Source organism: Motacilla alba, chromosome 2 (assembly GCF_015832195.1).
Source record: "Motacilla alba alba isolate MOTALB_02 chromosome 2, Motacilla_alba_V1.0_pri, whole genome shotgun sequence".
NCBI classification, from domain to species: Eukaryota; Metazoa; Chordata; class Aves; order Passeriformes; family Motacillidae; genus Motacilla; species Motacilla alba.
The window spans coordinates 20,136,379-20,713,094 of record NC_052017.1 but is presented as its reverse complement, the minus strand read 5'-3'; the positions used below and the strand labels follow the sequence as shown (position 1 = coordinate 20,713,094).

At 40.2% G+C, this 576,716-nt stretch overlaps 7 protein-coding genes across 20 annotated transcripts; 2 read left to right on the top strand and 5 right to left on the bottom strand.

The window, feature by feature from the left end:
• The first annotated feature begins 131,309 nt into the window (after nucleotides 1-131,309).
• Nucleotides 131,310-152,195, top strand: PTER (phosphotriesterase related). 3 transcript variants are annotated; one of them, XM_038127710.1, is made up of 5 exons: nucleotides 131,310-131,450; nucleotides 142,126-142,599; nucleotides 144,315-144,580; nucleotides 147,949-148,089; nucleotides 151,346-152,195. In XM_038127710.1, exons 2-5 carry the CDS (start codon nucleotides 142,168-142,170, stop codon nucleotides 151,554-151,556), a joined length of 1,050 nt encoding a protein of 349 aa, XP_037983638.1. In that variant the 5' UTR covers nucleotides 131,310-131,450; nucleotides 142,126-142,167; the 3' UTR covers nucleotides 151,557-152,195. The 3 variants fall into 3 exon arrangements, with proteins under 3 accessions (XP_037983638.1, XP_037983640.1, XP_037983637.1); XM_038127712.1 differs by lacking the exon at nucleotides 131,310-131,450 and adding an exon at nucleotides 135,210-136,211; XM_038127709.1 differs by lacking the exon at nucleotides 131,310-131,450 and adding an exon at nucleotides 135,213-136,186.
• Nucleotides 152,196-153,616: 1,421 nt separating this feature from the next.
• Nucleotides 153,617-160,207, bottom strand: C1QL3 (complement C1q like 3). The gene is made up of 2 exons (XM_038127713.1): nucleotides 159,576-160,207; nucleotides 153,617-155,069 (listed from the first exon to the last, which is right to left on the bottom strand). The coding sequence occupies exons 1-2, from the start codon at nucleotides 160,161-160,163 to the stop codon at nucleotides 154,890-154,892; spliced, it is 768 nt and encodes a 255-aa protein (XP_037983641.1). The 5' UTR covers nucleotides 160,164-160,207; the 3' UTR covers nucleotides 153,617-154,889.
• A 24,276-nt stretch (nucleotides 160,208-184,483) lies between these two features.
• RSU1 (Ras suppressor protein 1) lies at nucleotides 184,484-288,289 on the bottom strand. Its single transcript, XM_038126786.1, has 9 exons — nucleotides 288,191-288,289; nucleotides 287,793-287,904; nucleotides 280,834-280,884; nucleotides 266,193-266,313; nucleotides 262,657-262,775; nucleotides 261,090-261,172; nucleotides 260,713-260,827; nucleotides 247,669-247,801; nucleotides 184,484-184,956 (listed from the first exon to the last, which is right to left on the bottom strand). Exons 2-9 carry the CDS (start codon nucleotides 287,899-287,901, stop codon nucleotides 184,854-184,856), a joined length of 834 nt encoding a protein of 277 aa, XP_037982714.1. The 5' UTR covers nucleotides 287,902-287,904; nucleotides 288,191-288,289; the 3' UTR covers nucleotides 184,484-184,853.
• A 6,371-nt stretch (nucleotides 288,290-294,660) lies between these two features.
• On the bottom strand, nucleotides 294,661-437,354 carry CUBN (cubilin). Its single transcript, XM_038127092.1, has 67 exons — nucleotides 437,112-437,354; nucleotides 436,834-436,963; nucleotides 436,415-436,507; nucleotides 435,408-435,446; nucleotides 434,556-434,657; nucleotides 433,573-433,676; nucleotides 429,864-429,990; nucleotides 428,241-428,409; nucleotides 427,370-427,501; nucleotides 426,107-426,202; nucleotides 425,435-425,556; nucleotides 423,109-423,295; nucleotides 421,227-421,345; nucleotides 419,579-419,810; nucleotides 418,189-418,370; nucleotides 417,230-417,392; nucleotides 416,848-417,038; nucleotides 412,753-412,909; nucleotides 411,810-411,988; nucleotides 411,185-411,347; nucleotides 410,719-410,935; nucleotides 409,589-409,719; nucleotides 401,455-401,641; nucleotides 397,670-397,830; nucleotides 396,972-397,153; nucleotides 396,145-396,301; nucleotides 393,468-393,655; nucleotides 380,205-380,364; nucleotides 372,131-372,312; nucleotides 365,586-365,760; nucleotides 363,793-363,974; nucleotides 358,459-358,615; nucleotides 356,667-356,783; nucleotides 354,288-354,401; nucleotides 352,602-352,730; nucleotides 352,189-352,321; nucleotides 349,192-349,397; nucleotides 348,125-348,306; nucleotides 346,314-346,503; nucleotides 345,466-345,663; nucleotides 344,987-345,133; nucleotides 343,938-344,128; nucleotides 343,467-343,650; nucleotides 341,961-342,135; nucleotides 340,747-340,925; nucleotides 338,741-338,950; nucleotides 338,299-338,439; nucleotides 337,707-337,888; nucleotides 336,041-336,212; nucleotides 334,907-335,113; nucleotides 331,698-331,847; nucleotides 330,732-330,853; nucleotides 328,684-328,909; nucleotides 326,489-326,676; nucleotides 324,090-324,246; nucleotides 322,692-322,841; nucleotides 315,440-315,640; nucleotides 313,078-313,207; nucleotides 311,965-312,182; nucleotides 301,617-301,831; nucleotides 300,375-300,537; nucleotides 299,716-299,924; nucleotides 298,931-299,078; nucleotides 298,632-298,813; nucleotides 297,392-297,557; nucleotides 295,380-295,615; nucleotides 294,661-294,986 (listed from the first exon to the last, which is right to left on the bottom strand). The coding sequence occupies exons 1-67, from the start codon at nucleotides 437,228-437,230 to the stop codon at nucleotides 294,879-294,881; spliced, it is 10,911 nt and encodes a 3,636-aa protein (XP_037983020.1). The 5' UTR covers nucleotides 437,231-437,354; the 3' UTR covers nucleotides 294,661-294,878.
• An 8,401-nt stretch (nucleotides 437,355-445,755) lies between these two features.
• TRDMT1 (tRNA aspartic acid methyltransferase 1) lies at nucleotides 445,756-474,833 on the bottom strand. 9 transcript variants are annotated; one of them, XR_005255881.1, is made up of 11 exons: nucleotides 474,523-474,833; nucleotides 466,444-466,553; nucleotides 464,746-464,822; nucleotides 463,217-463,288; nucleotides 459,787-459,852; nucleotides 458,218-458,287; nucleotides 456,835-456,918; nucleotides 455,986-456,356; nucleotides 451,940-451,997; nucleotides 447,880-450,916; nucleotides 445,756-446,384 (listed from the first exon to the last, which is right to left on the bottom strand). XR_005255881.1 is itself a non-coding variant. In XM_038128546.1 (11 exons), exons 1-11 carry the CDS (start codon nucleotides 474,665-474,667, stop codon nucleotides 448,146-448,148), a joined length of 1,203 nt encoding a protein of 400 aa, XP_037984474.1. In that variant the 5' UTR covers nucleotides 474,668-474,833; the 3' UTR covers nucleotides 445,756-448,145. The 9 variants fall into 9 exon arrangements, 7 of the variants coding, with proteins under 7 accessions (XP_037984474.1, XP_037984471.1, XP_037984470.1 ...); XM_038128546.1 differs by having other exon boundaries at nucleotides 445,756-448,165; nucleotides 450,787-450,916; XM_038128543.1 differs by having other exon boundaries at nucleotides 445,756-448,088; nucleotides 450,787-450,916.
• A 12,454-nt stretch (nucleotides 474,834-487,287) lies between these two features.
• Nucleotides 487,288-495,860, top strand: VIM (vimentin). Its single transcript, XM_038128441.1, has 9 exons — nucleotides 487,288-487,910; nucleotides 488,076-488,136; nucleotides 492,135-492,230; nucleotides 492,371-492,532; nucleotides 493,056-493,181; nucleotides 493,884-494,104; nucleotides 494,196-494,239; nucleotides 494,655-494,740; nucleotides 495,255-495,860. Exons 1-9 carry the CDS (start codon nucleotides 487,369-487,371, stop codon nucleotides 495,294-495,296), a joined length of 1,380 nt encoding a protein of 459 aa, XP_037984369.1. The 5' UTR covers nucleotides 487,288-487,368; the 3' UTR covers nucleotides 495,297-495,860.
• A 17,150-nt stretch (nucleotides 495,861-513,010) lies between these two features.
• On the bottom strand, nucleotides 513,011-558,462 carry ST8SIA6 (ST8 alpha-N-acetyl-neuraminide alpha-2,8-sialyltransferase 6). 4 transcript variants are annotated; one of them, XM_038127796.1, is made up of 9 exons: nucleotides 558,108-558,462; nucleotides 557,778-557,894; nucleotides 548,810-548,908; nucleotides 543,224-543,310; nucleotides 531,759-531,903; nucleotides 529,416-529,528; nucleotides 528,163-528,255; nucleotides 524,789-525,261; nucleotides 513,011-520,589 (listed from the first exon to the last, which is right to left on the bottom strand). In XM_038127796.1, the coding sequence occupies exons 1-8, from the start codon at nucleotides 558,200-558,202 to the stop codon at nucleotides 524,793-524,795; spliced, it is 1,218 nt and encodes a 405-aa protein (XP_037983724.1). In that variant the 5' UTR covers nucleotides 558,203-558,462; the 3' UTR covers nucleotides 513,011-520,589; nucleotides 524,789-524,792. The 4 variants fall into 4 exon arrangements, with proteins under 4 accessions (XP_037983724.1, XP_037983721.1, XP_037983722.1 ...); XM_038127793.1 differs by having other exon boundaries at nucleotides 557,799-557,894; XM_038127794.1 differs by lacking the exons at nucleotides 557,778-557,894; nucleotides 558,108-558,462 and adding an exon at nucleotides 550,221-551,532.
• Between the last annotated feature and the right edge of the window lie 18,254 nt (nucleotides 558,463-576,716).

Genomic DNA, 576,716 nt, shown 5'->3' with positions numbered 1-576,716 from the left:
ATGTGTGAAAGTACAACACTCCTATATCTTTTTTGTTGACTTGAGCGATTGGTCAATGAGATATTTCTTCTAGGAAAAGTTGTTGAAGGAGTTAGGTTTGTTGGTATCATTCTCTTTATTTTGAGCACAAAGAGTGCTCAAAATGACAGGAATTATAAGCCTCTTTCAGGTAGCACTTGGCATAACTCTTGCAGGGCTTTTTTTAGGGCTATAATCCCAGTTCTGTTCTGTGCATATTGTTGATTCATTGATTCTTTCTCCTCATGTCTTTGAATTGCACAAAATGGTGTCCTGCAAAAATCCCTGCTCCTGCATAATTGATGTGCCTTTGTTTGGCTGTCATACATGCTTGCTCCTACGTTGATTCAGCTATTGCTTCCCAATATGTTGTTCCGTGGAGGAGTTCAATGGCATATTACAACTCACTTTTTCTGCCTACTAAGGAAGCACTCAAGTGACCAAAAAGCAGTCCTTCCTAGAATGGACAATGATCCAAGTACATAGTGCACAGTGAGGTTCATGGTTGGTGTGATGGATTTGAATGTTTTAGAGTAAGTAATTTTTACTGAAATATCTGATACAAAATTGATAGAGTGCTATGGTTGGAGAAAATAGGAAAAATGGACAAATTATGTAAAATTAGTTGAATAATATAGCTTTTGTTTTTAAGTAAAAGTTAAGGAGAATAAATGAAAGGAAGAGTCCTATGCCCCTTGGAGATCACAGTGAATATTAGTCCAAGCCTACTAAATGGAGGGACTGAGACACTTGGGGTTAAGTGACCTGAAAAACTCTCATAAATGTAAGTTGTAAGCAGAGCATCAAGTTCCTTGTATCTTCATTCAGCTGAGATGGAAATAGGTGAAATATCAAGTTTATACAACTACTCAGCTAATAAATTAATTACTATATCATGCTAGTTCCAGACTTTGTAATACAAACTATTTTTTTGAGCATTTTGAAGCCACTTGCCTCTGCCATCACCTCTTTTAATTTTGCCATTGCTGTTTAGTTATGAATTGTTTTTTCGAACAATTTGCCAGGAAAGTGTCCTTAAAAGCCTGAATTTGCTGTATTGCAAAGTGGAAGGGACTGTATCTTCTTAAGATATGTTAGTGTCATACCAAAATAATTATGTCATCTGGGAAAACATAGCTCCTCAAATGTTATTTCATGGTGGAGTCTTTGTCCCTCAAGTCATTCTTAGTTGAGAGAAATATCCTGAATAGCCTGCTTGGATAGAACCTGAAGTCCCTGCATTTTATTACAGAACTTTTATTCTGAGATTTTTCTACCTACCTTTTTTTTTTTTTTTTTTTTTTTTTCATAGAGCAGTGTTATTTATGAGGTGGAGTGGAATAAGAAGAAAAGTATTAATTATTATTAGGATGTTTCCTTCATCCACTTTTAATTTCATGTTCAAAAAACCCAAGAAACAATCGGAGTTTTTAGTCAGTGGTTTTGGATCTAAAACAACAGACACTGACATAAGCACAGCTCTTTTATTCCTCTACAGGAAACAATGATAATAAACTTAGTTCTGGACTCAAGTATTGTATACAAGCTCAAGATGTGCAATAGCTTGAACAAAAAGAGTGACAGCAAAAAACAACTAGAAGAAATGGGAAAAATATGGCTATGCCTTTGCCCAAATTAACAGAAATTGACTTTTTTTTTCTCTTTACTAGGAATGTCAGGAGTATGGAATACCATGAGATTTTAAGAACAAAGAAAATTAATGTGATCATTGGGTATGTTTGGTAACAACAGTAACACAGAACTATGCTGTTTTCAATTAACAGTGGAGCAGTATTAAAATATATTTCATTAATACACAGGTAAAAGGACTACCACTAATCAGAATGAATTGCTGCATTCAACAAAGAGCTGCTACAGGTCTTTAAATTACTTTTGCCTTGCTGCATGGATACAGCCGAACATAGTTTAATACATTTTTTACATGATGTAATTTTGTCTAGCTCATACAATGTCAGGGTAATAATAATGATATTCTAATATTAATGCAAGCACAAGATATACATATTGATGAATAATGGTCGTATGTTTTTGGATCTCCTTGCCAAGTCATATTAAAATGACAAATAATTGCCATTGCTTCAGAGAAATGGTACAGGCTCTGTAGTCAAAAAGCACATTAGGGACCCACAGCGTCCATTTGTTATCCTTTGTCAGGAAAACATGGTTCTTTAATGAAAGTGAATGAAAGGACACTGATTGAGGACAGTGACACTAAACCTCTTTCTCAATAGGAGCCATGACATGAGTATTAATAAGCAGATTTAAAGGTTAAGACTCAGCTTTGAAACTCTGAAAGCACAGTAGAATCTGAAATAACTCACCTCTTATAATATGGGGAAAATCACAGTGTAAAATGCATTGTATAAGCCTTCTGGCCACAGGAGGATAGAGCGAGTGGAAATTGGTTCCCAGATAATTCAGGCAAATGCCATTGAAAATCTTAACCCAAATATATTTTTGTTAAAGTTTTGCTTTTAATTCTGTCTTGATAAATGATTCTTTTCCTTTTCATTATCCCCTCCCTCTTTGCTCCCAGTACTATAAAAATGCTAACAAAATCAACCTGGTAATTTCCTGAGCATTGGTGAGAGCAGCTGAGAAAGCAAGGGCACAGAGACACAGCCAGAGTATGAACCAGTCACCTAGAGTAATGCATTTAGTAATAATTCAACATGTATGTTACTTGGGAGAAAGAAGAAATATCCATATAAAAATAGATTTTTGAATGCATAAGACATTATGGTGATCACTTATTAATTACTGAGAACCCAGAGGAGCCAGTCAGGGTCATAGAAGTCTGAAACAGGCACTCCGTGATCTTGCTAAGCTCTGTAGGTGTGTGTGGTGTCACTCTGGAGCTGGTGGTGCATGTAAGGGAGCAATACAGATGTGTGTGTCTCTGCTGGATAATGGCTGGAGCTGCTGTATCAGTATTGATAAGATTTTTCCTCTGAAACTCTGTGTGATCTGCACAAACTCTGTATGATCACAATCTCTGACCACCTTTGTAGGTCTATGTTCTTTTCATAGTCCTACTTTTCTATGGACAGAAAATATATTCTGTATATAACCCAGGAATTAAATGGGTTTAGTGTTAGAGGAAAAATGCCCCACAGTACTAAAATACAAGGTTTTCCATGCCAGTAATGAAACTGGGCAAAAGGTGACAAGGTTAGAGGTATTTGAATGCAGAGACTGGTTCTGTTCCTCACAGAGATGAAGTGAGCTATTTACAATTAAATTTCAGAATATTCAAATTCTGAAATTTGAATATTCTGGAAGGTTAGATGCCTCTGACTGAATGTCTCACTTCTAAAGATCTGACAAAATGGCAAACCATGGCACACATTGAAGAAAAGCATTCCAATTCCAGTCAGATTTAAATGTATTTAAGAGTTTGCAGTAAAACCAGATGAGTATTTTTAGGTGAAGCTAATAATGTTGTCAGCCAAATCTACACCAGAAAATTAAGAGGGCTTGGGACTATTTTCTGATGAAGAAGCCAACAGCATGGCATAACCCATGTCCATATTATTAATTGCCTTTCATCTTCAAAGAGGTTGCCTCAATGTACGCTGCTGATTGACACTCTTTGCCAGCTTGTGGTAAATTCTGAGTAGTGCTTGGGCTGAGACAGCTAGTTGAAATAGGGGAAAATTACACCATGGACATTTCTAATAATTGCATGATGGAGGAGTTTTATTGTTCACTGCTGCTGTTTTGTTTAATGGTGTGTCTGTAGGGAACCGTCTTATTTCTTTAGTAAACAATCATTGAATCAATACAAATTAATGTTTAGTATTCAATTAGGGGAACAGCAGAGATTTTAAGGATGAAATGGCTGCAGAAAATAGTCAAAAGGAGATTGTAATTTTTTTTATTAACTATAAAGAAAACTTGAAAGTAATGTGCATTGGTCTGGTCAATGGAGAGCAGTAGGAACATTTTCTGTCGAGAGAAGGGTTACAATCTTTTGGAAATAACAGAGGAAAAAAGGAGTACACACGGCTATGTTGGTGAAATGATGGAAATTCTCAGCTCATTTCTTGTTCTTCTCCTGCTCTGTATGTATCTTGGACCTCACCATTAATTCCTTCCTGTGTGTAGCCATCCAAACCTGTTCAGGCAAACCCAGTACCTCTCATATATCACCCACATCTGAAAAGTGTCCCTGGTTTGGCATTTCTCTGGCATACTCAATTTCCATTTTATTTTGGGCACCCTAACTGGAATGCCACAAGACAATCAGTATGAAATCTTAGGGCCACAGGAGTATCATGCAGACCCCTCAGGAGACCCAGTTCACGTGCTGTGCAATTTAGACACAGATGATGTTCACTAGAAAAGGACTGCATGTCCCAGGCCGTGTGGCCCGGAGGCATTTGGCATCATTTGTGGCTGTGACCTCTGCTATTGCCTGTAGAAGGTGCTTTAAGCAATGTGGATGCAGTCTTAGCTGGCCAGAGTATGATTGAAGCTGGTTGGATGCAGGTCTGTGAAAAGTAAACAGGATATATCAGGTGAAATGTTTCTAAGAGAGAAGGAAACATGAATGCCGTTTTATAAGGTCTTAGTGAGGTCTCATCAGGAGAACTGATCAAATTCTGCTCACTTATATGCAATAAATCTGAGATCAAGTTGAAACAATCACAAAGAAAAGTTTCCTGGATGATCAAGGAGATAGAGATTCCAGCAGGGTTCTATTAGTCTTGCAAAAAGTAAGCTGGAAGAGGATGTGATTGCTTTAATCACATCAGGAAGGGAGACAAAAGGAATTGAGAATTGCTTAAACTCAAGGGCATTGTTGACTCAAATGAGCACAGATTAGTAAACATGAATAAATAAATTTAGGCTAAAATATAAAGAAATATTGCAACCTTGAAGAAAACTTGTGAAAATACTGTGTGTGTGTATTGTGGTTTAACCCTGGCCATCAACCAAGCCCCACACAGACACTGTGGCTCTTGCCCACCAGTGGGGATGGGGAGAGAATCAAAAGAGTAAAAGCAGGAAAACTCGTGGGTTGAGGTAAAGACTGTTTAACAGGGAAAGCAACAGCTTTGCATGCAAGCAAAACAGAACAAGGATTTAATTTGCTGCTTCCCATGGGCAGGAAAGTATTCAGCCATCCCCAGGAAAGCAGGGTCCCATCATGTGGGGAAGACAAACACCATCACTCCAAATTCTTCCCATTCCTCCTTCTTGCCTGCATTCTGTATACTGAGTATGGTCTGGAACACCCCTTTGGTCACTTTGGGTCAGCTGTCCCAGCTGTGTTTCCTCCCAGCCTCCCATGCACTCCCAGATCCATTGCCTTTGTGGTAATACCAAAAGCAGAAAAGGCCTTGGCTCTGTGTAAGCTCTGCTCAGCAACAACAAAAACATCTCTCTGTTATCAACCCCATGTTCAGCACAAATCCAAAACACAGCCCCATACCAGCCACTGTGGAGAAAATTAACTGTACCACAGCCAAAACCAGCACAGTGGGCTGTGGACACAAGACACCTTGATTTTCACATGGAGCCTGATGAATGTAGGAAAGCAATTATGTGACTGATGGTCCAGAGATCACTGTATGACTATTTATTTTATGGATCCCAAATACTGTAGAAATATTGTTCATAGAAAGCATTCCAGTATTATCTTTTCTTAGTTGCTCTTCTAACATGTAAGAATTGAAGTAATTTTCATTCTTGAAATTATTTATTATATTTACATTGAACAAAATACCTATGTGATTTCCATGTCTAGTTGCATCAAGTAGATGCTAAGCTACAGATATCTGTACCTTGGCTGAGAAATTAAATGCATACACTCAGAAATGTTTCACTAATATATGTATGCATTGCATGATTTCATAGAAATACTGTGTCACACGATTTGAATTTTGCAAATTATACCATTTTTTTGCCCAAATTTGAACTTTGAAAATTTAGGCCTTGATATGTGGGTTGTTTGAATGTAGTATCTGCTGCTTGAAGTTTTTAAAGGTTATTCTTTTGTTTTGCTTCATTTCTGATCTGCAGTGAGGCTTGTTCTGGCAATGACAGGAGGGACAAATTGTTCATAGATCTTGTGTGCCATTCCTGATGCAGTATATTTTCGGTACTGTAGTTCTCATGTGTGGTGTTAGAAGTAGTTGAATGAAGAGACAGAACGTCAATATCTTGGTAAATAATAGACTTATTTTTCTTGCTGATAGTCTGATCTTTCTGGAGCTCCCTCCCAGAGTCCCAGGCCCTAATCAGACTGGTCTCCACAATCCAGTAATGGACTTTTGTTGTGACTAGCTATATTTTTACATGAAGAGAGGAAATTTTGAAGAAATTTAAGAAATCAAACTGGAGGATCTGGTGCTGGTTATATTGCATTGAAATTCATGACAAAACACTTTTAATATTTTCTTATAGTATAATAGTGTATACTTTTACTATTTTCCTTTAAGAAACAAAAGTTATCTTTACAGCTGCAAGATAAACTCATTCAATAGTGAATTCAATTCAGTATTCAAATAGACTAGCAGACTCCACAGACATTCACAATACTGGTTTTATATCAGTTTTATATGTACAGAAATAATACACATGCAAAATATCTATTTAAATGTGTTCTGAAATCTAATGTTGTAGGAAAAAGTGTCAAAAAATACTGTCATTGAAAAGAATTATATAGAAATGCATCCATGATTCCCTTTTCATACTGGAGTTATAAAGAACATTCTTTTCCCTAGTTAGGCAGGTAGTGTTTAACAACACCAATAGTTCCCCTTCGTCCTTATGGCACTCCATGTAGTCAGTGCCTGCTATTATATTCATCCTAAATAGCAGCCCCACTTGTCGTAGTTTTGTTCAGACATTTATTATTCACAGCTTATCAGAGTGGGAGTTGAAGACAGATTGCCGTCTTTACATTTTTCCTGGAGGTTAAGCAAAAAATACTTCCTAGTGTAACATAGCGTCCCACTACAGGAGATGCCATCACCTTGTAAGGCGTGGGTCCTGTAACCAGACAGCCCTTGGTGCTTCATTGCAGCTTGGGAAGTTCTCTGTCAGCTGGAGAGGTAGGTAGCAGCATATGCATACCCATACTCTATCACTTTGGAGGTCATGTCCTGTGATGACTGTACAATTTTTTTGCCCCAGAAATGCAGAAATAAATAAAACTATGGGCAGGGGCTGTCCTTGACTAAACACTGTTAGCTTCCATTGCATTTTGTGGATGGGCAGTGCTTTGGCCCCAGGGAACCATCTGTATCAACTTTATAACAAATTACTAATGTGTCTTCAGCAGAACTGTGTTACTCCTGCAGCAGAGAGCTAATGAATCTTTCTGTGTGATTAGAAGTGGAAAGTTTCTGTTTGTAAATAACAAATAATCAATATTTCCAAAAACTATTTTCCCAATGTTATTTTGCTGTCCTAATTTTTGCACTAACTGGACAGTCTGGTTTAAAATTAATGTAAAGATATTTTTCGTGCAAAAAATACAAATAATCAAAATCAAGACTCAATAAGTTTAAATACAAAATATTAATATTTTTTATCAGATTAGTCATGTTTTAATGATTTTTAAATACACTTTTGTTACAGCTTTGTTTACTGGAGTGCTGCTTTTGTTACCTTTGTTTACTAAGTGCTGCTCAGCTTCTCAGAGATACTGAAGTGTCCAAATGGGCTTTGAAATGTTGGGAATATATGCCTTTGTTTAAACATGGAAAGAACTGAACAGACAATTTTGCCTATGTTTACCTCCATCTTCTTTAATCTTGTGTCTGAAATGAGACTACTTACGTGGGTAAGGTAAAGCCTGTACCTAGATTATATTTTTGCCTGCATCAGGATCAGAATTTAGAAATTTTACATGAATTCAAATGCTTTCCGTTTCCGATCTTGTTCCTACCTAAAATATGTTTTTACCTTTGATTTTGGGAGGAGTAGAATCAAATGCAAATATTTGACACTGCTTTGAAATAATTTTCAAGGCAGTGTAGAAATGTAGAAAGTGTAGAAACTTTTTACAAAAAGCATTAATTCAATTTCATAACTGCAACAAACACCGCAGGTTTTTGTGTAGATTTTGAGTGGATGGAGAAGTCAACAACTATCTCGGCTTGGCAATGAAAAGAGAATCCCTTGAAGCTGTCTATAGAACTTGTTCCCTTGCACAGCCTTTATTCCAAGTTGGAGGATGCTCTGAATGGGAAGATAATGAAGGTGCCGGCTAGGCTAGATGGAGATGAATAATTAAAGAAGCTTGTAAATTATGTTGCCATCAATTGCTGGAGGATATGATCCTGCTGCAAAAGAACTGGCTCTCATATGTCTGAGGCATTTTTCAGAAGATATTAAGAATGAATATTAGATGCATAATTACTTTTCTTGAAGGTGTATTAGTACATTAGCAGTAGAATATTCAATATTTTCTATTATCCCACATTACCTATACTTTGATTGAGCAGTTGTATCACTGCTGGCATTTCTGCATCTCTAGTAGATATTTTTCTAGAATAAATATATTTTAGAAAATGGAAGATTATTGTTCTGTACATGCATCATTCTTTTTGCTTCTTTTTTCTCCATATTTTATTCCCTTTACGTATTTTCTTTCCTCCTTTAATTTAATGGGAGCCATACACAGAAGGCAGGCAGATAAATGTACTGAAACCTTGTTAGCATTTAATCTCTTTTTAGATAAATGCAAATATTGCTGTCAATGATACTGGAGCCCTGTCCAGCAGTCATCTGAGGAACTTACTCATCCATTCTTCACAATGTGTCCAGTATTATCAGTTGCTGAAGATTGTGATCCAGAATATTCATTGCTGATGAAAACAATAGAATTAGGCCACAGGGCTTCAGAAAATTGCTTTCATATTCAAGCAGTGCTACACATATACAGACACCTTGTTGATGATTTTCCTGCCCTGAAGAAAATATATTGCTGCTGCCACAAACCTGTCTTTTGGTACTTTGTCACTTACAAGTGATGAAAAAATTGCTACAAAGAGACTTCTTTTTAATCTCGTAGGTCATCGTTTGTTCTCTGGACAGTCCTCCCTTTGTCCTCTCATTTATTCTAGATATGGTGGAAAAATCCTTTTAGTTGCCTCTAAACTTATCTTAAAAATACAAAATCCAAGAAGTCAGCCTCAATGTACCCTCAGATTTCTAATGTGGTGACTTCTTCACGTTTCTCATTTAGATCAAAAGCTCTGTGTGCATCTTAAATATATTTTTCTTGGACAGCTGAATTGCAGGCAGGCTTTTTGAGTTATAGATTCACATCAAACTATAAACCTTTAGAGAGGCATTAAATGCCTTTAATTTTTTGAAACCCCCAGAATCATGTGATAATTGTAGTACTGAAATTATATTATATCCATTTGTTACTGCTAAACACTTAAACTTTTTTTTTTTTTAAATTCAGTTATCTGGTCCAGCAATTCAAAGTTGCAAAAATGTGGTGGTGGGTAGAAAGAAAGAAAAACTGTGAATAAATCCATATATACATTGAATATTTTAAAGATAGGCTTTTACACCATTATCACTAACAATTAATCTGGCTACATTTTTCCCCTACATTTTCTATACATTCTAGGAGATTTCTTTCTTATCTTTGTCAGCTTCTTCTTCAGCTTCATGCCACAATGAAACCCCAAACCTGTCTGTGACATAAAAGGGCTATTGCCATGGGATTTTGATGCCACATATGCAGTATTTTGTCTCCTGTCTACATTCTCTTCCAGTTTGAATCTCCCCCTGTTGGAGATATGGAAAGCGTAAAAAGAAGCTTAAAATTTCCTGAGAAAAGCAGCAGAAGAAGGAGTGTGCCAAGCAGAGGTAGTAGAGGTATCACAGCTTTCCTGTGAAGGGTGAAGGAGGAGTCAGGTCCTGCACTCCCCATTGCACACAACAGCTTGAAGAATGTGTCCAAAGGAAATACAGAAATGCAAAGCTTTCTGATATGAGTACAACCTCCACAAGCCCAGGACTTTCAGAGTTCCTCGTATGAGAAAGCCAAGCATTAAGAAATACAGAAATGGCCACTTAGGTGCCTAAATAACCATTAAAGGCCAAACCCCCCGTAAGTGTCCAGGGGAAACAAGACTCATCACTCCAGATGCAGGGATTCCTTTCGAACCAATCACTACTGCAGATAAGGAACAGATTACTCATTTACATGGATTTAAGACCTACGAATAGAAATATTTTGGGCCTCTGGCCTGTGTCACTTTCCCTCATCTTCTAAAATCACTGCATGTTCACCAATATAAAGTGGCAAAAGCAGAAATAGCTACAATGGGCATTCTTGCTTTTTCATGGAATTCTTCACAGTGTGGGCTTAACTTAAAGATAATGAACCACCATTTTCTAATTAAATGATACTGCTTGACAACCTGCACAGTAAGTAAAGATACAAGGATAAATAGCCAAGGTCAGAAAGTTATTTTTCCCTGGATAAAGTGCCCTTTTGGACTTACTATTTATTATTTTTCATTCTTATATTTGCCTTCTTAATTTTATTTTTAGTAGATGTTTGAACTTCAGATACAAAATGCAATTCCTCCAAAAAAAGTGTAAATGTTATTCAAAGTATTTTTTCAGTATGATATTGTATTGCAAATAATTATACAAGAGATGGGACATTACTCTTAAGGTTTCTCTCAAACTCTTCTATTACATGTCACCTCTTACTGATCTTATCCTCATAACATAAGATTTTGCAAGGTTACCATAAAAATGTATGTGTTTCCATGTCAAGAATGAATTGCATTAAATTCATTCTTTGAAGGCAAGGAAAGCAATTTCCTCAATGCAGTGTATAATACAGAAGCAGAAAAAAACCCCCAAAACCAAGCCAAAACAAAATGATGAAAGGCATGAGCAGTTTTAAGTCTCTGATGGAATTTTCTCAAAAAATTTAGGAGGCTTTTGAAGTATCAGTGCGTTTCACAGCAACCACTGGTAGCTTTTGAAATGATATTTTAAAGCTGTGTTTATACCAGGACCTCAATTCTGTAGTCAGATACAAGCTGAGTAATTTTTTAATAACGAGGGGTTTTGTAATAAAATTAGCCAGACTCTTGCTGTGCTTATACAGGGCTGCCCATTTGCCCCTGGCACACTCAGCAGCATGGCTTCATGCCTTGCTCTGGTCTTCAGCCCTGGCTGCCCTGTCTCACACAGACCTGCTGTGCCAAAAAGGGACAATGCACAGCAGCTGTCCTGATTCAATTGCTGCCTTACAACTGAGCACTGAATTAACCTGTAGCTCAGTTAAAAAACTCCTAGGTGAGACTCATTGCAGCCAAATGCAGGAGGAGCTGTGCTGAACCAGCATAGGTGGCTGGAGCTGAGGCTTCATCTCTCCCTGCACCAGGTACAGGGCACGTCTGTCTCCTGGTGATATAGCTGGGATAAATGTGAGCATACTGTGTAGTGGTAAAGGATGTAGCAGAGACAGGAATGTTAATGTAATTGTGCAAAAAATTTCCCCAGGTTTATCAAACACTTTTAAAAATTAACATGTAGTTCAGGATTTAGCAATCATTTTGCCAGCTCTGGCAGTTGGCCTGTATATAGCTGTTAATGTTTTCTTCAGTTTTATTTATTTCTGCAGCAATCCTCTCGTATTTAATCATCTCTCTCTAATTTTTTTTGGTTTTGTTTTTTTTTCTTTTGGTTTTTTTTGTTGTTTTTTTTTGTTGTTTTTTTTGTTTGTTTGGTTTTTTTTTTGTTTTGTTGGTTTTTTTTGTTTAGTGAAGCAGAGCTTCTCTATTACAATCCTGAATCTCCACACTCAGATCCTTATCCTTATGGTAACCCTGGCAACCCCACTGGCAGGGTGGGCTACAGCTTCAGCACCTCTGACTGGGCAATGTGTTGTCCTTTCCCCCAGCCCTGCAGGCTAAGCTGGAGTGTCACCACTGCTGACATGTCACCCTCTCTTTTGGTGTTGAGGGCAATACGGTGACATGGTTTATTTCTTCATCAAGAAAGGTGGCAGGGCTGAGCCTAAATATGCTTTTCAGATGTTGTCATTACTGCTTACACTGAAAACTATAGGGCAAGTTCTTCAAAATTCTTTTTTAATTCTTTAATTGGGCAAACAGTTCTGTGTTTGCTATAGACATTTTTTTTTGTTTTAAAAGAAGGAATTTTCTCTCTTGTTCTATAGAGTCCAGAAGCACTCACTCTGTTAGCATAATCCATAACCTATTAACATAATCTATATTACATTCTCTGGTATCATCTATTAAATTATACATCCACAGGACATGTGAAATTAGTATGCATCCAAATCATCCAAATCTTAACTGTTTTTCTTTAGATATTTCCCAAGAATCCTTCTTTCCATTTCCCACATGTATAATTGAAGAATTTTAGGAAGGAAATTTTGAACGGATAGGCTTAAAATATGGGCTGTTCCTCTCTTGAGAGATGTTGAGAGTTGTTTTGGCTTCCCTTCAGAGGGAGCAGGCTACATGCTTAAAACTTGTTCAAACTCAACTATTGTGAATTTTTAAATCATAAATTCTCTCTGCAGTCCTCTGGTTCAGGCAATCCTGCTGAGTGTTCCATATGTTCTCTCCAATAGCTTTCTGTTTTAGAGGTTGCTTCAATTTTGTTGCTTTTCAGGTCCTAACTTTAGTGTGTTCATGTTTTTGTAAGGCAAATAAATCTGTCTTCTTTATTCAAATCTGGTATTTCTTGGAAAAATTTCTTTTATAAGTTTCCAAAACAACTGAGCATTCAGAAGAATAATAGTAGCTTATAGAATATCTGAAACTTTTGAAACAGATCACTTTATGTATGTTAGCGTCTTGGCTTACTCTTCATTAAAATCCCAAGGGATGAAAGTTTGCTTTTCATTTTAGTCTTCAAAATTCACAATATGAAATACATTGATTTATTGATATTAGTTTAACCAAGCCAGGTATTGGGGCTTTCTGCAACAATTGAATTGAAACTGATTTATGACAAAAGATTAATGGGTAATTTCTTCTTGATCCATTGCTCTGTGTGGGAAAAGGCTGAAGTCAGAGTCTAACTGTTCCAATTTCTTCATTGTACAAGCCTAGGACAAAACTAAAATGAGCAAGGGGCAAGAAGGATTAGACTCAAGATTATAGTTTGAATTAGGGTTGAGAGTGGGACTAAGGCTTGGGCTGATAGTTTTACACCTTAATCCTCTGAGACCTTGTCCATGTTGGTTTAAGAACTTTGTGAGTGCTGCTGGCTTAGCAGTATCTGTAGGATTGTGGATAGGCTTCTAAGTTAATTAAATTTGTTTAATGTTTGGATTCTACTTTTCTTCTATAGTGAGAATGAGGGCTGGGACACACAGGGTCCTACACTTTATATGCCTATTGAGGGTGGAGTTTTGCCATGATGCTAAAGGTAGGGTTGGTTCTGGGTTAGTTATGGAAAATCATTGGAGCTAGAGTTAGTTTGGGCATGTGGAGTATGCAAATCATAGAGTCATAGAGCCACAGAATCATAGAATGGTTTGGGATGGAAGGGACCTTAAAGATTATCTAGTTCCAACAACTCTGCCATGGGCAGGGGTGCCACCCACTAGACCAAATTGGAGCTCAGAGCCCCATCCTACCTGTCCTTGAACACTTCTAGGGATGGAGCACCCACAGCTTCTCAGGGCAACCTCTTCCAGTGTTTCACCACCCTCTGAGTAAAGGATTTCTTCCTAATATCTAATCTAAATCTATCTTAAAACTGTTCTTTTTTGTTCTATCATTACCCGCTCATGTAAGGCTGACAATCTTCCTTATTCTTGTAGATTTTTTACAATTCATCACAAATTCATTCTGTACCGAGGGTCAGCAGGCTGCAGTTCAAGCTGCCTGCACTCCAGGCCCACTAGGAGACTATGCCACCAATGTCTTTGAAGGGTCCCTTCCAGGAAGGTCTGCAAAGGAGCCTCTGACACAAATTCTTTCTCAAGTTTAGGGTTAGGCACAATGCTGAAAAGACAGTGGATGGCTCCTGGCTGTGTTTGGCCACATGAAAGCTAGTCTGACTGAGGCATGGTACGGATTCTATCCACAAAAAAGCCCTTGAGTTTAGTGTTAAGTGTTAGATAAGTGGCTTGATACTGTTGGTGATATTGATACTGCACACAGACCTAGTTGAGGACTTAAAAGAAAATTGCAAAATGCTTTTTATTCCATTCCATTCTGAGATATGTAGCAGAGGCTAAGTGGAGTTTGATCACGGGCAGGCAGAGCACCAGCACATGTTGATTTTATTGCTCAGTACTTGAAGGTCCTCATTGTAGATCATAAACACTCTTTTCCAGCTATGAAAATGACGGATGGAAAAGCTGGGACGGCTTCACTGACTAGGCCGGGGATTTGGCATGGTAGAGAAATAAACCAAGCACTTCAGCACTGCTCTCTCTAATATGTTTTTGCCAGCCCTTGTTCTATTGTTAGCAATAATCTTAATAGTGGTTTAGGCACCTTTTCCCTGGCCAAAATAAAATATAACTGATTTCCCATTTCACACCAATTGTCAGCCTGTTTTTCAGGTGTTAAATTTCATACAGTAGTAATAAGAAAGAAGTAAGTTCCTGGTGTCTATGGCACTAATCAGACTTCATCTTCAGAGCTAATAGAAGCAAAGAATAAAAAAAAAATCTTCTTACTATTGCCCATTCTCCTGTTTCTGTGTCCTCTTTCTTCCAAGATCATGTAGCAAAAGTAATAATTTATCTACATTTTGTAAATCTAATCATAACCCTTACTAGCATTAACCATTATCTAGACATAGTTAATGAGAACAGAAATTGTTCCCAAACTGCAATTGATTTGAGCATCAAGCTGTATAAATTAGCATCTTTCTGTGACCATGACCCCAAATCAGTCCTAACCCTGAACTTAAGAATGGTCTGGGACACCTCCCATACAAACTGTTTGTTTTCCTCCAAATGTCAGCATTTCTGTGAATCTTGAAGGTGCAACTCAGCTTCTTCTTTTGTAATCACACCCCCAAACTCAAGATAAATTGTAGCAATTTTACCTTTACTTAAAATACAATGCAGATCAAAGCAGTCTCTGCAACTTTAATAAACTCTGAGGCACTAACTGTCATGCTTTAGTCATAGTTCTTTTAAAATTCAGGTGGCTTTTTTTCCTGTGTTTTATTCACTTCTAGGCACTAGTTCTCAAATACTGCATAATAAGAAACTCTAATAGGGCTTTGCTTCACATTATTAAGGAGCACACACATGTGATCTTAGGTGATGTTACATTTAGTAGGGCAATAGCTTGCCTAGCAGCAATAGTAAGATTACAGATAAATGTAGCTAGGGAATGTCTAAACTGTAAAATGCCTCACAGTTAGAAACTCCTGAAAAAAAACACTGACAGGGCAAAGCATAAATAAATAAAACCAAAATATTATTAACATTCTAGCATTATGAAATTCATAATGATGGCACCCAGTAATATTTGTATTGCAGTGTCATGTTTATAATGCAGAGATCTGTCTTTGTGAACCACTGAGCTGACAATTAGTGGATATGTGACTGCAGTGGGATGTGTGTGGCTGCAGTCATCTCTGCACTCCTTAGTAGTCTAGCCAAAAAGACAAATACAGCACAAGGCAGAACAAGCAATCTTGCATTAGATGTCTTAAGAAAAAAATCACATTATTGAGAGTAATATAGAAAAAACAGGTCTAGACCATTTTGGGCTTCATTGCTCCAGTGTGTTTGATTTCCTCGCCAGGCTTTATAGCACGAGCTTTGTTCCAGGGTAAGCATTTTAAGCCTGACTCAATGTGCAGTTTTCCTACTGTTTCTTTTGCCTTGGATTTTTAGGTGTTCGGAAACATTCAACTCACACAGTTTCAGTAGGGGCATAGGAAAGTTTAGCTGACAGTACTACATCTGTAAAATTGTAGTGTTATTGATTCCTACCACAGATCCAGTTTCTCTGACAAAGATAGCAATCATTCCATCTTCAATCATTGGAATATCAGGACACTTTAGTATTAAGAGAGAAACTCCCTGCAGTATCCTATTTACAGGTAATTTGTCTTCTTAATATTCTCTTGAAAAATCGGTGACAAAATTTGATAACAGATTGTCATGCCGGGCATAATATATAATCTGTAGCTTGCAAGTTTTCACAAACATCAGAGCAGGGAGGTCCATTATACTGGTACACCACAATGTCTTTCAAAACAGCAGTGTAAAAACACACTGTACCAGATATATCTGTTCTCTGGTTGTAAAAACCCACAGCACAGTCAGCCATGGAAAAAAATGGCAGAACTCTTAGATCTTGTGCGTATCAATGCGTAGGGAGTTCGTCATGAGGTGATACTTTTAGAACACAAACTGTGATATACAGTCATTGCTTTGAAATGTTAGAGAATAAGTTGGGAAGAAAAATATAAATATCCACTGTCTTGAGGTGCCAGAAGGCATGAAAAATCACCACCCAATAAATCTTGTTGGCTTAAAAAATGAGTTCCTGGCACCTCTAGGACTGAGTACACAGGATTACCTGATTTATGGGAATTATGAAGTTACATGGTGCCACTTGAGAAGCCACAGGGAGCTGTTCAGGTGGAAGTATAAATAGTGATTATACTTGATTTTCAATACGGAGGTAGAAAGGAAGGAAAAGTTCCATCAAGCCTCAATCCCTCTTTGAGATCTTGTTCTGGAAATATCTTTCTACCAGATACAACAGCATTTGGGCAGCTTCCAGAATTACATCAGGGTGGTCCTTCACTGAAAAAGGAGAAATAGCCAAGAACCAAATGCTTAGTGGGGATGTGGATTTTCATGCAGGCCACTAGGGGAAATTTCTTCTTCTGCAAGAATGGGATGTTTAGATCCTCACATAAGAGCAAACTCTCCAAATGCACAGTTGGGCAGCTGAACAAGAGCAGAATTAGTTTTTAGGATTTTGAGAGTGGGTTCATGGGACTGTTAGAGAACTATTTCAGATTTGACCAAATCGTACTTGTATTACACCTGAAAATAGTTCTAGTATCTAATTAATGGAATAGTATAGAAAGGATAGTCAGTGCAAGAAACTTGATTATCAAAATGACAGTGTCCAAAAGGTGAGCACTTTTCTTATTTCCTTTTTTGGTTTTTTGGTACTGTTTTCCCACTTTCTTCACATTATTAAGACACCAGTAGCATGACTAGCAAGTAGATCATCTTGGAGGTGCTCATGCCTTGAGGCAGGGAATGAAGTGGAGGGTCTCTGAAAATATTGTCTTCAGTGGTTAGAAGAGCACTGGAAGTACAGCTTGGTTCTGCTGAATCTGTCAGTCTCTTTTCAAAACAGACTTGCCTGGAGTATCCCTGATCGAGAGGAAAACTATGTAAGGATTCAGGCTTATTTACCAGGAAGAAACAACATGATGGTCTGCTTGAACTTAGGAACCTGGTTGTAAGAGATGTTGTGTGCCTTAACTCCAAGGGGAATGCTAGAAACTACTCAGTAAGGGAGAACACAATCAGTTCTTTTTAGATTCCTAGCTTTAGGACACAGGACTTGTTCTTTTCCTTTTTCCATTTTCCCACCTCCCAGGACTGAAATACTTTGAGAGCCTTTGACCGGAAATGTGAATCATTTATGCAAAGATATTGATAATAGCTCTATTTTAAGTTCTTTCTCATCAGTAAGGACTTACAGTTTCAATTCCTCTAAAACTCCAGTTCTTTGGCAGACTATGGCACCTATTGCAGGTGCCGTAATTTCCCTCAAAACATTTTCTCTTTCCTTCACTTCCTTCCTTCTGTATTTTCCTTCCTCCCACCAGCAGATTTGCTTTCTTTCCTTCTTTCTTTCCTTTTCAATAAAAATATTTCTCTTACTTCAGAGAACAATAATAGAAATAAAGAAATCGTTGCCCCAGATATGAAAAGCTAGTTATGGGGCTTTTTCACTGTAATCCTTCTGTAAATACTTGAAATGGAAAAGTCTACCATGTGTTAGCATGGGCCTGTTATTTCAATCTAAGCTTCCCAGATAACAGACATTTTAACTTTGCAAGATATTTTTTTTAGGCCATCAACAGCATTTTCTATCAAATTCTGCCTTACTGGAATATGCTGAGTGGGTGTCCAAGTCCTGCATGCTGGGCAAGGAACACACACCCTCGCCACCCCCCCTCGTAGCTGGGTGACTGGCCTCACACTGTCTGGTGCTGTTGCCACTAAGGACTTTCCCAACATCAGTCCCCTCCCATGGTGGGGCATCAGCTTGCCAGCAAATGTAAGAATAAATAGCTCTTGAGAGATGAGGGCTTCCACTGCTGTTACTTGTGCTAAATGTAGATTAATGAAGTGAGCTCTGGTTTGCAAAGAGTTGGACAGGCTGAGACTGATCAGTAGCCATAGGGCAGATGCAGAAATGTTTTATTTCACTTTCCTTTCTAAACTCTGAAACTGAGTCCACATTTAGGAGAAAACCTTATTTCAACTCTCCGTTGGCAGAATAACTCGTGATTTTTTTAATCTGTTGGATGTCCACGTAAGAGATCACAATTAATACATGAGTTCAACCAGGAAAAATCTGGGCTATGAATATAAAATTCTACTTTTTGCTAAAGAGCTATTTGGGGCCAGAATGATTCTCTGGCAGAACTCCCATTCATGCAGGCTGCATTTAAAGAATGTGACTATGAAGAAGTCACAGAAAAAAGAAAATTGAAGTGAATATTGTTGTTGCAAAATGAAAACTGTTTTTTATTAGGCATTCTTTCACTGAGTTTTCACATACAATTGTGTTCTAAAAACTTCTGGCTTATCCTGTCTCTAGTATACACTTAGGTGCATTTACTGGTTAGCTGTTATGTATTTTTTAAACCAAGCTAGAGAATTAATTTTTCCTACTAAGTAGGATTAAATTTTCCTTTCAAAAGGAATTAATTTATTTCAGTTCTTGAAAACACATTGTAGGAACCAGGCCTCAGCCAAAACAGAGCTTCTTGAAAAATGAAAAACCCCTTTTATTCCTGTAATTTTATGATCAAATTTAGTACTAAACTTTATTAAGCAATGTTTTGCCTTTATAATTTAATACAGTAACAATTTAGAAGTGTGCTTTACTTCCAGAAGTGGTTAAGAAATCTACTTGTGCATCTAATAAGTAATTCTGGCAGGTAAGAGACAAAGTGTTGCTCTTTCTATGTGCATCTATGTATAATTGGGCAGTGGACCTTCACAGGAACAACACGGCATTATTGAAGGTTTGTCTTGAAAGATTTATTTTATTTGGTTAAAACAAGTCATTAGATTTATCTCTTTCAGTATCGTAGGTCTTCATTGAGTCAAATAAACCATATTTTGTTTACTGCCCTGGAAAGATATAAATGCTAAATACTCTTTAACTTTATTTTATGGGAGTGAATATTATATTCCTCTTTTCAGTGACCTTTTATTGCCTTGTGAATAAAAAAATAATTTACCAGACAGAAATAACAGCCAGAGGAAGGTGGGATTTATGAGTATGCCAACTCCACTAAAACCAAAGGATAAACATAGTAGTCTTATAATAAAAATGGTGAATTATCTAGTGCTCTGGTCTCAGAACTTTAAAATAACTTTTCTCAGAAAATTAGAGATTTACTTATGTCATCATGGCAGAAGCAAAGGAGTGCAGGCTCTGGGGTTTTTTTCTCCTTTTTTTTTTTGTTACTTTTATCCTTTTGAATCTAAGAAAAAAAATAGATATTCTATTTGTAAGGAATTAGAATATGAAAGAATTTTTCTTTCCAGTCTATAATACATCATTATATATATGAGCTGCAGAGCATTTCTAAATTCTGGACACAGCAGATTTTTAAACTATCCCAGCAGTGTTAAGTATCATGTTATTGCAAATATAAAGTCTATAAAAAGTAAAAAAGTCTAGAACTTTTCAAAATGAGGCAAAAATCAAGTTTCAATGCTGGAATCTGTTTGCTCTAATGGATCTCTGATTTTGAAACACAGTCTGCTTTAAGAACTAAAATGGAAACTTTTCCTGGAGATCCACTCTCTGAACTTAGTTTCATGCTACTCAGAAATATTATTGAGGTGGCATCATGCTAAATTCCTTGCTGAAATCCAGACAGGCTAGTTCTTCTACACTTTAAAAATCAGTTAATCTTCTCAAAATTCATAGTTAGTCTAGTTCAGTAATCTCACTTTGCATTTTAACTCCCTACCCATTTATAGTTTAAATCTGATTTTTCTTTCATTTGAAGTTCTTACTGAAGTCTTGCACACAGACAGGTGAAAGACACAGGTGTAAAGCTCATTTTGTAATGTCAAGTCTTCACTCTTTTCTTAAATGAAAGAAGCTCACAAATATTAGTTTCATTATTTTTAAAGTCATATGATGCTGCGTCTGCCTTAACAAATTAGCAAAAACACTTGGCATTAACGTCTGGGATTGGAAACAACTTGTTTTCCCAGCTTAGTTACATTTTTCACTTTGATTCTCTTTCCTGTTGGTATTTAGAAGCTTCCAATTCTCTATCCCCTGCCATCCTTTGGAGAGGAAGAAGAGAGGGAGCAGGAAGAAAGGTGGGGGGCAGCAAGGCATCCCTCTGCAAGGTGCAGCACATCCCCCTGTCCCAGGGGGCTTCAGGTTACAGATGGAATGTGAGGGGAGAGAGTGAAAGCAGGGGGAGAAAGGAGCCCATGCAAATTTGAGGAAAATAAATGGTTTCTGTGGGCTCAGGAGAATAACAGAGAGTAGACTAGGGTCTGGCTACACTAGATCAGGGCAGGTAACAGTGGTCAAGTCCTTTGCTAGGTGGGGTTCAGGATGAGCTGCTGTATGAGGACGAGATGGCTGCTTTCTCCCAGGAAGTGAATGGTTGAAAGGGAAGCACATAGCAAAGCACCCTGCACCTGGCACATTCCCTGTCGCATTTCACTCCCCAGGTTCCCGTCTGTCTCCTGTGGAAGCTTTTGGGATCGAATAAAGGGATGTTGCATGCCAATATGATGAGTCAGGTGAGGGATTTTACCCTTTTTTCTAAGGTTTTTAGTTTATATTGATTTCATTCTTATTTAAGTTTCGTTCCTTATTTTGTGTTTCAGATAGTTTTCCATATTACCATCAAAGTAACGCTTACTGATGAAATGTCACACTTGCATGTATTTCCTAAGCAACATGTTCCTCTGTAAAAGAAAATTAACTCATTCTTAGTTATCTGCAGTCTGGAGAGAGTCTTCATCCAAAACTGATTGAGGAAATCAGCGAGCAAGGTTGCTGGATTGGGTGATCCTCATTCCCTCATAATTTCAAGGGAGCTAGAAGGGACTCCCACTGCTGTCTCCTGGGTGGTTGACTGAAGTGAAAGTGCATATTGCATCTCCCCAAACCAGGCACATGCACCTCTGAGCACTACGCAGAATTTGCTAGCTTTTCAGGTGCACAAAATGACAAAAGTCAAAACCTGAAATGAATTATGATTTGTCTTTTTGTTCATAAAATGAAATGAGTATTCTACTGCCCTAAGATTTCCTAGATTTCTATGCTAAATTTAAAAAAAAAAAGTGAAGAAAATGTCCATTTTGCACCTGTAATAGAATTTTCTTGCATCAGCAGCAGCTCTGTCTGTTCCATGTAGGTGACAGGCTGACAAATGGAAAGATTATTTCTGTTCCTTCTTTCATTTGAGAGTCATAAATCTGAAAAATGCGGAATAGATTTTTTTCATGCATCTTAGAAGATTTTGTAGGGAGATCCAAGATGGCAGAGAGGGCACAGTTCCAGAATATAAATTAAGATTTGTACTGGTACCACAAGCAGTCACTCAACATGATTTGACAGTATCTTTGTCAAATCGATATACAATGCTTTGTTGAACTAGTGGAGTAAGTGGATGTGTCTGATAAAATAAACATTTTGTTGTCCATGCCAGTGACATGAATGCTTATTTAATAAGATCATTTTGATTCAAAGTCAATTTTCATATTTATACTGTTGCAAATCCTGCAGAAGCAGTTGTGTCAGTCGTGTATGATCTCATATTCCTTAGAGATGCAGATCTGCTCAGCTTTGTCTCCGCGTTTGTGCTACTGTATCGATAGCAAATACTGTGACAATTTATATTCACCCTGCATAGGCAGACATGAAGCTTTATTCTTTCTCTGTGGTGATACAAAGATCAAGCAAAGTGGATGTTGAGTTATTGGTCAGCTCAGGAGCTCTTTGTCTCAAGACATTTCACTCTGTACTGCTCTAGAGCCAGCTGATTTGGGGGCAGTAATTACACCATGGACCCACTCTTCCACAGGATTTTTGTCTTGGTTTTTGATGCTGCAGTTCCAATAGAAAATTTTCCTCAAACACAGAGCTACTGTATTTTAAGAAAAGTATAGATCCTTTGGATCTTACAGATTAACATAACTCTGGCAATTCAAATGTGATGGATTAAGTTGTATTTCTGCTTGTGAACAGCTAGAGCCAGGGAAAATGTCACCCTTGGCCACAATCATACAGTCTTCAGGGCACATTGGTGTCAGTAGAAACAGATCTCTTACATCAATGACACAATTAGATTGCAAAATCCTTATAAAAGCTAAAAAGATATACCTCATATTTAATTTTATTTATCTGTTCTGTTTACATCCTAAACCAATTTTTCATTACAAACCTTTGCATTCATTCTATTCTTTTCTACTCCTTTTCTTCTTTTTATTCCTATAGATATATACAAGCACAGGTACTCTTTTGTCAATTGATATATGCAGATTAAATAATCCGAGGGCATTTTATTATAACCTTTTAGTGCATGAAAGAACACATTACAATGAGAATTCATGGTTGTCTGATTACCCCTAGAAAGTCCTTTTATTCATGGTGTAAAAATGAAAGCCTGGTGGTGGCAGATTCTGTTCTTTAACTGTTGTGCTGACTTCTTCATCACTATAAACCCCTCTTATTTCTGGTAGCATAAGAGATACTAATTGCTGCCTGAGCATGAGTGACTCAAATATTTTTTGTATGGATTTTTTTTAAGGGGCATTTAAAAAAATTTTAGATGCAACAGGACTGATACATCTGTCTTGCAGTTACTGCTTCCACAGAGCCAGCCATGTCCCTTTCTACCTCAAATACCCTGAAACCTTTACCTTTCCTTCTTTTCATCATAACAGGCAACAAAAATTGCTTTTTTTTGAGGGATCTATATAAAGACTGACCCCTCACGTCCGAAGCTTTGAGCAGGATTCAGGGTTTGTGCTTAAGTTTTGCACACAGAGCGAGCCACAATGTGTTTGAAAATATAAAACTATGAAATAACTGTTTTAACTTGAATGTAGAATGTCTGTTTCAGTATGGCTCCCTGGTCTTCTTTAATATATGAAAGAGCAGCCTAAAGCAGAGAGGGCAAGCCTGGGTGAGTGGGCTGGTGTCTTCAAATGTGATGAGTGGGAGGTACAAAACTCCCTGTGCGCCTCCCCTCTACCTCCTACTCCCTACGTTCAACATCCATCTGCAGATGGAGTAAAACAGGGAAGCAGCAGAGAGGTCGCTCTGTTCCTCCTCCATAGTGTGGCCGCCTTCGTAGGATGATTCAGGAAATTATCCTTTTTCATGCATTCCACCCTCTGGCAGGCATCTTTCCTATGGAGGATGTCAGCAGCATTTCTACCTCCAGGAGGAAGAAGATAAAAATTGTAAATAACATTTTGGAGTTCACTATCTTTGGCTATGTTGCATAGGCTAAAAGTCCTATTTTCTCCTTCAGAAATTTGATTTGTATGATCTGACTGAAGCAAGTTAGGGAAAGAACACAAAAGACACAAAATCACAGACCAGTGATTTTGGGCCATGGCTGTTCATGGTTCTTATCTTTGCAGACTCCCAATTCTGGATACTTCATTGTTTGTGGGGTTTTTAAGTAACTGTATCTCCCCTGGCTGGTACCTCTGGTTTCAAAATAAGCTTCCCACTCACAAGTTCCAGTTGCTCCTGCATGTTCTCTCCAGTTAAGCCTAGCTTGCTGGGTAGCACTGCTGCACTGATGTCTCAGCTTTTACCAGGCCACCCTCTGTTCCTGGTAAAAAACCTAGGCACACAAACAGTAAAAACAGATTTGTTTGAGCCTTATGTGAACTGTAGATTGTACTTAATTTTGTAGTCTATTTATAGCCTCTGAATTGCTTCTTGGGCTCTCAGGGTATTAGTTGAGAAGGAAGAATATGGTAAACAATAATGGGCAATAATATCTTAGAAAGATTTCACTCATTCACAACAATTTTTATCAGAGCACTTCACTCTACTTCTGTTTACAAAACTGTAAACAGCACTAAGGAGCTCTCCTCCTCCACCAAAATGAATGTGAAGAGGGCAGCTCCTGTCACATGGTGCTTCGTCTTGAGGCTGCAGCTTTGGTAGGTAATGCTTAACAACTTAGTACAAGCACAAATGTCAGGGACAAAGACTACTACATTAAAACAAAACACACCTCCAGGAACAGAAATTCTGAAAAATTCTTGGGGTTTGAAGCACTTGATCTGATGCTCAGTGCTGAAGCACATCACTAATGAAGATAAACAGGATGATATCAAGTAAGGATGGGAAAAGAGAATGGCAAATTCAAAACGCAACAAAACAAAACAAAAGAAGGATTATTTTTTTAATGCTCTGTATATGAACTGCTGAACTCATTGGCATACAATATTATGTTTTACAGGGGTATTTAGTGGCAGGACAAGGGATAGTTACTTTAAAGAGGGTAGGTTAGGATGAGATGTTTGGAAGATATACTTTACTTGTGGGGGTGGTGAGACACTGAAATACGTTGACCAGAGAAGCAGTGGATGTGTGCAAGTGGTCAAGGCCAAGTTGCATGGGGTGTGAGTAACCTGGTCTTGTGGAAGGTGTCCCTGCCCAAGACAGGAGTGTGGGAACTAGGTGATCTTTAAGGTCCCTTCCATCCCAAATTTTCCATGATTCCATGATTATGGAGACCAAAAACTTGTAAGACAAATTCTTGTAAGTACCTTTCACGGAGCACTCTTGAGCACAGAGGTGTCTGTATTTGTGATAAAGCTGGAGGCTGGTAGAGGAGTTCAGAAAATATCACTCACTTATTTTCTTTTTTAAACTTTCCCTGAATCATCCACTGCACACCTCTGTCAAAGACAGGACATTTATCTAGATGGACCTTGGGACTGACCTAGTACAGCTAGTGTTGTTGTTCCTATTACTGGTATATTTACCATCCTGATATATGATCATATCTCTAGTTCTGATGTTCACAGTCCAAGAATGAAACTGAAAATTTGAAGATTGTAAACATTTTTTTATTATATTAACAAACAAATAAAATACTAAGGGACCCTCTTTATTCCCCTTAACAAGATCAGAGCTAAGGGACAGTTTGCTTATAGTCTGAAAGTATCTAACTGAGAAGGGCCAAACTCTTCAACAGAAAGAAGTCATGCATGATGGTAGGATTCATCTGGCTAAATATAGATGACTGTGCCCGAGCCAGTCCATCTAGAAGCTCTGTGTGTCAATACAGATCTAAGCAATACTCTCAGTAGATTGTAAAGCACAATTCATCTCAGTCTGGAGATGTCTAAAACAGGTTAGATGAATCACTCCCTTAAAGTTTCTATTTGTTCTACTGTCTGTGAAAGGCACCTAGTGTGACTGCCACAGCTGCAGACCACTACTGAAGTTGCTCAAAGTTGGTTAAGTTTTACTCCTAATGTCTGTGAATTGATTGGTGGAGATTAGGAAGAGTAGTATAGTATTGCTCAGAGTGATTAGCAATTGGAATACATTATGAAGGACTGAGATGGTTCTTCTTTCACAGACTTTTTAAGAAATAAGGCTATACTTTATTTCCTGGAAAATACACCCTAGAAACCTGGCATTTGGCCTTGTGCCAGAGAACTCCTTTGACCCCTGTTGTACAGAAGATCCGACTATCAAATCATAATGATTCCTCCCAGTCTTAAAAATCTGTGCTTTCAATCACTGCTAATAAAAAGTGGCATGTTTTCAATTCCTTTCTAAGTGGGTCTGGATCAATACAGATGTGCCATTTACCTGCAGGGTTTTCCCCACAATTGTTTGCTGCTGCTGCTGCGTTGGTGTCAAAAGATGTAATGTTACAAACCAACTGATGAATCTCAATTTTCCTATCAACACCAAGGGGCAGATTCAGCAGGGGCTCAGAGAGTGGTAGACTTTCCCCTAAGCTCCATGCTGTGCAGCCAGAAGTGAAGCTGAAGTGTAGCACAGCCTTGTCTACCAATATCATGACAACATCCAGTCCTATGTAGCTAAGTTTATTCTTGTATCATTTAGTTTGCAGTGAAAATGGCTGAATTTGAAGCTGGCAGTTCAAGGAGGGTCTTTCCCTAGCCAGTCTTGCCTGTCACTGACAGGTTTATCTGTAGTGCAGGATGCCTTTATATCCATCAATGCCAGACAGAAAGAAAAGATAATGGTGTGAACCTGGCTATGCATGAGTGTGTTCTATGCTGCCCTTGTTTTCATTAAGTACAATGGCAAGCAAACACGTGAATTAATCTTAGTCTTCACAAATACAGTTTTATTTTGCATTGCTGACATTTATGATGACTAACTAGGACTTGCACGCAGTAGCTGTGTTCTTGGGGTAGCTGGTGTGAAATCACGTTGTGAGTCAATACAACATCAAAAACACTTTTGACTGCCCTGAATACTTTACCAACTAAAAAGTTCTCTACTTATTTTTTCAAATCTATGCAATGCATTATAGTTCCTGATACCCTCTCTTCATTATTATTACTGTTATGAGAAATTCTGCAAGTGTATTGTTTAATAAAGGACTGCTCAAGGATGGCATGGGGGAAGGGGAGATTGAAGAATATTATAATATCAGAATGATCTGGTTTTCATGGGCTGAACAGTGATCAGTATCACTGGTAATAATCACTGTTGTCTCATCTGATTTGTTTTCATCTCACAAATGAGCAGATCTGGAAAAGCTATACCTGAAAGGCTTCAATTGGTGCTTCCTAAAGCTGGATCTCCAGTTGCAGGTGCTCAGACATCTCTAAGGTACTATCAGCAAGCCCAGTCATAAATCACAGAGACTTGCTGTTCACCACTATGACTGATCTCCAAAAACAGGATCAATGCAGCTCATTCCTGAAACCCGAAAACAAGTGTGTATATATAAGAGAAAGTGTTGAGAAAGACAATTTTATAAAGAAGGTCAAACTTTAATTCACCTTGGTTCCCAGAAACATTCCTTTAAGCCTCCTGATGAGAATAACTTCACAGCCTGTGTGGATTGCATTACGCCTACTCTTACATCGAGTCCTTTAAAGATAGTTACTGACTCATTTTTATTCCAAAAATCTTTACTGTGGTGACATCCCTTCTTATCCAATAAGGTAAATGCAGATTAATTGAATGTAGTTTTCAATGGCACTTTTGCTGCTAGGAGGGTCACTCCAGGTTTTGCCCCAGTTTGGGGCAATGGAAGGGAATTTTTTGCACTTTTCCAGGAGAGGCTTGAAGAAAAGGGAGCACTTTGAGGCAGTGATGCATGGAGCAGTCTATAACTGCTAGCACAGGGAGCTGCCTTGTTGTGGGGAGAAGGCAAAATCAAAGCTTCTGCCAACGTAATTCCTTTCTGCTTGCACAAAGTAAAGTCATTACTGTGCAAAGAAAGATCATTCTCCCTCTCACAATCTGGTCTGCAACTCCAGCATCCAGTACTGAGGCACAGGAGGAATTTTCACAGCCTTTGGCTTCTCTTTGCTGTGTGCCATCTGAACCACAATTTGTTCCTTCCTGAATACATCCTGCAACTGAAAAAGCAGACTGTGCAATCATCATACTCAAATAAGGTGAGTTTAAAGATCTGTCCAGCCCACTAACCTGTTTCTGAGAGTGGACTGCAACAGATGTTCTGCAAACAAGTAAGATAAAAGCAAGCTGCAGTGACACTTTCATGGTGTCTTTGCCTTGATTTCAGGGTTTTGTGCTTCCCACATTTTCTCAGCAAGAGCCAAATTCTGCCCAATATTTCCTTCAGAAAACTTTTGCAAACAATTCTCCCTGCAGTTGATCCTCAAGACAGTGATTCCACCGTAAATCCAAACAAATTGATCTGTTGCATTACATTCTCCACCAGCTGCAACAGAATAAGGCTTGCTCCTGGCAGGTTGCCTCTTTTTCCCTGGCACAACTTGAAGCAGGAATCTCAATAAATGGGGAGGCAAACCCTTCTCCCTGAGACGACTCACCAACAGCATATTTATATAACTCTGCTGGCTTTCCTGGAGCTGGACCACATTTTCAGTGGACTCTGTGTTATGTTTAAAAGCTGTGGTAGAACAAAACCTTTTGCACCTGAGACAGTTTTAGAGTAGGGCTGTGCAGGCATGGCTGGGTAGATGGGCAAAGGAAACATTCGCACCATATTCTGGTGCTAGTTTGAACATTCAGCAGTCTTCTGTAGCCAAGAGAAAGAGAAGGCATATACCTCACTGCTACAATTATCCCAGGGAAATCAGCAGCCTTGTCTAGGTGCTAAATTTGGAACACATGAAGAACCTTCCCATTACTCCAACATTTTCCAGTTACAAATTAAGTCTTAAAAAGAAAACTAATTGACTAGATCTCTGGCAATCTGTAGTGGCCCAGCATCTTGCCCTGCAGCAGTTTCAAGTCTGACAACAACAGAACTTTTAGGAATGAAAGCTGTGACTGATTTTCTAGTTAACTTAATTTATTGTAATTAGCTTTACTTAATTATACATACAACTGTTCTGCAGCCTCAACATAGCCCAGGGGACTGTTTAAAGTGCTTAAGTCTAAATGTCATGTTTTAGCACAGTATAGAGCACAGTATTGTTCTTCTCAGGATCTGGTGGGAAGGAAGGGCATTGAGCAGCCCATCTTTCTTTCCTTTCACTTCCTCCATACACTCTCAGCACATTCTCCTCCCCTGCTCCTTTTTTTTTCCTGCAAGGAAGAGATGTCTGCTCCTCTGCTGTACCTGACGTGCACTTGCTTGGTGCACCAAAGTGTTGTGGAGCTCACCACTTTTTGCCCTCTGCAGGGCACACACTTGCTGTCCTCCCTAGGTCTCACCTGATCTTGCCAGGGGAGGAATATGCCTCAATGACAATCTTAACCTTGAATTTTCTGCTGCCTTTACACCACCATAGAGAAGTTCCCTTTTCTTTATCACAGGTAAACAGTGGAAATATTTATGATACTGATTCACATGTTACAAGTCTCGTGAGAAGGCCTTCCTTAAAGTAAAGCTTCATAAGGACTTTTTCCACCCTGTTCACAAAGCATTCCTATGCCCCTAAAAGTGTTCAATAAATTCTTTTTCTAAATCACCTCAGCAAAAAAGGCCACTCAATTTCAGCAAATCAAGCACTTAGTAAACAATCAGCTGGATTCTTCCACTAGGTTTGTATTGTTTATTGAAAATAGTAATGAGAATAGTTGAGATAAATAGGAATTTTAATCTGCTTTTCTATGAGATGAGACTATGCAAGGTCACCTCCACTGTGGTTCAGATACTTGCATGTGTGCACTCGCAACACAGATAACTAGAGCTGTCCAATTTTGTTTGTATTGTCATTCCGCTTAAAATAATTTATTTTCATTCTTTCCTCCTTATTAATCAAACAGAGTTTTGCATCCTTAGCTTTATCAGCTCCTTCCTGTTTTGTTAAACTTTTGAAAGCAAGATGTAGAAGGTGCTGGAGCATCTTGGGGATAATTACTCTTCAACTAATTTGAAGCAGTAATGATGATATTCTAGATTTTTATGGAGCACATGTTTTATGTTTTATTAATTGCACTTGTTCTTTCCTTTGGTATTTTTCCTGATGTCTAAGAGCCTTCCAGGTTTACTGTCTAAACTACTTCTATGCTGTACATCTTGTACCCCAAAAGATAGGCTTTATGATGGCACTCTAAAGTCCAGATGCTGCCCTTTTGAGAAGAAAAGTATTTACGAAGAAAAGTTTAGTCAGAAGCATGTTCAGTTCTTGTGATGGGGAATGTCTGGCAGATTGTGCCCTTTCACAGACTCAATGTATAGAATCTGTTTGTCTAACACAATCATAGCTTGTACAACAATTCTGTCCAGGTACTTCAGAAAGTCTAACAGGTATAATCAACAAAAATCCCTATACCTTTTCTCCACACCCACCTGCCTCTTCCTCCAAACTTCCATTAACGTCCTCCTCACTGCCAAGAGCATGGGAATTTTGACCAAACAATTGGGCAATATTCTTTCATGTTGGAAACATCACATCAGAGGTTTGAGGCAGAGAGGGTGTGCTGATGGTGAGCTGAGTGGTGTCCTGGCAGCTGTCTTGGGGTAGTGTAAGGATGGGACTGGGGCAGAGCTGGTATCTCCCTGGGAAGGAAGCTGTCCTAAAAATCTGAAAATCCTCATAGGATTTTGCAGATAAAGACTGGGCAGTGTATAAGGGGGGAGCACCTAAATTTGATTATAAATTATTAGAGACTTTTGTAAAAGTCATTGAACGTCTGACCATGTTCTGAATGTAAAAGCACTTGAATCTGCCTTTCCAAGCTTTCAAACCAATATTCAAAGGGGAACTTGATGCTGTATCGTGTTTTTTAATATAAATCATCCCTGTTCTTCATGCATTGCAAAACTCAGAATATGTCAGCAACATCACTCTATAGCTTAGAGAAACACCATGAAGGAAATGGGAATAAAACTCAGAGCCTGTAGGTTCCATATGATCTTTCAAGAAGTTTCTGGTGGTGCACAAATCAGAGGATTTTTTGTGACTATTTTTCCTTTTCTCTACTACTGGTTGGTGAGGTTGGGAATCTCAAGCTGTAGCTTCTTAGGCAAACTAAGAAGTGAAGGTCAAATTGTGCTCTCCTAATGAAGTGCTGGTTGTTTCCTGTATACCTTGCAGAAAAAACCCATAGCTCTGCACAACAGATGGAGGGCCAGTTGCCCTGCTGTGCCCCCATGAGTCCCTGTTTTGCAAACAAACAAAACAGAGGCAGATATGTTCCTGACCTCTAATCACAACACTTTTCTACTATTTAGAGAGGTTGAGGATGCAGGTGATGCTATTGTCCATGAGTTTGGTTGGTGTTTTGTCAAAGGCAAGAGTCCTAGAGTCAAACAGGACCACCCTTAGCTTCCAGAGGGTTTCTGGCACAGAAATTTTTGATGGGACTGTGTGACAGTTGTGATGATGCATAAATATATATGGGCTTCTTACGTTAGGGATATCTTTGTGCAATTCCTTCTCTAAAAAGCTGTTGAAGATTGCTTTTATTTATGACAATTAAATGGGTTTTTTTTCCATCTCCCTTTCCTACCCATAGAAAACCAGAGGTTTGTGAAGCTTAAGGCCTGGCATGTGTCTCACAAGGTAGTGTTAAATACTGTGCTCCTCTTCTGTGGCTGTCAAAGCCCCCACTAGACCTCTCAGTGTTCTTGTAATCTTTTTTGTATGTGAAACACAGAAAAGTCTTTAATTGCAGGTATTGCCAAGAGATTAACTGGCAATCAGAAGATGGCTCCCAGAAAGGCCTTCACCAACTCCTGTAAAGGGCAAAATGAAAAATTTGAAACAAGAACAGTTAACATTTCACAGAATTTAGAATCCTTTTCCTCCAAGTGAAATAATTCAAACACTGTGAGGCAAGTCCTGTCCTTGTTGCTTTAGCCAAAGTTGTTCCGGACCCTCATCTGTACTGTTTCCTTGGTGTTTGCACCAACTCTCAGGGAAGGATCTCTTCCTTTTCAATGTTTTCAAACATCCAAGTGTCCAGGATTGTGGCAGGAGAAGCCCAGAGTCACAAAAAGAAACAAAAGTAGGAGAGAAATTTTTCCCTGAAAGTAAGAGCAGCTTGTTGGCAATGTATTAACTCACACTTGTAAATTTGCATCTGACATTTGACTGTCACCTTGTTCTCCTGAGCACCACTTCTGTATTTATTCACCATATGACATCTTCTGGTACTTAAAGAGCAAATTCAAAGGGGCTGAGGGATGGGTGCTGATACAAGAGACTGTTGTTATTGCCCAAGATATCAGGATCCAACCGTGCAATTCGCAGAGCAAACTGGAGGTTAGGATTAAAGTCATGATGCCCCACATATCCAGCTGGTTGGTAGGGAGTTATGCAGAAATGCTGAGAGAGCTGCTTTGGTATTTACCATCCAGGAGCCCTCCCTGAACTAAGTTGCCCATTGGATATGTGCAGCTTTCTCAGTATTTTCTTGGGAAAGATGATGGTAGGGGAAGAAGAGGTGTGAGAGGTGGCCCAGACTTATTACCCATAATGACTCAGTGCACCTAAGCAGGTTGGGCTACACTACAGCTAATTTTGGCTTTGTAATTTAATTTTTGGAATCGTGTTCCATATATTTACTGAGGTTAAATGCTTCCAAATTTGGGGAAAAAACCCATAAACAACACAGTTGTCAAACCCCCCCCGTAACCTCAACCCAAACAGTAAGGTATACAGTAATGTTCCTTGGTCAATTTTCAAATTGGCTGTTATTCCAGACAAAAATGTGTTACCCTGAAGTTGAAAAAAAAAAATTCATAATTTTGCTACATTCTTTCAATCTTAAATGCCTAAGTCTATGTTGGCTTCCTGCAATACTAAAAAACACAGATATGTTTTTAAATCACAAAATAGGCAGATACTGAAGGAAAACTCTAGACGCAATGCACAAGTATCTAGCGACTGTTTTCTTTTAGTGGACTTTACAAAACCTGTTGGCCAAACACAATCCTAACTAAATAATGCTGATTCTACTTCTTCCCAAGAAGAAATAATTGAAAAGAATCAAATGATAAATGAAATGAATGGTGCCCCATCAAAGCAAATGGTGATAAATAGAAACACCTTAGTGTTGCCAGCACTCACACTAATGTGAACTGGTCAGTAGAATTTATAATTATTTTTTTTACCTTTTGCAGAGGCTGGTTCTTTGTACTGAATCAGATGTTAAAGTGATAAATTAGAAAGAGGGAGGTTGTCTAATGAGCAAGTAGGCAGCAATATATCAAAAAACCCCAAACAATTCTAGGCTTCTACCAGCATCTGGGGGTTTTTTAGTATTTCTTTTGTGAGAGAAAAGCATGTTTATTCTGAAGCTGCAGCCAAAAACATACAAATATTTTATATGATTTTCCATATAGATACATGAAAGGCTCACAAATAAGCATGTCATCCTCCAATGTCTGTAAAATCTGCAAGACTGGGAGAACAATCTCCACTTATGATCAGTGGAAGAGTTTGCAGTTACTTGCCTATGAGTGTTTAAACATGCAACAATACATCTGCATTTCTGAAAGTGAAGCCCTTCATGTTGTACTAGAAATATAAGTCACTTAGGTTGATGGGGAAATGGTCATTTAATTCTATGAATATTCAATCAAAGGCATAATTTTCTTACTTTTGAGGTTGGATGTGGTTCCGCTAAGGAATATATTTAACCACATGCAAACTACGCATTTAAGTGTCTTCATTATTCCATTCAAAAAGAGTTAATGAATTAGGAGGAGAAATTATATTTTTGTGCTAAAAAGCTTCAGAAATGTTGAAAATTTAAACCATACAAATACAACAAATCAAAGTTTTGAGAATTTTCATGAAGGAATTACATGGATGAAATTGTCATTTCTATAGTTTCAAATATTTCGCTTCCAACTTCTATGTTTTAAGTAACTTAAATGTCAGTATAGAAGTAACTTCAAACTAAAAATTCAACATGTTCTTTTCCTAGAATAGTAACATTGGAAGTTTTGTGCTGTTTATGTAAATATTCTTTTATTTTAGTAGGTTAAAATATACACCTTTTCTCTTATTTTGCTTTAAACATTTTTTCATCAAGCTCTTTATCATTAAATTAACTACTTATTCTGCAGCAAATTCCCCATAGCCAGGAAAAATAGCAGCATTTTCCCCTTTTTCTTCCTATCCATGGATGAATTTACTCAAAGTGTCTCTAATGTTGAATGATGTATCACTCACAAGTCAGGGCATAATTTACTCTGCCAGTTGTCTGCCTGGTTTACCTCTGTGCTTTCAGCTCAGCATTTTGCTCACTATCAGAAAGAGATAAACCAGAGGTTTGATATTTAGGGGTTTTTTCCCCAAGGTCTATGAATATCTACATAAAAATCATTAAAAGCGGAAAAGAAATTTATTTATTAAATTCTGACTCCCTGTCTAGCAATGCTGCTCTTAGGTAAAGCCTAATTCCTCTTTCAATTTTGTGTTTGGTTTTGTTGCTTTTCTTGATGGTGTTCCAATATTTTTCTGGGTTTTTTTTTGCTCTGTTTGGCCATTGTGGGAGAACCCAGTTCTTTCTTCATTTTCAGTCTCATCCTAGAGAACATCTATGCTAAACAACCTTCCTCAAGCTAAGTGCAAGGTTTCTCTTTGCTATCCCCTCAGCATAGTGCAAGGGTACTTGGTAATATCTGAGAGCATTTCTGGCCAGTAGTATGCAGCAGACAGCTGTGGAGGTAAACTTATGATGAAAACTTCAGAGAAATGGAAGATAACCTCCTGTGGCTGCAATGTGCCTTCTTCCCATATCTCACAGACTAAAAATAGGCTTTTGTGTTTGTCTACAATTTGTGTTTTTGTTTTCTGTGGGTTTTCTATTAATAATGGACAATGAACTAATTAAAACAAAAAAAGCACCTCTCTGTGTGCTTTGGCTCCCTTCTAGCTGAGTTAGCAACTCTGGCTTCATGCTGAGATGACTGGTAGAGCTGCAGGCCCTTACTGCCAAGCTCTGCATTATATTTTTTCCATCACTAGCAGTGATCAGTTTTTCCTTCTTTTAAAGCTTCTAGGTAATAGTCTTGTTATTCCAAACTCATGGAAAGGGAAAGACATTCAAACAGACGCCAGATGATAGCTCAAAATTCTGACTTTTTCTTCTCTTCAATTAAAAAAAAATCCCTTAAAAATTCCTTTGAAACTTTAGTTACTGCATCCAAATTTCACTTTTACCTCCAACCTCACATTTTGTGCTTCTCCTCAGTTACCACGGTACTCAGAGCCTTGCAGGACCCCTGGGAGTTTGAGAAATATGGCCATTTTATCCACAAAAGCCTGAGTCTCATACATTGAAAATACCATGCTTTACCTGCATTCAAAATTGGTTTAAATGCCTCTGCTTTATTTGTGGTTATACAGGAAATCTTTGGAGAAGCAGAGACATAAACCTGCAGTATTTGGTGTAACATGGTCTTCTGAGTAGCTGAGTGCAGCTTATTGTCTGGCCAGATAACTTCAGATCCTAAAGATCAGCAACTCCTGTAAGGCTTTTTCTGGTTTTAGGAAGAGAGGGACCAAGAATATGGACTTATTCATTTCTGAAAGGGGAATATCCTACACTTTGGATAGCACGAGGGACCAGCCTACCCCAAAGCAAGGACTGGGGAACACCCTTGGAGTGCAATCAGTTAGAAAGCAGTGAGCTTTTTTATTTCTTAGGTACCATAAATTGGTTTTTGCCATTAGGATACTGCAGCATTAGATACAGAGGGTCTGAAACTAAATACTAAATGTTTTTCAGTTTCTGGGGGAGATAAAACAACCTATAAGTGGGGCAGGATTGTATATTAATCACTCTCCCCTATTTCAAATGTCTTCCTCATATTTGCAGTTTGCCCTATGTAAATCTAGCTTATTCACATGGTTCTCATTAGCATTTCATGTCTTCAAGAATCCGCACATGAAATTATTTCCTTTTCTCCAGCTTGCATTCAATTAGTGCTGGTGTATTTGCCACTTAAAACTAAAGTGCTCTGTTTTGCTGAGTTGAGTCATCACTAAAGGGTATGCAACATCCATCTTGTAACCAACTGTAGTCAGACCCTTTAATTAATGACTTGGGATTCTGCTTTGTCTTTTAAAAGGATAAAATCTAATTGCAGTTCAGATTAGGCTGTCTAATGAACATGACCACAGAGCAATTGATCAAAACTAATAGGGGGAATAGTTATGCCGACGTTAAGTAAACCTTTAAGTTTGTTTTGCATATGTAACCTGAGGAAGTATTGCAAACATTATTGATGCATTATTTGCTTCACTGGAATTTCAGCCAAATACTTTGCTGTGGTTCAAAGACAGAAGTTCTAAGTCCTATTTTTCTAGTACTAGGAATATTGCTTTTTCATCTTCCGTTTAGTATAATATAACAAAGATGCTGTTCTGAGAGCTTTTTGACATAGCAAATCTAGTTTTAATTTACCACATATCAGGAGAGATGCTGGAGCTGAGTAAGGCAGCCCAGTCTGCTCCTGTATTAGAACCAGAGCAACTCAAAAAAGGTGCAGAGTGGTAGTAGGAGGTGACCCTCTTCTGAGGGTTATGGAGCACCAATTTGGTGACCTGATGCCTGCTCCAGAGAGGTGTGATGCTTACCAGGTGTTTGTGTCAGGGATGCCACCAAGAGACTAGCAAGGCTCTTAGAGCCTGCTGACTGTTGTCTGCTACCATTACCTGTTGTTTCATGTGGGCACCAGTGGTACAGCCAGGAGCAGCCTGAAGTATCAAGGATTGCAAAGTACTGGGAGGAGTGGTAAGGGACTCTGGAGAACAGATAATTTTTCATCAGTCCTCCCGTTCAAAGGGAAGGGGACTGAAAGAGCCAGTTGAATGTGACACACCAAGAAGTGGTTACAGGACTGGTGCCACAGCCAAGGGATTGACTACTTCAGACCATGGGACTGTCCTTGAGAAACCTGGTCAGCTGGGGGCTGCTGGAGTCCGTCAGAGAAGGGGAAGAGCATCTTCAGCCATGGGCTTTAAACTAGGGAACGTCCATCCATCCCACTCCCATAAGTCTGGTGCCAGTGTCCTCAAAGGATGCCCAAAGCCTGCAGAGGGATCTCACAGCAGCAGGAGAGTACCTGAAAAACAGCACAAGGAATTCCAGCCACTCCAGTCAGCTTCATCAGAGGAAGCAGAGATGGTGGGAAAGGTGGGGGGGGTAGGGGATAATGGGCAGGGGCAACTTAAATATCTCTATGCAAACGCACACACCATAACCAAGAGGAGTTAGTGCCATGAACATGCCTGCAGGGCCATAGTCTTCCTGCCATTGTGCAGATGTGGTGTGATGGCTCCTATGACCACAGTGTTGGAATAGATGGATGCAGGCTCTTTAGGAAGGACAGGCAGGGAGAAAGAAGGGGGTGTGACCCTCAGTGTCAATGACCAGCTGGAGTTCATGGAGCTCTGCCTGGGGATGGAGGGAAGTGGGCCAGGATTAAAGGGAGGGCAGGGACTGGTGACATTATTGTGGGAGTCTCCTACAGTCTACCTGACCAGGAATACCTAGCAGATGAGACTGAGCAGATGAGAAAGACTGGAGCAGGCTTCCATTCAGAAGTCTTGGTCCTCATGGGGGTCTTCAACCACCCCATTATTAGGAATAAAGTCTATACTGTGAGGGTGGTGAGACACTGGAACAGGTTGTCTAGAAAGTGGTTATCCCATCTCTGGAAGTGTTGTAGGCCAGGCTGGATGGGGATTTGAGTAATGTGGTCTAGTGAAAGTTGTCCCTGCCCACAACAGGGTACTGGAACTGGATGGTCCCTCCCAACCCAAATCATTCTATGCTTCAATGATTTTAACTTTTGTGTGGGAGTATTCTAGAGGTTTAATTTCACATATAAAAATAAAACAAACCTCAGTTTTCTCCTATGGAATGTTTTGGTTTTATTATTGAAAACAAGTTTTTTGTCCTAATTAGGCAGAGTTGGAGATCAAAAGATAATCTTTACATTTTTTTCAGTATGTTCATGGTATAGTTGTAGGCAAGAATTAGGTCACAGGATGAAATTCATGTTCCAAATGCACAGTAAATTTTTCAAATTTGCATAATGTAGCAATATATCTTCAAAGTACTTTCCTCTTGATCTTCAGTTACAAATAATTTCTGTTACCTGAGCAAGGGTTTCAAGATAAAGCCCTGTACAAAGATCATAAAAGATTAACTTTTATATTCAGATATGAGACACTCATATTTAGATACATTTATATTTGCAAACAAAAGTCCAAGTTTCTTTTGAATATCTTTTCTTTCGTGACATGTGATAAATTTCCTAAATATTAGGCAATTTTCTCAGATTCATTATTTATGAGCATTTTTATGGGAAGGTCAGTTTAAGAATATCACAAAATCATTGAAATTTGAATTTTTTCTTGAAATGTTATGCTGGAGATGTAGCCCATTTCTTAAGATTAAGGAAAAAAATTCAAAAGAAACAAAATACAATGAAAGAAAGTTTACTAGACTAAACATAGATGGAATGAATTGGAACAATTTCCACAGAATCACAGAATTATGGGAAGCCACCTCTGGAGATGGATGAGTCCAACCTCCTGCTCAGAGTAGGGTCAATTACAGCAGGTAATCAGGGCCATGTTTAGGCAGTGTTTTTGAGTATCTCTAATGATGACGATGACATATCAATCTGAGCAGCCTGTTCCAGTGCTTGACCACTTGCGGAATAAAAATTAATTTTTTCTGATGTTTAAGCAGAATTTCTTGTATTTCTGTTTGTGCCTATTGTCTCTTGTCCTGTCACTGAGGGCTGCTGGGATGACTGCAGCTCAGTCTTAACTTCTTTACTCCTTCTCTTCAGCTATTTATACTCTTGGATAATATCCCCCCCAGACCCTTATCTTCTCCAGGCTGCATGGCCCCAGCTCTCTCAGATTCTCCTCATGTGTCAGATGCTTCAACCTCCCCAACATCTCTGTGGCCCTCCTCTGGACTCTCTGTAGTGTGTCCCTGTCTTTTTCGCCCTGAGGAGTGCAGGACTAGACGCAGCCCTGCAGAGCTGTCTCACCAGGGCTGAGTAGAGGGAGAGGAGCCTCTTCCTTCACTTGCCTGCATTGCTTTTCCTGAACCAGCCTTGGACCCTGTGAGTAAATTTTGCCTAACTTTCAATATCTGCAAAGCAAATACTAGCATCTGACCTAGCTACCCAAAGATGTCTTTGTAATCAATGGAAAGAAATAGGATCATTTATTGGAAGTAATATCCTTGAATTGTGTCTTTTTATTTCTAGTGAAAGGGATTTAAATTACTCAGATTAGAAATATAACACCAAATAAAAGACGCTCAACCAATAAATCATAGCCTAAAATTTATGACTCTTAATCCGACAAGGGGGGTTGCTCTGCTTAAGCACTTGGCACCTATTTCCATCTAATCATATTTGGGAGTTAAAATAAATTTTCTGAGGTCACAGCTTACAAAGGATTACTTTTGCTTGGAAACACAATCGGAGAAAAAGAAAGTACTTCACTTATAGAAGAACCTATCCACCAGAGCATTCACCCAGAGGGTGGAAGAAAGACAGGTTCAAAGCTCTAGTCCCTACTCACCATAAAAGTATTTGAATGACTACAGTATAACCTAGTAGAGCAGAGAATTTTGCAATATGGTAAAGTCAAATGACAGTAAAGAAAAAAGAAGGAAAATTCACAAGGTCAGTTAGAGATCCTGGCTTTCTAGCTTTTGCATAGGCATGATGAGGAAGTTTGTTGGCATACAAGACACTTGCATAGGGAATCACATCCCTCAAACATGACTGCCAGTGGCTGTTTGGTGGGGACAGGAATCTCTGCTGGAGGAATCTTTGCAGCAGCATCTTTGGCTGGGTTGAGATTCCCAGAGCTGCTTCTCTGCTCAGTTCTAACCTGGTTGGCTCATGGTCTGACATGACCACCTCCAGCATGTAACATATAAAACAACTCTTAAATATCTTAACAACATATCAAAAATGGCTTGTGTGAACATTTCTGTAGCTGCAGTAATAGTTTCAGCTATTAACAAGTGTCTTATCTGTGCACGCATTTGAGTTCTACAGCAGAAGCAGCCTGTGCATCTCTAGGACATTCCAATCAGGACACTAATCAACACATTTGAGCATACAAATCGTTGCCTGGGGAGAATCTCCATCACTGCCTGATATTCCCATCTGGAGAGCTCCTGTCACAATCAGTCAAACACTTTGCTGTGGAGGGGTAATGTTGAACACCCATTTCAAACCAGTCTCAAAGCATCTCATTATCTCACTGAGGGGTCCAGAATTTCCAGTTTCCTCCCTGGTGCATGCATTTCTGGAGCGTGGTGACTCACCCCAGTAGAAGCAACTGGGCAGTTCCCATTGTGCCTGATTCCAGCTTGCCTTTGGGGAAGTCTTCTGCAAAGTAGTGTATCTAAATTTGAGCATTACTGGAACACTACAGAATTCAAATATAAGACAAATCCATGGGAAATAACCGATATTAGTAATTTTGCTTTTAGATAATTTTTTTTTCATTCTGCAGCATTTTACAACCAGCTTTCTATCTTAGTGTCTCCTTCACCCATATATGCAGAACTGTGTTGCTCTGAAATGCAGAAATTTCCACAGAAATGCCAGAAATAGATACATGCCGTGAAAACCTCCACAAAGCTTACATCTATAGGTCCAATGATGAAAGAAATCAATATATTTCTCAAAAATATTCCTATGGGTGAAAAAGGAAGGATTTCCTCTTATTTTGTGTACAAAGCAATGTAGAAGTATTATTTTTTATAATTATGCAAAAGATGCAGTGAAATTGAAAAGAAAGTCAGCAAACTAAATGTAGAAATCAATGTTTTAGTAGGAACTTCAAGGGTATTTGCTTTCATAAATAACTATGTCAAAATATGAAGCCAAACAGATTCATTGATGAGAAGGAAAAAATAGTGTTAAAAACATAAGACTTTCTGCTGTATTGAGGAGGAGATGAGGGATGACGAGGTGTGATACAACTTCTTTTTCATACATATATATGAAATACATACTTCATTAAAATCACTGCAGAAAGCCAACCTATGCAAAGGGAGTCAGAAAATAACATCTCTTCCTTTTATGCACAAAAATGCTAGTCTCCAAAATATAAGATCCCAAAATACAAGCAATGAATCAGCATAATACAAATAGAATCACAGAATTGTTTAGGTTGAAAGAGACCTTTAAAATCATTGACTCCACCTGTTAATCCAGCACTGCCAGGACCTCCACTAAACCATGTCCCTCAGTGCCACATCTACATGTCTTTTAAATACCTCCAGGAATGATAACTCAAATGTACCTCTGGGAAGCCTGTTCCAGTGCTTGACAACCCCTTCTGTGAAAACATTTTCCATAGTATCTAATCTGAACCTCCCCTGGTGCAACTTAAGGCCATTTCCTCTGGCCCTGTCTCTTGTTACCCATGAGAAGAGGTTCATAGGGTTTCCCCTGAGACTCATATTTCCCAGACTAAAGACCCTCAACTCCTTCAGCTGCTTCTCACAAGACTTGTGCTCCAGACCCTTCACCAGCTCCATTGCCCTTCTCTGGACTCACTCCAGACCCTCAGTGTCTTTCCTGCAGTGAGGGACCCAGAACTGGACACAGCACTTGAGGAGTGGCCACACCAGTGCCCAATACAGGGGGATGATCACTTCTCTGGTCCTGCTGGCCACACTGGTTCTCATACAGGCCAGGATGCAATTGGCCTTCTTGGCCATGTGGGCAGAGCTGGCTCACGTTCAGCTGCTGTTGACCAGCACCTCCGGGTTCTTTTATGTTGGGCATCTTTCTAGGCATTTCCCTCGGCCTGTAGTGCTGCCTGGATTGGATGTGACCCAAGGGCAGGACCCAGAACTTGGTTGTGTTGAATTTCATACAACTGGCCTTGGCCCATCCATCCAGCCTGTCCAGATGCCTCTGAAGAGCCTTCGGGGCCTCCAGCAGATCAACGCTCCTGCCCAGTCAATTACATGCAGGGTTGCTTAGGCTGCCTTTCCATCAGGTACAACAATTTCACATTTTTGTGAAGACTTTCAAAAACATCAGCTGGATCCATTTTGACACAAATATACTGTGCATTCAGTTTAAAACTTTTCCACTAGAAGAACATTCCTTAATGATTTCAGATGAAAATCAGGAGTATTACCTTTAATATTTCCACATTTGAAAGTGAACTTGCTTTCAAATTCCTTTGAAGGAATGAGATCTTCTAATGTTCACAAATGGCCCAAGAGACAGGTAACATATTAAATGAATAATTTTGAACTCAGTAGGTGGTTTTACTTCAAATGTGTCACAAGCCTGAAATACTAAGCTTCCAACAATTAAAAAAATATTCCCATATTCCAATTAACATTCTAAACTTTACTTTCAGGAGAATTCTAGTTTTAAAACATTTCACTTTTCAGTATAATGCATGGCATGATAGAGTTGCAGGAGTTTTTAAGACTGGGGGACTGGAGAAGTTAAAATCAGGATAGAATGAATCGTTTAGGGGCTAGAATTTTCCAACTCAGAGGACTGTTCCAGTTGAGGTGGAGACTGCCTGACAGATAATATATAGCTTTTCCTGCCCAGTCCTAGCATCATAAGAGTCATAATAAAATAACTTTTATAACTTCGTAACAGAGATGGGTCTGGCACTCTGCTAGCTACTGAGATGTCCCCAGGACACTAGAAGAACATCAGTCTCTGCCTAATCATTTGCTGCTGTGACATTTGTGCACCTGGGAATGCATTGCTAAGTTTTTGTAATTGTGAAATTCTTGTTTTGTATATGGATCAGTGTGCACAACACAGCAACAATTCAGACTTCCAACGCTCCACGATTCACTACTGCCTGCTATTTATTCAATCACCATTTCATACTAATAATTGTTGTAGGTATTAAAAAAGTACATTGTTGTAACTTGCAGCAAATGATCAGAGTCAAACAAATCATTTTGCTGGCAAAAAGTGATATTGCTTATATGAGGCTCTCAGATACTTGAAGGTGGAGTAAGAAGAACAAGATTAGGATCTAACAGAGATTTGATCGCTGTCATCTCAACAACAAGATGTTGACAGCTAGAATAAATAACTTCTGAGGAGCAACTTGTTAAACTGGGTTAAAAGAGGATCTGTAATGATGTGGCCTTCTTTAATACCTCCTGCCAATCAGATTATATTTTATTACTCAGCTGAACTGTACAGTATGATTCAGTTTGTGTGAAACCAGAGGGTGTCACAAGATACAGACACTCATATTTCCTGAACGCAATTTGGCAGAAAATGTGGATAAAAACAACAGCATGCTGGTGTCAGAAGAAAAGACAAAAGGCTTCATGAGAGTTATTTAGGGCTAGCACAGCGCTGGTCTAAGGCAAAGTGGTCACATTTTGCCATCTAAAAAATCTCGGTGCTTCTGTGGCACACATCTGGAAAGCCTCTGAAAGCAGTACATGTACATCAGCTCGTATTACCATGGAATGTCCTTGAGAGGAAGTTATAGGGCACCATCAGCCTCTTCAGCAAGTCCTTCCTGAATTATAAGTCGAAAAACTTCAACTACCGAACTCAAACCCACCCAAATGGTAAACAAGAAATTAATAGTGTTGCTCAGAAAAGTGTTGTAGAGAAGAACAGGCATGAAAATTCACAGCAGTACTAGTACTATTGGTGGTCCTCTGAAGCTGTCCCCCTGGCTTGCAGAAAACAGAGACTGGAAGATGCAGAAGGGTGCTTGGATGAGACAGCCTGGGCAGCACGGCACGTTACAGCCTTACCAGGAACTCTCATCTTCCCATGTCTCCTTCAACAGCTGGCTTTGTTTCACACACAAGGCTCTGTGTGTTTTTTCACTAATTAAAATATCTGTATGTTCTGCTTCATTCCTATTTACCATTCCACAGGCATGTATGTCAATGCCAGTGTTTTTAGCAATGGTTTTGTGTGTAATCATGGATGAAATCATTAAGTAGTAACTAAGCAATGGTCCATGAGGAAGTTCTTGTAGAAGCACAGTGCAGTCACTGTGGCTAACAACCCATGCCCAAGCGTTTTAGAGCAATCCTAAAAACTATGTAAAATGTGCTCTTCTACTGGAATGCTGTTTTAACCTTTTATAAATGAATACTTTAGGGGTTTATTGCATTTTTGGCTTTATGGACCCATATGAAATATCTGCCTCCCGAAACAGCACAAGAAAATTTAAAATCTCAGAATAAGTCAGTAGAGCTTGATGAGGACTCTAGCAGTACTGTATGGAGCTGATGGTGACTGAGTCACTGAGGCAGATTAAAGAACACAGAACCTGACCTGATTTTTGCAACTACAGGAAAGACAAATCTTTACCAAATCTGGTGGTTAACAAGTAACATGCTTTTGTCAGGTACGGGTTCCTTTCAGTTACACTTTGTGTCTCTCTTTCCCTCATGCTAACTCAGCATTTGATTTCTTTCTTTCCCTCATCTTAACCCATTCATGTCAGAGATATCTTGTGCTCTCAGGAAAGTGTGTTGTGTTTAAAGCAAAATTACAAAATGAATGAAAAATACCTTTTTTGCACTATCCTGTTGTGTTACTGTGGGTTGAAGAAAAGGGAGGTGAAATGAGAGATAAGGAAAGAGCTGCTCTAGTGCCTTTTGTTTCAGATCATAAAATAAGAAGATGGGTTAGGGAATGGTTGAAGGATTTAAACACTGAGAGGCAAGTACAGAAAGGATTTTCTCCTATAAACCTGCATGAAATTCCTTTGAAATCTTTTGGTTTGTTTTAGCTTGGAAAAAACACTTGATTTGTAGCTGAGCTTATCCTATATTAACAGGCATGCTGACATTAACTTGGGGAAGAAAGACTGAGAATCCTTCTCTGTCTCAGGCAAGTTATTAAGATTCACAGTAAACCTTTGCAGGAAAGGAAAACAACTGTGAACAGCAGAGCTGAGTTTGCCGAAGGACTCTGGGCTGTGCCAGTGCCCTGGGGGCAGCACGTTCAGGGTGGACGTGCCTGTCTGTCACCAATGAGCATCCTGAGGGACTCCCAGGGAGCAAATTGAGGACCAGGAGATGGAAAGCAAAAAACCTGTTTATTTAGGGAGGCTATGCCAGTAAAGCAATCAGCCCTCACTCTCCAGCTCCAGGGTTCTCTACAGAGCTGCCTAAACCTATTTTCAGTGATGCCCCGCAGCTTTCCAATGCTCCCAGTCCACCAAGGCTCACACTGCAGCAGCTGCTCATAAACATGTGAAACCAACAGGAAAGGACAAGTAACTTTCAAGGACTTAACACCGAATTTCTAAAGTTTTGGAATCTGCTTTGATTTTCTCCACAAAAAGTTGGAGAGATACTGCTTTTCTGAGAACATTTTGGTCAAATGCTCCTGGCAGAACTGAAGGAGAACACGGAGTTGTTATCAGCCTGGGCAGAGTCAGAATAATTTAAACTTTAGTAGTCTTACATAGATGATCTAGTCTTCATGACTGTCTGGGTTTTGTAAAAAGTTTTCTTTACATTTAGAGTTAAATTCTGCTGTGTGGAAAAACAAATTGTCGGGGGAAACCACAGTTATTCTTCTTCTAGGATATCAGAAAAAACATTGGAATCTTATGCTGAATTTTATCTTATCTTCTTCCTACAGGACTGGAAACAGCAGTGCTTTGACTGGTGCCTTTTCACAGCTGCATGAGAGCCCTCCCACCACACTTCCAGCAACTGCACCAACTATGTAACACCAAGCAGGGCTGCAGGGAGGGGAGACACAGAACCCCTTAATTTCTCTTTCCTGGCCTGATGAATCCTCATCTATTTACCTCTGAGTCTTTGACAACACCATTTTCACACTTATTCTCAAAACCCCCAGACATCATGTTTTGGGATGACCACAAACTAAAGCATAGTTGCTGGGAATACATTTTTTCTGACCTCCCTTTAAAAATAGATACCGTATTTGCTGGCCTGCAGTCCTTTAATACAGCCTTTGATTTCATGAACTTCCAAAAAGACTTTTTTTTACAATTTTTTTTTTTTAAATGTTAGAAAGGCTTCTAGTATATCATTATAGAAAATGGAGGACTTGTATTCATCAATCTTTAGGCCATACCCAGTCCGTCTTTAATCATTTTCTCCACTCTGAATGCATAGCAGCTAATTGCTTCTAATTTTTTGTTATATGAATCCTTATTTTTTTTTGTTTTCCCCCTATTTTCTTTGGGAGGTCTGATTCAATGTGGGAGATGGTCACAACAGTACAGTGTTGCTGTAAGTAACGGAAGAATTGATGATGCTGATAGGGAAAGCACAAGCTGGGTTCCTGATTCCCTGGCTCAAGCAAGGCTTAACAACAGAGGGATGGCTGGAGTGAGGTGGAGGTCTCACACCCAAGAAGAGGCACAGAAGAGCACCCACAGACCTGTACTGCCCCTTCACCCTGAAAAACGAGCCTTGATGTAAAACTTGCCCGTTAAGGGGTAAGTCTGTGTGCAAAGACTCTCTGGCCAAGGTCAGACAGTCTTGACTGCTGTCTGTAGTACACCATTGCTCCATCCCTTTGAGAAGGGACAAAAATGTGTAGTCTAAAAGGGTGCCTTCAGAGCAGAAAGAGTTCCAGGGGGAAAACACCTCTGCCTGCTCAGGATCGGTTGGTGGACTGTGTCTCTCCTCCTCTCCTGCAAGGATGCCTTTAGGTGAGCTTTGCAGCTCCAACTTTGTTGGAGCAGACCTGGGAATATTAATTTCATATATTTGTGTATGTATACACACAAATACAGCACTGATAGATGTCAGTTGCCATGCTTCCTGTAGTGACATATATTAACACTCTAGTTGGTTCATTTGTCACCAGCAATCCTGAACCTTCTTTCCTGTTGCTTCAATGAGCTGTACTATTCATGAATCCAGGTTGTGCAAGTCCTTATTGAACACAACCAGACCTGAATTGGTAGACTGCATTTTTTGTGGACCTGTACTTGTGAAAACTCTCACTGAACTTAACTAGACATAGCACGCTGACTTAACTATGATCAGAAGTTAAACCCAGTCGCACCCAGCCGCTCTGATCTTTGAGGGCCAACTGCAACCAAAGGTGGTTTATTTTCTGCTAAATTTCTATGCCTTTAACACAGCACTCATTTTTGGGAGAGTCTTGTTCTATTTCAATATTTTGCAACACTTTAGTTTTCTGTATTGATCACTTCTTTTTTCCTTTGCCTATAGCCTTATTTCTTAGCCCTACTATATCCCTTCAGGTCTGCAGCTGATCTTTCCAAGGTTTTTCCCTCTAGGCTGGTATATATGTTTTGAACATTTCTGCCTCTGAGATACAGAGTCTGTCATCTTTAGCTAGTTCCCTCAGTTAAAATAATCCCTTTTGAAATTGCAAATCTTAAATACAGAAGTTTTCACTATCGATACTTATAAACTGGGCTGCTGAACTTGAGATACCACACCAAATGATGTTGGTTTGGGAGGTGATACTAATTAGCTGCAAAGCCCATGGAAGAGAGGGAAAGCAAGGCTAATGCAGTGCCCTGACTCAAGTCTGACACTGTCCACCTCTGAATTCCCCTTTTTACTAAAGAAGAAGAAGCACCAAAGTAGTAAAGTAACAGACATTTTGTGTTTATTAATGGATTTCTTCTTAGCTTACCATGTAGGAACAAAGGCAAATTATGTTCTGAATTTTAAGGAAATGAGGCATTTAGAGGAGAAGCAATTTTCTGCAGAGAAGGGATTTGGTTTACCATGATGTTAGACATACCTCAGGTTTTGGAGACAAAAGCCCTGACTGAACCAGGCTCACCATAATGCCTTGCACTTCAGATAAATGCATCCCTGAGAACAACAGGATCAAGCTAATGTTAGACATGGATCACAAGCTGAGTGTCAAGCATGATCAAGCTCCAGTAAAAGTGATGTATGAGGCAAGAACAAATGAACAAAGATTGTCTAAACCAGACAGTGAGAGAATTAATGATAACAGTCCTTTGCACAACTGTAGTGAAGAAGGGAGAAATCTATGCAGGAATAAACAGGAAAAGAAATAATGGACTTGAATTGCTCCAAGACAGTTTTAAAACATGTTAAAATATATATTTCATATGCATGTACTAAGAAATTGGTAAGAATTGATTGGCAAGGAAATCTGCAACACATCCACTATTGGAGTTCTCTAAAAACAGATTAAATAGATTTAAATAACTTTTCTCAGGAGAGTTGTGGTTATCATTGATTTTGCCTTGAGAATGATAAACAGACTATATGAGCCCCAGGGAACCTTCCAGACCTTTGACCCCACAGCAAAACTGGGAAATCTAGGAAGGTCTGGTCTTTCTTGTATTTGCTCATTCATCCCTTGTCTAGATACAGACTCTTTGCCATGGAAGTATGTAAGTGAAATAAATTTGACTTTAGCAAATGTAACAGTTGAGGTCTTGGTATTTTCTGTTTTGATGAGAAACCACAGCTCAGTGAAGGCCAAAATAAAGTTGCAGGAGCAACTCCTTGTTGTATATAGTGGCATAAATAGTTCTTTTTCACTACGTGTGGTACCAGCTGGAGGTCATTATGTTTCCTAAAATCTACAGGACTTATTATCTTTATCTTGGGAGGTTACTATTTTGATATTGCTCCTTGCTTCCCCTCTCTCAGTATTATTCAGAAAAAAGACAAGGCTTTTTCCCCCCCCTGATAAATTCCCCATCAATGCCTCTATTCTTCCTCTGTCAATCCATTTTCTTGGTAATTTTAGCTGGCCCTTCTAAAATGGCCTTCATTACTATTCATCTAGGTCTTCTACAATATCCAATTACATATGACTGTCATACACAGGAGTTTGTATGAAAGCCTTTTATATTTAAACTGCATAACCCAGCTCTATAATTAGAGCCATCAGATGGTTTTTAATCTATGTCTGCCATTAATTTTACCATCACCAGTTCACCAACCTGCAGCAGCCACTGTGGCTGTTCCCTTTCTGGGCTGCAGCCTACAATGGGATGAGGCTGGAGAGGTCCTGCCTGTGTCATCCTGCTCATCCCACCAAAAAGGACAAGGAAATTGCAGCTTGGCCTCCCCACAGCAAAAATAGTGGACCAGAACAGATACATTTTCTTCACAGCTCTCTCCACGCTGAGGTATATTTGTGCCCTGTTCCCGTTCAGAGACTTTACACTTAAAGGTCTTACAAAAACATTGCCTTTTCTACATTTATGCTTAAAGAGTTGATGAGATATATAGTGGTTTTGGGATAGTAAAATGTTTTAATTTAAGGCCATTTCATATAAAAGAGTGGGAAAATACTTTTTGTGGAAAAGGTTCATAATTTTTGATTTTTTTTCTTTGAAGGCAAACATTTCAGTATACTTTAAATTAGTTTTGCTTTTCAGCTGTGAACAAGATGAAAAAATCAGTCATGGATACCCTGGTCATCTGGGGAGAGCACAAACCGTCACTGAGGACAGACAGAGAAACAAGAATGGAAAGAAATATAGAAAATTTAAGCTTGTAATAAGACACCAATTTAATACACAGAAAATGATACTTATGGTAGGGAAACATTAAAAATATGACAGAATATGGATGCTAAAAGAGTACATAATCAATTGTTCAGCATGAACAATAAAGATAAGATGACATTGGCTTAATTTGCAGCAAAGGACACTTAGGTTTGACTTTAGGAGAACCTTGCTAATTCTAACAATAGAAAAGTACTGTTAGAGGCTACTCAGAGAGATGGCAGAATTCCCAATGGAAAGTTTCAAGAACATATTTCCAGAATGGCTTCGGTATGTTTGGTCCTGCCTCATTATGGAAAGATAACCTGATCCAGCCTTGTATTGCTCTGAGCTCCATTCTCTGTATTGTTTCAAGGAGACAAAAGGAAACCTGAGAAAAACTTTCTCAAACTTTATTTTCAGGTCAAATTGAAATTTCTGTCTTGGAGAGTTTTTATAAAAAGCAGATCAGACTTTTTTACCCCAAATGTTAATGGTGTATCTTTCAAAATCTCTAATCCTTTAATATATTTCCAAGAGGAAGAAAAAACCCACCTCTTTATAATTCACTGTGAGAGTCTTTTTACCTGGGCTGTAAGTGGGGGTGAACTTCTCTTTCTGGGTTTGGCTGCCATGTGTGCCTGGGAATGCACCACACATTTTGGCTGATCAAAGTGCTTTTCTCATAGGCCTAAGACTTGTACTACAGGAAGAAAGTCTTTAGTGAACTGGATGTAGATAGCAACATCTCTTCCAGCTTGGCATCACCTCAGGCAGTTCAGAAGAGACCATAAAGCCCATCACCATAAGGAAAGAGGCAATTAGCTGGCTACCTAAAATGAACAGAGAGCCACATCCTTCACAGCTGGAGGCACACTCCACCGCTGTGTTAGAGATGGTGTTGGGTATCATAGAGGGAGAGATGAGAAAAATAATACCAGATTAGATCATTTCATGATTTTTTTTTGCTCCCTGCAGAATAATTCCCAGGAACTGTAAGCGGCTGCCCCTGGGTGCAGGTTTCCAGATGCTGTGTGTGTTGCATCTTGCCACTCGGCAAGGGTACTCTTCCTGCCAGTGCCTGCTGACAGGTCTGGCCCTGCAACCATCTGGCTTGCAAAGTAATGAGACCAAATGAAACAGAGCTTGAAGAATTAACATTCTTTCCTTAATCTATTAATAACTGAACAGTGTTGATTTTGGTGACAGCTAGATACTTTATTGTGAAGCAGACTGGTTAATTAGAAGCATCCTAGTGAAGGTTATATTGGATATGTGTATCCCTTCAGAAACACACATTTTTAATAAGGAGAGATTGGTTTTGCTCACAGTCTTAAATAGTCACAGAAAATGCTAGGTGTGAAAAAGACAACAAAATTTTTTAAAAAAGGATTATTTTATCCAGCTCTTGGTTACTGCTTTTTTCCTATTCAAAAGATCTCTCTATTTTTATTGTGGCTACCAGCTGAAAGGTATCAGTATACAAAAGGAGGCATCAGACATGTGCAGATCTGTGCACCATTACTAAGCCACCTCATTTTCAGGGTCCTGAGGGCCATCTTCCTAGCCTGAATAAGCACACAGACTGGCACCTTTCTTAATAAGGAAAAGCATTCCCATTTACCTAACTTAACTCTGGTCACAAGCGTCTCGTAGGTTCTTTTATGTGCTCCTGCCGCTGGCAGACACAGAACCCGGCCGACCCACAGGCATTTCTTAATTGTATTTAAAGAAGATTCATATGGTTTCAAAACAGTTCCTATTAAGTCTATAGGACCTCTGGATAAATTGGAAGAAATAGAGGTTTTGCTTGATTTAATTAAATTTATTTTAAGCTGATCCAAAGCCACAGTAATACAATTTTGAATTTAGCCATCACCTTCTGGTAACTTGTCGTTCTGGGAGTAGCTCATTCACATGTCAAGGCTTTCAGATTGAGGAGCTGGCTGTTAAAAATACCTCTATTTTTCTAGCACCGTTATTAACTGGTACAAGTCAATGCTTGTAAAAATGTTGGTTGCTATTTTAAATATCAGCCTTTAAGTAAATGTCTTCTCATTACCACTTTCCAAGTGAGTAAGGGCACAACTGAGTATTTCCAGTGTTCCCTGTGGACTCTTGGCACTGCCACCTCTGATATTTTCATACCCTCTCCAGCCTTGAAGGCTGCACTGCAGTGTCAGCTGCCCAGGTTAACTCATTACCTGCATGAAATGGCAGGTGTTTTGTTCTTGATCCTTACACTTATGCTGTAATAACTTAAAGGCCTTGTGAATAATTGCTGTTGTTCACCATGAGAGACACACAGGCACTCAGACTGCTCCTTTCTTTTCTCCTCCATCGCTCTCTCCACTGTAATGCTTCATCCCCTCCAACTTTACAGGCTTTGCTCTGATTTCTGAGCCTGTTGATGCTCCTCATCACCTGCAATCACTGCTTTCTCTCCACCTCTCACTTCTTCCCTCTCTTCCCAGCAACTATTTTTTCACCTTTCAACTCTGGCACAGAATGGGTCCAGCAGTACTAATCAGAGGAATATATCTGCATAGTCCCCACTGGCTGCTCACATCAGGTTCAAGCATCTCTGGTGGCTCTGCCCAGTGGGCCAGTGGGTCCCAAAGAGGCAGCTGGGGCCAAGCCTGTCAAAGGCTGCCTCTTCCCAGGGGTCCCTTTGCCTTTGTAATGGCATGGGCTGCATCATGCTGGGAGGGCTGACCACCTGCCAGGCGTTGCTGCTGGCACTGGCATGCTGCAATTGTGTCCTCTTGCTCAGCAAGAACTCAGCACTGGCCCTGGTAAATGGCAGCCTGCATTTAGGAAGGGAAAGCTTAGATTTTGATTACTAAACGCCATCAGAGAAAACTTTGGGATTTTTGTGACATTTAGCAAATGAGCATCTGTTTCTTCTCTCAAATGGCCGTTTGCATCAGTAAGTTCAGTTTAATATTCCTAAACACTGTTTGGTCTAAGAAGGTAACAAAATGCTCTGCAGATTTGCAGCTGTAGATCTGCTGACTTATGCAAAAAGGTTGTAGTTTTCCTCATGCTTCTTCTTCTTCTGTTCCCACAGGGCCAGTAGCACCTGAGTGTATGCCCTCGTGGCCCCAGGGCCCCCTGCTGATATTAGGAGTTCCCTTTGCTGGTGAACAGACAACAAAATGTATTTGTGATATAGTCATGATATCAACAGGTGGGGAAAGACAATGACAGCATCACCAGAATGACAGAAAAATGTGCATTTCTCTTTCCCATCCTCTGAGTGTCCCCATTTCAGACTCCACACCTCCTTAACTTCAGGAGGAAAATGTGGCACCAGCACTACCAAATGGATGCATCTGAAGTTAGGATCCTTTTAAAGTTTTTAGATATCTAAATAAAGTTCTGGCTTGACATCCAGGAAGGATCAAACCTGCTTTATTTTACCTCTGATGTCCTGGAAATTACATATCCTATATAGGTGTCCAAAAATTAATTTAATGGTTTAATTTGTGTTTAAATACATTGTCCCAGGAGTCTCTCCCTTTAATAAAAAAAAAAAATCTATTATTGCATTGTCTAGATAGTGGCAACAGAATGAAGACCCAGAGCATTTTATTGTGGAGGAGGTGCCCAAGGATGTACCAGGGGAGTATGCTATCTGGACAAGGGAAAGCAGATTTCAAGAGAGCACATGTGGATGTGGGTATCAGAGTTGTTCAGCAGAATAAAACTGGAGAGAAAGACTTGAAGTTTTGCAAATATTTTCTTAGAGTTCAGGAGACTTTATAGCCCCATCAGCAACCTCTGAAGAAGGATATTTCTTGCCTGTAAGTTGAATTTTATTTCTATATTTGAAGACCACACTTCCGTTTTGAACCTGAGGAAATGGAACTGGAGAACCTAGCAAGTTCTGGTGCAGAGAAAAGTGGGGAAAAACAACCAGTTTACAACTCCACCCAGGATTTTTTTGTGTACTATGGTCTCCAGGAGACATAGAGTTGTCAGAAAAGGTCTGTGGGAGGAATCATCCGCTTCCAACCTTTTTTTTTTTTCTTTTTTTTTTCTTTTTTTTTTTCCTCAGAACTATAATTAAAATGCTACAAAACTGTCATTTGTTTTGGATAGTTTTGCCTGATCCTGTTTCTGGCTGTGATTTACCACTGATATCTTGGTAGATGATGTTCCTTGTGATCTGGAGTAGTGTTAAGATCAAGCAAAGCCCACCACAGGATCTCAGTGTAGTTCCACAGCACCTACTCTCAGCTTTTCCACAACTGTACTGTTTGTGTAACTTTGTGTAAGTAATGCCTAATCCTGCAAGTGATACTCAAGGGAGTAATACCACTCTCAACAAGCATCTAATTTAGCACCAGATTTGGAGGCTGGCACACAGTCAATAATAGAGTCCAAAACTCCTGCCCAGCACTTCTGCAACAGCAGTCACAGCTGAAGTCTATTGCACACCCACCAGACATTCTACAATAACATGCCTGGGAGGTGTTTCTGCAATAGTCTTGATAGTCAGTGATAAAACAGAGTGGAAAAAAACCCCCAGCATCCAGATACAAAATATTTTGAGACTCCATTCAAGCTATTATAGCTGTGCTAAAACTAGCCGCAAAAATTTTAGACATGCTTCTCATGGGCATGAAAAAACTTTGTGTCACATACTACATTGAGTATTGTTGATGCATTCACAAATGGCCCTGCAAAATTAGATAATTTAATGACAAAAGGAAAAGAAAGTTAGTGAACACTGCTGACGAATTGCATACAATGCCTTCTGTTGGCTTTTTCCTTCTTCCCTTGGATCTTTGCATGTCCATTGAAGGTTACTATTACCATCTGAGTAGCACAAACTCAGCATGAGTAAACAGAAACAATTTATTTTGTGAATTTCCAGGTTCAAAACTTGTGAACTGCAGCATTTAGCCTTGTCACTGATTAAACTGTTTTTTAAAGATTTTCATTAATCTTACTTCATTGTATAAGTTATTAATTTTAGAGGATTTTTTGCTATGTGTTTTCATAGTTCAATAAAAAATGATCAAGTTAAAGTGGAGATGGATATGGAGCAGAAGGTCTGTGCCTTTAGGGACTCACACCAGTTATTAGACACATATCTTAAAGAATCTGAAATTCCTCCTGGCAGGTGTATCATAAACAAGATGCTGTAACTTATGGTCTGATGGTGCTGAGTTACTTGGCCATTATAATTAAACTTACATTAAAAGAACCCTCCTGCTGTTTCCCTCTCCTTCTGGAAAGGCTAGCAGTTTTCTTCAAACAATTATGACAGTATTTCTAACACCTCTGCATTAGTTTTCAGGATATAAAAAGCCACATGCTCCTTTACATGGCCAGACTGCAAATCTAGCAGAGGGGAAAGGAAGCCCAGGAACAGGGAGCAGCATTCTCCAACAGAGATGGGGATTGCTGGGAAGAGAAAGGCAACAGCAAGAGCGATCTCTTCTTCCAGTTCTATTTTTAAGATAAAATGAAATAGCTACACAGCTCTCTAGCTAAAAGAAAAAAAGAAAATCCAAACAAAAAGACTATGTCAGTAAGAAGCCATTGCTTTCCTGGGTCAGCCAAAGACCCATACGCTGTATATTTAACTCATGACATGGGCAATAGCAAAAAACAAATATGAAGCTTCCCAGGTACTGTGACCACTTTGGTCTCTTCCTCCAGACAATCACAGTCTCCCATTTCAGGCTCTCTCCCAGGCTGGTTTCCGCCCTGGAGTTCAGTCTTCCACACACCTGCTGACTCTGGATCTATTCAGTGTCTGGTTCATACCTCATCAGCTCATTTTCCCATTCAATTCCATTTTTGTTCCTTTACCTCTTCCCTTCATCTCAGCTCTCTGCTACCTGAAGGCTCCCAGTATGCTCACACATGGCACAGTTTGCATATTGGGAAATTGTAAGGGCATTTAGAAACTAAATATGAATCAACCTCAACTGATCCTACGCAAAGTGAATGTTCAAATTTTAATTTGGGCACAAGTTTGACACACATGAACAGAGCTTTCTGTCTCCCTCATGCTCCCACTTGGAGCACTAGAAGTTTTCAGGCCCTCAAATGCATTAACTTGTATGAGAGTACCAGCTTTTCCTCAAACAGTTTTTGGCTGAGTTCTCCAAAAACAAATTTATTCTCCAAATAGAAATTCATAGACACAGCACTTGCAGCTTTGTAAAGCTATAAGCAATCAAAAGACAGGCTAAATGAGAATCAATACCAAATCTTATCTACAGCCCATGCTGGGATCTTGTTTCCAAGATGAGCACATGCCTGAATAGTATCTATATGGCATCCTGTCCACCTGTTGCATCAAGAGGTATTCAGACTATGTCATAAAATGCCAGCAATTCTAATTCTTCTCCAGCCAAGCCTTCCAACTGTAGATTTCCAAAGTGCACAGAAATATTTATAACTAGCATTCATATTACTAATTGAAATATTAGTAGGAGATACCAGCTGCTTCATGTATCAAAATACTGACATTCATTATTATTGGTTGGCAGAGACTTCAGGGATTTTTTAAATTTTTGTATAAATTTGAGTGTTAATGAAAGCATACTAGAGGAGTTGAGTGAGACCCAAACATGAACACTAACCCTTTGCTCTACCCCTGCCTTCATAAGAGCTTTCACTGCAGAGCCAAAGCCTGGGCAGGGTTCTCTGGAAAGCAAAGGACTAGCATCACATTCTGACTTTTTCCAATTTCTTTTTCTCAGCTGGGCAGGAAGAACACACCAGATATTTGAAAAGGTTTATGCTATCTGTATGGCTTGGTGTGCAGTTATATTATCAAGAAGAATGAGAGAAATGGAAAAAGAAAATCTTGGGCAGCCTTGAAAGATGTTGCTTTAAGAAAGCTTAACTCAGCCCCTTCAGGGAGAAGATGTGTTTTATCCCACGCACTGCCAGTTTGTAATTGCATGCCATTTTCTTAATTGCACATTCAAATGATTAAGAAGCACTGCTGCTAGCACTATGATCACAAGTAAAATTAATATAGGCTCTCGCTGATTTTGGAATGGTTTGGAAAATTATTTGGAAAATTATTACATGTGTAACATTGCATGTATAACATTACATGTATATTAAATAAGAAAATAATGACCATTTAGACATTTTACACAATCTAGGAACAGCAGGGGCAATTTCATTTTTCTCTTCATGCAGCTTGCTAACTCTTATTATCCTCCTTCTTGGAAAGACTGGTTATATAATTGTTATCAATCTTGTGGTAGCAATATTGCCTAACGAGGAGGGCACATTACAATTTGGACATCCCTGTCCTAGGCATTATAAAAACAAAAGGCAAGAGTGGATCCATGACAAAGAGAAATTACAGTCTGAGTGTAAGACTAAAGTCAGTAGGTGGCAAGGTAAAGAAAAAGTATTGGTTTTGTGATAGTGTATATTAGAAGCCAAATTGCCCATTTCCATGACTTACCATGCCACAATTTCAGGATTGATTTTACCTGAGCAGTTTGTTAACTTTTCATTGTATCAATCCAGACATTTATGCTATGCACTCATCACAGAGGTGCCCAAGAGAGTTGGAGGCTCATGACAGCTTTAGTAGCCAGCCTTTGAAAAAATACATGGAGAAGCTCTACACAATGAAAAAGCAGAGATTTCATTCTCAATATCCTATTAGTGTAACTCTTAAATGGTGATAGACTCTCCCTCAAGTGGGATATTAGAGGGACCGTAAGACACTAATGGCTCAGAATCCCTTAGAAAGAGGTGGAGGATTACTGGCTAATCCTCCTTTACTGGTTACCTAACAAAAATCCAGTAGATTATATAAAATAACCTAGTTATTCTGGGTCTTTGACTGAACTATCTATTTTGCTGTATTAGGACAAGGCACCCACTGGACACAGCGTCTGTGATCCTGACTTTCCTCCTGGTTTTCTGTGTTAGGTCTTTGTGCTTTGGTTTTGGCATTACTCTCAAAGAAATAACACAAGTGAGAAAGCAAAGAGGTCCCAAAGCTCCCGAGGCATTGGAGTGAACTCTGCTGGTGGTGGGACTCCCCTCCAGGGCTCCTTCCCAGGGATCCATGTAGGTGGGCTCTCTTGCACACCAGCTGAGTTCTGGAGCTGTCTGGAATGTTTCAGACACAAAATTTTGCCTGAAAACTTGCATTTGTCAAGAAAAAGCACTCAGAGGGAAGGCACAGTTTCACTGAAAAAGCTCTTTCAGGTTTTGTATAGAATTTTTACCAAAAAAGGAATATTTTCTCCCCAGAACTGGCCATCCAAGGCATAGAAACCATGATTCCCTCCCCTGCTCTACCTGAAGTACACGGAGTATTTCAGCCTTCATTTCCCACTCTCTTATTTAGCACCCTCAATGCTAGTAATTGATTATTTCAGGCTGGGTCATTTTACTGCTCTTCAGTGTTTGGAGTGTTTCTTGTTTTGTCCTGCAATGAAAGGGTGTCTTTTTTTTGCAGCCAGAATATCTATCTGCTGCCAAGCCTTACTGAGACTGTCAGAACTATACCATCAGATTTTATCTTCACAGAACATAGGAAGGCCTTAGGAAAAAATACTGGGTTTCAAGGTAGAGAGGGCACAGAATCTTGCTAGTTATGTCTGTCCAAAGCCATTGAGGATGTCGGTAATTGAAGTAGTATTTCCTATTTTCTGCAGCTGTGAGGCCATTGTAAGCCACAAAATTTACACAGAAATGTACAAAGATCTGCAGCAACTCTAGATCCATTTATTTCAAATGAACTTGAGAACTCAATGGCCCTGGCCCAAGCACTTGAGCTGGACAACCCACTGCTGAGTGTAAATGACTTGAAATCAAAAGCTACTTTCTCTCCACTTGCAGACTTCTGCAAGTAGTTCCTGAAATCATGAAGGCAAAATGATTATTCTTTCTGAGAACAGAGAAGCTTTGGTTGTCTTGTTACTTTATTCCCTCTCATCTTTTCTAGATGCCCTTAAGTTAATTAAAGTTAATTAAAAATCTGATTTGAAAATCAGAGGCAAAATTCAGTAATCTTTTAATTGCTGTTGAAACATCTGCATAGGCACTTTCACTTAAGCTGGTTTCATTTTTAATAAAATCTTGTCTGGAGAGTGAGGTTGGCAGACACTTTGTTAGTAAAACAGCAGCTTAACAGCTGGGGAAGGCAGACCATCAGTGCCTGTTGCTATAGAGTCAGTCTCTGGCTGTTTTGCCATTCGGCTATCATGCCTTCATATTATGCCTTTTAGGAATTTTTCTAAGACAAACTTGCATCATATTGGATTAAAGTCCTGACAGTTTTTTTCTGACTATATGTAACCCCATATTATTAATTAAATAGAAGATGTGAGAGCTCTGACAGTTTCTGAAATGGAAGAGACCTTCCTTAGGGCTAGAGGCTAAGAATTTCAATCTGCAAAGATATTCACATCAGTTTAGTGCTGTGTTTTTGTACTTTTTGATTCATTTTGCAAGGTCAAATACTGCAGCCCTGTTGTATAATCCAATTCATGTTATTGGACCAAATAACTATATAGACATAGGACACTGCTTAATTTTAAATGCAGCATATAGATGAGATGAACATACAAAATGGCAACGAAACACAGAGCACAGAAAAAGAAAATAACAGATATGGAAAAAAAAAGACTAGGAACAGTCTTGACATATGATCTGTTTGCCTCCATCACTGCAGAATCAGCTCTGCCTTTGCTGTTTGTAGCATCTGGGCTCAGAGCTCTGCATCTCCAGAGATGCTCTGGCTGCACACCCTGCATCCTGCTGTCTTATTGGGTCATTGTCATTATGGAATTTAACCTACCGTCTCACCTGGGATTCTTTTGCCACAAGTTAAACTCATTGCTCTTTTCTTCTTCAGACAGTAATTTACTGCTGTGTGATACTTCACTTGCTGCAGGAAGAAACTGTCAGAAATCAAAGATTTTACGCTCATAACTTATCAGTCCAGACACACGGTGCCTTCTCTGTTGCTCCAAAGTGGGATTACATATTCTGCCACAGGTTAGCCAAGGATGCTGCTTTTACTAGGTTTGCAATGGCTCTTGTAGCAGCATCACGGCTGGTAGACAGCACCAGTGCTGTGTTTTGGGTAGCTGTTTCCAAACACATCACTCCAACATTGATAATGTATCACCAATTAGTCTGAACAGAAGCTCACGCTCCCAGCTGCACTGATTCAGTACTGTACTGCTGTGCATTTCAGAGCCTTTGTTGTGTTCTTTTTCACCCAGACATTCTCCATAGACCAGTCGTCGCAGTTAAATTTTGCTCAGATTGTGGCAATTCCAACAACTAACAAAAAATCTTTTAAAAACAATCCACAGGGCTTGTATGTCTTGTGAAAATATGTGGGTCTTGAAAGACCAGAGTAAATCTTTACCTTAGGAAAGGATAAGATTAATTTCAAGAGCATTAACATTATAATAACTTCTAAACATGTTTTAAAATATCACACTCACTGAGCTCTTAATCACATTTTAACATGTAATGATGATGCCAATATTTTGTAAGTTATTATAAAAATAAATTTCTTCAGAGATCTGGTTACAAAGTAACCATTGACAACCAAAGTTTCATCCTGTTGTGTTCATTGCATCAGTTTGGGAAGAAAATCTTTCCAGGCAATCATGTCTCAAATGCACTTGCTAATTAATCTATTAATATTAAAGGCAAACAGTTGCAAATCCTGCAGGATAATTTCACCCTTTGTGCATTCACTCCAGAGTAGATCCATTATTCTGATGCAATTAGGATGTCTGAATTTTTGCAATGATTTATTAATAATAATTAGTCATGCAGCAATCGGTTGGTGCCCCAATGAAATGTACATATTGTAAAGATATTGCTAGGTTTCAGAATTTTTACTCCAAGACCAATGAAAGAGAGAGGTTGTGGCAGACAGAGCCAGGATACTCTAATCATGTGTTATTAGTTGCACCTTTAAACATACAGTGTGCTTAAGGTACAAATGATCTGTGGGAGGAGGAGCAGCATTGCAGTTTGTATGTGTGACACTTCACGTGCCAGAATACGGCCAGTAGTCTTTTAAACACGCTCCTGTCAAAGACAGGAACTCCCACAAGTTCCTATTGCATCCCAGGTTTAAAAGTAATTTATAAATGTTTAGACAATGTAGAACAGGCAAGAAATTCACTAAGTCATCCTTCAAGAGATTCACAGAGATAGGAGTTTCCATCTGGTACAGCCCAGAGGTTCCCACTGCAGTGAACTGATAGTGCATATGGTTTCTTTTGGCAAACAGGTCCCTTTTTAGAACTTTTCGTTTCAAGCATGGGGAAAGGGGGGGAGAAAGAGGACCAAAAAAAAAATAATTAGGAAGTTCTCCCTGCTTCACCTAGGTATTTATTATACTACTGATTCTGTTAGAGTCCTGTATATTAATTCCAAAGTAAGAAGCTATTTTTAATGTATCTTTCCTGCTGGTCTTTACTGAGTTGAATGACTGTTGCATCTGCTTCAGGTATACTCTTCTTGTAACCACATATTCACAGGCAGAATTAGAATTATGTATTTTGTGGCTGAATTTGGAAGAAGTAAATTCCATGAACAAGCTGAGATAATTTCTCACTTCCATGCTGATAGTACAGGAGACAGATAATACCTGGGTTTTTTTGTTACAGTTCCCCTCTCAGTTTGTGATGTTACTTGTTTTCATCACTGGCCTTCTTTGCCATCCCTGTACTCTGCAGGGTATATGCATGTATCAGTGCTTTATAAAGTACCAGGGCTTGAACATTATTTAAAGAATGTTGAAAACTTACTTTATTTAAAAATAAGTTAAATAATATTATTTAAAATAACTTAAAAGCCTAAAACTTAATTTGCCTAGAGTTAAAATGACATAATAAGGAGCCAGACCCAGCAACATTACTCACAAAGATTTTATTAATCTTTACTTCTTTCTTATACACTTTGCTTCATTGATAGTTGCTATGATTACCTATAAATTCCATTAATTTCATTACTATATCAAAGTACACAAACCAAATGAACATCAACAAACACCGAGCTTTTTAGATGTTTTAAATTTAGTTAGAAACCTAGATTCCTCCAGTAATTCTAAACAGTTATATGCAATGGAATTTAAGATAAGATAAGATAAGATAGATTTTTCTTGTGATGATATTCTGAACCAAAGCTTTAGAGAACACAGTGTGTTACAGGAGATATGAAAAAGATGTGATAGTTGGCAACACTGGTTTTGTTTCATTACCATCACATCTGAGTGCAGGGAAGCTGCTCCCAGCATTGCTAACATTTACTCCTCTGGAAATCTCCCAGACCACCATCCTCCAGGCTACAAAGAAGGGAAGAGGTATCTGGAAGCAGTGATGAAAGCTGGCTGTTAAAAAGCATGCTCTGAGCAGAGATTTGTTTTGAGTCAGGTGGCAAAATATCTGTCTGCGAGCGAGACGGGCTTTGAGGCGTCTGTGGGCAGAGCTCACTCAGGTGCTGGCAGGTTGCAGATTCTCCACCAGCTGGTCTGAAGGCTCTCCCGAGCCCGTGGAGGAGACAAGCTCCTCCTTTCCAACCAGCAGCTTTCAGTTTTATGGGGAATGTGTAACAAGAGTGTACCTACTGCTTTTCAGCACAGTGTAGCAGAAACCTCTTCTTCTCCTGGCTTAGACAGAGCAAGTCTCTCCAACACTCTCACGCTTCTCCGCAGAGTATGGCTCAGATCCTCCCTCTGATCTGGTTTCACAGCATTGTGGTGCAATGTTGTCTGGCAGTCTGTGGCCCTCTAAGCCACTCAGGATGCCGTTGTACAAGAAAACCATAATTCATTTCCACTTCAGACCGGAGGTCTGGCGTGAAAATGCCAAGACCTCCTTTACCACAGCCTTCAATGCTCAATGTGATCTACAGCAGACGTATTCCTTAGCAACAAAGTTCAAGGAAACATCCTCTTATTTGAGTTTAGAATAGGAAAACACAGAGAACAAAAAAGTATGCAAAGGCTGTGACACAAGTGTTCAGTATAAAATTAAATAAAATTGAACTTTTAAACTTCTGTATGTCTGTAGCCATCTCACCAGAGGAAGGCAGTTTTAGAGAGGTAGCTGGAGGCTGTACCACTGGGGATTTACTCCTGTAGTAGTGATGACTGGACCATGTATGGGTCTATTTCAGGGACTACACACTAATTTAGCAGGGCTTTAGGTTCCCTATGGAGTAATCAGTGGTGAGGGTACATATGAATGTGATTATGGGGGACCTCAACATACCATATGTTCTACAGGCTCAAAATACGGGAAAATGATTTCCTAATTGGTAACACATAACTGAAACAGCTGCTGTTTTAGAAGGAGCAAATCCATCACCTAGGATTCCCAAGAGGAGTTAAATCATCACCTGATACATCAAAGTGTTGAATTAACTTTTCCCTGTGAGGCAGAGTTTAACTGCTGCTGTATTTGATCCTGATACCTGATGGTCTTTGTAAATTGAACAAAGTCCCTGCATGCCAAAATTAAATGGTGATTGGATCTAAAGAAAACAGGGATTTTCCAACTATCTCGAAGGAGGCTTTGTGAAAGGTAGAAATCTTTCAATAGGAAATGCACTTGAAATATCTTGAAAGGTAATTTGGATATGTGGGACCTGCAAACTGGTTTTCCAGGTTAGAAGAAAGCTTACAAAAACTGTCTCTGTCAACAGAGAAAACCACTACTATTTCTAAAATATCAAAATACTCATAGAAGATTACCTATGGCTTAATTTTGCTGAAGGTATGCAAGGCACATGCTAGTCAAAACCCCAGCAACCTCTTAAAAATATTCCTCATATACTATTTCTGTCTTCTACAGCATTCAGCCTTCTGCAATGGTGTGTGGACATCTTCAGACTGTGGTCACACCCTGTGAAACCCAGGTAAGCATGTAACAAGGAACCAGTTCTCAGGACACCTTTTTTCCCATTCACTTTCTAGGAAACCTTGATCATTTTCCTAATTGAAGACCAGTCCAAAGCAATCAATATGCCTTTATAAGAAATTAAAATACCTAAAGCTGGAATTAAGAACAGCTTGTAATACATCTCAACAGCTTTATTGCTTAAGACAGCAATTAATTCAAGATTTCTTTTGCACATTCAGTCAAGAGGACCTAATTTTGGAGCTCTGGGTTCTCTAATATTCATGAAAAACTCTTCTTTGCAAAGAAGATTTCCATTCAAATGACCTTTTCACTTCCCAGCCCCATTTCAAGAAAAAGAAAACAACCCACAAATTAACAAAACCTAGGCAAAATTCTGGTTGAAGATGATCCTCATTTTATTGGGAACTTTGCTATGTATTTATATGAAATCTGTTTCTATGATAGTGATTGACAATTATTTAAAACCAACAGAAAACACTAGGTAACTTTGAAGAAGGGGACTCAATGCACCAAGAGATGAAAGATCTTAGGACAATTATCTTGTATTCTCAGTTTTGGATGGCTAGATGCCAAGCAAGCCTGCAACTGTCACACGAAGGAGAGAACTAGATGGTGATGAACTCTCTCAGCTGCCACCACTCTGGATTTAAGAAAGCTCTAGGGAGTATTAGACAGACCATAAAGGAGAGAAACTGGAAGAGGAAGGCAAATCAGAGTTGAGGGACTTTGAGATTTACTGTAATAGACAAAAAAAAAATATATAATATGCCAATAGGTCTCAAAAGCAAATTTAATGGGCCAGAATTGATGCACTGGAAGGAAAGGAAAAGGATTTGATGTTTTGTCTTACAGTGACTGAGAGGGAAACAGGGAACTGGGAGCCCATACGGCCCAGACTATTGATTGATCAAGTGCTAGGGAGATTAATTGGAAGAACAGAAAGCCACAGAGGCAAAATCTTTCTGGAATTAAAGAAGAAAGCTAATTTTTGGTCCAGAAAAAAAAAGAGGTTCAAGGGGATGCAAATAGCAGCTCTGAGAATGGTTCAGACATAGGTTTCTGGAAGCGAGAGAGGAAAAACCTACGCACGAGAATGAAGAGAGCAAAACAGAGATGAAAAGTAGATCTCAGAGCAAATTAATTTTAAGGATTTCAAGAAGCTCAGAGAAAAAATGGAAAAGGGATATGAAATGATGATTGGAAAAAGCTTGCTTTGTATTTACTTGGAGCAGTGGTGCCAAAAGCTGAACTGACAGGCAGGAGGTGAAGAACTGAACAGAAGGAAGTGATTTTATGGCTTACAGCACCAAGTAGCCAGAGGGGGAAGTAAGTCTCAATTGATGCAAGGTCTTCTTCTTTCTTTATTCAGAAAAAAAACCCCAAAATACAATATTTTTCCTGTTAATTACTAGGGGCAATTCTTGAAATGCAACAGCTTGTTTTAAAGAGCATATGGTAGGGGGTGCTAGGCAAATGCAGCAGACAATGTGTTACCAAAAGAAGAAAATCTCTTTTACATAAGGAGACATATGTAATCCAAATTTATCCACATCGTACCATCAAAAAGGGTATTTTAAATCATGCAGTCTATAACACTAATATTCAGACTGCAATTACTCACTAAGATATGTGCAATCAGTACTTTCAGCCATTACTCTAAGGGCAGCTTGACTCTTAGATGTACAGCAAAAATATTAGGGAATGGCAGCTAGGAGTTTGTATGATAAGTGATGGGCTAACCTGGCTGTGATAGGTGATGTGCTTACCCAGCCTGATCACATGCTGAGGCCAATAAATGTCCTGTTGTCTGGAAGCTTCTTGAAACTCTGCAACCACAGGATTTACCTCTTTTACATGAATATAATTTTTCTGCCTTCCTCAAGCACTCTTTGAATATGTGCTCATAAATTAAATTTATTTTTCAGCAATGTTCTCTTTATGGCATTAGGTTTTCATACCGCTGCAGCAACATGGTTCTCTTACTGTCTCATTGCCACCTTTTGTCAGCTGCATTCCAGTTTTATCTTCTCTGGCACAGTATGAAGAAGTTTCTGATCTACGTTCTTTATATCCACCCAAATACTTCTGTAGATGAGCCACAGAGGAAAAAACTGGTAGCACTCTGCACTTAATCATAAAATTACCTCTGCTTAAAATAAAACTTTGTGTTCCAACGATAAAGTGACACAGAATGGATCTTATTAAAAACAAAAACTAATTACAAAAGCCCATCTTTGCAGCATCAGTGTGCAGGATAGAGACCTGAAGGACGATATGAGGGACAGTGGCTGGCAGCAGGAATTATGTGGGAGGACAGGGTCCCACAGGGGGATCTGCTCTGGGAGCAGACATTAGAGCTGCCAGCTGTGTGGGTTGGGTAAGGTATGGTGTCCGTATGAGCCCTGGGTTAGTCAAGACAATCAAAGGGTGCTGGGGCTCTGGGGGATAGGGTGAGTGGGCTGGCACAGCCTGCAGCTCAGGGGGTGGCAACAGGGGCTGGCAGTGCCACCTCTGGGGAAAAGGGGCTTCCATGGCAGCCTCTGTGTTCAAGTGACCATCTGGATTCATGCTGTGTGTGACCTCCTCAGCCCTCTGTTCAGGTTTCCAAGGTGGAGTTGGGATGAAGAGCGCAGTCCCAACTTCACACTTTGGTTCTGCTGAGGAACCAAAAACTTGTGAGCAGCTCTCTGCAGCCAGCTGGGAAACCAGCCCACAAGTTGCATGGCAAAGACAGTGCCATGCACTTAAACCTGAAGTGGATTTTGATGAGCATTTTAGGTTCTGTAGAACGAGAATGGATGACTAGTATTTCCTGGTTTAAGATAAGATCAAAACAGAACCCAAAGTAACTTCAAAATGACAGGAAATCCTATGTAGCAGAAAGAAAATATGCCCTTCCCAGTTTTGAAAGTCTCCTTCAGTTGTAGCAGATACTGTAATGCCTCACCAAGAGAGTGAGCACTGATGTTGCCAACTTGGCCATCATGTCCTCCTGATTGCACTGTTTCTGCCAAAGGAGCTAGCAGTATGTACAGCTGCTTGCAAAGAAGAGCAGATGAAAGAAATGCAAAGCTTTCATGAAGGTGAAACACATGTACTAATTTAGCAGTTCAATATCTGTCCACTCTTGACTTAGTTGAGTGGTTCCAACAGCTCTTTATTTTATACAAAGGCTAATTTGTATAGCAATATCTACTGACAGAGTAAGACCAACTCTGGAGATGCCATAACCACAAACAAAAAATCATTCACTTCCTGACACATCTCCTTCCTGCAGGATCTTGCGGTACAAAGTGCTTTTCCTCTGTGAATGGCAGTTTCCATACCAACCTTGCTCTCTTAAGCACAGTTATAAAGAGCTGAGATGAAAAGACTGGAGTTGAACCTGACAGCTACTGCACCCTGTGCTCACTACGATTGTAGGTTTGCAGCCTTGTGGAGGTGCTCACCAGAGAGCACTACAACAGGAGCATCACGCCTCCATTAAACCCAGTGCCAGGTTATCTACATTAGTCACAGGGAAAACCAGATATGGAGGAATGGAAATCACTACTGAATGAGGGGACACCTTATAATAGTCAATAGGAAGTGCTAAAAAGGGAAGAGTGTTTCTTCCAAACTTAGACATCTGTTCCTTCTCTGGCCCCAGACTCGAAAAACATATGTGAGATTCACAGACCAACACTCTGTCACTTAAATCATTCCTTTGGGCACAGACGACCAGCTCCCTTTGTTTCTTTAAAAAACATAGTCAGTGGCAACATAATTTTATCAGTTAGTCTGGTGTTCAGAGTCTTTTCCAGCATGAGGCGGATCAAGCTCATTTCCCAGCAGACAGATCTGTGTGGCGCACTGGGATGAGCCTCCTGCCTGGTACACGTTCCCTACTGTGCAAAAACAGTGGGAACTGTTTCAGGGTCAGAAGGAGTGACAGTAGGAGAAAGCATGATGTTGTAAATCTGAAAGGATAGTATCCAGCTAAGGCAGAGCGCCTTACTTCCAGCCTTGCCCAAACGCATGAGTAAAACATGCACTAAATAGTATTAAACAGTTCCCATACATGGCATAAAAGAAACCATACAGTGATCAAGAACTAAACTCCATCTCTCTTCATGAAAAGGAAATGCTATAAACATCCAGTACCTCTGCAGCCCTGTTTCTGAACTGACCTCTCACTGAAGCTTCTTTTCTTTTGTGTGCTACTCCCTCTCTTACCTCTGATCATGTCTCACGTCAAAGCCATCTTTGCAGTTTTACCTTTGCAGCCCATTTCTAGCCCCTCCCTAGGTAGAGCTCTTGGCTTTCCCTGTCTTTCCACCTTACCTTTTGTTCATTTGTGGGTGATTATGCTCCTTTCCATATCCACACCTTGTTCTCAGTGATAGTTACTTTGAATTTTAGCTTTGGCATCATGACTCTGGAAAGATGTTGTCTAACTGTCTTGCTGCTAATTAAAGCTAGCTTACTGAAAGTTCTGATCCACAGTCCCAGGAGATTCCTGGCCCTTTCATATGGCACAAAGTTATTTTCCAAGTGATTAGTTTGAGTATTTTTAAGGGGCTTTCAAAAATTATGTTTACCAGGTACAGTGCATTAAATTCTCCCATCAAAGTAATTCTCTTTATATTTTTAAGAGGAAGTAATTATTAATCATGCTAGTTAAATTATTCATTGTCATTTTGAATTTGTCTGCCACTTTGAAAATAAACAGCTTGTTTTGCTATTACATATGTTTTAGAACTGCATTACTTAACACCCAGCTGTAAGCCTGAGTAAAAATCATAGAAACAGAAATCTGTAGGCAGATGTTGCACTTCAACATCCCTTCTCACACTCAGCTCACAAAATTGTGAGCAGATTTCACTTTCCTCGAGCTGATCCAGTTCCTAACCATTGACTTGGCATCAGCAATCTCATCAGGGCAGCAAGGCAGAGTACATGCATCCTTTGAACTGACTCCATGGATCATTGATCCCAACAGGCGCTGAAGGCAACAGGTGGTTAGACAGTACTACAGGAAAAGGTTTATTGATTCAATTCCTTAAATAAAACATTATGAAGAAAAGACTATCACAAAAGATCTGCAGATTATTCAGCAGGTTTGTGGTGTGCACCTCTCTCCTGATATAAAATATTCATGGTACAAATGCCCTGGGAGTCTGCTGCTTGTCATCAGGGTTGTGTCACATCAGCATGGCAAGCCAAGCCAAGGAAGGATCTGTGTGAATGGCATGTTTACATGGATAGGTGACTGACCACAAGTGCTGAGTTCATTCACTTTATGCCTGTTAAAAATCAAACCTTTCATCTATATTTGACATTCAGTACAGGCTAAATCTTTCTGCAGATTTACACCGATTTTGTTTTTCCAGCCATCTCAGTTCTCATTGACTATCCAGGCTCTCCCATGCCATTTCAGGGCAAAATTACACAGGCCAGTCATGATTTAAAGCTGATTGTTCTTTGGAAAGAAAACTCCCACAGTTAGGGACAGCAAATGATGACTTTAGAACCTGTCATCTCTGCAGAGCTGAGTGGGGCTCACAGGCTATGTGGTGTTGGAGCCCAGTTGTTTGGCTGAGCAGGGTCTGGAGCCATGTGGATGATGTGGTTGCCGGTCCAGCTCTTTGGATGCAGCACAGAGGGTCTGCTGAAATTGCTTCACAGCTGCAACACCTGGCTTGTTGTCTCTCTTAGCATTGCAAAGGCCAGGGTAAGTGCTGGGGCTCAGTGCTGGTGTGCTTTTCACCACAGCCTGCCTACCCTGGCCCGAGTGCAATGCCTCTGCAGGGCTGCGCTGCTCCCCAGGGTAGCCAGGAGCCCCCCGAGTAGCCAGGAGCCCCTCAAGCCACCAGTGCAGCTCATATCCCAGTTGTGTCAGGAGTCACACGTTGACACAGGTTGTGGAAATTATTCCCTCAGCTTGGTGGCCCCACTTGCAAAAATATTTTTGGGACTGGTACTGACTGATAAAAATATGCACTATAGTCTATGCCAAGGCAGTGGTAAATTTGCTATAGCAACATAGTATGTCTGATGGGTATGTTAGTCTGAAGCCTCAGCTGTGGGCCAGGACTCCTTCACACTAGATACTGTACCAGCCCAGACTGAAAGCTGTCACTGCGAATTTGCTTTTTAAAGCAAGTGATTTGATGAATGATGATAGCCTCAGTTGTCAAAAGTACTGGTTTCAGAGTACAAATCCTGCTATTTTTATCTTCTGTTGTTTGCTAAACATCCAAGTCAACTTTCAAGTTTCAGAGCAACATGCTTTCTTACAAAATATTTTGAGAAATTCCTGACTTTCCTTTTAACTCTGCCCTAGAGGTACCCTAACAAAGTCCTGGCAAAAAAAAAAAAAAGAACTTCAGGACATTGTAGAAACCCTTAGTCATTGCCGAATATTGATATTTGCAAAGATGTTTCACATGGAATAAAACACATTCACATTTACAAAATGGTTGTTATTTCCAGCCTATTCATACACTACACTGTGCTTTCTCTCCTACAGTGGAAAAACATAACTTCACATGAGATCATGTAGGCTAAGGATGACAGAAAAAGTGCAAGGAGAAACAAGGGGGGCAAAGCAACCCCACGGGGGCTGCAGCTGCCTCCTGCTGGGACAAAATGTCTCCAGAGACACCAAAGGAAACTATTTCATAAATGGGCCCTCCTGGAGCATTAAAATCTAAAAGCACCACACTGGCACAAAAAAGCAAGTCATTCTAAAGGAAAGGGTGGTTTTCATATGATATGGTTAAATCATGAGGTGCCCTCTGTTTGTTAATGCTCTAATAGTTTTCTTATTTAGGTTACTTGTTTCAGATTAAATCTTGCTTCCAGTTGGCAGTGTAAATAAACAGCTGCAAGCTGGGATGTAGGTGCTGGGTGCTGGGATGCAGGAAGGACTCCAGACTTACAGTGTGCAGCTTTTAGCTAATGCAGAGTAGATGCAGTTCCATTTTGCATAATTTTAAAATATCAAATTAATCCTGATTATGTAACTTTAACTTTTATGCTTACCTAATGAACCTGAACATGATACATGCACCTTAGACACCTACTTGCACATGGGCTGAATTTTGTCTTTAAAAGGCCGAGTAATGTAAAAAAGATTGGTACAACAAATTTTCATCTAATTCGATAAATATGCCTCTCTGTGTCAATCCTATAATGATTTTAGATAGAACATAAATGGTTATATGAATAAATGTACCAGATTCCATGGAATTTGTTCTATTACATTCACGTGTTTTGTTTAGCATTTTTATGAAACCATATGAAAAATGAATGAATGCTCAGACTAGTTTACATCACTCCTTAGTGATTAATTACAGCATAAACACCATGATTCTTCTATGCTGAAATAGAAAAAAAATACCTCAGAGACATGTTTAATCATTTGGCTCTAATAGTGCTGTGTTTATTCGTTCCTTTTTGGTCCATTAGAGAGTAAATTAGATTTGATTCACTTACTTTGATTGGCTTAATTGTACCAGATACAGATGAAGTACAATAAAACTGTAATAAATCCAGCAGATGTTTAACCTGCTAAACCAAGATCTTTAACAGTCAATTCCAATAGCAATTTACACTCAGCAGTTTAACCAGACCCTTAGGAAGTTGATCTGATTTTTCTGAAAACCAGATACTTTATTTCTGTGTTCCTGAGACAAGACTGGTATGCCATATTTTCAAGTCTGGAGTATTTTACAAATATTTTTTGTGATCTTGTTCTTTTCTGTACTGGGCATTCCCTCCCCACCCCCGCCAAGAGGATTTTAGGAGCTAGTGTTAAGTAAATCCTATGGCTTCTGCCCAAGGTAAAAACACTAAAGGTCACTAGCAGAGAAAACAACAATTTCAGAATAAAATTACAAAATTATGGTTTTTAATGTCTTTGATTTTAAAATCTGAAAATACTTACATCTAATGCATAATGCACTAAACCACAAGGTTCATCAGATCACAATTTAAATTGCTACGACCTTTAAATATGCTATTTAATATGTGCATGAGAAATTCTAATACTAAATACCATATCTTAGTCAAATTGGTCTTTCACGTGGCATTGCGAATCCATCTGAGTCCATAGAACTGAAAAGGACAATGTACACCAGCAAACCAGTCCGTGATGGAGCCCGTCATGCCCCAACAAACCCCACCAAGAAATAAAGTAGCTTATTAACATAGAAAAATGTCAGTTATTTTAATTATAACGGGAAGTGAAAGGAATCTTCTCTGAGTGTGAAATTACTGTGAAGCCATCCATTGATCCTCTATTTAATCAGTCTCTTGAGAGCTCTAGGGAGATGGAAGAGTATCTGATTAGTGTGGAAGTGGCAGCCTGGGATTAGCTTTAGGCACTCAGCTTTCATATTGAGGGCTTTCCCCTCTCCGCTCACAAACTTGCACCACTGGCTGGATTTACCACTTGCCCCACTGAGGCCGGGTTCCCCTCTCTGTACAATGCCAGTGGGAAAAAGCAGAGGATGCCCAAACCTTTCGGTTAGGTTTCTTGACCAAAGACTCTTGACCAAAGACTCAGCAAATGACGCACCAGATCACAGTGAGGAGAACAAAACCAAAGCAGCCAAATCAGTTACTCCAAAGCCATCCAATGAGGCCAAGCAGACCACTGTCCCTGGGATGAAACCCACTGAGGTGGGTCAAGGAGAGATCCCTCCCCAGCCAGCTCCAGCAAACCATGGGCTGACTGCCTGCCCAGGGGTGTGGGACTTATTTTGGACTGTACAGGGGAAGAACTGTGCAAAACTTATGGGACATTTTAAAGGGATTTAGTGTGAAATGTCCTATGGGACATTTGGGGAAAGAACCAAAGTTCGGAAAGGTGTCCAGGTGGCTCAAGTTCTGGGTAAAATAGGGAAGAGACCCACAGATACCAGGTGCTTCCATCAGTTCTCTGCAAGAAAATCACGACTTGACCATTCAGGCAGAGCCTTCTGCTCATGCAGGTGCCTATTAGTGTGAGGAAGTTAGATTTCTCCTTCCTCCGTTGTAAGATCTTTTACTTCTCCAACCAGCAGCAGAGGATGATGCTCAGCAAATCATTGAATACACACCCAAACTGAAAACAAACCATTTGCAAACAAGATATAACCTGGAACAGGATCTGAGTACTTTGAATATTGAACAAATCTGTCAAAATCAAATTCTGTTCACAGATAATTTGTGAATAGCAGAAAAAGCTAAAACAGCAAAATAAATGTTTGATCTGCATAGTTTATGCTGTTCTGTCAACATCTGAATTATCAGCCAGAACACCTACTCAGATTCTTCAATGTCAGATCCAAATTTACTGTCCCCAAGACAAGTCGGATCTGTTCAGAGGAGGCTGAGCTCAGCTGATCAGTGCTAGGCATGTACCTTCTATTAGCACTACAGTGGGCATCTCCAGGAAAAATCTCTTCCCCATAATTTAGTTTTCCGTTTTAAACCAAACTAAACTGTGCAATGTCTGATTTATCTTCTTCGTGTCTGTGTGTGCACCTGTGCATTACATTACACCTGATTATTGTGAAGTGAGGATTTTCAAAGCATTTGAATTATTCACCACCCACATTATTTTGTATTTTATTCAGTTTACCATGAAAAATGCCTGTGAATTAAACCACAATCACTAATAATGTTCGCTTTGTATTATTGATTTTTAGAAGTGTTTGCAAATAAAATCTATAGTTGGACCATAAAACTTCTCAACAGAGCTCTGAATCTGTTAATATTGAGCTAGACTTACTCTCAGACTTCATCCTTGCTGCAAACCCTATCACTTTAAAAAGAAGGAGCCCTTTATTAAAATGGTATTCCTGCACCAGCAGAGCAACACAGGAAGCTGTGATCAGATCTGACAGTTGGTTTACTCTTAACATTTGATCACAAAATTTCCGTGCCATCTGCGGGAAGCCACACAGGCAAATGTGTCATCACATCTAATAATGAAAAGAAGAAACAGACAGAACGTGCTGTAGAAACAGAGTGCTTTAATTAACCCTCAAACAATGCTTTGCAGATTTCACAGAGGAAAAGTCCTGTGTGGACAGGTTGCAAAGGAGAATGTCACAAAACAGCAAAAGAGGTTTTTACCTTGGATACACCATAGATTTATTAAGAAAACCATCTAAGTGAAGAATTAGGGGATTGCATGCCTTGCAGACCTCTGAATTTAGTGAAGGCAGGCAATGCTGGCAGCATTGGCTGCTTTGCCCTGTGACAAGGACAGTGCCAGCTGTGCTTGCAGACTGTCTGCCCAAGGCCACTGACTGCACTGACCACATGAGATGAGGGTGCAGGAGAAGTTTAATAGTTCTATTTAGGAGAGAAAAAAGCTGTGCCTGATTTTTACTCTGAATGGGGATCTCCAGCTACAAAGAATGAATGGAAATAGGTGCACAGCAGCATCTCCCAGTGCCAGCCAGGGTGAGGTATGGTGTGGGGAAAGCATTGGGGGATGAAATCCCAGGATGATTCAGGCACATAAAGCTGCTCTGAAGGACTGGCCTGTGCTGATGGGTAGATTATAAGTGCACTTCAGAGAACAGGTTGCTCCTGCACACATTATGACACTCCTGTGTGGTTTGTCTTAGCAAAGAGATGGTGGTATGCTGTTCTATCCTGACTGCATGCCCTGCTTCCTGGTCATTCTGGGCTGAGGACCAAGGTGATGGCTTGCCATGCTGCTTCAAAGAGGAGCAAATCTCTCATTATTGAGGGCAGCCTGAGCACTGGGACATGGTTGCAGTGTGCGTTGTGCTCAATGCCACCCAACAGCAAGCCAGGGGGGAAATCCCATAGTGGCAGGCTGGGTGTTCATGCAGGTACAGTAGGGCCTGCTTGGACAGTGTTTAGATGTCTGGAGAAAACAAGTCTCACAGGATCGTTCTTATCTGCCAGCCAGCACCCTGTTGCAGTGCACATGTGAGGTCCCAGACTGTCCCTGAGCCTTCCCAGGTGCTTCCTAACTTACATCCAGTCTCAAGTTCTGCTGCACCAGTGTTTGGAGGAAAGAATGTTGGGATACTATTATTACTTTCTTTATGTTTTTCAAGCACTTTAGTTTTTCTCTGCTTTTGGCAGGCTGGTCATCCTCCCCAGGTATGATCTAAAGAGGAGACACCCAGTGGTCCCTCACAGAGACTCCAGGCAGCAGGTTGTCAGGATTTGATCTCTGACAGGAAATAATGTTTGCTTGGGATTTTATTTGCAGTCCAGATCCACCTGCAACAGCATGCCCAGGGTTGGCTTTGGGCACTTTGTGGAAGCACCCATGAGTTGTTTGCTCAATGCCAGCTCAGCACAGTCCGGCCAGTGACACCCAGGTTTGTCAGCTGGAGCTGGCAGTGTGCTGGGAGCTTCCCCTCCCAGCAGCTGGATGGACACAGCTCAGGCTGCCCCTCACCAGGAGCAGGAAGACTTGGCTGGAGCTCAGCTCACGCTGCAGCCCAGGAGCCATTGCTACCCAGCCCATTTGGCAATTCAGCACCTAAAGTGAAAAAGGAGGGTCTGTAGTGTGGCACAGAGCTTTGTGTCAGAGCCATGGCAGGGCAAGCACATCTCCCATTCTGTCCAGCCTGTACCACTGAGAATGACACTGCAGCACTCACAGCTTGTGAAAAAATTAGCACATTCATAGAGTTCCTGTGTGACCAAGTGTGGCAGCACTATACCTGTGTGCAAAATTGGAGTAATTTGCTATCCTTGAATGCCACCTATAGGCTAATGTTTTCTGAAATAATCCTGATAACAACCATGGAAGACAGAGGTCAAAGTGTACTGTTGGATCAAAGTGCCAAATTTTTGTATGCTTACTTTGATTTTTGTAAGGTTGCTACTTGTCCTCAGAACAGTTGAATCCATTGCTGATCACAGTTCCTCTCTATACGATTTTACAGCTCATGGTCTTAATGGCTCATTTATGAAATTGTCATTCAAAGGCTAATCTTTTGCAGGAATACAACCCTGTGGATTTATTCCTTATTGCACAAAACCCTTTAGTTACTGCACAGTGCTGGCACACAGCATCCTTTGGAAAGATGTCACAGGGTACAAGCTGGTGTCAGATCATTAACAGGGTGGTCAGTCATTTGCAGCAGCTGGGAGTCTGACCCTGCTTTCTGGTAAGAGATTTTTCAGCAGCATGCAGTTGACCCTTCACTTTACACTGTGTCCTTTCTATTTATTTATATTTTACTCATTAGTGCAGAAACTTACAATTTCTCAACTCTGTAAAAGGAGAAGGTTCCTTTGGGAACCGGTTTATTTGGGAAGTTTTTGATAACATAAATGAAACCATCTAGAGATGCTCAATTGGTTTCAAAGAGGATTTGTCCTGCAAGTTGCTGGACATGTCCTCCACTGTGCTCAGGGCCTTCCCCCAGGTACCAATTTTGAGGAGGCACGCAGTACACTGCCAGATCTCCTTGCCCTAACCCAGCTCTGGCTCAGTGATTCAGCTTCAACAACTTAAGAACATATTTTTGTCCCACTCCTAATATATGCCAGCTCAAATTTGGTACCATATTTGGACAATGCTGCTGTTTTTGCGTTATGAGACAGCCTACTGTAACTTCTATCACAATAACCTCCCTGAAATGCTTGGGAATGGAGGAATACAGATTTGATTGGGTTTTGTTTTTTTTTTTTTAAGCTTCTAAAAGATGGGGATGGATGAGGTATTAATACAAATATTTTCTTTCTCTTCACACCTGCATATATGGAATGTATGGGAGTATAATTTATTAAAGGATGTTTCTTTAATTCACCTCTAATATCTTCAAGACACAATGAAATCAGTGAGGAAGGTGTTTGACATGAGCCATTGCATCTCTAGCTTTATATCAACATAAATCAGCAATGCAATAATGGAAGCATAATGCAAATTAAGAAATTTTGTTGATGCAGGAGGTCCTGGGATCTAAGATGTCTTCTAATAATGTTTCCAGAAGTACATGGTAATTCATTACAACACTAACCTTCACTGATATGTGTAACAGCATTAAAAATCAGTTTTCTCATATAAATGTCAATTTCTTATTTTAAAAAAATTAAAGTGCAGTGAATTATTTCAGTCCTTCTTCAAATCCTTAGATTATTTCTTAGAGAACACCTGAAAATGAATATGCAGACAGCCTGAGAGCCCTTTGTTGTACAGTGTAATGACCTGTTAAATCCGTGAGCAAAGATGCATAATTCTGTCTCCTCAACCTTTGTTGCCAAAGTAAATATTCAATGGATCACTGTGAACACATTCTTACCACATAGGCTGATATGTTCCTAAAGCTCCTGTTGTCTTCAAAATTTCCCTTAAAAGACATAAAAAAGTCTTTCATATTTGTGGGTATCAGTGATGTAATAAAGTAACAAAGGCAGATGTAATCAGCTGAAATGAGAAAGGGTAAGTTCTCTTTAGATAGACTGACATTACTTGTATTATTCCATTGCTTTTTTATTTCTCAGCTTAAGCTATTTGCCTATCTGTTCCAAATGTCTATTTACTGTGCCATTATATATACCAAATGCCTTTGTTTGAATAGATGTTTGGGCTATTAAATTGCTGCAGTATTTCATCTTTTATCACATGAGCTAAAGGTACTGTACAAGCATCTGCCCACATTATCAGGCTCAGCTGCACATTTGCTCTCATGGAGTCAAAAGAAGGCAGTATTTTCCTGATGACATTCCTAGAGCCATCTAATTGTTTTTCCTCTGTTAAGTCTCTCCCAGGAGGTGTAAACAACTTGCAGAGAGGGGAAAAAAGCACTCAAGGCACCTTCCAAGATGACAAAGCACAAAAAGTTAGGAGAGACATGACTTTTCCTTCTCTTTTACTTATTTCAGTGTTTGCAGTGTTCCTTAGTAAGTCCTCAGAAGCAATGAGTCAGGAAGTAAAATTCTTAAAATAATCTAGAAATGTTCAGAAGAAATGTATGTTTTGCAAAATCCTAGGCTGTGCCATCTCCAGCAATTTCTCTAATGATGTTTTACTGGAGAGGAGAGCAATACTTTCCAGCAGCTTCCTCCTTGAAAGTATTGCTCCCCAAAATTCCCGTCCTCAGCAACAGAGAGTTTGGGCAGGCCTTACCTCTCCTGTTCATGATGGTGTATTTCTCACTTGATGGGCTTTTTGAGGTGGCACTCCACTTATTTAGGGATGACTTGACTGAGGGGACCAGTGTAAGGCTGGTGAGCAGCAGTGGTCCCTGTTGGCTCCAGGTATCATCTCCTTCCCAGGAGGGGACAAAGAAGAGAACAAAGCAGTCTCATAAAAGGGCTTCCCTGCAAGAGCTGCCTGTTGCCTGGCCACATAACCCATTTTCAAATATATACATATAGAGAAGCTTCTCCTGAGCCAGGAACAAGCTTGGCTTTGTCACCTCTGTGAGATCATGGATGCAATTAGGACTCTGCCAGTGTGTGACCTGCTAAACTGGTTGTTGAGATAAGGTAACGCTCACTCATCCATTTCTGTCAACGAAGGCAGGTTTTGGCATGGCTAATGACAAAATTCTTCCCTTTGAACAAAACAGTGCATTTTTATGATTCTGGTGCTGGCTGTGATTCAGCTTTTCTGTATGTCAGTTGCCAGCAGCTTCCTCAGATGAATCAGTTTCTGTTCCCTAAACTGAGGCAGACAGATGTTAGCAAAATATCTGTGCAGTACTTAATTCCAAATACTATAAAGAGAACTTTCTTGGATTTATGTTCTGTCTAGAGGACCGGTTGAGGCCGTGTTAAAAAAAAAATTGCCTTGGAAACAAAAGGATCAGAAAACATCCCCTTGCTCCAGCTTGGACAGAAGTCTTTGGCACACTCACATAAACTATATTTCACATGTTCTTCAGTATCTGTGGGATTTCAAGTTTTTTTTCCTACATGATTCTGAAAATGTTAAGATTCCAAATGCTCTTTGCACAGAAAACTCTAGCATTGCCTTTTGGCCAGAAGGTGATCACAGAGCTTTTTGACTCACTTCTAGCACAAATAGTAAACAAAGCTTATTCAGCACTGAGCATCGTCTATGTTGACAGAGTTTGCAAAAATCCCAGCAAGACTGGACTCCTACCAAAATCAGACTGTGCCAAGCTAATGGAGTGCGTTGCACAGGCCAGCATCTGCAAGTCCTCTTCCTGGTGCTGTGGGATACAGAGAGCCTTGGTGCAAGCTATTACATTTGGAAAAGTATCTCGGGTTTTCCACATAAACATACTACTCTGGAAACCAACAGCTGGACCAAAGAAGGAAATATCACTGTTATTATTTTGATTAACCTTCCAGGGAATCATTCGTGGGAAAGCATAAATAATTCTACAGGAGAAACCTGAAAAAAATTGACAGCAGTATTAACTTGCACTGTGTCTCAAGGGTTGTTGTTCACTATCATTAGCCTGAAATGGAAATATCCTGGGAATGATTACCTGGTCTCCTGAATTTACTTTTAATGACAAAACAGCTTAAGCCCAAAGAAAGCAATGGCTTTTTTAGGAAAAAGAAAAACATATACAGAAATATTTGCTGTATATCAAATGCATGCCCACTTATAACAATAAGCTAGAATCCATAGATTGCACTTTATCTGTCCTTAAAAAGAGTTCAGTGACTATTAAGGAAACAATTATTCTTAAAATATCTTAAAGGACCAAAGGGCAAACAGATGGGTGATTCCAATCAGGGTAGACAAGAAGCTCCTGTGGTACAGCTGGTGTTTGCAGTGCAACCACCTCCAGCTGAACTGCTCACTCCTGCAGGGTCAGTGGAGAGGAAGGCGTGATGCCCAAAACACGCCTGTGGCATGACTCACCCAACCTCTTTTACAGTGCAAATCGGAGCATCAAAATTCACGCATTGACCAAGCTGCCGTGGGGAAGCGACTGAGACACCATCCCTGGAGGTATTTAAAAGATATGGCACTTAAGGACATGGTTTAGTGGTGAACTCGTCAGGGTTAAGTTTATGGTTGGAAAAGATGATTTTAGAAGTTTTTTCCATCTTCAATGATTCTCTGATTCTAATCTGAATTTCTCTTGCTGCAACACGGGAAGATTTCCTTTCACTGCTCACCTCTATGGGGAGTGTAACTGGCCTCTCTCTAACCCCTGGCAGATACCTGAGGAAAGCAATCACATCCCACTTCCATGTCTCTCCTCCAGCTGATTAAGCCCAGGTTTAAGCAGCTGTGGGAGGCTGGGGTGCAGCTCCCACTCCACTCCTCAGCCAGCATTGCCTGCATCTCCCTGGAGCCAGGTGAGAAGCGCAGACTCAGGTAGTGATGGGTAGCAGGTTTAACAGTGTCACTTGTCAACCATCCATCTGTAATTAAAGGCAAGCACATGCTTACCCTGTCTGATGAGCAGGGCAGCCTCTCCTCCCACACAGACTGCTCTGAGGACATGTAAGGGCACTGAGTGCTGTGCTTAGATACAGTTCACTTAGCATCCCCATCCAGACATTAGGCTGGTATCACTGATAATCACTGATAATCTCTGAAAATTAACTTGCCATTGAACTGGTATTTTGAAAATATGCAAAAGTTCATCTATCAGGAGAAGTTTCAAAGAGAAAAAGGCAAATGAGGTGTAATGGCAAAGCACTGTTTCTAGTGGGACTTGAGTCAAAGCTCAGCTGTCATTGCCAGCAGTATGACTACGTGCACAAGGTAGGTAGTTTCAAAAATAAAATGATTTCACCAGAACAGATAAGTGTTGTTTTAAAAATGGCAGATACCATTTTAGCATTCATATGAGAAATGTTATAAATAGGTAGTTTTGAATATAAAGCATGCAAGCTACAAGAGAAGACAGACCCTGCTCTATGCTTCTGCTGCTGGGTTTGTCGGTGCTGTGGCTTTGCCCAGAAGGAATCAGCCTCATGAAGGTTCTCTGACCTCAAAGAAGAACAGAAATGATGTTGAAGATGATACAAGACTTGTCCATGGGACCTGCCTTCTCGGGGTCTCTCTAAATCATGGTGGGTGATTCTGCTTTTTTTTGTGTGTCCGTTACATTATGTTTTCCATGAAGGGCTGTAGGTGATCTTTGGAGAAGACATGGAAGAGGAGAGACACACAAACAGGAACAGACTGGGATGTTGCTCTGCACCTGGGCCAGCATTGTTTCCTTGGATGGGACACACGGATCCAGGCTTTTCTCAGCAACTCAGAAGAGTATAGGTAGAGCCATTTCTATACCTTTGTGCTTTCACTCTGTCTAAAAAGTTTTCTATTTGATGTTCCGTTTTTAGCATTACAGATTCCTCCCTTCCCTGCAAAGAATTTTATCTCAAAGTCTTGGTCCATTTGGGGCATGTCACAGGAGTAGTCTCTGCTTGTTGCCATGCTAAAGAATCCCTTGATTGACCTGTACATGAAACCATTCTATATATTTAGCAAAAATATATGAAAATTTATACAGTATAAAAACAATCACGAAAGTTGGCATATGCTGGGCATCTCCTGAGGGATTTCATTTTACCAAACAACTTTAATTTTTTTTTTTTCATTTGAGTACTGCAAAAAAAAGTTGAGTGCCAGGGATAAAATTAAATGAAAGAAGGCAGTAGCTTAGCACCCTGGGACATGGAGGACAAGAGGTGTTGCACATGGGAAAACACATGATGAGAGATTCATGGTGTGCTGGAGCTTCACAAAGCTTACCTGGCACAGCCAAGAAAATTCAAACGAGAGGGAATGGACAACAAGGAGTCAGTGGCATGAATCACAAGGGTGTAATGACTCAGGAGCCAAGTTCATATTAACCAACTGGATAGACAGAATAGGAACAAAGCAAATCTCAGAGAGGCCAGATTCAATGACAGCACAATGTGAGTTCATGATTTGTAATTTTAATAATGCAAAATTCAGTAAATAAAATGTTAAAATAAGCAACTTTAATAATTCATTGCAACATTTACTATTTTAGGGCTGTTATTTTATAGCATATTTGATTCAATTGTTCAGTGTCATTGTACGTCCTTTCCCTGTAACCATGTTACAACTTAGACATTACAGTGTTTCATTATGGTCAGCTAATTGTAAGGTGTTTCTGGGTTTTTAATAGAGAAGAATCCCATCTGTCACGCTGGAACATCAGCTTTGAACTACACTCTTGCTCGCCAAGGTTTTATATCACCTTGGGTGGCATGTATTTCTAATCCTTGTCCTAAAGTAGTAAGTTTATGTAGGTTTGAATACCATTTAGGACTTCAATAGTTTGTGTCTTCAAAGCACTGTGTAAATATTAACCAACGTACGCATACTGTAAATTCACCCGACAATACTTGTGTTAACTGCAGGAGTTAGAGCCAGAGGCTGCATCAAAATTTAGAGGTTATGCTCTGATTATCATTGCTATATCTGTAAAAGCACTTGTAGGTGCTTTTGGTAGACCTGAAATTTTTGCAAACAGAATTTATATAACCTACATCAAAAGATATCTTTTTTTTTTAATAGTTGTCTGTGCTTGATGCTGCACAATGGCTGATGCAGGCATAAGAACAGGTAAAGTCTTAATGGTGGGCAAACTGCAGGGCTCACTGCAGGCTTCTTAGCTTAGCACTCATCACAAGTGAAATCATGGGAAAGGCTGAACATGACACAAATATTATTATCAAGACTGGTTTTAGTACAATGTAAAATGCAAATATAAGGAACAACACACTTTAATGAAAACAATAGCATCCAATTTAAATGTTATCATTTAACACTGAAATACTGCTAGCATTTTTGACAAGTTTAGTTAACAAAAAGGGACAGCTGACATAATACACTTAGATTTCCAAAGGTTCTATCCCTTGATACAGTATGACATCCTGATTAAAAACATTTAACTGAACCACTGAAGCACAAACTAAAGAAGATTTAAAACTGTCTATTCGGTGGACCTCAGAAAGAAATCATAGGTGGGGTCTCTTTCAGGCACAAATGTGTTCATTCTCTCTACTGAGGAGCAGAAGCCATCAGATTACACCTACAAACCAGCAAGACCAAGAATTAGGAGAAGACTAGCTAACTCAGTTTCTCATTAGCACAGAAAGCATCTCGTGAAGGCCCCTACTTTTTTTATAACATATTCACATCTGCTCTCTTGCTCTTCTTACTATGGCATTTTCCCATCTGACCTATTCAGGTTTCACAGTGTTTGGAGCAAAGTCTTCCTGTAGCCAGTACCAGGCTTTCTGTCAAGTTGACTTTGGCTTAGGTTCTCAGTGAGATATTCAAACAAACAAAATTCCACCAATTACTTCTACCTAAACAGTGGTGAATGGCAACCTCCCTGGTGCTCCTGAGGACCTCTATGAAGAAAAACACTAGTTGCAGAGATTTGGGTGAAAACAAACCTCGATGTATTACTCCTGCCTGGGGTAGCTTCCAGCCATAAAGGACAACAGTAAAAAGTACACCTTGCACTGCACAGCAAAACAGTCTGCAAACTCTGTGTGAAAACAGAAGATTTGGGTATTGCTGTCTGTATGAAATTGCAGAACCAGGCTTTGTGCACATGTGAGTAAACTGATCTCCAGAGCCCTGACAATGGGTTAATAGCCTCACAGCAAGTGCACAGACTGAGGTGACAGATGTAATGGACGCAGAGAATTAAAATGTAATTAACATTACATCCATGATATATGTTTACATTAACTGCCAAACTGGTTGTTCCACTATATAACTGATGAGAAAAGTTGAGGGAGCCTGAGCATAAGCAGAGACACTTCTACATGGACACCAGCAGGCATGAAAAGTAAATAAGACAAGCAGTGGTGATCATGCAATGCTCCCTGAGCCTGTGGCACAGAAGCAAGAAGCTTGCAATTTATCATGCGGTTAAGAAGGCAGCAGGAACCCTACAATTCCTATTGTGAAGCTGCAGAATTGTCCTGTAGTCAGCAATTTAGTCTGGACCATTTTATTAAAATAACTTTTAGTGCTTTGCAACATAACTTCTGTTTGAGACAATAAGCTTGAATTTAAAGTGAGAAGAGTCTCCAGGCTGCTGTGGAGAGCTCTGCAAGCTCAAGAGGACAGATTGCTATTAACACTCCAGAAGCTCCTTGCTGTGGGTAATCACATTATAATATGCTTTCTTCTCCTGTAGAGGCTGATGAATATATATAAATATATATATATATATAAAAAACAGGTCCAAGATGCATGTTTCTGCCATTTTTAAAGTCTGACTTCTTACTGTGGCAATAACTTGTTTTCTGTTTAACACTGGCAAGTAAAAAATTGCTAGAACATGGGCATCTTTCCCAGTCTCTTTAAACATACTGCTTTTATAGGAGGCATGAGGCTTTAGCTGCTCCCACTACAAACAGCATAAGGAGCTCACTCTGTCCTTTGTTGTATCAAGCTTGTTATGGCTTTCATTTGACAAGATTGCATATATGCAAACCTCAGAAAATGCAAATTGGTTTAGCTTGATCTGACATTCGTAACATGCCTCTGTCTTGTTGGTTTGGAATGTAGGGATGAAGGATCATACAAATGGATACTCCAGTTCAAAACTCATGTAAATGTCATGGGGTCTTTATTTGAAACAGTCCTAGGGAAACTGTGAGGTCCCTAATCAGCTGTTACCAACCATTTGGAAATATCTTAGGGTTTCAATGAAGATAAATAGAATGAATACATTGTGGTACAGATCCATAACTTCTTTTGGCATAAAATACCACTTCAGTGATATTTGTTACCAAATTAACATCAAGAGATGGGTCTCAGAAGAGGTCCTCCAACCCTTTTGTCACTCTCAGTTACAATGGGTCTTTACTGTAGTTTTGAGATCCAGTCCAATAATGCAGCACAATGTAAGAACACGGGACTGGTGTTACTAAAGCAGACCTTGGGTTTGTTAATCACTGCACCCTCTTCCTGTCTGGACAACAGTGCAGGAATAGTAATGCAAGGGAAGCACTTCTATTTCCCCCAAGTTCAGTCCCTGACTCCAAAAAAAGCATTGTAGCTCAGAGACTTTTTGAACAAGAGCTGTTGCCTTTTCATTGAATGGATACTGATGGGTTCTTTTCAATTAATTTTCTCTACTTATGTTTTTAAAGCCATTCAAATTCTTAGTATTCCCAGCATCCAGACTCAAGGGGCCACACAGACTACCTTCATAGAATGCAAAAACCATCACCTTTGTTTGTTTTGAACTTTCTGCCTGCTGTTAAAATTAGATATCCCTTAGATATTTTAACTGGATATATCAGAGTCTTCATTCATACCTCATTAACCCTTTCTGAGCTGCTCCTTATTTTATAGATCTCGCATACCCTGAAACTGTCATATCTTAAAGAGTTTAGATCTTTGAAATAAGCTTTGCTAGCAAACAGAAAACATTGTAAGATTTTGCCTTCTAACAGGCTAGGAGGAAATCATCATCTTCAGACGCCAAAACAAAATGCACATTTATGTGCAAAATGCACATAAAACACCTCAGCAGATTTTTCTTGGAGTGAGACACAAAAAACTTTTGTTCCAAAAGATCATATCCTAAGTGATGCAACACCATTCTTTGTCCAAATTGTGTTCTGCAGCCATATGCAAACAGGCCAGTCATCAGAGGGTATCATCCCATCTGACTGTCCTGTACACAAAGCCCAGAGTATAAATGATCTACACAGATCCAAATGTATTGTAATAATAAGGAATTGCACAACATGCTTTTCATGCTGAGGCAATGCTTTAGAGGTTTCTCTTAGTCTGTGCTTGCACAAATCAGTTGTGTTTGCTGGGATGGGGGAATAACTACATTTCACACAGCAGCAAGTGGCATGGGAACTTCCAAAAGCAAACAAGTCTTAAATCACACAAATCTTCTATTCATACTGACTCAGAGCTATCTTCCATTTCCATAATTTACAGGAAAAGGACAATTAGGAAGTTTCTAAGCCTGCTCATTAATTTTCAGCCTATTTCAAAATTATTGCTGTCTTTTCAAGCCTGTCTCCTTTGAGTATCACAGGACTGTGATGTACAATAACCAAGTATAACTTGAGAACAAGTCAGTACAGCAATGAGTGCCATAGCTCAGGAGTTTCTTTTCAAACTATCTGCAATGCCTTCAACCACCAATCCTTGATTCTTCCCTGACCACAGCAACACCAGAGATGGATTTTCTGTTCAGCTCCCAATAGCCAGGAGGTGGAGTCATGAGGCTTCAGCACAGCCCAGCCTAGCTCGTAGCCTGCAGTCCTCTCCAGATGATCAGTCTATTAGAGATCTCTCTTCTAAAAATAATAGAATGTAAAAACAGAAAGTTTTTAATGGATCATAAAGATGAAAAAGGCCCTGAGCCACCACATGCTTCTGAATTTGCTGCACAGATATCTTTTGTAGGATTAGCAGAAGCCAGTACTTCTTGGGGGAAAACATTGTTGGGTAAATGGTTCAGAGAAAGGAAAACAATTTGAAATTGTCTGCAGCCAGCCTTGCTCAGACAATATGGATCTGAATTTCAATTCTCTGTAAACAAGCAGCCCATCTCTGAGTGTGTCAGCAGTTTTAATGTCATGTCATCCAATCAACACAGGTTGTGTTCTGGGAATCAGAAAAAAATACTTCTGCATTGATGGGAGAGAAGACGTTATGTCCCATTTTACTAATTCCTTCTACTAAATTTTACCTCACTTAGTGTCTTGCTGATGATAAAGACCAGCATTCACTTTCTGGCACTGTAGAATTCCTCTTTCAACAACATAATGAGTTCACACGTTTCCAGACTGCTGTACAAAAAGAAGTAGCAAATCACTCTACAGAGAGTGACATTTCTTCTTCTGTGATGCAGTCTGAGTGTACCACTGCTGAACACACTTTTTAAGGTGAACTGTCTATTTGAAATCACAATTTGCTTGAAAATTCTGAGTTTTTTCTTCAGCTGCTGAAGTCTGTCAGAGATCTTTTTAATTCAATGGAGACATGCTAATTTGAGCTAAAGAGCTGACCCTCTGTGCCTACCCATATTAAATTATTATTCTATTAGACAGATCACAGATAATTATAATCCTGCATACTTCTGTTTATTGACACCGTGTCTCTGGGAACACTCTCTTAAAGGAATTTAGCTAGTCATCTGCCATTCATTTCAATTACAGAAATGCAAACACAGACTACCAAACAAAAACCAAAAAATCCCAACCCAGAAATAAAACACATAAACCCACAGCAACTTTCAGAGAAATTATGAATATAAATATTATTAAATATTTTGTCTGTTTTCAACTCGTTGTAAAAATGTTGCCTACCAAGCTGGAGAGATTTGAATGACTCCTTAACAGGCAATTCATGATCTTTGTGATACATCATCAATCTGCACACATGAGCCCCATCTCATTCAGTTCTGGACCAGGACTGATCCCGGCACTCTACAGACCATAGAGTTTACTCTTATTTTAATTTTTCAAGAACATGTCTCCTGCCTGACTGTATATCACTGCCTTGGAGCAGTGGAGAGCCACAGCCTTGTCCTCTGCCACCCACTGACCTTGCCAGAGGTGGCACAGAGGGCCCATCATGTCACAGAGATGCTGCCCCACTGCTGTGATGGTGATGCTGCCTAACTGCTGCCTTCTGCCATATTCTACTTTGTGATGGAGAATAACAGAGGTAAAGTTACCTTGTCTTCATGTTCTCACAAAAAGCAGAAAGGAAACTGTAGTCCATGTGATCCCTCCTTTCTGTTTGCCTTCCCCCCCTCCTCCCAATATGTTCATTTCACTGGTAAAAGACTGTGAATCTGATTTAACAGATGAACCTAAACCCTCTCCAAGCTGTAGTTAATTATTGTCTGTCTTGGTAAAGCAGGCTTTCATTTCATCCTAAATCACTAAACAGAAAGTTTGTAAGTGCACTGCACGTCTCATCATGTTTGGTGGGAGAGGTACTACAAACACCTGGTATGGCATTTACACAAACAAATGTAACCACACCAGATTTTACCCAAAAGGCAGATCATTCCCTCTCTGGTACCTCAGCCAGTTCACAAATCACTGTATTGCCATACATGAAATGCATGAAATAATCCTCTGCAACTGCACAGGCCAGGGCCAGCTGTGGGCGCTGGTGGAGAGGCAGCTGAACTCAAGTCTGCAGTGGGCTCTTGGGGCTGGAAAGAGCAGCCACATTCTGGGCTGCCTGTGAACAGCACACCCAGCGACTGAGGGAAGTGTTTGTTCCCCTCTTTCTGGAACTTGTGAGGCCAGATCTGGTGTGCTGTGTCTAGATTTGGGTTCCCCAGTACAGTAAAAGCATTACATATGGGAGATTGCCCAGGAGGGCTATCAAGAAGATTAAAGCATGGGAGCCCAAATCAGGAGTATAAATATGTAAAGAGAGTGAAGAATTGGATTTGTTCAGTTTGAAGATGATCAGGCTAAGGGAAGATCTTACTGGCTTCTTCAGCCAACTCATGGGAGAATATAGAGAACATGGAGCCTGACTTTCCAGTGATGAGCTGTAAAATGGATGCAACTTGCAGCAAGAGAAATTTGACATGTGGAAAGTATCTTAACTGAGAAATTAAACAAATTCTGGAACAACAACCCAGCAAGCTTCTGGAATTTTCACTGTTGAAGATGCTCAAAATGTAACTGGGCAGTCAAGCAACCAGCTCAAGGTTTGAAGTTAATCCTGCTCAAAGCCAGTAACTGGAACATGTGACCTCCAGGCTCCCCTCCAACCTAAACCATTCTGTGATGTGTTAGTGGAAGAGACAAATGTTTTGGGGGGATGTAAGGTGGTGCAAATCCTTTGGAGACCAATGGATTCATACGGTCTATATGCTACTTCTGAATCTGCCCCACACATGCCGTGTGACCAACCACCCCAAGGCAGCTTGGCATCATGTCTCCTGGTGAACCTGGAGACAACAGGAACACCAGTATTGTCTGAGCAATCACCCACTGCCAGCAGCAAGGCATTTAGCCTTGGCTAGGAACATGCCATTGTCTTTCCCAGCTGAAAACCAGGCACACACAGGGTGTGTGTACAGAAGATTAACTGTATTAGAGGGCTGCAGGTTCCATAGCCACGGAGCCCACCAAACAATAAAGGAAAACATCTCCAAATAACACAAACTAACATCCAGTACTGGGGAAACCCATCATTTGGTCTGCCAACTTATTTGGAATGGAAATCAGCTGTCAGGGATTGCAGTTAAGTGGGGAATGTGAAAACATGATTTTAAATGTTTGGTAAGTACTTTTCAAGGCAATATTAGCATTAATAATTCCTGCTGGTATTTGGACCTCCGTTGTCACCCACTCACTTTGGCATCATATCATACATAAAAACTTTTGCCGTTTGAGCTAGTTAGTAACATTCTCCAATATTGCCACTAGCATTTAACTTTCAATTTATCATCATTTAGCATCCCCAGGTCATTTGTTTGTACATTTATTTAAACTTTTTCTTCCGCATATTCAGAATCATTTACAGGCTGTGAAGGCCCAAATTTTGCTAGACAGCCCTCTCCATGAATCTGAGCTGTGGTACCATCTCTGGGTACCAGGATCTGGGAGCTCTTTCTCATTTAAAAGTAGGAGCCACCCACCACCACCCTTTGGATGTGTGGAAACTGCTGCTGAAACCAGCAGGCCTGTGTGCATGGGAGGGATCATAAATGTGAATTCTTACTGTGCTCATCCTGTGGTACAAAATCATGGCTTAGTGGATGTGTACAGGGCACCACAGTGCCACGTGAAGATATCCAAATGAGCTGATACTTCAGCTCAGGGATCCATCAGGATGTTTATCTATTTCCCACCTTAGCAATAGGCTGTACAGTACCTTCTTGCAATCACGAGAGAGGTAGCTCCAGATGCTGATTACCTCGATCTTGGCAACAAAGCTGCTGGCAGTCAGTTCAACAAGGTGAGGCTGACCTCAAATGCATTTGAGGGGCCTTGGCATGAGAGATGTCTTTAGGGGATCGCTGACCAATATAAGGAGCATGATGAAGCAGCTACATGAAATGTAAAAGTAATAATATTCCCAATGAGCACCTGGCTTTTTATTGCTACAAGATTTTGAGTTTATTTTCTTGTCAGAACTCTACTGTAACTCTAGTTGGGGAGTGACCATCTCCCTACATATCTAGCATTAAGAATTAAAATAGTCAATATCCGTAAGTTTTTAAAGAGCACCAGATTTCATATTTTGTTGATATTTTACCATTATCTTTACTACACGAAAATTGCAGAAAATAAGAAACATGACTGGTCTATCTTTATTACATGTTTAATCTTGACATGTAAATAAATGAATTTTTAATGCATTTTCAATTTTCAATGTCATTCAGTTGAGGACAACGTGCTTGACCATGGGGCACATGCTTTTTGCCGTAGCTGGGGTTCAGGAGGTGCTGCCTTGCACAGAGACATGACCCCAAGCTTGTGTCTACCTGTGGTGCTTTTCCCCAGGGCTGAGAGGTGTGAAGGAGGAGATGGCCACCAAGACCACTTTGTGCTTGCTGTCCTCCAGAGATGCCTCAGGGGTGGTGGCAGCAGCCCCCAGGGCTCAGTGCAGTGCTGGGACAGTACAGACACCAGCTGGCCTGGGCCCTGCCCTTTTAACCAGGATTGGAGAAACCTGAAGCAGAGGAAAGGAAGGGCAGAGTGCTATAGTAGTCTGATCCTGGGCAATTTATTTTCCAAACAGTTTTTCTTTGCTGGCTGCATTTTTAATGTAAATATGTGGGGTTTTATTGGAGAGGGAATTAATGTGTCATAATAGATACTCTACAAATTTATACTGGTTCTGGCTCTTGTAATTCCTTGTGAATGGTTCAAAAGTGTATAAAAGGTACAAGTTAAATACATATTTTTTTCTTGAGGGTATACATTCAGTGAGAAGCTACAATTTAAGGTGTGTTATTGAGTGGAAACTAGCACAGACTGCAAAAATTGAAGGGCTTTATCAACTGGGGAATCTCATGGTCCAGTTTATAGCAAATACAGGAGGGCCAGTCTGATTGTTAGCAACAAGACAGCCATGGGCAGAAAACAGTTATAGAAAATGCCAGTCACTAGAACAAAAGAAAATTCTCCTTTAGTCTCACCCCCACAAACACTATATTCAATGCAAAGCAGGGAAAGATTAAAAAACAAAATGTTATTATTTCAAACAAAATAAAATTCTCAGCTCTAGTCTAAAAAAAGACAGTACTGATGTGGGCATACAGAAGATGCTACTTTACAGGGAAGCATTTGCCTTGCTAACACCCTGTCTATCTGTGAGACAGAAATGACACAAACATATGAAGATGATAAAATGGGGTTATCCACAGGGGTAAGCACATTCACAAGAGGGGGAGGCTGCAAGCCTGCATTTGCCAGTTACCCAGCACACTACTACTTGGTCTCTCCAAAGGGACAGCCTCTGCTCCTCTTCTTAAGACTTTGCTGCTGCAGAGCTTGTTCTTCTCTGCCCAGCCCATGCTTGGTTGTCCCTGAAAACCCAGGTGTGCACGGATCTGGGGTGTTGCTGCTGCTCATGGGCCAGCTCTCTACTTCCTAAGTGTGTGTGCAATGGAATAACACCTCCTTCAGACAGTCCCTGAGGTAGCAGAGGAGGGGCTACAGGGGTGCTTCTGTGAGAAGCTGCCAGAAGCTTTCCCCATGCCTGGCAGAGCCAACTCCAGCTGGCTCCAGGATGGCCTTGTTGCTGGCCAGGTCTGAGTCCACCAGTGACAGTGGGAGCACCTCTGGAAAATGACACATGAGAAAGGGGGAAAAATACCCTGAAATGAATCTGCAGGCAGAGAGAGGAGTGAGAATATGTGATGAAAAACTCTGAAGACACAAACATCAGGGCTGAAGGAGGGGAGGAGGCGTTCCAGGCACTGGGACAGAGTTTCCCCTGCACCCCTGGAGGTCCACACAGAAGCCTATGGAGGATCCCACACCAGAGCAGGTGGATGCCAAAGGGCAAAAGCATATGTGACCCCAGGGAAAACCCATGCTGGGAGCAGGCTCCTGCTCCTAGCAGTATCTGTGACCCCATGGAGAGAGCAGTCCAGGCTGGAGCAGGTTTGCTGGCATGTGACCCCATGAGGGACCCATGCTGGAATAGCCCGCTCCTGAAGGGCTACACTCCATGGAAGAGTCCCTCACTGGAACAGTTCTTGAAGACTGTGAGGAGGACTCATGCTGGAGATGTTCATGGAGGACTGTCCCTGATGGAAGGGACCCCACACTGGAGCAGGAGGAGAGTTTAAGGAATCCAGCCACAGTCAACCCACCACTGCAGGAAAAAGCCCACTGAGTTTTTCATTTAAATAAGACAGGTGAAAAACACCAAGGGAAGTCTCATACCAAAATCTTTAACAGGACACAAAGGAAAAGAAAAATGATATCACTTTTTTTCATGACCAGAGAAGAAATCTACAGTAATATTCAAAAGCCATCCACTCATGAATCTTCACCAGAGATCCCTCACCTAGTGTAAGCTAAACCTGACTAGCCCTTCACCCAGCCTCAAAGAGTCTTCCTGGAAAATCCTTGTGGTCCACTTTTTGTGACAATGGAGGCAGTAGGACAGTAAGTGCTACGCTATGGAAATAGTTGCAGTTTCAGCAGCACCAACCAGGAAAAGTGAAAGGGTGCTGCCAAACACTTCACAGTCTAGATGGAAAATAAAACACTTTGGTCTATAAGGAAATGGTCTTCTTCCTCTTCTCAGGCTACGAATAAGTTCTCTTATTGGTAATTTCAGATGTGGAAGATTTTTAGAAACAGACATCAATAAGCTTATCTCCAGCTGGAGCAGGTCTCTGGTTTGTTGTTAACCACTTGTGTCCCCTAAATCTATATGTTGAATTGTTTTTCTCTCTACAGAACTCTGTTCAGAACTGTCAAAATTAATTCCTAGGATATATGCTTGGGAAATTTTGTCCCAGTAGAATCTGTTCTCATATAGCTTCTACTAGATTATTTCAGTCAACTGAACAAAGTTTTCCATCCCTTTCAATTATTCATTTTTTTCCCCAGAGATGTTATTTATACAGCAGTGTACACAGTGCTTTGCAGTAAGTAGCTATGTCAGGCAAAGAACAATGTCCTCTTGACAGCCTTTGCAGCACAAAGAAATTAATAAGGTACAGACCAAAACAGTAAGAGTAAGGAGGCAAGGTGACTGCAGTCCCAATATTTCATGGAATAAAAGCAATGGTATGAATGTTTGAAAAAGCAAAAATACTTGTCACATTGAGAAGGGTTTGTTCACTTAACTTCACACATCTATAATGCAAGGATCCGTGTCTGAGCTAGTCACAGGAGGTTCCTTTCTGGTGAGAAACAAGTGTTTTAAGGGCTGAGATTCATCTAATTTGGACACCTTTAGGAAGAAAGGAATCATGCTTTATGCTCTACTTACTGTATCAAGCATTCCTCCATTGACTGTAACTTAGCCAAGCTGATCAACTTGGATGTGGATAGCTATATTTAGTTAGATGATTCCAACCTACTGTTCCAGCTACATGACAATATCTCTTTTAAGTCCTTTGTAAATAAAATTTCTGCTTTACTAAACTTCAGGCAGTGGTTCCCCATTCTTTTCCACTGTGGGTAGCTTTTTATAAAGCCCCTGTGCAAAAACAGTTTTTTATTCCTGGAGGTAATTGCTAGATTAGCTCAATTAAATCAGCTGTCTCGTAGGCTGCACCCTAAATCAGATTTGGTTATAGAAACACGGTTTTTAAACACTGTCTGCAGCTATTTTTTTTCTTTTTTTTTGTTGTAAATAGATGCCATGTAAGTGTGGTTTAAAGCCCTGCCATGGAACAGGCTGAGTCAGAGCAAACTGGAGTTGACCTGACTTAGCCTTTTACATGACTGGCGACAAACTGGGATGGAGTAACTTGGGGGAGGCACAAACCTTTCAGTTATGTCTGTAACCTGCAGATTACTTCATGTCACCGTGTCTTCAGCCTCCACTGCTCCCACTCCTGTTCAACATGGTCACCCACTGGGCAGGGACAAAGCAGGCAGACATCCAGTGGGGCTTTGCCTGACTCTGTGACTGCTGGAAACTCTCAGAGGAACGAAGTGGAGTGCAGCACAGAGAGAACGAGTGCAGCCCACGCTGAGCACCTTCAGGTGCCTGCACCAGCGAGGAAAGCTGAGGTTGCTCAGTGCTTGGTCTCACATTTGAGGCTATAAACCTTGTCACTGGAAAAAATACTGGGAAAATTTTTTATTTCAATTTTGCAGGGTGAAGTGTATTAAGCCACTTGTGCTGTGGCACTGAGTAGCAATGAAATTGCAATGATTTGGTGGCAGTTGTTGTTGAAGCCCGTTGATTTGGAATGGAAAGTCCTGCTTCCCTTTGGCACTCCTAAACCTCAATCAGTCTCCTATATGAGACATCCTTTGTTTTTGTATTTAATAATTTCAGTAACTCTGCAATATGAAACTTTCTCAATCCAGTCCTTGTGTGTGGGAGGGTGTGAATATTTCCAGCTCACAGTAATGAACGCTTTGGCACAGGCGGTTGCAGCAGGCAGAGGCCTGCGAGCTCCGCTTTCCGAGCCCAGCTCCAATACGCTTCTTGCTGCACCCCAGTGCTAATGCAATTAGCTTTGCTCTCCATGTGCACCATGGTGAGACAACACAGGCAGAGCAACAGAAGAGTACTCAAAAGAGCCTGACATTTATCTGTGCTTTTTTTACATGCTAAAAAGGAAATCACGTTTCTTACATTCGGCTCTTCAGTCTGGTAAAGGTGTCCAAAAATCTGAGACACCCTTGAAAACAGAATGCCTCTCTGCAGTGGTTTGGTGGCACAGAAGAACACGTCCAGATCTGCTCAAAACTGATCCCACCCCGGCAGAACAGAGGGCAGAAGGAGGCAGGCATGGATGCTTCCTGCTCTCTCCCCCAGAAAACAAATTCTCTCTCAGGTGCATTCAGGATGAGTTTGAATTCAATGTCTGTTTTCAACATGCACATTGCCTTCCTTGTCAGTCCTGAAGCCAGGCTCCAGTGAAGACCTGGAGCAGCACAGACAGTACAAACAACTTCTGATTTGCCTTTTCTGTCACTACTCCATGAATGCATTAACATTTTAGCATTTTGCTGCATTATGGCAGCATAGAACTGTTGATGCCATTTAAAATTGGTCCCGAGTAACTAATGAAGTGATTAGATGCTGCCATGGTATTTTAATTAGATGTGCAGCACAAAACCTATCTACTTAGCCAATCATGCTATTTCTTTTTAAATGAAGCCATACATTTCCAACTTTAAATAAATAGAATGAAAAGTATAAATTAAGGGGAGAAAAAACCAAAATATCAGCTAATGAAAGGGGTTGATAATAGATTATTATGCATAGTTTAATAATGAAAAGCACATTGTTTTAAACAATACAGTACATACTAAAACCAAGAAGATGTAGATACTAATTGTCTTCTCTGTTACAGAGAGAGAGCTAATGCCAGGGATTTGAGACAAATGGCACTTAACCTCCTGAACCCCAGATGAAGAGGGAGATAGATGTTTGCTTTTGATCATTCTGGTCTTTTCATGATCTGAATCAATAAGTACCCCTTATAGCTTTGAGTCATGTTTCTAATTAGTCAGTCTCTTGGGCCTGGTTTACAAAATAAAATATAAATCAACGCACATTTGTAAATTCCAACAAGCATGCTGGGCCAATGCCATCTCAATAAAATAATTAAAATGCCATCAGCCCGTTAACTTGCTCTCATCTCTGCCAAAATATATATACTGTCAAATGCCAACACATATCTGGAATGCTAAGGAGAAAGGTATTTTGCAGATACAATAGATGCAATAAAAGTAAGAGATAAAATACTTATGTCTTAATATAACCAATTAAAGCTTTTCTTTTCTTTGTTAGTGCAAGGAATTGCAGAAACAGAACTAGCAATTAATGTTCTTGATGATGAAGATCATAGAACCACAGAATAGTTTGGTTTGGAAGGGACCTTTAAAGGTTTAAAGGTTCTTGGTCCAATAGTCCCTGCAATGAGCAGGGATATCTTCAACTAGATCAGATTGCTCAGAACCCTGACTACTGTAACTTTGAATGTTTCTAGGGCTGGGGTATCCACCACCTCTGGGCAGCCTGTTCCAGAGTCCCTTCACCCTCACTGTAAAAATGCCTACCTTAGATCTAATTAAAATCTACCCTCTTTTACTTTAAAACCATTTTGCCTTGTCCTGTCACAATAGGATCTGCTCAAAAGTCATCTGTCTCATAAGCTGTCTTTAGGTACATGGAGACTGCCAGAAGGTCTTCTCAAAGTGTTCTCCTCCCCAGGCTGAGCAGCCCAAATTCTCCCAGCCTTTCCTCGTAAGTGAGGTGTTCCATCCCTCTGATAATTTTTGCGGCCCTCGTCTGGGCCTGCTCCAACCCATCCATGTCCTTCCTGTGCTGAGCACCCCAGGGCTGGGCGCCGTGTTCCTGGGGCTGTGTCTCTCACCAGAGCAGAGCAGAAAACTTCTCTCACCCTGCTGCCCACGCTGCTTTTGGGGCAGCCCAGGACACGTCTGGCTCTCTGGGCTGTGAGTGCACATGGATGGGTCATGCGCAGCCTCTCATCCACCAGCACCCCCAGGTCCTTCTGGGCAGGGCTGCTCCACAGCCATTCATGCCCCAGCCTGTGCTGACAGCAGAGAGTTGCCCTGACCCAGGTAGGTCAGATATCTCTGATCCAGAAAATACTCAATGAAGCTCACAATTCACTTCTCTAAAAGGAAATGCAGCAGGTAAATTCCACATTACAGAGTGAAATAAATACACTGACACCTGGGGCTGGAGCTCTACAAAGGCAACAGCTTGTAAGGGACCCCCCTCATTAGGGAGCATCCACGAGACAAATTGTCCATTAGCAAGATGATTAATTTTCCCTTCTTTTGCTTACTGTTATGCCTCTTGTGTACTAGGACAAATGTGTAAGGACAAATTATCAAAAACAGCCTCTGAAATCCCATCTGCCCCTCTCTGAATTCCCAGCTTTGTGTACACGCTGTCGCTTGCTGCTTCCAACAAAAGGCCAGATTCAATTCTCACTGGCATCAGTGAAGGAAGGGAGATAGAAAATAGCACATTTAAAATGGAAGCCAAATCCCTACAGCTCCAAATATGCAAAAGAAGGGACTGGAATTTCCCCATGAAGAGTCTCCAGTGAGCTAGCCAAGCTAGTGATGTGCCACACATCAAACATCAATTAATTGAATATCTATAATTATGAAGCTCATCACAGTATGCAAGACTTAAGAAAGAATTCTTAAGGAAAGAAAAATGGAAGATATGGAAATATACAGGAAATAAGATAGAAATACTTTTTTTTTTTCCAGAATGCATAAAGCCAAAATGTCTTGATATTTTGGGGGTTTGTATGGTAATTGCCGATGAAATGTCCTAAATTTAATTTACCTAAATTTAAGATAATTTACATATGGTGCCATATGAAGAACAGTTAAGCTGGAAGAGATTGTCCTTAGTGTAAGAATCAAAGATTTGCTCAGAAACTGACTGCAATAGCAATGAGAAAAGGAACAGGAAAGTTACTGGTGGAAATCCCAAAAAGCAAGTCTTAGGATGTAGCATGCTTAAAATTTCTGCTAATGACACAGTCTCAAACAAGGATGAACAAAATGATCTGGGTGCTTCTGACACCCAACTGGGAAGTACCAACATCATGATAAGGAATCAAAACAGCACAAAGGAAAAAAACCAAATGACTTAGAGACACGGAGGAGAAGAAGAGAATATTAACACAATTGGCACAAAAGCTTTATCAGAATTTAGTAGAAAGGGGCAAAAATTTTTTTTTGGCTACTCCAAGATAGCTGTCTAAATTCTGTAGTAAATTTTTAGCAATCATCAACCACAGCTTATATCAGCATTATTAATTTTAAGATCAAAGTGATTGAGCATGCTCAGCAGAGATGTCTGTTGTTCTGCCTTGAGTTTCATCAGGATCAGAAGCTGGTCCCCTTTCTGGGCTGGGGCAGCTTCCCTTTTCTCAGGCCAGGCTGCAGGAGCTGTAGGAAACACTTGGAGGGGAGAAGGTGCTGGTGCTCCCATGGCAAGCCGGTCCACTTGGACTACAGAGCTGCTTCCAGCAAGAACTGGAGGCTGACACTTCTTAAACACACCCTAAATGTTCAGTGAGCTTTCTTTTTGGCAGACTTTCCTCTTTTTTTTTTTTTTTTTTGGCAAACCGTTCTGCTCTCTGCAGTAATGCTTCAGCTTTGATCTGAAAGCCCTAGGGCCCGAGAGCTGGGAGGAAGGATTCAGGCAGTGCTAACATCAAAAGCCCTTTCCCTCTCAGAGCACTTCCAGCACCAGTCCCCAGTGGGATTTACTGGGTCACCTCCCCAACATGCACTGCAGTGGGGAATGAAGGAGATGAAGAGGGATGTGGTCTTGCTGGATGTCTGCTTTGACAGTGCTCTGTAATTCTGAATGGGTGGCTTTGGACACAGAGGCTCACAAAGGGTTTTAGTCAGGTGTTGGTTTGCAATCAACTTTAAAAAATAATTGAAATAGTGCCTACCAATGAAATGACCAAGGAATCAGAGTCTGCATGGCTACATTTTGTCACGCCAGCATAAAGTTCTATGGGACATAATATAACAATTGCTGTTCAGGAGGCACATACGTGAGGATGTGCCTGAAAAGTTGCATCCCTTATGTGGACAGCCCCAACCGGAGCAACATCCCAACCCCACCCCAACATATCAACCTCTGTTAATATGTTATGTATATAAACTTAGGTTACACGCATCAATTCACATGTCCTTCCACTTTAAGAAGCTCAATAATTTCTAAGCATTTATTTCTTTGCAGAAAACATTGTTTAGTAAGCACACTAAGAGCAGCAGTACAGTAATGCATTTCTAAGTCCTTGGCTTTTCACAGACTGTTTGTAATGAACACCTCCATACTGCAGGAAGTGATGATATAATAATCTTTATAAATAATAGAAAGAATTCTGCTTTGCTTTGCTGTTCTCCTGCTCTGAACTTAAGGAAAGACACAGAGAAGCAGAGGAATGCAAATTACATCTGTTTCCAACTCTGTGGCCTTACAAGACTTCATAAACAGACAAAGCAGATTATCCCACTCATTACAGGAAAGGGGAGGCAGTGTATTGCTTAATGGCTAATAGAGTGATTCGTGTGCTTCATTGCCTTCAAAGACCATAACATTCAGGAGAGCTAGTGAAATCTAGAGCAAGAGAAAACTTTGAAGCTCCTGGAGCTTGAGGGAACTCATCCTTCTGTAGGATTAGGCACAAGAGGGTAGAGACAGCATAGAATGATTTTGCATCTCTTATTTTTACCTATCTGCCAAATTGCTGCTTTGATCTTGGTTTCATTACTTTTAAAGTACTAGGATAGGATTTTAAAGGTGTGTGGTTTACTCTGCTGCAATTTTCTGCAAGTAAGAATGATTGTATATATTCACTAATTATTATTATTCATAACAATAATTTCAAAGACATAAATGCTCACAGTATCACAAAATAAACTAGGTTGGAAAAGACTTTTGAGATCATCGAGTTCAATCTATGACCCAACACCATGTCAAACAGACCATGGCACTGAGTGCTACATCCAGTCTTTTTTAAGCACCTCTAGGGACAGTGACTCTAGGGACAGTGATTCCCTGGGGAGCCCATTTCAGTGCCCAGTCCCCCTTTCTGTGAAGTACTTCTTCCTAATGTCCAACTTAAATATCCCCTGGTGCAGCTTAAGGCTCTTTCCTCTTGTCACTGATTGCCTGGGAGAAGAGACCAACCCTCAGCTGGCTACAACCTCCTTTCAGAGGGTTGTAGAGAGTGATAAGGTCTCCTCTGAGCCTTCTCCTCTCCAGGCTACCCTTAACAATTAAAATCATTTTCAAAAGCTGGAGGTTGTGGATGTTTTAAGAACAGAATAGAAACAAAAGACACCTAGTCTGCTTTTTTACAATTTTGCTCTTGGGCAACTTAAGCATCACCAGTGAACACCCTGCTGATTCCTTGAGGATAAGAAGAAGCCTAAAGTGTCACCTGAGTCATACCTCTCCTTTGTAAGACTGGTAGAGTGGCTTAGATCATCTGTTGCAGGGCTGTGATTACTACTAGGTTGAAAATCAAAATGGGACCATGTAAAACTGGCAAGAGAATGAATGCTTTACAGAAGAGAGATGGATTACACAATATTCTATGTCAATGTTGAACTGAAGATATTCAGCCAGAAGAAATGGAGAAATTAGGCAGTGAAGCTAAATTTATATTGATTTTTACACTGGTGATAAATACAGATTTAAATAAGTATCAAATACAAGCCACATACAAACCAATTGGATTTCTTCTTAAGAGGCTGTGCTCTGGTCTTTTGCCTAATAGAGGATGCTGGGCAGAGACTGTAGGCCATTCCTGCTTGGTGTGGAAATGCCAAATTTTAAAAATCACAGGCCATCTAATGAGTTCAAAATCCTGATCCCCTGGGTGTAGTTGCACATGCAGTTTTCTTTCACGGTAGACACAATATTAGCACTACTGTTATGAGTACTGTTGTGCAAATCTCCTGTATTTTATTCCTAAAGATAGCTCAGTCTAGCCTGAAGCTAAGATTTTTTTTTAAATAGTAAAATCACTTTTCATCAAACAACTCTATTTTTAAGCTGTGATTAAACTATATAGCAACAAGCAAACAGGAATGTGATGTAAATACAAATATACTAAGTGCAAAATACAAAAAAAAAGACACACATATATACATCTTAGGATCTTAAGAACTTATTTGGTTTTGTTGTCGTGTTGTTTTGGTTTTTGGTTTGGTTTGTTTTGTGGCTTGTTTCTTAAGTATCTCAAGTGCTCAGGTCTCTGGAAAACTACCCTAGCTACTGAATTTTTTGTAATATTTAGAAGTGAAGCACAGGGAAGTGAGATGAAAGGAAGGAGTTCAGGTAGGGAGGTGGTGAGAGCACTGTAAACACTTGGAAAGATTTCTTACACATCAATAAAAGTTTTGTTAAATGGCTACCAAAGCAGTCCTGTGACACACCAGGGGGATCAGCAGCTCTGCGAGGGCACAGTGAGTGCCCAGGGACGGTGCATTAATGACAGCACTTCTGCCCACATGCACCCAGCTGGGGCTGGAACTGCTGGAGGGAGCAGAGAGCTGCTGGCCAGGACCTTTAAGCACCACAGCACATGTAGACCTTGAAGCTCAGCCTCTCCTCTGCTCCCCTTTCTCACAGATGTAAAAAGCCTGGAGCTCCTTTTGCTCATCACACAGGGAGAGCCCAAGACATCAAGGCCAATGTCAGTTGTCACTACAGGGCCTGGTCCTACAACACTTTCCCTTGAGAACAACTTTGTACATTTTCTTATAAATACTTCATTCCTAGAGGCTTAACTTCCACCATTTACCTCCAAGAGCAAACCCATAGCATAAAATACATGTTTCATTCCTCAGATATTGGCACAGATTTCTCAATCAGGCTGGAGAATTTCTTTGATGTTTCAGAATAATTAAAATGGTCTGGCACGGAAATGTCAAAATGGAAGAAATTTAGCAGAAAATGGTGGAGAAATGGCCAGATCTTCCTATTATCACTTGCTGTACATCTCACAAGACAGCTGATTCCCGGCTCTGTATGGGTTCCAGCATTCAGTGATTTATTGGGTAATTCAGCATTTGCCAGTATGTCTTGTGCTAATTAAATGCATCGCACTCTATTCAGAAATGTCACAATTGATTTGTCTTTTGCAAGCACTGACTTTATTTCAATCTTCTAAAAAAGATTTTATGAGCCCTAGATAACTTATCCTGGCACATTCATCTCCCAGGGCAGCTTGTGCATCTGAGGGCAGGATGGGAAGAAACCAACAGTGAACATCCAATACAAATGTCTTCTTTGGACAGCTTATTTATTTCATATATGCTGTATATCCAGGAATGTGTAGCCTATATGGTGAAATTACAAGCAGGTCCATTAATGTACAAAAACACTTAAAGAGGACAGAAGTTAATATACTGTATTGGCAGGTTTTATTGGCTGATAGACTGAGCCAAAGAACCATGAGATTGAAAACACTGTAATCTGTAACAAGGTGTTTATTTACAAGTGGTTTTGTGACTGAATTTGGCTATTAACTAAATTGTGTCAAGAGGAAATGAGCATAAAATAACTCACTCTAAATATAAGATGCCAAAGCATGCTTAGTATAATATTCAGAACCTGAGGACAATCCTGTCATTTTAATTCAGTGTTTTTCCCCACACGTCATGCATAACTGAGTGCTGAGGGTGAATTGCAGCAACTCAGCCATGGAGAACACATTTACAGTGTACAGTAGAAAACTGCTTTGTTCTGAGAAAGTACAATTCCTCACACAAAATTGTGGTTGCAACTTAATTGGAATTGAAAATCTGTGATGCAAGACAAGAAAGGGCACTTTTCATGTGACACAGAAGAAAATAATTACCTGTTTTAAGGCAGGGAATGATTATTCAGAGAGTCAACAACAGGGTCAGTGCAAATATTTCAAGTATTTCACTATAAACCAATAATTTTCTATTACTACTGTCCCAGATCCTTTTCTGTTTAGATTCTTCTGAGACAGAAATTGTTGCAGGGAGGCAACTTGCTGCCTTGACATGAAACTTTATGGAATAGGCTCGAATCAGTTAAGCACAGTTTGAATTTGTCATTTGTCACATTAGCAAGGGAGTGTTGCATTTGTAGCAGTTTGGTGTAAAGCAGAGGGAGGACGCTGTGTCTATTTTTTGCAGCACAGGCTTCTGCTGCTGGGCCCTAACCAATGATGCCTCCTATAAGTGGCTGTCTGAGATATTGCAGCAGTGGTGACATTTAGCTGGAAGACAGTGATTCACACAATTTACTCCCTGGTGACAGACAGTGACTCTTTACACGCTGTCTGAAGAAAAGCCACGGCCATGAACATGGTTATTTGGCTATGGCTGTTCATCTTGCCAGAGCATGGATGGGTGTGGAGCAGAGCTGAACTGTTGGTTCAAGGCTCCTGTTCATTTGCACACCTTTGTTTTCTCCTCTCCACTGATTTGTATGTGAAAGTGAGAAAACACAGTATGTGAACTGGAAGGTCTTGGGTCCTTTATTTTGCCACTTCAGGCAGCCATACTATATACTTCTCATAAACTCATCATGTTCAGGCTGCTGAAATTCTCTCTTATGTGAGGCTGTTTCACAATCTCACCAACAATCAGAATCACTTTTCCTCTGATTTAATCTTAAAATATGTATTTATTTGTTCTGGGCTTATATGATTCTTCTGCTTAAATAGCTCTTCTTATTCTGACTACATATGTCCTTTATGCATTTATAGAGCACTATCATATGCTCTCCCAGTTTCCACCCAGCCAGTCTGCTAAGCTGTACCAACCGTTTTAACATCTATTCCTCTGGTCAGCCTCACTCTCTGCACCAATTCTAATTTTATTTAATGGTTCTAGCACACAGAGAGGCAGAACTATTTTAAATAATCTATATTATACAACAACTTTTATACTTCCCTCTTTTTGTTTTGATTATGCTTCATATGCTAAGTTAGTACCAAATCTGAGTCTTTCACAATTGCATGATAATTATTGCTTACAGGGACACTGTCATTGAGTAACAGACTTTGGTTTTCTTCTCCATTTCATTTCAAACCTGTGAATTTCCAGTTTACATGAAAAGATCATATCACTCTTCCTTAAATGCAATTACATTTTACCCAATTTTCTATTCCCTAATCTATTTTAATTCTCTGGCTACCTAGTTCTTCATAATATCTGATTTGTTGCTGTTTTCTGGTGCAACAATTCCATTTTCTATCTTCAGAATATAAAAATATATAAAACCCCACAAATATACTGTTTACATGACAGACGAAGATTACACTCCAGACTTCTTTGCCGCAACGATATTTTAGCATTGCTTTATTGTAATTATGATATTTTATGAAAATCCTTTTGTCAGGATTTCCTTCTCTTGAGAAGCTGAGGGGTCTCAACTTCAAGATGTAAATAATTATTATTTGCTAGTGTGGAATGCAACAATCCTTGGCTGGTCAATGTTAAGTACTTTTACTTAATAACCAATCAAGGATGCAGCTAGTTCAGACTCTCTGGGAGTCACAACCTTTTGTTATTCATTCTTTTCTATTCCTGTCTTGACTTCTGATGCATCACTCTCTTTGTTCTTTTAATATAATTTTAGTGTAACATTTTTAATATAATATATATCATAATATAACAAACCAGCCTTCTGAAACATAGAGTCAAGATTTCTCCATCTCTCACCCTTGTCCTGGCTGCCCTGAAGACCACACTTTATTTTCTCATGTGACTGACAAAGAGGGTGCCATGGAAGTAGCTGTCCCTTCACTAGTAAAAGGAGCATCTGCTTCTGTAGTAAAGGGCAGACATTTGCCTACAGAAGTGTTTTAGGATATCATTACTGCAAAAGCCTGAGACAGCTCACAGGAAAGCATTATTTTCAAAACCGCAGTTTTTCATAACTGACGGTTGGAAAATAAGAATTAGTAGTTCAGCAAAACTGGTATTTTAGAGAACTGAGATGAAGGAACAAACCTGGTTAATGAAGAGGAATCGTATCACATATGGAAACATAGCTGATTAGTAGAGTCATGGAATATGCTTCTAATTCACCAGAAAAACTTTCTGGCAATCCAGAAAGCTCAAATCTAACACGGTATCTGTTGTTTTGATAAGTTTTGCTTTCAGATGCAATTGCCAAGCCACTCTTTCACATCACCACTGGTAGGTCACACAGGGTAACCTCCAAAGCACTCACTTGTCAACACATGAAGTCACAGACCACTTACATTGTTGTATCTTCCAACGCAAAGTTTTGCCATCAGGAATCATGTTTTCAGAAGGGGCCTCCAAATTTGAAAATTGAGTTTAACATCCCACCCGTTGTGTTTGGTAAGTCTTCATAAAACTTTTGCAAACTGGGTAGTGGCAAAGACGTGGTTGAGAGAGATGGCCAAGGATTGATACCCCTCTCCTGCTGTATGTGCAGTAGTGAAGGTTTAAATGGGGTCTCTGTGCACGTGTAGTGGACGCTGACCACAGCATCACTTCATGGTCTGCCCATGGCACTGGTCAGCACTCGCAGGGGAGGGACTGCTGGAGTCTTAGTCTCTGAAGAAAGAACACCCTCATACACTCTGCTGTGTGAGACTTCTCTCACTTCTTCTAAACTTAACTTCTATCTGGAGCTTATTGCACAGAGGGTGGGGAAGAAAGGGGTGCAGACCCATTAAATGTTCTAATTGGAAGCTAGAGTAAAAATGCACAATTAATGCCTGGAAGATAGAAGCAATGAATCTCGATTTCCTTGAGCGCTTTCTAATGGGACAGTTGCTAATGCAGCTGCTTTTTCTTCTATACATGCAAAGCTGATGCACTTTGCAAATATTTCCAATTCTCTTTCCTGCCAATTCACTCCCATTTGTATCATTGGCAAAACTCCCATTGATCATGCAGGCAGCATGATCAATGCCTTCTGTACCTGGATGTTTGTCTTCCTTTTTAGGAGATATTTGACTGCTTTTCTTCTTACTAGCTCACTTGTTCTGCCTACGTGGGCTTACCTTCATGGCACTGTCAGAAATGAAGATGGTGATTTAACAGAGGTGAGCAAAATCTTGCCTCTGAGTCTTTCTAGGTGGTAAAACCAGAAAAGGACATAGCTAGACAGGTCATAGTGTGCATTTCTACTGGTACTTAGATTAAAAACTATGGAGAAAGTTTGTGGTGGATAGGAAAGTCTAGTTGCTGACTTGAAGGGCGCATGAATCATACACAAGCCTTTTCTTAGACCCCTAGGATACAAGTGCACCACAGACAATTTCTACATTAGAGCTCTCCAGAGGTCCACAAATCCATCACTGCTAGCTCAAGCCCTGGGAGAAGCGTGTCCCTCCTTCCTGGCTGCGGCATTGCCCTCCTCTGCCTCGGAGGGGTCATAGCATGCCACTGAGGGCAGTACGGGTGTGTTTCTCTTCTCCTCATCCCCACACCATTTACCCTTCTCAGCCAGGAAAGGAACTACATTTTCTCTGTTTCTGCATCTTCTTTTTGCATTCCCTCTCTCTCTGTCACGTCCCAAAAGCTCCAGTCCCTCCAGTGCGATTCGCATGGGCAGGTTACAATGTGCCACCCGGAGCACATTTCTTTCTAAGAGTGGATGAGATTTTTCACTGGATGAGATGCAAACACTGAAGACAGAGAAGGATTTTCCCTAGGACAATGCAGAACTGTTCTACCCTTGTTTTTATTGAGACTTCTGTCGAAGAAAAGCGAGCATTCGCTGTCTGAACTGCGTCCTCTCACTATGGCAACAAACACAGGTGTTAGAGAGGGGAAGGGAAAACAGGTTATGGAGCAATCACGTACGCAGGACAACGGCCCTGAGCCCGCCTTCCCGGCCCCGTGAGCCGCCGCAGCCCGGCGGAGCTGCCGCTCGGCCGCCCCCGCAGCCGCGGAGCCGGGCAGCCTCCCGCGCCCGCCGAGTCCCTGCGCTGCCGCCCGCCCGGCCAGCAGCCGCCTGCCCGGCACCCCTGCCGGGCTCCTCACCTTCCCCAGAGCTCCGGGAGAAAGCCAAAAAAACCTTCTCCTCTCACTCGTTCTTGGAAGACGGGCATCCGTCCCGCGGAAGCAAGACGGCTATGTTTCTTTCATTTGCAATTAAAATAAGAGTTCTTAAGCACCACATTTTAACGCAGAAGCAAAATAAACAATAAATCAACAAAAGCACGGCTTGTTAGTTGAGAGAAAACTGCTACATTCTGCCTTTGCTGCTCGCTTTCTGGAATATGAAAGACTCCAGTCAGTCCCCGTGTGCCAAGGATTCAAATAAAAAACACATACATAAAAACAGAGAGTTACTTCTAGCAGAAAGCCAGGATTCGTGCATGACAGGCACTAGAATAGATATTACTCACTAGTTGCATCTGCTGAAAGTCTGGATCATTCCCTGGAATCTGTCATCTTAGCTTCAAGCCACAAACTGAACCAAGGGGCTACACGGGGACTGTGAGCTCGGATCTGCTGTGAGGGTGAAGATGGCCACAGGTGCTGAGACAGCTGTGTGCAGCTAGAACACTGCAAAATATTAGTCCTACTGTCAGAAAACTGCCAGCAATTGAGTGATTTGTCTTTCTGGTGTACAGACAACCACTGAGTTTATGTAAATTAGCTGTACATATCTAAATGAGCTGTACTTGGTCACATCTGATTTCCTGATCAGTTTGCAGCATAAGAAATTACATGCAGAAAACTTCAAGTGGGTGGCTTATTCTGGGCAAGGGCCAGAGTTGTTGGAAGTAGCCTCAAAAAGCATTGAGTAAACTTGCCATTTCCCTGAACCCTCCACATGCTTCCCCATTCAGTTCTTCCTATGTCTGTCATTCCTTTGGCAGTAGAGGTGCTCCACACAAAATTTCTGCACCCACTACTCTCCTAAAACGCCAGAAATACCTTCCTTTTGTATGGGTGTGAGAGTTCACAGTGACAGGAGTCTGCAGACCCTCAGCCCTGGTTGAGAAGACAGCCACTGTAATTGATAGATGAGGTGATTACCACCAGAAACACTTCCCCAAGGAAGGGAAAAAAGCAGCTAAGTGCTGATGAAATCCTGCTGTCAAGTGGCAACCAAGTTGCAGAATATGAGTTTCACCTGTTAATTATTGTGATTTGCTTCTGAGGCAGCTGAAGGTCAGCAGGAAAGAGATTTGTTTTGTTCAGTGGAAAATAAAAGCACTTCTGGGGTGTGACACAGTTTTTTGATTACTCACTTGGGCAAGGTCAGACTTAAACCTCATAATTTTATTTGGAAAGGAGTACTAATGAAGGAAGGATGTTTAGGCAAGTGGGAAAAATTTCCCTCTTTAGGATTCCTGTGATTTGAGCTTGAGTGAAAATTAACCCTTGAAGTCTGGACAGCAGGAAGTAGAGAAGGCACTGACAGACAAGACATTTGTTTCTCCCTGAGTTATTGTACTGACTCTGGCAGGGAGCATGGTGACAAGCAGGAAGGACAGAAAAGGTGGTCAGTTGCCTAGGAATAGAAACAAAAATCTTTTTTGCAGAAAGCACAGAGAAATGAGTCAAACAGGGAATTAAAAAGAAGGATAAGAAAACAGATCACAAAAAGAAAAAAAAAACCCACCAAAACCACTAATGATTAAGAAGGAAAAGGGGAAATACAATAAAATGGGGGAAATACCTACCTACAAATTTACTGTGGTTTAAGAGAAGAAAATAGTTGGACTTTTAGTAGAAGCTGCTCACTCTAACCATCCATGGGTAAAATAAGCAGCCAGACAGGTCTGTGTAACTTGCTACATTCTCAGCTGCCTTCAGAAAATCAGTACATGTCAACTGAAAAGATACTAATGGAGTTCCTGGCCCACAGATTTCAAATGTTCATGATTAGCTGGCTGTCGATAGCAGATGTGTAACTGAAGTAAAATCCTTCCTTAAGTGAAGCTGCAAGTGCATCATCAAACCCATATCACAAGGAAACCCAAAAAGTGGAAGACTCATCCATGCTGACTCAGTGATGTTTGAGAGATCCAACTTGGTCGTGGAGTCCTGGTTTTCAAATTGGACAGAACAATACTTACACTCTGAACTTGGGAAGCCTCACAGCTTTGAGGCTGCAATACTTGCATGAACCTGGACCAGCTGATCATCTCCACTTGAATGCTGGGATTATGGTGACAAATAGTCACATCCCCAGAGTCCTGGTTTCTGTTATTGCTATTCATGTTCAAATGTTTCTCAGCAATTAAATTGCAACTTTACATTTGAAAAGCCTTGTTAGAAAGAAATTAGAATGGCATGTGGAAGGTAAGCCAACATAGGCAGCAAAGGAATTCTCCTGCTCTTATTGGAGGGCAAATGGTGAAATATGACAATAAGCAAGAAAGTTGCAGTGAGAAAGGTGAGGGTTGGTCAAGCACACTGATTCTGGGGACCCTTAGAGACAAATCTGGCCTGACTTAAAGCTCCTGTAAAGATTCTACCAAAGCAGAGTCATTAAATGTGACTTCAGTGCCAATCAATGTTGCCCATTCAATATTCTTCACAGTGTTAACAATAATTACTTTTCCTCAATACAGACAGTCTAACAAAAGTCTGTTAATGACAATGAGGAGAGCAAAATATTTTTTTCTCTCACTTCTTGTCCACTCCTCTTGCAGCTACAGATGGACCTATATGTTGGTGAGAACATGGGTTGGCAGGCAACACTCAAGAACTTCATGTAATCAGTTCTGCATGGAGAGCTGGTCTCTCACAGGACTCTGAAAAGTCTACTAAGAATTTCACTGAACCTCAGTGCCAAAAACTTGGAAATAGTTCTTCTTTTCTATTTTTCCATCCTTTTACTTTCTATTTTATGAAGTTCTTCCTACTCTTAAACAGTCTTTCTTTAGAGTATTTGCAATAGTTGCAGACCAGATGGAGTCACTCACTGATAGGCAATACTGTATAGCAAGTGTCCAATAATTAATAATTACTTGGCATTTAATATTTGTTATAAAAGTCATCATACACTTGCTGTGTATGATGTGTATGAAAGAGCTCTAGCAAAGCTTTACAACCAAAATACACAGAAAAAAAAATCACCAGCTCTCTTCCCCACAGTGGGCTTTTTTGTGTGAGCAGAGAGTGTAGATTTTCTGATCTGAAAGATTGTACCTTTCTGATGGAAACCTTGCTACCACAACCAGAGCACTGAAAATTTTTCTGTGCAAGAGCAGTAGGCTAAAGTTTTACCGTATTTAAAGTAAAGGAGGATTTCTGGCCCACGATCTTGTAAGAAAAGCCTCCTAAGTAAGGAGTGTCACAACTCAAGTACAAAGCTTTTAGCTACATTGCATGGAACATAAAATGTGGGGATTCTTTCAACATATTGGTGAGACCTTGATGTTATAGGAAAAACTGTTTTGAAGGAGCAATAAAAAATCTGTTCACCTAACTATGATGTGACTCTCACAATGTTCATATGATACAATTTCACAGGCTATTTTGTAATCAACACATGATTATTATATTTGCGGGGTTCCCAGATGAAGGAAGGAATGATGAATCCCACTCCATGTTCTTAGAAGGGTAATTTATTACTTTATGATACTATACTATATTAAAGAATGCTATACTAAACTATACTAAAGAATACAGAAAGGATACTTACAGAAGGCTAAAAAGATGATAATGAAAACTCATGACTCTTTCCAGAGCCTTGACACAGCTTGGCCCTGGTTGGCCAATAAGTCAAAACAATTCACATGAAACCAATGAAACAATCACCTGTTGGATAAACAATCTCCAAACACATTCCAAAGCAGCAAAACACAGGAGAAGCAAATCCAATAGTTATTGTTTTCTCTTTTCTCTGAGGCTTCTCAGCTTCCCAAGAGAAGAATCCTGGGCAAAGGGATTTTTCCAGAAAATATGACTGCCACACATGATCCCTCAGGAGCCTCAAAGTAGGAGCAGAGCATAATTACAAACGTTGTCAGCACATTTCAGCAAATAAAGTGACCAAAACCTCCTTCCCATAGTTCCAGTTTATCTCAGGAGCATAATAGCTAAGTATGGCACAATGCAGCAGTACTGTGTTTAATCTCGGTGTCATCTTTTTAAAATTATTTTGCATCAAGTTAAATCAAAGCTCAGGACAAGTACTCAGAAAAGATGAACTTCTTATTCACCCAGAGATGCCAACTATTCCCAACAACCTATGGTAACTTCATTTTTTCTTATGATCTATCAGTATCTATCAGTGCAGCAAAGTATCTGAGAATCTTTAAGATATGAAGGAAAATACCGTCTCAAACTATGCTTGCAATTTTCCATGACAGATTTTTGCTTGTTTCACATATGCCAGTGCATGCTAATTGGATATAGTTAACTATACAGTTAATGAAAAAAATGCCTATATGGGCATGCAGATGCAGGGTCTAATTGCATAGATCTCCAGATGTGCTCTGACAGTACATGGCAGGTTTGATTTAGGGCATCAGAATATCGGCTTTCCCCTTTCAGAGGGATTCTGCACAAGTGTCGGTGCCATTCCCCACAACAGGAGCTATGAAGAATGAGTATCCAAGCCATATCTAATACACAATTTTGCTGTTGAAATATCACGAGCCCTTTGCAACATTCCATGGTGATTCTTAAAATTTTTTATCCTCAACTTAAATAGTTTAATCTAAAATGTTCGATGTTGGTTTGAAAACCAAAACAAACCAGCACACCTCTCCCTCCCCAATACTCTAGTCCTAAGAGGAGCTGCTGAAAAAACCCTATGAACATAATCCAAGTGTTTTCAGAGACTGGGAGGCTAAATGAGAGCTCAAGCTGCATGACTTTGTCACCCAAAAGCACCCCCTCCCCAGCAGCTGGAGGAACCTTCCCCATGACACTGGGGAGTGGGCAGCAAAGCTCCTGCAGCAGAGCAAATCCTTCACTTACCCTGTAACTCTGTCAGCAGGAGCACCCATTCCAGCAGCTTCCTGGCTGCCTCTACCTCAGCTCCCTGAGACACTAATGGTTCAGATGTTTTTTCATGTCTTGTTTAAAGCCCTGGAAGAGCCTTTTTGAATAAGCCTAGTTTCAGTAAATTGTACAAGCTCAGTCTGCTCTGCAGATTTCAGATTCTAGCTTTCTCCTAGCCTACAGGCAAATTAGAAGTACATGCACATTTTAGGAGACTAGAAATCTCAGAGGGACATCTAAAGGGAACTGGAATGGTTTTACAGTTAAGTCACACCAAGGGATCTTACCTTTATTCAAATAACCTTTACAGAAGTGATCATTTGTACTGTTTGTGAGATGTCAAAGCAATCGAGACAATCAGCAAAATGTCAATTCTCCTGCTTTCAACAGACTTTGCTACAGACCCCAGCAGAATCCTCTGGCCCTCTGGGAATAAGGTTGTCATGCTGCATGAGCCGGAAGAGAAGGTGGGGTATTTAATATCCCCAGCAAGGCACCTACATTGATCTCCAGCCTACTGCTGCTCATATTTCTCTCGCTGGGATTAGATGCAGAGCAGGCTCCCCAAAGACCACTTAGCAGGCAGTCTGTGATCTGAACCACTTCAGGGCTTCTCGATCGGCTTGTTACCAAGCACTAACAGCCAACATTTCTCAAGCTGCTCTGCCCTTTTGCTTAAGGTTGCTTTGTGCCTGCTAACCAAACTGATATCTCAATCATGGCAGATTAATGTCACTCTGCAACACCCTGAGAAAAGAAGGAGGAAAAAACCCATGTGTTTCTTTTTCATAAAGGCTGCCATGCAAGGAGGGACGACGATGAAGCTGCAATATACACTTGCCCATCTGCTCTGCACTCTCTCCATCAGATGCTGTATTTAATTCCTCTTCAGCAAGGGAGACTATACCGAACAGTGAAAGACTCTGGATAATACAGTTATAAAAACTATCAAGCCTGTAAATGAGGCAGTAAATGGTAAATAGTTTACTTTTATCAGAATTACTGAATCTTATTACAAGTTCAGCAATTCATGTCCTTCTACTCCACAATCATGCCAGAAAAGAGAAATAATTTCAATAGTCTTGTTGTTAGGTATATTGAACTGCTGTAAAAGTATTGAACTTACCACTGTTTTACTTTCGGTCATTTGAAAGTTGTCAAGGCCGCTATGATGGTGGGGCCTGCAAAATAAAAACCATTTCAATTTGATTTTTGGAGAAGATTTTGTCATAAATAAATTACAAACTCTCTCTGGAGGACATGTATATCTTCAGTTCCTTTTGAATCAAGGCTTATTATATTTTATATGATCAGAGATATATGAAACTGCTCTGATTGTCTCCTGTTTCCCTCCCCACTATTAGTCTCTGTGTACAGAAAAATATGTGTGGTCACAAAAAAATTCAGGCAAGGGAAAGTAGGGGAGCCTCCACTAGCCCTGCAGTCTGGTTTAGAAGTGACAGCTGAAACACCCACTATGACATGCTAAACAGAACAAAACTCTTTTGACACCTCAGAACTGCCAAAAGACCCAGGGAGTGATTGCACTCCAACTCCTGTTCTTGGTTTTCATAACCAAATGTGGCAACAGCAACAAAGAAACCTTTCTCATCTCTTCTCTTCTTCAGAAAACTGGAAAATAATTTTTTTACATGTTGATTTTCATCTTGGTTCCAGGAAAGAAACAGCTTGAGAAAGCACATGCCTCCCATGAAATAACCAAAATTCCAAACCGCTTCTCGCTGTCTGTTCTGTTTCTGGCCTTCTGATCTATGCTAATTGCTAAACTTTGAGTATGCACTTGAAATTTTCTGTGGGCAATGTGACTCTCTTCAAATAAAAATAGATGCCAGATTTTTTTTTTCTAGCTGAAATACATATGAGAGAATGACATTTAATGTAAGTGTTTAATCATTATTAATTGCTTTGGTATTCATTGAAATCATGATGGGTTCATTTGAATATATAGCACCATTTAAGAATAATCGGAACAAGTAAATATGCCAGATCAGTGTAAAAAAGCATAGTGAAACCTTCTAGGAATGTTACTTAATACACAGAAGCTTATGTTGGAGATAGTTAGAAATTCTAATTAATTACATGAGATCCCTTCAAGAAATAACCTCACCTATTTTACTGAAGAAAGAATTTTGTTGAAAAACTGAAGTCTAAAACATTTCAAAAGTGAAATCATTCAAATAATTAAGTTGAAAGTTTGAAATAATTTTTTTCCTAACAAGTTTTGTTATAAAACTGTGGCTTGTATTTTCTTTAAAATGTCAGCCAAAAAAAGAAAATGCCCAGGCAGGCAGAGAGAAGTCATCAGCCAAAGAACACGTGACCCATCAGGAAATATGGCTTCCCAAAGTCTTGCAAAAAAGGCCTCTAAGAGCTCTTTCTTGTGAGTCCAAAGAAAACCGTTTGCAATCCTGCCACCTTAGGGACACAGAGACTCCAGATCACAATGTTCAGTTTATACCCTTTCTCCATTAAAATACCTCTTAACCTCTTAACACACAGAGATCTGATGTAAACTTATCCAGTTTTTCCTTCTCAGAAAAACCTCAAAACCCTGTTAAGACTTTCAAGCTCTTTACACCATCAGAAATAAAGTCACAAGAACTGGCAGGTGTAGCAAGCCAAGCAGTTATGGCCACACAGGGCAATATCCAGACATCTATTAACATGTGCGTACAACTGATGATGCCATACAATTGAGTTTCAAAAGAAAACAAGTTTAAAATTTTATTATTTCTTCCTCCTATCTAGTAGCTACACTGTTTCTTCCAATCTCCTACTCATTACGCACACAATTTTCCAAGTCTCAGTCATGAATCCCTTAGCTGAACAGGGTCAAACTTTTCAATATGAGACACCAACGTTTCTCATTGAGCCAGTTGATGGCATTGCAATTTTACTCAGTTTTATTTCTGACAATGGGCACCTAACAGAAAAGAGAAATGGAGCCTAGATAAAGGGAAGGAAGACAGATTATCTACTGGAAAAATCTATCTTGATGATTGGGAAGAACAATTAGGGGTTTTTTTAAAGTTATGTTTCTGAGCAGAGTAGTGTTTTATAAACTGCATAACTGTAGCTGTAGGAATTTAGAGCAATGAATGCTACAAAATCATGAGTTAAGAGTAAATGATTTTGAAAGACATTAAATTTATTTACATGACAGTTTCTATTTCCATTTCAGAAGGTGAGTGCACGGCTGAAGATATGCAGCGGTGAACATCTTGATATCTATCCCTACATTGTACAAGTGCTACCCATCCTGTCAGCCCTGCTGCACTTCCAATACAATAGCACAGTAATCCACTTCTCTCTCATGTTAGTAATTTTATCTTAGCTCTCATGCTCTACAGCTACAGTTGGGAAATCTTAAATGGAAAGATTCATCTGGCCTTTTACTTATAAAAGTTGCCATTTAATCTTAATGCAACAAAAGAACAGTTAAAATACTTAATCATATATAAAGACTATTTTGAACCTGGCAGAAAGATTCAAATAACAAAGTTTATATATTCTTTTACAAAATATGGAGATGTTTCACTCTGCTGGCTTAGAGCAGCTAAAGGAAGAAAAATAATGACATTTCAAAGTAAGAAGAAAATATTTGAAAATGTATGCTTTAAACTCTCTATTTTTATATTTGTTGATGGAATTCCAGATAGAATTGGAGTCCTGTTGCTGCCCTCCAAAAGATCAACATTGGAGTTGGTGGGAATTTTTCTGGTAATATGGCTTTCTGTCTCAAATATAGCAACTGCTCAAAGTTTGTGCAAAATACAGATGTGCTTTCATAAAGATGAACTCCCCTCTGTTGGGGACAGGGGAAGCTGGTGGGAAACAAAAAAAAAATATATTCAGAGATAATATTTGCATCCCAACCTTTTTTTTTCTCAGATCACTGTCCAAAATACTGTATTTTCAGTCATTCTGAGGTGACCATGACCAGAAACAGAATAACAAGGGCAGAATAGGTTGGGCCCCCCTTTATTTCATATGGTGTGACTTCCACTTTTAAACCTAGGACAGGGAATAAGCTTCCCCTTTCACGACCCCATTCACATAACATTTATGCCTATCCTGAATGAGAACCAGTCTATCTGATTTTCTCATTTTTCCAGTTTGAAAGCAGGTGACTGTGCTTGGGTTAATCCCCATGTGGAAAAAGCAATCAAGAACACTTTTCCAAGGAGGCTGAAAAACGTTTCCTATTTGGACTTCATCAGTATTACTAGTGGCTGAAGAGCACTTTCAGAGTCTTTAAAAAGTGTTAAAAGAAGATGTCCTTTCATGGCTAAGCGAAATAAAAAGCTTGACAGCAAGATAGCTCTCTTTGCAATTAAAAACATCGGCAAAGCTGTAGCTAAATATGTTTCAAATTCAGTTCTAGCAAATGTTAATCTGCAAACTGTATGAAGCCAGCTCTAATAACCAACGGCTTGCTAATGAACTGCATACAAGTTCTGGCACATTGATGCACACACACATAATGAAAACAAGACATTTGAAGGTATTTCATGCAATTTTTTTCAGATCACCACTGAAATGTAGTTCTCTTTTACAACTGGAATTTTCCACTGTGGTAATAACAGCAGTCATATGATGTTCATAGACATTAACAATATGAACAATTACTACTGTGGGCACCATTGAAATTGCAATTGTAAACCAACAAACATATCTGAAGTCTTTTCTGGGAAGATGACTGAGGGCAAAAAGATAACAGTCGAAAAATTATAGGGGAAAATATTGTTGCTGCTCCCTGGATGGCACGTGGTCAGCATACCCTAATTCCCACATACAACATGGCCTAAGGAGGACTAAACAGAGGGTGGAGAGGAGCGGAGACATACAGAGTGGCCAGGCTCTATCTAAACTCTTGCAGAGGAGGGAGCTAAGTAGTACTTTCTAGTTAATAAACTGTACAGCAGCTGAAAACCAAAGGTTGCTGTTGAACCAGCAACCATGGCAAAATCACTGTCCTTGGACTGATGCATGCCTCCATCTCATGGTTATCTCAGGTACAGAAAGGTGAAACAACCAGCTCACTGTCCACATGGACTCTGAGTTTCCAGAGTCCTGACGCAGTATCTAGCACTAGATATGTTGCTGTCTTGCAGAGATATTAAGAGTTCTCAGTAGAGAATACTAGAGAAGTGTAGAGTGCTGTCACTGAAGCAGTGCAACCAAAAACAATAAATGGACTCCAAGAGTGTGGGCCTTATGGAGCAGAGAATTTTTTCTCAACATTGTAACATCACAATCAAAAGTTAGGATTGAATAACTGTGGATGAAGTATAAAGGCATCCTTTGATTTACAATTAAGATGTGGATACTTTGCTCTTTCCCTTAATAAAATATTTGAGGGATTAATTATTCTCACTTTTAAACAACAGAGTATTATTTTTAATCTGAGTTTGCATAGTCCAAGTTCACTGTTTTTACCTTTTAAGGTGAAGAGCTATGTACCACCAGTTATCACAACCTAATGTATAAGGATCTCATATTTTAGCCTTAATAAACAATATTTGAAAAACAAATGGATTAAGCATTGGTCTCTTTGTATTTTCCTTCAACCTTCCTCGTAACTCTTCTCAGAACTGTTTCTGTGGTTTTTAGTACCCTTTGTGAAGAGACCAGACAGGAAGGAATGGTCAAATAATACTTGAGTCAATGCCACTGTAGATTTGAGATAATTGCATCTGCCTATTTCTGTTTGATAATGGCAGATGTAAGGAGGCAGGAATTACATTGCTGTTTTACAAACAACATCAGATTGGCTTCTTTTGATTGTTTGCTGGGATTCCCATGTCATTTTCAGAATTACTGAATCACACCCCCACCTTATCACCTTAATATTTTCTCTAAGTCTAGATACTAGTTTAGTCTAGATCTTCATATGGGAATGAATTTTAAAAAATTTGTTCTTGAGGTAAGCATAGCATAAACAATTTATCCCACTGTGAATTTTTTACCTATCTGTAAATTTTAGCATGATGAGTCAAAAACAGTTAGCAAGACAATTGAACAGCAACAGATATCTTTCTGCCAAATAATTATTTTCACATTCTATGAGACAAAATATCCAAGTCCTAGGTAATACAGGCAACATCAGTCTTGCCCTCTCAGTTTCTTTTTCAAGTTTAAAATTGAATTTTTAAGAAACCACTGTGAAAAGTAGTTCATTGTAAATGTTGATGTTTTTATTTGTGAAGTAAAGAATTTTTCTCTTTAAAAAAAATGAAAATTTTATTAAGAAAAGCATTACTCTGGAAAACCCATTGATCTCTAAAACCTGTTGTCCATGATGAATCAATTAAATGCAGGGCACTTGTTTTGTTTGTTTGTTTGTTCCTTGGGTTTTTAAAATCTAACTATGGAATATTAATCTGGTTTTGGAAATGTTCAGCCCATTCAGGGACTACTGCTATTAAACAATATCTTAATATCAGCAAACAAATCAAATTCATAACTTTGACCATAACTTCATAAATACAGCAATTATAAAGTCTGTGTGTCTGGCCTAAATAGGTTCAGTTAATGCATACATAGGTCTATTTCAGCATGCATTTACCACTACTTATTTAACATGTTTTCAATAAAGGCTGCACTTCGAAGTATAATGAATAAGGTTTCAAAAATACAAACTAATTTTGTAGTATGCATTTTGCAAGTAAGATTATTTTCTGAAGCTTTCTTGCTTTAAACAAGATTTTTCTCCTTTCCTTTCCTTTCCTTTCCTTTCCTTTCCTTTCCTTTCCTTTCCTTTTCCTTTCCTTTCCTTTCCTTTCCTTTCCTTTCCTTTCCTTTCCTTTCCTTTCCTTTCCTTTCCTTTCCTTTCCTTTCCTTTCCTTTCCTTTCCTTTCCTTTCCTTTCCTTTCCTTTCCTTTCCTTTCCTTTCCTTTCCTTTCCTTTCCTTTCCTTTCCTTTCCCTTTCCCTTTCCCTTTCCCTTTCCCTTTCCCTTTCCCTTTCCCTTTCCCTTTCCCTTTCCCTTTCCCTTTCCCTTTCCCTTTCCCCTCCTGATTAAATTAGTAAATTCATTTGAAAAACATGAGATTTAGAAAAGGTAAATCTTGTGTTCAGTATACGGTCGGGACAAAACCTAAACTTTTGGTTTCAGGTACCCAGGAGATCCTCTTTGTCAGCATCCACTGATTTTCAGACATCTGAAATGCAGACATTTTATACAAAGAAATAGAAAATGAGAATATTCTGCAGGATGAAGAAACAGCCTTGTCTTGAAAATCCACATTAGAGTGAGCTGGATTGCACCCAAATTGCCAATTTGTTTCAGGAGAGGAAGTTTCTTGCTATATTTAATATTTTAGCGACTATTAGTAAATTGTGTCTACATTTTTACATCACAAATGAGACCATGTGGTTGTATTTTCTCCCCCAGTTACACAAACCATCCCAGTTTCATTAGTCTGCCATTAAAAGACGCTAGGGGCATAGGTTTAATTTAAATGAAGCACCTTTCTTACAGTGAGATGCCAGATTGATTTACACGCTCTTGCAACACATGCCTCATGGCAAAATACAGACAGCTCTCATCTGAAACCTGAGAGCCGTTTAACAGTGCACAGTGATACTAAACTATACTCCAAACCTTAAAGATAACCAAGATAAAGATTTGGATAACGTTTTATCCAAATCCATTGCCAAGATTTTGGACAGCATAACACACACCTGCCACATTTTCTAGCACATGGCGTACACAATCAAAGCTGTAGGACTATCAGCATCCTAGACCAAACACCTCATCTTTGAGACAGCTACACAAAAGCAAGGTCCCCTGAACATATTGAATAAATTACTCTTTGCTGCTTTAATGCAGATCTGGTATATTCTGTAGGGTTACATCATTCTGTTTTCCTAGAGAAGGAAGGCACATTCCTGGGTGCTTCCGTGCACCAGGATTCAATGCTAATATACTGATGGCCTGGGAAAAATGAATGTTCTCCCGATGCAACAGCTTACAAACTGAAGGACTAAAGAGTTGAGCTCTGACCTCTGCTTTGCCTTGCCCCCTGACCCTGGTCTTGACCCATAGTCTCCCTGGCTCACAAGCCGGCTGGTAGGGGAATTACCGCTGCTTTCACTAACACTTCAGTGCCAAAAAAATTCACTGTAAGCCTCACCTGGTTCTTACTGGGTCAGCTAAGTATGGGAGCAAATTGTATCACTAGATTGGGAATCTGAAGTCTCAAGTCTTGAGAAAAACCTGCTGTGAATCTACAGATAATGTCATGTCATAATGCCTGTCTGGATGTTTCACCAAAACTGCAATTTAAAAAATCTTCTTTTGCCCCTATTCCTGCCCTATGCATATGTAAAAAAAAATAAAAAACAAACAAAAAAAACCAAAAAAACCTGAAACAACAAAACCCCTGAAGTTTTAATTAAGGAACAAAATTTGGGTGCTTTCATCTGCACTGAGAGCCAGTTTTTCTTCTGTATCTGCAAAATCAATTGCAAGTGCATTTGGAAGTATTTGTACTGCTGACTATTTGACTGACATCTTCAAATAAATTGTTCATGGTCCAAGTACTCTGGTGTAAAGTTTACACAATTGAATTCTAAGTGGGTGAGGGAAGCAAAGCCTGACACCTGCTATATCATGGTTGCAAAAATATACCTCTATGATCCTGAAGTCCTGCCTTGCACTAGAACAACATGTTCCTATCAGTCGAGATGCTAGATCCTAAGTCACTCAAACACACACGGAAATACCCTGGGCCCTCAGATATGTGCATGTTTTGATACATAAAAAAAGAAGCCATGTCCTGGATTTACCTGGCTTTATAAAGTTTTACAGGAGGGCTTGATCATCACTCAACAATTTTCAAAATTAAGCAAAAGAGAATATTAGCAGAGAGCTTTTAGTAAAAAAAATATAATGGATATTGAGAATGTGAGCTTATAATAGAGTGCTTAAGTAAACACTTAAGATAGGTAGCCCATTCTCTTCTTCAAGATCATGTTTAACTGCTTTTTAAACTCATTCCTATATAGCTTTCAACAGCACTTTTAATCAAACTTTGCAAAACCCTTTCCTACAGCAAGTGATAGACCTGGCAAACTTGTGTGAGGAAAAGCCAATGACTTGTCATGAATGCCACAGAGCACTACAGTGCTCCTTCTGAGGCGGTGTGAGCAGGACAAGCAAACACCCTGCATGAGTCTGAACTACCTTCTCCTTCCATCAGCTGGTTGACTGCTGCTACTTGGAATGTCCACTGGAAAAAAAAAAAAATTAAAAAAAAAAAAAAAAAAAAAAGAAAAAAAAAGAAAATATCCAGGGCTGTTAATTTGGCACGAACATGAAATTCACACAAAAAAAATTAAGAAGGGAAAAGTAACTGAGCCAGTTTCAGCAAAATGACTGCAAAGTTGTACTGAGTTGTGATAAATCACTAAAAGTGAGGAGTGACAGTTTTCAAAGCAATTGAAAAGGTACTGTTCAAATGCAGCACTAAGCATAACTGATTTGTTCTGGTAATGTCTTCAGGCTGCCAAACGTATTTGAAAAAGAACCCCATTTAAAATGCATCCTTATAGCAAAACGTACCAATGTTATCTAATTGGACAGTGAAAGGAGGGGCCTGCTGCCTTTCCTTCAAGCAAGAATGGTTCAAGAAAAGAACATTTCTGTTGTACCACAATAACAAAGCTGTTGGTGACAACTGCATTTTCCTATCAGTTCCAGCCTTAATAGGTCAGTACTATCACTATCACACTGAACTTCAACTTGCTGTTTCAAAAAAATTAGAAGAGACAGGCACCACTTTGAGGCAGTTGGTACAATTTACCTTGACCTAATAGGGTCTTTCTGTGGGAGGATGGCTAGGGATATAACAGTCCTAAAGATATATTCATACCTTTCTTTGATGCTTCATAAGATCACCTGCTTTCATGATATCCATAGCAGAGATATTTATCTGGCTCAGAAGATTTGCTTAGTCCTTGTTTGAATATCTCAGTCTTCATTCTATTAAATATTAGCAGACTTGAAAAAAAAAATTTGTCAAGTTCAGATATAAGAAATGACAACACTTTTTTTTTAGGTTTTTTATGGCTCTTTGCTCTCCACTCTATTTTCTGTGCAGATACATTTTGGAGCTGACCTACCATGGACTGCTTCTGTTGCATTCCCAACAGCAAGACTGATAGAGCAGTAGACAGTTCCTGAGTTCCTTCTTCTCTAGACAAAGCAACTATTTAAAGCAATTTAAACAAATTAGCAACAAGTCCCCTGCTGTTTTACAGAACATCATTATTTTCCAGCAATTAAAGGTGTCCTTGTCAAAGGAGGCATTCACTTCTCCAGGTCCCTGGGGTAAGTGATATGACTGAAAGGAAGCTATGACCAAGATCTTCATCATCTGGATCGTGTTTTGAGGGCTACTGGCTGGAAAATCACATTGAGTCTGGCTTAGTCCAAAACTCTGGCATGTAATTATTTCTGAGTTGGAAATATTTCCCTAAATTTAATAGAGAAAGCCACAAATTGTTAGAACACAAATAGCTGGAACTGGGTCTGCATATTTCTAGCAAAATGGGTGTCTGGCACCCATGTTACAGACAATTACATTAAAAATACTGAGCTAATATTTCTGAATTGATAGATTTTCAATCACAAAACAAAAATATACCCCAAATTTATAAAATGTGCCTATTATCTCTTAGCTTGTCCCATCTGTTTTCCTCAGAAAATGATCTCTCTAAAAACATGGGCTTCCATGTATGATTGCTGTCACTGGTACGAATAAGAGGTGGGAAATCACTTGGCAGAATTTTCACATTCCTTTGCATAGGTGATTATACAATCTGCATGACAATATAAGGACTTGGACTTACAGCTTGTGCAAGGCAATCAAGTAGGCAGGTACAGTGTCTCAAGTGCACTGTCTGAGATAATTAACTTAATATTCAGAAATTGTAACTTATCCTCCAAAAATGCAAGCTCTTCTGATTTATCCATCACTGAGAGAGGAGAAAAAAGCCACTCCCGTTCATAATAGGAATATTGTGGCAGGAGACTTGGTATCTTGTCCAACAAGGTAATAAATCAAAGAACATAGCAGCCAGATTTTTAAAGAAAGAATGTTTTCAACTGAAAGAGAGCTGTCCTTGACTTTCTTCATGTGGATGTAAAACTGTGATTCAACAGCAAATATGAATAAAAAATTAAAATGTACATATAAAATAACTGTAGCTTTAACCTCAGAAATCAAAACATGGGAAAATGAGAAATCTCTCCTTGTAAGATGTTGCAACTGATAATGCTGTTTCAGGATACAAGGGGATACTGTCAGCTCATAATTTAGAGAACACAAAAATTAACCAGAAAAAACTCCTTTTAATGTCTGTTTTGTTGTTGTGCATGTGTATTTCCACGTGCATGTGGATGAGGATGCATATGCGGCTTTCAGTTCTTTGCTACCTCTTCTTTTCTTTTTTTTCTTTTTTTTTCCTGCCTGCAAGAGCAACACAAACAAGGGAAAACTGACTAACGCACCTCAAGCTCAAAGTTTCTCCCCAGGGAGACCTGCCTTTGCCCACGCAGCACACCATTAAAAATGGTGAGGCTCCACATGGGAGCACAGGGCTTCCCACATGCAGCAGCCAGCAGGATCAGGGGAATTAATGATGCAAAATGTTGTCTAAAGCAGGCACATGACTTGACTAAAGAGTAAAAAAAAAACTATATAGATGTAAAAACTCAATCAGCTCCTTGTAAATGCAAAATAAAAACAAAAAAGGGTTTTTTTGTCCCATTCTCTCTCAAACATTCAACAGGAGAAAATCCCATATACTTGCTTATTGGATCTCCAGTTAGTTATTTTTTGAAGAGCTGTCAGTTTTCCCCTTTCCCCATGGCTGCATCAATTCCTGCATGGTGTGTACAACACAGAAGGGAACTACTTTCAAGCCAGATTCTTGGCCCTGTTAGAAATTTGTTACTGAGGAATTATGCAAGAAAATGGTGAATCCAGGTCATCCTCACCCTGGCAATCCCCAGCAGCTGCTATAGCCCCTGGAAGTGGCAGTAGTCAGCCTTGAAATTTCTACAGCTATGTAACATGACTGGGAGCAATACCACTGAGTATACAGTTGGTATCATACAAATTAATACAGTGTAAATTCTGCCACTTTGCTGCTCTCCCCAGTGAGCTCTTTCTTTCCCTTTCAAGGAGTAGCTGTGCTGATCAATACCTAGAAAATCTGTTAGAAACCAGAGAAAATTGTTTGCCTTGTGAAAACTGTTTCTCTCCTGTAAACATTTGCTTTTAAACAGCATGGACTGCAGCTGCATCCTAGATTGAGCAAGCCAGCAGAAATTGCTCACCCTAGTTTGACTTGAAAGGGGCAGTCATTTCTACTTCTATCAGTTGGCCTCAAACTTGACCCTTCTCCCACCAACTTACAGTAAACACCAAGGGATTGCAGGATCAGGATCATTAAGCAGTGCTGAATGGCAAGTCCTAAAGCAAAGCAGAGGGACAGTCAATTGTAGGCAGAATGCAGCAGATTTATATCCACTAGGTGAAAGAAAAATGACTCCTAAATGGGCTGGAGCAGCTGTGAAACTAGTCTGCCACAAGCAAGGATGAAGCATGGGAGTCTCAGAGAAGAGCCTCTTCGCTATCCAGCTCTAAAAGCAATTACCATAGATAAAAGCAAGTTCTTGGCAAGGCAGGCAAACTGACAGGGCTCAATTCTTAAACAGCAATCTGATCCCAGGGGACCTTCCAGATCACTTACAGACCTACCATCACAGCACCATTACTGACTGAAAATATGACAACAGAGGAGGAGTGGGAGAGACTGTCCCTTCAAATAAACGGATGTTGTCCAGAAAGAGAGGCAGTAAAGAGAGGATTCCAGTGTAAATTACTGTCCTCAACGCATGTGGTAGGGAAAGCAATATAGTCAGTGTTGTTAAAAGTGAGCTTCAGTTCTGCAAATCAGAAAGCAAAACCCTCAGGCATCTACATTTTTAATTGAATCCCCTTTTAGTGTGCTAAATCTGATTTAGTGTGATTAGTGTTCAGTAGTTAATTTCACGGATCAGAACAATTGTTCCAGAATCTCCCAAACATGATTCTGTAAGGCCTAAAGCTGTATAACATTTATGCCCTAAGCACAAACTAATATAATTTTAAATAAAAGATGAAATAATAATACATTACATTGTATGGAGAGGCAATTATTTGTTCTATTGGTAGGCATTGATTTATTTAAAAAAAATCAGAGAGAAGCTCAAGGTTAAAGTGAGGAGTTAGAGGAAGACTGGAGAAAATACAGTATCTTTCATTCTCTTAAAGAAAGTTTTGAACTATGTGTCTCATGAGCCATGACAGAGAGCAAAAACTGAGAAGCTACAGCAGAGCAAGAAGCTGCACACTGAAGCATGGAAAGATGTATGCTTATTATTACTTAGAGAGACAGGTGAAAACAACAAGTGAACAAGCAAGAATAAAAGATCAAGAAGAGTTAAAGCTGAAGTGGTAGCAGGTGGCCATCCTGTAAGAAGGGAAAATAAAGAAACCATACTTCTGAAAAAAACCAGACAAATAACATAAGTTTACAAAAAGAAGCCCTCACAAATAAAACTTGCAGTATGTGGATAGCTGGAGTCAGAACTGTAAAAGTTTTACTCAACAAAGAAATTATTAAAAGCATTGTGTGGTAACTCCTCTGCTGATGGTGCAGTTCCTTGGATCAGGCTACCTTAGTGCAAAGTCCAGGCAAGGTAAGGCATGCATGGGTGCATCATGTTTACCAGGGATAACCCAGATAGCATTAGTAAGTACAAATACTTGAGCTTTCCTTGATCTAGCATTAACCAATTTCAGATCCATCTGTTCCACTTTGGATTGCAGCCTGAATGTCTCATGTTAACTTCATATGCTTCTAAATTGCCATCAGTTGTGTCTTCTACTAAATAATGTTCATAATTCAATAACCATCTGGACAGAACAAGGGCAGCGTTCTCACTAATTTCAAAAAGCTTACTTAGAGAGTGGGGAATAGAAGACCTGACCCCATGTCCCTAAATTCATTCCTAGGTTTAAAGAACACTACTTATGGCATCTTCCTGTGCCCAAATTAACAGTGAAACATTTAAACAAAATTAAAATGTTCTTTAAGAAAATAAACCAAAGGCTTGTAAGCCACATATTATCTTTCATTAAACATAAGCAGTCTGTGACCTTCAGAGCCCTTTTCCTAAGCAATGGAAATTTGAGGCGAATGAAGAACAAATTGTGTTTCCAATAATGAAATGGGAGGTAGGGAACTGATTTAAGGAAATAGGATTTGATGCAGTGAGTTAGCAGAAAAACAAAACCGTCTAGCCTCCTTTTATGGCTTACTTTGAGCCTGTAGAGCCATCTCCATTTGAATTCCCCTCATTAAGGAGTTTTCTCATTTTCCATTTCTCTCATTAAAGACATAAAGTTTAAAAGGTGTCAAATAACTGGAAGAAATTGTGTTTGTACAGTGAGTTGAAATCTAGCAGCCTCAAGTTTTGCCCTCAATTACATCCACATGAGCATATTTGTAACTTTGGTACTAATTGCAAGTACAGATGGTATCAAAGTCATTTATCTGCAGCTCTTGGGATTTATCAAAAAAATGAAGGTAAAGTGGCAGGCTGAAGTGACAACTCTTGGTTTACTCATGCATGTTATCACTGATCAGCAGCAGAAATAAGCTTGAATTTTGTGATACTGAATGAAGTCATCCTAGTACTGAGCTAGAAACAAAGCAGCAGTTGTTTCAAAATTTCTTCCACATAGTACTATAAAATGATGTTCAAATCAGTAACAGTGAGTGAAACAGTAAAATTTACTATTTTTTTTTCTGTTGCATTGTAAAAAAAATGTTTCTTGAGAAGAGCTGGAAATGTTTTTTTGGGAATCTTTTGCCGCTGACCAGCAGCCCTTATAAATTATGCAAATTGCCCCATCAGCCCATCTTCCACTCCATCAGTGAACCTTTTCTCTCCTGTGTTTCTTTTCACTCCTCTCCTTCTTCTGTTCCTCTACTGTGTCATCATCAACTGTAGGACACCTGCAGTTTAAGATTATATGTAACTTTAATTTTTCATTTTCTTTAAAAAGTCTGTGCAGTCACTTGTCATCTAGATCCAGTAAACTTATCTTTGAAAAAATTATTCTTTGAAAAAAATTCTCTTAACACAGAAGGTGAACATGCACTTTTTGCTGAAAATACCTCAGAAGCTTACAGACTCCCAGGAATACTTGTCTACATACTCCTCTCTGGGAAAAAAAAAATGTTTTCAGATCAAACAAAAGCTTGAAAATACTTACCTCCTAAAATATTAATCAACAAGATAACAGGAGAGGTACCACCATACAAGCTGCTTAGAGTTTCTAGCCTAGTCAAAAGAAAAACAGATGAAGGTGCTGAGAGAATTGAATTCAACAGTATTCTGAAATAACATTAAGCTGAATTCTACAAACTTTCTTAATGATCAGCCTAGCTTGGCTTTTTCTAAATACCCTCCACTAACTCAAGTAATAACTAAGAATGTAGGATTAAGTAAGTCTTTAGTCAAAGTCAACATTGCTCTGCCTTTTGCCTCCAGAGACATATTTACTTTTGCTGTTAATGAATAGCTTTGTGTTATTTCTATTTAAATATTATGTATTGCCTACTTCTTCCAATTTTTATTTGCTCCTTGGAGCATCTGCAATTTAACACTCAGACTGGTACCTACATCTTCAGTACATCAGAGTTTTTTAAAAAAAGTCACTGTCATCATTGAATAACACTTAATCAATAAAACCCCATTTCCTAAACAAAAAAGTCATACCTGAAGCCCCTTCCAAACAGTCATGGTTGATTTTAAAACCCTACTTACCATACAATTCATGTCCTGCATGCATAGCAGGAGTCCTGTCTGTTGTTCTGTCATTTAAGAGCAATAGACACACACCAGATTGACAAGCAAATTATTCTTTCTAACCCTCTAAGTTCATGGAAACCCTTTGGAAAGAGCATGATCAACAAAGTGTTTCCCTGGAGGATTAATTTTTTCTTACTTTATCCTTTTTGAATGAATTACCTCTGCAGTGTTTTTTATGCTCTGGAGTTCCTATTTATTCATCCTACCATCTTGTGGGTTATATTGTGCATGTGTGCAAATGGTACTCGCACTTCCCGTTTCTCAACAGCATGTGCAAATGCTTATGTTTGCAATGGCCCTTGCACAAATAGTGCCTGAATTACATTCTGCCTCTTTTTCCTTTCTGTGCTTACTGTCTTTCTGAAGGAGTAAGAGTAACCTGGGGCCCTCAGTCACTAACTTTTATTACAGCAAACTGGAATTTTCTGTCCTCAAGTCATACCAGAAGAAGACCTTATATACAGCATGATATTGAAGAAGTGCTTGTTTGTACCTGAAATTTTGTCTATGACTGTAATCTGACTGGTTTTGCAGTCACATTAGAATCATAGAACCATAGAATTTTTGGATTGGAGAAGACCTCTAAGGTCATTGAGTACAACCATTAACCCAACACTGCCAAGCCCACCACTAAATCATGTCCCTTAGCAGCACATCTACATGTCTTCTACATACCTGCAGGCATGGTGACTCCACAACTTCCCTGGGCAGCCCAGCTGGCCTAATGAATGCTGTAGTGTTTTACTGTTACCACAGTTTCCCCCAAAAGAGGCTTGTTTCAAAGAAGAAAAATTTTGCTTTTATAAGCTCATGTAAACCAACCTTATCAATTGTTCTCTGAATAAAACTAAAACATGACATGGCTTTTCAATCTTCTATATCACCTGAGAAATTGAGCCCCGAGCAGAAGATTTCAGTCTGGAAGAGATCACTCAGTCTCACAGGTCCCACTCCCTGGGGTCCCAGTGTAGTGGCTCAGCTGTTTCCATAGCTACCAGGTGGCAGTGGCTCTCACAACCCCTCTGCTCTGGGAAAACCCACCTGCTTTTGGGATCTATGCACCCTCTGGGTAGGGACCCTTGAGAGCACTTTCCCCTAGGTCACCCAGGGCTGATGCTGCAACTATTGGTCTGCTCTCTTCTTTTTTCACCTTTGGAAAGAGAAGAAATGCTACTGAAGCTCAAGCACTGCAAATATTTGGTCCTTATTTTGTGTCTACAGTTAAACAGTGGACAGAGTTTACAACAGTGACCAAATGGAAAAGGAACTTTGGCTTCAGTGCTCCTTCTGGTCATGCCATGATTGAGGTGGACAAAAGCACAGATGTGATTTAACCCTGACCAAACTGCAACTTCTACAAAAGCTACTGACATCAAGCTTTGCTTTAGTGCAGACCTGGCAAAATAAAGAATACCTCTACTTATTCTTTTTTTTTTTTTTTAATTGTAAACTACTTCTCCTTGTTTCTGAGCTATGCAATAAGGATATTTTAGCTTGTGATGTTACTGACAGTTGTCACTGCTGTTTGTATAGCTGAGAGGCTTTGGGAGGCAAGGGTGGTGGGTTGATTTCCCAATTTCATCAACTATTTAATCTGGCAACCAACTCAATATTTCTAGAAAGACCGCAGCCTGGTTTTCAGATTTGGAAAAGTGGATACAAATGCCAAATACATTACACAAGGTTGTATATCACCTAAACTGTGACTCGAATGTCATATATATAGATTCTGCCAGCTGTTGACTTGTTTTCACTGTTCACTATGCATTTGGTTGGAACAATGCAGTCCCATTACTTTATGTTTACAAGCCTCTGTTTTGTAGCAGGATGAAGTCAAGGATGTTAAAATTAAAAATATAGTATCTTACTTTGCTTTGGACATAGTGAAGATTGCTTTAAAGAGAAGCTCATTCTGCATGTGTAAAAATGCAGATTGAATATGGTTTTACCTTGTACCAACCCAAGTTTTAATACTGATTCTATATTTTAAAACACAAAAGATGTAGAAGTGCAGGCCTTATGTAAAATTCATCACAAATCTTCAAAATAGGTTGGATATGACCAGTGACAAATGATGTTTCATAAAGCATTGCATGACTATTTTTAACATACCTCTCATACATAATTTCTCCTGCACTGACTGCCCAAAATTATGAACATGTTGAAATACAAACAATTATAAATGACAGGCCTTCATATCTCCACTTAATCTTTGCAGGACCCCTACTCACTTGACTTCATATGACAGGCAAATAAAAACAAGTGACATGGACAACTGGAGCCATCCCAGCAGCTTAGCTCCAGCCATCTTTTTGTATTAACCACTACTGCATATTCCTGGTGAGTGGATGCTAATTCAAAAGACCCCAAGCATTTCCCTTGTGCCACTGTCTTCATCTTTACTTTCCCTTTTTAGGCAGTAATTTCCCTTTAGTTGAGAGCCCAAAGGTTGGGTCCTCCCCCTGTCAATATCAGCAGTCATGGATTCTAACCCTCAGGTCCAAATTCTCAAATGCCAGTATTCTCAAATGCCTTTTCTTTTTTTTTTTTTTTTTAAGCCAAAACTTCATTTCTCCATCACTTTCATAAAAGAACAACTTTCTTTTACCTCCTACCTCTCTAAAGTTGTTTACTTCAGCATCCTCCTCATTTTTCATCCACTACTTCCACTTTTGTCCTTCACTGTAAGATAGATGATAAACGGCCCATGCATCAGCATGCATTGGCTTTCATTCCCAGTCTTGCCCACTCACTTTCTGCATCACAGGATTATCTGGGATCTGAGGAAAAGCTAGGATCCATCTCCGCCAGGCTCTATTAAAGGCAGGCACACAAGAATCCATTTGCAGGCATCATGCTGCAGTGCTAGCCCCAGCTTGTTATGAATGGGAACAAGGAAGAGTCAAAGTAGAACACATAGCAATGAAAAGAGTAAGTACTTCTCCCAGAAAAGCTTCCTGACTTCAGGTTATGTGTCTCCCCAATGCAGTTGGTGACTTTGCTGCAGCTTTGGCTATGTGTGAGGCCTAGAGAAGTTCTGTCCCCTGTGCCTTTGCTAGTCATGTTGCCAGCATATTTACCTTTCTATAAAATGGAATAGTACCACACTGGATGCTGTGAGCCTTAGGTAAATAAGACACTTTTGAGATCCTCAAAAGGGAAGGTAAAGGGTTCTGAAGGTGAATTCTTCATCAGAAAAATTTCTTTACTGAAAGGGTTAAAAACATTGGAATGAACTGGGGAAGTGGCATAGCGAGCAGTGCCATGATTTGATTGACATGGTGGTGTTCAGTCAAAGGTTGGACTCGATGATTTTGGTACTCTTTTGCAGCCTTAATGATTCCATTATTCTAACTTGGTGTTAGCTGTGTTTTCATTTCATACTCTTGTTATGTTTGCCCAGTCCTCCAATCACAAAAAAAAACCCAAACAGAATTAAATGCAGCAGCAATTTTAATAAAGTAGTTTAGAATAGATAAAATTGAATACACTCAAAATGTTGACAGTACAATTTGGTTAAAATGAGGTATAATCAGGTCCTTATAATAGTGCATAAGCAAAAATTACTGCGGAGTACGGAGTGCAAGGGCTTTGGGACCCCTGCCACCTCACATACAAGGTCATTAAATTACAATTCCCCTTTTTATGCTGTGTGCCATCACCATCTCCTCCCATTTTCAATTCGTCACAATCCTTTCTCCACTGTCATCATCATCTTCATCACGTGTGAGCCACCGTCTCTTTTTAGGTGGTCGCACCACTCTTTGGGGGTCATCTGAGGAAGGCTTCTCCTCTTCCTCAGGTGTCCTTTATTTCACCTTTGGATTACACATGCGCACCAAGCTGGTATAATATGAGCCAAACCTAACATTATATAAGCCAATGCCATGTTCTAACATTAAAGCAATAAATCTCATAAAATTAACATGTTCCTGATTTCCACCCAAGTTTTCCCTCCTTTCCAGATAAATTTAGTAATACTTATCTCTTACTCCTTCCTGTCTTGAACATCTGCAAGAGAAAGAGGGGGGACGGATCCCTCCCCTGGCATTTAACTTTTTAACCATTTTATTATCTCCAAATATTAATTACTGTATCAATATTGATCACTGTTTCAATTTTGTCGGCACGAATCACACCTATTTATCACACTCTGGACCTGCACTTTCTTCCAGAATGTCATTGTCATCCTGTGTGTAGATACTTGGAAGTGCCTCTTCAACCATCCTACTTGCATTAAAGGGCAGATTAGAAAATCTTGCCTCTTGCAAGCCCAAGCACTCAGCACTCCCACCCCCCAAAATGACTCCGTGGATTCCAGCCTCCTCCCTGTGGAAACAGGGGCTACGCACAACGACCGGCAGGATGCTCACAGCCACCGACTCTCATTCGTACCGGGAGCCAAGGATGACTCAAAGCACAGCTGCCCCTCACTCCACGGGGGAACTCCTGGGGCCGGGGAGCGGGCAGCGAGCTGGGCGGGTGCCCGCAGGGAGGCAGAGGGGCAGCGCTCCGCTCCCCGGCCCTTCTCCCGCTCCCCGTCCAGCACCCCGGGCTCCCCCGGCCCGCCGCCCCCAGGCTGCTCCACCACTCGCTCCCGTCCCCGGGAAGTCCCGCCCCGCTCGGGGCGGTCGCGGCTCTCTGCCAGCCGGGGCCCTGCGGGGTGCGGTGCTGCCGGCGGAGGGTCCGGGCCGCGGGTTGAGCGAGCGGGGTGTGGGGAAACGCTGTGGGCCGCTCCGCCGCCTCCCGCGGCCCACAGCCGTGCTGGGCTCGCCCTTGATGCCCTCGCCCCGACAAGGCGCTCGGGCGGGAAACTTCGCCCGAGTTGAGAGGCGAGAGCGGCTTTCGTTCGCTCCGCTGCCGGCCCGCGAAGGCCCGAGGCGGGAGAGCGGGGGGCGGCTGGCGGTGCTGGCGGCTGGGGCGGGCGGGGAGCGCAGGGCTGTGCCGGGCTCGGGGCGGCGAGCGCAGGGCTGTGCCGGGCTCGGGCCGCGGGTCAGGGCCGCAGCGGGCCCGGCTCAGCCGGTGCAGCCCCGGCGGAGGGTCGGCTGCGGGGCGAGGGGCACAGGCGGCCGGGACGGCGGCGCTGGGTCAGGCAGGGCTCCTGCGGGCGGGGAGCCCCGCGGCACATGTGGAATGTGAGGGGACGAGCAGCTCCTCTCTGCAAAAGCGTTTTACAGCACCAGATTATAGTTACCAACAGAGTGAGCTCCGAGCTTAGGCGGCTTCACTGTGTGAGTGCAGCTACGCTGCTATTATTAGTGCTGGTATTTAATATTTGTACAGCCATAACAAGTTAAATATTGGAACTACGTCCTCTCTAGTACTCCTCTCCCGACAGTTCCCGAGGGTGTCTCTGTGAAGGAACAAGTGCCTCAATCCAAAACTGGGACCTTCAGAGCCTGCCTTCAGCTGCCTCTCCATCTGGAAGTACCAACAGCCCTCTGCAAGATGCTTCCAGAGTTGCTTAAGCTTGTCAAGGCTCAGCAGCAAAGCTCCAGACTTGCCTGTGTGCCCTGTTGGGACAAGACACTCCACCATGCATGTTCTCGGTGGCCTGAGCCTTGCTGCCTGTTCCAAGACGCCCTTGCAGCAGGTTCCCTGCTCCCCTGGCACCGGCTCGGGGAGCTGCGGAAGGCAGGCTGAGTCTGAGCGAGGGAGGTTCAGCTCCCCCTGCCAGGTGTGCTTCAGCAAGGTGGCAAAGCCACTGCTGGGCAGCGGCCTTGGGTTTTGGCAGCCCCTCTGCATTAGGTCTTGTGTTGTGGTTAGTTTGGTCGTAAGTTGAAGCATACAGGTCCTGTTGGTGAGGAACTCTGAGGAGCCTAGCAAGTGCTTGAATGTAGATATGTTCTCTAAGATACCTGTAAACATAATTATTTTTTTGGAGTTGTCTGTTGTAAAGGGTGGTATCTTCTGTATGCTAGAGGCTTGTGGCAGTTCTGGAACGAAGCAGATTTTTAGCTGGAGGTCACTTACGTCTTGGAATTTTTGTTTTGCTTGTCTGGAATTCCCTTCTGCTTTACACTGGATAAATTATTCAATGTCCTCTGTCATAATATGTTCTGCAATGTTTAAAGGTTGTTGCCTTCTTTCTGCTGGGGGCTGTGTTTCAGTGATGGGTGAAGCAATGCTTCTAATAAGTAGTTTTGTATCATTTTGTCAGGTACTTTGGGATTGTTTTATAATAGACTACATAAGTGTCATTTATTATTATGAATGCCTCTTATGTTTTGGAATTTAACAGATATAATATTTGCTATCCTGTCACCATCATCACATTCATTTTCATAGTTATAATCAAAAGTGGCAACAATGGCATTCAGATGCTTAATTATATTTCTTGTAGGTGACCAGTGCTAACTTACTGAATTAGTGCATGGTGCAGCAGGAACAAGTGTCACAGCTTCTCTCTGTGGTTAGGAGCCATCAGCTTGCTTCTCACACATAAAAATCAGTATACAGTGAAGCATATGGCACCAGTGAGTTCTGTGTTGATTAAAGGACTATGCCTCTGAACATTCTGTGAATTTTTTCCCTTATTTCACTTCATGTAGATCTAAAATGTTTTTCCCGTCTTTCAGGACTTGAAAGACTGAACAAATTCATTTTTTAGTCAGATGAAACCGAGACCTCTTAAGGTTCATTGAAACAGTGAGGCTTCTGCTTGTATCAGACTGGCCACCTGTCTGGTATGAAGGAGTTAGAGATCCAACTAGACTGTGTAAACCTAAGGTACAAGTCTCTAGTTTGATTCAGAGCAGTTTTGAACTCTTTTACATTTTCTGCATTTCTGGAAAATTGGATTGCCAGCTGTATTGGAGGGGAAGGGGAGTATCCCATCCCTCTAGTTCTAAGAAGAAATTACATCCTCTCAACACTGGTAGGGTAGCTTTTCAGCTTCAATGTAATTTTTCTGGTCACAAATTAAAAAGCTTCCTCAGAATTTTCAAAGCAGTGGTTATGTCTTTGGTCTGACAGTAATATGTATATTGGTAATAATCCAAGAAAAGCATTTTATCCTAACAATAGCTGTGATATGTTTCACAAGTACTTAACTACTCAGATAAAAAGGAAGCAAGAAGAAAGACCACCACCATCTCTTAGATGACAGCTTTAAGTAAATCACTTTTTTGTACTTGGATCTCAGAAATGTAGCATCACTCTTCTCAAAGATATTCTGAAACCCTACTGTTGTGTAGTCACAGCCAACGGGTTTTTCTTGAAGTAACTTCTGTGGAGGAGGTAGAATTAAAGAATGGTGTGTTACCTGGTGAGCTACTCCCTTTTTCTGCTCTTTTGGGATCTCATCTCTTTCCTCAAGATGAAAAAGGAAAATTGTTTTATCCCACAGTTGTCTTCGCCCTATTCAGAGTCACTACAGTGAGGGTTAGTGACCAAGTGACTGTACCTCTTTTTTTGCTGTAATTTGTGTACCTTTTGGCAGATGGGTCATTTTCAGATGGGTCTGGAAATCTTCAACGGATTTTAATGCTTGAACTCTGGTGTTCTGTAAGCCTTATTGCAGGACTCTGTTCTTTGTTGTTCGCTTTAGACTGGCTAGTCAGGATTTTTTGAAAAACAGATAATAGTTTCCAGGACAAAAATACTGAGCCTGTATCTTCTTTCAGAAATTCTGTGATATAAAAAGGCAAAACAGTGGCAGGGTTCTATGTCCAGTTCTGGTTAAGACTGAAGATTCAGCAATACCTGGGAAAGAAATGGAAGGATATGTAGGAGACCTGACAATTTTTTCAGCTTCTGTGTGTTGGCTGTTCCTAGCACTCCTTCCACTGTTGTACCAAGACGGGGGTAAGGACTTAAAAGCAGGAGTTGTATAAGCAAGAGGTCTTTGAGTCTGACCACTGACAAAGCATGCAGACTGTAAAGTTTCTGAGGTACAAGATACTCCTTGAGCTACACCCATCAGCTTTGAGCTTTCTTGACTCACATTAACTTTTCTTGTGTGGGCTCGTTTCTTTAGAGTGGACCTTGAGGAGGACATACTGCTTCTATTTCCTGACACACTCACAGAGAACAGTCACAGTCCAAAGGCTTTTCTCAGGCTATTTCTTCCTATTAGGTCTTCAGATTGGTTGCAAATTTTGTGATTCAGTTCTTTGCAGTAGTGGGACATTGAATTTAGTTCTTTGCATCTAAGCTTATCACTCCCTAGTAAAGAAGGTGGTTTTCTGGAAGGCCCTGCTTTTTTCAGTTGCTGCAGTCTGTGATTTTGAATGGGACTGTAAGCCAAATCTCCATGCTCTTTTCCAACATGCATGGCTTTGCAGATCTTAGTGGATCAGTGACTGCTGTGGTCTGTGGCACAGCTGACGCTGGGGTTCGTTCATCTGAATTTTCCTAGATGGCAATGTTCTGTCTTGATCAAGAGATAGTAATGCATATCACTCATCCATTGCTTAGATTTGTGTGGTGCATTTCTATATGTAAAGATCATGGAGTGGTTTGGTGTGGCTCTGTAGGGCTGCACAAGTGAGTGATAATGCTCTACCCGGCATGCTTACTGAAATGTTTAAGCTCATGTGAAAATATGTGTATGTGACCTCAAGTAGAGAGAAAACCAATGAAAGTCCATGAGAATAACAACAAAGAGTGGAGTTACGATGTATACTTATCAGATTTGATATTTAGAGGGAGTGAAGGCTGGATATGCATTCCTGAAAAGGAAACTTTTTTCCCCTACATCTTGTTGTCCTCACAAGAAAGAGAATATGTGCTTGTACCCCAGAACCCTCAAGAAGCAAATGCGAGTCTGTTTAAGTCTTAAGAATATGAATGTATGTATCAACATGCAGGACTTAGCCCAAATTTGCATATAGCATAATGTGACTTCAGTTCTGATTTTTGGCCTAAAAACACTATGTGTGCATGTAAAATATAATTAATGTAATGTTTGACCCTGGAGGAGAATTTTTATCTGACCTTTTTATCAGGAGTAATTTTGGAAGCTACCCAAAATGTAAAATCCCCTGAAGTTCTTTTAAAGAGATGTTAATGAAAAAAACACTTAGGGGTATGCTGGTCTCAGATCTCTCTGAGGAAGGAAACTTCAATGTGACTTTGCTCAGAGAAGCCTAGATTTTGAGAGTGTTATCTGCACAGAAATAAGGTAGAACGAAAGTCTGACTATTCTGGTCACAACAGCTAAACTTTAACCAAACTGGAAAAAAATTGTGCGAAGTTTTCTATACGAGGGGACTTGGACTCTGCTTCTTGGGGCAAATCACACGTGCTTGCTTTGATCCCCGGGGTTTGTCCACCCTGCTGTGCTTGTCCTGGTGTGGCAGTTCAACTGTAAGGACGCAATCTGATTTAGATATGCCTGGCTTAAAGCCTGGCTAGCGCCAGAACATGACCCTCAAACCATGCAAAGCTGGAAGGTCTGTCTGCCACAAGCTGAGCCACAGAGGGAAGATGCTGTAAGAATTTTCTCTTTCCTTTCAGGTGAACATTTAAAAGCTTTGCTTCTCACTTACCCAGCTCCTTATCTGAGTGTGCTTTTTGGACGTTCTGAGGGCAGGGCAGTAATGTATTGACATTTCCTGTATCTGTACTAGTGTTTACATTTCTCTTAAAATTTAAGTGACTGCTTTTAGATTGTAGGACATTGACAGTGCTGCTCAAGCAATGAAGCTGCTGTGGAGTGTGTGTACCTGCATATTTTGGTGGGACTTCTCTTTATCATAGTTGGATTATATAAGGCTTGTCTAAAGCTCTCCTAGTTCTTTTTCATAGCACATATTGTAATCTTATATAAAGTCTTACTTTTAGTATTCTTTCTCACTTCTGTACCGTAAAGGTTTTTTGGTTGCTCAAACCATGTATAGAAAATATAGTGAAAAGCAATATTTAGCATTTCTTTTGGTTTGACTTCTTAAGGAAATATGTTTTTGAATGGTTTGGGGACCAGAGGGAGGTCACTGAAGGCCACAACATTAACCCGCTTTTCTGAGTATTTTCAAAATAATGTGTTTCATGAAGAAATGTGGCAAGGTGGAGTAGATGATGTTTTTTAAATAATTCCCCCAAGAATTCTCTAGGCTTTGAGTCTGTTGGCAAATTTCTACCCAGTCAAGAGCTTACACATCCAAAATGGTGAGGTTTGTGTGCATGCTGCATGAAGATACAGCCAGCGAAAGGTGGGAAATGCAGGGTGGCCCACAAAGGGAGGAGCTGCAGCATATACTCCTGTGGGGTTAGGCAGGAGTTTGTGTGGGAGAGAGGCACCATGAGTGTTCCCCTCCTCTCTCATAAGAGCTTTAGTCAAGGCATGAAAAGTCTCCGGTGTGACATCGTTCCTTGGGACACAAAGCCTTGAGTTAGCTTGAAATTCAGCAAACCATGGTACTCTCACAGCTCCATTTTGGGAGAGGAAAAAGACCAATGCCATTCTGACCAATATCAATTCTGAAAATAGGGAAGAATATTTATGACTTTTAATGAAAATAATCCGTCACTTTCAGGGCAGCATACCTGCCATTTCTACAGAAGAGCCCCAAGTTTGCCCAGAAACCTCAATTTTTTCAGTACTTCCACTCATTTTCAAATTCTTTTCCTTGGGCAGAATAACCCAAAAGACGTGTTGTTATCTCATGTAGCACAAACTAGTGATGGTGTGAGAGAGCCTGTGTAGGACTACAGTGTCATAGGTCTTGGACTCCTTTGCAGTGACTGGAGCACGGGGAATTGCTGGACTAAATGACGGGTGAGTCTGCACTTGTCCTGGAGCAAATGCAAGCTCTGTCCTCGTGCTCCACTCAGTCACCCAGCTGTGGCAGGCTCAGCTCCACAGCCCCTGTAGCTGTGCTTTCCTGACAACATGCATGAGCAAAAATGCCATGCTTACTGAAATCCGTGTCCGAGGGAGTGCTGGGTGTCAGGTGTGTTTGCACTGTAATTAGCACTCGTGGATATATTTTTGAAGAAGGTGGAATAGATCTGGAGAGGTTACAAAGCTTGCTTGTCTGGTGGGGAAGAGGAAGAACTGTGTGGGCAGTATTGAATTCCTTCCTTTCTGTAAACCTCTACAGGGTTGGCAGAAACATGAGGGAAGAGAAAAATAAGTTATTTTTTAGAATTCTTCCTGACATAGTCTACACGTTCTCTTACCCTCTGCCTCTCCTCTTCCTTTGTCTGGCTAACTTTTTGCCTTGTCACAAAATGTTTACATGTAGGGAACGGTGAGACAACACAGCCTAGACTAACTAATAGAAATTTCCTACAGATGTGTCACATATTTCTAATTAGTGGCTTTTCCATGTTCTGTAGGGGTTGCTCAAACTAGAATTGAATACTCAAAACATCTCCTCCATCTGTAAATATATAGTGAGCCTGTGCTATATCACATTTCCCAGGCTGTGTGGTTATAAAGGAAAGACCCATTTAAAATGCTCTTGATGCAGCCAGGACAGCCCTTGTTTCTAAATGGCAGCTGTGTTTAACTTTTTCTAGGTACAGTTAATACCCATTGAGCCTTTTTTTTTTTTTTTCTTTTTTTTTGTAAATTTTATGTCACAGCAATCTGGATTTAATGTTGCTCTAATCTCACATTGTAATGTAATGACAATGAAATGATTCTCACACCAGTCTACAGAGAATCTGTGCTAATGCCATTAAAATGTGCTTACCGAATCAAAACAAATGCAGAATTAGCATATGGAAACTGTGTTTATGTGATTATAATGTTTCAGCAATATGAGATTACTGTAGGAAGCAACTAATCCAAACCTAGGGGGACTTCCCATTACAAGGCCATTAAAATGACACAATGACTGAAGCGCACGTTTCAGATGGGAAAAGCGGAAACATAAATCTTGTCATCAGTATTCAGGCAAAACATCTATTGAACTCAGTGGAGTTTTTACCAGAGTCAGGAATGCAGCACCATGACCTTTTTAGTAGCAAGTCCTTTTCTCTTAACAATACCTCTAGGAAAAATATTTACTTCACCAGGATTTGATAGTTGGCTAATGGTGAGAGTTGTATTTTCTGCACCATACAGTTGGTGGTTATAAAGATTTGTCCAGAGTTTATTACGAAAATGATAAGGTAATATTTCATGGCTTTTGTGAAATAATACAAGTTTTGGTTACATCTTAAAGCAATTTTCTCCTTTTTTAGTCTGAATTTGTAATTTTCAGGAAATATAATTTATCTCTCTCTTTATACAACACCCAGAGCTAAGAAGTCTTGGTCTGTGCAGGAGCTCCTAGGCAATACCACCACATAAATTAGTGATTTTCAAAACCAAAATAGCTGTTATTGCCAGATATGAACCTACCTATTTATCTTCTGTGATAGGAATCAGCACATTTTCCCATCCCCTCAGACTGGATTAAGATGATGGAAATATAATTCACATATCCTATGTAGAGCCATCTGAAATATATTTGTCTTGTCCTGGATTGTTTCTTGGCTTGCTCCTTAGTCCATGGAAGGAGGATAACATTACGGAAAGTGACTTGTCCTGTCCTGTTACAGGCATTCAAAATAAGCTGAATGAATTGCCTATAGGGATGTCCTTCCATCTCCAGATGATTGTTCCGTAGTGGACATAGATAATTTAAATGGCTAAATGAGGTATTATGAATGCAGTCCTTGGTGTATGAAAGAAGAAACATTTTCAAAAGAAAGTTCACTGTAAAACATGGCATGCAAGTCATGCATAAACCACGCAAACCGGGATTCCTGTAATAACATATAATTGCTTAAATTAAGTAGGAATCCTGATTCCATTTAAAAGCTATTTGCACCTGAAATCTGTTTTAAAAATGCATAATTCTGATTCCATCAAGTGAATCTTACTAGGAATGATGTATCATAGCATAACCAGGGCAGGCTCTTTATGTGAATGACAGTAGGGAAGATACCAGAACAGTGGTTTCAAAAATAATTCCAGTCACAGGTTATTGACTGTCTTTATTTTTTATAGTTCTTTTATTAAGAGTGGTGGGTTTCTAAAACTGTGTCAGTTAACAGGAACAGGCATTAATATTAATACATTTTTTGTGAAGATAAAAGTAGGTCTGCTTTAAATGCTGTTTGTGTCAGTTTCCATTTTTGTGATGCTTCTTATATTTATAAAAATCCTTGGCCTCAGTCAAAAGGTTCTGTAAATTCTGTATGTGAGCTGTAATCTGAAATCTAGAATTTAAAAAACAACAGGTTGGTGTCTGCTACAAGAGAAACCTGGCATGGGAACTGGTAATTGATTTGTGTCAAGCTTTATCAAAAGAAATTAAATACTTGTGTATTTAATTGTATATAGGTTTGGTTTGCTGACTTAATAAATGGATTGGAAAATTGTCAGTGAACATGGGGAAAGAGAAGTGTGAATCTAATGCAGAGGGTAGTTGTCACTCTGTGCTGTCAGGGTTTTACTGAATGCCAGAATGTAGATATTTAACGTTAGAAAAAGGTGGGGGACGGGGGTGGGGGGGGTAAAAAAATAAAACAAAGGTAATGCTTAAAATTATGTCAGTTGCCTTGCTATGCATATAAGAATGACTCAGATCATTGAACTTTCTCCAAAGTAGTGGGTTGCTCTATACAGGGCACCAGCCTTCTTCAAGGATGGAATTAATGACTGTTTAATTGAATTGCAGCTAGGAGCAGTTTCTGACTAAGACAGGTATTTTGCTTTTAATTATTTGCTCAAGAATAATATTTTCTGAAATCATGCACTTCCTAATCTGTTTGAAAGAAAAATAAATCATCCTATTAATCAGCCAGCAGTCTGTTCTGTGAGAGTAATTTATTCTTCTGTCTTCTCAAACAAGTTAACATGCTAGTCCAGGAACAAAATTCCTAAAAGAACAGTTCTTCCTAATCTGCTTTTAACACAAGACAAGTAAACATAGTCAGTCAGTCATTTCTCTTTTTTATGAGTGGCTAACTCCTCATATTACGATGAGCACCAGCACTGTAGCCTTGACTGGGCAGGCAGTAGCTGCCTTTTCCAGGGGCTGGGTCACTTTTGTGCGTTGGTGCTCTGACAGTGACTGCTTCTCATGAGATCAAAGTATCCCCAAAGAGATCTTGATGTTCCTGTGCCCTTTGATATGTAGAGTTCAGTGCCCTTCAGATTTCAGTTTTTCTGTCATCCTGGTAGATTAACTTTAGCAGTTAAAAGGATAATGTCCTCTGAGGGCTTTACCAGTAACAAACCCATGTTTATGACATTATTCACTAAAAGGGAGGCAGAAATGGGAAAGACCTCTCTCTTTAATCAATAATGCATGCTCTAGTTAGTCCTTTCCTCTGGACATGATTAAACATGTATTTTGTTTCATAACTCATGATTTTGGTTGACTAGGGATTTTAACTATATATCCTCAAGCCTTTTTGACTAGCATCTGGAAGATCTAACATGAACTGGTTAGTCAGGACTATCCCCCCTCCCAAAAGGGAAAAAACCCAAAATCCCAGTGGGGAGAGCTGCATTCTGAGTTAATTCTAACCTGCAGTGAGTCAGGCCAAATTGGCACAGGGTCTTTGACGCGAACCAACTGCAGACTGTAGCCTCAGTGTTTGTCACTGCTTGTTTGAAGTTTTGAGAAGTAACATTTTTTCATTGATATTAAAGATGAATTAAAAAGTGTCTGGGATGCTGAGCCACATATAAATTGTTAGATTAAAGTCTGTTCTTAACTGGCAAAATATTTGCCCACTGAAGCACTTTGTCTTCTCCCCCGCTGTTTGTGGGCCGTGCTGTATCTTTGGTGGCTGTTGTCAGCCTTAGAGCAGTGGTCCTGGGCTGTTCCAGACCTCCAGAACACAGCTGGTAGGAGAACCTGAGCCCTGCTGAAGCCAGAGGAGCAGATCATCACCCCCACCCCTGCATTTCACATAGGGGCAGACAAGATGCCCAAACACAGACACCTTCCTTAGCAAGTGAGCGGGATACTGAGTCTTGAAGGCCAGAGATAAATATACTGAACATACCAGTAAGGAATATTCAGCCTTGGTGCCAAGTGTGTTCATCTGGTGGCTGAAGCTGACAAAATTTGACAGATGCTGAAGAGCAAAGAATCCTAAATGAACATACAGTGGTTTTATTAAATAGGAAACATTTCTCTTAATGTGATACTGACTCCAGCACAATAAATTATGACAATTTCCATGTACTGGAATGTGGTGTGCTTATGTTGCTGGAGTACTGATACAAGCACAGTTGGGTAAAATAAATGCCTTTTTTTTTCATATTGACCGCCCTGCTACAAACAGCTTTTGGAAACGTTCCACCAGTGAACACACACAGAGTGTAGGTACCTGTGTAAGAGGGAGGAGGAATTTCAGAGATTGCCTGAGAAATCGCTGCTCTTTCTGAAATGTTTTTGTTTCCTTTCTTCTTTCCCAGACTCTTTTAGGATCTGATTTTTTTTCCCTTTGTTAAAGAAAAATGCCCTCCTTGAGCGGAAAAGTGCAGACTGTCTTGGGCCCCGTGGAGCCAGACTGTCTTGGCTACACATTGACTCATGAACACTTGACTATGAACTACAGCAGCTGCTTTTGTCCACCTTCTCCAGGCCAAGAGCCTTTGTCTAATGGGCCCATTGAGATGAAGAACTTGTTTTGGATTAAGCAAAATCCCTACAGCCATAAAGAAAACCTTCTTTTGTATCAGGAGACAGATGCTGTGAGGGAGGAGCTGCTGCATTTTAAAGCAGCAGGCGGTGGGACGATTGTGGAAAACACAACTACAGGAATTGGCCGGGATATGAATACTTTGAAGAAACTTGCTGAAGAAACTGGAGTTCATATTATTGCTGGTGCTGGTTTTTATGTGGATTCCACTCATTCTTCTCAAACGCAGGCCATGACAGTGGAGCAGGTAAGTCTTAACCATTGCTTCAGTGCCTCTGTCCTGTGAATTATTCCTGGGTAAGCCAATGTTGGAGAGAAGTTCCAGTAAAATAGGTGGAATACAGAGGTGCTCAGCATAGAAAACAGCAACAGCATTACTGCTTGTGTGTAGTATCTGGAGCAACACTACTTTCATGTGCTTGGTTTATCTGTCAGAGTTTCCAGTTCTTTAGCTCCATTTTCTTTGAAGGATTTGTTATAATGCAACAGTAAAAGGAAAATACAGTATTTCATGTGTGGACATTTGGTACACTACAAACTATCTTGCGTTTTTTACTATTTTTTAAGGAAGGAGTTTATCCTTGCTACCTCTTCTGTCACTTCTTCTGGCTAATTGCTTCCCAATGAGTTTACCCAGCATTCTTATAAAAAGCATAAATAATTGCAATATTTATAGGACAATTGTAAATCACTGCTCTGCTCAGGCTGTGTGTTATAGCTCTCTTCTCTGTCATTTGTCCAGGCTTTTCAGGGCATAGTCTACATCAGCCTGTTTGTACAGTGACTAAGACAATGTGTTAATAATAGCTGAGGTCCCCAGTTGTTCCTGTAATAATAAATATTCATCTTCTATTAAGAAAATGTGGTGATGAGGAGAAGAGGGAATGGAACACCCCAAGGTAGGAGGCTGTGAATGTGTATAAATAGACCTGACAATTTTTTTTTTTAAAATCTGTCACAGTTTACAAATGAGTCAAATTAATTTTAAAAACCAATGGTCAAAACTTGAGCAGTGCTGCCAAGAGAACTGGACCCAAGCTGGCCCAAACTGTACACAAGAGTACTGCTTTTCCTAAATGTTCTTCCATTGCTTGAAATACAAATAGATACAAATAGCATAGACACAAATAGATTTCTCAAGGCAAAAGTTTCCCTTCTGTGTTTGATGGACTGATGGAGACCCATAGATTTCCTGTACTTGGTACTTAGAAGGTAGGCCATCATCAGTGCCATTTTGTGCTCTCAGTTCTGAATGTATACTTAAGATATATGGCCTATTCTGGGAAAGAAAAAGTAAAGCTTTTATAACAAAGTAGTTTTATTAAGAGATTCTGATGGGTTTTGTCTATGCATGCTCTAAAGCAGGCTAATTATGAGCCTGTAAGTTTGTCAAATGAGCTTTGTTTTGTAGTTCCGAAGTCAGCAGATCTCCTGTTGTTTTACCTTGGCATTCCCATAAGCAGGTTTTGCCTTAAACTTGTCTCTTCAGGATGTTTGCCAGAGTTTCTGTCTTCCCTATATGTATGACAAGGTTTCCTTATTCTCTGATCTCTTTTTTTGCAAAAATTACATTGAATTGTGTCTGAAGCCAATTCAGGAGTGCGAGGCAAAGGTTTTGGAATAAACGAACCTTTTTCTTTTTTTCAAGAAACTTTAATGTCTGCCTAAATCAGAGTTCAAATCACATGTAGACAGCTTGCTTGGCAAACCTGGACAAATGTGTGACTGGATACTGTTAAATTGATTTGCTTCTGTGTTTATTTTGGTCTTAGTGAATGGCTAGCATAACATTAGTTGACAGAAACCAGATTTTAACTGCAGCGCTTTCACACACCCAGCTGTTAATTAGATAAGTTCAGAAAGACCTTGGGAGCATAACTAGACCAGTGTCCATAGGCCAATTTGATGCTATTTAACGCAACTAGTAATAATAACCAAAAATCTCATTTTCCCGTTCTCTAGCTGACAGAGATTATTGTTGATGAGGTACTCAAAGGAGCAGATGGGACTAATATCAAGTGTGGTGTGGTGGGAGAAATAGGTTGCTCCTGGCCTTTGACTCCCAGCGAACACAGAGTGCTTCAGGCAACAGCACAAGCTCAGTCACAGCTTGGGTGCCCTGTCATCATCCATCCTGGCAGGAACAGCAACTCCCCTTTCCAGATTATCCGCCTTCTGCAGGAAGCTGGGGCTGATGCTTCAAAGACTGTCATGTCTCACCTTGACAGGTAAGGAGACTATTCTGCTGTGCTTCCTGCAGTGTTGCCACACTCACTGGGGTTTTGCAGAACTACACTGGGAAAAGGTGACATAAAGTGTTACCCTCAAGTTAACTGACTCAAAAATAAGTGCTTACATAGAGCTTGATCTGTCTTCAGCACTACAGTCAGAATCAGGTTTTAGATTCACATTGATAAGAGATTTTGGTATTTTAAATGCTGTCTTTGAAAGCCTGGCAGAGGGATTAGGAATAACTGTAGCCACATTTTAAAAATGGGAATTTCATGAATTTGTATCCCTGAACAAATCCCTGTATTTACAAAGCATTGGACACTGAGCAACTCTCCCTAAATTGGTTTGGAAGTTGCTGGGCTTCAAGTGTTTTTGAAAACTGGGTCACTCTTAATGGCCTTGCCAAAATCTCACAGAAGCTAATGGAGATTTCCTTAATTTGGCTGGAGTCTGGATCAAAGCAAAAGGCAGATTTTTAATGCTTTACTACCAGACAGAGGAAATACTGCTTAAAAAGAAAATAGTTGGGTTTTGGATAGTCCACAGCATAACCAGATAGTCAACTTTTAGTTTCCTTGAGAGCAAAAGCCAGGAGCTCCACATGAGGCATGGAGAGAAATTGGGATGCTTTTCTGTCTCCAGTTTAGAAATACAGCCTCTGTTACCAAATCAGTTTTGTATGACCTTGTGTTGCTCATGGTGAGCTGGAGTATGTCCAAGCATTGATTAGTTTGGCCAGTTGCTGAATAATGGAGACTGTTTGTGGTCATATGATTCTCAGCAATTGGATTGTTTGCCCTCAGTGTGAATGTAATACAGGCAACAACACTGTGCTCCAAATTTCTCATGGTTACCGGCTCTAAGAGCTTGCAAACGGAGCTGCAGGTGTTTGTTATTCACACAGAGCTCCTTGTTTTACTTGATGAGTTTATGAGCATAAAATTCATGCCATGAAATTATATTTGAATATTTATAAATTACTTTCTTTTCGTATTTACCTGAGTTCCACTGTATCTATAGCTGTATTTTTAACCCCTTTTGGAGAAAAAACTGATTACTTAAATCTTTTTATGAAAGAGGACTGAGCAAGCTGCAGGTATCAGTACTTATGTAGCCATTTTAATACAACATAAACATACAATTATGGCTTTTTGCCTCTTATACACTGTTGTAAATTGTTGAATTAAATAATTAATTGATGGAAATTAAGCAATATAAGTAGGAAAACAGAGGTGCAGTTTCAATAACAGCTGCTGATGCACAATATGACATTTCCTTTTATCTCTTTCTATCATTACTTTCACACATTCAGGTTGGCACTTGCTCTAACATAAACTACTGTGAAGTTTGGCTTTGCAATGTGCATTTAACATTTTAAGTCTCCTCCAGTAAGAAAAATCCATGTGGGAGCATCCCAGTCGCTTAAATGTGAGATAAATTTGTACATAGCTCCATATTTCTTGTCTGCATTTCACATAGACAGAATGGTAGTTTTCCAGTGGATTTACAATTAAATGATAAAACTAAAATGCTAGCTACCATGTCTTGTAATTTAGCACCTTAAAAAAGGTAGCAGGTATCCATAGTGGAAGTACAGTGTACTAAAAGGCTGGAAGCAAAAGCTATTGAGTCTCTGCTTTAGCCATTTGTTAGGGGTTAAGGTTATAAAGGAGGTTGACATCTCGACTCAACTCACTTGAGTAACTTTCAGAAATCTCACAGCAACTGTTATGAATTTGGGGCAACATAACGGTTTGGAGTCTGTCCCCATGGTATTTATGGCTGAGGTCCTAATTACAGGGTGCTTCACCATGTCCCACCTCCTTTTCCTAAGCTCAGAGCTGTTCAGGGACAGTGTTGCCCAAACACCCAATTCCAGCTCAGATATCAGCAATTTGAACTGGGAACTACATCCTTGTGGCTCTCAGTGGGACCCAGTGGCTGAGGAAACTTAAGTTCTCTGGCTCTTCGTTGGGATAGAGCACCCAAAAGCATGACACTAACAATAGTTCTGAAAAGAAACTGTTCTGGCTGTGATTTTGAAATAGATTGTTGGGTGCTTTTGCTACCTGCGCAGGATTGAAGACTTGGCGACTGTCTCCCTGTGAACTGAGCTGGCCTGGATCTAAAATAATCTGTTCTTTTGCTCTGCACTTTGAAAACTCATTTGGTGATAAATGTTCAGTCTCTGTAAACTCTAACATTTATTTTAAAATAACATTTTTATTAATTACAGTTGGCAAGTCTTACACTCCTGCTGATGGCAGGCTTGTTTGAACATGGATTTTCTCTCTCTCAACCCATCTGTTCCTCCTACTTGATCTGTTGTTAAGTCATAATATTGAAATTATGACATCAGTCATTCCCATAGCAACAGACTGTGATGTAATTGTATAAGGTAAAACTGCTTTGTGACATCAATATCTGCAATAATTAACCCCAACAAACTACTGCCCTTTTGGTTAACTGTGATGCTCTTGTGGAAATGTGGTTTCTTCTTAAAAAAAATTGTGTAGCAGCTATAAAGATAAAATTGTATCACTTGAGTGTTTTTGTTTTTCTTTGAACAGCTTATACACTTGGTAAAAATGGTTCAAAGAAAACCCAAAATATTCCAGAGAACTCTTATTTCTGTTGCTGTTCTTTTCCAAATGAGTGAGAGGTGCTAGAAGCTTTGTTCCTTCACTTCTCAAATCTGTTGCAAAGCCCATGTCCCAGATACTCACAGTGCCATTATGTATTTTGGTGAGAGCGTTTCCTTAAGGCATTCTGGCCAGATCCCAGTGCAAACAATGATATATTGCTGTTCTAATGGCAACCCAGAAGCATCACTGTACAGAATAGAAACTAAAGACAAAGTTGTATATTACTGGTGTGTGATGGATGAAACAAGCCCTGGGTGAAGCTGTCTCCCGTAACTCTTTTGGGAAAGTAAATCTGTCTTGTGTGAGTAATCCATTGTCTTTTTCTTTTTTTTTAATATCACTATGAATTAACCTCCTCCTTAAATGTCCTTCCTTGTTAGGTTGTCTGTTGAGAGGGTTAATGATATCAAAAGTAAGTAACTTTCCTGTTTCCATTTAAAGATTATTGTAGAGGCTTTCATTATTTCATGGGGGAAAGAGTTGGTTTTGTTTTGGTTTTTTAATGCATGAAATCCCAAATGAATGTAAGAAGGACAATGCTGTCCTGTCGTCTTCAGTTGCATGTGCCAAACACGAGTCCTGTTTTTCAAATGGGTGAATTATATCGTAGATTATTTGGTTTTTTCCTTGCAAGTAGGAGGTCACAAAGTACCTGTCCTCATACTGTAAATGTTTCATTCCTGTTACAGCGTTGACTCTGTGTTATATATGTTCTGCAGGACCATATTTGATGAAAAGAAACTTCTTGAATTTGCTACACTTGGATGTTACTTAGAGTACGACCTGTTTGGTACAGAGTTCCTTCATTACCAGTTCCATCCGGATATTGACATGCCGAACGACAATGAAAGAATTGCAAGGTATCTGCCCCCATGCAGCTTTAGCTATAGCATGGCCATTGATAACAAAATATTACTGATAAAAAACCACTTGTTTTAAGACCATCACAGAGTGACTCTGCTTGTTGTTCAAAACTGTCTTCTATCATACTGAAATAATGCCATTTTCCCCTGCTGCTGTCACACAGAGCAGCATGTATTGTTTCTTCTGTCTGAGAGGAAGATGCAGAATCATAGTGTTGTAGGAAGTTACTTGAGGAGGAGAAGAAGATCAAGAGCTTTTTAAACTTCATTCTCTGTCCTAATTCCATGCTGCTCTGGTCGAATTTATACAGTCTGTAAAAAGGAAAAGGCTGACAATACTGCATTTATGTTAGGATTAAGTACTTCTATTTGAAACATAGTATTGGAAACTTAGTGCTGCTACTAAACATAATCTGAGCCTTTTTTATCTCCTCACTAGTTTGCTAACCCAGCAAAACTCATTGGTTGTTTTGGATGGATTTGTGCTTCCGTCCTGGAAGACTGCCTTTTGTCTTCCAAGTACTTTATCACCTTTCCTCCCACTGTCCTTTTGCCCTTTCTCTGTTTTGAAGGATGTGATTCCTGTCTCTTCAGAGCTCCCATTCTCCTCACACTCACTCACAATGTGAAAATATTGGTCCCACTGGCAGGATACCTCTTCCCTGCTTCTCATCCGCACCTGCAGTCTCAGCTCAGCTGCACGGCCAATCTGTTGTGCTGTGCTAACACAAAGTTTTGCCAAGGAGATACAGAAACTGTCTGAGAGAAGGTAGGATCAGCTGAGAATGGACACCTCGCTCTTTCCACTCCATCTGGAGGTGTGATGCTGCCATGCTGTTTGTCCGCAGTGTTTGTGAGCAGTGAAGTGGCAGGTGTCTGAGGGGTGGGTTGCCATCCTGTCTGTGTCTTGTTTACCTTCCAGAGTCACAAACAGTTCTTTCACTCTCCTTGATGAGAAAGATTTTATGATTGCTGATTACTAATGAAGTAACTTTTAGCTTTCCCTTACGTCTCAGACATAGTTTCCCTCCCCCTCATTGTCAGATTAATCTTGAAACTAATCTGTTTTCAAACTCTTCTCTCCTAAGAAGGTGCTGTGGCTGTTCTTCCACCCTCCCAAGCATTTGCTGCTGCTTTTCACACTAGAAATTGTTTCTCTCTTAACAGTGCTCTCAGTCTTGCACTCAGTATTTTAAACTGTTGCAAGGAATCCACAGTTTTCCCATTTAGAATGAGTAAAGTTGCTTCCTCTGCTGTGCCTCCTGCCCTCCCCTGTACCATGGAAAGTCAACATCTACGGAAGCCGTAGGGAATATTTAGAGAGGACTGGACTAGGCCTTGGTTAATTACTGCATGTTCAACTGTGGCAGAGTTTTCATTCCATCCATGATACCTGTTCAGCCATCATTATCTCTCCTGAAACACTCTAGTGTCTGAGTATTTCTTGCAGCAGGCTGTTCAAAGGAAGAAAAGATGAAAGGTGTGTGTTCTCCTTGCACAGTGTGAGTGTGTGTATTTGAGTTCTATCTATGTACCCACAGTGGGCTAAGGATGGCCGGGGCAATCTCCTTAGGGTTTTGTTTTGTGAAACAGCACCACAGAGGTAGAAATCAAATTGACCTCTGCATGAAAATATTGAATGGAAAATACTTGTTCACATCTTTTTTGTTCAAAACACAAACTTCTGTAGTCATAATGTACCTACTTAACACAATTTAGCTGTCTGTGTACTTCAGCAGTTTGGCTGCAGTCTACTGCCAATGCAAGCAAAACACTGACTTCTGTTCTGGGGAGAGTTTGGAGTCAGAAGAAGGTACTAACTAAATATAGAGGAATGAGCAAAAAGGAGCAATGGATACAGAATGGAAAGGATCATATGCCTCCTCAACCCATTAAATGAGTCCAATATTAAGGGAGGTGATTCTAAGAATATGTTTGGTCAGCAAAAACTTATTCCTTCCCATGCCATTACTCTTACTTTCTGGTTGGCTTGTGGTCTCTCTGTATTTCAGGCTGGAGGAGATTCTTGTGATGTCATAAGACTATGGTTTATGTAGTGTTGTGTACTGTATGGCACAGTGTATGGTGGGTTTTTGAAAAACAATAACATTTTACCAAATTTTATCCTATTTGCTTTCTTTCTGCTGCCCGTGCTGATTTGATCCTGCTACATGTATCTCCTTGTAATACCTGTGATAAAAACCGTCAGTAAGAGCTTTCAGATACAGTGTGGGTCCTTGTAAGGCTAGTATTTTTTTTCTTGCTGATCAAAGCACGGTCAGGAAGGTAAGGATTAGAATTTCAGAGTGCTGGCAACTGATGGAATTGGAGGCCGTCATGAGGAATGAGCACTTCCAGGGCTGGTTTGTCAGTCCCTGCCACTTCAGTGCTGTAATCCTCTGCCAAACTAAATAGAAGCTTACTGAGAAACTTGACAGTCGTGCAATACAGGGGTGTAGACATCCACATAACATAAATGCTAAAAAATTAGCTGATCAACTGAATGAAATGTGAAGCAGAAGGACTTGTAGTAGTCCTGCTACAAGAGTGTGACCAGAAGGATTACTTCTTTTTCCAAGCTGACTTGCCAAGGCTGTTTAGCTGCACTGCCATATTAATTAATGCCCCTTATTTCCTGGCATGTGCTGTGCCATGCCAGTCTTCTTTGTCTTCTTTAATGAACATCTTTGCAATGTGTTTTGATGATAACTGTCTATATGGAGTTTGATACTGGCAACTTCAACTTTTTATTAACCTGCTTTGCTAAATGAGATTCAACTGAACATATGAAAGTATTTATGTCATTGAGCCAGGCTCCTTTAAAGACCTGTCACACACAGAGTCTGGTCATTAGCAAATGTAATGGGACCAGCCTTGTGACAGCAGCAAAAAGTAACCTGCCGAGAAGGAAATTATTATTTATTCATTCATATAAAACCTGTGTCCCGTGCATGGTGATGCTGAAGTCCTTGAATTCCTTTGTGTAATTTAGGGGTCTGGAAATGCAAAGTTGTGTGCCAAAAGCAAAGTTTTAGTTCTCCATTTTGATGTAAGTGGTGGTGTGTTTTCAGAGGTGGGATATTTTTCATGCAATAAAAAATGTATCTTATTTTCAGGTAAATGTAAGGAGTATAACCTCTGAGCACCTAAGTATTTTGTGTTATAATACAGTCCAGCAGTACAGTAATGTGAGAAATGTAAATGCTGTTGCAGTGAGAACTTTCACTGACAGGGATGCTTCCAACTTTTGCAGGATTCGTATGCTGATTGATGAAGGCTATGAAGACAGAATTCTGATGGCTCATGATGTGCACACCAAGAACAGGTTGATGAAATATGGAGGTCATGGATATTCGCATATCTTAAAAAATATAGTTCCTAAAATGCTAATTAGAGGCATATCCCAAGATAAAATTGATAAAATACTCCTAGCAAATCCAAAGCGGTGGTTGACTTTTAAGTAGGAACAATGAATAAATATGCCTGATTTATAAGGAAGCTTGATAAAATTCAGATTTCAGTAGAGCAGTCATTAAAAAAATTCTGAAAAACTAAAAATAAAGTAGATGCAAACAAACAAATTGTAACTTTTCTTTTTAATTAGAACATCAAAATTGCGTACTGTCTCTATATTTTTCTCCCTTCTGAAAGTTTGCTCATGAATGATTTACTGAATATGAGCCTACCTACAGAATCTTTTCAACTGAAGTTTTAAAATAAGTTTGAACTGAAGTTTCAAAAGCATAATCTAATACTGTTACTGAATGTTACCTCCAAACTACTTCTGAAGATATGTCACCTGGAAGGAAATTTCCTTGGAAGGAAATTATGGTTCTCAGTTAAATTTCCTGTCTTAAGGGGCTGATTTTAATCCTTGTAATACTGTCAGTCTTCTCATTATCCTCATATTCTTTGAGTAATACTTGATTGAAAGGTCTGAAAGTTTTAATTAGCTTCCATTGACAAGAGAAGGCAAGAGGAATCTCAAATCAAAAAAGATAAGGCTTCTTTATAGTTTAACAATTTACTTAATTGTAACTGAAAATGTAAAAAATACATGGAAAAATATATTTTTGAATAAAGCATTTTGATCACCTCTTAAACTATGTGCAGTATTATTACAGATGTCTTTTTCTATTGCATTAATTTTTTATCGTGAACTTGGAGTCTCACAGCGATCATGTAAAACTTGACACACACCAGCTTCTTTTTGTAAGGATGCAACACCAGCACTCAAAATATATTACATAATACAGTTTTAATGAGTTGTATTAGTTATAACAAAGGTTGTGATATAAGTCTATACAAATCAGTATATCAAGATATGATGAAAAAGGAAGAAATGTTTGCCTTATATGTGGTTTTCACGTAAAGTGTGTTCTGTGCTCTTGTCTAACTTTAACCAGGGCAGGTGATTTATCCAAAAAATGGTGTTATCCAATAGCAGCGGTAGCCTGATTTCAGAAGCTTCTTCAAATTTGACCTTGTATGTCTCGTAGTACTGAGCTTTACCAATACACACCGTAGTAGATGCACATTGCTGGCTGGGAATGATCTCTAGCTCTAGGCGCAGGACTGCTGGACACTACACAGGGAATCTCTAGCTACACTGCCGTGGGAGTGCGCTGGCCAGAAACAGCAACAGTGGAGTGAGCAGACAAGTCAGGTACACATCTGTTCCTAAAATAATAGCCTCGTAGAAATTAAACAGGAGTAACTACTGCAATGTACAGACATGAGCTGGCACTTTGTCATAAGGTAAAAGCATTACCCGTCTGGTGAGATAATACGCAAGCAGCTGGCAGCACCATGTCCCCCTGTAACCCCTGGATGAGTTTGCCTGGCGATCCTCTCAGCCAGCCTGGGCTCACTCAGCATTTGTTTTGAATTGAACAACTCAAAACAGAAGGAGTAACACATTCTGTTTAAGGTTCACTCACCCAATCAAAGGAGATTTTTCGGGCGATGTGTAAAATGTCTATCAGACTTTCGCTGAGTAGCCAGCACTGGAGAGCTTTTTTGTCAGAGTGGCAGACACTTTGGAGTTTTAGTGCAGATAAATCTAAGTTTGTACCCTTATTACTTTAGACAAGGTTGCTTGTGACAGAGTATATGAAATAGCAATGCTAGGGGTAGCCTCTGTTACTCTTTAATGGTTTACAGAAATGTTGCCTTGATTTTGCCAAAAGGTTAAAAATAAATAACATAACAAGCTGTGCTAAAGAAACTTAATAATCTTGCTGAAATTTAGGTTTAGAATGAAATTGTAAGTTTTAACCTGAGAGAAATAGCCTCCCAAAACCAAAGCAAATAATAAATACATTTTCTGAATAAAAAAATTCTGTGGACATTACTGCTATGACTGATTTTAAAGCATTTTTATAACTATGTATCTCTGTTTAGTTTATTCTCCAAGTCATTAATCCTCTATATGGATTAAGCTTCGTTGAAACTTTATATATCTATATCTACATCTATATGAATGAGAAAAATAGGTTTTAATACACACTTTTTTTTTTTTGCATGTAAATATCTGCTTCTTTCTTTGCATATGTGTTATCATTTTTGGTAATATGCTTCTCTGTGTCCATCTCGTAGGCATGCCTTACCACAGACTGGTACTAGCTTCCATGGAAAAGGTCTGTGTGACAGCATTTTCTCATGTGTCAGATCTCCCACTCTTCCTTTGTTGGAAAAATCCCACTGACTTCAGTGAGACAAAACACCTAAGACAATAAAGGTTGTCTGTATTCCTATCAAATTCTAGTGGAACATCTGCAGTGTATTAATCTGTAACTACTTTATTAAAAATAGAACCCAGGTACAGACTAAGTGCTAAAAGACTAATGAAGACTAATTGCTGCAAAGAAAACACTCTGCCTTAGTCTGATGGTATGGATGCCAGGCTTTCTAAATATTTACACAACTAACCATCAACAATGGGCCTTTTTTAATTGTCTAAATATATATTTACATGTATACAAATTAAAAGCCAAATCCCTTTTCCACTAATAGCAATGAGAGTTTTGCCTTTTGCTTTGGTGGAATCAGGGATATGGTCCAATAGAATAGTTTGTCAAATGTTATATTTTTCAGGGTAAAATAGCGTTTCTTCTATCTTTTTATTTTAGAGAACGGCTAAGGGAAAGATTAAATTTAAATAACTCCACTGGATTGATTTTATTAATGTAAACCTACAAAACAGGAACATTGAGTTAAGGCTTAAAGCTGATTCATTTCTAGTTTTAAGTGGAAGGGTAAGAAAAGTACAAGGCAAACAATTTCTTTGCAGAGAGAAAGTATATTTTGATTACCTCTTCCTTTTATTGTAAAATCATTCCTCACCACACTATGAGTGGACTCCAAGCATCATTGTTAGCAGGTAAGTCACAAGAACCAAAGCTGAAGTATGGATAAAGCAGCAAGATCATAACACATCAAAGTATCATATACACTGAAGAAATAACTCAGCGTCCTTAGGTGGGCTTTCCTTCCCTATAAAAATTTGATCTATGTAGAACTTCATTCACATGGACACTTAACAATGAGGAAGTATTTGCTTTGGCGGAAGTGGGTTGCACATCTGTTTAACTTGGTTTGTGGTTTTTTAACATAAGGTTTCTCTGTGTTGTACAGATGTGAATCAGGTAGCATTCAACTTTTTCCCCCCACTGCTGAGGTGTCCAGTGGTCACTCTCTGCTGGGGTGCTTGTTTCATTGACTTTTGCCACGCAATCCATCGCTTAGAAGAGCAGGCTTCATTTCTCGACTGGTTTGGTGGGTCTTTTTACTCATTGTCAGTCAGCATAAATAATAAATCCAGAAAATGTGCTGTATTTGTTGTTGTTTCCTCCATGTGCTTTTCCTCCATCTAATTTAATGTAAACTTCATCTCCTGGCTCCAGGTGAAGAACCACGCTGTTACTGGCGTAGTCGTAGTTCTGATCAGCATCCTGAGCAATCGCACTAGCTCGAACCTACATCAAATACAGAATCGCTGGTTAAGAAAACTCAGGCAATTTTTCCTGCCCGGTGAAATCAAAGCATATCCTCAAAGTTTTATTCCACATGCATGAGTTGCCACTTTAAACATCTGGCAACATATATTGTAGTATATTCCTATGGCAATTGCTTATGTTCTCCTACTGTACTTCTGTAACTAAAGCAATTATATTCTTTCTCAGTCTGGTTCTTTCTCAGTCTGATATTCTTCTGATGAATACACAACTGCCAGATCTTTTTATAAATATGTGTAAGAATAGCTGGAGTTGAGATCAGATCGAGTGCCAGTTTTACCAATGTGTAACTTTTGTATCAGTGGGACAAATGACTGACAATGTTGAGGATTGTCACAGAGAGGCCCACAGGGAGCTCCCAAGATGGACTTTTTCCAGAGGCAGATTATTGTCACACTAAGCAATAGGATCATGCTGCAAAAAATATATATACCAAGTACACCCCCCTACACACACATGCACACAAGCAGTCTGGGTTCGGAAAAACCGCTATTACCACAGTTCAGTAAGCAAACATTTAATTTCACTATGTTTTAAGAGATGCACTTTTGAAAAATCACAGGCAAGTCATTATTTGCTATAAGAGGTTTTTGGAATTTACAAGTCATTGAGGGCTTTTCCTTTGCAACTTTCCTTTAAACATACTTTTTTCCCATTTCTCCCTTGGTATTCCACTACTGATTAAATTTGACATTTCTTGCAAACTGGAAGTAATCTGTAATTTCAAGATATATGTTGGTTACAGCAATGAACAGCCTGTGCCATTGTAAGTCTCCAAATCATTTATATATAATTTGACTCTGTTTGGTAAAATATTTAAACATGGTTGTATGTGATTTATTTCAGTGTAACACGTCATCTGCTTGTTGCTTGACTTTGTTCTAGCGTAGTTACAGAGCAGTAAATGATTTAGTGGCATTGCAAATCTGAACTAAGTAATAATGCATGACTTGGCGTACTATATGTGGGATTTTTTTCTGCTCTGAACTGAAAAAATAGGCTATAAGTCACAATTTTCCATGGATTCCTTTCAAAGTTTACATGATAAATTTCCAAATTAAATTTTCATGTGATATGATTTCACATTAATATTGAAATGTTAAAAAGGAGGGGGTTCTTTTACCATGCAGGATCTTATGGCATTATGCAGCTTAAAAATCACAGTAGGTGGAAATTCTTTATGCATCCTGTAAGAACAGTGAGAAAGGCTGCAAAGGCTTGCAAAGCTGTGACAGGCTGCAAATTTAAACTGATCCGTGGCATGATGATAAACCCTGACTATTTCAGGACTTCTTGGTCCTGACTTGCCTGGTATTGTTTACAGAGGTGATCTATTTTGCTGGTTTTTAAAGCAATGATTATTCTAAGTACTGGATGTTTCCTTTGGAATAGTGACTGGCAGGGCAGAGTTGAAGGCTGTGAGCCATTAACCCTGGAAAGACCTTCCAGAGAAAATAATGGACTGAGGTGGTTGCCGGCAGTGGAAATGGAAAGGGCAAGTGGGGAGGAGGGAAAAGGCTACAGACAAGGTAGAAGAACTTTAACAGAGAACTAGTATCTTGCATAACGGTGAGGAAAACGGTTTAGAGGACTCTTCAAATTCACATTTACTTCCTAATGAAATGCTGGTTTGTGGATTTGTATAAAATCTTGTGGATGGTAAGGAAAAACTTTAATTACATCAGTGACAATCCTAAGGGAGTCAGCGTGTGGACACCAGCTAGAACAGCAATGGATATTTCATTTTTAAGGTTCTACATAACACATACTGGCTGGGGAAAAAATATTCTGGCTATTGAAAGTCTAGAAACCAAAATGCAGATGTTACTGCCCTGTGTGTAGCAGCAAAGGTCCTGTATGCTGTTCTTAGCGGGTTTACTTTCTTGCTTGGTTAGCCAGAACAATTTCTTTTTCAACCCTAAGAGAACCGTCTCAAATAAATTCTGCTCAAATGAATGGAGTGTAGTGCTGCAAGAGGGTAAATGCATTACCCTCAAAATTAAAGCACTGTGAGACAATACATTTCACAAGTGCCATGTAAGGTCTTTCATGAAGCTACGCGCTCAGCCTGCACACATACCTAAGCTGTGTCACCTCAGCACTTCCCTGTTCAAGCTTGATAACCATTGAAGCAGGCAATGAGGTAACATTGGGGACCTTGAGGTTTCACATATGTATTGCTCAGGAATGCTTTTTTTTTTGTTGTTCTGTAAGTCATACAGATTTCAATGTTTTGGGTCAGAGAACATTGGATTTATAATGTTGCCTTTGTCACTCCATTTAACTACTTACTTCCAAAATTTCTGAGCTTCTTTACAAATATACATAAAGCCTGTCACATCAGCATTTAGTGTTTCAAGTATAAATCATCATCAATCATTGAGGCGTTTAAACTGTGGGTCGATTTTAAAGCATTGATGTGCAGGTATTTCCCTAAATATCTTGTATAGTATGTACAAATGTACACATAGAACCTCTCTTTAGGTGGGGTTTTTCTTTCTTCTTTGAATAACTGAGTTTGTCTCATGTCTGGCACTGGAAGTACCTATATTTGGAAATGGTTAGACCTCAGGTTCAATTGAATATTTGTAAATGGATGCTTCTTTAAAACTACTGCTACGTATTTATTTTTCAGGGTTCGGGAAAATAAACATTCTACAAGATTATAAATATGGGTTAAAAAAGATCAATTCTTTAATTGTAAGTAAAATTGTATTTCTGCAGGGAAGAATATTGCTTTTGTAGGAAGATATCAAAGTGAATATATTAGGATGTACTTAGTTTTACTAGTTCTGGTTTATCTGCTGAGACAGTATTTATGCTAGATATTTTCTAATTTAATTAGTTGCCGCTGATGTCCTCATTATTCCGTTTTCGCAGTCCTTCTGAGGAGCCATAAAGAAAAGGTTAAGTGGCAAATCAGATTAATTTACTGGCCGCCGCCTCTCCCGTGTGCGCTGAGCACAAAGGGCCGCCAGCCGGCCGTGCTCGGCTGCGGAGGAGACGCGCAAACGAACGAGGCCGTCGGCGGCCGCCGGGCACGGCGGGGACACGGGGGCCGGGGTGCAGTCCTCGGGACACGGCGGGGAGCCCAGCCATCCCCCAGCCCACCCCGCCGGAGGGCGAACAGCCCAGGGAGAGCGGCAGCGCCGGCTCCGGGCTCCCCGAGCGGCCAGCCCGCCCTGCAGCCCTGCTCGCCGGCACGGCTCGGGCGCTGCGGCACCTGTTGCGCCGCCGGAGCGCGGCGGGTCCCGGCCTTGCCGCCGCACGGGGGGCGGGGAACCGGCGGGAGCACCGCGGAGCTCCGGGGGCATGGGAACGATCGGGCACCTCGCGCTGTCCCTGGGCATCCAGAGCCTTGAGGGATGGGGGTGCCTCTAAGCGCCGGAGGAATTAGTGCCAGCCTAACCGTGTCTGGTAACTCCGCACGGAAGAGGCGCAAAATTGCGAAGGAGGGGTTACAAGGGGGCAATGTAACAGGCAGTGGCTACGTTAATCCTAATTAAAAGGGATGATTCCTCTGTATTTTAGACGGCAGCATCGCAAGGCTTTTAATTATTTCCGATGCCTTCATCCTGCCCAGGGGATGCCGACAGACTCGGGTCCTGCCCGGGCTCTCCGGACGTCCGGTGTGATTCCTGGCACGGTCCGTCAGCCGGCACCGGCCCGCCAAGGGCTCAAGTCTGCGGGCGCCGAGCTCGCTCTATTGCCAGCTCTCCTGCCAGGGAGAAGAAGCCTCGCACCCCTCCGGGGCTGAGCGCGTCAAGCCCGGCGCTCCGCTGCGTGGGAGCCCCGTCCCGTGCCGTGGCTGCGTTCCTCCCACCCACCTCACCCTTTCCCCACAGAGCACCACCCTCTCCTGAGCTCACCCACCGCCCCTGGCTCCCCTTTCTTTCTCCCGGGGACTTTCCCCTCCCCGAGGGAACACCGGGCTCATTGGCCCCTGCGGGGGCAGCGCTGTTTGTACGCCCGCCCCCCGCTCCCGTCCCGGCGGAGCTGCGGGCAGCGCCCCGCGCCGGGGCGGCGGCCAGGGCGGGCCGGGAGCTGCTCTGCTCGGACAGCGGGCTGGGAGCGGCACCTGCGGCGCGGCTCTCGGAGAGGAGAGCGCGTCGAGTCCGCATTCACCCAGCAGCCCGGGCGGCCTCGGCTCTGCGCCGAGCACCCGGCCCCTCGGTAGCCTTCGGGCGCCCGAGGCGGAGCGGGGCGGCGCTCCCCGCAGGTTCCCCGCCAGGTGCCGAGAGGCGGCCGCCGGTCCCCATCGCCCGCCTCCCGCCGCCCGGGCTCGGCTTCCCCGGCGCGAACCCGCGCCGCCTCCAGCGGCCGCCCGGCTCCCCCTCCCCGCCCGCTTCCCGCCCTTCCCGCGCCGCTCCGCCCGCTGCCCGCACAGCGTCCGCTCCCTCGGGGAGCCCCCCTCGCCCGGGGGCCCCCTGCCCTCCTGTCCCCGGCCGCCCCCGGCGCGGCGCCCACCTGGTTGTTCTTGCAGAGGTCGGCCCACATGCTGGTGCCGTCGCCGCCCCGCATGAGCACATGGTAGGTGAAGAAGTAGATGCCGGGGATGGAGCAGGTGAACTTGCCGGTGGTGGGATCGTAGTGGTTGCCGAGGTTGGTGACCACGTCGTCGAACTTGAGCACCTCGTAGCCCTCGTGTTGCCGCTTGAGGCCGGCGTAGAAGGCGATTTTGGGGACGGTGCTGTAGGTGGCGGCGCTGATGGCCCCCGCCGCGTTCAGCCCCGGCGCCCCGGGGGGGCCCGGCAGGCCCTGCCGCCCCGGCTCGCCCTTCTCACCCGGCGGCCCCACCGGGCCGGGCGGCCCCGGCTCCCCCGGCGGGCCGCGCGGCCCCGCTTTGCCCGGCCGGCCGGCCTCCCCCTTGGGCCCCTGGATGAAGGTGGGCAGGGACTGCATGAGCCCGCGGTCGGGCGTGGCCGCCGTGCTGGGCGCCTTGGTGCCGCCGTAGGGGTCGCAGACCATGCGGCAGGTGCCGAGCATCTCGTAGTGCGCCGAGGTGCCGGCCGAGCTGACCAGCACCGGGATGAGGATGACCAGCAGCAGCACCATCACCACCCCCAGCGCGCCGGCCGCTATCAGCCGCCGCCTGCTGCCCACCAGCCGGCTCAGCGCAGGGCGATCCTCTTGTCTGCTTTTGGACAAAATCTTGATGGTTGGCGGGGTTCCTCCTCAGAGCCGAAAAAACGCCGAGCCCGCGCGAGCTCGGCTCCCCTGGGGCTCGGCCGCCCTCCCGAGGGCCGCCGGTGGTGCGGGGGATCCCGCGGGTCGCGGCGCTCCGCTGCGGCCGCTGCAGCCGCGGGGCGGGCGAGGGAGCGGAGCGGGAGAGGAAGAGCTGCCGCCGCGCCCCGGCCGCCCGCACTTTTATGCTCCCGCTGGCGATCGACTTTTTTTTTTTTGCAGGCTGTGCCAGTCCGAGTCAACTTTCCCTGGAACTTGCCTTTCCTCTCGCGATCGCCCCGCTCGCCTCCTCGCTCTCTCTCTCCCTCCCTCTCTCTCTCTTTTCGCAGAGACGACAGTCCTCAGCGGGGACGCGCCTCCCGGCCGCCCCGGTGCCCGCCGCCCAGTGCCCGCGCCGCCGCGCCGAAGCCGGAGCCGGAGCCGGAGCCGAAGGGAGAGCGGGATCCTGCCCGAGTGCCACCTGCCAGGAGAGGAGGAGGCTGACGAGCGCGCTGGAGCAATTTATAGGCACCCAAAAGCGCAGGGGAAAGGGGAGCTGCTTTGGCATCTCATTCCAGCATCTGCTCTGCTCTTCCCACTCACAGAGAGTTTGGCATTACTCTGGCAGTGTGGGAAATATATATTTTTTTTCTTTTCTCCCTCCCCCACCTCTCCCGCAAACGGATGAACAGCGAAATCGTGAGCCTCACTCACTAGCTGCATCTTGTGATGACAGCTCTTTCTGAAGCAGACCGAAAGGAAGAGACGTGCTAAGCAGCCTCTGGGTACCCTTCAGGTCACCGATCGAGAATTAAAAGGTCAATCCACCTCCTGCTTAACGCTTCCCTGAGGCCACTTTGCCATGTTAGCGTTTTCTGGGAAATACCGCGTAAAATGCAGGGATATTTTACCAATTGTCCAAGTAAAAGTTGTTTGAAAATATTCCTCCCACAATAATAAAGAGATTAACGGCAATTTCGGATCTCCCTCTTCCTCCTCGTCCCAATTACAACCATAAAGGCATAAAAGGAAATAGTTTTTCTCGTGAATTAAAATTGACGTGCTCATCACTGGCTACAGCGTTTCCCGGTGTTAAAGCCAGCCGCTGCTCTGCTTGCAAACCGGCACTGAGGGAAAGTGTTCCCTTTTGTTTAGAAGCCAAAGAAAAGTCCGGGGTATATGCAAATCGTCAGATGCTTAAGACCTGATATAAACATCTCTTGGGCTTAACTCAGGGGCAGCAAAGCATTTTGTTAAATCTTGGAGGCTGGTTTTTTTTTTTTTTTTTTGGTTGTTGTTGCTGGGTTTTTTTGGTTTTGTTTTTCTTTTCTTTTTTTTTTTTTTTTGTGCATGAAAGGCTTCTCCTTCCCCAAGGTCTGGTGGGCACCTTTGTGACTGAGTGGGAAGGTGAATGTGCAGTATTAGTGGCAATGTTGCAGAGAAAATATTAAGGAACTTGTCCTGCTTGCAGATATACAAGGTACACAAAGAGCTGCTTAAATAAACAAACAGAATTGATTCCTAAATCATACTTCTGTATTCAGGAGCAAAGGACGTCAATCAAAGCTGGGTGACATTTGCCTGTCAATACAGGGATGATGGCTGGAAAGAGTGTGACTTATTACAGCAAGGCAAGAATCAGAAATGAGCAACAGCGGCAAATAGGACAACAACCAAATAATGGCATCTCCAGTGATGATCAGAGGGATGTGATCTTGTCTTGGATTTTATTAGCACGAATCTGCTCTCCCCTCACCGCTCTCTTTTATTTCTTTTCTATTCCGCAACACAATAAGGTCAAACAAGCAGGCAGTGGGAAACAAAGATTCATTGATTCTTCCTTTTAAGCAGAAATGTCAGCAGCTCCTTTTGCTCTTTCCTGAGAGACTCAAAGGCATCGAGTGTGTCCATGCCGTGCAGAGATGGGCCAGTCCAGCTTCTTATCTTCCCAAGAAAACTGTCGACAAACCTTCCATTCATACACTTGTAAATATTCCTCCCTCCCCTTTTTAAAAAGTTTTTTTTTTTTTTTTACTTTTCTCTAATGCTCTGTCTTAAAAAAATTCCTTATCTGGCCCTGACACAAGCTAGCCAGTTCCCTTAGCTAAGGGCTTCCCCTCAAGACCCAGGAAGGCAGTCAAACACACTTGGAGGATTATGCTCATATCTCATTGCTCTCTGCACCCCACGGGAAAGGGCTTTCAGCACTGCTTTTTCTTCTGAGCAAGAAAAACTGAAAAGATGTGCCAGAAGTGACTGCTCTGTCTCAGCCTGTAGCTGGGCCCTTGAGGTGTTGTATTTAGTCATCCCTAAGCCAGCTGGTTTTTGTGACATCAGGGTGTGCATAAGCCTTCATTGCGACGGCTGTGATCCACGTTAGGCACAGGACAGATCTCATCCTCAGATAAACTCAGACCTGTGGTGATCTGTGAAGCCATTGTGATGCTGGGTGGCCTCCTGGCATCAAGCACACCCTCAATTCCTTACTCCAGCTATGATAAGCCTGCTTCTTAAAGTGAGCTCCGACCATATCAACCACGTTTTCCTTAACGGTTTCATCCTCACTTATACTGCCTGGGATGCTCATTCACTCTGAGCTGTTGCAGACCTTCTCCCAGAGAAGACGGGCACAAAAATCACAGCCAGAGTAACCAGAACAGAGTGATCACGGCAAATACTGGGTTGTCAGCAGAGCTTATATGTTAGCTTGGAACATAACCTGGGACCTTGGATTTAGTTACCAGATTAACTTCAGTTCCCTAGGAAAAATCGTATTTTCTTGGAAAACTAAGAATGGGAAACCAAAGTGCTCAGAAGTTACGCACCAGAGTCTCAGCAGCCTGGTGCAAATTAAAAGGAAGAGTAGGAAACTCATTTTACTATGGGACCTTTCTTGTCCTGAAATGGTATGTCAAAAATTTGATTTGCTCTAATTAAGGCTTGGGTAGCATTAGGTTATAATCTCTCCATGCTAAAGGCTGACAGTCCAGATTGACAGTCCATTCTTAGTGTAACCATTAAACCTATATGAGCTGCTGCCAGTCTTAATGTGCTACATTTATTTGTATTTTTGAAGCCCTCTTGCTGGCTGGCTCCAGCCTTTCAGCTTGCTTGCTTCCTTTCCCTTTCTCTGGGCCCTTGTGCATCCAGACTTGCTGTATCCCCTGGTGTTTGAGCTGTATCCCCTGCAGCTTCTGCCATTTGCAACAACCTTGTCACAGCCCTTACTCACTAATTAGTTAATATTCATACAGCACAACATGCATGTCCTTTTTCATGTGTGCTGTTGCCTCAGCACTAACACAGGGGAAAACTGAAGAAAACCATTCACAAATTCATCCACCGGCACACAGGGCAATGTCCTGCAGGCACCAGGCACAAACTGGCTCCTCACACCTGTGCTGCTAAATTCAAAGTTAGCCCAGGAAAAATACTCTGTGAGAAAGGACAAGCCTTTACCAACTACAATAAGCACTAGTAACATGGAAAAAGGCATATGCATAAAAAATGAGTGTGCCAGTGCTGTGCCAAGCTCCACATTGCTTCTGCTCACTCCTATTTGCATCTGGTTTGCTCTGACTTATATTTTCAATCTCTTTTTTTGTTATTTTAGAGACGTGTTTTGAATTTCACTCTGCTCAGAAATTAAGGCTTTGCTACACTGTACTGTTATAAACACTGGTTTAATTACGTGGGTAAAGGTTAGCATTTCAGCCTGGATACCAGTGATATGGTCAAGGAAAAAACATGCACTCATTCCAACACATAATTAGGTTCAATACTGTAAAATATAAAGAGGGAAAAATATTCCTATCACTACAGGTGGCTGAAAGGTACCATGGTGACAGACATGACAATGACGTGTTGCTATCCCAAACCATCCTTGGTATTCTATTCCATGTCTGTTTCCTTAGTTTGGTAAAATCAGCACTGGCATTTGTGTCAGGTAGCAGGTCCTGGAGAGGACCATGTCCTGCACCAGTTTTGGTAGGAGATTGTACAGGCAGCTTTAACCAAACTCTCAGAAAACCTGAGAGTTTTGGTCAGGATGACTGAAGACCAAATATGTTTATAGAGCTGCAAGATGCCCACTGTATTCCTTAATGAAAATTAGGCTTTTCATGCCCATGGAAAGAAAATTAGCTTTGGTGTGTAACAAAAAAAACCCATTGTTTTGCTGATTTTTGGAAGTTTTTATCTGTCCTTTGGAACATAGCAAGTAATTTCCCAGGCTATTCTCTGCTACTAAGGGATTTAAGCCACCTTTATGTGTGATGGGAAATACTGTAGATTAAGATTTATTGCAATTAATAAAGCCCTTTGAAGACCAGTCTCTGAATGCAAAGGCAGGAAAATGATCCAAAGAAAATGTATCCAGCCTTGAAAGGGTTACATCCACTTTTCAAATCCAAATGGGGAGGGAATTCAGGGAGGGCTGTCGCTAAAGTGACAGGGCTCAACAAGGAGAATTTGAAAATAAATTTGACATATTTCTTCCTTTTTAGTTTTTAATCTGAAAATATCAGTCAAATATGACTGCTTACTGGGGGGAGGGAAGGAGTGAGAGCAGAATTAAAGTGGAAAGATTGGAACCAAAATCATGCATGTCATGTTTTGACTGGTGGATTACCGCAGATATAAAAACATAACTGTGCATGTAAAAATAAGTCTTAAACACATAGGGACCTAAAGATTACAGGTTCAGCTGACAAAGTTTAAAGATATAAAAGAATCATAGATGACAGCTGATAATTGTCAACATAAATAGCAGTAATTAACCATAAAAGATTCTCATAATTGTGAGTGCCCCTGTTTATTCTAAATAAAACACTAGTTGCAAGCAAAAAAAAAATTGTTCTTTCAGGTTTCTTCTTTCCATTAACCTTCAAGCCTGCTGGTCTGTGTCTTCTCTCTGTTTTATCCCTCTGGAGTCATGATCTAAGGTGGTGAATACAAGGCTGTAGTGCTGCTTGGGAAAGCATATGTACAGTCAACCTTGGGATTATTTTTGGTTATGCTACAAGTACTCTCCAGCCACAGTGTGGCCTGAGCAGTTCATTGCTCCTGCCCTGGTGATGGTACAGAGCTGCCAGAGAAGGTACAGAGCTGCTGTGTTGGATTCACACAACAGTCTCTGGGTGAAGCTGCACCCACTGACACCCCCTTTCTTACCTGTCCCCCTTTCTAAGTTGCAGGTCCATGCTTTGCTTTGCACAAGGAACTGGGATTTGGACAGTTTCTGGAGAGTCTCTAAGAGCCACGGTGCTATGGAGGGGTAACAGCAATGCTTGCTCCAAGCAGTAAATGCTTTCTGCATAAATAGACTCAGTTTGCCCACAAGTGCTCTGCATTTCAGGAGCTGGATTTCCAACCATGAGGGTTTTTACACAGCACTTCCACCAGCTTTTCTCACAGGAGCCTGGGCAGCCAGTGTCCCTACACACCATGATAGTACCTGCTTGCAGCAGGCTCCAGCTCACAGCCTAGGTCAGCTGTACTTGCTGAAAACATATTTGTTCTGTCCACACTCCACTTTTCCCTTCCTGTAGGATGGGCATTTTAACTGATCCTCCTCCTTTAACGAAGAAGTGTTGTCTTCTGCCGCCACCTATGTAACCACAACAGTGGTGCCAACATCTTCCACGTAGGCTTTCAGCTTGGTCCCTCTCCTCCTTTTAACTCCCTTTTGGTCAAAATCCATGGAAGATAACCTGTCACAAGGAGAAGAGCTCACAGTGTTCATTAATAAAGCCCAAAATATAGAGATAGTCATGAATGCTATTAAATCAAGGAGTATTGCTAATAATGAAGGCTACAGTGTCAGCATTCTTATGAGGATGTAAATAGTAAATACAAAGGGGTGGAAGATAAATGCCTCTAACATGGGAGTAAGATTAAACAACCACTTTGTCCCTGCTTAAAGCTATACCAATAAGCAAAGGCATATATCATGTTGCACTTCTATTAAAAATTATGTCAGTAGTTAGAGTCAATCAGGAGGAGATTTCCAGATGATTTGCCCATGAGAACGATTTTGGTTACCTTTGAAATGGTTATTAGACTGCCAATGCTATTAAAGAGAGATGTTAGGGGAAAAAAGCAAGAGCAGACAAGCTTTTCTAAACTGTCATCTGTGATTTACCCTTCCTTCTCCGAACCTGAAAGACTCCCTTTCCATTGTTCTACCAACCCAGCAATCTTCTGGCATTTCATACTGGAGTCCTTTATATTCATCAGGAGGTTGATGGATGGGCAATAAGAATGGATAGATGGGAGTGGAAAACTCAAAATTAAAATCCCCAGAGTGGCAAGATGCCAAAGAGATTTATTTTTTCTTCTGTCATCCCCTCAACTGAATTTCTTTTTGTGCCTGATTATTGATTTCTGGAGCAGTTAATGGTGTAATTTACTTTGCAAGTTGCAATTACTTCTGATCATTCATTTTTCTTCCTATCTGTTCATTAGCTAAAGCAGGAGACTGTTTGATCCCAAACAATCTTCCCCACAACAAAATAGCCTACAGTGGACTTTGGTGTGGCCCTGCAAGACACTGAGCTTTTGGTTATTATAGTAGGCAACTGTGTTAGGAATTTTGCAAAAGTTGGCCTTGCACCGTTAAAAAAGGCACGTTGCAATATTATTCTGTAGGCCCAATCCATCACAAATTAGGAATAACTCCACTTATGGAAGTTGTAAACTGAGATGTTAACTAGCACATGTGAGATCAGGTTTGGGTCTGCTTATTTGCATCACATTCCTGGAATCCTATTCAATTCTGTTTGTCCAGTCTGCTAAAATTAATTTGCTGCAACAGAGTTGCAAATCACAGGGAGATACAATGAGTGCTCTCCTTCCCAAGAGGGACTGATTATGCCTGCACAATGAGGAAGGGACCAGGACATTCCTTGTGGCATTGTAGAGATACAAGCCTTGCAGAGGAACAACTGTGTATTTTTTTTCCAGCATAATGTATTGCCAATGCCATTGTTAATAAACTATCCTGTACTGGATGTAACTTCGGGTTTGGTGTTTGTTATTTTATTTTCTGTCATATTATTTAGGCATTTAACAATAATAGCAAGTAAAGGATGAAGACTGGAGACAAAAATAGAAATATTCACCCCTCCCTCCCCCAAGATATGCATGTATTGTTATGCAATTTATGCATTTTCAGCTAGCCTGTTTGTGCTCTTTCTATGCAGCATTAAAACTCTAGTGTGCACAATTACTGCACAAATCCAAAATGCCTCAAGTGAGAAATGGAACATGACTGGGTAGAGAGCATGTCTGCCATCTGGGACAGAGATTTTCTGATCTCCAGAAAGAGAAAATTTTAGCTAGAATGTTGCTTTCATGCACTGAGACATTACAAATATGTTTTCAATATGGAGAGACACACATATGCCCATGCACATGTATGCATACAAATGTAAAATAGAAATACGTATGTTTTTCTGAAATCAGAACAGAACAATAAAACCTATGACTATCCCTATTCAGGAACTGCTATCTTGTGTTTTATTGTTTAAATGTAGTCCAAAAGAGCAGGATAATATACACAATATTCCATGAAAATATTCTTGATCCCTGGCACGCATTACTCTCCTGAGCTAATTGATGGAGTGCCAAATGCTGTTTGCACTTAAGTCATGAGTGACTCTGTGGGCCTTGGAAGGAGCCCTTGCTCCTCTGCTGCCACACAGTGAAGCTCACTGAACTTACACTGGAGTTCCACTGCTATCTGTGAGAATGGAATTTACCCTGGAATCTCCTGTTTCATTAACTTTAAATCACTAATGCCAGTCTTTCAATATCTTAAAGAGGCAAGAATCTTTTATGGATTTTAATGCCTGGGAGAGGGAATGAAATGAAGAATTTTCACTGAGTGTTCTGATAAATGCCACTTCTCCCTGCAGTGCTGGAAGGGATCAGAATTGGATATCTGAGCAGAGAGCAGTGCCTCTGAGCAGAGAAAGGCTGTTGTGAACCTGGGTTACAAAGGAAATGCCATTTCTGGAGAGCAGCATTTCCTGCCATAATGTTGTAGTGATAATATGTTGAGAAAAACATGCTTAGGTATTATTTTGAGAATTAGTTTTGAACCAGGCAAAATGCAGCACAGGGAGTGTGTCTGCAGGAGGAATCTTTGTTATTTCAGCACAGGGAGAAATACTGCAGCAAGGGCGAATGGCAGCAACTTCAAGGCAGCTTTGAGCAAATTCTGCAGACAACTTGCCTGTTGAGGGCTTCTCCAACATTTGTCTCCCACCAGGTAGGGATATTAATGACTTTAAGCACAAACCAAATTTGTGCTGCCAACTTTCTTGCTTGGCTTCCTTTTTTCAGGAAATATGGCAAGTGGAAAGCAATGTGCTGTTGTGCTGCAAAGCATGGGCACTGTGGGATTCAGCCATCAGAGAGAACGAGTCTAAAGACTTTGAGTCAGTTTCCTTTTTATTTATTTAATCATCCCCTTGGGTTTTGTATCCCAGATATTTTTTCTTTACACCGGGTAGGCATTTATTTGGCATTTAACATAGATCTTTTATTAGTTTTCTGTTCTTCATTATATCTCTATCACACCTCCCCACTCAATCTATTGCAGCTTTTTCATTTTAAAGTGCTAATAAATAGCTATTCTGAAGCCAGCAAGTGGGTACCTCAGTGACAGCATCACATCTGGGCTTCCCTTCCTTTTGGTGTATTCACTGGACAAGTGAAAATACTGTTTGGTTTTCTATTTTCCAGTCAAAATAAACTGCCTCACCTCTGTGATTCCAGCATGTCATGTTAGAATACTCCCCTTCATCTGCACAGTTTCCTTCATCTGTGCAACCTCAGATGAGGGGCACAAAGGATAAGCTGAGCTGCCCTCGCTGTTTCCTTTGCAGGGGTCTCTTTCACTTGTACAGAGTGGGATCTCAGCGCAGAGGATGCTGCTGCCAGAGGACTGTGAGGGGATGGCAAATGCAAAACCATCCCCAGAACTCAAGTCACTTGGAAGTTTCATGTGCCTCCACTCTGGACAATCACACCTGTTGTGTTCCTGTTTTTCCAGGTGTTTGTGCCTGGCTTTTTGACTTTGAATGTCAATGGGCCCATGGGCACTGTCCTGGAGTCAGGTCTTTATTCCCTACAAATGCATTGTCTCCTTGTGCTGAAATGTAAATGAACTAATTTCTAATTGCTTTAAGGCAGACTGTAGGACTGTGAAAAATACAGATAAAAGCTGTTATGTGAAAACCTGCAGACAAATTTGTCACTTAGCCCACAGCCTGTCCCACTGGCCACCTGCTCAGGGCAGAGGGTGCAGCATTTCCTCACCAAGGGGCATCCACAGTGCCAGCAGAGAGCAACAGAGAAAGAAGTTAAAGTGTTTGTCCTGATGAGGACACAATTGCCAAGTGATGGCAACTCTCAGGTAAACTAGATGCTGCAATGGAGGGGCCCCACTCTGCAGAAAGGCATGTATTTGCCAAGCTCCACACGAGAACTCTGAGAAGTGGAATGGAGAGCAAAAGTCTGTGGCTGATCTTGCTGAATGGGACAGATGGAAACCCTTGCCAAAAATAGCTTTGCAGAAGTAGAACACATGGTAAATTGCATTAATTTTAATAATTGCTTTTTATGCTTTGATAAAAACTGGCAGAGACCTAAAGGATCCTCTACCCAAGATAATTAGCATAGTTCTCCTTGACTGCTCCCCTTTAAAGAGAATGCTGTTTTGAGGCTCTCACGGCTCACAAAATTGAGAAGGATGAGGCTGCCCACTTGTGCCAGGAAAGCAGAGTGCTCAGTAGTGTGTGGGACCCACCAAAAAACCAGTTTAGCTGCTAATACATCAAGTAACTTAAGGCCATTAAAGCAGCCTTGAGTCTGCAGCCTGGCAACATCCAACATCTCTCTGGCCACAGGGTCTTGCAGAATCACACTCTGAAGGTGAGCAGATCCACAGTCTAAAAAACAATCAGCAACCACCTTTTTTTGAAAGGAAGGGCAAATTTTAATTTTTTTTTTCCCAGGAGAAACAGGATTTCTTAACTGCTGTAGGAGAAAGGGAACAGGCACCTCCTTTGCCCCCTGCAAACAGGATTTTTGGCTTCCATAGTGCCAGGTAGAACTGTCCATTTGCCACATGAAAAGGGATAATGGGAAAACCATGTCTGTACTACTGCTTCTTACCCCAATCACTGGTCAAGATTTAGGGATGCTTGACTTGAAAATAAATTCTCACATCAAAGTAATGTCCTCCAGCAATGGCGCTGGATGCAGTGTCCGACAGCACCAGCATCCCATTTACTCCAGCCATCTCACCACCTTATCTAAATTGGTTTAGTCTTCTGCCCAGCTACAGTTAAACCAAAACACAGAGCTCCAGCTGCTGGCAGTGTCCAGGCCAGTGACACAGAACTGGCTTCTAACTGGTGTTAAAACAGGATATCTGCTGTTCAAACAGCTCTGGGGGATTTAATTACCTGGGGGATTCTGGAGTCATCAATGCCTGCATTTCTGTCCAGTTCTCAGGAATACACAATATATTTCTTACTCAGGTGCTATGTATTTTTGTATGAATGAAATGTATTCTCTTTTACAGCTAAAAAGTGTGCTTGTCAGTCCAGATCAGAGTCAGTCCAAGATACAGTCACAAACCTGTCAGGGTCAGGTATGAAGAGTTCAATGCCTAGAAGTGGTATTTGTTTCTATTGGATTAAGGAAGCTCACTGGAACTGCAGTTTTGTCACCAAAAGAGCACTCTGGGACTGCAGCTGGATGGGGTTGATTTTCTTCTTCCTGCCAGGGCCAAGCTCAGGCAAAGAGACAGGATTTGTGCCACATGAGAGCAGCCTGGGCCGCTCTGAGTATGTGACAGAAATGCATAAATACAGAAATATAAATGTATCTGCATGCAACTAATGCCCCAAAAGGACACTTGAGCTAAACGTAGGTTGCTTGGGAGTGTGATTTGGATGCACTAAGTAATGATTGCTAGAAGTCCTTGGGCAGATAGACTGAAAAATCCTTGTAATTCAGGTCTTCTCCAGCCAGAGGGATTATAGAAGTGAGCAAACTCGTTCCTGTGCAAGGGGCCTGCTCCCTCACATGCAGCATGGTTTGACTTTTTCCTTCCCAAGCCAGAGGTGAAGTGCACAGGCAGGAGCTCAGCAGGGCCAGAGGGATGCTGTCAACCAGGGGGGAGACAGCTGCTGGCTGGCAGGCTTGTGCTGCAGTGCTCAGAGCAGGGATGGCACCAGAAGCAAGAGCTTCTGCATGCTGCCACACCCCAAAATGCCTCCCTGCCTTCTCAGCCCTCTCCCTGCACCCCAAGGATCTGCTCCTCGAGCAGGCATGTGCAGAGTGTGCTACTGATGTTGTTTGTATCCAGTAATTTTTTAAAACTCAGTGATTTAGATTGACAAATGTATTCTGATTTCCTAATATGTTTTCTTCATATATTTGCTGTGTTTTTCCATAAGAATTATTCTGTTCAGCAGCTTGGGAAAAAACAATCAACAGCTAGGAAGTATATTCAACTCCAGAATTTTGCAGAGAATGATAATGCCTCTTTTTTTTTTTTTTTTTCCTCTGAAAAATGTATTTCTCTCTGTGTTTCCTCCATTGGCACTATCCTGTAGCTCTGTGTTTAACCTGATATCCTGTCCCCACTCCTGTTGGTGTTGATGTGTTTCTGTGAGGTTGGTCTGTCATGCTGATGTTTTGCTCCCACTTGTTTCCTGCTGTGCTGTTGTTGAACAGCCTCTCGACAGAGCACCTGAAGGCTGATGTTTGCAATGCTGCAAGTGCTCAGTGAAGCCCTCTTGAAACACAGCCCTCAGCTGAGAAACACCGTGAGAGGGGCACAGACCTGGGGAGAAGTGGACATACTTGAGCAAGCACTGCAAAAGGGATGAGATATTCTGGAGCTGCTGGGTTGAAACATTTGACTGCATCACAGGCAGTAGATGAGGACGAATTTTTGACTTTTCTGCAAACCTGTGGGTTTTGACTGAAACTGAAGATGAATGTCTCAGTGTGTCAGGAGATGAGAAATCTTAGAAACACCAACAGAATACCAAAAGTGCTGCAAGGAAACAGAGCTGATTCAGTTTCTTGCCTTCCTTAGTAATCAAAGAAGTTGCTTTTGATAGCTTGCTCGTGAAAAAGGCTTTGTCATTTTTCTTCCAGAAATTAGCAGAATAAATTCCAGAATATATTTGAATTACTGTCAGGATGCCAAAACTATACAGGGACAACTGTAAAAACTGTATTTTAGGACTGATTAGGGGAGACCAAGCCCCCAGCTTTGTCATGGTCTAATCAGAGCCACCTGCCTGTGCTCATAGGTCCCATAAATACAGAAATATAGCTAGGCACTGGTGGGATTTTTGAAGTCTGCCAAAGAAAGTGCTATTACACCCATACTGGTTGAGTTGAACAGGTTTGACTGATGGCAGACAAGTCATTCTGCAGTGGATAATTAAAAGAATTACATACTGGTGCAGAAGGAGTTTGCATGATGAGTGAGCTTTGCTATCTGGGAGCTATTTCCAGCATGATGGATACAAAGTTATCTGAGCATGCTAGACAGAAAATTCTCTTTTTAATCCATTATATGAATGGGCTAGATTGTTTTTAGAGGTGGTGCCTAAATTTCTGTTTAGAGCCAAGTTTCTGTACTCTCCAGAGGGGCAGATTTTACCTGTAAGATCAGGATGGATGCAGACTTTCTGTTTATGATGAAAGATCCAGAAACAGAGCACTGCTTTGTGCTTAATCCCATTCAAAGATTCTTCACAGTTATCCAGATCTTGTGGCCAATTCAAAAAGGGAAGAGAGGGAAGAAGAGAGACCAAGACCTGCCTGGTAGAAGGCTCTCTGCTGATGAGGCTTGGCTGCAGAAGGAAAGCCTGTTTGTTACCAGTATAAAAAAGTTATTAGGAATTGCTTCTGGACCTGAGTGCTGTCACTTGTGAGTCCAACAGCCATGAGAGAACTAAGATTCTCCATATGCTAAAAAGATTGTAATGCATAATGTGTTTGTCCATTTTCCTCCCAAAACCTTTTAGAAAGGCCAAGCTGCAGACAACGGAACAAATCCAGATCCAAACCTTCCTTGCCTCAAATGTTCTGATTTTGCTGCTCTGACCTCTGCTCCCTGGTTTATGTGCTAACCTCTGCTCTGAAAAATCACTCACATTCTTTCTGAACTGCACCCACCCACCCCAGCCCGTTCACTGTGTGCACCCCGCTGGTAACCCCAGGAATGCAGTGCCAGGTCACAGCTGAGTTTGCTCACAACTAGTTTGCATTTCCTGTAGCCCATCTGCATGAACATGAAGGGGAGGTCACTTCCCAGGCTGCCTGAAAGGGACATTGTGTCTGATGGGAAGAAGAATACAAGATCCACACCAGAATACCAAATCTCAGATGAAAGCATTTTGTACTACAGAAGCAGTTTTACATACTTTACCCAGAAGAAAATTTCACAAGAAGTCTGCCAGGCTTTTGGAATCATGAGGGACATGCTTTGTGAAATAAGGGCAGAGGATTGCCACTCTCATGCTATTAGACCTTTCCAGACACCCACATAAGAGCCCTGGCTTTCAGAAATGTGGAAATACTGCTTTTTCCACAGACCTTGGATACAGAGGAGTTTATCTGAGAAGCCCTCAGTGCCCAGTCCTTGCAGAGGCAGTGGCAGGCAGGGCACCCACCGGGGCAGGCTGTCCCTCTGCCCCTGCACAGGGCACCACAATCCCTGTCCTGGCCCTGAAAGTTCATTTCTCTTCATAATATCTTGCAACTCCCATCAGTCCACCTTCATCCCTCCCTTCAGAAGTTTGAGCCTTTGCCCTGGGTTCACTAAACCCATTATTTTTGGGGTGGTACCACCTGACTCCTAAGCCAGGCTGAGGAGCAGCCACTTCTTCAGGTCTGTCAGCAATGTGGTGAGTTCAGCCTTGAAGGCAGATGAGCCTTCTTGCTGGCAGAAAAACTGAAATGGAAAATATTGTCTGGATGAGACTTACTCTGACCAGAACATGAGCATTGTCTACTCAATCACACCAGAAATTTCTGATCATTGGTGCTACAGGTTACAAACATATCTTCCATCCTCCTGGAACAGCCACCAGACAACTTGTGAGGTGAGAAGGAGGAAGGTAGGAAGCCCTGTCAGCTAAAAAAGCTAAGGCATGAGGCAGATCAAATATGCTTTGGGTTTCATCAGCAGTTTTGCACCCAAATTAGGCCTGATGGCTGTTACCTGGATAATGATCTTGCATGATGCCATCAGTCACACTTCAACCTAAATTCTGGGTAACAACCCTTATTAGCAGAGTGAGCTCCTGCAGTGGCTGCTGACATCTTCTTCTGTCTCCTGTAGTGTCATGTTGTGTTCCAGCAAATTGAGGCACTGCAAAACCTTGAAGACAGGAGCTGTGATCACTGTGAAAATGTTTAGAATTTGGGCCTAATTCTATTTTCCTTCCTGGCAGGAAATGTCTGCCGTGGCACCTGTAACCAGGAGAGCAGATTTTCTGAGTGAAAAAGGACATTCCTTTTCTTCTTCTATAGGGTCAATAATGAAAAATGACATTAAACAAAGAGAAGGTAGGAAAAGAGCTGATTTGAAATGTGTAATAGATATGCGGTCTTAAAAATCCCACAGGAACTGATTATCTCAGTTTACAACTAGTTTAAGACAAAATGCAAAAAAATTATGAGGCTGGCCCTAACCATCACTTTAGAGGGGGATTATTGATATTGTTTCATAGGAAGTGGTGAATTACTAAAAAGCTGTCTCCACATCTGTGTCGCTGCAATTACTCCCAATTACTGTCACTCACTCTTCTAAGGGATTTCTCACTGCTGTGTTTGCAGGGACAGTCTCCTCCTGCTGCTGTCCCCCCAGTCACTGCTGCTGTCCTGGGAATGCTGGGCCTTGGAGCAGGGCTGGGCCACTGGACAGGCTTTGCTCAGGTGGGGATGTTTGAAGAAGGGTTGGCCCCATCTCCTCTCACTGCCATCCCCAGCATCTAGCCCCTCTTTTGTTTGCCCTGAGCCTAATTACAGCTCTGTCCTTTCATTCCCCTCACCAGGGGCCCAGCTGAATTCAGGGAAGGAGCCTCAGGATGGTGGGTGGCACTGAATCCTCCATTTTGTGTGCTTGCACTTAATCCTGGCCAGGACTGAAATGTCCATCCCAGGAGAGTCTCTGCATTTGTGAGAGGGAGTGGGCTCTGTAGCAGCTCTTCTGGCTTGGGCTGGGCTCCTCTGGTGCCATCTGCTAATCACCTCCTCCTGTCACAGCTTTTTCCTCCCTTCCCCTGCTGTTGGCTTGAGGAACTCCCGCTAACCTCACACATTTCAATGCCATCAAAAAAATGGCTTGAGACTCATCCAATTATTCACCTTGTTATTTCTTCCAGCGTCCAAAACCCATGGGAAGAGGGGAAAGGAGGAGTTTAAGACTGAGACCAGCTTTCCTCTGTGGCTGTTACAATGCACGTCCCTGAAGACTCATGTTCACAGGGGTGTGAAGACCTTTTGGTCTTGTGATACACCACAAGTGGCTCCTGCCACTGAGTCCTCTCTCCCTCTGAGGCAAGCCCGGGTGCCTGCACCCTGGGGATGGCAGCAGTCCTACTTGCTGGCTTTGAAGCTCACTTGTCATGGCAGAAGCTTATCTTGCAGACACAGCCCTGTGCCTGGCTCCAGGGCCCCTGCACCCCCTCCTTGTCTGCTGGTGATGGGTGGCAACCTCTCACATGTGCCAGTGACATCCCAGTGCTGGCATCAGCTTGGCTAAGCAGGGCATCTCAGGAAGTAGGAGTAGGGCACCATGGAACTGCGAATAACTACTGCAGAAACGCAACTTTATTTTCTGTTTTCATCGGTATCTGATGCATTCTAACTGAAAACAAGAATCACGCTTTGGAAAGGAAACAAAACTCAGTCTTCTCTTCACTTTTCATCTTTTTCTTCAAAAGCCCAGATCCTCATTCTCTGGACACTCTCCTTAGTTTTGGGAAGATCTGGGCGTTGATGGGACAGAAGCAGTTTGACTCATCCTTCCCTCATAGATTCAGACTTTTTTCATGAGTCTCTTATTTATGACAATAAAACAGCAAAACCCAAGTATTTGCCATTATTGGAGGATTGCTTGGCACTTACCAATGTGGCTTCTCTGGTAAGGATTATTTCTAAGAAAAATGTGGCACTGACTCACCAGGGAGACCCACGTGCAGGTCCTGAGGACATTGGAACAGCACCTTCCTGCTCTGAGAGGAGTTGGGTTCAGTGACCACTGCCTGGTGTGCATTTCTTTTTGCAGTATTTGCCTCTTACCCTTCATTTTTGAGAGGGCTTGCGAGCTTCACGAGCACCCAATGAATTCCAGGGTTCTTCTTGCTGCCCTTGCAATCCCTACTCCAAACCAAATCTTTCTCCCTCTACTTGTCACCCTGAAAAGTCCTTATCACCTGCTAAGCACATGATAAACAACCTGCACCTCCACTCTTGCTTTCCCCAGGGTCCTCTGGTCCCATTTCTGCCTTGTAAGCTCCCAGGCTGCTGTAAAAAAAGATGGCAGAGCCAGGCTGGGACGTCCAGCAGTGTTTGTTTGCAGTGACACCTCATAGGTATTCAGGCTGCTCTCCTCCTTGCTGATGAGCCTCATCTACAGAGTTTTCCTGCATAAAAAACTGCACATGTCAGAGGGGAAAGACAAATGACGATAGCAATAATGTAGAAGAACATCCTCTGAACATCTGAGAGGGCTGAATCATGAACCACTTTTATCAAGGCGTACAAGAGGCACTTAAACATTAGCTGCTGCTTATAAATAATATTGGTATGTTAAATACACACATTTTTTCACAGTTTTATAAAGCGAGTGATCTCTATTTGCTTTCAACTGGAAATCATAAAGTAAAAATCAATGAGCTTATATCAAGCTTGTATTATGGTCCTTGAAGAGCCAACTGACTCTATAAAAATGACTGTTTTCTAACGAAGATACAATTAATTGGATTGATTTGGCAAAGTTTAAGTGCCTTGTCATATTTTGACTGCTATGCAGTGCTTATTGATTTTATAGAACACCCTGTAGATAAATGTAATGATTAATTTCATTTGGTTTACAAGAACAGAAAACTTCTATGCAAAACTGGATGTGCTGTTCTATTTTTATTAACTGCCTGTACCTGGCGGGAGCATGGGTCTAGCTGTGGAGCTACACCAGGTGGCCTGGCCTTCCCTGGTTTCTTATTTACTCCAAAGAAATTCCATTTTTCTCCCAAACCCATGGGGTTTGTAATTTCAAAGACTTCAGAGAGAGTATTTTTCATTAATTATTACTTGAGTGTTTCTGTTTTCTTACTAAAATAAGGAATGGTAAGTTTTAGTCCATGTTGCCTGGTTTGCAAAGCCATCAACCACAGGTCCAAAACCCAGGCCCAGATCGTGAACCCACTTCTAAGTGAGGGCTTGCCTTGGGATAGAGAAGGTGTCTCCAGGCTCCTGCTCCGGAGCCCTGGTGCCTGGGCCCCCGAGCACCTCCCTGCTCCTCCCCAGCCCCACGGCAGCCGGGGCTCTCCCAGGGAGAGGGGCAGAGGAGCATCCCCGCCCTCAAACCCACCCCAGGCCAGGGGTCTGGGGGGTCTGGCTGTCCCCCAAATGGGGCGAGCCAGGGCTGTGATCCCCTTCACATGCACCACAGCGGGGCTCGGCTTGGTGCACAGTCCTTGGAGCTGTTTTTCCCGAGGCTTTGGGGTTATTTTTAGCTATAGCTACAGCACTCGGTGCCACATGGCTGCCTCTGAATTATTTGGTCGCTTAATTGGCGGAGTAAATTGATGTAAAAGCAAAGTGAGGGGAAAGGAAATACCAGCAACCTCCCTGGGGACACCCTGCCAAGCCTGGGGGTGACAATCGTGCTCACTGAGAACTGTCTCGGCATGTTTTTGTACCAGCAACGCGGGGAATAAAAAGGATTTCAGGCCCGAGTTTTAGATCCGCTCCGGCGCTCCCTCCCTCGCCTCTCCGGCTGTATTCGTGCCCCCACTGCCGGCACAGGCGGAAAGTGCATCCCGAGGTGCTCCGGGCATCCTCCCTGGCGGCACGGGCAGCGCCGAGACGCTGCAAGCGGGACCCCAGGCGCGCACGGTATCTGCGAGGTACCGGGATTGAAATCAAAGCTTTGATTTTTGTGTTTGCCCTCAGAGCTGGATTAGTATTGAACGTCTGATGCACAAGGTGTTTAATGAGTCTCTGGGTATAAACTGGCAGAGAGAAATCTTTTGAGTAGCCTAAGCTGCCCAGAAATGAAAACGGGAAAGTCCCGTCGTACAGTCTGGATGGAAACTGCTAAAATCATATTCCAGGAACTACCCATGCACTGCATTCCTCCAAATTCCAAACACATTCCATTCCAAACACAGATGCTCATTTCTGTGTGATGTTGGGAAAACCCATGTGCCAGGCATATTTGAGTAGCTCCCTAAAATAAAGTATCTGAATCGACATGAGATCAAAGAACTGGCTGAGGATGCTCAAATCAAGGCCACCAACAATTTGGCTTCTAAACCCCACCGCTGTGAGGCGGCAGTTGACAAGATCACCAGTTCTCCATGCACTGCTATAACATCCTAAACTACACTACTGGAGGGCAAACAACATCCATTTTTAAAATCCACTCTCCTATATAGAGTCTGAGACATCCAGACCCCAGCATGACCCACAGCCTCCAGAGTGCTGCCCCCTCTCCAGCAGTGTTGCAGGTTGAACCTCAGACCAGCTCTTTGGCTCTGCTACCCTCTGGCTGCTCCGTGCCGAGCCACTGCCGTGCTGAGCCCCACGAGTGGCCCCTTCCTAGCCCCACTAGGACTTTGTCCGTGGCACTTTGCTCCTGGGGAGTGCTGCTGAGTGAGCTCGGTGTGGCTCCCGTGGGTGCTGGGCTTCACGCGAGGATGGCAGGGGCCATCCCCAGGGCAGGAGCTGTCCCTGTTCCTCAGGCTCTGCCTGGTTCCCAGCTGGTTCCCAGCTTCCTGTCGCTGGGAACTGCACTGCCAGCAGCCTGCAATTTCCATGCTGGCAAAGCAAAGAGTAGCAAAACCACAAGGAGCATCGCCTAAGCTTGGGCACAGGACCAGACTGCCTGGGGACCTGCAGAACGGCCACCCTGGGAGAGGGTGCCCCATTTAGATGATTACTGAAACAGTGGGAGTATTCAGTCCGGTGCTTGCAGGGCACCATCTGCAGGCATGGACCACCCCAGGCTGGAGCTGCAGCTTGTCTCCCTGCCAGCACCCAGCTGGACACAGCCATGCTCCCCACAGCTGCTTCGTTGGGGGCTGCCGCAGGACCAGGCCATTTGAAACATTACCTTGAATAACTGGGATATCAGGAAAATTGCAAATGTACATTCAGCCTGGGGCTCATCACCGCTCGGCTGAGCACTGGCTGCATGCTCAGGGCTGCCAGCTGCACAGGAGCAGGGCAGAGCAGCAGAGAGGCTCCCGCCAGCAGCAAGGGAGCCAAGGTGAGGAGCAGGAGCCCTGGAAAAGCCATCTTCACCAGTGCTTTGCCCCCAGCTGCACCTTGCTGCTAAAGCTGCCTGTGAACACGTCCATCAAGCTGCAGGGGTGACTCCTGTGACTGGTACTCACGCAATTGCCGTGCTTCTTGATCTAAAAATACGGTTAAAATTTTGCTCTTGAGACACATTGTAAAAATGTCACTTTTCAGGGCTTTCTCACAGCAGGGATACAGTTCCTTGTGAGCTGTAATTCAGCTCCTGCTCCAGGGGGGACTGGAGTGGCAGTGCCTGCCTGAGGCACTCACAGGTGAGCTGGAAGGGGAGGCAGGAGCTCAGTTGTGCCAAGGCAGCAGCTTTGGCAGCAGCGCTGGATGGAAACCAACCAACCACAGAGATTTATAAATCACTGCTCTTTTCAGGCAAATTACTTCCCCTTAGGTAAGAGGAAACAAAGTACCCAGGAGGGGAAGAAAGTCTAACTTTTGGGAGGTTATGGTTTCATCCCAGAACACCTGCCAGCCCTGGTGTCAGTGCAAGGTAACCAGCACATGGCATGAATCTGAGAGTATAAAAGATGTGTCATTGCAAGAAGGAGTAGGAGGAAAATAAAGCAAGTTGACAGCTCACATCCTGTGCCATAATCCTAGAAATTGTTAATATTTACAAAATTAACAACTAATATAACTGATGACAATCTCACTCCTCCTGGTTGTCATGAGGATATTAACAGTTACCACCCGCTACAAACTGGAAATATTCCCCGTCTCTGGAGCTCCTGCTGCTCAGCAAGCGTGGGGATGGCACAGACTTGGCCTCCCAGCTTTCCTACCAGCCCCAAGCCATGAGCCAGTGTGGAACAGCCAAGCACTGCTGGAGCTGGAAGTGCCTCCTGACCTCAGTCTGCTTCCTGGGAGCAGAGGGTCAGGCAGAACAGGAAAATTTTTCTCTTCCCAGCTCCACCAGAAGCCCAGGATCCAGCCCCACATTGCAATGGTGGGGAGAGCCCTGAGGAAGAGGATGGGGAGTACAGACAGCGCTGGAGGGAGGAGAGGCAAGAGCTGCACAGGCTTGGATCAAGCCTTGGAACAAGCTGCCAGTTCAGGAGAAACTCCCATACTGCTGCTGTGTATTGCCAGCTGTTAGGATGGAAGCTAATTGATAAGCAGATGCTACTGCCATTTCCTTAACATGAAAAATTTGACTAAAACCAAAATAAAGGTGCTTGGACACCGTTGACTCCATAGGAAACTTATTCCTAGACTAGCAATCACAAAAAAAGTGAAATTTTAAAATCACAGTTGTTGTTCCTCACATATTTTTTAAGTAAGAAAGAGAGCAAGAGCAGTGCTCATTTTCTCAGAACTGAGGTGTTTTTTTTTAATATATAACTGTTGCCTGTCCATCAAGAGGACTGCAGGAGGCAATACAGGGTTGACACCATTAAGTACAAGAAAACTGTGGATGGTGCCTGCACAAGCAAGTTTTCTGGTTTCATTTTGCTCTACCCTTAGCAGGGAACATTAGTTCCCCCAGGCCACTCTTTGCACAGGCACGGCACGTCAGGTTTATGGTAATTTTAACAGGTTACCTCTGTCAGGGTATAGTACACAAAAACTTTGCCATACTCTTTCCAGTTCACCACATGCAAAATCAAAACAGAATTACCAGCATAACTGTTTTTAAAGAGCTCCCAGGTACAGGAAAGCTGTAAAAAAGCGAATTTTCTCTTCACAGGAATAATTTTCTCCCCAGAAGAGACATGCTGTTAGCTGTATGAGAGGTTGGCCCAAAGAGGCAACCTGAACAAGTGACCCTGAATGAATGAATGAACGGATGGCAAAGATGCTTTCTTCAAGGCAACCTGAGATCAGGGGTCTCATTTTCAATTAGGCCAGTGAAACAATACTGATCAGTGGAGCAAAGAGCAGCTTTCCCAGAGCTGGCACAGCACAGGTGCTCACCTAGATGCAGCAACCAAGGACTCATTGGAAGGGGCCTCAGTTTGATGGATCCTCTGGAGAAATGACCACGGGGACCATCATGAGCTGCACTGTTCATTAAGTGGTTCACTACAATAAGATACAGCAATTCCTTTCCTGAGTACAATGGGGAAATAAATGTGACCCAGTAAAATATAGCATTGTTTTTAAATATTAAAAAAGGAATGACCTTAGAGAACAGATACATAAAATCATCATACTCACATGAAAACTGTTGTGTAGTTTGCTCTAAGAAGCTGGCACATTTTTAGAAACACTAAAACCTTAGCACGTTACATCCCAGAGAGTTTGCTTTTCTTTCCCTTGTCTTTTATTCTGCCCTGCACCTCTGAAGAATATTCCTTTACAACGCATTTTGTTTTCTGTTTGTAAAGCTTTATGCATTTCAGGTTTTCATCATCTTCTCAGATCGTTATCTTATTTTTTCATCTTTCTTTTCAAGAAACTTCTTTCCCCCACCCCCCCAATCTGCCACCATCTTCAGTATAGTACTTCTCCCTCTAGGATTTCTTTTATCCTTCTCATCTTTATGCCTTTCACTTACTCTTCCCCAGGCCCTTCATTCCTGCTTTTGCTTGTCAAAACTGTGTTTCTTCCTCCTTCATGAGGGAAGAAGTAGGAAGGTTGGGTGGATTTTTTTGCCATGAGCACAGAAGAATGCTCCAATCAATACTCTGCAATCCTGCAGAGGAGAGCTTGCATGACTCTTCCAACACTTTCAAAATTTGCAACTGCAGTTAATGAAAGTCTGACTAATGCTTGAAAACCATAAGCTTATTTTGAAGCAGTGCTGTAGCTTCCCACCAATAACATCATCAGGCCTTCCCCAACAAGCTTTGAATTTACATTAGAGACACTACCCCATGCTTTGAAACACTCATAGCCCCAAAGCAACTTCTTTTTGCCTAAACCCCAGGACACAGAGTGGGTGATGGACACAGACACTACCTGAACCTTCAGCTCTGGCTGGATTTCTGTTCAAACCAAACCAAAACCTACTCACAGAAAGCCGTGTCTGTGTGTATCCAGGGAGACTTTGGAAGACTGGTGAATCCACTTCAGCTGGAAGTGAGCATATGCAAAATGTCTCCAAGTCTCAAAGCGGTGTCTGGCATCTGTCAGGAGAGCCATGGTGCAACCCTGAGGGAGTGCCCTCTTCCAGGGCTGGGGTAGCATTCAGTTCCAGGGAAGGATCCAGAGTCTCTTCACCCCTTCCTGGTAGATGTACCCTTGCTATTTATTTTGTTCCAAAACCAATTTGCAATAGTAGTTTGGGGAATCTTCTGACATTTCATTGACATTTCTTCAGGACTTTTTGTAGCATGATTATTATTGTCAGTAGGCCTTCTCACGTGTTAATCCCTACACCACATTTAATTGTGCGCATTCCAGATGGGGCACAGTTTTTGCTGTGAATTCTTAACATGCATGCAACCTAGCACCTTCATGGGCCTGTTTCAGTTGGACCTGTTCCCTAGGCAGATCACTTAAGAGGTCTGGAAAATCCTCTGCAGAGCTTGCAACAGATAGAATTGACTGTTCTTGACAAGTCTACCATTTTTACTGTTCTCCATCTGCCTACCAAGACTGCCTCATTCTTCTGAAGTACTGAAGACCACTTAAAGTGCATCTAAAGCTTGATGCCAACTTCCTAGCTCTGCTTGCCAATTCAAAAAAAATCTGTTGCAAAATATATGTCAATACATTTATTTCCAGACTAAGGCAACCATGTTACCTAAATGCTGGGGCAATCCTAAATGCACTCGAGAGACTAGCGCTGGTAACAGAAACTTCAGATGGGCTTTTGCAGAAGGCATCACTTGCAGCATGAGATATTTAAAACCTTTTCTTTTCCCACTGAAGAAACAGGCCTGTCTCAGCAGTCTGGGCAAGCTTCCCAGCTTGCTGGCCGGATGGGACGACAGCCGACACTCAGCAATGGGTTGCTCGGGTATGAAATTCATTAAATTGGAAACCAAGGGCAGGAAGGTCTTGACACAAGCGATCCAGGTATGAATATCTGATCTTGTACCTCGAGTTCCCTTGTTGGCTTTTGCTTTCCTAAGAACAAACTTATTTGGGAAACACTGACTGCAGAATTTAGGCTTTTCTTCTCCACTGGTAAAACCTGAAACTATTTGAGCTGTTAAACTGTTTGCAGCTTCTGAGCTTGGTTGTGGTGCCAGCTTTGTATAGATAAATATAGAACCTGTGGCATTTTCAAAAGCCATTTGGAATAGCTCTTCAATATAAGCACTTTAAGCAGAGATTAAACACATTATTTGGGTTTTCTGCCTAAAGAAAAAAAAAAAAAAATCACTTGAAAAATTGGCAGAAGTACCAGTTTCCTCAAATTACAAAGTTCTCTTCCCCTAACTGAGTCTGGCAATTGGCAGCTCTCTACAAAGACAATTTTTTTTTCTATCCCCTCCCCTACTCCTTGATTTCAAAATAACCTTCAAGGCAAAAAGAGCAGTCCACAGCACCATAAAAAAAGAAAAAGAAACTGATTAAAATGTTGCTTGAACAGAATGCTTTGCACTTTGACTAACTTGCATCAGGTAAAATGCTACCACATCCCTACAGAAGAAATTATCATATTACAGGAAACTGGACACATACATTCCTCAAGGAATTTCCTATTCAGAAGTCCTACTGAAGAAACTAAACAACAATACAAATGAAGAGCTTTATTAAAATCACTTGGAATATCCTTTGAAATTTAATATCATGTAATATAAGTGCAAACTCCCCTATATTAACAGGATGTGACACATGTGAAGAGAGGACATTAATATACATATAAACAGAAAAGCTAAAATATGTTTGACGGTGATATACTAAATGGCTACATAAATGTGACCATAGTTAGAAGCATATGTAATTTTGTTTCCCTCTAGCAGTGTCTTCTAAAGCATTATACACAGTAAATTGCATTTAATTCTAATCCCTGCTTTCTTATACGTAATAAGAGATTTGTAGAAATATTGTAGGCACAAGCATGAACAATGCAACAGATGTAAAACAGAGGCAGAAGCCAGGCACTTATTTGTTCTTGGCTGCCAGAGGTTTACGGCTGATCTTCTTTGACTTGTCATTGTTTTTCTTTGGAGGTTCAGGGTTCGCCTGCATGTGTCTGCCATAAAGACTGTAAGGAAAGGAGAAAAAAAATTTGTGATACAACCATTAACCACAGACTTTTACTCAGCAGCACATCAAACAAAGCATCTAGTTACTAGGAAAAAAAAAAAGTCTTTATTTTGTCTCAACACGCTGAATTTTCTATTAGCTTTCAAGCTGCAGTCATTAACATTTGGGTTTTTGTGACTTTTCAGGGGAGTAACATCAGGGAAGAGCAAGCTTTTGGAGCAGTGAAGGAGCAATCAGTTTTGCCTTCAGAAACTAGCAACCTTTATTCTGCAGTTATGGGATTAAGGCTCAGAAGACTGCAAGGATGTGTATTCAAGTAGACAATGACAAAAATTGGGTTGAACTGGAGAGATAGAGTGCCTGCTTAGAGCAAAGTGAGCATCATCCCTAACCAGAAAACCCAGGGGCTTGATAATGTGACAGAGAGCAATGGTGTCACAGCCGCCTTTGCTGCTCACACATGATTGATAGCACTGGGACAGATACCAACACATCAATGCCACATTAGTAAGTACCACTGATTAAATGTTGACAAAGTATCCTACAATTAAGATGGCTAGCATTCACTGTGAAGCTAAATGGACTACATGGCTGAAAGGATCTTGCTAAATATCACACAGTAATTAATAGATAATTTATTAGTAATCCTGATTAGAATAAATTAAAAACCTACCCAAAATAAACACAGCTCAAACTTAACTTCACTTATTGACATAAAGTGCTTTTTGAAGATGCACTTTGTGGGTTTTGGTTGGGGTAATTTTCTTCATAGTGGCTGATATGGGGCTGTGGTTTGGATTTGCACTGAAAACTGTTGATAATGCAGGGATATTTAAGTTATTGCTAAATAGGGCTTGCACAGAACCAAGGCCTTTTCTGCTCCTCACCCCACCAGTGAGGGGGCTATGAGTGCACAAACTGTTGGGAAGAGATGCAGCTAGGACACATGACCCCAGCTGACTCCAGGCATATCCCAGACCATACCACGTCCTGCTCATCATAGAAAGGTGCGAGAAGAAGGAAGGGGGGATGTTCAGAGTGATGATGTTTGTTCTCCCAAGTCACAGTTACATATAATCTTGGAGGCCTTTTCCAACCTTTGTGATTCTGTGACTCTATTCTATTTACTATTCTAATTCTGTGGTCAGAAGACTAAAAGTTACCACTTGATTTTAGCATTATGTTGTTGTATCTGGAAGATACTTCAGCCTTGGCATTCCCGGACTGTGGAATGGGATTAAAGCTTCTTGTAAGGTGGGGTGAAGAGGCAGTGCTTTCTTTCACCTTCTCAGCAGCTGAAGTTTTACATCATGCTGCTAATAAGCAGGCTGCTGTCAAGGTGTACTATAGCCAAACAGCCTTGCTCAAGGAAAATACAACTGTAAACTATGACATTACTTCACCTTACTGAAATTTTATGTGTGCCATCACCTGCTGTCAACAAGGGATCAGGTGGCATTTCCTGATGAAAGCAGCAAGCCCTGACCCTCTGCAATAACTACATGCTTCATATTAGCTACAATACAAACATTTTTATTTTATTTCTGAAGAGACAGAGCTCCAGCAGCACAAGGCTGTATTTTATCCAAGTACACAGTACGTGTATTAATCAAATATACATCCTAATAACTCCCATTTTGGAAGGTGTTAAGTGAGTTGAGCAAGGGAGTCTATGGAAGGAGATGGTTCAGTATCACAGCAGAAGAGCACAGAAGTGACATTCAAGGAGGTTGTGCCATCAGAAACTGACCCAGGATAGAAGAAGTCAGGGAACAAGCAGCATCCTGTTCTGAATGATATGCAGTGCAGCATTTGAACCACTTTCAGCAGTAGTTTTGTAATTCTCAGAAGATAGCACTAGTGAGGTAAATACAAAATCGACCTTCAAGCTGTTTTTTGGCTTTTTTAAAGTTCCTATTTGGGACTTTAGGCACTGATTAACAGAGAATCCAGTCATCACTACTCAGTGATCCTACTGTATCGGAGTACAAAAATCCTTTGTGGATAGGAACAGAAGTCCCCTATCACTCTCCTGTGTTCCACATCCTCCTCCCACATCTCCTTTGCCCTGTTAGTGCCAACCCAAAGAGGACTGAGACAGCTTAACTGGTTGTCAAGTGTTACATACCCTCCTTTTGCTCAAGTTGGTTTAGACTCCCCCTTTTTGCTTTGGAAACTTTATGTAAGTTTCCCTCTCAGGTGCTCCTTTTGGCATACATTCTGCCTCTCATTTCCTCCTTTCTCAGAGCAAATGTTGAAGCATGTGGACTGTTGGACCTCAGAAGAAAAAGGGTGTAATGGGAATTCCACTGACTACACAGATGCTTTCAAAATGGAGAAAACCTGAATACTGACAATTTTGAATGAACTTCAGAGTTCTGGTAAAGTCTATTTGGGCAATGCCTTTTGACTAAGAAGAGGTCCAGAAGCCACAGCATACATTAAGAAGTAAAAATACCAACTGACCCAAGATACTTTTGATATTTTTTTGATACCTGCTCCTTACAATATTCAGTGCTATTGCTGCCCCAGCAACTCCTTTTGTCGCATGCAAATACTGTATTAGTAGTAATAGATGCAAATGAGTTGAAGGCATCTACAGCACTTTCACATTTTTTTAACCTATTTTCATGTCCAAACACTTCTATCAGCATGAGCACTGAAGTTTCATCCAGCAAAGTAATTACTGGGTTTGAAATAAGAAAATTAAATATATCTACTTCGGTTTCCTTTGCAAAATAAGAGGAGTTTTAATGCACATGGCTATCCCAACTGAAGATGAGTGCTTTACAATCTTTCATGGAGTCTGCTAGTCAAAGAGCAAGGATCAGACGTATTAAGATGATACAAGCCTTCACACACAGGGTCTTCTCTGTCCTGTCTGCACACATCAGATATGAGGAGACATATGGTGTGACAACAATATTTAAATACAATAATGACTATGATAATGCCTCTGGGACAGAATTTGCCTTCTGTTACACTAGGGAAAAGAGAACTCAAAATTCTCAATGAACTCCAATGAACAAACACCACTTTTATAACTCCCAGGGGGAAAAAAGCTGCAGGGGAAAAAAAAAAGCAAAATAAAAACACTAATGGAGCTTATATGCACAGAGAAGCAATTATCTGACTTCCACAAGAACCTATTACCCTTTGGTTTTAAAAGATGTGAAGTTTGCATAAAGTCTTTAATAATTTCAGTACTTACTAGAAAGACACAGAAACAGCTGTAGCCAAGCTACACAAACTAGGTAGATGCTCTTGTTCTGCATGAATGCAGAGTCAGATGTGTTAGGCAGAGACACCTGCACATCATCCTGGGCAGCAGAGGTCAGCTGAAGACATGCCCACAGACAGTTCTGCTGCTCAGCTGACGGATGGTGATGGGCTAGAGGATGACACCTTGACACAGCTGTTTGCATGACTAGACCCTTAGCCAAGGCAGATTGTCTCCACAAACACATAAAGGAATTTTGATGCAGAGTGTGGCCACGGTTTCAAGGCAGAATTGTGAGGTAAGTGCTGATAACACATTCATGGCAGTGCCTTCCCACTAGATATTTTGAAACTTCATCTGTTCACAGCACTGGTACAGCTCTAAACAGGACACGACACACAGCTTCAAGGCTAAAACCTCTGCTGAAGGACAAAATCTGGAAACATATATTTGTGATGTTTGCAGTTTGCTAACAGTCAGAAGCTGGTTACTGTAACCACAGCTCACAAACTGCAGAACCTCCGTAGACTCAGCAGCTACAGTATTGTACTACAGTATTGTAGGCAGACTTCCCATACATAAAAATTAAAGGGGAGATTACATGCAAGACTGAAAGTGCAGAAAGCCCTCAGACAGAGACTTTGAGAATCTTTCTTTCCTTGTATATATTTTTAAAAGTATCTTTCATGAAAAAAATGTTTCTTTGTATGCAGATGCAAACATGAACAAAATCTTCATGAATGCTCCACCTGCCCCAAAGGAAGTAGCAAACGACAGCAGCATGGCTGCTGCAGCAGCAAAATGAACAACATCAAGTGAGAAAGATGCTCATTAAACTTCATCATTCTGTCTACTTTAATGATGCTTTTACTTAATAAAAATTCCCTAAAGTAGTTGCAAGGATATTAGGCAAGGTCTCTGGTTATGTATCAGGGGTCTAAGCTGTCACTAGCAAGCATGCAGTTCAGGAGAGGCATTCCCAAGAGGCGAGAGTGAATACAGCTTTCTTGTAATAAATTCAGAGAGAATCAATAACCACGGCTTGCCACATTACTTAAGCATTTAGGAAAGTAGGTGATCCTTCTAAATTAAACCACAAATTGCTAAATGTTGCAATTTACAGCATAAGATCAGGCATGGAACCTTGTAACTTGAAAGCATATAGTCTTGCTACTAAAAATTTCTGAACTTAAAAACAGAACCATAGTTAAAATTCTTAAATTCATGAAGGTCAAAAGAGTCTCTTTGAAAAACAAATTCAGCACAAATACCTCCAATTTTTCTCTCTTGTACAACAAAATGCTCACTAGCCAAGGGCTAGAGAACTTGTGTAAGCTAGTGAACTATTGCAAAGTGTTTGATGTACACATTGATTTTTTGAGTTTAAGCATTTTGAAAAAGGATTTCAAGACGGAGCCATGAGAAATACACTGGTATTTCACTTCATGTCTGTAACAGATCTCCAGGGTGAGTATGCAGTATAAAAAGGACAACACTGTTAAATATAGTCTTGGAGAGATGCTACCTCCAGCTATGTACTGTAATCAGGGAAACAAAGGTGAAACATTCCAGCTCTGCTGGATTTTTCAAAAGGTGAAGTTCAGGGTCAGGCAGATATTTAGTGCTCAGATCAAGCCTCAAAGTGGATATTCACAGTGACCTCAACAGAACAGTCCTAAGCCCCAGCTGATGAAGCAGGAGAAGGGAAAGGCTGAATCAGTGGTGGTATCACTACAAACCCAAAGCTGAAAGAAGTGCGTGCATGACTGATACATGCTGGCTACCCTGCAATAGTTACAGTTCACATGCACTTAGAGCAAGGTGCTTTTACCACGCCAGTTTTTGCACAGCTAATTGTTGCTCTGGCGTCCCCTCTGAGTGACTGGGACTGACTTTTTCTATGAGGGAGCTGCTAACATGTCATCCCCTCAAACCACATATTCTCTCTCCCAGAAAGGGACAGATACTGGGATTTAACTGGTCAGTCATGTACAAGTGAGAAAAAACAGTGGAGGTTAAAATTACTACACAAGTATCATATTATATTGGTAATTCACCAATAATGTTTTTAGTCTTTGTGATGTAACTCAGATATCTCAGTGAAGAGGAACACTGCATGGGTGAGTGAAAGCAGTACCTGTTTTCCTTACACCCGAATGGCAAACTGCAGCTTTAGGATTCTTAATACGGAAAACCAGACATGAGTGATTCATTTTATTCAGCTAATTTTTTGCCCTTTGTTTTCAAGTACTCTGAGGGCAGATGACAGCAATGTCAGTGATGTCCACCATCTGAAGCTCTTGCAAGTTTCTTCAGAACCGCTCAGTTCTGGCCTGCCCCTGTGTGTGCAGCTCTCTCCTGCTCCACGATGGAGGCAGCACTGGTTGGATGAAGGGGGCAGGTGCTGGCAGTGCCACGTGCTGCAAGAGCCTCTGGGCCCCTGCACCTGCAGCTCTCAATGTGCTGTGAAACTGCTCCACTATTTTTAGGTCTGTGAACAGTGTGTCTTCCTCTATAGCCCACTGCCACTCTGGGATGCTTAATGCTTCAGACTGCCCCTAATCTATACATGCCAGAGCCCAGCCCCGAGGCACTCCCAAGTGTAACAACCTATGTTATTTTTCTGTTCCTTCCACCTCCTTCAATTATCTTCATAACCCAAAGTTCCTGCAGACTTTGCCTGTCACTATTCTTCCTAATTCCCCTTAAGTCCTGCATTTCACCTTTTAAAGAGACTTTCTGCAACACCAGAAATCCCTTATATCCTCAAATGCTTTTTTTTGGTCCTCACCCCACAGGCACTCATTAGGGGAGCTGATTATCTCTTCCCATCTTGGGTTAGCTCTTTCTTTTTCTTAGCTAGTTTCATTTTTTGGAGCACAAATTAGGTAAGAAGAAGAGGATTCAGCACAGGTGGAGAACTAAGGATTCAAACCCATGTCTACCAGTCAGTGAAGATCTGGCTAACGAAGCCAGTGGAGTAAAGAGCTTTTTGGGTGATCAAGTACAAGTGTCTGCTGTGAGATGCTTAGCTGCACTGCTCTGTTAAAGATTTTCACCAGCTACAGAGGACAGTGGGTAGCTAGCTGACACGCAGACACTCATCTTTAGCTATTTTAAAGTGCTAGATGGAGTCCACCCAACCACTCCCTCTATGTTCCCACTCTGCACTCTCACAAGCTGTTAGCTATCTTACATTAGAGACTCTGCTGAGTCACGCAGTCCAAAGTTGACTTACTCAGAATTCCTGCCTAAAAACACTCCAAATCTCAACAAGCAAAAAAAAGTACTCTGCCAAAACTTTCTGGAGCTCACTGTTTCAGCATCTGCGTAGAATGTGTACCCTCCAAAATAAATCTCCTGTGTCTCTTACTAGCTACTTCACCATTCAGTTTTCCACAGGGCTCCCTTCTGCTGGACCCCTCTACCCCAGTCTATTTGCTGCTCTGTATACCTGAAGAAAGGCTCAACCTCTATGTGCCACATTTCCCACCCTCTATCCCTACAGGTTACTGTCAGAGACAGATCCTGACCAGAGGGATCTCTGGCCTCAGCTCAGAGATCCCAGACCTGCTGTGTCAGTGAGGGAGATCTGAGCTGAGGTAACTATGATTTACAAACACTTGCTCTACTATTGGGCTGGCAATAGATGCACAATTTTAATTCTGCCAGACACATTTGTTCTTAAAATGGTTAATTTAATCCTCACTTCTTTGAATTCACCATCTTGCATGTTATAGGGAACTAATGTCTTTTTTTCCCCATAAAGGAATTCCAAGTAGGTGTTAGGTAGTTCTTTAATTAATACACAGTAATAAAAGAAAACCTTCCCCTTATATTCTCTGAGGCTAGCAGCCTCTTGAAGCAAGTACTCTAAATGTGAGGCTTGTTAGGGAAGCACAGCTGGAAGCTCATAGAAGCCTAGCAAAAGAAAGAAGATTTGCAAAGCTGGCTAATGACTTTGCATACCCAACCTGAAAGATCTTACAAGAAGCATGGCTTTTGGCAGACACCATTTTGAAAGCACAAGGAACACTAACATCTAGTTTCTGAAAGACCTATCTTGATACCCAGGGACCCCAGCACTGAAAATCTTCAGCCATGCTACAAATCCAGAGAGACACACAAGGGGAGCCTCTATGGAACTGTCACTAAGACAGAAAGGACAGGGCATGCTTATTCTTATTTCTTTCAAAACAGAGACAAACAGGAATTAAGATTTCATCTAGGGGATCTATTATGCTGATAAAACAACCCCCAACTAGGCCAGTATAATGAAACAGCAGCCTGAGAGCACGAGGGAGAGAACAATTCGCTCCTGCATGTGGACCGTCCTGCCAGACTATCTCAATTATGCACAATTTCTCCCCTGGGACTCAGATCTTCAAGCACATTCAGGAGGCCTGATCTCCTTTCTCATGCTCCATTTTGAATGGAGCGATGAGTTGTTCAGCCTACATGTACAGACCAGTCCCTGAATTCACCCCAGGCATGAAAAAACTGCATAGAACAGAAACCGAAGTTTTAAGGGTAGGACCTGCCACAGACTGCAGTGGAATATTTTCCTACTTGTTTTCACAGATGAAATAATGCTTTCCTACTTAGGACCAGAAAAAACAATATCATGCCAGATGCAGGCATCAGTTTAAACTCTGAGGGCTGAGATATCTACTAGAACAAATGGCATCCTACATCTAACTCATCAGAAGAAATCAGGAGCCACAGGAACTGCAGGGGCATGCTCAGCTTCTTTGGCAGATGCCAGAAGAGGTAGCTACAGATAAAAATGCACCACTGAGAAGGAAAAAGACAACTCAAGTGAGAAAGAAGTATGTTCAGTTTACTGAAGTGATCTGTATCATCCCAACCCCTATCTTTATGTATTTGTAATTTGTGAGCATGCGTTAGATAAATCAACAGTTGCTCTACTTCCCCAAACCACGTTGTTGGGACAATATTCAAGGCCACCTGCCTGATCTCAAACTAACCCTGGACAGGCAGCAAACACAGCACAGAAAACATACTGGCATGCAGCACAGACATCCTCCTGGAGACAGCTGTGCACAGTATTCTTTATTCTTATGTTATTTTAATGTTGTTGTCTGCGTGGAGTCCTTTGGGCTTCAGTAAAACAGTGCTCACTTTCCTTTCTGAATGCTACACTGCTGCTCAGATAAATGCCCTTACATAATCTTTATTATTGATTTATTACATGCATTTTGCTGTGTACCTAATTAACATTTAAAAAAAAGGAAAACAGGGGGCAAAAAATAGCCAAGTGCAAGCTAAGGAACTTTCTTTAAGTTATTATATGTCTGGCAGGTATGTATTTCTTTTCCAGTAACTAGACGAAGTGTACCAATAAAATGTATAGAAGGGACGCTGGGGAAATATTGACACAGAGAGTCTCTTTTTCCTTTTTAAGCAAAATTGAAGTGTCTGAGTTAATCTGAACCTGCTCTGCTGCACTCTGAGGATGACCAGTTTCGCTGGCAGTAGCATGGAGAACATTCAAGAGGCTGCAATTCCCACACACAGGGTTTAATCAGCTGCCCTGCTCTGCTGGGCTGGCTCACACACCTCTCCCAGGGCATCTGCCTCCGCCATCCCAACTGTTTGCAGGGCCAGCTCTCCAACAGCTCCTTAAAATAAACATAAGGATTGAACAGTGACAAGGGACACGGTGACAAGGTGGGGAACTCAACCAAACTAACCCCTCTGAATCACCACCTCTGAGACCCTCAAAGGGAAAGGAGGAAGTCCCAGACCTGTCACACAATCCATTTGTGTGACCCAACACAAGAAACTCTGGCAGGCTCTGTGAGCTCTGCAGACCACCGTGTAAAGGGAGCACAGGATTTACTGTGGGATGCTTAGACAGAGTTTTGGGATTGAACAAGAGTTTTTAAAGGTTACAGGACTTATGAGTTCTTATGAGGATAGAGCAATAGAGTGGAAGTGAGTGACCAAGGATGACAGAAGAGAACAAGTGCAGGGAAAAAGAGGATGAAGCAGGGAATAAATGAGGTCAACAGTGTGCAAGCAGGAGGAGGTCAGAATGCTTGACTGGCAGAACTCTGTGCCAAATCACCTTGACTTTGTCCTCCCTAAACCCTGTTTCTAGCTGTTTTCTGTGTGAATGTGCCCTCTGTTCTGGCAGTATGCATACATGTCCCAGCAGCATGTTCAAGTTCAAGACAGATCAGCTGGTCAGTAGCATGGACTGAGTCCCAAATACTGGAGTGACCAAGGCACTCCAGGATCAGCCTCCAGAAAGACTCAGGGGATGTAGGCTGATGAGACTGGGTCTGGGGGCTTGATATTTGAAACAACAAGACTGGGGAGCCAGGTATCAGAGGGATCCCTGACACAGGGTTTTCCCTGAGCATTGCAGGGAAAGGCATTGAGGAATACAGTCTGACTGTTGTTTGTCTTCTCTGTGTTTATGTGTCTATCTGTCCTCCCATCATGCTAATCTACCCATGGCTGGCAACGTGTACAAACACGTTCTGAGATTGTGGGTAGCCTTGCTACTGACTGGACAAGAGAACAAGGATATGGAGCAGTTACTCACTGCCGTCAGTGAAGGAATTTACTTGGTTCCTCCAGGACACTGGATTTAGCTGCTCAAACCACTACCAGGAAGAAAGTGAAGAATAGAGGAAACTCACTTCACTTTATGGCAACACTGCAATGAAAACATTGTTTTTTGACATAAAGGATCACATACGTAGTGCTGCATCTCAGACATTCCGATTTCACTTGGCCAGATGAATTGGCTTTGTTTAACTCGTGATGGATACACTTTGCAGAAAAGCTGTTCTTGGACAGTGTTTTTGAACATGCTTTAACCGGTCAACGCAGGTCTTTCCAGCCCCCAAACACAGCCCTTTCACCTACTCCCTGGACAACGCGGGCACAAACATGCCAATTATGTCAATCTTACAGACACCTGGTAAGTTGTACTCTGAGAAATCAACATACATGCAAAGGAAAAAGGTGTTTCAAAGCCAATTTCACAATCATTGCCATCATATATGTTAAAATGCTGAAATACTGAAAGCCAAAGACTGAGTAGTTCTATATGGAAACAAAACATATCAATACAATGGTTTTCCAGTTATATAACTTTACTGTGGAAGACCAAGGATGGTCATTCAGAAACCACATAATACAATGATACAGACTATTCACCTAATTTTCCAGCTAGTTTTGAACAAAGCATCACAACCTTAATATCTGGCAAACAATCACTGGGTTTTAAGCAAATCTTTGGTGATTTTCCATGGCTTTTACTGTGCCAACAAAGCTGTTCCAGAATCTTTTCAGGAGGGACCTATGCTATGTGGCAGCCAATAATCTTTATGGCAACACTGCAATGAAAATGTCGCTTACTGTAATGAGCAGAGATCATAAGTTAAGCCCCCAGCTACCTTTCCATTATTTTTCATTAGAGTTTTTCTGACTTTGCTATGCTTCAAAGTACTCAGGGAATTACTCCAAATTAGGCTCACTAGTCAGCTCTTCATTACTCAGACCACGCTGAAACTGAGCAATCAGCAAACTGAACCAGCTCCTGAGTAACACAAGACAGTAACATTTGCTTGAATGTTTACCATTTCTTTTTTAGTTTGTCCTCTTTCTTAAAGCTCTGTTCTGTAAAACAAACTTGCCCACAGTTGGAGGCGGTTCTAAAACAACAGGAAAATCACATAGTATTTTTTCATGCCATTAACACCTTGAGCAAAGGGTTGGGCTTCCCTTCATCAACCAGAAACAAACTGTGATATAGTCATGTTTTTTTGACAGCAGTGTTTTTCCAAGATTTGTGTTCCATAGTGCTAGATGAAGTGGGTGAGATAAGAAGTCTCACTTACTATGTGAATCCTCAGCCTTTGAAGAATCCCTAATTTATGGCAGATTTTTACACTGACTTCCTTCCCTCTTGCAAAGCAAGAAGCTAACCAACCTGCTGGAAAAGAGCAGTAATGCTGACATCATTTAAGTTCTGATGTCGTCCAATCCACACAATTTCCCAAGTTACTTTCACCATCTTTCAGTGCCCACCGTGTGAGAAACATAAAGCTTTTTGACAGGCTTTCTTCTCCCCCAGTGTCTGTCAAGATGAAATGGCAATACAGCATCAGCCTGATTTTGATTTCAACAAAATCAATAGAAGTTTTGCTTCTGATTTCATTGGTTCAAGGTTTGGCCTTTAAGGTCAATTATCCATGCAAGCTAAAAAGCAAACTGCAGTTGCAGTGTGGCTCACAAACCCCAAAGTATGTACAAGCTATGAACAACATCTAGGCTGGCTGTGAACAGTGGAATGAAAATTATGCCTTCTCATCAAGTGCTAGCAATAGCTAAGGCCAATGAGTCACTCTTTGATTTTTTAATGCACACATTGACCAAAATAGTTTCTTTTGCAAGGAAGGTGGGATTATGCATACTGATCTGGTTTTGCTCAACATCCTTTTGCTGTAGGTAGGCAGCACTTATCCTAAATTGTTGGTGCTTACGAATGCTCATGAGTTAAAGGAAAAAATATGGAACTTTACTGAAAAGGACAAGAACTAGTTTACTCATCAGATATTTGCAAAAGGCACCCACAGGAACCTTCAACCATGATGTAAAATAAACCAGTGATTCCACCTCCTTCTGGGCAAGAGGAAAAGGAACAGTTGAAAAGTTGAAAACATTCGCACTGAATCAGTCTAAGTGCCACAGCTACAACAAAGGCACAAAGAGTGTAACAACAGGGAGCCAAACACAATGCTGCAGTCTTGGTGGACAAACTGCAGATCACCTACTTTGCATCTCCTTTGAAACATATTGGAGAATACATTGCAGGGAGGGCAAACACGATCCTTGGTTCTTTCTTTCTGGTTTCTCAACCAACAGTTTTCCAAATCCCAGCCTATGCACACAAGATAGCAAACAGGCACCCCCTTACTTTTGAAAGATAAGATATTAGATTGGATGTTAGGAGAAATTTCTTCACTGGAATGGTGGTCAAGCATTGGAACTGACTGCCCAAGGAAGTGGTGGAATCACCACCTCTGGAAGTATTCAAAATACATGTAGATGTGGTGCTTAGAGGCATGGTTTAGTGGTAGAGTAGCACTGCTGTGCTCATGGTTGGCTCAATGATCTCAAAGGTCTTTTTCAACCTTTGTGATTCTGTGATTCTAATCCCAGCATCCAGCTTGTGATATGGAGTAGATTTATGAGAAATGCAGGAATGGGAAAAGCAAAGTGACAAAAGATTTGTCAACAGTTCTCTGTCACTGAGAATGCACTTCATTAGGCTGTCAATTGCAGTGTCTAGGAGACACATTTATTGACAACTTACTGTCAATTGATCCAACATCTATATAAAGCTCTTCTTATGCAACGAGTTAGCTGACTCAGATGATGATGAGATCTATAGAGAATTAATAGCTATACTAAGCCCCAAACTGCTCTAATTTCTAAACAAAATGCAACCAGAAGTGATAAAAGCTCACCAACATCTCAGCAGCTAGATCATATCCACTGCTTACAGCACATCTTGGAATGAGATTCACTTTGATACACTCCACAGCTGGGGTAAAAAAAAATAGTTTGACCAAAATAGTTTCTTTTGCATGGTATGGGTATGAAGTACCCATACCATACCAGTACTGGTTTTTACTTGTATGGCCATCTGTACTTGTGGAATTACTTTTGAAATACAGGGACTCTGCATTTTCTACTCCCTCAGTTTAGCATGGAAGCACCCAGAGATGTTGTATGGCAACCAAGTGCTCTGTGCAGCTGCATGCCTCAGCCTCTCACCAGGACAGGGTAATGCTGCAAACGGCTAATTGATCCTGCAGTGGCTTTAATAACTGGCAGTCACTTCACACTGCTGGCAGCATTCCTGCAGTGCACACACTCCCATCCTTTGCCTGCTTTGCTTTGTACTATCTGTTTTATCACTTCATGATAAGGCAGTGTCAAAGACAGCAGGCATAACCTATTCTGGCATCTCCATCTGGCTTTATATATCAGACTTGTGCTGCTCTGGTGGATTAGTTTCAGATCCCTGTTGGCAGATCAAAGGCAGCAATAATAACCACAAATCAATCCCTCTTTAAGGCCTAAAACATCTTCTCCGTCATAGCATGCCTCATTTCTTCACCACTCCAGAGCCATTATAAATACCGACTTTGCCTAGACACAACAGTTGTATGCAGATACTCAGGCCCTGGAGAATTTGGCACCGAGTTTTCACCTGCTTTTTTTCTGGTCTATTATGACAATCAAAATGAGCAGCATCAATAAGAAGTGCTCATGTAAACATTTGAGTCCCTAAAAGTCAGAAAGCTGCTTGGTGCCAAAGTGAGAGCATACGCAGAAGATGGCTTGCTTCCCTTAGTCTCATCTCAGGTAATGGATTTTCCAGCACTCATCAGAGCTGTATTTTCACTGAAGCACCCAGCTACCTTCAGCTCTCTGCTCAGTGCTCTCAGGTAACCAACAGATGTTTTCAGATACAGAAAAGATGCATCCTCAGTTGAACAAGTGCACAGTGGACAGGTTGCTTTCTAATGGTGCTTCCAGACAGCTTCCCCCTTGATTAGCACATGCTCTAGAAAACAGGACTCAGAAAAGGGATTCACGAGGTTCAAGATCCACACTGTTGCTCCCATAGAGAAGTAACATCTGGATCCTTTCAACATGACTGTGCTTGTATTCTTGAGATTGCTCTTATTTTCCTCATGTTCACCTCCTAGGATTTATCTAAAGGCAGTGGAAGTTAAAAAATGACTCAAAGATTAGGTAGCAGCTTTCTGCTTGGCTACATCTTACTACCAAAATGAGACTTTTAATACAGGAGAAGTAGCTTTTGTTTCCTTCCTCTCTGTAACACCTTCACAGGCACAAAGCTGAATTTACCATGATGTAGATAGGCAGTTCCCTGGATCTCAAATCATCCAGAGATACTGTGCCCAAAAAAACAAACAAGCAAACAAACAAAAAAAAACAAACAAACAAAAAAAACCCACCCCAAAACAAAAAACCAAAACTGTGCCTTGGATTTTACATGAAAAATGCACCTGTGCTGTAAAAGGTATACCTACATAAGCACTGAAGACACAAACTCTCCCTCTTACCCTTTAAATCCTTCTGTCTTGTAACTTACGGTTTGAACTACATCTCTGAAAAGACTCCAACATCAGCTAGATCAGCAATAGTTCAATATTCCTACATTCTACTTACAACAAACCCCAGGTTTAAATAACAAAAATCAGAGCTGCTTAAAGATCTCCTGAAATTCTTAAGAAAAAATTAACCAAAGATAAACATACACAGATCATCTGGTTCCAACACTGAATTTGTACAGCTTGTAACAGCCAAAAGACCTAATATTTCACATAAGGGCTTGAAAAATATTTTCTCCTAAAATTATTTTGAATACTAATGTAAAGTAGTTTGATCTTGATTTTTTCAGTATTTATTAAGTTCCACTCAATTGACTGTTTACTCCTTATAATTTTTTACTATACCCATAAAACTAGAATGCTGTCTCGACATATGGAAAATGTGGATGGTATATATTGCTCATAGCTGCACATAATTTCAGGAACTGTAACTACTATTGCTAGATAATTTTTAAACTATGAGAAAGATGCATGCTATTGAAGAAAAATGGTGAGGCTATAAAAAGCTGCATGTGTTTGAGTCAACCAAGTAAAGAGAGTATCATCTTTTTCTCACAGTATGATTCGTCTCCATGCTAGTGGAAGCAGAAAGTCAGGATGATTAACTGAAGACCAAGAAAAAAAGACTATCCTCTTCTTCCCTCTCCCACTATTGAGCTTAAAAAATGTTAAAAAAAGGAAAAAAATGACACTGGCAGCTTCTAGGACAGTTTAATAAACCTTGGGGAAAGCCTTAGTGTGGTATTTGCCTTCCCAGTAGAACCTAAAGCACCGCTACTAAAGTAATACAATAAAGTTTATGAACTTGTCTTTACTGCTGCATAATTTATCTTTGAGAAATGATACGATGGTGAACAACTGCTCTCTATGAATCTCTTTGGGCTTCAATGGACCACAGGCTTTATCACAGCAAGTAAACTGGATCAAGATTGAACTCCAAACCAAAAGATATACAACATAGTCTTGGATTAATGAAAAACACTTAATTCAAAAGTTAAATACTAGTACACTCAAGTATTTTTTATGCTTCATGTCACCTTCCAAACTAAAAGTCCTTTTGACATATTTTACACTGAATCTTAAAAGAAACAAATTCCAGAACCACTCATATTTCTTTCCCTTCAAGAAAATTTCCATGTTCTGTTTTATTAGGTTTCTAACAAAAAGCAAATATATCCTTTCATAAAAAAATCAAACAAAAAAATCTCAACCAAAGCAGAACTAAAGTCACAAATACAAAACCACACTGCAAATTCAAAATAAACAACTAAACCTCAGTAACCAAAGACAAAAATATACAAACTTCACTTCTTTTCCTAGTCTAATGCTCATGGTACCGTTCGCTCAGACCACTTCCCAGCACTGTAGTTACCCTGCTCTAGAAAATGCTTCTGTTTTGGGGTGCATGCTTTCTGCCAGGTCAGCAAGTTAATGTGTCTATGCAGCTCTTAGATTACTAGATTTAACATGATGAAGGCATGGGAAACCCTAGGCAGAAGAAAAAAGGAAAGGGGGAAGAAAACAGATAAATCCATTTTTTAACTCAAAACTCCCCTCACAAGTCAGACGGTGGGAACTGGAAGGTGTAACTGCACAGTGGGATGTGCATATATGCTGTGGAGAAAACTTCATTGTCACTCAAAGCCCACAAGCCTGTGCAATGCTGATATAAAGAGTGGTGAGGAATGAGAACAAAGGGACAGAGACACACAAAATAATGGGCAGCCTGATTTTTTACCAAAGACTTCTAAGACAAGTCTGTAGAAAAAGCTTTGTAAGAAACCTGATTTAGCCCAGAAAAAAACCTGTGCTTAAGGACTGTTGACCTATTTGTACAGGTCAACAGGGTAGTTTTCATCCTTGGATATTATGATTGCTGGTCAAGTGGCATTTTTCCATACTTTTGTCTATTACAAAATAATTTCAGGTTACTAGATTATTTGATAAATTCCAACATTTCATGGAATGTTCTAGGCAATGGAACACATTATATTAACTTTGATGAAAGCAAGAAAAGGAGAGGGAAAAGGTATATTGACACACAGGAGTTGTGACCTCTTGCAGTGGTTAGCATATGCAGCTGTTTCAGCCATCCAGGTCTGGGGTTAATGGCCTATAGACCAAAGAGCCATGGAATGGCTGCCACTTTCTTTGTCCAAGTTAATGAGTCTGGCAAAGCAGAACCCCCATTTCCTCCCTAAACTGCAGTACAGTTTAGAAACACTGACACCCAGAAAAACACTGCCTCAGGAAGAGGAAAAAAGACCAAGCCAGGGGAAAGATGGAAGAGAGGAAGGAAGAGCTATGAGGTCAAAAGAAGGATAAGAGACACACAAAGCTTCAGGTATGGAAAAGCAACTGGCCCTGGCAAAAGAAGACAGAGCTCGTATATTGCAGGAAACATGCAGGCAACTCTCACTTCAGTGAAGAAAGGAAGCGTGAAAGGAATGAAGGAACAGAAGATCATGCAGACCATCTGAATTCATGAAGTCCTTATGGTATAGGGGGCTCTTGACTGATGCAAGGAGCATACCCCCCAGATGCTGCTCTCCTACGATTTTCAGTCCCATTACTTCAAGACCAAGCACAGTCAGCATGAGCACACTGCAGCAGACCATTTCCCGTTTAAACATACACGGTGCTTTGGCACTTCTTCACATCCATCTCTCAGTCACATTAACTCCATTAATGAAAAAATAAATGTTGCAAAAGGGAAGTATTAACACAGCCAATGCCAAGGACATTAATTTTAAAAATGCTATTTACTTTGTATCAGAGCAGTCATATATCTTGATCAGTTCTTAGTCTTGTCCAGATTCTGATTCCATGCTGTAGAGACAAACTCTGTCCTGCCTCGCTTCCTGCACATGATTAATTTACTTGACATCTTTAGTACTGTACCCACTTGATGGGCTTCATTCTTTTAGTAGAAGACAGTAACTCGTGTTAAAGCAAGACTGAGTTTTTTAGTGCAAATCCTGGATAGTGACTTACTGTAAAGTCACAATACAGCTAGAACTATCTGCTTGAAGAGAGAAGACAGCTCCATACACAGCAGTTAGCCCAAACAGCTTTGGGAGAAATGTGCAGCTCCATGAAGAGTGGGTGGCTCCTCAGTCTTGAGGGGATAAGTGCTAGGTCCAGCCAGCTGCCTATGAGTATACTCAATACCTGTCTTTGCAGATCCAAGAGTTCAGACACAGGACCCTAGTGAAGACAACTGTGTATGTAGCACACCTTCCTAAATCTGTTCCACTAACACAAACCAACCACAACGTCAACTCCCCATTTTGTCTGAATCAACAGAAAAAACTACAGAGAGCACAAAATGACTGTCAAAACACAAGGCAAAGGTCAGTCTGATTTTTTTTTTTTTAAATTTGCCAAGAGAATCAGGCAGCCAGAGCAGCAGAGCCTATGTAGCCTCTGGGATGTGTGGGTGTGACACAAATCCTTTAGTGTCCTCAAGACACTAAGGATTTGGCAATTATCTCCACAGCAGTCACTGTTAGAAGCAAACCAAATATTTCAATATTTTCAGGAATGGGAGAGGAACCAGAAGCAATTACTCTGTCAGGAAACATACCTATAGATAGCTTGGAAATAACCTGCATATGTGAAGGCAATTTCCACCACATCCTCACATGTCCAAGATGTGACTTCAGTCGTTCTTAGCAGAGCCAGGTGACCTCGATGCTCTCCTGCTCTGATACCACATTAGTGCCCGGCTCCCCAGCAGGGTTCTTTGGCAGACATCACATGCTAAGTTAGCATTACTAAAGCCCCAGCTGATATTCTCTTCAAAACTCCTCTGTTCCCCCTTTCTTGGTCTCTATGGCAACACCCAGCATCCTGCAAACAGCACGAGCCAGCTCGGGGCTCACTCTGCACTCATTCATCTCAGATGTTTGAAGAATCTCCTCTTTTCCCTGTACAATGTTTCTAAAAACAGAGTTTTACTCCCTGCTGATGTCCCCACATCTCTGACACAGTTCCACTGGTCCGTGTCACAAACCATCACAGCTGCCCCAAATGAGGTCTTACTCCAGACTACGTAAAAGAGCCAAAATCAAACCCAAACATGTTGTCTATCACTGGAGGCAGAGTGTGGACATTCTCTTGAAAATATGGGTTGTTGTGAGAGCTTTGCCTTTTAAAAGCTATCCCTGCTAAGTAAAGGCACTGAAGATCACCTGTAGATAGCCAAAATAAAAACAGAGAGGCAAGGACAAAAGAGCAGGACTTTACTTTGACCTGCATTTTTTCCAGGTTATATGTTATTATTCCTCACTTTACACTCATTCTGTACTTATGTTAATTCTGACCTCAGAGAATCAAGAAGGTTTCGTTTAACTTGATTCTGTTCTTCTTCTTTTACGGTACTCTTAAGATGTTATTTCAGTAGTGCAAACTTTCAACCAGATATTCTCAGAGCCTTTCTGAACATTTTTTTTCTAATTTGGAAATTATTTTTAGGAAGAGGGGGATGTATCTATGGTGTACTTTTTATTCCTGCCAGAACAATGAAGAACAGGCCAGAAGTTCACAGCTTTAAGATAAAATAATCAACACAGAAAATAAAAACATTTTGAAGAAAGGAAGAAACTTCCTTGAAGGAATTATATTCTTTTTGCAAAAATTAGTTTAATAGTACTTCTGTTTACGTGTATGGGGAAAAAATTACACATGCTACAATAGGAGAACTGTAACTTCTCCCAGTGCATGGAAGAAAACATTTTCTTTCAGAAGGAAAAAGCAATTTTCGTTGAGACAGTATATAATTTTCCACACACAAATGTGCTCATCCAAATCCAACCTACATGTCTCTGTACCTTATGCTCAAATTTTCCCTCACTGCATTCAATACATTAAGTGCTACCTAACTCCCACCTCCTGAATTCAGCAAAAACCTCTTTTTTTCATTTTAAAAAACCCCTTTGAAACAGAATGTATTCTTGTTGTTATGGCCTACAACTTAGACACTGAAAATAGCCATTAGTTAACAACCTACCTATTACCCTGTAAAGTGTTAACAAGTGTGCACCCCTGCTGTAAAGAAATTGCCCGAAGAAAAGGGCAGGGTAAACTTCCGGGTCCACTCTGATCCGGAGAGACAAAACATTGCAGGGCTTTATCACTCAAAAAACCTTGCTCTTTTATCTTCCTGCTCCACCTAACCTTTGTTAGCCAGCTTATAAAAGGATGGGCCACAGAACAGCCATGAGATTCACATCCCTGCACAGAGTCATGAATCTTGGTCAGTGTCTAAATCCTGGGAGCTCTTATGGAGCCGCCTCCTCACCCCAGGGACAGGAAGATGTTTGAGATTATGCACCACCATTGTATTTACACTGAAGGCTGCACACCCTTATACACTTGAGCTATCAAGTCAGAGCATTTGCTGGTTACTGGATTAAAACAGGGGAAGGGATGTACTGAAACCTGAATTTTTCTAGAAGCAAGAGGAAGAGATGATTCAAAATGGCTCGGAATAATTTTAAAACCTCTTAGTTCAAGCTATGATCCCAAAACCATATGATTTAAGTAATTCAAAGCAGTTACCAAGCTTAGCAATGTAGTGGTATTAAAGGAAGTGCAGCTGACCCCAAGTAAACCAAAATCACAAAAAGGAAAACCAGTGTCCTAAGAAAAGGACAAGCAAGAAAACACAAGTTGGTTGTGCTTTTGATATTAGTCTGTCATACCTCTCTCTCAACTACTGATTGGTGATGGGAGGAAAAGGCAGAAAATATTGTCTTGTAGCCCATCCTTTGATTATTTGTCTCCTTGATTTCTGCTTTTACTAAGTGCTCAATGTTTCTGCAATTTCACTTCCTCCTATCTTTTCCCTTTACATAATCAGCCAATCTTTCTCATGTATCTTCCCTGTTCAGGATTTTGGTTCTTCCCATTTATTTTCTGTTTCCAGCTCATCAGCCTGCCTCTCCTTTCTGGTCTTCCTCCTGTACCACTTTTATGCTTTCTTCTTTCCTTTTCTTTCCTTGTTTCTCATAATTTTATAACTTTTTTTTTTTTTTTTTTAATATAGGATACTCATCTTTCCATCTGTGCTCCCTTTTTGCCTCTCTGGTGGTTGGATCTGAAGAGGAGTAACTCTGTTTTGTGACATTAAGTAGGAAAATGAAGGTCCCTTCTTAATATTTTTCACAGCAGATGGGCGCACACTGCACAGAGGGAATCTGCTAAAATGTGTTTTAAGATATTTTCCTGGATCCCATATAATCATTCAAAAATATTTTTAAAGTATTTAAAAAGGATTTCCTAGGAAACACTTCTTCTAAATCTTTATGGGAATTGCAGTAAGTTCCATTTTTTTCTTTAAAAAGCAGGCATGAAATAAAAGTTATTACTGACATCTGTCATATTTTGAATTCCTTTATAAAATTTAGTAGTGGCAGCATAAAACAGATGTAGCATAAAACACTGTGAAACAATCTCCCTAACAGAGCATCCTTTAAGGAAAGCAACTTCATCATTGACAGTCATTTGTAACACAGGAGGCAGCTTCCCAGGAGATATTTGCTGCTGTTATATTAGAGGTAATTAAACTATAAGGTGATTTATTTCTTTGCAGCCATGTAATTGAACTTTCTAAAGCCATTAATGATACCATATGAAAGTATCAGCAGATGTGGAACATGATTATCTCCAGCAAAACTGTGTTTACAACACACAGGGCCACTAAAATTCTACAAAATGCCATTTATTGGCAAAACATTAATATATTAACCCACAAAGGACAGTGCACTGAGGGTAGAAATGCTGTCACTAAATGGAGATCTCTCCACTCTTTCCCCAGCTCTCTCTTCCCTATGATTGACAGTGATTTTCAGAGAGTAGGCATTATCTCCAGGCAAGAAAATCTAAGTACATAAAAGATAGTTTTATATTAGTTCTATTGCAGCACTACTGATTACTAAAGGAACCTCTAGACAACAAAAAATATATATTTAAAAACAATGCATATTTAAGGGTGAAAAAACCCCTATGTATAAAAATAGGAGTACCAATGCCTCATGCATTTTCCCCACCATATTAACTAATCCAGCAGAAAAATCCTTGATATGTCATTTGCTGATTGACGAGCACAGAGAACTGAGACCTGAGCACAGAATTTTATTGCAGAAGACATTTTCATCTGCAGCCAAATCACCAGGGAAACACTTTGTCAAACAACTTCACTCTGCAGGGACACTTTGTGACAATATTGGCAACTTAAAAATTTGTTCTGGTTTTTCCAAGAGCATCTACCTGTCCATGTTGAGAAATATTTACAGAAGCACTGCAATTCATGCAGATGACCAGCTTAAAACCTGGGAACAAGTGTTTCACGTTTAGTCACAACAATATGTAAAAAACAGATGCTCACAAGCTCTAGTTTTAAAACAATATTTATCTCTTTATCTACATATAAATTATCCAATATATTTCGGTGGACTTTCCTATCGAATCCATGTACTTTCATAATAACTGACATTATATCAAGCAGGGCTACAAATCAATACTTGTTTTCAAGTGCTCAAGTACCTCTTTTATCTCCTCCCCCCACCCCCCTTTTTTTAACTGAGGGGGGACTGAATCTAACACAAGGTTGTTTTTACATCATCAGGGTAGGTATGACGGGTTAATATATTCACATTCCTGCTGCTCCTGAGAAAGGAATCTGAGTCCTGTTGATTGGCTTGAAACTTCTAATTATTTTCTGTGTTGAACAAAATTCCCAGGTCTCACAATTCTTCACTGAGATGGAAGGAAGAGTGACCTACTGTGAAATTTTCTCCGTTGAGAACAGTCATTCAGTGCCCTCAATGGCCCAGCTGTGCTGTCCACAGTGGGCTAAACCTGACAAATCCATAAGTAGTCTCAGTCAGGATTTATGTATAAAAATGTATGCACAATTCCTTTGTTCATAGATAAGCATAAAACCCCAAATAAGTAGCTAGACAAGAGGGCTAAGACTACCCATCATGTGATGGAGTAGGAGAAATGAGGAGTGCCACTATTTCTCTGCAGTCAAGGCACACTGCCATTCCAGCAGATCAGCAGCAAGGAACTCCCAGCTTCAACACAAGCTACTGGTAAAACTCCAATCCATTGCCCCAAAGAGGGTAATTTCTCCTTTGGATTCTATGCTTAAACCCTGTAAGTCTAATTGATAATTCTGTATTTAAAAATGAGGAGTTAAGTGTAGGAATGTGCCCCCTGTGGCCAGAGTGACAGAACTATCCTCTGTTCCCCAAAAGGAAAAAGCCCAGAATTTTCTACACCGATGAAATCCTCATAAGACCTTTCGAACTTCACCTCAAGTTTGGGGACAGCTAATTGGCCACAAGCCAAAAGGTCCCACCTGACCCATTTAGTAGAAAAATAGAGAACAAAGAAGCCAAATCGCTTTTGTGAGGTGTCTGTACCAGGAGCAGAGACCTGTGAACCTGGCTCGGTTTTGTGTTTGCTATTTTGCCTTTTATTAAACCTTTTTGGTCCTGACACTGAGCATAAGCCTCCTGCTCATTTATGCCTCCAGAAAGAGCTGAGCTACCTGGGCTGTTGAGAGCTTATCAGATTGGCTCAAAACCCCATGGCAAAATGCTATAGTTAAGCTGAATAATTAAATTTTTTCTCAGAGAAGTTTCCTCAGGTATATCAATGCCATTTTACCTGAGCAATCCAATGCCAATGGTGTTGTTCCACCAACTAATTTAAAACATGTGGTATCAGGTGTTTAGTTCTAGCTGCCAGTCAGCTGGAAAATAAAGAAAGTTTTTATCCAGCACTGACATCCATCTCCAGCACTCTTATCACCACAGGATCCACTCAAACCTCCGCTGCTGCCCATCCTCCTTACACTGGCCTTTGGAAACATAGAATTATGCTTTAAAAAAACTCACACCAAGCCACATGTATACTAAGCAAAACTAACAGGCTGAAAAATAGTCTGAAAAGGTTACCACCACCTTCTTTACCTTTTTTAAGCTATGAACATACTTTACCAGTTATCTCTTATGAAACATTTCTCTACGTCACCTACTCTTTATCTAAAATCTCACATCAAGTCCCACCTCAGACAAATCATCCCCTTTGTTTATAGATAAATTCTGGCAGGGATGAAAGTCGAATGATTTGGTGTGAGACTTTAAAATTGCAACTCTTCATACCTGCTGTTTCACTTGTTTTTTTTTTTTAAACAATAAACTTCCTGAAACAAACAAACAAAATTCAAACAAATCCCACTCCAGCACATTCCTACATCACAAGCAATTAGTAAAAACAAGTGTGTGCATTTCTTTTACAGGCTAAATTACTCTGTGAGAAGAGCAAGACACCTAATACTCTCTGAGACCATCTACACATGTCTCAGTGACAGATGTTCTCCTCTTACAATAGGCAAGCCCTCAGCCCAGAGTTGCTTCTGCAGTGGCTGTCCAGGGGGGTGCCCAGTACCCTGTTCACTTATCCTTAGTGTGAGAGGTAGAAATGACTCCTCTAAGCTGAGCATCCTTGATCTGATGCTGCTGATCCTTTCCTAGCAGATCACTTCATAATTTTTTCCCCTAGTACATACACATTGTTATCTTTGTCTTGTTGATCTGTGACTACTACAGCCTGCATTTCAAACGGCACACAAATAAATATAAACCAGACAACAATGTTGAAGTTCTTACACTCCATAAAGCAGAGAGCACAAGGACAGGTTGACTGAACACCTCACCTCACATCTGGGAGAGGAAGTGCTTTTCCCTTTCTACCAGAGCGTATGAGCACAGCTTGTTACAGGCACTGCTGCGTTAACGTGACAGGTTTACAAGGCCCTGGCTTGCTCAGCAGTAATGATCTTCCAACATCCCTGTCAGATCAATGCGCAGCTTTCCTCAGGACCCACTTACTGGAACACTGCTCGGGAGGGAATGTAACTTTGCAAAACCACATTCAAATCAGACAGCTCTACCAGGAGTGCTGTAGTGAGAGACATGGGGATGCCCACAAAGTCCTTCAGTCTGGGATGCTGGAATGACACATCCCTGATCCTTCGCTGCACACAGCTTTACCTGTGTAACCTACCATTATTAAACACTTTAACCTCATGATCTAGTTTTGTTTCAAGTCCCTTCCCACCACTGGCCTGCAATTTTTGGCAAACGTCTCACTCCATCTGGTCTTAGTCCCTGGCAAACAGGAGACAGTGGGAGGCAGTTTGTCCTGAACCTGGACAAACTGCAAATGTAAAGAAAACATGGGACATCTCATTACCATAAAAAACAAGCTGGTTTTCACTCTCTCTTAAATTTAAGTTTAGATACACCTAGCTTGATCAAGAAGACCTGCTAAAAAACCGACACAAAACAAAATACCCAAGAAACAACAGCTCAGCTATTAGCATTGGGCAATGAGTAATTTCTTACAGAGCCCCTACAGCAACTTCCTCTTAGAGACAGAAAGTGTTTGAGTGGAGGGGGCAGCTGAGAACGGTTTGATCTTTCTTTTTCTTTTTTTTTTTTTTTAATGCTTCACTATTACAATCTAACCTGGTAAAACTAAACTTCAATTTTTTTTTCTAGTTAAGCCATTAAGTTTTAATACTCTTGCTGTGAACAGCATTGCTATTAGTTCAAAGGGAGTTCAGACAGTAATTATTACGTACCTTAGTAACAGACACAGGATGTATAACTAACAAATAATTTCTCATTTTGAATGCATTAACTTTTGGACAGTAGAAAGTCTGCCTCACAATTTGGAAGCTGTTTCTCAAGGATCTTATTTTTCCCTACTCAGAATTACTAAAATGAAAACATCTTCTTCCAAAGTGTCAAACACCAGGCACTAACATTGCATGTGTCTGAGTTTTGAACACGACTTCACTGAAATGACACTGCCTAAATCAAAGCTGCCTTCTCTGAGAGGAAGACATTAATACCTGACCAAACCATGCTAACACTGCTCCAGCTCAGGAAGCTGGACCCCAGCATCTCAAAGTGATGTCAAAGACTTTTACTAGGGACTTAATACCTAACAACAAGCTTTAAGACACAAGCGCTAGTGTCACCTAGATTGCAACTGTTGAGTTGTAAAACAGGGCAGCATTACAGTAACTCAACAGAAATGTATGTCACCATTCAGTGCACATAATCTCTTAGTAAGAACTTATCCTACTGATCTGTTTTAGAAGAAAGCAAAAAACCAGAATGCTGGACGGCAGAAGCAGCAAACATTAAGCCTGGTCTCCTTGCCGGGGACCCGTCACTGGGGACAGTCACACAGATAAGGTCATAACGGAGCAATTGCAGATGCTGCATTTTCAATCCTGCTTCAAAACTATTATTTAATTCCTAATATATTGCTGTCTCCATCTAAAGACCAGAGATAGTATGAAATTAGGATTTAGTACTTATTCATGAGATCGAATTTAAGCAATTCTTCTTTTCGGGATTGCAGGCTTGATTCTCCTCTCATTTGCTCTCACACAGAAAAGGAGTAACTGCTGAGGTCAATGTCAGTGCAAGAAAGGGATGAGTCATTCCTTAGCTGCAGGTCTGCATGGAAAGGGAAGAAGTGATTTCCCAGCCAAGGCAGCACAGACAACAGCAGTGAAGAAGCAGAGCTATGAGTTTCAGCTGCACAGCACTGCTGAGCCGTATGTTGTTGTATCTTTACTGTTATTCATACTCATTAAAGCCAGCCCCAATGCTTTCTGGCACGCTGGCTATCAGACTTTCCTCTCAAGAACAGACAAAAGCCAGGCAGTAAGTGTGCTGTTTTACATACCATGGGGCTTGCTAGGTGTAAGCTGGAACAGCATGATGGACATCTTACATCTGTGGACAATCTCTCTATTTTACTTTTATAAGTTAGGAGATTACAAGATATACCTTTTACCCTTTTCTAACATTCCAGGGTGAAAGATCCAGCCTTTGAGACCACTGTCAATACTATACTCAAAAATTCAGTGGGTGGACCACCTAGTGTGATAAGCAAACAAGCCCACAAATGACAGAAATGTTACCTCCTTGCAGTCACACTGGGAACACAAACAGTACACAAAGACACCAGCAGAGTAGATTAAAACCCACTGAAATGACTGCAAGGAGGTTTACATTTAATTAACAGGATACAAGATTCAGATGGACAGAGCAAAAGTAGACAAATGAAACAGAAGAGCAAAAATAGACAAACAAAACACAAACTTGAAGGTCCTTCCTTTACAAAGCAAAAAAAAAAAAAAAACTGAAAAAAGGTGATGGATATTTTTCAGGTATATGTATTTATAAGGAATTCTGTATTTTTTTTACTTACCTGTGAAGGAACACTTTCTGTTCTGACAATCATGATTTCTTTGACAGAGAATACTCCAACTCCACAAGCTACCAACTTCAACTGCCTCTCAGGAAGGCTGAAAACCCCTTTAAAAATCTTGACAACAAGCACCACAGCCTCACACCTATTGGAAATCAACAAGACAGAGGAGAAGGAGCAACTACATTTGCAAGAAATTTTATCCGAGAATACAAAGGCAGTACAAAGAAACCTGCCAAGCCAGCCAGCCAGCATGTTCCAGAATCAGGAGGGTGACAGAGCAGACAAGTCACACCAAGCAGCAGCAGCAGCTGAATGGCCAGAACCACCACAGGGATCTGCAAGTGAAAAGGCACATAGCTAACAACTTCTCCCCACACCTGGCTCTCACTCCTTCCTGGGAATGACTGATTTGTAACTTGATGGGATCTGCAGAAATCCCACCTGAATGGAAGAAACTAGTTTTGCGAAGTTTAAAACCAAATCCAGCTTTAAGGAAGGGACATAATGGCTTGGATACTACAATAAAAACCGGAGAACTCAGATTTACCAGTCTCTATCCAGGAAGAGTCAGCAACTTTGCAAGACACAGATCAAATGAGCTCTGACCCCACTGGACATGTGTGATCTCGAGTATTAGATCCACCACTAACACACAGTGATGCCACTAGACAACTTTTTAAAATTAGTCATACATGCCCAGAATATGAGAACTCACCAATCAAAATTCAGAAAAAAGGGATAGAGAAGGCCACACCAGCTCAGAGGATTTGGCACCGGAAGGATTCCTCTGAGACTGGATTTACAAAGTATGCAAAAGTATGTTGGAGTGCAAATACATCTACCATTTAGGTGACTTGTGAGTGCCTAGGAGTTTGGAGAGATGTTCTCCTCTGCATTGCATCTGCCAGCTGAACTTTAAAATAACACCTCCCTCTGCCTGCTGAGCAATCCCCTCCCCAAAACACCCCAGTAACTTCACTAAGCACGCCTCCCCTCCTCTGGGTGCTCATAACATTCTCCTGGAATTGACTTGGGGAATTTCTATCTGATGCTTTTCATCACTTAAGTTCTCACTCCCTTTAATTTGGCAAGTCTAAGGCATTACGTGAAGGGACTCCAAACACTGAAACACTAAAAAATTAATAAATTATCTGGATCATGCCTTTGCTGCTTGAAAATAAGGATTTTTTCTTTCATGAGAATTACTTCTTTGCTTGGCTGCTACCTGCATGCAGGAGCTATCAGGAACATTTGTTGGGAAAACTAGCAACTGTGTCTCAAAAATGCACTGAATATTGACTTCTGCAAAAATGATTTTTTCTAAAAGCTGGTTATTTAGACCATTTTCAGCCTGCATGAACAATCTTCTCTGGCAGGAAGTGCAAGAATTTTTCTATATCAGATTCTCATCTGTTTCTCAGAAATTCCTCAATCAGTACTTAAGAACAAGGTAATTTTTTAATCAAAAGCCTATTCAGTGAGCTGTCTGCCCCCAGATCCATCTCATTCATCTCTCTGGACATGGATTTCAGTTTTCTTCTCTTCTGGCTGTAATTGGAAGGCCCCAAGAAAAATGCTTTAAGCACCAGAGGAGCTAGAAACAGAACCCAGCCCTTGCTCTGAGCAATGAAAGAGTTTCCCCTTATTAAATATTGCCAACAATGTGTTTCAAGTACTTCAGGAAAAAGCATGATCTAAGAATTAATTTACTTGTATAATGCTATTGGCATGCAGGTTAAAACTGTCCATATCCTACCAGTAATAAGCAACAGAAAAATATGACTCTGACTAGTGGTTGCATCTTTTAAACATCTATAAACTGTTAAAATTCTGTAATTAACTTCTGTCTCCTACTGCCTTACTGGCAACTACTACTGCTACAGAAGAACAGTTCCTCATGTTGGCTGCTCTATTTGCAAACATATCTGCTCAATTATTTTCTAAAATTATTTTATAAAAATGCACAAATAAGAAAAGATGTCTTGTCTGACCTCTAACCTTGTGAAATCTGTCCTGTATTTGTCATCATTAAAAAAGCACACCTGGTTCTGCATTCTTCCTGTGTTTTCATTCGCAGTGGTTTTTTTTTTTTGGAGGTTTAACAAGGTTAGAAAGTAATTTACTGTAGTTACAAAAAGCAGAAAACCAAACCAATTTTCTACTAATTATGCACAGAGAGTTAAAACAGATGTCTGAACAACATGCAAAACCGTATGAAGCATCACCTAAAAACAAAAAGCCTCAAACATATCAAGAGTCACATAAACCGCCACAATTAAGACTTCTTGAAATTTCAATCAGAATATGTCTCATGCCTTTCAATTCTTAAAAGAGTTGATATATCCACAAAAAATCAGTGAATATTTATTGAGGGTTAGCATAACACTGAATAACCAAACAACAGTAAATAAGTGTGCAGTCCTCTGTGAAAAAGAAACTATGTGAAAACCCCTAACTATCAAAACAGATTAGACTTTTCAGCATTACAAGATAAGCAGAAGTTTTCCTTAACATTTCATTTCAAAAAACCTGAATATATATACTCTGCACTAACAAAAACTCAATTGTTATCTGTTGATACCACTCACAGATAAAAGTGGGCCCTGGGATAGCTCAGCACCACCTAAAAGCAACCTCCAGTATATGGTGTACGGCGAGTAAGTCCCACAGTATCCAAAACACTGAATCAAGGATGACACATCTGGACAATACCAGTTAAATCCATAAATATGGTGACTCACTGGAAAGATAATAAGATATAATCTCTTATTGAATCAGAATGTGCAATGATGGATACTCTGAAGAATGATGGATATGCTTCAGTCAGAGGGAGAATTTCTGCTAGACACAGGGTTATCAGAGGGAGATCTAAAAAAGAAATATTTACAGCCTTCAGATGAAACACAAATATTATATCAAAAGCATTTGCTGTATCACTTAACCCAGGCAAAGATATAAAGCCACTCTTAAAAGCAGGACTTCCAGAAAAATTCAGTTATCCAAAATAGGTTTCTTCTATTTCCGAATGCCAGAATTTTGAAGCAATGCATTAATCAAAATTGCTTCTAAGAAATAGGTTGTTTCTTTCTCCTTTTTGTTTTTAGGATTGGGAGAAAGTAGCGAGGTGAAAAGGACAACAGACTCATTCATTAAATTACACACACATACATATTCTTCTGCACACAGACTGTCAAGAAAGTAAAAAAAAGATCACCATCACCCAAGTGTGAATAATAAAATGCAGTTATATTGAGAGTTTCTGTTTCAAAGGCACTGGGATTACCTGTCACATCAGAGCACTGTTCTGCGGGTCTGAGGGACAACTTTGAAAGGCATTTGTCACTGAACCAATTCACCAAAGCTACTGAACCAATGAGGACAGGAAAACCATTTCAACTGGCAATGCCTAGGAAACAGCTGGACTGAAAGGAAGAAATAATTGCTCAAAATTTGAAGTGTGTAAGGATGTGGTGACAGAAGACGGCAAGAAAAGCTTCCTTAAAAATATCTGAGCAATCAGCTCGGACTGCTATATGAAGCACAAAGGGAGAGTTCTCTGGGAGCAGAAGCACCAGAGAAGAATTTGTTCCACATTAGGCCCTGCTCCCAGGGACATTCCTGATATTATTTACATGCCCAGGAGCTCTTACAATGCACCAAAGGAAGGGTGCTTACCTGCAAAGAATGACTTGATGACAAATGTTATTTCTGCAAAACTTAAAAGTACTGTCCTTAAATCGTACTACAGATCTAATATATTTACCAGGAACTCTGCTTCCCGTGATTTCCCAAAGCCTTGCTTTATGATTACTTCTCAATGTTTTTCATCAGGTTCTAAAACAGCCTGCTGGCTACCAGCATAAAAACTAAACAGATCTTCCGAAGCATCAAAAAATATAACCAATAGATGAGACCACTTTATCTGATTTTAAAAATACTGTTGTTGGAGTTACAAATCTAGGAAACATAAATAAGAACTGGGACCACTAGATGTTGTTAAAAGAAAACTATTTCATATCATTATATGGTTGCTTTGAAGCTTCTATAACTCTTTCAAAAGGCAGGCGAGATATTTCATGTGTCCAAGGAAAGTATTTTTTTAAGTTCTATGTATTTCAAAACTTGCCTAAACCATATGCATGCTGACCATATGTGAAAATCAGATGGACAAAGATCCCGTATGCTATCTAAGGTGCAGACTACAGTTTCACAAATAGCATGACTTGACAAACAAGTCACCATCTGTATGCTGGGCTGCAGAGTTACAGCTGAGGAGCTGCTCCCGAAGGAGCTGTCTGCACATGTCCTCCAGTCACCCATTGAATGGCAAGTGACCCCACTGGAGGGGCACAGCACCTTTGCCTCAGGACATGAAGATGTGCTCTGGCAGGTCTCAGGGTCTCAGCTGGTATGCTGGAAAGCGATGTGACCCTGTGACCGTGCATCTCACCCTTGCTCTCAGCCTTAGCACTGAAGAAAGGGCAGGGAACTTTGTACCAGCTGAGGTCTCAAAAATAGCTTCCAGCCCCAAAAGCTGAATTGACCCTGAATCAATTGTAGCATCTCAGCCAGGGCAGCAGTGACTCTACATAGACCATGGGTCAGCAGCCTTACCCAAGTGGCATGTCGGACTTGCACATGTTCAAATCACAGGAACCCAACCAGAAGACACTGTTTTTCAGAAAAACAGGGCTCCTTTTATCTGTCCAGAGTGGAGGAAACTATTCCTCCAGCTCTTCCAAGATGGCAGCTTGGTGGGGCGCAGGTGCCAGTGTGCTGGTTTTGCATTGGAGCCATCCACTTAAGTGATTTTTTCTGAGAGGAGCCGCTGAGAGCTTCCTCTGTGCTCAGCGAAACTGACTAGTTTTGAATATTGACACTTTGTTAAACCACTAGATAGCTGAACACGCCTCTATGAACACATAGTTCGTTAAAACGAACAAACCCCAGGAAAAGCTCTCTTTCTTCCGGCCTTGAACAGATAAAGGGATGTGGCCTGGGCCAGGCCTTCTCCACCACAGCCCACGCGGCCTGGGGTGGGGCAGGCTGGGCCCCAACGGCTGCTGGGCAGGGGGAAGGGAGGCCATCGACCCCGAGTCCTCACCTGGCTGCTGAGATCCTGGCCCTTCCCCAGCACAGCTGCCGGAAAAAAGCCCGGAGGCGGCTCAGCAGCCGGCACGGAGAGTGGCCCTGCGGCCAGAACTGAATGCAGCAGGGGCTGGAGCCCGGCTGTGCGGCCCATCGGACACAGCCCCCTGGGCCTGAAGATCCATCACCGCCCGGCAGGGATCACGAGACCAGGCCCCGGGCGAGATATTACCTCTTTCAGTGCACAGCTAAGACTTGCAGACCTTCAATCATCCTCCCTTGCGTGAGAGTGAAGACACGTAGAGGAACAACATGAGACATGAAGGTCATAAGAAGAAGTCAAGTCCCAGATGGGAGGGTTGAGGAGATGCCTCAAGTCCTGGGCTGAAATACACTTGTAAGGCTATGGAGAAGATATAATTAATACATCAGACTCTTTTTCCCTTGTAACTCATTGAAAGTATGGGGCGAAGAAGTGTTCAAATTGTAAATATGAGCAAAGGCATCTATGCTAGAACAAGCAGATGCTGAAGTAGCTTTGATCGCCTTAGAAATTTGAACAGAGAGAGACAGAAGAGTGATGAAGACCATTTACCCCCAGGTAAAGTAGAAGAAGGCCTCTGTTCCCAGAGATGAAGATGATCTCAGAGACAGATAGAGAGAACCTTTGCTCTTGAACAGCTCATCTTTAAAACAGTACCCCATAAATTGACATGACCCATAAACACAGCTGTGGGAAACTGTGAAAGACGGGAGGGACTTCACAATTGCAGATTCCCGGCGGCTACTACTTGTGGAAATTAAAAGCAATGAGAGACCTGTTTTCTTGTGGAGAAGTCTCCACAAAATAACAAGAGGGACTCCTCTCCCTAAACGAACTGAAAAAAGACTCTTCTAGAGGTGATAAACTGACTGAATTGTTTCTGTACATTGTCAGTGGGAAAGAAGGGTTGTAGGGGGGAGGAGGAGTGTTCTAAAGGCTGTATTCTGATACTTATTATTATTATTTTAGTTCTGTGAATAAACTTTTCTTTATACTCTTTTAAAGTTTTGAGCCTGCTTTGCCTTCCTCCTCATCCTATCTCACAGCAGGAAATGAGTAAGTATATTTTAGGGGGTGCACTGGCGTTTGGCCAGCACTGAACCCACCACAGCCAGAGATGCTATTTTCTGGGACACCTCTTGGCACAGTACAACACCTCGGCTGCTCTTCTGCTAAAGGCACTCGAAGTACGTGACCCTCTGCAATTCACTGCTGCACTGCCCATGCCAAACAGAGGCTGGCACAACAGGAGGTGCCCACCCAAGTCTCAATGCATTTCTCTTTGGTATGTGTCACTCTGCCCCCCTGTCAACCACAGGTGACTTCTGCATAACCTTCTTTGAACTCCCATGCCTGTATCACTGAATAATGAGTTTTTCTGCTCACAGAGCTTTAGGTGGATCCATCTCCAATGTCCTAACTATTATACATTTTCCCCTGAAAACGAGTACTCTGGCTGCATCCAAGGAATGTCTAGGAGATGGAAATACAGCTTCTTCCAAAGGCAAAAGTTGCCATCTGAAAAGTTGCAATGGTGTAGCCAGATGTAGTGCCTGGGTTAGGTGATGGCATGTGTTATGGACCACTATTGCTACTACAGAGCAGATTTCGGTCTGGTCCATGCAGCTCAATTTCTTTTCTGTGGGAACAATGGTGAAGGAAATATGGAAAGAAGCAATTTTGCCTTCAGACAGCAGCAGCATGAGGCTGGAAAGGAATGACATGCTAAAACCCAAGCCACCTCCCTTCTTCCTTCTGTCCCAGATCATCTCTCTCTAAATTCCTGGATTATGAGAAACATTTAGTAAAGTCTCTTCTTCCACTGTATCATGCCACTCTAACACATCATGGTTGATCATTTCCTTCCCAGGGTGGAGAGTTCAGTTCTATTTCTGCAGATTTGTATTTTTTATTGTACGAAGTTCTCCATAGTAATTATTTTAAGTGATTTAAGTGCCTTCACTTCCTAACTGGATAATGTCACTGAAAACTTGTAAGGTCTGAGTTTGCAACTCCTCAACTATTTCTGCTGTATATCTGAGCTAAAATAATACATTTTGTTTTGTTACCTAATAGTCTAATTTTTCACATTTTTTTCAATATGATTCCAGGCTGAAGAGATTTTGTTATATTTTTTTAATGTGGAGTACACAAGTCACTTTTAGATACTTTTACAGGTATACATAATCTTAAACTAATAAATATTTTGGAAGTTACAGAATAAGAAGAATTGTCTTACAGGCTTGTCCTGGTTCAGGGACATGACGATTTGGGATAAAAGCATCATATAGTCAACCTAGGACAAGGCTTCAATTGCACAATGAACTCCTAGACAAAACCATCATTTTTATTGTGACTGTGCACCCGTTTACAACTTCTGCTCAACAAAATCCAAAAGAAAAAAGACAGAAATAAGAACCTTTTTGCCTTTATCTAAATTACACAAGTCCTATGTGTCACATTCTCCCTGCTGGGCCCATCTAGGTTGTGTTGCCCTTTCATTTAAGAACAGACTCAAGCCTTTGCTGTGGAATAAACAAACAAAAAGTATTTCCCAGAGGAATAATTTTAGCCCTCTCTAGGTAAGTCCCCCCCTCCATCTTTACATTCCTGTATTACTCTTGAAAGACACTGACAGCAGACTGAAGGCACTGTCAGACAAAAATTACTTCTGCAGCAGACAGGAATTCAATCTTGTAACACTACTTTTTGATCAGATAAAATTTTGTAGACTCTCTCCTAAAATGGAAAGTATTTTTTTAATCACATTCATCTTCTGGCAAAATGAGTCTCACAATTTCAAAGGAGGATTGCGAACAAGATGGTTTGCTGGAGAGGAAAATGATAGCTACTGGCTTTTGGACAGCCAGAAAAGAAGAATACAATTAAAACATTAGCCATTCACTACTGAACAGAAAGACAAGTATTTGCCAGAATATCTCCTAAGACTAAAACCGTAACTACCTGGTTTGATGTTTCACAAATAAAATGAGAGAAAAGTCAATCTGAAGGAGAAATTCTTTTAGGTGGAAAACCATGTTTCAGGCTAGATATAACACACTTGTGATGGCAGAACTGAACTAGTCCCATTGCAAGCAAAACAGTTAAGGACAAGTAAAAATCCAGCCAGGGCTGTGTCAAAATAGTCCTGTTCTGTAACAAGTAATCCACCCCGATATAGTACATTTGACCCTCACAGTTTGTACTGTTGCTCTAAGCAGGCTTCACTAATGAATAAAACCACTAAAGCCCACATAATAGCTGGGGTTTTTTTTTCCCCTCAAAGAGTGAAAAATACTACTGAATAAAGAAAATCTTAAACAAAAGAAAAACTCAGGAAAATTATCAAAAGAGCATTTTCCTCAGCAAAACTAAGAGCAACAAAATCTAACAGCGTATATAAACTTTTAATTTAATTTTTATACATACCTGTTCTACCAAGCACACTTCCAGATTAAAACAATGCTATTGCAAAAAAGTTTACATTTGAAATATTTTTTCACTTTAAAACACTGTGACATAACAGTGAAGTTTTACAAACTGATAAAACACCTCAGTTATTGAGTAGAACTACTCTTCAGAGCATTTCTACAACTTCATCTTTGTGTCAAACAATGCACCCAATGTGGAGTCTGACAAACAATATCTATTTGGCTATCTCTTATGTTTAAAGGCTTTAATAGTATTTTGCGTAGATAACTACACTGCATACAAATTCTTTGTCATTTATTTTGGTGGTGATGTATGTATAGTGTTAGCCACAGCAAATGCATTTTTTTAAGGAAAACTACAATTGCTTATTCTTGAAACCTGCATTTTACACCTTTTGAGCATAAGCAGATAAATTTTCAGTGTCACTATTGCTGAGATTTCCTGCTATTTTTATTTTCTACTGACAGAATACTCAAAGCTGACAAATGTTGTAGAACAGACATAGATATTAAAAGCTTCAATTTATAGCAAATAGTGACAGTTTGCTTTTGCTCATCATAAACCAAAAAATCTAAGAGGTGTAAATAGAGGAAATGTGGCAACAAAACACTAAGATAGATTTTTAAATAATTCCACAAGCAATAATGATACGAAGTAACACATCTGCTTTCATTGTGCATATACAACAGCATCAGGTTTATTAATCTTGAAATAGCTCTTTTAAATTTGGCTTATATATAAAAAAAATCAGATACAGATAAGTGAACAAGAAGACCAAAAAGATAAAATGTATAGTATGTCTAACCATACCTTCTTGAACTGCTGGGTTTGCTGTGAATATTGCTGCTGCTCTTCTTTACTAAAGCTGTGCTTATGTTTGATGAAGTGGTGTCTGTCACCTCTTCAGCTTCAGTCCCTAAAATGGTTATTTCTCCTGCCTCACTCCCCTCTCTTCTGCCACCATAAAATGTGAATAACAATTACCACTGAAGCTTTTCAACGCCCTAAAATTTTAAATCTATCTTTCAATAACCATATCAAATATTTTATTTCAGCACACAGGTCTCTCAATCTGATTAATTTGAAGACCTCATGTACAACAGTGAGATAGTTGTCTGAGATGCTGAGGATCCATACATTCCTGGTATTAAACACTGAATGGCTAGCTGCATGTCCTGTAAATTAATAATGCTAAAAGGGACAGTATGAAGGATAAAGAAGGAAATGATAGCTGCCACTTCATGATAAAGACTGTGTTGCAGACAGCTGAAATACTTGGTATTTATGATATCTGGCATCACTTTACTTCCCAGTTCCCACCCTCTGCCTACCCTCTACACCTGTAGGAAGTCTGAGGTAGCTGGAATGTATCGGACCTCACCTCACAAAGGACCTTAACAGGTCTGTGGATGGGCAGCTTCCCCTGCCTGATGGAGCTCAAGGTGCTCCTCCCATTAGCAAAGAATACTGGCACAAGAAAACAGGATTTACTGAGTGGCAGAAATGAAATATAAAACCATCTTCCCCACAGATCATAAATGAACATGCTGAGTAACTATTCTGTGACTGCAGCATCCAGTGCTCCTGACCTGGCTACTGTGCACAGTCAAACATGTCTGACAGTACATTTAACTCCATAAGAGATTTCCCCATATTTTTTACTCCTGTTTCACTGAGATTTTTTTCCTCACATATTCCAGTCTAACAGAAGACCTGCCTGTGCTTGAAAACTTGCATTAGTAAGTCTGCATTCTGCACAGCTGACACTAAGCATTTTTGCATATTTTTCCTGTCACTGGACTGTGAAAACTCCCATCACAAGCAAAGCACAGCACACACTACTTTGCTCTCCACTAAGTTAACAATTTCTAGTAAGACTAATTGTCAATACATCACTCTTCCAGAAAAATAGTTTTTACTTTTGTTATAATATGCACTTTAATTGCCTCCACAAGAGCAACAATCCTAAAGTTATATGCTTCATGTGTCAATTTTGGGTTGTTTTCTTTCCTTTTCCTAGTGATCATCTCTGGGAAAAATAAAACAACTAATGCTGAATAATAAAATACTGAAACTTTATTTATTTTGTCTTTTCACACTCAAATTTCCAAAGATAATTACAGAAGGCAATTTTTCAAGCTTCACTGCCTTTCCCTGTCCCCAAAGGAAAAACCTTTTGAAAGCCAAACTTGACAAGAGCAGAAAACAACCTCATAAGGTAGGTAGAGTATGCTGTGCCACATTTCTTTACTGCAAATTGCTATTTTTGCTTACTGAGAAAATTGGGAGTTTAGTGCTCACATTCTTTCCTGATAAAGTTGTGCTTTCAGCTACATGAGAACATTTTAAAATTTCTTAACTTTTATTTTTATTTAACTTTATTATTGGTAACTTAACTTTTAATTTACTTTTAAAGTAAATGAAATTCTTTCCCTTCTCTACTCATCTACGTTAAAAGAGTCTTCAGGGTTGGGACAGAAGATTTTTTTAAAAATTAGGAAATCTACTTGTAATGTCTTATGTGCAGTTCACACCTCCCTCTAGCAAAACATATGCTATGAAGTGACATGATGGGTGATATAAAAGGACTACAAATCCGTAACAAAGGTTAAGACAATGGCCATTATTACCTTCCAATGAACTCTGCTGAGAAAGCTGAAAGCAAACTGCACCTGCATTCCTGATTTGCTGTTTCCTTTACAACAGTTACTGTTAAAGATCTCCAATGATGAAACAAGTCAGTTTGCGAATTTGAACATCTTTTGTCTTATTCTCACTCAAGATCACACTTTTTTCCCTTCTTCTTCAAAGACTTGCTTGAAAATATTTCATCATTCTTTTTCAGGGAAAACCCCTCAACTTCACCCACCTTTCCTCGTAAGTGAACTTTTTAAACTTTGCTTGTTCCTCTGCTCTGGACTTTCTCTAACTGGTTCTCATGTTTTTGCAGCTGGATATATACCCTAAAATGGGGCTGACAGAACTGAGTACAGCAGCTCTATTACTTCTTCCATTCACATGAGGCACCTCTGCAGTGATGTGGTGGCTGACGCTCTGTGATTCCAGAGCTCAATCTGCAGATACAGTGCTTAGCAGTCATTCCCTACCATGTATTCCTTCAGTCAGTATTTTACACTCAGCTCTGCTGAAATGCAGGCCACTCTTTTCAGGACACAGTGCTATTTATATTTGAAATGCTTTTTTATTTTCCAAAATCATCAAGGGTGATTTTTTAATTGCAACTCTGTCTCCTTTTCTGTTATCTTCTCTTCAACTCTGCTAATCACTTTATCATGCTGTCATGCCTACAGAAAACATACCTATCAAAAATGCATGCTCCCAGGTTTTTACAGGAGAACTTTCTATACAAATTAACTGTGTGACTAAACAGTCAGTAGGCAAGCAATAGAGCAAGTAGAAGAAAAAGAAAAAAAAAGTCTGATATAAATACTGATATACTTTGTCTCTGTAATTCATGGTCTCATGTACCTTTAATTTTTTTCCCTTTATTCTTAGCTAGCAACAACTTACATTGCAATGTCAGGACCAAGCAGCAGAAGGGAATGTGCTTTAACCTTTTGTGCAGTAGAGCAGAGACTTCTCCCAAACAAGCAAGAGTGTGGGAAAGACACTCAGACATGAACTACAAAATGGGGTTAGAAACAGCATCCAGGAAATCTCTGCTTCAGAGATCTACTGAAACATCTGGTTCTTCCCACTGCACTACTGGCTATTCCAGGAAATCAGCCACTGCCTTTGGCTCAAGAAAAAGGCTGACAACTTGAAAATGTTCTTAAAACATTCACAGTCATTCTGAAAAGTTATTTTCCAATGAACACACCTGCACTCTGATCCAGTAAAGTGCAAAAATTAACACCCAGCAGGAGTAGTCCTGGCAGGTGTAGGTATCTGTAGCTATTAAATTAATTATACAACACCTCTATTCATGAAACCTATACAACAAGCATAGCAATGACAAAGAGGGAGTCAAAGAAGGGGTATAAAGCTGTAAATAGAACATATATTGGATAATGTGAGTAAGGTCTTGGGTGAACTAAGTTTTCTTGAAAAGTTTTGAAAATTCTTCCACCAGAAACTGAATAAATTTTTGAGCAATCAAAATTTGAGTCCTCATGCTGTTTCCTTCACAATACTCTGACGATCTGGCCATTCTCCACTGTCTATATAGCACAGCATAATTTCCCTCTGCCTATGTCATTACTGTCCAGAAGCTATCAAAAATAATTCACCCTTCCTCACTGCCTTGTCCGCAATTTTTAATTTTTGATTTCTCTTTAGTTGGTTCTGCCCAACTTCAACCTGATATGAAAGGACCGTCTCTTTTCCCCCCATGAACCCCATTCCCTCTGCCCTATCAAGGATGTTACCTTTACTGCCCAATCTACCTATTTCCCACATTGTCCTGGTTTCAGCTGGGACACAGTTAGCTTTCTTCTTAGTAGGTGGTACTGCACTTAACACCAGATTTGTGTTGATAACACACGGATGTTTTGGCTGTTGCTAAGCTGTGCTTACACGAGTCAAGGACTTCTCTGTGTCTCATGCTCTGACAGTGAGAAGCTGAACAAAAAGCTGGGAGGGAGCACAGCTGGTACAGCTGACCAAACTGGCTAAAGGGATACTCCACACCACAGAACATCATGCCCAGTGTATAAACTGGGGGAGTCATCTCAGAGAGACTGGTGACTACTCAGGGATGGGCTGAGCATCGGTCACTGGGCGGTGAGCTATTGTATTGTGCATCACTTGATTTTGTTGGGGTTTTAGTCCTCTCTCTTTCTCACTCTAATTATTATTGCTATTATTGCTATTATTGCTATTATTATTATTATTATTAACTTTGTTTCAATTATTAAACTGTCCTTATCTCAACCCATGAGTGTTTACATTTTTCCTGATCCTCCTCACAATCCCACCCGGGAGTAGGAAGCAGGGAATGAGTGAGTGGCTGCAAGGTTGCCAGCTGGGGAAAAACCACAACACAAACAGAAAACTCCTGATGTGCTTTTACCAACCCATGTATGAACAGATCTCTTCTGACAAACTATGGCAAGAATTATCTCATTATAACTCAACGTTTTCAGTAAGACCCCATTAATATTGTGAAGCATCTAAACAATTATAGAAAATAATAACGAAACTATAAAGCACTTTGGAAGTGTTTATTCCCTTTGACATTTTGTCTTTCAGACTCCTCAGTTCTCAAGATCAGGAACTGTCTTGTATTTTGAATAGAGTCCAGGACATTTTGGTAGCATCCAAAATCTAATAATCATAACAGCAATAAAAGCAGTAACACGTTTCAGATGCTGTCCTTAGAGACTTCATGTTTCAGAGGGTTCAGCCAATTAATGGAAAAATCAATGTTGCCAGTAATTGCTTTTAGAGTCAGTTGGTTCAACTCGTTTGAATATGATGGTTATATTTCCACCCACTGGGTAAACAACCATGATGGAAAGCTCATTTGCATGGTTTTTAGAACACACCAGCACAAACTGAAGTGATCTGCATGATTTGCAAGACCTACAACATGATGTTTTTGTCAGTGCATGTGCCAACATTAAAAAAAACCTGCTCTTGCAACCCAGTATGGGAGCAGGGTATTAGGAAAAACCTAATAGAACCATGTGTTTTTAGTTTTAACATATTTTGAGCTTTTTCCACCACTTAGTCAACAAAATTAGCAATCAGTAGAAATCCTGAAGTGAGATGGATGGTTTAGTTACTGTCAGTAACGTATTTCAGAGGTCTGTAACAAATAGCAGCATCAAATGAATAAATAATGTTCAAAGCCTAACAGCCGGCTTCCGTAACAGTGTGAAAATATGTAAATGTTACATCGCTTTACTCTTCAAACTGGCTCTCCTTTCGTTCCTCAGAGACTCTTCTGTCAGAATAACAAGCTAAAAACAAAATATGAATGACAAGTGCACATACTGAGCTGATTGAGAACACAGAGTCGAACAGTAACCATATTAATCTCGTCTCTCAAAGAGGCTGTGTGAATTCCAGGCAGAAATATTGATTTTGATCTAGTCTACTGCAGTGTAGATTGCTAATTGGAGTCCAAAATCTATGCAGAGTGCTTCCCTAAAAAATGGCAACTTTCAGCACTTTTCTTAGTTCAATTAGGACGCCTAGAATTTTATATTTAAAACCCATTAGCATTGTTAAAAGCTTCTGCTGTCGCTATACATCCTTGACAAACATCTGATTTGTGAACTTCCAGTATATAAATAATCATAGCCTAAAGATATAAGGAAACTGTAAATGTTATCAGGGACTTTACTCTTGATGTGGATTTTTTCAGTGAAGCGAGTATGTGGTGGGCAGGTCGATGGGGGTGATTCTGCCCCTCTGCTCTGGTGAGGCACCAACTGGAGGATGGCATCCAGCTCCAGGGTCCTCAGCACAGGAAGGACATGGACCCATTGGAGCAAGTCCAAAGGAGGGCCAACAAAGTGATGAGCAGGCGGGAGCAACAACCCTATGAAAAAATACTGCAGCCTTCCAGTTCTTGAAGGTGGCCTATAAGAAAGATGAGACCAGACCTTTTAGGAGGATCTCTTCTCATAGGACAAGGATCAATGGTTTTAAACTAATAGAATGTAGACTAAGACTAGACATAAGGAAGAAGTTTTTTACAATGAGGATGGTAAAGCGCTGGAACAGGTTATCCTGAGAGGTGGTAGATGCCCATCCCTGGAAACATTAAAGTCAGGTTAGGCATGGCTCTCCCTGAACAGTATCTCTCCTACTGCCTCTTGGGGGAGGCTGCTGGGCTCAATGAATCAGAGGTTGACCACAGACCTATGTCCTTAGGACGCCTACTGTCAGATGGGAGCTGAAGCAGTCAAACCACAGGTAAGATTAGCCACAAATGAATGATGCTGTAAAGGTTTTATCAGAAAAAAACCCCAATATTATTTGTCCAAAAAAAGGTCAAGAATCATTATTTTATGTCTAGCTATGAAAAACTCTCAAGCTACTAAGTTAAACTGAAACACTTCATTTAGAAGTTTCACTGTGAAAGGTTAGGGGAACAGTTGCCTAAACTCCAATTAGTGCTGTATCCCGTGATTTTCACACACTAATTCACAAAGGCCCATTTTAATTAAAGGAAAAACGCCAGGTCACTTTTGTTGGCATCATTAGGTAGAAAAAAACCTCCAAGACACCCAACAAACCAACAGCAAAAAAAAAAAAAAGAAAACCCAGCAGGCACAAGCAGCTGTTTACCACTCTCTAATGCTGTAAATAACAATTACATTAAATCGAAGTTCAGGAACAAGGTCCAAAGTTTGAGCTAGTGTTACTCTTTACTGACTCTAAAAGTTTCTGAGATTGTCATAGCAAGAGCATTAGGCATCTCCCCTCAACAGAGTAGGCTCACAGGAAACCAAAGGACAGACAAAATTGATGACAGTATCTCCTTGGCTGCTATTACAGAAGGACTGACCAAGGGTAGTTATTGGCCCAAATTGTCCATTATGTTGGTTAAAAAACAAGACTGAAAAACTTCCAGCCTTCCCTGGTAAAATTGATGTCATGTTGTTCTGAGAGGGAAAAGGGCTGTTTGCCCTCTGAAGGAGAAAGGAAAGGTTAAGCTTTCCAAGTGGTCCATCTTTCATCCCCAAAACAATTGTGCTGACAGTAAACCATGAGCCCGCCACCACCTGGAGACTCACAGGTAGCAACAGGTGTCACTGCTTGCAGAGACTTAATGAAGAAATTAATACCACTGGCCTGCTATTAGCCTGTAAATGCAAACCCATCCTGGTCTCCCAGTAGCTTCCAGCCAGTCTGCCTCTTTTTGTGCTGGATATCCATCGAGAGACACCTTCTAATTACAAAACTCCCAGAAAGTTCATCTAATATCTTTTATCTACACCGTTTGTGCTGGCAGAACAGATGGAAGAGGCTGTTTGGAGAACCATGCGCTTCTTTCAAACTGCCACCCAACTAAAGGTGTAAAATATTGGACTGCACACAGAGAAAATCCTTTTGCTAACCATAGACAAACACTCTTAGACAGTTTGAGGCAGGTCAACCCTCTCAAATCAGTGCATAGTTTGACACTCACTGCTACTGAGCTCTAAGGTTTCAGAATCCAGTCACTTCAGGTATATTTCTTGTCCACCTTTTGCTACAGCAAAAACTTCCATATGAAATTTTGATATGAACACTGATTTCAGTTACATATGAACACTGATTTCTGTTACAACATCACTTCAGAGAAGGCATACTTCACATCAGACATACAAACATTATAACAAGCTGGGAAGAGGCACAGGGTTAATTTGTGGAAGGAGCTTTTGTTCTGCTCAAGAGAAAATGAAGTTGAAAGTGAACTTTCACTATGATCCTACTGTTCTGAACCACTCTATCACACACTGTGGAAAGGAAAAAGACCTTTCATAGCATCCTGCTGAAAAGTTTAAAGAGAAGACAGCCCCCACAACCTGGTACATCACTCCTAAACATTTAATCACAGGAGCTAAATGAATAAACATCAGTGTGGAAAAATATTTTACTTTGTTTATGTAAGGATGAGCTCAGACAGGAGGTAGATAAATAAGCTGGCCAAAAAAGAAATTTTTTTTGATTTCTCCTTACAGATACTTACACTTGGCCACTTGGCCAAATCCAGCCAGAAACCTCCCCAGAGAGATAAGGTAAACCAGATGTATTACATCATCTTTCTTCTAGCTTTCCTTAGTTCTCATTTTCCTCCATTTTATTCACAGAATTATGCCTATGTGGAAGACTTCACTCTTGCAACAGTGTTTCCTGCATCACTTGGAGTCTAAACAACTTTGCTGCTTTGCAAAATCTTTTGATAAACACAAAGATGCTGCACTTCTTTGGGAACAGGGAGTGCACAGCTGGGACTGTGTCTTTTGTTTGAATGAAAAGCAACTGCAGTACCTCATGCCTGCTACAGGCAAACCATGGTCATGGCAGCAGTGGTCACAAAGCTGTCTGTCATGCAGATTTGTCAAGGTTAATTTGTACACTGATCTGTTTGTTTTTTTCTTAAATAGCTTTATATTTAATAATGAACAGTGAGTGTATTTCAGCAAGATATGAAATAATAACACCTAAAAGGGATTGTTCCTTTATTTAACACCAAGGTATTTATCAGATGCAAAGTGTTCATCACATGGTTTGCACCCAATTTCATTAGATTCTAATTGCTTCTGATGGAAAACGAGGATAATTCTGCATCACCATGCAAATGGCAGCACAGTAACCCATTTCTGAAGTATTCACCACAAAGCAAAAGATTTCAGCTACAGTATCAGAACCCTCCAGCTTCATACAAGACCCAACCAACTTACAAGTATTCCACACTGATAATGTGGAAATGTTTTAAGCTTAATTTGTCTTTCTGAGAGCCAAACCTTTTCTTCTTGCAAATTACATTGAAAGAAAACCCCCAAAAACAATGCGGTTGGCAAAGATACACAGTATGTATCAGCTTAGGTTTCCTTCTGCATACTGCTACAGGCAGACTTTTTCATTTGAATTCTATTGGAAGAAAAGATGTCTGGCCAGTGTACATAAATTAGCCAATGGTTATAGACCAGCCACCAGAAAAGGTAACTGACTATCTTAAAGTCACTCTAATTGCACATCATGCTGGTAGAAAGCTTCCCCATCCTGCTTCTTTTATTTCAGCAAAAGTTTGTTGCCCTGACAAGCTTGGGGGAGGTGTAAGACACCACACGCTCCATAGGTATATAACTGATTTTTTTAACTTTGCTAGGACATCTGAGGTAAGCCATAAAAATGCATTATAAACATGTTTCACCACCATATGATATTTTTAGAAGAACCAATTCATAGTTGTAAACTGGAGAATGGATAAGCCCATAGAATTTAATTAAATGTATAGCCCTAATTTTTCAATGTATATCCCTTTTTCATCTAAATAAAACATTTTTTTAAAAAGAACAGCAAACAATTATATATAGAAAATATGTACTGCTATTAAACCTTTTGAAAGTATTCTTAAATGTAAACTGCAAATACATGTTTTTAACAGATGCTGATAGGGGTTTTGGAAAATGCCCCATGAATCATTCTAAGACTTAGAAAAATTTCCAATATAATGTCACGATAAAATGGGTAAGAAAAATGTATTGAAGCAAGACATAAGAATAGAGCAGTTCATCTAGACTGCAACCAGTTATGAATAATTTTAATAAATATGCAAAGACTACATTCTGCCACATCAAACAGCTAGTCAGTTGTAAACCTACAATACATTTTAGGCTATAGTATGTGTGTATCTAGAATTACATAATTAATGATGATCCTCATGAATATAGTAATTTGGATTCTGCAATATCTACATTTTGCATCAGTTAATCCCATGATTAATTTTGATAATCTCAGTATTTTACCTATGAATATTATTTTTACAAATTTATTTTTAACACAATTAAAAAAAAATTCATGTCAACAGACTTCTGCACTTCAATGCCCATTGTTTTCTAAATCTATGCTTCTCCTGGTAAGGAATGAATTGGAACTGAGTTAATGGATGCTTTGACTGAACAATAGGCAATTTCAGCACTAAACCAAATATATACAGGGAAGTGGAAGAGTATCTATGGACAGGTGAGTGTGTAGAGACACAAACACCATGAACATATAAACCTTTTAGAAGTCTACCTCTATCCTTTTATCAGAAACACAGGAGGTGTTTCACCTCCTCTTAATCCATCCTTACTTTTCCAATACATATTCTCTTCAGTGCTCATGTACATGTTCCCATGCCAATGTAAAAATGTTTAAGTGAAAGCAGCCTTTCTGATTCCCAACTCCATTGTCTGTGAAACATATGGAGAGGAAGATTTGGTGTGAAATACATCCTAGTATTATCTAATATCACAAATCAATCCTTTACAGGGAAATCAGAATTACTAAGGTTCACCCTTGATACGAGGGTCTCATTTTCTTACACATAAATGCTAGTATCTCCTTCAGTGAGGAAATAATGAAAATGACTCACACTACTTTGTGAACACAGGTAAACTCTAGCAAATCAAGTTTCAGAGTATTAAAACCAAACATTAACCTTAATGAAGCAATGGAACGAAGTTGATGAATAATTGTATAAATTAGTGGATACAGGAGTTGCTAAGCAAAGGGAGTATGAAGTTTCAATTAGTGTCTGTCATTTATATGCTGATAAGCAAACATAACTGAAAAAAATAATAAAGTACCGCAATACTTAAAAAGAAGCAACCATCAGTACAGCCATAATTCAATGGGGATCCCAACACAACACCAACATGTAAAAGGCCACTGTTTGTCTTTGCAAAACGAACTGTCAAAATATTTATGATTGCTCAAGTCACTCTCATTGGTCTAGCAAGATGCGTCTGTGGGTTTCAGGCTGGTTGATAAGAAACTTTACCTGCAAACTCTCCTCCATAAAACGATGTGGGATGTACAGATTATTGCAATGCTTAAACACATATTTGCCCCATCCAAAGCAATGAATCTATGCAGTGAATCACTTGGAATTGATACATCATTAGCAGCCAGATTTTGACCACAGGCACACCCGAATCTCTAGAGCAATCTAGTTGGTAGTCTCTCATCATGTGAACAGGACTGTAGAGGAAAGCAGGAAAAAACAACATATCTGGAAGAGATTAAAATCTCATTATAGCATGCATCTACAGAATAGTCTCAAAACTGAAGCAAAAAGTAAACAAATTAATCAAAATCTAAACTGTGAAATGCCAGACTGAATTTGCAAGAATTTCACCTGCAGAAAGAAACAATTTTGTTTCAATTCCCAGAGTGAAACTGCAAATTAAATTCAACCAACAAACAACAAAAAAAGAGTCAATATTACTAATTAAAAACAAACAAAAAAAGCAAAATGGCTCAGTGAAGAAATTTGTAGGCAGTATAGCATAATTTGATGTATCAGTGTGTAAAACTGTTTTTGAACTACCTCTCCTAGTTACAGCAGAAGTATCACACCAGAGGCCATCTCAGATGCATCACGTCAGGCAGAGCAAGTATCCAAATACACCAAACAGAATTCCCCCACAACAGCTTCCAATAAAAATGCAAGGTACAAGAGACAACCTCATGAAAATGAAAACATCATCTGTCTCTCATGTTCTCCACATTAGTGATTAGAGCAGCTCTTGACTCTTTTCATCAGTGGTTAGTCCCATGGAAGGGGCTGTGGGATCTTGGACCTAAACTCTGTTTGACCTCTATGTGCTGAAGAGTAGAGCATGCCTTTGTCCTGTCCACAGCACTCAAGAAAATCCTGGTGAAGTTATGGAAAACAAAGCCCTGGCTGGACAGATTTCACACTGAGAATGAAATGAGCAGAGTTCCCAGTGAAGGGAACAAAGAACTGTGTGCTCCAACACTGGTCTGCACTGACTGGCTGATTTCTTAGCAGCCATCCGACCTGCCAATTCTCCACTGCAAAATACATGCACACCTTTGTTTACTGGTACAGTTTTTGGGAGGTTATGGACCTGAGGTGAAGACAGCTTGTTTTGAGATCTTTGAAAAGTTACTAAACTTACATGTGAGCTCTGTGACAGACATGGAACTGGGATTCTATCCCACACCTTGTCAGCTCCTGGATACCTCTCCAGTTTAAAGAAGGACTTGAAACTCAAATGCCCACTCTACTATTCATCCAGTGGATACTTCCAAATTTACTCAAGGAAAATCTACTCATACCATGCATGCATTTCAAGCAAGACTCCTAAGCCACTGTCCAAATCACAGCCTTTAACACACTGAATTTAGCAGTTCTTTTAACTGTAGTTTTATATCTTCTACCTAAAAGCTGTCCCAAAAATGGACCAGTCCAAAGCCCAGTCTGCCTTAAAATCAAGACCAGAGAAGATTAGTCCTTTCTATTCTAAATGCAAACACTAGTGACTAGCAGCCACATAAAAAGTACACACAAAGGGTTCGTTACTTTGACATGTTAATGACAAATACAACAGGTTAGAAATTCCACACCTTGTTATAGATTTCTCCCAAGAATAAAAGAGAAGATAAAAATCTACTCTTCAAGAAAGATTCACAGAGATGAAACTGTAAGTAGGCCAGCAAAGAAATAAAATGTGCAGTTGCAGTCAGATGTTAGCACTGACTACTGGATGTAATCAGTATGTTTTAAAACCACCACACCTTTAAAGCTGTATCTAGAAGAGAAATAAGAGAACTGTATCTAGTTCCCTTACATCTTACATACACACCAAAGTGAACAACCCACAGCAACCATTTTCAACCATAACTCCCTTAACTGGAATCAGACCAGAGAGGCAAACATTAGTGGCTACAAGACAAGAGCATTTCTGTAAGCAGCTCACCCCAGAGGCAGCCTTATTTCCAGTCACACTTAGGACCACAAACACACAAAAACATAATGCTGAAGTTAAATAGGTTTCTCCTGGAAAAACATGCTTTGAGTGGGAATAGGGAACAGTAGGGTTTCTTTTGTATTGTTCACAGTTCTGCATCACTTGGTAGCCATCCAGAAACATCCTCTCTCATTATTAACACAGAATAAATTCAATCTCCCTTCAGTTATTTTTTATCACACAAAACATATGAAAGCTACCTAAAGAATTCCATTAATAAGACTTACATATTTTCAGCATCACCAGATTCATGTGAAACACAGCCTGTCGGAACTTTCTGCCTCCCCTGTTTTCTGAACACAAGAAAAATCCAGACTTCCAATTAGCTTACTGATATTAGGTGGGGTTAATTTTTCAGTTCTTAAACGCACTTGTGTTCTCTTCATAGAAGGTTTGCTTCATTGGTGCATGAAGCAGACTCAGGTTCTCCTCCTCATGCCTTTGGACATGTGGCAGATGTAACCAGCCCCTGGAGCTTAAACATGCTCCAGCTGGGCCACCTCTGCTGTGCCTGCACTGCTGCTCTCTGGGCTTGTGCTGGCTGCCAGGCACTGCGTTCAAGGAGGTAATTCAGACTAGAACTGCCAAAATAAGTTTCCCACTGTATTAGCCCCTGAAAACCCTTGCTTCATGGTCACGTAAGAGCCAGCACTAGCTGGGGCACACAGGAGCCTAGCATCAGCACCAGTGGTGCCCAGCCCTTTCCCTCTGGGCCTCAAGAGCATGACTTAGTTATTTGGTGAACTGTCCCGGTCCCTGAGGTGCTCAGTTCACTGCAGGGACAACCTAAAGTGACTCTGTTCTTGTAACTGTTTCACTCACACACACACACATATATATATATATATATATATGTACTTGTGTATGTATGTATGTACATATATATAAAATGAAGAAGAAACATCCTGTACTAAAGGCAGCAATTGTGTCATGGTCACGAGTATTTTAATGAAAATGCTAGAGAAGACCTGACTCTAGCACTAAATGCAATACACAAGTGTCAAAAGCATGTAGTCTTGAATGATCTTTTACATGTCACTTTGTTCACCCTATTAAGATGCTAGTTGTTTCTTTGATTTATCTGATAATAAATTTTTTATGACTAGTGAGTCTCATAAAAATTGCTCTGGTGCTGACTACTTTGATTAATAAGACCAAAGAATCGAAACTGTCAGAAATTCATGGGCAAGAGTAAATTACTGCCAAACATAGATTTAGATATTCCATAAAATATAGACTAAAAAAGGTTGATTTGGTAATTTTATCTTGCATCAATTTGCTTGATATAATTTATATTCAGGATCATCACTGTCATTCCTTGCATACCTTTTCTTTTTTAAAAGTCAACAATAGTGTAAATCTGAATTTTTGAGGAATGAACAGGAGACAGAACATCACGATACCCAAAACTCACATATGGAATTTAGCTTGGAAATGATATCCAGTTGAAAGGTGACTAAAACCGATGTTCTAAGAGATGCAGCTTTTTTAAGCAAAATCCCTTTTACATTAAGAATCAAAACTGATTCTTAATATATACAAACACATATATTCATGCCTAAATTCTATTCTTCTAGAACTGTGATCTTCCTTCCTTGGAGTCTTTCTAGGTAGCAGGTTCTTGCAACACGTCTTTGAAGAGTTCTGGATCCCACTCTCTTACCTTGGATGATTCCCAAAACATTTAATGTGCAGAAAGTACCCCAGAAGCAGACACTGAAGCAGGTCAGAGGTAGCAATCTGGGTACACATATGAATACAGATCAAGCATATCATCTTCCTGCCAAGAGGAACCATACTTACAGCACTGGGTATAGAATTTGCTCCATTTACTTCTGCATATATTTACCATCCTGTGACAGCAATTTGGTGCAAGATCTATTTTTTATAGGATTGAAAACCTACCTGATCAAAGATTACTACAGATAACCAAAAGGATTTAGGGAATCACTGTTCCACATTCAGTGAAACAAATGCTACTGTTTACATTCAGCATTAGAGACAGCTTCTTAAAACACGAGGCAAAACTAAGAAGAGGGCTAATATTCCTGCAATTATTATTATTGCTTTTGTGAAGCCAGAGCAAGTGAAATGGTCAGTATACTATGTAATCCTATTTACCATTTATGCTCCTGCACACTTCATTTTAGACTACAACTTCTTCTTCCAATCAAGTGTAATACAGAAGAAAAATTACAGGGTATTTCTTCCTGGCATATTTGACACTGACTTTCAAAAGTATATCAGATTTTTAGGGTTCAATAATTAAAGTGGTTGGGTACAGAATACAAACAAAGACATCCAAAGCTGTAGTCAAAAGGTGTTGCCTACACAGCACCTATATTTGACTACTCCCAGCTTTAAGAGTAGGGCATTTCTTGTTTCATCAGAGGACAGAATTGAAATGCAGGACTGAGACATCCTGTGTCATATATAGCAGAAGGCCTTGCTTTTCAGCTTATACTTTTCAAAAAGAAGTTAATTTTAATGAAGCTAATTTTAATTTAAAATGAAATCTCATCATAACCATTTTCCCCACAGTGTTTTAGGTGTACGGGGCTGTAAAAGTGCATATAAACGGGATGACAGTCATACCTGCTAAAATCAAATAATGGCTTTTAAGAAGTTTATCAGAGCTTGTATTACAAGTGGCTACAGCAAATTACACCAGAATAATTCCAACCTCAGCCTTCCACTGGATAAATGGTTGATAAAGGCAATCATAAAATTAGGGACGCCTCTCCATCTAGCTGATAGGCCTCACCAGAAGGGTAAAAAAATTGCTAAAGATCACACAAAACCCTGAAATAATGTGAAACTGAAGGAAGAAACTGGAGTTCAATAAAAACTAGCATGCAATAAAAGATATGACTGCATAGAGAATAGAAATTGCAGACAGATCTGCTTGATTATAAAAGCGCCACTTTTAAATTTATTTCTCAAATAAAACCAACAAATGTGTGCAGTAACTCTTCTTGTTTGGTTATAAAGAATCAATCTGAAGAAGAAAACAAGAAAGCAAATCAACTGAATTTTGAAGATTACAATGGGTTAAAAGACCACTATTTACTGTTAGCCGCACCATTTTACCAGAAATGCCTTATTAAGTGGAAAACCAATGTTTTCCACCCTAGCCCTCAACTAGTATTGTTCTGTCTGCCATTTCCAAGCTATTCTTTGTCTTCTTGCTGTCTCAAGGATATTTTTAAAAATGCTCTATTCTTTTTTTACCTACTGTAAAATCCAAATTCTGTTCCCTGCAATATCCTCTCCTACAGACAAAGAAACCCCAAAACAGAACAAAACAAAACCCAAAAATCTAAAATAAAAAACCAACCTCAAACAAACAAAAACACAAACAGAAAACCTAAACAAACAAAGAAAAAACAAACCCAAAAAACCAAAAACAAAACTCAAACAAGATAGGCGAGTTACCCTCAAAGGGTATCAGCTTAATTTCTGAAGTGTGTCTCTTGGGAACATACTGCCTTTGGTTAGCAACAAAACCCCTGAAATGTTGAGAAAACCTCCTGAATCCACTGGAGATGATGGACTTACCATTCCCACAGCAGTCAGAGCAACAGAACACACTATTGGATACAAGGCCACACCAGAACTGTGGCAGTTCTGGTAAAGTCTAAAATCAGGCAATAGATCATTACTGTTGGATAGTACACATAGTATCTTAAAATCCATCATGGATCATACAGCAACATTCATACTGAGATGTTGCTCTAAAACACAATTTCCCAGAAAGCATCCTGAGGCAACTGGAGCACAATAAAAGAAAAATGAATATGTTACTTTCCCTGGAAGCTTGCCCTAATTTGTACCTTGCTTTCCTTTCCTTATCTGCTTGACTTCTGCCCTCAAATAATCAAGGTGCCTATTTTTAAACACATTTTTAATATCCCTTTAAAACTACTTATACCAGAATGAATTCAGCATCAGCCCCAGCTGATGTCAGATTAGGGAGTATGGGAATAAGAACTTACAATATATTTACCACATCAGCTGGGGCTGATGCTGAATTCAATCAAACCTTTCAGATATAACACTGAACTGCGAGTTGACAGTGCACTTTGGCTATATCTCTTAAAATATTTTTCAGTGCTGACTGCATTCTGGAAAGATGTATCCACTTGTTTTTATCTCCTCCTGTAATCCTAACCACACATGATATACATATGCACAGATAAACAATTCTTCTTTAAGCTGCTTTAAAATACACTGTGTACAGGCACAGTTCATTAAATGATCCAAGACAGCCATACCTTCACTGTTATCTTTCACCAACTTCCAGGTCATCAAAAAAACCTGTGTATTTGCTTCCAAATACTTGAGGAGAACATTTAATGACTCCAGGTCAGATCTCTGAGGACCTCACCAGAAACATCTCTTTGGTAATTGTCTCCCAAGATGTATCAGGGTGTTGATAATTCTTCTTAATGTTTTATTGAAATAATGCAGTGCTCATTTTCTAGTGACAATGTTGTGTAGCTGTACAAGCTAAATGCCTCATAAAATTCTATGGTTAGAGAGTTGCCTTGACCAACCAAACTTACAATATTTACAATATTTAATATTTCTTCAGGAAAAAATTCTCAAAATCATAGTTGTACTTAAAAGAATATTAATAACATTCATATTACAGTCACTTTCTTTCTATCGTCACTAGTAGAATCCCCTGTCTCTTCCTTACTATTTAACCCAAAATTAATTTCAAAGTAAACTAGTTCATAATAACCCAATTTGGTCTATTCAGCTTCCTTGATGCTGGAAAGATACTAGTACTTCTGTCACTTTTTGGGTCTTTCATTGACATGGTAATTTAATTAAGATGGAACTTGGGTGAGTCCAGACTCTGTCGATCAAGTCTTCTAAACCTTCTGGGTGCATGCCCAGAGGCTTGGATGTTTAAAACCATTTCTCACAACAGAATTTTGGTCAAGCTTCTACTTGAGGGACTGAGCAATAACTCATCCACCCTAAATTATCACCCAGCTTGCACTGAACAGAAGCATAACAGAAGATGACTTTCTTCCTTTGTCATTAATAATCCATCACAGTTCAGAAAAGGGCTCATTTAGTTTCCAAGATTTACCATACTCAGATAATTATAAGTAGTCTCTCCAATGGGTAAGAGATAGATCCCATTTTGGATTGGCCCTCTTTCCCACTGCAGAAACTTGTTTCAATCTCCTCTATAATTTTTCCTGCCCAAGGTACCACTTGCCTGCAGCTGCACATCTTACTCTGCTTGCCTGCTTATACCCCACGGTTCTAGGGGGGGGTCTAAGAACCAGTTCTCTAGGCCAGGTCCTTGATCCTGTTGCTTTCCAGTTTCTTTTGTACACCTCTACTTATTACTCAATATGGATTTATCATAATTAGCACTGATTTTTAACTCAGCTACCAATCTTGCCTTGCCCTAGTTTGATGAAACTTTGTATTGTTTCCCTACACAAACCATGTACCCTACTACCGTTTCCCTAGCTTTGGTTTCAGCTTCTGCACCCTTCATTCCAATTTCACTTCTAACATAGCTCCAGCTGACTGCCCCAGTGACATAAACTCTAGGTTATCATCCTGGACATGGCAAATGGATTACTGCATAGTAGTCCAAACATTACATAAAGTTCATATCAAAGGGAACAGCAGTATCAGTAGTTACACCAATATTTATATGTGCAGTATCTATATCTGTCAGACACATCAGTGATAGCTTTGGTTTTATTACATATTCATCTTAGCAATATATAAACAAAAATATACAGACATAGTATTTTTATTGTTTATCTTTCAACATGGGTTCCAGTTAGCTCTTCTTTAGGGAAGAGTTACAGATTTGCATGTAAATGTTGTCTAAAGATGTCAGAACTCTGAGTCATCTATTTTCTTGGTTGGAAATAATGTACTAATATATTTATCAATTTTTAAAATACAGCCAATAAATACAACATGTGGTTGGAATACAAATCAGCATTTTCATATAAAATATACAGTACCATGTCTTCAATACAACAGAACCAAACATAGATGACATTTTTATATTTCCCCACATCAGGCTGATAATAGATTTTTATTGGTAAATTTAAATTTTTTTACTGGTACGTGATTAAAATGTGTGAATCAGGATTATTAACACTTGTTTACTTCTCAGCTATGACGGATCTTGCTTCTTGCCATCCTTTGAGAGAAGCTTAATTTGTCATGAGCTCATCTTCACACGAGATGTGGCATCTCAGAAATTCCCACCAAACGTAGATCACTGAGGTCATCTTTCTTCCACTACCTTTACCCAGTCTTTGAAACAATGCTAAAATAAATGAGGTCACGGCTCAGCTGCCACTGGCACAGATGTTACATCCATGTCAGGGGTCAAATGGTAAAGATGCCAGGCTAAAAAGTCACTGAAATATTTAAGTGAGCTCCAGCAATGGAATGTTGGACACAAACCACCACCTTAATTCTTGTACAGGCCCAGGACAATTAGAGTGCAAATGAGAAGGGAAGAGAGGTGCTCACTAATGGCGCATACTGTGAGTGTATGAACATGAGCAATCCCTCTAGGAACAGTGAGAATACCGGTTCTAGAAGTATTTGTAGAGCTGCATCTAAGAGAAAACTAATGCATGAAGCCTTCTATTCCATTGTCCTGGTTTTGTTTGGGGTATAGGTAATTTTCTCCCATGTACCTGGTACAGGACAGTGTTTTGGATGCAGGATGAGAATAATGTTGGTAACACACTGATGTTTTGGTTGCTGCTGAGTAGTGCACTGAGCCAAGGACTTTTCAGTATCTCATGCTCTGAACACGAGGAGCTGCACAAGAATCTGGGGAAGGGGGGGAACACCTCTGGGACAGCTGACCAAACTGGCCAAAGGGATATTCCACACCACAGAACATCCATGCCCAGTGTAGAAACTGGGAGGAGATGGCCAAAAGGGACTGATGGCTGCTCAGGGATGGGCCAAGCCTTGGCCAGTGGGTAGTGAGCAATTGCATTGTGCAATACTTGTTGGGGTTTATTCTTCTCTTTTTTCATTACTATTATTATTATATTTTAATATTAGTAGTATTATTATTTGTACTTTGTTTCAATTATTGAATTGCTCTTATCTCAACTCATGCTTTTTCCTGATTATCCTCTCCATCCCACAGGGTGTAGGAGAAGGAGTGAACAACTGTGTGCTTCTGGGGTTAAACCACTACATCCATGAATTGCTGTCTGGGGTTAAACCACTACATCCACAAACTACCCAAGAATACTAGAGACAAAATCAAAGAAAAAGAAAGAAAGTAAATGGCATTTATTATGGCCTATGGCCTGCCTTTCTTCACAAGGCAGGGTAGACTCACACTATCCAAGTTCTTTAAATCTTTACTGACCTCTGTGGATCATACAAACAGCTGAGGTGTCTGACTGAGCTCTGCTGAATCGGATCTACAGATGTTTCAAGCAACTCGTCTGTGTTCTTCCATATGATCTTTATTCCCCCAAGAAGTACCGAATACAATCCATTCAAAATTACACCTGAAATCAGCTATGCCCAGTTCTTTTTGGTTCCATCACAAGATTAGACAATGACTGGGCAATTCGATTTTACTTAGATATAGCCAAAGAAAAGCATTCTCTCTAGATATCTCTACAGCCTAAGTGCAAAAATATGTTAGTAACATTTTCATAACCCCAAATGATTTTTTCTCATGAATGTATAAGTTATATTATAACAATTCCTAAGTTATGAAAAATTGTCAGTAATTATAAACTACTGCACAAAACTGCCATACATGTTTACTTAAACACATTATTAAATGGAGGAATATGCACAATTATTCTTCTTCATATTAACATAAAACAGAGCTTTGCCTCCTTTAGTTTAATATCAGTGGCACTGTGCAATTATCTGAATATATATGGGGGTGTCATCAGAATTTTTCACTCAACTATCAGGAAATGTGAATGCAAGGTCTGCCTACATCACAGACACACTGTCCTCTGCCACAAGTAATCATGTCATGTACTCCTGCCCAACTGATTGGGGCTCACTGAAACAAGACTTTGGCCTTTATTTTTTCTGTTGGAAGACTATTTCTATCAGAGGGTTATTTATTACCTTGCTCCCTTAATAATTAGAGACCTTTCTTCAAATATAGACCTGACCAGTTTATTTATATTTTTTCCTATGTCCACTATTTTTTTTATGTCTTAAAGGAAGTTTCTTCCTCCCCCTCTCCCTTCCAATGACAGCCATGACCTCTGATATCAGGCTTGACTTTGCTAAACAAATAAAATATTTTTTAAATTTCCTCTTCTTTCTTCGTTCATTTCACTATCCTATTATATTTTCACACTTTGCCTGTGCCTGCCTGAATTCACCTTTCATGAACATAATGACCTCAACTGCAAAATATTTCCTTTTCTGTACTGAAAATTTCCACTCTTTTAGCCAAGCTCTGGGGATTGTGCTTATCTTTCTCTTCCCCTCACTCCAGCATATCACACCGGTGGCTCGCCTGTAACTAACACACCCAAGCTTTCCTCTTTGTTTGTTAATCCTTACTGTGTGGCATGCTGATTCTTTTCTATGCTGCTAGCTTTGCGCCATCATCAAACAGTTTAAATACTCCTGCATTTTGGGCTAGCATAAAAAAATCAGATTCTTGGAGGGCCTAGACTGTGCTGCACAAGTAACACCATTTCAGGACTATCTCCCTTCATATCAGTTCAACCTGATGATGCCTCCGTATCGACTGCTGCCAATTCCCACTTTCCCAATGTGCTTCCCAAGAACCAACATATGGATTCTTCACTTGTTTGACCTCTTCTCCACTCCGTAACAGGTGGTTTTATTGATTATCATCTTTACATCATTGGACAGCACCAACCACAGGGCTGGCTTAACTTAACTTAAACAGGCTTAACAACTGTGGAATAAAATCACCAGTTATTTCAACCTACTATTCGTATCCTAGTGCACTACTCTGAGTGTCTTGCCAGTCTCCTTGAGTTGTTAAAAACTAACCCTGAAATACTCTTCATTAATGTAATCCAGAAGAGGAATCTGTTCCTTCGCAACCCGTGTCTGTTGCCCTAGAAGCAGATGCTGCATAGTAGTGGGGTTTAGTACAAGAACTCATTCCCAAGAAGCTGGGGAGATTGTCTCTACACAGAGGGCTGAATCAAGAGTGGATTTTTCCACACTGTCACGACTCATGAAATGGGGTTTTCAATTACAATGCTCAGCACAGAGCAACCTGCCCAGGGAAACCTATGTTCCAATGCTGCCAAGTGATATATGCTCAGCACTGCATTTGTCAAACCATTTCCTCCGCTAAGAGTTCACATGTCAGTCTTGAAAATGGCTTGCTCTTCTACTACCTTTCCTGATGGAAATGTGAAAAGTGCAACTTAGTTCCTTTCACAAAACATCTTGAGCCTCTTGACTCCAAACTGACTGCCTTGTGGGGAAAATCTGCTTTCTAGAGACTTAAAAATGGTGTGACTGTTCTATCGTTATTCGGCGTCACTGGAATATGGAGGTCAAACAGGGAAACAACAATCATTAGATAAAATGTTAAAAGGGGATTGCTGGGTTTAAGGACAGTTTAAAAATGCACTCAGAACCCAGCAATTTCTTTTGTTTTAGCTGGGATTACACTATCAGCTGTTGATGTCTGCAATAGACTCTGCTGTGATAAAATCAAAATTACTGTTCTTTCTGTTACAAACATGCTAAGAATAAATTCCACATGAAGATGGATCAAGAGCACATGAGTAATTCCAGAAATGTACCCAAAAAGCAGCTTTCTGGACTAACTTTGCTGTAAATGCCAGCAACCAAACCCACCCACTGATACCAATTGCACATCTCGGTTTTATCACATCTTAATCAAATCAATAATTATCTTATATAAATCCTAAGGAACATCCTAAGGAACTAGAATTTTATTCTTCACAGGAGCTTAATTCATTGTTTTCTTTCAAACATTTAAGTCTGCCTGCACTTATCTAAGTACACTGTGACCACTAAATCATACAATACATCATCTCTTTGTCAGTATACTAGACAGAGAAGATCCTCTGAGAATATGCTTACGACATAAAGGTCACTCTGAAAGTTGACTAAAGGCATGAATAAAAAATAAAACATTTAGTTAAGCCCTTTGAGGAGACAAGGTTGCCGTTATCCTTCACTATTTAAGCAAGCTCTTCAACTGCTTTTCAAGATTATTGTGACATCAGACAGAGAGTTGAATGGCAGCTCCTGAGTATATATAGAATCAAAGCCAAAATTCAGCTTACTAAAGTTTCAAAAAGTTACGCATCAGTGAGAGATTAAGAATCATTACACACTTGGCAAACTGACCTATTTCCAAACGATGCCGTCACCAGATGATATGTGCAGTGGGCGTATTTTAGCCAACAAAAGCTAGCAAAGTGCCAAGAGCTGCTGAATTTCCTGTTAAGAATTAAGAGCCCCTCCACACACATTTTCCAGCACAATATATGGCCCATCTTTTTGTCAACACAAGTCTTCCTTGAAAAATTAGGGTTGAAAAAAATCACTGGGCACCATTTCTCATGAAAGGTAAGGAAATTAAAGGAAATGAAAGAAGCTACAAAGTAAGACGAGCTGATCTGAGGGTCTCACTGGTTAACATGCTTCTGAAGTAAAGTCCAATTCCAGTTTTCTACTTGGTGCATGAGTACCATGTAAAACAGGACTGCGGAAATGTAAAAGTATGCAAGACAAATGACATTTTATCTTTAGACATAATCATCCCTCATGGGTGTCATCCCTACTTATCAATTAATCACTAGAGCATGAATATCCCAAGACAAGGCTAAAAATGGGATGTAATTTTTCACTAAATATGCCTGAAATAGCCAGTACATTTCACAAAGGAAAAGAAGAGGTTTGTCATCTACTTGGTAGCTGCTTCCCAAGTGCAACTTCACAGAATCTGCATGGAGATCCCTGACACTGACTGCAGTGATGGCTTGTGCCAGTCATCAGCAGAAACCTCAAGGTTTATTTACATGACTGCAAGTGAGTGCATTGCCAGGAGCTAATGAGTTACTGATTTCTGGCTAAATTAAGAGCAACTGAGCAAACAAAGTTCTAGCCATTGCAAATACAGAACAAAATGTATTACCATAACCCCCTTAGTAAAAATGTAACTTGGTGAGCTTCTGAAACTTGGCACTTGAGACTGTAGGAGTGAGCCTACCCTCACTGTCTTAGGCAGTCTAGACAATGTGAAACTTGTAAAAAAAGAAAAAAGTCAGTATTTCCAATCAGCTAGCAAAAACAACAGGCATAGGGAAACAAATCTCTATCTCTGGAGTTCAAAATTCATCTGCCACACAGATGCATAGATCTGGTTTATGAGAGTCTATGTCTTCCAGTACCTGAAAGCAAACTTACTGGTCTGATGGTCAGCTGCTGGTTTATGTTCTGTCTTCTCAGAGTTCCAAGTGAGGTTAGGTAAGCAGCAACCTTTCCAATCATCCTTTTAATGAAAAGCCTACTGCTTTGCCTCACAGTAAAAGTTTGTCTGTCTTGATCTATCAAATGTTGGAAGATTTTTTTATTTTGGCAGAATGAGCAATAAAACACAAGAAAACTCAAGAACTTGACTTTCCTTATTTAGATACCCACAGGGAAAAATACTAAGTTCACATATCAATCTTGTGTTTTGCTTAATAGGAAAAAGACACACTACCTGTTCAAGGGCTCTCAAAGAAAAAGGCAGTTGAAGAAGCTGTAAAGTCATTAGTAGGAAAAGATCAAAATTCTACCACAAAAACCAGTTTGATTTCTTCTGAGTGTACAGCCTATCTGCTTTTGTACACAACAATGCTACTAGACCTGTTACCTTGACCATGCCACTGCTTTTGAGTTTCAACTCCTAAAACCAAATGAAAACAGAGGAATGTCTTTAGGACACGGCATCCCAGTAATTCTCAGTCGCATATTTAGAAGAAACTGGAAATAAAAAGGACAATCTTTTTTTAAGGAGGAAAATCCATGAACTCTTTTTTTAGCAGGGCAAACAAGGAAAATCAAGACTCAAAAAAAGTTACTACTGGTTTTCTAAGAAATCATACTGATACTTTTTATTATGATTTAAATATAAATTGGTCAATGCTAAAAATCTAAAATTGACACCTAGTTATCACCATGCATTTGGTTTCCATCACTAAACTTTGAAATTATGGCACATTAATGAAATAAACTTCTAAGATCAAAGTAGAAATCATGAATGAACCACAGAAAGATAATTTGATTTTGATTTTTCTCCCTGTGAATGACCAGAGTCTGATTCTGCTTACACTGTTAACTACACAGGTTTCAATTATTTAATGAGGACAAAATCAAAACTGGCCCATTAGCCAGTAAGACAGTGCTACACCTAGCAAAGAGTAAGACAACAAACCTAATATGGCCAACTTAGAACAAAGATGAACAGCTGAGGTAACTGATGAAATACAAAACCTTCTGGCCAATTTTGATTACACCAGGAAAGTTGCCAGGGCAGTTTAATATACCCAGAGTTAGACATTTAAAATAAAAAAAAAAAAAAATAGATACATACTAACAGCTTCCCCCACCATCCCCCTCCCCAGAAACAAAATATGAGTCAAAATCTCAAAACTGCACTTTAGTCCTTAAAATTTTGCTGTCTTCATGATGCCCAGAGTGGTCCCTGAGAGAAGTGCATAAGAGTCCCTAAACTACACTGCTCAGCAAAGAGAAATATAAAATTGACAATACAAAACAAAATTACCAAGCATTATCAAGAAGCTGAGATGCAGGTACACAATGAGCAGTGGGGAGGGATGGTCCAAGGAGACAGGCAGCTGCTTCCCTACACCATGTCTGTAGTACAGAGTACTACTGCAAGAAGGGTGTTGCAGCCTACTTAAATCTATGAATAAATCTGTCTTGAGAACACGAATCACAGCATAAATATCAGCACCCTTCTGAGACACGCAATTCTTGCAACCACTCTTCCATCTGTGATTCTTTTCATTTAAAATTCTGTAAATGAAGAGCAATAGCCTACAAAAGCCATTGTTAGGTCATTTAGTTCCTACAGAAATTTGCATCTCAGTTACCTAATTGGAATCCCACAACTGTCACTTGTGAATACCCTTCTCCGGTAATTTTGTTCAGACAGCAACCATATAAAAGATTGTCAGAAAAGCTTCTGAATTATTAAAATACAGTTTTTAAATAAAGGCAAAATGCAAAAACTAACTTTCCAATCCAGGTTGTCCTACCCACTGCTCCTAAGGAGACAGTATCAAGATTGTTGCTAAACACTGAAAAATAATTTCCTATCTAAAGAATAACATGGAGATCTTTACTTAAAACAAGTATTACAATATAGTGAATGATTAAAGACATTATTTCCTAAACGAATGGTCAGCATTTGTACATGGAATCTTGCATTAAAATGAAGAAGCCCAGCACACACATTTACTCTGTTGAAGAAAACACTAGTACTTGTACTTAAATCACTAAGATTGTAGACTTTCATAAATTAGTCCAGATCGAACCATGTTCAAAGTCTGGACATCTCTCAAAACATAACAACCTGCATCCAAAAGCATTAACAAATATCTGTTTCAATCTATAAACTGTACTGAACATACTTAAAATTAGTACTTCTCAAAAGGCTTGTAACACTTGCTCTTTTACATCTCTCATGTTACATAACAGCTCTTAGAAATAAAAAGTGCAGGACAGTATCAAACAGTCTTTGTGCTTTCCTAATTTGTCTACATGACAGTTACCTTCTTCTTGGCAAAATTCCTTAATATAAATGTACAGGCTTGCATATTTGTCCTGAATACCAAGCTACTGCATGTATTATGAAAGATGTGTGTAGCTGGTAACACTTTGCCCAATACACCTCAGGGAAATAAACAAATAACACAGCTACAATATATAATGTAATACTTACTATTTATATGTTTCTGAACGAATGTATTCAAAAACATGAGATACTCCCAGCTGGAACTGATCAGCAATAGGGGTAACCCAGGGATTGTTCTCTGCTTTGAAGACTTGTTTTTGACCAGTCAAATCCAAATTACCTGAAAGGGAATAAACAAAACACCAAATGAAAAATATTTGAAACATGAAAAATTTGAAAGAAATACCTTGCTGTGAATGTAAAAACTTTTTATTCATTTCAGAGAGTGCAACTGTAATAACAGCAAATATTTCAGTCTCAGCAAAGAGAAGGAGGACAAAGTAGTTCCCACCATGATAGATGCAGTTCCACTCTTACTTGTTTCAGTGCTGCTACACACTGCAAAGCAGGGTTGAACTATGCCCACTTATTTATTAAATTATTTTTAAGTGTGACTTGATAATGCATCTGCTCAGTATCTCCACTATGATCTGCAGGAATGAAAGGAGAGTGATTCTCTGGTAGAAGTCTGCTCTGCTGAAGCTTGGCATTGCAAAGCAGTCTTCAATCCCTGCTCCAGGGGCTTTATGCGTTCCCAGTGCCCAGCACATTTTCTGCACCAAGATCCTGCTCTGATCTGTGGTTGGAGTGACACACACTCACAAACGCAGACAGACAACTCCATTCCTGTAATATGGCAGTTTTACTGATTCTTGACAGAAGATGTAAGAGATCTGTCATGGGCTTGCTCAGGGCTTTTTTATTCATTTTGCAGAAGTCTACCGCCCGAGCCCAAAACCAGCCTGTGCTCCACTCAAACTCTTCATGACTATGGATACAAAGGGCTGAATTCCAGGATAGCCTAGCCATTGAAATATTTTCTTGTGTTCTTTAAATTAAGAAATCTGTAGCGTATTTTCAATTTTTTTGGTGAATTTTACAATGAAGAGAGGCCTACCATTCCCCCATAAATCGACAATAACTAAACCACAATAAGCTAAAATAATCTTTAACTATGGGGAACAAAGCAAAAAATATTTACAGGGTTTTGAAGACTGACTGAGCCAAGCTGCTGATGAAATCTGAAATCAACCTGACACCACAGTTTTCCAAAATGAAAGGGTCTGTGCAAGTGCAGGCAAGGGGAGCTGCTTCAAGCCCTGTGCTCACTGCTCACTTTGGCTGCACATTCTGCGTGACAGCTAATCCTTGGCGTATTCCTCTCTGTAAAAGGGGTTAACACAATTAAAGACAGGCCATTATACGGTGTGAAAAGATGCCAAGCATCTCATCCCAGCCTATCACGGAGTCAGGAGTCACAGTTACCTTAACAAGCTCATCTGCCAGCTGTCTGTGGCAGGCTGGCCTGAGCTCACCGCGGCAGGAGCATCCCCCACCGCTGGCAGTCAGGCGGCAGCCGCCCGCCGCCACACGCTTCAGTGCGCCTCGTCTGCTTTATTAGGGGACTCGGCAGCCCTGTCCTAACAAGGATCAGGAAAAAGGATTAAGTACTGTGACAAAGAGGACCTAATAAGCTAGAAAGCAGCGTGTCTAAATCTGTGCCGGCTGAAGGTGCGGGCTGGCGCTCTCACCACCCAGATCTCACACGGAGGCTGCTGGGGAAGCCGGCCAGAGAGGCAATTAGCCCTAACCCTCCGACCGGGGCTGCTGGGAACATTATCTATCACTCAGGGGCTTGCTTTGCAATTGCAAACTGGATTTCCCATTTTATTACCTGCAAAAAATGCTGCTCTCCACAACTACCAACACTGCAAGCACTCTGAATGGGGCATCAAGGTAAAATGATCAATCTGTGTATACTAAAAAAAAACCAGTTAAATTTGTGGAGGCAAGATTGGCCCCATCACAGGTCAAGTTCAATGCTGCTTATAGGAATAAGTCACATGTGCTCAAAATCTCAATATCTGGGGTCTCAGTGGAATCCTCTTGTCCCAAGTTGTGTTAGAAATTCACCATCCAGGGAAGGCTGCAGCATGTTTCCATTCCTACAGTACAGTGTGCACACTTCCATTTCAAAGACCACATGGCCCATTTAAATGTAATTAATTGCAATAATTAATTGTAACTCTACTATGGCCAAAGGAATCTTACAGCAAACTCAAGACTGCTCAAGCAGAATAACCTGTAGACCCCCATGCCAATGTACTACCTTTATTTTCCTCTGTCTTCTCTTTTTTCCTAAAACATACTGGAGGCAGGTACAAATATTTCATTTCACCTTCAGAGGGAAGCAGAGGCCCTAATTAATCTAACTAGAGGAAACTGGGGTGCACAAAAATTCAGCATCCGCACCAAAATCCACCCCTCCCTGCCCAGGACGTCCTTCTGGGAGCCTTGCCAGCAGCAGCTGGCCTGGCAGCCCATTCCACTGGCCACCTAGAGATGGAGTGAGAGCCTAGGGATTTGAAGTGAAGAATTTAATCAAGCGTGGTAGTGAGAAAGGGAACAACTTGTCTGCCCTCATAGCAAGCACCAGGTTCTCTGCAGGTGAGTGAAGGAGGGCTGCCCTACAGAAGGCAGGAAGGACAGGGCAACCAGGGCTTTAAAAACTTTGCCGTTGGGTACCAAATTTTCCATGTGGAAATGAAGGATAGAAATAGGCAGAAAAATAAGCAGGATAAGAAGTTACAGGAAGAGTTCCCCACCTCATCAAAACTAAGAAATGGAGTCTAACCCTCCTGATGCAAGGCAAGCCATTTGAGCACAAAGAAGCCACATAACCAAAAGTGAGACAGAAGGGAAATGTGTCTCTTTTGCATCACCATACAGTGCTTGGGGCCATATCCTGGCGTCCTTGCTGTGCTTACAGCTAAAAAATCCATGAATCAAAGGCATACATACCTAATTCTAGTCTGGTCGCAGGACAGCCAGGAGTCCCAAGCAAAAGGCCAAAGTCTCAGTAACATCTCAGGAATAGTATGTGCTGAGGCAGCCAAACACTCAGAAGCACTGCATGGACCCTTCTGCTGCAGCGCAGAAGACAAATCCAGCAGTGTGGAAGAGATGATCACACTTGCCTGAAGCAATGGCTCTGGCACCAGGCTCTTCACAGGAGCGCCGAGCAACCGGACACCTTACACATGTGTCCCTGTCCCCCAACCCCAAAAGCCTCCTTGCCTAGGTGATTTTTTTGTGGCAACACCATGTTAGAAAATGCTTTTATTCCACCCCTGCAGCACTAGAGCCAGGGAAAAAGTCACAGCAGACGCACCTTCATGCATATTGTTTAATAGCAGCATCAGCAGAACACTGTCCCCAGGGCTTTCAGAAATTTATATACTGTTCTGCTACAGAGATCACATCAAATCCCTCAGATACTTTTAGTAAGCAAAATACAGAATTACCTCTAGTAACACTCCAGCACCGAAGATTCAATCACAAAATATATTAGGATAGGAGACTGCATTGGTGATTGCTGTTTTGTTCTACATGCACATCTACCTATTAAAAATATTTATAATTTCTGTAATTTGGCATAATTGTTCCACTAAAATTGTATTTCTTCCTTATGGACTTAAAGTTCTTGCTATTTTGTCATACTGAAAGAGATCAGCTCCACTGAAAGGCATCACAGTCATATGCCTCTGGGAAGTGAGGAGGAACAGGCCACCTTCAAGGCTAGACAGCACAGTCCCTTTCCTAGGGCACAGAAATGTTATTTAAATTATTTCTGAGTGCTTCTAAAATTATTCTAATAACTCATCAAAACTATACATCCCAGAACCCAGGTTTAACATGCTTAAAGAACCTTCTAACTTTTTTTACTCTATCTTGAGTAAATATAAATTTCCAAGAAAGAAGACTGCAAAGTGGACACTGCTGCTACCAGTAAGTGGACACTAAAAAGAGAACAGAATCTGGAAGAGGGAAGAGCAGAGATCTAACAGCTGACTGCTGTGGACAACCTGCACAGAATGACCAAAAGCCTTCTAAGAGGAGCCATCTGTGTCATCTTAGAAATGCCTGATCTTGGCATTTTTATTTCTGTCTCAGCACTCACAGTATCTAAAGATGATCTTGAACCCTTAAGTTTGATTGGATCCTTGTGATTTAACTTCTTTGTTTACCCCACCTCAAAATCAAATTTCTCCTAATGCCCAACTACTCCGCTGTGCACACCTAAAAACTGTCTACTGCCCAAATCTCTTATTAGCTACCACCTGGGAGCTATATTGAATAGATCTACATCAAAACTCTTGAGAATTCAAGTGCAAAATCAAAGTGTGCATATTTTTAATTTTAACGTGTTCTAACTTAGGTCATCCATTAACAAAAAATACTATTTTTCACTTCGTAAACTGACAGCATCTACAGCCATGGGTGGGCAGAAAGGCCACCTCATATAACAGTGGGCACACCTCATCCTGAGAGATATTTAAATGATAAGACACCTACACTTTCCTGTCTCAATTGATCTATCCTGCACTTGAGCTAAAACATTATCATTAATGTTTCTTTTGTTTCCTGCAATTCTGTTGAAATAAAAAGTGGTTTGTGAGAACATTCACGTTTCGCTCAAATGCCTCCAACGGTCAGGAAAGAGCTTAGAATAGAAAATCAAACGCTGCCTCCCACAGTGGTGTTTGCAGAGAGTGTCAGAGCCAGTAATAATATTACCCATCACCTTGGCCAAGTGTGTCTTCAGACCTCCCAGGCTACTTCTGTCCATTAGACCTAGCCTGCAAGCACCCCTTATGGATACAGCTATAAGCCCCTCATCCTCTTGTGACGGATGATATACAAAGTGTGTAATATTTACCCAAAGGATGTATATTGGAGTAAGGCATGACTAGTGTAGGTAGGCATTACTTCAATGCATACATAAGGAAACAACGAACACACACCTGGCTTGTCCTTTTCACTTGAATGCCCCCTGGCAACACTTTAAATACTTCCAAAAATTAAAAGGTGAAATTAAGTAATTAAACAACTCTGACATTTGAGAACTGAACATTGGCATTCAGCATAAGAAACGTGATCCCAGCTCTAAAATGCCAGTTCAACGCTTCTTTGTAATGGTTTAAATTCATCCCCAGTGGAGCTTCATTAAAATCAATGGATATAATTTTTAGCTTGTATACTGTTGAGTTTCATATCTGTGCCCTGTTAGTCTGACTCCCCTCCCAGCCTAGACTCCACCAACCTCAAGGAGAGTCCTCAAGCAGTAACACATCCCTTTCAGCAATTCCTTTTAAGACTGCAATTCAAACGTTCTTTCCCTTTACAACACAAAGGTCTTACTCTGTCGTACATATAACAGGAGGAACAAAATTAGTTTTAGTAATTTATTTAGATATAAATACCTTTGAATCCTGTTTTATTAAATGCTAAGTAAGGGATCGATCCACTGCACTAAATTTAAACTTAGGTTGTACGCAAAAATATGTCTGTCCTGGCTTGTTTTAGATTTGCTTTACACACTACAGGGCTTATAATTTTTATTACTTTTGTGGCATTTGCTTTGTCTCAATAGAGAGAGAGATTGTTTAAAGTGTGAGGGCAGAAGAAATATAATGACTGTTATGACATGAAAAGGATACCAAAGCAATAATTGTGAATGATGTTTTAATACCTATGTAAAAAAATGAAAATATACACTCATTTCTATGCCACAAAGTATTATCAAAAGACAATGATTTTTACCCCAATCTTAAGCACATGTAAGACTGTGCACCAGTAACTCATACCATTCCTATAAACAGGTAAGATCCTTTCTGCTTTGAGGACGCAGCACTTTTGAAGGATTAGTAACAGAAGACAGTAGATTTAAACAATATTTATAAAGGAGCAGTAAGAAAACAACGAGCAAAGTCTTCTTGTACCTAAGTGCAGTGTGACTCAATCTCTTTGGAACTGGCAGAAATGTTCACGGCAATATTCAGTATGATAAAGAAATCTACATCTCCACAACATATGTCAAAAATACAGATTTGCTTACTGATGAGCTCCTATGCACTAAGAGAGAACAACTAAGTTTAGTAAATCTAAAACTAGACTGAAATGCCTCCAAAAGATCAATACCAGCAACACTTCTGTCCTCTTACCCCTACAACCTTATACTGAAGAAGGTCCAACAGTACCACTTCAAGTCACTAGCTCTTCTGAGAACCCTGAAATAGCATTTGTGGTGGTTCTACATAATATGGGAAAAGGTTCAAGTCTCAGATAATAAGAAATCAGATTCAGTACATGAGAATAAACAAGACATCCCAGAGCATCCATCACACAGAAGCAGGCTGGAAGTCCTCCCCTGGCTCCTCTCCTAACCACACAGATGGGAATGCCTGCAGTCTCCCCTGTGAGTGTTAGACAGGAAGCTAGACAGGAAGCCCCAAGGTAAGAGAAGGCTGAGGGAGCAATCTGAAAGTCAAACACAGAGGCCAAAGTCCATCCTCAGTTTTACAATTACTTTCAGGGAGTTAAAACAGGTTTACAACACCACATGTTATTCTTACAACTTCTTAGATGCACATGATGATTTCCAATGACGAGTTCGGAGATGAGACCCCAACTTCAGCATTGACCTGAACACATACTACAGTAAATCTGTGTCAGTTCAATAACTGAACAGCTTGCAAACACATTTCAAACAGAAAAACATCTGGTCTGAAAAACATCAGGAGATGGAGATTCTGCCAGTTGTGTCTTGTTCTAATGGTTCATCGTTATCAAAATACATTCTTTACTTCCAAGCTGAACTAAGCTGACTTATTTCTCAAACACTGCTGCTCCCTCTGCCCATCTACAAGGGAGAAAACCACCTGTGCTCTTCTTCTCATGGAGTGAGGATCAGCAGCAAGTGTTCTCTCACTCTTTACTTTGATAGGTTAAATAGTCTGATTATATTTGATCCCACAGTAGCTACTCCATTTGCTTCACCTCTTAGTAAGAGGAACATAGCTGAAATAAATCAAGTAAAAACAGACCAAATAAATCTTGAATTCTTTACCCTTGATGTAAATGTGAAGTGTTACAGGGCAAACTGGTATTGCCTCAGCTACAGCTATTACAATTGTATGAGAAGAGAATTTTACCCTCCGGCATGTTTCATAGGAGAGAGTTTAAAACAAAGTGAATGTAGTCCTGAGATGTTTATACAAAATTTCAGCATCAAAGCAAAGGTCAGCCAGAATCTTTATACCAAAGTGTAATGGAAAGTCTGAGACTTCAGAATGTGTCAGGACTGAAGATGAAGCCTGGGAAAGAGAAGAGGATGGATGAAATGCTGAACTACAACCTTAAACCACACTTCAGGTATTAAATACAGACAGATTATAGCCCTAACCTGGCTGGGCAAACTCACATTTCCACATTCAGGTGGCAGGAGGAGAGGTTAACTCTCTAGGAACAAGGAGAGAGCCTTGGAAACTTCTACCATCACAATACACAACAAAGCAGACCTCCCCAGGAGAACTAGTAGAAAGAGGAAATAATAATAACATTCACATATGAAAGTAATAAAACAGGAACTTATTTAATGCAGCACACAAGGTACTCCTCACCTAACAACACTCTGCTAATGGCTTGTACTGCCACATGACAAATCAGGCTGTTTCAACAACTGAACTCCACCACACACAGCTCTCAGGTACCAGAGCACCATTGTCTTGGTAGCTAAGAGGAAAGGCAGAGGGACAAGCACTAACAGAAATTCAAGAAATTACTTCAAAATGTACTTACAAAATGTATTTTTAAAAACACATTCTAAAAATCTTTATTTATTACTTACAACTTGAATAAATTAATTTCTCCTACATCCCTCAGGTAAGAGCAAGACCATTTACTTATGAAAACCTACAAGTACTAAGTTTCACTGATTTCTTTCTTTGAAAGGTGACACGTTGTGCTGGAAATACCATTTCCTTCAGTGCTCTGTGTAACAAATGTCCAGTGCTGACTAGGATCCCAAGGGGCAGACCAACAGTCTCCACTAAGTGTTCCCAGTGAAGAAACCCAAGAAACACACTACGCAGCAGATGGCTTTTGGAACAAAGGAAATTAACGTGATGTCAAAGTAGTTTAACATCAAAGACACTTTAATGGTACAGGAAGTATTACAGGCTTAGAGGATCAGCATCCCAATTTATTTTGAAATATATTGCACATTTTTTCCAGCATCAGAAACTCCCCTGAGATTCTCAATTACATGGGAATTCAACAGAGCATTCTCTCTTTGAAGGGTCCCTATCAGACCAAAATCTAGTTAATTTAAAAAAATTACTTCAAAAAAGACTCACTGTATTGCTTTTGCCCTGCACCTTTGAAACTTCCATTCAAACACAGGTTGCCAAGTACTCAGAAGAGCGAAACCACCTTCAAGTACTATGAAACACATAAAATGAACCAAATATAACGACAAATTTAACATTTGCTCAGACTGGCTCTAATTACAGTACTCTTACCTACTACAGCTCTGACACAACAGATGAAGTATCTGCTGACAGAAACATCGTTATTATGTTGATGGTACTTGTAATCAGAGAACAGTCAACATGAGGAGAACCCACACACACACTGTAGTTATCTGAGAAATGACTGTAGAACTTACATATTTTAAAAAGTAATTCAAGATCAAATCTGAGTCTTGGAAAGTTTGGCAAGAATTACAGCAGTGTCCATCAAGTACTTTGCATTCAGCCGGGTTTCTAACTATACAACAAGTGGTGGGGTGTAGGGTGCAGTGGTTTTAGAATATTTTTAGAATATGCACAGATTTTCAGAAAAGCTTTTCTATATAAATAATCTCTCCATAACCTATCTTGTTACTTACATGTTTTTTATTGTTTCTTGACTGATAACTGCTATATCAGCAGTCCTAGAAAACAAGTTATTTTGTTTATCCACTTTTACCTTAGTTCCAAAATCAGAAACATGCCTTTTTTTTTTTTTTTTTTAATTATAAGATATCAATTAGTTGTTCCAGTGCTCAGAACTGTTGTCCAAAGAGCTCCAGTGTTCTGGCTTCCAACAAGCACCAATAAATGACCTGTATTGTGAGTGTGAGCAGTGCTGTGTTGTGACACAGGCAGGGTGCAGTGACGGTTTATACTAAAATAAGAAAAGTTTGGCATTTACATCAACTAGTGGAAAGTTTCCAACATTTGGAAAGGAAATATCTTTTGTAAAGTAAGTGATTCTTATGTTTGCACATGCCTGTTATAATTACCTGAGTAAACAGTTATTTCAATTAATATTTACTTGAACAAACAACTGCAGCTACTACTTTGCGTAATATAATATTAATTCACAAATTCTAAAATAATTTCAAAAGCCTAAATTTTAAAAGGTCTTCCTGTGATGGAAATACTGAGGCTTTTAGCACAATTCCTTGAACTTTGTATTTAAAGCCAATCCTTTATCCACAGAAGATAATTTAGCTATTCAAAACCAAAAATTTATTAGAAAGAATTACTTGGTTATTCTGATACACAAATTAAATTTACAAAACGTTTCATGCTCCTTAAAAAGGAACATGATTACTAGGGCCATTAAGATTTTTTTTTAAACAGGGCTTGAATTTTCTACTTTTCCAGTATGGACTAACGTTATAGTTTTGATAGTGTATCTCTTCACCTGAGGAAATAATTTGATAAACTAGGACAATATTGAACAGCAACTTATGAGCCATTGATGCCAAATTCAATTTTGCAAAAGGAGGATGGTAATTGGGAATGTATTCTTAGAAACCACTGTTCTTCCACATGCATAAACAGGACCAAACCATGTGTGTGCACACACGTGTTAGCAGCAGGGTAGTGCACCCAGGCAACATTAGAATGTGGGCGTTAAAAATCATACCAATTGTTTTCACATCAGAAATGCAAACATACAGATAAGCTAGTTACATTCTCTGGGTGGTTATTTAGCTACATCTTGGTGAGTACTCTGCACCATATACTCCTCTTACACTCCTGATTCTCCTGAGAAAATCTTTTACCTTTTATATGGGTCCACCCAGACGACAAACAATGAACTTAAAACACCATCACTGATGTGACTAATTGCATCTACCATTTTATATGGTTCTTGTTTCTAGTTTACTTTCTTTCCAAACCGTTCTTATTGTTAAATGGTCAGAACACACAAAGCGACAGATTTAGTGCCTCCTTGGCAATTTATATAACTGACTGCAACTCTGTTGTTGCAGTGAATCATGATTTATTTGTCTCGCAATGCGGCACATAACCTTTTAAATGCTGGGGAAAAAAATGCCAGTGCCTCTTTAAAGTTTATATATGACTGCCCACCACCATTTCTCATGAATGGGGTTTTGAGAGACAAATGATAAAAACAAGCTGCAAATTCCACTCACCTACTCCCAGCCATTTCCTGTGTTCATCACTCACATGTACTGTATTTACAGAATAGCACCTCACTCAGGGACCAATGCAGTCTTTCAGTCCTTTCATTTCCTCCTGGGCAGGAATATTTTTCTTAAATTAGCAGTAGGAATTCTCTGCTAAACACAACAGAGGATAACAGCAATCTCCCCAAGCCCTGTACTGGTGCCACCTCAATCACATCGGGTGACATTACGAGCTAACTGTAGGAGGCTATTTATTGGTATCTCCACTCCAAAGCTGTGACCTCGAGGCCTGTCTGTGGCCTTTTTCATACCCTATTCTTCATTCCTTCTTCTGCACTTATTTACATCACCTTTAAAAAACAGTTTAATGTAACACATACATCCTTCTCATCATTCAATTGCGCACATCTCCACGGTAAATGAACATCCAATGACTCACTGCTGTCCACCAGAGCCTGAACTAAGCCAGTCAAAAGCCTTCAGCACCTTTAATTATGAAAGTGATAATGAGAGAGAAAAGATTGTTTACTTTGAATGGAACAGGAGCAGCTCCAATTAATGCAGATAGGACCAGCTCACTGAAAAGCTATTTATCCAAAACGCACACCAAGAAGTATTTGGATAGTTCTGAGTACATTATAATTCAATTTTAAAAATTTAGGAGGGAGAACTCGGACAGCAGACAAAGTTCACTCTCCCTCAGATGGTGACTATGGCATTAGCAGTCCATGCAGTAGGTTGTAACCCCCTCATGCCACCTTTCACTGGCAGGCTTTAAAATTGTCTCCGAAGGGGTGCTTCTCTAAACTGCCCTGGTTTACAGAAGGGAAACCAGGACCAGAGAGTCACTCTTGCCTATGGCCTGTTCCCTGATCTCAAACAAGCCTTCCAAATCCTAGTCTGGTGTTCCAGTTCCTAACGTGTGCCCAGATGTTTAATAAACAAGCAGAAAATTGTTTTCCACATTAAATATGCCTGCAAGTTGCACAAATTAAAAATGTGGACTTCAGTATAATGTTCTCTGGAAATACATGCCAAAATCTATTTTAAAAATTTGAGATGGTTCTAGCATTATCCACAGCATAGATCTCAACAGAAATGGCAACTAATTACAAATGAGGATCTTGAGTAAAACTGTAAAATGAAACATTCATCAATTAATATATGAAATGAAAAGTAGAATTTACAAAATACCTTATGAGCAATAATGAAGAGAGGTAACAAGAACTTAGCTGTGTCAGTGAACCTCACCTTTATTAACTGGGGCAGAATTACAAGTCCTTTTTTTACCAGACTGTGATATTGTTCTAAAATGCAAAGAAATGCTTAGAGAAAAAAATTTCCCTTAGCCATCTTGAATTTTACAGGTTAATACAAAATAAATATTGAGAATTTTATTTCAAACATTTCCATTTGGGATGGATTTTGATAGTAAAACCATTCAATGGGGATTTGTTGCTATGCTTGTAAGGCAGCAGCATGTTTAGAATATTTAATTAGCCAAAGAAGGTGGTTAGACTCAGTGCACTATTCATCTTCCACGTTCTGAAAAAAATCCTGAAAGCTATAATTTAGGAAGCTACAGAAAATTACGTTTACAGACACTACATGCTTCTGAAATGTTGTTGCTGTTGCAAGAATTGATAAATAAATATGACTTTGACCAAAACCTAAGGAAAGTATACCTGTGGCAAGACATAAACATCTGAAATTGAAGAAAAGAGAGCAACTTTCATCCACTAGTGGTATAGGGAAAAGTCAAAAAAACCCATATTGGGCAAACAAATAAGAGTCAAACAAATAACTTCCCCAATTCACAGAAGCACATTGCTCCATAAAACAAAAAGCATTCATTGCATACTGTCACATTAAAATACACAGGGTCAATGGGTCAAAGCAAGTTCTTGTGAAAACAAGTAATTTTACTTTATCATGCTAATTTATATCCCTATCCTTCTGAGTTTTGGGAAGTATTACATGGAAGGTACCAGCAGAAACAAAGAAGTTTCCCCAAAAGCTTTCAAAAACAGGTTAATTGACACAACTACATTATTCCCAATGAAAATAATTTTTTTTTTAAATTTTAAGATTAGAAACCAGTTTCTGGCTTGGGGTGAACAGGAACCATGCCCATCACATAAAATGCAAATTCATCAAAATCAATACCTGAGTTTCAAAGAAGAACTCCTACTCCATAGTATTCAGATGTACAGTATCACAAATTCAAATTACATCAACCAGCTCCATTGCTTTAAGTTAAAGAGCTGTCAGCTCCCTAAGAAAAGCTATCAAATTGAAAACCAAAAAAATCCTCCCACTTATCTGTATTTCACTCTATTTGATTAAACTTCCACTTTGTATAGGCACAGTCACTAAGAAGCCACTTATGCTATTGTCATTTTTGCTTAATATAATTTTGGCTAATCTAAATAGTGTTATCAAAACCCAGTGAAAGATAAGAATGGGTTTGCTGACCCTGTATTTATGAGACATTATATAAAGTAAGGTGCTATATACAAATTGGCAATCAGGTGTACTAATACACAAGAAAAATGCAACATGTAATAAAATAATAAAACAAAACTTATGTCATCTTCTGGCTTCTCTCGCATATCCAGGAGTGCAGTGGAGGAGTGTAAAAGTGAGTTTTTCTCAGGAGAAAGTAAATATTAGCATATATGATGACTTAAGCATAATTTCAGAGGAAATACAGTTCATCATCATCATTATTAGTCAAATAAATAAATGATCATCCATAATCTTACCCAGTTCTGGGGGCAGCACAGTAAGACGATTTCCCTGGATATGCAGTTCCTTAAGCTGGGTGAGCTCACCAATTTCTTTAGGCAGTGATACCAGGTCATTGTCTCTAAGACTCAGCTAAGAGCAAATATAAATTCAGTCAGAACAATTTTCGGTTACCATAAAGCAGCCCAAAAGAGAGCTCTGCCCCCAACTTTCTTCTGAATGCTCAATTCTTCCAGTTTATTTACAAGTGTCTTCTGGTAAACAAGAAATAGTTCCATGTGTACTGCTCTATTCCTGCAAACCTACCCTACTACTCCTCAAATTGACTGGATTCCATTCCTACAAGTGTTGCAAAAGTGAATTGATTTTCCAAGAATTTAGATAAATTACTTACTATCTGCAACTTTGTGAGCTTCCCAATATCTGGCGGCAGCATTTCAAAATCGTTGTCACTTAGATAGAGTGCACGAAGGGTGGCTGCAAATTAAATAGCAATATATAAACAGGGTGGCATATAACCCAACCATTTGAGGTCTAATCAATAAAAAGGAGTCAGGTTTGATTAATAACCCTGACTTGGTGAAAAGCCTTTGACATACCCAGGGCTCACAATAATAACAAGCAGGTCAAACTTAGATTTACTGGCTTATTATATTGTTGGTGAGTTCAGGAAAACATCTATATTCAAAAGGACTAGCACAATTAACAATTTCTGCAACAGCAGACTCTGGCAGATTCTGGCAAATAGCCCGTATGCTCAGATAGGAGAATACAGTCATTACTCTTTATTACCCCTGATTCTTATTTATTACATCAATTTGCATCCTAAACAGACATTAAAAATTTCTGAGTTTTTTCAACAAATATACAGCTATGTTAAGCTCTATAAAAACCACACTTGGAAAGAGATCTGAAATGAAATACAGAAGACTCCAATAGTATAATTTGTAATTTTCATGCCAAGTCTCAATGAAATTAATCAAAGAAAGATGACCCAGCACAAGTATGCAGCTTGCTATTATTGAACAAGCATACATGACAGTTGGAAAAAGGAATTAAAATGGAGACTCACAAAGAACTGTCAGGTGCAGCAGGAGAGAAGGTGGTCAGATCAGCAAAACCTCTCCTTCTCACCAGAGGAGATCCCATTTGTCTTACGTAGTTCACTCCTCCTCTTCTCGTTTCACTAAATGTGACCATTTTTAATAATGCTGACTTAAAGATTTCCCTGTGCCAGGTTACAATCACAACATCCCTCAGAGCAGCACTCCTCCTCTCCCCTTGCCTGTCACTTTGATGCTGAATGCACTGATCCTGGAGCCACTTCAGCATAGTACACGGAAAAGCAGAATCACTGAAATCCAGAAAGTGCCAGAATTCAAGTTGCTTAGGCAACCATAATGCAGCCCTTTTGCACATATGCATTACAATACCTTTCTGTCAACCCTCTGGGTATATATTTTTAACATACGCAAAGGTCAGCTTAGCTCTACCATTCCTCTGCCAAGCTTTGTATCCTTAGCATATGTTTTAATGTACTGGACACCTCAACACCCACAGGCTGTTAAAACTATTTTAGTAATGATCTATGAAGAATACATTCTTTTTCAGACTCAACAAACAACAGTTGTGTTGCAAAATGGTTTATTTTTCCCTGAGGCTTGCAACCCTCCATGATGTTTTAATTGAGTATGGGACCCAAGGAATTATTACTGAGAAGAAAACTAATATACCATTACTAAGCAAGTCTGCTTGTATCCAAAGGTGTCAGATAACAGTATATATCCGTGATAAATATTGCCATGCCATGCAGAAATATTCAAGATATATTAAAAGAAAAACATAAATATTGGGAAAAAAAATCTGTATTTGTATTTTGGTCTGCATCAAATAAATTTCAACAGCAAAGAGCAAAGCACCATATCCTGAAGATTTGTAGAGTTCTTAGAAAAGTTTCTTACTCAGATAGAAGAAGTTTCCTGGTAGGGAATTTTCATTTAAGTTGTTGTAAGTCAAGTCAAGAACTTCTAGTGCTGGTAGAGAGCCAAATCCCCTTGGCAAGGTGTTTAACCTGTTCATGCTGTAAGTAAAGGGAAAAAAAAGAATATGACATCAGTATTCACTCCACCTAATAAGAATAATACGGGTTACAAGGATTTTGTTCGGTTTTTTCCTTTTTTTTCCCTTAAAAAATTTAATATATGCCAAGATTTCCTCTTGTTTTGAAAAGGCTTTGACGCTCCAGGATACTGAGCAAGTCTTTTGCAATGCAGACCTTTTTATAACCTCTCATTCCCATAAATATACTCAAAACTTATGCACTCTCAAGGGATCCTGTCTGTTACGTCAATCAGCAGCCATGCCTGAAACATGAAGCACAAGGGAGAGAGGTGTCACAATGCCATGCCCAGCTTTAACAGCATTCCATGGAGAAAGCTGGTCCTTGGTAGATGACTTCTAGCTAAACTACAAATTACCCTTTTGCACATCATGTTGACCATTTTTCATTCTGCCATGTAGTTCTTCATCACGATACCAAATACAAAGGGGAACACCTCAAGTGCACAGTATTTATGTTCATTGATAACTGCTGCTCAAACCTCTTCCTAAGAACAGCAAATCTGTGTCACTACAAAACTATTGATCCACAAGGAGCATGAAGAAAATAAAATGTCAGTCCTGTGACTGATAAAGCTTAATCTAAATATAGCTCAATCAGCCAGTCTTCAGAGGGTTTAGTACAGCAGTTCCCACTGGTAACAGACAGAACAACATGAGGACATGCAACAGAAGGAAGAGATTTCTCTGATAACCTGGATCAGACAAGGTAGAGAAAGGTAACTTTTCTCTGACTCCAAGAGCTTGAAGAAGGTGATCCAGGTAATCTCTAAAGCTGCTGCAACAATGAAGGCAAGCACATGGCTGGAGATATCTTCACAGAACCTAACTGTTTGTGTATGAACTGTTCATGTATAGCTGTTTATCATATGAACAGAAAAAAAACCTACCTGCCAGCTTCTTACTCATACTGTCCCTATTGTATGTGCAGCAAATATATACCTGGTGTGTATGGATCTTACTTCAGTTGTCACCTAGCTTTGAAAGCAGAACAGAGAAGAGAGAAATCTTCAGAAAGAGCCTGTACAGGCAGCTACTGTCAGGAACAGGATTTTTTTTTTATGTGAAGACTGGAAACAAACATGACCTTTCAGATATTGTCCCTAAACGTACTTTGAATTTGAGTCTCTTATGATGCAAAAGTGATAAGCAACAGTCACTAAAGTCAAGAGGAGATGTTATGTGAATGAATATTTGACACTTAAAACTATAAAAACTCTAGTCAAAGTACTGACAAAGTTGCACAACCAAAAATAAGAAGGCCCATATAACCATGTGAGCAAGGTCAGGAGAAGCACATATGCCATTTCTTTCACAAACTCAGAAAACAAACTCACCTTTCCTTACCCCTTTTGCATAAGCCAGCCCCAACAAAACAAGAACCTGTAGAATCAGCTCTCTGTAGCTAAATCTACACAAAATCCTTCTTCCTCCTCATCCCCAGTAAGAAGTCCCAACATAGGCAGAAAACTCATATTGCTGCTGTAGTATTAGCAATTAAAACACAAAAAGGCATTCTCCATTATTGCTACTGCAAAATTGTCACTGTTTTAAAAACTAGTCTTTCTATAAAACAGGACTAAAGAAAGCAGCTTGTTTTCCATTAGTGAAAAGGGTTTTTTACCAAGCTTCCCCCACAGCCTTGCCTTTTGCATGGAAGGAAGAGAGAGGGAAAGAATGCTCTCCCTACTGACAAGAGTCAGAATGGTATCTGTTCTTTGGCAGGGACAGAGAACCAGCTCAAAGTTGCTGCCCAGCACTATTCATCCCTGCAGAAGTTCAAATACTGAGCTTGTGCCTCACCTACCTTCCAAACGTTCCATTTTAAGCTTTCTGTACAGCAGTACACCTTTTCTCTTTCCACACCACTTGACCCTTCCATGCCAAAACCCTCCCAAAAATAATCTCTGCTCTTATTCAAGCCCCTCTCCCCTAAGGGGCTCTTCTGAAGCCCTCTAACACACACACTGCAGATGACAAGAGGGTTTCTAGGCTGTTTCCTGAAAAACCTACCAGAAAAAAGTTTCCTTGTCACTGACTCCAAGGATGCTCAAAGCTGAACCCCTTTTGCAAAGCTAAGACTAGGTGGTAAATCTTGTGCCTGAAGACCATGTGTAAGGAGGGCATTAAGATGGAAGAGTGTTTAATCTCTAAGATTTTAGGCCACATCATACAAGAAGATGGCAAATGTGGTTCCAGATCTGAATGTCTGTTGTTCCAAACACCAAGTGGTCTTTTGCATGACATTTTTTTCATTAATGCAGACTAGCATTTGACCTATATTAACAATGGTTGCTGCTTTAATCCATAGGAAGTGCACAACTTCTTCCTTCATATATGCCATTCCAAAAATATGGCTCTAACCCCCAAGATACAAAGAATCAGGATTCTTAATTAATATTTGCTCTGAAAAGTGATTCAGAGGTTGAAACAGATATTAAGGACATCTAGAGATCTATTGCAACCAAAAAAAAGACCAGGGAAGACAGATCATCATTAAAACGTCTATTGGCATTCCAACAGTTCAAGATGCAATTCAATTACCAGATTACTTGATGAAAGTATCTAAAGCAGAATATACAGAGCTTAGCCAAAGTCATCTGGTATTTTGAAGAGTAAAAAATGGTCAGTTTAAGGCATTCAGAAGTTGAATTTATAAAATACAAACATTCTTTCTATGAGAAGCCTGTAGCGCTAAAGCTTAGGCCTATCACTGCTTTCCTCCATAGTTACACTTTATATTCCCATTTAATTTTAAGAAGGTCTTATGCTTCACATTTGTTTTCTTAATAATTCAAGAAAACCCTCTGCAACTATAGTTATTATAAAGTATCACCAGCTCTACCAGAATATAGAATCTGATCACTTAATATAAATACCCCTGGCACAAATTCAGTCAATACCAGCTCTTTGAACTAAGTGCACACCACATCTAATATGTGCTGCTTCTTTTACAGGTTTAATATACACTGAAATGTCTATAAACACATTTGGAATTGAAGTCCTAAATTAACATGGATGTTTTTTTAAATCAGAACATGAAACAGAGCTTGATTCTTATGCAGTAACCACAGAATTAAGAGGCAGTTGCTACGGAAGTTAGTCATTAATTGTTCAGTTTGACTACAGGATTTGATGAATATGAGCTGCTGCTGTCCTTCAATGGTTATCAGTGTATCAGAGTAAGTGCCTGATCATTTACGTTTCTGCTTATCCAGGATATTAACTGAACACTCTGAAGCCATAATTCCAGGGTTAGCCTCAAAAGCACTTTCAATAACAAACTTTACTATCAAAAAAAATAAGAAGTCACAGGTTCAGTTGCTACAACATTTGATAACACCTCCATTACAGCAAGGTTTTGCATTAAGATACGCACCCAAGGTTCAGGTGTTTGAGCTTCTGAAGGCTGCTTATCTGTGTAGGCAGCTCCTCAATCTGGTTGTTGAAAAAGTTGAGCACTTCTATGTTTCTCAGGTCTGCGATGTTTGCTGGCACAGCTGTGGAAAGTTTTCACAGTGAGAGACTGCAATTAGGGCAAGCTACCCAGACTCCAGATGCTTTACCAGCACCTGGTGTTCGCACTGTTTGTACAGCGGCTGCAGCACAGAAAGCATCCCATTATTTCATTAAAAGCAAAGTTTACATCCAAAAAGCCTCCTATCTGGAACTTGTTCTCATTGCTGGGAGCACTCATTTTATACTCTTCAAAAATTACTACCAGAACTGTAAAATATTTTGACTAACAAAGACCACTGCAGAGAAAGAGAGAGAGAGAGGGAGAGAGAGACATGGATAAGTGCTCTTACAGACTAAGAGAAGCAGGCTGTCCTCTCAATTCATGTGGCACACAGAGGTCTCAAAAGAGCAGAGCCTGAGAGACTTGGATCATGACATTATTTGAATGGAGAAAACATTAATGATACAAGTAGTTACACCAAGCCAGCAGTTGTACTAAAGGTCCTTAACAACAAAGATCAAATATTCCCTCATTTTCAGCTATGGCCCAATCTGCTTACTGCTTAAACAATTTAGTATAGAAATACTTGGTCATTTAAGAGACAACAAAATTTAACAAAAAAAAAAAAAAAAAAAAAAAAAAAAAAAAAAAAAAAAAAAAATTCAGCCCTAAAAGAATTGTTTAGCCAAGCCCATTTTCAGTTACCTCCCATGAGTGATAAACTATCAATATAACTGATCAATACACATACATGGCTACAGTGGATTACCAACACATCAATAGCTGGCTGTTACTACCTAGAAACATGAACTGTAAGGCAGAAACACAATATGAACAACTGTGCTAACGAGCTTAAAAAGCTATTCAGATTTGCATCTCTTCTGCCCTTAAACCGAGTGAGATTTAAGCAGCCAGCTGAAGTGTAAAGGAGGCTGGCAAGTCACCTGCACTGAAGCTTGCACCTGTGCTCAATATTCACCTTGGTTCAGTCTCAACTGTGCATCAGGAAACCACAAAGTGCTCATCTAAATAAGTAGAAGGTTTTATGAGGCCATGATTTTTTTTAATTTGTTGGTTTGAGGCAATCTTAGTCTTAAAATGGAGTCAATAATGTTTACAAAGTGGAACATTGCAGTATGTCACATTTACTAGATCGTAAGTCTAATTACAATGTGAACAATAATGGGATCCCTAACAATGACTCTAATTACACTACATAAATATTACTGTTGAGGGCCATATTCATTGCAGGAGGTTTTTACCAGACTTTTATATAAAGTCATTAAGGCAAATCTGAATATTTAAAAGACCTCCCTTAGAGGTATTTTCCAACTTGTCCTTACTTATCTGTCATTCAATGATAGTGAGAATTATGTGCATTCACAAACTAAAGGGTATTTCACTACTACTTTCACTACTACTGTTATTCTAAATTATTCCCTAACAGAAGTTAACTGAGCATTTTAATTGGCATCATTCAGCTGTTTCCAGCCTCAATATTTCACCAGAAAAGTAATTACCAGTATTAAAATATTTTCCTTTCAGAAATTAGACTTCATAATTTGACTTTGATGAGATGCAACTGACAGGGAAATCATGTTTCTGATCTTCTCAGATACCACATTTATGAAGACTAGGAATCAGAAGTGCTAGAAAATACAGGCTTTAATTTAGTCAAAGCTTTAATAATAGAAAGACCAACACAGATATAACATTGTCTCCTAATATATCTGTTTAATCCCCACACACTGTATTTCTTTTTGTGAATGACACTTAGGATGCTTTGTATCATTGTTTTCTTCAAGATATACTAAAAGCTGCATTGGTAAGCAGGCTGAGATGAGAAAAAGACTAAATATTTAGCAAAGGATTTAAATGAAATGCTTTTGTGTCTTACCCTGTTAAATCAAAATGAAAAACCCCAATCAACAACCGTATTTTTTTGTTTGGATGGAATGCCTGGAGGTATTTTGTGAGAAGGAAGAACAGAAGAGTAGGTCAACACCAGGCTTGTGGTAAGGAAGAGAGGACTCTTTCCTGTAATAGTTTATTTTCTGGTTCAACAATTCAGATTCATTTGTAATATAAATAAATGCTCTCTTGTATTCAATGAAAAGCAGAAGACTGAATTTAAATCCTACTGATCTTGTAGCTAAGCTGCACAGGATCAGTAGCTTCAGGTCTAAAGACCACTGGTGGTGAAGCAAGGCTGACTAGGCATATCATGCTCTCTGTTTTGAACTTTACATGACCCGACTACCATTCCACTACTATGTTGCAAAACTCTTCCCAGATTCATTTGGCAGCCTGCTGACTGCCAAATCCCGAGACATTCATGTTCTGGCAATGCTGAATTCCACCCGAGTCTCCTTCTCACGATGAGCTGTGAGAGTGAACTGTCAGCATCCTGGTTCTATTCACCCACGTATTTACAGTACGATCTGCAGTGTCTTAACAACTCTTCTAAGACCATCTGCTGCCCAGTGTCATTAACAACTCCCCCTCAGCAAACACTGTAAAATTTGGCAGCCCAGTGCCTTCACGTTCTCCTGCGAAGCTTCAGTCACATCATGAAGCCCCATTCATATTAAGTTTCACTTCACAAGACCAGGAACAGCTTCCCCTTGCTCAATACTGGAAACTGTATACAGTGATTCACTATGACAGCTGTAGACTTCACCTTGATTTCAAGGGTTGGTTGGCAGTGAAAGACAGGGTCTATAGGCTGCCCACAAGGATTTAGAGGACTTTGTTCATGTTTCTGGAAATAAGGATCGACAACTTGATATACTTCAAAGCATTTATGCTCTTTTTGCCCTGAAGTTAGTGGCAATTCTTTAGGCACTAAAACATCAAGTTCTCATCATCAAGTTTACTTGAGGCAAATTATTACATTTTATTCCTATACAACCAGCAGCTGTTTAAAAGTTAACAAAATTATTTCCGAAATATAGATAAGAAGGATTAAATGCTACTATTCAATGACTATGTAACTCCACACCTAGAGTATCCTGGATTTGAGCCTTAACTCTCTGTCAGCATTGAGAACTAGAAGACAACACCAGACATGATCTTTACTAGAGGTCTGATGCTGCTCTCAGTTGGAGATTAGGCACTGGGTTAGAAGGACCTTTCATCCAGGACAGCTACTCACAAGAAACTCACTAAAAATATCCAGATCAGTGACAGGAGCCTGGAATCACATGTCTCAGATGCAACCTTTTCCCATAAAGCAGAAAGTCAAGAGATTCTCATACCACTACCTAGAACTGATATGCAAATCCAGCTCCTTTTCTATACTCAACCTCTGGCAAAGGATGAAGAGCACAGGAAACAGACAAGAAGAAAACAAAGTCCATTACTTTCCCTCTATTTCCACTCAGTAACTCTTTCACCATTGACACAGGTCACAATACAATTCCTCCTGTGGTGGCAGGGCCCTTCACACAGCTGAAGATGTGCAGGCTTCAAAAAGTCATTATTTCTGAAAAAGGTCACCAAGATTATTTCTCTTAAACATCTGGGAAACAACAGCAATCCTCGCAATTTCAAAAGAAAACAAGCTCAGGTACTTGCAGAATTAAGTTTCCACTTCCTCATATCTGAAAGACGAAATCTAGTCTGCTTTTCTTTTTGTTTGTTTAGTAAAAACACTAATTTAAACACTTCTGAAGACACTCTTGGTAAAAAAGATCTGTATCAAAATTTTCTTTACAGTTCAAAACTAAAATGAAAAACCACTTTAGATAAGGAACTTCAGATGAAGAAAACCTAGAAGGGTCAATAAACTACCCAACTGAATAACTGAAACGATTTAGTAAAAATTTAAGTCTCCATGAGAAGAGCACACAGTATGTTAACTGCACTAAACATTTCAGTTCATTTAACCCATAACACTGAATATTCAAAATTAACATTGTCCCCCTCCTACTTGGAAAATGCTATCTGTAATATCTGATTATGCATAAAATTGTGCGTGAACAGGCCTATAATCTCCTCAGTAAATATCACCCAAAGGCTACAGAAAACTTCCAACTGAAGTCAATGTTTTCTAAATCAGACATCAAGAGAAATAAGAATTTTAATTTTTTTTAAGTAAGATTAATTCCTTTGGCAATCACATCCTTAGAAACTTTGAATAGCTGCAGAATCCCCAGCTTTTTCAGAATGTTTCTTTGCTTAATGAAGTAATTTTGCAGTACCTAGGAACATGATGTTCAGTAGTACCCCACACATTTACAGGTTCTAAGGGAATATTTATCCAAAAGAGCTATTAAAATAGCAGTACTTGACAGAAGACAGATTTATACAACTATACCAGTTGCTCATTAAACTGTTCCACTGGAAAGCTGGTCAAGAGTCATACAGGTTAAAGAGAACTCAATACAAACCTTTCTGAGTCCAATCAGTCCATTGTGGATCCCGAGCAGAGATTTCTTGCCAAGAGCAAGAACCAACTATTTAAGACTAAAGTAAAACCTGAGGGCTCTACAATATAATAAACCCAGCTCTGTGGACTTGTTAATCCAGTTAGCGTCAACAGGAAGCCTTCATGAGTAAGGATCCCTTAGTGTAAAGGTCATAAAGACATGAAATGTTACTCACATTTCATGAGGGAGGAAGAATTTAGAATACTAAATATATAATGCATTCTGTGCATCCAATATAACTGTACTCACAGAGCTAGAGCCATGTTTAGATTAATTTGACAAGGGTTCTGTTATACAGAAAAAGAAGCAATCAGCTTCACCAAAATGAAAGAGGAATTAGCAGAGGGAGAACACAACAGTTTTCATTTTAAATATTCATAGGCATGCTGATATCATATTTGGCAGCTAACTGGAGAGAATCCTGATCCCAACTGAAGCATACAGTACTTAATTTACACACTATGTAGTTCAAGTTTCCCCTTTTGCCCTCCCTTCACTCTTCCAAAGATGGATATTAATCTTCTCTACACTGAAAACATTAAAACAAACTTGTCTCCTTAATCTTCAGCTCTTTCCAGAAACCAGCAGGGTTTCTTTATTTTAATTATCCACAGAAGCACCTCAGATATTAAACTGTTCTTATGAACATGTTTAAATTATACTATAGCTCAATTTGTCAATAAAAAGTATTCATTTAGAAGCCAGAGTCTAAGGAGAAGAGCAGTGAGTACAAGAAAGACTGAGAAGACACTGGAAATCAAGTGACATCTAGTGAAGAGAAAGGACAAATCTGTTCTTCTCTGAGAAAAGAGCTTAAGATGTCAGAGTTTGGAGAGAAATACTAGAAGCCAGTGGCTCAGGTTAGGAAAGGATTACTATGTTGAAAATACTTCACCTAACTGCAAAGAACTGAAACCACACCAAAATAGCACACAAAAATCTGATGCTTTTTAGCATTTTTAACAGCATTAGGGAATGGTGTGAATAAGGATATATATAAAAATGTGGATAGAAATACATGCTTCATTTCTGCAAATAATTTTGAAGAAAACAAAGTATTTGCCAAGCTTTTCTAATTACTGTGGTCAACCAAACCATCTTCATCTTCAATAACTGCTTTGTGAGAAGTGCACAGTTCAGTCCAGACACTTGCTGTCTTATATTTAAGTCAGGAGAAAAAAAACTCCATGAGGTACACCATGCAAAAAGTTGAAGAATGCAGGCTATGTACCCTTATTACAGGTCAGATTATCGGTGTGTGTTGATACTTCGATAGCAGATGGTTAAGAGAAATAACTTCTGCAGGACAAAAGAACTTCAGTTGATAGTACTGAGATTTAATATTAGGCTTCCACCAAATGCAAACAGTATCACTAAATGCCAGCGAGTCTCTTCCAGGTGTTTGAACTGTTTAAGCACGATCCCTTCAGAGTTTCACACTACTGCACAGCTGCTGGTTTTAGACAAATCAACCAGTCTGATGTTCTTTCAGTAAGTTCACCTTTCCCTTCCTCAATATTCTCTTTACTTCGCTCTATTCAACATGTTTTCTGCAGTTTACAAAAGGGACTAACCAAAGATGTCCTGCACACAAGGCCTTGAGCAATTACTATTGATTACCCTCAAAGGTGAAGATCACCTCAGCCTCTTACTCAGAAGTGTCCATCTACCTGTGTGCCTAGCAGTGCTTATTTACAAAATTCTGCTCTCAGTGTGTCTAAAAAACTTCTCATGATTTCAGTTTGCCTTGTTAGCCAGTATTTGGAGTTTAAACTTTTTGCAGCACTGAAATGTTTTTAGAAACGCACATAGGACTATTTCTCACTGCAGCTTGGATCAACTGAGTCTTTCCCCTATGCAGCACTGCAGACTGCTGTGCTGACACTGCTTAGTGGGGACACCAGCCTGTCCTCTAAACACACTCACAGAAGAGGCTGCAGTAAAAAAGCTCACTGATCAAAAGCAGAGTCAGCACATGTATTTCTTGTTCCAGTTCTCAGAACTGGGAATGAATAAGCTCCCTCCTAGTCTGAGCTCTCCACACCCAGCACTTAAAGCCACCTCCTTAGGTCTGCATGGCACAGAGTCCTCCCCGTGCCTCTACGTTAGCTTACCCCAGGCTTCAGCTGACTGTACATTTCATTTCCAGCTATAGGAGATATTATTGGTGGCAACCAGCTACCACATCTGCCATCATCAAATGAAAAACAGGGAATTATTTCACCTCAAAGGTTATGTCACAGGAATGGAAAAAGAGGCCAGAGAGTGAGCAGTCTGAAGGGAAATGCTGTGTCATTACCCACTTCAACACACCTGAAAAGAACAACACACCAAAGAACAGTAACACCAAAAGAACAAAAATAATAATAAAAAATAGAGTACAAAACCAAGTACACAAAACTAAATCCAGTTTCCCCTCAATCTACACCAAATCTACCTTCTTGTCTCAGTCCTTCCATACTAGAAGCCAAAAAATTCTACTTGGCTTGTTAGACAGTAAATTCTGTTATACAAAATTAGTGTCCTTAATGAGGTGAGTTCACTTTTGCAATGTTCACTTCCTCTGAAAATGCCAACTGCAACATAGTCTGTATGAGGCAAGAGGATTTACAATAAATTTCCATTACAATCTGTATATAAACATGGAGAATGATATGGGGCTTCCACAAAAAAATTAGAGCTATTCTAATCCACTGGGAAATAAATGAAGACTCAAGAAATTTGTAGTAACATGTCAGAAAGCATTGAGAATTTAAAAAAAAAGGAGTTAATATGTTTGCAGGTGTCTTTTAGTAAGAGAAGAACAAAAGTATCTGAAGAATTATGTTCAAGACAAGTGATTTGTGTCTAGTGTTGTTTTTAGTGTGGTTGCTTTACTTATGGTGCCAAACTCACTTTGGCGCCATACAGCACAAACTTTGACAATTTAATTTGTGCATAAATTGGACACTTTCTGCATGTATCCTTATACCATTACAGCACAAAACTCCTTCACACATTATTCTGTTTCATTTTCCCAAAGCTTCTAAGAAGCAAAGTTGATATTATATATATTTAAAATTAAAATGCTCTACCATCTGTATTTTCTCAGAACCAAAGGTTCAAGGGTTTTTTTAGGAAGAAAAGAAAAAGCTAACAAGGTATTTAATCAACACATTTGAGTACAACCCAGATGTCACAAATTTAGTAAGGCATATGTATAGGGATTTCCTTTTTCCTCCTTTTCACATTCTCCTGTGTACTGCATTCAGTAAGATATTTCCCATTAGAGATCCCTGCATCAGAAACAGGAAGTAAGACAAAATCAAAACATACCAAAAAAACAAAAGGCTTGCAGTTAACTTAAAGCATCTCTCCCACACACAGCTGATAGACACTGTCAGGCACAAGTCCTGTGCTTGGGACACAGCCCTGGTCTCACCTTGCAGACACAACCTACCCCATTGGTATATTGTGTCAGGACAACAGCATGGCAGACTTACCAGAAGAAAGCAGAGGCAGAAGCATAGTAGAGGAGAATACAAGAAGCAACAAAGAGTAAAGAGTACACGGTCATCTGGTTCCTTCCAGAAGTCAGCAAATTTGTTATATAAATAACCTGATATCAGGCAAGATGCAAAGTGTCAGACAATACCAGTGGGAGACACCATCACACATTTCAGCAGACTGGAGAAGACAAAGCAGCTAGACTGGGAAGGAATTCAGGACAGGCAGATGCAGTATTGCTGTCTCTGGACTACCTCCAATACATCCAGGTATAGACCACAGCCAGAAAGGTGACTCAGAAAGGAGATATCCTAATGTAAAAATTAAACTGAGAGATTTTAGCAGCATGCTAAAAAAGATCAAGGACACAGTCAAGAGGGTTAACAGCAACAAAAGGACAAGCTTCTGTGCTGGTCACACACAGAGAGAAAAACAATTTAGGAGATGGCAGAGCAAAAAAGCAGTAAGTCGTGTGAGCAGAAAAAAAAAAAAGTTTTGAACCGCTCTACTGAAAGAAGGCAAAACGTACAGTGATGATAAAGGGTGACCACATGGCTGTCAAAAGAACAATGATCAATGAGACACAGCCAGTCTGACACGAGCACAAAGTGAACTCAAACAAAATTCAGGTCTGGAAATGGGAACCAGCAGCAAAAAACTAATGGATCACCCCACAAAAAGGAAAGGACCAAAGATGAGTAAAGGATTACACGAGAATCAAGGGAGAAGCAGTGGAAAGATCACAGAACAGTACAGGACAGCAGATCAGAAGAATGGCAGAGGAGGACAGAGAAAATGACATCAGGTAACACAGAAGAGGTTTGAGTGAAAAATAGTTGTTCCCAATCTCTCATTATTTAATCATTTGATAGTACTGGATAAGGAATCGGAGCACGAGAACAAAAGGATATATAGAAACCATCAGGAGTGAGCTATGAATAGCAGGAAAATTCTGAGATCATTTACAGACAGCACATGAATATGTGAAGCCAGTGAGCACAGGACCACCTGAGGTTAAGGAGACTGAGGAGAAGAGCACAAACCAAGTAGCTGTGCACCATCAGCTAGCAGGCGGGATGAACAGCTGCCAGCTAGCAGGAACACAAGCATCTGCACGGGAAAAAAATGCTAAATGTGCTCAAACAGGGACCTCTACTGGACAAAGCACAGAGTACCGGCACTTCAGGGCAGCAGGAGCACCCCGGTACCAGCAGATAACGGCACAGAGAATACAGACTCTGAATTGATTTCTTCAAATGACTGCAACGTTAATTAACCACCGCTGGCAGCTAACGCAAATAACTGTCATAGTAGTTACAAGTCAAAGACTTCACATCCCAAAATAAATGAAAATAAAACAGGATGGCAGCATAATAGTTGCACATATACTGATGACAATGCTGAAGTAACCTTTAATATTCCAGCCTGCTTCCTAGTCACATCTTCCCCTCTGTGCCTTTCTGGGTGTGATAAAAGACAAACTGAGCATCTGAAACCTCTTCAAACACACTTCCTATTCACAACATAATACATGGATTTTAACTGTCAAAACTTCATCAGCAGATCAAGTAAGCATTTCTCATCCTACACTAGGATGCGAAATTCTGTATATTCTCTATATGGGAAATTCTGTTCTAAGTGGATGGAGAATACCTTGAGTTAGCTGACCTATCTAAATTCCAGAAGATTCAGCATCCCTTCATATTTTTTGGCAAAATAGTACACAAAAGCCGCTCTGCTAGGAAAAAGCAGACAAGGCATAAGCCACATTTTAATGCTCTGTTAGTATTCCTTATAGAAGTGAGGGTTTTTTCTCTTGCTAGCTCTACTCTAATTCTTGCTCACTTACAAATCTCATGGGGCACAAGGGGACTAAAAAGTGAAATCTAACCCAACTGCTGACTTCAGCCTGCAAAGGTACTTATTTCCAGTCAAAGGCAGCCATTTGTTGTACTAACACAATCAAGTTACAAATAAAGTAAATAAACAAATAAAACTAAAAAACTCCATGAGCCCTCAAGACATGTGATAGACAAACCCTACCATCAGCTCTGAAAAAATCCTCATCCTGACTCAGATGATCTATTTTACACTGTCTCCCAGAGCTCCACCTTGTCGTGCTTGAAACGATATGGGGCAAGACCCAGATTAAAAACAGACAAGCCTGGTGATATCCCTTCCTCTCCCTGACCTGGGCTCCCAGAATCTCAGTATTCTGCAATTCCCAGCCTGTTCCCCAGAACAAATATTAAAACATGAACTCTAGCTGAAGGGCTCTGAACAAAATAGCTCTACATTTGATATCAAGAACTTTTAAGACAAATTCCTTGGCAAATTCCTATCATTACATTGATAGTAATGCCATGACTGGCATTACTATCCCAGCATGAACCACAGAGCAGCAATGTCAGAGGAATCATGGCAGCTGCCTCTGCAGAACAGGCAGACCTACACCAACACCTGAAGGCCTCTTTCCCCCTGCACAGAGGCACCAGATGAGCAAGTGGCCAAGATTGCTGCAGACTTTCAGTTATGTTCCACCTGAACTTGAGAGAAGCAGCCCTAGAAATACCCAAAACAGAAGCACAAATACCCACAAAAATTACTACTATTGCCCAGATACTGCAGAAACAATATTTGTGGCTGACCAAACTGATCAAATGTGGTTTCTACAATAGTATGTCCTGTGTCTCAAACTCCCTCTCTGCCCCTCTAGCACAGCCTCCCTAATTCCCTACCACTATTCATGTCCCATAAATGATCCTATTGAGCAGGATGTGAACATTATCTGTATGTCCCATCAAGTGACAGGAACAAAAACAACTTGGTCACATCTATCTGAATTAATCCACCACACTGAAGGGCAGATACCTATAGTTCAGCCACTCATTTCCACCAACTTAAAAAACATTGGTTTGAACTCCTATTGCATTTACTTTCATGGTAGCCAATGTGTTCAAAAGACACCTGGGTTAGAATGAGACAAGCTCTATAGGCTAAGACTATCTTGAATTTTGCTTCTCAGCTGTATACTGGATAGAAGGCTTTAAAATGACTAAATGATGGAACAAAGAACACCCAGCACAACATATAGAGCTGGCATAGAGAAACTGGCCCTTATGTCTGCATTACAGTAAGAAAAAGCACAAATATCCACTTTCTCCTGCTTTCCAATGGATTGTCAGAGACCCTACAGCGGAATCATCCCAGCTTTGACACTTAAGCAGCACCTGGTTCAACAAGGCTGCAGAATCACAGCTATTTGGCTTCCCTGAGAGTTTTGCTTCCTATTTTGAAGCACAAGAAGTTCTCACTAAACATCAAAGGATAGACTCAACTGTTTTGGAAGTCACCTAGAGCAGAAAAAGCCAGTTCAAGACTCCTCCATTAGCACAGCATCAGATAGCTGAAAAAATTCAGCCTAATATCCTCCAGAAAAATCAATGTGGACTTGAGTACTTCCGATAATGAATGATTAGACATGTAAATGAAGTACAAATGGCACACTAGAAATACTACTAAAATTCATGCCATAGAAGTATTCTGAGCAGTATGATGAATTTAATAGAGCAGTCCTCATACTTGCTGATGAAACTTTACTTAGTTTTAATAGTTTTCTGGCAAAAATACAGAGTACGTTTGCATAAAAATATGCATATCCACTTTTTACATTTATTTATTCTTTCAGATAGACATATTTACTCTAAACACTAAAAAAAAAAAAGCTAGCAGAACACTCATTTAAATGGCAGAAAACTAGTAGAAGATGCTAATATGACCTTAGTGTAGCATGTCAAGTGTCACTGCCATCAGCTTCCTAGTCATTTTAAGAACAATCTGCTAAGACAATTAATTACACAGCTTAAAAGATTAGGTCAACAGTGTCAAATATGAGAATATGAACTTGAAATTTAGCCTTTTAAAAATGTGTGCTGTCTATTTAAGTGTCTACATCCATTTGTGAAAGAAGAGTAAGTTTCAGACTTTACGAGTTATTTCTCAGGACAAGCAGTGGTCTTACCTTGCCATGAAAGAAACCCAAACAGAGCAATTAGAAAGGCTGACAGAATCCCTTGAGAGAAGGCATGTACTTGCAGCCTGCTGATCTGACGGCTACTTTAGGAGAAAGCAGTTAATTGAAGGGTGAGATTTAATGTAATATAACACAAACTTACAGTCATGGCAATCTTTAAGCTGGTATTTTGAAAACTAAAGCTGCTTTAAGCAAATGGTACACTTTGTATTTTTCTTGAATAGCTAAAGCCAACCTGGACCCATCCTTCTTGTACACTTCTTATTACTGTATCTTTCCTCCCCCAGTCAGGTCTGCAGCTAAGACCCAGCCAGGACATAAATCAGCTTCTCAGCTTTTCAGTGTGGAGCTCATGCTGAAGCACATGCCCGCCCCAGGCTCAGATGTGAGACAGTCAAGTTCACCATGATTCAAGTCTCCATGCAGGAGCTTCAGCCTATCTCCTCTTCCTCAGAGCAAGGCCTGAGGACCTGCTACCTGCCCAGCCAGTTGTGTGCTCAGCTGAGATCATCCTTTAGCTATGTTAAAATTTGTAAGGCACCAGGTGGAAAAGCTGATTCACTGGCAATCTGAAAGGGTCAGATTTCAAAAGGTCTAGGAATTTTACAAATCTCAGACAAAGAATAGTGAAGTTTACCAAGAGTAACATTTCCAATTCATTTCATCCTTGTGGCAGGTAAGCAGCCATTCAGACAGAGATACCAAAGTAAATAGTCAGCACCAGAGAAGCCTTGCCTGTCAGCACTAAGGTACCCAACCTTGTATGAGCTGTCTGATCACAAGAATCAGACAGAGGTGTGCAGAATGAACTGCTATCTTGAGATGCCTGCAACCCTCCAAAGACTGCAGAGAAAGCTGCAGTGGCTGAGTACAGTGGACTGCCTAGCTTTTAGAAGCTCAAGTTCAGGGACAGCCATCTCCTTGCAGTACCTGAGGGAACACACAAAAGTCACTAGATGGCTGCCCCACAGTCCAGCTCGACCAGTGGCTGATAACAGATGCCAGACAGCAATATGCCCAAAGAAAATTCATCACAATCCTCCTCAAAAGATCATTCTCCCAGCTTCAAGCTATTTGTAACTTCATGGCCTTCTAAACCATGGACAGAGCTGCATGTTTAACAGTGATGCACTTTGGATGTTCCCTCCCTAAAATGGCCCATTAGTTTATCCATCAGTCATCATTTATATGCCAGACGGCTGGAAACTGTTGGGTCACATTTATTTAACTAAATTGAGATTTCTTTGAAAATTACAATGGGATGAAAACAAATAGCAGGATGGCAGTCTAGAGGGCACTATACTACCAAAAGAAGGGTCCTGAACAACTAATTCATAGTTCTCACAGCCAATCACTAAGTGCCCACAATTTTATCTATCTACTACAAACCCTTTAAGCTACACATTAGTACCCAATAAACTGCATCCAGAGAAGTGCTTATGCACTAAAATCTAGGGATATTTATATTCTCCTCATGCCTAATCCTCTGCAGATGCTCAGAGACTGCAGCAACACTTTTCCATTAATTCACATGTTTTGAATAACACATACTACCTTACAGCTCATGCAGCATGTAGTGTAGAGTTCAACAGGCTGAGTTCTATTAATTTGTTTGTGTTTCTTAAGACCCACCTCAATTTGTAAACATTTTCTTGGATATACCCTGAAGCACATACACCCTAATACACCTCTTGTCAACACACACCCACTTTATTGGTTCCATTCCCCTCCCCATTCCATCTCCCCAGTTGAGTTACAAAAAGAGAGAAACCCACTGGCACATGCAGAGAGCAGACAAAAAGAAGAACATCAACAAGACCAACACTTCTTTTTAGAAGATGCACAGAAACAGGGGTGAGGCAAAATTCACTGCTTGAATTTCAACAACCAAGAAGCAGGAATGTTTGCACAAGACACTGATAAACCACAAAAACAAACAAACAAAAAACCCAAACACACAAAAACTTTTGCCTTGCAAAAGTCAGTCTGGTATCTCCCTCTACCAAGTTAAGTCTCATATTCATGTTGTTCTTGACATGCTATTCACCAACACCTCACTTAGGAGCTTCTTTACTGTGGGAAGCAGGATCCACAACCTGAAGATGGTGTGAGCAGTATGACAAAGAAATAACCATTTTTTGGACAGAAAGAGGCTACTTTTTTCCCATGCCTGATGCTTACATTCAGTTGGCTTTGCTCATATACATTTGGTTATATATGTAATGCAGTGGAGTTGTAATTTGCTTCAGTCAAATTCATCACCCATTCACTAAAATGCAAACTCTGTTGTTTCTGAGACAGTAAAAAATTTCAAAAGTCCTCACCTTAACATAAGGACTTCAGAGCCATGGTAAGAAATGGATTTCTGGCTGAACTGGTGACAAGACTGAGAACTACAGATCTTTCTGTACATTGCAGGTCTGTATTGAAGTTGGAAAGGCATGTTGAAAATGGCTGCTAAGTCATACCCTCAATCTCTTTACTTTTAATGAAGTACTAACCAAGAAGCACCACTAATAGAGTCATTACATTCCGTGTCAAACTAGCAGGGTCAACTTTTCAATGTAATTCAACTGCCTGTGACGAAGTCCAAACCCAGGAACATACTTACTTGTAAGCTTGTTGTGACTCAGAACCAGCTGTGTGATGTGAGACAGCGTAACTGCAAATGAAGAGAGAAAGAAGTCAATTTATGGACATGGCAACTGACAGCTTGTATCTATTTCAGCTGAAAAAAAAAAAAAAAGGAAGCTATTCTTTCCACTCCAGTAACTTGATTCACGTGCATTGTCACAAATAAACAAGAGAAGCTCAAGAGTAAAGGGCCAGTCCACCTACTCCTGCACCCTTTTACTTCACATTTCTGTTACTGCATCACACACAACATGAAGAGTTTTACTCACTGATACAGCAACCTGTTTCAGCTAATCCTTGAAAAAGCACATGACTTAGCAAAGGCAAATACAACCTGTTAGCACAATGAAAGCAGTCACTCAAAGGCACCATCAGATCAGACAGTTCAATGTTAAAAAAAAAAAAAGAAAGCATCACCATAGTTCACTGTGCAACTGCAGGCTGTGAAGGAAGGAAAGGCAGGCAGGAGAAAAGAACAAACAGCACACCCACCCTGAATTTTTCCCAAAATTTGAGCACTCAAAGTGCTGCCTGCACCACCTTACTATGCAGAACAAGAGGACTGGGAAAGAAGCCCATAGAAAGTCTGTAAGAGTATTGTAGGAAAATAATCACTAAAGGGCAGACAAGAGCAGCAGCCTCCACAAAGAACTCTGTCTTGAAAACATAAAAGGCACATGGGTACCTGAACCATAAGCAACTGTTTAACACTACTGAGTGCTTACCCATATAGATAAATATAGGATTGCAATTTACACAGCAAAATGAGAGAAGATTCTGGAGATAGTTAGAAGCTGGTGAACAAATGCCTAAGCAAGCTTTATACGTCTTTTCTCTTTCCCTTAGCATAGCTATTTTAATAAATGTGACAATCAGTAAAAGTCACCATTTCATGGGCCCTTGATATTGAAGCCTGACTAATAAGAACACAACCACCAGAAGAGCAGCTCTACTACTGAGATGAAAAGTCCTCTAGTCTGATGTCTTCAGTTCCAAGGCAACTGAACCAAGACCATAGCCAGATAAAATCTGACATCATCAATCCCAGGAAAAAACTCTTTTTTTCTGAATTTTACTTCATAAATAAGTCATTCTGGACCTCTAAAGCTTTACCTAAACTCAACAGCATCAACAAAAAAAATCGCTTTTTGTTTTAAAAAAGGGGGGGGAATCATTGGTTTTGATACTGTACAAAGTTGCTTCCATTTCACTTTGCTTTTTAAGCAGAGAAATTAAACAATGTCATCATGTCTGTATAAAGGAAGCATGGATCCTTACCAAAGGGCAATGAAGCTTTGGGGCTGCAGATTTTGGTCTTGTGAACATTGAACTCCTGATGAATTTAAATGCCATAATAAGTTCTGTGCATATTTAAAGGTAAGCCTTTTGACTACCCCATCAAGCCATGTGCACCACTGGCCTTTAGCAACACAAGATTAGAAGCATTATTCTCACTACTCCCTCTCCTTTTTTGTCCCACCGCGGTTCTTCAACCTATACTACTTCCAGAAAGGTTTCTTCTCTCACATCTATACAGAACAGAACAAAGCCCACATAAAAAAATTTAAGGCGAAAATCCCTAGACAACAATCATTTGAATCTGTATTTTACTGTCCAAATTTGACTGAAGCCTAGGCACCTTGTCTGAAACTCCACTATCTCAGTCAATCCTGATGCATGACAAAAAGTCCCATGGCATCTTTGACCAGCAAAGGCAGGTTGACATCCCCCAAAGGAACAAGAAAGGCTACACTCCAATACTATTTTGAAAAGAGCAAAGGTTTAGGTGTCTGTGCTCTGGACTACTTCCAGCAGCATTTTAGACACATCAAGACAAAGAGATTCTTCAGTCTTGAAATGTCCAAAGCTACTACTAGTTCAGAGGCAAGTTTAGAAGCATTTTAAGAAAGGGAACAAAGATAAGAGAGCAGTACTTGCTCACTCCTTACACAGAGAGAAATTTGCTCATTTATGTTAAACAGACTTGAGTCAAACAACCAGCCCCTGGAAGTAACATGTTTTCCTTCTGCTGCCACATACCTACTCCTGTGAAAAGGACTGTGTTGTGGGAATAGCTGACTGAGATTTACCTCATCCTATACATGAAGTCATTCTGCAGGACAACTGAACTATCAAGTATGGCAAGGAAGACATCTATCTTAACTGATTAGCATCCCCAAGTAACATCTAGAAGGCTGAAGGGGGCTGGGGGGCAGTTTTGATTTGGATGTGCACAGTCCAGGCAAGCACAACATACAACAGGTCAGACTACTCAGCCCATGCACCAGACTCCTGAGAATGGAAGGGCACTGAGATTCCCAATGGAAATTCCTATAACCTCTCTAGGATGCCACTGCAAGAGCTTCTGGACACTACCTTCTAACATTACAGTCATTAGCATACAGGCAATAAGTTACTGTGGTTCCATGAATGCACCAGATATTCACACAGAATAATACCTATATCTTATAGGGGGCTAATACCTATTTCCAGAGCAATTTATTGCACAGTAATCACAAATTCTCATTATGGTCCCAGTCCCACTATTACTTCAAAAAAGAGTGAGTCAAGGGAAGAATACTTAGGTTCTTCCATTTTGGCACTATTATCAAATCTCTTCATATACTGCTGCCCTGCACTGCAAGCTAGCCTCACATAAAATATCTGGATGACAATAGTCAACCTAATTATAAATGAAAATATAAAACAAATAAAAACCCTGCCCATCAACAGAAAAAAAAAAAAAAAAACACCAAAAAAAACACCCAACCAACCAACCTGACTAAACAACCAAACCAAAGCAAAATAAATTAGGAAAAAACCCCCACACCCACAAAACAGGAAGACCCCAGTGACTTTGCTGAGCCAAGATAAGACACTGCCTGTCCCACTGGAGGAAGTTAATGCAGGATGAGCATCACAGTATTGTTACAAATAGCCTGCCTCTCCATCTTCTGTGCTTTCATTATTTTAGGAATGAACAATTTTATCAACACAAACTTTCTGATAAAGAATTCTAGTCACACAACTATGTACTTTATGCAAAATATGAATAGCTTACAGATGGAATGATAATGAGAACAAATTAACACATAAATAGGATTGCATCCAATATTCCTTCCCTGACAACAGAGCAGATGTCACAAGTTATTTGGGCAAAATAATTCCTTTACTCCTACCTCCTCCTCCATATCAACTGCTTAAAAGACACATAAATTAGACTGGTCCACACTCTAAGAACAATCCCATAGTTGTTGATGACTGTTCAAATCCTTTCAATAAATGCCCCATCCTTTGCTACGCTAGGGGAAAGAGGACATCACTCCATTCTCGCTGGAGTTGGCTGAACCTGCTTGCACAGCCTACAGGATGTCTATTAATGCTCTCTACCATTACCTGTCCATAGTGGATGCTTTATAAACAAATATAATCTCTTTAGTTCACAATATGAAGGCAAAAAACCAAGACAACAGAACACTTCCATGGGACAAGACATTTTTTACATTATTTATGTATGGAGGATGCACAACTACAGTAGAGATATGCACATAAACGGTTTAACTGTTGTTTTATCATATGCTGGAATAATTTAGAAAGACTTTAACACTTAAAACTGTGTCACATGGTATTTGCATGACAAGCTAAAGCACAGAACACTTAAATCAAGGGGTATTTTTTGTCTCAAATGAAATCTCTTTTCTACAGAACATGTCTGAAAAAGGGTTCTCATATTACAGTTCTGAAAGCATCAAAAATTCAGATGCTCTGAAGGTGTGTAACACAATTATAGTTTGTATTTTAAGTCATTAGAAGAAAATTTGGAAGTGCCTGGATTTGAGGAATATTCCAAAAATAGAACTTGGTTTCTAATGACATTAATGAACTCCCGAGTTAGAAGTGCTTCGGGGACTACTTAACCTTTTCTTGTGAATCTGAACACCACATTGTATATAAGCTGGTAACCATACTCTTTCTTTGCTAAACACGTAAGTGGGAAGAGACGTAAAGGTTGCCAAGCTTACAGGTCTAAGCTAGCTTGCTCTCTAGCAATCTCCTTCCAGATAGAAGTATTTCATTCCAAATTGGAAGGAGACACTGGTATTTGACAGAAGCAAGTTTTGTCTGCTTTGTCTCTCCCACAGCTACTGCAGAGGGTGGAAGACAATGCAAAAGAAAATAGGAGTGACTGCCCTGTACTGCAGGAAGCCATTCACTATACTGAAAAGAAAAGCCAGAAGAGAATTGTATCCAAGACAGGGCATATATTCCCTTTTGCTCTTCTTTGCCCCTGCATAACACCAGTTTTCTCTATCACTTACTTTTTTTTTTGTTTTTTTTTTCCCCAAACACACATGACAAGAACAGGGCAACACCTAAGGAAAAGGACTGGCACACTGAGCAGATGCTACATGGTACACTGCTTCCACATCCTTCTGCCTCTATTAACCCTATGTGAATTAAGTTAAGAAAGGTTAAATACAAGCTCATTAGCCACTCTGCAGCAAGTACTCAAACATGCAATGAAATAAGGCTTGGTCCTCTCCTTGAAGATTTAGGACTAGAGGGAGCAGTTTACCTTTAAGGGGTACTTGGCACCTCTGGTAGGGGCATTCACAACAGTCAATAATTACATGAGACAGAATGCTGATCAGGGGCTACCAAATACAGCAACTCAGGCACACCTTCCAACCTACAAAACTCAAATAGCCAAAAATGTTCCCTCCAATCATTATCTAAACTTACCTTAACTCTCAACATCTACTAGTGGCCCTCCTTAAAGACGAAATGCTGTTCAAGAAGTCACTGGGCATGAGTAGTGATGATTGCTTTTAAGAGAGATCTTTACTTCATGGAAGGAAAAAAATAAAAATAGCTGAAAAGGCAAGCTTTATCACTGCCCTGGAAAGGTATGCAACACACAGAGAAGGAAAGGTACCAGCTCAGTCTCCTTTAGCTTACATGCCAGTTCTGAGAAACAGAGAAAACCAAAACATCCAATCTACATTAGAGAAGACCATCCATTTGAAGTCAGGTAACAGGGGTTTGAAAATAAGTTTAACACTTCCTCAACCCTTTACTAAAAATTCAGAAGTAATACCTATTCATTACTTTCTATTTGGTGAAAGGTGTTCCTTCTCCAGAAGGCGAACACCTCCATGGTAAAAAAAAAACCCAAACCCAAACCAACTTATTTGTTCTGTCAGTGAACATAATAACTGAAAAACCAATTAATTTAACAGAAACCAGTCATCATTTCCTCTTTCCCTAACTTTCATCTCAAACTGATGAAGGCCCCAAATCCCCATCCTACATCACGTCACACAACGTGCACCAAGAGTATCTGCACAGAGACTCCTCTGATGCAGTCTAACTAGGGTACCGCAAGTCTCTACTTCATTTAGGGAGCTCCCTGCCAAAGACATTTCAGATGCTTAATTAGCAACCTGGTATCAGGGAGCATCTGGGGACCACAGTACCCCACCCTGGTCCCTGGCCCTGCCTGAACAACAAACCCCACAGTCTTTGTGCAAGGAAAGCCTCTTTTTTTAGGATTATCAATGTGCTTCAACATTATCCTTTTTCCATGCTTGAAAGGTCAAAGCTAGTTAATTAATTGTGTGTCTAGTTGATAGCAGGCACCAAGTCTACTTAACAAGAGTAACAGTACTCTATTGCTGCTCCATATACCTGACAGATCTAAGTATAGTTCTCAAAACTGATCTGTAATTAACGTGAGCTAAATACCACTTTGTCTCAAATAATTGCTCATCCTACAGAAATGCAGAGAAACTTTCTATTTAATGCGAGTTCACATATACAGTCCTTACAACACCATCTTCCCAAAGTCCCATGCACCACCCAGAAGCAGGAAAATAGTAGTACAGAACGAAGATTTAAGTACATAACCTCGTTCTGCAAAACTGTACTTAAGAAGATTTCATCCTTTACTGATGTGATTGAAGACACCTCGATGTGCTCCCAACTCTGCAGATAATGGCAAGTCAGTAGTGAGCCATACCTTTCCCTGAGCTCATATCTATCTTGTGAGAAGAGTTATGTACATTTGCTCCTGGCTGCTCTCAAGTTTAACACAGTAAAGAGCTAAACCAGGATACAGTCAAGAGTTTAAAGTACATTGGTTGAGATTTTGCTTTTTTTCCCCTCATTGGACCATGCATTCAGAAAAGTTTCACCCTGTGGCACACTACGGACAGTCACAACTTTAACTCCCTGAGTACTGGCTATGTCATAACATCATGTGCACTTTAACAAGGCACCTAACTCGCTAACTAACAAGATATCTAACTTGCTCTTCATTTGTGTGCTCTCCAGAACTATAACAGCATGCTGATATTGGTATGCAGTGTTTACGGTGAATTTGACTACAGCAAATGCACCATACCGACAGCAGCACCCTGCCATGGTTCAGCAAGCATGTGCAATCGTGTAATACCCACGGCATGATGATGCTGTATCTGTGATAAAGAATTACTGCCCTCTCCTTCAGAGACCAGTCGCCCGTAGTTGCAGGCTGATGTCACCCTATCCCTTTCTAAACCCAGTGGAGATGCTACTCGGCTGGTGTTTTTGTTTCAGTAGCAAGACGGAGAAGAGGGAAAGTCTCTCCATTAGCCAAGTGCCAGAAGGCCAGCGGTGCGACAGGGAACGCCGAGCCCTGCCGCGGGACACGCACACGCTCGGCTCCCGGCGCAGCTGCCGGCAGGCTGGTGCGGGCCGTTCCGCTCAGCCCGCGGATCGCTCCCGAGCCCCCCGTGCCCAAAGGCCACCCCCAGCGGAGGGGCTCGAGCTCGGCGGGGCAGCGCCCGGGCCGGGGCGGGGCGGCCCAGACCCCCCACGCCCAGGGCCGGTCCCCGCTCGCCCGGGACAAATAAGGAAGTTTCCGCGCTGTGCCCGCCCGCCGCCGCCGGTACCTACACAGGCCGGGCACGTCCAGCATGCTGGAGATGCCGCGGTCGCACATGTCCACCTCGGGCTGGTTCTTCTCCCTGCTCTCCTCCACGATCTTCTTCAGGGACTTCGACATGGTCTAGGCGGGGCAGAAACGGGCACCGTGAGCCGGGCGGCGGGGGAAACCCGCCCAGGGAACATGCATCTCCCCCAGCCGGGACAGCGCCGGGACAGCCCCGGCCCCGAGCACCCGAGGGCAGAGAACCCCCCTGCCCAGCGCCGCCGGGGGGGCCCGTCCCGTTCCGCCCCCTCTGCCGCGTCCGCCCATGCCAGCGGAGCACTGCCCGGGATGTCGGCCGTACTCCCGCCCCGGGCGGACGGACGGACACGCCCGGCCCGGCCCGGCCCGACCCGAGGGCACTCACCGCGCGGGGCTGCGGCGGGACGCGGCGGGACACGATGGGACGCGGCGGGCGGATCCCACGGCGGGACGGCGGGCGGGCCCCGGCGGATCCCGTGCGCGCCGCCCCGCCTCGCCCCCGCGCGCAGGCGCAGCGCAGCCCCGCCCGCACTGACCCGCGGGGCGCGAGCGGCCCCGGCGCGGCCCTGAGGGGTCGGAACGGGACCCCCGGGGCGCTCCGGGCCTTGGAAAGGCTGCAGGGGACAAAACACAGTCTCGCCGAAATAACGCACACAAAAAAAACCCCAAAAAACCAACCCGTGCATTTAACCAGCGGTTTCCATTTCTTAAGGTGCCTTCCTGGGTTTTCCAGTCGGCTCTAACAGCCAAACCAGTCACAAGGCTGGGTGCAGGTTCTGAGCGCTCGTAACTCTCGCCATGCGTTGGAGTTGCAGCCTTACTGCCCAGAATGTAATTATGCATGTAACCTCTTTCATAGGAGTTAAGGTGCTCCTGCTTACTGTCATTCAACAGATACGGAAGCTCAGAGCAATTAATGACTAAATCTGTTAAGTTACCTGAGGCCAGGCCACCCTTTGGCACCCACAGCTTTGAATTTTGCATATGTACTCCATGGTGTTACTTAGTAGCGTAGAAATGGTATCCACAGAAACCAAGATCGTGAGTGCTTGCCTAAGCCTGCAAATAAAAAACTTCCTGGAGGTGCAATTTCAACTTTTCCTTTTTTAGGAATGTAAGGATTTAATACTGGTCTGCAGAATTGTATCATGTTTATTCCTAATTGGACTTTCCTACCTTGAGCGCTTCCTGAAGTTACTGTTTTCAGGTCTTCCTTGCAAGGTACTACTGGAAGAGTATCTTCCTTTCAGCTGGATTTCTCAGCAGAACCCACTGTCACTCAGATGTACAGGACAATGATGTACAGTTCTTATTTTTCTGCAGAACCATGAATCTGGATCCCTTTCCTGAGTAAGAAAACACCCTAACTGCCACCAGTCAGTTATCCCAAAGACCGAAGTGCTAACATGTCTGCTGTTCTTATTTCATGGCAAATGATTGCAGGTGTCATTTTGTAACAAAGGGTCAGGCAGATTAATTGCCTGTAAGTGTGGTCCTGCTTCCTTATTCCAACTAACAGCACTTGTGACATTTACTAAACAGTCTTCATGGCTAATGTAAAGCTCACCTAACTTCTCTCTGTCCCATTTATGCAGTGATCAAAACATTGCATGTGGCCTAGATATCCACCTTCTACTCCTACCATAGAAGTATTTAATTACTCCCCACCTAATAAACATATTGTCATTACTCCCTTTCATCAGAATTGTGGGGTTTTTTTGTCATCTATCTAATTTCATTATGCTGTTGTGTGTAAAGAGTTCATCTATCATTCACAGCTTCTATGTGACCTTCTTTTGGTCCTGCTTGAGCAAACCTTTTGTCTGAGCATAAATCCATGTCCCAGTCAGCGATATTGGCATTGGATTTGGCAAAGGGGAGTTGCTGTCAAGCCATCCTTCTAAAGTTTCTCAGTGCCACATCAAGCACTGGCTACCAATTGTCTGAGAAGGACTGGGAAGGAAGATACACAAACTACTTGATCCAAAGGTCCTTGATCATGAAAACTGATTTTTCAGATTGTCCCTTCAGCAGTCATGAAGAGTCATTTCCTGCAGAGGGTCTATGTCCCTGCAGTCACCCATTCTCCCCTCTCTTATGGCCCCCTCCTCTTCCCAGTACATGCAGTCATTCCAAAACCCCTTTGGCCCCAGAAATACTTAGTTCCCTCTACACCCCCAGCTAGAGGCTGCCCAGCCTGGTTCTGGGGTCTGGCCAGTAGAGCCCTCCCCACACATACAGTGCTTGAGCTCACAGTAGACTTTTCCAATTTAGGTCTTGCTGTACCTTCCAGCTGCTGATTTTTTGCTTATGAAACAACTATGAAATATCTTTGCTATCTGTCAGATCTGTTCTAAATCCGTCACTTGGCTTAAATGTTTGTGGAGTAGATGCCTGAATTCATTGCAGAGGCTGGCATATGACTTCTGTCCTCAGGCCTGCAGGCTAAAGCAGGTGACTGTGGGTAGATGTGTGGCCATGACTGTGTGGCAGGGCTGCAGTTTCCCCTGTGGTGGTCAGAGGAGGCAGAAGTTGCCCTTGCAGTGGTGCTCCCAGCCTGCTCCTCCCCGCAATCATGGCTGGACCTGCCTACTGCTGGTTCTTCTCACTGTGCTGGGAGTCAGCAAGGGAATGAGTAACTCTGATGCCTCCCTTTTTTCTGTCCTAGGTACTTCTACTAACCACGGTAATGATGTTTTACATTATTATTCTATTTTTATCCCTGTTTTCCCCCTCCAAGAATAGCTATGATAATGAGCAACATTAATGCAGGGACAGTGTGTCATCAAAAGGGTGCCACACTCCCCTGCAAAACCAGTTGTGTAGTGCTGGGCACAGCTACTACAAATTCATCCATCAACATTACACTCACTAAGTGTGATAACTGGCATGCAATATATATTTTTCCGATTGTTGTAAAAAAAAAAACCTCCTAGAACTTGGCCTCTATTTTTATTATCATTTAATAAATATATTAAATATTTATTTGTTAGTAGTTCATTTGGTTTGTATTGGGAACAATATAGTCAATCCTATGAATTTTTATTGCATTTCATTTTAATTAGGACTGCAGAATAATTCTGCAGTTTCAGTTCGGCAGTTGACAAAAAATAATTACACCAAGTATGTTAATTCTGGTGCCTAGGACACATATTCTGTGTTATTATGGGAAATTGAGACACCTCCTCCTTTGCTTAATGAACCAATTGAAAACTGTTTTTCAGTGAAAATTGCTTTGTAAATTTAACTAAAATTAGCTACTCTTTTAAATTGACCAGCACCATGATTTCTAGCATTTTAGCTCTATATCTTCTGTCTCCTTTACTTAAGTAACTATAATTGTAAGAATATCTCACAGTGGTATTATTTCTCATTTATAAAGAACAATCCTGCCACGTGGGAAGGGCAATTAAAAGCATTGTTACAGACATTTTAGTGCTTATTCTTCAAATCCTAGTCTTTGAAGGGCTTACCATTCATATATAACAGCCTCATAAAATTACTTTTGTATAAGAATAAACATCTGTAGTAACGTGCAGAAGAAGCTTTACGTGTAAAATAAAAACATGCAGGCTCTAGAAACTGAAAACCTGCACTTTCATTATCTGCTTTGTCATTGACAGAGGGATGTTGTAGTCATGCAGTTATTACAATACAGACATGCAGCATTCACAACAATGACATTATAAAATAGCAATGTGCACAGACATAAAAGCAAAGGTTTTCATGGCAGTGTTGTGAGATGAAGCTATATTTCTTATTAAGTACAGATTTTGACTTTTGAATTGTACACTGCAAAAAGCACATAAAAGTTGCATGAAATAATTATTTCCAGATTATCTGCTGGGTTCTGCTTGTTTGTGTTTGCTGCGCGTTCATTTTAAAGCAAGTGTTTTAAATTTCTTCTTACCTTCCAAGACAGAAACATGGCTTAGCATCAGCTCTCTCCTCTAAGGACCTCCACTTTATAATACTTCTTCAGTTGGTATTTTTGTTGTGGTTCCTCATATAAAATGTTAGAGGACAGCAGTGGGTTACTTTGTTCTTTTGTTTTTTTAAAGAATGGGTTTGATCATTTAATTTTAGACTTTGACTATTTTTGGCGAGAGTCAGTTGGGCTGGATCAATTCAATCTTGTACCAGCAGCTTCATTCAACAGTCTTCATGAGCACAAATTCTCTGCTGGGCTTTTTTTTTTTTTTTCCCCCTCTAAATAGCCTCATGCATTTTGCTCATTTGTAAATAAAATTATGCATAGGTATTGAATATGTCTAACATTTAAAGATTCACCAAACATTAGTTATTGGTAGATTTAAAAAAAAACAACTTTAAAAATTCTCTTCCTCTCATTCATTGTGCTCTTTATTCTTTTTTTTCTGCAGAATTTCAATTATTTTATAAAATTTGATGATGTGGCAGATCTTGCCAACAGCAAGTATTTATCATATAAAAAATGTCCAAAAGCGTTTAATTGCTTTAAAATGAAACATGTTTTTCTCTTTGTGAAAGCAGCCTTTCTGAAGTATAGATTTCAGCAAACTCACCAGTTTAGCTGGAGTTCCCCTCGAGATCTTATGGGCCAAGGTTGTGTTACCAGAGTGGCCTCAGGTACATGTCAGGTCACCAGAGCGCATCTCTGGTGAATCAGTCCCCAGGGCAGCAGGAGACTGGCCTCAGTGCCTGCTGTGTCCTTGGGCAACTTGGTGTCCTTAAACTGTGTGACATGGTGCTGACACCAGCCTCCAAAAGCCACTAATGACCTTCATTCATTAAAACCACACACAGGTTTCTGTTTGTCAGTTTATGCTCTGTCACACCTGCAAAAAGGCCAGTGTTTAACCTGAGAACTCATTTTGACAGGGCTGATCCACTTTTAGAGGAGAAACGAACATACCACAGAACACTGCCTGCAGTGGCACGGAGCTGTTTGGAGGGACGTATCCTTCCCTTTCATGGGTTCCAGCTGAGCCGTGCTCTGGGCTGGTGAAGTGCAGAAAATGACACCATTCATGCAAGCTGATTCTTGCCTAAAATCTGATGTTTCCATGTCCAGCCACCTAGCAGCAAGTGACAGCATCCAGATCTTGAGGAGATTGCCAACTGCGGATGTGGTGAACCAACTGCACCAAATCCATGGTGATTCACAGGAAGGTCAGAGCCACAATGGACATTCATGAAGCCTGTGATGCAGTGTTCCACAGGGGTGAAATGCAGCCCTCCTTACCTCTGCAGGCAAACCATTCAATCCATGCTTGATTGTACTTGGAGTCTCTTACACATTGCTGTCTATAGAATTTATTTTGTGGCTTTATCTTCAGACACTTCAGGTGTTTCTTTGCTGCTTGGTATCCCATGTAGGGAGTTTTAATAAACAATATGGACAAATATTGCATCATCCTTTGACTGCAAGTACAGCGTTAGTTTGACTTGACTCTCAGCAAAAGTTTTCTGGACTACTAATCTGAAAATATTTAATTTGATTATATGGTCTTTTATGTCTTCCCTTATTAGAGGAACTTTCTGTATTGCTAGCAGCTCAGTAGGACATAGCTGCCTCCCAATTTCATCCCAATACAGATATTTCTGATTTTTCCATGTTATACTTAGGCATGTGAGCAGGAGTATCACCTGTACGTAGGCTCAGTTTTTCTTAGTCCTTAGACAGTTATAAATGTTGGCTTACATCTCATTCTGTTGGCCAGTGGGACTTCACAGGTTTCTCTTTTTTTAAGGTGTCACCCGAGGATTTTGGGTGGTATTTTATAGCTTGTCCCTTTTGTCTGCTTTGTTTTTTCTACATTTTATCTTAACCAGAATATCTACTCAGCTGTTATAAAGTTTTGTATGTTTGTGGAATGATGGCTTTTTTGGCATTCACTGGGCAATCTTCAAAGAGTTCCTAGATTTTGTTAAAACTGCCACTGACACTTTAATATCCTTTCATTATTAATTGCTTCAATACTCACATTAAGGAATTGCTTTCACTGTAAGTGACTCTTTGTAATAGTTGTGAAATGAGAGTTCTGATAAGGCCCCTGTTCCTTTTCTGTGGTGCAAATTTCTCTTGCCTGTCCATCACAGCTGACATTCAGGAAATGAATTGGTCATTTGTTCTGGATTGTGACAAAAAATGCCTCATGGTGGGAATCAGTGTCCTCTGTCCACCATGTCAACAACATGTTTTATGTATGATGTGTGTTAGCCTGGGGAAGGGAAAAACTAATTCTAGTCAAAGGTCGATTGATATTTTTATGTCTGCCCTATTCTGAAGTTATAGCTGTTTCATAAATGTCTAGGAAGTTGCCTAAAGGTTGTCTAGAAGAGTGACATAGTTACTGAAAGCCTCAGAAGTTTTTTATATTCAGTTGTAACATAGGCTTTGAAGCTTGAAAATATAACTCAATAAGTATAACCACAGATATCTGTATATATTGAACACAGGGCTCTGATCCTGAAATTACCTCTTAATCTGGTTAAGATTTAGAACCACATCATGTCCTTGCTGTGTTAAACTTCAATGAATGCTCAAGTACTGTTTTCAGCTGGGTTCTTATACCCAGTGCACACTATTACTGAAAGTTCTTCAGCACAGTTATCTGTGTAAGTGGTTATAGGACAGGGACCATTTTTTAGCACTTCTGATTTTAGGTAATTTGAATAAAACTTAAGCTGATGTTTTCAGAAATGCTTGGGGCAAAACCACATAACTCTAGGGAACAAACTTAAGACAGCTTAATGTGTTACATCCTCTCATCAATTTCATGTGTAATTTTTATCCTGGGTAATAAATTGTTTTAGCATTAATTGTACAATTTTGAAACTATGTAAAAGAATATAAAAACATGTAGCAAAACCTTCTTTTCCCACTTGGGTAGGTAATAGTTTATTTTCAGCTCAATGGGAGATCAGGTTTTTTTTACAGAATTCCAAATTCATAACAGCTACATTTACAGTAACTTTTAAAAGGCCTTACTTCAGTTGCAGTTGTCATCACTGGACTTCAAACCTCCTTTATAATCTAAAGTCTTTTCAGTATAGCAAGGAATGGTAATATATTTCTCATAAGCAATGTTTTAGCTTGTCCAGCTTAACTGGAATCCTGATGGTAGAGTCACATATTCAGCATGAAATTTTATATAGACTTGATGAGATGTAGCAGTAAATGGAGCGATGTTTGTATCCTAAAATGAAAGAAGAAAAATTAAAAGCCTTATAGAGGATCAAGATCCTTTGGAAGAGACAGAGAGTTAGAAATGAGGCAAAAATTGGATCATAGATTGACAGTGATCTCAGTAACTGTTCTAGTTACTGTTCTTGTGTTTCTCCCTCAGGATATTGCAAATATTTAAAACACAAATACAAGTATGGAGCAAGCTTGTTTGATGCCTCCCACTAGATGTCACTGTATGGTCTGAGTTGGAAGGCTTCTAAGGCACCATACAAGCCTTTTGCCTTCACTTCCACTCATCTGCGTGGACTTATGTCAGAATGAGGGAAATGGTCTTGTACATGAAACAGTAAAAACTCCTTTCTTTTAACCACTTCCGTAGTCCCAGAGGGAAGGCACTACATACCGTTCCACAGTAGGGCCCGGCGGGGGCATAGCTGGCATCTGGCCCATTATAGAGGATCAGATAGTTGCTGCTGCAGTCCCCTGGGTCATCGATGCTGATGAAATCAAAGTTCACTGTGACAATTCGTCCCTGGGGCACGGTAACGGCCCACTCGCAGTCAGTGTTGTTGGGGTAAGTCGCCGGGTAGCTGGGGCTGGCAAACGAGCCAGCGGTGCCATATAATGTTCCGCCGCATCCTGGAAGCAGACACTGTTAATTGGCCTAGAAGGCTGCCTTTCACAAGGCAATACATGATGCGCTACATTAGTGCAGGATCAGTAACAGCACTGAAAACCAGAGAGACTGTGAGATGGGGCAACTAACATGGCTAAGAACACTAATAAGAAATAAAACTCTAGCTTCAGCAGCCCAAGAATATGCAACGGGCATTAGACCACCACTGAATATTAAATACAACACCGCCCTCCCCCAAATTCTTTGAAACAGGAACTGAAGTTTTAAGTTTGTGCCTTAGTCAGTTCAGTTCCCAGCTACTCAACTGGAGATGAATTGGCTGTGACTGTTCTTTGTCGTGAAAAGTAGTGAATCCTCATGGGATAGAAAAATACAGAGAACAACTCAGAGGAATTAGGCAAATTAAGTAAATCAAAATCCATTTATACCAAAATTCAATCTTCAACAGTGGGCAGAAGTAGATGACCTAGGAAAAATGCAAGTTTATAGAGGAAGAATGTGCAGGCCATGATCCAGATTACCCTCACAGTTTACAGCTCCCAGAGATGGCACCTTTCCCCTTAATAATGTTTATCAGATGAACTTGTGTGGGTAGCCCTTGAATCCATGTAAATTTGTAGCATGCTATGGGAAGGGGCTCCACAGCTTAACTGCATACTGTATCAAGAACTGGTTTGTCTAGTTTGTTATGAACCTACGAGCCCCTGGCTTTATATGATGACTGCTAGTTCTTCTATGGAAAAAGTCAAAGAACAGTGGATCACTATTTACCATCCAATATCACTCAAATTTATAGAATTCCGTAGTTTCTTAACCAGATTAAAAAGTCTCAGCATACCTCATACCGAAGCCACTTTTAATGTTGAGCCCTTTGTTAATCCTGATTTTTTATAAGAGAAAGAGACCAGAAGTGTGCACATCATTTAGTTTGTGTGTAAACTATGGATTTATACAGTGGCTGTCTATTTATTTTCTCTTCCTTTCCCAACAATTTCTATCATTATGCCAGTCTATTTGACTCTTAGTAAACTTTTGTTTTCATGAAACTATTTTACCTCTAAGATCTTGTTGCTGACTACTGAAAGTCAACTCAGTGCCTGAATTTTTGTAAGTAAAGTTAGGATTGTATTTTTTTGACCACATTCTTTATTGACACTTTCCTGCCTTTTTGTCACGGGCTCACTCAGTACTGTATGGTTATTCTGCAGTACTTCTCATCTGGCCACGAGCTTTCCTACCTCTAGGAAAGTGTCAATGTCATGAAGAAACTATTACCCAGCTGTTCACTGTCTTTTCATAAGCCATTCATGAATGTGTTCATGATATAGTCACTACACAGCATTATAGGCAGTTTATTTTCTTGGGGCAGCTTCCTGTCCTCTTCAGGCTTCGCCATGCCTAGCTCCTCAGGGATATCACAAGTGGACTGCTGGAGCAAGCTGAGTCACCACCAGCACCACCACTCTGTGCATCCCAAGGCAGATGTTCCTGATATTTTCCAGCCTCTCACTGAAAGAAGGAGAACTTTATCTTAAGTAGACTACATCATCTGAGGTTTCTAAAGTCAACATTAGGAGAGGGAATTGCTTCCATCTGGTAAAAGGAATCTTTCCCCAGTGGCCTTGAGAAGCAACTACCTTCCCCTGGTGACTGAATAGAGTGGACTATGGGCACTAGGGAAGGTATAAAGTGGTGATGAGGAAGGATCCATAAAGAGCTGAATTCCACATTGCTGCATTTTCCTTCTATGTAGTATTATTTCGTAGCTATAGCCTTACCACTTGATGATGAAGTCCAAGTAATTTCATATCCATCATGAGCTATTGAAAAATCGCTCTTGAAACGAAGGTAGACAACATGGTTTTGTGGGAAGATGGGACTGGGCACAGTGTGTCCACAGAACCTGCCGAGTAGTGGTGATTGCGCATCACTCCCATTTCTGACCTTCAGGGAACACCAAAAACACTGTCAACATTAAACTCCTATGCAGTTATACACCAGCACAATTATTCACAGATACCAACAATGCACAAACTAGGTAGTAACTTGCATGCATACTATAGCTGTCATTTTAATACTGCTGTATTTTCTACCACATATTCTAGTGTAGAAGGAAAAAAGAGGCCATTAACTGGTCTGAGTTTTATAAGTAATTGCACAGAACAAGTATCATCAGAAACAGGCAACTAAATGGAATAGTGTATATATCTCCTGACTGAAAAAAATTGCTTGACGAGTAGATAAGATGTTCTTATGCAATTCAAGCCCATGTTTTGCTTTTCATAAGAAATATTAATATTCCAGATGAAAAGATTAATTCTTTACCCTGCAGACTGCTCTTTTCCCCAGTCACATTAAGACACAGATCATATTACATAGCTCAGATTTAATCTGATTTTTTTTTCCTGCACTCCAATAATGCTGGTGCTTAGATCCATTTCTTGAGACAGTAAAGAGGATATGAAAATAGAGCTAAATAATGATTCTGCCACAGACATCTGATTTTTGTCATCTGACCAGAGAACAGGGAAACCTGCAAGAATGAGGATTATGTAGGAGGAAGATACACTTTTCACTGACACAAAGTACCTTTGCAAGTGTCTTACAGTTGTCACTAGAGTTTGCTGGTTTCTGTTTTGTTGGGTTTTGGGTTTTTTTTAATTGCTTTTTTAGGAAAAAAAATCTTTCTTGAGAAAAATTTCAAGCAGATGGAATCTACTGCTGTAACAAAACCACTCAGATTTATGGTTTACTGTTCATTCATGGATGTTTGTATCAAACACAAACTATTCCAGATGACTCTGTTAACTGGGTAACCTCAACAAGAGCTAGGTAAGGATAAGTTACCTGATAATGAAACTATTGCTATAACACCTAAGTACGTTTCACCATAAAACTCTGGCAATAATTAGTCCCGAATTCAGTCAGTTCAACTCAGACTTGATCCAAACATATTAATATCCTTTGAATTTAGCAGAATTTTACATAGGCTCACAAAATATGTATACTGCATGATACCTCTAGGAAATCATGTGAACAGTGGATGCTGTCTTCCAAACTGAAAGCATGGAAAAAGAGAGATATTTTGTGATCTGGGGGAGCTCGAAGAATGATAGAACAATCCATATTACTGGGGTGAGGACCAGGCCAGCCAGGGCTCTTCAGGTAACCAAATGTCTGATTATACTCTCTGCTGCAACCTTAAGACAGAAAACCAGAAACATGTAAGGATTTCAGATCTCTGTTTTGCATTTCAGTGTATGAAATAAACAAAGAGAATAGTAGATAGATTTTTTGGGACATTACTTCAAGCTTACCTGTAGCTTGATAGGAAAATCTGACTCCATTGTTAATCATATATTCATCTGACTTGAAAGTCACAATAGCAGTGCGATCATAAGAATAAAACTCAGGGACTGGAAAAGTTTCAGTGCCACAGAATCTATGGACTGACCCTTGGCTCTGCTGGAATTTAATACATCACAAGTTACTTAATTATATAATTCAGTTTTATATGTACTAAACTTAAAGTAAATAAATCTCTCAACACTTTCTATACCAATTATGATATAGCATTTTAAAGTTCTCCTGGAAATCACTTATAATATCTCAACATTTCATGCTGAATTATTATTAGGAACAAATAGAATATAAGAGCTATTCTCATGCCGAAATTAGAAATGATGAAAGAAGATTTAGAATATGAGGAACATGAATATTAGGGGTTTTTTCTGCTGTTTTTTAACACTCTGTCATGAGTATTCATTTTCGTTACTGTTCTTGGATGGGAGGAAGCACAATAAAAACTTTCTGTGGGACAGTTTTTCTGCATGTTAGGTTTGGCAGCACTGATACTTGGTTCAGCTGTGAAAAACTGTGTAACACTTGCCCAAGTCTAACTCCATGTGTGCACAGAGTGTTTCTGAGAGGTCTGTGTACAGTTACCCCATGTCACTTGAGGCACAGTCAGTAATGCTTTGGATGTGCCCCCACAGAGGATCATCAATGAATATATTACCAAATAGTAGGTTCCTTCTCTCTTTCCAAAGAGCTAAGGGAGCTGAATGGGAATGGGGAATGGTATCCCCTGTAAATTACTTACTGTTGGTGAATCCTGGAGCTCTAGGTAGTTCTGAGAGCAGTCCTGGCTGGAATGGAGATGGAAGGCCTCTACCACCACCCTGACTTGCTGTTGCGGAGGGGCGTCAATGACCCAAGAGCAGAGAGTAAATGGTGGATATTCATTTGGAAAGTTAGGAGACATTGCAGTCACGGATGTAGATGTTGCATTATAGATTCCTCCACACAGACCTGTGTAAAACAGTAACAAATGCATCATAGAGTGAAAACTGGGTAAAACTATTTTTTGAGCAAAACTCAAATGGAGTTGAGTTTTGAATGGTATACTTTTGTATTTGCCTTTGAGTCTCTAGAAGGAAAACAAAAAGCAAAATACATGCGAGTGGAGTCAATATATGTCATCAAACTCAAATAAATGTTTGTTTCCTATTTGTTAAAAATCTGTGAGCATTTCTGTTTTGTACTCTCAGACTGACAGCATCCTCCCAACCTAAGCTAAGACCAATGAGAATTGTATTGGGGTCAAACTGGTTTTAGCTTGCCTAAAGATGCTATGCCACTGACTGTCTTTGCCCCTTCCTGAGACTTATGTCTAGAACAAATTTTGAGGTAGTATTTAAATATGAATTTCCATTAGAGAGTTGTAACGATAAATATGCATACATATATATGTATACTTACGATCTGCTGCGGTGTAGGTGGCATTGAAACCCCTCCTTTCCACATAGTTGTCTGTGACAAATTTCACTGTCAAGAAATTACGGGTAGAAAGAAAAGGAGCTGGCACTGCAGATCCACAGAATGTGCCAACTAAATTGGCATTTTCATTATCTCCATCATAAAGCTGAAAGAAGAAAAATATATAAGCCTCTAATAGTTTAGGCACAACAAACAAATAAAGAGAAATAAAATTCTCTGACCCCTCCTTACATTACAATTTCGTTTACTTGAAAGTGCAGTGTGTTCTCCTGTGCTTTAACAGGATGTTCTTGATTACCGTAATTATTCACTGCCATATTAACTAATTCTGTTGGACAGGGTAAATCTCATTATGGAACATTCTGGTCCTGTCTCAGCAAATCTATCAAAAAATGATTACATTTTAATTTGGCACTCTCATTTCTTTATTATATGTAATCTCAAAGTGCTTTTCAGTGAGTGTCCTGGGTTGACCATATGATGCTTTATCCCCAATCGTCTTGTTCCATCTTGTTCTCTCCTGAATTTGCCCTGAACCAGGACAGTGAGAAGATTGATTTTATTCATCAAAATGTAGAATGAAATCCTTGTTTCATTGAGTATCTCCAGTGTTCAACAGGATCTATAACATTACTTGGTGGAGTTTGTTTAGAAGCATTCTGCTATCTGATGGTTTGCATGCTCATATCCAAGAAAATACCTTCTACAGGTGAGCATTGAGCACCAAGATTTTTGATGAAAAAAATATGAAAAATTATATTAATTCTAGTCCTTTCAAGCAACTGTGCATGTATATGCATAATTTCCCTCTGCCTATGTCACTCCTGTCCAGAAGTAATCAAAAATAATTCACCCTTCCTCACTGTCTTGTCCTTAATTTTTAATTCTTGATTTCTCTTTAGTTGGTTCTGCTCAACTTCAACCTGATACTCTGAAGTTTTACTTTACATGTGTTTGAGTTTTGTTTTGTTTCTGTGCTGTGAAATAAATACTCATTAAATGAGCAGTCTAAGACCAGAAGTGTGTGTAATGTTAAAACTCTTACTGGTTTCCAGAAAGGCAGAATTACATCTGGTGTAGTAATCTAACCCAATGAAAAAATTTAATTATACTAAGGAATTTAATTTCTTCTTAAGATCATTTTCTATTTATTAACTTAGCCTCATGGAGAAGAAAATGGATTGTATCTCACTGATATTTTCTTAACATACTGAGCTGTCTTACTTTGACATAGTCATATCGGCACATCCAAGCAGATTGTGCTTCAAGCTCAAAGAAAGTGAAGGTGAGGTTGATCCGTTTGTTCACAGGTGCAGCTATGATCCATACACAGTCCACATTTTTCTCATATCTGCCGGTCACATTGGAGACTGGAGGGCCAAAGGTAGAAGTTGAAGAAGCTGAAGTTGACAAGTAACCACCACAGCCATTCTGAGGTCCTGTTGAGGAAGCAGAAGCTTTTAAACAGCAATTCTTGGCATTTATTTAATCTGTAACTCTTTAATGTTAAGCCAGGAGCTTTTTATCTGTGCTACAGTATTTTGCCATCCTGTCTTGCAAGGACTACCTGAGTGATTAAAAGATTTTCAACACAAAGAGAGACATGAATCACAATTAGATTTCATAGAGTGAATTAAGAAAGGCTCATGTCTTTTGTTGAATATAAAAACAGTATTTGAAAATACTGTTTCAATAGAAGGTTTTAAAAGGGACTGTAAGAAGACAGAGGGCAGCAATGAAACAGAAAAGTTTTGTCTGAGGGCCTTGGATCGGGATCCTTGCTGGCCGCTGAGAATATTTAGTCAGTAGGGGGCACTGAGCTGTTGGCTTTGAAAATGTGATATAAAATCAAGTTGCTCCTTTTGGCAATACAGCCGCATCCTAGAGGGACTGAATTGGCAGCCTGACACCGTATTCACGAATCTAGCTAAAAGGGACTTCTGGAAGTGTTTTGCTTGGTGGGAACATACAGCCCCTCTGAAATGCAGGCTGCTTTTCATTTGGTTCCCACAGACAGGGCTAAGTCCTTGACTTATTTACTGTGAAAATTTGAACTCAATAAAGTCAGTCACATTGAAAGAAATTACCTTTGGGGAAAAGCAGTTATTTATCACATTGAATTCCAAACAGGCGAAAAACCACAGATTATCTGGCAGGCTTTTTTTTTGGTTTTTTTAATAGTTTGATTTCCAGAGGTTTGACTGGGCTAGTAAATGTGATCATCAATTCATTTATTTCCTGCCCCTGACTCTATGAGGTCTCCTGGATTGGCCAGTTATTTAACTCTGGAATTTAAATTAAATATTGTTTTACTCTCGCTTTGGGGTCAGAGGAAAGAGTTTTTGTAAACTGCACAGAGCAGAGGAGTAACTGCAAGCCTGTTGTCTCCTGCAGGAAATCCATTTATGAGCATTCAATAAGAGATGAAGCTACAGCTGTGGCTAAGCAACACAAGCAGAGTTTCACGATTTCATCTGTGTGTGTAAAATACGCCTGTCTGGCACATTCAGTGACTTCACCTTGACACCCTGATACATTTCCAGACATATAAAACTGTGCCTTACTTGAGCTACAGTATTACAAAAGATCACGCTGGTGAGAAATCAGCATCCAAGCATCAGGATTGCATCAGTAACCCGGGGCTTGCGAGACTGCCGTGGTCAAAGCAGAGTGACTAAGGCTGAAAGTTGTTCTGCTCTACCAACCAAAGCCAGAAAAACCCCACCCTGTTAAAGCAGTTTGCTTAAAATCAAAATCCTCATAATGTTAGATTTCAGATTTTCTATAGTTAAAAATGAACAGAAGAAACTTATTACAAAGTGAAAAAGCCAGAAATTAGTAGAGTATAGTCCAGTTTTGTGGACATTTAATGAAGTCAGAAACTTGGAAAAGTTTTAGCATTCATTCCAGTGCCACTGCAGAAGGCGAGAACAACAGCAGGGGAAATGTGAGCAATAAATCACATTCTCACAAATAGTCTGGGAAGGAGGAAAATGTCAGCCAGGAGGGTGCCTGGGCCCTAGGAGTGCAGTTTCTCTATATTTTTCTCTGTGTTCACCCTTCTGCGTGATTTATTCTGTTCCTCTGAAACAATGCTGTTGGGGCTGTCCCCTGCAAACATTTAAACATAACATCAAGCATATGAACATCAGTCCAAGATCATAGTCTGACCATCCAGCCCTGCAATATTGAGTCTGGACTGAATATATGGGTCAGACACTAACAAAGCTCCCCTTCCCTTTTTCAGGGTAAAATTGCAGAGATGCCAGTCAGACCATGGCAACATGAGTCAGGGAATTGCCACAGACCCATGCAACAAGAAGGCTCTCAGTGCTGCAGGATCATCCTTTTTTTTGAATATTAAATGTCTGTACTTTTGCAGTAGTGAAATTCACTGCTAACTGTGCAGCTACAAAGGCAGCTCTAATACAAAGACAGAAAATACACATGTGGGTAAGCCCTAGGTGTACAGCATATGAAAAGGGCCTGACAGAGAGGGAAGCAGACCAAATTCCCATTATCAGAAAATTAATTCCAGCTAGTATAGTATAACCAGCAATATCATCTAAGGAGAGATAAATAACTGAAAATGTGATTTATAGATAATAAAAATGAAGTTCCACAATCCCCAGCCTGCTCAGCTGGGATAGAATCAGATGCTTCCAGGACAGTACATTATAAATAACAGCTAAACTGGAGGCTGACCAGATATCAACTAGTCCTACATCAAGCCAAATAAAAAGAAGTCCTTGCTGAAAAATCCATCCTTCTTGGTGCTTTTGAGTGCTGATCAACGCTACATCTGATTGCAGGCTCTAGAAGTTACACAATAGTGCAACTGTGTAGATGAAGGGAACACCCACAAGTAAATGAAGAACCAACTGCTTAACCGGAGGGAACTAAGAGAAGCACTATCTCACTGTGTTTTAGCCAGGACACACCACATTGCTTTAAAAATCAGCACCCATTCTGGACAGAAGGCCAAAGAGTAGCCATCCAGCCTGCAGGTAATTTTTAAAGAAAATATATTCATCACTGGCTAACACAGCCAGAAACAAATGTAGCTAAAAATCCAGACAAAATCTGGGACTGAGAAGTCTGTTAATTTGAGAATAGAATCTTAGATATTAAAAGCTAAACTTGATTAAGATAATGAGAAATGTACCTTATAAAACAATTTGTATGTCAGCAGATGGAGCAACTACATGGCTGACTGTTTTGTTTCAGTCTTTGCTTTCTTATTTTAAATAAAAATCATAAGGTCATCATAAATCAGATGGCAATCTTGTTCTCATAAACAGCTTGCCAGAGAATGCAAATTATCAGAACTAGGGCACACACTGTCATCCCTAATTGCTTTTGGTGGGAAGCATTAGTGAAACTAAAAGGCTCCAGGACCATTCAGAAAAGAAGGAATTGAAGGTTCCCTATGGCAAATAAAAATCATTACAGCAGAGACCAAGCACATGTTTCTCTGTTAAGAGTTATACCCTCTAGATATGGAATGAAGATGAAGATAAATCTTTGAAGCTTCCTGTCTTTGAAGTACAGCCAGGGGAAAGGTTCATTTATACAGGTATGGGTGCAATGAAAGGGTAACCTACTGAATAGTTTGAAATCTATCAGAATCAACTACACCACTGACATTTCAAAAGACAACAAAGCGATTTTGGTGTCTTTCCCTTCTTTTAAAAATGAGCATCCTAAACAACAACTAGAAGGCTGCAAAGTAAAAGAAATTGTCTAGTTCTACTTGGCAGTAATGAAAATTCCCTCCAAGACTTCTGACTCTCTTTTGCTTTCACCTAGAAGCATCCCTGGGAACTCTAGACTTCTCTCTGATCTGAACTAAAGATGAGTATAAGCAAAGATTACTTCAGTTAAGACCAATTCTTCTTTCTTGATGGGTCTTATTTCCAGTGCATGGGAGTGGCTGGACTTACTGTGGCTGTAACAATTAGCTCATACCTTGTCTGGATCATGGCTTCAAACAGTAAGGCTCAGAAGGACAGGGCTGGAGTGAGGAATTGTACTCTTCTGCTTCATCTCATGGCTGATACTGAAGGTTGGTGAACCTTCTCAAGCTGGGCTGGTCCCATCTTTGGCAATCATTGCACCAACATCATGATTTTGTGTGGCTGCAGGCCCTTTCCACAGAGCCTGTAACATTTCAGGAGACCTCTGAAAGCACAAGGCCCTTTAGAGTCCTTATCTAGCCTTCATGCAGAAAAGCTTTTTGACTGGATTGATGGCCTGGCAATGGTACTAGCAGTGACATTTAGGATTGTACAGCCCCAGTATCCTGCTTTAGCCAGATTTCACAAATGCAGTCAGATGAAATCTTTAAGGTTCTTTGGACTGATACCAAATATAACAGTTTAGACGTGCTCTGTGGCAAGCCTGCAAACTCTGATCTATGTACTATCCTATCCATCTCCTTGATGCTTGTCTGGGAGACCAGAGGCTGACATGCAGTCTTGCCTAATTCCAATACTTACTAATACTGAATTAGTGTTCATATCTGGCACCACAGCTACTTAAGCCTTTGCAGATCTCTCTTGTGAATGAGAAATGTCTCAACTCTTTTTTGTATGCACCAGAGGACAGATTTTCAGCTGAAAAAGTAATTGACTTCAGTCAAACTTAGACAGTTCATGCCAGCAGAGTTCCCCCACAGTTTTGTGAAGGGCCATTAATCTGAATATCCCATCAGCTTTCAACCATTTAGTCACTAAAAAAATACGTAATTACTGTGTCTGAAAACAAGTTTTTCCCTCAATTTTTCAGATCAGACAAAATTTTCGTATTTTAATGTCTGCTTTTCTTCTTATCTGTCCAATTTGAACATGCAAGCCCCTTCTATTTCTTTTGCTTTGGAAGAAGAAATCCTTCACTGAAGATAGTCAAGCACTGTTTGGATGCAATCCCATGCAATGTGCTCTGGGATGACCCTACATGAGCAGGGAGGTTGAAGCAGATGACCCACTGTGGTCCCTTCCAACCTCACCCATTCTGTGACCCTGTGGTTTATTAACTGACATTGCTGAGAGACATTTGTAGACTATCCCTTAGCTCAACACTTGTATTCTTTTCAAAGACACCAAAGAGATGTATTTCAACACCAGAAATGCTTTCTAAATTTAGTGAGATTTCAAGCTGATGGATATTTGAGACCCAAAATACATTTAGAAACAGTCTGGGAATTGTGACTTAGGATCATATATTCTGATCTTGTCACAGATGTTCTTATTTTCCTAGACTATAATAAGATCAAGAAAAGATATGATTAGCCACAATTTATTCACTTATTTTAATACATAAAACTAACTATAAGTTATCCATGACAGGGTAATGACATGTAATACTAATGGGTAATATATTTGGCAAAAATTGAGTGAACTGAAAGCCCAAAGAAATTTCTGTCAGAAGATTTGTGACATTCAAACAATTTGCTTCTCAGCTAGACCCTCTGCAGGTTCTGGGCTCAGGTTGGATACCTTGAGACACAGCCCTGGGAACCAGTCCTAATGGGATGTGAAATCTCTGCAAGAAAAAAAACCAAAAACGCTGCTGCTTTTCCAAAGGCATGAGAAAATACAACAACATTCACATGCCTCAGTCAAGGACACATTCTTCTAAGATTTTTTTTTTTTTGTGCAGGAAGAAAAATGGGCAGGATTCAGCTGTGCTGAATGTTATGTGCCATCCACATAACAGACCATAACTGCTGTTACCATTGCAGGTGCCTGGTGCCACCTACAGCAGGTACCACCATTAATTACATAAATCAGTGCAATGAACTATTTCTGGTGGTATGAGAATTTAAATGTGACTCACAAAAGGACACCTACCCCTGGCCTATGCAACAGAATATCCAAACCAATATTTTACACTTTATATTGCTCGTTCAAAATTGTGGGGGCTTTTTCAGCAATTCTGAACAACCCAAAAACACTCTGCAGCAACTGTGCATGATGAATACTGCTGAAAAAGTGCACCTAGAAACCAAACATAGAGTAAGTCATAGTTTCAGTTTACAGGACGGAACATGAACTACAACAAAATGATGCTTTTTTGTTGTTGTTGTTGATACAATAAAATAGCATAAAAATGCTTTGAAAAGTCTACTGGATCAATTTTTTAAAAAGTAGACTATAATTTCATTAGGGGAGAGCATAACAGTAAACCTGTTAGTGACAAGCTTTTAGTGTATTCAATTCCACACAGGAAACAAGTAATTCAATACACAGCAAATAGAATAAGAGAAGGCAGATACCTCTGGGTGATTTATCAGGTAAATTAAAGATCATCTTATCAAGAAGAAAAGCATGTAGATTATAAACTATTTCTATTATATGCAAACTAGATTATTTATGCAAATTACCTATGAATGGACTTCTCTGCTATATAAGGAAAGATTAATTTTTTCCATCTATTTTTCTTCTAAACTATACTTGCTTATATTTATCTTTGTCATGTTAAATGATTACTATTCATTCAATAGAAATTATGATTTGTATAAAAAGAATGGAGAGATCCTAGAGAAAAAAAATTGAGCAAACTGAGGACAATGTAGAGAATGGGGTGCTTCAGGAATTAACATTCCAACAGCCTAATGGTTGCCAAAGATTTAGGAGACATTTCTCCTGCCCTAGAGCCAGCAACACTAGTCTTCTCACTGTGGCTGCCCTATTCTTCTTGCCTGTCTGTATCCATTGGGTTTTCTTTGTCTTGTGTTTAAATCATAATCTTTTTGTGACATTAGATTGTTGCTTTATTCTGCCTGTGCAGTGCCTTGTGCAGTGGAATTGTGGCCCATGAGCTCATAAACCCTAAAATAATGCAAACAAGGGACCACAATGGTATTAATCCAGTACACAATGCTCATCTTTCACAATGCATCAACTTGGATTTCTCCTGCATGCTCACAAAAGATAGTATAAAAAAGGGAGGGGGAAAAAGCTGGTCACAGCTTGAAGTCAAGCAGAATTTGGGGCAGTAGAGAAAAAGCAGGCAATCTTCCTCCCCTCCTCGGCCCTACCTTCTCCACTGTCCCAGCTGTTGCAGTTCTACCTGTATTATGTGAATAAAGCTCAGGAAGAGCCTTCTGACTCAATTCATTTATCTAACCATGTGCAACACTTTGCTTCTTGTACATTCATGTGAATTCCTTAGAAAGCCTCAGTGAGCAGACCTGCATTTCAGAAGACCCCTCGATATTGCTCTGATGGATTAGAGGCATTTTTCATTACTGGCACAATGGAGCTATGCACATCAGTTGAGAGCTTTCAAGGAGAAATGACTTCCTGTTAATAAGGTCACAGCTACATCTCCCAACAGGGATTTCTGACTCTTTAAAACAAGAAAAATACCCAAGTCTTTATGCCTTCTTAGCTTTTGTATCATATGCCTCAGGGGATCACGAATTCAGGTGAGACGGTCCCCCCATTACTGAATGGGCGTAGGCAGAAGCTCCATTTGTCACCAAACTGCTATTTGTGCTATTACAGCAGGGATGGCAGAGGTATGTGCAGACTCTGTCCCTGCCAGCCAGGGTCAGTTAAGAAACTCAGATCTTCCCTTAGAGCTTAAGAGATAATCAGGAGATCTTTAGCCAAGTCACAAGCTCAGTACATGCCGATCTCATTCTTTGAGGAGAGATCTTAGCTTTCCTTCCTTTACAGAGACATCTCATGTAACCAATTGCCTTAAGCTGATATTGATTTCTATCTTCTCATCCTTTTATTGATTGTCTAGAGGAGCACATGCTCGCTGGGGAAAAGACAATTCTCATTTTACAGACTGAAAAGAAAGGCAGGAAAAAGGTCAGTGATAACTAAGGTAAGAGAAGTCTGTCTTTCCACAAATCTAACACTTGGAGCAGGCTGGTATCTTCCAGTCAGCCCAGCTCTCCAGCTCTGCCTGAGAGTATGTCCAAGTGATTCCAAAAATGAAGCTGATAAGTGCCCAAACTTAGAAGCAGAAATAGTGAAAAGATAAACCCTCTGAACCACATCACAAGGGCCATATGTTCCCCTGCCTCAAGCACATCATCTCACAGAGTTATGACAAATAATGCTGCCTGTGAATTGTGCACTTTTTATTACACAGTGTATAGACTAGCACAGGGAAAGAAAATATATTTGACAAGAAAGATGACGTGTTGCTAAATAGCCAAATAACACTATTTCAGACTTTCTTTTAGTGTCCTTTTTCTGTCTATTGGGGGGACCTTAAATATTCTGTTGGAGGCAGGATCAGTGATGGAAACTAATTGTTTTAATAAAATCAGGGAAGGTCTTCTACAGAAATTACAGAGTTTAACTCTTTGAGTGCCTGGATAATCGTAGATTTAGGCAGTATTCCTTAAAGAGCCTGATCAGGAAAGAAATTGGAAGAGCTTGCGGGGAAAGGAAACAGTTTCATTTACTACAAACAGAAACAATACGTTATTTCTCTCCAATACATAATCAGGGTCACTCACAACATGAAACAGAGAGCAATAATTATGTTATGCAGTTGTGTTTCCCTGGGGCAACTAGAGAATAATGTGCTCGTTGTCATCCAACAGAGAATGAGGTTTCTTGTTTCTCTACAGATACCATCTTCCTTATTCAAGAGATTTATCATTATGAATTGTCATCTGATTGCATTTTTACTCTTAGAAAACCACATGGGTTTTATCTGTTAACAGACATGAGGGAGCCTCTCTAAAGCACTATGTAGAATAACAGGCTTTTATATTTTCATGGTTTTTTTCTCTTTTATTTGAACCATAATCTCAGACCTCATAGTACAAAGATGTGTCACAGATTTTCCTGGCTCTGTTTTTTAGGCAAGCCAAGCTGGAAACATTTATAGGATGTGACTCATGTTTTCCTTTTGTAATATGCTTTTCTTCTTTTTGGCTATTCTGTGTTATCATGGGACTGCCAAGATCCTTGCTAATGGCTATGTGGTTTAGTCCCTGTGGCTTGCTTCCCACAATGAAGAGAGAAGACCTACCATTAAGTATCTCACCACCACAGGCTCTTTGTCACACAACCCATACCTCCTCCTGGGCATCTTTTATAGCTTGCAACTCATAGCTCCTGAGTAACCCATGCAACATCTTACCCTTGTTTTCCTTGGGAGCCTCCGGAAATGTCCCTCCAAAACATCTAAGAGATGTCAAAGTTTATTCATAAAAGGCTTCTCCTCACTCTAGGCAATTACCAGGCAGGATGATGACTTGAAGAGCTTGGCCTGTGTTCTGTGGTGTGCTTAAGGAGATCTGTCAAGTTGCACAAATAAATCTAAAGTCCGTGGCTAAAAAAATTGATTAAATGCCAACAGGAAGAGGAAGAGCTCGGGGAGTTCCTGATGACTTCACCCTGGAAATACTAACCCAGGCTGCAGTGGATCTATAACAACTGATACTTCAGTGTCTAAAGACAACAACATGTGAAGCAACATTAAGTTACCTGGAATACCATTCACAAGACTTAAAGACCATTCACAGGTCTTAGGCATTCTTGTAGCAATTACTTCGAGTGAAGCAAAGGCAGAGTTAATAATAGTAATAACTATGAGGTTCTGTGGGAATATTTTTCTTGGCAAGGCCTGTAAAACCAGTTATTTCCCTTATCTGTAAGTACTTTCTCAGACTATCAAATGAGAAAGTCACTGGCTAGGGATAGGGAGGGGATTCAGTGACTCAGCAGAAGACTATGTTTGTTCTGCCACAAAGGCCTTTCATTCTGATCTGTCTGAGCGCCAGCTTTGCAAACCAGACAATTACTTCTTTCTAGACCACAAAAGACGTGGAGTTAATTATACAGGAAATAGTAGAGATGACATGAAATCAATTTGCATGTAATAATAATTTGCTTACCATCCCTAAACAATTCATAAAAGGAGATAAAAAAGATAAGGAGATAAAAATCTCCTTTTATACTTTGATCTTTAAAGTAGAGTACTGAATTTAAACAGTTTTTAAGGTAATAATCAAACTCTGCCCCTTATTCTTGCATACATCAAAACAAAGGGCATCCAGTGCCTTCTTACTGTGATCCCATTTATTTTATGGCCAGCTAATTAGAATGATCCCACAAATCAGTAGAAATCAGCACAGTGGTGTCTGGTGTGGAACCACAATCTTGACTGACTTCAACAGTTTAGTTCTTTAGAAGGTGTGAGGGAAACTGAAAGGAAATGGAAAGTGAACATAGATTGAAAGGAAGCATCTTTAGCACACCATGAACCTCTGACTACAGAAGAATAAGAATTCTAAAGTGTTGCTGTATTTCTGCCAAAAGAGAGGTCTCTTGGTGCTGCTAGGCCTTCAGTCACCCAAGAAACACCTTTACCTTCAGAGAGGCAGGGAAAAGGTAGCAAAGAATGAAGGGGATCAGTTCAGAACCAGATTGGAATGCAGGGATCCCATAAGCCTAGTATTTAGCTTAGTTCAGTCAATTTTCACAAAATCAGAAACATTCTTCTGCTTCACTCACCCCTGGAGAGGGAGGTCACAACTGCTCCTCACCAAAAGAAATTACTTACCAGCAGATTAGGAGTCTGATAATTCACATACCTAAGGCCTCTCTGAAGGATGCTTTCCATCCCCTGTCTGCTCCATAGAAGTCAGTGCTAAACACCAGGAACAAGTTATTACTGGAGCTCTTAATATTTGGAGGCAATTCTGAGCCACAGAATTTCCCAAGGAGAGGAGCATGAATATCTGCGCCATCATACACAGCCACATAGTCTTTGTAGCAGGAGGGAGATATTTCAAGCTGGAAGCTGTTGAATCTGTAAAACACAGTTGGAGTCTTAGGTATCACACTTTCAGTTCTTTCCCTGTGCTACGTGTGTTTTAGTGCTTGAGGAAAAGTCCAAGTGCTCGCAAAACACATAGCCAAAGCCAAACACGTCTCTTCAGGAAGAAACCAAGCAACTATTAAATGCATGGCAAAACTCTTCAGCCAACAAGCCTCAAAGAAATTGGGACCCTCACCCACGGGGCCTCTTACAAGGCAAGCTGTCAGCACACCTCAGCTTTCTCTGAAGCAGGAGGTTTCTCCTGTCAAACGCACCATCTCTCACTCCTGCAATTGCTCAGGCTGCAATTTCCTTTGGCACATGATTGGCCTAAAAAATGCAGGAGCAGAGTGCAGGCCAGTGAGTCCTCCTCATAGCTGGGAAATATGCTCCTAATTCACAACCACATGATAGAAGAATGGATCAGTTTTTAATTTCTCAGAGGCAAGATTTTGTGGCAATAATCTCTCTCTCTTAGGCAAGATAGCATACACTCAGAAATACACTATTTTTGGGTGGATATTATTACTTTGGCTATAAAATTATTACTACCCTTCTAAAAATATTATCATTTTTCTTGTATAAACTTCTCAAAGGCTGCAGAATTTAACTAAAAAAGCATGAGTTGCATTTTTACAATTTCTTTGTCTTGTCATTAACCAAAGTGGGAACTTAAAATTGTGATTTTTTTACCTAACAAGTAAAAAAGAAAGATGGAAGGGAGCCTGAGGCTGATAAAAGTGCCTTCAGTAACCATCTCTTATTTTAGTTTGGCTTTGACCTTGGAAAAGGAGAGTCACGGAAAATATTGTCAATAATTGCTGCTTTAACAGGAATCAGAGACCTCCCTGTCCCCTTAATGACAAACTGAACTTGGGTTACATACTTCAGGGCCACTACTTTGCCATTTCCAACTGTGATGTAGTAAGAGCAGTTCATGTTGTTGTGATAATCAAGATGTGAATGGCCTGGACTGCTGATAACACCATTAGAGGCATTGAAAATGCCACCACAAGCTGTAGAGGAAACAGAAAAAAGAGTAATTAGTGTCTGAATACTAGTTTGGCCCTAATTCTCATATTTCTTTCAGAAATTTACCTGCAAGGCAAGGAAGAGCCTTGATAAATTTGGAGCAGTGTTCATTGTCAAGCCTAGGACTGTTAAATGTGAGATGTCTGTCAGGCTGTACTCTGCAGTGGAAGACTAATCAGCACTGCAGTACCAGGTTCTCACTAATCCAAACCAAATGGCACTGGCACTGTGCGGAAAAGATTGAGACTGATTGCAAATGTCCTGCACTAGGTCCAGGGAGCAGCAGGGAGGGATGGGTGCCTCATGCAGCAGCATGAATGAGAATATCTCTGCACTCATTCTAGCTTGCCAAGAGAATCCTGGCAGATATGTGGGCAAAGACATTCCTTCATCCAGATCCTGGCCCCATGGAAACCTCTAATTAATCACAACCACACTCATAACCCTATCTCTGACATTCCTGGAATAAATATATACAGAGCCTCATCATCCGTCAACACCTTGTCAGGGCAGGAGCATTGCTGTAGCATTTGCTCTGCACAGAAATGCATAAAGGAGTCTCCAGGTATCACTAATCCTGTTCCCCACTTCACCCTGGGCTGGGACTCACCAGCACTGTGGGGTGGCTGAGCTGGAGGATGGAATATTTGCTTTCTGGCTGAAAAGCAAGTTAAACTCTGCAACTCTAAACTCAAGGCACTGCTTGGCTTCCCAGGGTTTCTCGCCATGGATGCAAATGAGGCCAGGATGTGGCTAATGTTTGTCCCCAGCTTCAGTGCTTCAGGGAACAAAACCTCTAATCTCCATTGTTAGCTTCAGCCTTCATTTTATAATCTTAAATTTAGGAGGAAAAAAAAAAAAAAAGTTTCCCCAAGTCTCCCTGCATCCTGTTGATAAGCTTCTGAGCTTCTGAACTGTGAGCCACGCACAGTTTTTCATGGTTTAAAGAAGATGCCATTGCCCAGGCCACCACCTCAACAAAGACAGTGCCATACAGGGTGCTGCTGGATGCAGAGCCCCTGACAACTCAGGCTGGCAGCCTGGAGCACTGGCAGATAAAGGACAGGAGTTTGGAAGATAAAGAACCAGCATTATTCTATGCTAGGAGCGGGGAGCCTTTTTCTTTTTTTTTGCAGCAAACAATGCAGCTATGGGGAAGAGGAATGTTAATTGGCAGAATCTGCTTTGTATACAACAAGCTAATAAAGCTCCAGTTATCCTTCTCAAATGTCACAAGTCACAAGTCAGATAGCAGCAACTGACTTGCGTGAGTTATGAAAGTCTTTTCCATGAGTAACTGCACATTGTCATTTCTCAGTGCCAGTCCCTCTTTCTTATCTGTAACAGACCATTCATTTCACATCAAGAATTTAGCTTTATGCTTTTGTGCTCTGGCTTTGAACATGAGGAATGCATTGAGGGAAATACCAAAGTTAAACTCACACTTTTCTTTGCAGTTAGAAAATTATGCTTTCAAACATAAAAGTGGTCTCTATCAGTTAAACCTAGAAAATAATAAAATTTACTTTGCAAATAAAATCAATCTTCTGGGATGTTTGTGTAGATGTAAATTCTAAACTCAGTTGGAAATTTATTTTTTTAATTCAAATTTCCTCTTTAAAACATAAGAGATCTCTTATGAATGACAAAAGAGCTTTGGTGAAAATAGTAATTAAAACATTAAAATAAATCTATATCCCAAGATTTATTTACGTTCATTCCTGACACTGCAAGAGGATCTGCAATTGGAGGCATATAGCTGTGTCCATTTACCTGTTCTGTTTCCCATATTGTATCATGTCATTTTAGTATAACTGAGAATTATAAGTGTAAGTGATAAAATTTTAAAAAATTAATCAATAAAGAAACTAGTCATGTTTCTCCTTAAACAATGCAAGCAACAACTAACCAACCAACCAAAACCTGCCAATAATGGGTGCATTTCTTTTCTACACAGATGGAAAATATTTCAGTTCCTGACTTGGTCCCATGGAAAGTCTAGAAATGAGAATCGTGAGGTAACACATCATTCAGGGTGTTAATCCACACCAAGCAGTGCCATGTCCTGGTCCTGAGAACTGTTTTGAGCAAATGCAATGGGAAAACGTACCATCTACACCCATTGAGGTATTCCCAAAATGAGGCACAGCTTTCCTACACGGAACTGTTATCCAGAATATTTTGACCATCTCAAATACAGAAGAGTGTGTGCTCACCAATTGTTCTGTATCTGGCCTGGAATCCAAAGCCCACAATGTGGGAGTCAGTGTAAAAGTTGAGCAGCATCGGCCCAAAGACGCTGACTGGGGCAGGGAGCTGATTGCCACAGAGAGTGATGAGAGGATGTGCGGCTGTGCTCTTCCCACTGAAGATGCTCACTCCATCATAAAGACAAATTCTGCTCAGGAGTGCTGGGGCTGCATAGACACAGAGTGCAGAAGTGTTAGCAGCATGTTTTACATGTGATTTACTGAGCAACAACTATATAGACCTAATCCAGGAGAAGAATTAAATTTTGTATTACTTTCCATTCCAGGGATCTCAGGATTTCCTTTGCTTGCTGAGGAAGCAAAGTTCAATTTTTAACATGCAGTAAAACTCTGGCAGAAAAAGGCAAAGAGGCCTTGCATGTAAGACATCAGATTTGTCTCATTCAACACATCCAATGCTCTGGAAAAGGCTCCAGGCCCCTTGAATTTTGGGAGTTCACAGTGAACACTATCTACGAAGAGGTAAGAAGACCCAACAAAAGCAAGGATGTCCTCTGCAGATAAAAGCAATGCACTTTTTGTTACAGGCAACTAGCTACCTAGAATTTCTTTCCCCTAGTGCAGAATTCAGCATTCAGGGCAGGGAATTTTAAACCATTTAGAGTGAGATTTTTGAAAAATCAAAAAGTAGTGCATGCACCAGCAAGTTTCAGAGCTGACTTATTTCTTCCTGATTTTCCTCAAACTTTGGAGCACCTAAAGTCAGGGTCTTCAGTTTGGCTCAAGGAAAGGTCAAAACAAAATTTGCAGTGATTTTGTAAAGCAATCTGTTTTGGGGGGGGGGAAATCAGTGCAGATATTAGCTACGTGGGGAAAAAAAGGAACACAGAAATAGGGAGTTCAGCATTCTATTTTTTCCCCACTGTTTTAAGCTTCTCATTTGCAATCAGGTTTCTGGAGGAATTAACTGTTTTCTCTGACTCCCTGCCCTACCTTCAGGACTTTCTAGTCACCTCACTGTTTGCAAACAGATTTGACAAAGGTGAAAGATCTCAAAAATATGAAGGCCATATCAGTTTCACAGAGTGACAGAATATGCTGAATTGAAAGGGACCCACCCAGATCATCAAGTCCAGCTCCTGGTCCTGCACAGCACCATCTCCAAGAGTCACACCATGTGCCTGAGAGCATTGTCCAAACACTTCTTGATCTCTGTCAGGCTTGGTGTTGTGACCCCTCCCCTGGGCAGGCAGTGCTCAACCACCCTCTGAGGGAAGAACCTTTTCCTATTATCCAGCCTAAACCTCTCCTGACACAACCTCAGGCCATTCCCTTATTTCCTGTCACTGTGCACCACAGAGATCAGTGTCTGCCCCTCTGCTTCCCCTCATGATGGAGTTGCAACTGCAGTGAGGTCTCCCCTCAGTCTCCCCCAGGCTGAACAGACCAAGTGACCTCAGCCACTCCTCATGTGTTTTCCCCTCTAGACCCTTGACTATTTTCATAGCTCTCCTTTGGAAGCTCTCTAATAGCCTAAAGCCTTATACTGAGGGGACCAAAAGGTCAATAGCTGAGTAAGAGTGCCAGAGGAATGTACCCAAAGGACAAGCTACACTTTCAGGGGGTGTGAGAGACCTCCCAAGCACCAGCCACCAGCACCCTGGGAGCTCAGAGCCACGTCACCACCTCCCTGCCCAGCTGGGAGCCATAAGCAGGGGGAGAGGTTGTGGGTACCCAGGCTGGCACCACCAAGGGCTATATGGTGGGAGCAAGAGGAGAGCCATGTGGGTTTTGCAAGAAAGCTGAATTAATGCTGTCAGTGAAAAACACAGCACATGCCTACTGAAAAACGAGTTTCAGTAGTTGTTATACCTAAAGGATAACTTTGTCTTTTTCATCATTTATAAGCTTACTGGAAGCTGGGTTGTCACATGTTTATTAAGTTATCATGTTTAGTGACCTGTAAGCAATAATGGGACAGTTACTTAAACTGCAGAGGATTAATGGGGAATTACCTAAATTTAACAGGAGAGGCACTGAGCCTACTGTTGTAGCAGATTTATTCCTGCAGATTGTCCAGTCAAAACAAGCTGCTTCCAATTGTTGCAGGAAACAAGATAACTCGTATTGAATAGGATGACAAGTTGAAGTGGAGTGATAGTTCTGTTTCATGAGAACAACAGAATGATCTCAGCAGTCAGATGTATCTTAGATCATCTCTGGAGGCTGAATTTTAAAAATTCCTTCTGTCTCAATGAAGACAATACATGCTGACATGCTTTGCAATTATGTCAATACAGAAATATGGCATTGTGCTTGTCTGACTCTAGTGAGAGTAACTAAGCTGATAACAACCAGCCACATCAGATAGCTGATTACATTGTTAATAAAATAATTGATTAAAAATATTCTTAATTTCCTATACTGTTTTAGAATATTTGATAATGTGATATGATTTTAAAAATAGTAAATCTTATAATTCAAATAAAAAGAAATTGAGATGAGTATTTTCAAGATGGGAAAGATTCAAGAAAGAAACCTAGGTAATTTTCTGAAAATACTGGAGAAATGCATGAAGTGAAACTAATTTCTCAGCAAAGCCAAGGTCCCTAATATTATCACAAGTTGATTTGCAATGCTGCATTGGAAGAAACGAGATGGTTGATGAAGGATTGTGAGAAAAAAATTTAATTTCTAGTTTTGAATCCTTATTGTTTGGGCCAATATGATTTATGACTCATAAATTCTGGAAAGACTAGTCATTGTTTGATCTCTAGCCTGTACTTCATTCTCTTGTTTACACTTTTCTTAATTTCTCACCAATCTAAGTGGATTATTATGTAAATATTTCCCAGATTCAGATTCTCCTCATATCATACTTTCAGCCTCTACACATACTCAGCACATCATCTACAATTCTTCTCTGTGGTTTTATTTCCTCTAATCAGATAATCTTAGATCTTTTCTAGACCAGTTTCTGTCCCTTACACTACAATGAAATTGCTTTTATGAGTCTCCAGAGATCTGTTCTTAGCCAGATGTCAGACCAACATCCTCTTTGAGCTGAAAGGCACTTTGCACATAGTCAGCACTGTTTTTCCTCATAAAACTTTGTCTACTAAGAGCTTTTGCTCTTCCTTCTGGTATTACTGTATCCTCTGTTCTGATTCATCCATGAGGATTCAATGAGATATCTCTGTCTTGCCCTCCTTATCTCCACATTAGCTCTGTATAATCTCATTTGCGAGGACAGATGCAACTGCTCTCTCTGTGTTGGTAACCCCATAATTTTCCAGTTACTATCTTTAAGATAAACTCTTTCCTATCCTTCCATTAATTCCTCTAGCCTTGACAATATTTCTTCCAAATACTTCTGAAGAGATCATTTATTTGGCCTGACATTATGAACATATCCCTGTTTCTTTGAATTGCTGCATGCATTTGCTTTCAAGGCCCTTTGTTATCTATCTGTGCTCTATTTATCATTTCTTGGCACCATTCAGCATTGATACATTGACCCAAAGTTCACATGATAAGAGCTTCAGTTGTCCTTACATTACATTTTGAAATATGCCTTTGGGTTGTCTCCTTTCCACTTTGCAGAAATTTCTGTCCAGTTTCATTATTGTCCATAAAATCATTTCTTTGATATGATGCCGGCACAAAAACCTTCATCAAATCTGGGCCCCTTACTATCTGATCAATAATATCAATGTCCTCTTTCTATCTCTCTGTCTTTAGCCATAGATTCTGTTTTGTTTAGAATTGAGGCAAAACCTGTATTTTTGTTTAAAGGCTGTAAAACTTAAAATAATGGGTCTTTTTTCACAATAGCAGCTTCTGATATAAATGGCAATACCACTAGGAATTACTAAAGTAGAAGTATTACCTAGAAACATATCACTGTGCAATATATCAACCAGCTCTGTAGCACAAGATATTGTTTTGAAAGCACGGAATTAAAATTCTTTCTCATATATATTCTATTTCAAAATACTCTATTGCTAAACTTATCTATTTTTTGAATTGCCTAGTAACAGTTGAGAAATCAGATAGAGCAGACTCCAAAACAAAGCTGTGACCTTACCCCAGATTACAAAATTGCAGACATGTTTTTTTAAAAAAAGGAGAAATAAACAAGTTATTAAAACATTTTAGATCAACTGATATAAGCACATAGCAGTTGTCTTGTATGGACAGAGTATAAATATTACAGAATTCTAAAAGCAGATACCACAGGAAGCCTACATCCATTTTCCCTATTTTCCCATTATTTGGGTCTCTGCCTTTATTGTGTGTTATACTCACACTTGAAGAATATTACAGCCACTTAACAATACATTACTGTAGCTGTCCTAAAGGAGAATGTGTCAGGATGTTCATCTGAATAAATCTAACGGACAAGAAATTGAATGTGATTAATAACTTCTTAGATACTAAGTCCAACAAGAAAGACAAATAAGGGGTTTTTACTAATTCTAGAGTGTGATTTTTGTAGACTTTTGATCCAAGGAGGAAGGGCATATGGAAGACATTTATCACTGCAGAAGCTGGGCTGGGATAACAAACTCACCCTTATTTGTTTGGTTCTTTATAAAATAACCAAACACAACAATGCAAGTGGTGGTACAAGAAGCAAATGGCAGCTTATGCAACTTCCTGAAACTGACAAATCAAAAGAGAGGTTCTATGACCATATTCAATTTGGCACAGGAATAAACATCCTGAACGCTGCGAGGAAATCACAGCAGCTAAGCCAAACTCCATTCATGGGGTTAATCTTGCCTACGTTTCCCTGCCCAGATCTCAAGTATCTTGTGTAAGCTATTGTTTATGGCTTCCTGCAATAGTCAATAGGTAAAGAGAGTGAGAGAGCTTTCCAGAAAGTAATTCACTCCGCCTGCACAATATAGTTGGTTCTAAGTTTATCTCCACCACTAGAAGATAAATCTGGGTGAATGTCTAAATTTGATGTGTATTTTCAGGGGCTCAAAGTGAGATAAAAATTGTTCTACCTACCAAGAAGCAGACAGTTTAGATGAAATTTTGATCACAAAATCCACAAACGCAGTTTCCCTGAATTCTCTCTTGCTCTGTTCGTTGCTATATTTAGCGCTTAATACATATTTAATACTTAGTACATGCATCTCATGTTTGTTTGATCCCAGATACTGATGCCATAGCACTGCTGTGACTTACCAGCCTCAGTCACTCTTTACAATCAGAAGAGGCTTCTCATCATAACTACTATTATGTTTTCAGAGGCAGAGATCTGTGACTAACCCATTAAGTCATTCCATTTTGTAGCACTGTGTCACTGCACTAGAGATTATTTACTTCTGCCTTCTAATTCTCTGGAGAAGATACTCAACCTGTTCAAGTCAATGAGATATGTATGCTTTACAAGCATTATTTTAAATATTTCATTTCTTTACCTAAAAACTATGGAAAAAATTAGATTTCTTTTGAGAGGTCAAATAGTTAATAAATTTTGTTAATTAGACATGCAGCTAAACTTTAAAACCCAATCTAGAACATCTGTAATAGCATGGTTAAAATTTTAAAGGCCACTCTCAGCAACAATCTAAGTAGGTGCAATGCTTCCTTGCATATGGAATAGCTAGAAATGTTTTTAACAGATGCTGCCAAACATTGTCCTGCTTTTGCAAAAGAACTAATGGAGCTCATACTAGAAACCCTTAATGTTAGATATGTGCTAAATATATTCAATTATTCAGTGACTGCTGAATAATTTTTCATTTCTGCAATGATAGTTTTCAAGATGGTGGTTCAATCTTCTTTACAATTTAAACCCAGGTGATTTTTTCTTTACTGAAGGGTTGTATTTTAAGATTTTGTGAAAAGTATTAGTAACCAACTGTGGGAGAATGTCATACTTCCTCTTTGCTAACCAGATGTCCATTAGCTCATATCCACAGTTCTTTCATGTGACTAAGGACTTTTAGTCAGTGCAGCCTAAGGAAGCCTATAAAAATAAAGGAACAAATTGCCCTGCAAGAGACAGAATATTTTTAATATTTATTTAGATCTATGTTTATTATTATATCTGTGTCACTTACCTCTCTGCTTCAACCATATTGATAATAAAAGCTTGGATCCATTTATAAATTAACTGAATGCACAGACAGAATGCAGATTAGTAAATGTACTCAAAGAGTTGTCAAAATTGGCATCATCTGATTCAGCCTAATTTTTAGTGTGTTTGCTGAATAACAGTGTCTTCTATGTGAAGAAATGACATCATTTCCCTGGTTTATATTTTATTTTAAAAATTCTTAAAGCAGTGGTTTGTATTAGGGAATCAAAAAAATATTTCAGATAAAATCATAGTCAAAACAAATTTTTATCTCAGACCTAAATTAAGTCTGAACCAGAATACCTTTGAATTCAAAACAGTCTGGAAATTTAAAAAGAAAATAAAAGAATACTGTTTCCTGTCTTTATTGTTGGGTCTGAAGAAAAATACAAATCACACAACCCAACTTAGTATCAAATTACTCAATATCTTTTTGACTGGAGACTTCAAGGGAACCAGATTAAGATGGCCTCAAAATATGTGATGCCACTCAAGTAGTTTGGACATACTGATTCCTCTGTCTTATCATGGCATATCCACACATAAAAATATTATCTTGTCAAGGTTGAGAAAGCTTTACCATTCACACCAATGTGATCAGGATACTCATTATTTCTTGGCTAAATGCTGCCAAATTTGTTAATCACAAGAGGGACTTTTGTTACTGGTATATACAGGGTAATCACTTTTATGCATTTCCCACTGCTGTCTTTCCCCTAATTTCCTATTTCTGTGTTCTTACATCCTTGTATATTTATATCTATTTTATCAGTTAAGAAACAGATGCACTGAAAAGCAAAACAGTGGGCCTAAGATCAAAAAGATTGTAAGAACTCAATGGCAAACAAAGAAACAAACAAATGAAAAAACAGGAACAAAAACCCAGATTAGCCACAATCACTTTTATATTCCAAGAAACTGGTAAATTCCCAAAATCATTGCTGCAAGATATTCAACAGGTGAAATCTCTCTTAATTATTCTGGAGGACTTCAGTGATTCAAAACCTAACCCTGAAAACTATAGAAGTACATCTGTAAAAGGTTTTCAGAATGGGCCAGCAACTTATACCATCAGTGAGTTTCAATGATAGAAGACTTGTATGTTTTCAAGTAAGAAATTACACTTCATAATGCATACTTAAATGATGAAGAACCAGTTACCTTCCAAGTCAAAAGTCTCAAATTCTAGGATCACCAGTGACTGTGGTCCCTGATCAATAATATAGTTGCAGTTCAGGTTGTTATCATACTGACTAGGGTAGTTTGGAGAGACAATACGACCTTCAGGGCCGGTGAAATTTACTCCACATCCTGCAAACAAATAAATAAAGCACAATTATAATCCTGGTGATAATACTATTCTGTGTTTGCAGTAAGAAACCCAATAATGTACACAAGGACCTCATCTGTCCTGGTGGAAAAACCAGGGAGAGTATCACATACCATGATGGCAAAAGCAGGTCTTACACATACCCAGAGCAGTGTTTTTGGGAAGCGTAGGGCCGTCCCACCTTGAATGTCACACTCTTGGATAGGAGCAGCCCATAGGTCCACAGCCCCTGACCAGAAGGACACAGCTCTGCTGTTCCAGTGGGTGTGGAGACAGCACATTTCAAAACCTCTTAGCATGTACAAATGTGCCTGAATTGGAGGGGGCTTTACTGGGGCACAGGAGCCTTATTTGAAAATGCCCACATTAGTGTAAGTGGTGCCATTCTTGTCTCATGCCTGACATCCAGGAGAACGCAGTCTGCCATGGGGCCACCTCTGGATTACTTTGCTGTATGCAGATGCAGGAAAGGTTTACAACCCAGAAGTTTTCAGGCCCACAGAACAGTTTGTTTTCATGGAGCTCCTTTGGATCCTAATTATTTGCATGGCCTTTGTTTCTCTTTTTTAAGACAAAAGCTTAAAAGAATGCAGTGCACAGTGAAATGCTGGTAGAAGATTAGTAACAGGCATATGAAGCCTGTGACTGTCTCCACTAAGAGATTGTTAGATGTTACTGACTATGTTAGTGCAAACATTATAAAAACAAAAGTGGTTTCAGTTCAGAATTCTGACTGCTTCAATGGTGTTTCCCTCAAAGCACTTAGTTTCTTGCTATTTTCATCTAAATGCCATGAAGGGCAAGTGGTTTCCTTTGGCAACATCCTACAAAAAACCCAAGCAACCAACAGAAGCTGAGCAGTACCTTTTCTACTTCTGGTGGGTTTGACCATCACAAAGCACATACCATGGTTAAACAAATATCTTTTTAAGAAAATTAAAACATTAGTTTCCACGCAGTTTAACTATGAAATTTTAAAATTTAAAGCCTATTGATTCCTTTCAGCACACTAAAAAGGAAAAGGTGGCTGAGAATAACTACAAAATTAGAGCTGCATCTTGGGCAAGTCCGACACTTGAGTTTATTGCACTCAGTATGGAAACTCTTGGTTTCCATATCTGGGCAAAAGCTTCAATGCCTTGTTGGACTGGACTCTGAATTGCTACACACAGGTCAAACTAATCCCAAATGGATTAATTAGGCAGCCATCTGGCTTTAATGTTACTTACTGCTTGTGAAAGATGCAGAGAAACCTGCAGCAGGAGCATCCTGAGACTGAAATACTGTAGTTATCACATTGTTTGGAGCAACAACAGGATCAGGAGCTGAACTTCCACATCCTGTGGCTAACAAAGCTGCTGCTTCTTCATTATTTCCTCTCCACACCTGGCAAGGACAGATTGGAAATGGTTTAGCGCTTTCAAAGTCTAAGTCATTTGTGAGAACCCAACAGGAATTACATATGCAGTTTTTCTTTCCATAGACTAAGGGTAGGATTCATCTCACAGTGAATCTAAGAGTTCTAAATTGGAGCTAATTATACTAGAGTCAGTGGAGCTAAAAAATTCCTCCAAGGAGTGAGTCACAGTGAATAACTTAGGTTGCCAGGGACCTCTGAAGGGCTTCTGGAGGTCATTTGCTTGAACCCTTGCTGGTAACAGAGCAAACACAGATCAGGTCCAGGGGACGAGAGAAAAACATTTTATGCATATCATTACCAACTTCCATTTTATCTCTGCTAACTTAACTCCATACAACCTGTGAATATGCATATCTGTGTAGACAAGTAATTATTACAGGTAATCCTTATGTTATTCAGTAAATAAAACTGTCATGTTAGGTTAGTACATATGCATCAGATAATACCTAGTGTTGCTTATATTTTTTTAATTTATTTTACATTCACTTTTTCAATGACAAGTATCAAAACAAGTCAAAAGTTACTATAATAACTCTTTCTAATAAAGGAAAAACCATGATGTTTTAAAGTATTACTTCAATTGTACCAATAGCCAATTGAAGCTCAATCAAACCAGGCATCCTAAAAAGCGCATGCAAGTTTAGGTAGGTATTTAAGGGAAATCCTCTTCAGGTAATTACTTAAATTTATGTGCTTGAGGTTTACAGTTTAAGTGCCGAATTTCAAGACACATGTAAAATGAAACATAGGTATAAATGTTTGATGTTTCTTAACATTTATATATTTTCCTGAATCAGGGTGTTTATTGACAGGATTTAAAATGTCTGTTTAAATAATGAATTATTTACTCTAATAATAAAATTAATTTTGTTGATGTGTTTGAATAGTTTGAACAGTTTTTTACAGTACTTTATACCCAAAAATATATAATATCTGATTTTTGAAATAATGTGTTTGAAGGAAATTGAGTGGAACTAGTAGAACCACATGAAACTATGATTTCTCCAAGCAACCATCCTAGAAAGGAAAGGGTTAGCCAAGGGTTAGTCTGTAAGTGTAAGCATATGAATCACCTCATTCATGTGACCAGGTGTTTGATGCAATGAATGCTCAAAGGATTAATTTATATAGTCTATAGCCCAGCCAAGGTTTTGCAAAGTCACTATTGATTTTGGATTACTCTCTTTTGGCTGCTCAGTTTGGAATAAATGGAAGAAACTTACATAGTTCTACAGCTTTTCAGATATCTTCGTACATTTCAAATTACACATTTGGAAAAGGAAGTGGGCATCAAAAATTTCAGATCTTTCTCCATGGAGAAAATCTCCAATTGACATAGTTCTGCGTATGTCATTCAGGGCAGTTTAGGAATTTAAAATTAAACACTTTTACTGAGTAGCATTAAGACTTTCATATTAGTGAAATGTATTGTAACATTGCATCAATTAATTGCTGGAGCAGGTTATGAAAAGACAAATCCAATCCCTGTGGAGTGTTTTTCACAGCCTTAAAAAATGAGTGCAACTGTAAGTTGGTTGGTATAGATCAGATGTACAGCTGCTCAAGTCTTCCTACATGTTGCAAAATTATGTTTGCCCTTTATTTCAAGTGGGAGTTGTATTGCTGGGGAGAAAATGAGCACAAAACCACTGAACATATGCCAAATGCCTGAAAAAAAAATGACATGGAAAAATGCAAAACATGTCCACTCTATTCTATTGCTTTGAAAACAATGGTTCTTGAGAACATATGAAAGATCAGATTTCTATCTTTGTTTCTGGAAATTAAAAAAAGAAGTGCAACCTGGACAGTCTAAATACTTATAAAGGAGTTTGGTAGAATTATAGTGTAAAATTCACAGGTTTTTTCTTCACTGGAGTAATTGAAAAGAACTTATCTTAATGCTTTATTTTCTCATTATTTTCTGGTACTGAAATAATATATGCCTTTGTCATATTTTTGATTTTTGGGGATGCATGTAGACTAGTGGGACCCTGCTGGAGGTGGAACCTCAAGAACCAATAAAAATTAAAATTTTGTACAGGCCAGTTCACAAAGCACACAGAAAATGGACTTTATGATACAAGGACTTTAGTTTACATTTCCCAAATTTTGACAGTCCACACCATAACAAATGCAAAACAGGGATCTGAAATGATGACTTTTTAAAGCACTGCTCTTCTGATCTAACCTCAACAATTATTTTACCTTCACATAACTGGTCTGGCAGCTTCCATTGCTATCTGGGATCTGGAAGTTCCTGTGGAAGTTCACCTCCAAGTGTTTGCTTTCATGTGTAATGATGGTCCATGTGCATCTGCTGTTCATGGGAAAGTTTTGAGGCCAATGAGGGGACTTGATTGTACCATCATCTGAGTGAATGATTCCACCACAGCCTAGAAAAAATAGCAACAGATGGGAGAAATGTTTAAATATTTTTGAGTGGTGCTGTGGTCAGCTTTGAATGGTTGTTTGCTTCTGTGGTTGCAAAAGTGAGAGAGGAAAGCCCTAATACTCTGAAACTTCATTCACCCCTCTTGATTTCCTTTCTCCCACCCCTGCAGCAGGGAGGTAGTTACACTCAAGAGGTGTCTCTTTGTACTTCACTTTATTTTCTTCACAAGCTCATTCTTGCCACTTCATAGCTTTTTACAAGGTCCATCTATAAACTCCTGGCAATTTGAAGTGAATATTGCTTTGAAAGAGTGCAGGGGTCAGGAGTACATCTGAGACTGCAGGTTCCCACCCCACAGCATGCACGCTGTGACAGAGAGCTATTCAGAAAAGCACTCTAGGGAAAAAAACCAGTCTACTGATACATCCTTTTTTCTTCTCACTCTGCAGCATGCAAATACTGCAGTTCCACATGTGAATCTGTTCAAGCTACATCCGCTTACCCAGGGCAAAATGGTAACTTCCCCGGCCTAGGCAGCCCTGAGGATTTCAGTGGAATTATGGGATGGGCTGAAAAACATGCCTTTAAAAATTGCTAACAGATTCATTTATAAAGGGCAATAGCTGGTCATGGCTCTGTGGCAGCTCATGATTTTACACAGAATAAGTTTAGTTAATTTGAAACATATTTGCAAATACCATGCCAAGAATAATTTATTGGGCTATGTGTACAGTACTAGCAACCCCTTATTATTTCAGATACAGCGTAGTAAAAGGATGAATAAAGGGCAAAAAACAGTTTTGTAACATCCTAGTTTTTTCCTCTTAATTTAAAAAATATATAACAGCTTTACAAGGAAGGTGGCTTTCATTCTTCTCTGTTGGCAATGGCAATTGTGTTTAGAAGGATGTGGAGCCAAGTTTTGGTCACACATACAGACCTGGAGATTCTCAGTGAACAAATGAGAAGAAAGCTGAAGAAAGTAAACTAGATACATCTATCTGTATCTATATATCTATATCTATATCTATATCTATAGCTATAGCTATAGCTATAGCTATATCTATATCTATCTCTATAGCTATCTCTATATCTATCTCTATATCTATATACATATATAAAAATGAAAACTCTCAGTAAGAACACTGCCTATGCACATGGCACCTGTAGGCTACTGTCCACTACACCATTGAAGAGTGAGCTTCCTTGCACATGAAATCCCAGGGAACAGTGTCAAAAACTTGCTAAAATGACAGTGTATATTCATGCAAGCACAGACTATTGATTTGTTTAAGAAGACATTCCGTCAACTAACTGTGTGAATACAGCTGCATCACTAGTGGACGGAAAGATGATCAGGATCAGCCAGAAGGTTTGCAGCTGGAGGTGACACTAGGAAGCATATGCCAGCTCTGTACTGAGCTGGCATTTCTGTCACCTGTAATTTCTGCCCTGCCACCATCTGCCACATCTACTTTAGTCCTTTAATGACTTCCTGAAGTACACTGCATAAAAATGGTGAGCTACAGAGCGATGATATTTTCAAGACAAGGAAGGCAGCTTTGAGAAATACACCATTCAATCCTGTGTGTATACCACCCTCAGAAGTGTACCAACATCTCCATCACAGTGCAAGAGTTCTAGGCTGTTGCCACATGTGCTCTTTGAGATGTTCTGTCTGTCTTTTTGTTTTGGAACTCACTTCTTCCTAGTTTTAAGTGTTGAAACCAAACCAAACTGTGGAACAATTGTTATTCATGAAGCGAAATGTCTCATAGTCCTTGACAATAGATAGTACTGCTGGGAGGGTAATAGTGATGGTTTCAATTTACAGCCATCAAGAAACTGCCAGTAGGAGGTTTAAAAAGTACAAAATCAATCCAAATTTGAATTCATTGTGCAAGATCAGAAAGCACTGGATAAATACTTAAGTGTTTTAGTACTGGCTTCTTTCAAGGATCCTGAAGATGATGGCATGCCTTTCTTTTGTTCTTTAATGCAAACTTACCTAAAGATTCTGCTGTCCATGTTGCATAAAAGCCACCTCCTTGAATGGAGTGGTCAGAATTAAAGATGATGACTAGCTTGTTGGAGCCAGACCGAATAGTCCCAGGTGAGGTGTCTCCACAGTACGTTCCTATGACAGGAGACCCTGGAGAGCCACCATTCAGGATAGTAACAGAATCCCACTTACAAAGTGAATGCTTTTCAACGTGGAAGGCTGTAAAAGTAAGCTGCAACACACAAAGGTGACATTCAGGTGCTAAAACCAGTCACTCTAGGGGAGAGTTTAAAGCAATTCCAGACAGATCCTGTAGCCATCGTGGCCCAATGATTTCTGGGTACACTCAGAAATCTGACCCTCACTTGATGTTTTCCTGCAAGTATTGATTGGAATCTTGCCACTATAAGTAACAGCAGCCACTTAGCTTGAAGACAGAAGTGGAAGAGGAATTCATAGGTTCAAAACTGGCATCATTGTGTCTTAACCATATTTTGAAACTAAGTATGGGCTTCAAAACATTGCTGAATATGTGCAGGCATCAAACTACTTTCCTGCACACAAAGTTTCTGCTAATGAAATATAACTGACTATGCTAGCAGAAAGCCTTGGGGTTTTTTTTTTTCTTCCTATTATTTTGAATCAATAGACTAACAGCTGCTAAAAATAATGTTTCTTTCCACCAAAACAGAAACAATTCTGTGGTTCGTTCCCATGGGCCTGGATGCATCACATAAACAGACTGGGCTGGACAGGCAGCTCCTGACCCTGTCTCCCTCCCACACCAATGCCATTTGTCCTTGGAGATATGCTCACACCTGGGATTTCCAGTTGAAACATTTAGATTGCTGATTCTGTAGACTCCAGGATTTGTTGATGCTGAAATATTGATGTACACTAGTTACTGCCTGGCCCTGTTTCCATCAGTTCTGGGATTTTTTAAAGTACGGTTCAGTAGCAGGATCTTTGTAGAAAAGTTTAGCAAACATACAGGATTTTTTCCTGTATCTTTTGTGCATCTTCACTCCCACAAGAACCTGTCTAAGGCTAAAAACAAATTTAGCTGTAATAGTTTAAATTCAGAACTTTGCCAGCAACTGAAACTGGCAGCTTATACTGGAAAAAATTAGTCTGCCTTCACTGAGCATGCTGCTACTCAGTCCTTTCAAAACAGAAATCTGCTTTCATCTGATTAAAATTAGTTCTGCTTTAAACTAGTTTGTGGATTAAATAGTATAATCCTGTATTCCCCGAAATAAGTACATAAGCAGTGGTCAGGATATCAAGTAGCAGAAGAATTAGGACTATGGATTTGCATTTTTAACTTCTGTAGTTGTAAGCAAGGAAAAAATGATAGGAAAATTAATGAAAGACACTACATATGAAAATCTGCAACGTGTTCCCACAAAACTACTTTTTAGATTTTTCTTCTGACCTGAACCATAAATGTCACTGATTGTATTTGTGTTTGAAAGAACCAGTGAAATATTTCAGTGAATTAGGTTTTGTACTGCTTGGTCATAAAGGTGCTTAAATTGGTCTGTCAGGAGTTTGACTCAAGAAAGTAGCACCTCAGGCAGACTTCTAATACTTACTGGGAAATTGGAGCAACATTTCATTGATGTAATTTGTACCAGAAATCATATTATGTTCCAGACTAACCAGTAAGACACAAACTGGCTTGAAACTTTCCTGCAGAGAAGAAAACTTTCCTGAACTTTCCTTCAGCCTCATGTTTATTCTCATGATAGTGAGAATATCCATGAACATCCATGAAAATGAGGTATTTCAGTTTTGTAAACATAGCAAGTCATTGTTTAAAGGAGAAGTCAGTGCTATGTTTTGAGGTCAAGTAATACTAGGATCCTTCTGTTTTTCAGAAAGGACAATCTTCAAACATTTTGTTGCATTATCTTCATTCCCTCTTTTAGTTAAAATCAAGGGGAAGATATTTAATTATTCCATATTTCTGATTTTCCAAATTGTCTCAAATCTGTTCCTTAAAACTCAGAAGGTACTTCTCACACTGCATACTATTGTGACATGTTACTCACAGTGATGGTTTCACCTTCAGGGGCTTCCAACAGCCAGGAGCAGTGATTCAGACTGCTGTAAGGCTCGGGGTAGTTAGGGCTTGAGATAACTCCCCATTCACCTGACTGTACACCACCACAGGCTGCAGAAAAAAAAAAATTACATTTCAATGCATTTTCAGAAACAACACTATAATCAAATGAGTGGAAGATTATTCAGCTTGTAATAGTAAAATATATTTAAGATGATCTGATAGAGTTAAAGATGAACAATTTATCTGGGAAATTCCAAGTTTTAAAATCTTAGTCATTTAATATTTAGTAAAAGGATGCAATGACCTTGAAACTTTGTATTTATTCTGATGCTTAATATAACTCTGCAAAACCTCTGCCAGCTGACACATCTGCCTCTTCCACCTTATCGTCCATTTGTTTATCTCACTCTTAAGCAAACCAGGGCCATCCTTGGACCAATACAACGAAGTAAAAAAGTTTCTGATGTGTCTAGATAAGCCCCAAGTCTAAATGCAGCTGTGACAGGAAGAGCAGTTGTTCTGGCACATAAATGGCAAAGTGGTGTAATTTGCACTGATACGGCTTCAAGTAGATTTCAAAATGAGTGCAAAGGTTCAAGCAGCAGAATGCATTTCAGCTCTGCTAGCACTCCAGAGACCTATCTGAAGTAAGTCAAACTTGGCTGGCAGTACCTGTTACATCCCCATTCCCAAGAGCAACCAGCTGCTCTGAGTGTTGCAAAATCTCAGATGTGGTTTGGGTAATGCCAACTGTGAGGCAGAAAATCCGAGAGTTCAACTGCTAGCACATGCTTGCTTTAGAAGATATAAATAGTGGCTAGCACTGCGTAACTCTTGAGGACATCTTTGAGAGTTGATCCCATCATGACTATTCTCCATACCCTCAAATGACTGGCAACATTCCCCAGAAGTGCCTCAGTCAGCCAAGGCAGCAGACTATCGAGCCATTTACCTTCAAATGTGTAATGGGCCAAGAATCCTTTATCTTCTGTGTTTTCATCACTGAAAAAGTGTGCCCAGACCTGGGGGGCAGCTATAACTAGTGGCACAGATGGTGTAGCCTGACCACAAAGCCTGGCTATTAGCTCTCCATCAGCATCCCCTAAGCAAAGAAAAAAAAAAAAAAAGAAACAAAAAAACACAGCACTTTTTGAGTCCCCAAAGAGCTTCAATGACATAAAGGAATATTGCAAACAAGCAATTCATTCTGTTTTGACAAGCAAATGGAGAAGAGTACAAATCACACTTAGTAACTGATTATTTCTTATAAGTGGAGTGTTGCAGTTCATTGTTGGGATCTAAATCAAAGTTCTATTCGAAGCTATACCGATGACCCTTTTAATACCCTGGGCTCCTTTTCTCCCCTTCCTGCCATCCTGCACACTTCCATATGTCATATCAGACACACAAAATCCTCACTGTTCTGCCTCAAAACTACAGACCTTTTGGGGCAGAACAGTGGAAAGAGGTGGCCTAAGCACCATATCACATGGACACCTATTGAACCTTTGTTTTTGTGACATCCTCATTAAAGTCAACAGGGACTCTGAGTTTTCTCCTGTATAGGGATGTGCACCATCCATGAACAAACTGTCATCACTGTAGTAATAGTGGGCATCTCTTTCCCAGGGAGCTCAACATATTGAGTTCTCTGTATGGCAAAAAAAATTTTAAAAAAAAAGAAAAGAAAAAACCCAAAAACCAGCATTTGCTGAAATTCTTGAAGCCTAAAAGGAAGGCATAACACAGGCCACTGTACTCGAGTGACGCTGAATGTTTGCTCAAGCTGGTGAGCTCCTATCTATCAGATTGCTAAAAGCAGTTTCTGTTTATTACTGATCAATTCCCAGGAGAAAGCAAGTAAGCATAATAGAGTTCCTCATGACATCCAGGCAATGCCATTCCTAAGTTCACTTCTCTAATATTAGCAGGTTGCTGGTCTTAAAAGTCTCCATTCAAAAGCAACTCCTAGCTCTGCACTAAGTGGCTGGCCATGCTTGTGAAGAAGGCAGTAGAGCAAGAGAGAAAAATTTTGGGTGATCTTCAAAGCCTTTTCAGAGTTATTCCAAATCATGTGTTGGTTGAGTAACTTCACGTTTCCATCACATGCAAGTGACACAGCCACCATTTGAAATGCCTTGAAGCATAAGGAGGAAAAGGGACAGATAATAAAATTCTATCATGCAAATTACACAGAGAAATGGTACAAACTGTCTTGGCAACATGCACTAAAAACTATATTGACCTGTACAAGCAGAAAACATTAATGATACATTTTGTTCAGGAAAAAGTAGTAGTAACTACTTTTAACATTAGCATGTGAAATACATTTTAATTTTTGTACATTTTATGAGGTGATTAACTATGTGACAGATGTCACTCAGGTTACTCAGTCTCCACAGTGTGAAAAGTGATACCAATCATTGCTTTCATGAATGGCCAGCTGGCCAGAGATCTAGGCTGTTGATAAACAGAAAAAGAAAACAGAAATATTGTGCTGTAACATTTCATTCAAACTGAAGGGAATGGTCTGAAAGACAAAATGAAGAGTCTCCCCCAAAAGCCAAAAGTTAGGAATATATTTCATTGTAGCAATATGCTCATGTGTATTACCATGTAAAACCTACATGCATGTGCGTGATAATTTAATAACTTAATACCTTACCCTAAAAAATTTGAAATACTTATCAATTTAGCTTAAATATTAGTTGGTGAATTACAGTCAATTCTTCTTTTAAAATTTTTTGAGTACTGTGAAGTGTGTTGTGTGGGCATCACAAAAGAATTATGCACATCTCAGCTCCATTTGGGGTGTCTTGGGTCAGTTAAAGCAGACTTTCCCTAAGTATGCATCTGCTGTGTCAAGAGCCTTAAACAGCACCTGCCTGAGTTTAGTGGCATTCTGCACTACTGCATCTCAGTGCTCATTAAATGTTACTTGTCAGCAGACACAGATGAATGAGGGCATTCTGCTTTTGACACCAGGCTAGCTGTGAAATTGGAGGTCCATTAGTAGTGCTGAAATGGACACTGGTATTTAGATGACAAAACTGTGTAGAACAAAGCAAGACTACACTTTCATCCCTTTTCTTTGATTGTATTGCCAGGAGGCCTGAGGTTTATGATAAAGTGAGAGTAGCAGGAACAAATGAGTAACAAAGCAAATATATTTTATTGTTTCTTTCTCTGAGGTTTTTTTCCTATTATTTCCCAGCTCCAGTGCATACATGGGGGAGAACTGCTAGGCTACAGAGCTATGCAGGGTCTGGCTCTACACAGGACAAACCAGTGCTATACAACCTAAAGCTCTTGCTGAAATGAGTGCAAATAAGGATGGGACAGATTCCTGCTCTCAGCCTTTTCACATGCTTCAGAAAGCATTTCTTGGTAAATTAAAACCTGCTGTCTCTGGGACTCACAGGTACCTTTCCATGAAGAAGACAGCTGCAGCTTTCATATTAAATTTGGCATTAGCTGAGTGACTTTCATGTGACATTTCCAGTTGCTTGCTCTTGTGGATATAGATGCTCAAATATGCAGAGATATCACTGGTGCATTAATCCTGTGATTTTTTTTTTTTTTTATTAAAATGCTTTAGTCTGTGTTTTGCAACGTAATCTCACTGGAAATAAGGATTTCTTTTTGGAGAGTCATCTTATAGAACACAAAAATGGATGTGAATTGGGCATGCAGTCCAGAGGCTATGAATAATTCAAACATTCTTTATTCCATTCCTGCTGTCCCTGGAGATATTTCAGGACCAGGGAGAGAATGGGGAATGGACCAAATAAATTATTTTGATGACAGCAAATGCCATCTCTCAAGGCAAATGAAGTGAAATTCACATTGTCCCATGTAAAGAGAGAGTCAGGTGAGTATTGCAAACAGCAAAACTAGTTATCTCCCCAAGATGTCTATCCAGTTTTCCATTTTCTCCCCTGAAAGAACACGTGACCAAATCCATGCATCCATTTCTCTGGTAGTGAAATCTCACTTCTTATCATGGATGCAACATGGAAGGCAGGATGTGAACACTCTCAAATGTACAGATTCTAAAACAGCCACTCCCTGCAAATATATATGAATGAGATTTGGCACAAACAGAGTTGTACAACCAGAATCTTGATGGGCTTCATCCATTCTCCTGCTGAACATACAAACCTATGCGTAGCTCTAGGTAGTCATACTGGCAGTTCTGGTGATGTTCCAAGTGGAAATCCTCAAAAGATATGTAAATGGATGAATTATAGTGAGAGGGATTTTCAATGATCCATTCACAGTTCAGGTTACTCGTGTAATTTCTGATGCCATCATAACCAGGAGAAGAGAAATTCCCACCTGCATGTGCCATCAGGATTCCACCACAAACTGCAGAAACAAAATATGGTTTATTTAAAAGTAGCAATAATTCTTGTATGAGGAAAAATCTTGCCCCTCTACATTCAGGTATGCTCACATGCTGTTTAGATCAAAACCTTTTCCATCTTCCAACTTTTTTATAATTTACTGCTCTGTAAAAGAGAATTCTTCCCTGTTTCCCTGGAATTTATTGGCAAGTCTTTAAAAATATGTATGTAAAGCAAAACCAATTATTTACAGGATCAAATAAAATATTTCAGCAGCACTATCAATATAACAGGCATTATTTAATATTTGGATAAAATCTCACTATAGTTTCAGTTCAGTATTGCTCAGCCCTACTCATTACCCAATTCTAGGCTCAAGAGAAAAAATGTCATGGAAGATACCCTCAATGCCATAGTAGGATGCTTGGGGTGGGATATGGAAAATAAGTTCAAAAGGCTTAAGGCTGTAGTAGTAAGGCTCTGCCAGCTGCCCCCTCTCTGGAGGCTGAGCTTGCAAAAGTAGGTTAGCTGCTCTCTTTCACAAGCTACAATAAATTAATTACTCCCCTGAGTAATAAGGAAGCACTTGAATTATTCATTTATCATTTGTCTATAGCACTATGCTTTTTGAAACTTTTCATGGAATAAGGCCACTTCAGACCATCTCTTACACAAGACTCTGTACAAAAAAAAAAAAAAATCAGTAGGGACAGCAGGGACTGTGATCCATACAAAGGCACATGAAGTCCATTACTCACAGAGATTCTCCATTTTTTTCAAGTTCTTTCAGCTAATTAAAGATAAATATCTGTTCCCATTCAGAGACGAAAGAGAAAAAACATATCAGAGATTTGTTATCTGTTTAGGTAATTTTGTTTTATATGTTCCAGTACTCTAGCTATGAAATGACTTACCAGAGATCATCACTTAGGTTAAAAATATACACTACCTGCATCTTCACTAGAGGTATATGAGACACTGAAGCCTCTGGCTGCACGGGACATATCTGTCACCAAAATGACTTTCATTGTGTTTCCAGTGGATTTCACCTCAGTGCCTGGATTTACCTCCCCACACAGCTTGGCCAGCTGGGGAGAGTTTTGCCCAAGGCCATTGTAAACCTGTGGAGTCGAAATAAACTCTTATGATACCAAAATACAGTCTTATGAGCATCTCCTGTATCATTTAAGAGTGTTTACAATCTTTAGTACAAAATTCACTGATGTCCCTCACAAGGGGTTAGTTCTCAAATTTACCCAAACCTTGGAAGAAACTTTCACTGCCTTGAGTGGATGAGGCCCTGAAGTAAACATCAAAAATAACTTGCTTATTTTGGTGAAATACAAACATATTCTCTCCCTCTCTCTCTATTTTTATTGAGAAGAACACTGTGGTTTGGCTCAATATTTATACATTCAATCACTTAATAATGCCAGCTACTGATCATACTAATTTAATTTCAAGTCACAATCTGTATTCTTGTTAAAGCCAACATGAGCTTTATCAAAATCTTCTCCAACATACTGAGTGCTGGTGGGCATTTCTGATTATTTCAAAAATTTCACTTTTTGATGATCCAGGGATATTTTGCTCAGTTTCCTTCATGCACCCTTTAGCCTAGGAATTAATTTCCTTCTTTCTACTTGCAGTGCAAGCAAGGCAGAAATGATGTTTCCCACTGAGACTTGGAATATATTAGAGTATTGAAGGCATAAAAGCTAGCAGGAAAAAAAATTCCTTTAAGAGATCATTATCTGATAAAAAGCCAGCTGCCAAAGGTTTGTCTAAAGCATCTGTGAAGAAAAACAAGGGAAACATCATCTACAAGCCTCAAGGGATGAATAGCTACTTCGGCCCCCCATGCTGGTACTTGGATTGGCTTCTGATCATCCTACAGTTAATTTCTGTGTTTGCACTGCTTAGCTGAACTAGTGGGAAGCTAAACTCTACTTCACATTCCTGCAATTTCAGAGGAATCGTATTTTTGAGGCATTTGTACATCTGATCAGGTCCAGGTCTGTGTGCCCGGCTTGAAATTTTTTTCACCAAATAAGCAGAAATCAAAAATAAACATGATAAAGTAACCAATATCTACCTTTTTTTTCAAGATGGAGAGTGATATACAAATAAAGTTTCCTGGGGTTTCTCTATCTTTAGTTCAGAGTAGCCATTTGCTACAATCTCTGTCTTTTTCTACTTTTTAAATTTTTTTAAAGGACAGCAAAAAGTAACAACAGCAGTAGATACTTCCTAATTCAATAAAACCTGGAACTGACTGATGGGCTTTGTTTGCCCAGAAAAGAGAAATTGAAAGCTTTCAAAAATCAAATAAATTCTTTTCATAATTGATAAAGAGACAACTCCAGTGATTCCTTGAAGCCTTCTACTCTGCCTGGGCCACAGTTTCAAAATTTCCATACTCCAAAACAAGGAGATGAGTTTAGATGCTCCACAGAGATAACTTTCTCTCATTTATCTGCTTTCCCCAGATTAAATTACTATTTGTCTAAAAACCATACATATATCTGTAAGTGACTTTTCAGCTTTATTACGTCCATTAATTGTCCACAAAGGGATTAGGAAGAGCAGTTTCTGACTCTACACCAAATACTCACAGCCACATAATCTGATGAGCAGCTCCAGTGCTCTTCAGTTTTCATGTCATTAAAGGTTAGGGTCACACGTCGGCCTTCTTCCACTGTGATCCTCCATTCACACACTCGGTTATGTGGGTATAGGTTGGGATAGTTGGGTGAAGTAAATGTTCCAACAGGTGCAGTAAGATCCCCACCACATTCTGAAATATCCAAATATTGGTACACTTCTCAGAGTCAAGCATTGCTTATAGAATTGTAGCAAAAAATAAAAGAAATCAATCAATATTATGAGAAAAAGAGATCCTCAGAGGTTGATTTGATCCCCCTACCCTGTCCATATGTTTGTCTAAACAGCCAAGTTCCTCCCAGTCTTTATCACTCAGTCATAAAAGCAGCTGAGTATTAACTGACCACAGCAACTCCTTTTAGTCTAATTGTTAGTATTTCCTTCTCTTAAGGGCTCATCCCAGGCTTCAGAAGCCTGGATGACCCACAGGCTTTGATGCCATATGATACAAGCCTCTCATTGTGGCAAGACTGAGACATTTCTGACCATGGTCTGTGGTATAAGTTGCTCCCTGAGAGTATATTTAAACCCCACAAATCCAACCTTCAGAACTGGAATCAAAGCGCAGTCTGAATCCCCGGGCATTGACTGATCCATCAGTGACAAACTTGACATAAGCAAAACTGTCAGAGGTGTCCACAGCATCAGGGAGAGTACTACCACAGTACCTGCCCAACAAATTTCCTGCAAAAATCACATAGAGAAAGAGAAATTTTTATCAATATAATATTTATATTTATATTGAGAGGTCACTTTCCAATTTAACTGGACAGGCAGGAGTAAACTAGTGGAATCGAGGTATTGCTGGCAAACAGAAGGGTTTTGTTTGCCTTATTTTGCACCATCAAGCAAGGCAGACACAAGAAGATACTGCACATTGAAAAGGCTCACTTTATACCCAAAGGGAAATGCTTTCAGGAACCTCAGGTGAGGTTTCCTAGTAGTACCAGGGAGGGGAAGACAAACACTGAAATAATTTTCAGACCAGAAGCATTGTATTCTCGGATCTCCACGAAGTCATCTGTGCACTCAGAAGAGCTTTGAATGTCTAGGCCTTCTAGTCTAATGGTAAGATAGTGGCCCCTGGGACCCTGCAGAAACCATTCACACAGCAGGTTGTCTTGATAGTGAAGGTCAGGATACCCTGTGCTTTCGATGACACCAGCTTGTCCTATCACTGTCCCACCACAGGGAGCTGCAAAAGGAAGAATATTATTTAGTTGACTTAAGAACGTCAGAGATGATCTTTCTCCTAAATAAGACTTATAGGTAAGGTAAAACTGACTTGTTCTCTAACTTTGGTAACAAGACAGGAATTACCTTCCAACCATGTTCTCAATCTAATTCAATCAGTCCTGGTTGCTGTTATGTTTTATTTTTTTCACATCCCCTCCATACCCACACACACCTTGCCATTGCAAACATCCCTTCCTCTCTTTCATATCTCTTATAATTTGAATGAACCCACAGCTTTCAATCTAATCTCTATCTATGTCCATATTTACCAGAAGACCTTGCAAACATGTAACAAGTAAATTAAAAAGAAATGAAACTTGCTAAATGTGGATCTCAATTTTTTATGACAGACAAAATTGACATCTGTTTTGGGTCAACAGCTGTAGTTCAGACTCCCTTTTCCTTTCATCCCTTCCATTCACTCCTTGTGATGCCTTAGTGAGTAATCACTGCACAGTGTGTAAAACAGCTATTCATTTTTAATTGTCTCTCTCTGAACACTCATTTCTCTTCAGTACCTGCAAACATAAGTTTGTAGTAAGGCATACAGCAAATGTGCTTACAGGCCCATGGTGTGATTCTGGAGGTGGTCATGTGTAGGTGTAGGTCCAGGAGCAGGACCTTTATTATCCTTGTGGCTTCTTTCCAAATCAGGATATTCTATGATTCTATGAAACAATATCCCCAGGTGGATTTTTTTTTAGTGGCTTCTGTGTCTGTTATTTACAATCTTCCCATGGCAGTAACAGTTGTGTTCCTACTGTCACTTCTGTGAGTCATTAGTGTTTTGTTTCAGGATGACTGGCATTCAGCTAAGACACTGTAAATCTGTTACAGTTAAATGTAAATGATGGCTTCATATACTAATAAGTATATGTATATATGCAAACGTCTTCATATTTATATATGCAAACTTCAGTTTTCACATTCAGACAATAGCATTTCATATTCATATGATAGCACTCTATGTTGGCTTTAGTGTTTCAGATCTAATGCAATGAGCAAAATTCTGTATAAAACAATACAGTTCACTACTTTGCCTTTGAGAAATTAACAGTCCTAAGCTTTCCTATATAAGTGATACTAACATAATGGCTGTTATTCTTTGAAGATTATTAACATTATCAAACCCAAAAAAGTATCATAATTCTGAATCTGATCAAGGACTATTTTTTTCTTGAATTTAACTTTTTTCTAGTGCTTTCTAACCCTGTTTTTGCAGCTTGAGAATGAGTAACTAAAGTATTTCTTTCCCAGATGGCAAATAATGGTTTTCATAGCTCACTCAATTTTCCAGTCCATTATTATGCTGCCCCTGTTTATCTAGCAGCTTTATTATAGATTTATTTACATTTACATAGAGAAGCTCCTAATTTATTCTTCTACTGCCAATTCTCAGCTGATCTTCACATTCCCCTTCAGAACCCAGCTCATGAAAGTGATACTAAATTTGCAGGCTGAAAATCAAACATGTTACATGACTTTATCCACACTGACCTTTTTTCTACTGCTCCTTTGACAACTGTTTATGCTACTGCTGGTCTATGAGCTCTTTCCTATTAATATTCCCCTAATTTTCAGCTCTTGCTAGGTGCAGAACATGCTGATATTCTGATGCCTTAGCTCTACCAGTAACTGAAAGAGGCATGGTCCTATCAGCCCATCCCACAAGTCTGATTTAAGACCTGTTACAAAAGTCTAACACTTGAAACAAAAATCTTTAAAATCACAGAAAATGATAAATGCAAGCATTACCAATGGAGTATTTAGCATTGAATCCCACGTGTGTGGCACTGTTGTCAGACCTGAACCTCAGGTACATGACAGCTCCTGAGGATCTCTGTGAGCCTGGCATCAAACCTCCACACAGCCTGGCAATGAGGGGGGCACTGGAGTCAGCACCGCTGCGCAGCTCTAGGTAACTGGAAGTGCAGCTGGAAGAGGAGACAATTTTCTTTTCAGTGTATGGCAGTAGTGGTTCAAAATCACTCCAGTACATGCACAAAGCCACGAAGCTGTAGTGAATTAGATTGGTTTCCATGCAGTGCGACCAGGACAGAATCAACAGGATCATAATCTATTGCAGTTATGTAATAATTGAATCAAAAGAAGTGCTAGAAACATTGAGAAAGATTCATCTAAAACACAGTCTATGATCAGATCAGATCTGAAAAGAGCAAATTCTGGGCAGGGATATGAACAGCTATGGCAAAGTAGTTGTGATCATCTTAAATGCATTTTTTGGGCAGGATTCAGATTCAGCAGATATTCCCTATTAGTCTCACTGAGAGGTGTGGAATTAATAGACAACAAGAGAGATTAGGCGAATAAAAATTCAGTTCTGGGGTCTAATTAGGTGGGCATACAAAGACCCAAAATATCTTAACGATAAGCTTTGCGTTCAGAATGGTGCAGTGTCCTGGAAGCCAGAAAGAACACCTTTGGGATTCTCCATCCTTCACTATTTTTCCTGGACAGGGTTTCACAGGCTCACCTTTGCCTTACAGCCTCTGTCAATGAAGATACATCAGCTGGAAAATAACCTTGTTTTATGGTTCAGGCAGGGAGGGCAAAATGTGCAGACCTATTGCAAAGCAGCTGCTAGGCAATGGAGGAGGGAGCCAAAGTGTCATGGTGGCAATCCATTGGCTTTAAAAGCAGCCAAGATTCCAAATTACTGAAAACCTGAATATGGAAGGACTACAGGGCACAGATTTTACAGAAAGCACCTTTCTATCATGGATGTTTCCACTTTTTCTGTCATACTAATTTCTATTACGCATTGCAACGTCCGAGGATTGTAAGCCAATGACCTGATAGCTTCAGTGATCTCTCAAAAATTATTAACCCCATTTGATTTTACATATAGAAGTGTTTGTTTTCTGGGAGGAATTAGAGAAAATAACAGAGAAAGAAAAATCAAAATGGAGTCTCTGAAGAAAAACAGGCAAAACAATGTGGATGTATACTTTGGTGAAGGTTCAATGTAAAACTGGTCTTCAAATTGCAGCTCTACTGCATGTCCATTGGGAGCAGTTATGGTCCAGACACAGTCAGCATGCGGAGGGTAATTGCTCGGATAGTTGGGGGAAGATGTATATCCACTGGGGTTGAAATCACTGATATAAATGTTCCCTCCACAGGCTGGGAAAGAAAAGATTGCCAGTAAAAAAACAGCATGAAAAGGAAATGGGTGAGGCATCAAAAAAAAAAAAAAAAAAAAAAAAGACATCACTATATTCCAACACAGTTTCCTTTTGATATCATATAGTCACATCAAAAAACAAATGCATTTTATTACTTCTGTGGGAAAACATTTTAATGCAATAGAATCCTATACTCCTGTGTTTACCTAGTCATTCTCATTTCCAAATGTTCAGGGTCCTGAATTGAACTGTTATTACTTCTTCTTGGATTACTTATAAAACAAGGAAAAAACATATTTCTTGCCTTGTTCTTATGCCTATTCCCAAGAGCTAGAAAGCTCACAAGTCAGACCCATCAACATTTCTGTGAATCATTCCCAACTTCTACTTTTCAAGAACTGAAATGTCTGAGATAATAATGAATGTGTGAGGAATGCCAGTCAGAGCAAACATGAAGGTTTGTTCAGGTCCTTTACCTGACAAAAATATCTTTATTTTGACCAGAACCTTTCTGTCCCGAACTCCCTCTACATTCTAGCAATACTGGTTTAACATGGAGCTTTACTCAAGTTCCATGAATTGAAGTGGTAGAAATGCTATTGTACAGCTTCACCTATTCTCCTCATGAATTATGTGAAGTAATGCTAATTCTTTGGGGCAGCAGGGAAAATAGGCAAAAATCAAGCACTTACAGATTTGAGCTGATTGACAGGTTGCCTTAGTTGTTTAGATATTCTGTTTAACAGGTCTCCAGGTGTGCCAAGAAGTGTCTGTTATGAACACAGTGGGATAACTGCAAATGCCAAGTTTGTGATTTCCTCCTGGGACCTGGGTCTCTATTTTGTTCATTCTTTCAAAGAAGTTAGCTTTGGCAATTAATATTATTTTCTCAGCTGGGAGTAAAACTTGTGAGAAATGTTGCCACCTTTCTAGACACATTACCTTGAAAAACTCCTGACTTCATTTAGCCCTTGCACAGTACTACATGTTCAAAATAAAGTTCATGTTTCCAGGATATTTTCCTTTCTTGTATGAATTTTTAACATCTCTTCCTAAGTGTAGATGCTACTTTCCTACTAAAGGGTCTTTTTTTTTTTTTAATTTAAATCTTAAATCTATCTTTAATATTTTCAGCTTCTGTGACCCGAGCCTGATACTGTTTAAAAAGGAGAAATCTGAATGTCAGATCAGAAGTCATGCAATATGGGACATTTTTGCAGACATCCAATTTTACTAGGGTTGGGACTTTGATAAAAATATCCTTTAAGAGGACAAACTCCAAGTTACATATGTATAAGTTGCAGAATTTTAGTTGTTACCTAGACTTACCTAGACTCTTAGCCTCATATTTCAGTTTGAATCCTTGACCCTCATTGCTACTGTCAGAAGTGAAGTGGACAAACAGCTGGTTGTCTGTGGTGTACATGGTAGAGATGGGGCTGCTTCCACAGAAACGTCCATTCCCTCTCGCAGACACCAAAGGTGGGGCAGCATTATCTAACCCATTCTTCAGCTAAAACAGAAATTGCTAATGTTACTCAAGCAAACAGCCCTGGAATGTAAACTCTGTGCACACCTCATCTTAATTTTTCCAGACACAGGGAAATTGAATAAACTAGTGATTAATCAATGCACATTAATAAAAAAGAGAGAGAGTGAGATAGAGAGAAATATCTTTGGTATTTCTCTTCTGGTGGTTGCACCCCATGACATTTTGAGCTGCTCTACTGACATGTAAATCTGTAAGATTCGGTAGCTTTAATAGCTTTGAGGATTTGGTGACCCAGCCAAAAACCTCACCTCCACGTAATCTCCAAGGATGCAGGAAGTATCCTCGCTCTTAATCTGGAAAGGCTGTTCAAAATGAACAGCAATGATAGATCCAGTGGCTACCACTACATGCCAGGAACAATTTAGATTAGGAGAATAGTTTTGAGGGTAGTTGGGGGATGTTATCACACCCCTGCTTGTGTGCAAATAGCCTCCACAACCTGAAAAAAAAAAAAAGATAAAAGTTGAAGCAAAGAGAAAAACCCAAAAGTGTCAAGTATTCAAGTATTCCTTTTGAGAAAAACCCTGTCTCCTAAAAGATGTGATGGGTTAAAATAAATTTTGGAATGAGTGTATGAAGAGCTGAGGGGCATATAGCAATGCACATGATGAATGATCTCCCAAATCGCAAGCTTACAGATTTCAGGATGACATACCAAAATTCCTGACTGTGAGACTCAGATTTAGCAGATGACTAAGCAGGCAGCAATGTCAAGGACCTCCCATAGCATGAGGTTATCAGTACCCTGTCTGAGGACATTGTTTCTAGCCATGGACCAAAACACTACCATCTACCCCAGCTGTCAGTCAGAAAAACTTCCCCAGTTGTCACTGTTGCCCTAACACTTTCTTGGTGCCTCAGCCCATTCAGGAATCTGTCATCATTCCTGAGCTCTTCTGGGAGGACTGTTGCTGGAACTTGCTGACATTCCTGCTAGAATTTATAAGGATTCCTGCATTTGTTCCTTTCTGCTTTGAGTCATTTATTTCTTTCTCTTAGTTGAGCATTCTTTCACCCTTCAGCTGAGCTATTAGAAACTTAGGCATATTCTTCCTTCTGAGAAGTGACTGGTCGGATTGAATCATGCTTTGTTGCATTATGTTGCTGGGAAAATAGCAAATTCTACCTTTGTAGAGTCAGAAATTTACTAACACATATTCATGAGAGGTGAATTCATGAGAGATGTGTGTTTAATTAATTAAATTGTAGACAGCTCTTAACAAGTGCCAGAGTCTCCTACCCCTTTGCTAGCAGCAAGGCAGACATTTATCTAGGGGAGAAGAGAAATGAGTCTTACTTTTGTGATAAGAGGCATTAAACCCAGCTCCAGTGACACTTGCATCCGACATGAAGTGGATGAACATTGCATCTCCAGTTGATCTTATCGGCCCAGGAGGTTCTCGTCCACACACAGTAGCCAGTACTGGGGACAGACTATTGTCTCCTGGGATGAAAAGAACACATTAGTGTTAAAACTGAATAAGTCCACGTCTGCCTGCCTGTTGCTGTGGCTCACACTTTCAGGAAGGTGCTTTTCAAGACCTTTAACTCCCTACAGATTTGGAAATTTCTTTATAGATCACCAAATATTTTGCTAGACTTTGCTATTTTCATTTTAACTAGCAGAATGTCTCAGAATAGAGGAAGACTACTGTTTTAGGGCATGTTCCCATTGCTATCTAGATTGCTTAAACTCAGTGGAGATGAGAATTTGAGGTATTTGGACCTTGGGTCTCTACTGCACCTTGTCAGGGTAGGGAGAGATTGGCTTCTCACCATCTTTGATAATAAGTTTGTCATAGTTGCATGAGCTGTGAGATTCTATGTCTAGTGCCAGGATATTGAATTCCACAGTGGATCCAGGAGCTCTGATAAGCCACATACAGTCCTCAAGATTTCTGTAATTCATTGGCCAGCTCGGTGAGAAGAGGAATGAAGGTGTTTCTTCAGTTGTTACAAACCCTCCACATGCGCCTGTCATGGACAAGAAGACAAAAAAAGAAAGCATTCTCTTTTTAAACTGAATACACCCCTCATGTAATATACGATGACAATCCTATAATAAAGCACAGTGAAGGCACAGTGATGATGTGTGTAGTTACAGTAATGCAGGAATTCTTCAACTTCAGTTTGGATTGGAAGTATAAAACTTGAAAATCCTCATCCGTAAGGATGTTCCATGCCACCTGCTGTAACAATCATGTGGCCTATTTTATCTTGAGGAACATCTAACCAAATACCTGACAGCATCCACCACAGTTTAACATAAGTTATTGTGCTTGTTTCATATCACAGTGGCCAATGATTTAGAATGGTTTTTTAAGAGGGATAATTTTCCATGAGAGAGTAACAAATGTTTAGATTTAATTAAATACCTGTGAAAAGAAAAATAATCCTCTAGCAACATGCTAATTTTTAGAACACTATAAATTACTATATCTAAGAGCTTCTAGAAGTTGTTTTTAAAAGACAGTAAAATGCTTCATTAAAATGTCACTGAAATCTTTCCCTCAGTAATAACTTGGGCTTTTTCTAGTGGAGAAGTTGGTTTAGAATTCTTTAAGTAAAGCTGAGTGTATCACTGGCTGCACCACTTGCAGCTGTGGAACTCACTGAAAACCCACCTCTAGCAATGGTCTGTGTAACAGCAGAAGCATCCACTGCATACCACTCCAAAAGAAAGCCTTTTCCAGTCACAGAGGAATCTGAGTGGAACTGGATTGTCATTGAACTGCCAGAGGATGTAAAAGAAGCAGGGTCTGCACCACAGTATGTTGCAACAAGACGAGAATGAACTGTGGACCCATCATACACCTGCAGAGAGAAGAACACTGCTGTTCCTCACAGAGCCAGATTTTCATCTGCCCCATACTCAGCAAATTTCCAAGGAGAAAATTACCCTCTTTAAATCACTGAGGGATCTTTTAACAAATCCATGTTAGAGAGAAACCTCTCTTATCAAAAGGAAATAAAATCTCCCTTTCCATTATATGCAGTTAACAGTGAAGCTTTCACAGAAGAAGGATCTGAATGGAAGCCATCAAATTCACCTCATTCCCTATCACAGGGCTGCTCTTTGGGGACACAGAATGACATCCCACTTTAAAAAAAGTCCAAAGGTACAATTTTTACCCTTGATGGGGAAAAAGAAACCCAACAAAGCATGATATGCAGGGGAAAGAAAAGGAATTAATTTTCTTTTTTTTCTTTATCTTTTTTCCAACCACTGAGGAACATATGTATTTTGAATTCTATGAGATAAAAATACAGAAATATTTTATTTATTGTATATATTTATAACCCAAAATCTTGTCTGGTTACAAGATGTTTCTCCTTTGCCACCTTTCAAGCTTACTTTGTTCTTCTCATCTACCACCCAGTAAAAATGTCCAGTAGAGAAAGCTAGGAATTATTAAATAAACATTAACATTGCATTAATGATCTGATCCTTGAGTCAGATTAAAGGTCAGGCTGGTCTACACTCACAAAATGTCTAGCTGGTTTAAGAAACTAATTTTGCTTTCAGAGGGACAAAAAAAAGGCAGGCTGAGTTAGGAGGAAAAAATGCTGTTAATATATGACATTACATGAAAGAAAAAGTTTTTTTTCCTTTTTGAACTAATATTTCATTTGAATATCAGTAAATTAATAATGAACTGAAAATATTGAATGAGTATTAACTTTCTCAAATAGAAAAAAAAGGATAATTGATTAATTACCTGCTTAAAAAATGAAAACAAGAAGACATTTACCTTATTTAAGTGGGTATGTTGGCTAAGTTCAGAAAGAAGTTGTATTCTCTATTGTTCATTTTGCTTAGCACTATGAGTGCTGTGTTGAAGACCCCCCTGCTTACTGCTGGGGGGTTGGACTAGATAAGCTGTAAAAGGCCCCTTCCAACTCCAAACTATTCCACTATTCTATTTTTTAACCTAGCTAGACTATAGTATGGGGGGGATACAGAAAAACAATCAAACTGGAAGAAAGAGGCACCTTTTCTACCACCTTTTCTACCACCATAGATAAATTACTGATGCAGAAAGCAAAGAAGGTCCAAGAATTGTTCCTTGTAGGATTTCAAAATAACTTTATTTCTAGAAGCATTGAGATATTACTATCACTGTTGTCCTCAACTGAACCAGCATGGAGCAAATTTCAGTCTGGTATCTGACCTGAAATTCTTGAATAGTAATATTCAGGATTGTACCATTTTGGACTTATTTTCAGTAAATTTCAAACTTACAGATTGGAAATATCTGTTAGGAAGCCAAAGAGTACTCTTCCTGTAAATAATAATCATTGAGAGGACAACACAGCAAAAACAGTAAGCCACACCACACCCTCAGAAAGGCTCCCCATTCCTCCTGTAGGTTTCTCTATTCACCCATTTTACTAAAGTTGATGGAAATAAAAGAACTTGTCAGAATGAAATCACCTTTAGGTTGTCATACTGGCACCTGTGATGATTTTCAATATCCATCTGCACGATCCGGCCATGGATAACTTGGGAAGCGTTAACGCTTATCCGCCACTGGAAATCCGAGTTGTGAGGATAACTTCTGGGCCACTGTGGTGAGGCTATTTGTCCTCTGTCTCCCACGATGTCATTTCCATACACTGAAAAACGAGAAAGAGACAATTAATGCCTCTAATTCATGTAGAGTAAAAGAAACACTGGGGGGCCCATCTGACTTAATTTACTTAGGACTAGACAGTGATGTAAGGCTGTGAGACATGTCTCAGACAGTTCTAAGATGCACATCCAATTATTTTCTTGTTTTGAGAGATGCAGTGTTCCCTTTCCTGAAAGAAATTGCACATTTGAGCCATATGGGTCTACATGTAGGGGAAGCAGGAAGACAGCACACCTGAAATCCTCTCTGACTACTTTATGTTCATTTTTACCCAAAAGCATTGAAAAAAATTTTTAAATGCCTGTGCACATTTTGGTGAAAAAGGGTTCTGACTTCATTGAGGTCTGAACTATTGATAAATCATTTTGAAAAGGAGTTAAATCTCAAAAGAAGGGAAATTATTGGAAGTTTAGCTTGCATAATCAAAATGGCTGTGGATGTTTAGCTTCAGCAGTTTGTTCATGCAGCAAGTCAGACTGATGTTGGCAGTGGTCCCTTGAAATTTTGGATCTATAAATTGGCATAATTTCCTTTTTTCTAATTCCTCTCCCTGGTTGATGGCATCTAGATCCAAACCAGAAGATGGACACAATCACAATCAAAAAGCAAAATGGAAAGCTGGGAAAGGAATACTTTTTTCTTAATTTTCCAATTGCCTAATAAATATTATATACTTCTGGCATGTTTAAGAGCATTCCTTTACATTCAGTAGATATTTTACAAAATATTTTTAAAGTGAATTTACAGACTTTTTGATATCAGCAAATATTTTCTTATAGACTTCAGAGGGCCAAATAATCACTTTTTAGAATAATTTGAGAAGTACTATGAAAGAACAATAGTTTTCAATCAAATTACATCTACTTACAGTGAGAGAAGGTGGCCCTGAAGCCAACATCTGTGCCTGAACCATCTGAGACAAATTTGACCCACAGGATATGTCCAACAGTTGATGTATAATTTGAAGGGAAGGAGCTCCCACAGAATCGTCCTGTCAGCGTGCCTGTGTCACTCCCTTCACGAATCTCCAGGTAATCCTTGGTGCAGCCACTACTATCCTCCAGCTGAAATGCTCTGTTTCAATAGCAGTAGAAGAGCATTAGCACACATAGGACTGGCACATACTTCAGCGTGTGGCCAGCCCATTAATCCTACTGTAGATGGTATCCTTATGTAAGGGTTAGGAAAAGGGCAGCAACAAAACCCTCAGCACCCACCAAGGCCAGCAATACAGGGCACTCACTTTCCAGCCCTTTATTTTGTAATAGAGCTTCAGCGTGCACAGTTACACATTTTAAAAAGCTCTCAAATGCTTTTAAAATTTCTTGGTTCTCCAAGAACAACCATGAAACTTTTACATATCTGGGTGTGCAAAACAATAACAAGGATTGTTATCAACTCTTCTGAAGTACTTTTTATCCTAGAAAAGAAATTAGATATAGTAATTAAAATATATATTCTTAATTATTGTACTAAGCTGAATGATAAATAAATATATCCTAAAAATCATCTGGTTTTGAATTGCTTTTATACAAACCAACACAGTTTCCAGAAGCAGGCCATGAATATATAGCAAAGATTCCAGAGAGTGCCTCTAATTACCAATACCTTACATATTCATGTTTTCTGATATTCTGGTAACAACTTCTCCCTTTCAGATTTGAATATAGCCATATGTGTTCAGCATATCATTCAGCTGTGAAATGGTTTCAGCCACTCATCTGGATATATTTCAGAACAATTTAAAGCTAGCCCTCACACTGCAAGATAGATATTGAAGAAAATTAATGCCTCATGCCAAAAAAAGTTTATAACCCCCTTACACTAAATTAAATTTTAAAATAGTGCTTTCTAACATAATTACTCAATAATTTCCAGTATTTTCAGCTTGCCTTTCAGCTATTTGTAACTGAAGAAAAAGAATTAACATCCACTCAGAGTCACTTTATATAAGGGAATGTATGTTCCACTGAAAGTTTTTGCTTCACACTAGAATTTTGGGTTGTTTCTGAAAAGTTACTGCTTATTTTGTGACATTCTGAAAAATGTTCTCAGGCTTTTGGAAAATGTTTTCAGGCTGTAGTGCTTTTTCTCTGCTTCAGTGAGTAGTGGAGGAATAGAATGTCCTTTTTACTGCATTAGTGAATCAGCAGATGCCTAACAAGTTGAGTCTAATGCAGTCAGTGTGTTACCAGAAAAATTTTCCTTTTGTTCTGATTAATTGCAAATGCAGGTTTCAGAGTTAGTTTTGTTTTCCTGCTCATTCTTGGTAAGCTTTGCTAAAGGTCAGTGCTCTCTTTCTTGGCAGCAGCCACTGTTTGATGCCCGGAAACGAAGAGGCTCAGAAATCTACCTCATGGGTAAAGAACAACCTAAGAACCCTGGTAAAGGACTCCACATAATTCTCCACATGACTTTCTGGTCAAAAGTGTTCGAAGGAAAGTTAGTTCACTAAAGGGAAAACAAAATTCCATCAGATATTCTTCTGATTCCTTTTGTAGCTCCTCTGCTTTAACTGTTGAAGAAATTTTGAAAAATCTAACATAAATTTTAGAATCTCAGAATAGAATCATAGAACATTTTGAGTTTGAAGGGACCTCAAAGATCAAGCAGTTTCAAAACCTCTGGCATGGACAGGAACACCTTCCACTAGACCAGATTGCCCAGAGCCCCATCCAATCTGGCCTTGAACACTGCCAGGTTTGGGGCATCCACAACTTCTCTGGGCAACCTGGTCGAGTGCCTCATCACACTCACAGTGAAGAATTTCTTTCTAACATCTAATCCAAACCTTGCCATTATCAGTTTGAAGCTATTGTCCCTTGTCCTGTCACTGCAGTTCCTGATGAAGAGTCCCTCTCCATCTTCCCTGTATGCCCCCTTCAGATACTGGAAGGTTGCTAAGAGGTCTCCACGCAGTCCTCTCCCTCTCCCTCTCCCTCTCCCTCTCCCTCTCCCTCTCCCTCTCCCTCTCCCTCTCCCTCTCCCTCTCCCTCTCCCTCTCCTCTCTTCCCTGAACAGCCCAAACTTTCTCAGCCCATCCTCACAAGGGAGGTGCTCCAGTGCCCTTTTCAGCTTTGTGGCTTCCATGTCTTTCTGTAAGTAGGGGCAACACAACCATATGCAGTGCTCCAGGTGGGACCTCACGAGAGCAGAAGACAGGGGCAAAATCCTCCCCCGGCCTGCTGGCCACACTGCTTTGGATGTAGCCCAGGATTCCTTTGGCTTTCTGGGCTGTGAGTGCACACTGCTGGCTCACATTGAGTTTCTCATCAACCATCACCCCCAAGTCCTTCTCTACAGCGCTGTTCTCAATCACTTCTCTGCCCAGTCTGTGGGCATATCTGGGACTGCCCTGACCCAGGTTTAGGATTTTGCACTTGCCTTTGTTGAATTTCATGAGGTTTACCTCAGCCCACTTCATAAATGTGTCAAGATCCCTCCAGAGGCATAACTCTACAATGTGTGGGATATCTAGGCCCTTTATATTAATCAGTTATATATCAAACACTAAAATGAATCTTTACATTGTAGGAGTTTCCTTTGTAATGAAAAGGCAGAGTGATGCTAAATTTCCTCTCCTTGTTTATAAGTGAGTAAAAACTGGCTTCCTCACCATCTCATGCTGCTCAAATAATAAACCACCTATTTATATAATGCTGAATACGCCTTAACAGAAGCAATGACTAAGACAGGGAAACACTGATTGCAAGCTGCCACTAACCCCTGCTGTGTTCTCTTTCCAAGTTACTCTAAAAATATGTTTCAGCTTTATCATTGGGTAATTACATTTCCTAACAAACACAGAGCATCCTTCCTTCAGGTCTGTTAAAGGCTGAATAATGACCCCTGGCAATGCATTTACATGAAGGACAGCTGGAGCCGGTTGCCAGGGGAGCTGAGGATTGTCCAGACGCACTCGCTGTTGAGCGGATATGGCTCGGGATAGCCAGGGCTGTTGAAAGCTCCTCTGTCCATGTGGAAAGTACCTCCGCAGGCTGCAACGAGAAAGAGACAGCAGAGGCTTGGAAAGGATGGCATAAACAAAAAACCAACAAAAAAGCTTGACAGAGACAGAGCACTTGCTAATCAAGTGCTCTTTCTCCTTGTCTCTGTACTTTAGCTTGTTAATGTACTTGCTGAGACCTTGGCCAAAAAGAGGACTGGCAACAGGGGAGGTTCAAAAATCAAATGGCAGAAAGAAAAAGAGGTAAAGGATCTGTTCTTTTTCTTAAAAGTCAGTGGCATAAGGAAGTAGCACTTTTTGTATGGACTTACATGATGACGATGCAGCATAGGTGGCATGGAAACCCCTGGCAGTAATATCGCTGTTGGAGATGAAATTCACCACCAAGGCATTACCAAAAGAAGTGATAGGATGTGGCATAGCAGTGCCACAGTAACGGCCTGAAAGTGAGCAGAACGGAGAGAGAAGAAACAAGTGTTCAGCATGTAATTACTGCTGCTGATTTAACGTTTGGAGTTAATGCCTGACAACAAGCAGGAGTAATGCTTGTTGTTTACAATTTTAGTTGTCAATTCAATCTACATTAAAAAGTAGAACAAAACTCAACTCTTGTGGCAATTTCTTTTAACAGAAAAAGGACCTCATGCACTCCAGACACTCTGGTCCCTGGCTATTCTGTCATTGAGTTCCCTCAATGAAAATGAAAAAAAATTAGGAATTACTGCATAATTGGAAATAAACCCCAAGAAAACCTATCAAATATATCTGACAGCAGTTTCCATTTCACTCAATTGATTTCTGATAAAAAAAAAACAAACCTGAAAAATAACAGACCATTTCTCCTGTAATGGATTGAAACATGTGGATTAGGAATATGAATAATGATCTGTCAAAAAGGCATCTGCCAGTAAAAGGAAAGATAGCAGTTAGTATCATAGAATCATGGAATACTTTGGGTTGGAAGAAACCTTTAAAGGTCCAACCTGCAATGAGCAGGAACATCTTCAACTAGATCTGGTAGTTCAGAACCTCATCCAGCCTGACCTGGAATGTTTCCAGAGCATCTACCAATTCTCTGGACAACTTGTTGCAGTATTTCACCACTCTCACTGTAAAAAATGTTTTCTTTATATCTAGATGAAATCTACTTTATTTTAGCTTAAAACCATGACAATCACAATGTGCCTTTCTAAATTGTTTTTCCCCATCTTTCTTACATGTCCCCTTTAAGTGCTAAAAAGTCCTTTTGGCAGGTGAAAGCCAAGGATAGTAGACAAAAAATTAGTTCTGCTCCTAGTTACAAACCATTTAAACTGACTGCAGCCTCACTCCCAGCAAAGGAGCATGTACAAAAGCAGAGTAAGGGAGAAGATAATAAGACAGCAATATTCTGAATTTTGCAGAAAGTAATTAGAGGCAGCCCTAGGAATACGAGGAGAGTTGGGACCACCCTGTGACCAGGGCTGGGAATTTTGCTGCTTCAGGCTGCTCCTGACGCTTGAAGGGGATGGTACTGTCCAGAGAAGTCAGAAGAAAGCTATCAAACACTCAGGAAAGAGCAGAAGAATTAGTCCTTCCATTGCTTGACAAAAAACCATTTTCTGCTCCCAGAATTCTTCAGCTTCCTTACCTGTGTTTAGCATGGACTGTGCTTATTTGCTGTGCTTGTGACTTATGTTTTTGTGCAGTTAAATGGAAATTCAGTTTAAACTGAATTGCTTGGTTCCCAATATTGTTCCGCTGAGGAGGAAGGAAAAGGCAGCTGCAGTCAACACCAAACTGCAGGTTAGTAGGAGCATAGCCAGAGCCTGGGAGGACTCTGCCATTCACACTGAAGATTTATTCTCCATTCTCAATTTCCTCTGGCCAGAGAGGCCAAGGAGATTCTGTTATCAAAGAAAATCCATGGAGCAGGAGACCATGAACAGAAAACTTTATCCTGCTTACCTCGGGTGTAGTTCTATATATTTGAAATGCATGAGGGAAAGGTACAATACCTTGAAGAGGAGCCTCATAGTTATTCCCATCCAAAATCTCCACAAAATCCGTTGTACAGTTTTGACCACTTTTTTCAATATCAAAGTCAGTGAATGAAAGTGTGACGTGGTTGACTGGCAAGAGCAAACAGTAAAAATTTAGGAAGAAGTTAGTAATTTCACAGAGAAATATCTGCATGTAAACAAATGTTCTTTCTTTCCCCTGAAGTCAATCAGTCCCCATAAAGCATATCCAAAGTAGGTTTTTTTATTATATATTGAATGAGTTTGATTTAAGTGCATTAACCTTTAGTGCAAAGGTCCTGGTAAGTCCCTTCAGTACCTTTCAGTACTTCCTAGTTCAACCAACATTAGAAGGAGAGGATTTAGCATATACACATGGATCTAAGTTTCCTTGTTTCTGGACAAATTCATTATATACTGAAAAAAATAGCAAATAAAACATGGAAAACCTACAGACTTTCAGAAACAAAACTTACTTCTACACACCCATGACCTGCTGTCCCTTTGCAATCTATAGCATAGATCTGGACAAATGTGCCCTGCTCCAGGCTTAGAAAGAGCCGCTTCTTTCATCATATTGCAACATTCCATATTCATCAATTGGACTGGTCAAAGGATCATTAACTACCCTCAGCTGTACTTGTACAGAATTGGATTTTCCACACTCTTGGACCTCAGGCTATATCATGAAAAAGAGGATTTCTGAGTCAGGGTATTTTTTACTCTCCTGCTACTCTTGCTTGTCTGATACAAACAAAGGTGAAGTCGCAGCTGGCAGAAGAGAGGCTGTCCTTGACACCAATCTGGGACAGTAGTTATTACTGTCCTTAGGGTTCCATGCAGTTTGAGTGGGTCAGAAAGAGCCTCATGATTTAGATGATAACTAAGTTTTCTCCCACACTGACCAAACTGAATTTGACACATATATTTTGCTTCTCCCTGGGTCCCACTTAATTGGCTTGAACAAGCTGAAATGACAGCCACGGGGCCCGGGCTGCATCCAGCAGGGTGCCGCTGAGCGGCATTCAGCCGCAGACGCACGTTCCGCACTCCTTTGTGTCCCGCCTGCTCCATCAATTACCGCCACCAATGCAGGACCTCAGGATACACAGCAAAAAGGAAAAACACAGTGGGTGGCCAGAGCAGGAGACTTGTTGGCCTTCCCAGTGAAAGCAGAGCAGGAACTCCGCTGTGGCTTGCCATTGGATAAATCTACTGGACATGGGTATGCAATGCAATGTATGTATGCTGTTTATTTATGCAATGCCATAAATAATTAGCATTACATACAGTGTAATGAAACCACGTGCAGCTGTAACAGGAGGCATGGGGTGGTCCTGCTGGTAAGTGGAGAAAGTCACTGCTTCTCATACAGCATTTCCATGGTCTCTCATAACTCATGTAATTCAGGAGACAGCAGTCATGTATGAGTTTTCAACATGAATCCAGGGAAAGTTTGTCTTTAAAAATCCATAGGTGATGACCAGCTCAGATGTCCTTTTCGAGGACATTCTATTTGTATAAGTAACTGTGCTTAAAAAAGAATTGCTTATCTCCTGATTTATGTTTTGGTATTTTCTTGGCAAATTGATATTTGTTTTATAAAGTAGCAAAATAAACTTATAAATATGATTGAAACATTCTAGGATATTAACAATAATGTCTAAATATAATACGTACAACTGAAGTAGAATAGTTGCTATTTTTAATTAGGATACCAGGACATTATTATGGGATTTAACAGATACAAATTTTTTTTAGGAATTTGACACAATGTAAAGGTAATAGAGGGTATTAAAGGTAGTAGCAGTATCTGATGGAAAATATTCAGTGGTTTATGATCAATCATAAATCTGTGTAAAATTATGAATAGCTGAGTGTATCTATGCACATAACAACAGCTTATTTATATATTTTGTTTGTATTTGAAATTGAAATTTCTGTGTACCTTTTCTCATTATTCAATCTAATTTTTTTAATGTCAACAGCATAGTTTTCATGTAATACAACTCCAGCTTGAAAGCTCCAGACCAAAATAAGTTCAGTTAAATACAAGTGCTTTAATTATATGTAAACCTTTAGATTTTCTCACAAATTAATCCAACTTCACATAGTATTCAACACCTCATTTATAATTTTAACACTTGGGTCAGAGTAAATTGGCTAGGATGACAAAGTTGTGAATTGTTTTCCTCACTATGCACTCAATCTTTTACAGTGATATCTGACTTGTGACAGATTGGGAGAGCCACACTCACAGCTACCAGGATGCAGAACTTCCTAAAGAAATAAAGGAGGAATTTTGCATTGTTATTACAGAAAAGAAGATGAGGATGTTAGTCACCCCAACTAACTATAAAAGATGTTTTTACTTACATGGTTCCTGAGCCTGAATAATCCAGCTGCAGTTCTGATTGTTTGGGTATTTGGCAGGATACAGAGGAGAGGAAATTGCTGCCCCAACTGAATCTGACTCTATGAAACTTCCACATGCTTTAGAACAAAACACAAACACATAGATACATATATAAATATTTAAATATACAAATCACCTTGCTTAGATTCTGTAGTGAAAATGAATGCATAAAGTGTAATAAGATACATCAGTTTGAAATGAGGATAAGATTTGCAATAGTATTTAATCAGAAGAAGACACTTAAGGATTAGTTCCCATCACTGGCTGCACTTTCTTGACATGGATCCATATGCCATGCTGCTCCTGGCTGACCACCTGCAAGAAGCCAGAGTGACTTTAGACCTGATAGTTTTCATCTCTTCACAGCCCAGAAGAGATACTTTGGGGCCAAAATAACTTGGTTTAAGGGTAGTGCAATACGCCCATTTCTCTGTTCATTTGTTTATGTTGGCAGCTTGGAAGAAAAAAATCATAAGAAACTGTCCCCAACTTTCCAGCACCCAAGGGTGGCCCCACATTGCATTGGCAGGATCCTCTTGTGAGCTGCATCAGCAAAACTGCAATTGTGTGAGGTGTTGCACACACTCTAGAGCTTGACTGACTGCAGAACTCGTGTTGACAGTGCTGAGTGCTGCCATGCCTCATCTCTAAGCTCACCGGCTGCTCATGAACTGCCCAGGTCAGAGTTTAACACACACCTGCTTTAAACTGCAGGGGGAGGAGGTGAGTGCCAAAGAGTGAGGCTCATTTATTGTGCTGTGCTGCCTAAAACACCTAACAAAAGATGGGACTTTGTTAACTAAATTTTCTTAGGGAGAGGGAAGCTGCATTGCTAACATCCTAGGCAGGGAGCACTCCCTCACCAGACATGGATTGTGCAGTACTGAATCCAGTAAATGTGCTCTGAGAAAGCTGAACAGTTTAGCTTCTCATAGCTGATAGCCAGAAATGCCTAATTAGTAACTGGGGTTTCTGAGGTTTTTGTTGATACAAGATCCTCCTTTTCTTTATAATTTTTCACAATATTTTCAAGAAAGAAACATTTCTGGGAAAAGCAATAATTAATAGAGAAAGGAATAATAAGAGGAAAATTAGAGAGACTGATTTTCTCTGCAAAAATTTAATGTCTGTATCTTGAGGAAAAACTGTTTCCCAAATTACTGAGAAAAAGTAAAAGCAAATCATCAGGTATCAAATAGTATGTAACTTCATGAAAAAAAATCTGCCCGGTTAGTGTAATTTTTCATTAAAAAAGAAACCATGTAAAATACCAATTAGTCCACCACAAATTGGATAGTTGATGTTTGGCAGGGTACACAGGCCTGAATCCATGGACTTCATCAACAGCACCACAGAATTCTTTTATAGCTTTTCACATTCATGCGCATGGATGGACATATAAAATGTTATTTTGTCACTAGGTCTGTGGAAATTGCCAGTTGCACATTTTTCTCAGGACAGTTATGGACAGCTAACCCTCTAGGGAGGATGAATAAGAGGTAGCTGATATGTGCTAGATGCCTTGCTATAAAAATTGTGATTCCTTTTTTCCCAATTGAAGAATCTCAGTTGATCCTCGGACTTTAAAGTCTTTTGTCTATAATTTGGAAAAAATTTGTTCCTGGTAAAGATACACACTGGCGTGCTGCATGGGTAGAAATGACACTTTCCATTATCAGCTGTGCTAAAAGACTGTGTCTGACACAAAGGGGTGATGAGATAAATGTGCATTAATGTAAATGATGAAATTACCCTCCGTGAAGCGAGCACTGAAGCCCCTGTGCTGGATGGTTGTGTCAGAGTGCAGCCGGATGTACATCAGGTTCTTGGAGGATGTGATAGGAGCAGGATGCTGTGTCCCACAGAGTCTTTGAAGAAGTGGTGCTTCATTGTTAGGACCATCAAATACCTGTTAGGAAAATATCAAATGAAGTATTTGGTTTCCATGGGAGTATTGAGAAGACTTTTATTTCATCCCCTCTCTTATGTTTCATAAATTTTGATCATTATGTAGTCCTGCTATGAGCAGTGCAAACAAACTGTACATTGCCCATCTTAAGTGGCAATTTCCAAAAAATGCATGTATTTCAGGTTGAAGCTACTGGGACCCTTGTAACTAAATGTGAACAAAATGGCCCAATTAACATCTTCTTTCATGTGTACAGGGTATTGAAGCAACACTCATTTAACAATCCAGGTGTCCCCATACATTTGATGTTTTCTCTTAAAGGCTAACATGAGCTCCTGTGTAGATTTCATTCAGTTAGACTCTACATCTTGTCTCAGTAAAGATTTCTAAACTGGCCCTAACATGCAACTGGTGCACCAGTGAGAGCTATGACTCTGGATAAAAGGTCACTAGGATTATGGTTTTTAGATCCAGCACCAAGGATCAGAGTCCTATTGTCTATGTTTTATAAAAGCTTTAGAGTGGCAAATTACACACATATACATGAAGTGCTATTTAAGCAGAGGTTAAAAGAAAAGTAAAAAAAGAAAAAAAAAAAAAAAGGAAGAAGAAAGTAGATAGGGTTACAAAACTTCACTTTTCATTTTACCACAAAAGGCTTCCTTCTCTTTTTTCCCCCTACAGCTGATAATTTTGTTTCCTTCCTGTTTCCCAATCAGGAAGAGAAGGACAGAGAAGTTAGAATAAATGAGTTCATAATTTAGGCAACATCAAAATTTTGACAAGAGAAAGTACAGAGAGAGAAGAATGGCCATGGTGTCAGTCCCCCATTAATCATTCCTAGCACTCCAGCATGAGTGATTTGTTGCTGCTGTCTTTGGAGTCATGGGACAGTCTCAGAAGGGCCTGTGCTGGAGCTCCCAGCACAGTTGCAGGACGAGAGAGGAGGAGCCTTTTGGCTGCAACAGCAGTTGAATTCAGTTCCTGTTTCAGCATTAACGTCCTGCCCTGCCATAGGCACATCATTCAATATAATGGAGAGAAATATGGATTAAAATAGGCATAGGAGTACCCAAAAAGGGAGTCAGGAGGCTAAAAGCTATATAAAAGCTATACAAATACCATCAGATTAGAAGACATGAACATTTTATTGTGAATATCTTCCTTTACTTCAAAATGCCTCACATCCTGGCAAGTCTGTGCAAGGCAGCACCAATGAATTAGAAATTTTTAACTAGACTGTGCAACACAATGCAATGTTTCTGCCTCCAGTATTCAAAGGCTTTTGAACACACTAGCGAAAAAAACCAAAAAGAAACAGCAGCTGAGAGAAAGATGACCTGTCTCAAATAAGCCTCAGAGCTAAGAAACAAGGGACAAAACTCCTGCTTAATCCCCTGACATACCCTTCATAGTCAATGCTGTACTCATGAATTAAACATTCGCCTGTGATTCTGTGAACACCAGCTAGCTGTGTGGGATCTTGTGATGGAGCATTAAGTCTGCAACGCCTGTTAAAATGAGTACCTGGTAAAGACACCCAAAAACATCCATCCATTCAACCTTTTCTTCTCTCTTGGCAGCCTGCCACAATCACCCTCTAATAGACAGTGTGCAGTGTTTATTCTTCCCCTGCACATATATTCTGTATATAAATCAGATGGCCTGGAGTTAAAAACCACAAACCATGGAATGTGGGGGGAAAAAATAACCCTTAGGAATTAAGGCAGTGTCTTTTCCTAGACAGTAGTGAGAGGATTTTATCTGAGAAGAAGCATTACATTGACAGGGCACAGAGAAAGGGCCTGACTACTCCTGGTAAAATGCTGGCTTTGATCTGCGTGCTGCTGCCCAGCTAAGGATACAACCAGGAGGATTTCAGGCTTGCAGTTAGATCAGAAACCACAGTATTCACACACTAGCTCAGGAAAGAGTTGAGTCTTGGCAGTTTCTTAAAGTTATTTTAAAAGCATTTGAGAAATGCATTTTTGTGGCTGCAGGGCTAAGGAAAACCAATGCATCTGCTTACTTAAAAGCCAAGTTTTCAGTTGCATTGTGCATAGCAGCAATTCCCTTTCCACAGTGGACATAACTGAGTGACTCATTGCCTTCTTCTTCAAATATGTCCTGAATTTTGCACAAACACATGACAAAAAGATGTCATTTTTTGTCTTCTGAGTCAAAAAAGCTCCACATATTTCTAACTGTTCTCTCTTGAAAGATCCTCTTTGCCAGCACCTGGAATTAATGAAGTCGTACCTCTTCTCTATATCCCACAAGCTTACATTTCTATATTCCTGTGTTTTACTTGTTATACTGCAACAGGAAAGAAAAAAAACCATTTACTTAATCAAAGTCACTGGACAGAATAAGCTAATTCTCACTCCCCTTTTCAGGACCTTGTGCTACAAGCACTGCCCTCTGAGCCATGTTCTCCTCCAGTCTCCAAATACTTGAAACTCTTGCTGACCTGAGCTCCTGGCATAGCAGCAGACACACTATTGATTAAACACCATTCAAAAATACAGCAAATGGTGCATTCACAATTTTTTTCTGTCCATTTGCCTTCAAATAAACAATTTTTTTGTGAGTCACACTCACAAAAAGTACATAGGGGTTGGTACACAGGGAGGAATTGAAAATTTACTCAAGTATGGTGACAATGACAACAAAAAAATTCTTCTCAAAGATCTTATGCTTTCTACATAATATACCTGAGTTAGACTTGAGATTAGAGAAAGGCTGTACACCCCCATTTAACAGATGAAGAGATGGTCATCTGTTCTGAGAACAAATAAGAAAGAAAACTGAGGTGCAGAAGCAGAGGACTCAACTAAATTTAGAAAATTAAACAAATGAAATATGTGCTCTCTGCACTCCCTCCATTGGCTCTAGAGGGAGCTCGGGGCAGTTATCCCATGATTTACCATTACAGGCTCAGAATACATTTGGCTGAACCTAGATCTGTGCTCAGATTCACATCTGAAATCACTGAGCAGAACAGAAAAATGCGCCAGGCTTTATGGAGTTGCAGCATAGCCAAGAAGCAGCAGACACAAGTGTTTTCCCTCCTCCCACTTTGCTGACATAACACACGTGCAATGGAAAACCTTAGAGGAAAAAATACGTTTTCATGTGTTCCCCATAGAAAGGAATTTATGGGAGAAATATTTGGGAAAAAAAAAAACCTTGAGTCATAATGCAGGGAAAAATGAGTGAATCTAGAGGGGGGAGGGTGAAGGAAAAGATCATTGGTACACTCGAGGGTGGAGGGAAGCCCAAGAGAACTCACGGAGCAACTAAAATCCCTACAGATAAGTAAAAATTCAAGAAACAGAAAAGGGTGGAACCTCTGTGCTACTCATACATGGTAGTTGTTCCTATATTAGGGAGAGAAAAACAACCCACCTGCTTCCTTAGCTGCCTGCATTTTCCATTTACACAGCGTTTGGAATGCAATTCCTAAACCATTCACAGTCAGACATCTACTTATATTTTCCAGCCACTCTCTGTCCCCTCACTCTGTTCTCCTACGTGCAAGGCATATGGCAAGTCTCGAAACAAGGTGAACACAAATCACATCTAGGTGTTGGTAACAAGTGATTCTCCTATTATTGGCATACCAGGAGTGAAAGAAATCTCATTTACCCCTTTCTTGCCCTGATGGTTCTCTTACACGAGCACTGAAAAACTCTACCTCACACCCCAAGGCCTCAGATCCCTTTATTATTATCTCTTGGCTTCAAACCAGCATTCTCCCTCATCAATTTTCAAACCACACTCTACTTTGTGGGCAGTGATTGATGTCTGCATCAAATTTGAATCTCCAGTTGTGTTTGCACAGCTGGCGTTAATGGGCAGCTCATTTTTTCAGCACCCCCAAAAAACCCAAAAAGCAGAAGCAAACAACAGATACTTCTATAGCTTTGGAGGACAAGGGGTGTCACTGCACATGGTCTGCAGACTCTGTTCATGCAAAGAGCTCTGGCACAGCCATCTCCTCTGGCCACTGAGGGAATTACTCTTTTCAATGATGCAAAACTCAGTATCTTATCCAGCCTGTAAAGGTAATGGGGGACTTGTGCTTGTAGCTGCAAGGAGCTCATGGAACTGAGCACTCCACAAAGTGTAAAGATACGTGCAAGCATCTGTTGGTATCAGATCTAGAAGAGAAACTGGTATATCAGGCCTTTTCAGAATTTAGCCCTTAATTTGTGAAGGGTTTGTTTGCATTAATACAACTGCAACCATCTTAGATAGCCTGTGTTTCTGTCGGGCACTTTGACTTTCTACTCCTGTGTCATAGCACAGAAGATTTGAAAGCACCTTTTCAAAGGTCCCCTGATATAGTTAATAATTTAAATAAAAAGACATAACCATATTTCCTTATGCTTCATAACCAGGAGAGAAAAAAAAAAAAGGGAACAGTCATTGTACAAAGACGCTTTGTGGGCAAATGAAATCTTCAGTTCTGCTCAGCAAACTGGGGACACATTTCCTTTTTTTCTAGTTCAGTACAAAACAGCTTTACGAGTCAATGTTGATAAAACTGATGCTGTTTTCAAAAGAGTCTCAGCTCCTGCCAAATTGAGTTCTTTGTGAATGACAGTTTATCAAGGAGAGGAAAGCTGGATTTTTGGGCTACAGTCACTGTGCTTTATCTGACCAGTACTGATCACACATGCCTTTGTACTGAGTGAAGTGCAATCCGACATCGAGGGCCAGGATTTCATGTCCCTGCTCCCAAAAGGCCAAGAGGAGACTTGGAGAGTTTTTCATTGTTGTGCACTGATTGAGCAGCAATTTGAGTTTCTGTGGCACCAACAAAAGTTCACAAACCAGCAGCAATGTGAAGCTTTAAAGAAAGCAGTGGGTCTAATGAAGCAATTACACAAACAGCTGCAGAGCACCTGAATAAACAGTGCATACATAAAGAAAATCAGCCAGCAACAATTCCCTCTGGATGCAGACTCCCTCTCTCCTGAGTTTGTAGCAGAGTGTGGGCAATCTGTTATATATATGTCAGCAGTTCATCCTATGGCTTGGAGCGAGCTGTGGTAAACTGCACTACAAATGGGAAAGGGTGTTATCATAAGAGTTATCTATGTATGAGGTTATTTTGCAAGCATTTCACCAGACTCATTAAGGAAACCTTTGAAATGTCTTTTGTTACTTACTTCAACATTGTCATAGTTACATGAGTGGTGATTTTCAATGTCGAAATCCATGAAATTCAATAGGACTCTGTGGCTGTGGTCAACTTGGATAACCCAGGAACAATCAGTGTTGTTATTATAAGGTTGAGGATAGTTTGGAGAATGGATTTCCCCGCTGGTAGCTTGGAAAATACCACCACAGCCTGAAAAAGACACAATCAGTTTTAATCACAAGCTCTTTTCTTTCATACTTTGTGAGAATCCAGCTCTATTTTTAAACTACGAACACCTCCTTCTTTACATTTCCTGCATTAACCTTTTGTAAGATGAGTGCTACAACAGTTGAAGTGTGCAGCAAAAATCAATGGAAATTCCTTTTAGGAAAGTATAACATTATCATTACAATTGAATATGTGACAACACTGCTCAGAGTAATGTAGCCCCAAACTGGCAGTGGATGTTGTAAAGACTGAAGCATTTGCTGTAAAAGCTGAAGTGCTGGTATTCCTCTATCCTAGATACCGTAAAAGCAATCCAAAATCCTGTTCATATGAATGCCAGAGACCTGACATACTGAGAAAGCAATAACTAGACCTAGCTGAGCTCAGGGTGAGAAAAATTACTTCTTTACTGAGAGAGCTGGGAGCTACTCATTGCTCATGAGCACTGCAGCAATTGCAAACTTCACATTTTTACTTCTCTACCCATAAAGTTGAGGGCTTCCTGAGGACTCCACCCTCAGGTACTTCTGGTCAGAACAGATCTGATGCTCATGAATATCTAAACAGCCCAGAATGATGAAGTCTGTGGGGGAAGTACCAGGGATTTCAACAGGACTAACACGAACAAAGTTTTACATCTTAAAAAGAAATGGAGGAGGGAAAAAGAAATAGAAGGATAAAAAAAACTATACTGTTATTTTATTCTGGTGAGTGGGTATTTTAGAGGCTAGAGGGGGTTGGAGTACAGCAGGCAAGATATTGTAAAGGGATAAGAAAGCTTCAGGGGGCTTAAGTAGAAAAAATAAGCTGCCAGATCTCAAAAGGGGATTAATTCAAAGGATGATTGTAGACTTCTTTTATTAAGAAAAAAATCTTGTGCCTTTCTCATAAAACTTGTGAGAGAGAAGTATAAACCTTGACAAACTAATGAATCAGTGTGCTTAATCAAGGAAAACTGCAAGAATTAGAATTTGCCTCTCATCACATTTCATTGCAATTATTTTCTGATAATTGGCCTTTTTATAGGAACTCCCATGTAGAGATGTGGTTGAGTCTTTTGAGCATATCTCTTTTAGTGATTACCAGTAAGGCCATGAACAACAAATCACATTGGGGGATGGATAAACCTTATAGAGATCAAGTATTTACTAATCACTCCAAATATTTTTGGGGTCCAGGCTACTGAGTTCTTCAAGCTAGTGTTCTCAGCTATTTTTCAGTTCATAATTTAAAACCAAAAGCACCATTCAGTGAATAAAAGACTCTGTATGGGTAAGTGGGTGGGAAGAAGTGGATGCAAAAATGCAAAATCCTTTGCTCAATCCTTTACTCATTCCTTTGCAGGAATGTCTTCATTAATTATGTAGAGAAGAAACCAAAACAAAATACATTAAAAGGTCTAGAATTCAGATAATTAGACAATTTTTCACTCTGTGTGTTTTCCAGCATCTCTTAGTGTCACCAAATTCAGTATCACCCAAATTCTCTTTCAGCTTTCACTCCTCTGCTGTTTGACTACTTTGAATGCTTGCATGGCTGATCCTCAATTCCCAGGCTTCCTGACTTTCTCATGGTATAAATCAGTATACTCACCACCTGGATTTTCTTGCCAGGAGGCATTAAAACCTCTCCCTGTCCCCGATGCATCTGTCTCGAAACGGACAATGGCTGAATTTCCAGTGGTTGAGACTTGCAGTGGGTTCTGTGCTGATCTTGAAACACACAGCTGGGCTAGCCTAGGAGAGAGGAAATCTGGGCCACCAAAGACCTAGAAGTGGAAGAAATATTGTCAAAGTTTTCCAAAGAGAGTATCTGTCACACAGAGTACAAGAGAACTGTTTAGTTTTTAGGAGGAAAAAAACCACCCATCTATAAATATTGAAAATGAGTCAACATTTTAAAATGTAAAGCATCTAATAGAGTCTTTTTCTCTGCAGACTTTGTTGGCACATGAACCACCTGTACAAACCAAGTTTAAAATTGTAGATGATTTGAGAAGAGCCTTGCATTAAATAGAATTTTCTGTTTGGAGACTTGGCCAGATTCCTCTTCCATTTTCCTCGAGAATTAGCACCTTGTTTCTCTGGGCATATAAAACCAGATTTTTTTTTTTGTTTTGTTTGGGTTTTTTTGGGGTTTTTTTGCATGCTTGTGCAAAAAAAACCAGCTTCTTTTTGCAGGAACCTGTGCTGGTGATTTGCACCACTGATATCTACAAGCATAGTTAAAGATGATTTTTAAACTGGGGACAGATTTCGTAATTCCTTCTGATAAAACAAAAAACATTGCAACTTTATTTACTTCAAGGGCAGCATAAATATCCAAAATACTGGATTTGGGTCAAGTAAGCTACATTTTAATAATATTCTTTGGAAGCAAGGATATATAGCATACATATTTGCCACAAAAGACAGGTTTTGGCTTTTAAGAGTAATTGTTTCCTACTCAGCAGAGTGTGCCTCAGGCAGTCATAAACCATAGAACTACCCTCCCCCCCTTAAGCATCACAGCAGTATTATGTACTTACAATGCATTTTTAAACCAAGTGAAGTGAATTATGTGGCAGTGCTGAAGCCTTGTTAACCCTGTTACTTGTTTTCCAGAAAGGATGTAGGATTTTAGTTTGAATCCCTTTGTAACTGGTGGAACAGGCTCACCTTCCCTAGTCTTCCCTCTCAAAGCTGAAGAAAACACACATGCTCTAGGCAATTTCCAATTGACATGTGATTTTGGTGCCTAGAGCCGTCAATGACTGGATTTTCTTGGCTTCCTGCATGCTAATGAAATGGCACCCGATATTAAGAGCCTACCACCTTCCCTGTATGTGCCTGGCAGGACTGCAGCTGCAAAAGTCAGCTTGGCAAAAACCTTGATGTGAAAACTATAAAAGAGATGCACCAAATAAAGAATGTGCTGCTGTCTTTCAGCGACTGAACAATTAACAGAAAGATTCTAATTCCATAAGTATGCTTATTATTATGTATAAATCCCAAATTAAACTAGATAACATCAAGCTCTAACAACAAAAAAAAACCCCAACAACCCAAAACAACAACAAAAACAAACAAACAAAAAACACCCAAAAGCAGGGAATAGGAATATAAGGCAACAAATCCCATCAGAATTTTCCAACAGTGGCACCTCAAATCCACTCCAAAAATTAACAGTTTGGTAAACATCAAAAAAGTTAAAAGAAACAGTCTATGCATCTTTCTCAGAAAGCGACAGTACTGTTAGAAACAGATTTATATGTGTCTTTTTTTCCTATGATCACTTCAAGATGAGGGGAAATTCAATATTTTAATAAGCTCTGTCAGACAATTTTAAACCCCAGAAGTAGTTTGGGTTCTGTCCAAGATAAATATCTGATAAAGTCTAACAAAGAGCTGAGCCAGTCCCCCCACATTCAGGGCTAAGTGTACTGCATAATTTGATTAATTGTGTGCTCACTAACTACTCAGAGGGCCTGACACTGCTCTGATGTTAGAGATATAAGAGAAATAATTTGGTTTCAGCTGGGAAAAAAAAAAAATCAGTGACTCCAGGTTAATGTGAGACCTCAGGAACTGAGGCTTGCATCTCTAGAAGAAATAAGGAATTAATTTTTCTATAAACATCATAGTCAGTTAGATGTTCAAAAGACAGTATTTTGCTTTGGTGGCTGATAACACAGGCTTAATAGCTTAAACATTTTTATTTTGACTGAGATAGCAGTTTTTTGCATTCTGCAGGGAGGCTGCATGACTTGAATGGATAATGGCCCCTCTGTTCAATCGATCGTCTCAAGGCATTCAAAAGAAGTCACTATGGATGAAATCACAGCTCAGATTCAGAATCTGTAATGAAGCTGTCAGGGTCTGGGGAAGAAGCCTGTTTGTCTGCTGGAAGCTCAGTGTCTTCAGAAAAATCTTACTGCTTGGCTGCTTGTGAGGCCCAGTGACTGCTGCATTTGTCAGAAGTCTGTTCAAATATGAATTTTAAAATGTGTTTGTGGTACATTCCCTGAGTCAGAGCCACAGCATGAGATCTAGCAGGAACACATGCTCTTAATCATCTAAACCAGCCTAGGGAAGCTATGTGGCAGAGGAAGCAGCAGGAGTTTCTAATACGCATCTAATAACTCTCGTGGAGCAGCCTCTCACATCACCCCTGCTGCTCCCTGGGGCTGTCTGCCCCGTGGGCAAGGGAACCAACCCAGCTCTGACATAAACCCTGCTGATTTCTGCAGCATCTCCTCAGAAAGTGGCCCAAGCTGAACACTTAAAACTGACCTCTTGGGAAAGAATTAAGGATGGGGGAGAAATACTGATGGAAATCTGAAGTCTGTGGGTCTCCTTTACATTGTTAACTGTTCAGCAACTGCTTCTGCACAGTTTCAAAATAAAAAGCAGTCAGAGGCATGCTCGTTATAGGTTTTGAGTGTATTTTCTTTTCTCTTTTAGGCCAGTTCAATTAATCAAATGTTTTCATAAAGGCTAGAATAAAAACAAGTTTGTGTGTTTCCATGACAAAAAACAATAAAATATTATATTTGGCGACAAAGAGAAAAACCAATAGTTACCACATGAAAAAAAGAAGAGGGAAAAGAGAATGGATGGAAAGAATGATTCCAAGGGTGTGGTTCATAAAGAGTGATAGGATGTCTGAGGTGAAAAAAAAAAAAATAAACATCTAGTCTGACCAGAGTATCTGATCCCAAGATAAAGTGGTGTTGGATCTCATAGCAGGGCTGCAGGACACTGCCCCAAAGCCCATGGTTTTAATCTGTTCTTAACATTTGCTTCTGCCTTGTTAGCTCCATTTAATGTTAACAGTCAGCATTCCAGAGTTATGAGCAACAGAAAGCTGTTTTTATGCAGTTGGTCACCCTCATGACACAGATTTTCTGGGAATAACACTGATCCCTGCCCAGATTTAACTTCCAGCAAAGAGAGAGCCTGGCTTTGACAGAGAATTAAGAACAGTAGTAATACCTGATGGGTTTTTTTTTATTTAAATGAGAAGACCAGAGCATGTGACTTGGAAGTGAAATATATTGACAGTCTTCCTTCCTTTTCTGCTCAGGGCTACATCTTGCTGAGGCAGAATATATTTATAGTTTGTAAAAATCTGGTCCATGCTAAAGGAGAAGATGTCATCATTTATGTGTCATAATTTATTCAAAGCAGGCATGGTAATTTTCCTCTATGAATGTAACTTCAATCAAAGCCATTTAAAAATTATTTCAATTATTTCATTGTATCCAAAATAATGTCTTCTATTTCCATGAAACATTTCTAGAAAATATCTTTAAGAACAATTTAAATTTGCTTTCTGGTTGTTTATAAAAGGAATGGAATTTCATGGGGAAGAAAAAACTAGACTGCAACAGTGCCATAAAAGAAACAGGGAGAAAGATTAAAGGAGAATGCATCAAACACTTGAGCCATGGGAATAACCTGAGGATTTCACATTAATTAAAATTAAAAATTAATGTAACTATTATTGCACAGTTTTGGTGAAACATATGGCAGTCCTGGGGTACTGACATGGAAATGACAGCTCGTTGAAGGGGCATTGTCAAAGGAAAGGGAAGGGAGATGCTGCCTTTCACAAGAACAAGTATGCTTCAGACAAATGAGCAAGGGTGAAATATTCAAGAAACCATGGTATAAAAATGAAATTAGCAACAAAAATGTTGCAATGAGAAATATCTCTTAGAATTTTCCTAAATTCACTGCCAGGTCAAAGGGATGGGGGTGTTCCCAAGCCAATGCTAAATGCATACAGGAGAGCAAGTTTTGTGTTGCTGGGAAATATTCATTACAGGACATCTTATTGTAGGTGCCAGACTGAATGGGACATGGAGGGACAGGAGAGTGCAGACCTACTTTAGTACTGATTTTGACTTCCTCTTAAGACTGGAAAATGGTTTGATGTCAAAGAAAGCAAGAAGCAGTAGAACTTACTACTCTGAGAGATAAGGAAAATGTGAAATCAGGAGAATAACCATGAGAAAAATTAGACTTCAAACTCTAAAGATACTTTGACAGGATACTTTTGGGAAGATAATGTGAGAATGAAAGACCCTTGGAACCTTGGTGATCACTGAAACACACGGTATCAAAAACACACCAGTAACCTTTTTTTAACACTCTGCCAACTTAAATGCGTGTGTGGTTTTCCTCTTGGACATACATAGAAACTACAGGAGAGAAGGTGGCAAGATAAAGCAGCTTCTGAAAATGGCTAGCCATGTTCTTTTTTTTCCCCCCACTAAATCTGAGTCGTCACTTGTTCTGCTCAGACTATGTCAATCAAGGTATGAATGAATTTTATAACAAAAGCAAGAAAATATGTTTGTGGTAAGGTACCTAAAGCTCCACTGCATGCCTGCAGCTTGGCAGGGGAAGCTCTGTGCTGCCACACAAGACCTTTGATCATGCACTAAGACATGAACCCATTTTTCCCTGTAAGTCAATTTGTGTTAGGTTATCTGCCAGCAGATCAGAGTCAGGTGTTGGGAACTGGATGAACCAAGATCAGAAGACAAGTAACTCAAAGCATGCCAATTCTGAGGTAGGAAGGCAGGGGAGTTCAAGCGGCAAGGTGAGCATCTGTGCAGATGAATCAGTATGGCTGGAAAGAAGCAAAACATAGCAACTGAGCTGCAAATGGCAAAAAAAGGAAACCTCAAACCTAAGGTGAATACCTGGCTCAGGAACACAGAGCAGCAAACTGCAGGGTCCTGTTAAATGGCGTCTTGAAGCAGTTGGTGTCTGGCAACTCGGCAATTGGTTTTAGGCCAGCTACCTTCCCAGTCAAAAAGTTCCCAATCAAATGGTTGCCAGCCATGTGTACTCTTGCTGGACCATGATAGCTCCTGAGCGACCATCTGCAGATGTAGGTATTGTCCTTGGACTATCCAAGAAATGGTCATCCATAGCAAATTTAGGTTTGGAGGCTGTTTAATGGATTCCTCTGGGCAACAGAGGCATAATGGAAGTTTATAGGCAGATTACCTTCAATCTGGTAATTCTGGGCACAAAGAACAATGAAGATGCAATACAACAGACTTCATCAATACCCAAACCAGCCAGTACAGGTCACCTACTCACAACCTCTGGTGTCAGCAATGTGACATACAGGTATATTTGCCAATGCTACTGATGGAGAATTCATGGAACAACTTCCTTACACCCAGATCCTGCAGAAGTCAGAATGTGGGAATGGGAAGCAGAGCATAAGTGTGGGTGCTGGACAGAAAGTTGTCCAACTATATGCTGTATCACATCACCCAGAAGAGGAGAAGAAAGGCTGCAGCAGAGTGGTACAAGTTCTCTTAATCAGTCTTTTGCATTCACTACAAAAACATTGAAAAGTCACCCATGTATCAAGATTGATAAAAAGTCACAACAAGTGTACCTCCACTGGTGATCTCAAATGTCTCTAGAGCGAGAAGTTGAGAAAGTCTGTAACCGTGAAGTTCTTCCTGAAATTATTTCCTATCCCTTCTTCCTGTACTGGAAGTCTATTCAACTCTGTTAGCTGAGATCGGTCACCTGGTTTCTTACCAACATGAGTGAAAAGATATCATATATAACAGGATCATCCCATCTTATGGGGCTCTTAAAGGTCAGAATATCCTTAGAGAAGCCCCTTTTCTCCTTTTCCTACCACCCTAAGATGACTAGGATATCTTCTTTTCTTCATAATTTTCATCTCTCAGTGTTATAAATCTCCCCACATCCTTGGAAAGCCCTACACAAGATCTCACCTGAGTAATCCCCTGCAGTGATCCATCATCTTCCTTTGTGTCTGGAAATTATCTTCATGGTACAGCACCCTACACTTAGTTCTTTATAAAAGGTGGGGTTTCTAAGACTAAGTTTTTCAAAGCAGTTTTGTCTTTTGTTAGGAAGCATGCAGTGCATAACATCATAATTAATTAAGGTATAGAGTCACCAAACACATAAAGGCAAAAAATAGTAAGAACATTGTGGCTTCTGTGACAATACCTGTTGAACATAACTGTAGCCTCAGCAAAAACAGGAAACTGTGGTAGAATTGTTTGTTCTGCATCTGCAGTTCTTGGAATTATCTGTTCCAGACAGAAATGAATATAACTTGTGTATTTTAGAGGAGTAAGATGCTCTTACCTCCAAAACATCATAGCTGCAGTTTGGGTGATACTCAATGTCGAATTCCTGAATTGTGAGTTGAATGCTGCTGCCAGGTGCTGTGTGGATGTACCAGATGCATTCCCTATTGCTTGGGTATCTGTCGGGGTAGCCAGGGCTGTGAAATGAACCAGAAGGGCCAGAGAGCTCTCCTCCACAACCTGACAACAAAGCAAAACAGCCTGTCGGTGAGAAGCTCTGAAAAAACTCCCTGACAGCTCTGATAAGGTCAGGCAGCAGCACCCATTTCATTGACAAATGTGTACTCTGGCTGGAAGGTCTGCTCTGCCACAGGGAACCCGGGAAGAGAATGGCAGGCTGGAGCTGTTTACACTGCCTGTGCAGGAAGTACTTCACCTCCTGTTTTGGTATGTTTTATACCAAACCTCAGCATCTGCTCTGACTGCTGGGACACAGAGAAAAAAAGTGATTTTTTTTTATTGGCTTCTAACTTTATCAGTTCAAGAAAGCTAAATCAGATCCATTCTCAGCTCTTACTGACTTCAAATAATGCACAAGCTAAGTTATCATAGGGAGGTCCTTCTATTGTAAAAATGCCATTTCCCACTGCTTTAGAAATCATAAAATTAAAGACAATGCAATTTGCCTCAGCCTACTGAGCATGATTACAAGCTGCCAGATCACAGTGGATAAACCAACTTTCTGACACTCGTAGTGTTTAATGTTCTTTTTTTTTTATTCAATTGTAACAGTGCAATTGTAAAACAAGCTGTGTTTGAAAGGTTATGTATTTTTTTTTCAGATAAGAAAGTATTGTCCTAACACCACGCCCCAGACCCTGGGGTGACTAAGTTCTTACATACTGTGAGCTAGATTGAAAAAAAAAACCAGCAGCAAAACAATGGATGAAATGCAGGCCCTGGTTTAACAGGACAAAGCAGCTGAACATCTGAGACTAGTTTTATCATTGCTTTATGGAGATGTGCTAAGTGTAGCATTAGCCTGTCTTCAATGAATTCCTGGGAAGATGCTATTCCTGACTCAGTCCCTAAGTTCAGGCATAAATAGGGCAGGAAGGCACAGCAGCCCTCCCAGTATCAGGGCAGATTTAGATCAGCTACATTCATAGTGAAACCTTACCTTTAGAAAAGCCAGTAGGGTGGCTATATACCTGTCACATACAGAAAAAAAAAGGATTCTGTGTTTGATCTGATTTTGTGTGTGCCATTTTGCCTTTCAGCAGCAATTTTTTTTTTTCTCTTTACATTACAAGCCCCCCAAGTGTTTCATTTAGGCACTAATATTTTGCTTACACAGAATTTATAGGGTCACTTGAGCTTTGTAATACCCACACTCCATCACTCTCTTTGGCTTCATCTCCAGAGGAAAGGTTCTGTCACATTGCAAAGCCCCAAAATACATAATGAAACCATCTAACAAACCGTGAGCTCTATATTCCCAGAGGCAAATACTCTGGTATGTCAGAAGTGATAAATAGCATCTGTATCAGAGCCTTTATTTATAGGAGACATTTTATAACATAAACCAAATAAAATACTCCTTTGATCTGCTCAACATATACACACAGTTGTGTAAAACTCCTCTAATCTCTATTAAATCTAAGAATAATTTGCCATTTGAACAAGGTGTCTTTGGCCATTGCTCTGCTTTACACCATATTTCAGGCAGCTGTAGATCAAGATCTTCAATTAAGTGCAAATATTTTCCTTAATGTTTTTTATGTCAAACTTGTGGCTGCTAAGTCTCAGAAGCATGTACCACCATTGAGTCTTTCAGCTTCACACAGAAAACCTGACTTTGACTTCCTCATAGTTGGCTCTAGGACTTCTAGGACTGCAAAACACAATTCTATGAGGGGGAAGAGCAGCAGGTCTGAAAGGGAGCAAAGCTATAAGAATCTATTTTAAGCTAAAAAAGGAGACATCTAAATACAGATGTGAGGCCATGCCAGCTATGTAACACTGATGCCTCTCAGTCCATCACACAGTGTCCACCAGAAAAGCACCTTTTAAACAAGAGAATTCCCACTAATCCAGGTGAACCTTTACACAGCTGAAGTTGTCTCACAGGTGAATTGGCACAGGCTTAGCTCTTCTCCCTTTTCCCCACCTTGCTGCACATGAAGCAGCCAGAGGTGGCTTGCCCTGCAGTCACAAAGCTGCATTGTCAAGCTACTGGGCATCTCAATTTAGGAACTGAAGAAGTTTCTAAGTGTATTTTAAACCAATCTTGCCTTTGATTGTGCACTTCCTCCCCTGAAGCTGTCAGCGCGTAAATGTTAAATCCCCTGAAACTTTGATATCCATGGACATTTCATCAGTGAGATGGAGAGGAAGAAAGCTTCAGTGTAAACTACCATCCCTTTTTCCTCCCAGTGCCATTAGAAGATGGCCTCGTTTTCCTCTAAAGAAACCAGGTAACTGAGGTTTTACAACTGGAGAAAAAAAGGTATCATCATTGGGGAAGCCTTAAAGTGGAATTTGCAGCCTTTCTTTCCCCTCAGCAGCAGAATTACACAGCCACTAAGGACAGAGCTCAGCCCAGGAGGAAAAAGCTGCTTTCCAGCTTGGGAAACAGAAAGATTTCTCAACAGCCAGACTTAATGTCTCGGCTCCTGAGGGGGTGGGAACAGGGATCAGGGGAGTTTCAGCAGGCAAAACAAAGCCAATTTCTATTTATCTCAGCTCAAAGAAAGCTGGGAACATTTTAAAACCTAACAGGCAGTTATGACTCAGCTTCTCCTACTAAGGGTTTCCTGATGGCCACAAAAGACGTTTTTTATTTAAACCTGAAGTGGCTCAGAGGAGAGGAAAGCTTGTGTGCTCTTCTTTGAGGCACAGACCTTTCTTCCATGCAACCCTTTCAGGTAGCATTCAGATTACGCACACTCCCTGTCCAGAGAGGTTTATATTTCCTCTGAGCTTAATTCTCTGGAAGTGCATGAGTAAGAAGGTCGAACTGCTTTTAATGTCCCATTCCTTTTCTTCCAACTAAAAATGTTCCCAGAAAAGGCGTTTTTTTCCTTTTTTTTTTAATGGAGTGATTTTTTTTAAGGTGCTCCAGTAAAATGGAGGTAAAGTTAAGGCCTCTGAGATTAATTTCTTATAAAAAGAAATTCTCTTTGCAAAAAGATCTGAATTACTTGAGTTTATGCCTAAGCATTCACTGACTAATAGCAGAAAAAAGAGCTCATTGATCTTTGCAAATATGTGAACTTCACACCTGAATTTTTTTTGACTGACCAGCATATGCCACAGGAAACCATCTCATCAGAGCAGAAGCACGGTCACTGAACTCTCTGGCCAACTGTGCATGATGTTTCTGTTCTTTATAAGGATGAGGTAAGACCCAATTCTGTTGCACTTTGCCAAAAATATAGATGCTAGTTGATTTTAAAAAAAATATTTACATAAATACTTAAGAGATTAAAACATATGTTCCCAATTTAAACTCACTTGTTCACTTGTAGGACTGCTCAATTATGCCAAAATGAGAAAGTTCAAGTAATGAACTTTTTTTAAATGCTTATGAAACTTTGTTACATAAAACAAAGTTATATGAATACAAACCTTCTCCCAATGTCAGTATTTGTCTGCAAACATCAAATAAAATTTTGATTCTATTGAAAAAAATGGAATTTTTGCTGTTTATAGCAACAAAGTAAAAAAGGTTGATCTTTAGGGATAAATAAAAATGCAGAAGGAAAACATATAAATAGCAGCTTTACTTCATCCCTCACTAAAATAATAGTGATTAATACCAAGCTAGTGAAAAATCTTTAAAAGTTTTTCTCGGCACAGAAATACATGGTCTTGCTGTGTACTGTGAAATGCAGACAGCTGCACTGTGGAAAAGTTGCTTGCAGCTGAACTGCAAGCATACAGCATATGACCAGTTTGTGCCAACCTTCTTGCAGTAATTTTGGACATTTCAGCCCTGCAGTTAAACAGAGAAAAAAAAAAAAAAAAAAAAGAAAGGGGAGGTACTCTTTTAGTAGTGTAAAGGTCCTGGAATTCCCCTGAAAATGCTGAAAACTACTACCTACTCTGGTGTTAGTTGCTAGGAAATCAGACAACAAACACAAAACTTAGGAAACATATATTTGGTGGTTTTGCTTTTCTCTGACTAAAATTTACGTATTTATTGAAGATTGTGCAAGCAATGATTTACAGATCTTTCCATATTACTGCCTGTCTGGTTAGCAGATGGTGTTCATTAACCAAAGAAGAATCCCTATTCTCAAAAATAATTACAGATGAACAGAAATGTTGTAATCTGTGGAAAACTCTATTATTTGCTAGGTTTTCAGATTTATTCACGGGGATGTTTTTAGCCACATGTTAGAAAAACCCCATCCATAAATGTTAAGGAGAACTGGCACTGCTCCTGCAAAACCAAAGTTAGGGAAATGAAAGGAAACAGAGTTTTCCAGTTGTGGTACTCATGGTGATACATTTCAGTAAATGTAAGCTGACTCTAACTGCAAGGAGCATGTACTATCAACATTTGCCTGTACTACAATAATACTTGCCTGAAGTATAATTTGGATTTGATTCTGAAAACTTTTGCTCTCTTGGGTAGGTTTGGTTATAGAACATTATCCAATGGATGAAGTAGAATAATTTACATGATAAGGGTTTATGCAAGAGAGTAAAAATTCAAGTGAGATATGTTTCTGGTTTTTCTCTGCTTTCTGATTTGTCAATATCAGACCTTGTTCATCCTTAGACATAATGTGACAGAAGGACACTGAAAAGAAATAGTCATTTTTGGAAAGTGAAAAAATGGCAATTTGTCAAAGCTTACACAAGAAATAAACAACTGACTATGATTCAGACTTAGAAAATCTGGACCTCAGCTCCCTTGCTAACCTGCAGGGTGATATTCTGTTCAGCAATCCTAATGACTGCCTGAAAAATGTCTCCAGTGAATGGCTTCTGCATCTTCATCTATCCTCTGTTTCTGTAGTGCTTCTCTGAAGAACTAAATTTAACATTTGACCTGGCACATATAGTGACAATGTGAAACAGAAAGCAGAATCGTTCCAAATTTGGTGCAAATTTGGACTGAGAAATGCTGAGAAGAGGCAACTAAATTGAAAAGGTCTATTGACAATGAAGCAGCCAAATGAGTGAGCTTCCAATGCAATGTAGGTGTAAATATAAAGCAGTGAGGCCCCACATGCACGTTACTTAATATGGTAAGTGATGGGTGTAGGAAATATGTGTCTCCTCAGATATGACAGTTGTCACTGGTGTAATTTTGCACTGAGAGACCTTTGCCCTCTTGGCCTCATGAATTTTTTTTTAGGGAAAGCAATTTGATTGGCATTCCATCTTTTCAATATCTAAACTGTCACCACAAGTTTGTTCTTTCTCAAAGGGCCAGTATATGTCCCATATATATTTGCCTATATTAAACTTCCTAAAACAGAGTGAAAGTAGAATAAGCACCTTGCAGATGCAAGCTTTCCATTGGCAAATAATCATTTTGAGGCCTTGACTGCAGAAGAAAACATTAGTGATTTAGCCAAACCAATTCTAAATCCATCCTCATCAATGAAACTCCCCTAGAAGAACAATGTTATTTCAGAACCAAAATAATTTTTAAATTTACTTCTCTGCACTAGAACTTTCTATTCTATTTTTTTTTCTATTTATATTTATATTCTTTCTATTTCTATTTCTTTTTTTCCAAGTTAAAATTACAGGGGACACTTTTAAGCATAAATAACAGCATTCTCTTAAGAACAGTTACTAATTCTGTCTTTGTGAAAGCCTTTAGGTTTTTAAAGAAACCACTTTTTAAAGCAGGTTTCCTCAGCAGCTGGAAAGATGAGATGCAAATGTTTTAAGTCAAAAGAGTTTTGTTTCATCTATGGCAGGAGGGGCTATTCAGATCAGCTATCAATGAGGTAAGCTTTTGTCTTTTTTTGACCACCTCACAACTGTGAAGAAGCTTCTGGGAAGAGTGTCAGAAGCAAACTGTATCAGACACATGGAAAACATAAGTGCTGCTCTCTTTACCATCAAAACATGTGAATGTCCTTGATATATGTCTCATAGAGGCTTCACAACTGCCAGTTAAGGAGCACATGGACAGCCTGAGAAATAGCTCACAGCAGCTTGAACTCTACAGCACACATTTGTCACTTGAGCAGAAATAAAAGCTCCTCTCTCAGCAATATATGCAGCTCTGTTATTTTCTTGTCAGGTGAGATGTTACCAGATCTGGATGTAGATTGCCCTAGGAATTTGCCCTCAGGGAAGAAGGGACCCAATGGCTTCACTCTGAAATACCCAACTCAAAGGCTGCATCTCCTGATCAGTTCCCTTAGACAAGGAGACTTTTTCCAGTGAAAATTTTTTATGAACTTGAAAGATTTTTCAGAAGGGAGAGGTAAATATAGTACCCCAGCCACAGGGACATATCTGATAGGGCAACCAGGCAATGTAGCCACAAAGAGTAAGAGGAATAGCTGCATTTGTGCATGACACCAACAGAGAAAAGGAAATTTTTGAAATGAACAAAAAAGATGACAACTGTGCTCAGCTCTGGAGGAACCTGCACTCGCATTGCAAGCTGTCAGAAGTCACAGCTGAGATGTTCTGAGCCAGCAATGACATTCCCTAAAAGCAAGGTCTATCTGACCCCACAGATCCTAGTCTGTGCTTAAACACAACCCCACATTAGCAGTCTGGGCCCTGTGCAGCATTAGGGTGGAGCTCAGTGTACGGGAATTAACAGGGCAGTGCTGCCTGACAGAGAAATGAATGTCAGCGCAGCAAAGGACAGCAGAGGGGTGGGAAAGGAGAGAAAGCACAAGAGTGTTTACCATGCAGGCAGATTCTGGAAAGCTTTGAGAGCTTTAGAAAAGCAAGTTAACCCAGCACCATGGCTACTGTATGGAGCTGATGTCATCTGGCTGTGCATAAAAGCCTCTGCTTTTTCTCCTTTTGTGCAGCTCCAGAATGACGTCACCCCAAAGCACAAGAAGGTGCCTTTGTGCTGGGGCCCTTCCCCTGCTGGCTCCTGCTGCACATCCCACTCCCGCCCGTGTCCCTCCCCTACCCAGAAATGCTCCCTCATCCCCCCTGCTGAATGCAAGGCGCCTCTTGGAGCTGGCAGAGCCCTTTGGGAGCCTGCAATCTCCGGCAGTCTGTGGTAGAGCAAGGAGCTTCCATCCAAACCGTGTTCAGCAGCCTTGCACCTCAGCAACCTGCAGTGGGGCCTCTGCAGCCCTCTTCATCTGCTTCAAATGCAGTCAAACCCGAATGCTGCTGACTGATGAGACAGACAGGGCAACTGGGGCAACTTAATTATTTTCAAGGCTGGAACCCCTTTGGTGGGATGTACAATGGCACACGATTTAACGTTGTTACAGTACCCAACTGCTGTTAAATAAGCAGAGTGAAAAATATCACATTTGAAGCCTCACTTATGAAGAAACTGCAAACATAGTTTGCTGTTTTACAATCATTAACAGATTTGTTTATAGTTGGTTTGCATGCTTGCCTGTTTAATAAGGCCTGTGACAGTTTTCATGACATGCAAGAACAAGAGAACAGACACCCAATGCACATCCTGGTCGATGTTATTTCATGCGGAGAAATGGGGCGGGGGCAGCTGGAAGTGGACACTACCACAGAAAACAAGTACCACTAAATTAAACTGGAGAGAAGCCTGCACAGAAAACAGAAGTCTACAGAAATGGGGAAAGCTGAGGGCTGAATGTTCCCATTAAAAAGCTCAAGTCACTCACAGTTACCCATGACAGAATCTATCTCCTGCTCATTACAGAAATTTTGGACACGCCCCTCATCCCTGTGCCTACTCCTGGAAATGAAAGCATATTTCACTAATAGCTCTCAGTCTCTAATCAGCTGATCTTTGATGGTGTACATGTGCAGAAACATCCACTGGGAATGTATGTGTAGAATTATGAGGAAATGCAATGGATTTAGAGCTGCAATGGGTTATTTCTATTTAGATGACATAGAGTGGCATAATCTGGAAGTCCATTACACATCCAGGGAAGGAAACCTTCCCAGAGGAAACCTGGCTCACTTACCGTCAACACGCCATAGCATCTGGAACCCACTTCTAGCATTCAGTCCATCAGAGTAAAACTCCACATGAAGGCTGGTCCCTGTAGTGCTCCCTGCCAGTGGAAGAGACTGTCCACAGAAAGTGCCTATCAGGTTGGATTGTGCATCAGGCCCATCATAGAGCTGAAATGAAATTAAAAAAAATGCCAGTGAGTAAAAAGAAGCTCCTCAATTAAGCAGCTTCCCAATGTTTTGTACAGGATTAAAAAAAAAAAAACCAAAACAGTGACACTTCTCCCACTGGCCACCCTTGCACAGCAATATGAGCTGTGGAAAGATTTGGGTAAAATGATGAGTGAATACAACGCCAATATGTCTTTAAACCTGGCTGCACACTATGTGCAGTAGGAAGGATTTGCTGTTTCTGTTTTGGTGTGTATTGGGGGTTGCTGGGGAAGAAGATAAAGGGCAAGTGGCAATGACTGAAATAGAAAAAGAGGACGTTGTGGGTCTGATTTGCCCATGCACCTAACATGCTGAGTGCCTCCAAACCCCTTGGTGACAACTCTGTTTACATCTTCATCTGTTTAAGGCTGCAACCAGGTGATATGAGGACTGCCTGGGCTTCTGATGGAGAAAATCAAGCAGAGAGAAAGAGAGAGAAAGTCAGCATCACAATGGCCTCCCAGAGTAGAGAGGACAAACTGAAAATCAGAAGTAAAGTAAATCTTCAAAAACACAAGGAGATTTCATATGTGTTTATTTATGGTTTCATAATCTCACGCTAAAATCTTGATTTGGAGGAAAACTGTACTGAGCCATGCTACTGAAATTTGATTTCCTTGTCATACTCTATGTACCGGTATTTTGACAATCAATGATCAGTCAGATATAGCCAGCCTGAAAACCATTCTGTTCTCTAAACACAGCTGAGGAATCCTCCATCCCCCTCTTAAAACATTGCCACTCTTAAAAAAAAATCCAAAATCAACCAAACAATCAAAACAACAAACTGCTAGGGAAATATTCCTGTATTTAAATATTTAAATTATGTCTCAAGGCAGTCATATACTCACAATTAAGTGAAAACACGTAATACATATTTTGATGGAGTGATAGTAGATACTTAGAGCTTTTAAAGTTCTTTACATTTGTGGTCTCCAGACAGGTTTAAATGGTATTTCAAATTCCAGTTTTGGAAGTTTTTTCAAATCCAGCAAATCACACTGAACATACCTCTGTGCTCTCACCAAATACCCCATGCCCCAGTGTCATTTTTCAGGCATGATGAATGTAATTTTTGCAAAGTTAGTAAAAATGAAACATTTTAGCTAGATTGCCTTTGATTTCAATATCAGATTGCTGGTTATTTTCAAGTTAGGACTTGCTTTATTATTTCTACCTTGGTTACTAAGATTCTTAAGGTTTAGGAAAACAGCAACCCTTGTCCTTTATTATCACTTTGTGACAGTTCATCTGATCTTTTGTCTTACAAAGCATATATTCCTAACACAACCCAGCAAATTACTGGCACAGAAACCATGTCTGAACATTCTCATTGTGCATTTTTGGCATGCTTCCTTACAGAATTTCAACAGAAACTTTTCTCTCTTCTGAAGCCATTACTGTAAAGTTGTCTCTGTGCAAGGAATAAAATCTACAATCTCTAGAAAAACAGAGAAGGTTTATTTATCTTTGCTCTCCATTCAAATCTCTTTTCCAAATATCTTTGATTCCACTAAGAATTCTGCTATGTTCAGTACTGTATAACTCATACTATGGAAATGCATTTCAGCAAATATTGATTGACCATGCTAGCTACTAATTTTCACGCATACTTTCTGGCAGACTCGCATATGAGAATAAGCCATTAACCCCCAGCCTTTCTGCTGAAGATGCTGCTCTTGCAGAATCTTCAGAAATCTCGTTACTCATTTAAAACAGAGTTGGGGCCAAGAAATCAACTTGAATGGTTTCAAATCCTCTAGCAGACAGTCTGGTTGAAATGTTTTTGGTTTTTGGTTTTGTTTTTTCTTTTTTAATTAAAAAAAAATGGAGTTAGTTCTGCCAGAAGTTAGAGTCAAATTGCAGGAATAATTCTATGGTAATATTCCATGGCTTGTTTAATAACTGGTGACCATCAGTCTAATACAATCAAAAGCTCAAAGCAAGCTAAGTGTATTGCAAATTGAGAACTATCACTTTATTTGGTATGGTTTCTCTTCGTGAAATCAGAAAAGATTGAAAGTTTCTAGTTGCAGACGCATTTCTGGTAGTGATCAGATGTGTTTGAAAATAAATATGAAATTGTCCTAAAGATTAGATGGCAATATGTTGAATATCAATCTCTGTTCTTTCCACATCTAAAATTTGAAGGACCACCTGACAGACAGATGAGCTGTCCCATGCCCAGCATTACAGTTATGACCTTCTTCCAAGCCAGTGTGAGAGCTTTACACATTCTTTCAAGGCATAAGTTCAGAAAAGTGAAATCAAGTCAGATCCAATCAGATTTTTTAATAGTACTTCCTTTGATGAATTTGTGGTGTATACTACTCATATTTCTGTGGCTTCAAGCCATGGAAATCTTACACCAGAAAAATATGAATGGTGAAGAATGAATCAATGTGGAGATCACTCTAAAGAGTAGCTAAAACTATGTCAAGATAGAAATCTACAATGTACTGTTAACTCTAGTGATTACAAATGCAAGCCCATTCTGAAGAACAATGGACTAAATCATACCTAGAAACTTCCAAATCCAAACAACACCACCAACAAAAAACAGCTTTGTGCGTCTGCTGCAATTTGATTCATCAAGAGTGTATTATTTTTATCTAAGACAGATAATGCCACATTTCTATGTCATTTCCACTGAAAACAGTCCATCAGTTTTTCTAGCCACAAAGCATGGTTACTATGGCAATCCCTTCATGCTGAGCTGCCCCGTGGGTTTGAGTTCAGAGCAGCATTTCACAGGGAATTTGAGTGCCTGGCCAGCTGTAACTCATTGAGAGAGGCAGAACCACGACTGCTAGAATTACAGCTGGGTTTTTTGAGCTGTCTTTCATTTCTAAATGAAGGGAACAGCTGTGTGTTTTCACAGGGCATTTTGAACTTCTCAAACCACCTTTTGCTCTCACACAAACACAGGCAAGAGAAACTGAAGCTGAACACAGCTCTCACGAGCCATAATTTCTCTCCTGATATCTGAGATAATGTTTCTTGTGTCAGGTCCTGCTTTGTCAGCTGTGTTATCTTAAACTGCTGCAAATTGAGGGAAGCTTCTTCTGTAGTCTATATGAGGCAAGATACTCCTTATGATTGTGCAAGAGAATTGGATTTTGGGGCAGTGTATTAGTCACTCCTGCACCATACTGACTCCAGGAACTGGTAATTTGACTCCCTTCCAGCTCCCCATTGGGAAGAAAGTGCTTGTTCCCTTTCTGTGTATATATTGGTTTTGTAATATATTTATTTGTTCAGACCTTTTAGCCTCCACCAGAAAATCCGAGCACTTCATAATACTTTTGGCAGACAATTCAACCAGCAAAGCAGGCAAACACCTGCAACACACATTCAGATCCTTAGCCTCTCCTTTTTAGCAAAGCAATTGCCCAGCAGCAAGCAGAACACTGCATTTCACTGGCCTGCAGCTGGGCACTGGGTCCAGGTGGGGGTGGGCTACGTTCAGATGAATTATTGGGCAAGGCTCAATATCTGTTAGAAGAAACTCCTTACCAGGAGTGAATAGGTTGACATGAAGGTGAAAAGGGGAGGTACCAACTCTCTAAGGGATGAATCAAGCTGTGTGACTGCCTCACAGCAAAGCGACAGCTGAAAACCATCTGCTGTACATTAGAACAGGGTTGGGAAAGCAGGACTAGCAAAAGCTGCAGGAAGGGTTTGGCTTGGGTAGCTCTCCTGGGGGACACCATGGTCACCAGCATTGCATTTTGGCTCTTCTGACTCTTCAGCCTGGAAATATGTCACTAACACCAATAATGTTGCCCTGGAGGCCACAGCTGTTCGCTTCTCTTTGGAGGAGCAAAGCAAAAGGGCATGACCTGTGTCACAGAAAAGCTCATTACCAGAACTGGAGCAGGGGCTCAAGGACTGAGCTGACTGGAAAATAAGGTTTCCTCTACTTGGAAGAAATAAAGATCTATAAAAAATGGGGAAAATAACCTTGGAATGTGTTCCGTTTGGACGTACTCGAGGTAGGGACAATTTTCTAGCCGACTGCCTTGTCAAGCTTACTCTGTCTTGCAAAAGTGAGCCTTTCAGATTGGTAGTAAGACTCCATCTGTTCAGTTTTCCTGGCAGAAGACTAGGGGGTGGGGAGCAGGGAAGTGGGGGGGAGGGATTGTTAAGGCAAAATATCAGTTTTCTCCTGGAGAATGTTATTTCTATGAAAAGGCATGGTTTGTTGTTTTTTTTTTTCACCAGGAAAAACATTGCAGAGGAAAAGCCCATGCCTAATCAGCTCTGGAAAAAAGCTGCTTATATACACTAGTTAGTCATAACTAATGGTCTTGATCAAGAGGTGATAGTCTTCAAAAACAAACTTTCAGTTTTATATGAGGGGAAAACCTATCCTATGAATGCTGATATGTTTCCTATTCATATCCTATGAATACTAGTTCTCCTTCATTGTACTGTAAATAATCCTGTCATCAGATGTCACGAATTCATCATAATAATGAGCAATTACAGTAAGAATTGTCTCCAACTGAGTCTTGAAACAAACTATTTGCTGTCAGAAAACCTTGATACAGGGACCAGCAGCAACAGTCCTGGGCTCTATTTGCAGAACTCAGGAAAGGAGGCGTTGCCTTGGATCAGACCAAGAGAGCCATGAGTGACCCACCCTCTAGGGCAGTCTGACACACGCAAGTGCCCCCTTCCTCTTAGAACTGGGAAAGCTGATATGGGATTGTTTGAAACTAAACACCAGAGGCAGTGATTACAGGTTTCTGAATAGCTCTTCCTGAAAGGAAATGAAAGGAAAAGAAATTTCGGAAAGGAAATTTTGATGGCATTGCCACAAATACATTACCAGAAAACAAAAAGAAGCAAAAACCTGACAATATAATCCTCATCCAAGTAACAGAATGCACTCTAAAGAGAGATCACCATTAATGGTTAAAACAAGAATTAACACAAACAAAAATAATTAATTTCCAAGCAACACATTTCCTTTTAGAAGGGTAGAGAGCAAACTTAAGAACCTGCAGATCTGTCAGCCAGCGGAAAATCCAAACAAATTAAAGCTCCAGGATGTGGTCCAATGTGCTAGCTAAGCACCAAATGACATTGTTTCACAGAAACAAAGGCAGTTCAAGACTTTGACTGACTGACTGCATGGAGCCTTGACACTTCTGCACAAACAGGAGAACAAAATAAGGTTATGTTTGTGCTTGGATGATGGTAAGAGTCACAATTGCCACTAGGAAAAGGCCCTCCTTAGGAACTTGTTCTAACTAATATTTTAATATGATTAAACATGTTTATACCCTATGATGAAAATTCCTGCTCTGACCACCATATGCACCTTTCTTGTCTCCACACAATGATACATTTTCACTAATGAACCATTTTATTCTATAGTACAATGGAATTTGACATCGGGCATCACTTAGACATGTAGGCATACTAGTTAATCTTGCTGGGATTTATCTAACATATGGAAATAAAGAAATGAATGCCTATTTTTTAAATAGTAAGACTTTTATCTGAGTCTACATTTTATCTTATAACCTGAGACTAAAATAATCAGAGCCCTTTGAAAATTTTGAGCAACTTTGAAGTCAACATTAGACTGGAGTGATTTTTTTAAAAGTAGTTTTTCACCTCTTGCATTAGCACTTACTTCCTTCTTAAAGAAAAAGAAGATTTTTAACTACAGTCATATCTGCTCATTCCTGTCTTTCTAGGGAAGGTTTATTTCTTAAAATTATATGAAACCAGGTTTCATATAATTTTGCTAAACTTTGTTAGCAATTAATGAATTATAAGAATGTAAGAAATGCAGGGTGTATCTTTGGATTAAATTCTAAAATTGGTTTAGATACAGGAGTAGGAAATAACTGCTGAAGAAAGGAATGCCTAGGAGACATCCACCTAGCCAGTACATCCCAAAATCTGCACTCACAACCTTACTTGTTCAGCATGCCATTCTAAATCTCCAAAGCTCTATCGGGAAGGCATCTCCTCCCAATCAGCATGCTGTTGTGGACAGAATCCAGATGGGTCCCTAAAGTGTCTCTGCAGCTTTTGCTGACCAAGGGACTGCCTGGGGATCCATGCCTTTGTGGCAATGGGATCACATTCCTGGTGATGAGGCTGTTGCTATTTTGGTCGAGTGCCTGCTGTCCTCAAAGCAGAAACTGAGGCGGTTCCTCTGCAGCGAGAATCCCCTCGTGGTGGAGGGAGCAGGACTGCTTTTGAGCTTGGGACAATAATATTTCCAAAGTTACTCTTCAGCAGAAATCTGTGTGAAAAGCTCCCTACAAAGGGAGGGGCTGTGCCTCAGGGGGTGGAGAAGCGTGCCTGCTCTGAAAAACCCAGGGTAGCCTGAGCAGTTTGCAGTTCTGACTGGGGCCAGGGCTGTGCTTCTCCTCCTGTGCTTTGCCAGCCCAGATGAACTGAACTGTAAGGGGAAGGAACATCACACTGACACCATAAAGGGCTAGAGAGGGCAGGAAGGTCGCTGGGAATCCCCCCTCATTTGAGAAAATTTTTATCATGCATATCTATGGACACTATGGAGAGTTGCAGCTTGGTGTCAGCAAATGGAGACAGAAAAAAAGGGAAATATTCCTGCCTCGTAGGCTTTCAGGCTGGCTCATGGGAACAGTGCAGGGGGTGCACATGACCTTCCACAAAATCCAGTGTGGTTTTTGTGAGCTGTCTGGGGTCTTCCCTTTGGTGAAGGGAATCTTTGACTGATTTAAATGGAGTTTCTCCAGCCCAGCCACAACGTAACCTTTTTATTGCAATGCCTGTGCTGGCTGTGATAAGCAGACAGACTCACAGATAACGGCCAGGCTTTCCAGCAAAATCTAGAATACAGAAGAACAAAGGAAACAAGAATCCAGCTGCAACTAGATGGGTCCCAAATATTCTTTCTCCAACAAGGGGCGTGCACGCTACCATCATGTGGTGGTATTTCACAGGCATTTCATTGTAGCATGCTTTTTTTCTGAAGGAACAGGCCAAATCACATTGCTATGAGCTGGCAGGGTGTGGAAAACGCCAAGTCCATGAGGGTCTGACTCACTTTGAGAGTCCAAAAGAGGAGTCTGTGCTGGCTTCACTTGTGCTTCTTGTCATCTGAGGTTTCTGTAGGCACCAGGCAGCCCTGTCATCACTACAAATTTAGCTGTTGTGAGGGGTCGGGGGTTTTGTGTGCATTTGTAATTTTGCTTCTACGTAACCTTTCAAACAGCAGAGCCAAAGTGTACTTTGATTCTGGCAATGCAGGCAATTCGAAAAACAAAAAAATTGGAGTGCTGAGCTGGTCCTGTTTACGGTGGACAGCTTTTTGGCCTGACAGTCTCCTTTTAAATATCCAGATCTCTCACTGAAAATCAGTGCATGGGCTAAGACTTGATTGTATACCAATGGTGGAGCCTGGCATAGAAACCTGAGAATTGTCACTTTTATCCTTACAGTCTTACACTGAAGGATTTCTTCTGGAGGCCCATAACCCCCTGAAGGAATTCAGGGATGTGCTGTTGTGCTGCCAGCTCGCATGGTAATATGTTAATGGATACCACTGCAGCGGGGCCAGCAGGCTGTGATTTGATGTCTGGGTACAGGACCTGGGTGGGTGTATTTCATACATCATCTGCTTCTCCAGGGAGATGTCCTACCAGTGACATTTTGTAAATCAATGCATGGCCATAAGAAAAGCCATTCCCTGTGCTTGAGGAATTCCTGCAGCACTTTAGAAAGACACACTCATAAATAAAATGTAATAATGGTAATTTCTTAATATAGTTTAAGCATATTTAATAATTGCAAGAGGGAGTAAAACTAGAAACAGGATATTTTTATGTTAAGCTAATAAAAAAAGAGGATGACCAGATGAGTGTGAGCAACAATTATCTAATGCAGTATTCCCAGATGGAGAAAAAGGATATTATAGTACATCCCTGGAATGCTACTGTGGTTTAAAAAAGGAGGGAAAAAAGACATATCCTGCTACCACCAGAAGGAAATGAAACAGTTCTCAGGAGCAGATGCCATATTAATTACTGTATTCATTCAATAATATTCCTCATATAATCATGCAATGGCATTTTAACCACTTTGATCCCAGTTCTGAAAGAGTCTGGGCTGCTTAAGCACACTGACAGTAAGCAAGCAAGGCAGTGCTCTGGTCCAAAGTGGAGCTCTGTCCTGGCTTGCAGCAGAAGAAATGCATTTGTTGTTATCAGGCAGTTGTTTGCCCTCATAGGATGTTCTTTTGCATTAACCCAATGATAATTCCAACATTGACCGTAGATACACAGACCAAAGGGGTGAAACTTGGACAGAGAGCTCTGAAATTTGTCTTGCTGCCTGACACATTTTTTCTATCTGTTTATCAGGCTACTGGCATCTTGAAAAAGGCTGGGCAAGGTCTGCCCTTGTCCTGGTTCTGGCCAGGACAGGACAGGGTTAATTTTTTGCAGTTGGTGGGAGAGGGCATGGCCAGGACACAGGACTTGTTTTGTACCACATCATTCATTGCCGGGGCAGGGCCAGGGCCAGGAAAAAGGGGCTCCTTCTGGCCTAGAAAACCTGGCAGAGGGAGCTGTCTAGTATTGTCTGTTAGAGTTTGGGGTCTTTTTTGCCTGTATGAATAATTTATTTTCCTACACTCTCTGTCATTAATCTTGTTGCTGATACTGTTAATTTTCTAATGTCAACTCTTGATCTTTGCCTTTTGTGCCTCTGGTTGGAGGGGGAGAGGGGAGCAGTGCATGGCTTTTGTGGGAGTACTGAATTGGAGAATATCATTCCTAATCTGTGACATCCCTGTAATTAATAAAAGCAGGTGCTAAACAGACTGGACTGCAAGGGACAGTAGTACTTTCTCAGCAGAAGAACACAGAGGGATATTGTGACTGAAAGACAGAATGATCAGTGGGTTTCAAATAATATTTTTCTTGTATAAAGAAGGAGCACATGTCAGTTCTACAGCAGGACTCTGATCTTAAGGGCAAAACCCTGATATTCCTCCTACTTTGCCTCCCAGAGATTATGTTTTGCCATCCTAAATAAGAAAGTAATTCAACATTAAGGATGGGGAATTAAATATATGCTTGTTCAGCTAATAATGTGATGAATGTAGAGGAAAGAATGACATTTCTATGTCGTTGCCTGCAATATCTCACTAGTTACAGCCCCATGACTCCTCTAGAAAGACTAATGTCAGGTTATTTAGCCAAGGCACAGCAAGCAATATAAGTTAAAGACCATCCAATCTAATTACAGTTAGTGTAGCATCACCAGTAAACATTCTGCTATTTGATATATCTTGTATCTTATTATTGTCACTTCTGTACACGTCTTTATCAGAAGCAATTAATCTCATATTCTTGCAACTTCACTGCAAAACTCCTTCCAAAATGTCACACATCCTATGAGCATTACTAGTGATGAGCCAACATCCTCTGACAGGACATGAAACACTGCACAGTGCTCATTTGCTGGGTGAGTGCTCATATGAGATTCATCTTAGAGACTGACATAATAAAAAACTGCAGTTTTGCTTCCCTCCCACATTGCCCCTTCTCAGTTTCTGGCTCCTACACACAGAGGCAGAGAATTGCCCCAAAGTCAGAAGAACAGAGTCTTTCCCTTCCTACTTGACACAGGTATAAATAGTTGTATGTGCTAAAGTGGTAGAGATGCAGGTCCCACCCAGACCAGACTAAGCTGGAGCCACCCAGTGCTCCGTGCAGAAAGAGAATGCTGCTCACCATGAGTAACACCTGCCAGCTGGTGGAATGGTGGCTAGCTCATAAGAAGCCTCCCATGATCAAAGGAGAAAAGGAAATAGGTAACACAATAAACAGCTGACTTCTCATTGTACAGATGTGACTGAATTTCAGCCTGGAAGAACCATGCACTGTTCTTGTACTTACTCGTACTCACTGGACAGCTGACTATATTTTTCCTGCCCTTAATGTGAAACAGTTATTTGCTCTATGGCATGATAATATCGTTGGTAACTGAAAATCACTAGGAATACCCATGTGTAGAAATTTTTGGTTTTTGACATTACACGTATAACTTCTGACTCACATGTGGACTAAGCCAGGGAGCAAATAGCTAATTAACTGTGTATATCTGACTGAATTAGTCATGAGGCAAAATGCTCTTTTTATGTGGGTTTGGGTCAGAGTGTCAGTCATAATTAAACACAAAGCTGAAGAGCAGGCCCTTTTCCAGTATAAAGACTGGGACCAAAAAGCATTTTGTTCAGCAAGCAAGGTTCAGCAGTACTCCGGAAAACAGCTTGCTCAGGCTAGCTGTCCCCACCCCACCAAGCACCATGATTTTCTCCCTTCAGAATTCAGCAAGATTTCAAAAAAAAATAGAGCTTTAGTTTGAGACTATAAAAATATGTCCACATGTCCATAAATCTGTTTCTCACACTAACTTTTAAAAACAGCTTTATTACTTCTGGGGTTTTTTTTGCAACTGCCATTTCTTGACTGTAGTTTGCTAAAGCGGGTCATGTTTCTGCCGTAACACCTCTGCAACATTTAGTCTTGTCCTTTTGCATCGCACACCACTTTTCCTTACTCCTTCTGCCACTACAGCTGTGATCATCAGCTTATCCATGCTAACAGCTAACTCTTGTCCTTCCTGTCCCCAGCCTCCCAGCAAGTAGGAGGAGATATTGTCACCCAGCCTGCCATCTGCCAGCTGCCATGGAGCAGCATGCTGCTGCTGTCAGAGCTGCCACAGAGCTAAGAAGACAAAGGGAGTGTTGCTGTCTGCTCAGGTAAGTGCCTGGGGTGGGAGAGCTGCTGCCAAAACAAGATGGGGGAAGGGACCCTTAAAAGCTCCCAGGGAAAAGAGCACTTGATCAGCACCAGTGGCCACTCTGGTTCATGAGCATAGATAGCTACATGGGAAGTGTCTGAGCAGCAGGTTCCCATTTCCTTCAAGAAAATGGTGAGGGACTGTGGTGTATGGTCCCTGCTTCACCTACTTAGATTACAGTGAACATGTTTATGTCTCTGTTATACCCAGAGTGATCATCAGATCTTTCCCCTCTTAGACCTTGCTGAAAAAAAGGAATCTCAAAAATGACACATGGCAGAATAGTAATTAAGCTGTTCATTCAGTTAAGCTGAATGGCCGTGACGTTTCTTTTAATTATCCTTTTTTTCCTATTTGCAGCAGTGTCAGATTCCACATGAATTTAAAACAGAAAAGTCCCAAATATCCGCAGTTTTCTTCAAAAGTGAACTGTACCCTTGTTGGAGATGATTCCCCCTTTCCCCTACACTGCAGCACATTCCCAGCCTTGCCAATACATTCCCCTTTCGCAAGATGCAGGGTGGGAGCAAAAACTATTCAATTCCCTGGCTGGTTCAACCTCCTTCTCTTTTTACACTATGGCACATATTTGTGCAGCATGCAACAACCAAATGAGAACAACTTTTCCAAGTGGTGTTTCTTAATGGCATTTGGAGAAAGATTTGTAAGTAACATTACATGAATTGTGAATAAAAGCCTCCTTAACACACTTCCATGACTTTATTTTTTCCCTTGTTTTCTCTGTTTTATCCCTCTTTCAGTCTGTATTTTCTTTGATTGAAAGCACTGAAAAATTGTTAAGCAAAGAGTGCTCCTGTCTCCTTACTCTCTCCAATATGTTTTATTTCTGTTCTTTTAAGTGCTTTGGATCAGATCCTTGCCCCTGGCATTATTCCTCCCATCCTTGACTTATGTCTACAATAGTGAATCTGGCAAGTTCCTTGCTCCTCACAGGCTGGCTACTGTGTGCAGGGTTCCTGCTTTCCATGGGTCAAGGCTTTAGGCATCTTGAGACTTGCACTGGCCTCTCCACTTGGCTCCAGTGTTTCTTTTTCAGCCTCTCACAAAAACAAACCAGGGCTTAAAAGTCAGTTCTCAATACAGTGCTCCCTTGTTTATTTTCTTTATATGTCTATTCTTTCTTTCCATTCCTGGCCACAAAGAGAAGAAAGCTGGAAGAACATCACTTTTGCCAATTTACTACCAATTTTGAGCTGTGAAAGCTGCCACAGTAACGAGGTAGAGGGAGTGAGGGAGGACATCTACAAGGAACAGATTAGGCCATCAACCAGTCTGCTGCTGAACCTTCTGCAATACCTGGGCGTAAATATCCCCAGAAATACAGGTACTATTCCACAGTCCTCTCCCTGGCTGTAAGTAGTCTTCTCTAAATTACAGCTCCTCTTGTGCAAAACCCTAAGTAGAGCACAGGGGCCGTGTGCTGGCATCCTGTACAAGGGTGAGATCTGAAGGATGAATTAGTCCAGCAAAACAGCAAAATTGTAGGCAGGAGATTATAATCCACAGTATAGAGTGTACATGACTACCCTTTATATCCTACAGTACTAAATACAAAATTTAGAGAAAGTAACTTTTCAGTTTTCTGAGAAAATTTTGAGAAAACTTTTTTTTTTGAGGAAATTAAAATAAAGGGTACTTGGTTTTAGATTGACTCTATGGTTTCATTTGCCTAAAAATGTCACATTTTGTTTGTGAGTGCATTCATTTTCTTTTAGTCCCTTTAAAGATGCAGATAAATTATGTGAAGTATAAACAAGAGACACAGGAACTCTCCCTTTAAAAATGTAGACATTTATCAAAGTTTTTGAACATTCCTCATTCCTCCTCCGATAAAAACAAAAGGAAAATAATTGGGTTCACTGCCTTTTTGCAATCCCCTTACTAATCTCAGGATTCCCCTTTCTTTGCATGAAGCTGGAATCACAACATCTCACCTTGCCCATAAAAGCCAGTGCATCTAATCCAAGGTGGAAGTTAGACTGAAGCAACCTAGGCACCTGCAGAGTGATTCCTCCTCTCCGAGGCACATGCCTGTTTGAGGTAGCAATGCTTCACTCCCTACTGATCACTGAGGAAACAGGGTTAAATAGTGTGGATTTAACACTTGAGCTTTAATGGTTAAATTTAGATAAGATAAATTTCCCCTTGCTCTTCTGCAATCTTATTATTTTTCTTTTTTGTTAAAGACTTGATTTTGTTTCTAGAATCTGAGCACCTACCTTCAAGAAGTCACGATCACAGTCAGATCCATCTTCTACATCAAAGGCTGTGAAGCTATAGTTGAGAGTGTTCCCCTTGGTGGTTTGGATAGTCCAGGTGCAGTGCTCATTTAATGGGTAATTATTTGGATAATTTAAACTTTCCAATATGCCATGGCTACGATTAACAGTCAGCACTTCATGACAAACTGAAAAAACAAAGTGGTTATAGATAATTTTTGTTCAGTGTTATTAATCCAATATCTCAAAAATTCCTAGTTGAAGTTAGTGATAGCATTACAAGGTGAGAAATATTTTTTTTCAGATTAGAGAAGCCATGCACAAAGAGAATGGTGACCTCTTAAAGAACATATTGTATATGTTTCAACCAAAATTCCAACTATTCAAACTTGCATCTTTCAGCATTATTATGACCTTCTTTTCTGACACTTGCAAACCCATCAGTACCTATTTTTGAACATACATATTTTTGGCCAGTCTTCTTTAAGTCTAAATACATGGGTATTCATGAAACACATTTTCTTTTTTTTTTTTTTTTTAACTAATCCTGGGAATGTACCCTGTGATTTGAAACAATTTGGGGAGGTGCTCAACAAATATTGACAAATAGATAGAAGTGATTTATTTCTGCTAACTAGGAAAAAATTATGCTCCCTGGCTAAAAAAACTAATGGAAAGTACACTACTATTATTGGGCTTTCTAGCCCCAGGAAGAGAATGTGATAATGAAATTAAAAAAAAAAAAAAAGCCACGATTTTCCTTGTGAGACATTCAATAGCATTCTAGCATAAGGACTGGCCATTCACCTTCAATAATAAGAGCTTTCCTTGAAGTGCAGAGAAAATGAAAATAAACTAAACTAGATAAAGAACAAAATTACCATTATGGCATTAGGTCAGTGAGTCTCATTTTCCTGTATCCACCTTTCCCTAAAGACAAAAAATATCAGTGTGGGCAATCCCTTGTCTGGAGAGAGCATACAATGTGTATTGGGAGCAGAGCAGTGTAATTAATGCCCAGGGAAGCGGGCACAGGCAGGGAGCAGACCAGGCTGGTTGGTTTGTGCAGCAAATCTGCAGTGTTTGAACAGCAGAAATAGCTGAGATTCACTTGCATGACTGTTCACCACGGAGAGTACACCTACCGCCTGCATATTTTATTTATTCTATCCAAACGATTTAAAGGTCTGAGTTTTCAGTATTTCAAAATGCTTGGGATACAGCTGAAGGTCAGGGTCAGGTGGAGTGGAGTGGAGCTTGCCTGCAAAGCTATTCTGAAGCATATGACTTTTTGAAAGGGCAGGACAAAGCACAAAATGGGTTTTGAAGAATGCAAGACAGGTAAAATCTGCTACCCCCTTCCAAAGGGATTTTATTAGAAACATGTCAGGCACAGAGGTGCCTTTGAATGGTAACTTGATACCATGTTTTCCTTTGCAACGTTTTCCAATTAATCATTACATTTCTTTCATGTACATGTAAATGTATCTGGTATCTAAGCATCCTTATTTTACAACATACTGCCTACATAATTTTAGCTTTTGGGCAAGCCATTAAAAGCTTTCTCTGATGCATCTTCAGGAATTAAATATGAATGTAAATCACATTATCTGATAGCTCAGGTTCTACATCTGAGTGCTTTGAAAGTGCTCTTTCTGTTTAATTAATGAAAGGCAGAGGGAACCTTTTCTAATATATCCTCTTGACATTGCAGTCTGAAAAGTACATGGTAGTGATATCTGTAAGGAATGAGGGAGCCAAGGCTTCCTCCCTCTTCTAATTACTACACGTGTCACACGTGGATGAATAGCTCTGTTTTTTTGTAATCCATTTACTATTGTCCAAAGGACAGCTTCACATCTATAAACCTATAACAATCCTTGTCACTTGGGCAGGTCGTATTTAGAGGGCACAAATATGCTTGCAAATCACTTTGTATGTTATGAAATTACATATTTTCCAATATGCATTTAACTGTTAAAAATATAAAGTGTATAAAGAGAAAAGTAAAGACCAGGACTATATTCAGATTATGATTGAGAATAAAATAACTTTGTCATGTGTCTTCTTGTATATTTCTCCAAATGCTATTATTCTGATATTTCTGGGGTATTACTATTTTACAAAAAACATGTTTGCAAGAAAAGTATTACCCTTACCACAAGATATTAAAAATGAAGCTTTATAAAATGTTCCCAATAGGCTAAATTATGCCAAGCACCCACAATGATGCAGTCTGGCTGACAGAAACTCAATTATCCTTTGTCATCCTTCCTCAAAAGCAGCTCTAAGATCAGAGAATATTAGTATATCTGCCTTTTCTTTTAAAAATTCAGGAGCCTGAAGGAGCAGAAGAGCAAGAACTGTCAAATCTACTCTGTTATGGACTTCCAGCATTTGTTATTCTGAGTGAATCTGGAGTGGCATATGCCACTGGTGCAGGTAATGGAAATAGAGCCACCTTACTAGCTTTCTCCTAAGGAGGAGATAATCTCCTTCACAGGTAGATGGGCAGATAATTTTTAGGTCTCTGTGTTCTGTAAGCGTACCAGAATAGAAAATCTGGGTTGTTGGTATGCTCTGTAGATTTTGCTGTGCTGATAAATATGTAAGATCATGGGCTGCGAGCAGTTTCACAGACAAGAGCTGTAGAAAATTCTCCTCTTCCTTTACTTACCCTGTTTGTATTTGGCTAAGAAACCTCCACCTTGCAGGCTGTTGTCTGTCCTTAGTTTTATGTACACACTGTCTCCACTGGAATGGATGGTTTGTGGTATCTGATCTCCACAAAATTTACCTAGCTGTCTAGCATTGCTGCTGTTGCCATCATAAATCTAAAAATGACACCAAAAACAAAAAAGAAAAATAAAAATATAATAAAGCTGATGACATTACAAGTGTGATTAATTCCCCCCTGACAAATGTCTGCTTTGGGAAATGTTACTGGTACACAAGAGGTTAAGTTCCATTTCTGCTCAGAGGAAGCCTGGCAGGCATTTCAGAAACAAGCAAAAACAGGAAGCCAGTAACAGAATACTAGTGAGTTTTTAGGGGCTTAGTCACCAAGAGGGGAACACAGCACTCCATTTCAATTTCATTAGAAATATTCAAATAATTTATGGAACAATTCAAAGATGAAATTTGGTATTAACAGTATGGTTATTGACAGCATTGTGCTTTGTTCCACATAACTTACTAAGAAAGAATACTAAGGCCTTGGTTCAAAACACAGAAAATTTAAAAGATAAAGACAGATTCTTGTTTCTATCTATCAAATTTTTTCTATCTAGACATAAACGCTTTTCTTACCAGCAGCTACACAGACACTGCTGCCTTGCCTCTCATGACTCCGTGAGATGAAGGGAGCACATCAACATGGAGCTTTCCTATTCTGAGTCTGTTCACTTGGGACCATTTGAAAACCAAGGCCCTGTGTTTTTCCTGGCCTTTGTACTCAGCACACTCCTCTGCCTCCTGTGGAGCAAAGTGTCCCAGGGCACCTACCGCAAGGTAATCAAAGCTGCACTTCTGGTGATGTTCTAGATGGAACTGCTCAAACTGGATTTCAAACGGACTTCCTCGGCTTCCTTTGAGCAGCCAGTAGCACTCTGAATTGTGGTAATATGGCATAGGGTAGTTGGGAGACATGAGGATGCCAGAAGCTGTTGTCAAAGTTCCACCACAACCTGAAAATAGCAGAGAAAGCAAAGCAATGTTTAACAACTAGAGGAGGGGAGAATTAAACCTGGCGTGTGCGATTCTCACTACTGATCTCCTTGACATGCCCTGAACTTCTTCAGTAATGCCCCAAAAATCTGCATCCAGCCATCAATGTTGGAAGCAGAAGACAGCCCATAGCAAACTATCTAACTTGAAGGGTGGTTCTGATAGAAAAATAACAGAAATTAGAAACCTCTTCATTAAATTCTTAATTACTGCTTTCCTAAACATAAGAGAAAATTGAAGCTACTTCATATCTAGGGAATAGTATGCTCTTTTCTGTAGTAAAAAAGAAAGCCCAAGGTTCAAGAAATATCTTCGTTCTTAACAGCCTGCACACATGTCACTATATAATTAGCAGATAGACTTTAGAATATTGGAAACAGAAAAATTGAGGGGGAAAAAAGTGAGAAATTAAACACAAAGAAAAGAGCAAAAATAAGGTGTGTAAAATAGTTCTATACTTGATGCAGTCATTTTACCTGCTGAGGTACCATCCCACTCTGCTGAAAATCCCTTTCTTGTGCCAAATACGTCACTTACAAACTTTATCCACAGCTTGTTACCATGAGAGATTATAACAGGAGGCAGGTCTGTACCACAGTATTTTCCCAGAGGAGGAGAAGTTTCATAGCCTCCATCTCTAGAATGGTAAAGAAGAAAAACCTTTGGTCAAAGAGAGATACCATGAGAAATGCTAGCAAATAAAAAATCTTGTGATTCTTTCAGTCCTGGGAAAGACTTATCCTGGCTCTTCATCTTCAGCAGAAACACTGCTACCAAATATTGAGTCTTGCTGCTTGCAGTAATAAGCCCTACCACAACCACCTGCTTGCTGGGCATGTCACTCTCTCATCTCAGCAGCCTGAGTGTGTCAACACAATGACATGCTTGAGAAGTGTCTCAGGTAGACTGTATTCTCTATATTATACAAGGTGACAGTCATTGGGGAAGCCAAAGGTAATCTTCAAATTTGAAGTAGTAATTTTCTCACTCCTCACTCTTTAGCCTGGTGCAAACCTAGATGAGCTGACTTATTTTTAAAAAAAACATGTTTATTTGCCACGATACAAATGGGAATTCATTCCTGAATTAATTTCACTGATGTGATGCATGTTTTGAAATATTTTCTTAATCTTCAGAATTGGTTCTACAACCACTTATTTTCCTGTTTATAAATTAAGTAATTATTCCAGTCCATATTTCCATAACATTTTTTAATACTTTAATCAGGATTCACAGCTAAGGTTCTGTTTTGTCTCCTGCACATGCCTTATGGGAATAAAAAAGAGGGTGACAACCTGCTTATCAATTCCTTCCTGACCCCATCTTTAAGCATTTTCATACTACAATCAACCTACAGGTCAGTAGGACAATAACAGATTATTTATACCTATTTATGGTGTGATCTTCCTATGATGCTTTTTAAGTGGACAGTAGTACTTTCAATTGCATATTCACAGGTTTACAGCTGCTTTTGAGAAAAATTTCTACTTAGCCTTTGCCACTCTGTTTTCTTGTCATCCTAGCTTAAACTGCTTTCTGCTGTCTCATGTTACTGGCAGTTGAAGAAATGTGCCAGAACCTCCCCTGACTTGCATCTTGGCCTCTGCAGCTGGGGTCAGATGAACAATTTTCTTAGTTGACTAAATGCAGTTTATCAGAGGACACCTCAGGACAAGAAATGAGTAGCACTTCACCTAAGACTTGTGTAGCTACCCCATTTAACTGTATCAGGTTTGAAGAGGCATTCTAAAAATCCAGTTATGGCAGTAGCAATGTGCTGAGTTGCACTTAGAATGTTCTGTGCATATCTCAGAACCTGTTTAATGCTTCACAGTGAAACCTAAGTTAGATTTATGCTATAAATAAATGTTTTCAGTCCCTAAGGTCAAAAAGTGGAAAAAAAATCACTTTTGGGTCACCCCAAATTAAAGTGTTAATTGTTAAAATAAAGTTAGATTTAATTTAATCTCAGATTGTTTTTCTAAAAAGAAAAAAAATGAAATTCTCTACTTAGAAAATATTGAGAAAGCTTTTCAGGTTTTTATAACTTTCTCCAGTTGGTATGTACAGCTGAAAAAACCCAGCTAATTCGGATGGAATTCTGAATCTCAATACTTCAACTCCAGCAAGCAGATTTTTGTTTGATTTTAAAAAGCAGATACTATTTACCAAGGAATAACCCATACAGAATATCTGCTATAACGTTCAGGATGAGCTTTATCATGGTGCTCAGTGAGGTAATGGAAACTCTTAGCATGCTCAGACTGAAAAAACACACTGCATTCTTCAGATGTGGTTCACCCAGAGAGCTGGCTCACAAGGACAGGATTGGGTGCACCAACACTGCAAATTGCAAATCCATCTGCAGCCACACAGCAGAAAGGATTTGCACTTGGTGCTGCTGAACTGTGAGCAGGTAACCTTCCTGCAAATATTCCTTTCTTCTATTTGTCTATGTCCTGTAAAATTTCCTAGAAATCACTAGGTTGGTATCCTAAGTTTAATGATGATGCCAGTATAGAAAAATATAGCAGATTATTTACATGGTCCTCTTGTTACCTTCTAGAGTAGCTACTGTCTAAACACTATAAACATAAAACAGAATATAGACTATAGAATATAGACTATAGACTCTAGACTATAGAATACAGAATAGTTTGGGTTTGGAATAGTTTGGAATAGTTTGGAAAGGGCATTAAGGGTCATCTATGTCATCCAACTCTGAAAGGAACAGGGACATCTTCAAATAGATCAGGTTGCTCAGAGCCTTGTCCAGCCTGACCCTGAACATTTCCAAGGATAGGACATTAGCTACTTCTGTGGGCAACCTGTTCCAGTGCCTTACTACCCTCATTGTAAAAAGTTTCTTCTGAATAATCCAAACTTTCTCAGCCTGTCTTCATATTAGAGTGCTCCAGCCCTCTGATTGTCTTCATGGTCCTGCTTTGAACTTGCTCCAAGAGGTCCATGTCCTTATACTGGGAGCCCCAGAGCTGGATGCAGCATTCCAGGTGGGGTTTCTCTCACCTGGGCAGAGCAGAGGGGCAGAACCACCTCTCTTGGCCTGCTGCCCATGCTGCTTTTGATGCAGCCTAGGATACGGTTGGCTTTCTGGGCTGCAAGGGCACATTGCCAGATTCTCTGATTTTTCATCCACCAGCACCCTGACTACTCTCACCTCGGGCTGCTCTTGATCTGTTCACTCCCAGCCTGTATTGATACTGAGAGTTGCTCCAAACCAGGAGCAGGACCTTGTACTTGGCCTTGTGGAAGCTCATGAGGTTCACATGGGCCAATTGGTCAAGCTTATCTAGGTCCCTCTGGATGGCATCGCGTCCTTAGGTGTGTCAGCTGCACCCTTCAGCTTGATGTCATCTGCAATCTTGCTGCTGAGGGTGCATTTGATCCCACTGTCTATGTCATTAATGGAGATATTAAATAAGTCTGATCCCAGAACAAACCCCAGAGGGATCATTTGTCAGAGATCTCATATGCACATCAAGCCGCTGACCACTATCCTCTGGATGTGACAATCCAATCAACTCCTCATCTTCCAAACCATCCCCCCATCCAATCTATCACTCCAGTTTAGTGAGAAGAATGTTGTGGGGGACTATGTCAAAAGCTTTACAGAAGTTCACACAGATGACATCTGCAGCTGCTCATTCATCCACTGATGTATTCATTCCATCACAGAGGGCCACTGGGTTGGTCCAAGAATGCCCTTGGTGAAATCATACTGGCTGTCTACAGCCACCTCCTTGTCTTCCCTGTGCCTTAGCAGAGCTTCTAGGAGGATCTGTTCCATGATATTCCCAGGCACAGAGGTGAGGCAGACAGGTCAAGAGTTCCCAGGGTCCTCTTTTCTACCCTTTTTAAGAATGGGTACAATGGTTTCTCCTTTTCCAGTCACCTGGAACTTCACCTGACTGACATGAACTTTCAAATAACATGGAGAATATGTAACAAAACAGACAATAAAACTCCTTGTTTCTGCACTAAGGAAAACAACCCAAATGCAGTGCATGAGAACACAGTCCACACACTCCACTTGCTCTCAGAACTGGAATTTATCAAGTGGGAAAGGTGACAACAGGGCAGGATGAGAGCAGGGAAAAGTAGCCTTTAAAGCTCTCTGGTATGTCCTTTTCCCACATTGACAGGAAGAGATATAGTTAAGAATAAAGATTCTGAACATGCTTAAGTGGGTTTGGACAACGTACAAATCAGTACTAAGGACAAGAGAAATAATTAGCCTTGCCTGATTTCTACATAATCCTCTGTGCAGCGCCTATTCCCTTCCAAGGTGAAGTCGGTGAAGTTGAGCACGATCTGTCTGTTCATTGCCACTGAGATGGTGTAGATGCACTCAGTCCGCACAGGGTAGTTACTGGGGTAGTTGGGAGATGTTAGCACACCAGTGTCAGCTGTGTAGTTGTGCGAGCAAACTTTAAAAAGAAAAGAAACAAAGATGAATTAATGTCATATGTCTGCTAAATTAACAGGAAATTTCTATTTTCAACAGGCAGAGGAGCAAACATCCTGTGTTCCTGTGCATTATAACTCTTCCTGGACACATCTTACTGCTCAATGTCAACAGTATAAACAAAAACCAGGACCCAGCTGTTCCATGGGATTTCTTACATTTGAGTTGATTTGTTCAGTTTTTACCAGAACACTGTGTCTGTAATAAATAGGCAACATAAAAGCAGTTTCACCTGCCTAGATGGCTTTGTCCCAAAGCCCAAGTAAGCAGAGAATGGAAACTGAAAGGGATGTCTTGCTGAACACAAAAGGTAGGATTCCTAAATTTCTGAAAAGCAGTGGTGATGGAAACTAAATACAGTTTCTAGCTATGAGGAGAAGCTACATTGTTTTCAAGCATTCCCCATGGTCAAAACTGTTGGAGGGTATTTTATATCTAAATTTCTTTTCCCATTTTCTGGGCTATAAGTGACAGTAAGTTAGAAAATTGTATAATCCTTAGAGTTTGAGGATACAAGTACAAGAGTTTTACTTAAGAGCTTTACTTTATATTTAAATGAACTACCTTTTTTGTTTTCTTCTAGTCAATAATTAAAAAGAAGCTCTTTTCAAAGCAAAGACGTAAGTCTAGGAATAAAAATGTTTGCTATAAAATAACATGAAGCTTTGTTTGGAAAGAAGAATTGTAGTCTATTAGTTGATCACAGTCAATGAATAAAGTTTGTGATATGGCTGCAAAAAGGGCAAGAAGAAATGTGAACTATGCCCAGTGTTTTCAGGCAAAACAGGAAATCCTGATGCCACTGCACGAGGCAATGGTGACATGTCACCTGGAAAAATTTGGATAACCATGGGCACTGATATTCTGAAAATCAAATGGGAACAAGTAAGACAGAGATTGTGGAGATGGCAGGAAATTAGTAGATTGGTAGGCAAGAGACAGTAGAAGAGCTTAACTTGTTTGGCTTAGCAAGTGCAGATAAACATCACGAAGCATGAAGAAAGGAAAAATAGAGCACATTATCAATGACAGGACAAATTAAGAAGTTAAAAAATGTCCATGAGTACAGATACATGGAAATTAGGAGACATTTTTATTAGGAAGTAAGTTTCTAGAGCAATAATCCAATCAGCATAACAGATGCAGAAAGGAGAAAACAGTCCACTCATTCTTAAGATACTTTTATTAATTTAAGGAGGGGTCCACATTATGTAGCTTTTAGCTACAAAAAAAAAAAAATGGACATAGGAAGGAAAAAAGGGGGAGTGACATAAAATTGTGGCCTGGATTTGATGATCCTGGGAACTCATTCTGGTCCTCCATTTCCCCATTTCAGGTACCACAGGTTGCAAATATAAGAAATTAAATAGTTCCTACCAAATAGGCAGGTTTAGGCTAATTATAAATAGAACTGAGAGCAAAAATTATGTTCAACTACATTCATTTAAGCTGGCTGCCACAGATCTCTGAGATCTTCTTTCTAGCACAGCACAGCTGCAGTGTAGCAATGTCTATGCTTAACTCTTTAATTGCACAATAATTTAGGGGAAAGGGATGGAGCTACACTTCAGGCCCTTCATGTCTTAGGTCATTTCCATGTCTGTTCTCTAGCCATTCTAACTACTAAAACACTTGTGCTTTTAATTGTGTATTGTTTTGTATTTTTAATGGTGGTTTTTCTTTGCATTCTGGGTCCCCTGGAAGGCCTCTGTTGCAAACATTTTCTGTGGGATAAATACTCCCAAAGTCAGCTCCCAGACTCATGCTCCTAATTCATCATGGGGAGAACAGAGAAACAGGACACAGAAAAAGATCAATAATTTTCTGCCATTGGCTTGTGCTTTGGTATTGACAAATCAAAAAGGTTTCATGCACCAGTTTACCTAAAATCATTACCTATGAAAGTCTTTATTTAGAATTTTAGACATTTGTGTGTTCCATCACCGCTATGTTTTAATGTATGCCTATAACAACAGCTTAGTCCTGGTCACCATAAGAACTATGTGCTGCTTTGTAAATCCTTATAATGCCATGGCTGTGCTGCCAGCTCCCATGGTGTTTAATGCTATGTAGGGCTTATCATCAAACCCCAGATCCTCAAGTCATATGTTTTCTTGAGAATGCTGATGAGGGGTTAGAAATCTGGCTTATAAATGTGACCCAAGGTTTCCTAAGAGACCACTAGAGAAAGAGCACAAGAAAATCTGTGCATATTTATTAGGTTACTTTTTTTTTAACTAATTATTTCCTCCTGCTTTTTGAAGGATAGGTGTCCGACTTGTGTGTACTTGATGATTAGAGCTCTTGCAATACTGCCATTTTTACTCTCTCAGAGACTGAGACTACCAGCATTCAACCTGTAGAATATTAAAACTGCTGTACTAGATAAGAACCCTCACAGTAAAATTAGCACACAGAAGCCATTATTTTATTTTTTTAATCAGCCCTTCTAATAATTTCCACAGAATTGTCCAGGTTCCCTCCCTCACCAAAGTTTTTCTTCCTGGGAGGAACCCAGACAGAAACTTATATCCCAAGAGTGCTGTTTTAAACTGGATGCTCTGTACTGCTTTATATTTCACTTAACAATCTTCTTTATGAGCTAAGGGATAATAAATACAGAAGATGGAACAGTGACTGCCTTATAAATGTTAGACTTCTGGCTACAGTGAAATAAATCCAAGTATAGATGGAATATGCTGGCTGCTATGAGGATTTAGAAAAGCATAGATGAACCCATGTTTTCTGACAGCCAACTCTTTTCTGGTAACTGGATTAATTCATGGTGTTCTACTTTCAGCAGGAGAGCTGGCATTCCCCTTTAGCACTCACCTCACTAACAACATTTGAGGGTGTGCTTGGGCAATAACAGACCCTTCTGTGAACACTTAGCAAAGTTAGCAGGAAAAAAAAGTACTTTGACTCCTTTGTCAAAGTTCAGAATGCAGTCTAATAGTATATGTCATTATTATATGTCTGGAAAAACCATTAATTCAGTTTAGTTGGAAGATACTTATTACAGCTCATTAAAAACAGAAGGCAATTGTTGAGGACAATCACATATCTTGCTTTGCCCAGTGTATGAGGTTTTGAAAGCTATTCAATCTGCCTTCTGGTTTTAGTACTGAATATGTTAGCTTTTCTGGAAAAAATGCCATAAATGGCAGTACCCCACTGTCATAGCCAATAGCAGAGAAAAATGCCAGCTTTTGTATGACTCATTTGTGCAATCATGCATAATGTAGAAAATTATATCCAGGTTTTTTCCCCTAAAGAGATTCTAATCAGTTGCCACAATCCCAATTAATCAAAAATCAAGCAATAGTGCAGTAAGTAACAGGGGATTTTTCTTTCAATCTCATTGTACCAAAGGAAAACTGAGATCCCTAAATATTCACTCTTTATGTAGTACCATGCATGTTTAGGAAAAAAAAAGAAGAAACTATCACAAGAAGTATATGCCTCTCCACAGGCAATGTGAAAGCACATCTGCATTTCAGGGCCTTCTGTTACTGCTGCTAGGGAAGATGCAGGGAAGTGAGGAGTTGATTTTTACCCAGGAGTCACACAAAGGTCTTTTGTAGCATGTTAGACCCAAACTCCCTCAAAATACTGCGTATGATGGTTCAAATAGAATCTCCGTGTGCCTTCTGCTGCTGTGGAGTTGTACTGACATATTTTGGATTTTATAGGCAGACTAACGCCCTGATCAAACACTGCCAAGTTACAGCAGCCTAACAAGTTGTCAGGTGCTGGCCAGTTGAGCCTTTTTCCTGAGACTTGGGGTGAGCTGAGCAGTTGCCCAAGACATATATAGGATGTCAGCTTTATTTTCTGGCTGAGGTCAACCTCATTCAACCATTCTCTGCACATCTCTGCACAAACCCATTTGTCAGACATTACTTTCCATTCTCATCATTGCTCATTCAGCTGAAGACCAGAGCCAGGCATCACGCTCCTTACAATTACTGGGTTCAGTCAGGAAGATGGGAATGAAGATCTCTACTTGTACTCAGCTATCAAGGAAGAAGACACACGAATCCATACTATACTTTCAGGAACACTTTTAAGTTCATGGATTTACAGATGTTTTTCTCTTTCCTTATCCCTCTCAAACTCTGGCTCCTCCAAACAGTCATAGTAAGTAACATATAATCCACAATGAAGCTTTTTAAAACCAGATTACCTATCATGATCAATAATATTCACAATTCAGGATGATAATGAGGAGAATTATCTTTCACCAAAGCCAAAGAAAAACCAGGAATAAAAAATATATCAGGAAGTCAATCTGCAAAAACCTTGTTATGGTTAACTTTTCCCAGCAGAAAGACTGAAATTAGGCATCTCTAAAGAAATAAAAAAAAATCTAAAAACCCCAAACAAACAGAAAACCAACAAACAAACCAACCAAACACACTGCCAAGATCCCACTTCAAAGTAAAACAGATGAATTCCCAGTTATTTGTGAAGAAGTTGAGGGGGAAAATATAATAGCACTGACTGCACTACTAATCCTATGGGAAAATTGTGGCCTGTGTCTATCAAGACTCTGCACAAAAGTTCCAGGAAGGACTAAAGTCTTTCAAAGATTTTTTTGATATTTTTACATGGGTTATTTGTGATGTGGTCAGCCAAAATTGGCAGAAGAAACCCCTAAAATCTACCATAACACTTACATGGCTTTTGTGACATTCATCTATTTGATAGTTGAGACTTGGACTTTTGAAACAAATCAAAATATTACCTTGCATTCCATGCAACTTTCCCTTTTAAATGACAGAAGGATGACAAAGAACTAAGAATCCAAGATACCTATAGTTGAAGTGGGTGATACACATTTTAAAATGAGTACCATGAGGGCATCTCTGACTGAAGGATTTCCATCTGTATTGCTGCTGCATGAGCTATTCACAGCTACTGGCTGGCAGACTGTTAAAACAATTGTTTGCACTTTATGGGCCATGACCATGGCTGCATTTTATGGCATTCAATTTTTTTTTTTTTTGGGCAGGAAATATATCTTTGCCTTTTATTCTTTTCAGGCTACTTTTCAAGTATGTATTATAACACAGATAAGCCATGCTAACAAAAAAATATTGTTTACCAAGATGCATGGAGAAGAAAATTAATTTAATTTTGCATTAAAAAAAAAATTACTCCTACATATCCTTTTTTTAGCTCAGATTTATTTGGCAGGGGGAGGAGAGACAATCTTGTCCATGTTTTCAATAGCTCATTCTCTCTGAAATAACTCCAGGCAAAAGACCATTGAAATGTGTAATATGAACCAGAACATCTTTGACAAGTTCTGATACTGGTTATGCTCTAGCTGGCTAAGAAAACACAACTGAAAAATATGAAGAATTCTTATTGCACAAGAAACATTATTAGAACCATATTTTCTTTAGCAGAAGAAAAATCTAAATTAGCAGCAGATGTAAAGAAAAACATCATAGTTTTAGTATATCTCTCAGACATTATTATGCTTAGCAATTTGCTACCTTAGTGTAACTGGATATACATGAGATGAAGATCAGACCTAAACATCTCACAGTGGGAAAACTGAACTTTATATGATTGCAGGGAAGTGAGGAGTTGCTTCTCACAGCAAAATCCACATACCCATACATGTTTGCCTTCTCTCAGGCCACAGATATTTCAAAACACTTTATTCTTAATAAAAATCAATTTTAGCTCTCTGGTATTTATAAAAACTTCATGGTACTGCTATACTTGTACTGAAACAAAGGAAAGAAATCTTTGTAAAAAAACAAATCATAGTTTCAGCCTCTCTCTGTAAGTTTATTACTCTAAGTTTCAGTAGCTATCTCCCACTTTGCCATATTTATACAAGCTGAAGTGGTTGAAATTAAAAAGCATTTATTCTAGCGATCGTTCCAAGAGTGAGAACAAATTGAGAGTTGCTGCAGATTGGCTGAAGAGTAGCAAAGATATTTGTGTTCATTATGGGAAAAGAAAATCCTAGGTGTTATACAGAATTTGGATTAATATATTACACAGTACTCATTTCATAGAAACATATTATATAGTTGTTAAAAGCATTGAAGAGACAGCAGATGTGCATTTTTAAGGCATTGTTTGAAAACATTCCAGGGAGAGCATTGATGCAGTTGGAACTCCACACGACACAGATTGCAGTGCTTTGGATGAAAGGTGAGAAAAGCCAATCACATGGTGGTGGTAAAGGAGGGGAATACAGAGGAGCCAGAACTGTGAAACTGGACAGCATTGAAAGGACACAAACAGATATGGTTACAATAGAAACAGAAATACAGATTAATGTTGAGTAAAGAATACTCAATGGACTCTGAGAAAAGTTGCTATAAGAATATTTAGGAAGGAATCCATCCACCCATGAAATAGTGATCTGAGGTGAGATAAAAAGAAAAAAAAGCAACAATGATATTTACAGAAGGTTTAGTTTGCAGTTGCAAACAAAGGCTAAAAAAAGACTTTATAAGGATGAGAATTTCCCAATTTCTCACTAGTAAGAATTCAGATTTCAAACTACAGAGTTTTCCTGGAAAGATTTTTAAAAGTAGAACTTGTTTTATTGTCTATTACTTTCTAAGAAATATAAATGTCCTCCTTGCAATAGTTCTCATTAAAACTTAATTGTTTGTACTGGCTTTTTGGTTTCAATGCCAGGTAACTCAAATACGAATGAAGGCAGCTGAGAAAATGGTTTCTTTGGATTTGTAAGTTATCTTGTAGTGAATAAAATCACAGTAGCAAAATCTGTACTGGTCTCACCTACACACATGTTGAGAGACAAAATAATAGCCAATTTTCCCAAGATATCACCAAGAAAGCAGTCAGGAATTGGAAAATGTGCTGTTTTTAAACAGGTTGAATAAATTCAGGAATTAGAAAAAATAAAGAAACTAAGAGCAAGCAATGAACAGTAGTTTATGGCTGCATAGATGAGTACTGTGAGTTTCTGGTATTTATCTAACAAATCCCTTGTAGTCTGCACTCACATACAGAAACCACATATAAACTGGTTAGTGATGGATAACAAACATCCCGGTTCTCATTTTTACTTTTTTTTTTTCCCTTGTGCCACTCTGCCTCTTCTGTGGTTTAGTTCTGCTAGGCAGACCCTGTCCCTCTACCTTCCATGGCACTAAGTGCCATGTCCAGTCATTTCTTGAACACATCCAGGGATGGTGACTCCACCACCTCCCTGGCCAGTCCATTCCGATGTTTAACCACCCTTTCTGTGAAAAAATTCCTCCCAATGTCCAAAAGAGAACAGAATGGAGAGAATGAGCAGTCATTCTTCCTTTACTTCACTGATGTAAATGTTGGCCCTTTAGAAAATACTTAAAGAAGGGATTTAATGCATAACAGGAGCTTTGAACTCTGGTGGAGACAGAAGTGTTGCACTCTGTTGTAATGAAAAAAATCTCTTGTGCTTTCAGATTATTTTGCTGCTTTATCAAATTTCATCCTAATTGACCTTTCCTTACCCACCATTAATATTGAACCTTAGAGAGACTAAATTAATTTTTTATGGCACCCAAGAGTCTCCCATTCAAGTGAGTTGTCCGTGATCACTAAGTTTCCTGGATCACACATACTCAGTTCAGAATGGACAAAGAAAATTCAGAAAATACTCTTCCTGAATAATTCATGCAGTTCTGCCATGTCAGCTCTTACTGACTTTTTAAAGAAAGCAACAATGCTGCTTACAGAAATTGCTTTCTGCTTTCCTAGGGAGTAAAAAAAGCTTTTGAATAAAGCAGAATGAATAGAAGGAGTAGAAGAGGCACCAGAAAGTCTTCTGGCAACACAGAAAATAATGTTTCTGTTTCTTGTAGTGGTTATTTACAGTGACAGCTGAAAACATTTAATTTGCATAATGAACAGACTGACATATTACCTTTGGATGCATCCAGGGAGATATAATTAGCTGAAAAGCCTTCAGATGCAATGCTGTGATCTGTCATGAAGGACAACGTCATCATATTGCCACCACTAGTGAGAGATGGTGGAATTGATCTTCCACAGTATCTGCAGCAAAAAGATACCCCAAATTGAATGGCAGTACTTTATAAAGCATCTGCATCACTGGAAGAGAATTCAGCTTTCCCATGACGTTTGAATAGCTACACATACACAATTGTCTCCTTTGGATGATACAGATCCCAGGCATATATACCCTGTATCATGGGACTAAATAGCACACTACATGTACAAAGGTACAAATCTGAAGCGTGGCAAAATCAAAGAAACTCTGACTTACATAAAATTGTCAAATTCTTATTGAATTTATACTGTGCTGTACCTACAAAATACTCTGTTCTTTTGTAGGAGTCAGAGTGGCTGGCCAAAGACTAAGATAGCAAAATGTTCTTCATTATGACAATCATTTGCTCTTATTTTCCAAGTACTGCCATGTCAGCCAACTATTTTACAGTCTATAGCTGCAGCTGGATACTGTTCCCAAGTAATTCAAATGTTCTTGACTTCCAGGGCAGCAATAAAACCTTGTGTATAAACCAATTGGGGAAGTGAAATAATAGAAAATATTCTTCACTAAGATAAAATCATGTATCAGAAGAAAATGAAAACCAAATCACATAAAATGCAGATTGTGCATCTAGTTTTTGCAGATAGTCAAAAGTACAGCCTTTTAAGTAATCTTTCTTTCACTTCTGCAAGCCTTTAAAGTCCTGTCTTTTCTGGGCAAAGATACATAAATGCTTTTCAATTTATTTTCCATAAATCAAAATGTTATTGGAGTGGGACAAAGATCTGTCCTTACAGGAGTTATCCTTTAGATCCGACTTAGTTTTTCCCAATATATTATTTATTAAATGTGCTTCTCATTCCATGGTCAAGTAGCAAGCTGCCTTTGCTATCTTAGCAGAGAAATTGCTGCTATTGTTTCTGAGATGAGAAGAAAATAATCTACACACAAAACTTAAGGAAGCAAATTGAATGTCAAGACCAACAGAGCAGTGCTCACTCCACAGTAACACAGGTCTGTAGGCTAATGGACATATTTACCTTCCCAATTTTTGCACAGTGCTGTTGTCATATATTTCAAGATAATCCTTTCTGCAGCTATAATCAAATGCCAAGTTAAATGAAGTGAATGTCAAGCGGATAAAGTAGCCGGGTTGAACATTGATAGTCCAGGTACAGTTAATCCCATGAGGGTACACATCTGGATAACCAGGACTTGTAATGGTTCCTGATGGTCCAGTGAGAGTCTCTCCACATACTGCAGAGATTTAAAACATCAGGTTAAATGATATGTTTATAAAAAAAACAGTTAGACACTTATAAAATTTGTTACTTTACTTTCTGAGATTTCATAGTCTGTTTTTCTTGATGCATACTACATGGTAACTGATTCAGAATTTATCTCCCGTCACACCATCCTAAAACTTGATTGACAGTTGTTTTCAGTTTGTGGGAAAATTAGGAAAGTTCCAACAGTCTACACAGACAACAGCAAAACAATCCTTACCTGTATCTAATGGCCAGTACTGAGCTCTGAAGCCAAGGTTGGTAAGTGAGGAAGCTCTGAATTTGATATAGAGATTGTTCCGTGTGGATTGCACTCTAGAGGGTACAGCTGTACCACAGTATTTCTCCAAAAGAGGAGAGTCTCCATTGTTGCCATCTCTGACCTGAAGAACAGTGTATTCAAAATATCCTATTGAATTTTTTATTACATTCAAGTATTAAGCATAAAGTAATTCTTAAGAACTATATAAAAGAGATTCTTAGGAAGTCAGCCCTACCCTTTCTTCTACCCTACTACAGGCACATAAAATATAACCTTATGCCTATCAGAGGAACAGAGAAAAGATGAGATCTTATACCCTCAGCAGTAAATGGCACAAAAACCTTCCAAACCAGGCCTATCTGTTTAAAGATACCTGATACTTGTCTTTGATTATCAAAACAGTCATAACATCTTTGAAGAACCAAGAAAAGGTTTGGGATCCCATTATGAGCCTGGAAAAGCTTTTGTGATTGCTGGAAAGAGTGCTTGCCTGTCAAGAACTTCCACTCAGATGGAGATGAAGATTAGAAGGAACTTGCAGATACATACCTACTGTTCATAATGCATGTGTATGGTTCCTTACCTCGATGTAGTCCGAATCACAAGTGGTTGTATCTCGAATGTCAAAGTCGGTGAAGTTAAGAATCACCACTTTGGTAGCTGGCTGGGAGATGATCCACTCACAGGTCTTTGGGTGAGGGGACGTCCTGGGGTAATAAGGTGAATGGATTGTGCCTGCTCCAGACAAGGAACCTCCACAGGCTGCCAAGAGACACCAGGAATCAGTACTTGTGATTAATGATTTCAAGGAATGTATTGTAATGATGACGCGTGGTATGTATCAAGTAACACTATGAAATTAGAAGAAAACCCACCCTAAACCCTAAGCTATCTTATTACAGCAGCTACTACAGATCACACAAGTGATCATATTTAAAAGGAAAATTACTGTGGGTATAGCATAAACATGCTTGTGCAGAAGACCAGACTGTTCCCATGAAAACGAATTGATTTGGCTCATTCCTTTCACAGACAGGCTTGTAGGTGGTTAAGAACTTAAAGACAGGCAAAGTGAAAGTAAAAAAAAATTAGGCAGAATTGAAGCTATGACATCTTTGGTATTTCAACATCAAGTGATAAATCATTAGTACCATATCAAAGAATCATTAATATCATATCACAGAATATTCTGTGTTGGAAGGGACCCACAAGGATTATCAAGTCCAGCTCTTAAACGAATGGCCCATATGAGGATCAAACCCACAACCTTGCTGTTTTAGCACCACGCTCTAACCATCTGAGGTAATCTCAAGGTCAGAAGCAACAAAGGGCCTGTTTTCAAGCATGCTAGGAGTGCCTACAGCAAACCTACTGCATACATCTTTTTAAATAAATAAATTGACTCTGTTCTGTCCTTTCTTTTGCAGTTTGTCTTTAACCTACTATATGAACAATATATCATGAAAAAGACTGAAAGTGTCCAAATTACAGGGAAGTTCACTGTGCAAATGACCAGTTCCACTTACCAACTTGATAAATAGCCCTGAAGCTAGTTCTCTGCACAGAAGCATCAGACTTGAATTTGATCCAGAGATCACTGCTGGTAGAAGTGATTGCAGACATGAGTGTATTATGACAGATTTTTCTAATGAGAGGAGACATCTCACTGTCACCATCTCGAACCTAGTCATCAAAAAGAGGAAAGTGTTAGATCATAAAAGCACCGGGATCTGATATCCAGATAAAACTGTAATCTCCCAAGAGCTGCCACATAACAAAAGCTGTTTTACCTATTTATGAGAGGGGCACGGAGCCATCACTGTTACTGGCACAAGCACAGGACTTATGAGAGCTCAAAGGAACAATCAGATGATCAGCACAGAAGACACAAACACATGCTGCTGTCATAGGACATTAGGATTAAATGATCTTCTCTGTGAACCATGGTTTTAGCACTATTTGGGCCTATATTTTCAAAAGTGACACCTTTAGGATGAGAGAGACAGGTAAGGTGCTCACTAATGATAGCTGTGAAATTTTTGCCAGCACTAAAATCTGCTGCGGAAAGAAAATGGTATTTTTTATTTTCTTGCTCTGGCCATGAAGTTTCCTGTGATTTTTGTATGGCACTTCTCCAGAACAAGCATCTGCATCCATACATCAATTCAGGCAGACAGCTCACTAACAGGAGATGCACTCCAAGTCCCTAAAGCAGTAAAGAAGCACACTGACATCTTTTCACTCCTTTAGCTGAAGGGTTCAATGCATGATAATGGCAATGAGGCTACATCAAAGAATCCAGCTTTTATCTTCTCCACTGCATTTTTACTGACCTCAATCAATTTGCTAATCCAAGGAGAAATGTATCTTATATATTTTCCGTAAAGTTGATTATAAATCCTGATTATCAAGGGGAGTTGATGGGAAAGACTTATTTGTACCTCAAGACTTCAGAACCTGAATCCACATTCCATGAGTAAGAAGAGCTACATCCAGGGATCCAGGCAGAACCCTGGTATATCTCTAAGGTGTCCATCTCATTTCAAGCGGGCAACAACAACCTGAAGTCCAAAAGATGGGTCCTCTGCTCTCTGCCCAAGCAAAAAATGCAATTTTTGTCCCAAAGATGCTCCCAAAAACAAAGCACCTTTTTTCTGCTGTAAAAGTTGTGGTAGTTCATGTAAATGGAACTGCTTTTAAATGCATCTACATGCTGTCAAAGCCAAAAAATCATTCCAGTGAGTTCACTGGCAAACCAGGGACATCCAGCTTTCAGGTCCCCTCTCATCACCAATTCTTTCTTCCTCAGGTATATTCATCCATGGGCTGGGAGAGAAGGTAAAAGGAACCCTCATGAGTGCCCTGGTGAACAGGCCTGCTTGCCCAGCTTTGCAGTCTCAAGCTGGTGAGATGGCTTTCTGACTAACAGATATTTCCAAATTCCCTGGAATTTGAGTTTAAGGTGACAGAATTATTCTGGATTTACGGCAGAGAAGCTGACATCAGAATCTGTGCCAAAATATTTAGTAAATCTTTGGAAAGCAGTGAAAATTTCCAGAGTGGTAATTCAAAGGAGTTCACATGTTTTTCTTGAGCTGATTCTCCTTACATTTTTTTGTTTATATAGTCCAGTGAGTAGTGATAAAAATAACAGGTTCTCTAAACCATGTATGTGAGTAATATCTCCTATTGCGAGTTAGAAGGACAGCATGTAAAAAGGGGCTGCCTTGGCTAGTATCTTACCTCTGCATCATCATGTCACAGCCTTTCTCAAATAAGTTTTATTGTCTCTATTTTCTTATTGCAGATGCCTTCCTTAATAAGAAACTAAACATCCCTCCTTGAGCAAGTGCTGTGAGCTGTGTCTGGTCCTGGTGCAAAGTCTACAGATTTCCTGATTGAGCCAGGGAATGGAATAATCTGCACCTTTCCAAAGTGACAAAAGAGTTGTTGGAGAATGACTTTTAAAGTAACTTAAACACCCAAAGGTATCTCCCTAGATGAACCAGTGGGAGAGTATTTTACAAAAGACCATGTGAAAAAAATTAGGCCTTAATAACAGAGCACAGTACTTTGGTTTTACTGACTGTCCCAGCCAGAAAATGTCAGTCTGATTTCTCTGCTCTGGGCTGAGCCACAGAGTGAGAGGGCAGGAAGAAGAGGAGGGCAGAAGCACATGGAAACTGAAGGGCTTGTGACTGATCAGCAAACAGTGAGGTAAATGCCTTGCTGAACTAATACAAACCGATGGAGTTCAACAGAAATGGTTTTGTTTTTGTGGCTGCTGTGAATTTAGCTGCTGTTTTGCCAGCAATTAGGCAAGAGGAGTAGCAGGCCAAACAAACAAAAGCTGTCTGTTTTCATTAAACACACTTCCCCTCTCATTTCAGAAACTAATTACACTTCATTCCAACCTAGGTCTTTGAATTACAGGAGGAGAGAAGGGAACGATGACAACACAATAACATCTTTTAAAATAGACCAACAGCACAGAGCTTACAGGCGCCTGTTCCTCACTGGTCAAGAAGAGATTCCATACAAAACCCAACCTGTGCTGCCACTGAGCTGCATGGCTGGCAGTGCTGGACCCTGCTCTGGGGCCACAGGGATGGCTCCCACCTGCTTCAGCTGTGGTGGTACCTTTGCAAATCAATCACTGACTGTGCCCAGCTTGTTTTCCTTCTGTTTAGCCCTGCACAAGCACAGTTTTATACAGGCAGCAGTACCCAGCAGCCATCCCATGCGGGATGAAGTGTTTGTGACTGTACAGAGAAATACAGGCTGGGTGCGACAGCAGAGGCCTTGAGACGTGGAGAGTGGGGACACGACGCAGAGAGCAGGGATGCATTGATAGGAGAAGAGACACAGGCCATCAACACTGAGAGCTTGTCAGGCTCTGAGGGCACCACCACGACTCACTGGGGCCAGCCTTGTCTCCTCCTGGACCCTACGCCTGCCACTGTTCAGGAGGGGCTGAAGGGACCCCACAGGGCTGTCAGTCCCTGCCCCAGCTAACCTGCAGCCCGGTCAGTCTCCGTCTCCCCACAGCACTGCCCTGCCTGGCCACTGGCTCTGCTGAGCCAGGTTCCCCCGTGTGGCTCACATCCTGGCCTGCCTCTGCCCCATCCTGTCCGTGCCCATGGCCTAGGGCTGCCCTGCTCCCTGGCCTGCACAGCGCTGCACCAGACCTCACCCGCGGCCAGCTCCAGGGGTGCAGAACTGCAGCTGGACGAAACTGGGCTTAGGGATAACAAAGAAAATGAAAACACAGTATCTCATATACTTAAAAGGCACCCTACAGCTGTAAATTTGTATGTAACACAACATTGCAAACCGATGAAGAGAGAGCTAGGAGTAAAAGAAAAAGTCACCTCCAGTGGAACGCACTAAGTACTGACATTAGTATTGCATTATTATTACATTTTCCATATAGAAACATTCCAACTGTACCATTTTGTTTTCTTTGCCAGTTAGATCTAGACTAAGAACAATTCTTGAATTAGACTTGTAAGATTTCAGTTATGGCAACAATAAAAACTCCCAGCTTTACATATGTATATAGAGTCATAGAATCATTAAGGTTGGAAAGGACCTCTAAATCTTAGAGTCAAACTGCAAACCAAGCTTGGCCAAGCCCACCACTAAGTCATGTCCCTAAGTGCCACTTCTACACATTTATAAATACCTCCACAAATGGTAATTCAACCACTTCCCTGCAAATGTGTGTATAAATATTTATATGGTGTTTCCTTTTAGTGTCAGATCAAAATCTTCCATATAACACTTTGACTCCAGAAAATGCTGCATAGCAGCTATGGCATTAATTTTTTTTTTCTTGCAGTTGACATTCATTTACTAAATATTCAAACTCCCCCTTAATCATGTACAGACTATTAAGAAGTAGAGTTAAGCTAGATATATTTTCTTGTTCTCTTAGCTTTGCTTCACTCCAAATGCACCATCCTGCTCTTTCAGCCCCTGTGACTTTTGGACCCTAGTAAATTCATATACTTAGTGTTTGATTAACACCTATTTCTGCAGTGGCCATTGGGACAGAGGTTATCCATGCTCTTCTACACACATGCAATCAAATTTTCATATCAACTGATTAAGAGAATCACCTCTATATAATTTGCTGAACAACCACTATGACTGTCCAGCTCCAAATGGGTGAAGTTGAGGAATATTTTTTCATCCTCTGGCTGTCGGATAATGTAAACACATTGTCGGTTGTTGATATAAGGGTTTGGCCAGAAAGGAGATGTGATAACCCCTTCACTCTCTGTGAAATTTCCTCCACAACTTGGTTCTGCTGTAGTAAGAAAAAAAAAGAGATACTCATAAGTACAGTAACTCCTTTTGAGGCTGCCTCTGTACAATGTCTGCAAATCAAAAAAGAATTACCGTATTATTAAAGAGCAAGTGTCAATTACATCCATTCATGCGTTATCTCTATCTCGAGAATGACACAGACTGACCTTTAATCCTGAGTGTTTTACTTACCAGGAGATGTTGTATACACAATATGGAAGCCTTTATCAGTAACTGAGTCATCAGAGTGAAAATGAATAAATGCATATGGACCAGTGGTTTGGAGTGGGGGTGGAGATCCAGTGCTACAGTATCTACCAAGGACAGGGTCTTGTGGAAGGAGACCATCTCGAATCTAGACACAATGACAGATCAACATTTAGGATTATCATATGTGTGCCAGTTGTGAACAGTACCAACACTCCCTAAGTTATCTCTGAGGCCCCAGAGGTATTATGGATGGTGGGTGGTGGGAAAGCTCATAGGAAGTTTGCTCCCAACACAGAGGAACCAAGAAACAGATACACCAGCATAGCTGTGATGCTGCTACCAGGAGTTATCAAGGGTTTTGTGAAAGGAAAAAAAAGTATCAGGAGATCTACTATTGAACTGCTTTCTTGAAATCATGCTCTGCATTGCACGCAACATGCTATTCCAAATTGGCTTCTCATTTCCATGAAAAGGTATTGCTGAATTCTGTAAGCATTCGGTCACACTAGACAGAAAGCCCTAAGCTCATACATCAAGTTGTGGACAGCTGTGTGAGCTAGGATATGAATCTATTAGTCTTTGATCCCTTTCCTGAATAGTTTCCCATAGGCTCATGAATTCTCTGTGGGTTGACATTTGACAAGGAGTTTGGAGACTGAACTTTGTACGAAAGTGAAAGCTTCCCAACAAGTATTTGGCCTGAATCCCATCCTTTTTGTCACAGGACTTCCACCGACTTCAGTGAAGCAGGTCTCATCCCCTTTCTGTCCTACTGGCTCTGATTGTGCATGGATGGCTGGAATACATAAATTTAAAAAAGCATTTTGACCCAGGATTAAATTTTCAAACAGTCCCCTTCTGTACATAAAAAAGTTATGAAATATCTTGTTTCACAATAACATATCCACAAAATGTTGTCATGATTCATAATTACACTTTACCTCTAAATAGTCATAATTGCAATTGTCATGGTGTTCCAGGCTCAGTGTGCCAAAAGCAAATGTGATGAGAAGGCCAGGACTGGTTGAGATGGTCCAGAAACAATTTCTGTTTACAGGATAGTTACCAGGATATCCTGGAGAGCTTATCGAGCCATAAGTACCTGTCAGCTCACCGCCACATTCTAACAGAAAGAGACATGGAACAACAGAGTATTTATCACCACATGTCAGGGCAGAAGATGAACTGTCCTGTAGTGTCAAAACTACCTACCACTTTGGGGTCAGAATAAATTAAAAAAAAAAAAGACCAAGCCAAATAAATCAGCAAGTTTCTTCTTGCTTTAAATTTTGCAGTTAATTCTGCAATTTTAAAAGGAGAATTCCAAATATTTCCTGATTTGCACAGTAAAAGAAAGATTCTTACCCAGTTATGATGAACATGTCTTAAGAAGAATAATCAGAAGCACTGTGTTTGGATTGGATTTACAAAATTAATCTGAATTTCTGTACTTTTGTAAATAGTCTCCATTTTTTATCCTATCACAAGACTAGTTCCATTAAAAAGAAAAAAAAAAAAAAAGGAAATAGCTAGGAAAGGAAATCTTCTCATCCATACTGCTCTCTTTGCTCTTTTTTTTTGTTAGTGCTATTTTTTCCTCCAAAATATCTGCTTTCACTTTTCAGTACCCAAAGTATTAATTCTAATAATGACAATTGAAAGAAAAAAACCCCACAAAAATCATATTAAAATAATTCAAGAAACATTTCTAGAAATTAGGAAATGGCATTTTTTACTCTATGGTTCATTCAAAACACAACCCAATGCACTATTTTGTTTCTAGATGATACACTGTACACTGAAGTAACCTCAATGTTGTGTGAGATGATTTGAAATTTATCTCTGGGAATGCATTGCCAGACCATCTGGAACAATCACCCAATCACCATTATCAAGAATTTAGGCAGAAATGTACAAGAAATCACACCAAAAACCTCACACATTCTTTAAAATCCAGTTCCCTATAATCTATCATGTTTGGAACATTTAGGCTGTTGTAAATTGTCAGTGGCAAAACAAACCATTAAGTTGCTTGCTTAAGTATGAGATATTTCTGTGACAAAAGAAAACTGACTAAATGAATGTTATCCCCAGAAACACATGCTCTTTGGGGGATTCCTCACAGGACGTGTAAAGCAGCCTCAAAAACAGCAGAAAGCTATTCATGCAGAGGCCTAGAGCTAGAGTTTGAAAGTATCTTCAAGTGATATATTTCAGCCTCACTCCCTTGAAAAATACTGCCCTTCTGTTCCTAATGTTTCCTAATCAAAGGAAATAAGAAATTCATTTTACTCCAAAGCCATGAAGATGCTTTGCATTTCATCAACTTACCAGGATCCTGAGATTCCCAATGAACAGTAAAACCTCCAGTAATGGTGTGGTTTGAGTATAACCAGAAATACAGAGAGTTGTGGGAACTGAGAAGCTCTGTAGGAGCTGGGAAGCCACAGTATTTTCCAAGCATGTGCACTGATGCTGAAGGCCCATCATGGATTTGAAGGAATTCAGAGTTACACTGATTACTTGTCTCCAGTTGGAAGAAAGGGAAAGTAACACGCAGAATCTAACAGAAGAGAGAAAACAAAATATCTCTTTTCTCCTGCTGTGACACTATCTATGAAGAAACTTTATACAGCAGATATGTGTATCCATGCAACTGTGAGAATCTATGAGCTTTTATGTCATTTCCTGAAATGTTCCAGGACAGAAAAGAATATCAAAGAATGTTAAGGGTCAAAAGGAAAGAGAGAAGATAGACAGACAGATAATTTAATCAGTGACATTTTCTGGAAAGAGCATGATTTCTAGAAACTGATAATTGAGACCATTTGCCTGTGTGTATCATATGTGCAAAATATATATATGTGTAAATTTCAAGCCATGTGAAAAGCTTGAAACACAGCATAAAAAACTTTATTCCAGGTTTCCCTAGGCAGATTTTTTTCATCAGATAATTAGTATTTTTCACCCTTGCTATGGTTGAAGTGTTGTAATGGGACTTAAAAGGTTCAATGATCTTGTTTTGCACAAATAAAATCAGTGTCTCTAAAGCCCATTCTGGATACTTAGTGGCATGCACAACTTTAAGTTTGTTTAGATTCTTCACTGGTGTGCTGTAATGTGCTCTGCTGAAGACAGTGGTGGCTCCCTAGTTTTGGGCTGATGACATGACATGTAATGCTGTAGAAACCACTGTAAAGCACTGGTTTATAAAATAACTTAATTCATTCCACAAAATGTCAAAAATACATCAAATATTTAGATCCCAAGTAAGAAATTTAATGCTAAATTATGTAGTAGCATATTTTGTAGTTATTTATAACACAAGTGGAATTGTTAGTTGCAGATCAGAATCAGAACATACATCTGTGTGCAACAGTTAAAAATCAATCCTTAAAAAAAATCAGATGCTGTTATTACACAAAGGCATTGACAATATGAGTTAAGCATTCTACAATTCTGTACTCAGATATCAGAAACATGAAATTGTTTTGGGGTCACAGAATCACAGAACAGTCTGAGCTGGAAGGGACCCAGAAGGATCATCGAGTCAAACTCGTAAGTGAAGAGTTGGCCCTCATGGGGATCAAAGCCACGGCCTTGGTGTTGTCAGCACCCGGCTCTGACCAACTCAGCTCAGGAGCCACCTGTGGAGCCCATCAGAGCAGAGCTTTGCTTATGCATCCGTTGACAGATGACTTTCTAAAGCAATGTAGAACAGTGTAGCTGGAGTAGGTTAATAAACTATAACTCTCAGCTGCTTAGGATAAGCTTGGACGATGTAACCCAGGCAAATCCTTAGGCTAAGGAGTCTGAAGGCTTGTAAGGAACTAAAATTTATTCTTTTGAAGAACTATTTATTCTGAGGAGATTGGATCACAACATAGGAGCACATGTAGCATGAAGATAGTCATGTTTGCTCTGATAAGCTGAGGGATCCTACAGACTGAGGGTTTCTTTTAGCTGAACTCCACTTTACCTTGTTGGGAGCAGTCTGAATAACCCAAGCACAGCTGACCCCACTGCTGTACCACTGGCTGTTTGGGTTGTTAGGGTAACTGAAAGTGCCCGTCAAGCCTGAGAGGTATCCTCCACAAACTGCAAAAAGAGAGGGAAAATTAAACAGATTTTGTGCTATTACTCTACAGACTAAAACAAAACCTAGCTTTTTTTTTTTTTTTTTTTTTTTTTTTGCATAGCTTTTTCCTCTTAAACATTTAAAACAATGTTGAAAATTACTTCTATAAAAGGATCTTTAGGACTTCCTCTCAAGTGGAATGACATCTCAGAAAAGCACAAATTCCCTGAAAGAAAAATAGGCTTTGGAAAAAGAACAAAGAATGTCAGTTGGAACATGCAGATAGTGCCAAAAGATACTGGTTCTGTCTCATGATAGTCCATAAAATGCTTTGCTTCCAGAAGGATACCTTCAGATTGAATCTCTAGATTTTTGCCCTTCAATGAAATAACATTTTGCATTTTGAAGTTACATGATGTAAAATTGTCTTTCTCAGAAGTGGTACATCATAGAAGTTATCCTCAGGAGGTTTTATTGTTCCATTTATTCTTTTTGCTCAGATTTCTGGTCCTGATAATCCCTCTCATGATGCACCATGGTCTGTTCTCTCACTGAACCATTCAATGCATGGGAACTGAGAACTGAGAACCCCAAACAGCTACAGAAAAATATGTCTGTAAAGCAGCCAAAATGCAATGCACATATAGCTACAGTGTGCACTAAGCACCTGTAGTTTAACATTGAACTGATGCTAAAGAAAAAGCCAATTCACACCTAACTGTTTTGTTTCAAGAAGTGGTAAAAAGAATATAACTTTATTTGAAATGTCTGTCTAAAACACCTCACCTTACCCGATTAAAAATGATCAAGAAAGAAAATACATTATTTTTCCTAGATTAAAAAGTAAAAGAACAGGTGGTACAGTATGAGTCCTTACTGCATAAAAAACTGGGTTTCTATCCCTTCATTATGAATGGCTAAAAATTAATTTTTCCCCTGTGGACTTCATAATAAAATATTAATAATTAATCATAATAAAACATTACTAGTTAGATATTTCATGAAAATAGAAAAAAGCCTAAAATAGTTCTAAACCAGAGTGGATTTCACAGGGGATCAGTGGAAGTCTTACATACTGTATTACATTAAAATGTAATTTGCTTTCTTCTTAGCAATCTACAGTAAAAATGAGCCACTGTTGTCACAGGGACACTAGACTCACTGGAATGCTATCCTGACCTTGTTTAATTAAAATTAATAGCAAAAGAAGTTCTCAAACAAAAAGAAGAAATTATATTAGGAGGAAAAGGGAAAACTTTGCAGTCAGTATAAAACTGGGATTCCCCCATTTTCATGCCTAACATTTCTTTCATTACATTTTTGTTTGAAAACCTTTTCTGGCTTTTTCCTCTTGACTAAGAACATCAGGACCTTTCATCTTCATAGCAGATGAAATAATATGCACACAAGAGAAACATCAGTATATTCTTTTGTTCTCCTTATACTGGATCCTCTTTCCCAACCAGCTTTCCAGACAACTTTCTTGGGAACAGAGATCTGATTTTCAGATGTCTGGCATTTAGCCAAGGCCAGTGGGCCTGAAGATCAACTTCATTGTTGCGTGCCTACTGCTAAACAAAACGGCTATAAACAAAGCTCATGGAAAACTCTGACTTGGAGGGAATTTGGGTGGGGACCTCTAATCCACCAAACACAGGGCTGTTTTTCACATCATAACTCAGGTCTTATCGACACGTTAATGCCACGCACCAAGCACCTACACGCTGAAGCCCACTGTCCCGTTTCCCAGGAGGGAAGGAGGGGAAGGAGGTTCTGGCTGTACCTTGCTGGGCAGTCTGGCACTGTGGTCCTGTCCAGGCGCTGGTGCACTCGCAGGAGTAGCCATTGACCCCATCGGTGCAGGTGCCCCCATTCTGACACGGGTTGCTGATACATTCATCAATGTTCTCTGTACAGTTAGGGCCTGTCCAGCCTGCATTACACAGGCAGAAATAGCCAGAGATCATTGCCTACAGACACAAAGAAATCAAATAAACTATGAGCATGAATAGCTAAAGAAATCAATGGAGTCGGCAGACAGACTGATATTTGTGCTTAATTTATGAGGAAATACTGGAGTAAAGAAATAAAACCTTTGGATTTTTTTGGCCCTGATGGTCACTGGTGAATACCAAAATAAACATAAATCATAATTAGATTATCTATCTCTTTGGGTTTTTCTATTAAGTTATTTCTTAGCAGGGCTCTTTCAAATTACTTTCATAAAGATCAAAATCCATACCCTTTTAGCCATTCGGAAAACTGTTTGATCATGCTAGAATCAAGTCAATCACATTACCTAAACCTTATAAATAGCAAGGCAAGATAACTGGTTAATGAGTAATTTCTTTCAAGACCTTTCTCCAGAAGTCTGTGTGCAGTTATGTGGGCTGTTAACCTCCATTTTCATCCCGAGGAATGTTAAAGGGGAACAATTTCACCACCTTTTCAGCTTTATTCCTTATTCTATATGTCTCTTTCCCATTTCCATTGTTGCAACCTGTACTACTTCTCTATATAATTAAGTCTTTCTATATCTGTAACTGTTTTAATTTCATATGTTCTCTTACCTTATATCTCTTGATTTATAGACACAATCTTTAAAGGTAAAGCAGAACATGGCCCCAGGTACCAGTTACAATCCCATCTTTGATGACATGTAATTAGGGTATTGCAGTCTCTATTTGATTTTCTAGTATCTATTCATGCCCTCTGTGTCCCAAAGAGATTTTCAGTATGATGGAAGAGGGTTTTGATGCATATTTAGGGCTCTGAATGTTATTTTAGAAGGTGTTTTCTGATCTGCGTTGCCTGATACTTAATTGAAATTTTATTTTCTCTGTCATGATGCTGGCCAAATATATCTGTGCTGTTTCTCTATTTTATTAGATCTTTCTGTAGTCACATGACTTAAATATCTGTGTAATTATCTTCAGGTACTAGTTTGTAGCCAAGATTGCCCACTGTTGTATGTTAGAATATATTTAGGGGAAGATGTCATACCTTTTAATAGATTGACTAAAATGAACTAAATAGTCAGAAAAAGTAGATAAGATCTGGGCCAAACAGGCTCTAGAAATATCTTTGAATATGAGTGAAGACAGTATTCAGTAGATACCTACACAATAGAGAGCAAGGAGTGCTGGGAAGGAGTGGAGTGTGAGAGGACCATCACATTTCACAGAGAAAATTGAAAAAGCAAGAGGTAATACACCACAGAATCATAGAAACATTTGGCTTGGAAAAGACCATTAAGATCATCAAATCCAGCTGTTAACCTAACACTGCCAAATCCATATGTTATGTCTCATTTTCCCTGTGCCTCCAGGGACAACCAATAGGAGGACATCTGCAGCCTAATGGGGATAAATGGGAAAAAACTCTACTGCAATAAAAGAATTAGCATTTGTGAATATTTTGGCAAAATCACCATAGTAAATATCCTCCACAACAAAAACCCCAGGTCTGCAGCATGGACTTTCCAGGGCACAGCACACCTCACTCAGGAAGCCAAAACAGCCTTCATAGGGTCCATGAGGATAAATTAAATGTTCACTGTGCATGAGACTGAATTCATACCACCAATCAGTTTAGGTCCAAAAGTCTTGGTTACCATCAACACAACCAATTCCTTTGAAGCACCCTTTCCACATTCATATAAACACCCTGAGACTCCAGGAGTGCTCTCACAAGATCAGACTAGGAACTCATAACTAACTCTGCTGGATATTAACAGTAGAAGGGCAGCAGAGGTCCTGGTTCCTTTATCATGGGTAATTCCTCCATGATCCAGGGTGGTAAATTACTTTCCTGTGCCACCAAGAACAGTTCTCTCCCGTCACCATTCCATTGGCTGAGTGGGCTACCAAACACAATTCTCAGGCCATTAGTGCCAAGGTTGCTACCTCTGCTTCACACACAAAGAAATGGCTTGTGTGCCCTGAAATTCACTTTGCTTTCCTCAGGTATATCCTTTGACCTTGCAATCCCCACTGACTTTGCCTCATTCCCAGCAGTATGTCTGCACTCAGCCTTCATTCTCAGCAAGTCTCCCTGGCTGGTTATAACTACACAGTGCTGTCACTACGTGTGAGGAGCCCAGCACTTACCAAGCACTGCCCATTGGCACAAGGGTTTTGCAGCTGACAGATATCACTGAGAGGAGAGCACCCATTCGGCCCATATCCACTTCCAGTGAACCCAGATGTGCAGGAACAAAGTGCCATGGGCCCTTGGGAGATAAGACAAGACACAGAACATTATTCTATTACAATGGCAATACCAATGTCTCTAAATGTCCTTGGCATTTTGAAGGAGAATCTTAATATAATTCTAACTTACTTGATCTTTTGACATTTTCCCTGGTCAGTGCCCAGTTTGAACATGGAAAGAGCCCTAGTGTTGTTTTGCTATGGGTACCTGAGAGTTCAAGGTCACCCTCATGGGACGGGGTGGGGTAGTGGAAGGGTATTTATGGGAAGGGGAATAGTAAAAGCAGCTGTATAATTGGAAAATTGCATCAAAGAGAAATGGTGAACGTCTCCACAGTTTTAGCATAAAGTCTTCTTTTTGGTGGAGCCTAAATCTACTTCTGTCAGTGTTTGTGAAAAAGTCTGCTGGCTTTAGCTAACCTGCCTGTAAAATCCTTTGCATGAGGCAAAGCTGACTGTGGCAAAGGGGCTGCAATCTAGATATGTTTCTAGAAAGTGGATTTATCCTAACCAGGTCCTCCTTGAGATTCATGCTAGTATTACCTTACAATCTTTAAGAAAGCATCATACCTGGAGCTGAGGTACAAGTAGCCAGAGGATGGCACCCTCCATTATTTATTGAGCAGATATCAACCTGGGTACATGTTTGTCCATCTCCCTCATAACCTGTTCAGAGGTAAATCTCAGTTAGTCTGTAACAAACCATTTTCTTTGGGAATTGACAGTAAAACAATCAACTGGTGAGCAAAACACTAATTCATGGTGTAAAATCATAGTCTTTTGCAGTTAAAAAGAAAGAATTGAGATAGCTGCTGAAGTAAAACCTGGCGTATTTATTGTGGCTCCCTCATTTCAGGGATGTATGTAAATAAATCCTTCCATAGTTGCAGAAAGAAAAGATATATTAGTGTATGTCAAGTATAGGTAAAGTCAGTGAGGCCATAGAAGCCCATGTCTCTCAGCCACCATGTGTTGCCCTCCCTACACATCTGCACCCAGTCAGCCTTAACCACATCCAGACCTTTTCCTCCTGCACACCAGAGCAGCCCTTGGATCTCAAACACAATACCCAGATCCTCTCAGGACGTTCAGGAGGACCAAAGCACTGCAGCACAGCTCTTTATGGCCAGAGCTGACATCATCAAAACTTGTCTGAGGCCACATTTCCAGCATGGTGATATCCCTTCAGCACTCAGTAATTGGGAGTCTTCCCTACCTGCAGTCTACTGCCATTTAAATAGCAATCAAAAAGTCAATTAGAAAGACTTTTTCCTGCTATATTTCTAGTATTCATCCCATACGTTTCAGAAAGCATTTAAAATCATAAAGCCTAAATTATAAACACCTACGTTGCAACTTCCTCTGCTTGAGCTGTACTGCAGTGGAAATACTGCCTCCTCAGACAGCATTCAGAGCGTGACAATTATTAAGGCTTTTTTTACTGCAGACAATACAGTCTGTGGTTTATGGCACACAGGATACTCCTTCAATTAATACAGACAATGAAATTACCACCAAAATTATGCAATCCTTGTTTCCCATTAATGATCTTATAAAGGAAGTGCTTCACCAAATCAACGCTATAACACTGAAAACAGCTACCTAGTACAAGAGAAACCCATTTCAGAGGATCCTCTTTGGAGGCATACTCTATACAATGTTCATTAATAGCTGAAGCAATTTGAATATACTCAGACTCTGCATTCTGTATTACAGTATTGTGTAGAAAACCAATTTTCAGCTTCTAAAATGTACAGCAAAACAGGCTTGTATGTGTTGAATCTTCATCTTTTAAGCCCTTGCATAGTATTATCAGCAAGAAACCCATTTTACCTGGTGGACAGAGCCCACAGCGGAATGATCCAGCTGTGTTGATGCATTGGACCATCGGCGCAGTTGAGCAGCCTCCATTGTTACTTGCACATTCATCAATGTCTTGGCAACTGTAGCCATTTCCTTGCCAGCCTAAAAAGCAGCACAGAAAAGACATCAGGAAGAAAATGCCTGGCCTTTTTGGTTTTTTCTTTGACCAAATCTTTTCCTAGAGTACAACTGAATTGCACTTCCTTAGCACAAGGGTAGACCTGTCTCTCTCATAATTGATTAAAATTAATACCAGTCTGAAAATTAGGTTTCAAATACAACAGGCTGGAGATGTGAGTACAAGAATGTTTTATTTTAACTGTATTCTGGATATTTCAGATTCAAACACACTTTTACCTAAAGAGGATGCAGTTCTGGTCAGGTAGGTGCATGTATGTACATTTTGCAGCAAAGCTTTATTGCAACTTCAGTTAAATATTTTAAAACTTCTCCTCTTTTAAACTTCTCCTATAGACACCACCTGCCCAGCTCAGGAAGAGTATTGTCTGAGGGAGCAATCAGATTTTTATATTTCCTTAGGGCAGGAAACACACAGACATGAAAGTACTGCAGACATATTATGTGAAGGTGACAGGACATGATGGACATGAAAGTACATGAAACCTATTTAGATGCTCAGTTTAGGATGAGATAAATCATGTATTAGACTCCACTGCCTGTGTTACCTATATAAAACACAACCTGCATTTATTCCCTGGAACACAGACCAAAGCATTTAATGGAGTTACGCTCATCTGCATCCTGTGTCTGTGCTCATGATACACAGACAGCAGTACCTCTGCCACCCCAGCCAACCCAAGAGCATGGAAGGATGAGATACCTGTGGGGCAGGGACCACATCTGTAGGAGCCTGGAGTGTTGTAGCACTGCACAGGTGGAGCCTGTGAACACGGAGGATTAGGGAGGCTGCATTCATCTATATCAGTGTTGCAGGCAGGGCTGCCAGGAGGGGACATCCAGCCAGCATCACAGATACAGTGGTACTTGGGCTGCCAGAGAAAACATCACATTGCATATTTAAGGCATTTGCAATAGTCAAGAAAAAGGCAATAGGAGTTAATAGGAGTTAATCTCATAAAACGACTTTGAAACTATAGCAAGAAAGCTTTCAGAGCATTACATGGCTTGTACGTTTTGTTTTGTAAGTTGGTTCAGTAGTTTTCTCAGTCTATTTCTTCCTCTGAATTTAATTTTTCAGATTATGGAAGCAACTCAGGCTCATTCATTATGTTCATAAAAGAAATCTGTAATTTACCCCAAAGCTCCCAGAGAGAATAAGATCAATTATGAGCTGTACATAACCATAATTAAAAGTCATCAACTTGCTTTTAAACCAGGGCAAAGAGATCATTTTAAGCAACCTGAAATAATCTTGGCTATTTTCTTTTAATCAAATTATTCGGTAGTCTATGCAATGTGCAGCACTGACATTAAAATGCAAATACATGTTTTCTTTTAGGAAAACTGTTTTCTCTCTAGTAGTCTTTACTAATGGCCAGATTTCAGCATTTATCTAGCTTTGGTCCAATTAAAGCTAATGGGAGCTTTATTGTTGATTGTCACAGGAACAGACAGTGTTAAGCCAACACTGAATGCTTTTGAAAAGCTTTCTCAACAAAAAGTGGGCAGAAAATAAGTGATGAGTTTTGAAACTTCTAAAAATTAAGCAAAGAAATTATTTTATAGCAAAGCACAGAAAACATGTGCTGTGACTGGAATGCTGCATGGGCATACAGGAGTATTAAGGAGCACAAGCTTGGCTGGGTGGTTTTGGAGGGCTGCTCTCAGTGGAAAGAGCCAAAGCTGGCATGGTCCATCTGTCCCTTTGGAGTGAACACCCTGTACCCAGATTCTTGCCCAAATGGAATGACCTGGCTTGCTCCAGAAGAGCACTCAAGTGTGTGCTAGCATCCATCCAGTGCAGATGCTTGGAAAGATGCCTGGAGTCAGACCCCACATCCAGCTGACACTAAGGAGCACCAAGGATGAGCAGCAGCCACACAGTCACCACGCAGTCCTGGCAGCTTCCAGGCCTCTGGCACTAATGTGCCACTACTGTGCCACTTTTCCCAGGAAAAATAAGATTCATGATGTTTGTCCTTCTCAGTCATTTAAGCAGTAAAATATTCTAGCAACTTAGAACTCCCAAATTAATGAACAGTAAGAACATTGTATTTCAAATAAGACTACAACTTATTAACAATTATTCCCAACTCCCTATGGATGTAGTAGTAGATCTAATACTGTAACAAGTACCTCTAACAAGACATAAGACATTTCTGATTCTTTCTGCCACCCTTGGTACAACAGAGAGACTGTTATGTTGTACAGTGGCCTTTCTTGTTTTCAGCAGCAATTCATGATATGCAGTTTTTTCAAACTGAGCAGAATTTGCTGCTTATTCATGCTGTGCTTTATACATTGTTTATACATTGTTCCTTACCCTGTTGGGCTGATCCCTTTCTTCATCTACACAGAGGCCATTCCCACAGAGCCTCTCAGATCCTTCCTGGCAGTCATCAAACTTCGAGGCACAGTGACGCCCATAGGTTTCTGGAGTACAGGAGCAGCTAATAGTGAAAGTGGAAAGAAAATCAAAATTTTGTCTTTCTACCACTGTTAAAGATTGTTCTTTTCCATTCTCCACTTTATGGGGTGTTCCTTACAAAATGCATATATTTACCTATTATGACAATCCTGCTAATAATCATGCAGAGAGGCAAATCTCCTGTTCAGCAGAGACTCAACAATCATTTGAGACTTGTGTATATTCATGACTGTCTGGCCCTATGGAAGAAGCTACAGCCTTTTGTTACATTCATAAGCACAAATCCAGAAAGGAAGTCTAACAGAAGACTTGAATAGAACATGAGCATGGAAACCCCACTTCAGTCAAAGAGCACCTCACCTTCCTGTTTCAGTTATGACCATCATATGATGCCATGTGCAGAAATGCCAATGTCTGGCCTGTTCAGAGAGTGGGGTACTGTCACCCCCACACCACAACAATGGGCGGCTGCTGCCTCAGCAGCATCTCAGCATTTAGGGATGTGTAGTGGGCAAGAGGTGGCATTTGGAATTGATGGGGTGGGAAGAGCAAAGCAGTGGGTTGAAAGAAGGCATTCTACTGGGAGAATCTGGTTTGAAAGCTGTCACATGCAGCTTTATTGTCACATTGTTATTTATAGGGCAGAGCTCAGTTACAGCATTATATATATGTGGTGGAACTAAAACTGGGAACTTCTAAGCCATCGGATAATGTTTCCCTTTTCTCTGGCTCTTTATTTCCACATAGACAAAATGTGAGGCTCTGAAATACAACTGAAAGAGATATAAATGTACAGAAAACCTCCTATCCGATCACTAGCTTCTCAATAAAATGACAGTGAGACTCTTATTTGGATTCAAGTTATGTGCTGCAATGTCTGGAGCTTGCAGAGACATATGGCAGGTACACACCCTTCTTGGATTGCTTTTAAGCTGCCAAATGAAGAGTGCTCTGTAAAAGCATTTCTCTGCAGAATTGGAATCAGGGTATTCTAGTGCAGCTGACCTGGACCTTGAAGCATTTATATAAAATAAGCTGCTGCTGTCCCTTCCACTATGTCACATGCTCAGCTGAAATTGCAGTTTGATAAGCCAATTGCAGGTAAGTGAAGAGTGCACCCAGGACAAGCAACCCACATGAACTTAGGCTTCAAAACCCCACAACAGCTTAATGCTTAACTGCAGTCTGCAGTGCAAGACAGCGTGCTCCTTATTGTAAGAGACAGCAAGCAGAACAGCACCTTCCCATCAGTGCTTCAGCTCAGCATGGGCAAGCACAGAGGCAACAGGTCAGGGAACCAGATGACTTTTATATGTCTAAAGTACATTCAGAGCTTCATGTTCAACTTCAATGGACTCAACAAGGCAATCTGACCGTCTCCAAAGGAGGAGAACAATGGCACTGTCTCCTGTCTACTCTGGCAAAGATTAATCTGCTACCCATCTGAAGTTTCTCAGGGAAGAGCTTTCAGAAGTAGGTCACACTGCAAGACACTTCAGCCAAATTGTGATGCACTGCTGCTTGGCACTGCCGTGGTTCCATCACATGACACATGGATTGTTGTGATGAGGCCCCTGTTATTTTGGTTGTGACACAGAAGTCTGATAGACTTGAGGACTTTCTCTGCCTTTCATCCAACTGATAGAGTGTCCCCTTAAGATTTTGATTGAGGAAGGTGTTTCTGGATACCTGCTCTTTTCCTGCGTATTTCAGCTTTCCTGAGTTACAGGAAGACCATGCAGATAAAGAATATGAACAAGGGGTGAAGACTGCATTATGCTCCATTTAATGGTACCTAATCCAGTACTTCCAGTCACCTAGTATTATTTCTGCATGCTATGGAAAGTCAGGTATTACCCTTTTCTTTCCCTGCAGTCCACAATGGTGTACATAACTACGCCAGAGCATTAGTGGAGTGACCTGGGCTGTTGAGCCCCAGAAATCTTAGCAGCAATGTCCTCACAGTTGCAGAAAAGAGATGTCATGCTCTGCCTGAAGATGGATTTAGCATCTGTGGAGCACTCAGAAGTAAGCCAGTAAGGAAGACTAAAGATAGTACAATGGACTTGGGAAGGGACTATGTAATAATCCTGAGTGTGTGATGCAAAAGCAGTAATATTAAGGTTTCAATGATTTAAGAAGAGGTCTTAGTTCATTCCATGAAGTATTGATTCAGTAAGTACCAAGGAGGGCAAGCAGCACACCAGGGAAGAACCTGGGGAAGCGTGACTGTATTAACACAATGACAATGCTTGCGAGAACAGCAGACCTTAAACCTTAATTTAGTCACACACCTGGTACCTCTCTGAGCACAGTAAGAAACAAATAAAGGCAGATTGCTTTGTTGTTTCCTTGACAAATATCTGTTGCAGACAAGCTAGAAACATCCTTGAAAATAAAATTAAAGCTTACAGGAAGCATCACACAGCAGTTACACCTCAGCAGACTCTGTTAATGCTGAAGCATGAGGAGCACTGCAGGAGAAATTCCTTTGAGGTTCTTCCAAGAACTGACAAAGCACTATAAGCCAGTGTTACATCAAGCAAATATTTGTGGGGGCTAAGATTTCTATGCTGAAGCAGGAGACAAAATACTTTGCAGAAAGCTGTGGCACGCTCTCCAGCGTGTGCGTGCCCATTGCACAGGGGTAGCTTTGTATTATTTGTGAGAGTTATTTATTTAGCAGATTATTTGACATTTTGGAGAATGAGACACAAAATGTTCAGGCTGGCTTGCCCTGTAAGCAAGAGCATGTTTCCTAAGGAGCTGGGCACAGCCAGAGAAGAATATGCTCCAGAGGCCTCATGTGTGTGGGGCCCAGCACACAGGCAGCCCAGGCACCCCCTTGCTTGCAGACAGCACTTCTCCCTTTCTGCCTGGCAGCACTGTGCATTCCTTGCTCTGCTGCTGTCTCAGCAGTGCCTTTGTTTTTGGAGGGGATGAAGGCATTTCACAGAACTGTTTCTGATTTCACAGAATATTCTGAGTCGGAAGGAACCCACAAGGATCATCAAGTCCAAGCCTTAGTGAATGGGCTGCATGGGGATTGCACCCCTTATCTTGATGTTATTAGCACCCTGCTCTGTCCAAATGAGTGTGCTAGGAACACCAGTGATCAAGGGTGATCACCTCCTTCATCTCCCTTTGATCTCAAGGGCAGGTGATAGCAGAAGGATGGTCATGTGGCTGTGCTCTGTGGGCATGTTGGTCAGTGCTGGTTACAGCCCAGCATGAGCCTCTCACTGCTCCAGCTACACCCCATGGTGCAGGAAATTTCCATTAAAGCAGCTGCACCTGCGACAGGGGGCTGGGTCACTGGAGCCAGTCCTCAATTTGTAGCCTTTCCCCCAGCACGGCTGTGTGATGGATCTGGTTCCTGCTGCTCCTCTTGTGCCAAAGCAGGAAATGGCTTTGGAGGCCTTTCTGTGTCTGCAGTGGGCTCAGTGTACAGTGCAGTAAGGGTTTTATTTGTTCCCAGACTGCAAGGGGTTATAGTGCACAGATATTAAACAGACTTAATTCTAGAACTTGTGCTGCAGGCATGATATGGGGTACAAAAATAGCAGAGTATTCTACATGGGATATTTGTGTTGTGAGAAGTTACCTGTAGCTGCCTGGCGTGTTCACACAAGTGGCTCCATTCTGGCAGCCTAATGCTGTTCCAGCAAAAATCTGGCATTCATTAACATCCACTGAGCACAGGGGGCCCTAAGATGAAATGGAAAACCAGTTTATTTTCCAAACAACCAAGAAATGAAGCAAACCATGGACCCAATGTTTAATATAGTTTTCAAAGATATACAAACCATGGGCTGTTATCAACACAGATTCTCTTATGAAACACAATAACAAAGCTTTATTTTTCAGATGTGTTTCTGTGACCCTTGCTATCAGTCAGATGGGGATAAAATATCTCAGATGTAGAAAGCATATGAACAGCACATTTTTGTCAACACCTCACTTTCCAACTAGAAAAAAACTCAGAAAATTTTCTTATAAACTCTTCCTATCAGGAAAGCCCATAAATTTTGACCCAAATCTTGCTGGGATAACTTTTGAGTTTAAATCCTTTGAGAAGAAGATATAACATTTCCATCTCTGGTGCACATAATAGCACCATTAAAGCATTTGCTAGTAAAGTCTCTGGAATTTAAAAATTCAGAATGGCACTGATTATTTACACTCTCAGTTTTTCTTACTTGTTTAAGACTGAATACCTATCCATCCCTTCCCCCAGCCTCTCTCTATCCTTGTGTAAGGTCAACAGCAAGGCATGCAGTTCAGTTCAGTGCTCAGCAAAAACCAGAGTAATTCTCTGCTGTGGGAACTGCCAAGAATCTCTGACTTCATGGGCCACTGCCTGCATGTAACAGTGCAGGGCTTGCCCAATGCTTTGGGCTTCTTTTTTTTACACATATATATTGATAGTGTTGAGAAGCAAACGAGTGGTACTGCTGCTCTGCTGTTCAGTGCACCTCACTCTACCCCGAGCAGCCCGAAATGCTGAGCTGCAAGGCAATCACACTGAGCTAGAAGCAGACTTAAGCTGAAATACACACTCTGTAGTCAAGGAGGCTAAGGACTCACCTGCCAGTTGCTGGGACAGAGGCAAAAGAAACCATCCAGTGAGTTTACACAGGTCCCTGAGTTCTTACAGGGGTTACTACTGCAGGCTCTCCTCTGGATATCCTGAAATGCCAGAAAAGAAAATGAGGTTTCTGCTTAGCTGGTGTTCCATTAGCACTTATTTTGAAGACAAACCTTCTTTTTTCTCTTCCCCCAAATTCTTTCTTGAACTGCCCTCCATTTTTTTTAAAAGGTTGATTTGTAAAAGTTTTGAGCTATTTCATTTATCCCTCTACAAAATAATGATGCTGTGATTGCTCATACACAGAATGGCCAAGCACTAGGATGAGAATAGACCTGTAAAAATTAAATATTAGTAGAGACAGTTCTTCAGCAGCAGACTGGGAGTCTAGATGGAAGGTTATCTTGTCTTTTTTATTTCATCTGACAATTGTTTTTACTGGTACCTGCAGGTGTAGCTTGTCACAAGCTCACTGGACAAGCAGGCGACAGCTGAAACTTAGTTAATTCCAGTACAATAAAAATGCAGTTTGAGTTTCTGGTCTTTATCTTGAAAGACTAGTGAAGGAAAAGTTTACTTCTCCTTGGTATCAACTGGTTGTTCTTGTATGTACAAGTGTTTTTCCGTTAAGAAATGAAGTCTCCTACACAGTTCATATTTTGTAAGAAGGCATATCACCTCCTCCACAAATATTGGTGCTTTTTTTTACTTTCTGTTACCAAAAAAAGTTTTCCTGAGGAATGCATGAGAGGAAAGAAATCATTTAGCTATTTAATCATTGAAACCTCACTTTATTTACTTGGGGCTGAGATTTTCTTTTCTGATCTCTAGTTTGCTTCCCATTTACTTACCTGCTGTAAGCTTTGAAGTTTGTTATCAAGACTCAGGATCTGCAAAAGAAACGTGAATTACATTGTGCTTAGTATGAGAGTAAGCACAGAGGTACTTGCTGGATGCTGGTAAACTCACAAAATACTTTCCTCTGAGAAAAGAAAATAGCTGGTATGTGAAACCAGGTGACAGTCAGATCCAAATGAGGCCCCATTCACTGAGATTTTGGTAGGTTTGGCTGTGCAGAAAATGACAGCTTAAATATGTCCCAGCTTGTATCCACAAGGCAAGACTCTGTCTTGCAAAGATGTATTCAGGTGCTGAAAACCAAGAATGTGAATATTCCTGTGGGCCTGCTTGAGTCCTCACATGTGTGACGAGGACAGAGGTCAGGGACAGAGCACTGAAAGCCAGGAAAAGGTCTCCACATCTCAGTGGGTTGTAAACACAAACAGCAAGCTGACACTGAATCAGAGAATGTGATGGATGCATTTCCCTAAAGGAAGGTCTCTTACACTATAAAAGTATTTTCCTATAAGGAACTTGTGGAAACACTGTAACAAAAGACACTTAAATCAGGCAATCATTTTAAAAAAGAATTCATGGAAAAAAAGAATTCAGAAGCAGGGAAGTGACAAAACTATTGTGCTGGTCTTATCTTTCCACTGCAAACCCCTATAGCCCATTTTATCTATGGAATGGCATGTCTGTGTAACAACTATGAAAACATATATGGTCCATTCCCAGAATGTATTCACAAGTATTAGAGGACATAGTCAATACAGCTGCTGACAATGAACAAAGAAGAATCACAGTAACTGAAAACATTTCCATTGTCTACGGAGTTACTGAATAAGTATCTATCTCAAAATTAAACACAGACTCCAGGCTGATATTAAACAGGGACTCTACTCCAGTTCCCTAAACTGGGTGCAGAAATACTAAAATGAATCAAATTGTTTAATATTAGTGTGAGGAATGGAAACGTGGGAATGCTGGAGGAGGATAACATGAAAGCATGGCTCACCTTGGAGGACAGCAGAGTAATCTGCTGTGATACATTCTGCAAAGCACCACTGGCTTTTTTAAGTTCTTGAATCTCTGTGCTACTCTCTCTAACCTAAAGGTAAACAACAGAGATAATGTGAAACAAACTTTGACTTTTTAAAAGCTTAGGAAAGTTTAGTCCTTGCATAACTTTACTATTATAAAGTCCACTTAAATACAGAGAGCTCTACTACATACACAATTTAATCTTTTAATTATCTTTTGTGATGACATGATTACTTTACAAGTCTGCAATGGCTTACTTTCATATTAGACTGCTGATATAGATAATATAAAATAAAATGCAGAACACATCAAACACTTGTGAAAAACAATTTAACTATTAATATGTAGTATGTATGAAAATGAAAATATATTAAGAGAAAATAACTATATCACCTGACTAAAAAGTTCCGTAAGGTCTTCTTCATTAATTTTTACTTTCCCCAGTGGTCCAGTTCTAAATTCAATATTTTTGCTGGAGCCAGCATAGAACACTAAATTACCCTGCTCAGAGGATAAACGAGGCCTGTTGTGTATTGGAAAAAAAAAAAATTAGTCACACATATCTGCCAATGAATAAGTAAAATGGAGCTGTAGTAAAGCCATTCTGCCCCCATTACCAGCACTTACAGGCCACCATCCCAAAAAATGCATTTGCAAGCAATGGTACTTACTGCTCGTCATAAGTGGCTCTTTTCTGCCTCTTTTTTTCATGGTGGTTTTGGTCACAGCTCAATCCAGTAAGCAATAACAGCACAAGCACGAGCCGAGGAGCAGGAGGAGCCCAAGGCATTGCTCTCCTCCAGCTGTCCTGCGCTTGAAGTGAAACCTCCAGTGCTGGACTGGGCTCTTGTGAGCCCAGGTGCCCTTTGCTCTCACACAGCTCCTGGTTCACAAGGTGCCCATTCTGCTGCCTTGTCTTGCAAGGGTGAACTTTATCTTGGATACCTTAATTAAAGATTGACAACATGCAAATCCCCTAGACATTAAATGCATGTTTCTCCTTTTGTCTTTTGGGTTCAGGAGCTTTGAGAGATCATTAAATGGAATCTGCCTGTATTTTATCACTATGTCTTTGCCCTTTGTACAGCTGAGCACCCCTGTGTCCCTGAGCACCTTGTAACCTGCAGAAAGTGCTCTCCCACGTGCTGCATCACAAGAGCGAAGGAAAGATTATTTGGCAGCACTAAAGGACCTAAATTGTTACCAAAAAATTCCCCCACCCCAAATGTAAAACCCACAGTGGCTGGCAAGGAATATTTGTATTGAAAGAGAAGCTTCCAGTCAGTAATTTACTGGGCAGATGACACAAACAAGTAAGCAGTACTGAACAGCATGCCATGGATTACAACAGCAAAGTACAATTTTAACCGAATACGGTTGCTCTGACTCAAGGGTGACTCAGTCCCCAAATGCTGAAGCTCAGGCTGTTGCTGCTGAAAGCCATGAGAGATTCCATGTCCCATGTCCCCTTTGGTTTTGCCAGAGTCTCCATATTTCCTTTGCACAAGACTTTGCTGTGCTTTGTTCTTCCTCCTTAGAGGAGCTCTCTGCGTGTTTTCTTTCCTCATGCTAGGAGCTTCCTGATGTCCAGGTCCACCACCATTCTTTTTGATTTTCCTTTTTGCTTAGTAGACATCTTATTCAGGTTGCTCACATTTCAAAACTTTACTGAGAAAGAGTAGCAACAGTTGTAGCTGCTCTTGCTTGTAGGTAACACCAGCATTCTTTAAGCACCAGACCTTCTTGGAAGCCATGGAGTTCCTGCGTTTCCTAACCCTACCCAGTCTTAGTTTCTGCTCCAGTTTGTACTTGTCACCTACAGATGTCCCGTAGATATGTGTAACCTTCCCTGGAGCTGGGGGATTGAATGAACTCTACAGCTTTCACAAATGGAAGCATTATGAGCTCAAAACAACCTGGGAAGAAATTGAATGTGGTGACAAAGAATACAAATGTCATCTCAAAAGGAGACAGATGCACACTGAGGACATGAATGTGAAGTCAGGACAGGTAATGTTTGTGGCGCTGCCACAGATCATGTGATCTTCCCTGTGAGTACCATAGTGTCTTAGGTGGTATGAGATGAATCCCACCATTTTCCCCAAAACTAGATTTGTATTATATTTTATCATCTGTGTTTTCATAAACTTACCTTGGAATTCAGAGCAGCACCAGCCTGCGACCACGTTCCTTGTGCTCCCACTGGCTGTGAAGCAGGCGACCCAACAGTCACTGCTGCTGCTGAGGGATCTGGAAGGGCCGCGGTGAAGCTCCTCCTGAGCCCACGGGAGACAGACTATCCCATGTACCTACTGGTGAGGAAGGAGAAAGACAGCTCTGTGTATGTTCACCTGCTCTGCAGCAGGGAGTCTGTCAGCTGTTCCTGCCAGAACAGAGAAACATTAGGAAAATTTTCCATGTGACGTCCTTTACCAACACGAGGGACAATATTTTCATAAAAATACAGAATTGTGTTGTAGGAACATGAGCTATATTTTTTTATATCAACTGAGAATATGTCTCTCTACCTTTTTTTATATTTAATAATATGCTTTTTGCTCTGAATCCTTAGTTCAGGAATAGGACAGCATAGACAAATTATCAATATTTCTGTCTAGTCGACCAGACACCTTCTGCCTCTGGGTATCCTGGCACTGTCCATTAAACTAGTGCTCATTAACATTCTTCCTGTCGATTTTGACGTCTGTCTGGTGGGGATTTTTTTCTCTTTTTGTTTTGATTTTCTCTTTGTTTTAACAGTTTACTGAGTTTGTGTAACTGTCAGTTGGATGTCAACTTGAAAAACTCTGGGCCAACTACACCCGCGCTCCGTAGCAGGCTGGCTGAATGTCTGTGTACTCCAGGAACCTAATTTCACAAAGTCCATTGTATGCTGACAGTTTCCATCCTGGCCTTTGGTTGTGGCCCACAAAATCCTTCCTTTCCTCTCTACATTTCTTTTGCACACTGAGTATGCAGTGCCTTTCTCTGCTGCCTGTCAGCCTTCGATTCAGGCTTCCCTTTCCAACTAATTAACTCAAATAAACCAATAATCAGTGAACAATAAACCATTAAGGATGAAGACAAGGCTGGAAATGCAAGAAACAAGAAGAAATTCACCTTCTCTTCCTGCAGGCTTTATAGCTTAGAAAATGGTTGGCCTGAGGACCAGCTGATTTTGACTCTGCACTGATTATAGGATGGAAAGAGAGGGTTGGACACCCACCTATTTGCATGACACGCTATTTTCCATTTCATTAGACCTTCCAGATTTTAGTTAATTTAGTCTTTATTCCTAGTGAATGCACCTCAGCTGGCCAGATTGAGAAATCTATAAACCTTCTTGAGGATAGAAGTAGGTCCACACCTTCTAATTACTGTAATATATTGAATTGAGACATCATTTTTGGAGGAACATAATGGAAAACATACAAATTTCTGGCACAAGAATAGGGCTGTTTTTTCTAACAAGAAGAGCTGGAATGAACCTCTCCTCCTGGGACAGGTCATTCATTACCTCCCTAAGATGAAGGCTCAGAAAATGGCTCTAAAGAGCATAGGTTGTGTGCAGATTTGGCAAGAGTAATGGAGTGCTTGCCTCCAATTCTGGTTGAAGTTCATCCTGTGCTAGCAAGAACTACAATTTACCACCATCTTGTGTAGCTGTGTGAAATGAAATGGTGGTATTCTTCTATTTCTCCAGAAGTATGTGCCTGCAATGCAAAGATGCTGGTGTAGAAGACAAGAGTTGATCCAAATCATGGCCAAAAATTCAATACGCAGTAATTACTCCTAGCAAGTAGCTCAAATGCATGGACATGACGAGAGTTTTTGACAATGTTACCTGTTTAAATGGAGGAAGAGCAGCCACTGGTGTGAATTCAAACCTGGTTAATTTTTTAATGGAAGACTAAAAAATAATCCTTTTTTTTTCTCCTACGGATGAAAAAAAAAGTTAGAGATCTCTGCTATTCAATGTTATCACTTAAATATTTGCAAATAATTCAAAATCCAGTCCATTGCTGGTTAAATACCAAGTAGAGCACATTTACAGAAGTTTTCCCTCAGCTGTGCTCATATTTTCCAGTACTTCTATCTTCAGTTCCCTGGATCTTCTTTGATCTTTCCTCCTTCTAATAATACTCTAGAGTTCAAAAGTGAGACACAACATATGAAGTCATACTGTTACCTCCATATAACTGTGCAAATTCATAGTGTAAACCCAGCTCCATATTGAACTCAGCATTTCCCATGTGTCCCTACAGCTCTGAGACAACCAAGCACAAAGTTGGTAGCAGGCCCTGTACAATGGATCAGCAACGATGGGGTTTACATCAAACATAGGTGACTCTGAAAAATAACATTCCCTTTGTTGTTCCCTACCCACAAGCAGCTTTTGCCAGTCTTTCCCTCTCTTCATGGGTGTCTTGAGAGTTTTAGGGCCACAGCACCTTCCCCAGGGGCTGCAGCTGCTGCAAGCCTCCATTTCTCACACCCCTCCTTAAGGATTTCTTTTTCTTTTCAGCATTCTGCCCTCTGCCACCTGTTTAAGATTCTGCTTCCTCAACACAGTTGATGAAGTTCATAAGTTACCTGGTAATGAAGTCAAACTACCTGGCCAGGAAATTGAGTTTTTCAGTTTTTAATAGCAAACGACAAAGATAAGAGTCTTGATTTAGTTAACTACTTAAGCTGAAATTGATCTACTGTCCAAATTCTCCCTGGATTCCTTTATCACAAGCAAGATTTAACACATTAGTTTTTTACTTCCCTTATGAGACTTTTCTTTTAGTTCTTCTGTCTTTCTGGTTTTTCTTCCTACACCTTGTTGTTTCTATAAACCACCTTGATGCTTCCTATTCTCCATTTCATTCTTTTTTGCAATTAGGTTATTGAAAAGCTTCCAGTCAGTTATATTGGCTTTATTCTTTTCTATTGATTATTCCAGTCCTTTTAACACATTCCAATTGCTTTAATGTTAAACACTGGAGTTATTTTTAGGGACTTCCATTAGCATATCCACCCTTCTTCACTAACAACCCTAAAGCCATGAATGGACCTGGCTGCACAACCTCCCTCAGATTCGTTCTGTTCTTTACTGCTGGCTTTCACCAAGAAGCTCAGTCTGAGCTCTGTCTGTAAAGTGTTTGCTGTGCCTTGAGGCTGTGGTCACAAGTACTGGCATTCTGTCACCATATAAAATAAGCAATAAGAGTCATCATCCTGGGCTAGAAAAGATCTCTCCAGGTCAGTGGATCATCCAGGTCACTCTCCAACAGTGGCCAAGGGCAGACAGGAAATGAAGGGTACACCAAGGGGTGAGCATATACAGTACCTCCCCTAGGTACTCTCTTGGCCTCCAGTTATCTGCTGCTCAGGAACTTGTTCAGTCAGAAATCTACTTACTCAGTGCTCCAGAGGATTTTTCTTACATGAACTCGTCCAATCTTCTCCTTTTCCACAAGCTTCATCTTATAACACATGTGCAAAGAATGAGTAATGCCATATGTTAACTGTGGTCAATACACAGTAAAAATGCCTATAAAAATACTAATTCTGAGAAAAATCCCATTTAAAATGTATTATTTATAAACAGAATGAGATTAATTTATTTTTAAAAATATATATGGGAAAACATTTGAACTAATCAAGACTATTTATTGGTATCTACCTAAGAGAAAATATATCAGTACCATCAACATTCTTTGCTTCCAAGCGCCAGGTGGCAATTTAAAAATATTTTTATTAGAACAGCCCAGTGCCTGGACAAAAGCACAAGACAAACATGCAGTTACTGAAGCTGGGATTTCAGGATGTATTCCTGCATCTAAAATCAGAGACATTCCTCCCTGGAGGAGATTTCAGGAACTTTTTTGCTAATCCTAGTGAAGGGCATCCAACCAAAGTGGCCATCTGACATCCAACAACTCTCTCACTAAAAGTGTTGTGTTCCAGTTGATTTAAACCCTTCCAATTCTGCTTCTAGTTTCACCAGAGCTCTTACCTGAGAAGGTTCCTCTTTCAGCTTCCTCCCACTGTCAACAGGACCAGGTGGAAGAAAGTCAAAGAGAACAATCCAGTAGTCTTACTTTCACAGATGGCTGCCTGGCCCTCTTGGGCCCCTATTTATTTTCTTTAATGGCTATATAAATTCCCCAAACCTTAAAATCTACTAAAGTAACACAAATCTTGTCCTGCTGTTCACAGTAACATTTAAATTGACATACTATCACTACTCAGTATTTCATAAACTTCCCCTAATGAGGCTGTAACACTACAATACTCATATTTGCACAGGTAAAGAGAAAATAGCTACTGGAATTAATTTTGGGCTCTATGTCTACTTTTTCATGGTTTCACATTATTTTTCCTTGGGTACTTCTTTGATCAGTTCAATTTTATACAATATTTATGTAAGACTGCTCAGAAATGCTAGTGCTCTGAAACAATTATTATTTAATCTCCTCTAAATCCTTACTATATATGTCATATTCTTTAAATAACTTGCAGAAAAAATACAACACTTAAGTGGTTGTAAACACATAGGAGACAAAATATATTAAACTGCTAAGGAAAATAAATACAATTCAGTATTTATACAAGCATTCAAGTGTTAAACTTTAGTATGAACAGCAAGAAGAGGAGCCAAAGGAGGAGCTGAGAATTGAATATTTCATCCTTGAGAAGCAACAAATATTTTATAAATTTTCCACTGATTTTAGAAATGTGTGACAACTGCTAAAACAAATTGTATAGTCATTGAAGTATTGGGTCTGTTCAGGTTTCTATTGAAATGCCTCTGTCAAAACCAAAATGGGTTTTCCCTTGTTTAAATTTAAGAAATAGCTATCACAAATCAATATTTTCCCAGACTGTATACAGAGATTCTTGAAAATCCTTATAATTCTCCTGTCAGTCAAAAGTGAGATAAAAAAGGCTCTGGGCAGGAGCCTTACACTTACTGCATGGAAGGATGCACCTCCACTTCAAGCACCAAAACCTACTCAAACTCACTGCGTTAAATAAATGGTATTTTAGTAATTTTGCCGCTAGACAGGTTTCTTCATGAGTACAGGGAAACTCCAGACTGAGACACAAACTAGCTGGTATAGGGAAGATTTTTGTAAGTCAATCTGCAAGCTTCAAAAATGACTACATAAATATAACACCACCAAGTATGACAGCCTTTTTCTCAGTGGCAATTCTCAAATTTAAGGGAACACATTACCTCACTCAGATAATGAAATGTAATTAAGACATGCAAATGAATGAGGTACAAAATAAAAAATCAGATTCTGGGAATCTCCCTCCCTTTCCAAAGCTGTTTTCCAGATTTTACTTCACCTTTCAGCTGTTTTTGTAATCACATTTCATTGCTGTGAAAATGCTTAAGCTGAAGTTGCAAAGTACAGCAAAGATGTACACTGCAAAGTACTTAGGATTAGGAGACTGCTTGGAAAAGGAAGCAACAGGATCATCAAGTGAGGTCAAGCAGGTACAACCCAACAGAACGCAGTAAACCAGGCTATTAATAACAAACCAAGGGGATAAGCAGCAGTCACTCAATTTAGCTGCACTAGTATTACAGGGTTAGCAGGGCTAAAATACACAAATATGTATTTACAATTCTGAATAATTTCAATTTTTTTTCCTTCAGAAATAGCTCAAATTAGCAAATAGATTCAGTCTTCACAATCACATTGAATTAAAATTCACTATCCACATGTAACAGGCTCTGTATTACTGTATCAGTTTTAGGTGAAGCTAGGTACATTTCAACTTACACTTACAACACTGCTAACTTACAAGTGGCATATAAAGCATTAATTTATGTTCTACACATAATGGAATTGAAGATTAATTGTTAATAGTAATATTTTTCCAAATATTACTACAGTGAAGCAGAATGAATAGACTATTTAAATGAATTAGCAGAAGGAAATTCCAATTTATTTATCAAATAGATATCCTTTGTTTTCATACCAATGTTTGAAACATACTAGACAGCAATAAATCTTCATACTACCACATTCCTCCTAAGAACAAGACCATACAGATACTAGTTATTGATCTGGCTGATAAATCTACACAATAACCATTGTGGGTATAGGTAACCATGGTTCACTGGCAAAACCACACCTGCTCTTTGCAGTTTAGTAGCCAGAACAGCAGTACTTTTTTGCCATTTCGGTAGTACAAGTGACCAGGTGAGGACAGAGGCCAACCTCACCTTCTCTAGGGCTTTGTCCAGAGCACTTTCAGGAGAAACCATTTCCGTTTCTCTTTTACAGCTGGAACAGCCCAAGTGGTCAATATCCTCCTGGAGAATCAGACAGGCTGAAGTAGGTCAACCCAAGCTTTTCCTGGTTTAACAGTCCACAAGCATCATGCAAATCAAGACTGAAGAAGAAATGTAGGACCCAGCACAAAATAAAGCTGTGTGAGTTTATCTACATAAAATTATTTTGAAATTATTTTCAGGACTACAGCAGATGAAAATAGCTACAGTATCTCTCTGTGGTCTTCACTTTCTCCTGCACTACCAAACCCAGATGGAACATACCAAGACTGTTCCTGTGTACTCCCATAGCTGTGGGGAAGAGGGGGAAGAAAACTCATTCATTTTCAGGACTGGCAACTTTAGCTCACTGCTTAGGTGCACAGGAACTATGATCAACTACAAAATCCTTCTGTCTTCTGGCACAATCTCCCCAAGGATGCTTGCTAAGTATCATCTCGCCTCTTCCTTATTCAAGCTGTTTTTAATCTAGATAGCAATGGGAAAATCCTAAGGAAAGATAACAACTAGAACACATGCTTCTTTAGAAGGCTTTCAGTTTTCCCATAATTTTCTCTATAATTTCAGAGGTACTGAACTCAAAGGACTTGATTACAAACCCACTGAGTCCAGCTCTATGAGGCACAGTGCAGCAGTGGCACTCGGGATGGCCACATGCAGTGGCTTCACCTCAACATAGACTCCTAAGCCCAGTACTACCAGCAAGATTTGGGAAGAAATTTTCAGAAGAAGCCCATATAGTTCTTCTCCAGTTCTTATGTCACAGGAACCTAAACACGGAACTTAATTTTTTTTTAATGTCTTTTACATGCAGGTCTTTGATAAGGAGCAATGATCTTATCCTGAATAATATGAGAAGAGAATCAGGCAAGTTGTCAGGCCTGTGAAATCTTGAAATATTTTCATTCAGCTGCAACTAAACAAATCATTCCAGACAAATACAGTTGGGTTCCAGAATCCTACAAGTACTTAAAGAAGATGAGACAACCATAAAGAACAACACTACATGTCCAAAATTGTATACAAAATACTGAATTTATTAGTTTCATGAGCTAAAAAAATCACATCAAAATTTTAGATCATATATACAGTTAATCTTTTCAGAATGGATTACTTACATTTAAAGATTAAGACATTTTACACATAGAACTTGATCTCTGCACCTAATTGAAACAGCTTTGACACAGTTTCACACAGTACTGAGAAAATGATTTTAAGATAAGAAATAAAATAAAGTAAAATAAAATAATCTTATCCTTTCTCATTGAAGTATTTGCATGTGCTGCTATTTTTCATCCTGCAAACTAAAAAGAACATTTAAATAAAGCAAATAAGTCCTGTAAACTGCCATTTAAATAAAACAGCTATACAGTTTAAATCCATCATGAATGCAAGTTATTAAAAATATATCAAAACCGTTCAGCAAAATCTCTGGGCAAGTATCTTGGTAAGCTCTGGTATTTGTCCAGGTTCCATCAGCTTTCTCCTAAAAGATGGAAGTATTTTCTGTCACCAGTCCATATGCATCAGTTTCAGGTTCTAAATTACTCAAGTAGAATGGAGATCAATTTTGCCACCACATGTACGTTGAGGCTGTTTCCCAGAAGACGATAGCACTGCTTTACTGTTATCTTTTCAGGAAAACCTAAAACAAAAATATATAGTGAAACATCACTAGTCTGGGTTTGTTCCTACTTTTTAGTCTAATTTTCTTTTTCAGTGAACATTTCCTAGTGCAGTTATCACAGATTGCAGCAGGATTCACCCTCCCTCCAGCCGCCCCAAAAATTCACGAGGTTACAAAACCAATTCACAACCAATTCACTGGATTTGTATCAGTTCTTCTATTATCAATACTGCCATCTCTAAGGTTTCACAAGAAGCTTCAAAACATTCCTCTATTGTGTAACTACTGCTGATCTACCTTCCCTTCAGAGAGCTCAAAACATCCAACAGTCTCAGGGAGGGGCAGCAGCACTAAATCCCTGCACAACTGCTACTCTAGATAACATCCACAGAAGAACATGACCACAGCAGAAAGAAAATGTGACAATTCTGCAGATGGACTAAATTGCACTTCCCAATAAGCTTTATATTGTTCTTCCCACAGCATCCCTTCTAACAGCTCAGGTAAATCCCGAGTCTCTCAGTGCAATATACCACCCATACAGACTGAACAATGAGCAAGGCTTATTCAGTGAGTGATCAAGAAGTTGAACAATTTTTCATGTAATTCAATGTTGACCCCATTAAATACGCTCAGAAATACAGACAGCATTAGAAATGTCCTTCCCATAGTAACTGCATGGACTGGCAGAAAGAAGGGAGAGCCAGTAAAAATGACACCAGCCCAGGTATTGTGAAAGGGCTGTGCTGTGTACTGACTACCAAGCTCCTGAGAGTGCAGCTGAGTGAGGCTGAGTTTCAAGCAGCCAGTTGGTCTGCTCTGTCCTTGTTCGCACTCTTACCTTACTCCAACTGTGAGGTAAAGAACATTTGCTTCAACCTGAGTAAAAGATGAACAGCAGTGATGACTTAACTGTTAGGGTCATATAGTAAACTGCTGAAACCTGGCCACATTCAATTATTTCATCATTCCCTAAGAAGAAACACCTAACTTTGACTCAGAGGTCATCACCACCCCAATTACCTCAGATGCACAAGCACACTGTGAGTGCAAGTAGTGATATGTATGCTCTGAAATTTTCACAGCTCTTCAGAAAAAATTCTGTTCCAGAGAGAGCTCAGGACAGAATGTGGTTGGACAGTTATTGAGCCAAAGGAGGCTCTGAGGAGGAGGTGGTGTCTGGGAGGAGTTGTTCCATCCTTCTCTGCCAGTTACTAATGCCTCAAATGTGGACTGCTTTGGTAAACACATCTTCTGCCAGCTCCATCCACTCTGCCCAGCTCCTGGCACTCACATTTGAGCAACCGTTCTTCTGTCTTTGGAACATTCACTTGCACTCCCACACACACTTCCTTAGATCGAGTTTTCACATTCCATCCATGGATAAGATACAGAATAAAGGCCTTTTAAAAGCGTACATGAAAATAAATATGTATTTATGCACACACACACATGCACTTACAGCCCAAGAAGCCTATCTGAATCTTGAAAATGTCAGAATTTCTCCTTCTACCTTTTGGCAACCAAAAGCCAAAAATTAATTTCCAGAACTCGTGGTTTCCTTTATCCCAAGCCTCCTCCCTCTGACTGTTAATATTGTCTTGCATTTTCTATCTTCTTGGCTCCAGAGTGGCATACATCAGAAGGTCAGATTCAACAACTTCCAATATGCTGGCACTTGCTGCACAGCTCTCACTGTAGCATTTATGTCACACACAGTACCTGAGGACATGGAGGTCTTAACAGCACATACTTCCCCACGATGCTGGCTTTTGTTTCCTAAAAGCTTGCATGCATTGCTAATAAGAAAAAAGGATAACACACATCCTGATATCACTCTTATGAAAGCAGGTCACAGGTGCAAGAAAGCTCTGCTCACTTTTAATGATATTGCTGTGGGACCCACTAGAGTGACTAAGACAAATGACTGCACTATTTCATTGAACTATAGTGCAATTACTATTTATACATTTTGATGTTAAAAGCACAAATAAATCTGGTCGTGTTAAGAATGAACAATGACTTTAACTCTGGATCTCACATATTAGAAAAGGCCATCAACTTCTTAAAATGCAGAACCATTTAGACGTTTCTTCTGATGATACTGTAGCTGCACTAGTAACAGCATCTGTTACAAAGCTGCTGACAGTCTGTTCACATAGTTTTCAGTTTTTAGTTTCCTCAGCTTCTTCAGTTTCTTGGACCAATAACCAATAATTCCAAGCTTCCTTGTTTTGAAAATTTCAAATGTTGCTGTCACTACAGAACACAGTAGCAGAGAACTTATAACACATTTTGCTCTGAAAATACCATATTTCACAATAATTACTTGAAGTTTAGCATGGGAGAAATACTGTCAGGGCAACACCCTTTGCTGCAGCCATAAATATATCCACTTTCAAAAAAAAATCCGGAGCTTACAAATTCTCAAAGGAAATTGAGATTACAGTACCTAAACTCATTAAAGATTTCTATCAGCCTACAGTCAAAAAACACTTTTTTCTTAAAGTGGGAGAAGTTTTAAACACAAAGAAATGTCAGACTTGTGACTCAGTGCAGGGGAAAATGCATGTTCTGCCTATGACTCAGGAGTATATGCCAGAGGAAACCACTGAATGAGAGAGAGAGGCTTGCTTTATGTGTCATCAAAGGTGGAAAACCAGTATAGAGAGGGAAGGGAACTGCAAGAACTGTAAAACAGTTATAATGCTAACTGCCATACTTATGGCAAAAGTGTACTCTCTTCTGAGAGGCAGAATCCCAAACAAAAGACAGGTCTGCTAAATGAACACATTGTACATGGTGATGATCTGGATGATCCTCAAATTCAGAAGCCTGACTTGTCTGCAGAGTTCAGTTTTGGTTTGCAAAAACATTGAACCTCTCAGGTGTCTCTGCAGATGAGCTCTGAACAGAAAGCATGGTATCACTCCAAGCACTATGAAATTATAAAAGTCAGGTTTCGTGAACTGCTCACCCCAAAGTAATGGAGTCTTCCAAACATAAATCTCTCCATTGTCTCAGTTCTCCCCTAGTAAAATACCAGCTACATTAACCCTACTGCACCTCTCTGTAATGTTGCAGAGACTGATCTAACAGTGGAAAAACTCCAGCTGCATTTAAAAAAAGAGAAAATGGGCAATTTTGTGCTCAAAAGAGACCTTGAGCAGCATGATAAGCCTATGCAAGCCCAATCCAGCTCTGTTAAGTTCAAGTATCTTGACATGAGCCTACAAGAATATGAAACAGAGCTGTGCTAAAAGGCAAATAGAACAGATCCATTAAAGAGAATACGAAAACACATTGCATGTTGGTATGTAACAACACAGCACACACTTGCAAATACTCATAAACATGTAAGCTTAGTGCTAGCAACTCTAGTTTCACTGCACAACCTTGATAATGTTCTCCAAATGTAGCAATTCTGAATATAACAAGTAATAAATGAAAAAAACGAAAAAACTGTGAAAGGAAGAAATACATAGAAACAAGTCACATTTCTCAGAACTCTAAGTCACTGAGGATGTCAAAGCAAAATAGAAAAAATTACTCAAGGTCAGTGCTGTCTTATTCTTTGAGCAATCTGGTCTAGTGGAAGCAGATTGGAAATAGATGATCTTTAAGGTCTCTTCAAACAAAAACCCTTCCATGATTCCATTCCTTCCTTTTGTAGCTGAGTGACAATAAATTGATCTGATGTGATGTCAGCAGGACAGTTTCTTAGCAGATAGTAACAACTACACTTTCATGCTTGCCCTTTTTTACAAGGAGAATTCTGATGCATTTACTTCAGGTTTAACTTGTTGATGTGTATCCAATGTACTGAAACTGCTGAGCTCTGTTCCTTGACTCCTTCTTCAAAAAAACAACCACTTAGAAAATGAAGTACCTGACCAAGGGTTGCCCTTTCTAGAAAATAGAGATGGCTTAATAGATTGGTTACTCCTCAACAAAGAACTATCTGTACCATCTGAAATTCCCTGTCAGCAGCTGTAAATGTGTGGAAGGGAGAAAGCAAGCAGCTCCAACACTGAGAACCACAAACAGACTTCCTAAGCTAGCAGGCTATGTTGATTTACCACAGTTGTGAGTAACCCTGGCTGCTGAATAAATAGTTTCAACTTTAAACAAAGGTATTCCTTCATTGCACTTCACTAACAGAGCATTTTGCATGCCAAAACCTTCTTCTTAGCTTATGAAGATAAACCTCATGACAGAAGCTGGTTCTTACAATACATGAAAAAAACTAGTGGAAATTTAGAGAAATTCAAAGTTAGCCAAACAACAAGAACCAATCAATCATAAGAACTAAGCAGTATGAAAAAAATGCAAAATAAAAGTAATAGATTAGTCACAGTAAAAAAAAATACATTGGCATTTCTGAAGAATAATGTAGAAGTGTGTATTTTGCAGCACATACCAAATTCCAAAGGGAATCCATGAAGATTTGCTATTTCTCTTGGGGTAAAGTACCTCAGTTTTAACGCTGACAATTTCATAAGCTTCTCTTCTTCTGGTAACTTGTCAATGTGTTTAAACACTGATTCAAGCTATGAGGAATATCAAAACCAAGAAATGTGACTGATGCAGGCCAAATATGTAAAATTTACAGTCATATCTTGAAAGAATATTTCCTTAATTATGAAAGTGACAAAGACAATAGCATGTTTTGCTTGTAAGTGTCATTTGCATTCTGGTTTAGCAGCAAACATCTCAACACATGGACTTGCAAGAAAGAAATCAATGTTGCCATGAGGAAGTTCATGATTTCTTCCTCCAGTTCCAAGCTATACCAATACTTAATGGGGCAATCAAAGAACAAACATCTGTTAATGACAAAGGACAGTGACTCAGTATAACTCAATAACAGACCATTCATACAAATTAAGCTGTGTGGATGCAGCTGTTTTAACACTCTCGCTTTGAGATTATCCTGGATTCCAGAGCTGCACTCCTCTTATGCTTAGAAATGCCCTACAATATTAGTGAACAGCACAGAAGTGCAGGAGGAAGGGCTTGTGTACAACACAGGCTTAGTGAAAAGTATCATTGAATGCTGATTAACCAGTACATTTATTACCTTCCCCAAGGCCCAAATACTACTTGTCATGAACCTATTCTATCAATAGTAGAACTTTTCAAAATACTCTTCACAGATAAATAATAATTTTGAAATTCAAAAATGTTAAACATCTGACAATATTTACTGAATTACATGCATACAAAAAACAGCCCTTGATTCATAACACTGTACTGCAGGTTCTCCATAGAACTAGTAATTTTTAAGGTTTTCACATACCTCTGTGAAACCTCTGTATGACATGACAGATGAAAATAATAGCAACTCATATTCTCCTCACAGAGAGACACAGATATAATTTTGGTCTAAACAAACTCCTGTCTAGCAACACAAACTGGAAACTCAAACTCAGTTGCCATAAAATGTACATTTGAACGATTTTTATCTTATAATATTCAGAATAACAAAGGAGAAGACAGAAAAAACCCCAAGCTTTGAAACAAGTCTCAAGTTTTAAAAAAAGTCATTCTAATATGTTAGACTACACACTTACCTGTACATCTACTGCTGTCTGCAGAACTGAGCCGGTCCCTTCTACATAGTGTCCATACCTTAACAACAACAATAACAATCTTAAATTTATATTTTCACTGTATTTCATAGCATTGACAATTGCAAAGGTGCAGGGAGATTACTTAGGTTTCTTTCCCTTGATGAACAGCCTCCTGGATAGATAAAGCAGAAAGCCTTGTTATAAACTCTGCTAACCCCTGGAGAGCAGTACCCTCTGAATGTGCTCTTTGGGGATGAGTCTGCCCTCGGTGCTCAAGGGTTTATCCACACTAGTGTCTTATACATGGCAACCACACAAAGCCAAGGAATTCAAGAACAGGACCACCAAAACAAAAACATATCCACATTGCCTAAACCAATTTTACATTAAGGCAACTTGTGCTAAAGGTCAAATGGTCCTAGGGGTTCAAATTAGCTCTCCTTATCAAAAGGAGGACCACCAGTGTGAGCCTCCAGCTTTCACGTCAAAGCAGTAGAAACAAAGTGGTTCAGTCAGGTTTAACTTCTGGTTGCTTGTGGATTTTCCACTGAAGGAAGGGTGATGGCCAGGCATCTATGCAGAGCAGTAAAAGAAAGAAAGAAGAAAAAAATTTAAAACCAAGTAAACAGTAAATAAACTTGCATTCTGAAACCACTGATAGCTATTCTGCATGCTTTGAGGTTGATTGCTCAACAACATGTTTACTCTGCTGTCTCTTCAAGCCTATAATTTAAATACAATTATGGGCTTTCAGAAACATGCTCTGTTGGTCTAACTATGGCAGTTTGAACATTCTGAACGGAAAGAGAATGAGTCAAGACAACAGATGGCTTTGCCCTGCAGAAGAACTTCAGAAGATCCTCTGCATTAGAGGGATGTGGTCTGCACCGTTACCAGACACTTTTCTCTAGTTTTATCTGTACAATTGTAAAGACAATTGGTAAAGACAATAAAGGTCTTTTGTTCCACTTGGGACCCATTCCTAAAGCATGGCACAAGATATGTTTCAAGCCTCTCTAATTCCACAGTGAGTAAAAGAATACTCTCCCTTCAGCACAGACACAATGACCCAGAATGGCACGATCTTGAGTATTCCATCCTCGGCTGAAAAAGCCACAATTAGTTCTGCCAGTAACAGCCAGAGCAACACTCATTTTAAAACAAAGTGGTTACAAATCTTCCTCAGGATCAGAACACCTAAACACTGTTACAGATTAAATACACATGGAATCTGTTTTGTAAATACATCATCTTTAATTGGTTTAATCTTTAATTCAGCAAATTCCCTAACACAAAGTTTTACGATGTAACACACACAATACTGAGGAGTTCTCATCCTCTTCCTCTTATATAGCATCTGGTAATATTTTAGTTTAATATAACTGAGCCAAAATGAATACATGGGGTAAAATTCAGAGTGGTATTGAAGTGCTTTATTGGGAAAAATAAATATTCCTGTCTAAATAACTGGCACTAGAGTACAGAACTCCTCCCCCACTCCAAAAAAAATCCAGTTGATGTCCGTGTGCATTGAAGGCCATGTGTGTGTGAGTGTACGTGTGTGTTGGTTTTTTAATACAAATGTGGGCATACGGCTAATGTAATGTTAGCTGGATTGTTATTTATTATTATTGAAGGTGCTGACTACAGAAAAGTGAACATTCCTACCTTAGACCTGGAACATAATTAAATTTTGTCACAGTAAAAAATGATGTATTGATTTTCTGACAAGATTCATTACAAGTTTCATTACAAGTAACAATGAAAGAAGTTGGCTTAAGAAATTACAGTCTTCAATTTCCATCTGATTCAAGATTCCCTGCCTGCCTCTTTTATTTCTGTAAGCTTAAAAAAAATCTTTTCATTTCATATTCATACGTGTATTTTTTCTAGTTATATTGTGTCATATATTATGACTGACAAAAAGTAATTTCCACAAAGCGAGAAAGCTCTTCTGTGATTGATATTTGCACTATTTTGAAAAGTATTGCTTCTCCTGTCAATAGCATAGCAAAAATTTAAAGTATGTCCAGAACGACTACATCTAGAGAAGTTAGATATGATTTTCATTTCCTCTGTCCTTTAAAATAGTCAATTTCTTCTCAAAACTTCAGCCACACAAACACACTCCAAAGAGAAACCATGGTGTTGGTAGTCTCACAGAACTCAGCAATCATTCACTAAGTGCCCAGGAAGTCAGTGTCAGAAGGGCACACAGAATTACCTGCTTGATCTCTCATGCATTACAGGCCATTACATTGTGTTGTATACTCCACCAAAGCTTTCCAAAAGACATACTGACATAGCAAAAATCACTAGTGAACTATCTGTGTTTGAGGTCCCTGAATTAGAAAGGACTGGAGAAGGCATACCCAGATTATTTCCATCACATGAACCTTGCTAGAAATACCTGAAAACCAAAGAGAAAAGAGGGAAATTTTTCTCCCACTCTCAAAGCTGATGGTCAGTGCAACTTACAAGAAAGACACCAGACAGGCACAGCAGCAGAGGGATTCTCTGTACTACCTGGAGTGCTGTTTCACCCCATTCAGGGGTCTTTTTCCTAGATCTCATGCTTCAGAGAAATATAAAACCAGAACTTCTGGAACAGATACAGCAGGGACTTATTTTTGGCCTCAGAAAGTGACTTTAATGAGATGTAATTATAAACCTCTTAATGCAGAGCTGTAAATGAGATGATTACATTGGGAAACATGTTGGCAACCTTCCTTCCCAAAGGCTATTGAAAAACAAAGATGGTAAATCAGACAGAACTACTACCATAACTCCTCTGTATCAGTAGAAAAGTCACCTTCCCCTGGCGTCAGATTTCCCACCACTATGTACAGAGACTTGATTTTAACTAGTCAGGAGCCTCCTTCATTGTGATTTTGATAAACATGACCACAAACTACTATGACGTATTCTAGTGAAACCACAAGTGGCCAATTACTTTCGATGACACTTAAGGCATATATAAAGCAAATCAGACACCATGCTGGCTAAGAGGTTTTTTGACTACTCTAGTAAGAAAGATATTCCACGAGATGCTGACTCCCCCTCAACTCAAAAGAGTGAGGGCAGAAAAGGCACATACATATATAGATATATCAACGAGAGCAGAGGGAAGGCCCTTCCCTTTGCACAAATTTCAAACTTTTGAAATTCTTTTTCTTCTTCTTTATTGTCTAAACCTTGAAAATCAAAAAAACCTGCAAGAATTCTGTCAATCTGGCAGTCTAATTTATCCTAACTAAAAAAAAAAAAAAAGTTACAATTAGCTTTAACTCATCATCCAAGACATTGTATCTGCTGAAACACTCAGCAAACTGAAAAAACCAATCCAATTAGAAAAATTTATCAGTACTAAAAATTCCCACAAATTTGCAGGCTCCAACTGGAATGTTTCAATACAAATGTATTCAGTGGAAAAGTTCCTGACCAGCTGTCCACAGAGTTTCATAACACTCACCAACTTCTAGAAGTCAAACTTAAAATTGCAAGGTATAAATCAGAAAACTACTAGACAGAAAAGCACTGATGTTCTGCTCCATCAAATATGATTTGTAATGCAGCAACCTAATGGGTTTCATGACAATCCACAGCTTTTCTGATCTACATAGCTGAAAAATCCAAGAAATCAATAATATGTACAGTGGAGACAGATTTAATGAGGAATAGATCTGTCATGCATGACACTTTCTAACTTCATTGAGCAATATAAAGAAATTCATTAATGAATCAGCACTATACCAGTCTACTGGAACCATATTTCCGCAGGGGTAATTAAGCTTCTGTGAAGGTCAACAACAAATGGCAACTGTCTTTTGTGAATGCTTTTTTGGAGTGGGCACATGATGTTCTGCCAGACAGATTCTCATGCAGGCATTCCACTGAACCAGCAAGCACACTATATAAGGAGACTTCCTTCAAAGGCCTAGGATTTTCAGATGAAACACCTCTCTGTGATTTTACAGGACACAAGCAAGAAAATACACTTATAATTTCAGGACATGATTTAGCAAGACATTTTCATGGCATCTTACCCTTTTGTAAAGCACGTGGATCTCCGGCAGGTGGGTTTAACAATGTCTAACAAGAGAGCATAGCGCAGTAAGGACTTGGGTGGTAAGAAATATTGACTCATTTCTTCGTTTTCCTCTTCCAAGAAGTCTTGTAGCATTTGAATAGAGGAATCATTATCCTGATCATGTTTCCTTTTCATCTCTTCTACTGTTTCAAGCTTAAATAGAAAGGCCCCTTTTGGTAAACTCTTCTTGCTGCTGCAATCTGGACCAATGTTTGGATCCAGATTCTTCTCCTCGGAGGACAAAGAAGAACTGGTTTCACCCACTTCGTCAGCAACTTTTTTCTTGAGTAAATCTTCTGGATCCTGATCTGGGAATCTTGTCAATATCTAAGAGGAAATTATGACAAAAATAAAATTAAAGAACTGTATTTAATAAACAACTTGACAGCCAACCATACAGAGAACAAGAATTCCTTCCAAGATGCTCACAATAACTTTTAGGTGTTATTTTCATGAAGATTTCAAAAGCAGTAGCGTCAAGATTAGTTGACCTATTGGCAATTATGACAAATAATTGCCTTTGCAAAAAGACCTTTCCAAGTGTGTGAAAAATGTAGCAGTATGACATGTTTTCTAGCACACTATCAGGCTAGAAAACAACTCCCAGCTGTTTAAAGTCATCTAAGCCACAGACATGCACATCTTTACAAAGCTCAATATCCAGGCTGGAAAAAGGAGACAGAATTTAACTTTTCTGTTGGAATCATTCATTCTTCTCCATTTATCAACATACACCACTAAACTGAACATTTAACCCTCAATATTCATGAAACGAAGTAAATTCAAGTAATATGGATAGACTCACTTGACCAGGAGCTTGAAAGGAAAATGGTTCTTGGTGAAGCTTTGCAATTAGAAAATACCGCAGCCTAGAATTGGGAATGCCAAGCTGTAATCAAAATTCAGAAGCCTTTAGTCCATGTGATAGTAGAGAAAAAGTGGTCTATAGCATCATACAAGTTATCTGCCATTACACGCAGTAACAGAACTATGACATACGAATAAATTTTATGACTTCAGAGATATCAGTATTCACGGAATCGGAGATGCATAAAATGGTTTGTGTTGGAAGGGACCTTGAAGGTCATCTAGTTCCAAGTCCCCTGCTGTGTGCAAGGATATGTCCACAAGACCAGGTTGCTCAGAGCCCCATCCAACCTGAACACTTGAACACTTCCAGGGATGGGACATCCACAGCTTCTCTGCACAACCCTCAGTGCCTCACCATCCTCATCACAAAGAACTTCCTCCTGATTCTAATCTAATACTACTCCTTAAGTTTGAATCCGTTCCCCCTTGTTCTGTCACTGCACACTCTTGTAAACAGTCCTTCTCTGTTTTTCTTGTAGTCTCCCATCAGGTACTGGAAGGCTCCAATTACGTCACCCTAAGTCTCCTTTTTTCCAGGGTATTCTCTAGGTATTAGTTGATAATACCTACACACTTGTAACTTCCATATCTAGGTACTTCCAAAGATCCAAGTGAGCAATTATTCTCTGTATCTCATAGTTTTGACTTTCTCCATAAATGAATATGAATGTAAACAAAATTTGATGTGATGCAAGAAGAAAAATTTACATGCCTCATGACTTCTTGGGACAGGTACTATCTGTTTTCTGTTAAAAGCAAAAAAGTCTCTCTTTGCCTTTTTAAACAAGGAATTATAAGACACCTAACAATTAAATAAATCCACCACAATTGGTTTTCAAGCTACATTCTATTAGCTTCCCTCAAATATTTATGGTACTTCACTGATTCCAGTTAGTCTTGCACAATCTGAAACCTCTCTCAAACTTTTTTTCAGTTGCCAGGGTAACATGGAAACAAAGCTCCTCCTCCCACAAGAAACAGTCACATTTTCTGTGCTGGGAAATCCAGAGGCACAGCACTTCTGAAGCAATGAGGCTCCTGCAGGGAAAACCACCTTCCTGGTTACAGTGGAAATTCATGACTTCTTAAAAATATCAAATGGCAGCAAAGCAATACGGGACTAGGATCTGAACACAAACAGCAACACAATTATGCCAGTGTGAGAAATCAGAAGTCATGTCAGTTGGTTTTCTCATTCAAGTGTATCTTCAGCTTCGGGCATGACTCTCTTTTCTAACACAAACGAGAATTTTCAAATGTTCTTGGACTCAGTGCACCTTGAACTATTAAATAATATTAGAGCAATTTTAGTACTCACACAGGTTGGAGACAAGAGAAATTCCTGATATTTAAATCCACATGTAGTTAGTGTTTGCAAAAGTTCATTTCTGAAAGGAATCAAAAAGCAATTACTCCCTTCACATAGTCTTTAGCTCCTTATTTAATCCTAAATAAACACAGATTAAATTCAACATCATATTTACCAAAGCATTCATTGAAATAATTGGACAGCAAATTATTGATTTGTCATCCATTACCGAATTTGAGAGACAACATAGGAAGTTCAGTGTTAGAAGCTATTATACATTCAAAGGCACCTCACTCTTACAACAGTGCAAATGCCTCTTCAAAATACACCCCATCTCTAGGAAAGTAATTGTGGTGTGTCAACAGGGAAACTAATCAGAGGGCAAGATACTCTTTTTATTGGGAATCATAAAGCAGGAGATTAAAACCACTACAAATAGCTCACTACTTCCTTCTGCTCACATACACAGCAACGGCTAAGCCTAATAGAAAGACTAAATCGAGGGATGACAAAACTCAGTGGCTTTGATTATAAAAGTGAGGTGGGACTGTGCTTTATAAACAATGGAAAGAGACTGTATGGGAAATAATCTTAAAGACTTTTCTTCTGTATTCCATGTAGATTGCACTAGGCTGGAACTATACAAAAGGCAGGAGCTGTGACCCGTACCCAGCATTGTATGTCAGACTCCATCCCAGGTGTCATAAGAGAAAACAAGTGTCCTAACTGGGGTGTTTTCTGAAGTACAGCTTGTCCCAAGCACAGGCCAGCAAGGCACAGCCTAGGGAATCCTGGGGGCTACAAGACCATGAACCAGTGAGAGAGCTGAGCGTGTCTCCCAGCTGCCTGCCATATTGATTAAGAGCATGGTATGCAGGGTGGCTGTTGGTGCTTTAAGGAGTGCACAGAAAGATCCAGCAAGAACTGAGAAGGAAGACAGCAACTCTCTCCTGCTTTGATCACAAGAGAGGGTGCTCCTGCTGTCATTAGGGAACTGCAGTGACATCTTTCCTCTTCCACATTTCAGATCACAACCAAATGTGACCTTCTTACTGCATCTCTGGACCATTTGATGGCAGCCCTGAACTAGGGATAATCTACTATCAACAAAGGGATAATCTACTATCAACTAGGGATAATCTACTATCTAGAAAGCCCCTAGACTATTCTGTGATCATAACACAAGATACCATGGGATCCTGTCATGAACAAACCCCTGAAACCTCAGAGTGTAACACCTATTATTAGTTTTTTTTTGAAAACTAATTCTGACCTTTTCTAAAGCAAACATGATCATCAAATAAAATCAAATAAAATACTCATTAAATAAAATTTAAAATAAAATACTGTTGTATTTTATGCACTTAGACACATAACAGTCTCCAGCAAGTTCAAGAGACAGTTATCTAGCAAGTTCTTCTCACAACCTAAGATTTTAATTCCTGTTCCATTTCAAGCTATTTTGTTAAATCCAATTCTAGGAAATAAAAACCCCTTCTAAAGAATAAATTCCTTCTCCTTTTAAAGAATATATTCTTTTTTGCAAGCTAAAACCTGCATATATTAATTAGAGTTTACCTTGCAGAAGAGGATTCAAATCCTTTAACATTTTCTAAAAGTAGGTATTTTGGAAGCTTCTGAAGCCTACGAGGAAATAAAAAAAAGTAAATCAGTAAAACAAGACATAAAGTAAATTATATTCATCCACAGATTTGTTTAGCTAGCAGAAAGGTCAAAATATTTCCACATCATGCTAGCTGTTAAAGTTTAGCATACTTAAAAAACCAACTGAATTAAAAATGTGGACGGCTGGTAAAAACCACAAACCCCACCTATGTTAGGATGAGCAGCTGTACCCTCTTGTACTCCATGCATGTACTTTTGAAAATGTTTATCACTCTTCATTTCATAAAGCACAGTATTATTAAACAGATTCAGTGTAGTATAGGAAATACAATTGTTGGGGGAAAACCAATTGACACTCAGCCATAAAACTGTTGTTTTCAAGCGCTTGTATCCGAAATCAATGTCAAAATGTCACATAAACCTTAATGATAACACATCAGAAACAGCATTCATTTAACTGATTTAAGAAACACAACATATTTAGAGTTCAAACTGCAGATATTCTCATTTTGCTAAACTTGACTTTTTTATTTTGATGGGGGAAAGGAGGTGTCGCAGCTTCAGCGGGATCAGTGCAAAGGTCTGGAAATAGGCACATTCCAAAAACAGCATATTAAATCTCTGGAGAAATAAGCATGCCCAAACTGTGCCAGGGACTCTTCCAGCAATTTAGAAGCATAGATGATTCATATTCAAGTCTCTGGGAACATTGTGTAGCACTGATTAATTCTCTAATAAGGCTAATGTAGACACACAATATCTGTCACACACTGGGATCCCAGAACAACATACAGAAGTAGAATATTAATGCCCCCAGACAGCAGCTCCATGCTTATTGAAGTTAGTGACTTTGGACTTCCATTGGAACAAATCAAAGCAGAATTTGTTTCAGCAAATTTTAATTACCACCAATTAAAAATAGCATATGAATTTAAAGAACCAATGCATCTCACAAGAAACTGGAAAACGTACAAGAAACTATGCCAAACTTAAAAATACTAAAAATAATAGTGAAAAATGAATACTAAGCTGAGAAAAGCAGCATCAGCCAAATTCCCTGCAGAGGAATGGAGAATATATCTGCTGTTATGTCTACCCACACTCTTCATCATTGACTACTATGAAAATTCTTTTTCATCAATGAATCCAGAGCACACCTTGAAAGTCAAGCACTCATACGGGATGGACAGATCACAAGGCAAGTAATCACTGTACAAAGAGGAAGTGTTTAGTACTTGGCAGGTATTAACATTAAAAATGTTTCTGTAAAAGCAGCACTTTGATGTTTTAGCATTGGATTTCGCCAGGTTATGGCTTGGACACAATAAACAGATAGTATCTGGGCCATCTGGGTTGGACTTTGCTGGCTGGGTGCTCCAAGGATTTCCCACATCTTTTCAGATCTTGAAATTGTCCTTTCCATTATCTCTCGTATGTGTCATCCCAGGCTACCTCTGAGTCTCATTGCAGCAATATTTCACTATAAAGACTGAACAAAAGCTAAGTACATCCAAGGTATGAGAAATTATTTTACACTTTTCATAAACTGCATGCATACCATAGCAATTTAGAATGTAAAGGGATAATTTCTATAGTAAGAATTTCCTTTTTTGGGGCTGAAGTACTCCATACTCAATGTCTCACAAATGTATCATATTCAAAAACACGTAAGTGCTATCTTAGTAAAACACAAATCCACTGGAATTGAGAAATTCTACAGAAGCCATCACGTTGAACCTTGTAGTGACTACTTAAGAGTAGGTGCTGCTTCAAGAACCCTCCCCAGGGAGATAAGGGACATTAGCAGTGTCTCCTGGGGTGTTGAGATAAAACTGAGACAGCCAAGCCCAGGTCCTTTGCATCGTTGTGATAAAAAATAGGTCCTGGAGCGTCTAAAGCTTTGGTTTTGAGAAGGAAAAGCTTCTGCTGTTTATCCAGCTGAGTCCACAGCAACTGGGAAGCAGTATTTCCATATTAATGCACTATAATGGCCAAGAGCAGCCAGCCTCTTAACCATGTTTCAGTTTACTGGAAAACAATCCCCAGGTCAGGATGCCTTTAAGGATATGGAAGATACTATTATTCTGACAAATTATTAACTTACTGAGTATCTGCCAGGTTTCATTTTTCATTTCAACAGATCAGTTGGAAACCTGTGTTACTTTTCTCGTTCCACAAAAGACATCCTTTGGAACTTCTAAACAACCCACATTCTCTCCCTAATTTTGTGTCTCTGACAGAAGCAGGGGAGTAGTAATGCCCTTTTTTTTTACCTAGGAATTGTCTACGTTACTGGGCTACAGACTCTGTGTTTTGTTCTGTGTTGTCTGCCACAGGTTTCTTACGTATGGTCCTGCCAAGCCACTCAGCCCTTCTGTGTCATTGCTCTCTCTCTGCTCATGACAAGGGCAAAGACACAGTTCCATTTAATGCTGCTGGCTGCATAAAGTTTCTAGAACAAGGATGAAGACTCTTTTCTCCCACTGCTAACAGCAGTTTGAAAGAAAGGTTTTTTGGTACTGGCTTCCTTCTGTGTTGAAAGCATTCATAAAAAATAAATTTAAAGAGTAAAAGAGACACCAAACACTCATCTGTCCTCCAATCCTGACAGCAAGATGAACTAATGGAGAAATATATAGGGAACAGCTGTCCTAGCCTCAAGGTGAAGCAAGTCTGCTACTAATACAAATAATTAGGGCTGTTTTATTAGGAACTGGGATGTGACCAGACAAAAAACAACAGATGAATTCAAGGACACTTTCCAGACAATGCAGTTCTATTCAAATTCTTTAGTATTACTACTCCAAACAAGAGATTGTACTACAAACCAAAAATACACAATCTGCCCCAAGATATCGAGAAGCAGCACCAAAAAGAACAGACTAAGAAAGAAGTGGTTGCAAGACACATTGCATTGTACAGTCAATAGCATACCTAAACCAATTTTCAAATGGTACCTATTCAAAAGATGACTATATGTTGAATCTAAGCTTTTGTAACTCAATATTTTAAAAACCTTTTATGTCTCCATGAGACCAATAGACAAACTACTATATTCCCTACTCCTGTTTCTATGTAAAATCAATGCAAATTTGATGTTGAACTGAAAAGAACTCTTTCCTTTCATTTATCACCTTAAACAGACATGCTATGAAAAGGAAACCAGACGATGGAAGCATATACAGCAACAATGAAGTGATTACAGCATTAGTAAAATGCAAGTATTTGTAAGTTACAGATGATCATGTGAAAACAAACACAGAATACAACACAACACTAGTAGTATCCCTCTAAAACATTACAGATATCTTGTCTCACTGAAATATAGAAGACTTTGCTACTTCACAGAAGGGGCTTTACAATGGAGGTAGTCCATTTATACCTTGGGAGAATATCAAGGATATAGAGAAAGCTCTTCGTCCGTGGATCAGACACATCACCTTGCAGGCCAATTCTAAGAAAGAATAAAGAAACACCAGTGCATTTACTCAGAGCAGACTGACATTTGAGTTACATTTTTCTACAGAATGCTGACACTTTGCTTTGAGTTTTGAAAGGGAATTCTGCAAAAGCATCACATACAGACAGGAGGACCTGCTCACAGAGGCAGTGTCCTGAGAGATGCTCTAAGGAATGAAAGTCTGCCCCTGGAATCCATCAGCTCACAGCAAGGTTGAAATTGAAGCATTCAGTAATGAAATCCACTCCCCAGTCTGCAAAGGCTTTAGCATTCTGGTCTTGTCCAGCAAAGCCTTTGAACATACTTGGCTCTGAATGAACAAAAAACCCCCACTGGCTTTCTGGGAATACCCTGCTATTATGCACTGAATATATTAAATTATTTCTGTGAATTAAAGCCTCATTGTTCACCATTTAGCAGGATTGAGCCCCGCATGAATAACTTCAGAATCAATTTTGTAACACTAAACTGGAAAGATTATGTAGGTTGCAAGAATTATAATGATTCCAGGCCTGTGTTTCCCTTGCTTATACTTGTATTAGCTCATAAAAAAAGAATAAAAGCTTTGTAGAAGAGCTTTAACATGTATCTAAATTAATCAGTCAAATACAGATTTTTCTTTTCATCATATTGTAAAGAAAAAAATCTGAACTGTTTCCTATATATATCATAGGTTTGCACTAATTCATTTTTACAGATCAGCACCACTTTACAGGGATTTCTTTTCAATCTTAGAACATTCAGTGAGATATACTTTCTTACACAATCATTATTATCACCATCAACAGACTTTTTTCATGAAGCTACGACTCTGCATGAGTGCAGTTACTAGAATCTTACCCCTGTTGTCAAATTATATGAATTACAAATTAATCTGACAAATAACATTTCAGTAAACTCAGTCCTTAATCAGCAAGATATTTCTCTTTATCATCCACAAAATCATTTCAAAGCCATTATCCTTCTGTGCTCGGCTAAAATAGAAATATTCTTCAGAATAAACTGTGTGCATGTGAAATTTTCAAAGTACAAATAAAACCAGATAACACTCCTAAATCTCAGGCAGAACGGAGAAATTCCAATCCTCCTTCTGGAGTTGCCCCAGGAAAATATTAGATTGATATCTAAAAGGAAAGGCAGGACTCCTAAACACTAAATTTCACCATGAGAGGAGTAATACAGGTCACAAAATTGGTGCTGTAAGAAGCTTACTTAACTTAAAACTGAATTAATATATACTTGTGCAAGAAATGTGATCAACAATTAAGATGCAAATTGCTGCATTTCTTTCACTTCAGTAAACACCATGGTGAAGAGAGCTATGACACATTGGCTTAGGAAGAGAAACATACACAGATCACCCATACACAGTGTCACCCTTGATAACATTTCTCCTTTGACCACATATAGTGCAATAACTGCACTTTTTTCCCAAGTGTGCTGGTACCTACCTTGTAAAAGGCTGACAGGGAGGACTCATCAAAATCATATCAAAAGATAATATGTCAAATTCTTTCAGTGTTATGCCCTGAAAAATAGAAAAAAAATAGAAGAATGCTGAGTGTTGTGGATTGTATTAAATTCTCAAGTCATCTTTCAGCTCAAACTACCTATCCTACTTCCATTAAGCTTCATTAAGCAAAAAACTACCTAATCTCTCACTTGACCTAGTAATTTCAAAATCTTTTCTACCTTGGCAAACCATAAAATGTAAGTATGCATTCACTGCTCTTCATATGAAACAAAACACTAATACTAATAAGGTTAGCATTTATACATAATCTTGAGGTTTGTATCTGCTCACTCTTTGAGGTGTGTAGCAGTTCTTTCAGTAGATACTCCCCTGTTATTTCTCCTGAAAATAAAGTATCATTACTCAGATATGAAGTCTTTGTACATCAAAACCAGTGTTTACATACTCAAAATATATGTAAAAACATCTGAAAAGAAAAGTAGCTCAAGTGTAAATATGATAATTTTTACAGATCCAAACTATGGGTTTTAGCTTTTAGGAGCCCACTGACAATGCCCCCTATAAAGTTTACTTCATAATTTTTCCCCTATAAAAATTAGTCAAAGATATTGTATGGCTGAAATTCTCCTCTACAAAGACAATACTGCTTAGAAAAGAAAGAATTAGGTCTGTGGTAGGAATTAATTGCACAGGTAGAAATTCCTCTAAATTAAGTTTTCAACAACACTATAAGATCAACACATTAAGGGGCCAGTAGGAAAGAAGGACAATGATCAAGTAAGTATGACTTGGACAAAGAAATCACTCCTTACATATTCTGAGGGATACCTATACAGCAAATGTAATGTAGCTACCCTCAAAAAACTAGACAAAAGCTGCTGGTTTTTTCCATTATATTTGAAGAAGGTGACACCAACTCTAATAATCTGCTCTTGTCTACTATAAAATGATACAGGCAAAGATCAATCCTCTTTTTCCATTATAAATCTCATTTAGCCAGTTATTATTGAGTGCTGAATAAGCATTTCACCTTTAGCCACCTATTTAGCTCTTACTTAAGCTGGTGTCTTAAAACAGACACAGTATCTTTTACTGTCATGTTGTAAAACTGTAAAAGAAGATTAAGAAGTATACAGTAATTTCTAACTCAATCCAAGCAAAACTCCATGCCTAGCTTGCCTCTCATCTATTAAAACAGATGATTTTAATCCAATTTTACTTGGTTATTTTTATAATAATTTGGCAAGTGACATTTTATCTACTGAGCCCATTAAAAAAGACTCAAGAGTGTTCAGTCCAATATATTTTGTTGTGTTTCTCTGAGCCCAACTATAACTGCAAAACAAAGGCATGCCTCCAAGTAATTTAATTAAATTTTTTCAAAGTACATGAAAATATTTTTTTAATCTAAAAATATGATTTTTGATATTCCTTTACTGATGGTAAGCGTTCCTCTTGACATTTATATAACCTTTCTTCATGCAGAAGGCAAGACTTTCTAGAACAGCCTGCAGTATGAGATCCCTCTTACTTCAACAAGCAAACAAAGTTATTGTAAAACTGCTTTATTCATAATAACATAAATATTTCTGTTTCTCGTTACTAATAAAGACAGTGAAAGCAACTCACATCTTACAAATGCCAGACTACAGTAAAAACCACATTAATTACTCACCTCAATAGTCTTTGCCCATAACGGCGTGCTGGGAAAGTTGTGCTTATAAACATCATTGGCAAGAGTGTTCACATCAACAGCAGCTACAACTTCTGCATATGTGCAGCTTTCTAAAATTAAAAAAAAAAAATTGAAAACTATAGCTTCTCTTCACTACTCTTAGAAAAATGTATTTGCTCAGCTGTGTTACAGCATCGCTCAAAACCAAACTCAAATTCTGCTCGGTTGTCTTTGAAACTTTGTATAAAAAACATACTGTTTTTCTAATCATATGGGCAATACATCCCTTTTTTATACATCCAAAAATGGAAACTAAAGTAGATTAAAAAAGTAGATAATTAAAGTAGATTAAAAAATTCCAAACAGGGTGCACCTCTACAACATTTCAACCTCTGTGCAGGTGTCTGTGGCAGCAAGTTCCTGACTACAGGAATCCTAAGTCAATCCTGCCAAGCCCCACGGCCACCGCCTTATCCTCTGACAACTTACAAGAAATAAGTGTGTTATTTTAGAGGTGTACTACTTCTCATTATGAAAAAATAGCACCAATATATTTGACATATGTCTACTCTTCCAATAAAAATGTAAGCTGTCTGAAAAACATTTGTGCTTACAGTTCAGTAAAGCCTTAGGCCTCAAACTCAACTGCTGCCTCCTTTGAGTTAAAGGTCCCAAAATACCAAACTTGGCAGCTTCTCCTCTCTTGGACAGAGGTGTTATTGAAGAGAGGACAGTGTAACAAACTCACAGCTAAAACCCTGAAATAAAAATACACTAAAAAGAATGTAAATAAACAACTGTTAATTTACAAAGTAAGAGAGTAATAGGTTCTACAGAAGCTGAAGAGGTAAAAAGAGCAATGTTTACTCCATTGCTCATCATGTCACACTATTTGTTATTACTAAGCACAATACCTTCACTGAGGCTTTTTATCCAAGAAGACGGGCTGTGGTTACTGTCACAGCTGCAGGCAGAGAAGTGACCCTACCTCCTGATACTCGAGATCGGTATCAACCACCAGGATATTTACATTATGGTCAGCATTACAAAGCCTCAGGTGAAACACAGACAACTTTAAAAAAACTTTTGTAAACCAAAAGAAACAAGGCAAATAGCCACATGGCTTTGAATAATCTCACAATATGCTCAAGTAACACATTAACAAACGACCTTAGGAGACACCATACGAATTACTGCTAGTCAGCTAATTATTTACAGTTTGAGAGGATGAAAGACCAACTGGGATGATCCCAGCGGATTTAATCTTGAATAATGCAGTTTACCATCCATCTACTATCTTTCAGGTTTTCAAGGCCGTCTTAGTCAAAAGTAAGATGAAAGAGAAATCTGGGTATTGAAAAGATTGTAGCAGACATTTTAACAAGGACCAGGCTGGTTCTTCCAGGTTTACGTGATGCAATCGAGGGCAAAAAGATAAGGTTTTTCACAAGATAAATACTTACAGACCATTAAGGGTCAACATACAAATCATTATTTGCCATTACTGTCTTGACCTTTTGACCAGAAGTTGTAACTGAGAACTAAATACAGGTGTATCCACAAGGACAATAGCATGACTACACCTGAGATTACAGAACAGGTAAGTTAACACTGACACCTAGCGTGAAAAGAAAGCTGGATGAATGTCTCAATTTAAAAATGTGTTCAAGAGCCAACCCTTCCATCTTCCTAAAACAAAGCTGCAGCATCTAAGTAACAGGAACAAACTTCCAATACTGTTACAGAGACCGCTTTTCTCACTCACTCCTTCAGTTCTTAAAACACACTGTCCTAACAAGCTAACCCTTACTGTGTTTTCCAGGTACTCCAGATGAAAAATAAAATTAACAAAATCAAGACCCTCAAATTATTATCTAAATTAATACATATTTTTAAAAGGGCAATTGGGAAGGCAAGCTGTGTGCTTTTTCTCACAACTCATGATTCAGACACTTGTTTTTTTACTGCCATCCATTCAATATCTCCCTGCATACACACAAGAAAAGATAGGCCCAAAAGCCTGAAGATACTGGAGGAGAGCACACAGCTAACAGTAACCTATTGAATCCCCTTGCAATACAATGTTCAGTCTAAACCAGAGAGGTAAACCAGCATGGAAAAAGGACAGGAACTTTTCCTGAAGTATTCCACCTGAGATCCCCTGTTCCTAATTCAAAGACCTGATAACTTTTTCAAAGCTTCTCCTCCTTTTCATTTCAAAGTCACAGTTCACTTGGGAACTCCTGTTAGAGAACAGACTCCCTCTAAAAGCTGATTAAGCGTATTTTGTGGAAATGCCCTGGAAACGCATGAAGGAGCTCGAGCAGACAAGCAGCTCTCATACATCCAACCTAACAAAGAAAAGCTTGTCTAAATTTCAAACAATGTGAAAATGCAGTATTTTTAAAGAACTTCTCCTGACAGTTAAATAACTTTATGTCAAACCGTGATAGTCTGCTTTTCTATAGCAATTACATTTACTACTTCAAAATTACTATAAGGAATGCATCATAAAAAAAGCCTGAAAGCAGATTCTAAGAAAAACAGAATCAAGACTGTGTTTAACTATACCCACTGACAAAAGGCACAAAACCAACTCAGGAATCGCTGACTTGGTAGGATGTTAAATCAACTCCCCAAAATACATACCAGAACTTCCATACAGAAACAGACAGAGCTCTGGAGATTTTTTTATCCCCCTCAAACAAGTACATCCAATTTTCAAAACACAGATATTTAAGAGAATTATGACAATGCAGGAAACAGTACCATTTATTCAGACTAAAGGAAAAAATAATACACATTTCCTAAGTGAAACTAACTGGCTGCTGGAATATATGATTTGCAGGATTCCTCAACACCAGTTTTTGAACTGACACTTTTCATTTCTGAGCAAGATGACATGGTTCAAAAGGAAGCCACAGATATGATAGGGAAGTTACTGGAGGAGGTGTCATGACTTATTTTTAGGCAGACTAGACTGAAATATTTTCTCTTGGCTGAAAGCAGGTGAAATCAAATTTGTATCATCCTCTTGGTAATGTACTGATTTCACACTTAAAGCTTAAAACCTCTTGGACCCAGACAGCAGAAATTCTTTGACTGTTACCTAAACTGCCGAAAGAGGCAGCAATCAAACTTTGGGTTGCAGTTCTCTACTTTATTGAATACACAATGCTTACAAGCTCTTTCAGGTATGGGGTTGTCATTCTTCAGGGAAAGGGACATTGCTGTAAGGACTGGAAGGAGATGCATTCGAAAAAACAGGATGTGTGCATTAGCTTCTGATTTGAAAAAGTAAACTCAAAGAATGTCACCTTCAAATGCCAGAAATAAAATTGCTGACATTACAATATCTGTCCTTTTCCTCTTTAGAATTGATTCCTTTGTCATGTGTTTCTGCAGACCTTAAAATTAACATAGATCTGTTTATATTCACTACTGTACTTTTGAAATAGAGTCATCAATGTCAACAGAACACATGAAATACACTGTGTTACAGCAAGGGCAGTTTGGTGGATTTCAGCATATTGGAAAATAGGAGCCAGAATAATTCTCCTTTCTGACAGGTATATGGAAACAGATGGAAAAGGGAAGATAAGTCACAAGTTTTGTCAGTTCTGTTTCCTTTTAAAACAGAGAGCAAAGATTTAATTTCTGAGTTGTCAGCTCTTGACTTAAGTGATTAGGCTGAACTGTCCACGGCTACAGTGAACATGACTATCAGTAAACTGGGTTCCTGCAGGATACTTAGCAACTCCTTTCACTGCTCTATTTGTAAAGAATTTAATCATGTTAAGCCATATAAACTTCATAAACTTACATTATAGCACAACTGGTACCACCCTGTGCTACAAAGAGCTATATTTTAGAGAAGCATTAAATTGAGTTTAGTTGTAAAAACTCGCTCAAACCAGCAATATTTTTGTTTTGCATTGTGCAGAATGTCAAAGCCAGTTTTGTCTCCTTTGCCTCTCCTGGTGGGATAGCTTTGCCCAGTGTAAATACACACACCAGATTACTGTGCTGTGCAATTCACAATCAAAGAGAAAATCAAATAAAATGAACAAACATGCATAAAAGAGCACAAGAAACAAAAGTTGTTATCCTGTAAAATTGAAATGTAACATTTGCAGAGGAAAAATATCACCAACTTCATCACTGCAAATATATGGTATCTTTTTAGAATATGTCCTTTAGTGTTTCATGCAAGAGGACTTTCTTTCAGGGACCTGGCAGATTACAAACGCTTGTGGCAGAGACATGGAACCCATTTTTCATGGGAAAACTGCCTAAATTAATAAGCCAGTTTAGGTTTGTTTTGGTTGGGAAGGAGGAAGAGCGGGCTGTTTGTTTCATGGAAAGTTGCTAGGGAAATGAACCTGTAGCCATAGATTTTCTAAAAATAAAACACTATTTTTCACTGCAGAAACTCTGCGCTTTGTAAAGAACAAATTCACTCACACACACAAAAATTATCATCGATTCAGACGTATTTGACTTAAACATCAATCTTTATAAATCCCAAAAGGCTTGGGGTACAGGGTGGGAAGAAGAAAGAAATGCATTTTCATCTCTTAGCTGCCTCAGTCCTTCAAGAGTGTGAGTATGAACAGACTCACTGATTTCTGACTTTAACTAAGCTCAACTTTACCATCTTTTGATGGTATCTTTATCAAAAGATACCATCAAAAGATGGTATCTTTTTGTAGGTCTTTAGTGTTAAAATATTATTATAAAGCATTCAAAATCTAAAATGAGAAATTCTACATGTGCTGAGATATCTACAGCTGAAGCACCAACACAGAGCTAGACAATCCTCAAGATTTTTCTTTTTCAGCTTTAGACTGAAACCTAAGCTCAGAAACAGCTTTCTCTCCATTGTCAAAAAGTATGTGACTAAACTATGAAAGTATGCACTCACAACTTCTGTGTACTCATTACAGAGAAACACCTACAAGAGACTATAAATTTCCATCAATAGGTGAAAATTCAATTATTTTTTACTGTAGGCAAGGACAATCTCAAAACCAATTGCATACTATTTGGTGCCAAATGCGTTCTATGTTAATGACAGCTGCCAAAACAACAATCATCTTCATCCTGCAAGCTATTCTCTAAGTTTTTGAAAGACCACAGCCAAGAAGGGCATCAAGGTAGAAAAGTCAGTGTCAGATCTCCTGAGAAATACCTATTTGCCAATTGAAACACTGGCAATTTCACAGAAAAGTAGAAAGTTGGACCAGCTGAGTTAAGAATAATTGGCCCCATTACAAGGCCAGGAACTAGCCTGCAAGAACTGCAGAATCCCTTCTGTAGAACAAGGCTTTCCCAGGATGCTGCCACTGAAATACTACATGCTCCCTCTGTTTTCTATATATTCCTATTATTTTTCTTGGCTTATAGATTCACTAGAAACCATACTAAGATAATATATTATTATACATAATCTTCATCTGTTGTGCATCTGGCTTATGGAAGCACTGGAACAATGGAGGCCTTTCTTTCAAACTTCATATGTATATGGAAAAAAACCCCACAACCCTTCTAGTATTTCTATACACAATTTAAAAGAAGATGCTGAGCAATCTGCCACTTGCTAAATGGAGGATAGGATGAGAGACCTTTTCAAACAGCATGGTTTCATGGACACATATAGGCCAAAAACATATAAGAAACACATTATTCAAGTACTTACAGAGGAACAGAACATTCACTTCTTTTCTGTTTTATTTGCACGTAAAAGCAAACACTTCAATGCCCCTTGACTTTACTTTGTTCCTTCATAAACTGTGTAAGAAAACTGATTCCAGATGTCCAAAGGACTTTAAAAACCAGAAGAAATTATCAAATGCCCAAGTATATCTCTGCTCCCAAATGAAGTCCAATTAATCAAAACCAGTTTTATATAATAACCTGTTATTAAATACTTAACTTAGTGCAAATTCTGTAGAACATCTTTTAATCAAATTGCCTGACTATTACTTTTAACAAGCCTCTAAACAAGATTTTCATGTAGAAGGGTATGGTTGGCACCTTTCCTGAGACAACACAATGCTTATGGGCTGAACTCTCATATGCTTCCCAGAAACATAAGCACCCAGATTGAAAAATATTATACCAACTGTCATGCAAATAGCTTTGTGTCTATTCACTTTGCAAATTCCAATTGGTACCTGACCATTTTGAACGAGTTAGGGTCATTTACACAAATAGTAAATTAAATGTCCTTACTTACAGTCTCTTTATCTGCTTTGGCTGATACCACTACAGAAAAATCTCAGTCTCACTGTTTATACCTTTTGCAATTTCTTCAGTCAAATGCAAACCAATAAGAACAGAAATTTCACCAAAGACTGACACTGAATCAGTTGTGTTCAGACAGTTCAGAAACAGTAAACATGGAAGTAAATTTACCTTTTCAGGAAATAATACAAGGCGTTTAGTTAAGTCCTTCAATCTCCAAACTACACATGATGACATGATTTCAAGGCTTCGTATTTGTATATTATAACTATCCACTGGGGCATCACTAATTCTGTGTATCTTTTGGATAAAAGTTTACAGTCTTCTGATAATCTAATGAGGCATTCCCAACATTCCCATCCTTCTAAGTATTTACTGAGCTGCAAGTGATGTTTTCACAGGTGGAAACTCACAGGACATCACATCTAGCATTATAATTTACTAAACATTGCAGCACACTACTGAACTGCCCCAAGACATCCATGATTATGGCAAGAACACAGCTAGCTAATTCAGTAAAGAGTGAAGGAACCATGGTGTAGGCCAACTTTCAGGAACCAGTCCACTTTCTATGGAAATATGGAAATTGTCTACAATACAACAAACATGGATAGCTTGCCATCACTTCAGGAACCTAGTTACCAGAAAAGCAGCATGTTACTATTAGTGTGTACACTATACACAAGGCATAAAACACTGTTTTTACTCTACAAAAACTCCAAAATGTGCAGTTCCAGACAAAGGTATACTTGCCTCTTAATATTCTAAGAATGTCTCTGGAAATAAGGAAAATACATACTCAAAACAGATGGTTAGCAACAATGTAGGAACCTATTTGGTTGTGTATTGATACATACATAATAAATACATTAAAATATATGTTATGTATTTATATTAATAAATAATGCACTTAGACACATTCAAGCAAAAATAGGATCGTAGGAAAAATGTCACTCTGACAACTCTAAGTGTGTTTTACGTAAATAAATTATGCTAAACTGATTTCACTCTGTAAGCAAACTCTTAATATTCCATAGCTCCCTGGAAAAAAAACCAAGATAAGGCAAATTTCCACCTGATGTTTTTATGACAATGCTCTCTGCTAATGCTGCTGAAGACTGAAAGATGTGAAGGATTGTAGTTACAGTTAAAATTATTATGGTGATTATCATAGGTTATACTGTGTGTTGAAACATGGACTGCAAAGTAATAAGGTCCAGGGTACTTTGCAACGGAAATCAATGCCTAAACTCAATTTTTAATTTGGGGAAGCCAATTCACAGAGAGTCTGCAGGACCTGCTGAAGGTCACCCAGGCTGTGTCTTAACAATTCAGCAAATTGAGCTCCAGGATTCCTTGTGCCAGATCAAAAACTCACCTAGAAACATGGGCTGGTGGGAATTCTCTATACCAGCTCAAATTCCACATTTAATTTTTATGTTTATAAAATGTTACACCAGCCTCAGATGGTCAGGCTCGCTCACACTGGAACACGGCTCAGCTGTTCACCTAACTACGGCCTATGAAAACCAAGTCCACATGCATGCCAGTGGGAAACCCTGGCTCATGTGGTTATCATCCCGGGCATCTCAGTGATCGCCATCCCACCTGCAGCAGGGGTGCCTCTGTATTACACAGAGCACACAATAACAAACACAAAATCATGGCCCCTCCAGAAGCAGCTGCCTGGGCCAAACAAGGAGCAGGGATCCCTAATTTCCGTCCCAACGCGCTCCTGGTACCTAGTGCCACAGCCGGGCTGGAGAAAGGGCTATGGGAGAAAAGGGGCCACCTTCGCCAGCCCCATCGAGAAGAGGGGCACCCTGCATTTACCCCCACGAGAAGACGGAGCCCCTGAGGGCAGGGTGCCCCGGGCGGGCAGGCAGCACGGAGCCCCGCGGGACGCGCCGGTACCTCTGAGGGCCTGGTGCATCCCGCCGATGCCGCTGTACAGCTCCAGCACCCGCAGCGCCGCCATGCCCGGCCCGCCGGCCCGCCCGGCGCCTCCCCGAGCGCCGCCCGCGCGTTCCGCCGCTCTTTCGTTCCCCCCGCCCGGGCCGGCCTGCGCCGCCCCGGAGCAGCGGCAGCGGCGGCATGGGCTTGGTGGTCGCTCGGGGAACCACGGGTGGGATCGGCCCCGCAGGACGAGGCCACCCCCGGCTCAGCCGGCACTGCCGCCCCCTGAGGGGTCCGTGGGGCGGCTGCTGCTCAGCCACCTGCGTCCTCCTGGCAGTGAGGGGGCGGGAGAGGGAGCCGCTGCCCGCCATGAGCCCCTCGGGGGTTGGTGCGGCCAAACCAGAGCGGGCGGCGCAGGGGCTTCTCCTCTTGAGGGGGGACATGTGTGCTGGCCCGCCCGGTGGCAGCTGGCAACAGTGGCCTCGGCGATGCCGTGGGCCCGAGCGTTCCGGGAGTTCGGCGTACGGTGATGTTTTCGAGAAGTCCTTTCAGAGCCCGCACAGGAAAGAAGGAAATAACTGATGAAACTGCTCTTATTCGCCCCAACGTTTCTTGCTAAACTGAGAAGGAAGAGACTACTCAATGACACTGTTGCCCCACAAAGTGTCCGGTTTTTTAAACAAATAGTTTATATATATGTATGTGTGTGTGTGTGTGTATATCTGTATCAGAGTAAATGTGTTGCAGACTGCTAGATGGGTTACCCACCACAGTCAAGCACTCACCTACACCTCAGTTTGCAGATTCAGATTGTAAAGTGAAGATGAAACATTCAAAAACAAACAAACAAAACAAAAAAAAACCTCACCCAAACCAAACCCAAACATGCCTCTCCACTGTTTCTTGATTTAATTATATTGTTGTAGAGCGTTTAAGAAATCTGTCAAAAACAAGTTGGGTTTAAGGAATAGTTCTTTCTTCCTTACAAGCTGCCTCATACAGCATGTCATAGTACCTCCCACCTCTTGACTTACAGTGGGGGAAGAATTTTTAGCTGAAACTGGAGGGCAAGAAAGAGGTAAATCTGCTGCCTTTCAATGCACTCCTCCAAAATACAGGATGCATGACCTGTGGAAAACAGTGGAATTAGAAGCAAAATTTCAAAGTAAAAATATCTGTCCTTGCCAATTTGTTCAAAACAGTGCTGTCATTCACCTGGATCTTCATTATCAGTGTTTGGGGCTGCTGCTTTATTTGTCAGCCACTGAAGGTGACTAAAACAAGTGCAAGTCTATGTCACGCAAAAGGAAGTGCAGCAGCTGAGACACCAGAGGAGAGCAGCAGGCATTGCAACCAGCTGTGTGCAGGTTTCCTGAATTGGTGGTTGATGGAACTGAGAAAATGGAATCACATGGCGCAACAAAACTAGAAATGTGCTTGCTGGAGAAAAGAGTCACGGGACAAAGATGCTGAAGGCCCTGAAGAAAATTGGTCAAGATGATGAAGATGTGTTACAAAGAGCAAGGTTGTTATCGGCTAAGAAGATACACTTTAGTAGAACCCCTTCAAAATATAGATGCAAGGTGAAAATAAAATTTTAAAAAGGCAACTTTTACACTATTGAAATCAGTTAAGCTGATGAACGAGTTTGAGTTTCTTGTCTTACTATTCCCGTAACCTACAGATCACAGCAATGCTAGATACTGTGATGAGTGAGAGCTGTGGTCAGCCAGAAACAGTTCATTTATTTGGAGCTGCCCAATACCTGAAGTGATTAATATCAGACAGGAAGACAGGGCTGAGACCTGTTTTTCCTACTCCTTTCCCTGACTCCAAGGTATTTTTGCCATTCATACATAGGAAAAGTGGAGCCAGATGGAAAAAGCAGCAGAGATGTCACTGCTGTGCTGGGTGGTGACAGTAGAACAGTCCCAGCTCAGGGGAAATCCTCCACCTACTTCCTCTTCTAGCGTAGTAAACTGGAGAATATGATCAACATGCCTCCACTCTGGCAACAAAGAAATTAATAAGCTAGATTGGGATTTTATTGGCTTCCTCTTGTAAAGAATGGGAAGCACCAAAACTTCCCGAGTGCTCATTTTTTAACAACTGGCAGCAGTCACTTTTATAATTCTGTATAACTGTGTCTGCCCTAACCTGGTTCTCATTATTAATTGCCAGCTGCAAAATGAACTGAAATGAAAACAGGGAATCTGGAAGCAGTTACTTGTAGTGTTCTTCACTTTAAAAATGTAAAGTCAACATAACAATAACCATACTTTCTGGATCCAAACTTAGATAATAGCATTTAAGGCATGCTGCTTATTTCAGACAGAAGCAATGTCTCAGAAGTGCTGAGATCCTTGGCCACTCATATCTTGCTTCTCAGAGGAAAACCCAGAATGATGGCAGAGAGAGGGTGAGCCCTGTGACAGCAATTGTTCATACTTCACTCAGAAAATCTTGCTAACATGTGCTGCCATTGCCATGGGGCAAGCTGAGTGTTGCTCACACTTTGTCTTGTGACCCCAAAGCAGCCACATGTCTGCAAAATTTCCCAATTGGATCTCTCTGACTTACTGAAATTTGGGTATTGTGACAGCTCCTTTTTACTCTTCTCCAAGCATATAGGATGGATAGGATTCCTGTAAAACTCCGTGAACATTAAATTTTATTAACAGAGGAGATTAATAGCAGAGTTGAAGTCCGAAGTCCAATCCAGACTCTGCAGTTTTTAGGACACAAGTATGGGCTGTTTCATGTATCAATAATGGCTCCACAATGTAGTTGGCTTTAAATAACAAATGAAAGGCTTTTCTAAAATGATGTTAATTTATTCTAAATGGGCACATCTACAGAACTATGATAATGCATTGATGAAGCAGCTATTTTCTTGGCTCTAATATATTTATAGTAAAATATATTTTAAGCAAACTGATCTTTTAATGATATTTTTAAAGTTGTTGACATAAGCATGTGATACCAGCATTTTCACTGAGACAGCTTTGAAAACTCCTGCCTCCTACCAACTAGCATCATTTCCTCAATGCAGAAGTTTCTGGAGTTTGCCCACATCTCTGATGAGTGGTGTGATACAGATAATCATGCCAGGTCTGAAATTGTTGCCTTGGTAATCAACAAACATCCAGTGAAACAGCCACATGTGGTTAGAGGAACAAGAAACCAATGCAATATTTTCGCTTCTTAAAATGCTTTAGAATTGTTTAAAAAGTTACAATTAGCAATGCTGCACACAACATCACAGAAACATGCCCCCTTCCTTAAGATTCTGCATTGTACTTGGCAACTGAAAAGCAAAATTACAAAATATGGCTGGACCACGTAATCTTGCCCTCAAAATGAGAAGAAAAGATTTTCACTGTGCTGTTTCTATCTTTCAAAAAATGCACACAAAACTCCATGAGCAGTTACATGTAAGCCTCCTCCCTGCCCTCCCCTTCGCAGCAGAGCAGAGCCAGCAGGGCCTGCTGTGACAGGAGGCTGCCAGTCTGCAGTGCCTGTCACTGGGCTTTGTCAAGGCCATGAATGGAACTCCTCAGCGTAAGGCGGGTGATGAAAGGGAGTGGACTTGAAGCTGGGAAGTGTTTGTGAGCGTTTCCTCTATATTCAAGAAATGAAGAGAGAGCAGAGAAAATCTCCCTCTGCTTGTACAATGGCTGTTTAAAAGTGCCTTCACAGTGATCAGCCAAAACTTCCTACAAGCAAATATCAATGTTGATGGCTGAACAACAAAAAATGCTTCTTCTCTCCAAAGGTCTGATATAACCTACTAAATACTCAAGTGAGGATCAGGAAGAGTATACAAACATCTCTACTGTCTGGAAAGAAAGCTCAAATTCTAGGTCAGAAATCACTGTGGCCAGGAAAGAATGTGAGGCATGTCATACCCTTGCAATGCAACCAGCACATTGAAAAAATCTCTGAGAGCATATGGCATCAATTATTGTTTCCATAGCCATTGGCCCAGTAGGTTACTAATAAAACTGAAAACCTTTTGCAGTTTATCAAAGTCGATCTTTATCGGATGTGATGTTTCAGAAGGGTATTTATCAGAGCTGATTTCTGTTGAAGTGCTGCTTAGTAAAAGTAGCTGTCAACCACAGAGGCGGCGCTTCCAGGAAGCCGGCTGGGCTGTGCCTGTATGGCTAAGGAAGCCTATGATTTTCATTTATAATGCCACACATCTGCAACACTAGAAATGAAAACCACATCAAACCAGGTTTGCCAGCCTCTCTCAATGCATTTTCGAAGAACTCTATATCAGGGAAATTTATGTAGCTGAAATTATTCGGAAGAGTGATCAGACACAAACATTTTTAACCTTTTGCTTTTGGAATATAATAATAGCTCCATTTCAGGATTTTGTTTTCAGGTTTTGGAGCTAGATATATACTCTGTAGGGAATAAGGAATAAAAAGACATTGCTTCTCTGTTTAAATCTTTACTTTTCTGGTGTAAATACATTTAAATCTAAATAAATCTGGCTTGTTTGTTACGTTTAGCCTGCAGTGGTTACCCGGGCTGGATGAGAGGCATATGTTTACATTATGTTATTGACTTTCTTGAACTTACACATTCCAGTGTTTGACAAAAAAAATTATATAAAAAACTGGATTATATATTCACTGGATTGAACAAAATAGACTCAGAGCTCTTTAAGGCCCCTGCAGTCAGGCAAAATGCATTTTGCATTTTGCATTTTGCAATGCAATGCATTGCAAATGAATACATTTTGACTCAGACCTTTGAAGGGTGGCAGCAGGCACTGAGCCAGGCATCTGTTAAAGGGGGCTCAGTTCAGAATGAGGTAATGGCATGGGAGATCCCAGCTCACTTGTAAGGGCAGGAGGAAATGATGTGCCTGCTGCTCTCTCAAAGGGAGGGGAGGGGAAATGAGGGAAAGGAAGGAAGTGCAGCCAGTGAGCCTGGATATGCCTCTTAACTTCTTGCTTAGGCAAGAATTTTCACCTCCAGTATCCCCGTGTGATTTGCACAACTTACACTGTGCAAACTGAAAAAGACTTGTAGCTGTATGTCAGTGTTGGTCACATCTTCTGATCACAAGGCCATCTAGTAGCACCTACAGCTTTTGTAGACTGCAGTTTTGTCTTTTAAGCAGTTCAGCCCCTGCCCAAACTAGTTTTTGTTTGGTTTTTTTTTTTTTAATTTATTCAGTCCATGTGGTGAGTTTAATCTCTGACTACAAGTAACAGGAAATGAGATCTGCCATGTAGGTCGGATTTCGGCAGAAGGGTATTTCCTCCAGATAGAAAGAAAACCTTTAATGCAGCCACAGCAGAACTGTAACTGTGGCCCTGCTGAGCGACCTTCAGATTAGATTAAACCAAAATTGTATACAGTGAGTACTGTAAGATCTGCCCAAGAAGCTGAGCACATGGTGCCTAGGCAGCACAGAGATGTCTTCTACCCTGGTTCTATTGCTAGCATTTGCAAATGAGTTACTTTAAAGCTAATATAAAACTATTTTATATCAGTTATGGATTGCAATTGCAAAAGTTACCATACTTAAGATATTCTCTTTCTCGCATTGGAAATGTCTACACATACCTATCAAACACACCAATATAATATCTACCCGAAAGTCTCTTGGAAAATAGTCTACAATAAAAAACTATAGTTGAAGAAGTTGTGAGATTTTGTAAGGATAAACTGAAAAAAAAAAAGGAAAGAATTAAAAGTTATATTGAAAGAAATCTAGGAAAAATATAACAGTGTAATTTTTGGCTACTTTTGGGGCCCCTTCCCCTTTCCTCTTTGCCTCAACTAAGAACAAAAGCTTTAGGTTTTTCTTAAGTTGAAACAAACTTTTTTTAGAAAAAGGACTGTGAAATTTAAGTGTTATATTTGCCAAGACAGCTTGGAGAGAGAAGCCTCAAAAAACCTAGCCTAAAAGGGCCAAGAAAGCCTAAAATAGTTATTTCTGAAGAAGAGAAATCTTCTTGCACAAGACGTATGCCAGAATGGACTGGCAGTGTCAAAATTCAGCGGTAGGGCGTTGGGCTTACTTAAAACTCCAGCAAATATGTTTCACATAATTCACCAGAAAAATACAATGGGAGATTGTTGGACTTGTCCATTGGGAACCCTGTGTGTCAGATGAAGTCCCTGAGGATGATTTTATCACAGTTTTGGTGCCACGTCAGATGTAGCACTCATCTCCAACAGTATAGGACGCTGTTGTTCAAAAGCTAGCAACATTAAACTCAAGTAATTAATTAACCTAAACTGTGAATAATTCACATTGTCATTGGCAGTCCAGGCTTCATGTATATTGTAGTACAATAGTATTGTGTCCTTCATCTGTGGGATAGCTCTCAAGATTCCTCTTGATATGACAGAAGTTGATTATTTTCAGAATACAACTACCAATCAGTGGCATTACCATATTCAGGGAAAACCATGCCTCTCCCTTTGAAATATCCTGACATCTGATCCATATGTTCTTTCGTCATGATGTGCTGGACTTACATGCTAGGCCTGGTAAATTCTGTCATGGAGTTTATAAAAAATGTCTGATCCATGTCAAGTAAACAGCTACAAACACTGGCAAAAGTCTGAGCTAGCAAAACTGAAACGTCTACAAAGCTCCTGAATACTTGTCAGGTCCTTTCTCCTGTCATCCTACACATGCTCTCTTCTGCCTAGTATGATATTCCCAAATTCCTTAGGAAAATTTCAGGTGGACAGTGAATTGTCTTTGTATTAGGAAACAAGACACTGTTCCACCTGAAAATGTATGGACACCTCTACTCTTCCAGACATTTGCTCTCTTCCTTCTCCAGCCATATGCATAATTTCTTCTGTATTTAACTAATTTTCTACTCAATTCCTTATGGTCCACAATATATTATGCATCTTAAATCTGGATCATCTTCTCTCCTTAATCTCAACTGGACAGAGTATATTTATGCTTGAAAATTAGGCATAGAGCTGGCATGGAAAAACAGAATGCCTTTTTAGAAACTCAGTCTTCTCAGCTTTGGGGTGTGTGCAGCACCACCTCTTCCCTTTGAAAGGAGCCAATTAATCCCAGAATGGTTAACACAATGTATGCTCAGTTTATGAGTCTCATTGGAACCAAGGACTTGGCACAAGAACTTGGACTGAGGAATCCACTAAAAACTTGGCCTTCAAGGAGCTAGTACTGTTCTGCTTGTCCTGGGCATCTCAAGGGAAGAATGGAACAATTGCTGCACGCAATTAATGATTCCATTGCTGTGTCCTGCCTCTTCCTCAGAAAGATCATCATTTCCTGGTATATCATGGCAAGAAAACATTATGCTGTTTATGCTTTGTGTAAGTGATGGAACTGGAGGAGAGAAAAGAATGAAATCACTTCTCAGATTTAATTGTTTTTTGGCTAGAGCAGCTCTTTAAGCAGTTTGAGTTGAAAAAAACTTGGCCAAAAAGAAGTAGTAAGTGTTTAACTGACAGGGTTCATTAATGGCATTCAAGAATCACTTCTTTTAGATTTTTTCAAAGAGAGGATGGATGGATGGATGGATGGATGGATGGATGGATGGATGGATGGATGGATGGATGGATGGATGACTCATCCTTGAAAAAGTTTGCAACCTAAAAATTTAAAACGGTGAACCAAGACAGGGCTTCCCATTGTAATGTGACAAGTAACTGTTCATCCACGCTGTTGACTTCTACCCGAACCAACAGTTTGCTGCAGGAATTGCAACCTACTGCTGAGCAAGGCCAAGATGGCCAGGTCAGCAGCGTGGCAAAGGACAGAAAGAAGCTACACACACTATGCACTTTGCATAGAATCTCCTGAAAACTTGAGCTGCTTAATTCAAATATTTCATCTGATATTCAAGTTGAATGGTCCTTATAAAGCGCCTATCATGATCCTTGAACAATTTCTTGGTCTTTGACAATATACAAATTTTATTAAACAAGGATGTGGAGATACAAAATTTCAAATTATCTATTTTGGGGTACCCAAAATCAAGACTGAGAGACTTTGTGTATTCTGAGAATTGGTTCTGCTTAAAGAGTTTCAGGTTGAACATTGAGCTTTATGCTATGCCAAATCTCTTCTCAGTTTGGAAAACCTCATTCTGTATGTCCCAGTCATTGCTAACTGTATTGCTACCATTCAGCAGTCAGTTCTGTTAAATTAAGTGAGACAGAGGGTCATTCTTAATTTGGTTTTTATGTTTGGTTTTTTTTTTTTTTTAAGAGATAGGTTATATAAATTGCAATACTTGTGATAGACCTCAAAAACTTCTGTTCCCTTCTCATGTTCCTAGACGTGTGCATGGTTTTTGAGACAGCCTCAGGGCACAGGACTGTAGTGGCTTTGAAAATGAGCACCTGATTTGGTACAGAAATGTCCTATTTTGATATAGAAAATTTCCTATTCTGGCAAAAAGAAACCATAGTAGAGAGGCACCTAATGCATGACAGTAATAATTCTTTGGAAATGTAAATCATGCGACGAGGTGGCTTGACTCATGTTCAAATCACTTCCTCAAGGATGAAACCCCTGCCAGTTTCATTATACATTAAAATAGAATATTTTAGACCAACTTGGTTGGTTTTGAGTACAGAGCCCAGTCATTTACTTGAAGAAATCAGCAGCTAGTCCTACCAATTTGATATGCTTTGCAACGCTGGCAATGACAATAGGCAACATAATTTTAAAAATAAATTTCATAAAAGAATTTGCCAGTTTGTTTATCAAGACAAAAATTAGTCAAGGAAGTTACCCACAACTGGAGATTTCAATGCTGGAACATTTAGATTTTCTGCAGTCTGGTAATATTCAGAAATCCAGATCAGCTTCTCCTAGTCAGAATGCAGGGAGATGCATTATCAGGGTTCAGAAAAAACATCACTCCCCTGGATGCACTGGCCCTTCTTGGGGGCTCCTCCTTACACTTGGCTCTCAGCTAAAGGGAGTGACTTATCCCAGCTGAAGATTAGAGCCAGAATCTTTTTTTTTTTTTAAACAGGGACCTTTCTGTTTTTAAAATCATAGCGGTCTTTGTGTTTTTAGGCCATGGCTGAAGGTGTTCTAAGACAGTGAAAGCCACAGCAGTCACTCAAGTGATAGGTCACAGCACTTACTCTGGCTGAGCACTGCAGGGTGTTCCTCTGATTCAGTTGTCTGTAGGATGTTCAGGCTCTTTTATTTCCTCATGTTAAAATGTGTCCCCATTGCCCAGAGTTTGTTTAATAGTCATGGTGCAGGGGATGTGTGAAGGAATGCCTCTACAGCCCCATGCATGCTCGGGCTTAGGGTTGCTGTATGGTACTGACACAAAAATTATTGTATTTGCATGGCAGGATGTTTTTTCATGGGTATTTAATCTTTATGTGTCTTTCTACACCTCCTGGAAGCAGAAACTTTAGAAAAAGGGCATAAATCTGATTAAGCATTCACATCTGTTTAGTCCAGGTTTATGTAACTGGAAAGCACATTCAATATTTGGACTAAATTACTCTTGTTTCTTACTGTTTAAATTAAATGGGAAATTAAAAAAATAAAAGAAGAAGTGAATGCCAGTCTTTTCAATGGTGTTTTCAGACCAACAGGTATTTTTGCAAGGAAATAATAGAAATTCTGTTACACGGACTTTTTAATTTTTAGCACAACCGATATGTAGTATAAAACCATTCAGGCACCCGTACCTTCTCTCTACGCATATCCACTTTCCCCATTAATAAAAGTTACACACAATAGAGGTGTCTTTTTGCTAAATTTCTACAACTTGATTCTGTATTTCGTTCTTGGCAGTAAACCAATACATAATTATCTGGGGGAAAAAAAAGGCCACAAAAAAAAAAGGCATTAAAGAAAATTTCAGTCTGAACTGAAACTCTTGTGATAAAAATACCTGTTTGTTTTTTCAAGAGTGCCATTACCTCTGATCTTCTGTAGAGGGATGTTGTGGGCTGACCAGGCAGTTGCATGACTGCACACTGGAATTGCAAGGGAAGGCATTACAGTAAACAGTACAGATGACAACTAGTAGTTTGTGAATAATTCCCAACATGGTGCTGAGTGATGCTCTTAGCTGTCTGTTCTTCATGTCAGAAATGGTCAACATCTCCATCAGCCACTGCCTCTGAGAGTCCCATAGTATTTTCTATGAAACTAGACATTACTGTGATTTCATTTCCATTCAAAGTACACTCTCTGTGATGTTTATGGCTACACTGAGACAGAGTCTGTTCTGAGAAGGACAGTAGAGATCCTTTTGCATTTCAAGGGAACATGTTTTAATCCCCCTGGGGGTTTGCAATGCAAATGTGCGTTAAATTTATTACAGCTTACAAGAAACTTACAGCTTCTTCCATTTGTGCATCTGTGTAAGTGCCAGCCAGCAAAAGGCACTTAAAGGTTTACTGTAGTACAACAGCCAACAATATCTGAACATTTCATAGTGAAACACAGAAATGAGGCAGGTGGCCAAGAGCACATATGGCAGCAGTGACATAAACATATGCAAATTACACTTGAAACATGAAGTGGGTGGGTCATATTTACTAAAACAAATACCTTGGATTTTAGGGGCAAAGCATTTTCTGAATGAGGATGATTCTTGCATATGTGTGCCATTGAAGATTTTGTGAAGTGTAAGTTGTGCTCTGTTAGGAAGAACAGATGGGGCACCAGCACACCTTTAAAAAACAACAGTCTACCAAAGCTATCAGTATTTCTGAGACAGCATCTGTAATCCGTGAGATTGTTGGTTATGTGCTGTTTTGCTTTTTGCCTACTCACAGAATGGGTATGTACTTCTGTGCCAGGGCTCTCAAAGGCTTACAGCTCAAACTTGATGGCTTAAATAGAGCTCTGAGAGGGCTGGGCAGCACAACAGCGTCCAGGCTGGGCTTTGGGAACCCTTAGCCTCAGGAATGCTGTGTGACCTCTGCCTCTTATTCAGTGGGTGAATGGAATGAGCTGTAGCCTGGGACTTACACTGCAAGCACTTCAGTAGCTCAACCTTGTCAGCTTCCTTTGCTTGACTAAGCCTCAGTGAACAAAAGAAATTAAAATCTCAAGGACTTACATTGAGATACAAACTGCATTCCTGCACTTCTGGTTGCCAAAAGAATGAAAGCAAAGCAGAATTTCCTTCAAAAAAACCCAAGATCTTTAATAAAATACATAGGTTCACATTCTTCCTTGTAAAGTACATTACCTGAAGTACAATAGTTGACTACTGTGAATTCGGGTGTGAAGATTACTTTTTTTTCTACCCACTGTTCATGTTCAGGTTTACCAGAACTTCCAGTGAAGATATTTCTTCCTGCAGGACTGCAAACTAAAAAGAATCAAAAATCAATGGTAGTTTTGCATCCCCTAAGTGCTGAAGCAATACATTGCAGATAATATGTCCACAATGTATCACTCACTTCCCACAGCAGAGAGAAAAAAAGGTGTCCCTTACCTAATGTGCCAGAGCAGAATTTCAGAATGTGAGTCGTGCTTTGGCCACTCAAGTTTAAAGTTATCCAAATGGCAGAGATTCTGTCATCTTCCTTAAGCAACCATAGCATTCATGCTGAAAAAATCTGCTGCTACTCAAAGTTTTTCTCTCAACTTTTATGCCATTGCTATTGCCCTGTACTACCTACATCACTCTTTTCCATTGCTGGTAGCCCCATTTTGATAGTAAAATTGCTCTTAAAGCACTGGAATTTTTGTCTAGCCTTTTATTTTACACACGTATTTAGAGATCATAGTTAATGAACAATTATCATTTTGCCAGGTGCTCTCCTGACCATATGCATACTAAAATTATTAGCAAAGTCTGTTTGGTACGGAAATGGAGAAACAAACCTTTGTTAAAACCAAGCCCGCTACTATCCTAGTTATTTTCCAGGAGCAAGATCCTGGATGCAGCATTTTCAATAATGTACTGTCCACACAAAACCCCCCCAAATTATTCCTGGGATCAATGTTACAATAATGGCAGAATTAGGCCTTAGGCATGTACCTGCTTACCCAGCTACAAGAAATACATATTTACCCTGTAAAGTTCGTGCCTTAATCATAGCAGCTGAGATTGCTATCATGGGAGGCAACTAAAGAAAACACATACATTATTTTTCTGGCTGTTTATTTTGAACACTCGGCAGCCCTTTGTGAATAGTTAGCATAATTTTTCCCTGATCTTACTCTTTCAGAAAGCTCAAAAGGAAGGGAAAGGTTCTTAGAAAGATATAGATATATACATACATCATACCTATAGAGGGGTTTTAATAGGTTATTCGGAGTATTTTGCCAGGCCTGTGACATTAAACTTGCCAACTCTTTCTTACAGCCACCACGCTCATTCTGTAGCGGGACAACGAGATGAGAGATGAGATTGGGAAACCCAGCGCCCATTTTCGCGACGCCGAAGATGCCGCGGCTGTCAGCCCGTCCTCCCCGGGCGCGCCGTGCCGGGGTTCCCCGCGCTCCCCGTGTGGGACACCGCCCTGCCACGTCCCGCAGCCCCAGCGGAAGCCTGCCAGCCTCTGGGGACTCAGCCGCAGCACAAGCTGCCGCCCACCCTCCGCGCCCCGCCGGCCGAGCTCAGCCGCCCCGTTCACCGCCTTTGTGTCGGCGGCCGCCGCCCCTTCCCCGCGGGCGGGGCGGAGCGGGGCGGGTCCGCGGGGCGGGTTCGCGGCGCCCATAAGAAGGAGCCCCGGCCGCGGCCACCGCCCTTCTTCGCCGCGGACCCCGGTCGTCCCGCTCCGCTCCCGGATTACAAAGCCCGCGCTGCCGTCGCTATGAGCATCAGCACGAAAAACTCCTCGTACCGGCGCATGTTCGGCGGGGGCAGCCGCCCCAGCACCGGCACCCGCTACATCACGTCCAGCAGCCGGTACTCGCTGGGCAGCGCCCTGCGGCCCAGCAGCGCCCGGTACGTGTCCGCCTCGCCCGGCGGCATGTACGCCACCAAGACGACGTCGGTGCGGCTGCGGAGCAGCATGCCGCCCATGCGGCTCCACGACTCCGTGGATTTCTCCCTGGCCGACGCCATCAACACGGAGTTCAAGGCGAACCGCACCAACGAGAAGGTTGAGCTGCAGGAGCTTAATGACCGCTTCGCCAACTACATCGACAAGGTGCGCTTTCTGGAGCAGCAAAACAAGATTTTGCTGGCCGAGCTGGAGCAGCTCAAGGGCAAGGGCACGTCCCGCCTGGGCGACCTCTACGAGGAGGAGATGCGGGAGCTGCGGCGACAGGTGGACCAGCTCACCAACGACAAGGCACGAGTGGAAGTGGAGCGGGACAACCTCGCCGACGACATCATGCGGCTGCGGGAGAAGTGAGTGTGCCTGGGGAAGGCGGGTTCGGGCTCCCGCCGCGTCCCGCTGCCTCCTCGCCGTCCTGTCCCGTGGCGCGGAGGCAGCCCCTGAGCATCCCGGGCGGGCTGGGCGGGGGGATTTGGGGGACCCCCGCTCCCTCCTCACCGCCGTCTTGCCCCTTCCAGGTTGCAAGAGGAGATGCTTCAGAGGGAGGAGGCCGAGAACACCCTGCAGTCCTTCAGACAGGTTAGCGGTGGTGGAGGAGGGAGGGGCCCGAGGAGGTGGCTGTGCCTGGGGCGGAGGGTGGGAGTGCAGGAGTTTGCTTTCCGTGCACAAAGAGGTTCGTCAGTTCTCACGCAAGCCCTCCGTGTTTTCTTTAGGGGGATGCTGCAGTCTGAGGGGAGGGGAGGTAAACTATTGTCCTACTTTATCCAAGTCTAGCCCGTTTTACAAAAAACACCCCAACGTGGAATCACTTTCCGATCCAATAAAAGTGAAAAGGGGCCATCTGCTCGCTTGGCTGAAGGGTATTAATGGTTTCTATGGGATTCACCGTGGAATGCAGATACAGGCATTATGGCAAGTGTGGTGGCAGCAGATTGAAATAATAGATCCCTTTGTGTTGGAGGGGAGGGCGCAGTGGGCTGCATTCTTACTAAATGTGTAATGGTGCGGGAATATTTCTAGCGAAATGTGTCTGTTATGAGCCAGTTTTTGTAGAAAACAGAACTCCTTTTTGATGAATCACTGGTCAGTGCATTACTGGGCAACAGTTTCAAATTTAAGGTTTTTTATGTGGGTGTTGTCTGCTGACAAGAAGTAGACAATATGTTCCTTGGGGCGAGGTCACAGGATTGAGCTTGCGTCCTCTGGGTGTCCATTAAGAACGTGGAATTTAATCCTCTGTAAAACAAAGATGTTAACCTAGGAAACAAGTTGTGTTAGAGTTTAGTCTTTGTAGGATGCCGTGATGTTATCCAGATAAAGTAAATCTACATGACAACCAGAAACAACTGTGCAAACAGTGTTCTAAAATTCTCAAGCTCAAGTTTTCACTTGTGCAAAAACAGCTTTCAACTTAGATTAAGCCTTGTTTGGACTAAGAGATATTTAGGAATGTGCCTTCTCAAAACAAGGTCTCTTCCCTAAAACTCCTGGTGTAAAACAACATTGCTAGCATTCTTTCAGACTGGAAGTGACTGGCCTTATCACCGGCAGCTGGGTACAGGCTGACTTTGTCCCAGAGCTCTTCATAGACATTAACAGAAGTCACTGTTCAGGAAATCAGCACTTGATTGCGTTTCCCTGGGAAAGGCTTTTGACTGCAGTATATTTACAGTCCTTGAAGGACAGCAGGTGTGTTCAAGAGATAGTGTGGGGAAACTGAAACACCTACTCCCATTCAGAGCCTGGGAATTCAGTCTCCACTGGCATTCTGGAGACAGAAGTTTTAAACAACTGTCTGAGATACTGCCTTAATTTAAGCTTATGCGTTTGGTGTTGGTTTGTTTTTTTTTATTTTGAGTGCTAAGACAATTTAATGTAGTGTGAAGTTCTATGAAGGAGCATTTAACTGAAGTTTTACAGAACCTCATCTACTCTGATTCATTGCTGAATTCAGTTGAAGGATCAATTGACCTAAGGCTGGCTTTTACATGATCTTTCATATTTAGTTGGTGCACTTTGGGCATGTCTGCATTTCAATCCAGTTGAATCTTATGGAGGCCCTGGGCTTTAAAGTGAGTTTGGCTTGGTGTGCATACCCCACACTGGTTATCCAGCTCTTCCCTGTATTTGGAAAGGGGTCACTCAAAAGCTCAGACTCCAGCAGATGTGTGCATGCAGGACAGTCAGAACTGGATCCATTTAACCTCCTAAATTGTTGCTTATGCATAAGAAATGCAAATCATTGTCTATGCAAACTCTGCACTAAATCCACCAATGATATAACTGGTGCATGCTGGTGGGCTTGATTTGAACATAAGTCATACCTAATTTTTTTCCTTACTGGCAAGGATGGAGTTAACATGTTAGGTTTTGAAACCTCAATCTGTTTAAGTGCAAGTTTTGTTCTTCTGAAAGTGAAATTAAATTCACAGAGCACTAAAGCTGAAATATCCTGTTGTGCTTTCCATTTTAAAACAATGCACAGCTTTCTATTAAAACATTATATTTTTCCACTGGAAAGTTGTATAATTTTATAGATTTGGATCACTTCAGCAGGTGCTTTGCTGTTCTGATGTATCATCAAAGATACTTTTTATTTGATGGAGCAGTTGTGTACTTCAGTATTTTAAAATAAAGAATGAATATTTCAACTTAAGCTTTTATTTCTAAAAGCTGCCAGTTTCAGAGACTGTTCAGCTCATAGGTACTGAATTTCAATTTATTTCTTCTGGACAAAGATATGATTTTACTCATATGCTGAGGGATGTTCTGCTGAGGGATCAAGTATATGTGAAAGTTCTGTGAGGACTTTACTTTTGGGGCAGGACAAGCATCACAGTGAGAAAGTGACTGCAGCTTTGCCAGCTAGTCTAGCAGCAAGGAATAGGTTCTGAACCTGTGACAAGCCTAACAGGTCAGGTCCTGGCTAACATGAGGTTTGTCTAAAGTAAACAGGGATGCTCAACCCTGCAAAGTGTGTGGCTTGCATTGAGGAAGCTCCTAGGATAAAATCAGCACGTACTCCAACTTGTACTTGTTTGTTCAGGCTACAAGGAACCAATTCATTTACATGGTTCTCCACATATCTGGGAACTACTGAAACATGGAATTTTAGTGATAGGGAATACATAAATTATAGCATATAGTAAAGTACATGCCACACATTGTGTTCTGAGTTTAAATTGCTTTCACTTTACTATAAGGTCCTAAAATCCTGTAGCTATTCAGTTGTTATTAAAAAAAATAGCCTTCAGGGTGAAGATTTCTGCAAAATCCTCTAGAAAATCTTTGGATGTCTGGCCAGTTATGTAAACATGTTGGGTCATAGCCATGTAATTTTCTGCCAGAATGATCATGAGGGGTTTTGGGGGGAGGAGAACAAATTAATTAGGAAATTCTTTCCCTGAACTGAAAAACAGAGCTGATATGAACTGTAGGTATATAACTGGAATTGATAGAAAAGTTATGGAATGGTGCATGAAAGGGATATTTTGCTGGATAAAGTAAACAGAATAATTCTTCTGGAGCAAGAACCTTGCACCAGAGTAGGAGTGATCCAAGGAAAGGCTTTCTAGGAGTCTGAAGAAAACACTCCTTATTTCAAATGTGCCATAATAAAGAGAGCTGCTGATTAGGAATGCTTATGCTTTGGGCAATCCAAAATAGCTTTAGAGTAAGCTGTGAGAACCTGATATGTTAATACCCTGTGAGCAGAAGCATGTGGCTGTGTATGTAACTAGCGTGAAAGGAACAATCTTCCCCTTTGCAAACTAAATGCCTTACACATTCAAAATGAAAGAAGTTGCCAATCAATGTTTAGTCTTATGTTTTTGAACTAATTCAAGTTGCTCCCTTATAACATTCATGACGTGTCTTCTGTTATGCTCTAAATGAATTTTTGCTGTTGATTAAGACTATCTCTGTGCAGCAAAAGGTGGAGTCTTTGCCAGCAACTGTGAGGGTGTAGGCAATGATGAGTAGCTCAGTTTGTGTTTATGCTCACACCTTCTTTTTCTCAAGGGACATCTGTTGACCTGCATTGTGAATACTGCAGTTCTGATACATACCTTACCAGCTTTAGACGTATGCTTTAAAAGTGTGGTCTGTGGACCTAAGGGGCTCTGTGCTTTTTCACCAAGGAGTCCATAAGTTAAGCCCACTGATAGGCCTGACAGCACATGTGTTGCACTTTTAAGCCCCACTGAAGAGTGGAAGTTTGCAAAGTGCAACTCTTTGTCAGTGTATTCAAGCTAGAAGCACTTACTGCGGACTTCTGACTCAAGTACTTGAAGGATTTACACCCACGATGATCTGTGTGCTCTTAATCATGCTTAGCAGCATGCCAGCAAAGATGTAATCAACATATGTGGTATAGTTTTCAAATTCACAATAAAGGTGCATATCTAAGGTTTAAGCTAAGGTAGGAGGTGGCAAAAAGGCTTTTTACAGCTCTTGGTTTCCTATTGTCTTGCCAAAAAGCTCAGATGTAGCATCAGCCTGTGTGCTGCTGAACTTGCTGTAAGAGACTTCTCAACATCAGTTTTGCAAGATTATGAATTGTTCTTCTCTCTGGTCAGGATGTTGACAATGCCTCTCTGGCACGTCTTGATCTTGAGCGCAAAGTTGAGTCCCTGCAAGAGGAGATTGTCTTCTTGAAGAAACTTCATGATGAGGTAAGCTGAGAAATGAAGTCTGTGTTTAGATGCAGACTGTCTAGCAAGGAAGGTCTTTGCTGGTTCTGTCCCAGAGTCCCCACCTGTGTATGATCTGAGTGCTTTTGTGCAATAATGTTGAGTGTCTGCTTCTCTCTAAGGAAATCCGAGAATTGCAGGCCCAACTCCAGGAACAGCACATTCAAATTGATATGGATGTTTCTAAGCCTGACCTTACTGCTGCCCTGCGTGATGTTCGCCAACAGTATGAAAGTGTTGCTGCTAAGAATCTTCAGGAAGCTGAAGAGTGGTACAAGTCCAAAGTAAGTAAAATGCATCAGGCACTGGAACTAATTCTGTTTAACAGCTTTGCTGTAGCACTTGCTGTTCCCTCTGTCTCTCTAATGGACATGAACATAACCATTACACAAAGTCTTTTTTTAAACAGTCTAGTCTGACTAGACCCTTCTAGTCTGGGAAGGGTACAACTAGACCCTTCTAATCTAGTCTAGACCCTTCTAGTCTGGGAAGGGTACAACTGAAAACATTATGTGCCATGACTACAGCAGCAAAGTAATGGGTGCACACTGGGAGTCTTTCCTGTCCTGGAGAAATTAGTGAAAAGATGGGAAATGTACAGGGCAGGAAAACAAGTATGAAGGTTTGCTATGAATTTCAATATAACATTTAGAATTAGAGAGGCACTTTAAGAGTAATACTAATATTTAAGCATTTCAGGTGTTAAACCTTGTAATACCTTCAGTTGTCCTCAACTGCTGTGTACACAGAAGGTCTGTTTCACTGTTTTTGTTGAAGTGTTATGCTAACCAGACTGGGGTTTTCCAGTTTGCAGATCTCTCTGAAGCTGCTAACAGGAACAACGATGCCCTGCGCCAGGCCAAGCAGGAAGCCAATGAGTACCGCAGACAAATCCAGTCTCTCACCTGCGAAGTTGATGCTCTTAAGGGAAGCGTAAGTAGAAGACAGCAGTAGTTCTTCATTGCAGCTTTAAGCACTGCGCTGCACTGCAGTTTAATTGTTAATCTGGATGTGAATGCAGGTAATCTGCCATGCAATTCAGCAGTACATATAATCGTTTTGAAAAGGATGCTGTGGGCTCAATTTGTGTGTATGCACAGCAGATTGATACACTGAATCAGTCTTAAGCTGTAAACAATAAGTTCATTCTCTTGCTATAATATTCACTGTTTATTTAGCACTTTCTGAAAGTGTTTATACTTTGTCTGTCAGGTACAGATAAAGTTATAAAAAAAACCTGGAGGAGCAGTGAAAGGTGCAAATTGTGCTGTTGCTAAAACATGACTCCTTTAAAGACAGGCTTGAAATGGATGTAACAGTGTTCAGCACACCTGCAAATCTCTACTAAGGACTGCCTGCATGCTGACTTGAGCTGCATGTGTTGGGCTTACTGTAAAGCATGGCTTTACCACCTGGCACAACAAATATGTGGCACACCTCAGATCACGCCGCAGAATAATGTTCCTTGACTTTGCAAAGGGAAGATAAGGAGATAACAAATTTGGGACATGTCTGGGCATTTTCAGAAAGGATGCTAATGTAACACAGCTTTCCTTCTTTAAAATGTTGAGGGTCTTGAGGGTGGGGAAGAGTCACTGAACTGCAGCAGTGCTTGATTTCACTATTCTCTTTCAGAATGAGTCCCTGGAGCGCCAAATGCGTGAAATGGAGGAGAATTTTGCTGTTGAAGCTGCTAACTACCAAGACACTATTGGGCGTCTGCAGGATGAGATTCAGAACATGAAGGAAGAAATGGCTCGCCATCTCCGCGAGTACCAGGACCTGCTGAATGTAAAGATGGCTCTTGATATTGAAATTGCCACCTACAGAAAACTGCTGGAAGGTGAAGAGAGCAGGTAATTACATGCAAACACTTTTCTAAAGCCAGAAATTACTAGAAGATACTTTATACTATATCTGATTTTATCAATTTCTTTTTTCCTTCAGGATTAACATGCCTATTCCAACCTTTGCTGCTTTGAACCTGAGAGGTAAGCTGTTTCTGCTATTTCAGTTTAGGCAGGTGCTCTATCATTAGCATGAGGGTTCTGCATCGTTCCTTTTATGCTGGTTTTTGAACTTGTATAAGTGCAGTTGGTTGTGAATACTCTTCTTGGATCCAACTACAGTATTTTCAACTACTTAACCTTGGATGGTAGCAGCTCTTTTGTTCCTGGACACATTTTTAAATATTGGTACATAGCAAGTAATTAGTTTGGATTCCTGTTGTAAGTGCTTTAAGGGGCACAGAGAGAAAAATGTAGAAGACCTGGCTTATTCAGAGCAGTGCACTTCTCTGTATACTAAATTAAGATTCTGAAAGTAGACACTAAAATCTGTTACACCTCATTTCTTTGAGGAGGCACTTCATCTAGACTATTGGTAATAATACATCTTCTTCTGCAGAAACCAACATTGAGTCTCAGCCAATGGTTGACACTCACTCAAAGAGAACACTTCTAATTAAGACCGTCGAAACTAGAGATGGACAGGTTGGTGGTAACTTTAATTTTATTTCTATCACAGCTGGTAACCTTAAATTCTTAAGTTTGCCTACTGCTTACTGCAGCTTGTATGTGGTATTAAGTATTGAGTAGAACAGCAACTGGCATTCCAAGCTGTGTGAACATACAGGTATAGCAAACAGGTTTCTCTGGAAAAAAAAATCAAAATTCATCTGATAGTAAAACTTTAAGTTGGTGACTGTTACCTGTGTATTGAATATTTAAGTTCAGCTGAGTTAGAAAATTCTCAACAGATTCCTTAGGAAAACATGTGACAATAAACAGAGATTCTTCACCTGCTTAGGATAAGATGCTGTTGTTGGTGTAAGTAAATAAAACTTTAATGGTTTCTGTATTTTATTTATGAACTAGAATTTCTCATAATGAGAGCTGATACCCACTTGTTCACATTTTGGAAGTGGATGTTCCACTTCTAACTTTTAAAAAACCCACAAAAGTCTTCCTACTAAAACTTAACGCAAGTGTTTCTGTTTTTCATTAGGTTATTAATGAAACTTCCCAGCATCATGATGACTTGGAGTAAAGCTGAAGATGCATACTTACTAAAGGAGAAATTCTTACCAGCAAGATTGAAAAAGTCCATGTCTTAAAGGAAGAAACAGCTTTCAAGTGCCTTTCTGCAGTTTTTCCATGAGCGCAAGATGATTATGCTAGGAAATAGGTCTTAGATCTTGCAAACTGACTCTCCCTGAAGGATTAGAGTTTACATTGGAGTCTAGTTTACAAATAGCAATATCTTGTGCTGCAATACTGTTTTTAAGTATCTGAATTCAATAAAACTGCTTTTTCCAGCACAGTATGAGCAACCTGTCGCTACTTCAATAAATCTTTGGAAAATGGCTCTTGATGTGTTCTAATTTGTTAACTTCATGACTTTCTGGAAAGCCATAACAACATAATGCTGGAATTATTATACGGTTGACATCTTTAGTACTGGCTGTGTGGAATGCTGTTTTTTCAGTTTAACTAGATAAACTGTCTTACTTACTTACTGCTTAGGTTTTGGAACCAATTAAAATGGATTATAACTGGCAGATGCATAATGTATTATGATATCACTTGAATAAAATATGATACTTCAAGCTAATAAATATTAATCTTGCTTCCATATACTAGTTAATGCAGTTACTAAATGTCAGAATGCCTGAAGTACCTTAAAACTTGGCTTTATAAAACATAGTACTTATGTAGCAGAGAAATAGTTCGTGTGAGCCCTTATCTCAGACAGCACCTTGCAAAGTTAACAGCTGACTTGGTGCATTAACTTATTTTTCCAGGAAAAGCTAGTTCCCAAAGGCTTGTTGGTATTACAGAAGCTACATGAAGGCTTTGGCTGGAGTGGGGGTTAGGAGAGACTAACTTGCCCTTTTGCTGACTATTCTAGTATTTAAACCCCTTTTAAAACAGGAGAGCCACCATGCTTGGTGTTGTCTGCTGAACATCAGTGTAAAGAATGGGAACAAGGAAGTTCCACTCTCCCTTGCCATAGTCTTCCAGGAGGCAGCAGTGGAAGTTGATGTCCTCTCTGAACACTTAAGTTTTCTCCTGCAGAGCAACATATTTCTCAAGTTTAAACACAATGAAGAGCCACAGCAGAGCCCCTTGAAAGTACCTATTGTGTTCTGCATTACTTCTGCAACGTCTGCTTTCTGTAAGCTTTTACTGAGATACAGATTTTCTGGAATGAGGAACTGCAAACTGAAATTTTTAGTTAATATAATAGCATTCAGGGTATGGGTAGAACTTCCTTGTTGTACAGATATGCTAGATATTTGGGAATTATCTCTAAGAAAAACTTACTGTTACCTCCACATGATAGGGATGAAAACAGTTTACCCCTTTTCCATCCTTACCTTTGCTCAAGTGTGTGACTAACTGGATCTAGTGTAGCTATTGGAGGGGGGGTGGGGGCAGTAGGAGGCTGCTTTTCACTTGGGGTGTGCTGAAATCCTCTGCAGCTCCAACAAACAGGTGCTTTATGTGCTCCCCAAGAGAAAAGTCCTGCAGCTGGTCCAGTGTTTGTTCTGGTGATGCCCTTCATGCAAAAAGGGGCAGAAGTGACTCTGAGGAGTGTGCCTGGACCCAAGCTTCAGCAACAGCTTTTGCCTCAGCAAAGCAGAACAGATTCAACCTGGTTCACCATGTGGTGGGTAGGATAGTCTCACTAGAAACTGAGAGTGAAGCCAGCCTTTTTCATGTTGCAGAGATTACAGACACCAGGTTTTCTACTACCTTTCAACATGAGACTGATTTTAAAAAAAGCACAAATGAGCTTTCATGGGTAGTATTTTCTGTGATAATAACAGCTGTGGGCATGTGCAATATCTAATTTTGAGCACTTTATGGGTGTGAGTGTCAACAACCTTTCGGGACAAGTGGAATAAAGGGCTGATGTCCTGCCTGTTGCAAACTACTTCAGTCTTTCTCTGGATCTAGTTATTGAAAAAGTTGAGCCAATGCTAAAAATAATTTCTTGTCCCTAAAGCAATGTCATAGCCCTGGCTGGTGGCATCTGGCAGTCTATGGGTAGGAGATGTGGGCACCCTTGGTGGCTGTGGGCAGAGACCCACAGCACAGTGTGCTTTTTGAAATGCACATTGACCTCTGGAGCTGAGATAGTCTTTCAGATATTGCTTCCACTCTGCCACCAGCTACCTGGCTCAGTGTTTTCTCGTCTTTGATTATTTCACTCAGTAGATTAAAGAAGTGCCTATATCAAGCACTGACTGCAGCAAAGGAGTTATTCCTGGCTCTTCAGTGTTTAGGGTTACTCAGAACACAGAGAAGCATGTGGCAGAGCTCTCAGTCCTGGGAATAAATAGAAAAATAAATAAAAAATAAATAAACCCAGTTGCTAAGGGGATAAGAAAAATGCAAAAAACCTCAAAAACCTGCACCCCTGCGAGAGAAAGAGCACCCTCATGGTGGAAATGAGAGTGGACACTGGCTATGTAAACTTCTGTGTTTGATCTAGGAGCACCAGCCTTATGCTCATATATAATTACTGAAAGCTGCTTAGTGCTGAGCCAGCAGCTGACCTCAGAACTGTATTTCACACCCTAGTAACTGCAGGCAGCAGCTGCACAGAGTGGGGCAGCCCCCACTGATGGCTAGGCACTTGTCCTGCCCCCCAGTGAGCCCCACCAAGCTGCTCCTGTGAGCTTACACAGGGAGCGCCTCCAAATATACGAGTTGTTCCCACAGTCAACAACAATAATCCTCCAGATGACTGAGAATCCTCATATTTAGTTTCTTTTCCTCATGTAGCCAGAACTTTGTTTTCTCTCTCTCTCTCTTTTTCTTTTTCTTTTTTTTTTTTTTTAAATAATCTTGTAAAACCACGGAAACCACGGAAACTGTTAGCGGTGACTCCATATTCCAAGCCCCTGGGAACATGTAGCTAATCCAGCTCTCCTGCCATCCAGTCGGTCTGTTTTTGTACACAGCAAATATACTTTTCCCTTCCCTCTGCCCCCCTCCCTCCTTGCCTCACTCCCTCCTTCTTTTTCTTCTTTTTCCCTCTCCTCTCCTCTCCTCTCCTCTCCTCTCCTCTCCTCTCCTCTCCTCTCCTCTCCTCTCCTCTCCTCTCCTCTCCTCTCCTCTCCTCTCCTCTCCTCTCCTCTCCTCTCCTCTCCCTTTCTCTCTAATATTTCATTGTTGAACACACTCACCTGGCTCACAGAGAGCTCGCAGTTCTGTCCCTTCTCTCTTCCCCTGCCTGGGGCAGCTCTTTTCAGTCATTACAGTAAATCTGTGGCTTTCACTGAGGCCACGCCGTGCTGGGTGGGAGCATCTGCACGTTTAAGTGCATAGAGGAAACACCTTCAAGACTGCTCTGAGGCTCTCAGTGTTCAGCTGTGAGGTTAAATTGCTCAGGGCGCTTCGGCTGAGGCCTGCCGAGAGCATGGCGGAACAGTGTCCATCATGGGGGTGGGGGCCGGCCTTGCTGGGCCTCAGGCTGCAGGGTGCTGCCCCACAGACTGACAGGGGGCTGGGCAAAGCCACAAAAGCATCCGAGGAACTTTTGGAAAACTGCTGATAGGAAACCACTCATCCCAGCCCACTGGGAAACTTCCCAGCTGGGGTCTGGGCCAAATCCCACCAGTCCAGGCCCAGCAGCTGCTATTACAGCGCTTCCAGGACTCACAGCTGCAGGTGCAAGGTCCCACATGCAAGTGGCTTACTGGGCACTTTGAGACTGGTCTGTTTTCCTATTAGTCAGTAATTTAAACTTATCCTGTAAGTTCTCATCACCTTTAGGCACCCATGGAGCATGGAGACACTTGTGGCTGACATCCCAGGGCAGTCACCAAGGACCCAATGCTGTGTGGAGATCATGTCCTGCTGGAGCACACCTGGTGTTGGGAGGGACCTGCTCTTGGCCAGGACTGGCTTATGCCAGCTGCTGGAAGGGAAGGCATCCAAAGGATATAAATTCCCATGTTTGGAGAGGATGAACAGTTGAGTGGCTGGATAGAGAATTTTGCTGATGCCCTAACAAGTATTGGAGATTTTAATTATAAAATCCTTCCACAGGGGAAGGGAAGCCTGGATATTGCCAAAAATTCGTAAGTAGTTTATCTAGGATGTACTCTAAGAGATGTTTACTTGAGTGCAGTCACACATGCAGAACTAGGAAGTGACAAAAATAAAATTACGTCTTCAGTCTTCATTTGGTCTCTTCAAGCTCATGCATAATCCTGTGGATTTGAGCTTCAAGTTCATGAACCTTGTCTTACTGAGTACACACACCAAACAGCACTGCAGGAAACACTACTGATCACTGCTAGGACATTTCAGAGCTCCTGCATTTGTGTTCCCTGAGTTTCCTGAAAGTATCTGCTTTCAAGAGCCCGAATTTTTTATTTCCTCTAGAGTACCCTCTGCTGTTCTTCATGGTCTCTTGCAACTCCCTGTAGAAGGTGAGGTATTGTGAGCCCTGTTTGAAACGTGGGCCATGGAGCACCGCAGTCAAGATCAGAAGTGGAAGCCAATCTCAGGGGTCCACTGGGAAGGTGTTTAGCACAGTGTATTTTAAGGCACTTACTGATTTCAGGTCCAGGTGTTTTCCCAGCCTAGATTGCAGATTAAGTCCCCACAAAATGAAGCTCACACATTACGTGGTACCAATGTAAAGCACAATTCAAGTGAAATTCTCAGCTTCAGCTAGGAGAGCTATACCACAAACACAGAAAAATCGGTGTCCCCAGCAGTGCAGTTACCTTAGCCACAGGACTCTCCTCCTGTCCACAGCATATCGCACATTCCACGTTCTGTGTCCATTCCACGTTCCCTCCTGCACTGAGGGCAGCAGTACTCTGGCTAACAGAGCCCCTCCCAACCCAGTCCAAGGCCATTTCCTAGGCCCACGAACTGGCCTGAGGGAAAATTGCTTGTGGGCTTCCATTCACAGCAACCAAACTCATTGTTTCTGGAAAGGGCAAGTCCACAGCAGCCACAACTCTGCACAGTGGTGTGTCATAGTTTCCCTACAAGCGCCTCCCTGACATTTTGGGCTGGTTTCTTTTGCAGAGATGTATTGCAGCTGTCTCCCTGTGGTGGGTGACCAGAACTGCAAGGCAAGGACAGCCTGCAGGGAGCCTTTCTTCTGCCTGGTGGCTCCTTGCCCGCAGTGAGTGGCACAGGGTGGATGGTATGGCTGCAAAGGGAGAGGTGCTGCTTTCCCAAGAACTGCACTGCAGTTATTCTCTGCCACTGTCAGCCAGACAGGAGGATGTCTCAGACTTGACAGACAGCATATAAATACATTTTCAGGATGGAGAAGTGTGGTGGGTTGAACTCGGCCAGCAGCCAAGCGCCTACAGAAATGCTTGCTTGTCCTTGTCGCTTCCAGTGAGATGGGGGACAAAAAAGGAAGAACCAAAGTAAGAAAATTGGTGAGTGGAGATAAAGGCAGTTTAATAGGTGAAAAAAAAAAGCGGGAAAAATAAAGGCAATCACGCACTATGCCCCACAAGCAGACAGAGACCTACCTGATCTCTGAACAATGACCACCTTGGAAGCCTTCTTCTACCTTTACCTCAGTCTTTATTGCTGATGATTGAGGTGATTGAACATGACATTGTATGGTATGGAATATCCTGTTGGCCAATTTGCTAATTTGTCCCAACTGTGTTCCTTCTCAGTGTCTTTCCTACCCTCAGCCAGACTTGTTGATGGGTCAGAGTGGGAAACAGAGAAAGCCTTGATGCCTTGCAAGCACTGTTCAGTCAAAACATCAGTGCACCATCAACACTGTTTTAGTGACACATCCTAAACACAGCACCCCCAGGGCTGCTGTGAAGATAGTGAACTCCATCTGGGCCAGTCTCAGCTGAGAATCTTGCAGAAATTCAGATGGGGGTGTGTGTTTCGGTACCTGGCAGTGGGGTGGAGGTCATATACAAGATCTGAGAATGACCCAGATTCAAAGTCTGTATTTTCCAAATTAAGGGGATGGTTTGAAGCCCAGATCTCCCAACTAAGACACCTTATAGAGTTTATGGGTGTCCAAGAAATGTATGAGCTGCCCTTTTATGCAGCTAGCTAGCTTTATAATACATAGAAAAAATGAGTATGGGGAGGTTTTGCAGTCTGAAGCACTCCATGTGCAGACCAGGTTTCCATTCCCATCTCTAGCTGTTGTTTAAACACTGCAAACATACCTTGGCTCCCACCTTCTGTAAACCATTACAATCTTACTTTTAAAGGTTATTTTACAAATTGGAGATGTTAATTGCAAATATACTTTCAGCTCCAGCAGTCCTTCTTTGATGATGCTAGCTGCATGACAGATTTGCTAGCCAACTTTTCATTTCGGGTCTTAGTGCCCTACAGCTGGGTGGCTGCGGAATTGTGTTTCTGTACCACACAAGGAACTTTCCCTGATCCTTTAGGCTAAAAAATACTGGACTGTGATCTAGGAGGGGTCTGGAGTGGGAAATTCTTGCATTGGTAGGATATGCTTCTATTGGCCAAATCCTGTTCAGTATTCAGTTACTCTCCAAATGGAAAAGCTTTTTCTTATATGTTAACAGAACTTCTTGCTTTTCATTTCATGCCCATTGCCTCTAGCCCTTCTCCTGGACACCACTGATGAGAGCCTGGCTTTGTCTTTGGTATTCCTGCCACCAGGTATTTATGTGATGTAAATTGATGGGATCCCCCTGAGACTCCTGTTCTCCAGGCCAAAGAGTCACAGCTCTTTCAGCCTCCTCTACTCGTATTTCAGGTGTACTCCAAGATCTTCCTTGTCCTCATGGCCCTTGGCTCAGCTTGTTCCAGTACCTCCATCTCTCTCTTGTGCTGGGGGGCCCAGAACTGGACATGGCACTGCAGAGGGTCTCAGCAGGGCTGTGCAGAAGGAAAGGACCACCTCTTCCAGAAAACTTAGCTTCATTGTATCAAATTTTACTGACTAGTCATAAAAAGGATCCATAGAAAGTGGTGGCCTGGCAGATGTGGGGGGAAGTAAAGACCAGAGCTCTACAACAACATAAGAAAAGACATTTTGGGTCAGGCCAGTGATCTGCCTGGCCTCCTACAGAGCTTTCTGGGGTAAAAAGGGCTCAAGAAACAGAGCTCCAATTCCTGGAACAGCCTTTATGTTATGGCAAAGTGAAATTCAGGGCCTTTTTGAGCCAGTGGCTCTATCCAGACCATTGATGAAATTGCCTGACTTGATTTGAATAGTTTTATATTTTTAGTTTCTAACAGAGTGTATTTCATAATATGACAGTATACCAGGGAAGAACATTGCCTTTTGATTATTTTATCTTTATTGTCTGGTCATTTGGTTGACTTTCCAGGAGTTCTTGTGTTATGAAACCTGGTAGATAATCATCCTGTGCTCAACTCCCTCCATGACAGATTTCCCTTCCCTGAAAGTGTTCAAGGACAGGTTGGATGGGGCTCTGAACATCTGGTCTAGTGAAAGGTATCCCTACCCACAGCAGGGAGGTTGGAACTAGATGATCTTTAAGGTTTCTTCCAACTCAAAACATTCTGTGAGTCTATGATTCTCTACTTGCTCTCCTCCAGCACATTTGCATGTTTCAACATCTATAGTGCCTCTCATCAGGAAACCATCCTGTAACCATATTAATCCTCATCACTCCTCATTCTAGTTCTGCTGTGATCTATTTAAAACAAGGTGACTAAGAACATGAGATCTTCAAAAAATGTGCATTGGAGCAGTAAAGAGTGACATAATGAGAACTCCTGTTTTGTGCTCAAAGTAAGTAAAAATATCCGAGCTACTTTTTTGATCACTGCTCAGTACTGGGCTGATGTTTTCAGAACGTTATCCAAAGTGACTCAAAGATCTGTTTCCTAAGGACAAACAGCTATGAGCTATTTTTCTCCCCACTTTACTGTCACTGACGTTAAATTTTCATTCTCCATTTGATCACCTGGTTATCTAGGAACCAATACCCTTCTGCATGTTTGAGCTCAGCATTAACACTGATTGCCCTTTTTGCTTTTGTCAACCTGCTGGACAGCCTTTGCTAGGTCCCTGGGGAACGGTTGGAATGGTAAAATTCAATGTACGAATACTTGTGGTAGGCCACTGACAGCTTCCTTCCACAGTTAAGGCTCTCCATTATTTCTGTCATTTCCTGCCCTATAGCTTAAAACTGGAAGAACATGGCCTTGTATCTCTTAGAAATCTGAAGTTATGTAAATTTTTTTTACAAAATCTTCCGTCTGCACCGCCTTTATGCACAAAGCTTGTACAATCCTACAGATGTTTCCACCACATCCATGAAGTGTGACTTCCCTGGGAAAAAATGTGTGTGGAATCCTACCCAGCACAGCTGCTCTCACAGTTCCTCCTGCTCTTTCCAAGTAAAACCACTAGCATTATTGGTCCCTAGATTTCAGCATCACCCTGTAGCCTCTTTTTGAGAGTCTGAAGTTATACCAACCATTGTCTGCTCCTCTGACACCAGATGCATTGCACTTCACAAATTAGCAGTTTCATGCTCAGTTGCTGCAGAGCTGCTTGATGGTTGCCATTCTGTCTTCTTCTTACCTGTCAATGTATCGATTTCTTTCAAAACCTTTTCAGTTTGAGATTGTTCTTCATCTGTCTCAGGGGGCTCCTTCACCTTTTCCTTAATGAGCTGCATTCATCTAAGTTTTTTTCTTATTTTTGCTGAGTAATCCTTCTACTTCTTGACTATCTCACTTGAAGCTGCACTGAATTTCTGGCAGACATCATGGTTTGGATGTGCCTGAAAGTGTTTTTTATTAGCATCTTGGCACTTGAACAGGTATTTGGTCCATATCATTAGAGATCTTCTTTTCAACTGCCAGATTTTCCTGGGTTTCCCATTTGGGGATGACTTTTGTCAAAGTCTAGTAGTTCCTTTCACTGTCCTTTTAAACTTAGGTGGTGCTTTTTGTGGGTTTTTTCCTTTTCCTTTTCCTTTTCCTTTTCCTTTTCCTTTTCCTTTTCCTTTTCCTTTTCCTTTTCCTTTTCCTTTTCCCCTTTCTGGAAGGCTTTTCAACATGATAATGGGCAGTTCTCAGTTTAATATGGTGTTATGGTCTAACCTCAGCTAGTAAGTGCCACACAGCCACTTGCTTGCTCCCTGCCCCCTCACCCCTGGTGGGATGAGGAGAAGAATCAGATAAAGTAAAACCCTAAAACTGAGATAAGAACAGTATAATAATTTAGATAATGTATAAAGTACCAATAACTATAGTTATTAGTAACTATAGTTACTACTATAGTAACTATACAGCTCTACTATAGTAACTATATAGTTACTATAAAGTACTATATACTACTACTAATAATAATTACAATGAAAAGGAACATTACAAAAAGAAAAAGAGAGAGGAATAAAACCCAGGAGGAAAAAGTGGTGCAGAATACAATTTCTCACTACCCACTGACTGATGCCCAGTCCATCCCTGAGTTGAGCTCTGCCCCTTTAGGTCAACTCCCCCCAGTTTATATCCTGAGCATGAGGTTCTGTGGTGTGGAATTTCCCTTTGGAAAGTTTCATCAGTTGTCCTGGCTCTTCTCTGTCCCAGCTATCTCCTCACTTTCAGAGCATGGCACACTGAAAAGTCTTTGGCTCAGTGCAAGCAAGACTCAGCAACCAAAACAACGGTGTGTTATCAACATTATTCTCATCCTGAATCCAAAACACTGCCCTGTACCAGATGCTAGGGAGAAAATGAACTCTATTCCCACATGAAACCAGGACATAAAGTTTCTCAAAAAATATCTTTGTGTCTAATCAGCATTTTTATTTTTTTGGCTTCTAGGGATTGTTGTGGTTTTTTTTGTTTGTTTGTTTTTGGGGTTTTTTTTGTGTGTGCATCATGCAGCTGCTATACCCACCACTAACCTCTCTACTTTCCTCACAGGCTGTAAATTTCTTGTCTCTCTCTGTCCTTTACAGGATATGTTTTCAGCTTTTCTGTTTTTTAACCCATAATTCTCTATCTGCCTTTTCCACTGTAGGTAGTAGAGCTCCTATGTGCCTAACTGAATTTGGAGCAATTGCTTTGAACTTCACAGCATTTCTTTCAAACATGAAGAAAAGCTTTCAGATGCAAGTTTGTCATTTTCCCCCAGTGTGATTAGATGGACTAATGAAACACAGGACTTCTATCCACAGACCTTGACTTACTGTCACCAGATGAACAAGCATTGTAGATGGTCCCCACATGGGCTGACAGGGAATGACTTAACCTGGGACTGTCCCACCTCCTCCAGCCAGGGAACAGGGCAGGCTGCTGCGGAATGAGAGATGGAGCAGCCCCAGCCCAAGGTATCAGGCACCTCCATGGAGAAGGAGGTGCCTGATGTAGAGAGTGTCTACTCTGATCAGGAAGGACAAGTAGATGAGGCCTTTCACAGCCTTCCATTCTCTGGCTCTGATCCTCACAGCAAAATGTAACCATACCAATATCTGCTGGAGGAAGAGCACAGCCTTGGAGGTTCCTAGAGAGCATTGATGAAAACACCCAAGTGACAGAGGAGCTAGGAGGGAGAGGTGTCCCATTGAACCTCACACTTAAAAAGAAGGGAAGGCTCCCTGAGGATGTGAGACTCAAAGGCTGCCGTGACTGCAGTGACCAAGAGATGGTGAAGTTAAGTATCCTGAGAAGAGACAGCAGGGCAAAGACTAAGATCCCAACCCTGACCTGTAGGAGAGAAGATTTTGGTTTTTTCTGGGATCCACTTAAAAGAGTCCCCTGGGATAAAAGCCTAAAGGGAAGAGAGGTCCAAGAAAGCTGGTTGATATTCAACAATTACTTTCCTTATGCTTAAGAACAATCCCTCCTAAAGAATAGGAAGTCAAGCAAAAGTGTTGGGGTCCTCTGTTGATTGTTAAGGAGTTCCTGGAAAAACTCAGACCTCAAAATTAAGTATGCAGAAAGTAGAATTAGGGTCAGGTAACCTGTGATAAATGTAGAGACACCTTTTGAGGAAACAGACATGGTTAGGAAAGAGTCAAAGCCATCTGGAATTTACTCTGGCAAGGAATGCCAAGAGCAAAAAGAAAAGCTTCCATAAATACATAAGGGGAAAAAGGAAGACTATTGAAAATGTGCACCTGCTGCTGGAAAGGGCAGGTGTTCTGGTGATGCAGGGCATGGACAATGCTGAGGTACTTGACGTCTTCTTCACCTCAGCCTTTGCTAAAAAAGACAAAATTCAGGAATCCTCGGAGACCAACATGAAAGATTGGAGCGAGAAGGTTGTACCTTGGTGGAAGAGAATCAGGTCAGAGAACACTTAATCAAACTGGACATACATAAACCCCTGAGCCCCAAGAGGATGTACCACTGAGTGCTGAGGGAGCTGGCTGATGTCATTGCAAGGCCACTTTCAATTTTTCCTTCCCTTGCTTCTGATGGTTCTCATATTTCCATGCGAAACAGCATCATCAGAGGCTTCTCACAATAGATCAGTGTCCCTTGTATTCCACATCATCAGCCTCCAGCTGGGGAGTTGCACTTTACTGCTTCACACTTAGAGATATGTTGACGTTTAAGGCAAGGCATTATGTGGGTAAAAACCTACATGAATAAATTCTGCATTCTGTGGTCTGAAAGGAGCCTGCTGGAGCTGTTATGAGGGTAAGAAGGAGAAGCAGAGGTGGCAGAAGTGCTGCAGGATGGGAAAAGACAGATTTGTATAAAGGTTATAAAGGTTTGGAAAACCACTATTTTATGCATGAGACAAAACAAAGTACTGAACTCGTCTTCTACTTTTGTTCAAGCTCCTTTCCACACAAAGCAATTTCAAATAGAAGATTTGCGTTTCATCTCTCAAATTTTATTTCTTTTCATCCAAGAAGCCCTTCCCCAAATGCACTGTATATCACTGGGGACCTGCTCTACACTCCAAATGTTTTTTTAATGTAATAAATACTTGACATTTAGAAAAATCGCTTCTAAATTTACACAGTGCAGAGCTCACAGTTTGAGATTACCCTCTGAGCACCCTGAAGTGCCAGACGCATAAATAAATATCTTTGCAAATAGATTCTCATTTATTAGTTTTGTAAGAGTATTTTCATGTCTTGGAGATGGATGATTACTAAAGGACGAAAGAAGCACTTCTGGTTTAAAACTAATAGTAAGAAAATGCAGGAGAAAGGCTGATCAAAAAGGTTAAATTTTCTCCCTAGTGTTTTGATGTTTTCTATCTTTGTAATTTAAATTTCATAATAATAGTACTGTATGTCTAAACTGTCCAGTTGTGCTTTATGTCATAGCCAGACACACCTGTGTGAGAAACAGCAGCAAGAGATAAACTGCCATTTTCAGGGACAGGAAATACTGTCTGTCTCCATCATACAGGACATAAATAGACTTCAAGATGTACTGTCTACTCCCATAACACTGCTGGGAGATGACCAAGCATTACTGTCCCCATTTCAGAGAGGAAATATAGGACTAAGTGCTTTGCATAGAGAAAGCCAGGGATTGCTGTCTACTCCCACTACATAAAAACTGAAAAGTTCCCCACAAAGGCATTCTTCCATCTGAAATACAATGTCTCAGCTCATTTCCAGGGGTGTGGAAAGTGAGAAAAGATTCATGATGGCCATGAATTGCTTGGCACCTGCTCTCACTATCACCTGTGGATAGTGCCTGTGCTGCACAGGCCGGAGTACTGATGCACATAATGGTGCCATGGCAGGATACAACCTTAACCAGTAAACAGGGTGATCTTTTCACTTACTTTTGCTGTCAAACCCCTAAACCTCTTGTTCAAACTGTCTCTGTGCTGTTGGGGAGTGGGGTTGGCACAGTGATATATGGGATAAAGGGCCTGTTTCTGACTACAGAAGGCAGCCCAAATGGTTACTCTGCGACAGGCTGGATAGGCCAGGCTTTTTCTTCAGTACAGACTGAGCCTTAGCAACCAAAACCACAAGGGGCCAGGGATCCTTGGACATGTGTTCAAAACCCTTGAGCCCAGGGCCTTCAGCTCAGGGAGTGCCTGTGTTTTTGCAGGAAGCCTGTGAGCCAGTATCAGTGATAACCCTGATGATTCCAGCCTTTTCTTTTGGACTAGGTATGCCAGAACATTGTTTTTTGTCAAGTTAACACTTTAGTGAAGCTAAAGTAGTTTGACACTTTTTCTTACAAATGACAGATGAAGCCATGTGGAACATATTAAGGAAGGGGGTGTGGGGGGTGTCCCTATTAGCACAAAATCATGGTTTTGCTACTGCTTACCTCTCCTCTGAGTGTGAGTATTCAGATTCAATGAATACTGCCCAGTCAAGCTTCATGACATTCTCTTTGTAGCGTTGTGTCACGGAGAACTGGCCTCCAGGTTACTGTTGCTTACCTCCAGGTTCTGGCACCATCAGGAAGATCTCCATGGCTCCCAGAGTCCCTCAGACTCACAGTTACTTTATGCCTTGCTAATGAATTTATCCAAGTGAAGCAGTGAAAATCCCTAAGTGAAAGCTGTTTGACTTGCACTGCTAGATTGACAAACTAAGCTAAAGCCAAAGTACAGTCGGATTTAACCACTTTTAATGCGTCTATTCAGGGCTGCACAGCAGCTGGAGTACACAAATATAATACTGATTTCAACAGTGAACATTTGATAAAGAGCTTTTACATTCTGATTAACTTTTGTGATTGTGAAAATTGTTTTAGAGGTCAAAGAAACTAAGTTCACTAGGTTTGTTATTCACAAAGGTCAATCTATACCTATTCTCTTTCAGAGACTCCTTATCAACCTGATCTCATAATATGCTGTCTCTAAGGGATGTTATATATTCTCCTACTTAGCTACTCTTTCCCTGCTCACAAGGTTTAAAGCCTCAAGGTGATGATCAGGCCTCAGTCAAGTCATGGCTGTGTATGAATAAGGAAGGTGGGAGCTCAGTCTGGGGTTGCACCTGCATTTCACCCGCTGCCTCACGGTGGAACACGGAACTATGGGCCAGCCACTCTACACTCCCTCTATAAACCAGAGAATCTAGGATTTACCACAAGCTAATTTAGACACCTAAAACAAGCCATTGTATTACACTCCACTTCTCTTCATGATCATAAATGGAATCCACAGTGGTGACTTTGAACTGTAGTGATGACACCTGCAGTCATTTCCACGGAAACCTCCTTTGGTGTGAAAATGCATCTACTTCAGTTCACTGCTAGACTGTACAGCATCGAACTCTTCAGCTGAGCCACGCCCCCCTCTCTTTGTTTTCTTTTCCCCCTAGTCTGAGGTCACTTTGCAGTGATCTTTCATCTCAGCTGATCTCTTGCTGTCTGACTTTTGAAATTAATATCCTCAGCAAATAATTCAGCTCCTGAACAGCACATACAACACAATCAGTATAATTACTTCATGTCATACCTCAGTTGTCACTTCACTTTAATGCACTGCAAGTAAGATGAACTTGAAAAATGCTCTAAGTTAATGTTCTCATAGTTTCTGTTTTAGACTCTTCTGAAAGATGTTAAGTGTATTCAGAAAAAGAGATTTAATCCTAGAAATTATTATCTCTATTACAGCAAAGCGAATAGAGCCAACAGAGTTCAGAGCTCTATGATTCAGGCACTGTTGAAAAAACATTCAATGTAGATAGGGAAAGTGTAGGACATGATGGGACTGATCTAGTAAATGTAGGTGTTTATGATGTAGAAATTTATATAAATTTCTGACTATGAAGGAGCCTCCTGTACTTAAGGACCATGGAGCTTGGCATAAGTCTCCCTACTTGAACTGGAGACTGTGGGTGGTGAGACGAGTCTCGGGCTCATTTCTCCTGTCACCTCACTCAGCTTTGAGCAAAGTCAGGTGCCTCCCACTCTCACTCATTCTGTGCTTCAACATGTTTGGCATTTTAAAACACAGTTATTTTACACCAGAATTTGATGGAGAACTGTGAATTCAATCTCAGAGTACTGCAATCTTCCATTTTAGGTCACTCCTTCTGCCACTTAATAATCACACCCCCTCATCCTTTCTTCATAACCTTTCACCATGATGTATCACACACAAGCCTATCCAGAGTATCTTAAACCGGAGTCGTTTTGCCTCTCTTTTTTCTCTTTTATGTCATTATCCAACTTCAGGACATTTACTGAGGCAGCATGCCACCACCCACCTCAACTCCTTCCTCTACTACAGGTGACTCAGACCATCATTCCCACCTTCCAGGCAGGAACCTGAGGGTGAGGTTGGCAGCAGCCCAGAGGCAGGAGCTGTGGCTGTGCTCTGTGCACACACAGCTGGAGGCTGCAGCCCACTCCTGGTGTCCTGCTTGAGCTCACAAAAGTTTTTGCATATTGTTCAAGAGAAAATATCAGTATTGAAGGGGCAGTTCAAACTGAGAGGCCTTTACTGAGTGATTTTACTTTATTACAACTCTGCACATAATAAAAGAGCATTTTTTGTCCTTACAAAGATTAAAAGTTAAACAAAAAGAACCAATGTCCCTGCAGGGTTGGATTTACACAAGCACCAATGGGCTTAAAATTCAGTCAGAATATTTTTGCCTTAACAGTCTCTCAAATTATCTAATAAAAGTAATTTAAAATATGAAAGTTATTCCATTTCTAATGCTTATATAATTTTCCCAGCACATCCAGTATTTTTTCCTCCGATGACAGCAGCAGTATGTGAGCTCCTGGACTAATTCAGCTTTGATTTCCTGTGCTGTAGAAAATAGACAGCAGCTTAAATTCAGTCTCTACTGGGGTTTCTTTTTTTCATTTACATGATAAAATATCTGCAGTGCTATACTTAAGAACTAATGCTTTCATTATGGTATCTCCATTAACCAGATGGTTCCATCTATCAGTCTGCAGTGGCCACGAGACCTTAACATTCCTATTTAGTATTAATTTGCTCTGGTGCAGAGTGAAGATGACACAGACACTTGATACAGGATGGAAGAGGCTAGCTAAAACTCAGCCATGTATCTCAAAACTCAGGCACATTTAGTCATCAGAACACAGGCATATTGGGATCCTTGAGAAGCAGGCAATCTCTCCTCACCTTTTAAAATGCTGATGTCTTCCTCAGCCCATTTGTGTATTTTTTCAGCTGCTGGCTGGGCTGTGGCTGTGATTCCAGATTCCCTAGCCCACTGCCATGGCTTTTAGCTTGTGGACTTTGGCCATGCTCTTCTTCTGGACTAAGCCAGTGCCCTCATGTTGCAAAATCTTCCCATGACATTTTTGCTTAACGGAGGCAAGCGGAAAACCTAACTTGGTCTTAGACCATATAATTGCTCCTGGAAACATTCCTTCTAAAGCCCTTCTAACACCAGTGACTAACTGTTTCCCCCAGCAGGAGTGCCATCTTGGTGGTAGCTGCTTTGCCCCAAGGAGCATGGTTTGAGCTTGGTGTGATCCAGAGGTACAACGACTGCAGGACAGGCACAGCCTCAGTGCACAACCACTTCCCTCCCGTTCTCCTCTCATCCAGCTGACTTTTGCCAGACTGCTCCCCTTCTAAACAGCAGATAACAGCAAGGCAATGCTTTGCCTGGGGCTGCACTCAGCTATTCTGTACTTGGACCAAGCAGGCTGAATCACCTGGCAGTGCTGCTCTTTCAACATTTGGCCGTTCATAAATATTTGAGATGGCTAAGCTCAATCTAAGACACCTTCCTCAGCAGAAATCACACTTCTGATTTAGAACCTGCTCTGATTATGGGGACACATTTGCATCTGCATCACTCATATATGCTATTCCAGCTGCCAGCACAGCAAACAAAAGAAACCCTTTGATTCTGATCATCAGTGAAAGATTCATGCACTATGGGAAGGAGGTAAGCCACAAAGATCCAGATCTTAATCTTCAGGCAGAAGCCACTTGATGGTCCATGAGGCCAAATAAAAGCTCTGTTCTGTCTGCAATAAAATTTGGCAATTGCAGTTCAGTCCCTAGAGGGCCCTAAAGGATAATAGTCATCCTCACAAAACAGCTGCATGTACATATTTGACCTGATTTAACAAGGCAGTCAGCTTCTATTTGGAGAAGTCATAGTAAGTGGCACAGAAGTTCTATGACTGCCTTCTGCCCAAAAGTAAGAAGTAAATGCTTGGAGGGAAAATTCTTTCTCTGAACTCTATCTGTTTGAAATTCATTCACTACAAGTATCTTTGTATATGACCAAAACCTATATTAAGAAAAAATCCCAATATAAGTGCCTCAAATATGCATAGTAATCTACTAGATACACACCTATCAGACATGTACTCATGGTCAGTATTTTGTATAAAAAAAACTTTTGCATCTGCTGTTTAAACATTTTCCATTAAAAATTGTTTTTGAAATGTTTAGTTATTTTTAGACATAGTTTTCAAATTTAAGAGAGATTTTCAGAAGAAGATTGTAACAATTGTGTTTTCTTGTTTGGTTCCTTTCCATGTTTGATGTTTCTTTAACAATTAATTTTTGAAAGTATTCAAGTCATTAGAAGTAACAAAAGAAGATGGTTAATTATGCTGCCATTCAAGAACAGAAAAGACTGAAATCACTTGAAGGTACCATTTAAGCAACAGATATTTACACATGCACCAGTGCCCCAATCCCCTATACTTGCCTTTAAACACAGCTTGCTTTTTTCCTTGCAATTTCAAGGAACTGTCCACATTTCTACTGTCAGTTGCTAATACTGTTGTGGAGGATTGAGACTAATGCATTTTATATGCTGCTGACTCAGGAGACATATTTTTGGTTGTTTGGTCTCAGGAATTCACAAAAGAAAAAACCCACAACAATTATGCCTAATAAGTCTTTATTTCCAAACATAAATTGCAAAAATATTCTATTACAGAACAGGTAACAGGTACAGAATTCTAAGTATGCCTTTTAACAATGAAACCATTGCCTCCTTGACAAAAAAATCATTAGGCACTTAAAACAGGAAAACAAAGTACAAATTAAACCAGCTGTAGCAGATGACTCAACAATACAACTTCATCTTGGTTTTCTGTAATAAAAGCACACACATGGCTGAGGGGCTCCTGCCTCCTCCTAAACCCTGCGCAGAGACATTTCTATGTTACGCTGCACACATTCTACTCAGACAATATCAAGTTCACATCTGAAAACATAAATAAGTTCAGCACTGAGAGAATTTGAGGAACCTTTTTGGAACAGCAGTAGCAGAGCCTACACTAGCAGCTTCAGAGAGCTTGGTGCATGTGGAGGAGCACAATTATACCAGCCCCACAGGGAAGTAAGCTCTGCTTCAACAATTGCATTGCAAAGAATGGAGCTGAAATGAATGCAAACAATACACATTTTAAGAGACAATGAAACTTCTGGGCAAAAGCTATCATGGTAACTTTATGAAATTACATTTTGGCACATGGACCAGTCTCTGAAAAGCCACACATTTGCCATCACTGAGGAGCAGTCCTGTGTAGGACCTCTCCATTCACCTGTTTTGTCTCTTGCAGATCTTGAACTAAATCAGAAGCAGAGGATGCCTCTTAGGGTATCTTAGAAAGGTAAATCTAAGATGCAAGTGTCCAAATGACTAACAAAAATACTCCTCCAGAAATCAGTCAAATACCCTTAAAATTATTTTGGCTTGTATGACTGGTTTTTTAGGTGGCATTATGTAACTTCCCACACACTTTACTCTGGTGGCATTAAAAAAGAGGAATATTTAAAATAATTTTAATTATGTACCCAAGAGAATATCAAGAATATTAACATAAAGAATACATATGAAGCCACTATATAAATAGTATATATAAAAATGCAGAAATGTCAGCTGTTATACTTCAAGGTCACAAGATTTCAAGGATAGGTTTGTGTTGTAAACACTGACAATAAATAGACCAAGGAGGAAGTGTTTTTAGGGAAACATCTCACAGCCGAGACAAGAGGTGAGAAGCTTAGCACATTGTTGGCCTACAGACTTGCTGTGAAGAATCTCCTCTTGTCAGGGACTAAAGTGAACAGTGAGGAATTTAAACCCAGCAATACTGACAATAGGCTGTCCTGTCACAACCATTTGCATGATTCATTCTGATGGGCTCTTGCCTTGAAACCGTGATGGGATCATTAAATACTTCCATCAGGCACTGCGAGTTTTCTCCCTCACTGGAGAAAAGAGGGATGAAACAAAGACACAGAAGTACCAGCAACAAACACTGATGTACTGCTGAAGGTACACCAGGATTTAGCAAAAGACAGACTTGAATGCTCTCTTGATGGCAACATGGCTCCAGTCACAGCCAGACTGTTTTCATCCTTAAACCAGTATCTGCACACCTGGCACCCAAGGGCAGTTATTGCCCATGCTCAGAGTGATGTGAGCTCAACCACCACATACCACAGTACTACACTGACTCCTTGCTCGATGGCAAACTCAAGCTGATGTTCTCCCATCCTGTTAAGCTCCTGCTGCACTGCTAGAATCTCGACACTGAGAGCACACTGACACTTACTCCTGTAGCTGTAACCCAGTAACCTCGGGTCACTCCTCTGGTGAGCTGTGCTCCCAGAATAGGAAGGTATTCTGAAATGTGCCCTTATGAAAGGAGACTACCAAATAACAGCAATAGTCCCTTTGTTCAGTGGCATGCTGCAGAGTGTTTCTGCTCTAATTGATCATAATGATAATTTCGAGCCAATTAAATACTTTGTGAAAATCTGGAACAAAGGTTAATAAATATAAATCTGCCCACTTCTTGTATGCTGTGGGTGAAAAGCCTTAAGGATTTCCCCAGAGTACCCTGAGAGATTAGCTGCATTTGAAATTTTTCTGGCTAGAAACTCAGAGAAGGATGGTCCTCCCTAAAATGACAGAATTCAAAATAAAGAGAGTCAGGCCTTCTCAAGTAACTACATGCCCCCTTGTCACTGTTGTTGGCTGGCAGACTTAGAGATTAAAGAGATCTGCTGCTGAAGTACCACAAGATGAAGGATTACCTGGCTTTGAATATGTTCAACTAACATATGTTTAACTAAAAGGCTCACGTGCAAGAAGTCTACTGCTTCAGAGCATGCAGCAAGTGGCTATCAGCTGTTTGAGTTAGAGCTGTTGCAGAATAAAGCACTCCACAGAGTATTCCTTGGGTTTGATCTCACAGACTCCTTTATACAGGTGGATGTGTGCTTTGTAGACCTGAGTGTTCCTGGAAGAGCTACTGCCTGGATATTCAGGACCTCCCTCCACAAATTTGTCACAGCAGTGCAAGTGACAGGACAAAAAAAGATCTGTAGGTCAAATGGATTTAAACAGAGATTGCTGTGTTAGGCTGCAGCTCCACCACGGAGTCTGTGCAGGCTCAAGGTGCACATGCTCAGTTAACCCACATGAATTCACTGATCCAAATATTTGCACTGAATAAGATCAACTAATACCTAACAACAGGAATATTTTGCTAGTAATTTAGAGAGCCACAGAAAGTCAGAAGTCACCTAGATAATTTAGTTTATTTTCCTGAGTCACTCAAGACAGACAATTTCATCTTTTGTCAAGCATGGTGGTATGTCAGTCATCTCACTACTGTACAAAGGAAAGAGAATCAAAGTGAGAGTAACTGGTCTCAACCCCCTCAGGCCTCGTTCACCTCTGTTCTCTGTAGATGCTGTTTTAGATGCTGGGATTAGAAGAGGCTGAACACAAAGGAATGCTGAATAACAAGCAAGTTTATGCAAGTTTACCATCAGTGAACTGAGAATTTTTTCTGCTTGTCATTTCTGAATCTGCTGGGGTCACCAGCTTGTTAAAATGACTGTAATGGGAAAGAGAGAAGGGTGAGCAATAACCAGCAGTGTAGGCACCTAGAGTCTTTAGTGTAGATGCCCTAAGCACCTTCTGGCACCACAGGGAGAGATGGGCTCTGGCCTACAGAATAGCTGCTGTGCTGCCAATCCCCCTTGCAGGGGCCCATGTCTCCCTTCTGACCAGGCAGACCCTCAGAGATGTTACCTTCTGAACTTGGTCAAGCTTTCAGGGGACCACTGGGTCTGTGCAACAGCTGTTGGATAACAAAAGGCACCCATTGTGTCCCTACAGTCCCACCTGCATGGTCTTATCCCCTCCTTTGCTTTGACTGTGAAATTCCCGTCTCTTGGCATGAACCAATTTTCTCATTCTGTTGCCGTGGAAGGGTTTTGCCATCTGAGTGCCAAAAGAGCTCGGTGTGGGACAGGCTGAGGCCAGACACGGCATGCAGGGACGGGGGCAGCACAAGAATGGGGACTGGGCCTTGCAGCCATTCCAGCTTAAGCCACCATGGAGCTACAGACCAACTTTATCACCTGCAGTTAGGCACCGTGAATATCACACCAAGCTGCCTTCCTCGAGGTGTAAAGCCAGTCACTTACAGCACATTTTACTATGCTGCAAGCATAGCAGTGCTTGACTCACAGTCACACAAACTCCCTAAGACACTAAACAGGGCTGCTTAGCACTCCACAGGGCAAAGAGACAAATAACCAACTCAAGGCAGCACTGGATCCTGAAGAAGGATGCAACATGAGAGATTCAGAAGAGAAAAAGGAATAAAAGCAGCCAGGCAGGCTTTAATCTAATGATGCTGTGATGCAGTCGTGCAAGGACAGTGTCAGCTTCTGCAAAGGTACAGTGGAAATATTAGCACACTGTCAGTGTTTCTATCTTTAGAAAACTATTTAATCTCAACATTCATTCCACAGCATGTGACAGCACTGGAGGTCCACAAACCCTAAAAATGAATATTCCTGATGTGAAATAGAGGGAATTGAAAGGTCCATACTAACCTTTGGTCAAGAATCCTTAATCCAAACTGATGTTGGCTCAATCTTGCAAAAGTGGCATAAACATTCCCAGCCAGGTACAAATACCATTTATTATTAACCTGGCACAGGTGTAAAATAAATGAGAACTAATGCATTCAGCTACCCAAGACAACATCATTTCCCACAGTGACTACTTCAGCAAGCCTTGATCAATCTGACGGTACCCTGTGATGCAGAAATGCCCCTATTAACTTGCCCAGACTGCATCCAAATTAACACGACCCAGCCACCAGCAGCACACAGCACCAGCAGCTGTAATAAAGCTGAGTACAATGTCTGCCCTCCTGCAGAGTGAAGTGGATGCAACTAACATCTCATACTAACTTCATGTCTAGAGCAAGGCCTGAGGACCTTAATCTAAAGTCTAATAGAGTATATTTTTATAAGAGCATTTGTAGGAGAGGGTAGGAAAGGTCAACAATCCCTTTAAGCATTTCTTATCAGCCCTGTGGTCCATATAAATCACTGAGAGCCTTGAGAGTGTGGAAGATCAGGTTTTCGAGTCATTGGCAAGTTTAAACTTCGTGGAAACAGTGCTTAAAAGTTAGTGGCTGTCCATACTTCAGAAATTTCCATTTGCTCTCAATTGTGAGTGCTACATCACATCCCTTCAGTTAAGACCTCTTTTCGTCAAGGAAGCCAGAATGCATTTCCTCTTTTTGGCTAAACCTCTCTTAAAATGTATTCTGATGATCTTTCTGACAACACTAATACATGTGTTTTTCAAATAAGGCAGCTGCACAGAAACAGTTCTGATACACAGTAACTTCAGCTCTTTGTGGTGTGCCACAGTACACTATTTACATTTATTCACTGAGACAGTGCCACATGCAACTAACTAACAAATGCTTTTGAAAAAAAGTTGCTGCAAATAAATTTAATTTTCTCCTACCCCCATCTTCTACTTCACACAACCAGGTTTTGCCCCTTTACTCAGGCTGAGTAGTTAATTGAATTTAGTCTGAGCAAAGAATGATCTTGCATTCTCTCTGTGTGCACACAGAGCACTTGCAATTGTTCTGGATACTATGCAAGAACCTGCAAAAGATGTATGAATTTTCCCTAAGACAAACCATGTAGCTGCTACACAGCCAAGATCACCTTACTGCTCTACGCTAGACTGGAGTAAGATACAGTCCTTACATGAACACAGGTGTGCCTTTGTCTGCCTGGATGAAATGGAGCAAGGCTGTCCTCAGCCTCAGCTGTCTGCATCACCCAAAGGACAACTACGTCACTTTGCACAGCTTCTGTTAAAAACACTCCATGTGAGTGATTTATAGCAGGAGATGCTCTTTTGGGAGCAAATTTCTCTTTGATCTATAACTAGGATGTTGCAATAGGCAATCATCCATAACACTCATAATATGGGTGCAGGTTCTTTCAGCAGCCAGCTCTCTGCACACGAGCAGCAGATACTGTGGCCAGAAAATGGCAAAAATCTCACAGCTGGGGAAGAAAAAATGTGGATTGTGGTGTTGGAACAAGAGCAGATGACAGTAAATCAAACTCCTGTGCTCCCCTCTTCTAGTTACCAGCTGGTAATGCAGATGGACTCATCAGCTCAATTCTGCTGTCTTTGTTTCTGTTAAAGGCTCTACTGACACTCAGAGGTCCACGTATGCATTAGAGGCATCACTTATTGCCTCAAAGAACTATTTATTTTTTACCCCTTATTTTCAAAAATGGACTTTATTGCTCATATCTGCAGTCAGAATTTATGGACACTTCTGCTTGGGTAGGAGTAATACTGGATTCTGATATCATTATTCCTGGAGATGGATCCAGATGCTGAATGTGTCTCAATCAACAGACCTGTAACCATAGTGATTGATTCTAATACTTCCAGGAGTGTTTATGTGATTATAAAACTGCTGCAAGGTAAGCGTTCAAATATTACAATACAGTAATGCTCTTATGAAGTATAAATTTTAAAGGCTTTTCCGAACTTTATTTTATAAGGTCCAATTCATTTAAGTGGGATTTTTTTTCAGATATAATCCTCAAAGAGTAGAATACTGAATGCTCTTTAAATCAGTTCATTTGGGATTTAATGTTGCAGCAGCAAAAGGAATTTTACTAAACAAAATACTTGATAGTATTTGAATGTGAAAGAAGAAGGACACTCTATCTTTGAACTGACCATTCAAAGGACTCTCAAAAGAGTCAGTGAAACTCTTATCAGAATCTGGTTATTACAATTTTTAAATTTTGTTTGCTTGATTGATTGGTTTGGTTTTTTTTTTCTGCAGTAGAACATATAAGCATATAAGCAGTAATAGTTAGGGTACAACTGCTTGTCAAAGCTCATGTAAATGTTAAAATGATTCTTTCCACTGGGCTGATATTTCACTTTCTCTTGCTGCAGGATGTTGCTCCACATGTATTCTTGGACCATATGGAAAACTTAAAGAACTACACAGGTTATAAATTGTATATAGTAATTGAATATATTGAATGTAGTCAGTTTTCTCATACATCCTGGTGTAGAGGAGCTTGGGGTTGATGGTAAGAGGAACATTCTTCTAACAGTGCTTAGTGCAGTTTCACTATCTGTAGTCACATATGAATACAAGCTATACTACATGAAAAGAAATTGAATTATAGGCTTGGTACCCATCATCTTTCTAATGGAAATTCCATCTCATGTATGAGCCAAGACACAGAACTGGAATAGCAAGAATGTGTGCAAAGTCATGCCCTACCAGGACCCTGGGGATTGTAGTGTGGAACCAGGTTCACAGTCCTCATTTGGAGCTGACCTGGATCTTAGACAGGAACACAAGCAAGTAGAGTGGTTTATAAATAATTATAAAGCTCTGGTCCTTCATATATGTGTTCTCAGAATTAACATCACTCATATGAGTGATCCCATTAAATCCACAGCATCATCTATTGCTCACAAAATGAAAGCCCATTAAACCCACAGCACTACTTACTGCCCACAGAATGAAAGCCCATAAACCACTTAACTACCTCTGACCTGAGGGATTTTCTCATCTGTGCACTCTGGGACAAACTAAGAATGACACGGCTCAGAATTAATTACTCCTCTGCAGCTCTTCTCATCACTTCTCTCATGTAGAAAAATGCCAGTATTTACAGGATGAAGTTCTTAATTGAATATGTTCACTGCCAACTCATGCAGCCACCATACAGAGACTATTGCCTATACTATGTGATATCAACAAAACCAGAGATCTTATGTCAAAATATTTTAATGATCCTCTAGAAGCAAAACATGATGAATGTCACATATTGCCACCATCCTGAGATTGTGCTTTGCTACCATTAAACCAGCAGTAAGGAGTTTCAGAATTTTTCAAATAATTGTTACTTTTTATTTTAAAAAATGACCACTCAAAATTTTTTAAACGTAGCAGTCACTGTGTGAAAAAATCACTCCCTTTTCTCCCCAAGTGTAAAATATTTTTCTGTTGTAGCATTATTGTAGAACTGTATTATGTGCAGTTTAATGCTCACAAAATCACATCAGATCAAATCCAACACCGAACTGCTGAGATATAAACAAATTGTCTCCTTAGGATCATCACCCTGAAATTAAAACAATAAAATATGTTATTGGTATTTCTTGTTTAGTAGAAAAAAACTGCTTGTTATCCTTGAAATAAGCCCATAGTTTAGTCTTTGTATGCATTGCACCTTCTGCATCAGCTTTTCATCTGTATTTCAGGCTGTGAATCTGTGAGATCTATTATACAGGATGACAGGCTCTCAGAATTCCCCTGGCTAAGCTGGAATGCTCGTGCCTGGTCTAACTCAAGCATCTGCTCTTTCTAAAGGAGGACTCCTTCATTTGGATACCCCCAGAACCACTCACACTTATCCCAGCTGCTCCACACTCTTCAGGCTTCCTAAGCTAACCAAGGCCAGGTCTAGCCAGTATCTTCATGGGGACACATCAATTGCTAATTTGAATATGGATATGTTCTAAATTATATTATCTTACTCATATTTTGAAGTCACCAGAGATTGCAATTATTCTGTTTCCTCAACAGGATAGTTCTGCTGTGGAAAACCAAAACAAAACCCTTCTAGATATGTAAATACTTATTCATTTGAATTGAAATCGAACATAAATTCTCATTTGATTTAATCTATACTTTTCTATTCTGACAGGTTTCAACTAAACCAGAAACAATTTATCTCCACTTGTTTCTTTACTGACATTATTCTTTTAATTTAACATGTAAATTTAATTCACTGAATGCATGAGCAAAGTGTGTGCTTAAAAGCTGTACTGCAGGTATTCTAAGGCAGAAAACTTACTGCAGGTATTCTAAGGCTTTCTTTCAATATCTACTAATTTCACATTGGATAATACTTGCCCAAGTCAAGAAAAGTCTGCAATTTGTCTGCTTGACAGGAATCCAGAGGAGTTCTTATTTTAAAAGGTGGTATCATTCTGCTCAACATAATTATAACTGAACTGTGGGTTAGTTCCTATTTCTCTAGCTACACTGGGACACCACAAGCACAAAAGAATTTCAACAGAATTTAAGCACATGTTGTCATTCTACAGTTATAAATAGGTTATTTGTAACACTATTTATCCCTTACTTGGATTGCAGCAAATTTCAAGATTAAAAAAAATATCACATGCTGACAGAGTTTGGAAAAAAAAAATTATTCTTTTTGATGTTAGCTGCTGAGAAAGTAAGCAGGCATCCCCTTGCTTTAGAGGATGCTGCTCTGGCAGCTCCACCTTGAGTGGAGGGAGTCACTGCTGCTCTCTGCCAGAAATAGATCACATTTAATCATTTGGTTAAAAAACTCATACCTACTTTTTACTTTCCAGGTAAGATATGCAGAGGAGAGTTCAGCAGTTCTTACCTCCTAACCACCCGCACACCTCTGCTCAAGCCCTCGTCCCTCAGTCCTTCTGCTCAGAAAATTGAGCACTATTTTTCTCCCCAGGCTCAGAATCTCAGTTTAATTCTTCCTTTCTGTGTTTTTTTGTTGTTTTTTTTTTGTGTTGACTGACTCCTCTGAACAGATGCATGAAGTTACTGTTTTGTATGTCAAAGCAACACACAGTCATCTGCCCTGACGTCTTTTTCTGGCAAACAGAAAACCTGATGGATTCTTGGTCAGACAAAATTTGCATTTTAATCAGGTTTCTGGGCAATCAAATTTATGCCAGTCTGATTAATTTATCATCTGATAATTTTTCTAATCACATTTTTTTTCTATTTTTAAATATGAATTAGGTCATTTCCCCTCCTTGAACGTACATTTACTTGAAGCTAATGACATGCCCTTATCGGGTTAAACCAATCAACAAATAAGACTTCCTTCAGCTGCATAGCAAAAACTATTTAGTAATCTAATACAAAATAATAAAGATCATTAATTATATTTCAAGATTTTGCTGTAGCTACATTTTCTGCTTGACCCTCTGTGATAGGTGGGCACCGACTTTAGTCACGACCTGTACGTCAGTTGAGCATAATCATAAAGGTACAGGAGAGGACATTAAGGCAAAAAAAAAAAGTTCTACTGGCAAGGATTGTGTGTAGGAGCAATATTGCCAGAAATGATTCATTGGGGTGCAGTTATACTCTCCCTATGGGTGCTCCCAGCAGAGAAGCTTCCTTCACTTCTCATTTACAGCAGCAAACTTTTGAGTCCCAGTGTGGGAGGTTCTTGCCTGAGCCTTCTGTGGGCACCCACTGGTGTAAGGAACCTACAGCTACCCACTGAGAGGAAAAAACACAGAGCATGGAGAAGAACATAAAATCATAAAATGGACATTGAAAAGAGAAAGGAGACGGCTGGATTTTTAGAAAAGGTCATCTTCAGTAAAATATACTCACTGTAGAATTTCAATTATCTCTAATAGTTGCTAATACTAGCAGAATGCTAGTATTTCAGCTCATCCTGAAAGCATTTATTTGGTTTTCTCTTTGTAAATGTAAGTGCAAATAGGGCAGCACAACCTATTCTTCCTGTATTTTTTTTTCTTTACAGCTTATTTGGCAAATTTGGCCACAAGTGGTTTTCAGTCTGTCAAGCATGGACAGCATTTAATTAACACATACATATACGTAAACATTTTTGTGGCTTCTATCTTCTTCTCTCTAGAGTAAATATTTCTAAGGAGCTGGCTTTCATTTTCTTAGCTCGTGTACTTACTACAATTAAAAATACACAGTATGTCTCCAATGATTTATATTATAGGAATAACAAATACAATGGAAACTGCTGGATATAAACAGCTTAGCCACTAAGAAAAAATACATTATGTATGTTTTAACCTTTCCAATACGCTGCAACCTTTTACAAGAAAAAAATGAAAGTGCATATATATATACAATTCAATTCTTCCTAGGTAATCTCCTGCCATGGACTAGGAAAATGGATTCACTATATGGATTCTAGGTCCCTTCTCATAGGTATTATATTATTTTAATAATCTGAAAGCCATTTATTTTTCTATTCCTTAAAAAAAACCCTTGAAACTGAATAGAATTATGCCTTCCTGGTACTAACAGTCTGCTATTTTAAAACTTAGCATTCTCTGATGATAAAGTAAGTGTGAACATATCTTTGACAACATGTTTTCTAAATATCAAAAAAGGATATTTTCAAATACATTTCAGAACCTAGCCAGAAAAAAAAGCTCCCTTAGCTTTTAAGCTTGAAATTTCTGGCTTGAACAAGATGATGCTATTTATTTAACTTGAGTAATATAGTCATAAGATTACATCAGTCCAATTAAAGTGTATAGTATACAATGGCAGTTCTACTGTACACTTCACTTACTATTATATTAACTTGGAGCCCCTGGAAAAATAGAAGTCTGTGAAAGGACACTCTGACAACAGTATTGTGAGCTCAGGAATTTCTGAGTTAGTGTAAAAGATGAAGAAGTATTTATACAAATTGGTCCTACTTTGTCAACAGGGCAAATCAAGATTGAAAACATGCAGACAAATCTTTTCAGAATCATCTCCAGTGTGTACACAGTAAACTGGCTCAAGGTCAGAGGCCAGACTGTGCTGCATTTCTCTGAGGCAATACACAGAAGCTAGAGGTCCAAGGGGTTGGGACCGATAAAACAGAGGAAAAGGAATGATACTTCATCCTGTATTTGTAACTCCCAGATTCTGAGCTGCCTCTAAGTAAAATGCTCAGCAAAATCTGCTGTAGTGTATGGCAGCTCCCTCACTGTCATCCACAAGCTGCTCTGCAGCCCTGGGCTGTGAGCACACACTGCTTGAATCTTTACACTTTCACAAGAGGCAACGAGGCCAGACATGCATGCTTCCCCTTCGTGGAACAATCCCCATCCTTACTCTGCTCTCTCTATACACATAGAAAGGCTGGGCCAGGATTAGGCATCTCCTGGAGATCACAAGGTGTGAAAGCCCTTAATAAAGCAATTCTTAAAGGAGGCTGGTACTTGGGAACTGATACTAAACCAAACATAAGTTGGCAGAGACACGTATCTGAGATAAGGAGACACTTCTGACTGACTATGATTTATGGGGATAATTTGTACTTAGCTATGCTCCCCTTCTAATATTCACAACTGGAAAACATTTCTCAACTCTCTGATACGTATTTATTCAGAAAGATTCAATCTTTCACTTATTTGGAAATACAACTTTTATGGAGAGTAAGGTAGAAATGTCTCTCTAAGGAAGAACAGACTCACAATTTGTAAAACAAGTTTTCCCTTGGCACATTAGTGAAATAAAGACATTTCATGTGGTAAGAATGGGACCTACCTTTTTAGTCCGATTCACATTTACCAAACTGCAACTTCAAAATGCCTTTGCCATGAAGCTGAAGGATCTGGTTGTATTCTTTGGGCATTGCATGGAAACCCGGTTTAGGCAGCTGGTTGTCATAGTAGTGGTGGCTGATTGGCATATTCTCTGTGGATTTTGAGAAAGGCCAGAAGCCATAGAGCTTCACATTCTCACACAGCTCAAGAGCAGCACTAGTGATCATAAAACCAGATGACAACCGGTAGGCCTTCACACCCTTAGTTCTCCAGAACTGGGCAAGACTTTTCAGATAAGTGGGGTGAAAAAATATTGCCCTTTGGGTTGCTTTTGACTCTTTCAGAGTGTGGTATACTTTAAAAGAAGTGGCTGTGTTGCTTCTGAAGGAAAATGCTGGCAGTAAAAGAAAAGCATCTCCATAGACCGCAATGTTTTCCAGAAATTCTGTCTTCTTTTCATTTAGTTTGTTGTATCTGCAAAGTACAAAATTTTAGGAATGGAATGTCGTATTGACACAAACATTACCTACCAGAACAGCACAAATGCACTTGCGAAGAGGTTATGAACTCTGCTGCAGCAGATCAGTCTGTCTACACTGCAAACTTATATCACCCTATTATATGTTGTCATATGTGCAGCTATAAAAATCTGACTCTTGTATAATAAGAACACACTACATAGGATTGAACTGGCAACACAGGAGATACTGAAGCAGATCAAATTCACTGCTAATGAGACTAGGATGTATGTACAGAATTGATCAATTAAAGACATTAGGAAGAATGCAAAAAAATATTGTGCCTATACTTTCTCTGTTTAAAAATATAGGCACTACAATATATACTGTATGTGTTTGTGAAACGTGCTTCTTACATCAACAGGCATACAAAAATCTCTCTTCAAAATCTCTGTGTCTGCCCTGTGTGGATGCATGTGAGCAGTCTTGGAGTGTTAAAGATTAGTGTGTGCTCAAGTGCAGGACATACTTTTAAAATAACTAAAAATACAGGCATCCCTGTTTATGTCCTTCAACTGCAAAGGGAACACATGGAGATGTATAAAGACTTAGAGCTCTGATTTCACAAACAACGAGGATTTATTCTCAGATGCTTTCAGTCATCAAAAAAAAAGCAGAATCTTAGGTCTCACCACTGCATTATTCTGTGCTCCCAAACACTGACTAGTGAAATTCCCAAATTATCTGAGAAGTGATGCAAGCAAGGGAGTCACTCAACTCTATAGATCTGAATTTTCTGAATCATCTAAACATATGGAGCTTCCACCCCTTCTGGGGACTCAAAGGACTGAGTCCTCTTTTGTAGGTAGTTGTCTATTTGAGCAGAATATTTTCACCTTTTAAAGGCTATTAGAGTCCACATTTTACAAACTACTCCAGCAGAAGCTGGGAAAATTGGTTTCATTTCCCTTCATAACTTGAGAAGGTTCAAATCCTCTTTTCATGCAGCACTTTGAAACAGAGGACAGCAGCCACTGCCATTTCCATTCAAAGCATTCATGGAAGAGTTACCTCTTGCACAACTAGTGCAAGGAGTGATACACCCTTTCTCAACCTGAAGGGGTTTAAACTTACAGCTTCTACTTCCCAGAAAAGTGCCATTACCACAAGACTCTGAAACAAAATGAATGAGAGGGACTTGGGCCCTCCTTTTGACACTGCACCTATGTGCATGCAAGAGTCACACAGCCAAAACAAGCAAGAAATGCCTGAGCCTATGTCTGGGAGAAGTGGTTGAAGGGTGAATTTCTGGCCTCTGCTACAAGAATTTTCTGGTTTTACTCACTGTAAAATACTGAGCCTCCAGGAAAGAATTCAAATGTCTACTCTTCCTTAGCTAGAAACCTGGACAATTCAACAGTGTCTCAATCTCCTTTCCAGCTCTGCCACTGTAAGTAGTTTAGGCGAGTTTAATCAGGACACATAAGAGCTGTGCTTTTCTTCAAAAGAGTTCACCTACATTTTACACACTGACAAACACAGTTCAAAAACTGATTAACCTTAACAATGATAACACCAGACTAAGCCAGTATGCAAACAAAGAATTAGAAATTACAGGGAATAACGTCAGAACAGGTCTTCTGAGAGAAGAAACAAATTTGTTTCTGCTAAATGGTACCAGGCTGCTTCCTCCTGCTTCATCAAAAGCATTTACAGTTTTCTCTGAATATTTAAATAAATACTTTTTTAAAATCATAAAGTCCTCTTGTACTCTCACTTAATTCTCCCACAGACTTATTTCCCATTTTCGTCAGTGTAAGTCCTATTAACCCTAGTGTGACTTGATTTGGCTAAAAAAAATGAGTGCAGCTGTGGCAGAACACTTTGATTAAGTCCAGAAAAATTGTGGATCAGGTCCCAGGTCACCAAGGATGCTGAGTCATTGGACAATTTCCCTTCCTCATATCCCTGTGCAGCCCCACTAACACCAATGGGCTAAATCTAGTTTTGGAGAAGCAATAATACATCTTCATTAAAGTCAAAAAGGTTTGGGTAAGCATTAATATAGTTAGTACTCATTCCAAATAATGAATTTGTATCCCTGAATCAATGAAAAATGCCTGTTATTAATTTCTATGTACTCACTGTACTTCTTCCTTCTTCCTTTCAAGGAGAAAAAAAACCAACCTTTGCCTTCTGTTGTCTTTTTGATAATACAGTTATGACAGACAATAAGATATAGTGAGATTAGCAAGCAGTAAATAACATGGCACAGCAGTCCTTCTCATAGATAAGCTGCAGTTCCAGCCTGCTGAAGATGTCAGATTAGTCAGGCTGGCCTTATTAGATTTTCTTTTCATCAAGAAGGTGAAAAAAACCCCCACGTCTGCTGAGAAAAAAGTGTGTGAGCAAGCAGCTTTCATATGGATTGAGAAAAATGGATTACAGAAGCTGGGCCTCCATTCAGGAAACAGCCTTCATCAGAACAGCCTCCAAGCACATTACCTAAGAACACTTGCTCACAGTCCTGCTGATAGAGCCAGACACACATTTCCAGCCTTTCCTGATTTATGATTACAATTCCTTTCTAACTGCTTGGGTCATAGGGGTCACGGAGGAAAAAGAAGAGGCTTGGGCTTGCAATCACCAATTTTACTCTGCCACAAATTTCTGACTAGTATCAGCTGAGGTATCTTGCTAATCTGGGTATTGCTGAGTGCTTTATGCCACAAAAAAGGTCAGGTTTAGAAGATTTCCATTTAGACTAGTACATATTTTACATGGAAACTAAGGCTTAAGGAAGTAATTTACCTGCACTGCTCTCCATACTGGTATCCCAATGGATTTCCATGAAAATCTAAATCATGTCAAACAATTGTACACCATTGCACAGAAACAGATTTGCAGTAGTACTCACTTCTGAGCAATGATACTCGGATTAACAGTCACAAGGTTTGTTTTATTGCCAACATCTTTGCTAATGTTTCCTGTGGTTGGAGGGAGGTTACACCTGAAATTGAGAAACATTTGCTTAAACAGATATGCACCAGAAATGATTTACAGTTACTATTTGCGAATTCCTCTCTTGTGCAATGACACTTTCACATCAGCTCCCAGGGATGTCTAAGCACTTTAAAAATATTAAATAAGGCTTACAGCACTTCTAGTAAAGATATTTAATCTACTGTACAGATGGTTAAAAATAGGGCACAGAGAGCTGAGCTCTCATTTTCATAAATCATATCACAAACCAGGAGCACAGTCAAAATCTCAGGAGTCTATGAATGCCCTATGCTAGCTGCTAGGCAATATTGCCCCTCTTGCCAAAACAATGCATTTCTGCTGAAATTTTTCTACTGTGTCTTCTACACAGCATAACTTGCCCTATTGTAGAAACAGTGATTTATGTAAAATGTAAAGAAAGTATTTTCTTAAATTCAGTCCCTTAGTAAGTTTCGCATCTTAGTACAGAGACTTCCCATTTTTATTAAAACAGTCATTTAACTGGAAAGAATTTTTTTTTAGCTTTTCAAAAGCCCAAATTTTAGGAATAAATAAGAAAAAGAAATGAAATCCAGCATGTTGTGTGATTGGACATCACTGAGAAAAGAACCTTCCCTCTGTTGCTCTGCTTCTTTGCATGAACTACAAACTGTGAGTCACATACTGAGCAAGTGGGCAAAATTACACTCTGAGTGTGCCTGGTTTTCTCCCAGTCTATCCGGGAAGATTAAAAACACTACTTAAATAAATCCTTAATTTTTAAATGAGTAACAGATGAAACAAATATTGGGACAATTAAGTACCTACATGGCTGAGCCAAACTATGGCTAAGTAAACGCTTTGTTAAACCAGAGATACCCATGTGACATTTAATACCCGTGTCCTAAAGGATGTAAAATGACCAGAAATGTCAGGTTCTCAGATAATCACATTTCACATCAGTGCAAGGAGACTTAGCAATCACAGATTATATATGTATCATCCAGCATGCTCTTTAATTAGAAAGCAGCATTCTGAAAACTACAAACCAGAAGTATCCTTAAAGAGGCAGAAATAACGAATTGTCAAGATTCTTCTTCATTACTACAAACTGGCATTGGCACGCTTCCAATCCTGCCAAGTTTTTAGAATGTTGGATACACTTCAGGAAAATGAAGCAGCTCTTACCTGAACACAAAGTCAGAACTATCGATTTCAGCTCCACAGCTGGAATTTTTCAGAATGCCTCCATTTCCAACCACAGCACAGTTCTTGAAGGGATAGACTGAAAGAGGAGAGGACTGCAAACAAATAAAAAGATGCAGCCAATTCTTTATAAGTATTTTGATTGTTTCTCTGTGTCTATTTGCTCTTGCAGGTTTAAACTGACACATCCCAGTAAAAGCATTCACCATCTAGCAGACAGGATTGCCAAACCTGGACAGCCAAGAGCCAAAAGCAGGCACCAACAGAGAACTGATACCTCTGCTATCAGAACTCTGAGAGAATAACACTGGATTGTTAAAACTGGGTACCTTTTAAATACACTTAACACTAAAGCCATCTAGTAGTGGATTGCAACCTTGACAAACCAAGGAACCAATTTATACTGAAGATAGTTTAAAGTTACCCATTTTCCTTTGAACTGCAACAGACTGGGGTTGTCATATAGTAATTTACTTTCTCGGAAGGTAACTTTGTAAATTCTCCTCACTTTCGTCATCACACAATTACATTTGAAGCAGAATAATGGATTTAGGGAAACCTGGAAATGCTGTAAAGGATAATGATGTGCCCTGGCTTAACTCTTTGTGAATGGGAGGCCTCACAGAAGAGGTTACTGTTTCTGGCTGTTCACCCTCTCTGCTCCTCTTCTTGTTACAGCTTGCTGTCTTGCAGTAGGGAAGCTGAGTGGGAGCTAAGTGCATCCACTTGGGAACCAGCACAGTTCACAACCTAGAAAATTAATGCAAATTGTTGGCTATTTAGGCTGACGTTAATACAGCTGGCTGTTATCCCAGTCTCAGAAACTTTTCATACATCTTGCTCAACATCTTCTGCTGTGGGAGCACTGACATTTACCAGAGGCAAACAGCTGGGATATTTTGAGTGCAGAAATTAAACCCAGTTGTAAAAGTGAGTCAAAACTTGCTTATGGAAAGCATTATCCTTCTTTCTTCTCTCATCAGCTTGCCCAAAGAGAAGCAAGAAGGGACACTGTTATGAACAAGGCAAAAAGTGTGGGGAAAGTGGCAAACAATATATTTGCCTGGCAATTTATTAGAGAACGAGTTTAAATATTTTGTTCAATTCTGAAAGGATAGCAGGAGAACACAAAAGCCAGGCAATTCTGCCTACCTTAGCATGTATATGTGCACATAAAGCATACTATTTTTTCATTTCTCCAGCTTAAATTTGGAATTACTAAATCCTCTATAGCAATGAAGCAGTAAAGACTGATTCACAGCAGTGTTAGGAAGAACGAGACTCGTGGTAGCTGGAATCTCACAAATCAAGAATGCCAGAGATGGGTAAGAGGGCTCCCATATGCCCTTAGCTTCAAGAAACCAAATACAAACTCTTTGTCTAGTCTCAAGATTCTGTCTACTGCAATCCTGAGGTAAAAAATCTGATTCCTTTTCTCAACCTGTGCTTCTTGCTGCAAACACCCTCCCCCAGCAGGTAACTAAGCTAATGAAAGGGCTGGAAGGAATGTCCTAGGAAGAGTGAGTGAGGGCTTTGGACTTGTATAGTTTGGAGAAAAGAACAGGTAATCTCATTGCTCTCTGAGGAAGGGAAGGGGAGAGGAAGGTGCTGATCTCTTCTCCATTGTATCCTGTGACAGGACACATCAGAATGGTTCCAAGCTGCACCACGGGAAGTTTAGACTGTACACTAAGAAGCATTTCTTTACCAAGAGGATGGTCAGTTGCTGGATCAGGCTTCCTAGAGAGGTGGTTGATGTCCCCAGGTGTCAGTGTTTAAAAGGCATTTTGACCATGTCCTTAATAACTTGCTTTAACTTGGTCAGCCCTGAATTGATCAGGCAGTTGGACTATGTGATCCCTTCCAAATGAAATTTCTCTGTTCTACTCTATTATTTCTATGCTATTTTGTATCAGGTTTACACCAAAATACCAGGTTTACCACCAAAATATCTTACATGCCCAAGCCTGCACTGGAAATCGCATGAGCATATGAGGAATATGAAACGTTCTTCCAGACTGGAATGCCTTTAAAAATGGGAATGATAAAAGCAAGGCAAAAATTTTCGGAGTATTTGCTCCTGAATACAACTGGCTGCCAAGCCAGTGTTCTATAGCAACTCTACCTCCAATCTATGATATCTGTAAATGCCTCCACCACTGCAGAGGAAGAGGGGGAGAAAAAAACACATTGCAAGGTGAATAAAGTGCATAAAGTGCATATAGGGGCTGATGGGTCTCTTCCAGAGGAATCACAGCATCTCAATTACTAACCCAAAATATATATACTGTGATTATAATAACAAGAAAAATATACAGTTCTTACCACAGGCAGCATCTTAAAAATGTCCTGTGTAATGAGGATAGTCTTTTTACTGTCCACTTCGTAACTCATGTTACTTCCCAGTGGGCTGTTGTTTTGAGAAGCAATAAAATTATGAACTGCATCACAGCAGGAAGCTAATTCTGACCTGCAAAAAACACAAACAAACAAAACCTGCTCAAAGAGAGGCAAATAAGTAGAAAAGCAGCACTAGAGAACCAGATCAATGAACACCAGTTTGAATTAACTAGCAGCAAGAGGCTATATTAACCTTCTATGATGTTATTTCCTTTGACTTGCTTTGCTAAGCAAGTCCATTTTCACAGCAAATGTTCAGAAACTAATCGGAGCAAGAACTGATAACTGTTTTTATTTCTTAGTCTCCTTTTCCCACTGAGAAACAGGTGTAATCAATCTCCTCAATATTATTAATTACTAAGATTAATATAGAAACATTGAGGGACTTCAGTCCCCAAAGAATTAAAAATGTGATTTTCACCAATATTGACCAAGCGATTGTAAGAAACTAGAAGGCTGACGAAGGGGAAAAAAAAAAAGGAAATAAAAGAGATAGAGATGGAAGGTACTGGCAGTGGTACTTAGTGAACATCTAGATGGTTGCAAGCCAATTAATTAATAATTAATATCTGCAACTGTTCATCACAGTTTTCCTGTGCACAGTACCACAGGTGTTACATAAATTACATCACAACTTGCACATTAAGATGACAGATGTGCTAGACAGATAGCCTAGCTGCTCCTCAAAACACCAAACACAAGTCCTTAAATAAATAGAAATGGAAGGGTTTCACTCAAACTTTTTGTGGGTGTGAAGACTATTACTCATCTTACAATTCCTGTTACCTTCAAACTTATAAAAATATTATGTGTGCAAACATTCTACATTATTAACAGTGAAATGAAATTAACTTAAAATCCCCATGAGACCTTTGAAATCAGATCCAAAACACTATAATTCTTTTTGCTATAGGCAACAACGTCCTCTCTGCTGCCATTGGATCTGATTTTCAAGCTGTAAGGCTAAAATATTCATGGACAGACATTATGTATCAATTGCTAGGACACAGCTTTCTCATTAGGTGAGATACTAAGAAAATTACTAACAATTTAGAGAAAATACTTTTATAACAGAATTTCCCAGAATTTTGAAAATACCACACTGAAGGTTGAGAAGAAAAAAATTTATCATTAGAGCCAAAGGTATAGAAGAGTTTTATTTCATACTGTTTCAATGTGTAAAGTAAAACAAATTGTTGAAATTAGTTAAATATTAGAAGCCAAATTCTGCCTAAAAGTGAGCTGCCTTTAATGGGGTAAGACACAGCTAAGAGAATTTGCTTCATTTCACTTTATCAACAGTGTAGACAGAGAAAATACAATAATAAAATTAACAAAAATACTAATTTTATTATAAATATTATATTATAAATAATAATAATGTTTCTGATGTAACTGAAGCATAGTCCAGCACATAGAAGAACCTAAAGATTATGTTTTCTGGAAGACAGGGAAAAGAATGAACAGGTTTGGGATAACTCTCAATCTCACTTCTCTTGAAAAACACTTGGGAAGGTTGGTTTGAGGAAGGAAGGAAGGGGCGGAAGGGGTGGAAGGGGCGGAAGGAAGGAAGGAACGAAGGGGCGGAAGGAAGGGGCAGAAGGAAGGAAGGAAGGGGCAAAAGGAAGGGGCAAAAGGGGTGGAAGGGGCAGAAGGAAGGAAAGACCATTTCAGTTGTCAGATGACTTACTGGTATATATTAACCCATTTTGAATACTGAGTTTTAAAACTCCTCCAAGGCAAGGTTTCCAGATGTGTGAGGAACACTGGGAAAGAGTGAGTGCTGGGATAGCACAGATCTGAAACAGTTATTCTGCAGAGTAACCAGGAAATGTCACTCGTGAGAGAGGAACCAGTAGGGTTCAGATTTCCATAAGCTGCATTCGACTCTGCTCCCCAAACATGGGGATTCCCACTGCCCTCCTCAAAACCTTAAGGGGCAGGGAAGATCTGTGGCTAATGAGAACCACGAGGTCCACAGCTGCAGAGGGAACTGTGACAATGCTCTGTGGTCAGGAAATGCCCACATGGTGAAAACAATTCTCTGCATGTATATAGTATCCTACTTTAAATATGTGGCAAAGTAAAAAGGGTGCAGTAAGGCAGTAGAGTCAAGTGATGATGTCTGGGAACACTGGATGTTATTGAACCAGTGGTTTTTGACTAGAGCACACTTGCTTTTCTTTCTTGTCACTTTTTGCTATAACCAGCTTGTTCTAGTCCTAATTAATACTGTAGCAATAAGAGGATTCAAATCTCACAGTCAGGTCCTGAGGGCACTACCAAGCCTCACTACTGTCCATCCCTATTTCAGTCTCCCAGAGCCATAAGCCACTGCCCCAACAACACCACAGCAGGGCCAGTCTCCAGTTGTGTCCATCCTGTTCCCAGGGAGGTGCCCATACCTGGGCTAGGGCTGCCCTACTCCTGGCTATGGTGGGATGAGCCCAGCTACCAGTTTCTGCTCTGCTGGCCAGGTTACTGCATTGGGATCCCTCACCCTGTCCCTCAGGAAGCAGCTGTCCTTCATTGCTCCCTGGCACTCACATGGACATGAGGAATCACATAATCCTTAATGTTGACTTCCTTGTTTATTTTCTTGAAGCTAAATGAAGCAGGCCTAAACATTATCTATGTCAACCACTGGACATTCAGAGGAGAAGGAATAATGCCTGAATATTCCTGCCAAATTTAGTAAAACAGCTCTTTTGTGTGTGATGGCTACCGGACCCTGAAAAGCAAATTGATAACAGATTCCATTCATTAATAGAGATGACATGTTTTTTGCTTTTTATTACTCATTCCACAAGAACAAGTGCTTCAATAAAAGCAGAAACAGTGCGGAAGAAAAACAGATATCAGAATTGATAAGAAACTAATAGTTTAAATTAATATTATGGATTCACTGAGAAAGTAAAATAGAGCCAAGCTAATCCAGAAACACAGTAAGAACAAGAGAATACATACTGAGTAATGACAAATATTCTTAGAGCATCCATGCTAAAAATTTGGTGGTAACAATAGAAACATTTTACTTAGATCAAATCATGACACAGAATCCCACTGTGCTCAAGCATCCCTGTACAGAGCTCCAGTGGGAATGCATGTAGCCTGCAGACAGCAATACCCATGGCAGTGTATTCAGCAATCTGCTCACACAGGATTTTGTACAAGCTCTGACACGTGGTAATCTGCAACTGACAGCAAACGATGAGGAAGGGGTAGAGACTGGGCAGTTCAAGCAATCTGTTACTGCAATTTCATCAGAGTATTAATGTCACTCATATGTGGTCTGTCAGGAGGTGAGGACTCACTGAAGAGTATTTGCCTCATAAGATTAACACATGTATCCTACAAGGGCTCTATGTGAGGTGTTGCAAAACCAAGACAACATTTTAACTCATTCATCATGCCACCTGGGGAGAGGGAAATTTAAGATGGTGGGATAAGAAACAAGGGTCAAATCATAACAGCACCAAACAGAAGTAACTTTTTTTTTTCTTTTTTACTAGAAAGTGATACATATTGTCTGTTCTGACTGGGATAAAACCCTGAGATAGGGAAGCAGCTCTAGGAAGCTAGGATGCTGCTATCCAGGCTGAGCATCCATCTCACAGCTTTCAGAACATGAATGTAGCTTCCAGTAAGAAGGTTTAAGTTCAGCTTTTATCAGAGACTGTGGGCTTATCCTAGAACAAAGGGTGCTTATGATCCAGTCATGCATGACAAGTGCAGACTGAAGGTGATGCTTGAGTCAAAGTACCCTAATTTTGCAGTTTTGGAAAATATCGCTCTAGTTTTGGAAAATATCATCTCCTCTGTAGCAGAGGTTATTACTTACAGTTCCTTATTCAGAGAAGCCTTTTCTTCCAACATTTCTCCTGCAAGAATTTGGAAGCTGAGTGATATCTAGGAGTTATTTTTAAATCCTGAGGCATAATTCCAAACACAGATATTTCTTATGCCAAGATAAGCAGAAAGGGATTTGACTGCATTATCTAGAACAGTCACTTGTAATAAGTGAGGAACAAAATCAGAACCTGATAAAAGACTACACCATTTTGACTGGTAATACATATCTCATAGGACCAAGTACAGTCATAACCTTACTCAATAACCTAAGTGGAGAGGTGTGCTGCATTTGTCTGGGAAGTTTTGATCACATTAGACAACATCGAGTCAAACACAGTTGCACTGAAGAATGTTTTTTGTTGCTCAGCATACACTTTCACTGATTTTTTTCCTTTGTGGCTGAAGGATGCAGGACCCAAGTTTGTATTGTTTTTCAGCTGGTACAGAATTTTAAGCCTATGGCATCCAAATCATTTCTTCAGGTTCATGGCCACTGAGACCTTACAAAAATCCTGGTTTCTTGAAGAAAGTTACCAAAATTGTATGGCTTCTGAGACGAGCCAAATAATGTTATTTTCCAGCTGCTATGCAGCTTTTCCATGCTGAACTGTTGGCAGAAACAGAGGGCTGTTGCCTTGATTACACATTTCCAAACTTTTCTGCATAACGAACACTTCATATGGATAGTCCACTGTATTTAGTGGAATACACATGCTCTAAATATGCTGATAGAGTTTCTTTGCAGCTCCTGCAGTTGCTCTGTAGCCAAAATAGCAGCAAAATTAGCTATCTTGGTTCTGTGCTAGTATGAATATAGGCATTTTAGCTGATTCAGGCCTTCTGTACAAGCTGCACATGCCTGCTGACAAGTCACAGTGTGCACACATCCTGAAGATACTGCAAACATCTCAACATCTTCAACAACTCAGGGTGGACCAATCACAAGGGCTAAAACAATCAGTGGTTAGTCAAGGCTAAGCAGACTCTCTTAGCTGGTTCAAAAGCCAGCACTGCCCTTACTCTGATACTGGAAGAATCTATAATGAGTGTGAAATTTTTCTTTCTGTAAAAAGCTTCTGCAGAGTTTAAAAACTTCCCAATCCACCAAACTTATTCCATTGAAAATGCTTCAGCATGACACCAATGCCTGAGGATCTGTGGCCTGAGGGCATTTGTCATTGCTGAGAACAGTGTGAAATATTTCACTGTTGTTATGCATTGGACTAAACTGGGGTGGGAGGAGGAGAAAAATGGATGGAGATCGATGCTGCCAAAGTATCTAAATATTCAAAACATTGTTAAAATAATAGATGTTCAACTGTCCTTTAAGGCTATGGTGGGAAGGGTGAGGAAAACAATTTTAATTTGCTCTAAAGAAAGCTTAAGTTCAGTATTAGGAAACACACCAAAAGAAGTTGCCTAGGCAAGGTGCAAAATTTCAACAACTGGAATATTTTAATAGTGATGAGGACAAACTTTTTACAGCAACGATGTAAATCTATTTGATTTTAAGTCATCATTTACAAACATCTATAAAGTGAATGTTTGCAAAAACAGTTTCATATCAGTCCTGTTATAAAGCACCTGCACATTATTGACACCATCAATGCTTACATAGATATATCTCCTTGTGGATTTTCAGTTACTCTAGACAGAAAAACATAAAAATCACACAAAAGAGAACCAAACATAAATTAAAACTAGCAAATATTTAAAGCTGTAACTCCTGTGAGCTAAGTGGACATCACAGCACAGCTCATAAGGTCATTTGAACAAAGAGCAAAGCATTCAGGTGACTAATGTCCATGGATTACTAAAAACCAGAAGAAGTTTTGTTAAGTTTGTTTTAATAGTTTACCTAGCTTGGATCTTTGTAATCATTGGTTCATGTGAGTTATTGTGCTGTACATGTGAAGACATCAAAGACTTTAAGGTTTCATACTGCAGAGACTGTTGTGACAGTAGAAGAACCCTCAAAAATTCCACTATGTAACAGCAAAATTTCAAGGGCATAACTACAAACAGGAAGACTGATTTTATCTATGTCCATTGCTGTAATATTTTATAATGAGCAAGCAATTATCTTATTGTACTGCACTGGGGGCTCTAGACAATGACACAGGTTTCTCCAGGCTCTTATCAATCCAAGTCAATGTGTCAACCAAAGTGCAATAAGGCATATTATGACATATTCCAAAACTAAGAAAAAGTGATTAAATCTGATATCTGAAGCAGAACATGTTGAAGGGGAATACTACACTAAGAGCCCTTGAATTGCCTACAAATGAAGTAACATCATAAATGTCTAAGACAAAGAATCTGAAATCAAGGCTGAATATGTAAAAAGTGTAATAAAATTTTCAAACCAAAGACTATTTAAAGAGTCTGCCATGAAGACATAATTACTCAGACTAATCCAAAATTAGATTCTACTTATAGGAATCCTCCATCCTTTAGAAAAGTATATAATAGTCTGTAGACCAATTAAAAGATTCAAGCCTTGCTTCAAACTGTCACTAATTACTATTTCTCCACCCATCTTGTTCTCAACTGAAAAAAAATATCTTTGAATATATACTCATTATTTTACATCTCATCTATTAAATCTGTGCAGCAAATGTACTCTTAATCTCTCTGCAGTATGAGTTCTGTGTACTTTCTTGTAACCTGGAAGATTTCAGAGATTACACCAGAAATATTGATCTGTTTAGTGTTAGAAAAGCTATTGATTATGTGGTGGTGCGAGCTTATATAAGCATAAATTGACCTTGCAGTGTGTTTTATTTGTGTTTCAGCTGGGGTTCATTGCAGTACACAGATGTGATAAGCAATACTGTTAGATGGGTTAGAGTGTAGTTTGCAACAAAACTAATCTCTTCAAGAAGTGGTATTCTATAATCCGCAGGAATGTTTAACACACAGTTTTGAGAAGAGATATTAAAGTGGGAGAAGGGTAATAGAGGTCAAGTGGGATAAAAAGGAAGAGGGAAAATAACAGGGCATGGGAAATGGTGGATCTTTTATCTCTTCTTTTCAAGAATACATGTTTTTTTTTAAAGTAGTAATGCTCCTTTAAAAAAGAAAAAAAAATTTTGGTTGGGGGCAGTTTCTGCCAGCTAGACTGCCATGTAACATCAGGAATTTTAAAACTGTGTTTTACACCTAGGAATATCCTTCTCTCTTCATTATGAGATGCAAATAAGGTTTTTCTGGAATGGTCTTTCCATGGGGAGAGGGCCCAGTACCCACAGCTCACTATTTCACTGTGATACCACTCCCGAAGTGCTATTGCACTGCTTTGATAGGCTTCAAGCTCCGACAGCCCAGAAATACAATGCTCAGAGGCTTCTCTGAAACACAGCATCTGCTCAGCCTTTCTCCCCTTATTTTGAGGCCTGTTTTAAATATTTTGTGGCTTTCTGCAAAAGCTGGAGTCACAACTATTTTAAAAACCTGCAGATTATTTGATACCATCAGTGTATAGCCCAAATGAGAGTAAATTAAGCTTAAAAGTCTGTAAACCAGAGAGATGTGGAGGTGTAAAAAACAATTACAGCTCCAAACAAAACAGCTTGCACTTAACTCGGCTCTGTAATTTGTTGCAGTAATGAAATATTTCTTTAAAGCGGGAAACCTTTGAAGAATACTAATAAAATAATTAATATTCAGGTTACCTAGGGAACTTGAGACTCTGCTGACTGTAGCTAGAAGATCCTTTGCAGAGGAAGCTACCCAGCACAGCTTTTTTTCCCTAGACCTTTAATGATGACCCTTTCAGGCAGCTGTGAGATTATTTCCCCCACTTTTCCAAGTTTGTACCAAGTTTCTCCCTTACAGACAAGAAATCCAAGGACTCATTCTGTCTAAAACAAGTTAGAGCTGATCTAAATCTGAAACAGGAGCAAGAATTCAGGTGGGCTTAGAAACAAAGGCATTATGTGGAGATGCTAGATGATTGAAGAGCCATAAAGAACAAAAGAAATTTTTAAAAGGTCACGAGAAGATTAATTTTTTACAGGAAAAGTCAGAATAAAAAAATAGTTTTCTGTATGTCCCTAGAAGTAAATGTTGGAGAAGACTCCAAAAGTAACTGTTAGCAGGATGCTACTTACACCACTCTTTTAACAATGACTGACAAATACTACTGTGGGGCACAATAAATCTTGACTAGATTTCAAGAGCAATAAACCAAGCACTTGCACCTGCTCCTCTGAGGGCAACCTATGTCTGACAATGCTGATGTCACCACTATAGACACTAAAATAAGTGCAATGCCAGGAGATTGGTTCCCTGACAGAATCTGGACAAAAATCAACCTCCAAAGAATGACTGTGGATATGGGAGGTATTAAAGAGAACATCACGGCTTGTACTCGCTTCCTTATTCTTTCTGATTTTGAGAAATGCATGTGTAAACATCACGTAGCCGTCAAGAACCAGCGAGAGCTGCCAGAGAGCAACCTGGCCAAGAGCATGCGAGCCAGCACAGCAGAGCAGCTTTAGAGGGAGCCATTTGGGAAAGGGCAGCCCTCTGACAACAAATGGACACATTTTGCACAGCTGCATGACAAAGCTGAGCCAGGTAGTAGAGGGTCAGCCTGGACTCTGCTCTCCAACAGTGAGTTGGCAAAAACACTGTAGTTTGTCCTAGACATGGCTGTCAGCTGTAACCCTTTTGCCAAATAAAAAGACAAGTATTTCTTTCCTGAACTGCATTTCTAATTTATATTCTTTTATTTGGCCTGGATCTGCTGGGAGAGCCGCTTACAATGAGAACAAATGTGTACTCCTTGGCACACAGTGCTGTCTTCTAGGAACACAGGAGTTACTGGCTGAGATTACATATTCCTTCACTCCACTAGCAGCATGATGGAAGCCAGCAGCAAAAGCTGCAAAGGAAAACACAGGAAAACTTCTCTGAAAAATTAACTACCCAGGAGAAGCTGCTCTTGAACCTTATTAATTAGAGGTTAGTGTATGCCCTGAAGCATAAGACATTAAATCCCTTATAAATATGTATTCCTGTTCTTCAGAGCTTCAGGATAATAGAGAGATGCCATAAAATTGACACTGCGCCTGAGAAGCATGTAAGCGTTCACTGCATTTAACAGATGGACAAACAGGAAAAGAAATCAAGCAGCTTCTCTGCAGTCTTGTGAGCAGGCAGACTTCTGGTGGCACTGGCAGGTGAATAATGTGACACAGCTTCAAGTTGCTCCTGCTGAAGGTGGCTGGCTGTAGCACCCAATTTCTGCTGCACAGCCCCTTAGAGATTAATTTCCTCTTCTGCAAATGGGTGTGTTTATCTACCTACTTAATGAGATTTTCAGACTGTAAAATATTTGTATTACACAGCTATTACTGACACTTGTAGGCTAAGTAGGAAAAAGGAAGATAACTACTGCCCAGTGATTAATAATTCATTTATTTCACTACAACTCTAGAACTTTTTCACCCCCATAGCTCCATTAATGCATCATTCCTCAGCTAAAGTGCCCTTCCAAAGCTAGTTGGAGGCTTAAGTCTGAAAAATAATTCTGGAAGTGCTGTAAGCAAAGAGATTTAGCCAGGAAATTTTATATAAAATTTGGTTTTCTTTTTAAAATATTTAAAATAAAAAGACTCTACTGACCAACTGCTAAGAGCCTTGAAAATCTTCAGTATGGTCATAGATTAAGGACAACTGTACAATTTTAATATCCTACATCCAAAAAACAATAGAGGAGACTGAGAATGAAAAAAGAAAGAAAAGACTTATGCAAAAGCACCCATCTTTTGTAAAATAATCATTCACAATGCCCTACACCAAAGCACCAGTCCTCAGTCATGTCAATGGAAATCTTTGATGACATCACATCAGATCAAATTTCAAGAACAGAATCATAGTACTATCATCAGAATTGCAGCATGGATTATGAATTAGCTAAGTACATATGAACTAGCTAATACTCCAGCTAGTTTGGATGTTAAAAACCAAGAAAACCATAGCAGCCCTTGAATGTTGATTCAGTAACAAGTTTGTCCAGCCTGTGCTGAACCAATGGATTTTAAAGGATGGTTTTCTGCTTGGTATATGAGCTAAATTAAAAATTGTAAGATTACCTCAATGTACATAGAGTTCACACTTTTTAGTGGCTTAGTGCATCTGACAGCTTTGTCTTTTGAATTTTTCCAGTTTATCATTGGTTGCATAACCTACCTGGACTACTTATGACCCCACACTCCTTGCTGGAAACCAAAGACAGCATGAGGAACAGCAAGAATCCTGTACTTTAAGTCCAGTCTTATATGATGTTTTGGATGCTTGATTCCCATAGGCCTAGAAGATGGCCCAATGGAGTGGAGATTGTTTAAGCAATAAATGAAGAAGGACCAAGGAGTGGCTACAGTGCCACTGATTCAAACACCCAGTACAGCAGAAGCAGCAGCAAATAGCTGGTATGTGGTGGCTGGTCCATTTGGAAGGAAGAGGAGTTAAAAAAAAATATATTGGAAACCAAAAAGCCCAAATGTAGCAGGGTGAAGAGCAGGTGAGAGCAGCTTCATCTCCTGTCAACTCTGTGCAAGACACTCGCCTGTTCTGAGATGGAATGGGCTGTTTTACAGCTCCTTATCATGCTTGATAGCTCTGTGCACAGCTGAGGCCTGCCTGAGTCAATACAAAGTTTCTTTAACCCTGTGTATACACCTACCTCAGCTTTGGGAAACATTCTTAGTCACCTGTGATACACAGCAAACATAGTAATTTATGTTGCACAAAACCCTTTAACATGTCCCCCCCACTCAAAAACTACTTCTTCCAAAGGGATCATGCTGAGCATGTGGATATTAAGCTCTCAATGCTAGTTAACTCCAAAGAGTTGGAAGATAGGTCAGTTTATTTATTTTTAACAATCATGACAGAATCTTTAATTATGATCTATGTAAAAATGTAAATCAAGAGAGCTTTTCCCCCTGGAGAAAACAGGGATGGCACTGTGAAGCTGTTCTTTAAAACCAGCATGATTTCCAAATGAGAGTCTAGTCTTTTCAGAGCTCACCATCCCTACTGAGCATGTCCTGTGCCATCCCAAACAAGGACAGACGGAATCACGTGCTGTCATGCTCAGGGGCCATGACATGCAGTCACAAATCTAATGAGTCCCTTGGGCGCTTCTGCAACAGAGGCAATAGTCTTGGTGTAAGGAACACACTGCTTCATTACAGCCTTTTATCAGAGTGCCAGTTCAAATGGACAAAACAACATTATCAGTACTTTTATACCACTGTAGGGTTTATGCCAGGAATATTTTAATTAATTCTACTTAAGTTAGTTTACTATTCATTATTGTGAAGATAGATGAAATTATGTAGCTCTTTTATTTTACTCAGTTTGAACAGTTAAATTCCAACAAACAGGAAGAGCCCCAGCATCAAAAAGTTGATAGAAATTACTACAAGCAATACAAAATTAGCTGTTTAAAAGGGAATATTTAAATTTATGGCTTGTTAGAAAAATCTAGGGTGAACAGTTTTTCTAAATGAGACAATGAAAATTACCTGAATTTTGTAGATTCTTCTGGTTTCCTTACCCAGGTGCAGTTCTGCAGTTTTGTAACAATGTGAAGATAATAATCTTCTGAGTATCTAAAAAAGGAAACATCAAACACTAGAATGCATATGTATGTATATTTAGAAACGTCTCTAAAAACATTCAAATGATGCATTTATTAATAATAATGTGCATAGTGCATATTTAATAGATTGCTTTTAGAACTCCATGACCTATTTGTAATTTGTAACAGCACTATCCTCATTTAACTAGCATGACCTATTAAACATCTCTTCTTAGTACTGATATCCTAATGAACTACAGAAACTTTCAAAAGAACATTTGTTTCAAACTTACATAACTAACCATAAATATTTTGAATTCTTGAAGATTTTGAATATTTGTATCTCGAATGCAAAATTCCAAAAGAATATAAATAATTCTCTTGTACTTGGTGGTTTAAACCTTGGAAGTGTTTTGAAAAGTGGCTCTTGCTGGCCAAGATGAAACATAACCTTTCTTATGCCTTTTCTTTCATTTACTTCATAGAGTCCCCAAAGCTCAATCATCTAAAAAACAGAAGACCAATATTTACAGATGTAATTTCTCCTTTAAACTGCCTGTCAAATAAAACAATCTGCTGTTTTACATGATCCAGAACTTTGTTTACATTGCTACATATAACCAAAAATCTCTCCGCTCTTGAAAATTCATTCAAGAGATTTAAATTTGTTGATAAGTGAAATAGTTTCTAACATGCAAGTCGAAAGAATGAAAACTTTTTTGCTTTCATGTTCAATGTTTCTACTTCTCCCATTTGTGCCTGGATTACAATACAGGTTTTTAAAAAATAATAACTGACTGAAGATAACTGGGGGAATAGGAAGAAAAGATGGCATGGATGTCATGACTAAAATTCTATGGGACTCAAGTCTCCATACAAGATCTAACTTGTATTATTTTAACAAAAATGCTTAGTGTTGATCCAAATGGTCATGAGTTTATTCAAGCTGTCCCCTAGAAGTGTCTACTTTGAACAGTTTTACAAGAGTTGGGATGGCAAGAAACTTCACTTGTTTTTAAGTGAAGCATGAGAATTGATAAAAAGCAATATATAAAAACACTCTGGTGGTTGCAGCAGCAGAGGTCAATTATCTGAAAGCTTCCTTCTCTCTGTTCCACATTTGAAATAAACACATTGTTTGCTTCATAACAGTACTACAATTGCTAAAGGTAACTCATTTATCCTACCCCTAATTAAAATCATGTCAAATTTCCACATGGAAAAATAAATTATAATTTTAAGAGGAATGCTGCATTAAAACTGGTCTCTGGCTCAAGTTTGCACCTGTGACAACATGCACAAGTTTCATCTTCCACACTTAGCAAACTCTTAATGGAACTCAAAGATTATGAATAAACTGATTCTCCTGAGCCCTTCACAACTCAAGAGAACACAATTGGCAGAAGCAGAATAAGAAAAAAACTCGTTTCATTGCAGCTGTAGCTGATCTGACCTGGTGCAGTACATTCTACCTTATTCCAGTCGAACTGCCTTGTGTCACTAAGGGTACTTACCTGACTCCACCCATTTTTCTTTTGCCAGGTTTTGCACTTGTCAAATGCCTTCATAGGCAACTTTTACTACCAGGGCAAAAAATAATCCAGAAAGAAAAGGATATGCATATACATTTTCTTCTTGTTGTGTTAAACCAGATCAGAAAGATTCCATCTAAGACCACAGCCAGTATAAGCAAAGAGTGATGGAAATAGACAAACAGGGATCAAGGCCCTCCTATTTTGGCAGCTGCCTGCTGGTATGTTATCAGCCTTGGAACTGCAGCCACAGAAAATGGAACTACCTTCCTGCTGAAGCTGATCCCTAAATTGAGTCACTACGTGGTCAGACAAGTGTCAGTAGGAGTGCAGGGCAGGGAGCGTTTGCAGGGTGAAGGTGAGATAAAGGCACAAAACTGAAATAGCCAATTCTGATGTTGAAAAACACATCTGGTTTCATTCCTTAATATAAAGAAGAAATCACTCTTAGATACTTGGACTCACAAAAAAATTCCAGAAACTAATAGAATAACAGACCATGAAGAGTTACTTACGCTACCATTATCCAGGAGAAAAAAAAAGAGGAAAAAGCAAATTCTAGCCTAAAGACATTGATAAGATGAAGATAAGAGTCAGAAATGAAATGAAAAATTACCATCTATTTCAGAAAGAAATTGCATGGACTGACAAATTTTTAGTAAGTTACAGGGAAACATTTGGTAGGGAGAAGAATGAAAGCATAATCCATAATGCCAGTTCGGAGACCTCGTAGGAAACATAGGCCCTCTCTGTCAGAAACTGTAAGGGCCCTCTCATACTGAACAGAAAATGCACTTAGGGTAAAAACACCAATTACAAAGCAAGAACACTGCAGCCTTTCCACAGCTGTCTCTACTGGATGGAATTGCTCTTGCTCAGAGGTAGCCAAGCTCACCAGCTCACATAGAAAAGCTCCATTTCCAGGTCTTCACAAGTCAGAATACCAACTCTGCTCGCCCTATGCATCCAGTTTAGCTCCTCTCGTGACTCACAAAGACACTTTGGTCTGTCAGAACTTGTCTTTACCAGCTGGCACAGTGCCACAGGCAGCCCAGACATCCCAGCACGCTGTCCTGGGGGACAGCAGCTCCCAGCTGTGGCAGCTCTGCAAGGCATCTGCTCACACCAGTAAAAGGTTTCTGTGAAATGAACTCCAATAGAGAAAGTATTCCTAGAAATATTTTTTTTTAAGTCTCAACATGAAGCTCTGGGATTTGCAGCAGCTGGGTTTACAGCCCAGAAAACTTTGTTTTCCTCTCAGAAAGCCAATTTTAGCATTTCCTGTTTTAAAGGAGGCTTGGGGACTCACTTCTCCAAATGAATAGGTTCAGGTTATCAGGGAATCATTTCATGACTGTGCTGGATCCCAGACAGTCATCTTCTCCACTCTTCCATTTTAAAGAGCTGGCACATTACATATATTTCCACTGGCACCCAGGAGCCTACAGCACATATTCACTGATGCTAAAAGGGTTTTATTATTAAGATAAAAAAGGCTCAAGTAAATTGAGCTATAAAAATACTTGGACAACACAATGATTACAATGCTGAGAAGAGTGAATGAAGGAAACATGGGGTCTTTTTGTCCTGTTTCTGTCTGCCACCTGCACCACAACCATTATAATAACTTGCTGTCCTAGAAAACTCACTTATACTATATGAGCCTGACTGACAAATAACACCTGGAAAACTTTTTTTTTTTTTTTTGCCCAGAGTATTTGTCAGGTAAGAAGTGACCTTCTATGTTAACTGCAGTGGCTAAGGTGGAATTACTATGCACATTCAAAGCACTGACAAAGTATTAGTATCTTCTAATTTTTGGCAGATATCTAAAGGACAACAGCAAGGACAAAAGTGTAGAGACAGTATGGAGACTGGTTAAATGTCAGAACAGACAGATGTAGTCTCACTGGTTATTTGCTAAAACTAAATACCAGCTTGTAAAAAAGGTATTTGAATTAGAAGGAAGATTGACTAGCAGGAGTGAAAAAGGACACATTTCTATTTGGCAGTTTATGTTCAAGAAACAAATAAATAAAAAGAAAAACCTTATTTTGCATGAAATGCATGAAATGCAAAATAAGGGGAGGGTCTGTTTTGCCTCTAGACACTTTATTGCTACCAAAAAAAAAAAAATCAGTTTTATAAGCCTTCAGGAGATTTTACACAGGGGTTGCTCCAGAATAAAAATAGAAAACTGCTAGCAAAACTCAGCACCTCAGGCTCTTTGTCACCACCAGCACATACTTGCTTTAATAATAACAACTTCCCACTTACACAGCATTTCTTACTATCAAATCATTTGACAAGCTTTAAATTAGTAATTTTTTTCTTTTTCCTCCAATTTAAGAGGCAGGAGTGTCCAGAATGTCCCTCCAAGTCTAGAACTGCAATATAAAGCATTTATATACCACGCCCATGGGTCACACCTTGAAAAAGCAACAAAATCCCTGCAGCTCCTCTCAATGAAGGTCAATAGCTGCAATATTCATGGCAAAAAGCAATCCCTTGCTCCTTTTCTTTTCTGAGCATCTGCTCCTCTTCCTACCTGCCCAACTAATCTTCTGCCTCAATAAATGATACAGCCCCTTCCTCCTTAACCATGGAATAAAGGTCTTGTACTTTGTAAAGTTTCTCCCATCATCTCAGCTCCAAAATGTTCTCAATATAAAGAGCTCATCTCCAAAGACTGTAAAACTTCGCAATGTGTGGGATAAACAATAGCATTTATATTGCTGTAAGTTGATTTTGAAAGCAATACAGTGTCTGCTCCTCCTTCCCTTGGTGTTAATCACTCAAGTTTTCAGTCAACTGCATTATTTTACCTCTGCCAGTCTATGTTTCAGCTCTCACTATCAGTGCATCAGTAACATAGTGGTCTAGCACCTTTCAAAATAATAAAAAATTCAATGATAGTGTTGCTGAAAGCAGTGGAATACTGATGGGAGAAGAGGTTGTAAAGAAGGAGGGGAAAAAAGAATAAATAAATAAACAAGTAATAATAAGAGCAAAGACAAAATTCTGGAAATATGATGATTTAAAGAGATGTGAAAGATCTTAAATTGCAATAAGAAAGTGAGGAGGGGGCAGAAAAGACAGAATAAGTTTTCAAATCATCATTTAAGGTTGTTTTGAAATTAAGGGAAAATTTTAATTCTCCAGTACTTTGAATAGGGAAAGGAATATAATTATTTTCAGCTCACCTTTTGTTTCTCATTCAATTTCTTTCCCCAAATGCAGGGGAGTGGGGAGGGAAGCTCCCAGTTCTAAAGACCATGGCACCATCCATTTTAAGCTGCAACTCAGTCCTAATGGCAAGCCTTTCTTACTTTCAGTGTTTTGTTTATTGATGCATCGATACAGAAAAGATGTTATATGTCAAAAGCAATGGCTGCTTCTCAGCTTTTCACTTTGAAAGTGACAAGGAATTTGAGCAGGACTGATATCAAAGCTGGATTTTTCTCCATGCCAGAAAAATACAGACCAGCAAGTTAAAACCCAAAATTAATTTGGGGTGTTTTTTTTCCCCAATGTGGGTAAAATGGGACTGTTTCCTGTGGACTTGTTATCATAATCAATCATGTAACTAACCAGCAGGCTTTATACTAGTATATTTCCAAACTTCCTCCAGTCAGCAATGCTGAACAGAATCATTAACTGAAGTTGCTCATTAAAGGAGGAGTGCTCACCAGTCAGGGAAAAGACACTCAAAAATGAAATTATACCTCCCACTTCTACTCAATATTTTTGTGAATAACTTGGAATTTAATGTTGCTAACTGCCAAGAAGGAATCTTGTACTGTGAAAATAAAGTTAAAACCCCACCTTGAATAAATCTTATCCAAGTAAAAGAAAAAAAATGCAGCAAACATTGGTTGAACAAATTCAATTTTCTCTTGCATAGCTCCCCTTCAATAAACCAAGAATTATGTAAAAAAGGACAATCTTTTACCCTTCTATTTAATACAAACAAAGCAGAAAGGACAGCAAACGCCTACCTTTTCTTCTTGATAGATGATGACAAAATGTTGTCCTGAATTGCCTTACATTTTGAAGCCTGTTCAAACTGGTAAATTCCATTTTTATTATGAGTTGTTCTGTTAAAAGGGAGGAGGAGAAAAAGCAACAAATTTTAAAAGAGAGAATATATTCTACCAATGTTGTCACATTTACTTTATTATGACAATAAAGTTAATAACCATTGATTTAGCTGAAAACATTACTAAAGAAACCTTACGGACTTCTATTGTGAAGCTCTTGTAACTAAAAGAGAGTTTTCTGCTAGGGACTATAAAATATTTGGTTCTTTAAAATAACCCTATTTCATAGTCTGAATTATATTTTCCACTTTACACTGTAATCAGCAAATGTAATTTTAAAAAAATGAATGAAATTCAAAGCCTCTTGAACATTAAGTTTTGAAGATTTAAACTATTCACTAGTAAAATATTTAGCAGATGTGATTTCCTAAAATTGTTGATTAAATGCAATATTCAGAGTGAATATAATATATAGAGGAAAATTAATCCAGAGGTGAATGGATCTTTGTACTTTGACTTAACTTACTGATTCAAGCATAATACTTCCTGACTTGTTTATTCTTTATTTACACAGAAAGAACAAATATTTGTAAAAGGAACCAGGGGAAGTTCCAGATAGTGATCTTTCATTCCTGTCATTCTCACCAAACTCCTGTGTGGTCCTCTTGCTCTGGGCAGCACTTGTAGAAGAATTAGATGTACATCTGTAAATGACTGAGATACCAAGGTCTTATTCCATTCACTTCAGTTCATCCTGTATCTATGTCCAATCTCATACAATGAGATTCTTCTTCTAACATCAGCCTTCATTCTGTGGATTGCCATTTATGATAAAGATTTTTCCTCCGGCATTATTTTCCCTGCCCCTCACCATGTTCTTCCCTGCCACCTCCCCCTCCTCTTTGCTTCTTTACACTGATTCACCACTTACAGAGCCCTTGTGCATCGCAGCCTATTTGCCCAAACCAGAAGTAGAAGCACAGAAGACAGAGAAGCTGTGTACTCTTCTTAGAGAGCAACTGAAACATTTCTGTACAGAGGCACTCACACACAGAGAGAAAGGCCTTCCTGCTTTGTGCTTCTGAGCCATCACTGCTTTTACTGACAAGGACCAAAACTCCATTGCCTTCACCTGCTACAGCACAGAGACCCCTTAGCAACAAGATTTCTGACAAGCTGATTCTGAAGACCTTGCTTGCGAAAGATGCCATTTCAAGCCACAGAACCACAGAGTGGCTGAGATTGGAAGGCATCTCTAGGGCCCATCTAGTCCAAACTCCCTGCTCAGGCAGGCCCACCTAGAGAGGGTGAGCAAGGACTGTACTAGATGCTTTTGAGTATCTCCAAGCACAGAAACTCCACAACCTACCTGAGCAGCCTGTGCCAGTGCTCAGTCATTCTTACAGTGAAAAAGTGATGCCTGATGGTCAGAGGGAACCTCCTGTGTTTCAGTTGGTGCCCACTGCCTCTGTTCTATCACTGTGCACCACTAAGAGGAACTTGGCTCCATCATCTGCACCCTCCCTTCAGGTATCAATAAGGTCTCTCCTGAGCCTTCTCTTCTTAAACACTTCAAATGAGAAGACAGAAGAAGAAAGAAAAGAATAAATACTTGTTTATTTTGCTACTGAACTGACTCTCATGGTCATAGCTGATAGGGAAGGAAAGAACCACCTATCTTTTTCTTTCCATTGCCCATTAATTTTCTAGAGTTAGTCACCCCGAGTAACAATTTCCACAGGATGTAGGCTGCCAAGGAGAGAGAACAGCCCTCTTCATTTCTTCCCACCACCAATAAATTCTTCCCAGTATATACTCAGTGCCCCTGAGGAAGTATCCAGTCTGTATGCCCCTTGTTGAGGAAAACAGTAAGACGACACAACATAAACCTCTATCCTTTCAGTGCTGCAGTGACTTCAATAGATAGTAACAGCTGGCACTGCCTACTGAGAGCTCCTTGGCTGCCTTTGCATACAGCTCTTTATCTCATTTTTTCTCAAGGAGTGAAATACAAACAGCAGAAGGCTCTCAGAGCACACAGTTCAGAGCTAAGAACTCTGCAGATCTCACATAGCAAGTGCTAGCAAATATTCTGCCTACAAAATTTATGTACACAGGTTTACTGCAGCTTGGTCTGAATGGTTCTGTCTATGCAGAACAACCCGGTAGGCCCTTTCCAGTTCTCAACAAATTTAGTTAGCACTACATCATGCTTCCTCTCTCTTGCTTCTTTAACTTGGTAACATCAAATAATTATTGTGTAGCTTAAAATAAAAGAAATTAATACAGGCAAAAGTTTAGCTACCTAAACAGCATCTTAAAGAGATAGAAAGAAAGAAAAAAAAAAAAAAAGAACAATTGATATAAGCAAAGCGCATGTTACTGCTGCAAATAAGCCTTTCATTATAACTAAAACCTAAGATGCTGGAAGCTGATTTGAGAAGCGGCCCCAGCCCCTCTGAGCCACAGCTGGCCAGAAGAGACCCTGTCTAACACATGAAGACTGCCAAGTGGGTGACCAAGTCAGAGCAGGCAGTTAGGTTTGATCAGCTCCCTGCAAGGGGCATTAGCAGAGCAGCAGTGCACCAACATTCTTGCACAACTCTGTGCAGACAATCATTACAAGTCCTTACAGCTTCCTATTAATTTATGTCTTGAGATCTGTGGGGCAATGAATAAATATTCTCTCAAATACAAGCTTTACTCCACAGACTTTTGAAGATCAACGCGAGTTGCCTCAATTTTTAATACGCAATTGTTTTTATGCAATCATTTTCAAGACCTGAAAAATTCAAAACAGAGGAAGTCAGAAAAAAAAAAAAGAACAAAATAAATCCCTATTCTGTTTCATCATTAAAGCCTCGCAATCACTTTTATAGGCACATGATAGATCACCAAAATGCTTCTTCCATGGCTTTTTATACATAAAATTTACTTCACCCTCTTTACGTGGTGGAAAGGGTAAACAATTAAAACAATTTATTTGCAAGAGATGTAAAACAATTACTCATTTCATTAAAAGTTAAATTTCTGAATTTCTGTTTCACTGTCAGAGTGGCCTCTGCTTCACATGAGTGAAATCTTTTTGCATTTAGATAAAGATGGGTGTGCAAGAGGCAGTCCAGACTTCTACTGCATTATTCATGGCAAAGTTGTGCAGACATCAAACTCAGATTAAATTTTTGCTCTTTTCAGACAATTGTGCAAGGCAACATTTGCCACTAAATGAATTTACCTGACCTAGTGGATGACAGTCTTTGTTCACTACTTAGAGCAGCACTACAACTTCTGCAATGAAATCAATAACGTGCCTAACAACGCAGATATCAGGCTACATTCAACTAATTTCGTGTACTATTAAGCTAAATGAGAACTTGAAGTAGAAACATTCTGTTGGCTTGAACTCATAAAACTGATGATACAGGGAAATTTCAGCTGTATTTTCCCTAGGGATTAGATGTTCTCAAAGCCAATCTCATTGGACCAAATCTGAAAAACAGGGGTTTTTTTAATCATATACGAACAGCTTGAGGACCACATACTTCCTATGGTAATTCTAGAAACTCAGGAAGTACACCATCTGTACTTTAATAAATCCACAGTAGATTAAGACCATGTGCCTTATCTATCAGCACGTTTTTATTCTATATCTTGCTTCAGGAAGACAGCAGATCCTCAAACTGTAAAATTGTTTAAGACAAGGATTGAATCCACCTTTAGACAGAAACCATATGGAAAGTAATTTTGCTGCTCCTGCAGCATTCAGTCCTGAGACAATAGGGAACCTTAGTGCAGGGAATCACCAGACAGAGGGGTATGTCAAGTAAGACAGCACTCTGGGAGAGCAGGGAGATACAAGGTACAGGCAGAAAAAGCAAAGGCACAGCCTTTAAAAACAAAACCAAACTCAACCCAGTTATCAGAGCAGGAAAATGGGATGGGCATAAGATGGAGGAATGGTAGGGAAGAAAAGAAAAAAGGCAGATGGAAAAACTGGCGCTGTGAGTTATACTGTAACACGAAGATTAAAAGGTCACTCCTCTAGATATCCCTCAAAATCAGGTAGAAACAAAGAATGTGGGATGAGATATTCAAAATTTCTCAGAACTGAACTGTCTGGCAGCAGTGAAAGCAACAAAAATTTCACCTCCCTAGTAAGTCCACACTGAAAGTAAGGGAAAATCCCACTCGTTGGCTATTCACTCCACACCCAGCAGAATCAGTTGTTGCTCTTTTCTAGAGCTTCTTGATCTTGTCTGTCTGAAGCAGCACAAGAGCTCTAAACATGTTCCAGCTGAGGATCTCTAGCTAAAAAGGGTAACTTCTGTAAGCAAAATTGCACATTTTTATCATTCTACCAAAGTGGCACTGAATAGCATTATCGAGATCGTGAATATCTTCTGTCTTAATCTCTCCCTTGAAGGGACTAATTTATATTTGAATCTCATCATCTGTTAGTTGAATACTATTAAAAAACCCACAATCCATACTTCCATAGGAAGGGTGCTCTTAAGTGCTGTCTTTGACACTATTTCAAATTAATCAGATGATAAGAATATAGTGATGTTTTTAAAGTTCAAACCACCTTGATTAATAAGGTAATACACAATTTAAATTCTTGGTGAAATGGACTATAAAAATTGCTTCATCAAACCACAGGCGTAAGAATTTGTCTTGAAACATTAATCACAGCAACTGTTAAAGGGATTGATTCTACTATCTTTGTTCAAGTTCCTATAGAGGTATTGCTTATCTAAGGAATGCTAAATCTGGTCTTTAACACAAACTGAATCTTTAAATTATTTGAAAGACCATCCAGTGCATTCACCAGAGTTATGTATAACATCAGATACTTTTTATTTATAAAATATATCAACTGCATGACAGGTAACATGACAAGCAACTTCAGAGCCCCACGGTAGGTGAAGTGAAAAGAATAAGGTACTTACACTAAAATCATGTTAAAAGGGCACACAATAGAATGACAGAGCAGTTTCACTTGGACCAAGTAAACAGAAATCTTTCACCACTGTCAGAACATAAATGTGTCCTGGCAGCAGCTTTCAACTGAACACCTATTCATTTAGACAGAACTAATACATGAGGCATGGGTTCAAAACGTGCTTCTAAAATATGTATGCATGCATCACTTGGGAATGAAGAGGTAAAATACTAAGAGAGTAGTAAAATTAGTGAAGTGGACCCCCACTGCTGACTAATCTAAACCATAGCAAATTATTTGTGCAATATACTAGGCTACTCCATAACTGTGGTATTAGCCTGTCTCTTCTTCCCCTCCTGACTGCCTGAATGCAATATTTTGTCAGGAGACAGAATGTACAGGTCTCTGTAGCATTGTTAATCAAGTATAGCTGCTTATTTCCTAGGCCTGCATACAGATCTGCTGCTGAGAGAGGAATTGGAGAAATCAACACTATGGAACACTGTATTAATACTAACTAGTTTACCCATAGCTTCTCAATCACTTCCTCCCACTGTTCAATTACCTCAGTGGTCTTTACACTGTGCTTGCCTTGGACCTGCAAAGACAGAAAGCAAGCTGGGGAAATAGTAAGTGAATGCCTTAAAACTGGCAACACAGACTAACAGGTCAGTTCTTCAGGGTACTGCTGCCTTGTTACTTTTATATAAAGCATACATAAATAGTGCTGTTTTTTGACTTCCCTTTCAGGACCTGGCATGATTTATCTGCTACATGTTCCTGGGTAGTATAATAGGAGCTAGAATTTCTTCCTAAAATTAACCTAGCACACCCTGGGCCTCATAATAAAGAAAATACTATCTAGCTTCTCTTACTATTTTCATTTTCCCCTGATAAGCATTAGCAGTACTGAGTCTTCTGTTTACTATTAATGTAACCACTAAACAAACAAATATGCCTGCACAAACACAGATGGGGAGAGAGGTAAGGAGAAAGGGAAGACCAAGGGTCTAAAGGTAATAAAATGCAAGACTTCTTTTTTTGGTTGTACTGTTGAAAATATAAGAAGGCTGTAGTTAAGAAAAAATAAATTGTACTTGCAGCTACAGCTTAAAAATTGAGAGGACAGTGTGAGGCATAGATAGGAGAATTTGCCAGAGAACATACTATTGCAGTATAAAGGATATGGGTTCCATGAATCAATCTGGGGACTACTAGATATATCTTACTAACAGTGGCCTTTCTTTTCTGTAAGAAACCCTACTAAGAGGCACTCTAGGCTGTGAAATGAGCCCAAGACTAGAAGTGCAAGTTGCACTGTAGAGGCAGTCACACTGCTCCAATTAGCTAAGGCTTAACAAGAAAACGGGTGACATAAACCACATCATCGTTATTTACTAAGACACAGATCTCCAGAGAACTTTAGGTGCCTGGTCACCATGTATTTAAACACTGCTGCACATAATAGCTGCCTAAATATCTAAGAGAGTCTGATCCAATCCCCTGCTTTTCATCCTTTTATCCTTCAGTTTTATCCTTTTAAAAGTATTACTCAAAGTAAAAGAACAGATTAGCTCTCAATACTGCAAGGCAACAGAATAATAGGGCCTTAGAGATTCTTTGGGAGATGTCTGGTTACAAATATGCCTCCAACAGCAAACAAAAAAGATTAGCTTGTGACTGTGAAGATGGTCTAGATTACTTTTACTTAGAGGTCAAGGATAGTGCCTAGGTTTTTTTTCTTTTTCCTTTCCTGGAAATATCCATGTACATCCTCTTACTCTTATGCAGGAAAGGACGTTGCTGCCAATAACACAGCAATGCCATTCAAATGATCAGGCTTGTTTAGGAGAACCACACTTCCCCACAGCACACTGGAATCTAATTCCTATTGACCAGACCATCCATCTCCATCATGGAGGCATTGGTCTGAACCTCCTGAATGAGTCCAGATGCTCTCTGGATCAAACATCTCCAGCATGGCCCTTAGCCAGGCCCAGTCCAGCTGCTGCCTGGATCAAACCCCTCCAGCATGGCTCCCTGCCCAGTCTTGCTGCTCTCTGGATGAAGTAACAGCTCCTGGTCAGTCCAGTCCAGCAGCCCTCTCTCTCATTAGCCACACATGCACCACAAACTGCTGTCAGGCCAGCTTACTGAGCATAGTCACTCAGGTGAGAAAGCACATCCACTCTTGGATTCAGCAGGCAAGACATCTCTCCAAAAATGCTACGGTTACAGGAGCTTGAGTATATTGAAACTTTCTTTGATGAATTATTTACTTGACACACTTTTGCAGTCACTTAGTCATGAAGAAATACAATTTCAGGCTGACAAAGAGTAGCTTCAAATTGGTGCCAAAATCCTCCAAGCAGAATAAGGAAAAATACATATTTAAAATCACTATCTCACTTGCCCTATTACAAAGCTTAAAAAATGACATGGATTTTCAGACCTCTTTGGTATGTGTTGTTTCTACTTTCATTGCTCCAGTTGTGAGTGTGCTAACAGCAGATGGGAAATAGTTAGACTGTTCTCTGAAGTGCTCTCTGCCAGCATTTCTAGTCAATTCAATTCCATGGTATAACACAGAGAGCTGAATGAAAGGAGATGCAGCTCAGAAACTAGTAGGGAAGAGCATGAGGAGATGGGCCAGGGGGAAACCACAGACACAGCCCAAAACAGAGTGGAGAGAAGAACGGAATAATGGCTACAAAAAAAAAAGCAAAGCAGAACAGTATATACTGCAAAAACCAATATCAAGAGGGGAAAAGAAGGGAAAAAAAGCAGAAAGAGAAAAAATGAGAACAGGAAAGAGAAGCAGGCTAGAAGTTCATAACACCAGGTAGGAACATTTGCAGAATTCTGTTCCTTTTCTTTCACTCTAACTTTGAAAGATGCTATAAACCTACAGCTTGTGAAAGTTTTAAATATTGAGGGAGAGAGTACAAGGGTATCTCATCAGAAACACATAAAAAATGCACTGTTAGGGTACACTGCAATCATTACTGCAAATAACATCACTTGCATTCACTTAGGGAAAGCATAGGCTGGTCAATTCAGCTAGATTGAGTGAGATGGTGGCTTCAGTCAGGTTAACTGTACTGTCCCCATTGCCTTCAACACAACCAGGACATCATAGTTTCTGTGAAAGACTCAATTCTTAAGTTCTTTCTAATTTTTATAATGCGTTTTTGACCATAATATATAATCACATATAATAGTCATAGTAAATGCAAAGGTAATAATGCCATGTAAAGTAAAAGAAGAAAGCAAAAATATTTCAAAACTACTTCTTACATAGTATTGATCTCATGTGTGGATTATACCACCACCTTCTGCACTCTTAGTTTTCCTAGTGTATGGGGACTCAAGAGCATGAAAACAATAGTCATTAGTATTGAAGTCTACATGGAAGGCACAACGTTTCACAGCTGATTTTACAAAGCATCTTCATATTAAACTTCACAGCATAAAATAACAGGCTGTAAAGCAAAAATCTACACTGATCTAGAAGGTCAAGACACGGATCAAATGAACGGGCTCCCGCAAAGTACAATGCCAACCCTAAACTAAACAGGCTTCATTGTCTTGCCTTCATCCTATGGATTGTAAATGATAAATCTGTATTTTCAACTAAATACAGATTACAAAAACAGTAACAGCATTACCCAGATCCAGCTCCGCCTTCCTGGAAAGAAGAATAAAAAGATACCTGGAACGTGTCATTCAGCAGGCACTTTTTGCATCGTACGCTAACAAAATTGCTCTACGCAATATTTTACTGGGCTCAAAAACAACGGCAGAGTGACAGCCGTTAATAAGAGGGCCCATGAGCAAATAATTTATTACAGTTAAAGCGAAGTGCCATTTGCCCTAATAATCTCTAACGCTCTCTCTGATCAAGCTACCGACCGAAACAAAAGCAAGAGTGAACCGGAGCGAAGGCGAATTTCTGCTTTTGTAGACCTGACCTCACGGACCCACCTGCGGGCGTCCAGCCCGTACCTGTTCTCGGTCTGAGGAAGGGGCGTCAGGGGAGACCTGAGGGCTCGCACCACTTTGGGCGTGACAGCCGCTACTCCTGCGTCCTCCTCCCAGACCCTGGCAAGCGAGACGGGAAAACAAAGTTGTCAGGAGCAGTGATCGAACATCACCCGGCGCGAGCGGCGCCGCTCTCCTGCCCGCGACCCGCGCCGAGCCCAGACCGAGCCGGGGGCACCGCCAGGCTCCGCCGCGCCCCGCGGGGCTCGTCCCGCTCCTCCCGCCCTCCCCAGCCGGCTCCGGACCGCGGGCGAGGCCGCCCGGCCGCCCTACCTGGCGCGGAGGGGCTGCTGGCCGCCCAGGCGCAGGAGGCAGCCTCCCAGCAGCAGGCTGCCCAGCGCCGCGGCCAAGGCGATGACAGCCCGCATGGTGCGCTCGGCAGCGGCGCCCGTCGCAGCTACGGCCCCATAGTATTTAAGGGAGGCTGCGGGGAGGGGGAGGCGGCCATGGCAGCCACAGGGTCTCTGCGCTCCGCCCCTCGCCCGCAGCCCTGCGCCGCCGCCATCGGCCCCCCCCCCCCCTCCCGCCGCGGCTGCCGCGCGGGCCCGGCCCGCCGCTGCTGCTGGCGGGGGGCGGCCGGCCTCGGCCGGCGTGAGGGCGGCACCCGGGCGGCCTTTGCTAGCGGCCTGTGCCGGCGGCCGCTCGGGGCGCTTCCCGGAGCGCTAACCTGCGTCGAGGGCAGCGGAGCGAGGGAGTCGAAACTGCCCAAACTTTAAATGGGGGACAGGGGCGCCGTGCGGGACGGCGGCGGGAGCAGGGTGCGGGGCTTGCCCGGCGAGGGCAGGCAGCCCTGCCTGTGGCTAGTGTAGTGAAGCCGCTGCTGCTTCAACAGCTCTTTCTCCGAAAAAAAAGGAAAAAAAAAAGTGTCCTGTGTTTTGTCTCACAAAAAACTATGTATATTATAGATAAAAATGACCCCACGTGGAACACTGTGTGTGTGTGGCTCTGGGGCCCCCCAGCATAAGAAGGCTGTGAATCTGTTCAGAGGAGGGCCATGAACCTGATCTGAGGGGTGGAACACCTCTGCTATGGAGACAGGCTGAGAGAGCTGGGGTGGTTCAGGCTGGGGAAGGCTCTGGGGGGACCTCTTTACAGCCTTCTGGTATCTGGAGGAGGCCTACAAGAAAGCTGGAGAGGGACTTTTTAACAAGGGCATGTAGTGATAGGACAAGCAGGATGGCTTTAAACTGAAAGAAGACAGGTTTAGGTGGAATATTAGGAAGATATTCTTTACTGTGAGCATGGTGAGGCACTGGAACAGATTGCCCAGAGAAGCTGTGGATGCCCCATTCCTGGAAGTGTTCAAGGCCAGCTTGGATCAACCTGACCTGGTCGAAGGTGTCCCTGCTTATGGCAAGGGATGGTTGGAACTAGATGATCTATAAGGTCACTTTCAACCCAAAACATTCTATGAGTCTATGATTTGGGGTGGTTTTGGTAAAGAAATGTTTCTGTAGTAAGCTTGTGTCATTCTAGCTGATGGTGCATTCAGTGTTGCTTTCATAAGCTATTGGTATGAGAAACCTAGTAAGGTGACGAGGTGCCAATAACTAGGTCCCCTTTATTGAAAGTAGGTAGAAGAGATGCTGTGACTTACAGCAGCCTTTCAATTGTGAGCTGACACCTTGTTTTTGCAATTCTTCCCTATCCTTCATGTTTTCTGTATCTGTGAGTATTTCCTTGAGCCTTGGAGCTGCTGCTCATCAAACAATGCCTAGAAAGTCTCAAAGTAAGAGCTCTGCTGCAACTACATTAATGAATTAACACAGACTTGATATTGTGAGTGGTTAGATATGACAATAAGAAGCAGCAAGCCTCTAAGAAATGCACCAGAGGAGCAGCACAGCACCATCTCTAATTGTGATCGGGTATGCGGGGAAACATCTAATGATGTTTTTGGGGCATTCATTTGCTTGCTGGCGAGCAGGGCTGTGGGTGCTGGGGGGAGGGAGCTAGAGGCAGTTGGCTGATGGCCCAAGGGGTTGCAAGTATCTGACTGGCTCATTGCACAGTCCCCCAGGGGCACAGCTCAGTTGTCTTCTCGGCTTTGAGGTACTTAATTCTAATAGTGAAACAAAGCCAGTGTGAAGACTTCTGAAGTCCTGAAGAAGATTGCTGGTTCAAGATTGTTGTGAATCTCTAACCAGCAAACTTCTGAAATGTTGTGATTGAATGTAAATGTCTGGAACATGAAGGAGATTCATCGCCATTTCCCAAAAGCTTGCTTTGGGCCTATCCTATAAAACCAGTTGACAGTGTATACAAATAAGTAGGGGGCCAACTGTCAGGCTTTTCAAGATATGTGTGTATTGATCAACAGATATTAGAAATATCAATCCCCTGTCACCTCTGTAAAACATGAAGGCTCCTGCTGATGTTAGTGGATATCATCAGCTATTTTGTAATACCCATTAAATACCCTATCTAAAACAATAAGTCTTTCATCTTAAAAGCCTAGTGGTATGCAATTCCAGCTCTGAATCAAAGAAGACTAAGAATTACAGTCCAGAAAAAGATTTGGCTTTTGCCCTCACCGTTATTTCCCTCTGCAATACAGTTTTCCTGTGAATCCTGAGGTATCCCTGTCAGCTAATCCATGGGAAATTTAGTGATGCCAGTGGGGACATATTTCAAGTTAGAGGTCTGCTGCCAGTGCTAGTCTATAGTACCAGTAATGACTTTTTTTTTTTTTCCAAGATCAGAAGGTTAATCTTCATGTCATATTAAAGTTCTTGCAAAGAAAATTGGAAGATTATAAACTGAATGTGTTTAGATTAGACTTGGCACTTGGTGCTTGTTGTTTACTAACAAGTTTAAAACATGTATTGATTGATTGTCACAGTATCTTTAAATGTTACCAGCCTTAATTTCCTGGCACAGCAGCTTAGTAGAAAGGTTAAGTGACCTTACTAAAGGGTGAGATAAGAATCAATGGTGAATCAGAATTCAAATTTAGGAATGCTGGGTTCAAAAGACCAAGTTTCTCTTGCATGGTGTTGCCATATCAGAAGTGATAATGTCAGGTAATGTAATGCAGAGGGTCAAAATGATAATGGTACAGGTGCCAAAGATGCCACACAGGAAAAGACAGAGACTTAACAGTGCACAGAGTCTGTGTCCCATCTTGTCATCCTCCTCACAGCTGGAAGCTGCTGCATTTTGGCAGCATCCCCCATCCTCTGATTCCCATTAGCTTCTGAAGTCAGCAGGAATTGATAATTGCTGGCTTGCACAGAAGGAAGAGATCACTAATCAGCCAGGTGGTATCATCATGACTTTGTTTCTGAGCTCCTACAGCCCTACTTAGCTGCTAATTTGGAAAAGCAAAATGCAGCCTTGGTTATCATCCATGAAAGGCTGCTGTCCCCCAGGTCAGCAGGATTGCATCTCGAAAGGACTCTGGTGGAGGAGCCTGTAGGGCTGCTGGTCACATGGAGCCAGCTTAGCCTTCTTATTTCCAGCAGCTAAATCATATTAAGAAGCAATTAATGTTCATTAAATGCTTTCCTAGTGCTGCCTTCTCATCTAAGCAATGGCTGTCATTGGGATATTAGTTATTGCAAATAGGAGGAGAAATGACTTACAATTAACAAGAAGAGAAGGGTAGTAAAGATCTTCAGCGAAACTGGACTCCCATGTTTTGGGGAAGTAGGAGAGGCCCTAGAGTGAGGTGTTGGTGTGAGACAACTATTTTGGTATTTTTAGTTCACTCACAAAGTGCTTTTAGCAACAAGAAACTTCCAGCAAATTCACAAAACAGACATATGTGTTTCAAACTGGGAAAAAGTCATTGGTTCATTGCATTTCACAACTTCATTTATTTCCACCCACGGTTTTGGGCAACATGGTTTTACATAATGATAAACTGCAAGAACTAAGGTGCCGTCTGCCAGACTCCAGGACATCAAATGGCCTCAATCACTCCACTAAAGGAAAATCACAAAAAGCAATGCATTCCTGTTCCCCCTTAAAATAAAAAAAAAAAATGTCCAAATTAAATAATCAGCTTGTGTGGCTGTTGCTGCTATGCTTTTTATCTAGCCTTAATGGGTTTTTTTCTGTTTTTTTCAGGACAGAATTTTGTGTCCTGTAACTTAAAATTTAGGCTTTATTAAAATAATAATTTAATAACTAAATTCAGCCAGCAAACAGTCTGTTGGGATCAACCTAAACCTAGCTAAATTATTAGGTGTTTAAAAGCAGTTACATGTACCATCACTTTGAGATGTTCATCAAATGTGCCAGTGATGACTCATCCAGTCAAGCACCATTCACTCTTTGGAGAAGGTCAAGGTGAAAAAAATCAGGGCACATAGAGAAGTCTTCAGGACTCTGAGTGTCTCGTAAGATGTTATACTTAGAGAATCACAGAATATTCTGAGTTGGAAGGGACAGACAAGGATCATCGAGTCTAACTCTTAAGTGTATGGGGGATTGAACCTCTCTGGGGATTGAATCCATGACCTGGTGTTATTAGTTTCCTCTTATAACCAAAAGCAGAACTTGCTTCTTGTGCACAAAACTGATGATTTTTCACTGTTGTAAGCTATGTTTGTATATACATCAGAGAAAGATATTGTGTGCACTTCACCAGATTCCATTATTTAGTTTAACTGGGAAACCAGCTTCTCCTCTTTTGCAATGATGATCCAACCCAATGGCAGATAAATACTCATTGCCAAAAATGCGTCTTGTAGCATAAGCAGACTTGAGGCCAGTAACTACTGAAAATGAGTGCTCTACTGCCAGCCTCTGTGTGAGTCTTCATCCAATTAAGGGCACCGCAGGCTTGTGCCCATGGCTGTGGTTCAGTCCGGTGTGTATGCTTTTCCAAAGGAAGCTGCTGGGCCAAGGGGAGCTGAATTACAATGAGGTACAAAGGAGGATTTTAATTCAGAAACCGAAAAACATGCAAGTTGTTAACATGAAGGGAGATTAAATTTTTTCCCATCCTCTTTTCTTCCTAACGGCTCTCTGCACGACATCTTAACGTGACACTATGCGAAAGGCCGTACTGGGTCAGACTAGAACAGCGTGTTCTTCAGGCAGTGCCCAGTAGCACAATCCCAAGGAAAAACTGTGCAGTGATGCATTCCTAGGACCCTTTCTCAGCTTCCAGCAATCAGTGGCTCAGGGAATTTCTGAACTAGAGCTAGCTGTGTCTTTAGTTGCCTTTCATGGATTTTTCTTCCATAATTGTGTCTAATTGCTTTTTGAAACCATGTAAACTTCTGGCATCAACAGTAGCTTGTGCCAGTGATTTCCATCCAAGATGAATCCTTCCATTACAATTAGCCCAGGAACAATTTGCAAGTCTCTGTTGTTATTTGGGACTCTGATCTCCTTCGCTGAAGGAGATGATGTGCTGAGTATTCTTTTGCTAAGAATTTTACTACAGTTGCACAAAACTGCGCTGCTGTTAATACAAATTCACAGCATCCATTGCTAGAATTCAGTGGGAGTTATTACAGAGCATACTGTGAATGCAAATTAAAAATAATGCACAACACTCAACCAAATCCTAATGGACCAATGGCACAAAGTCAAATACATCAGAAGCAAAGACTTCTAATACAATTATTAAAACCCTAAGCAAACAAACAAAGCAAGTAAATTAGCACTGACAAAAACTGTTGGAGCAACATTTACTCGTCATAGATCAGCATGCAGAGTGACTGTACAGCTCCCAGAGGCTTTTAAAATGCCTGCATGGCTGAAGGGGGAATATGCCCCCAGGGATGTCATATAATGGAAGGGCTCTCATTGGGCATTGTGGTCAATGGTTAAGGTAATTATGTCAAACTAAACATTTCTTGCCATCACTGAGTGTGACACAGTGTGTCCAGCTGCCCATCTGTAGAAAAATCCTTTTTGGGATCACGTGTTTGTTGAACTGTGCATATAAAACACACAGTGTTGGAAATGAGAGGGCATTGTGAAATCCAGAATCATCCTTTATGATACAAGTTATGGGCTGTGATTGTCAGTCAGCATCATTTATGTTTCCGAAAAATCAGAGCAACAGTTCAGGGGGAAAAATGCATGATATGAACAAATAGCAGGGATCACTTGGAAGAAGAAAAAAAGGGGGCAGGTGTATGAAGGCCTAATCTTGGGATGGGAAGATTATCCACTGAGTTTCATCCAGGAGGGTGCCCAAGTGCTTTTTTTGGGATCACAGTGCACTGAAAAAGCTAGAGCCCTTTTTCTCTCTTTTTTTTTTTTTTTTTTTTTTTTGCATTCATATATTTCCTTTGTTGAAATTGTTGAAATTCATGGATTACAATAAGTGTAAAAATAGGGAAAAATCCTGTGCCAAAGTATGGAGATTGACTGCTTCATTGCTATGGAAAAACACTGCAGAAGTGGCACAGAGCACCATGAACTCATTGATTTGAGGGGTTTGGAGGAAGAAAGACAGGACCTCTGTCTTTAAACTGGGAAAAAGCCATTAACCTCATTAAATAGAGTTAAAAATATAACTGCCCAGATTGTAGCCTAAACATATTCTTACATAATAGTGACTTTTCACAATCTCTTCTGCAGTAAAAATTGTTGAATGCTCCATAGAAACATAGCAGCTGCAAATCCTAGATTTTCCTTCTTCTATCATCAGGTACTTCTTTGGCTATTTGCAGTGGTGAAGTTAATGCTGATAAGCCTATGATACAAGGGGGGTGCCAAAGGAGTGCAGGTGAGGGATGTGGATGTTCACAGTGGGATCAGCCAGATGGGGCTTGTGACTGGGATACCTTGCTGTGAAAAGGAGATCACCTGGAGGAGAAACCATAAATCATGGAGCTGTGTAGGAAAGTAATTGTGAGGGTGCTTGAGAGTCACGGTTTGACAAGGTCCCTTAGCTCAGATGCAGCCTTAAGCACGTGTTAACCTGGGGCCAGACTTGAGCTTCTGGTGAGACACCTGCCAGAGTCCCAGTGTGTCTCTGAAGTGGAACATCTGTGTTTACGAGGTGCAGGGGGCATATCTGTGCAGTGATGAGGAAAATCAAGACAGTCATTGAACCTTCAGCACATCTTGGGAAGAGAAATAGTATAGGAAAATAAGCCATACAAAAAAATCTACCTCTTAGCATTAGGGTGGGTTCCTCTTTCAGAATCATCATTGAAAGCAAGGGGGGAAAAATCTCTACACAATTCTTTATTTCTGTTTGCCTAGTAACATCTTGAGCCATTTATAAACTGGAACTGAAAGCCTTTACCTCCAAACAGAAATAAATCCAGGTTACTTTAAGAGCTAGCAAGATATACAGACATTTGGGAACACTTGCTGTAAACCAGAGTTGTTTCAGATGTCTTTTTTTTTTTTTCCCATTCTGAAGTAATTATCTTTCTGAATTATGTTGGTTGTAGACTAGAGTCCAAAATGGGCCAAAACATGATGAGACTCATGCCAACATATGAGAGAGCCATCTCAGCCAGTGCATGGCCATTGCTGTCCTGCTGGGGAGAGGACTGGCAGTGGAGCAGCTGGATTGGTGCTGTCCAGCGGCACAGCCCCTCTCTGGCATAGAGAGAATGTGAGAAACCTTGGCTGTGCCATGGCCAGGGACATGGAAGGTTGCAGGCAGAGGCCGGGGAGAGAGTTAGGACATTTTTCTTCTCATGGCAGATCATCATCTATTGGGCTCCGCTCTCTCCCTCTGTCTCTCTCCTCTAAACATGTAGTGCTAAGTATGGGACTTCAGTAAATGTGCTGATATCCCTTACCTCAGTGACAGGCCTTGCTGATTGTATTGCAATCACTTTCATTAGGCTCTGCAAATATACTGCCATTCTTGCAAAATCTGTGTGCTGGGTAAGCCAGAATCTCTCCTATGGCTCTCAGATAGTCACTTATCTATTTGTCTCCCTCTCAATTACTGTACTTCCAGAGAGAGCACATTTTAGTTTATTATATCCGGTGCCTTTGATGGCCTGGCAGAAAAGAATTAAGGTCTAGCAGAGGGGAAAACCAAATGTAGCTTAGGAAGAGTGAGTGTCATCTGAACAGAAGGGATCAATAACAACTCTTGTGTTTAGCATTATTTTCAGAACAGGCATTTAGTACCTAGCTCCCAGGTGAGACTTTCTGCACACATTGTCATTTTCTTCTTACAGATTGACCAACCTCATTTTTAACCTTGAGAGCTTTAACACCATAACACTTATTTGGACATCCCCTACAGTTAACAAGTCCATCTAAATAGACTAAGCTTATAAATGTATGGTTTGCATACACCATTTCTGAGTCTTCTATATTAAACAGCCTTGGCATCACCAGTAGATCGGAAGAAATCTAAAAATATATCAGTGCTTGGGAAGAGGACACAAAAGGGAGAGCAGGAGCAAGGAGAGGAGGATGGAGGCTCCAGGACAATGAAGAGGTGCATGGGGAGCATAGGGGCTCAGTGTGGGGGACAGGATAGCGTGTGAAGTGTGTGGAGCCTGAGCACTAAGGGCAGAGGGGAGGGAGGATGAAGGCATTTTCAGCTGAGAGGAATGCTGATGCTTAAAGTACCATTATCATGGGCTGAGGAGATGTGCATTTTAAATACCAGCATTTAAAATCCTTTGCCTTTAATGTTGTGTTTGCATATTGCATGAGTATGCATTTGACCGAATAGCTGAGTGTGTGTAAAAGTCAATTCTAAAGCAAGGAATCATCACTTGGAACCTGCAGCTGGAGAAAATTTATTCAGGCTCCCCAGATGCACTCAGGCTCAGCTTGGCTGTCCTCAAGAGCAAACTGAGAATTTAACAAGTAAGCAATGAGAATTTTTTTTTGATAACTGCTGGGTAAGGTCATGAAAAACTGAATGAGCCCCCTGCTGACAGCTGACCAGAGAGTACCACATCTGCACAAGCAGATGCAACAGCACTTCCCTGAACTGCTCCAAATACATTACTTGGGTCTTCTTCAAGGAGAGAGACAGTGCTTCAGCCTTTGCACCACCTTTTTCCATCTTGTGTGACTCAGTCTTCAGTAATACATATGGTGGAATAATTTCCCTTTTTGGGGAAAAAGAACTCCAACAACCAACAATCTTTTCACCAGGGATGAGATTGAGACCACAAATTCAGTCCACATTGGAGGAGTTGGAACTAGCTCCCTTTCTCAGCCACAGTGAACCAGATTTTCAGCCCTGAATTGCATGTTTGCATTTCTGAGGCATGTTAGCATCTAGCTGAGGATGAAGTATAGTGGCAGGTATCTGAAAGATCTGCTGCACAGGATATTTGCATGTAGCCTACTGAGCCCTGTAAGACAGGAACCAGTCATGGGGCCCCTTTCCTGTCTGGCTCAGTGATGCATGTCAAGATCTGAAGCAAGATGATCTCTGAAAATTAAAAAGTGCCAAGCAATTCAAAATTGTGACATATTGATTTCTCTGTTCAGACATCACTTAATTCGTAAAGCTGCAACACAGCACTATAACTCAATGTTTGGTCTTTAATTACTGGCCCAGTTATAAATACTGTCCTACTATTTACTGACTTTTACATTTATTGAGTATGTATTTTATCTAGACTTATAAACAGACCGCAGGCCATTTTTAGCAAACACAAAAATATTTTAGGCTAAACAAAAGCAAGAACGCATTACTACATGAGTGCACTTCCTATGCACGATGAAAAGGTGTTGCCAGATGTTTTGTAGGAAACTAGGAAAAGAGATGTGGGCCATGGAGATGCGAGCAGAGCAGGGAGAATAGCACTGGTAGAGCTCCAGTAGGAACCCATGCCCTGGGTACAAGTTGGCTGAGGTCCTAAGCTGGATGTGACATGAGTGGCGGTGCTTTGAGCTGCACACTCATTTTCCACACATGATCCTAACCACAAACTGCAGCAGCTGCTGGAGGGGACAGCACAAAAGGGAGCAGTGTTTTCCCCAGGCTCTGGGTGAAGAAACACTGAAGGAGCTCTGTGGTGGGCACATGAAGATCAGATCTCTCCTGAGTTTTTTCCCTGGTTATAGCAAACAGGCATTATTTTCTGTAGACTATAGCATCTGTACTCCCGTGTTCAGGTAACATAACAGAAAGAGTGACAGAGCTCCCCCTTTGACCTTTGACTGTACTGATCTATTCTGTAATCAAAAGTGTAAATGAGTATAAAATTTGGAAGTTTGGGTTAGATTCCTGAGTCTGTAGGTAGTTACTTTTATTTCAGTAAAGAGAACATTTTTAGGAAATTAAGTAAGTTCTGAAATATAAACTTACCTTGCCATTCACAATTTGTTTATACATAGCCTATGTTTACCTAGACAGGATGCAAAATGAATAAATTATGTACAACAAGTTGGTTTTGCCAGTTATAGATACAAAACCTTGTACAGGCTTTTGGTTTTAAAAGGAAGCTGAAACGACACATTTTTTATTGAAAGTATCAACCTCATTAGATCTATTTATGTAAAAGATCTTTAAAAAACAAAGACACAAAAGTTTACTTTTATAGGACACAGATGGCACATCGTGGCTGTGTTTCATATTATCAGATACAGTCATATGACATATATACATCCACATCTGAACCATTCACCCTGGTTCCATTTATACTTAAATGAAAGATACTCACTTCTGGAGAGAAATTTATCTCATCCAAAAGTGAACATATTTAAGCTGATATTTGTTATCATGTGTGTAAAAAACCCAGAGACACTGTTTCAGCTACAGGTGAGGTAAAGCCATCATCTTCTGAGAAATACTTAGGGGAATTAAAAGCATTCGTGTCCTCATCTAAAAACACTGTTTTTTTCATGTATTCAGACATTATTTTATGAGGTGACAGCAGGCTTTTAAATGAGTATTACTTAAATAGCCTGACATACAACTTCTACTAGAGATACAAGGCTGAATCAAGTCACATTTTGACATGGACTAAGCTTGATAGATAAAGGGTTTAATTGCACTTGCATGTTCAATTATGTGGGAAAAATAATTTAGAGACTTGGTTTAGTGCATGTTCCACTGCAACCAGCTTCCTGAAAGGCGGCTGTAGTCAGGTGAGGGTTGCTCTGTTTCTCTAGGCAGCAGCTGGTAGAATGAGAGGGAACAGTCTTAAGCTGTGCCAAGTGAAATATAGGTTGGCTATTAGGAAAAAACAATTTTTACAGAAAGAATGACCAAGTACTGGAGTGGCCTGCCTGGGGAGGTGGTGGAGTCATCATCTCAGGAGGTGTTTAAAAAGAGACTGGATGTGGCACTCGGAGCCATGGTTTAGTCCAGGTGTTAGGGCACGGGTTGGACTCAATGATTTTGAAGGTCTCTTCCTACCTAATGATTCCGTGATTCTGTGATGTTCTCATGGCCTTGTTGACATGAGTTATCCTATCTATGGACACCCTGCTATATTTACACTATCTACTTCAATTTCTCCTGAATTTAGAGCCAAAATTAACCTTTATTCTTTTTATGTAGAAGATGTCTGCCACAGTCACCTTATAGGAGGTGGAATTTTTCAAGCACGTACCACAGAAATCAAAGGCGGTTTTGCTGTTCAATTCCCCAGAGAGCAGAATTAGTTGGTAGGAACTATGCAGAGAAATCCTGCATCCACCAAAATAACTCATCCATCATCTGAAGGGCTCTGGTACCCAGACTGGATGGCACTGATCTGCAGAGCACTGCTAGGGTTGTGGCTCATGCTGTTCATATTGAGAAAGTCCCAAAGTGTACACTTGCTTTGGGAATTCAACTATCAAAAGTCCTTTATTCTCAAATTTATAAGAGACTTTAAAGGAATACTGGGTTGATTTTTTATTTGCATTCATGAGAAAAACAATAATTGACAAAAGTCTAGGTTCAAGTCAGTGAACCATAGGGTCATTTAAGCTGGAAGACCTCTAAGATCGTAGAGTCCAAGAGCACTGCCAAGTGCTGCCAAGTCCATCACTGAGCCATGTCCCTCAGTGTCATGTCTGTGTGTCTCTAAAGCTCATATTCTGTCAGGCTGAGCGTGCTTCTTCAAGAAAAGGAGCTGCCACAGGTTTTAATGTACCTATCCATAAATGTGCCAGGTGAATGGGACTGGACACAAAGAACACTGAGAGCCTCAAAACATGGTGAATACAGACACAGCCCAGCCATGCACGAGGCCTTTCTTGGTGACAGTATGGCTGGAGTATCTTAGTGAACAAAGAGGAACTAAACTCCTTAAAAAAAGAAAGGGTTGGCTAGAGTGTTAAAAAAGCTCTTAATCTGCTAAAAAAAAGGAAAAAAAAAGGACTCATGCTGCAGTTCCTGGAAAATTATAGTCAAATTAAAATAGAGCAACAAATCTGTTATGGGGAAGGGAAAGTAGTAGTTAGTGCCTCAGAAGCATAGTGAGTTTGGCTGCACAAAGATCTTGTTTTATGATTATTCAGCTGTTGCCTTTTCTCAAAAAATATTTACTGAGGAGTCCTGTTAGCTGGAAATAATAGTTTTCATAGGATTTCTTCAATGCACCAATGCACCTGCTATTCTTAATTTGAACCAAACAGACATTCTTTGAGTAGCTGTTTCATACTATAGCCTAGCCTTTATGCAAATAACTTTATATATATATATATATATATATATATATATATATATATATATATATATATATATACACACATGAGCTGGGATAAGTAATTTGTCCAGGATGTAGCAGAGTATTATACTGCCATGAAATTAAAAAGCAAACAGTTTGTTCATGAGTTACATTGTAAACCTTAGATTAGATTAGATTGATTAGATTAGAGTAGAAGTGGTTGCCTTTCCCTGGCCAGGATTAAAATTTTAGCAACTTTGAAGATTGGGAAAATATTCTCAGGACAAAATCTCAAAAAACTGAAGTATACTTGTGATTTAATTATGCATCTTGTGTCATTTAGTGTTTCCCTCACTTCTTAGTCACTGGAGTAATGAGATTCTGAAAAGACAAGCTTTTCCTTTAAAAACAAAATTATTAGTCCTTAAAATTGTTGAGGAGAAAAAAGGTAGAAAGAAAACTCCTCAGTGCTAAAGAAACCAAAAAGAAAAAAAAAAAAAAGGTCTTTTGGAAGAACTGATGTGTTCCTATGCAGGTTTTTTAAAGCTGTGTTTGATAATATCAGCCATTAGTAAGTAACTAATGTGGAAAAGAGAAAAGAGACTGTATAGTTCACAGGGAAAAGTTTTTAAACTCTTAGTCCTTAGAAGAAAGTCCCAAACAATTAATGCTCAGGCAGAAGGGCTGCAGCCTCTGCTGGAGCACAGTTCGGAGCCGCCTCCGTCCCAGTGCAGCAGACGGCAAGCGGCACACGGGCCAGATTGCTCCTGTCTGGCACAGCTGGATCTGCTGCCTGCTTCCTGGCAGTCACTGACACTCACAGTGCTAACAACTCAATAGCAACGACCCTCAATCAGCCTCAATATCAATGGCTTTCTATAGATCTCACAGCCCTGCTCAGCTCTGGGACTCAGTGTCAATGCCAGACTGTCCTGAAGGCGAGGGGAGGGATGCAGGGAAGGGGCCCCAGGGCTGGTGCGCACACCTCCCATACCAGGTGGCACCGGGTCTTTGCCTCCAGAGCACAGCCTGGGCAACCCCTGAGACATTTAAGGTCATAACAACCATAACAACAACCATAACATAACAACTGTGTGTGATAGGGCAGCCTCAATGCCTCTCTCCAGCCGTGTCTAAGAGGAAGAGAGCAAAAGGAGAAGGATGCAAACAGTAATCTTTCCCTTAGTGTAAACCCTCAGCTCTGTGAAATCTCCAGCTCATCTGGAGACTGGTTATCTCTGGACTGTCTAGTTAAAAAAAAACCTAAGGTTTTTTTCCTCCAAGAATTGGTCTAAATTCCTCATTAGCTTCCTTGTTACATGGAATTGAATTTCCCAATTTGGTTGGAAATTAATCATGTTAAAAAAAAAAGGAAATAATTCTGTTATTTCATTTGCATAGGATTTCTGATAATTTCACAACTTGATCGTTATGATGTACAAACAGTGGCTAACATTTTCTCATGATCCTCATACCAGACATTGATTTAATTAGCCTTGTCTTAATCCTTCTCAGTTTATGAGTTCTTTCCAGTTTTTTTTGACGTTTGGAAGAAATTCTCAAAAGGTTTGAAAAAATTTAGGAGCAGAGCTTATGAAAAATCCATGTTGTCCAGGATCTGTCTTTAAGACAGATGATTTGGCATTTTCCTTGGTAAGTAATTTGCCATTACCACATGCCATATTTCTAACAAGGTCTTTCTTGCACAAATTCAAAGTACAGGAACAACACACTGGCCATCTTTTACCTGCTGCTGGATCAAAGCATTGAAAAATACAAAAAATCAGAAAAACAGCATTAATGTTTTATAAAGGAAAAAATGTGATACAAGATTGTATCTTTTACCAGCAGTAGGAAAAAAAAAATATTGCTTTAAGGTTTTGTAGAAGCCTAATTTGAAGTAACTATTTATAGATGCTGCATATTATGTTAATTTGGCTTCTCCTGACACACAAAAGCTTCCTTTGAGAGCTTTTGTAGTAAAAGAAGGAAGAAAGCGAGGGGCCCTCATAAATAGAGGTATGATAAAAGCTGCTGTCATTATAACAGATCATCAGAAAGAGAGAAGGAAATGCTGAGACACCATTCATCACTTTGAGAAATGCTCACATTTCAGCTCACATTTCCCAAACAGCTCCTGGTTAAGTAGGACTAGCTGCAATTTTTATGAAGAGGGATATGTTACCAGAAAAGTGCAATTTTCCTTTTTTGCGGGTTGTTTACTAACTCATCCCAATTTCTGCCGGAGTTATTTGCAAGAATTCACTCAAATGCCTCACTCAAAACAGTAAGAATTAATTTCTATTTGAAAATAAATTTCACTTCCATGAAATGTTGTTGGATTGTTTTTTTTTTCAGAAATGGGATGTGAAGTTTTCAGCTTCTAGACTGTATGCAAACAGATCATTTTAAATGGGTTATTTTCATTGTAATGAGGTTATTGATCACACTATTTTTTCTACTGCATGACTGTAGGCTAGAAAAACAAGATTTTTTGACATGGGAAAACAGACCAGAACTAATGAACTATTGACAATTCATATGAATAACAGATAACAACCAGAAATGAGCTGTCCTTTGTATTATTTCAGCTTATTTTGTATTTTTGATAATTTAAAGGCAGTATTGGCACCGTGGCCAACTTCACTGATTGTTTTACCCATAAAAATGCATTTTTTTCAGGAAGAGAAAAAATCTTTACAAATGAATGTCTGCAAACACAATATGGTTAGGGCATAAATGTCATATCAGAAATTACATGTCCATGGACGCTGCTTTGTGGCCAAGTTCTTTCCACTCTCCTGCAGACAGACATCAGCGGAGTGAAACCCTTTGTACGGTGAGAAAGTCCACTCACAGTGTAGACATCTTCTAGAAATGCGGTGTTGGATTTATTTAAAAATATTAACAAAACACAAGAAATCATTCACTTGGACAGTATTACAACTCATTTGTATTAAGCTGGTTTTTCAGTGTACTAGTCTGTACTAGTGCCATTAGGCAGACACTCAAAATCCCAGTCACTTGGGCGATGTTCAAAGAGAAGCTTCCATCCGGTCAATGGCACAGCAGCACCAGCCCCACACAGCTGCTCTGGGTGCTGCCTGTGAGGAAGGGGATGAGGCAGGAGGTGGTAGACAGCTGCTTGCCTGTGCAGAAAGTCCATCCACCAGCTGCTGGGGGTGGCCTGGGAGCATCCTGGAGGATTTGTCTGGTGTGAGCAGGCATGCAGTGCTGTCCCAGGGAGGGCACAAACCACAGAAGGGCTGACAAGGTTTTAAAAATTAGTTGTCTGCACTCCAAAATCGTCAAGCAAATCACATGTTGTGTATTGCCCACATAACATGGACACTAGTTAAACACTGAGGCTCAGAAGATCTGATGCCTGTGCAGGTGCTGCTGGCCACAGGAGTTCTGCCAGCTTGTGCAGGGATTTTCCTGAGGTATGCACAATGTGGTCTTGACTTAACTTCATTCCAGATATTCCTTGAATGAACCATGAAATAACACCTTGGCCTAGGAAATCTGTGTTTGACCAGATGTAAAGATGTAATTAAAGCAGTCTCACCATCTCTTATAATTCTCTCTCCTAGCAGTACTTTGTAGTAAGGCTGGAAACATGTAAAATAAGGGATCTTGTCATTTTTCAGGTGAGGGAAAACAAGTAATCAGTAGCCTAGAAACATCACCATCACACCTATCTCCTTTGAGGTAGCAGCTGATCCCAAGACTACAGAATCAAAATTAATACTTCTGGACATATGGTTAAGTCAACACAATTTCTCATCACCCCATTCCTCAGGGATAGAGGCACAGAGCATCCAGACCTCCTGCATCCTATTATTATGGATGTTATTCTCATTACTTACTGAAAAACAATGTAGACAAAAAAGGAACACTCCCTTCCTGCTAAAGGACCTAGCTTTTAAGTTTTATTCCAGCATCATTCAGGGAAGGGGGTGGTGCTATTAAAATGAACCTAATTGTGCTGGGATAATTAATTCATTTATATTCTTCTATGCAACTGTCTTTCCCACACTAAGTCACTGAGCCACTCTGAATTTTCAGTTGATGCAACCAGATAGAATTAATTTGGAAAAAGCTGACATTTCCAAACGTGCCTAAGTAGGAAATGATTCAGTGGTTCCAAGGAGTAGAGCCAACTGTAAAAGACCATTTGTAAAATGATACATCTGGAACCATAAGCCACCCTTTTGTTTTACAAGCTTCTAATCCTGCTATTTTAATGTGTGGTACTTTCCTTTTCCATAGGAGAATTTTGATCCCATGCTGGTTTCTTTTGTATCTGCTGCGAAGAATTTACAGTGTAGCTGTCTAGGGAAACTCATCATAGGGACAACCAGTGGTCCCTGTCCTCTGCAAACACCACTGGGTCCCAGTCAGCCCAGGACAGGCTGTTTATGTAGGGTGAAGAGTACATCTAAACAAATTAGTGACTGAGCCTTTGCCATTCCGATGATTAGACTTTGACCTTGGATTCAAAATATTCATTTGCATTTGTCATAAAAGTGGTCACTGAGGTATGCAAGTTGTGCTGGCTCGTTTTCTAAAAGCCTATTTTGCAGTGTATTGAGGTATTGTATGCCCTAGGAGAACAATCAAAAGCTTGTTTTACCTAATAAGGAAACTGCTGAGGCATATGAATTACCGTTCTGTTTTTCCAATACATTTCACACTGATTAATTTTCCAGTTTTATGAAACAAGCTGCAGTTATCTTTGAGTCAGGTTCAGCGAACCAGTGCTTGACTTTAAATAGAAAACTACTGATGTTGCTGGACAGATGTGCACAGGCCTTTAAAAGACCAAGGCTCCCATCAACACCAGATGACACCATCTCTTCAATCTGCCACTTGCTTGCTTCTGGCTGTAGCAACACTGAATTCCCTTGCAACTGAAGTATATTTTTATGCGATACTTGCAATATTATCTTGCAAGAACTTGTAGAAGTTCAAGTTTCATAAAAGAAAAAATGAAGTTCAATTTTACTTAATTTTACTTTTCTAATTCCTTTCCTATAGTTTACACGTTTTTTTCTGAATCAGGTACTTTGTGGTGGAGCAGCTGAGGATACGTTTGGCCGGCTGGCTGAAGGAACAGCTGAGCTGTTTGCTCCTCAGATGCTTTTGTGTTGCAATTCTGTCCATGAAGAGTGTTCCATAAAATATCAATATTAAATACTTAGTCTTCTTTCTAACATTAGTGCTGCTAGGCACCACATCCCTGAGAAATTATTTCATGCTTCTGAGGCAGACAGTCAAGTCTTGCTTATGTTAAGCCAGTAAGAACAGAATAAACATAGAGCTCATGTCACTTACCTTTTCATGCTCAACTGCCTGGATCTCTGCAGCATGCAGGAGACCACTGGTGTGCTAGAGGATCAAGCTGTTGGCACATTAGGAGGGATAAGAAGGGATGCCTGTGACATGGCTGCAGGAACCTTACCAGAGGATTTGCACAGTTCCCTTCCATTGCTGTTCCCTGCAACATGGCCTAGGAGCACCATAACTCCCTGTGTAATACTTGAGCCTGCCAGCCATGTCAGAGCCTCACACACAGATCCTTTCCAAGGCAGTAACGAAGGGTGTTGAATCCTCACACTGAGACCTCCTGGTCTGTGCATGTAGAAAGGCTCTGGCATCGTATTGACAGCACAGCCAGCAGCCAGGGAAGGATTCCACACATGGATTTAAACATTCCTAGCATGAAAGGTGCCATTTAAGTGTCAGTCATCATGTTCGCTGTTGGCAGAGGGCTAGGTGACTCATTTTATCAGCAAGGCTATTCCTAGAAAAAGAAAATGTAAGTGCCTTGGAAAGGCAGAAGGGCTCCAAGTACATGAAATCTTATAGTCTTTATAGGAGTGCCCAAAGTATGGCCATTAAGCGCCAATGAAATCCTGAGTGATTAATGATCACAGGAAATAGAAACGGGTTTGTGTTACTGGCTATGCAGCATCACCCCAGGTCCCACAGCAGGATCAGAGGTCTGTGGTGCTGGAGAGCAGTGACCAAGGCACAAGTGATCAGTGTTTGCTGGAGTTGTGGGTCTGTGGTATTTTACAAACTGTTAACAGCTGTGTGAGAAATACTTCAACATCCTAAACAGAGAACTCTGGAACAAGCACTGCTTTGTTTCCCATGAGTGTTAGCTCATCTCTTAACCAACTTTTTTCTTGCCCATGGGAATGATTTCCACTACGGTTATTGTTATATATTGTTAGAGAAATGGAGAGGATATTACACTCAGGGTATGTTTTTAAAGTCAGTCACCCTATCAATCCTCTTTTTGTTTGCTTTGTGGAGTTGTCTCAGGGTACACAAGATGGCTTGCTTTCAGATTAGATTAAAC

What these genes read in the sequence shown, in the direction of transcription:
- C1QL3 (XM_038127713.1), bottom strand. Translation starts at nt 160,163, where the DNA reads ATGGTGCTGCTGCTGGTCATCCTCATCCCGGTGCTGGTCAGCTCGGCC. An exon ending in ACCTCTGCAAGAACAACCAG is followed by an intron (nt 155,070 to 159,575) that starts GTGGGCGCCGCG and finishes TATTTGATGTAG; the next exon opens with GTTCGAGCTAGTGCGATTGC.
- PTER (XM_038127710.1), top strand. Translation starts at nt 142,168, where the DNA reads ATGCCCTCCTTGAGCGGAAAAGTGCAGACTGTCTTGGGCCCCGTGGAG. An exon ending in AGGCCATGACAGTGGAGCAG is followed by an intron (nt 142,600 to 144,314) that starts GTAAGTCTTAAC and finishes CCCGTTCTCTAG; the next exon opens with CTGACAGAGATTATTGTTGA. An exon ending in GACAATGAAAGAATTGCAAG is followed by an intron (nt 148,090 to 151,345) that starts GTATCTGCCCCC and finishes CAACTTTTGCAG; the next exon opens with GATTCGTATGCTGATTGATG.
- RSU1 (XM_038126786.1), bottom strand. Translation starts at nt 287,901, where the DNA reads ATGTCGAAGTCCCTGAAGAAGATCGTGGAGGAGAGCAGGGAGAAGAAC. An exon ending in CTCAAACACCTGAACCTTGG is followed by an intron (nt 262,776 to 266,192) that starts GTGCGTATCTTA and finishes CTTTACTTACAG; the next exon opens with CATGAACAGGTTAAACACCT. An exon ending in TGTGCTGCCCCCAGAACTGG is followed by an intron (nt 247,802 to 260,712) that starts GTAAGATTATGG and finishes ATTCCCTTTCAG; the next exon opens with GTAATTTGGATTTGACTGGT.
- ST8SIA6 (XM_038127796.1), bottom strand. Translation starts at nt 558,202, where the DNA reads ATGCGGGCTGTCATCGCCTTGGCCGCGGCGCTGGGCAGCCTGCTGCTG. An exon ending in GAAGAATCTACAAAATTCAG is followed by an intron (nt 531,904 to 543,223) that starts GTAATTTTCATT and finishes TGTTTTTTGCAG; the next exon opens with GTCAGAATTAGCTTCCTGCT. An exon ending in AGTTCTGACTTTGTGTTCAG is followed by an intron (nt 528,256 to 529,415) that starts GTAAGAGCTGCT and finishes TCTCAATTTCAG; the next exon opens with GTGTAACCTCCCTCCAACCA.
- VIM (XM_038128441.1), top strand. Translation starts at nt 487,369, where the DNA reads ATGAGCATCAGCACGAAAAACTCCTCGTACCGGCGCATGTTCGGCGGG. An exon ending in ATCATGCGGCTGCGGGAGAA is followed by an intron (nt 487,911 to 488,075) that starts GTGAGTGTGCCT and finishes TGCCCCTTCCAG; the next exon opens with GTTGCAAGAGGAGATGCTTC. An exon ending in TCGAAACTAGAGATGGACAG is followed by an intron (nt 494,741 to 495,254) that starts GTTGGTGGTAAC and finishes GTTTTTCATTAG; the next exon opens with GTTATTAATGAAACTTCCCA.
- TRDMT1 (XM_038128541.1), bottom strand. Translation starts at nt 474,667, where the DNA reads ATGGCGGCGCTGCGGGTGCTGGAGCTGTACAGCGGCATCGGCGGGATG. An exon ending in GGCTCCGTCTTCTCGTGGGG is followed by an intron (nt 466,554 to 474,522) that starts GTAAATGCAGGG and finishes TTTTAATTTTAG; the next exon opens with AAAGCTGCACATATGCAGAA. An exon ending in CCTTTCAAGCTCCTGGTCAA is followed by an intron (nt 456,357 to 456,834) that starts GTGAGTCTATCC and finishes ATTTCCTCTTAG; the next exon opens with ATATTGACAAGATTCCCAGA.
- CUBN (XM_038127092.1), bottom strand. Translation starts at nt 437,230, where the DNA reads ATGCCTTGGGCTCCTCCTGCTCCTCGGCTCGTGCTTGTGCTGTTATTG. An exon ending in ATGTGGTCCCTGCCCCACAG is followed by an intron (nt 427,502 to 428,240) that starts GTATCTCATCCT and finishes GCTGCTTTTTAG; the next exon opens with GCTGGCAAGGAAATGGCTAC. An exon ending in CTGGCAAGAAAATCCAGGTG is followed by an intron (nt 363,975 to 365,585) that starts GTGAGTATACTG and finishes TGTCTTTTTCAG; the next exon opens with GCTGTGGTGGTATTTTCCAA.